At 43.3% G+C, this 562,583-nt stretch overlaps 4 protein-coding genes and 1 non-coding gene across 16 annotated transcripts; 4 read left to right on the top strand and 1 right to left on the bottom strand.

The window, feature by feature from the left end:
- Positions 1-9,741: 9,741 nt before the first annotated feature.
- NFYB (nuclear transcription factor Y subunit beta) lies at positions 9,742-27,613 on the bottom strand. 8 transcript variants are annotated; one of them, XM_063074869.1, is made up of 9 exons: positions 27,481-27,613; positions 25,256-25,309; positions 24,798-24,884; positions 18,342-18,435; positions 16,350-16,480; positions 14,179-14,376; positions 12,833-12,914; positions 11,787-11,866; positions 9,742-11,394 (listed from the first exon to the last, which is right to left on the bottom strand). In XM_063074869.1, exons 3-9 carry the CDS (start codon positions 24,801-24,803, stop codon positions 11,362-11,364), a joined length of 624 nt encoding a protein of 207 aa, XP_062930939.1. In that variant the 5' UTR covers positions 24,804-24,884; positions 25,256-25,309; positions 27,481-27,613; the 3' UTR covers positions 9,742-11,361. The 8 variants fall into 8 exon arrangements, with proteins under 8 accessions (XP_062930939.1, XP_062930938.1, XP_062930936.1 ...); XM_063074868.1 differs by lacking the exon at positions 27,481-27,613 and adding an exon at positions 26,493-26,856 and having other exon boundaries at positions 25,256-25,315; XM_063074866.1 differs by lacking the exon at positions 27,481-27,613 and adding an exon at positions 26,493-26,856.
- Positions 27,614-106,138: 78,525 nt separating this feature from the next.
- TXNRD1 (thioredoxin reductase 1) lies at positions 106,139-191,608 on the top strand. 4 transcript variants are annotated; one of them, XM_063074572.1, is made up of 15 exons: positions 127,280-127,400; positions 128,865-128,971; positions 156,365-156,487; positions 157,931-158,003; positions 160,319-160,438; positions 162,507-162,649; positions 163,070-163,185; positions 165,198-165,423; positions 167,760-167,852; positions 168,454-168,530; positions 168,983-169,139; positions 171,954-172,061; positions 174,159-174,254; positions 177,727-177,861; positions 189,646-191,608. In XM_063074572.1, exons 1-15 carry the CDS (start codon positions 127,376-127,378, stop codon positions 189,706-189,708), a joined length of 1,662 nt encoding a protein of 553 aa, XP_062930642.1. In that variant the 5' UTR covers positions 127,280-127,375; the 3' UTR covers positions 189,709-191,608. The 4 variants fall into 4 exon arrangements, with proteins under 4 accessions (XP_062930645.1, XP_062930644.1, XP_062930642.1 ...); XM_063074575.1 differs by lacking the exons at positions 127,280-127,400; positions 128,865-128,971 and adding an exon at positions 106,139-106,290; XM_063074574.1 differs by lacking the exons at positions 127,280-127,400; positions 128,865-128,971 and adding an exon at positions 111,771-111,824.
- Positions 138,908-139,996, top strand: EID3 (EP300 interacting inhibitor of differentiation 3). Its single transcript, XM_063115781.1, has one exon. The coding sequence runs from the start codon at positions 138,908-138,910 to the stop codon at positions 139,994-139,996; it is 1,089 nt and encodes a 362-aa protein (XP_062971851.1).
- A 100,364-nt stretch (positions 191,609-291,972) lies between the features above and the next one.
- CHST11 (carbohydrate sulfotransferase 11) lies at positions 291,973-558,925 on the top strand. Of its 2 annotated transcripts, none has more exons than XM_063076373.1 (3): positions 291,973-292,075; positions 419,043-419,128; positions 558,071-558,925. In XM_063076373.1, the coding sequence occupies exons 1-3, from the start codon at positions 291,973-291,975 to the stop codon at positions 558,923-558,925; spliced, it is 1,044 nt and encodes a 347-aa protein (XP_062932443.1). The 2 variants fall into 2 exon arrangements, with proteins under 2 accessions (XP_062932443.1, XP_062932442.1); XM_063076372.1 differs by having other exon boundaries at positions 291,973-292,090.
- On the top strand, positions 353,358-353,431 carry TRNAI-GAU (transfer RNA isoleucine (anticodon GAU)). The gene has a single exon. It is a non-coding gene; the product is annotated as a tRNA-Ile (tRNA).
- Positions 558,926-562,583: the final 3,658 nt, after the last annotated feature.

Raw genomic sequence — 562,583 nt, 5'->3', positions numbered from 1 at the left:
CCTGCTCTCTGTCTTTATGCACCTCCTCTTGTCTGCAGTCCCCTTTTCCACTCCCACCTGTCTCCATTCGTTTTTTTCAAGATTCAAACGTTGCCAACCTAATGAAGCCTTTTCTGACATAATCTACTTCCAGTTAGATTTGACTCCTTCTTTTTGTGCCCCCACTGTTGTTTGTTAAATCTTCTGTCACTGCAGTCTAAAAACTTTGTGTCCTTACTTGTTAGCATTGCCTCTCTCCTTCTGCTAGATAGTAGGTCTTTGAGGCAGAGACTGGGTCTTTATATCCCTTCCGTATTGGCCAGTTAGCTGGCACTTAAATATTTTAACAAGTGAGTAAAGAAAATTGTCACCTTTATACCTCTTCATATTCCCATTCCCCACTCTCAAATAGGGGTCAAAATGGGAGGGAGGCTTTGAAAGGGAAAGATTTTAGCAGATTGAATAAGCCTCTGGAGTATATGCAAACTCTTTAGCTTTATTTTACCCTAGCCTGCTATTATTGAGGTTCCAAAGAAAAGTTCTGGGATAAATAAGGGATTTAATATAGGTTTATATAGATCTCAAGAGGCGTTCTTTGATCTGAAAAGACCTTAACAATGAGATTGATGAGCATTGCTCGATTATGATTTTTAACATTGGATGATCAAAATGAACAAAAAATTTGTCAAAAGTTAGTCTCTTGTCTGACACTAGAAAAAACTACCTACATACTTAAGCACAGGGAACTTGTGGAGGACACAGACACCAGAATGGGAACTGCATTAGGTTCTGTTACATATCAGGTCAGGTCACTGTTGTCACCTCTAAGCTCCTAGAACAAAAGATTTTTACACTCAGAAAAACAAGATGACATTGGCATATCTCCCTTCCAAGTTTCCTGGTTATAGTTTTGTGAGTCCCTATACTTACATATTCCTGTAACTCCAGAAAAGGCTTATTTTGATCATGCTTGGAAAAACATGAACTGCAACATTCTGGGAGAGAAACAATAAATTCTGTAGACTGAATGAGGAAAGAAAAGGCTATAAAATCTGAGGATACCAGCCTCCTATTCAAAATGTATTTCCATGTCTTATTAGTACCAATGTGTTTCTGTACTGTCCTCTGCAGAACTAAAATCAAGAAAATGCCCACTTGTAGGCCTATTAATCTCAGCAGGAGTCATCTGAAACTGAGCATGAGGTTCTTTTAATATATTTGGTGTTTTGGATAAACTGAATTGAGCAAGGGCCTGTTACTTAAAGGTCATTAAATTTGCAGTCTGGCTACCACTCCTGCCAGTACCTCAAATTCAAGTCTTGAGTATACAGGGCCTTTGGCCCTGGATAGAGAAGGCTAGGAAATCATAGGTATGAGGCTGAGAAGGCAGAGAGGGTACAGAAGTATTGTAGAGAAGTATTCCATATTTACTTATTTTATTTTGCTGATTGAACAAGGTCTTTGACGTGTACCTGATGATGTCCACTAGTAAATCATGGTTGAACAAATGTTCAACTCTGACCAAGAGGATTATCCATTTCTCCTCCTATCTGAGGAGATACAGTGGAAGTTCTCTAAGAATTTAAGAAGGTTCCCTCTCAATTTCTCTTTTCATATTGAGGAAGGGGCAAGAAGCTACAGGCATGATACTTACCATCCAATATAACAAAGCATAGTATGTAAGAGAGTGTCCCGGCAGAGTTCTGAAGATCCAACTGCTTGATCTAAAATCATCCTACCAGTTGCAGTATAGCACCCCTTGGTGGCATTGTCCATTCCTGCTTAACTACAGCAATGCCCGGAACTTTCCGGAGAGTTGGCATCCCTGTGTTAGGCCCAGTTGGGGAGATTAGACCTTAAGAATATACTTTCTACTTCCCCATTCACTAGGCTGGCCATTTGCTGCTGGGCCTCGTCTACCCCTTACAACCAACTCCCTAACTTAGCCTGCTCTGTTTGGGTACAGGGGATAGATCAAATGTTTCAAGATCTATTTAATTCTTTAGAATTTTTGAATGATATACCAAAACCTCTAATTAATTCCCTAAATCAGGAGAAATTGCACCTTAACTATGTCTTGTTTAAGTCTACAAAATGCCACTGACGATGACCTTGGCAAAGAAATAATTGCAAAATTGTTATAACATTTGTGTGACCAGCAAGGCTCCTGTTATTGATCAATACAGCCAATAGCTGCCATGTACCTCCGTATTTTTGGAATACTTAACACATAATGCATTATTATGAGAATGTGCCAAATGGATTTTGTACTTTTGAAAGTTAACAGAATTCAGTAAAGTGGTGCTATCTCTGTCAGTTTATTTTGGGATTTGCATCATCTATGATTTCATTATCTGCTTTATACAAATAATTATACCCAGTGAATAAGTAACCAATTAACTAGAGTCATGCCAGTGACTCCAGCCAACTTAGAAAAGCAATACTATAATATTGCCATCTTGTTGGATCTTGACCTTGCGAGAATCTGGTTAATTTCTGTAAGGAACAGTTCATACTCATTTGTTTTTTCATATTATCCTGTACTTTTTAACCGTACTACAATTGACAATTTGCATATCATAGGAGTGGCTGAAATCTTGGAAGATATTCATTCCCTCTTTGTTGATGAAAGTATGTATTACATAACTTTCTTTTTTCTTTTAAAATATTTGTTGTGAAATAATACATTAAAAAGCATATAAAATGTGCATGTGTGGTTTAAAAAATAAAATCATTCATTTACTCAACCTTCAGCTTAAAAACTAGAACATTCTAAGCTGCCTAGAATCCCTCATTTGTCCTCCCTCCATACATCATACCACATGAGGTAAACATTCTTTCAGATATATTGTTAATTATTCTCATGTTTTTTGTGGGCTCTGCCATCTATATATGTATCCCTAATAATATGTTGTTTAGATTTACCTGTTTTTTAACTTTTATGTAAATGGAATCATGCTGTATGTATTCTTCTGACTTGTTTTTTTGACATTGTTTTTGAGATTCCCATCCATGTTTATGCATGTAACTGTATTTCGTGTTTTCACTGCTGTATAGTATTCCATTGTATGACTGTTTCACAATTTATTTATCCATTTTTCTATTTACAGAGATTTGATTGTTTTCAGTTTTTTGCTATTACAAACAATGCTGCTATGAACATTCTGCCCAATTACAATGTAAGCTCTGCGCAGGCAAGGTTTTTGTCTGTTTTGTTCTCTGCTGTATTCATAACGTCTAGAACAATGCCTGGCAGAGGGTAGATGCTCAATAAATATTTGATGAATGAATGACTTCATGTACCTGTCTCCTGGTGCACTTGTGCAAGAGTTGCTCTAGGACAGTTGTTTTCAAAATGTGGTCCAGGGACCCCTGAGACCCTTTCAAGGGGTCTGTGAGAACAAAACTATTTTCATAATAATACTAAGACATTATTTGTCCTTTTCACTCTCACAAGTTTAAGTATTTTTCCAGATGTATGATGACATCATTGCTCTGACAGCTAATCGAGTATATACTTGTGCTTATTTGTGTTTTAAAAATGTCTCCATTTTAATTTCTATTAAGGTAAATATTGGTAGATACAACCCATATGAACAGCTGTTCTTTGAGGTCCTCAGTAATTTTTAAGGATGTAAATAGGTTCTGAGACTAAAAATTTGAGAACCGCTGCTCTAAGGAGTGAGCTTTACTTGGTAATGCTGAATTGTTTTTAAGCATTTGTACCAATTTACACTCCTACTGGTAGTGGTTGAGAGTTCTCGTGGCTCCACATCTTAGCAAACACCAAGTCTTGACTGTTAATATTTGCTGATTGACATAAAATATATGGTATCTTACTGTGGGTTTAACTTGCATTTCTCCAATTACTAATGAAAATTGAGTGTTTTTCATATATGGTCCCTCATGTTTCTTCTTCTGTGAAATACCTATTCATATCTTTTGCCCATTTTTCTATTAGATTATGTATCTTTTTTCATTGATTCATGATTTCTTTAAATAGTCTTGATACCAATCCTTTGTCAGTGAAACGTGTTGCATATACCTTTTCTCAGTTTGTGTATTGCTTTTTGTAATTGTATTGAATCTATTGATCAACTTGGAGAAAACTGATATCTTTTCAATAATGAGTATTCCCAGCCAAAAACATTGTGTATCTCTTTTTCCATTTATTAGGTCTTCTTTAATGTCTCTCAATAAACTTTAATAACTTTCTCCACAAAGGCCTTTATATCTCATATTAGATTTCTTCATAGGAGTTATATATTTTTTAATGCTATGATAAATTGAATTTTTTAAACTATACTTTATTCTGATTGTTCTTGATTATAGACATTATTGCTATGTATTGACTTTAGATCCAGCAACTATGCTAAACTTTTATTAATTCTAATAATGTATCTAGATGTCCCTTTGACTTTTTTTTTATCATATCATCTGCAAATAATGGCAGTTTTCTTCCTTTGTGATCCTTATACCTTTTAAAAAATTTCTTATATTTCTGCATTGGCTGGGATCTGTAGTACAATGTTGAAAAGAACTGATAGTGAACGCCCTTGCCTTTACCCCAATTTAAAGGAAATGCTTTTAACATTTCACTGCTCAGTATTTTTTTCATAAACGGCCTTTATCAGGTTAAGGAAGTTCTCTTGTTTCTAGTTTGCTAATATTTTATTATCAATGAATGTTGAATTTTATTGAATGTTTTTTCTGCATCTATTTAAATGATTTTCTCCTTTAATCTGTTAATGTGTGAAGTATGGTAGTTGACTTTTTAATATCAAACCAACCTTTAATTCCTAGAAAAACCCAAGTTGGTTATGGTGTGTGTGCACGTCTGTTTTAATACATTGCTGGACTCAATTTGCCAATATTTTGTTTACAAGTTTTACTCCTATGTTCATGAGTGAAATCAGTCTGTAATACTCTTCTCACTTCCTATCATGGTCTGGTTTTGGTAGCAAGGTTATATTAGCCTCATGAAATGAGTTTTTCAGTTTTCTGGAAGAGTTTAATATTGGAACTAGTCTTTAAAGCCATTTGGTCATTAAGGGAATAATTTTCTAAATATAAGGGTTATAGGATCATTAGGAATTTACATTGAGTCAGTTTTGCTAAATTTAGTAATTTTTTTTGTCCACTTCATCTTAGTTTAATTTTTCTTATATGAAGTTATCCATATTATCCTTGTATTGTTTTACTCTCCATAGCATCCATGATTATGACCTCTTTTCACTCCTGTTTGTGTCTTCTCAGTTTTTCTTGATTAATCCTTCCAGTGGTTTGAATGTTTAACCCATTAGTTATTTTTAAAGTTTATTTCCAAACATCAGAAGTGGGTTATAGGTTGTCTTAATCTATATTTCTAATATCATCTTGCCAGAGAATGTGATCTGTAAGATTTCAGCTTTCTGAAGTCTGAGACTAGCTTTATGTCCTGTCATGTGGTCAGTTTCATACATGTTCCATGTGTACTAGAAAAGAATGTGTATTCCCCAGTAGTTGAGTATAATGTTCTGTAAGTCTCCAGTAGTTGAACTTGTTAGTTGTGCCGTACAGATCTTCTCTTTACTGATTTATCTTGTACTTTTTTATTTACTGAAGTCTTAAGATCTCATTATAATAATGGATTTCTCAATTCTCTTGAAGTGTATTTGCTTTCTTTTTCTTTTGGCTTTATTTAGAATTGTTCTGTCTTCCCTGGTGAATTGAACCTTTTATGTTCATGTAGTGACTTTATGTCTGTGAATCCTTGTGCCTTCGTCTTTTTTGTTGTTGTTACTTACTACACCAGTATTTTGGTTAGTTTTTGGTATATCTTTACACCTTTCTTTGGCCTTATATTTTGAGTTTGCAGGAGATACACCTAAAAGATAAAGCCAAAGATAATCTGTCTTTTTAACTGGACAGTTTAGTCTATTTATATTTATTGCGATTATAAATACAGTTAGATATATTTCTAGATCTTCATCATAAATTATGTCCTTTTTTAAAAATTTATTCTCCACTTCTTGCCTTGTCCTTTTTCTTTTTCCCCTTCTCTATTTGTTGGGTTTTGATTTTCAATTCTTATGTATTTTTTTTCTTACAAGTTGTTTGGTTTACAAGTCACCTTGTTTGTCTTCATGTAATCTTTTCCATGAAACTGTTTCTTAAAACATCATTAACTTTTCATGTGTTAATAACAATATCGAGCCTTTGTGGATGATTCTGTTATCTGTTGTATATTTTTTCAGTCATGGTACTAATCTCCCTTGAGTTTGTGATATCTTATTTTCCTTGGCAAATAAGAATGATTTGAAGCATGGATTGAAATTGAGATCCTTGAGAGAACTTGTTTGCTCTGCCAGATACTCGGGCATCCACCCTGAGGCCACTTTAAATTATCAGCTTGATGGTTCTGTGATTTCAGATAACAAACCTTGAGAAATGGCCTGTGGTTATGATTTGAGAGTGTTGGTGATTTATCTCCCTCCACCCAAAGTTGGGACAGACAAGCTTCCTTGATGCCCACTTCTCTGCAGTGGCCCTATTAAGACTCTAGCCTAGGTTAAGACCCTAGGCTTCATGTCTAGGCCCCCGTTACTGCTAGTTCAAGGTCTCCAGAGTTCAGAATTCTGACAGCAAAAGCAGGCTTTGGTGCTGGCTTACCTCACAGCTTTCCTATTTTTACTTCATTTTCGGGGTCCTGCAAATTCCTTGCCTTCACATCAACTCAGTGATACATTTAAATTGATATCTTATACTATTTAATTTTCTATTATTTTACATATTTCTTATACGTTATTCAGCATCTGAGGTTTTTTACCTGGGAGTTATTAGGGTACTAGGCTGTTTTACTCTTTGAAGTGAACCCTAGATTAAAATTTTAGTTTGCCCCTGATGTGGATAGGAAACACAGTACTTTGCAGTATACAAAGAATTATAGGATGCCTAGTTCTCTTTTTGCACTGTCCTGCAAGATAGCGCTTTTATGGTGTGAGGACTGCTACTTCCAAGGTTGGAAATGTACAGAAAAAAATCATGTTTTAAAGATATACTCTTCCTCCAAAGTAATGAATAGCTCTGCTGTTTCCTTAAATAGCCTAAATATGTCTCCTTTGTGTTCTTTGAATAGTGATTGCTTTGGTCTGAAAAAAGGATTTGGATTTGGTTTGTTAAACCTAGGATTGGGGATTATACATGCATGAATGAGACTCCTGCCTTCTTGGCATACCTGTCCTGGCTGAAAGACACTTTGTTACGACTTGTCTTTGCCCAGCAACTTGTTTTCAACCAATTTTCCAGTGTTCAAAGTTCAAAAGTATCTTTCATTCACATGTACTCTGAAATTGAGCTCTGGAAAATAGGTGCAAAAGTAAGACACAAACCTGTTACTGTTTGCTCTTAAAGGACAATCAAAGAAAACCTACATTTAAAAGGCAAAATGTTTATGAGTATAAGAATTTTTATAACTTTAGTGTATTCTTGTGGAAGATGGAGGAATTACTTGTTAATGTGTAATTTGCATCCCTAAAACTAGTGTATGGCCATATTTTACTTAGTTTATCCTTTGGCACAATTGTTGGCATTAACTTTGGCAAAGGAATTGTCATAACACATTGTCTTGCACAGGTATCTATTTAATATGCAGTACAAAAGGAAATAGTCTCTGGAGTAAGGTCAGGGAAAGCTGTAACTGTACTACTAGGCAAGCTTTGTCTTTAAAAGCAATAGCCGGAGGCCAGAGAAATGAATCCATCCCAGTGCCATCTGTGGACAATGTTTGAAGGGATTCTGCCTTATGGTTTAACAAATCCTTAAAATCAGGTACAAAAGAGAAACATAGTCTTGAAAGAAATAGCTAAGGGGGCTGGCCGGTTAGTTCAGTTGGTTAGAGCGTGGTGCTGATAACACCAAGGTCTAGAATTTGATTCCTGTTCCAGCCAGCTACACACACACACACACACAAAAAGAAATACCTAAAGGGCTATAGCAGCCACCATGTAGGCTATATTACACAACTATTCAGTTTTGGGTGGTGGTATTTTCTATATTTGGTGTTTAGTACAAAGTTTTTACAAATGTTTGAAAAGCTTTCCTTATGAAGTTTAAGCTGAGACCTGAAGGATAAGTGGGACTTAGGCAGATGGAAGTATATGTGTCTAAGGCCATCGCATGAGGATTTGGGGGGTCGGGGGTGGGGGGAAATAACTTGGCACAAGGAGCTATGAGATCAGTGTGGCTGGACAACAGCAAGCAAGAGGGAGCTAAACTTGGCTATGTAATCAAAAGTAACATTTCCAGCTCTAAAAGATATGCTAAAACTGAATATTTTTCAGACCGTATAGGACAGTTCTTTGAAAAACAGAGTTAGTGTTGTTCCATTTTTTATGCATGAGCACACCATATATATGACAATATAAGTTTAAGGTCAAAATATACAAATTATTAGCTTACATAAATTAATATATGTTGCCTAATTCAGGGAGACCAAAAATATACATTTAAAATAGACTAGTTTTTGGTATGGACCTTACCTAATATCACTTATCTGAGTGACTCAAAGTATATTTTATCACATAAAACAGCAGGTATCATCTTATTTTGGATTGCTGAGACAACAACTTTCCCTAAGAGAAAATTTTTTTTTTTTTAAATCTTGCATTGCAAGATTTCATTCTTTGCAAATGGTAGAAACTATTTATTTTCATTTTTCATGCCTAATTGCTGCTGCTGTAGAAATCCTTTCAGTTGGGCCCTCATAACTATGTTCACTTAAAATGATTAAAGATAACTTGTATTGCTTTAACCCACTAAGGTAATCCAGAAAATAGGCAATAAGGCATGTTTTTAAAGAAAGGAAGACACTGCATAGATATTACACTGTAGGAGGAAAAGAAATACAAATAGTCTTAAACACCATCATATCAAAATATATGACATAGGAAGGAAGGTAGGATTTTCAAAATCCTTTCTGAACTAAAGCATACCTTCTCTGTTATGAGGTAGGGAGGGTAAACAGAAGCTACTAAAGTCCTTTCTTCTACCTACGGCTTAGTTAGTCACTGAAATCCATTTCTCTCTTAGATACTTGTAAAGGCAATATTTACACAGTTATAAAAAACATTTGTAGATTAACATAGGAGCTTACATACTTAAGAAGTTCCAGGGGAGAAAACATGGCATTAAATTAAATGTAACATAGGCCAAGTAAGATGTCAACACTGAGTCTCACACACATTGAATGTCAATTTTCTTTCCCATAAGAGTATGAAGGCCATATAACCCAAAATTGGTCTGATTTTTACCTAGTCTGAAGTTTTAGTTAGTACTACTAGCAAATTATTAAGTTTAGAAATTTGTTTTGGAATATACTGATTTAAATTTTTAAATTGTTGAAATCCTTTTTTAACCTTGATTCTTTACTCAAACATAATCTTTAAACTAATTTTAGAGAAAAAATCTGATACCACAGACCAAGGTTTTTATCAGGTATATAGAGACATACTGCCAGGATCAAATGGAAGATATTTCAAAAATCGACCCACATGTAAGTATCAAAAAGCCTTAGAATTTTGTATTTCTCGTAACCCAGCAATTCTACTTCTAAGATTTTATTTTAAGAAAACAGCCATGGATGTACACAGGATTCAGTGAAGTGTTGTTTATAACTGTGAAAAGATGTAAATCGTCAAAATATCCAATAGAGAATTAAATAAATTATGGTTCAGTCATACAGCAGAATAAACAACCAATAAAAATGATACAGAAGACTATGCATGACCTAGGAAAGATGTTCACAATATATTGTTAAGTGAAAAAAGCAGGTTACAAAACAGTATGTACAATATGAGCCCATTTTTATAAAAATATACATATCTGGCAAAGTAAAAGGACAAATGATATTTATCAAAATATTAACATTAGTTATTTCAACATAGTAGAATGATAGTTGTTTTTGCTTAACCCCCCTCTCCCTTTTTCCTATTTTAATTTTCAATAATGAAGGTTATTTGTTAAATGGGGTATGAGGGTGAGGGAATTATTGACTTCAGATTAGTCCAAATGTGTCCCCAAAGGCTCTTTCTGGCAACATAAATGCTTCTGTTCAGCCTGTTATCTGGGAACTTGCTTCTACCTTATAAATTTGAGTGTCCTTCAAAGATGATGTTCACTCAAACTTCCCTTTAGGCAAAACTATACAATAGCAATTTTTGATATTAAAAAAATTTTTTAAGCGCTCAAGTTAATTATCACCAAAAAGAATAGATGAGAAAATACAAATCCTCACTTTAAAAAAGGAACAACCCAAGTATATACCACTAAATTATACAGTTACATTATCTAAGTTTAGTTTATTGCAAAGATCAAGACAGCACACTAGAAGTTGGCAACGTCTATTTAAGACCATTCACAGCACCCACTCTATTCTCTATTTCATTCACTCACCCGTGAAAAAGGTCTGTACACACAATGATGTCCAACATTTCTTGGTTCTCATAGTATAACAGGAAACTTGGCATTTCAATTAAAAAGGTAAAATGGGGACATTTGCCATTATAGTATAAAATTTCTCTTCTGGAAGAGGATACTATAGTGTTTGAAGATATGCTTTGAAAAAATCATATACCAAATGAAGGGGGCACCATTTCAAGAGCACTAGGACTACATTAAACTTAAATGAATTCCAACACTCCTAATAATGTAAAAGCTCCAATAACTAAAACTACGTTAACAGGCACAATGAACAGTGTAAACACTGTTAATGGGCACCAAGTTTAATAGGGCAGATAATATGTGCTTCTGCATTCACAATTATTCATTTACATTTTTTTAAAAATGGTGCTGCTTAAGCTGTGAATATTTTACCAAAAAAATTAATTTTAATAAATATGGCAAATGCTAAAAATCTAGCTAGGTTATCATGCAAGATTATATAACCAAGACAAACTCAAATTTATAATAAAGGCAACTTGCATTCAAAATGAACTCTACCCTTATATTTTATTACAAGGGCAAACATCATGAATTAACCCAGCTGCTTACTTGAATTACAAAAGTAACATGATTCAATATGAAAATAAGAAACTGTCTACAAATCTCTGACAGTAATAAATTGCAATATACAATGCATACAGGAGTCATACAGAGCAACAAACTCTTGTACAAAACAAAAATATTTTAATACCTTTAAAATCCAAAATTTTCTTTAAAATCATTCATGAAAAAGATTCTCAAGTCAGAATTAACACCTCAATTAGTCAAGCATCAGGAAGCTACATTACAGCTATTTAATATACAAAGAGACATCTTTTCACCATTCATTTCCTTCTAATGTCTCTGTTCCATAATCATACAGACTCTCACTTCTGTACATTCCCCATTCCATCATTCTTCAGATCATGAAAACTGAATTTGCTGAACACCAGAAATCTAAGATTAGAAATTTAAATGGAATGGAATTAAAGAAAAAATAATTTTAAACTAACATATGCATATTGTAAATATTCAGTGACTAAAAACAATAGACAATGAGAAATAAGTCTACTTCCCACCCCAGATTCTACTCTGTCTACCCAACGGAACTACATTATTTCTTGTGTATCTTTCTAGAAATCTATGCAAAAATAAACACATGTATATATTTTTAACCATTAAGAGAACACTATATAGTTATATATATTTTGAGAAAACAGAATTTTTAATAACCTTTATTTGATCAGGTCCTTAATAATAATAATATATTGAAATTAACTACCTGTGATAAAAATTAATGGATATAATCAATTTTTAAAATAGTTTAAAAGACAAAGGAGGTACTGTACCTGTTGATACGATGTTGTGTAAACCATAACATTTTGTTGTTGACCATCTGCAGTTATTAAGCCAGCTGGTAACTGGTTAGCTACAAGACAAATAGAAAAAAAAAAGAGGGAAAAGAATTGCATCTTCTTTCTTGGCCTGAACTTCAAGGTTGTGCCATTAATGTCTCATTACAATTTGGCCACTTATCAATGCTGTAATCTTGGGCAAAATCATAAGCCCCCTAATTTTCCATTTAAAAAAAAGTTGCCTAAAAAAGTACATTTTTGGGCCGAGCCCGTGGCGCACTTGGGAGAGTGCGGCGCTGGGAGCGCGGCGACGCTCCCGCCGCCGCGGGTTTGGATCCTATATAGGAATGGCCGGTGCACTCACTGGCTGAGTGCCGGTCTCGAAAAAGACAAAAAAAAAAAAAAAAAAAAAAAAGTACATTTTTTCTATTGCATTTTTCAATTTTCTGAATCTTCATATCTCTGAAGTATACTTTAGTTAATTGCCCAAGAGTACAAATCTCAAGAAAGACTGGATGCAGTTTCTGGTTCATGGTTAGACCTACACCACACCTTGAGGCTTGGCTGGGAGCAACACTTACATAACTAAATCAGCATGTATTTTACATAAGAAATTTATATAAAATATATATACATATTTTATATGAGAAATATACTCAGCATGGACCTCTTATTTCACCAACATAACAATATGATAATCAATTTTTACAAAAGGAAACGTGAGTTCAAATTTATTTAAATCACAAGATTTTATATTACAAACTACAATTCTCAATATTCCTATCTCACATGAATCTTCACCACAAACTAGGAACTATGGAAATGAGTCAGAACTATCTGTGAAAGGTTATAATATATGCAGAATTAAAATTTTTTACACTTATCACTCACTTCAAATATAAAAGGATGAACTAATAAGAACTATTCAAAATAGTGCCATGTCAAAATACTCAGTGCTGATATTCCAAAAACACTACTACAGGCATTTAGCATGAATCACTGCTAACAATCTACATAATTTGTATCATAACACTGCTTACTAAATGCCTCCTCCGTAAGCTCTTCACTTAGTCCATCTGTAGCTGTGACTGCTCCACCAATTCCTTTCTCTCCTTTCATAGCCTGAGGAAAGAAAACCAAAAAACCAAAACAAAATGAAAAAGGAGTCACTGGTATTCAAATGAAATTGTTTTCCAAATAAGAATGCTTACTTATTGCCTAAAATTAGGAGCTTCTATTATTATTAACACTTAATTACATAGGAAGAGGCCCAACTTTTTATATAAGCAGTAATCACTACAAGACAGTGTTAGTAATGACCTAGAAAACTTAAAGTATATATGGATAAAAATAAATCATTCTAATTCCACCCCATATCAAAAGGATAAAAGAACTCTACTTACAGATGAAGTCTGCAAAATACCATAAATATTCAGCTTATAAATCTACAAATGATCCAAGTGATTATCACTTAAGTAAATATATAGCTCTCAGCCAACTGAGCAGTACGCAGTTGTAGCAGTAACTTTATATTTAAAAATTCCTAAATAAATATTGTAGTTTGAACCAAAGACCACTAAGGTTCCATCCACTCTAAGGTTCTATGATACTGAAGATTTGAAAAAGTATTATGAAGAATTTATACATTCTCTTCCCACTTTAATCATTCCATGCAGACATTACTAATTTAATGGCATTCTAACATTAAAGGTATTAAGGATGTACCTTGAAAGCAATGTGAATCTGACACCCAAGTTGGAGTGTGAAAATAAATATGCTGACCTCAACTCATTTTCACAAAATTCATATCCATGGAGAAGATAAACTTAATAGGAAGCGCAGAAGAATTCAATCAATAACAACAAAGAGCATGGGTATAACTTCCTCCATTTGTTATCTAAAAGGCCCCAAGCTTAGAGATATCTTTTTTAAATTAACAACAGCAAGCAGTAACATTACTGATCATTGAACATTATTTACTTAGTCCTCTCAATAATTTTGTGACACAGGTCCTAGTAGCCTCACTTTACAGATGAGGAAACCAAGGCCTAAAGAACCTAAAATAATCTGCCCAGCATCATTGAGTTCACAAGTAATAGAGCTAGGTTTCTGCTTCCAGGTGGTCTGAATCAGAACCTGTGCTCTTAATCATTACATAACTATACAGTAGTTACTTATAAACAAAGGGGAAAAAAAGGACTTACTACTTAAGTACTGTAATATAAGTGGCTAAATACTTCGCATAAGAAAGGTTATATAATTTGTTACAAAATGAATATTTTTAAACATATTTTTTTAAACAAATTTTTTAAGAAAACATTTTGAAAGTGAAAGTGAATAGTGTATCTTATTTTCTTAAAAGCATAATGGGAGACATTTTACTTACTTCTCTGAATTTCTGCAGGTATAATTTCAGAGGTTCCACATAACTGTCAAAGCCTAGGGTAGACATAGCAAAGAGAATATCCTCTCCATTGATTGTCTTCCGTTTCTCTTGATGGCATCTTTCACTTGCTTCAGATGTTATAAAGCTGATAAACTCACTTACACATTCTTGAACACATTCTTTGGCATCTTTTGCAATCTGGAGAGAAAAATCCTAGGTAGATTTGCAGGGAATATAAGAATCACCTTCCTAACAATCTGCAAAAATGAAAGGCTATTCAGAAAAACACATCTTTCAGTTTATGACTGTTAACCTTTAATCTCTGAAATATGAAGGTACTTGTAAAAGTTAGTGGAAAAACAGAATTAAAAGATAAAAATCTTCCCATGAACTTTCTGAAGACTGAGTAAGTATATGCTAATAACATCAATACAAAATTCCAACCCTCCAAACTCGAATACAAGTGAGAAAAGCCTTGACAACTATTCACAGAAAACAGGTATAATCTGGATATAAAAGAGCAACCACTGGATGTCCCTACCATCCCATATAAGATGAAAACTCTTACTAACCAAGTACCCCAGGAAAATCAATCCTGTCATATATATACTAAGTATACCGTGGGCTACAGACTTAGGTACCACTTCTCTACCCTAACATTTCCATGAATAAGGAAATAAAATACACCCAAAAATAAAAAAACAAAACAAAAACTTGAAAACTGAATTCACATTAAGTCTTAAACAAGAGTGAAATAATGAAAGATGGTAACTTCTTTACTTTTTTACTACCGAGGATACAAAATGTTCAGTACAGATTTTGAGTTTACTAAAAAGACTCACTATTGTAAGACTTGAGCATAAAAAAAAGAAAAAAGAAAAAAAGCCTGCCTAAAGAATCACACGTCTGCCACCTCATTATAAAAACAATTCTTCCCTAATCAAGGGTTAAGATCCCCTTACCAGTCATCTTAAAAAAAAAAAAAAAATTCTTCCCTTAAGGGTCTGAGGTCTGAAAGTGAGATTCTAATGGATTAATCATGCAAATCCAGAGCCACTTATAACAGGAACAACACTTAAAATCCTCGCTGAAACACACTTTCACCTCCATGGCTACTTTACATACTGGAGAAAGTAAACAAGAGTTGCATAAATGCAGTCAAGCAAGATAGTATAATGTGAGCCATGTACATAATTTTAGATATTCGAGGCACTGCGTTTAAAAAAAAAAGTGACATTCATTTTAATATTTTATTAAACCCATGTATCCAAATTATTATCATTTAAACAATCAATTTTAAAATGAGATAGTTTCATTCTTCATACCAAGTCTTCAAAATCTGGTGTTTTATATTTACAGCACATTTTAATTCAGACTAGCCACATTTCAAGTGCTCAGGAGCCACATTTGGCTAAAGGCTATGGTAGTCCTGGACATTGTAGACCTCGCTAGCCTATGTAAGCAATAATCAGCAGTTGCACTTTTTCCTCCTAAAAAGGTAAGGAGGACTTTTTAAATTGGAACCTCTAGGCTTAGTGGTGTATTTTAATAGTATTTTTATTTGTCAGGTTTATTACTTTCTTAAGTACTTTTATAAGCTACAATAAAATGATAGAAAAGGTTACTATGCAATACAAAACAACATAAAAAGTGTGAACTTTAATTTAAACCAAGTGATGAGTAGTGACAAGTTTTTAAAAGTTGTTCTAAAAAGGCAATATGACTTACAAATCATACTAGTTGAAATATATGGTAATATCTGTAATTACGTAAAAATAGTTGTTTCCAAATATCAGGATTAAAAAAAAAAAATTCTTACTATACCTACATCTGTCCAATATGACCTAATCTTGCTGCAACATTATAGAAGTTACAATTTCACATGCCCAAACCTGATAGTTATGACAATGTATCTTAAAATAGGTAAAATATTCTTGATTATTCTTTAAAATAGTCTTGATTCTATGTTATCTTTCAATAAGTGGTGAAGAGGAGAACATTTGGGGACATGGCAGAAATGAACATGGAACAATATATAGTAACCGAGTAGGTAGAAATGAAAGAAATATTGATTTGCTGAAACCAATAGCTAACTGTATTCATGAACTATGTATTCACATAGTTTTACGTTTTCCCCCCAAAAACCTAGTTCGACTTCTCCTCTATGTTACCTTTCCCGTTTGAGGTATGGCATTTTTCATTATCCTAGCCACATTGGCAATTGGAAGATATATATCTTGTTCTCTGAAACTTTCTTTTGAACCATTTGTGTCTTCATGATCATTCATGCTGTCTTCAGTATCTAAAGAAATAGAAACAATTTATGTGTAAAGCTTCTCATAATTTTACTTCAATATAGAAAGACTACCTGAAACAATCCAGAATAAGAACCATTTTGGTTCATTTCCTAAACCTTTTTAGGGATTAGGATAGCAGTTATTTTCACAATTTTCACAGGGCCAGAAATGAACTTAACTCAACTTAAAATCCATTGCCTAGAACTATTTTATGCTCAGCTATGCCTACTGAAATCCTACCTACCCACTCATGAAAAAGTTCAAATGATATCTCCATAGCAGCTTCAAAAGTGATCTTTCTTTTCATAAAATACCACAAGTGCTTCTCTGTACCTTTTGTCCGACATATTTTATAATTCTTTTTATTTATCATTTCCCCTATTAGAGTTTTGCTACTTGAAGCCAGGGATCAGATCTGTGTTTCCTAGAACTTCACAGAGCTCCTTCCAGAGAACAGGTGCTCGTAATATTTACTGCATGACTTAGCTATAAAACTTACAGACTGCAACCTGTGGCTCCTTGAATATTGCTAGATTAGGAGGTTATCCAAAACCAAGTTTATATAAAACTTGCTATATAAAGTTATATATATAAACTTGCTATATAAAGTTTATAAAATTCTATACAGAATGGAAAAACTAGACTTGAAATTACTGACCTGACTGGATTACTAATGTAGTAACTAATTTTTGAACAAAGCTATAGCAGTGATCCAACTATTCTTACAAAAAATGAATTTGAAAAAATTATATAGATTTAGACATAACTGAAGCTTTCACATTACTAATAACATCCTATTATGAGTAAATGCAGTATCTTGTAAGTAAACTTCCCAGTCCTTATATGTACTCAATAAGTGAGGCACTTAAGCTGATTCAATTTACATTTTGATGGGTTTAAAATGATGTTATCAAAATTAATTTATTTGAATATCTGTTTTAGGATGAAATAACTAATATCTCCCCACCCCGCCCCCAATTGCCTTCTAAAAATAAAGTCAGCCCTCCATGTCCATCCATATCTGTGGATTCAGAACTGCAGACTGAAAATATTTGGAGCAAAAATTGTGTCTCTACTGAACATGTACAGATTTTTTTCCTTGTCATTATTCCCTAAGCAGTATAGTATATAAACTATTTTACACAGCATTTACATTGTATTAAGTATTATGGTAATCTATAATACTAAAGATATCTATCTAAAGGTAATTTTAAATATATTAAATTTTAAATATAATTTTAAATTACATGCAAATACTATGGCATGTTATTATCAAGGATTTAGGCATTCTCAAATTTTGGTATCTGCAGGAGGTCCTGGAACCAATCCCCCAGAGATACCAAGGGAGGACTGTATATCTTAATTAAAAAAAATAAAAAGTTATAGATCAAAATGCCATAAAAGTAAATTATTTCTGATAAGCCAACATAATACTACCATTCTAATACCTGACACAGTTTACAGCTAATACTGAATGAAAAACAAAAATGTTTGCATCTAAGAACAAGAAATATTATAGCTAACAATTTAACTCACCCTTGAAGAACTATTTTATCATATCAATTGAATGAGAATTTCTCATATTTAATATTTAAATAGGAAATCAGTAATAAATTTTAAAAGAAACTGTACAAGTTTTTAAAAAGGCATATTTTTATAGTAGAATTCTCTAGGACTCAGCAATCTTTTGAAGACTATTTCTAATAAAAATAGCATGGTACACCTTATTAGACTTTCACTGAACTATGACACAAGATTGCTAATTTTCCTGTAAAGACAAATATAACCTAGAACACCATATTAATAAAATTTCCACTTTCTAACTTATTCTACCTGTGATTTTGATTCTAACTGCGGCTTTCTTACCATCATGAGGCTGTATAACATAATGACTTCCTCCAATGTAGTCTGTGGAAATTCCTAGTTGAGAAGCATCTGTTGTAGAACTGTCACCATCCATCTATGAAGAAAAAGAGTTTTTTAACATTCTTCAATAAAAGATATACTAAAAACATAATAGATTCAATGCTCATAAACTGTCATAGAATGGGTCAATTATGTTTTCATAGCCTTAAGCTACTAAAAGAAAACATTTATATTTCTTGAATAATTGATTTCAATAATTTGCCTACTACTCAAGATTACCCCATCCATCTTCCTTAAGTGCTAAGCACAGGCCAATAGGGAAACAAAATAAGGAAATAAATCTAAAGCATACCACTCTTTCTTTTCGACTGCATAACCCTCAAATATAGTATAGGCAAAACTGACCTACAACTTAATTTATCCCTGTAAAAGCCAAAATCAGCTTAATAGTCAACTGGATGTCACCTGTACCTATCACCTTCAGCTCTCCTGCTAAAGCCTGATATTACTATGCAAACCCTTTTGATCCTACTGCAAACTTTCTCCACGGTCTCACAGAAGTTCTAAAACAATGTCTCAATTCAAACTTTTGCTTAGTATAAAAAGCATGGGGATTCCCTGCACAATTCTGTACCCATACACCCAAGAGTGCACCCACGTTTTGAATGTGCTCATCACCTCTGATTGTAGTCAAGGTTAAGTTTCCCTTTCCCCCAATCCTCAAACTGGTTGATTGTTTAAAGAAAAAAGAAAAGGAGAAATCAGGGAGATTGGAGATTTGCATATAGAGATAAGAAAATTATAACCAAAAATGAGAATTAAAATTACTGTTTTAAAAGAAGACTGCCTAATTAATTCTGCTTAGAAGTAAAAGAATTCCAAGAGGGAAAATCTGGAAAAAAGTGAGCCACAAGCCCTGCAATGGCTCCATTCAATTACACCAATGTGGCAGACCCTGGAAGGCTTTCTGCTTTGCAAATACTACTATGCAAAACAATAAGAGACTGGCTATTTGTGAGTGGAAAAATTAAAAATGCATTATCCGAATAAAAAGTGTAACAAAAATTAAGTGCAATTCATATTTGCTTTCAGGCCGAACAAAGAAGAGACACTTGATCCTAAATGTTTATTAAGGCCCAGGACCTAGCACAAACTTAATGTTATTAATTGCAATATTTTAGTCCTTACATAACACATTTTTTCTCAATCTCTGTTGGATTTTTATCTAATACTAAAACACTGGGCTAGTCGCCAAGTCCATAACATGGCATTTCTTTCATGCATCTGTTGACTGTGATGTCTAATTAAACTGCAATTATAGATACATTTCTGTAACTTATATAGTTGTTTTAAGAGAGTAGAAAATAAAATTCATATACCTTTAATAATCTGTGAAAGCACTGGGTACCTATTTATTGGTACTCTTTATTGTTTACCTCTTAGAGGCCACTAAAGTCAGTGAGTTGATTCTGACTCCCCTACTACTCCCCTGAAAACAAGCATCCCTACCAGTGAAATACATTTCTATATAAAACGGAAATAACAATGCCACCCTCCCCATCTTAAACTAATACAAATGAATGTGAAACATTACCCAGATATAAAATGTTATTTTGACCCTAAAATGCTAACAAGATACTAGAATAGCCTTTAATGGACACAATGATGAATGTATTAGCCATGAAAGAATGGTCAATTAGGGTAGCTATGAGTTGACTAGTTTTTACAATGTCCTAAGAAGATCAAGGTGCAGTAGACAGGACCAAAGAGGTTGTTTCAGAACTTACAACTAGAAACAAATCTTTTGGGGGGGGGGGGGGGCGAGCGGGCAGTGAAGGAACAGATAACAGAAATGCTTTGCTGAAAGGATATCTACAGGATATCATAAGTCTTTTAATATTAGCTGATGAGAAGGACACTGTTCAAATAACCAGGTGAATCTGGGAGATGAATTAATTTATGATTATTACATAAAAGTATCAAAAGCACAAATCATATTATCTTGACATGCACTGGAATTAGCACCAAAATTATCATTTGGATTAATAGCATTAGCCTCTCTAAACCTCTGTCTTCTAAACCTGAAGAGTTTAGAATTAAATAGACTAGAAAGATGCTAAGGACAGCATTTGGCATGTGGCATAGTCTGTACACATTAGATCTCATCCTCCTTCCTTAGAAGAGAAACCACACATCATCTGCTTAACTGTGTCTTTGGTTCTGCAAGTTTTAGCTTTTCTCTTATTTCACACCTTCTGTCTTCCTCTTCTCAAACTACCATTAAAATCCTGCCCCAGCCTTTAATCTCAACATTCTCTATCCTCCTGGAATCTTTCTGATTTATCCCATTCTGCAATCCAAAAACTAATGTTCCCTTCTTTGAAGCCAAATGGCACTCAGAACCTTTCATTTAACAAATCGGCCTAATCTTTGATGCTTACAATATTCTAGCCACACTCCTACATATAAGAAATGATGGAAAAAACTTGCTGGATATACTGCAAAGGTTTTTTTCCGAGGTCTAAAACTTCCTATAACAATTTACAAAACAGACTGTTGATCATAAGTAAGCCAGCCAACAAATATTTACTGAGTGAGCACTTAGTATTTATCAGGTCCATGCTATGTACTGGTCACATAGCAGTCAACAACACAGACAAGGTCTCTGTCCTCATCTTGCAGACAAGACAAATGTTATGTAACCTGGGGGGGCAAGGTGAGGGGGTAGATAGCTTAGCCTATTAGTACTTCCAGGACACAGGTTCTGGAATTAAATCACCTAGTTTTTATTCCCTCATACTTAACGGCCTTGAGACCTTGAGCAGGTTGGATGAGAATAGGTCTTAACATCACAGGGATATTGCACAGCTTAGAAGATAATCCATGTAAACACAGCATCGTACAATGGGAATACTCAATAAATGTTATATATAGCTATTAAATAATTACAAATAATTAACTAATTGCTAGTGCCAAGTACTAAGAAAAACAAAGATGTTTTGTTATGTGCTATGTGAGCTTATTCCAAAAGAGACCTCACTAGTCTGAGGGGTCAAGGAAGGCTGTCTTAGGCGATGACATTTAAACTGAGATTGAAAGATAAATAGAAATTAGTTAGGCAAAGACAGGTAGGAAAAGAACATTGAGGGCAGAGGAAACTGAGAAATAACAGTACTGGTGGACTGGAAAAAGCTAAGTAGGGCTAAATCAAGCAGTGCCTTGTGCACAGGAACAAATCAAAGAACAGCTTTAAGCAGAAGGGTGCAGATCAGATTTCTTTTTTAAAACATTACTCTGGCTACAGCCCAGAAAATGGCCTGGAGGGGAACAAGAACAGGGACAGAAGTCTAGTGAGGAATAGAACACTGCAGTTAGGGCACGAACTCAAGCAAGAGGATGATCACTCCCAGCATCTGCTCCAGGGTGACAGCACTGGAGATTAAGAGAAGCAGGGTGACTAGAGGGCTTTTTAGCAGGTAAAAGCAACAGGACTTGGTGACTGACTAAATAGAGCTAAGGAAGGGACTGAGGATAATGCTGGGATTCTTGTGGCCAGGGAGGCAGACAGCTGTCACTGCAGAGAATGGGAGAGGAAAGGAATGAGTGTTGGGCAATGCACAGAGCCTAGCCAAAGCTGGTGACCATGAATTGACAGTGGTTCCCATATGTCCAGTTGTGACACTTACAGGCCTGGTATAAGACAAGAGGAGCTAAAGTGCTGGATTTCATCCAGGCAACAAAGAGCATGGGGGATGATGATAAGAGAATGGTAAAATGATAAATCATTAGATCCATGGGAATTAGTAAATATAGACAAAGAGTAGTTAAATCCCATTAAGTTCATTTTAATGACTATTCTAATTATTTAGTTTAACTGATAGCATCATTCTCCAAAATATTATGCGAAATAAATGGTCAGCTGGCTAAGCTAATGAATTTTTATTCTTTTTTCTTTGATGTAGCAATATTTAAACTATGCTAATAATTTGTTGCATAAATACAGTAAATAGTGCCCTCCTACATTTATTACAATATGTTTACATTTATTGAACACTTTCTAAATATCCCAAGCAATGCTCACGACCCTGTGAAGCAGATGAGAAAATTGAGGTATATGAGGCTCATGATTTGCCCAAGGTGAAAGAGTAAATGGACTAAAATTCCGAGTCTCAGATGCAGAGTATTTACAGTATTTGTTCCTAACAGTTTTTCCTATATTTGCCCCCTCTAAATTCTAAGTCTATTGATTATATATTGAAAACACTTAAAGTAGCTTCTGAAACAAGGATAGTATTTGTGAAATCATTAAGAAACACATTCTGGACTGTGGTTAAAAGCAATAACTCTTTGGAAAGATTGCCTGGGTTTGAAGCTTGGCTCCCCATTTACAAGCTGTGTCTTTGAACAAGTTACCATCCTCTTTGTGTTTCAGCTTTCCCGTTTTTTTTAAAATGGGGTTGCTGTGAGAAGTTATTGTATAAAAAGCACTTAGCAAAGTGCAAGATAAGTAGTGAGAACTCAGCAAATGTAACCTGGCATTACTGTTGTCCCTTCAAATACAGTTGTCATCGTTCTTTCCAGGCACAAAGCTTTCTCTCTCACATAACTCATCCGTTTACCTGTTGGATCACATTCCTTTTATTTCTTTGAGGACATGAAACAATACAAGGACTCCTCATCTCTAATGTATCTTCAGTCCTCCTTACCAGCTCCTTCACTCTTCCTTAAACATCCTTAGTCTCCCCTCATTAAAAACACAGAAGTACCCACGGATACATAAAATCTCAATTCTGCCCCATACTGTTGTCTAGTATCATTCTTGCACAGACACAGTCATTACACACCTCTCGTTCCTATTTAAACTCCCTGACATGTGCTTTTTAACTCCAACACAATACTGAAACCGCTCTTAAAGTTGCCAACAATCTTGCCTTCATCCTATTTGGCCTTTCTTTGTAGTGCTGGCAGCTACTGGCACCATATTTACGCTTGGAATTCTCTTCTCCCTTGATTCCAAAGCAATATTCTTTCCTGGTTTATTTTTTCCTCCCCCCTCCCTAATTGCTAGTTTCATCCAAGGTTATTGTTTTCTCTTTCTTCCCTTACTCTCTTAATGAACTCAATAAATATCCCTTCTTGCTCATAAACTCCAAATCTACAACTGATATCCTGCCTGCCACTCAAGCACCCCATGCCTGTAGAACATGTCTGGTATCTCCTCACTGCAAACTTAAGATGTTGGGAAATGAAACGCACCTTCTCCCATCCCCTGCCAGGGAGCAACGGGAGATTTCCTTTTCAACTGCTGTGATTCTATTAAGAACACCATCCTTTTCACTCTTCCCGACTAAATATACAAAGGTATTTCAAAAAGTTCATGGGAAAATGGAATGAAAAGATAATACAAATCTTTCCATGAACTTTTTGAAGACCCCCTCAAACCAGCATCATCTTAGAATCTTCCATCTCCTTTAAGCTCTACCTACTCCATTACCACTTTTAAACTGTCTCCTGGATATGCCCTTCCTCTTCTACTTCCACTGGATTACTACCCCACCCACCTTAATGTATTGTTTTAAGACTAATCTTACTACAACACTGCTTCTATAGTTCTTGAACCTATTCCTAAAGGTTCCTAAAGGTCTCCTGCACCAAATCCAAAACTTATTTTCATGGCTTTACATGAGCAGATCCCCGCTCCTAACTAAATTTGTTTCCTACTCTTCTCTATCTTTAGGGCTGATAAAAATCTTAGTGCTAGCATGTGCCTTACTTATGGTTCACTGAATGCAGTTCTTTCATTTTAGGAGTGAGGCAACCATGGCTCAAAGTTGTGACATGCTGGAGGTCACAGATATAGTAACAGATCCAGAACTAAATATCCAGACAGGCCAAGTGGTATCTTTCCATTACATTATCCTGTGAAATCTCCACTTAGACTATGCACCTCTATTCCTCATCCCCTAAACATGTTACTCATTCCTGTGTCCAGGCTTTTGGTGATACTCTCCACCTATCTAGATCCCACCCATCCTTCAAGGTTCAGTTAGAGGCATATAACATAGGCTCCCTCCACGACATTCCCAATTACCCAGGACCACCACACCTCTCTTCCTTCCACCTGTACTGCATTTACAGTCAGCAGTTTCCATTCAGCACATAATTGTTCTCTAAGTGTTCGATTCAACTAAAGCCCTACCAGCTAAACAGACAGCCCCATAACAACTGGAGCAGGCTGTTTACCCTATAGCCTCAAAAGCACTTACAGGCCCCAGGGAAATGCTTAATACATGCAAGTAACTGAAAATAAGGAAGCAATGGGAATGAGCAGAGATACTGTCTGTCTAGAGTTGAAAGGCATTCATTCTATCAGGAATCTCCAATATAAATCAGTTATGATTTTGTTTCCAGCCAATTACTGTTCAAACCTAATAACCAAAATGGTAACATACTTACTGTCATGAAATACTGTCAGAACTGTGTTGTAAGTGGTGCTCAAGAACAACTGGCTAAAAAGGTGTCAAATCTTTGCCCAATTGCAACCTAAAAGATAAACATCTCTCAGTAGTAAAAAGAATTTTTTCAAAAAAAGCCTACAGGCTTTCTTTCTAGGTAAAATTAAAGACCACCTATAATTTTGTCTATTCTTAGTCAATGGAGTGCACAGTGTAAAAAGCAGGCACTCAATAAATGTTTGTTGAACTGAAAGATTTTGGAGAACTTACAAAAAAGTTAATTCCACGGGAGGAGGGAAGTTGCTTTTCCACCATAACCCTGAATTTAGTCATGTTCATGATAAATATTCATCACAATACACCGAAAGGGGACCAGATTATATAATATGCAAGAGACCGAAAATCACACATCTAAACTATTTAAAATATTAACACCCAAGACACAAACACCCTACTTACCAACTTTTTTTTGTTGATGGTTTTCTTAATGTTTCAGAGCAAGAGTGAGGTGTTCTAAAGCTCAAAAGGGGAAAAATGTACCTCAGAATATAATGCTTTTAAATTAAGTATCTCAGATTATACTGGAAAGAAGATACATGCTACACAGAGAACATTAAAAAAACAACACTATCAAGACACTTATTTATAATTTTGAAGCACCACCATTTTGGACCAAAATTGCATCTGAATAGCACTAAAAGTCTCACTGTAAGGCATAAATAGCTGAATAAATGAGTATCAATTGCAATGTTACAACCTTCGTTTCTCATTTGCTCTTTTTCTTTTTTCAAATGAAACAATTAAATGGCGATGGGGTTGGGGGGAGGCCAAAACATGTCCTTTCAGTGTTAATTTAAAGGGAGAAGAAATACTGATATGCATTCAAGCATGTAATCTAGTAAACAGCAGAAAAAATTGTAACCACTGAATTGAATTTTTAGAATGTCATTAAATGTCCAGGCAGCACTGTCTGACATCTGCTATAAAAGTAATTTCTAATTTCTTTTCAAATAGTGTACTCTTTCCAACCCCAGAAATTTCCTTCCCTGTAGCTAGAAATGTTATTTGAGGTTGTCTTTGAAAAAAAAAGAATCCTAAGAACACTTAAAATATAGGAGCTATATATATTGGTAGGTATGTATTTTGCTTGGAATGGGGGATGGGGACGGGAGTCACACCACCATACCACAATCACTCAGACACAGTTCAGTCAGTGTATATTTAGATTCAATACACTAGAGAAAAACAGTATCACCTCATATGGTATATATTTTCTTAAGGGCAGGTTATGAGATATGTAAAGGTTAAGGGAATGCATACATCTATTTAATGTTTGAAGAAATGCAAATTTGTCTCCAAGAAAAGCAGTCGTCCCTTCATCCACCCTTCCATTCTTTGGCAGCAACAACCGGAGTTTTGCATCAATATACAGTAATCCTTAAATTAAGCTACAAGAGCAGTGCAGGGGGAAAATAATTGCCTTTTAAGGAATTCTCGTTAAACTTTCAATACTTTACAAATAAGACCCCATTTTTAACGCCACTGATATGCTTAGTATATCTCATCACTTTATGTTGCTGATTAGTTTCTGTACTAACAGAGCTGAAACCACCCATGATTGTGTCACCATGCAACTATGGAGTCCATGCAGGTTAGTGGAATGCCACGTTTTTTAAAAGGTCGCAGGCTACCTCACCATGTTTAAATTATCCTGTTAGAGTACTTTGGGCGAGATTACGATTTGTGGGTGCTCCGTAATTCTTTGTTCTCGGAGACGACTGTTTCTGAAGGCCCTGCATGTCCTCCCGCCTCCTACCCGCGATGATTAAAACCTCAGTCCAATCCGAAAGGCTTCCTTCCCACCTTCGGGGCAAGTCCAGGGACCGCAAACCGCCAGATGGCTGCATTCTTTACGTGCAGACCAGACTGCGGGGACACCAAGGCCATTCCTTCCTCCCCACGTAGGTGCCCGGGGTGGCCCCGGCCCCACGGCCCGGTCCGGCCGACCTGTCAGTCCCGCATGTGCCCGGCGGGAGCCCCTGGCACGCATCCCCCGGGCTCGCCCGGCCAGCCCCGGTCCCCGCGCCCAACGCCTGCCTCCCGCCCGCCGCGCAGCGCCCGGGGGCGCGGGCACACAAAGCGGCCGGGCCCCGCCATGCCCCCGCGGGCCGGCCAGAGTGCGGGCGGGGGGCGCTTCCTGGGGACCCGCGCGGCCGCCGAGGCCGAGGGGACGGGGTCGGGGACAAGAGCCCCGGGCCGCGTCGCCCGCCCCCTCCCCCCCCCCCCGGCCAGCTCCCCGCACAAAATGGAGCCGGCCCGGGGCGCCGCCGAGAGGGGGGACCCCACGGTGTCCCCGCAGCCCCTCCACGGCCTCGGGCCCGGAGCGCAAAGGCGGCGAGCGGGAGGCGGCCTGGCCCGCATCCCACCGCTGCTCTGCTCGGCGCACAAAGAGCCGCGCCGCGGCCCCGCGCCCGCTCCCCGGCCCGGCCCGCAGCGAGAGCGGCCTCGCAGGCGCCGGCCCCGGCCCCGGCCCGGGCGAAAGGGCGGGCGGACGGGAGGGAGGCGAGTGCCCCCGGCCGCGGCGGCGTTGGCGGCGGGGACGGCGCCGGGAGGAGACGGACATTTCATTCGAGCTAAAGTGGAGTCGGTTTAGGAGCGATCATTGGCCGAAGCAAGACACAAACCTCCAATGCAGCCCTGGTTGGCTCCCGTCTCCAATCGGCTGTTTGGTTGGACAGAAAATGGCTGCGAAGGAACCAGTCCCAGCGCGGAGCTCCGCTTCCAGGACTCGGCCTCCCCTCCCTCCGCCGCGGGCCGCTTCCCTCGGCGCGACACCCCCCTCCGCGCCGCCCGCGCGCCCGCGGCCCCGCCCCCGGCCCCGCCCCGCCCTGCGAGCGGCCGCGGCTGCGCCAGGCTGCGGCGCGGAGACTCCTGCGGCGGCGGCTCCTGAAACGGCCCTGCCGGAGTCTAGACGGGCTTTCTCCCCGCCGTGTTTCCCCGGGCCTGTGGGAAGCGCGATTTTCAGGCCTCCCCCTCGTCCCCTCCCCACGTGGAAGGAGGTGTCTCACGCGCTTGAGCTCAGCCTGCCCGCGCCTCGATTTTAAAAGAGAAACCAAGGGCAGAAGTCGCCGCCTGGGCGACACCCGAGCTACCGGTGGGTTTGGGCAGCGTTGACCTCCTGGAACGCCTGCAGCACCTGGTGTTTTCCTTGTGTCCCTGTGGACGTTGCCAAGTGCACAGCGCTCCCTGTCGCTTGGTCCTGAGCTCGGTGTTCTTTTCTCCGATTTCATCTAAAGACACAGTTGCCCTCATCTTCAGGTATAACAGGCTCGTCAGTCTAACCAGGCTTCACCCTGAACTCCAGAACTTAGGATATCGCATCGACTAACCCACTCTCGCCCCCCGGAGTCGTTGCAAGCTAAGTGACTTTTCCCAGTGAGATGGCGTTGGCTGCAAGAATCCATGGCCCGTTCTTGCCTCGGAGCAGCCACGCTCCTTCGCTGTCTTTCCCTGACTGCACTCGGTTGAATCCCCTCGGCTGCTACCACCACAGGTGGGCGGTGGCCCAAACACCACTCATGGCAAAGGACAGCAGGATTTCTTCACCGGGAGCCGGGAATCGCCTTCCCTTTACACCCAGTAAACAAGTGGCCTGGGCCACATCAAACTTTCCAGCCTTAATTATTAAAAAACATGTAGAGAGGTTTTATTTATAGAGCTGCTACGGTTTCTCAGCATATTCAAACATTTCCGAGGCAAGAAAGGAAGTAATGAAAATGGGGCTGGCCAGTTGCTCGGCTGGTTGGAGCTCGGTGTTGCAATACCAAGGTTAAGAGTTCAGATCCCCTGACCGGCCAGCCGCCAAAAAAGAAAAAAAGAAAAAAAAAAGCAGCAAAGACAATCATTCCAAGAAGAGTAAGCAGCAATGCCTCTGAATTCCAGCTCCTCCTCTTGCTGGCTTGTGACCTTGGCCAAATTTCTTTACTATCTTTGTAGTGGGGATAATACTAGCTACTTCTCAGGGTTGTTTGGAATTAACGTAAATACACATAGAAAGCCCTTTAAAAAAAAAGTTGACTCATTTTCCTAAAATTTTATATAAGAGTTTCAGCCCCATCAAACTTTTAAAAATTATATGCTAAATAGGAGTAAAATTCGCCTGAGTTTAACTCCCCGCTTTATGTTTACTCATGCAGTGGAGTTTTAGGAGTGAAATGATGTGCTCAAAGGCAGGAAATATAAAATCGGAAGTAATAGAATTGGGGCTAGTGTGCCTAATCCACACTAGATGATGAACCAAAAGGTGGAAACATGACTGCCTTCTCTGACTTAATATTATATCAGTTCAGTCCTGTGGATCTATCTACACGCTTAATTCAAAGTAAGCAAAAAGTTATTCAGCTCCTAACGTTTATCTGGCACCATGCTAAGAGCCCCAGGTGAATAAAGGTCAATCTCTGGAAGGAGAGATGGGGCCCCATTCCACACTGCCTCTGAGGTTGAAACTCAGCTCCTCCTCCCTTGACAACCTGTTGTGTTCTCTGTGCCTTTTCTACTTGTATTCAGGAAGCCTCAATAAATGTTAACCACTTTTTATGATCATATGGTGAAAGAGAGGGGCTGGGATCACAATTTAGTTTTGGAAAAGACACTACAGCTAACCTAGTCTTTTCAAAGATAAGACAGGTAATTGAGTGTCTTTTTTCCTAGTTCATCCACCACAGCTGTCCCTGGGTTTATATTACCATTTATAGAGGAGTCGTAATTCAGCAAACAATAAAACAGTATCTCTCACACAATGCAGACTTCACAGTTGGATTTTACTGTATTATTTCAATTACGCCTCATAAAGTTCTCATGAGGACAGTGTCTATTATAGTATCGTCTCCATTTCCAACTTCCCGATTCTACTCTTGCCCCTCTCTTCTCGATCCATTCTACACACTAAAGCCTGGGAGGATCTGGCTTCTGCTCCCCTCTCCCACCCCACCTTGTGTCTCTCCTCCCACTCCGCACCTCACCACCCTCTAGACCCCCTGGCCTAGCTCCCCACACACACCAGCTCTTACCTTAAGATTTTAACTGGTTCCTTTCCATCTTTGAGGTCTCACCTCTTCAAAGAGGGACTTCCCTGACACCTCTTTCTAAAGTAACCCCACGCAGTTACTGTCTATCATGTCACCCAGCTGTGTCATTCTGTGTAAAGGTAAATATTATTGTGCTCACTCCAATGCACTTAGCCTAATTGGATCATCTTGTTTCTTTGTTGTCTATAAAAATATACAAAACAGCACTTCTCATTACCCTACCATTACCACCATGATTCAAGCACATCTCCTCTCATCAGGATGACTGCAGTGACTTGTCTCCCAGCTTCCTCCCTGGCCTACACAGCAGTCAGGATTTCACATCCTCTGAAAATATGTCAGACCCTGTCAATCCTCTGCTCAAAAATCCTCTGAGAACTCCTCAGCGTAAAAGACAAAGATTTTACAGTGGCTTTGCAAGGCAGAGAGTGACAAGGTTCTTCATTCCAACTTGAACAAAAGAAAAGCCTGGTTGATCTTTGGTCACAGGACAAGTAACCACCAGAATCTGTTTTGATCAGTCAGTGACAATGCCTTGATCAGTGACTTACTTCTGAAAGTTAGCGAATCAGCAACAGCCACACTTATAATTCTGCTTCCACAGCTAAAGGTTGGTTTACCTCTAAACAGTCCAACTTCTAAGAGTCTGCCAATCCCTGGACCCCATGCCTCCCAAAACACTATACAAGATCCATGGATTTTTTATTCAGAGACACTGCCTTACAAGCACAGCTGTCCTTTGCTTAGCAAAAAATATATTCGACACTTATTTGTTACAGATGTGAATGGTTGCTCCTTCACTGGACAAGGCCTATGGGATCTACGATCTATCCCCTTTTTACTCTCCCTCTAACCTTATCTCCTCCTACTTTCTCCTTTGCTCACTCCACTCCTTTCTGTCCTTATTTCTGCCAGGAATACTCCTGCCTCAGGGCCTTTGCACTGGCTCTTCTGTCTGCCCAGTACATTCTCCCTCAGATATCCACATAGCTCACACCATCGTCTCTTTCCATTTCTTAATGAAACCAGCCCTCTTATCCAAAAATTGCAATTCCTGCTCCCCACCCCCACTGTCCCTTAACTGCTTTTTTTCTAATGACACTTATCACCCCCCTAACATACTGTATAGTTTTCTTATTTACTATGTTTTTGGTTTATTGTCTGTCTCTTTGCACTAAAATGTAAGCTCCAAGAAGCCAAGGAATTTTGCTTGTTTTGTTCACTGATGCATCCCAAGCATTAAAGTAGCACCCAGCACATAGTAGATACTCAATCAATATTTGTTGAATGAATGGGCTTTAAATGTTTTACCTCTTTAGAATATAAACAAACTCCTTTAGTGCAAAGACCTTGTGTTCACCACTGTATTCTCAGTGCCTGGCACATAGTACGAGCTCCATAGGTATGTGTCGGGCCTTAAAAACTAACGCCACATTAAGTGACATTATGGGCCCACAAGGGCTTATTAACGTGGCAGCCTAAGACGGCGCCGGGAGGAAGTAGGGTGGGGGTGTCTGAGGGAAACTTGCCTTAGCCCTTATTGGCCAAATATGCGTTCGAGGTTGCAATAGCTAGGCATTGAGACAGGATGCATGCTCTCTTGACCTTTAGGCTGATAAGATTATGTAAAAAAACCTCCCTTCCCCATTTGCCTTTTAAAGCAAGTGCTTGTGTGATAATAAACGGAACTGCTCGACAGAACCCCCGCCACGTCTGAGTGTCCTTTAACCGGGCTGTTTTTGGGGCCGGCGGCTGTGCTCACCTCTCTTCATGGCTCTCTTCCCCCATCTCCTTCCAAAGGGGACAGGAGGGAAAGAGGAATCCCTGGCCACTCGCTCGCCCCCCGAAAGGAACGAGGCTAGGGCTGTTCGGGTCGGCCGGCGGCAGACCCGACAGGTATGTACTGGATGAATGCATGAGCAGGCATTGGATAAAACTATTTTTTAATTGATAATATAAATGACCCTGAAATAAAACCCAATGCATCATCTTCCTTTATAGAAACATAGTTAATAAACACATTTAAAATTTCTCACATTACTATAATGTTTTAATCAAAATATTCAAAACATATTCATCACTATTTCTCCAGGGATTAAGCAAGTTAATGTATTAGTCCATTTTCTATTTTTAAATTTATTTATTTATATATTTACTTATTTTTATTTATTTTTTGCTGACTGGTACATATTACTCCATTTTTTGTTACTTATAACACAATACCCTAAACTGAGTAATGTATGATGAAATTGAATTTATTTCTTATCATCTTGGAGGCTGAGAAGTCCAACGTCGTGGGTGCATATCTGGCAAGGACCTTCTTGGTGGTGGGAGGGACTCTACAGAGTTCCAGTGGGGACACAGGGTATCAGACAGCAAGATGCTGAGCAAGAGGACGTCCACATGCTCCTTCCTCTCCTTATAAAGCCACAAGTGCCACTCCTGTGATAGGCCACTTACCCATCACTCCATTAATCCATGAATGGATCAATCCATTCATAAGGACATTAACCTTCATGATCCAATCACCTCATAAAGGTCCCACCTTTCAAATACCATCATTGGATTTAGCTCCAACAAGAGCCTGGGGGGACATTCAAACCAGATAATATACAAAAACGGTTAAAATAACCTTGATCAGCTTGAAAAAGCAACAAAACCACTCTCCTTTCCAGGGCTGCCAGAGGATAAGAAAGAAGGGCAAAAAAAATTATTTCTCATTTGCTCTGCTTTTTGCTTAAACTGTTGAGTCTTTTCCAAACTGGCACCCCTGTTTATTTAATATAACATGGCCAGATTAATCTTCCTGAAAACATAGTTCCTATTGTGTTATTACCTTTTAAAAATCATGAAATTAGCTCCCATTTATTGTGTGTACCATGTATCAGGCACTCTGCTAAATGCTACATGCCTGTTTTCTCATTTCAGTCACATGATGACATTATGAAGTATGTGTTATTTTCCCTATTTAAAATACATGAAAACAAGCTCAGAGTTTAAGAAACTCAGAAGTCACACAGCTAGAAAGTGGAGGAGCCAAGTCGCCAACGTAGGACCTCCTTTTAGTCTCTCACCTCACTGCAGGTCCATTCTAGCCCCAGTCCCTTTTATAGTCCTACCCATTCAAAGGATCTGAACAGACATTTTTCTAAGGAAGATATGCAGATAGCTAATAAGCACAGGCAAAGATGCTCAACACGACTGGTCGTCAGGGAAATGCACATCAAAACCACAATGAGATTCCACTTTATACCCACTAGGATGTTTAGAATAAAAGAGATAGAAAATAACAAGTGTCATCAAGGATGTGAAGAAATTAGAACTTTCATACACTGCTGGTGAGAATGGAAAATGGTACAGCCAGTGTGGAAAGCAGGTTGGAAGTTCCTCAAATGGTTAATCATAGAGTTAGCATTTGATATGGCAATTCCACTCCTAGGTGTATATCCAAGATAAATAACAACATGTTCACACAAAAACTTGTACATGAATGTTCATAGCAGCTTGATCTAAATAGCCAAAAAGTGGAAACAACCCAAATGTCCACCAACTGATGAATGGATAAACATTGCATGGATATAATTTGGCATAAAAACTAATGAAGTTCCAATATATGCTACAACGTGAATTAACCTTGAAAACATGATGTAAGTGAAAGAAGCCAGACACTAAAGACCACAGATCATGTGATTTCATTTATATTAAATGTCCAGAATAAACAAATTCATAGAGACAGAAAGATTAATGATTGCTTGGGGCTAAAGGAGAGGATGGGGGAGTAGGGGGGAGTGTGATAGCTAAAAGGTGGGGGGGGTTCTTTTTGAGGTGATGAAAATGTTTTAAAATTGATTGTGGTGTGGGCTGGCCCATGGCTCACTTGGGAGAGTGCGGTGCTGATGACACCAAGTCAAGGGTTGAGATCCCCTTACCTGTCATCTTTTGAAAAAAAAATAAAAATAAAAAATAAAATTGATTGTGGTGATGGTTGCACAAATCCGTGAATATACTAAAAACCATTGAATTATACACTGTAAATTGGTGAATTGTATGTTATGTAAGTTGTATCTAAATAAGGCGGTTACCGAAAGAATCCTACCCATTGTTAATATATTTTTATATGTGAGGCACATGCAGATTGATACGAAAAACACTAAATCCCCAATACAAAAATGAGCAAAGGATATAAAACAGAAAACTCATAAAAGAAATAATTTAAAATTGCTAATAAACTTGGTGATGGGGGAAAGTTTACCTCAAATGCAAATTAAAAGAAGGAGAAATTTTATAACAAAGAGGAAGAAGAGGACATGATGAGATGGGCATTCTTATACACTGGTGACGGGAGGACTTTCTAGAAAGCCATAAGTGTGCACCGGCAGCCTTTAAGGTGTTCTTACCTTCCTAATCAAAAAATCTATCATAGGAAATAATTTGTAAGGTAGGTAATAAGGTAAAAACTAAGTAACAAGATATTCCTAAGAGCACTGTTAATAATAGGAAAAATTGGGGGAAAACTGTACGTTAAGCACACTCTGAGATGACCCGCAAAGATCCCCAGTTTCTGGTATTCACACTTTTGTGTAATCCCCTTCCTTTGAGTATGGGCTGACTTATTTCTAACTTCTAATAAATAGAATGCAGTAAGCAAAATGCGATGTCACTTCCAAGATTAGGTTACAAAAAGACTGTGAATTCCATCTTAGGTAACCTTTTTTCTCTTCCTTTATCTCTCTACACGAGTAACCCTACACACACACACACACACACACACACACACACACACACACACACATGACATTTAGAGGGATACAGATAAATATATAGAGAAAGAAACTACTGTCTCCAGCCAAAAGCCAGCAAGGAACTGAATTCTGCCACCAGCCAAGTGAGTGAGCTCAGAGTGGATCTTCCACCAGCTAATACCTTGATTGCAGCCTTGAGAGACCTGGAGCCAGAGCCACTCCCAGATTTTTGTCCCACAGAAACTGAGATGACACATGTTTGTTGTTTTAAGCCACTGAGTTTTGGAGTAATTTGTCACACAACAATAGATAACAAATATAATCTACCTGTCTAAAAATTTGAAATGTTATAAAACAGAATATTGTGCTGCTATAAAAAAGTTTTTACAGAATTTTTAATAACATGAGAAGATGTTCAGAATACAGTGTTGAGAATAAAGCAAACTACAAAAAGACATGCAATATGATCCCAGTGTTGTAGGCCTATATTTATATGAATACTTATAGAGAAAATCTGCAAGTAAGTGTGTCAAAAGTCCACAGTTTTCTTGTGGATGTGTTCAATGCATGCATGTTGATTTCAGTTAGGAAACCATTCATTTGGTCCATTTTTATTGAACATCTACAATGTGTCATCCAGGTCCTGGGGAGACAGTGGGAAACAAAACCAAGTCCCTGCTCTCATGAATCTTTCTTTCTTTCTTTCATTTAATTTGGTAGAACTTATTTCTTGATGCATTCTCATGGTGGTCTCTTCCATGGTGGTGGTGATGGAGATGGAGAGATGAAGGGTAGTGGATGAACAGGTAAAAAATTTTATAAGCAAAACATTTTGATGCAAAAAGGGAATGGTAAAGAAATAGGGTTTACTCTTAGGTGGTTGGCTTGAGTATCTCAAGTGGAGGGTGCAATGGACTGTGGAGTAGAGTGCTCGACTTAAAATCCTGGTGCAATCAACTACCAACTGAGCAATCTTTGGTCCACAGGCTACATAAGCTGTGTGCCTCAATTTCCTTATCTGCAAATTTCTCAGCCACTTCACAGATAAGAACCTAATTCATAGGGTTGTTGGAAGGCATAAATTCATATAAAGATTTTAGAAGAGTGCCTCACGCATTGCAAAACAGCCAAAGTTGTTAGCCATTATAATGGTAATTGTTGTTAACAATTATTGCTATGGGGACAACTGAAAAAGAAATAAAAATTAAGAATGACTGTGAATACTTAGGAAATGTAACAGTTATTAATAATTCTCTATTCTAAAGTGGAATCATGCCATCTTTTAAAGGTTATCTAGTTTAACCAGTTATAGGAGTAATTTATATGCGTGTGATAATTAACACTGTGGATTAGAGGAGCCCAAGGGAAGGAACAAAAGGGCAGTAAATTTTAATAGGGACTCTAGGGAATAGCCCTAGAAGGGAGGGGTGCTGAGGCAGGCTGAGCCTGGAGGGAAAGGAATTGCAGAGGAGGTGGAGGGGAAAAAACTAGAGGCCACAGACATCCCACCCACCTCTGGGACTAGCACAACTCCTGAGGATGTTTAGGGGCTCAAGGTACCAAAAAGATTGTGAGGCCATGTCTCCCGTATGCAATTCAAAATGAAAAAAGATGCTTCACTGAAAAATACTTAGATGAAAGTACCACAAAGTTCTGGCTTTCCCATGGTGGGCACTTTGATATATTTCCCAATATCAAATTCTTTAAAAGAATTTCCCCTCATTTTCTGATATCCCTGCTTTGCTGGTCCCTAAGCACATTCTTGGTTTGCATAATAGGTAATCCCACCTGGGGAGTTTTGGCTACTGACTGCTCACCTTTTGTCATTGGCCTGGCTGACTCCTACACATCCTTCAGAATCTAGCTTACACATCACTTCCTCCAGGAAGCCTTCCCTGATCTTCCAAGACCTGGCCTTGTAATTACATCCATTTCTTGCACTAAAGCACACCTCCCTCCTGAATGAAAATTTTGTGACCGTCAGACCATGTTTATCTTTTTCATCACTGCACCCCCTGTGCCTAGAATAGTGCCTGGATCAAAGCTGAATGAAAGTTTACTAAATAAACAAATTACTGAATGAATGACTCCCTCCTCCCCCACCTCCAACAAACACCTGGACAAAGTTACCCAGCCAGTTCTGTGCCAGTCACTCCCACCTGTCCCCAAGACTTACACTTCCTCTGCCTCAAAGTCAGAGATCTGCCCACAAGCATGCCTTTGACTTGTCACTGGTTGAGCTCAATGAGAACCCAATCAAAGGATAAAAAATTACAAGCACAGACTGGATTTACCTGGCTGAGTTTTCTGAGCCTAAAGTGACAAAGTTAAACAAGAAGACACTTTTGACCTTACTCTGAGTCCACGAGTTTTATGAAATGTGAAGTGAAGAATCCCGTAGAAATCGCCCCTCCTAATTTGGCAAAACGCTTCAGAAAGAGGGTTTTCCTGGCTTAGAAAGGCTCCTCCCATGTTTGTTTGCCTATAATCACAGTCACAGATTCCTCAGCAGAATTGCTAAGAAATTCTTGAGGCCCTATAGCTCAAAGGTTACAAATTCCTACAGGGTCTTTGCAAGCGACACATGTATTTTTATTTCACCTATAAACATATGTGGGGAGAAAAGGAATTTAACTGTCTTTTGGGGGTCACGGCTTCTTTTACATGCCCCAGGCTGCACCAACCCCTGGCTTCTATCACCCTATTTCTCACATTTATGTCTCCTGCCTGACTTCTGAAGACAGATCTGTGTTTTGGCCACTGATGTCAGTTCAACCTCCAACCCATCACAAGAATTCCTCCCCAAGCCATCTCAGCGGAGAAACCCGAGGGATGTCCTTGCCTTCCAAACCCAATTCAACTTCCAGACCTCCTCTGGGAAACACATCTCTACCCCCAGCCCCCTTGCTTTTTCCTGCTGGGTCCTCATGTTTTTCACTTTGTTATTGTTTGTGCTCAGCATCACCAGTATAAAGACAGTAAACCCTGAAGGGACCTGCTATTGTTTTTCTGAAAAATGCGCCTTTCCCCCAACTCTAACTGCAAAGGTGCACTAAGGATAGAATGCTATGTTTTGAATGTTTGTCCCCACTCCAAAGCTCATGTTGGAACTTAATCTGAATATGGTATTTGAAAAAATGTAGCCTTTAAGAGTTGATTGGATCATGAGGACTATGCCCTCATGAATGGATTAATTCATTTATGGATTAATGGGTTAATGGTATAATGGGTAATCATGGGTGTGGCTGGTGACTTTACAAGGAGAACACATAAACACATTCTTGCTCTATCCTTGCTATGTGATACCCTGCATTGCCACATGACTATATAGAAAGTCCCCAACAGGAAGAAGGCACTCACTAGATGTGCCCTTTTGGCCTTGGACCTCCCACCCTCCAAACTCTAAGAGATAAATCCCATTTCTTTATAAATTGCCCAGTTTCAGTTATTCTGTTATAAGCAATAGAAAACAGATTAATACAGAAAATTGGTACCAAGAAATGGAGCTGTTGCTCATAACAAATACCTGAAAATGTGGAATCAGCTTTGGAACTGTGTAACAGACAGAGGCTGGAAAAATTTGGAGGAGCAGGCTAGAAAAAGTCGTGATTCTGGTGACGGCTTAAAAGAGATGATTAAGGGGCCGACCCCGTGGCTCACTCGGGAGAGTGCAGCGCTGGGAGCGCAGTAGTGCTCCCGCCGCGGGTTTGGATCCTATATAGGGATGGCCGGTTTTCTCACTGGCTGAGCGCGGTCACACACAAAAAAAGAGATGATTAGGAAATGTTTGGAACTTCTTAGAGATTGGTTAAGTGATGATGACCAGAATGCTGATAGAAATATGGACAGTAAAGGCCAGTCTGAGGAAGTCTAAGATGGAAATGAGGAGGAGTTTACTGGAAATGGGAGCAAAGGTCACCCTTGCTATATAGTTACAAAGAATTTGGCTGGATTGTGTTCATGCCCGAGGGCTTTATGAGATACAGAACTTAAGAGTGATGAACTAGGGTATCTGGCAGAAGAAATATCTAAGCAGAAAGCATTCAGGCTATTGTGTCGCTGCTTTTAACTGCATACAATAAAATGAGAGAACAATGAGATGACAAAGAGAAGCAAAGGGTAAAAATTTGGAAAATTCACAGCATGCTCACGTAAGGAGTGAAAAGCAAGTTCAGGAGAGAGTGCCAAGTTTGCTTCATAGCATACACAGTTGCTAAAGAGATTAGCACTGATCCAGATACTGTGCCTCTGGACAATGGGAAAAAGACCCCACTCTCAGTATTAATTTTCAGTATTGGTCCATTTTCTGTCACTTACAATAGAATACCTGAAACTGGGAAATTTATAAAGAAATGAAATTTATTTCTTACAGTTTTGGAGGAAGGGAAGTCCAAGGTCCAGGGGTCACATCTGGTGAGGGACTTCTGGTGGAGACTGTCTACAGAGTCCCATGGAGACACAGCATACACATGACAAGAGGCTGAACAAGAGTGTTTCCACGTGCTCTGTCTTTATAAAGCCCCCAGTCTACTCCCTGTGTTGCATATTGCCTAAGAGGTGGTTATATATTAACTCAGATGAAAGGAGATGGTCAAGCAGTATCACATGAACAAAATTAACTTCCGCTTTGTGGTTATTATGTTTGGGACTATACTTGACATGGTTACAAAGAGCTGTGTTATTCAAGTCTAAGTGACAAAAAAACCCTATTAAACCATTAAACCATTAACCCATGAATGGACTAACCTATTCATGAGGGCACAGTTCTCATGATCCAATTACCTCTCAAAGGTCCCACCTTTCAAATACCATATTGGTATTAAGTTCCAACATGAGCTTTGGAGGGGACAAACACTCAAACCATAGCAGGTGCTTAACTCAAGCCAGGCTGTGTGTAGCCCTCTACTGCCCCTCTAGACACAACCATTGATCCAGGCTTGGCCCAAAGTAAGCCAGAACCTTACCCAGGATTTGTAAGCCTGACACCAGGGAGAGAAAGAAAGTGTCAGTCTCTCACTGGTGTCAAAGCTGGGTTGCCTGACTTGCCACCAGCCTGGGGAAAAAGCCAGCACAGAAAGAGATAAGCAAAGAGGAGAAATGGAGGAGAGTCTCTGTAGAGTTCAAGTCTCTGGCTCTCCATTTTGTCTAAGCTAGTACTAGCTGAGGTTTTTTTTTTTTGTCACTCGGACCTGAGTAACACAGCCCTTTGTAACCATGTCAAGTATAGTCCCAAACATAATAACCACAAAGGGGAAGTTAATTTTGTTCATGTGATACTGCTTGACCATCTCCTTTCATCTGAGTTAATATATAACCACCTCTTAGGTAATATGCAACGCAGAAGGAATAATTACCATGCTGTAATTAGGGAAACAAAGCTAGTTTCCGAGAGAGAATCAAGGATGCGTACACAGAGCATGAAGCACACAACAGAGGAGCTCAAAAAAGAAAGACACCTGTGAACTGGACTTTGTATTTTAAAATTTTTCAGCTGAAGGAATTTTTTTTTCTTCACATTTTATGGCTCTAGAATAGAGCTTTTATAGGTCTGGCCTGGCCATATTTGAAAAACTATTAGGTAGCACCTGCACCTTACACGTTACACTAAATTGATTCCAGATGCCCGATTAATGGTCCCTTCTGTGACCACTGCTCCCAACAGAAGTCAGTGACCATGTTTGTCCTAAGATCACTCTAAAGATCTTAGCACTGTAGTGATGGCAGGCACTTAAAAAATAATTGTGGTGTCGATACAGTTGAGAGAGTCGATATTTCTTGTGAACATAGCACGCACTGTCAACCCAGCATGCCTTCCCTCCCTTCTTCAGGTGACATCACCCTCCTTCTTTGGGGGCAATTGCTTCTGCCCCATTCCAATCACACCACACAGGCCTAGTGGGTGCATCCAACATCTTACATGGTACTTGACACAAGCTACTCCAGTCACAGTACTTCACCTCCCCCAGCCATGGTGATCAGCTTGAGGAGCGGACATGTGACCCGTATCAGGCCAAACAGGACCCTTCCAGGGAGTTTTAAAATCTAGATCTAGGGGAAGAAGAAGCAAAATGTTTCCTTTCCTCTTAGGTAGTGAAGCCATGATGTGACCCAGAATTCCCACCTGGCACCTCCTTTGAAGTATAGAAAATATTTGTGCACCTGGGAAAGGTAATTCAGAGAAAAGCAGAGAGAGGGTTTAGTCTTTTTTTTTTTTTTTTTTTTTTTTTTTGTCTTTTTCGTGACCGGCACTCAGCCAGTGAGTGCACCAGCCATTCCTATATAGGATCCGAACCCGTGGCGGAAGCGTTGCCACACTCCCAGCGCGGTACTCTCCCGAGTGCGCCACAGGCTCGGCCGAGAGGGGGTTTAGTCTCTGAAAATCCCTGAGCTTCTCTAGTTCCTGCTTTCCTAAGGCTGAATTGTTGAGCTTCAGTTCTGAGAACTGCTCCAAGATCCAATAAATGACTCTTATCTTTCTTTTTTCCTCTTATGCTAGTTTGCATTCAGTTTCTGGGACTTACAACCAGAGTCCCAGTCAATATATAAATTGCCTGGAATCTATTTGGGATTTGCTTGAGGAGCATTTAGAGAACCCAAATGAAAAGCCTATAGTTTGAGAACAAACTTTAAGAGCCAATAGTTTTCAAGAGGACAATAGAACAGAGCAAAGAGAAAAAAGTTTTAAGTATGAGTGTATTTTGTTATCCTTTGCAGTAATAATAGCTATTGTTACCTACGAGGTTAGCGTTATCTCCTTTTTACAGGAGAAGAAACTGGCTCAGCAAACCAAACAGCTAGTAAGTGACAGGTTTTCAACTCAGATCTGTCTGATTTCAAATCTTAATCTTCATTATGCCAGACTAGAATAGATTCCGGGCACAAACAGGAAACTTTTTTTTAACCTAACATACTTTCAGGAAAATATTTGAAATCAAAATATTGGAACTGGAAACTCCTGCCCCATATCCCTTATTAATGGTTACTCAGAGCTACATGCATTCATTCTTAGACATCCACAGGAATTAAAGCAGAATCTACTGACTCATTCTTTCCTGGTACCCTGAAAGAGGTCCAGATTATTTATCAGCCAGGAGCCACCCTGGGGAAAAGCCCATTCAAGAACAGATATATCGAAAGTCTATCTGAAGGCAAAACAATGAAAAACCTTCCTAAGTGTCTAGGGCAGGGGCTGGCAAACTGCGGCCTGCAGGCCCTCTGCCTGATTTTGTATGTGTTGGAACACAGGCACGCATTTCATTTATGTGTTGTCTGTGCTGCTTTCCTGCTACAACAGCCGTAGTGTAGTTGTGCTGCAAAGTTTACCATATTTATTACCTGTCCCTTTAATAAAAAGTTTGCTGAACCCTGCACTAGGGCAATGCTTGAAACATAGAGAAATAAGAAGCCAGTGCAACAGTTTTTAGGCCACTTCTGCTCTAAAAAGCCCTTCCAAGCTGAACTGCCCTTTGGATCTGCCCATCAGAGAATATTCTGGCACTCAGTGGGCCACTTTATCATGATCTAGATCAGCAGTACGTCTTGTTCTCCAATCCACTTTCCTACTCCTGCCCTGCTACGCACCTTCATTTTTCTTTCATTTTTGGTTTTCCATGTCCACAGCCCAGGATATAAATCTTACCTCTGCCTTCTGCTCCCTAAATCACATAATCACCTCTGCCCAGCGCTGTTGCCACCACCTTCTTCCAACTGTGGATCTCAAGCCCTAGTCTTGAATTTGGCCAATGAGGTGCAGTAGCCACAGGAGGTCAAGGATAAGAAGTGAGGTTAGGGTGTTTTTCTCCCTGGCCCCTTTCCTGCTGGGATGTCGCCTCCCTCTGCTAAAGGCCACGATCCTGTCAGGGCAGCCCCTCCACTCAACTACTGTCCATAGATTCTGAAACTATTCCTTCCTCTAGCTCCTTCAGACTTAGGGAGCTAATGGTTTCTTGCTGCTGCTAACCCAGAGAACTATACTATCCCATGTTGGTTTTTGTAATCCCTGCTCACATCTTTGTAAATAGTCCCTGTATTAATTATAAATTGTTGGGTAAAGAATTACCCCCAAAATGTAGTGCTTAAACAGCAAACACTTATTATCTCACACGGTTTCTGAGGAGCGTGAATCTGGTAGTGGTTTTGTTGGGAAGTTCTGGTTCCAGCTGTCTCCTGAGGTTGTGGTCAACCTACCGGCCAGGGATTCAGTCATCTGAAGGCTTGGGTGGAACTGGAAGATTCAGTTCCAAGCCCAGTCACATGGCAAGAGGCCTTGTTGGCAAAGGCCTCAGTACGAGCCATGTGAGCCTCTCCGTAGGGCTGCCTATGACATGGTAGCCAGAACAAGACAGAGTGACCAAGATGGAAGCCTCAGTGTCTTTCATAGCCTCATCTTGCAAGTGACACTGATAAAGTCAAAAATCAGTTGTGGATATATGTGTGGGCCTATTTCTCCCTGTTTTGTTCCATTGCTCCATTTGTTTATCTTTACACAAATACCACACTGTCTTGATTAATGTAGCTTTACCATGCATCTTGAAACAAGGCGATGTCAGTCCTCCAACTTTGTTCCTTTTTTTCAAAGTTGTTTTGCATATTCTAGGTCCTATGCATTTCTGTATGAATTTTAGAATCATTTGGTCTTTTTTTTTTACAAAAAAGTCTGTTACAATTTTAGTTAGGATTGAGTTGAATAGGAATTTGGGGAAAATTGATATCTTAATAATATTGAGTCTTCTGACCCATGAATACAGAGTATCTCTACATTTGTTAAAATCTTCTTTAATTTCCTTCAGCAATGTTTTGTAGTTTTCACTGTTTAGGTCTTCCAGTTCTTTGGTCAGGTTTTCATAATTTTTTTTAAATGAATGGAATTTATAAAAAGAACTAGCTGGAATGGTAATTTTAATTTCAGAGTAGGTGAAGAACATTTGTATTTGCTACCCATTTATCTTTATATTTTCATTTTATATCAAAAATTTAAGTGCAGATTCATATGCAACCTTAGGTCTTATTTTGCAAAGTATGTGAACATTCTCATTCAAAGACAAGGAAGGACAATAACATCTAAAACAAAATTGTTCATTTTTTCAAAGTGCAAAAGCAGTTCATACTAAGTTAAAATTTCCAATTTTGTTCCATGAATGTTGTTACTGCATTTTACGCGTATATAAGTGGAAGAGCCACAATTCCAGTTACTTGTGTGTAAAATGCAGCAGCAATGTTTGTGGAACAAAACAGAACAGTCACCTTAAGGTAACTATATTACGAAATAAGTTCCTTGACCAATGTGATTTTTCCTTTGCTCACTCAAATTCTATACATGAGAAAATTAAATCTGAACATGCAATTATTCTTCGAAATAAAATATTTTAAATAAGGTACGCAAGGAGTGTGGGGTTGCAAGACTGAATGTTTAATGTGAAAAATCGAAGCTTTCATTTTTTTCTCAATCATGTGAGTTTAGTACTGCCGCTCATTCTTTGTAAAGTTTTCTTTTTCCTGACTTATGTTTCTTCAGGTAGTAAGATCATAGGAAATTACCAGGGTTGTGGGCTGCCCTGGGATTTGAAACCTTAGATTTTCATAACTTCTGAAACTATTGTAAATAATATTGTTTTTCTAATTCAATTTCCAGTTGTTCACTACTAGCATGCAGACATTTTTATAGAAATACCTTGTATTCTGCAACCTCACTTATTTAGTAGGTTTTTTGTAGATTCCATTGGATGTTCTACATGAATGATCATGTTGTTTGTGAATAAACATAATTTTATTTCATCTTTTCTGATATAAATACCTTTTATTTCTTTTTCTTGGCTAGAACCTACAGTATAATGTTGAACAGAAATGTGGAGAGAAGACATCCTCTTCTGGGCTGGCCCGTGGCTCACTCGGGAGAGTGCGGTGCTGATAACACCAAGGCCACGGGTTCGGATCCCATATACGGATGGCCGGTTCGCTCACTGGCTGAGCGTGGTGCTGACAACACCAAGTCAAGGGTTAAGATCCCCTTACCCGTCATCTTTTAAAAAAAAAAAAAAAAAAAAAAGACATCCTCTTCTTACTTCTGATCTTAGGGACAAAACATTCAGTTGTTCACCATTAATATGATGTTAGCTGTAGATTTTTGATAAATGCCCCAGAGTAGGTTGAGAAAGTTCCCTTCTACTCCTACTTTGCTGAGGGTTTTTTTTTTTTTAAATCAGGAATCGATACTGGAATCTGTCAGGTATGTTTTCTGTGTCTATTTTTTCTGTATCTTTTTAGCTTGTTAATACGGTGAACCACACTGATTTTTGAATGTTAAATCAACATTGCATTCCTGGATCATGATGTATTATCCTTTTTATTTATTGTGGGATTTGATTTGCTAAAATTTTATTTAGAATTTTTGCATTTAGCATGAGATCTATTAGTTTATAGTTTTCTTTTCTTATTACATCTTTGTCTTGTATTAGCGTCAGGATAAAGCCAGTCTCATAGAATGAGTTGGGTAGTAGTCTCCTTTTCAATTTTCTGGAGGAGTTTGTGTAGAATTGATATTATTTCTTCCTGAAATGTCTGGTAGAATTCACCAGGGAAGCCTTATAGGCCTAGAGTTTTTTTTGTGCGTGGAAGATTTTTAACTACAAATTCAATCTCTATTGAATTCAATTTTGTCAAGTAATATTTTGTTACTTTTCTTCCTGCTCATTAGCTAGAAATTCATTAATAGTATCAATCTTCTCAATGAACCAGCTTTTAGTTTCATCAGTTTTTCTTTATTGTTTTTCTGTTTTCTATTTCATCAGTTTTGGTTCTGATCTTTATAGTTTTCCTGCTTCTACTTACTTGGAGTTTAGTTCTTCTTTTTCTAGTTTCTTAAGACGAAAATTGAGGTCATTGATTTTAGATCTTTCTTCTTTTCTAGTAGAGATATTTATTATTCTAAATTTCTCTGTAAATACTGCTTTAGCAGAATCCCACACTTTGATATGTTGGGTTTTCATTTTCTTTCAGTTCAAAATACATTCTCATTTCCCTTTTGATTTATTCTTTGGTCCAAGGCTAATTTAAAGATGTTTTATTTAGTTTCCAAATATTGATATTGATTGCTAATTCAATTCCATTGTGTTCAGAGAACACACTTTGTAGGACTTGAATCCTTTAAATTTGTCAAGAATTGTCTTCTGGCCCAGAATATGTTCTATCTTGGTAAATGTTCTCTGTGCACTTGAAAAGAATGCGCACTTTGTGGTTGTTGGGTAGAATGTTCTATAAATGGCAATTAGGTCAAGTTGGTTAATAGCGCTAAGCCAGTAAACAAAATTAAAGAGACTCCTAAAGAAGAGTATTGAATTTGAAGAATTTCAAAAAATCCTGATCAAGGATATTATTTGTGGATATTAGAATTATTTTGCATCTCAAGTTAACCAAATTTCCTCAGCCGTGTCTACTGCCTACAGACCCTTACTCTTTTTTTACACCCTACCTGGCATGCCTTCCTACTGAATGTGAGGAGGTGCAAAAAGGCCTACTACCAGCTAAGGTCCTGGGGTTGCTTTTCAGTTCTGGGTCTCTGTCCTGTTTTCCTAAAGGCCCTCAGTAACTCAGCTACCTTTTGTCTTTTCTATTGAGATAACAAGGGGTAAAGAAATCACAGAAGTGAAAACATTTTAAAGGTTCCAGAAATCTTACTAAAACCTTATTGTAGGTAACAAATTTTCTTTTGATTCAGCTTAACATTTATGTTGCAGGAGGCTGAAAATATAGAGAGAAATAAGATATAGTCCTTGCTCTAATGTAGGGATCATTAACCTTCTTCTATAAAGGGCCAGACAGTAAATATTTCGGGCTTTGCTGGTGTGATATTGTGATATAATAAGAAATACACTCATGTGCCTCATAACATTTTGGTCAACAACAGACCTCGTATCCAGTGGTGGTCCCATAAGATTATTGTGAGAAACACTCTCAACCGTCCAAGGCCAAAGGACGGACATGGAGACACCAGGTACAGCGAAGCGAGACTTTAATTACAGCCTTGCAAGGTTTGGGTGTCTGACGGGCAGGGGGGCACAAGGAAAAGGGCTGCAGCAAGCAATTTATTCCCTAGTGCGCAAGTCCCTGCCCCCACCTCCTCATTGGTTGGGGTGCACAATCTTCCCAGATGACGTCTAAGATTACCCCCATTTATTAACCCCTTGTAAGAAATTTCTTTGTCTGATAGCTCAGAACAAGCCCACAAAAAGGCCCCCCAGAAACCTTGTGAAAGGAGAAACATTAGGAATTGAAGAGAAAAATAAAGGGCTATTATTAACTCATTACCATCTCAAGGAGAACTTTATCTATTCAGCAACCCCCCAGGGATGGGCTGGACCAGTCAGACAACTTTCGGGTTGAGCCTGAATTATTTCCGAAAATGAATCACTTAGATTATTTTCTTACCATTATAATGGCTATACCATATAACCTAGGTGTGTAGTAGTATGTGTCATCTAGGTTCATGAAAGTTCACTCTGTGATGTTGACACAATGATGAAATTGTCTAATGACACATTTCTCAGAATCTGTCTCCATATTTAAGCAATGCATGACTATATATATTTGGTCTCTGCCTCTAGTTCCTGACACCCAGCTCCTAAAATTCTTGGAGTCTCAGAAGTGATAAATGTCTTGTTGTATGCTAATGAGATGATTGATGGCAGGGGACTCCTGGATAGCCTCAGGATGGGGGCTCCTTATTAGGGGAGCCAACCATGTGTTTAGGGGGTTCGAACTTTTAGCTCCAACTCCAACCTTCAGGAAGAAAAGGGGACTGAAGATTTAGCTGATCATCAATGCTAATGACTTAATCAATCATGCATATGTAATGAAACCTCCATAAAAACCCAAAAGGACTGGGTCCAAGAGCTTCCCAATAGCTGAACATATGGAAGTGCCTGGAGGGTGGCACTCCTGGAGAGGACGTGGAAGGTCCGAGCCCTACCCATGTGCTTCACCCTGCGCCTCTCTCCCACCTGGCTGTTCATCTGTATCTTTTTAAATATCTTTTATAAAAAATGGGTCAACCTAAATAAAATGTTGCCCTGAGTTCTGTGAGCCATCCTAGCAAATTAATTAAACCTGAGGAGGGGGTCATGGGAACTCTGATTTACAGCTGGTTGGTTAGAGGCACAGGTCACACCCTTGGGCTTGTGATTGGTGTCTGAAGTTGGGAGCAGTCTTACGGGACTGAGCCCTCAACCTGTGGGGTCTGATGCTATCTCCATGGAGATAATGTCAGAATTGAATTGAATTGAATCATAGGAAACCCTGCTGGTGTCCAGTGGAGAATTGCTTGGTGGGCAGAGAAAAACCCACACACACCTGGTGTCAAAGTGCAGTGTTGAGAGGTATAAGTGGAAAAAACAGTTTGTTTCTTCCTCTTACATAAGGCTAGACGGTCTCTGTTGGAACCTGTGTACTCTGCTGTTGCAGCATGAAAGCAGCTATAAACACCACTTAAAGGAATGGGTGTGGCTGTGTGCCAAGAAAACTGTCTTTACAAAAACTGGCAGTGGGCCAGATTTGGCCCACAAGCTGTAGTTTGCTGATCCCTACTCTAAAGGAAAGCTCAGGCCAGCAGATATTGCAGGCACACATGCAGATATTACCATGATAGTGTTCACTCCCGAGCCCAGAGCTCATCATCACTGCTCCTTCCCTCAGTAATTCCTAGTCCTTTCTCTACATGTACTAGTACCCCTTTTCTCCTGAGGCCCCAAAATTAGGAGAAATGATTCTGATATATGGTCAGGGTTCAGAATTACCACAACAAGTAGATGGAGAAAGGAATAAATTAATGAGTGGGCCCCTTTCTTTACTGAACTCTTGTAGCACTTTAACTCTGCATGATGACATTCAGGATTAGATTATACAATGTCCTGGATGGTTCTGTTTCATACATATGTGATTTGTCTTCCCTACTAGATTGCAAACACCTTTATGGCAGTGTTTACATTTCTTTTGTATCCTCATCACTAGAATCCAGCATAGAGTTGGACAATTGGTGACAACCTCTCTGTGCCTCAGTTTCCTCATCAGAAACTGTTTTGTCATTATGTCAAGTGTTTAAAGTAATGCTTATATCTAGTAAGCCGTATATAACTGTTATTTGTTAATATCAGCTTTTATTCTAATTGGTTCTTTTATTCTTCCAAATCTCTTCTAAAAGAAAAGACTCTTTCCAGAAACCATTCGTGGGTACAGTGAGGGATTTTCTGCCCTGTGTTTAGATCAGCTTCTGAAGCAGACACTAATTGGTTTAAACCTGATCCCCCCATTTTTCTCCTTTGTCAATATCCTGGTACACAAAGGTGCATCCTGGTGGCCTTTTTTGTGCTTAGTGATCTTGCTCCTGGTCAGAGATGCATGCCTGACCCCAGCCATGCGTCATAGAGATTCACTGAAACTAAGGGGAGGGTGAAAGAGTATGCCCACATGCTTTCTTCCTCTCGTTATAAAGCCCCCAGTCGCCTCCCTCAAAACCCATTAAGCCATTAGCTCAAACCGTTCATTAAACAATGAATGGATGAACTCATTCATGAGGGCAGAACCCTTAATATTCAATCACCCCCTAAAGGCCCACCTTTCAAATACTATAGTCAGGTTTCTCATCCTCTTAACACTATTACGATGGGGATTGAGCTTCAAGATGATCTGTGGGGGGGATGTTGAAACCACAGCAAAGCTCCAGATGGGAGCTTAGGAGCTGTCATGTAAAGGAAGCCAGTCTGCTTTAGGATAAAATGAAACTAGCTTTAGAGAGATGCAGAGACAAGAGCCAGAGAGCCTTCAAATTCCTGGTTCCAGTTATCTCTAGATTCTCTAGACACCACACTAGGTTTTAAACAGTTTTATTGAGATAATTCACAAACCGTAGAATTCATCCATTTAAAGTGTACAGTTCATTTTTAGCATGTTCACAGAATTGTGCAACCACCACTACAACCAATTTCACAACATTTTCATTACCACCAAAAGAAAGCTAGTGCCCACTAGCAGTAAATCCTCCTCCTTCCTCTAGCCCCAAGCCTTAGGCAAGCACTAATCTTTCTGTCTCTATGGATTTGCCAACTCTAGTCATTTTATGTAAATGGAATTACACAGTATGTGGGCTTCTGTGATGGGATTCTTTCACTTACCACAATGTTTTCAACATGAAGTGTTGTAGCATGTATCAGTACTCAATTCCTTTTATTGCCAACTAATATTCCATTGTATGGATATACCAAATACTGTTTATCTATTCATCAGTTGATGGACACTTGAGTCATATCCAGTTTTTGGCTTTTATGAGTAATGTTACTATGAACATTCATATACAAGTTTTTGTGTGGACGCATGTGTACATTTCTCTTGGGTATGTAATTAGTAGTGGAATTGCTAGGTCATACAGTAGCTCTATGTTTAACACTTTGCTCTTCTTGCTCATGCCCCAGTCTGCTGCACAGCTGCTGCTGCCACCACCAATGCTCAACCCCAGAGCACTGCCACCATCCCCACCCTTCTCCCCACACAGCCGTCTGTCTCATTTCGTGCAGATACCCAGCTGAATGCCACCAGTTCCACCTCTCCCAGATCCAGGTGTTTCTGGGTTTTACCAGGCTGGAGAAAAGAGGAAAGAGGTGAGTGAGCACAGCCCTGTGCCAGCAGCCCAACCCACAGGGGAAATTGCACAGCCCCTGAGACCATGCACCCACTGGGGGGAACTACACGCACAGTTCATGTGGCTGCATTGAACCCAGGAGGGACACACATGGAGCCACTGGTGAGTACAGAAACTCAGGGTAGCCAAATAGAGTATCAAAGAAAATTTCCAGCCAACACCACCCTACTCCCCAACTGGGAGAATCAAGGACCCAGGAGGATCCTCAGCCTGCAGGAAAGAGAAAAGAGAAATCACATCCAAGATTGTCTGTTCAAGCTGAGGAGCTTCCATATACTCCAGTGCATCTCTCAGGGTCACAGGACACTAGCCTGGGTGCCAGCATGTCTGCCTAGGGTCACCCACCTCAGCCAAGGAGAGACAGGGCACCCAGGTGCTTCTCCCAAGAACTCAGGATCTTGCCATGAACTCAATGTTGCAATACAGTGTCACTCACTTTCATCAAGGAACCACTGAATGCCTCAGTGCCTATGCCACAGAGGCACTCAAAGGCAACTCCAATGTTAAATATGGTCAAAGTAACCACACAGAGTCTACACTATTGCATCTGTCTGGAACCAAAACTAAAACAGGGAGTCTTTCTCCTCAAAAGCCACTTGAATAACAGAAGAAGCAACTGCTCCACCAGATGCTCAGACATCAATGGAGGGAAACAAGTAATATGAAAAAAAAAGAAAAAAGAAAAAGAAAGAAGAAGAAGAAGAAGAAGAAAAAAAGAAAAAGAAAGAAAATATGACAGCCCCAGAGGAATATAATAATTCTCTACTACCAGATCCCAAACAGCAGGAAACCTTTGAAATGACTAAGAAGGAATGCCAAGCAACAATCTTGAGGAAACTCAATGAGATACAAGATGACTCAGATAGACGATACAACAAAATGAGGAAAACAATCCAGGATTTGAAGGTGGAATTTTACAGAGAGATAGATACCTGAAAAAAGAATGCAGCAGAACTCCTGAAACTAAAGGATTCATTCAATGAAATAAAAAATACAACTGAGAGCTTAAGCTATAGGCTAGAGAAAGCAGAGAAAATAATTTCTGATCTTGAAGACAGTCTTTTTGAAATAACCCAGGTGGGTTAAAAAGAAGAAAGAGTTTTTTAAAATGAAGAAAATTTATGAAAGCTACCAGACAACCTTAAGTGTACAAACATCTGAATTGTGGGTGTTCCAGAAGGGGAACAGAAAGGAAAAGGCATTGGAAACCTATTCAACAAAATAATAGTGGAAAAATTCTCAGGTACTGGGAGAGATACTAATTTCCAGAGTCAAGATGCTCTAAGATCCCCAAGCAGATTCAGTCAAAAAAGGTACTCTCTGAGGCATGTAATAGTCAAACTGGCAAAACTCAAAGACAAAGAGAGAATCCTAAAAACAGCAAGAGAAAAGTGTCAAGTCACTTATAAGAGAGTCCTTATCAGACTAATGGCAGACTTCTCAACAGAAACTCTACAAGCCAGAAGAAAATGGGATGATATATTCAAAATACTAAAAGAAAAAAACTGCCAGCCAAGAATGCTATACCCAGCAAGGCTATGCTTCAGTAATGAAGGAGAAATAGTGTATTTCCCACAAAAATTATGAGAGTTCACCACCACACAATCCACTCTACAAGGAATCCTCCAGGGTGTCCTGCATCTAGAATCCAAAATATGATAATCACTACCATGAATACACCAGAAAGAACAAAACCCACTGGTAGAACAAAAATGCAGATTAGAAAGAGAAAGAAACTGTATCTTACCACTTTCAAAAACCAACAAACACCAAAGACAAACAATAAAAGGGAAAGAAATGAGATATTTAAAACATCCAAATGAAAACTGATAAAATGCCAGAAGTAAGACAGTACCTTTCAGAAACAACCCTAAATGTAAATGGATTAAATTCTCCATTCTAAAGACACAGACTGGCTGATCGGATTAAAATATATATAGCCCAACTATATGCTGTCTACAAGAGACTCATCTCACTTGTAAACACACACACACAGACTATGAATGAAGGGATGTACAAACCCTTTATATATTCTGGATGCAAGTACCTTATTACATGTATGATTTGCAAATATTTTCTCCCATTCTATGGGTTGTCTTTTTACTTTCTTGATGGTGTCCTTTGAAGCACAAAAGTTTAAACTTTATGAAGTCCAATTTATCTGTTTTTTCTTTCATTGCTAGTGCTTTTGGTGTTGTATCTAAGAAGGCTTTGCCTAACCCAAGGTTACAAGGATTTGCTCCCGTGTTTTCTTCTAGGAGTCTCTCTTTCATTTGGTTCTATGATCAGTTTTGAGTTAATTTTTGTACATGCTATAAGTGGGAGGGGGGTGGATGAGCATCTGACTTCATTCTTTTATATGTGGATATCCAGTTGTTCCAGCACCATATGTTGAGAAGACTACCTTTCTTCCATTGAATTGTTTTGGTACTCTTTTATTGAAAAATCAATTGACCATAAATATGTGTTTATTATTGGATTTTCAGTTCTCTATGTGTCTTGCTTTATGCCAGTATCACACTGTTTTAATAATACATTTTTAATGTATTTTGTAAAAGCATCAATTCACAAAGGACTGAAAAAGAAAAACCAGCTGGTACTTTGCTACGAATAGTTTGAAACACCCTGGCCAGGTGCATTCTCTGCACTCCTCCCAGCTCGTACAGACATCAGTGTGAATAATGGCCCTGAAGTGGTGTGAAACAGAGGCATACTGCTTCACACCGCTATCAACCTATCAGTCATCACACTGTATTATAATCGTCTGTTTACCTGTCTTCTTACCTTGACCATGAATTACACTAGGGCATCTTTCATTATCCCTAGCATGTTACTCATAATAGCCACTCCATAATATTATTTAAATGAATATGAGTGAGTAAATGAATAAAATATTTTTCCCATGGGTAAACTAAAAAGGCAGCTTTAAAATTTGAATCTGAGGATTGTGAACAGAGTTTTGTTTACACACACATCAAGAGCTCTGGTACAGTGCTTCTTAACAGACTGTAGAAATGTTATGTTACAAAAAGAGGGCGAAATCCCATGCTCAGTTGAGTTTGGAAATGCTGGGTTTAAAACTGAGTTAAAATTTTTTTTAATTGCAAGACTTTTTAGAGTCTGTATTATATGATGTGCATTGTGATTCTCATGACAGGGCTAATGTGGTGGCAGTGTTTCCTCTTTCTGGAAAAGCATTTCTCTAGGACTACTGCTCCATGGGCCACACTTTAGGAAATGCTTGCCGTGTCTCTAGTTTTAAATTTAAGAGATGATAAAACCATCCTTTGTACTCAGTGCTGTTCAACAAGCATTTACTGAGTGCCCACTAAGTGCATGACACTAGGTTTACAGATACAAACAAAACAGTGTTTTCTGCCTTCAAAAAATGATCTAGCAAAGGAGACAGCACCTAATACTTACGAGTCAGTGTGGTAAGTGCAGTGAATAAACTGCGTTTATGGGAGAGATGGAATATAGAAGACGATGTGATCGACTCTCTCCAAGCCAGGGTGCCGTGTCAGGAAAAGCTTCAGAGAGAAGGAACAATGAAGCAGATTCTGAAAATTCAAAAAGCTGTCATTTGTTGGGTAGACAAAATGGGAAAGGACTGCTCATCTGTCTGCCGGGACATTACTCAGCTGGGCTAGTGAGATGATGACCACCTCACTCTCTTAGACACCCCAGGGTACAAGTGATGCACTGTGTAACTCCAGGGAGTGCCATTCACTTCGACTGTAATGCATGGTACCTCCTGTAGCTATGCAACTTGGTGACTCAGTCCACTTTATACACCTGTCGTACCTTGTCCTCCATTTTAACTTATCCACACCACCACCCTGCATCACCACTACCATGCTCAGAAAACCCTTGCCTAATACACTCCTGGACTAGTTCACATCACAACAGCTGTGGGAAACTTCGCTTGTAATTAGAATGATGCAAACAGCCACAGCAACGTTCACAAGCTGAAGCACAGGATGGCTCTGCTCCCTTTTTGTTTTCCTTCTCAGTGATATTGGGTTGTGTTTCTGGCTCTGGGGCTTATTTGTCTTGGGCCATTTTAAAATTTCCTAAACTAGAGGATTGAACAGGCTAATTCTTGAATTCCAGAGACCTTCAAGGACATAGGGCAGTGCAGGGACCAATAGAGGCAATTCAACAGTGGCACTTTGTTTATTCACTAAGGAAGAATGGACCCAATGGCAGCAGGCCTTAGCCTGTGGAGTTGGTTATATGCTTACAAATGAGACCCCAAAACCAAAGTCCTTCAGGCTTGCTACCAATAGAGATTTTTAAACATTACGTTTTGGAGAAAAAATTGATTTGGAAGTTCAAAGTGCTGCCCTTTGATCTTTGAGTCAGTCTCTGCTTATCTTTTTATTTCTTGGTACACTACAGAATGCTCATTAAATTGTGCTTGGAATGAAGGATTATCCTGTGCTCAGAGTTATCTTTAGGGAGGATTCATGTCTAGTAGCCCTCCCCAGCAGGTGAGAGCCCAGGGCAAATTACATTCTGTTCATTCTTCCCAACTCAAAAGATTTAGGGCAGGTTAAGTCATAAGAAAATTACTGCAAAGAACAGCCTCAGGTAGAAAACAAGACACACAACAAGAAGACTGAGGAGTGTGAGGGAGCCCAGATCATATAACCTGCCTGCCTCCAGCACTGGAGGAATTTATGGGTTGACCATGTGCAGGTCTTTTTATTTTTTCTATCGCCTGCTATCTAAGCTATTGCCACAACCAGGTGGTCACCACACAGAAGCTAGATCCAAAAATCCCACTGGCTAGAACCTTTCAAAGTCCTTAGGGCATAGACTAAACTGATAAAGTAGGGATGGGGAAGAAAGTTTGAGGTGAGAGCTGCCCTGCCCATCTCATGGGATTTCTCTAGGCCAGATCCTGTCAATTCTGACCAAAGGATAACCAGCCAACCTGGTGAGCTGGGGGAACTGGGAAAGTCAAGACACATTTCCTAGGTGGCAAACAGATACCAGCCACTCAAGGTAGAGTCAAAGGTCAAAATGGGCTGGGGTCCATTGAACTGAGGTTATGACTATACTGAAGGAGGCGGATAGGAACAATTAGGAGGGATAATGTATTTGTCAGGGTTCTCCAGAGAAACAGAACCAATGGGATATATAGAGACATAGATTTATAAGTATAACAGGAGTTTTTGTTTGTTTGTTTGTTTCTTTGGCTACTGGCTGGTACAGGGATATAACAGGAGGTATATTATAGGAATTGGCTCACAGTTATGGAAGCTGAGAAGTTCCACAGTATACCATCTGCAAGCTGGAGTATCAGGGAAGCCAATGGTGTAATTCAGTAGGAATCTGAAGGCCCAAGAACCAGGAGCTCCAATGTCTGAGGGCAGGAGAAGATGGATGTCCCAGCTCAAGAAGAGAGAGAGAAAGAATTCACCATTCCTCAACCTTTTCATTCTATCCTCTAGCCCTCAATGGATGAGATAATGCCCATCTGCACTGGTGAGGGCGGATCTTCCTTACTCAGTCTACTGATTCAAATGCTCATCTCTTCCAGAAACACCCTCACAGACAAACCCGGAAATAATGTTTTACCAGCTACGTGGGCATCCCTTAGCTCAATCGAGTTGATATAAAAATTCACCATTACAGATATTGAAAGTTGACAGACTCTAGAGATCTGCAGGTCATGTCAAGGAGCAAAACCCCAAACAGTTTAGTAAAAGAGAATGGAGACAAACAGGATCAAGCTTAAGTATAACCTGAAAACTCATCAATTTTCTGCTCTAGGTCTCAGGGCAGGAGATGCCCAGGGCATAGGGCCTATGAGATATTTAGGGCCTTGAAAGAAAGTATTGCCGTAAAACTCAGAGAAAAGCCACCCCTGGAAAGCATGGCCTCAGATGCTCAGACACTACAGTAGCCCTCAGCCAATTATGATCCCTGCAGCAGACAATCTGAGAGGACATTCTCATGGCATTCACAGTCATTCTCACTTTTTACAAGTGCCTCAGCTGACGTCATGTGTCACATGTCCTCATTTAAACTAATTACTGCAAGGGGAAATGAGACCACAGAGATTGACTTAAGGATACACCAATCAGGACCACACCCCGAAGCATGTGTCTGTTGGGAGGAGGATGGGAAACTGCAAAAAAGCTGTGTTTTGTTAGATAAAAGGAAGTGGAGGATGAATGTCAGGTAAGTAACCAGCAGGGCCTGCGACAGTGAGGGAGGGGGACCCTTTTAACCTATATGTTTCTGTATAGTTTGGATTTTTGTGAGCATATATTACCTGTATAATAATAGTTCCTATTATTTCAGTGAGAAGAGTTGGGAGAGTGGGACTTGGCATCAAAACAAACAGCATTCAATTCCCTCTGTGTGATTTGTAATCTGTAGCCATGGGCAAGTAACAACATCTTCAAGTCTTTATTATTAAAAGGTTGAAAGCGATTCACAAATTGGGAAAAGAAAAGTGTAGAAATGTTAAAGAGATATAGATTTCTCTTATGTCCTGGGGAACAAATTAATTTCCTATATTTAAGATTCTGAAACAGGTGTTAGATTACACGACTTTAGGTTTAGGTATCATTTAATATTTCAAAGCGGTGGGAAAATGTGGTTCTTCCTGTCACTTTTCTGTAAGCACATTAAAGTAAGTCACAATGATCTGTGTTTAACGGGTTAAGAAAATCATTCTTTTATTTCCTCTCAACTATTTTGTTGGCTGGAATGATAGAATAATACATTTCCCAGCAGGTTATGAAGTTTGACTATGAGATGATGTGGCTATTTTTAAAATGACCATCTTAGTTCTATTTATCCATACCATTATATGTAATCTTGATTCTTAACCACTTAAAGATGAATCAAAGCCTGCTACTTTAATGTCACTGTACAAGCTAAAATAAGGTGCCTGCTAAGAAAACTATAAACTTGGAGGACTGAGATTAATTAGTGGTTTTAGGTTTGAGTATCTTCTAAGAGATACAGGTAGTTGCAAAGATGAAGTGGTCTTTAGTGTCTAGTGACCTACACTTGGCTAGAAAATGTTCTCCCCAGATAAAAGGTGATGTGAGCAGTCCCATCAGAACCTAGCTCCTAGGAGGTTTCCTGCTCTTCATCCATCATCTCTTTTCATTGCACCCAGAATTAATTGCCTTCATGCACTTAACATACTTTGTGCATTTTTGTTACACATAGATTTGTTTGTTGCCTGTCTCCCCCAATACTGTAAATAGAAAGCTCCATGACAAAAGGAATGACGGCTATTCCACTCCCCAGCTTACACCCAGCATCTAGTGCAGGACTTGGCACATAATAGGAGCCTAATAAATGTTTGTTGAGAAGTGAATGTAATGAAAAGCTACACTTATACAACAAGTACCTCCTTATGTTGTTTTCCAGCAACATGCATCTTCTGTTCTGAGAATATTGTGAACATTCCTGCCTCTTAATGGATGATTCATTCTGTCGATAATTTGCCAGGGAGGGCAGTAGCTCCTTGCTCCAAACTCTTGTTTCCCTATACCTCTTCTGTTAATTCATTCTTTCCCCCAATTGTTTTGCAGAAGCCAAATCCCATTGATTCGATCTGTGCCCTGCCTCCAGAATCCCACCCCTCCTTCTGTCACTGCCATAGTGGCCTTCAGCTTTCTTGCCAGAATTCCCACCTCAACCTCTGTATTAGTCTGTTTTTGTGTTGCTGTAACAGAATTCCTAAGGCTGGATAATTTATAAAGAACAGAGGTTTATTTGGCTTACGATTCTGGGACAGCTGCGTCTAGCATGGGCCTCAGGCTGCTTCTACTCATGGCGGAAAGCGGCAGGCAACCGGCGGGTGCAGGATCACATGGCAAGAGGAAGCAAGAGAGATAGATAGATAGAGAGATAGATAGATAGATAGTTAGATAGATAGAGAGAGAGAGAGAGAGAAAGAGAGAGGAGGTGCCAGGGTCCTATAAACAACCAACTCTTGTGGGAACTAATATAGTTAGAACTCACTATCCACCCCCCAGTGTATTAATCTATTCATGACGGATACACCCCCATGACCCAAACCACTCCCAACATTGCCAAGTTGGGTCAGATTTTGACATGAGCTTTGGGGGGACAACACATCCAAACTCTATCAACCTCCTAACTGGGCTTCTTGCAAGCAGTCCTGCCCAATCCCACCTCACTTTCCCCTCAGCTGCTAGAGATATTATCATAAAAATATTTGAAAAATTAATTCTAGAGTTTAAAGACTCCCCTGCTCTTCAAAGCCTAGAGAAAAGATCAAGTCCAAAAGTTTTGGCATGAGGTCCAAGGTGTTTCACAATCTACCCCAAAGTCCCTCTCCCATGTCCTCTCTCATCACCCGCTCCACTTCCACCCATGCAGCTTTGGCTCCAGCCAAGGAACGTTCCTACACTGAATGAATGAACTTGCCTACCCTGCCAGAATGCCATCATCTGATGCCAACTATCTTGTTTGCCAAGCTGGCCTCCTTTGCCTCTCCTTCACCAGGCAATCTCCCTCCTTCTCATCCATCAGACCTGACTTGAAATTACTTTCTCAGGAAGCCCATCCGGCCCCAATTATTTGTATCTCCATTAAAACCCTCATCACATCATGCTGTGGGTCTACAGTCACAGTTCCTGTTGCTGCTGTTTCCAGCAAGTGAGGTGACTTGTTGAAAAGATGAAGGGAGGAAGAAGGAAAGGAAGAGACTGAAAATGAAAAAAAAAAAATCTGTCTCATAGTTGACACCCCGTCAACTTCTTATTTCCTTCGGCTTCTCTGTTCCATTAAGTAGTTACTCTGAAAGGCCTTTTGTGGGTGCTGTGGTCCGAATGTCCCTCCAAGCTCATCATGTGGGACCTTGGTCCCCGTTGTAATAGTGTTAAGAGGGTGGGAAATCTGAAATTTGAAAACTGAGGCCTTTAAGAAGTGATTGGACTGTGAGGTCTATGCCCTCGTGAATGGAATAATTCATTCATAGATTAATGGGTTATTAGGGAGTAGTAGACTGGGGCTTTATAAGGAGAGTAAGTGAGCACAATAACTAGCTCTTGGTCATGCCATTCTTGCCATGTGATACCCTGCATCGCCTTGGGACCCTGTAGAGAGGTTCCACTAGGATGAAGGCCCTCACCAGATATGTCTTCTGGACCTTGGACTTCCCAGCCACAAAAACTGTAAGAAACAAACCTCTTTTTAAAAAATACATTACCCAGTTTCAGATTTTCTGTTATCAGCAACAGAAAACGGATACAGTGGGGGACATCTATTGTGTTTCTTGCCCAACATTCCTTCCCTCTTCTGGAAACAGCACTCTTCTTCCCTATGGGAAAACTTGCCCCATGTAGTTTGAGTGGTTTGATTAGATCCACCCCACCATGGACCCATATTCCCCTCCACCCCATCAAGGGATCTCATGACATTGAACATAATGAATGGTTCAGGATAGGGCACATGACCCATACGAGCCCAGTCAAAATCCTTCTTGAGACTTTTCTGCCAAAGGGATTTGGGAAGATGTTCTCCTTCCTGTGAGGATGCTAAGCTAGCAGGTGGAAGTTTGGGCTGCCAGTGATCATTATGATCTCCAGTAGAGAAACTCTGTTTCAGAGTAAGGGAGCATGACCTGATGACATCATTTGAGCTCCTGGATCAAGCTGTGCCTGAAGCCAACTGACTTTCCTTTACATGAGCCAATAAATTCTCTTCATTTAGTCTAGTTAGTTTCTGCTCCTCACACCTGAAAGAGTCTCTACATACTATACTTTTAAAACAAAAATACTTCATTATTATCTCAGCTTTACTCAGAGAAGGTGTGGATGAGATATGAAAAGGAAGGCCCTGCTCTCAGAGCTTGGGGTAGGAAACACAACCGAAGCAGGATCTTTGGGTGAGGAAACTGGGGTTCTCTCTAGCCCTTCTTTAGTCAGTTTCTCAAAGGCACCTTCATTCTTGCCTAGTTATGTGGCAAGGAAGTTATCAGAAATCAGGCAAACCCATTTTTACATGTAAATACCAAAATGCATTTCTTTGCCCAAGATAAGTTGTTTTGTTTTGTTTTTTCTTTTTTTTTTTTTATATTGAAACATAATTGATTGTACATATTTGTGGGGTACAGAGTTGACTATTGGTATTTGTATACAGTATGTGATGATCAAATCAGTATTATTAGCATGTTCGTCATTACAAAACATAATTATTCTTTGTGTCCCTTATCTAATTTCTCCCTAACCCCTCTCCTCTCCTTTTCCCACCTTTAGTAACCATAGTTCTGTTCTCTTCTTCTGAAAGTTCAATGTATTATTGTGGTTTCTTTTCTTTTCCTTCCTTCCTTCCTTCCTTCCTTCCTTCCTTCCTTCCTTCCTTCCTTCCTTAGCTCCCACTTATGTGAGAGGACATGCAGTATTTCTCTTTCTATGCCTGGTTTATTTCACTTTACATAATTTTCTCCAAGCTCATCCATATTACTGTGAATAGCAGAATCCCCCCAAGATAGCTGACTAGAGAGGTCTGGTGCTAGTCCTCTCCCCATAAGAAGAGATCAAAACAATAGACAAATAAATGTGTTTTGACTGGAATGACTGAGGAAACATGCTACACACAGAGCACCAGGAGAATGAGGAGATTCTTGCAAAGCACGGAAAAAGGGAATGGCACCACAGAGAGCAGAGCAGGGCATCCAGCCTCTGCATCAGCACGGAGACCAGCCTGGAACCAGGCAGAGAAGGCAAGCTGGAAAAGACCCCAGGTGTTCCCGCTGCTGCCCAAGATAAGTTGTTTTAGCATAGTTCTCTTTTAAATTATGAACACCAATGCCTATTGATATAGTATGGATATATTTGTTGCCTCAAAGCACGTTAGAAACTTAACTCCCACTGTGACAGTGTTAAGAGGGTGGGAAATCCTAATTGAAAGGTGGAGCCTTAAAGAGGTGATTAGATTGTGGGGAACATGCCTTAGTGAATGGATTAATCCACTGATGGCTTAATGATGGTCATGGATGTGGTTCTGACGACTTTAAAAGGAGAATATGTGAGAAGCCCTCTCCCTGTGCCTGCCATTCTTGCCATGTGACACCCTGTGTTTCTGTGAGAGTCACCACCCACCAACAAGGCCTTCACCAGATGTGTTCCCTGGATTTTGGACTTCCCATCCTCAGAAACTGCAAGCAATAGATATTTTCTTTACAGATTACCCAGTTTCAGGTATCATGTTATTAGCAACAGAGATGGAATAAAAGAGAAAATTTGCAGCAGAGAAGTGGAGTGCTACTTATAACAAATACTTGAAAATGTGGAAGTGACTTTGGAACTGGGTGTTGAGGAAAGGCTAGAAGAATTTGGAGGAGCAGGCTAGAAAAAGCCTAGATGCTGGTGGGAGCTTAAAAGACAAGAAAACCAGGGAAAGTTTGGAACATTTTAGAGACTGGTTAAATGGCGGTGACCAGAATTCTGATAGAAATATGGACAGTAAAGGCCATACTGAAGAGATCTCAGATGTTAAAAAAACAAACAAACAACAAAAAAACTAACTTATTGGAAACTAGGACAAAGATCACCCTTGCTATGAAGTTGCAAGGAACTTGGCTGCATTCTGTTTATGCCCAAAAGTTTTATGGAATGTAGAACTTAAAAATGCTGAACCAGGGTATTTTGCAGAAGGAATTTCTAAGCAGCAAAGCATTTGGGAAGCTGCATGGCTACTCGCAACAGCCTACTCTGAATTATGGCACAAAAAAACATGATGTAAAGTCAGAATTTATAATTCAAAAGAAAGCAGAGGATAAAAAATTGGAAAAATTTCAGCCTGGCGACATAGAGTGAAAAGGTGTCTTTGGGAGAGGAAAGCAAGGATGTAGACCAGTGAGATTTTGCTAAGTAAATTAGTACAGAAGAAGGAATTATCAGAGGAATGGAAAAAAGACTTTGAAGGCATTTCAGAGATCTTTGAGGCTGTCCCTCCCATCACAGTCCCAGTGGCCTAGTGAGAGAGAATGATTTCAGGTAACAAACTAAGGCACCCTCCACAGCTCGCTGCCCAGGGCCTCCTGCATCCTAGCTGCTTTTGTTGTTTCAGCTGTGGCTAAATTGGCCCAAGGCATGATTGGAAGCTACAAGCCAGAAAATTTTAGCAGCGTCCACATGGTGTTAAGCCTGCAGGCACTCAGAATGCTAGAACTGTGCCACCTAGATTTCAAAGGATGCACGGGAAAGCCTGGGGGCCCAGGAAGAGATGTGTTGCAGGGGCAGAGTCACAGCATACACCCTTGACTAAAGTGATGCCGAGCAAAAATGTGGGGTCAGAGTTACAGCAGAGAAACCCCACCAGTGCCATGTCTAGTAGAGCCATAAGAGCAGGACCACCATGGAGACCCCAGAATTCTGGAGCTACCAGCATGCAATGCCAACTTGTGAGAACTGAAGCATGGATGAAGACCAGGAAAGCAATAAGAGCAGGGCTGCCTGAAGACATGAAGACCCAACCCCCACACCAGCATGCAGAGGATGCCAAACATGGAGGAGTCAAGGTACATGATTCACCAGCTGTAAGACATAATTCTTGCTCTGCTGGGTTTCAGACTTGCTTAGGACCTGTTACCCCTCTCTTTGGTCTATTTCTCCTTTTTGGAACAGGAATGTGTACCCTATGTTTGTCCCACCACTGTGTCTTGGAAGTAGATAACTTGTTTGGATTTCACAGATGGGACCTCGAAACTGGACTTTTGAACTGAAACAAGTTAAAACTTTGGGGATGAAATGAATGTATTTACCTGTGAGAAGGGCATGAGTTTTGGGGGGAAAGGGGTGGAATGTTATAGTTTGATGTGTGTCCCCCCCCAAAGCTCAATGTTGGAAACTTAATCCCCACTGTGACAGTGTTAAGAGGGTGGGAAATCCTATTGTGATAATTGAAAGGTGGGGCCTTGAAGAGGTGATTGGATTGTGAGGACCATGCCCTAGTGAATGGATTAATTCATTGATGGTGTAATGGTGGTCATGGGCATGATTCTGATGGCTTTGAAAGGAGAGTATGTGAGAAGCTCTCTCTCTTGATTCTGCCATTTTGCCATGTGATACCCTGCATCACTATGGAGAGTCACCACCACCAAGAACAAAACCCTTACCGGATGTGTTCCCTGGACTTTGGACTTCCCAGCCTCTAAAATTGTAAGCAATAAATATCGTTTCTTTACACATGACCCAGTTTCAGGCATTTCTGTTATAAGCAACAGAAATGGACTAATACACCTACCTTTATTGTTACAAAACTACTTACATAGTTGCTTTAAAAGGGCTGGACTACTAAGTTCAGTACTCATTTTCCAAGTACTAAAGTCATAGGCAAACCACTCCGCCCCCACCCCCAGTGATTTTAGTGAACCATCGAGTTCATTCTTGATAATGCTTAGAAAAACCTAAAATGAACACTTGCTCCTAGACCCTTATGTCATAGCCCATCTCAAGCACAGAAGGAGTTTCATGGTTACTGAATGGAAATAATTACTGAATAGAAATAATATGGGACTTGAGAGAGGCCTCACACATTGTGGGGAACCAGTTGGTGCTTTAAAAGATAAAAAGAGAGAAGCCCAAGAAATGATGGTACTTTAACATCTATCTATACACAGGCCTTCAAAAAACTTTTTTTTAAAGGGGAGAATTCCTCTACTTAGAGATTTTTAGGGCAAAGCAAAATTATGGCCCATTTTTGAAAAGGGAAACTATAAAAGAGGCAGGATTGACAGAATAAACAAGTAAAAAAAGTCAGCTTTTAAGTTATTATTAGCATTGAGGTGGTGGATATACTAATTACCCTGATTTGATCATCACACATTGTATGCATGTGCCAAAACATCCCTATGTAACCCATAAATATGTATAATTATTATGTGTCAAATAAAAAATTAATTTAAAAAAGAGGGAAAAAAATCATCACTGGCAGTTTTAAAATGGTTGATGAACCCCTGGGGTGATGTAGAGAAAGGAGTGTGAGTGAAATGTCTGCACACACAAGACCAATAGGATCCTCTCTGTGCAGAACAACTTCTCTAAAAGGATCCTTGAGAAGCTGTCTTTAGAAGGGTGTGTGCAAGAGGTCTGAAGAAAAGCTCTCCGTGGCTTGTTCATTGACTTTCCTTTCTTTTATTCTGTAGCTCCTTGAGATCATTGCCACATCCAAATAAATAGAACATTTATTCTTTCTTTCATTTACTTACTCACTCGTTTGAGAAATATTTACTGAGCTGCTATCATGGGTTAGGCACTGGCGAGCAGTCCATGTGACACAGAAGGGCACAGAAGAAGCCAGACTACAGGACTCCTGTCCCAGCTCTCCACTCTTCACCAGCTCTGGTCTGGAATATCCAACAAATATTTACAATAAATGTATATTTTCTGCCAGGCACTGAATTAGGCACTGGGATAATATAGAACCAGTCATCTCTGTCCTGCAGGAGTGGTGGCAGTTAGACAGGGTTTGATTCCTAAAGAAGACTCCCATTACCCAAAATAACAATGTTGAAGGAAAAGGATACAATATAGCAACAGCATTAAAATAAGGCTATGCATAAGAAATAACCAGAGGCTGCATCATAACCAGGGGTTTGGAGAGGCCAGATGCAAGCTCCAGTTATCCTCTTTCTGCAGGGCTGAACAGCTGAACTTTCTCTTTTATAGATCAGGAATCACCAAAATGTGTGCTGAACACCTTGGATCAGGGTGCCCAAAATGGAGTATAGGTTGAGGCTTCTTATACCCTGTTGGTCACATGGGCATAATTTTGCTATGTGACTGCCCCAGTGACAGAGTCCCCAGGGGTCTCCCTGAGTCCAGGTGTAAATGATCAATTTCACAGTTATCAACAAACTGCCCTGAAACTTGCCTTGGATCCATGGTTACAAAGCAACTCTTAAAATGTTTAGGATGTTTTCTGTCTTGACCAGGGGCCAGCACTGTGCAGGTACATCTCTTACTTCAGTGGCTCATCTCAGGCCAATTCCAGTCCTATAGGAGTTAACCCTGGAACCTCTTCTAATCCATTCTCCACACTGCATCCAGCAATGACTAAAACAATAGCACAACCTAATCAGATGATGTCACTCTCTTACTTAAAAACCTTCGGTGGGGCTGGTTGTAGCTCACTTGGGACAGCATGCTGCTAAGACCAAGGTCAAGGGTTCAGATCCCCCTGCTGGCCAGCAGCTAGAAAAGCAAAGAAACCTTCAACGTCTCATTCCCTCTGGATAAAATCTGTATTCCTGGATGCAGCATGCAAAGCCTTTTAGGACGGGACTGCTGTCTCCCTTTCCAAACTTAGTTTCTTCCTAACACAGGCCCTTCACTGCATTCTGCTCTGAAAAGCAATGCTTCCTAACACTTTTCACACTGTTGAAGTATCATTGGCTTTCCTTTCTTTGCCTGGCTGACCCCCACTCAGTGTGGATCTCACCCCCTCCAGGAAGCCCACCCTGCTACTGCCCCAGCAGCCCAGGCCTAGCTCTGCTTTAGTACTTTGTGATCACCCTTGAGTATAATTGTTTTAGTACTTATTCATCCCCCACCCCCATCTTTACTAGATTAGTAGCTTGTTAAGGACAGATACTTATCTGTAGGATCCCCCAGTTCCCCTCACTTGCTTTCTCTGTCTTGACTGAGAAACACAGTGCCTTGACCACTCTGTGACCTTCCAGCTGCATATTTTCCCTGCAGGCTTGAACTCAAGCCAGGACCTTGAACATTCCCAGGCACTAGTGAAGGTGTACAGGTTGTTGCTCAAAATACTGAAAGTAACTGGCCAAATTCCTTAAACCCTCATGTAAACCCCATTCCCTGACCCCTCACTGTGGACAAGCTTAGGTAGAACACCAACTTCTCTCACCGTCCCTCGTGAGGACAGCTGTAGCCCCTTCTGTAAGTGTCCCCAACAAATGCTTCAGACTGATCACCCTGGCGTTCAGTGCCTCTTTCTTTGGAATCCCAACCGGCCCCGTCTCAGGACAGTTTAGGGCTGTCCATTGTGGGAACTCCCCCTGACGCTGCTTTTGGGGAGATTCTAGCCATGGGTTCAGCCAGATGGAACAGTATCTTTTATTTCTGATCCCAATTATCTGTCACAATTCCCTCAGAAAAGAGCCATTCAATAAATAAATGATTCTAATCAATTGCTTTCTAGCAAAATGTATGTGGCAGTTGACTGCCAGGTCAGGGCATGAAGACCAGCTGCTCATGCCCTTGAGCCCCTGCATTCTTGACCTCAAGTTCCATGAAATATGTCTATATCTTTTTATTTATTTATTTATTTATTGGTGGCTGGCTGGTACAGGGATAAAACTCTGGACCTTGATGTTATCAGCACCACACTCTAACTAACTGAGCTTACCAGCCAGCTCTGCCTATGTCTTTATGCTAATTTTCTCCACCCTTTTTTTTCCTTAAGCTGCTTCAAATAGGCTTGTTATTTGCAAGTGAAAATGTCCTAAATAAAACATTACCTCATAGGCCTATTGAATTGGACCATGGTATTGATCTGTGAATTTCACTGTATGTAGATTTTACCTGGGGGTGGGGGGAGGGTGGGGAACAGAACAGGAATAAAATGGCCTCATGGAATTGCCATGAAGCATAAATAAGATAATGCATATACAGTGCTGCATTAGTCAGGAATCTTTTGGAAATGAGTGAACATGACTGCGTTAAGTAAAAAATAAAATGTACAGGCTCACAGAACTGAAAAATCTAGGAGTAGGTCTGTGTGTTAGTTCTTTATTGCTGCATAACAAATTACCACAAACTTAGCAGCTCACAGCAGAACCCATGTATTACTTCACAATTCGAGACTAAAACCACGGGTCAGTTGGGCTGAGTTCTCATGTGGAAGCTCTGTGGAATAATCTGTTCTCAAACTCCTTCTTGTTGCCAGAATCAGGTTCCTTGCAGTTGTAGGAATGAGGTCCCATTTCCTTTCCAGCTGTGCCACTTTCAGCTCCTAGAAGTCACCCACAGTTCCTTCCCAGGTGGCCCCCATAGACAGTTCACAATATGGATGTTTGTTTTCTTCCAGGCCAACCAGAGGTGTCTCTCTAATGTTCTCTTCTCGGGTGCTGTCATTAGGTCACCCAGATAATCTGATTTTGCACACAACTGATTTTAGGCCTTAATTACAGCAATACCTTCCTAGAAATGCCTTGATTTTTGGTATTTGATTGAATAACTTCTAGAAGGTGTGTGTAAACCACGGACTGAGAATCTTGGGAGGGCCATCTTTTAGACTTCTTTGTACCGCAGGCTGACTTTGGGCATGGCTAGATCCAGGTGCTCAGTGTTGGTGGGGGAGGGACATGATTCCAGCAGATTCATCTCACATATTTGGGTGCATTTGAGACACAGTGCTTATTCTCTCAGCAACCCGGTTAGAAAGGCATCCTTCTTCCCAGTGACTTATGAGATCACCTCTGATTGGGTCAGCTTGGGCTTCATGCTTCTCTCTGAATTAATCACTGTGGTCAGGGGGGGTATAAATGCACTAGTTGACTAAGCCTGAGTTGTGTATCCTTTCTTGAACCCAGAGCCTTGGGTTGGCTTGGCAGGAACATACAGACCAGTAATTCTTAATGGGAAGGGGGGTCATTTTGAAACTCAGAGAACATGTGCAACTTTTGGTTGTCATAACTGGGGACAGGAATTCTACTGGCATCTCATGGATAAATGCCAGAGACACTGCTAAACATCTTCTAAAGCACAGGACAGCTCCCCACAACAGAGAATTGCCTGACCCCAAATGTCAATAGTGCCAAGGTTGAGAAACACTGACGTGGACTCAGAAAAGGGGTGCCTAAGGCAAGTCAGAGGGCTGTTACCAAAAGAAGGGGACCTGGATGTTGCCAAAACCCACAGATTGCACTGCAAGTACAGGACCTAGCACAGAATTGGGTTTCTACAGTTTTAATTTTTCTTCTCTCTGTTCTTTCCATGACTTGTTTTCCTTACCTACTCCTAACTCCAACACTTCGCACACATCCTCTTACAAAAAAGCCTCCTTCCATCTGGTCCACCAAGATTAGTCACCACAGTCTCTCTCTTTCCTAATGCCCTCTAGAGATGTCATGTTGTCTATGACACCTGGAATACCAAGGGATCACTTCTTCTTCCTGATTCCAGGTGACATCCACTTGCTGTTCCAAACACATCACCAGTGTGAAGAGGCCCGTGGTGGCAAGTGGATGGTGTGTCTGTCAGATTTGCACACTTCTTTAGCCTCACGCACTTGGATGTTCCTATATATTCTTTTTTGGCCCAACTTTCCCTCAAAATATCAACAATAATACCAAATTCATACAATGGTTGCTTTTCTCCCTATCCTTTTTCCTATCTCCATCTCCTCTCACTATGATTTTATCTTGCCTACATTTTTTTAAAAGTTTATTTCTCTTTTCTAAAAGGGAATGAATTCATATGATTCAAAATTCAAAAATAAAAAGGATAGCTGCAGCAAAAGCTACCCCCACCCCTGTCTCCAGCTCCCCCAAATCTCGCAAGAGGCAACTAATTTTATTAATTTGTTCGTAAATTCTTCCAGAGATCCAGAGATATTATCTAAGCACTCAGCTATGCACCTCGTTCTGTCCTATTTTAAATTTTTATTTTAAATTATTTTGGGGATTGTGCATATCAGTGCATAAGAGCTTACTCATTCTTTTTATGGAGGCTTAACAGTCCTTTCATGGGTGTGTCATAATTTATGTAACCAATCCCTTTCATTGGACATTTAAATTATTTCCAATCTTTTGTTGTTACAACAAAATGCACTCTCACTTTGTACACATGTGAATACATCTACAGGATAATTTTTAGAAGTGGAATAGAAGGGTCAAAGTTTCAATACCTTTGTTGTTTTGACAACAATGACCATATTGTACCAGTTTGCCCTCCTGCTAGTAATGTATGAAAATGGCCTTTTCCACCACCTTGTCACCAATATGGTGAACTGCTGTGGTCACTCCACTCCTCGTGGTGTTTGCAGAGAACACAGCTAGTGAGATTCTCTTTGCATAGGAATAGAAAAAAGTGTTAGGGGCACATTGGGCAAAAGGCAGAGAAATTCCAGCACAGGTGGAGCTTGGGGGAGGTGGTTTCTAAGCTGCAAAAAAATTCAGTTCCAATAAAGAGAGGCTGTTTATTTATTTATTTATTTATTTATTTCTACCGTGGAAAACTCTATATTTATTAAAAATGAAGACATTAGATATTTTATACTGATATCAGAGAATGTCTATAATAAATTGAAAGAAAAAAAACCATGCTGTAGACAGAAATATGGTACTATTCCAGTTAGAAAAGAAATTTGATCCTATTGTCATGTACATACACATGCATATGTGTACACACGTAGGACTGAGATTCAGCCAGTACTCACATGGGAAGGTCACCATAGATACACTTGTTGGTCGTGGTCAGTATCTGTGTTCTGATTAGTCAGTGCCTTCCCAGTACAAGATGTTAAACATTTTATTTTATTTCATTTTATTCTATTTATTTTTTTAATGAAAAATGAGTTTTGAGCTTGATTTCAATCTCCCATAACAAAGTCTGTCAAAGAAAATGAATGATAGTTACATATTTATCAAGATACACAATATATATAAAGATTATTATACTCTAAGAGAATTATGTAAAGTTGATGTTTGATTAAAATATTTACCTCAATACTGCTTTGTAGACTGCTTAATAGTCTTTTTTTTTTTTTTGGATTCTTTAAAAAGATCAACAAAATTTGCAAACCTTTACCTAGACTGACCAAGAAAAAAGGAGAGAAGACAGAAATTACTAAAATCAGAAATAAAGCAGGGGCTTGGTAGAGCAGTTGCTTCTTCTATTATGCTGAAGTGGGCTTTGTGGAGAGAGACGTCCTCTTCTTTTTCCGGTCTGCACTGTTGACTCTCCTTGTGTCACTGTGGTTGGGTGTCTGGCAGGCCACCTGCACGGTAGCTGTGGCAATTGCTATGGTGTTGAGCTGCTTTTGTGGCAGCTGTGGCCATAGTGGTGGCTGTGGTGGGCCACCCACAAGGAAGTGGTATTTTCAGCATGCGCCTTGCTTGTTTCCTGGTGGGGATGCTGCCCTCGGCTCCTGCCTAAGAACCCCAAGGAGAGGCTATTTAGCTATGAGTGTAGTAAAACAACTAAACAACACACCAAAGGAAATGATGAAATCTTTCTGCATAGAAAACCCAAAAAATGGGGTGGCCCCTGGGTCTCTGTCCTAAGGAGGTAATTATAAATGTAGAAATAGCTTTATGTGCAAAGCTGTTTATCTAACTTAAATGTCTAGCAAAATGGACGTGGTTAAGTGCACGGGGTATAGCCCCAGGATGGAGTATTACATGGTCATCAAAATCTCAGTTTTCAAAAAAAAGATTAGCAACTTAGGTTTATCAGCTAGGGTCCAGCAATAGAAACTGACTTTGGCCTGCTTAAGCAAAAGAGAACTTATGAAAATATATTGGGGCTGAGGCCACCCACCTTGAATCAAGTGAAACTAGAAGCCCGGGTGACAAGTGGGCAGAAAAAAGATAGCTTTAGAGTCCTGGCAGCAAGAATCTCTCTAAGCATCTGATAGCAGGAACTGCCCACGAGAACACTCAAGAGGCAATAAATTTCCTGGGACAGTTCCTTTCCTCCTTGTGTCATTTGTCCTGGCTTGCCTCCCGCCTATATCAAGGCGAGAAGAGGAAAGATCTGGCCCCTTTAGCTTCTATGGTGGGAGAGCATCACCTGGAATCACCCTCCCACATGACTCCCTATGGGAGAGAGAGAATTTGCAAAAGGAAAATCGGGGTGTTGTTTGGAAGATGAATTGATGTGGGAGGTCAAAAGTTGACATTTGGTCTCTACAGTGAAGAAACATTTGTATTATCATGTTAAATGGAAAAAGTAGGCAATACAATTTAATATACGGTGCAACTATGTGGAAAATGCACCCACTGGAAAAACACTGGAAGGAAAGACACAAATTGCTATCAGTACATGTCTTTGAGAGGTGGATTATGGGTATTTTTTCTTCTTTCTCCTTTTCCATATTTTCCAATTTTTTCTAATATGCCAAATTCATGGCAAGGTTTAAGACAGGTCCTAGTTAATATTGTGAATTAGGGGGTTGTTTGGAATCTACCCCCTTCCTTTTCTTCTTTCTTCCTCTTCCTTATGTTCCTCGTTCTCAGGCAACCAATAACTTCACTTTCTCTCTGTCAAAACCTGCTCTCAGAAAAGGATGCCATGGCAGTTACCTTAAGGAAATTCAGTAAGAACAAAATTTTCAATAATAATAAAAGCAGCTAATACTGCTATGGACTGAATCGTGTTCCCCCCAAAATTGATTATTGAAGCCCTAACCCCCAATGTGATGGCATTGGGAGATAGGGCTTTTAGGAGGTAACTAAGGTTAAAGGAAGTCATAAAGGTGGTGTCCTAATCTGGTAGGATTGGTGGCCTTATAGAAAGAGGAAGAGTCACCAGAGATACCTCTTTCTCCACTCACACACACCAAATGAAGAAAGGCCATGTGAGCACATCGGGAGAAGGTGGCTGTCTGTAAGCCAGGAAGAGAGCCCTCACCAGAACCTGACCACGTGGCACCTTGATCTTGGACTTCCAGCTTCTAGAACTGTAAGAAAATAAATTTCTGTTGTTTAAGCTACCCAGTCTATGGTATTTTGTTATGGCAGCTTGAGCAGACTAGTACATGTACTATATTCTGTTCTAGGTGTTTTATATGTATTATTTAATCCTCATAAACACCCTAGGAAGTGAGTACTGTTATTATTACCCCCGTTCTTTAGGTGAAGGAAACTGAAACACCCAGATACTGAGAAACTTGGCCAAAGTCAACGCAGCCAATACGTGCCAGCACAGGATCTGAATCAAGGCAGGCTGACCCCAAATTCCATGCATAACATTTTCTGAGCACGTACCATATGCATTTGTATACATTATCTTATTGGATACCTAAAACTCCATGAAGTGGGAATTATCTTTATTCCCACTTTCCAGCTGAGGAAACTGAGATCCAGAGAAATTAAGAAATTGGCCCAGTTGACATAGCTAGAAAAGATGAAGCTTGTTCCAGACAATTTGACTTCAGAGCTACTGCCTTCAACACAAAGTTAGTTCCAGAGGAAGTTTTCCATTTTGTCTTGTCTCTTATCAGGGGTAAAAGGCATTAACTGCTGTTAAAGAAATTTGGGCCACCAAAGAGTAGATTAGAGACTTTCGATTTTCCGGTGTACCCTTAAATTATGATTGTTCCACTGGAAGTAAAGGCCCACCGAAGTGAAAGTGATATAATTCTGGGAAACTTCCTTGCTACATTTAACTTTGAAACAGTGAACTCCACTATTACCCATGAACTCTTTCACAGCATATCTGACAGTTCTGATATCCTACAGTTTTTATTAGAAAAATAATGTGGAGTAGGATCCAATAATTTTGAATGATTCGGCAGAATGGTGAAATAGTATCGTACAAAAAAGTGTAGACTCACTTTCAACTTTGCAAACTTGAGTGTCGGCTCAAATGTCACTTCTTAATAAGGCCTGCTCTAACAATCCGTCTAAAATTGTACCCTTTATCACTCCCACTTCCCCATCATTACTCTCAAACCTTAATCCGGCTTGATTCTTTTCATTTATAGCTCTTATCACCTTCTAACTCATTATATATTTTACCTACTTATTGTTATGGGTTTTTTTTACTGTCTCCTAATGCTAGAATTTGTTCACTGCTGTGGCCCCAGCACTTCGTAGGCTCTTAGTAATATTTCTTGAATATTTTTCTTCAGGCCCTACTCAAATCCCTTAGTCTTTCATCGCAGATTTCTCTTGGGCCAGAGACTAGCCCAAGAACTCTGCCTACTCCAGATTCACCCCGGCCACCAAAAGGATGAATGGGTCAGCATCTCACTGCAAACCTGACCTAACAGGCACGCCAGTGGACTTACCTTGAGGAGGTCTTGCCTAGTGGAAGGAGACAGGCTGGACGTTTGTATTAGTTACCTGTGGTTGAGTAGCATTACCCCACAACTTAGTGGCTTAAAACAAGAACACTTTAATCACATCCATTATTATTTTAAAAAAAACAACATCAGAAAATACCAAGTGTTGGCAAGAATGTCGAGAAATTGGAACCCTGTGTACTGTAGGTAAGAATGTAAAATGGTGCATCCGCTATGGAAAACAGAAAGGCAGTTCCTCAAAGATTAAACACTGAATTGCCATATGATCCATCAATTCCACTTCTGAGCATATACTCAAAAAAATTGAAAGCAGGACTCAAACAGATATTTGTAAACCCATGCTTACAGCAACATCATTCACAACAGGTAGAAGTAACAGATGAATGGATAAACAAAATGTGGTCTCTACATATGATGGAGTGTGACTTAGCCTTATAAAGGTAAAAAATTCTTTTCTTTTCTTTTCTTTTTTTTTTACCAGCAACAAATTCCTTCAAAAAAAGAAAATTCTGACACACGCTACAACATGGATGAGCCTAAAGGACATTAGGCTAAGTGAAATAAACCAGTCACAAAAGACAAATAGTGTATGATTCTACTTATATGAGGTCCCTAGAGTAGTCAAATCCAGACAGAAAGTGGAAGGGTGGTTGCCAGGGGCTGTGGGGAGGAAGGAGAAGGGAATTAGTGTTTAATGGGTATAGAGTTTCAGTTTTGCAAGGTAAAAAGGATGTATGGTGGTGATGGTTATGCAGAAATGTGAATGTACTTAATGCCACTGACCTGTACACTTAAAAATGGTTAAGATGGTAAATATTATGTTACGTATTTTACCATAAATAAAAATAAACTAAATTTTAAAAAATAACAGCCTTTTATTATCTTACTATTTCTGTAGGTCAGAAATTTGGGAGCAGGTCAGCTGGGTGGTCCTGGCTCAGGGTCTCTCGTGAGGTTGCAATCAGACATCGGCTAAGGCTACAGCTTCTGAAAGTTTAGCTGGGGCTGGAGGATCTGCTTCCAGGGTGGCTCGCTCACATGGCTGTTGGCTGGAGGCCTCAGTTCCTCGTGGGCTGCTGGCAGGAAGCCTTGATTTTTCACCACATGGACCTCTCCATTGGGCTGCTTGAGTGTCCTCATAACACAGCCACTGGCACCCCCCAGATCAAGCCAAGTCATCTGAGAGAGGGAAATCACATGTCATTTATGTGCTGTGGATGACACACTTGCTATTTTTGCAACATCCTCTTTGCTAGAAGTGAGTCACTGAGTCCAGCTCACACTCAGACAGGGATATTAGGGTACACCTTTTGAAGGGACTAGTGTTAAAGAATTTTTGGACATATTTTAAAACCACCCGGGTGTTTGAACTGAGCTAATAACAAATTCTAATTCAGACTACTTAATCGTTCTAAGCTTCTGTTTGCTCAAATGACAGGCACATAAGTGATGGGATATGTGACTGGCCTGGTTTGGGTTTCCCTGACCAGGCCAGTCACATATCCCATCACTCATGTGTTTAGTACAGGTTCTTCCACCACAAAAAAGGATTTCATTTCCAGAGGAAGAGGAAATGGCAGCTGGGCAGGCAAATGTGTCCAGATGTCCACGGCACACATCATCTCAGCAAGTGTCACCATGAGTGGGATCCCACAGAGACGTTCCTTCCCTCTTGCCTTTTATCCTGTCTTTGTTAGTATTAGTGGAGTCTTGGCACTTTTTAATTTTGACTTTTTAGCCATAGATAAGTATAGTATTCAGTTCAGTGGCGTTAACTACATTCATATTTCTGTGTAACTATTAACACCATCCATCCACAGAACTCTTTTTATCTCGAAAAACTGAAACTCTATCCTCATTAAACACTAATTCCCTCCTCCTTCCTCCCCACAGCCCCTGGCAACCACCCTTCCACTTTCTGTCTGGATTTGACTACTCCAGGGACCTCACATAAGTGGAATCATATAATATTTGTCTTTTGTGACTGATTTATTTCACTTAGCATAATGTCCTCTAGGCTCATCCAAGCTGTAGCATGTGTCAGAATTTCCTTCCTTTTTAAGGCTGAATAGTATTCCACTGTGTGTATATGCTGCATTTGTTTATTCGCTCATCCGTCAATGGACACTTGGGTTGCTTTCTCGTTTTAGCTATTGTGAATCACGCTGCTGTGAACATGGGCGTAGGGTCTCTGCATTTCATCAGTAGTTTGCTTGGAGGAATTGAAGACTTTATTCTAGAATTTATATTCTGGAACCTAAGAGTTGCAGCCATGTCAGGGGGAAAGCACCCCGGATGTGTAGGCAGAAGACGCAGTCTGAGGTCCCCACTCTGCCATGTCTGGGCTACATGGCACTTTATCTCTCTGAACCGCATAAGGTTTCTGGAAGCTTCAAATGAAATAAGAAACATGAAATGTCTGGAAAGACAGAAAGAAGGAAGCCAAAATAAAAATCATGTGGTTGCTTGACCTAACCCTGGCATGAGAGAGACTGGGAATTTCATAAGTGCTCAAATATCTTTTGATAAGTGAACTCTAGAGTCCCTTGGTATAGTTGATTCATTTCTTAAATCCCTTTCTTTGTAAGAGCATCATTAAATTGTGATGACGACTAGGTCTTTTTACTACTGTGTAGGTAAAGATTTCTCAGGATAATATTTTCAGGCAGCACACTATATTATTTTTATCCAGAATCTAACCACAGGAGCATCTTTCCTCAGGACACCTGGGTCCAGAAGCTCAGAGCTGAAAACCCATCTTAATGAAATAAAAATCCAATCTGTCCCCAAATTGCTTGGCCTTCAGTCATCCTTAATCTTTGGTGTTCTTTTGGGCTAATCTGATCAGTCGACCCCCAGAAGATGACTGATTTGTCATATCATTGGCACTAATTCCTCATTTGCCTGACACAGGAAAGAGTCCTGAATCTCATCTTACAGCTGTTTTCTGGTTATAAATGCAAAGATTCTTTGTGGAAAGACTCATCAGAACCTGCTAACAGTAGTTACCCCTAGGCAGGGGGATTTGGGACTTGAGGTAAGCTGGGAGAGAGATTTATTTTTTAGTATAAACTCTGCGTTTTGTTGGGGGGGAGGGAGGGAAATGTGGATGTTTCATATATATTTCTTTTTTAAAAAAAAACAAAACTCCCACTATTCTTGAAGAAAGAATAAGTACTAACCACGTGTTTAACCAACTCTGAGTCACCAAAGGAAAAAAACAGACTAAAGTGGCAGAGGAAATGTTTTTTTGTTCTTTTGGGGGTGATTTTTGGTTTGCTTTTATCAGAAGACAAAGACAGCCTTAAGAAAATCATAAATTAGATGAAGTTGCTTTAGAGGCAATAGTGTGTAGGATTTGTCAATGCTGTGGGAGTCAGATAAAATTGGGAGCAGATTCTAGTTTTGCCACTTTTTGCTCTTTTTGAATAAAGAGAAATGTACTATATCTGGATTGCCAGTGTTTAGAGATTAAATTAACCAAGTAATTGTGGAACCCTTTTGCAGAAGTAAAATGTTTTGCTGCTTTTTAGACTTGAAGTCTCAATTTCTTCATTTGCAAAATTGGGGATAATAATGCCCATCTATTATTACTAATGCTGTAAGGGTATTTGGAGTTTTTCTCGGGGGATCTGTGAAGAACACAACCATTAGGTGAAGATAGGAAACATTCATTTCTTAAGTGCCCATTTCTCTCCCACCTGTGCATTTACCATGCTGAGTATTTGCTTTTATTTTATTTCAATTATTGTATTTTATCTACATAGCTATCATGTATGGGTATTATAATAGTTTCTATTATATAGAGAAGGTGGGGGCTCAGAGAAATTCAGTAACTTGCTCATAATCACTAATGAGTGCCTGAAGCAGGATTGAAATCCATGTCTGTCTGATAACAAAGCCCAGCTCTCCACCCTGCTCGCCTGGGATTTCAGTCGCCAGGATAGGCATCGTGGGAACTTTTTGAGGGAAGAACCAATCCCAACTGGGATGTATCAGGAGGATCAGCTGTTTAGGCACCTCTCCCAGTGATCTGCCACAGGTGGTTTTGGAATCTAACTTTCCATCCACAGCAACTACAATAAAGGAAACCAGCATTCATTTCACCTTTATCTTGCCTGGCACACTGGGTTAATTGTCTGGGGTGAATAGACCACAGATAGTTCTGCAAATAGGTGACCCAGTGTTATAATCCCCTTTAAAATGGAACATGGAGTTTTTTGACTCAAGCAAAAAGTTATAATATTAAAATCTAAATTCTAGTGCAAAATTCAAACACCCAGAAAGCTCAAGTAACTGTATTGTCTTTCAGTGTATAATTGATGATTGTTGTTCTCTTATACGTTGTTCACATTAATTCTCTTAGGCACTGAGCCAAGTGCCAGGGACACAAAATGAATTAGACACAGGTCTGCCCTTAACGAGTTCACAGTCTTGTAGGGAAAACAGTGGTGGCGTCAAAGGGTAGCTTGGGGGGGTCTTTAGTTGTCTCCTCCTCCCAGCCTCCCAGCCACCCCTATTCCTTGATATGAATAGAGTTTTTACAATCTTATGCAAAGCAGTAGGCCAACCCAGCTTCAGGTTCTTTTCCTATCCAATCTCTGCCCTTTGAAGTCCTCCATGGGAGACATTCTGGAGCTACTCTGAGGGGAAACTACAGTGCGGCCCAGGTGCAGTGGTAGCAGGAGGACAGAATATTCTGAAAGCACCTAGCCCAATGAGCCCAGTGCTGAAAATAACAGTGGGAAGTGGGCCCAGGAAGTGTGGCGTGCAGAAGATGTGGCTTCACTGTGCACTTCATCCTGGGGAAAGCAGCAAGAGATGCAAATTGATGAAGGGCCAACTCCTGAGCCATGCTGAGGAACCACATATTGTTTGTTTGTCTTTCCTTTCTTCCTACTACACTGAGATGACAGAAGCCTGTTCTGTTTTATTCTTTTGGAGTCCTAGCTCCTATCACAGTGGCCAGTTGGCCTGTAGCAGGCATCAAGTGTGTGTGCAGAATGAATGCACATTTTGGGACAGGGATGTCACAGAAGGATTCCCTGGCAGCCACACAGAGGAAGGATGCAGGGGGAACAAGACTGAAGATGTAGAAGACACTGAGCCTCGGGCCATAATCAGGGTGGGGGTGGGGCTCGGGGACCAAGGAACTAGCAGTAGGGCTGGGGAGCAGCAGAGGGATTAGAGAGAGACTTAGGAGGTAGACTGAGCAGAACTTGCTGGGCTAGGGACAGCATCTGGCCATGGATGATGGTACCAGGAGCAGGCAGGAGCAGGGCAATCCATGTAAGGCCAACACAGCAAACTAGAACAGGATATTCCTCAATCTTTTGTACAAAGAGAAATGCACTTTGTCTGGATTGCCATTATTTAGAGATTAACCAAGTAATTGTAGAACCTCATTTTGCTGGTACTTTGTGACCTTGTACATAAACTCCGATTGTGAAGTGCCCTCTGAGGTAGACTGATGGTTTATTTTAAATGAGATGTTCTGAATCTGCTCTGACAGCAGTTTTTTACATCAACTGTCCCATGCTGAAAATTACAAATATGGTAGTAGGGGAGGAGAGGAGAGCTTGATAAATTATTAACCTGTGGTAACTAGAATAGTGCCCTGCACACAGCAAGGGCTCCAAAACTATTTTTTAAGTGAATGAATGAATACTGCTCAAGAGCATCAACTTGTAAACCACATTGATGTTCCTTCCTTCCTTCGTTCAGCAAATATTTAGTTACTGCCTGCTAGTGCCAGACGCTGCTCTGGGTGCTGAGGATATAGTAGCAAACACAACAGACAGACATGCCTGACCTAGTGAGTTTGCATTCTTTTGGGGGAGGCAGACAATAACCAAGATGATTAAGTAAATGTATGCAGCACGTCATATTAGTGTAACATATTATAGATTACCTTATATTGTTACATCTCCTATTATTTAAATGGTGGTCATTTCTATGGAGAAAATTAAAGCCTGGAAGGGAGAAGAGGGTGTTGGGGTCAGCAGTAGAGCCAGGGGGCTTATGATTTTAGAAAGAGTGGCCAGGGCAATCTTTACCGAGAAGGTGCATTTTGAGTTAAGATCTGAAGAAGGCAAGGGAGTGAGCATGGGGGTATATGAGGGAAGAGTGGTTCTGGCAGAAGGAGCAGCCAGTGCAAAGGCTTGAGATGGGAGTGTGCTTGGTGGGTTTCAAGTAAGAAAGGAGTCCAGTGTGGCTGGAAGTGGGTGAGCAAGGAGGAAAAAAGTAGTAAAGGAGGTCCGGGAGGTAAGGGGTAGTGATGCATCTATAGGACCTTTTGTTTCATTTTGAGGAGACTGGGAGCCATGGAAGTTTCTAAGCAGAGAAACAACTGACTTTACCTTGATCCTTCTGGTTGACCTGCTGCAATAGCAGGAAGGGAAAGGAAAGAAAAGGAGGGAGCAGGGGGACAGAGCAGAAGCAGAGAGACTGTGAGGAGACTGTTGCAACAATCCAGGATGAGAGATGCAGTAGCAGTAAAAAGGTGAGAGGTGATCATTTTTCTGGATATCTTCTTAAAACTCCTTATTATGGAAAATGTCAAACATACAAATTAGATTAAAAGTGGAGTGAATCCCCATGTACCCATCAGCCAGTTTTCAACAATCCTCACTTGGCCAATCACATTTTATCTATATCTCCATAATACATTGGGTTATTTTAAAGAAAATGCCAGATATATAATCATTTCACTTGTGAATATTTCAGGATGTATCTCTAAAAGATGAGAACTTTATAAAAAACAACACATTACTACAATAATAGAATCACAAATAAAACATTAACAATCGATAGCTATCCAGTCCATATTTGAAAAATCTCCATATATATGTTTCCACAACTGAACAGTTCAATTGATTTGTTGATTTGTCGAAATCAGAATTCAAAGTCCATGTATTGCATTTGGCTGATGTGTCTCCTAAGTCTCTTTTTTTCATTGTGGTAAAACATACATGAGATAGTTGCCATTTGAAGCATTTTAAAGTATACAGTTCAGTGGCATTAAGGACATTCCCACTGATGTGCAGCCTCGACACCATTCATCTCCAGAACTTTCTCATCTTCCCAGACTGAAACTCAGAACCCATTAAACACCAACTCCTCATTCTTCCCCTGCCCCAGCCCCTGTCACCCACCATTCTCCTTTCTGTCTCTATGAATTTGACTACTCTAGGACTGTGCCTCAGGGCACTTTGATATTAAGTACCAGGTTTATTGGGGAGAAATCAGCAAAGAAGAGTGAGAAGGGGCACCCAGCACAACAGGAGGAAATCTAGGAGTGTGTGGTACCCTGGAAGTCAATTGTTTAAAGGAGGAGATTATGACAAATGGGTCTAAATGATATAGGCAGGCCAAGTAAGATGAGGACTGAGAATTAGTTATTATTGGGTGGAATACAGATGTCCTCTCTTCTGATGCTCTTTAAACAAATCATGTATAATTAAATTAAAACTTAAGTTTTCCACGGAAGCATTCTTTTCATGTACAGGGATTAGTGGACAGCAATGTAATAGTAATTAGAGAGGTTAGTGGTTAACAGCAGAGGCTTGGAAGTCAGGATTCCCATCTGTAAAATAGGAATAATAATAGTCCCTGCTATGTTGGGCTTTTGTGAGGATAATATGAGATGATGCGAGTGAAGAACTTAGTAAGATGCCTGGCTCATCTTGAGTGCCCAGCAAACTTTTGGCTGTCATGCATACGGTAGGATGACACAGGTAGGCACGTGACTCTCAGCTACTTTTGCCTAGGTATTTTAAAAAACGAGTAAGCCATGACTTTAGTTAAATGTGGGCTTTAAAATGAGAAAAAGAAAAGATAGCTACAACAGAATTTTGCTGATAAATGGTAATTTTAACATAAATTGAACAGCATGTTTTTTTTTTTTTTTGTCCCCCAAAGCTCATGTCGAAGTCTGATCCCCAACGTGGCAGTGTTGGGAGGTGTTTGTGTCATGAGGGCAGATCCCTCATGAATGGATGAATGCTCCTCCTGGGGGGTGAGGGGGAGTAGTGAGTTCTCTATTATACCACAGGAGCTGGTCATTTAAAGGACTCTGGAACCTCTCCTCCCTCTCTCTTGCTTCCTCTCTCCATGTGATCTCCTTGCACCCACTGGCTGCCCTGCTGTTTTCTGACATGAGTAGAAGCAGCCTGAGGCCTGTATCAGATGCAGCTGTCCCTGAATCGTGAGCCAAATAAACCTCTTTTCTTTATAAATAACCCAGTTTCAGGTATTCTGTTACAGCAACACAAAAACCGACTAATGCACATTCCAACTGAGCAAAGGAAATGTAGACCCGTATCAGAGGGAGGGAACTTTTCTTTGCCTTTAAAAGGTCCTGGCTTAGTTATATAGATACCATTACAATAGACACCAAACACCTGGATGAAGTTGTTATTAAGATTTACTTTAGCTTTGTGTGATGTCTGTTTTTTAAAGTCTTTCGTTTAGCTTTTATTTCTTTCCTATATTTAAGCAAATAAACACCCAGCGTTTTCCAAGAGCATTTTGACTCTGCTCTCAGGAAAATCAGGATATAAGCTTGCCCATAAACCCAAATCAAAACAAAGGGCCTGCACCATCACCATCTGGTGACCAGACAAGTTCACTAAATCTCAACCGGGTTAGAAGTTCCTAAAGAGCAGTAAACTTGTATTAGTCACCTTGTAACCCTAGAACAAAGTGGGGCATAGGTTCGATGCTTAACATATGTTAGTTAATTGAAAGAAGGAAAAACAAAGCATTGCATTGATTGAGAACAGTGACTCTGCACCTGATGTGGCACAATGTGGTCTTGGTGTTAAAAAAAAATCACTCTCATTCATTATTAGGGGGAGTATGAATGGGAAACACCATTCCAGAAAAGCAATCTGGCAACATGTAATGAGAACTTTAAAGCTGCAATCTTATTCCTAATATTTTAAAATCACAAACATCTAGCAATAGAATAGGTAACAGTGGTACAGTAGCTCTATTGGTTGGACTATTATATTGATAGTTATTTTAAAAAGATTCCTCCCTTCTTCCCTTCAATTTTGAATTCTTATAATCCAGGCACTGCTCTAGGCATTTGTGATACATTTAAAAATAATAATAATAAAATAAAGGTGTTATGGTAGGGTTTACGTTCCAGAGGGAGGAAAGTGGGAGCAGAACACAGAGAATATAGAGTAAGTCAGAAGGCTGTCAGTGCTACCTAAAACGAAATGGAGTGAGATAAGGGCTGGGGATACACTTGAGGGCGGGTTGGCTAGGCTTCTGTTTATAATAGGATGATCTTTTTACTGTGAATTTAAAATTGCTCTAAAAAATAAAGTCTATTTTAAAAAAATAGGATAGTCAACGTATCCTTAATCCATTGGCTAAGAAGCAAAGACTGAGGTGAGAGTGGAAGCCGAGCAATTATCTGGGTGGCTTACTTGTGATTGCACTTTACTACTAAGTGCAAAGCTGGGTGCAAAAGTACCTGCATAGAGGGGGAAAACTGGAAAGAAATAGTAAACATAGCAACAGTAGTGTGTTTGAAGAATAAGATTTTGAATGCTTTTTTCTTTCCTTCCACTTCTGTATTTTCCCACCTATCTTTAGGAAACATTTTTTCACGTTTAAAAGATGCACGAACTTGAAAGCACAGAAGTCTGGGCGTCGGCTTCGGTGGAGGGCGTCTCCGCGCGCCCCGCCCCCCGCGCTCTCCCGCCGGCAGCCGGCAGGGGGCGCGCGCTTTCCGCCCGGCGGCACTCGGCCCCGTGCGCTCCCACAGGGCCCCGCGCGCCCCCACACGGCCCCGCGCGCCATGGGCTGCGCGAACGGTAGGGAGGCGGGGGCTGCCGCCCGGCCTGAGAGGAAAACCGAAGGCAGGAGCGGCCGGGGCCGCCGTTCGGCAGGTACGACTGAGGGCAGAGGCGCGGCCCCAGGGCGGCGGGACCGGAGCGAGCGTCCGCGCGAGGGTGGGGGGTAAAGTGCCCCGAAGCCGTCGGCCCTGCAGCCCTTCGCCGCCGTCGCGGGACCGGCCGCGCGCCACGCTGGAGAACCCGGAAAGGCGAGGGCCTGCTGGGCCTCGCCGGGAGACGCGACCTCCCCGGGTGTCCCCCAACACCTGCCCCGCCCGGCAGCTTTCAGAGAGGTAGGAGGACGTGGAAGGAGGCACCGGCCCGCCGCAAGGACCTGCCCGAACACGTGTGGAGGAGCGAAAGCGAGAGGCGGTGACCAGCCAGGTGCTGCCCACGGCCCGTCGAGGGCGTCCCCTTGTTCCAAGCACCGTGTTTCAAGAGAAATGTTAGAGGGGAAGGGCCCAGACCTCCTGCTGAGCCCGGGGACTCACCTTGACCTGGCGAGAAGCCCCCGCCCGCTCACACCGCCCCCTCCAGCCGCGAGCCTGTCATCCGCGAGTCTCCCGTCCCCCCTGCCCTCTCCCAGAGCCCCGAATCTCGCGCACGTTTCCGACGCCAACATCCCACTTTGTCCTTTCAGTTATTCTCTGAGGTGAGAGAGCTGCTTCTGTTGTTTCCATTTTACAGATGATGATAATGGTGGCTAATAGTGACTGAGCACGGACAGTGTGTGACGAGCCTGTTTTAAGCACTTTTCGTGGCTAATCTAGTCTCCTCTTTCCAACCGTCTTATGAGATAGGGGTATCATAACCCACCCCCCCTTTACGCATGGAAACTGAAGCACAAGGAGCTTAGGAAACTTGCCCCAAATCACACAACTAGAAAGCTGGGGTACAAGCGGAGGCAATTTGACTGAAAAGCTCTGGTCATAATCATTACATTGCTTCCTCAGCGTTTTTTATAGGTGGGCAAAGTGAGACTCAATAAAGTGCCTTGCCCAGTTGCTAGAATTATCAAATGCTGTAGGATCTGTCTCTTTCAGAGGCTTGCAGTTTGGTTACAAGGCAGCGTGTGGTGAAGGGCTGAGGAGTGGTAAAAACAGCAGCTCCCTTAGGCGAGGTAGGATTTGCAGGGGTGTCTGGTGGGGGGAAGAATATCCTTGCTGGGGGAGCAGCTGATGAGACCGTCCTGGAGACAGGCAGGATGCAGATCTAGCTGGAGTTGAGCACTTGGGTTGTGGCGAGGGGAGGATGGGAGAGAAGGATAGGAGCAGTTCTTGTTCAAGGTCGGGCGCTAATTAGTGGCCATCCCTTGAGTTTCTTCTCATCAATACAATGAACTGCTTTCGTGTACCAACTTTAGGATTTTCCTGATATTTATTTACTATTTTTCTTTAACTACATTCGCTTTTTTGTTGTTGTGCTAAAAAGTTGGTAACAAAATTTACCAGTTTTTTTTGTGTGTGTGTGTGTGACCAGTAAGGGGATCGTCACCCTTGGTTCGGTGTCGCCCGCATGCACCGCGCTCAGCCAGTGAGCGCACCGGCCATCCCTGTATAGGATCCGAACCCGCGGCCTCGGCGCTCCCAGAAAATTTACCACTTTAATAACGGTTTTTAAGTGTACAGTTTGTAGTGTTAAGTATATTCACATTGTTATGAAACAGATCTCCAGACCTTTTTCATCTTGTAAATCTGAAACTCCGTGCCAATTAGACAACTCCCCATTTCCTGTTTCCCCTACTCCCTGGTAACCACCTTTCTACTTCCTGTTTCCATGAATTTGACTACTTTAGTTTCCTCATATAAATGGAATTATACAGTATTTGTCTTTTGGGGACTGGCTTATTTCACTTAGCATAAAGTCTTCAAGTTTCATCTATGTTGTAGCATACAGCAGGATTCCTTCCTAAGACTAAATAATCCACTGCATGTATATACTACATTTTGTTTACCCATTCAATACATTTGCTTTTTAAAAATACTTTATTGAAGTATACATACAGAAAAGTGCACTTGTTAATACAGCTGGCTAAATTTTTACAAACCAAACATATTCATGCAGCCAGCACCCAGCTTTGAAATAGAATATTTATTGTACCCCAGTAGCCCCCCCAATGTCTTTTACCTTCATACCAAGGACCATCTTCCTTGAGTACCACCAATGATCTGCATACCAAATTCCGTGAAATGCTGGATCACATGATCTCCAAGTTCCATCCCAGTTTAAAATTATGCAGCTAGGTTTCAAGAAACTGATTTCTTAAATGAGCAGCCAGAATCTAATGTGAAGTTTCTCACAATCTGGTCCAAGTTGCTAATGATGAAGAATGTCTTGATTGAATGACTCTTCAATAAAGCATCTCTTATTTATCCGGTCCTGGGGACTTGGGGGTGAACAAGGCATGATCTCAACCTTTGAACATGTGAGTTTAGTCTAGTGGAGAAGAATGACAGAAAATGCATTGTCATAATGTGTAATCATAAAGTACAGCTACTTCAGGAGAATGGCAGAGGGAGATAATATCTTGCAGTGTCATAATGTGTAATCATAAAGTACAAGCACTTCAGGAGAATGGCAGAGGGAGGTAATGTCTTGGCACTTAGCATATAGTGTGTATTTCTGCTGTGACACATTCTATTCTGTTTAGCTTGTAAACACTTTTCCTGCTGAATTTTTGAGAATATGGAATGTGTCTTGTTCATTATTGTATCTCCAACAGTCCTTGGCACACTCCCTTACACATCAGTACATGTGTTCATATGGTCCATATGGCAAAGGGCAATTTTTTTTTTTTTTTTAATAAGATGACTGGTAAGGGGATCTTAACCCTTAACTTGGTGTTGTCAGCACCATGCTCTCTGAAGTGAGCTAACCGGCCATTGCTATATGGGATCTGAACCCATGGCCTTGGTGTTATCAGCACCACACTCTCCCAAGTGAGCCAAGGGGCGGCCCAAAGGGCAATTTTTTATAAGTGAGGAATCTGCTAAAAGCTGATGCCGTTAATGCTGACCAGCTTCTCTAGGAGAGGAGACATTGTTTCTCAAAGTGTGGTCCTAAGACCACCTGCAGGAGAATTGATTTCAGATGGTCCCCAACTTACAGTGGTTTGACTTGGGATTTCTGGACTTAAGATTTTTCCATGGTGTGAAAGCAATAGACATTCAGTAAAAACCGTCCTTTGAGTACCCATCCAACCATACTACTTTTAGTAGTATTCAGTACATTACATAAGATAGTCACAACTTTATTATATAAAAGGCTTTGTGTTAGATGATTTTGCCCAACTGTAGGCTAATATAAGTGTAGGCTAGGCTAAGCCATAATATTTGTCAAGTTAGGTTTATTAATTGCATTTGGTGGGGAGGAGGGGCCGCTGGCTAGTAAAGGGATCTGAACCTTTGACCTTGGTTTTATCGGCTAATCCATGCATTTTTGACTTTTGATATTTTTAACGTACAGTGGGTTTATTGGGACATAACCCCACTGTAAGTCAAGGAGCATCTGTACGTGTAGGCTGGGGATGTGTAGGTTAAAAACTAATTTTCCTGGTCTAAACCCCAGTCCTACTAAGTCAGGCTCAGGGGGTTGGGCCAAGAAGCTCCACTTTTGGTGCTTCAGGTGATTCTGTTTGAACCAAGGTCTGAGAACACTGCAGTGAGGTGTTTGAGCTAGAGTCAAACCACCTTTTTCCAGGCAGAGACTCCTGTCCTCAGCAGTGGGGTTGAGGCAGGAGTGGAGGTAGCCACTGCAGATCATTGAGGCTGGTAAGGTGAGTCACATATAGTACAAGGAAATTAAAAGCTGTGGACATGCTAGGAAACTGTAATCAGAAGTTAGTATTGCATGATTTACCAGATAATTGTAGAGAAAACTTCCATTTTGCCCATTTTAACCAGAAAATTTAGATAAAATTGTGCCCATTATTTGGATCTTCACATTTTAGTGTTTATTTATTTGTATTAATGTGTCCTGAGTATTTAAAGCTTTTAAATTATTTAGTCTTTTAAAAAAGTATTTTTAGATTTATAATTGAATTAAATCCTTGAAAGAAGGACTAATTTATATGTCTTTTCTTTACCTCATAGAACATCAGGGAATATTTAGTGAGTGTTCCTTATGTCCTGGTTTCTAGCTTTGAGCTTTACTTTACTGGTAGAAACTAATCTACATGTGTACAGCTATAAATCACTATCACAAAAATCACTATTTGATGTTAAAAACAAACTACTTGTTACCTATTAAGTGACAGTGCAGTGGTTTTCAGCTTTCAACTTTCAGGTGTGTTGAATGTGCTTATAAGTGCACTATTGCCAACTTTGATAAGTATGTAAAAGTTATTTTTGCCACAGTTGAGTGTGTCTGTATGGAAATTGTGTATATACACACGCAGACACATATACTTCAGATGTCAGTGTCTGTTAGATGAAAAACTGAGCTGAATATATGGTGGGAAGTGATATAGAGTGAGAAATAATTTGTTATGAGAAGAATTAGAGGCCGTAGTTGAGGGGTTGAAACTTAAATACCTACAGGGACAGTCAGGTAATATAAATGAGTAAAACAGGTGGGTGGGGAACAGTGGGGAGTGGTGGAGACTGGGGTGAACTGAGGAGAGAATGCTGTACAGAAGAGTCAGCCTCTACTCATCCTCCCTTCCACTGGGTGGGGAGATGAGTGTAGTGTTGCCAGACCTTCTGATTTTTCAAGAGAAACTAGAAATCCATGTGTATTTATTATTTTTGTGACATCTTCCAGTTTATGCCATCAGTAACTCAATTAAATAAAACGAAACACTGAAATCAAACAAGATGTGATTACAGGTAAATATGGCTTCTGAATGTGAAGAATAATGTCAAGCTGCCACACTTAAAAAAAAAAAAAAAAAAGATGGTGCCTTTTGAATGTATAGGAGGAGTGGCCAGTGCCAAAATGATTTTTCGTAGATAGCAACACAGTGTAGAGAAATGACTGAGAGAACTGTGTAATGACACCTGTCAAAGTATAGCTTTCAAAACATTAAGAACATGATTCATGTACAAAAAATAAAATGAACATGTATTAAAATGTATTTGTTTATTAAACTCATCAACAAATGAAGGATCCAATAGGGTGGTAAAGCTGATTTAAAAGAGAAGTCAAGGAATAAAGACATAATCAAAGAAATGCTTAATTGAATTTCCTAGTAGTTACATAGCTGGTTAATGTCCTACAGGGCAATAAAACTGTAATTTGGGAGATTATAGGACAGAAATTGTCTGAGTTAACATGAAATTTCAGTGTCTAGACTCTAAAAAAATAATAAATAACCGAGTCAAATACATGTACTCTCTCAGAGAATTAAATGATCCTTGGGTGGGCTTGTTAAACATGCTCCAGTATGGCAGTGAAGGACTTTTAGTCAAATTCTTTTTCTATTTTCAAGTTTTGGATACTTTTTTCAAGATTGTGGATATTTCATTGTAGCTATGATTACATTGGAATTATTGCTTACGTATGTAGTGGTATTTTAAGTTGCTTAATCCCCTCAAATGTGCAGCCAAAATTCTACAATTTCAAGCATGTGGAGCAGCCTGCAAAAGGTTTAAAGCCCCTGTGAGTACTGAAGGCTTGCTCCCCTCTATATCCTGTCAGTGATATTTTTAATTGAGTGCTCTATCACAGAGATTTGTTTAGAAATGGGCACAGTGCTCTTGGTTGTCAAGTTTGTTTTAGGTTTACAGAAGTAATCTTACCTGTTGAAGCAAGAACTAGATTTCATTCTTTTATATATAGAGTGAGATCAAGGAAGAAGGGGAGTAGAAGGAACTAGAACTTAGTAAGCAGCTTCCTACCCCGAAGTCAAGGGTATCAGAAATATAGTACTGGACTGCCTTTGTTGGGAGAGCAGGAAGCATGGTTTCACTGTGCCGTTCCTTCCCTGAGGTTCCCTGGGACCTTTCTGTATGTGATATATTTGATGTAATTGACTGGTAATCCAGTCCTTGGGATTTGGCCAGGCTAACCTGGGTAAGAGGGGTGGTCCATCCGGGTGAAGCACAGTGAAAGAAAAGCTGAACTGGGACCTGGCCCTCAATCAATTACAGGAAATAAATGATGAAATCACTAATAAATGATTGAATCACTAAGAGGCAGCTGAAGGTAGGGACTGGTGAGGAGGAAAACATGAGCCAGGGTGTATCTGGCAGCTGGTTTTAGGGTACAGGAATGTTAACAGTGCTTATCAAAACAACAGAAACAAAGACAAATCAATTTCTCTGGCCCTGGGTGTGGGCAGAGTAGTGTGGGAGGGGGAAGGGTAGACTTTAAGGAATTGTATCAAATTGTTTCTTTTTGCATAGGCACTGATTAATAATCACTCACTCTAGATCAAAGTTGTAACTCCTGGTGAACTTTCTTTTAAGAACAAAGAACATTTGACAGGTTTAGGTCTCCTTTTAGTCATGTGGCACAGTTTTTTTTTCCTGTTCCCTGACCTTGCCAGTTTCCCTCACCCATGTTCTTGCATATTTGGTCTCTTCTGCCTAGAATACCCTTACTTTTCCTCTTTATCAGGCAACCTCTCCTTACCTATGAAGGCCCAGTCCAAATGACAGTTTTGTGATTCTCCAAGTGGAGGTAGTTTTGTCCTTTGTGGACACCTGTGCCCTTCCCATTTCTGTTATAGGACATATAGGGTATTGTGTAGTATATTCTACTAGACTGAGATCCCAGGGGCAAGGGTGTCTTGTTCAAAGTTGAATTTCCTGTTTGGGGAAGTGCATGGCACATATTAGATGCTCAGTAAGCATCTGTATGTAGTTCCCTCCTGTTTGATTTTCTCCCCCCCTGATGATCAATCCAGGAATCTCTCTTCCCCCCTTGGAAACTTATTGAGTCTACCTCTCTTGCCTGTGACTTTTTGGAATCCTACGAATGGGAAATCAAGCAGGTAAAATCGCCGTTGTTATGAGGATGAAAGAATGGAGACTTTTTACAGGGTATTTCCAACATCCCACATGGAATGTTGTATTTCCCAGTAATATAGTTTTTTGAAAGGGGGTAACTCCTAGGGCAGTCTTATAGCTTAGGTTATATTTACTCACTCACCACTTGCTAACCATCTTCTACATGTTAGGCATTGTTGTAGGTCTGGGGATACATGAGTAAATATGCCCTTCTGGAGTTGTTTTCTAGAATAATATATAACTTCTAAGACTTTTTGGTGAAGAGTAGTAACATTTACCGAATGCTCATTATGATCCAGGCACTGTGCTGAGTACTTTGCGTGTTTTAACTCATTTACTCTTGCAACAAGCAAATGAGGAAAATGAGGCCCAGAGAGGAAAAAAGCATACAACTAGTAAGTGGTGGAGCCAGGATTCTCATCCAGGAAGCTGGTGTTCTCAACCACTGTGTGTACTGCCTCATACAATAGAGTGGACATGTCTAATCTGATAAGAACCTGCATTCCTCTATCCCCTCATGAGACTTGAAAGTAAATCATTGTTTTCCCATAAAAACAGCAGTTGAATTAAAAATCAGACGTTTTTGGAGGATGCCGGGTATCTGGAAACAATAGAAAAAGGAGCATGCATATTCAGGACAGTTTAACCTTAGTGTAGGTAGAATAAAAATTAGTTGTAGAAATGCTTAAGAAAGCCAAAAATGCCTATCTTAGGTTATAAATGCTGAATGCTGTGGGCTTACTGGCACTAGCCAGTGAAGCAGAGTAAGATTCCCTTATCACTGCACGTCCACAACTTCAAACATGTCCCTGGAACATAACCTTGAACTGGAAGAACCTGATGTAAAACAACCTAGCTTCTAAGTTTCCAATATAGGACCATCTCTACAGAGAGCTCCTGTTATATTTGAGGACTGCTTATTTAGTAGATAATGGCTCCACAAGTCACTTGAGCGGAAGTGGAAAGAGAATTAAAGTCAAGAGAACAGTGTTCTTGTTGTATCAACAAATAGCTGTGTGAAAATTTCCGAAGCACTCCTGGGCCTGTTTCCTCATTTGCAGAATAAAGTGAAAGGATGAACATTAAGTCCTTTCAAGCTCTAAAATCTTTAGCTCTGTCTCCCAGAAAATTAAACATTAAGCCCCTAAATGCATAGGAAATGTAATAATCCCCAATAAAGATACCTAGCATTTTATAGGATTCCACAATAGACAAAGTAATTTCACATGTATTATCCAAGACATGTCTTTTTTCCGGTCTTGGCTCCTGGAAAGCATGCCTGAATAACCTCTAAAGTTTTAAATCATTCACTTAATTTTATGTGGGCAAGTCAGTAACTCAAGATAGCAAGGAAGAACTTGCTTTAAAGTAGAAATATATTAAGATCCCAAATATGGGGATTGTATTTGAAAAATACTTGGGTAGAGGAATTTGCATAAACTCATGTACATTTCTGGAAACCAGTTCTCTGAAAGGAGTGATCCTTAAATTTATGTCCTTTTTCTATATATGAGATCTCTTGCAGTCTTGTTTTTTATTTAACAACTGCTCCGTGAATGAAATGAGTATATCTATTGAGATATCTTTTTAATTTTAGTTTTTAAATAAGCATATAAGTAAAATTGACTTTTTTGGTGTCAGTTTTATGAATTTTAACACATGTATACACAATCAGGAAACATAACAATTTCATCACTCCCCAAAACCTCCTTCATGCTCTCCCTTTGTGGTCACAACCTCTTCCCAGTCCTAATCCCTGGCAACCACTGATCCTCAAAAAGTTAAACATTCAGAGATTCACTAGGAGAAACAAAAAGAAGTTAAACATACAGTTACCATATGACCCAGCAATTCTACTCCAAAGTATAAACTCAAGAGAAATGAAAATATACATCTACACAAAACTTGGACATGAAAAGTCTCAGCATTATTCATAAAAGCCAAAATGTAGAAACCAAATGTTCAACAACTGGTGAATAGATAGGTAAAATGTGTTATACCTTTACAATGGAGTGTTATTCAGCAATAGAAAGAAATAAATACTGATACATGCAACAGCATGGATAAACCTTGAAAACATTATGCAAAGTGAAAGAAGCCAGTTACAAAAGACCATATGTTGTATGATTCCATTTATAAGAAATGTCTGGAAAAGGCAAATCTATAGAGACAAAAAATAGATTAATGACTGCCAGCATCTGGGGAGAGGAAAGAGTGGAGATTTACTGCTAATGGGTATGGGGTTTCTTTTTGGAGTAACGAAAGCATTCTAAAAGTAGATAGTGGTGATGGTTACACACTGAACTGTGCACTTTTAAATCTGAATTTTATGGTAATGTTAACTATATCTCAATTTTTATTTTATTTATTATTATTATTTATTTATTTTTTAAAGATGACTGGTAAGGGGATCTTAACCCTTGACTTGGGGCCGAGCCCGTGGCGCACTTGGTAGAGTGCTGCGCTGGGAGCGCGGCGACGCTCCCGCCGCGGGTTCGGATCCCATATAGGACTGACCGGTGCACTCACTGGCTGAGTGCCGGTCACGAAAAAACAAGAAAAATAAACAAACAAACAAACCCTTGACTTGGTGTTTGTCAGCACCACGCTCTCCCAAGTGAGCTAACCGGCCATCCCTATATAGGGATCTGAACCTGTGGCCTTGGTGTTATCAACACCATACTCTACCAAGTGAGCCACGAGCTGGCCCTATCTCAATTTTTAAAAAACCTGTACACAAATGTTTAAAGCAACTCTGTAATCACTAGAAAATGGAAGCAATCCAAATACCCTTCAGTGTGTGAAAGGATATAAATTAATCGTGGTACATTCATATAATGTAATACCACTCAGCAATAAAATGGAATAAACTATACAACATACAACCAATTGGATGAATCTCAAAAGTATTACTATGTGTAGAAGAAGCCAATCTCAAAATGTTACATGCTGTATTGTATGATCCCATTCATATGATATTCCTGAAAAGACAAAACTACATTTATAGAGAACCTCCATTACAATTGAGTAGAAGTAGCATGAGCAGATATCTTTGTCTTGTTCCTGATTGGAGGAGAAAAGCATTCAGTCTTTCACCATTAAGAATGACGTTAGCTGTGAGTTTTTCATAGATAGCCTTTATCAGATTGAGAAGGTTTCCTTCTGTTCCTAGTTTGTTGTGTTTTTATCATGAAAGGGTGTTAGATTTTGTCAAGTGTTTTTTCTGCATCTATTGAAATGACCATGTGGTTTTTGTCCTTTATTCTATTAATATGATGTATTGCATTGATTTTCATATGTTTAATCAACCTATACAAGGTTTATCCTGAGATAAATTCCCCTTGGTTGTGAAGTATAATATTTTTATATGTTGCTGGATTTGGTTAATGTTTTGTGGAGAATTTTTATATTTACCAAGGGTATTGGTCTGTGATTTTCTTTTCATGTGATGTCCTTGTCTGGTTTTGATATCAAAGCTTTAGTGGTCTCATAGAATGAGTTGGGAAGTGTTCCCTCTTCTTTTGTTTTTGGGAAAAATTTGTGAAAAATTGGTGGTACATGTGTTTTAGACATTTGGTAGAATTCATCAGGAAAGTCATCTTTTCTTTGCAGGAAGGTTTTTGATTATTAATTCAGTCTCTCCTTATTGGTCTATTCAGATGTTCATTAATTCTTTTTTTTTTTTTTTTAAAGATGACCGGTAAGGGGATCTTAACCCTTGACTTGGTGTTGTGAGCACCATGCTCAGCCAGTGAGCGAACCGGCCATCCGTATGTGGGATCCGAACCCGAGGCCTTGGTGTTATCAGCACCGCACTCTCCCGAGTGAGCCACGGGCCGGCCCCAGATGTTCATTAATTCTTGAGTCATTTTGGGTAGTCGTGTTTTTCTAGGAATTTGTCCATTTCATATTGGAATTTAATTTGTTGACATTCAATTGATATGTGCTTTTTCTTTTTTAGACTGTTAATATGGTAAATTATATTGATTAATTTTTGATCTTTTTTTTTTTTTTGGCAGCTGGCTGGTTCAGGGATTGAAACTTGGACTTTGGTGTTAACAAGCACCACGCTCTCACCAAGTAGGCTAACCAGGCAGCCCTGATTTTTGAGTATTGAACCAGCCTTGCATTCCCAGGATAAACCCCACTAGTTCATGGAATATTATTCGTTTTCTATATTGCTGGATTCAATCTGTCTTTATTTTGTGAAGGAATTTTGCATCTTTGTTTTTGAGGGATATTGGTCTATGGTATTATTTTCTTGTGCTGTCATTGTCTAGTTTGAGTATCAGGGTAATACTGACCTTATAAAATAAGTTTGAAGATGATCCCTCCCCTTGTATTTTCTGGACAGATATGTGTAGATTGGTAGGGTATCTTTTATTAGTTTTTTTTTTTTCCTCCTGGTATTGTGTGTGTGTGTGTGTGTGTGTGTGTGTGTGTGGGTATGTTGCTTAATCAGAGGGATTGTAAATACCTCTGCTTTCTGTAGTTTTCTTTTATGCCTTGGGGTTAAAAGAAATCTGATCAAATACAATGTAACCTTATCTCTTATTTTTAAACATTTTGTGTGAGAGCTGAAAAGATCAAGACAGTTTCTTTCAAACCCTGTTGTTGGTCACATTGGCTGAACATTTTAGTGTACTATGATTACTCCATTTATTGGCTATTCTTAACATTTATTAGGTAACATAATATGAAAAATGAAAAATATTTTCTGTATATATACTAAAGCATGCTTGGTGAAATCATGAGAGTTACTGGTCTAGTATAGGTGAGAGAGCTTCTTTTCAGTTAGCTCTTAACTGGAATTTAGTGTGTGTGTGTGTGTGTGTGTGTGTGTGTAATCAGTTTAGTAATTTTCCACAGATTCTTTTTATATTTTAATGACTGTAATTTAGGTTTCATAATCAGAGGTAGGACCTACATCTTCTTCCATGTATATGCTTTATGTCCAGAAAAGATATGAGTATTTGCAGAAATTTTGTATGTATCTAGACCAACTCATATTACAGATGAAGAAATTACAGTCTAGAGAACATTAGTAAGCCAAAGATATATTTCTCAGAGATGAGAAAAGTCTGATTTCTTAAGTCATTTTTAAAAGGTGATATACTAAAGAAAACTTTTAAATTTAATTATTTGATTTACATCTTTTATGTTTTTATACTTCTGATTTTTAAAAAGTTCTGTAGTATTGCCTTTAAAATGATTTCCTTATCTTATTAACAGCACCAGTATTAAATTTAACAGCTAGATGAATGGAAATTGGATTTTTTCCCTTCCATTTGGTCCTTCAGTAACCCTTCCAAGTTCCGTGTGGTAGACCCCAACCCTGATAGGATAATATTCGGGCTGAGTGATCCAGCAAACCACAACTAAGCCCCCACCCCCATCCCCACCACCATCTACACACACATACAGAGTCTGCTTCCAGTGGTAACACACTTGAATTTCTGGTGTACTTTCTCTCATCATAAACAATTCCATAAGCCAGTCCTTATGGGAAAATATAGTTCCTTTTAAGTGTGTATCCTCAGGCTCATACAGCCATTGAATCTTGGACATGGGAAAGAATCATATTAGAATACAATTGTGGAGTGAGGCAAGTGGGAAATTCCTTCTAGGCTGGAATCCCCAACACAATCCAGGTTTAATTTTGATCTTCTAATGAGACTCCTCTGAAGGAGGTACAGGCACAGGAGCTATAACCAGAATATTGTAGTCCTTTTTATAGCAGCTTGCTTCTAACATCATTAGTACTTTGTATGACAAGTTCTTTATAAGAGCTAAAAACCCCTTTTAAGGCTAAAAAACCTTCCCAGGATTTTATTTCAATTTGGTAAATGAATAGTACTAAAAATTAGGATGTATTTGTTATTTTTAGCCTCAGAAATTCATCATCATGTTCTATTAAGGAGTCTTTAGTCTTTCCTTGTGTTTCCATAAATACTGATGTTTTATTTTTCTAGCATGTCTCATACCCTGCAAACTTCAAAAAACACATATAATTATCTTCTTGTCTTCACTTTATAGATCATGTCATGCTTACCCATTTAAGCTTCCCCACTCTTAGGTCTTTTATGAAATTACTTCTTACTCGTTGGAGTCTTGTTAGACCGGAGTGTAATAATATTGTGTGTGTCTTGTGGGTTGAATAAAATATTATTAAAAATTATTACTTTGTTAAAAGGAATCTTCTGAGAGCAGCAGTGTGTTTGCAAAACTCTTTGTACTTGAACTGAGTAAGAAGTTTTGTTAAGAGGTATGTGATCCTCAGAAATTCATGATTTCTTCTGACTTCTTGCAGTCCAGATGCTTTCAGCCGCAGGCAACAGAGTAAAAACATGTACATGACAAACCTACAAACCAGAAAGTGATGACAGCAGGCAGAGTGGAGTGCTATAAAATTTTTATCATTATACTTTATGTGATCATGTTGCTTATTAATGGTGAAAATTCAAGTTCTCACAAGTGGCAGTTTCAGTCTGTGTTTAGCCTTGTCATTGAGCTTTCTTTTGCCTGGACTCCTCTTTGCATTCCCCCTCATTTCCCTGCTTTGAAGTTCATAAGTCACTTCTCTCGTCCCTTGAGTGGCATAAACCTCTTGACCTTGACCTTGTTGTCTGAGAAGTCTAATCAGTTAACTCCAATAATGATCTTCAGCTGGTTTTTTGTTGGTTCCCATGACCACAGAACAGAAACACAGGCCCTTGTAGCCTCACACAATGTGTAAGGATCAGGAAAGGAGGAAATGTTGATGAATCTATTTCTTAATAGGAGTTAAGCTACATCATTTTCTTTTCTTTTCTTTTTTGGTTTTTATTTTGGTGGCTGGCCAGTACAGGGATCAGAACCTGTGACCTTGGTGTCATTTAAAAAAATTTTTTTCTCCTGTATTTTGTTGTAAGTGGTCTGGAATTGGAAATCCCAACAACAAAAACTTTTTTCATTTTTAGAGAGGCCTAGACGAAAGGACTGCCCCATTCTGATTAGTCTTGGGGGCTTTGAAAGAGAAGCCAACTTGTGTTTATTTCACCTAGTTTTAAAAGAAGATTTTTTTTTTTTGCAATCCTAAAAAAATTTTTAGCTCCTATTGAAACCCTACTTTTTCACATATTCTTTCTTTCAAGCTTCTCAAAATGGCAAAGGTGGTAGTTGTCAAACTTTTGGTCTCAGGACCCCTTTACTCTTAAACATGGCTAAGGACTCTGACAGTGAAAAAGCAAATCACATCTTATGACAATAGTTTTGACATCAGGGACCTCCCCCTAAAATGTTCCATTTTGAAGGCCAATGGCTTAGGAAGCTATTTTTAGAGATGTTTATGTTGCATCAGAGAAATTGTAGGATTCTGCCTGAACAAAGGAAATCAAGAAATCAGTCCCAAAAATACTTGTTAGCTATAGGTTGATGTACACAGGGTTGGGTGACTCTCAATTTCCTGAGTTTTTCAAACTCACACTAGTCAGGGTGCAGGGATGTGACTGAAGGTGATGGAATGAAGATGAATGAGCCAGCTTTTCCCACTGATCTGAACAGGAATATACTATTATGGGTTCTGTAGAATAGTTTTGAAAGACATATCCCAGCAATTCTAGCAGTCCACCCTGTCAACAGAAAAGTTGAAAGAATAACACACAATATCTATATTCTCTTTACCAAGATTCACATTTTGCTACATTTGCTTTATTTTCCTTCTTTATACCTCCTTTTCTTTCTCTGCCTCTTCCAATCTCTCCCTCCTACACACACATACAGAAACACACACACACACACACACACACTTTTTTTCTTGAACCATTTGAAGTAAGTTGCAGACATCATGACTTTCACCCCTACATATTTCAGCATGTGTCTCCTAAGAACAAGGGCATTCTTCTACATAAACCCTAGGAATTTAATATTGTTACAATATCATCCAATATAGTAAGTCCATATTAAAATTTACTCAATTGTCCCCCAATTTTTTGAATCTAAGATCTAGTTAAGGATTATATGTTGCAATTTGTTGTCAGTTATGTTTTGCAGGGTTATATAGTAAGAGCCCTCAAAGAAGGAGGCTAATTCAAAGGAGGTGACTTTCTACATTTGGATTAGGCACGCTGGGTGCCTTTTACCCTTAGGAAGTCAGATATGCTGACATGCCAGATTTTTCTATCAGTTATGATGGCACATTTGGCATGACTCATTATCCCAGTTTGCTGTGAAACATCAAAGTAGGAGGGTGGCTTATTGACCTTTATTTCATATTTCATACCACCTTTTTTTCCCCAGTTATGCCCAGTTACTTTGGATTCCTTATGTGCTGCAGTGTTCCTGTGTTATCAAACTAGAGCTCCTTTTTACAGCTCCAGAGAGTGTATGATCAAGGTCTCTCCAAAGAGATAAATATTAGTTATATAGCTCTGTAAGCAGTATACTGTACAGATTCTGTGGCTGAGGGCCACTCGAAGGATAATATTACACTCCTTGGCTCTCTATAGGCTTTCAGGTGTTGGTAGTCATGGGTGGGAGATTGTCATTTCAGAAGGCAAAAGCACATAGTAATGGGAACTTCTTCCTTGTGTAGGAGTGTTCTGCAATGGGAGTGTTTCCCTTTAGTAACCCCCCCAGTTCAATGTATCTTGCTTTATCTCCCTAAGAATGCAAAAATTTGAATGAATTTATAGGTTTACTGAAGTCAAAGAGAATTTTGTTGACACTTAAGAACAAATACGATAGGCTGGTGTGCAACTTTAATATTTATAACTTAAAAAATTTTTTTCAACTTTGAGAAATACAGGAAAGGAAAAGTCATGCATATCTTCTCACTCATGTGTGGAGGCCAAAAAAGTTGATTTCATAGAAGTAGGTTACTAGAGAGATTGGGAAGGGGTGGGGAAAGGGGGGATAGGGAGTGGGCAGTCAATGGATACAAAATTGTAGAGAGATAGGAAGTATAAGATTTAGTGTTCTGTAGCAATATAGGGGGACTGTCAACAACAAATTACTGTATAATTTCAAGTAGCTAATTTAGGGGATTTTGAAGATTTCCAGCACAAAGAGGTGACAAATGTTTGAGGTGATGGATATGCTAAATATCCTGCTATGATCATTGCACACTGTATAAATGTATCCAAATATCACACTGTACTCCATAAATATATACAATCATCATAGGTCCATTAAGGAAAAATAAATTGAAAAAAAATAGTAGAATAGTAGTTGCCAGAGGCAGGGGAGGGGAGAGGGGTGGGAAGATAGAGGTTGGTAAATGGGTACAAAGTTACGAAGTTACAGTTAGATAGGAAGAATAATTTCTGGTGCTCTAGGGAGACTATAGCTAATAATGTGGCTATATTAAGATAGACAGAAAATAGGATCTTGAATGTTATAACCACAAAGAAATGATAAATGTTTAGGTGACAGACATGCTAACTATTCTGATTGGATCATTATACAATATGTGTATTGAAACAACAAACTGTACCCCATAAATACAATTAAATAAATAAAAATAAAACAAAAACAAAAAGTCATGCACAGTCTTATGATGCCAGTATAACTAATATGACCATCTTACACATTTCTTTTCAGGATTCCTATATGCAGAGTTTCACATAATTATAAAACTATGGGACATAGGATTTGGTGTTCTGTTTTTCAGTGAACATTATGTCAGACCATGTCCATGTTGTTTTGCATCTTGAATTGTATGCAGCCATTAAAATGATCATAGAACAAGAGAACTACTACAATTTAGCCATTCCCCTAACACCAGACATTTGTTGTTTCTAATGTTCTACTGTACAACAAATGATGTTGTAATTAAATTGTTGGTAATAATTAGATAAAAAGAAGAGATTGAGAACTGGGAATAGAAAGGGGTGAAGTAGGCTGGGGAGCAGGAATAGAAGCTCTGTGCACCTTAATCTTGCAAGAGAGAAAGGCAGCTGAGGCAAGTTATAATTTTGTCCCTATATCTAGAAAGGTGATGGACGTGTTCAGGAGGAAGGGAGTGCAGAGTGTTGATAGGTGGGGCACTGGCCTATTTTGTTCCATTGGGTTTTACAGGAAGAAAACATGATTAATCCTAAAGCTATAGAACTTATATTGAAAAGGGGTTTGGGAATGTCCCTTTTAACTTGGTGATGCTAGTTATAAAAACTACTGAAAGCTTTTTCCGTGAGAAGACTAGGAGGTGGGGTCATTGTTATGAATATAATGTTTTCTTTATTTTAGATTTTTTTAAAGATAAATTTCCATAAGTGAAAGTATTGGGTTAAAAGGTTTGGCCATTTCAATGATTCTTGATCCACACCATGAAATTGTTTTCCAAAAGAATAGGATTAGCTTATATAACACCCCCTCCCCACAACCATGTCCATGGACTTTATTCAATGTACTTTTAACAGAACTGGGAGTTTTCATTTTTAATGTGTAAGAAATGACACGTCATCACTTGAATCTACATTTCTGATGATGAAATAAAAATAAAATAAATAGATTTTTTATTTTAGATTTGCTATTTTCTTTAATGAATTGGCTATTCTTGTTCTTTATTCTTTTTATCATTTGTGGTCCTGCTGTTTTCTTTTTTTTTTTTTAAAAGATGACCGGTAAGGGGATCTTAACCCTTGACTTGGTGTTGTCAGCACCACGCTCAGCCAGTGAGCGAACCGGCCATCCGTATATGGGATCCGAACCTGGGGCCTTGGCGTTATCAGCACCGCACTCTCCTGAGTGAGCCACGGGCCGGCCCAGGTCCTGCTGTTTTCTTACCAATTTGCTTGAGTTCTTTTTGCTGTTTTATTCTTTTTTTCTGTATTTTCCCTATGTTGCTCTTTTGCCTTAAAACAGAACAAAACATCAAGTCTATTATTATTTTGCAGTACACTTTTGCTCTTTTCTTTTGTATTTGCTTCTAAGTTGATGAAGGTATGGCCTCACTAGAGATTTAGAAAAGGTTCCACTTAATATGCTTTGTTATATCGTAGGCAGTAAGTGAAAAAACTTTTTACCAAGTTATCAGGTCATTGTTAACCATACTATTTATTTTTTAAATTTAACAAAGTTTAATTTGAGCAAGAAAATAAAAAAAATAAAAACAATTCGCAAATCGGGAAGCCCCTAGAATCAGAACAGATTCAGAGGGACTATACCTTTATCACGTACAATACTATTTTAAAAATACATTTTCTCTTTATTGCTTTATGATTATAAATCTTTCCATGTTTGTCTATTTGTGAGCTATCCAATATCTTTAATTGATCTCTATTTATTTTTGTAAATATAAGTATGGAGTATATTTTATTATTACCCTTTAGTTTGAGTTCTTACAAGTGGACAGTAGGTACTTCATGGATCTAAATATTAGGAATTGATCTTGGGCAAAAAAGTTGGAGCAAAATCTAAGAAACTCATAATTACAATTTTATCTGAGGTTTTCTGACTACATGGTTCTGTGCTGTTCTTGAAACATTTACTTAATATATTTCTTTGAATGTTGCTTCAAATTTTATTTCAAAATCGAGGTGGGAAAATTTGAAAATACATGATAAACTTGTAAACAAAATTATATTTGCCTTTTTTGTTAGAGGCTGAATTTAAGGAAAAATTCTAATGATTTTGGTTTGTTGGGTAATCTCTTATTATTTATTTATCTATTCATTTATTTGTTTACTTTACTTTTAGTAAATAGTCTGTCCCCAGTAAGATTGCAGCTCTTCTTGATCACAGAAGACATTCTTTTCCTTATGATGGCCCTCAGTACAGTGTTCTGTGTATTGGCAAATATCTGAGCTTAATGGAGCAGATGTTATGTAAGGAATTGTCACCTTCTTTCAGAGTCAGTCATACCATGAAATTGAAGGAGCCAGTAAAGCATAATGGTATCTGGAGGCTTGTGAGACAATCCTCACTCCAGCACCAGTTATTACCTGTCTGGACCTTGGTTTCCTCATTAATAAAATGAATAGGTTGACCTAGTGATTCTAAATATCTCTTCCAAGCTGACATTTGTGATTCTCTTTCCATGATTTGTTGTCCCTAGGAATCCTTACTTCTAGTGGCATTCTAAAATATAGAAAAATGGAAAAGAGAAAGTGAAAAACAGAGTTTAATTTAAAATTTTTGAAGTGTCATTGGTGGGATTCTAATCATGTATTATGTCTAATGGTTCTTAACTAAGAGTATGCATTAAAATTACCAGTGAACATTTAAAATATATGCATATATGTTTGTGCACATACATATATATATACACACACACATAAATATACATATTTGGCCCCCATGTCTTAGGATTCTGATTCAGTCAGGTCAAGGATGAGACCTAGGGCACCTTGATAATTCTGATGCAAATAAGCATTGAGAGGCCTGCCTTACACTGCTAGCCTATGGAGGGCAGATATTATAGGTATAGTCAGATCTGGTATAATCTGTAACAAATATAAAGCACTATTGCCCTTTGGGGATCCTATAATTAATTGACACAGATTTTAGTTTTTCTTTAAGAAGAACCCATTCTTCATTGTCATATCAATTCAAGCTGCTATAAGAAAATACTATAAGCTGGGTGGCTTAGAAACAAGATAAATTTATTTCTCACAGTTTTGGAGGCTGGGAAGTCCACGATCAGGCAAATTCCATGTCTGGTGAGAGCCCACTTCCTGGTTCATAGAGGGTGCCTTTTCACTGTGTCTTCAGATGGTGAAAGGAGTAATGGGCTTTCTAGGGTCTCTTTCATAACTGCACTAATCCCATTCATGAGGGCTCCTAATCACCTCCCAAAGGCCTCACCTCCTAATACCATCACCTTGGGAGTTAACATTTCAGCATATGAATTTTGGGGGGACACATTCAGCCCATAGCACTCATATCTCAAAGATAAGGGGATTTCTATATCCCTTTCACTTTTCCATCCATAGTGTTAGTAATATTTGGTAATATTTAGGTATTAATAACATTTGCATGTCTGATGTATAAAAAAACAGTCTCTTAGTTTTTGACCCTGTGTGGACACTGTGTTTTAGGGGTTATTTTAAAATTTTTTTAGATAACTAGCTTCTTAAAAAGTATTTTTTATGAAATAATACATATTCATGGTTTAAAAACACATAGTACATTTGTAGCCAGGGTAAATACAAAACAACAACAACACCACCACCAAAAACACCTACATAGTACAAAAGAGGTATATGATGAAAGGTGAAAGTCCAGTTTACTAGAGATAACAATCGTTAATCTTTTGGGGGATTAGATGATTTCATTAACACTTTTATTTAAATATCAGTTTAGGTACCGTGACAGAATAGCATACTGGTTAAAAGCACAGGCTCTAACCTTACATTTATGATCAGTTGATTTTCCACAAGGATGGCAAGACATATTAATAGAGAAATAATAGTCTTTTCAGCAAATGGTGCTCAGACAACTGGTTATCCATATGCAAGAGAATGAAGTAGGACACCTGCCTCACACAATACATAAAAATTAACTCAATATGGATCATAGCCCTAAATGTAAGAACTAAAACTGTAAAATTCTTAGGAAAAAAATAGGAGTGACCTTGGAATAGGCAATGGTTTCTTAGATATATCTGACAACAAAAGGACAAACAAACAAAATAGATTGTTAGCTCGGTTGGTTAGAGTGCAGTGCTGATAACACCAGGGTTCAATCCCTGTACCGGCCAGCCACAAAAAAAAGACGAAAATAGGTAAATTTGACTTTATCAAAATTAAAAACTTGTGCTTCATTCAAGAAAGAGAAATACTGCATGTCCTCACTCATAAGTGGGAGCTAAAAAATAAACTTAAGTAAGAAAAAGAAAAAGATGCAACAATCACAATAATACATTGAACTTTCAGAAACAGAGAACAGAACTGAGGTTACCAGAGGTGGGAAAGGCATCGGATGGGGGTAAGGGAGGAACTGGTAAAGGGCCATGAAAAACTATTACATTGTATGATGTTGAATATACTAATTATCCTGATTTGAGGATCACATATTGCACACAGGTATTGCTATTCAACTCTGTACCCCACAGGTATGTACAATCAACTATGATGCAATTAAAAAAACAAACTACTGTGCTTCAAAGGGCACCATCAACTAAAGTTAAAAAAAAAACAAACCCACAGAATGAGAGAAAATATTTGCAAATCATCTATGTGATAAGGGACTTGTATTCAGAATATATGGAGAACTCTTAAAATCAACAATAAAAAGACACATAGCCCAATTATAAGATAAGGATTTGAACAGACATTTCTTCTACAACTAGTAATACATGAAAAGTTGCTCAACATTACTGGCCATCAGGGAAAAGCCAATCACAACCATAATGAGACACCACTCTACACCTACTAGGATAGCTAGAACCAAAAAGAGATAATAAATGTTGGCAAGGATGTGGAGAAATTGGGACCCTCATACGTTATTGGTGGGAATGTAAAATGGTGTAGCTGCTTTGGAAAACAGTTTGGCGGTTCCTCAAAGAGTTTAGCAGTTACCATATGATCCAACAATTCCACTCCCAGGTATTTACTCAGAAGAATTAAAAACGTGTTCAAAAATCTTGCACATGAATGTTCATAGCAGTTCTGTTCACAACAGTCCAAAACTGGAAACAACCCAAATGCCCAATAACTCGGAATAGAAAAATAAAATGTAGTATATCTCTACAATGGAATATTATTTGACAATGAAAATAAATGAATCACTGATACATGCTACAGCATGGATAAACCTTGAAAACATTATGCTGAGTGAAAGAAGCTGATCACAAAGGACTACATATTGTATGATTTCATTCCATTCCAGATTAGTGGTTGCCCAGAGGTTAAAGGAAGGGGAATTTGCTGGGTGAAAAGGGGAGTGACTTCTAATGGGTCTGGGGTTTCTTTTGGGGGTGATGAAAATGTTCTAAAATTGGTTGTGATAATAGTTGCACAGTTCTGAGTATGCTAAAAACCACTGAATTGTACACTCTAAGTTGGTAAATTCTGTGGTATGTGTATTATATGTCAACAAAGCTGTTTTTTAAAAAATCATGGGTTCTAGAGAATGATAACCTAGGATTGACTCCTGGCTCCATTACTGTACTTACTGTAAGCTATGCAACCTTGGGAAAGTTGCATAACCTCCCTGAATCTGTTTATTTGTTTGTAAAATGGGGATGATAGTAGCAGTACCCACCTAATGTTATCTGTCTAGTTCTGGGTAAAAACAATACTAACTATGAAGATGATGAAATTGAAGAAGAATGGATCAGTCTTAGAGAAGGAGAAATGAGAGGAAATCACTTAAGGAGCAAGTAATAAGGGTAGGATTGAACTTGGTTTGTGGACCCTGAAAAAGATAGCTAGTTTAAAATTTTTACAAGTTGGAGGTAGCAATCTCTTGCTGATTTTGACCGCTGATGACCAGGATGACAGTGCTGTCATGTGAGGATAACATATCACTAAGCTAGATCATCTTTGTTTTGATGCCTGATTGGGCCAGAGCAAAATCTTGGGGAGGAAATAGAGAATCAGAAGAAAGTATTTTTTGGAAATCTTGCTGTGTCTATGGCCTGAAGATCCTATGTCTGCTTCTCCAGGAGTTAGTTGGAGAAAAAAAGTGTAAGTCTTGGTGTGAGTTGTCTACTCCTATGTCTTTGAGTTGAGTTGTGTGAGAAAGGCTCTCTCTGCATTTAAACCATGGATGAGAGCAGAAGTGGAATAAAATGTGGCCCTCAGTGTTCACAACCTGTTACTTAATCTCTTGCTTCCAGGGAAGGTTCAGACTATGGTTTACCGTATGTCAGGATCCCCTGAGGACTGATCTTGTGATGATCTGAGTTGGTAACATTGAGTTGCCAGAGGTCTCCAGTCAGGTGACAGAACTAAATGTATAATTCATGTTCGAGTCCTTCCTCAGATTCCTTATTTTGGCCCTTGGTACTAAAATTGTTAGGCTTTTATAGTGAACCTAATATTAGAAATTGCATCATCATGTTTTCTTTCTGATAATTACAAGGTTTGCTTCCATTACTTCTAGCTAAGGATCATCACCCTAGTCAAACCTTGCCAGAGGACCCAGCAGAATCCACCAGCACGGCCATTGCAGACTCCAGAGCCCGGCTGCAGGCCTATATAGACAGTCATTCTGTGGTTGTCTTCAGTAAGTCCACGTGCAAACAGTGTACTGAGGTAAGGCTTTAAACTCAAGTAGTGTTGAAAAATTGTTTAATTGTAGGAATTTGACAGACTTTTGAGCTCATGTGTAAACAACTGGATTTCACCTTAGGAAGGGTGTGTATAGGTGTAACTTGCTTCAGAATAATTGTAGAATGTTGATTTGAGAACAAAACATTGCTTGAGTAATCTTTCTCTGAACTTTTGAAAAGTACGAGATGTTTTCAGGTAGTCAAGATCAGGGAAGGTCAGGATGGCGGAATTACTAAACCAGTTGATTTGCTGCTCTTTTAGGCATGTCTGTAGTGAATATTTCATAAGGAACTGTTACTTGAGGTACTCCTAAATTTTGATAAATATCTCTTTACGCTCTGCTTTATTATGGGGAAAATAATTTTGCAAAGAATAAACCGTATTTCTTACTTGGTTCTTAATGTTAAATTATCTGAGGAAAGGTCAATGATCACAGCTATGGGAGGATTGGTTTAATCCTCCCTGAATTAACCATAGAATGAAGGTGAGAACTGAAAGACAAACCAGATCTGGTGTTTTATAGAAAGGTTGAAAGCATTTAACTCACTAAAGTTTAGCTTTGAATTATACTCAGTGTAGCTCTAGGCCTAGATGTGATAGACACTTAAATAAACATAACTGGCCATCTGTCCATATTCTCCTATAGGGTAATTTATTAAGTTTAATTTTCTTCTAGCCTCTCTCTCCATTCAGTTATTTTCCAGATCTCAATGAGGTTGAATTCAGAGGCCTTTTTATTCTGGAAGCCTTACAGAGACAGGCTGTTTTGACTCTTTCTCTGTGGTTATGTGTGTGCATTCTCTTTTTCCAAATGAGGAAAAAGGGAAGGTGGGCAAGCAGTGAAAACTCTTGAAGTAGGAATCTTTGTCTTCCACCTGAACATAGTCTGCATCATTGTCATCTTAGGTTTCATCACTATCAATATGATAGTGATGCCTTTTGGGTAGGACATCATATTAGGAGTAGGGCTGCAAACAGGTAGAAGACACAAGTCCCATCCCTAGGGGGGTTTAGTCACACTGAGAAGGCAGAATATAGGCTTAAAAAGAAAAATGAACTAAGATAATCCATGCTAAATTGTAAATGATTGGTATAGGCAGTAATGTTAGAGAATTTAAAAGAGGGCTGGGTATTAGAAATCTGCTATATAGTTCATGGCGTCTGTGGGCTTAAATGTGTAGCTGTGGTGATCTTGTCTGTTTTGGGGCTCCCCACTTTTGGTTTACTCTAGTTGATTTTTGAAGTTTCTTTTAGCTCTAAAATTATGTGGTTGTTTAATCTTTTTTGTTACCAAATAATTGTTAAGAGCCTGGACTCTAAAGTGTGAGTTTGGATCTTGGCTCTGTGACTTATTGGCTATGTGACCTTTGTTAAGTTATTTGCCTGTTGTGCCTCAGTTTCCTCATCTGTAAAATGTAAATAATAATAGTACCGATGTCATAAATTTGTTGTGAGGATTCAATTAGTTAATATTTACAAAAGCCATAGAACATGCCTGGTGCATAGTAAATGCTATATAAGTGGTTGTTAAATAAAATAACTACTTGCTCTTCCTGTTTTCCATCAGGACCTAAAAGCTTGGACAGTAGAATTTCTTCTGTCAATACTGAGGCTTAGTTAAATGGCAATCAACAAATATCTTACTTAATTCCAAGTACAATTAATCCTATCAGTGGTTAATAGCTAGCATTTGAATGCCTAATATGTGCCAAGCATTATTTGGTCCCTGTACTTATTTTTTAAAACATTATAAAATAGTTGGAAAATTCCAATTTTGACCCTGCCTTATCTCTGCAATGAAGAGTTGGGCTAGTGGTCAGGATTGCTACTAGTGATAGGTAGGTGGATTCTCAGTGTGTTCCTTGAAATCCCAGATCTCTTTGACCTGTGGTTACTCTTATCCTTACTAACACTTATCCCTGAACCCTTCTTACTTCCTCATTTCCCAGCTCTCCTGCCTATCCCTAAGGAAAAGGTAAAGCCTTACCCTCCTTTTTCCTTCCCCTGCTCCCTGTTTTACTTAATTAAATCTACTCTGGGAATGAAGAAACTTTCTTATAAAAATGTTAGTTATTTGTGTACTCGTTTAAATATACGTATAGTTATCCTGGCAACTTTAATGTCATTATCTGAATAATTTCTGGATATGCTGGGTCTTCTAAATAAACATCCTCTTTTTTTTTTTTAACATATTTTTTTTCTTTATTTTTATAGCAGTTTTAGTCTTAACAGAGAAATTGAGCAGAAAATAAAGATAGTTGCCATGTCCTCCCTCCACCCACATACGCAGTTTCTCCTATTATTGACATGTTATATTAGTGTGGTACATTTGTTACACTTATGAATCAATATTGATATATTACTGTTAATTTTATGTTAGGGTTCCCTCTTTGTACTATACAGTTGTATGGGTTTTGCCTAATGCATAATGTCATGTACTAACCAATACAATATCATTCCCCCCTCTTCATCCCTCCCTCCCTCCCTCATCCCCTGAAATCCTGGTAACCATTGATTTTTTGTTGCTGTTACCCCAGATATTTCTCATTTCTTTTTGTTGGAAACATTCAAAATGCTCTGTTATAGCTACTTGAAATTATACAGTAGATTGTTGTTAATTATAGCCAGGCTACAGTGCTATAGAACACTAGATATTATTCCTTATTTAGCTGTACTTTTGTATCTGTTAACCAACCTTTCACTATTCTCACCCCCATCCTATCCAGCCACTAGTAACCGCCAGTCTACTCTCTACTTCTATGTGATCAACTTGCTTAGCTTTCTTAGTTTTATCTTGGCAAATAACAATTCCTTAGCTTTTCCAAATATACAAGTTGTTTTCAGATTGGTGCCAATTAATATGAAAATTAATTTCTAATGTCTTTGGCCATGAAAGATAGTTAAGTTCCTCTCCTTTGAAAAGTAGTGATTTTTTTCCTATAGGGTCCAATTTATATACTTAGTTGTTCACAGCTCATTTTTCAGAAATTACCTTGAAGTAGAATTTCCCCAGGCTATTTCCTTCTGTTTTGATTTCATCATCTCATTTAATTATTGTGATGTAAGTAAATCAGAATGGAGAAACTTTGTTTTTATATTTGTTCTAGACTTTATCTGATAAATGCATATTTCTCTCTGGGATGAGTAATGTAATTTTGCATTAACGCAAGTTGGGAAGTGCCCGCAAGGAAATTAACTTCTACATAAAGTTAGTTTTCTACTTGTTGCATAACACATTATCATATGTGTTTTGAATGCGTCCTACTGGGAATAGTGGTTTTTAAAGTGCAAAGATTAAACCCTCTCTGTCTTTTCAGAAAATGTAATATTTGTTTCTTATAGATATTTTAGTGGAAGTTGGAAGTATGCCTGGAATTGGCAAATGATGTCTCCTTATAGTCTATCTCTTGCTTGATATCTACATCCACTGCCATTCTCAATAGCTTGTTTATTTACAGGCAAAGTTCACCATTTCTACTTTTATCAATGGGAATACTCTGGAAACTGGCATTTCTGATATTCAATACTGATCTTTAATCTTATACTGTCAGCAATGCTAAAGTTTAGTCAGAGTTAAAATAACCTATAAAATCGCAATTTCTTGAAGTGGGATCATGTGTACTCTGGAATCTAGAGAGTGTATTTTCTGTATTTCACGTCTTATGAAATTTTGATTATTATTTTTTGGATCTGTTTTTAGGATTTACTCTCTAAACCTGGACAACTTGTTTTTTTGTAATAAACTGCAAATGTTTTATTTCTAAAACTAAATGACTAAGGAAGTCTTAAGAGTCTGTGGTTTTATGTGTGTATGAACTTTTTATTTTTAGTTTTACAAAATGAGCATTGGAATATGAATTGACTTTTGTCCTAGTGGCTTCCCGGTTATAGCTTTCCTTGTCTTTCCTTTAATGTCCCTCTTTATGGCTTCATCATTCTTTAGAAGGATTCTTATCTTTCTAAATGTGTATTGTCAGGGGAAGCCAAACTCAATCTGGGGCTTAGGTGCCATCCAAAAGGGGCACCTACCTCAGAGATACAGCAAAGGTTGTGCGAATGAACCCATTCTTTCATTTATATCGAAATATTATGTTTGGTTCTATAGAAATGGTAGAAATCTTTAGATGTACTTTAGTAAAATGTGAAGTCTGCTATTTTAGTAGTTAAATTTAGAATGGGGCAAGAATACATTTTCTTGATTGATGATCTCTGTGAACCTCAGGCTACTCTGGCCTTTTTTATTTTATGTATAAGCTGGAGGAGTATGGTTCCAAACTTTTCTAAAGTATTGTTCTTGTACTTTAAAGTCTCTTTTATCAGTAGTGTTAGCTTAATAACAAAGACAGGCTCTCTAAAAGAAGAATGAGTTTAATTGGCTATAGGACATTGCAATGGGAATATGCATGCCATAATAAACTATGTGTGTATTCAGCGAGGTAAAGGAAGACAAAGGGTTTTAAAGGAAAAGTGTTGAAGGATTACATAATTGTTTGGCCATAATCATCTTTGGCTACAAGGATTAATAACAAGGGCAATGCCTGTCTGAAATTGTACAGACAGTTGCCGGGCAGATGTCCTCACAGAAGTATGTTTTGTTAAGGTTGCAATGGCGTCTGTGCAAGGCTGTGGCTTTGCAAGGTTGTGGCTTTGCAGAGTCCTTTGTGATAATTCTTATTATGAGGCATATGTACATGAGAACCCCCCTTCATGGCCTTCCCTGACTCTGTTTGTCAGTGTTTTTTTTTGTTTTTGTTTTTGTTTTTGTTTTAACTCAAGTGACTCCATTTTGATTCTGACAACTTTCACAGTAGTTTGAATGTTATTTAGTGGTATAAATTTGGCAAAAGTAACTTTTATCCTACAAGTAAAAATTTTTTTTTACCAGTATAATTTATATAATCTTGATCATATGGTTTTTTGTAACTGATTTGTTGGTTGAAGTATTTGACCAAAAATAAATAATATCTTGACTATTGTAAGGATATTTTTGTTTTGTTTTGTTTTGTGTTTTTCACAGTTGCCACATAATGTTTTAGAAACATTAAGGATTCCAGTACTTTTTAATTAATTTAATTTATTATTTTTTTTTGGCAGCTTGCCAGTAAGGGGATCCAGACCCTTGACCTTGGTGTTTTAACATTGCACTCTAACCAACTGACCTAACCAGCCAGCCCCTCCAGTGCTTTTTTACACACAGCTAGTATTAAACCCATTTTATAGTGGGGTAGACTGAGTCATTAAATATGTAAAATGTATCTTATTAAGTTATACAGGTGAACCATTAGCAATAGAATAGAATCAACAGACTTCAAATATCTTTTAAATATCATTAATGTGAACAGAGAGAATCTTGTGAGTTACGTAAAAATGAACTGGAAAGTTTTCAAAGGAGAGACTCTCCTTTTGGTTACAAACTTTTTTTCATTCTCCTCCCTTATTTTTCAACTTCTTCCAGGTAAAGAAGTTATTTGAGTCTATGTGTGTCCCTTATTTTTTGCTTGAACTTGATCAAACAGGTAAGCATCTGTTTAATATGTAAATTACACCTGATGACTGTACATTTTATTTAATCTGTTCTGTTTGGCTTTAATTTTTCTTCCTTGAGGTTTTTATTGGTTAGTGAGCTCTTACTAGCTGATTCCTCTTTTTGGCCATTTAGACAGGAAACTCCCTTGGGACTAATCATAGGCTTTACTAGTTATAGTCCTGGTATTCCTCAGTTTCCTGTTGTTGACATTATTCTTCTCAATAATCTTTTCTTTTCTTTTCTTTTTTGTGGCTGGCTGGTACAGGGATCAAACCCTGGACCTTGGTGTTATCAGCACCACACTCTAACCACCGGAGAAACCGGCCAGCCCTAATAATCTTGAGTCTAGTCACAGATACAGTATTTGCTGGTTTTATGGTAGCTGTTGTTTTTGCAAATTTGTCTTCTTTCTAGCAATGCCAAATAGTATTTGAATTAAATATAAATTGAGATGCATTTAGAAATTGTGACAAGGACATATAAAGACTGGTAAAGATAAAGAGCCATGAAGGGAGCCACTGGGAAATAGTTGCGTGAGGCTGGAAATCTCAGGAAAAGAAAGCTTGGTGGAATAAAATGAGAAGCTTCTTCCTAGGACCACAGTGCTCATGCTTTTTGTTTGCGAGTCAGAAAATCCCAAGGACTCACAGGCAAACATTATTAAGAATCTGATCCAGTGTCTAGCACCATCGTTTCTATTAGGAAAAGTAAGCCCCTCCATATTAGGAAGCAGAGGTAACCTTTATGTCTAGTAGCTTGAGGGAAGTAGAGTCCTGGGCATTTATAGTCTCTACCCAGTTTCCAGAGGAATAAAACAACAGAGAAGGGATTCACCTAGAGAGAGAAAGATGTATGGCAATTGGAATATATGAGTAATTGGGATGTAAAGTTCATTTCTAGTGTCAGGAGAAAGGAGGTAGTTGTGTGGAAAAAACTATTACTTGATACTTCTAGAGACAGATGATAACCTCCATGTATGGAGTGCCTACTATTTTGTAGGGACCATGCTGAGTTTAGTATAAAGTCACTAATCCTCACAAGAACTCTTCAGTGAAGGTGTTATCCACATTTTACAAATGAGGAAATTGAGTCCCAGAGAAGTCAAGTAACTCCCCTAAAGTCACATAAGTAGTGAATCTATAATTTGGACACAGGCCTAATTCTAAAGTCTGTCCTTTCCATAATACCATGTTGTCCGTTTTTCCTAGCGTGACCTTTCTATTCTTCCATTAATGAAGGCTCTTGCCCCTAAATATTCCATAGTATATGAAAGGAAATCCCAATAATTGAAATTTCATGGGTCAAAAGTAGCCTTTTAAAAATATAAGTTTTCAGATGTGAAGGTGATCTGGCTGCCACATCTGTCACCCCATTGATCGCCAGGATTGATTCGGTTGATCTGGCTGGCTAGGCAGTGTCTCCTTCCTTCCTCACTGCTCCATGTGCACCCTCCTGAAGCTGCGCACTCAGTTGAAGAGGATGACCTTCCCTGATAGAGGAGAGGACCGTTTCAGTCAGGGTTATACGAGTAGCTGCGTTTCCCTGCTAGAACCTCCAAACAAGCTCTCAAGGTCCATTAGTAAGAGAACATAGGGTGGTTAAAAAAAAAAAAGAAAGAAGGAAAAAGCAAAACAAAACAAAAAATGTATTATAAGTTTTCTTGAGAGACATAAGTCACTTGCAACTTTGTGTGAATTAGGAAAAACCAAACACACAAACAAGCTAACTAAATTAACACAAGATAAAGCAAGTGAATATATCTTTCAAGGATGGGAAAAGTAAGGGAGGTAAAACTGGAAAAGGATGGGCAGGATGGGCAGGATGGAGGTATTAATGCTTGGGGGCATGAGTTGGAAGGCAAGGAAGTTGACAAGGTTGCCATCACTAAAGGCAAGTATCAGCTACTCTGGAATTTTAATTCTGGCAACACTAATCAGATAGGATGCTCCTTCCCTTTTCTGTGAAAGTGGCTATAGATGACGGCTGGGAGCTCCTGCTCACCCCTTGCCAAGGTCCTGGCTAAGAAAGCCTGATGTGTGTGAGTTAGGATAGTTTTGACTAGAACCAGCTTCTGTAATTGAAGGATGGGAGCCTTTTGCTAACTGAGGGATCTGATGATCCTCTGTGTCCTCTCTGGTTTCTCCATCACATGTAAGAAGTTATCTCCCTTTTCATGCTCTCGTCCAGTCTGGGACATGGGCAGTTTGCAGGGACAGACCAGGATGTGTACAGTAAGGCAGCACTTCTCAAAGTGTGGTCTGCAGACCCCTGGGGGTGCTTACAACCTTTTAGAGATTGTCAAGGTGAAAACTGTTTTCATAATAATGAGGTACTATTTACCAGTTATACTGTTTTGATATTTGCATTGATGGTACAAAAGCAATGGTGGGTAAAACTGCTGGTGGCTTAGCATGAATCACCACAGCAGAAGGGGCACCAAATTGTACTACTATAGTAGTCACTGTATTCTTCACCACCACACAAAGTAAAATAAAATGTCTCAGTGTAATAGTAAAAAATATCAACCTTATTAAATCTCAACCCTTTGAGTATCCTTCTTTTTAATATTGCATGAGGAGGAAAGTATTCATAAAGTGTTTTTGCTGTATGAAGTACTATGGTGTCTCAGGGAAAAGCACTTGTGCAGTTAAGTAATTTGAGCTGCAAACTGAACTGTCTGCTTTTTTTGTGGAACATCATACATACCTGAAATGATGACTGACAGTCAAACAAACTATGATTTTTCAGATTTGGGTATTTGGCAGAAATTTCCCCCAAAATGAACAAAGTGTCTGTCACTTCAAGGAAAACAACTGACAGTATTTGTTGCCAGTGATAAAATTTGAGCTTTCAGATGAAAATTTGAATTTGGAAGATCTATTTGGCATGTGAGCTCAATAGATTTTCAGTACTTAAAGACTTTTCTGATGAGATTGATGCTAATATTAGTAATGTGATTTTTTTTGGTATTGTATATTGAAATATATGAACATCTGGAATATCTGCATAACTTAGTGAATGAATATTTTCCGAATGATCAGCGTATAATCTTACAAAGAATCAAAGAGCCATTCACAGTGCAAGATAGACCAATTGATGTTAATGTGACAGAATCTGAAACGCTCATCCATGTGGTTTCAAGATTCCACATTGCAACTAACCTTTAATCAACTACTAGTCATTGAGTTTTGCTGTCATATCAAAGCATACCCACAGTTATCTGAAAAATCTATTAAGTGTTTCTCCTTTTTTCAACTACTTTTCTGTGTGAGGCTGGATTTTTCATTTATTTCTACCAAAACAACATATATTGCAATAAATTGAATACAGAAGCAGATATGAGAATCTAGCTATCTTCTATTAAGACAAACACTAAAAAATTCCAAACATATAAAATAATGCCAGTCTTCTCACTGTGTTTTGGAAAATATAGTTATTTTTTATTAAAATATGTTTTTTGTTGTAACATGTAATGGGTTTGTTATTGTTAACTTTAAGTGAATTAATAAATATTTTTAAATGTCTGTTTTAATTTCTAATGTGGTAAATATTGATAGCTATGACCCAATAAACAAAAGCCCTCTGAGGTCCTCAATAATCATCTGAGTGTAAAGGGGTACTGAGACCAAATGTTTGACACCTCCTGTTATAAGCCAAGTAGGAAGTGTGAGTATTAATCAACGCACTTTGATTCTGTGACATTTATTTGTGTCTAGCATAGGAGGAACACCATCTAACATGTACGCTGGGCCCTAGCTACAGGAGAGATATATGATCTGGTTCATGTCTTCAAGGAGCTTGTGATTATGGAGCTGGAATTGCTGACGTAGTCTCTAAGTACTGATTTCGTGAATAAACACCACCTTTATCTGTTTCTGCTTGGCTCCAGAAGAACCCTCCATAGGTGTGATTTTTACACCAGTCTTGGCTACCTAATCTCCCCAGTGCCTGGATCATAGTAGGTATTCAGAGAGACACAAGGTTAATAGGGGTATTTAGTATAGAATCAGGTGGGTGCATTTATTCATTCTGCATATTAATTGAATGCCTGCTGTGTGCTAGGCTATATACCAAGCACTGGAAATATAGTAGGGTACTAAGCAGGTGTGCTTCCTGCTCTAATGGAATTAGACTTGCTTTTTTTTTTCTCCAGAAAATCTCCTTTATCTTCTTTAGAGTTGAGGGCCTGTGGCAGTGAGTACACTGTGCTCCCTAACTGGATTGGTAATGGAGTGACTGCCCCGTGAGTTCCTGTGTTTGTAGAAGTATCATCTCTCAAAGAAAATCAAAAAGGAAAGCTGTGTTCAGAGAACCTCCCCAGACACCCTGATATTTTCTTCTTCCTTCTTTTGGGCTGTATTTTGGACCAGGCTATATTATTTGAGAATAATCATCAAGGTCAACTCAGATATACCAAGATTGGGATTGGAGAGAGGAGCTCAGCACCCAGAAGGCATGGCATTAGTGTCCGTGTGTAGGCAGTCGTAATAGTCATAAATGCTATCCTTCCTGTGCCAGAGGCTTATGCATGTTCTCCTATTTCATCTTCAAAATATTTCAGTTAGGTAGGTGGTAATATCACCTTCTTATGATGAGGAAATAAAATGTAGAAAAGGGTGGCTGTGGCTGCTTTTCTAGTGAACCAATTGGTAGTTCCTGGCACCTCCTCCTACTTCCTTTGACTACCCCCTCAGAACCTTTCATGACTCACCCTACTCGCCTTATATATGACGTTCATGGTATTAGTACCATGATAGGTGTTCTGGGATGTGATGGTGGCTGTCGCAACCAGAGGTATAATTTGCCTCCATACCAGCTACACCTTAGCTATCCCTGTGGATGAGCTGCCACTCACGTGGCTTGTTGATACACGAAGGCTTACATCTTTGCTTCGGGTGTCTTCCCCTGGCTTCGATCTGAGGAACAGACCACATCAATGTAATCATCTTAATTTGGTCTGGTAGCTGCTGCTGTATTGAGTTATTGATGTGGAAAACAGATAAGAGGTTTGGGAGGACTTGTGTGACAGTTTGCCAAAGTGTATATCTACATGCCATATGTCACTAGGTTGGGTTTTTTTGTTTTTTTTTTTTTGGTGTCTGGCTGGTATGGAGATTGGAACCCTTGACCTTGGTGTTATAACACCGTGCTCTAACCAACTGAGCTAACCGGCCAGCCCTAGGTTGGGGGTTCTGATGTGTATCATCCTTGTCCCCTGGCTGCTTATGGAGAGCATGGTTTTAATGCTTTTAGCAAGAAGGAGACAAACTAATATTTGAGTTCCCTTTTTATGCCAGTGTCTCACATCTCTCTCACTCGTCACAACAGACTTGTGTGGTTGTTGGATTTAATTCTGTTTTACAAGTGAGGAGGCAGATGCTCAGCAGTTGAGTAACTTGCCTAGTGTTGCTATATCAAGCCCAGGCCTGTCTGCATCCCCAGTTGCCTCTTCAGGGATTGCTTTCTTTAAACAAATAAAAACCCCTCACAAGCAGAAGTATACTAGGCTAGCTCAGATCTCACCACTTTGGTATTGATGTTTATTAATTTAACAGATGTGTTTAGGGTACATATTTATGTGCCAACCACTGGCAGGGGAGAAAAGATGAATAAAGCACAACCTCACTTTAAGATCATTCTACTTGTTTGCACCTGCCTCCATTCTAATTTCAGTAGTAATGTGGTATATGTGAAGGCTGTAGAATCATAGAGTAGCAGTGATAGGATGTTGAATAGGTGTTTACCAGGTTGACAAAGGTAGTGGTGGGTAAGGAATTCGTGGCTGTAAATAAAAACAAGTTAGAAAACATCATGGTGTGTTCATTTAGTGAATCTGCTGAGGAGTTCCTGGCAGAGAGTATGATGACAGAGAAGAGTAGAAAAGTAAAGAGGCTTTTGTCCTAGGAGGTAGGGATCCATAGGAGGTGGTTCTGTTTATTTTATGAATGAGGCTTAAAATATTCTTTAAACATTTTGGGGCCGAGCCCGTGGCGCACTTGGCAGAGTGCTGCGCTGGCAGCGCGGCGACGCTCCCGCCGCGGGTTCGGATCCTATATAGGACTGACCGGTGCACTCACTGGCTGAGTGCCGGTCACGAAAAAACGACAGAAAACAAAAAAAAAAAAAACATTTTGGTTTTGTCTGTGAAAATGTTCAGCTGTTCTACCAAATTCCAAAACAGAAATGTACTTGAACAGAGGTATATGAGGGTACTTCAAAAAGTTCATGGAAAAATAGAATTAAAAGATGATACAAATCTTTCCATGTACTTTTTGAAGTACCCTCATATATGTATGGATTCTTCTATGAATACTATATAGTCATTGGTCTCTACTCCTCTTTGCCTATTTCTAGAAGAGCAAAGCACACACTAGGGGTACAAGTAGGGGCTGGATGGATAGCTCAGTTGGTTGGAGCGCAGCCTTATAACACCAATGTCACGTGTTTGGATCCCCCTGCCAGCCAGCCACCCCCCAAAAAATAAATAAATAGGGGTCCAAATAGCACAGTGGTTATTTCCATGAATGGTACTAATGCAGTTGTCAGAAGCAGCCTCGTGTGTGTGTGTGTGTGTGTGTGTGTGTGTGCGTGTGTGTATGTGTGTTGTGTGTAGGAGTTAGTGACCAACAAGATCAGAAGCACATATTAGATTAGAGAACAGTTTAGCATTGATTAAGAGCCTGGATATTGGAGCCAGATTCCCCAATTTCAAGTTCTGGCCCTTTCACCAGTTGTATAATTATGAGCAGGTTATCTAGCTCCCTTGTGACATCATTCCGTCATCTGTGAAATGGAGGTAATAGTAATATCTGTCTCACAGAACTGTATGATTAAAATGGCCAGTGCTTAAAGCACTTAGAGAAATGGCTCATAGAAGTTGCTATATAAGGGTTTCCTCCTATTATTATTATTCCATGAGGAACATGAACAGGCAGTTCAGATAATTAAATACAACATATGGAATACAATTCAGATATTGTAATATGACAAATGGGAAAAAGTGTTGTGCCTCGGTAATAATCAAAGAAATGCGAATTAAGATAAAGAAGCATGTTTTTGCCTTTCTAATTGGCAAACAATAATTTTTTAAAACCTATTATTTCTTACTATTCACTAAGTATAGGGGCATTCATTGAGCTTGTGGAGTTATCAGTTCATATACACCATTTAAAAGGCTCTAGAACTTTAAAAATGCTCATACTCTGACCCAGAAATCCATTCTAGTAATCTCTTTTAAGAAAATAATTGTAAATGCAACAAAAACTTATGTACAAAGAAAAATATTTCTAACCTGTTATTCCGTAATAGCAAAAAATTGGCAACAGATTGTTTGTCCAACTATAGCAGAAAGGCTAAGTAAATATATTATATGGAATATTTTATATCCACTGAGAAAATTATTAAGAACTTGTAATAACATGCAAATATTTATTAAATCAAACAGAACACAGGATACAGAAAAAATACATACAAATATTAATAGTGGTAATCTCTAGATGTGACTACATGTGATTTTTATATTTTATTATAGTGTGGTCTCCAAATTTTTTAATTTTTTCAACAAATATTTGATGACTTGCTCTTATACATAAGTAATATGAGTCCTGCCTTCCATGGGCTCATGATATGTTATGGGGCATTAGCCATAGTCACCACAAGCAGAGGGCTCTTTGCGCCTCTGAGCCTTTGTTTCCTCAGTGAGGATGTATGTAAAATGCCTAGCACAGTTCCTGACACATGGTCAATGCTTAGTAATAGTGGCTAACTCATATAATATTATGCAGCCATTAAAAATGATTCATAGAGTTTTAATAGCATGTGGAATTTTTCTGTACAATAATGTTTAATGAAAAAGCAGAGTTTAAAATAGTTTTTATAGAATAACCACATCTTGCTTTTAAAAGCATAGTCTAAGGATTGGAAAGAAATACATATAAATGTAAATAATCACTCAGATATTTGTGCATCTATCTTGCCAATGTGATAGGCACTGAGGAAACACAGAAACTATAGGAACATTTTAATAGGGGAAAGAGACCATCACAATCCAGTGTGGGATGAAGTGGAGGGAGAAGTCAAGGGTGCTGCTCAGATTTCTGTCACTGAAGAGGGAGGGGAGAGTGGTGATATCATTCATGGAGAGAGGAGGAAGGATTTAGACTAGGGAAGATGATGAATTTGTTTTGGACATGTTTTGATTGTCCAGGGTGGATACATAAGCTTGTAAGTAAATAGGTCTGGATGAGCTGGAGATATAGATTTGGGAAAGGTTAATCTATAGGTGAAGTTTGAAGCTGTGGGAATGACTAAGAGTACTCTGGGAAAGTCTGTGGAATGAAACAAGAGCCTTAGATCTTGACTGTATCCAGATAGTGAGATTCTGAACAACTCGTTTTCTTCCTTTGTTTTGTTTTATTTATTTTCTGTATTTTCTATAATGTAAATGTAAGTGTTTCCCATAATATAATGTAAGTGTTTCAGTTAGGATTAGGTTTGGCCACATGTGACAGCAAAGCTAAAATAACAGTGGCTTAAACTAGATATGAGCATATTCTCTCTTACCTAGAAGAAGTCTAGATAGAGCTAGACTGTCCAGGGCTTATATGATATTCCACAGTGTTGAATCCAATGTTGAGTCCTCCTATTTTCATGTTCTACAGTCTGCAGCATTTGTCTTCCATCTCATGTTCTAAGATGGGTGCCCAAACTCCAGACACCAGTTGGAAGAAAGGTTGAAGGAGGGCGTGCCCTTTCCATTTAAGAACAATTCCTGGAAGTTGTGCATAACAATTTGCTCATATACTATTGGCCAGAATTTAATCACTTAGCCATATATATGCTGAAAGGAGACTGGGAAATGAAATCTTTATTTTGGGAAGTCATGTGTCCCAGAGTCCAGTTAGTGGTGCTGATAACATCTTGGTGTTGCCTGCGGAACAGCTGAGGTCGGTTCATCTGGAGGGATTAGTGCAATAATTTCCATTATAAGCCATACATTTGTCTCCTATTTGGATCGTAAGTATAGAGGCACCATGATATGGGCATTATATGATGGTAGTGAAATGGAAAATACTTTGCCTTCTTAGAAAGGCCAATGACTGAACATTGGCCTAGTGTATGTTTTACCTCCAAGAAGAAGGAAACCCACTTGATTGTTAACATTGGACTCTATCAAGTAGAGTAGGAGGTAGTCTAGCCTCCTTAACTGTAACACAACCTCTGAGAATTCCTGAGATTACTCCAAGATTAAATAAGTGTTTTAAATCTGTAGATAAAGGCATTCAGAAATATGTTGGTGAAGAACTACAAGGTTCTCATTTGTCTTTAGAGTGAAAAAATTGGTCTTAATACATCTGAAAGAGACACAGATCACTTTCAGTTCAAATCAGGGCCTAGAGTATTGGCTATCAATCAGGAATATTCAAGGCTACTTCAGGCATAGCTCCATGAGGTGACCGTAGCCCTCCACTAATGACTTGTAATCATCAACTGTTCTGGGATTCTGGAATTTGGGTTCTTAGAGAAATTAGAAGGGATGTTCCTCTCAATATCGACTACCTAATAGTGTTTAAGAATTTAGAGGCTAATAATAACTGTAAGCCATATGTCAGTTCTTTCTTCTGTAGAATCAGAAAGCTGTTTATTACTGTTAATTAATACTCATATAACCCCTTGGCTGGTGGGAAGGATGGCTGATCTCCAGTTCTATAAGATGAGATATTTGAGAGTTGACGAGAATGGAGCCTGTACCTCCTGAGGCACTTCTGACCAGCAGTTTTCTGCATTAAAAACTTTCTCTTCCCTCTAGAATTGAAGTGAGACACTAGGAGACCTAAAACAAATGGAGTGCAGAAGGGGAATATTCTGCATGTACCAATGCAGGTACATTATGTACGTATGTACGTATAGTACAAGATGCATGTACTGATTTTCAAGAAGTTCCTCACGTTCTTTCCGTTCCTTCTAGGAAGTTCTTTAAGAAAATTATGTTTTTCTTTTGCCAAGGAAAGACAAGCTCTGAGTAATGAGAATATGTGCACTGTGGAAAATGGCGTGCTTAGCCACAGGCTACTAATTAAAAGAAAGATGAATGTGTTACACCTTGAATTAGGTTTTGAACAGTGTCCAGTGTAACACAGTGTTGACAGGTACTGTGAGTGCCTAATAAAAGGGGAAAATCGAAACTTTTAACCACAGGGAGGTTTTCATGGATTTATACCATAACTAAGGATATAGTGATGATAATAATTCATATATTGAATACCTACCACATTCTGACTCCTTCACATCTATTTACTCATCTAATTTCCACAACCACCGCATGAGGTGTGGAGACTATGTTTACCACCATTTTACAAATGAGTTAACTGAGACACAGAGTGGTAACAGAACTTGCCTAAAGGCATGCAGTTTGCCAGCAGAAAAGCCAGGTTGTGTGACTTCAGGTCAGGCTCTGATAACTACTGGGCCATATTGCTTGTCAGTGAAAGCTAGATGAGGCTATGGGATTAGCTCAGAGATTTACCAAAGAGGAAACCAGGGCATATGTAAAGGCAGAATGACTTGAAGGGTCCTGGATACAAGATAGGGAGAGGATGTTTGAGGGATGCAGGGTCCCCTAAGATCACTTGGAATTGGAATAAGTTGTAGCGCTCTGGTAAAAGTGAGCTTTAGCAGAGGTAGAACAATCCTTATCCTTGTCTTCTGAGGTTGCAGTGGAGTCTCAGTGTAGAGAGCACCTGTGAAGAGGAGACATAGAAGCGAAAGTAACTTGTACCTGATGATCTGGACCTTTTGGGCAGTGTTCCGGAGCTGGCTCCTACTGACTCACAGAGCAATTGTTAAACACTCAGGAAGTTTGCAAGTAGATTGGTAACTTGAAATCAGCCAAGGTGGTAGTATTTATGCCACAGAAATTGGCAAGTGCTACAAATCAGGGCTTCCCCACCACTACTCTAAACTTGTTTACCAGAACACCTCAGACTCTCTTCTCTTCTCCACTTTACTAACATTCAGAAGCCTTCTGAAGTGCCAACTGAATTTAGACCTCAATTGAGTGCCTACTATGGGAAAGGCACTGTTAAGGTACCAGGGGAACAAAGACCAGTCCCTCAAGTAAATAAAACTGTGATGGAGAGAGAAGAGCATACATAAATCCTGGACTAGCTGTGAGACCTTGGGCCAGTTGCTTAACTGTGGGTTACTCGTCTATAAATGGAGGTGATAATTCATCTCCCAAAGGGTTATAGAGACAACTAATGAGAACATGTAAAGCTTCTAGCACAGGAGGTGCTCAATAAGTGACAGTTCTAAGGGTGGCAGACACGTATACAGTGGCTTTATTTTAGCTTGATATAAGAAATAAAGGAGTGACCAGTTCTATGTCTGATCAGGAATGTCTTCACAGAAGTCGTGGTCCCCCAAGCAGGATTTCAAAGTTTCATAAATGAAGTCTTCCCTGTTCTTCTCAGAAAGTTACTGCTTTTTTTTTTTTTGTCCCTACAGCATATTGCTTTTACTTCTTTTCAACCTGTAACTCAATATATGTTATTTAATTGTAAAATAAACAACGGATTTAGAAACAGGCACAGCTTAATTTATATTCCAGCTCCAACACTAACCTACTTTGTGACCTTTGGCAAGATTTTTAACTAACTAGAATTTCAGTTTCTAATTTAGTAGTATGGGTGTGATACTTGGATGATTTTGAGGATTAACTGAGAATACATGGGAAACAGCCAGACATCTACTGCCTTGTGAATCCCAGGTTATCCTTTATTTTCATCTCCCTTTAAGCTTCTGCATTCCCATTGAAAAACACTCTCTTTTCCTACTTAGAGAAGTTCTGCTCAAGAGGTAGAACAGAATCGTGGTATGAACCAAGGGCTGGGTGTCAATCTCAGTTCTGCCACTTGTTAGCTAGATGATCATGGGCAAGATAATTATCCTCTTTATACCTTAGTTTTTTCATTTGTAAAATGGGGAAAATAATAGTATCTTCCCCATTTTGTTGTGAAGATTTAATTAATCATATAAAGACCTAGATTTAAGCCTGTAGCATAGTAAGCACTAAAAAATTCTTAGGCATCACTCCCACTCCCATTACTACTACCTTCATTATTCCTGAAGATATGGTTCAATTATCACTTGCTTTGTGAAACTTCTGCAATTTTCCCATACCATTATTTGCTTCTCCTCTGTGTACCCATTGAAGTTTATGGTCTACCACATTTTGAGCACCTACTGTGTTCCAGGCACTCTCCTAGGCATATTACAGATGTTATTTTATTCAAATCACCCAATATGTTCTCATTTATTATCCCAGCTCTCTTCTGGGATAGATCAAATTCTTAAAGGTTAAATTCGGTTTTATAAGAGAACTGAGGACCCCTTGACATTTACGTAAAAAAACTTCTATTCCTTTCCTCTGTGGAAAAAGATGGAATCTACAAATTAGTGATATCACCATTTTACAGATTTAATCTCTCAAGAAATAATTTTGAGTGATTACTGTGTGTGTACAATGTATGAGAGTACTTAAAAAAGTTCATAGAAAGATATATACCGGGGATGAAAAGGATTGCTGGGCAGCACTGAGGATGCATTTGAGGTTTGTGGTCTTGACTTAAAATAACTTTTAATTTCTGTGCTTGAGTGGGTGCAGAATATGTGGATAGCTGGGTTTAACAAGGGGGTCTTGCCATGTCAATACAATTGAGAAGTTTGGATTTCATCTTGAGGGCCCTAGAGAGCTACTAAAGGTTTAACAGAGACGATTTGGGTGTTAGCAATATTGTTGTAGGTCAGTGTGGTATGTTGGGTGTGAGATAGGCTTGTTTTACATGGAACAGTAGTTTAATGCAATAGGACCCTTGATCAAATACCTGCATAGATCTATTATAGCTTAGATGACAGTTCAGGAACACAGAGGGTCTTTTTCCAGCATTTTCTGATACCTACTATGTACCAGATTCTTGGGAGTCAAGATAAATCAAACAAGGGTTTGCCATTCCTAAGCTCTCACGGATTTAGAAGATTTGTAGTTATTATTAGGTATTTGAGGACACAGTAGGGGGAAGGAGCAATTAACACTGGTTGGGATCAGGAAAGCCCTCCCAGAGGAGGTGACATTTCAGATGAGCTTTGAAGGAGTAAGCCCCCAGGGAGGGAAGATAACTTTGGAAAGGGAGAATAACATGAGGCCAGCCAAGAGATGTAAGATGTATGATTAGAACAAATGCTACATGATGAGAAATGGTTAGAAGATGAGGTTCTTCTTTCATTAACCAGCAACTAAATAGAAGTAAGGAATTCTCACTCTATGTTTCATGACAAGGGTAAGGCATCTGGGTGCTTAACAGCACTAAGTTTGGAAGAAAAGTGAAGAAGGTGTTTTAAAACGGTGATTTTTTTTAACTTTTAAAAACAACAACTACGCGGAGCTGCTCTGGGGATCTGTATTATAATTTGCTAACTTAAAAACAATGTGAAGTTAAAATGTCTTATCTAGTCTTGTCTGGAATGCTATTAGAAAATAACTGTAGTGACTCTGACTTGTGTGTCCATAAAAGATGCTTTTTTTTTTTTTGTCTTTTTCGTGACCGGCACTCAGCCAGTGAGTGCACCGGACATTCCTACAGAGGATCTGAACCTGCGACGGGAGCGTCGCTGTGCTCCCAGCGCCGCACTCTCCCGAGTGCGCCACGGGGCCGACCCTAAAAGATGCTTTCAATGGCAAGGCTCTTGAAATTAGTACTTATCACTTGCTTTTAGTACATTATTTCAATTTAAATGTTTTAAAAATCTCTCTTTATCCTAAGTCATGCTTTTGAAATGAGCTGTAATTTCCACACACAGGTACTTCAAAAAGTTCATGGAAAGATTTGCATTATCATTAATTCTGTTTTTCCATGAAAAGTTTATGACCCTGGTTCATGGGTTGTAATTGTGTGGATTAAATGAGATAAAGTGGGCTGGCTGGTTAGCTCAGTTCGGTAGGGTGTGGTGCTAATAACACCAAGGTTCAGGGTTTGATTCCTGTACGGGCCAGCTGCCACAAAAAAAAAAAAAAAAAAAGAGGAATAAGACATATAAAGTAATTAATATAGAACTTGGCTTGGGAGCCAGGAGTAAATGTTACCTTTCTATTCCTCACATTTTTCATTCTTTGCTCATTAAATCACATTGTTTCCTGAACACCCAACTGCTAGACCCATCTTCTGTTCTAGGGGCCCCAGAATCAGGTGAGGCACTCAAGTTAATAATCACTACACAGGGGAAGTGTCAGTTTAGTCTGTGCAGTGTGAGTGTGCATTTAGAATGTGAGAGGCTAAATCAAGCCTCTGACTTTAACCTTGCAAGGAGCTGGAATGAGCCAGCAGTGATTTGCCTGCTAGTTGAGAGGAGGTGTGGCTTCTCGGCCGTTAGGAAGAAGCAACCCTCTCACCTTAGTGTGCTTCAGTCTGGCATTATTCAGACAAAGAAGTGGGGAAGACATTCATTTATTTATTTATTCAGTAAATATTTGTAACCACCTACTAGTGCAAGGTGCTGAGTAAAGAACATGAGTAAGAGCAGGGAGGTATGAGAGAGTGTGGCTCACTCTGGCAGCTGCAGGCGGCTTCGCCCCGCTGGAGTGAAATATACTGTACTCTCAGTTTTCCTTAAATCAAACAAGAAAATCCAAAACCTGAGTGGGATAAGGAGGAAGTACTCTAAAGGGAAGTTATGTATTTCTGATAATTTGTCACTTCCTTTCAGTATTAGTCAGGATGAACTAGATGTTTCCTCTTTAGAAAAGCCTGATAATGGGCTGGCCAGTTAGCTCAGTTGGTTAAAATGTGGTGCGGATAACATCAAGGTCCAGGGTTCATGCCTGGACCCGCCAGCCCCCTTTCCCCTCCCCTCCAAAAAAAAAAAAAAAAAAACCCAAAAGAAAGAAAAAAAAATCTGTTAATTTCCTTTAGGGAGTTGCCAAACTGACTCACCCACTACCTTAGGGTAGTAGGTCCCAAACTTTGCTGCCAACTAGAATCACCTTTACAGTTTTTAAAAACTCAGATGCCCAGGTCACACCCCATACCAATGACATCAGAATGTCTTGGGGTGGGAGCCAGGAATTAGTATTTCTAAAGATCCTCACGTGGGTACAATGGGCAGCAAAGTTCTGGAGTCACTGCGGTAGGGCATAGTGCAGTTTGTTCAGCTCAAACACTGACGCTTTTATTTTAGTTCTGGTTCCAAACATTCCTTAAATCGTTTTTGCACTTCCCTTGGGCTGGGGGCGGCTCTGAGCAGACAGAGGATGTGTCACCCAATTAGGAGCTCTCACTTTGCTAAGCCGGTTAGCATAGGTTGCCAGGTCTGCACGAGAAGAGGATTTTTGCTTTGTCATTCTGACTCTGGCTGTTGGCCCGCTGGTTCAGAGCAGGGCGTGGCTTCTCCTGGCCACCGGGAACCAGCGACCCTTTCACCTCAGTTTGTCTCAGTCCGGCATTTGCAGCGGAGCGGAAAGTGGCAGAATTCCTGAAGAAGAGCCTGATGATTTCATCATCCTCTCATTCATGTAAGCTCTGCGTCAAGTGGAAACAGACAAAGCTCCGAGCCTTAGGATGTGAGCACGCTGGGGGGGGGCTAGAGCATGGCTCCTCAGAGGTGCACGGTGAATCCCGGGGAAGGGGACATGTGTGTCCTAAGGCGTGTCTGGATAGGGGGTGAGGCTCTTCTGAAGAAAGTGAGCTTCTTGGCAGCTTGCAGAGTTTCGCCCGGGTATCAGAAAGCGTCAGCATGTGCTAGGTGAGACTGGCCTCCTGTCAGCTGGTGGTTTCCTTCCTTTTGCTCTTGGTAAAGACGAGAAAACGGGCTTCTTTATCATTTCTTAGAGTCTGGAAACAGGTCCTTGACAGCATTAAGAAAGTATAACTCTATAAGAATGTTTTTCCTGGGATTTTCAGACCATTTAATTCTCGGACATCCTGAGAGGTTGGTAAAGCACGTGTATGTCCATGTTTTACAAGCAGGGGAAGCAAGGCTCAGATCAAGTGGCTTGCCCAGCTTGACACAGACTGTTAAATGGGGAAGCTAAGACTGAAACCCACGGCTTCCCTCACTATACCAGGCAACTCAAGGTTAAGAGATAGACCACACTGCGGGTTTGAATCCTGGCTGTGCTGAATTTGGGCAAGTTAGTTAGCTTTTCTGTGCCTCAGTTTCCCTATCATTGAAATGGACCTGGTAATACCTACTTCTAGAGGGTAGTTGTGAAGATTAAATGCGAATATATGCAAAGCACTATAGAAATGTTAGCTGCTATCATTATTATTATTAAACAACTATACTTTTGAGTGGAAGTGTGATTTTTGTCTCATGAATGGGCCTGATGTCAGTGTAACTGAAGTCTTTTTAATTGTCACTGACTCGTTCTCTGAGTTCACCCCTTTTGAAATTGGACCATTAGTTTCTGGTCTTATTTAGAGTGTTACTGTATTGCCTCAAGATCTCTTAAAACAAACATACAAAAGAAAAAAAAAAAAGCATCCTAAGTGAGCAGGTGTTCTTAATTTTTCCCCGTGGTTTCAAATTTCAAAGAAACATTGGAAATTGGGTTTTGGCACTCTGTATCCGTGCGGAGTTCAAAGCAGGATGAAATTGGGAGATGTTTTGTGAAAGCTGAGATAATTGTGTCTTAAGCTTATTTTTTGAAGCTTTCCTGAATTCTGGATTTACTGGAAAAGTAGGACGTTTAATTTTAGCGAGTCTTGCAATGATTTAACTCTTACCGGAACTCGGGCGTTTACAGCTGTCCTCGAGGCCACGTTTTCGGTTATTGTGCAGATTTGCCGGGGCCAGAGTCCAAACCTGATTGTGGGTTTTAGTCATTGTCAGAACTGGAGCGAGTCATGCTAGCTTGCAAGGGAGTCGCCCGCGGGCACATAGACGGTGTCTGCGGGGCCAGGCCGGAAGCCCCGCCCCTGCCGTTCCCGCCGGGCGGTGACCTCACGCGCCGCTCTCTGCTTTTGTGCCACTGAAGACGGCCCGGGCCTGGAGGCAGCGCTCTCGGAGCTGACCGCGGAGACTGGCGTGCCCGTTGTGTTTGTGAAACAGAGGAGGCTGGGCGGCCATGGTCCCACCGTGAAGGTAGGAGATAGTAGCGTGGCTTTTTAAACTGGGGACGAGTGCGTCGGGTCTGGCGTGGTCGCAGCCTTCCTCTTAAAGCCATCGTGGATGTGAACGAACCTCCAAGCGAGGTTGGACATGACAGACACTCATGGGCTGGCTCACGTGTTAATCGAAGTGGATCTGAGGGTCGGTCAATTTAAGAACTGGGGAATCTTGAAAGGGAGATTTGTAACTATTTTTGTCTTTTAAGATAACTTTTTAAAAGTGTCCTTTTCCTTCTATTTTCCCTTCCTGTTTCCCTCCCAGTTAAAGTAACTTAAAAATTTTAGCAGCAATGTAATCTGCTGAGTGTGAGTTGTTTAGAGAAGTAGTGAGAAAGGGGATCAGGAAATGGGTATCTCTGTCTTTCATCTTCCTGTAGTTCTCTGAACGGTGGGGGACCCAGAAACCCAGGCTCTGAGGAAGCTCCTGGGCTGAGTTCATTTCCCTTCAGGTGTCTCTTTTCTATCCCAGAGTTAACGATCCGGTGGAGGGAAAGGAAGAAAAGAAATCTTGCCTTTGGCTGGCGGCTAGTATGATGGCAATCTTCCTTTTGGCCATCGCTGAGGGTTGGATGAATGGGTCATAGCCTACAGTATTGGAAAAATTCTTGGAGACTGGGTGCATGTTTAACTAGATAGGACAACCTGAATGATGTCCTACATCATGTGTGGTTGATTACCAGGTTAGAAAGCCTCCCATAATCCCATCACCTTGATACATCTGTTTTGGTTTTTGCAGATTACCTTTTTGTCCTTGGGCATTTGTATCTATGTAATTTTTAAGAAATGGAACTCATATTTGAACATTGTCTCTGTAGAAGTAAACCTGAGGCCTGCGTTAAATGTAAAAACATATTTAGATGTGTGTGCCCTTAGGAAGGATATTAACAATAATTTGCATTTTTACTTCTTTTTCTTGCTTCTAAAAGAATATTTACCTTTTTGAAGAATGGGTATGGGAAATGGAGCTAGACTTCAAAGACAAATATCAAATTAATGGAAAATAATTAAAGGAGATAAAGCTTTTAGCTGCAGTTGAAATATATTGTGTTACTCGGAACTTTAGTTTGCAAGTAAAATGAGACAAAGTTCTGTTAATATTCCTTCCCATCTGATTATTCTGTTCTCTTCACCTGTGTTATAAATTTACATTTACAAAGTTATATAGGAATTAAACTGGTGTTCCTGGTTTTAACATAAATGGAAGTAAAAAGAATCACTGTTTCATAAGCTTTGGAACTCACTTTATGATCTAATGTTTTCAATTCCATGTGATCATAGTTTCAGACATTTAGTGAGGTAAAATGCTATGAGTGAAAAGCATACCACCAAAACATACTTAAATCTTTTAGCCCATCTCTTAAGCTAATTTATCATTCTATTTTGTATCATTTGATTTATTTGTGGTTTTTTAATGAGTGCTAAGAAAGAAAAAGAAGAGACACAAAGTAAGGACTATTGGTTTGATAGGTTTGTGAGTTGTCAAAAAGTTGTTGCCAACATTTAGGATTAAATGGTGGGTTTTGAAAATCTTTAGAGAACATTGGGTTTGAGTGGAGAAGGGCATTTATTTTTTGGAAAATTGAGTGCTTATAGTTAGTGCTATAATCCTAAAATCCACACCTTAAAAAAACAAAGATTAAGGTTTCATACTTTAATTGCATCGTAAATAATAAGTGTTTGCTTTTCCCTTTTTCCTCTTAATACTGTTTCTTCCCTTGTTCCCTTGTCTCAAACAACAGCAGCAGCAAAACCTACCTTACTTTCACAGTGAGTGTACTTTAGAACATGAGAGTGGGAGAATCCTATGGAAGGAATTGGTGAGCCTAGGTAACTACCTTAGGATGAAGGTTTTGTAGAAGTGTGTTTCTAAAAAGTGTAGCCTATAGACAACCTGCACAGATTTCCCTGGAGTGCTTGGTAAACATACGTGCTCAGGCTTTACCTGAGTTCTTCTGAAGTAGATCCTCTGGAAGGGGCTAGGAATCTTGTCTTTTTGTTGTATTTTTATTTTAAACAATTCCCCTCTGGTAATTCTTGCAGTAAATATTGTTTGAGACTAATGTATAAGGTAGTCTTATCAAGATCAGTTGATAAAATAATTAGAAATGGGGAAAACAAAGGACTGCTCTTTAATACCCAAAAGATATAAGTTAAAAACAGCAAATGGTAACTCAGCGGGGAACACTTTATACTGAACACTTTAACACTGAATAGAAAAATAGGGAAACATGGTATCTGTGGACAGGGCTTGTGTGTCCATGTATAAAATTGGAACTAGGGAGCTACTAAATTCTAAGAACTATGAATAGGGTTCCTACTGCTCAAAGACATCTGGCTTTCATAAACATCTTAGTTTTTAAGGCAAAATTACAAATATTCTTATAGGGAACCTGTCTTGTGTGGAAATCAGTGTCTTCGGGTTTTCAGAAACCACTTGCATAAATGCCTATTGGAACTGAGACGAAAAGGAAAGTGAGTGAAAAAGTACTTACTGGAATACGAAATGTCAGACATAAACTTTAGTAGTTTGAGGTAATAATCATGGGAGATAAGACTAAAACTGACAACTAAGGTCTTAAATAATTTCTTCAAGGCAATAAAAGGAGAGATGATAGACACAAAGCATTGCATGATTAACATCCAGGTGAATTACACATGTGAGTAGAAACTCATATGTTATCATGTTGTAGACAGGCTTCGTGGCCCCATGTTCCAACCTAGGGGAGTAGATACCAAAACAAAGGCAGGTCTCCTTTCAAACCTAACTTACAAAGCTACCAAAGGGCTGGCCATTTACTTCAGTTGGTTAGAGCGCAGTGTTGTAACATTAAGGTCATGGGTTCAGATCCCCTTACAGGCCAGCTGCCAAAAAAATAAAAATAAAAAAAAGTTACCAGAAACCAGACTGTTAACTGAATAGACATCAGGAAATGAGTGATAATTTAATAACTCTCCAACCATTCTCTTTCCTTCTTACTACGCTACCAAGCTACCAAAACTGAGGAGAAAACTGGGTTTCTTTTGATTCTTTCCTCTAAGATAATCCCTTTTCTTTGGAGGGATTAGTTACTATTATCTGTTTTTGGTCTGGTTAGAGTTGAGGCCTGAGGAGGATTGGAGGATTGCTTTGAGATAGGGAAGTGAACAGGTTCTCTGGCTTACCTTAGAAGAAAGTGAGGGGTAAGGACTACCAAGATTTAAGAGAGGCATAGATTATTAGGACTGCAAATAAGTTTATCTGGTGCTCATTATAGTAAAATTTTACTGGTTGTGAATCCATGTTGAGTTCCAGTGCCCCTTCCTATCGTTTCTACCAGCTGACAGCATAGACCTTTTTTGCTGTGTATCTGTTCTTTTATAGTGGCTTTACTACTCTGGTGATCCAGGCTTCAGATTTCCTCTCTCCCTTCCTATCTGTTCGCTCACCAGGGCCTAACTGTACCCATGCATATCTGCCTACTGCCTCTATTTATTTACTTTTGCCCGGACCTAGGGTACTCATTTCTTCTTGCCCAACCCATTTCAGCAGTGTCTACTTGGCCTCCCACTTCTGATCTCCCACCTCTTCCAGCCCATCTACTGTCAGAGTCATCTTCCTCATTGCTACATCACTGTCCCCAGATCTGCATCCAGGATAAAGTGCATCCTCCTTAGCTTGGTATTTTGTGCCTTCCGTGGTCTAGCCCTAACTTGCTTTTCTTGTTAACTCCTGCTTTGCACCCTCACTTACTGGAAGCTCCTGAGAATACTGTCACAACTATAGTATCTAAAATTTCCCTCCTTTGTTTTGTTCTTTATTTCTTTCATGATACCTCTTTCTGCCCAAACCCACTTTTCCAAGTGCCTACCTGTTCAGAGTACAGGGCCTGATTTGATTTGGCCATTTCTTCTTCCCTCTGTGCTCTCACAGCCGTCCCACAAATCCTTATCTTTGGAAAAGGAGGAATCCTGCCAATGGTAATTTTTTGGCTTACATATCAGGGGTGGAGAGCTAGTCTTATTCTTTGTGCCTGTAGTCCCAGGTATATATTAGAACTAAGTAGATATCTAAGGAATATGCTTATTAATGATAATAACTACCATTTATCGGATGCCTTTTATGTGCTAGACTCTAAATGCTATCTTAGTTGATTAAATCCTCACAACAGTCCTATGAAGGAAGTGGTGTTATCCAGTAGTAGAGATGAAAAAATGAAGGCCTTCAGAATTTAAGCAGCATACCCAGATTACACAACTAGTTAAGTAGCAGAGACAGGACTGGAACCCTGGCCTGCCTGTCTGCAAAGGTCTCTCTGGTATACTCATACTTCTGGCACTTGGCCTTGTGTTATTGCTGTTGAGATACATGCCTATCTCCTACATACTATTCTATGCTCATGATTCAGGGTTGGGCCCATGCAAATCTTGGTGTTCCTAACATAGTGCTGGCATATAGTAGGTGTTCATTCATTAGATTCTTGCTGAATGGAACTTCATTCTTCTGTGCTTACTAAACTGTACTTTCCTTTAGGAGAAGAAAGATATATTTCTGTATTTTCCATGTGTTTTTTTTAATACCTAGTGTGCATTCAGTAAATACTTGTTGAGTGAATGGGAAGTAGTAGGGCCAGAAGAGACTTAAGTGAGGGATTTAGCAATAAGGTGTCTGATTTTACTGAAGATGGGCTGACTCTATCAGAGACCAAGCCCTAAGTTGTTCAGAAGAGATTTTAGGCAGCATATTGGAAAGCAGTTCAGAATTTTAAAAAGCTGTATGACAGCAGCATTGTCTGCCTTCAGTATTTTATGCAAGTGTTTCCAGGTCAGTTGGGAAGAAAGTCACATCACACTTGTTTAGCTACTATTTATTGAGCACCTGTGTTGTCATTGGGCTGGGCACTATCTTTGCTATCTCTAACACAAGTTTGTAGGGCAGTGCACATATTTAAAAATACATTTGTCAACAAATATTTGTATATGATTTTAAAAAAATAGTCAACTACTCTGTGTCAGAGATATCCAATAGACTTATTTTACAAATGAGAAAACTCGAACTCTAAGGAAAATAAGTGGAAACTTGTAAAGCAGATGTTTTTTATTTGAACCCAGGTCTCCAGAGCCGAGTTCCTTCAGTGCTGCCTCCCTTAGTAACCACAAACCTGGTGCTCACCCTCCCCCCACCTGCAGTCTATAAAAATGATGCTCCTGGTCATTGCTGACTTCTGAGTTGTCTTTCAGGCTCTTATAACCTGAAAGGTTCTATTCTCTTCATTTCACACCCTTGTTTATGTTCTTGAGGCTTGGCAAGTCAGCCAGCACTGGATTTTCTAAGTGTCATTAAGTGTATGAGTTGACCACAGAGCAAGAGTGGAGGTTTTATACACTCTGAAGTATTTCAGTGTGTGGATCCAAGTTATTTTGTGGGACTTTACTCCACTAATAATAATGCCATCTTATTTGAATAGAGCAGTTTTTCAAGGCCTCTTTTGGATACTATTTAAAGAATCTGCCAAAGTGCAAGGGGCCATTCACAAGAAAAATGCACATGAATGATTTTGCATATTATAAACTCAGACTGTGGATCTGCTTCAGAATGTCTGAAGGTTTACCCTTCAAAGTACTATACACACTTTAAATAGTTGAAGCCTTTGTAGTTTTTTTATTTTGTTATATGGCAGCTTTCTTTTCACTGGTATTTGTTATAGTTGGATATATTCCTGTATTCTTCCTTACTGATTTAGCTTTTAAAATATTTTTCTGTTCCTAAAGCAACATCCAGAAATGAAACTACTGATTTGTATACAATTTTTTCTTTTCATTGTCTAATGTTTATTAAACATTGGCTGTCTTTGGGATAGTGCTTAGTTGTAAACTCTGTCAGATCTATTAGATAATTCTTATTCAATCCTTTTTTTTTTTCAATTTTATATTTTTGTGGGGTACAGTGTGTTGTTTCAATACATGCATATACTGCACATGATTCTTAGGGTAGATAGCATAGTTTTGTATGTGTTTCTTATTCAGTACTTTCAGTGACTATATGATGTAAGTAGTAGTATTCTCATCTTACAAATGAAGACACTGAAGGATGAGAGGTTAAACAACCTGCCTGAGATAATACTAATAGCTAATAGATCAACGTTGGAACCAAGATTTGTCTCCTTCCTCATACTTGGTCTTTTTAGAAACTCATTTAAAGAACACATAGATATCTGCCTTGATGATAGCAAAGTTTACATTTAATACTACGAGGCCCAGGAGGCAAAAATATATACACACAGGCTGGGTGGTTAGCTCAGTCGGTTAGAGTGTGGTGCTGATAACACCAAGGTCCTGGGTTCAATCCCTGTACCAGCCAGCTGGCCAAAAAATTAAAATAAAAAAAAAAAAAAAGAAACACAAACACAACACACACACATATACAAACATAATGTTAAAGGAGATTAAGATGAAAGAAAATATACATGTAACATCTTGCTATTCTGGCAAGTTGAACTAGGACTTTCACCAAATCTCTTGCTACGCAATATTAGACAGATACCCTGTGGGGGTGAGGGGAAAGAAGATGCTATGAAAGGAGGAAGAGAAGAGTTTAGAAGAGGTGGCTGATAGCAGGATAAGTACGTCTGTTAGAATATGGGACTCAAACCTAACTGGTTCCTGGCTTCGGCTCAAAAAAGTCTTAAAATTAATTTGTTTATAGATGAATCTTGTAGTAAAAACCCCACTGAAAAAGACGTTGGACCTTATGCAAGTTCTTACCTTATTTAGCCAAAGAGACCTGTATCCTAAGTCATCTATCTCATCATGTTTGTGTTGAGCAGTAAGTGTTGTGGGAAAGACTTTAAGAATGTTTGGAATTAATGAATCTGAACTCCTAGGAAAAGGAATGCAAAATAATATAGGAGAAAAGACTAAAGAAAAGAAGGGAAATGGAGGGCCATATTGAACCCTGGACAGCAGCTCTTGAGGAAAAAGTGGGGAGGAGGGAGCTAAATTATCATGGAGGCCAACTTGTGTCTCATGGTTGCCTAAACTAGTCTTAGTGATTTCTTTTAAGTACCAGTGCACTCTTGCTTTCTATTCCCAAGTCATAGAGAGGTTTACCAGTATAACTTTAAATTACGTATTGCTCTTCCTTCTTTCTAAGCTGTAAATAATTATTAGTAGTAATTGAACCTTAGGTTGGAAAATCACTGTTGACTAATTTAAGGATTCACAGGTGTAGAAATCTCATTTTTTAAATGATTAGGGGGAAATCATTAGACGAGATTATTTTACTTTTGTGCTATAAAGACAGATTTTTAAAGGCAGAATATAATGTAAGTATGTCTTTTTGAGAATGATCTAAGTTACATGTTCCCAAGGTTCTTGAGGACTGGGATCTAGCTAGCATAGAATGAATTCAACACTGGAAATCACAGTTTAATAATGATGCTTGCCTTGATGCGCTCTGTTGCTCTGAGCAAGCTGTGTAGGCTGTTATCTCCTGAGAAATCCCTGTAAATGGTGTTAGTAATACTTTATAAGTAGGTTGGGAGAATTAATATATTTTTCTAAAGCATTGTGAAATTAGATGAAAGGTTCTGTATGGAGCAAATTAGTGTCAGCCTGTTTTCCCTCCTCTGAGCCAGGAGAAAAATAGGCACTTTAGGGTGAGAAAGGGTCAGCTTATCTTTTGGAGTTCTTTTATAAATTGTGTTTAAAGTGGGTATCAGAAGCACCTAAGAATATGTATGGTTCATCGTAAAAGCAAACATTTTTGGGTTTGAGTCTTGGAATTTTTTTTTTCTTGCAGCTGGCTGGTATGGAGAGGTCTCGGAATTCTTAACTGTATTTTCACCTAAGATTTAACAGGCTTAAATATTTGTAATTGGCCAGACTTGGGGCAGATAGGGCCTGTTATTGATCCTGGGTCTCAACATTATTTTTCTCTCATTTTTTCCTTTATTTTACAGAAGGGATAAGACTGACTTTTTCTGAAAAGCAGTCAACTTTTACTTTCAATGTGTAGGATCTATTCTACTACTCTGTGAAATAAATCTTTGCTACTGGGGAGGGGGAGGGAGGTCGGGGATTAATTGGGTGGGGGACACAGTGAATAATCACTATTTGTGGTAATGGGCATGCTGATAGTATTGATCTGGCCATCACATCCTGGACGCAAGTGGTGACGGTCAGCTTTGTACCCGATGAATATGCATAACCAATAAAATTTTAAAGAGAAAAGAAAAAGTCTTTGCTGCCAAGTACCGTGTAATACGGTGCTGGAACAAAGTTTTTAATCTACATTAATTTATACATTCAGTGCATAATCAAGTGCGTCCATGTGAAAACAGCTATGTTTGGAAGATTTAAAACCAAATCCTTGTTTTTGAGAAGCTAACAGTCTAATAGGGCAGGATAATATATATGCACAAGTAACAATAATGCATGGTTTTTTGAAAAATGCACGTTCCTGAACTACCTCTACATAAAAAATAGTGGACGAGTAGTACCATAAGGATTTTGGAGTAACTTAATACTGGGTTTTGCTGTTAATGTATTTGCAAGAAACTTTCTGCTAATGCCAAAAAAACGTGAACCAGTTCAGATGCATAGGAAGGAGGGTAGGGTTAATTTACTTCTTCATGGGACACATCGACTGGTAGGTGCAGTGGGTCACACTTTTTTTTAAAAAGAGCACCTGTTGCAATCTTAAAAAGCTTTTGATTTCGTGGGTTGTGAGTGTGCATGTTCTCTTTAAAAACAAAAGGTAGGGCCGGCCCGTGGCTCACTCGGGAGAGTGCGGCGCTGGGAGCGCCGAGGCCGCGAGTTCGGATCCTATATAGGGATGGCCGGTGCGCTCACTGGCTGAGCGGTGTGGACCACACGGTGCTGAGGGTTGCGATCCCCTTGCTGGTCAAAAAAAAAAAAAGTATTTCTTTCCATTGTTACGTGTGTTGTGCTACTTGAGTGACTGATAAACTGAGTCTCCTCTTCAACTGCGCGTGAGTTTACAACAACTCCAGTGAACCAATGGATGAACTTTCCAAGGCAGATTAATCCTCCAATTTACCGACTTCGTTTTTCATATCCTTAAAACAGATTGTGTCTGAAATTTTCATAGCTCTGCTCATCTTTTAGGGTTCAGATTTACTATCTATCCATAGTCGGTGGCCTTTAGCCTTCGGAGAGCTTCCAAATTCGTAAACATCTCTTTTGCCGAGTCCTCCCTTTGTATTCTTGCACCGGTGGATGTTGGGAGAATCAAAGATCACTTGAGCAATGCTTGCGCCCTGCACGCATCTTCGCGCATGCGCTGTCAGGGATACTAGCGGCTTCCGCACTCCCCAGGTCCTCGGTAGGGGTTAGGTTGGAGGGCCTGCGAGGGTAATTAACCTTAATTAACCTCGTTCACATTTGTGAGTGAGTTTGGCCTATTGTAATGCACGCTTCGCATTTCACGGTCCTCGGCCTTACTGCCAGTTTATAGTCCAGCCAGATTTAGTTCTCAAAAACAAACACCAAATAAAATGCCTCTTGATCATAGTAAGAACGAAAAACGTTGGCCCACCTAACCGCAATATGTGGTAGCTAATGTTTTACAGCGCAGGACGTTTAGTCCCTTCCCCCACATTTTGTCATAAGGTTGTCCAAAAGTGTTTCCTTAAAAGTTAGTGACACGCTCAGTAAACGCCTAAAACAATGGCTGTTCCTTGAACGGGATTATTCCCGGCTGGGGTTGGGGCTCAAAGTTGCACGAACTTGCCGAGGGGCTGGGCGGGGGAGAGGAGGGGAGCGGGCCGGTGTCTGGGGCTGCGGCGCGGGGGCGGTGCTTGTCCCGCCTCGGCGCGGGTCTCTAGTGCGCGTGGGCGGGCGTCCTCTGGCCCAACCGCCCCTTCCATTTCCGCTGGTGAAGGCCCTTCGCCGAGCACCCCCGGTTGCCGACATGGCTGATGAGAAAGGTTTCCTGAAGGGAGGCGAAGAGAAAGGAGAGGAGCCCGCCGTGACCCTCACCGGTGGGGAGTACTCGGTGAGGCAGGCGGAGGAGGAGGAAGGACGGAGGACGGTGGAGGCGGGGGCTGACGTCTATTCAGCGGCCTACAGACATCCAGACCTCCTGCTGCTGGCGGCTGAAGAAGAGCAGTGTCGGCATATCCGCAGGCAGTACCGGCAGCTCATGCTCACCATCCAGCAGAACCGGGAGGACATAGTGAACACGGCCAACAACTCGTTAGCCGAAGCCCTTGAAGAAGCCGACATCCTGTTCGACGGAGTGAGCAGAACAAGAGAAGCAGCCCTCGATGCCCAGTTTCTTGTTATGGCTTCTGATTTAGGTAAAGAAAAAGCAAAGCAGTTAAACTCCGATATGAACTTTTTTAACCAAGCAGCATTTTGCGATTTTCTATTTATATTTGTGAGCCTAAATTGGTTGGAAGATGAGCGTAATGCGTTGAGCGGTTATGATGATAACATAACTTTTTCTTTCTGGGAGACAGTACAGAAGGAAGCAACATCTTGGATATTGCAAGCTGAAACATTCCGTTTTATTTTTGGTTCATTCAAGCTCGAACCTTCTACACCAAAGCCCCCACTTGAACATCAGAGGAAAGTTCGCAAAATGGAAGAAAATGGAGATATGCCTACGAAGTTGAGGAAGCTGGACCTGAGTAGCAATCAAGAAACTACAGAAAAAGAAGTAGAAAGAATCTTGGGATTGTTGCAAACCTACTTTCGAAAGTATCCTGATACACCTGTGTCCTATTTTGAGTTTGTGATTGATCCCAACTCTTTTTCTCGTACTGTGGAGAATATATTTTATGTTTCTTTCATTATAAGGGATGGTTTTGCAAGAATAAGGCTTGATCAAGACAGGCTGCCAATATTAGAGCCAATTAATATTAACCAAATGGGTGAGATAAATGATTCCAATTCCCATGTCAGGAAACAAGGAGTTATATCTTTGAGTTTACAGGACTGGAAAAATATTGTGGCAACTTTTGAAATTTCAAAAGCTATGATCACAAACTCATACTAAAGATTTCTTATTAGTATAGGATCCATTTTGTGATTGTGAAGTATCTCAAAATGGAGAGTAAAATCTAAACAACAGCACATATATCTCTAGTAAAGTGAAAAAGTATTTTCAACAACATCAGAAATTGTTTTACTGTGCAGTGTATCTTTCTTGAAATTTGTAAGTCGTGATCTGCTATTAAAAAAATTCACTGGCATGTTTATGGGAACGTTTTTTTGAATTTGCTTTAAGACTATCCTAATAAACAGTTTTGAATATCATAAAAGGTATTTGATAATTTGCCCCAAAATCGATAATTTTGCAAAAGTAGGTCACGGTGCTCTGTGATACTGCAATCCTTTCTCCCTCTCAAGAAACCCAGAGATTCTCATAAAGGGCTCCTAACCAGCTTGGGGGAAGAGTGGGTGAAAAAAGTAGTAAAGAAAAACTCTAAGGCAGTGAATATGCAAAATTAAAACAAAAAATTAATTGCAAAGAGAACTCAGTAAGATATTTATGAATGGGTATACATGTTCTAAACAACTGACTGGACTCAACAAAAGTGAGTCTCTGCTGTAGTAGTGGAGGCATTGACTAAGCTCTGAAAGGTGAGTGGAATTAGGAGATGGGAAAGGCAGTCTAGGCAGGAGAATAGCGAGGTTAGAATTGTGAGAAGTTACAGCATGAGAGGACCATCAGATTTATGGGAAAACTGAGTGTTAAGTTGGGCAAGAATTGAATGACTTCATCTACTAGTATTCTCAAAGGTAGAAGATATTTTTGGGGCCAAACCTGTGGCTCACTCGGGAGAGTGCGGCGCTGGGAGCGCAGAGGCGCTCCCGCTGCGGGTTCGGATCCTATGTGGGGGTGGCCGCCAGTGCGCTCACTGGCTGAGCACGGTGCTTAGCCAAGGGTTGCGATCTCCTTACCGGTCATAAAAAAATAAAAAGCAACTAGGAAAAAAAAAAAAGATATTTTTGTTCAGCTACTTCAAACAAAATCTTTTTGCCATCCAGTTGTAGGTTTTATGTACTTGGTTAATTTCTTCTCTGGCCCCTAATTTCCCTTTGTGATCTTTGCTAGTACACAGGGTGTCCTTCAGAATCAGCAATGTTCCATCATGTAGCAACTTTGAATATTTGTCCCAGTTCAATTCTGCGGGTCTTAATAGGGCTCAAAATGCCTGGAAACTGTCCCTGTTTAAACTTAAATGTGTCAATTTATTCAAATATTCTTTATTTAGTATAAAGCTACAAAAGATTTTTTTGTTGCTTGCAATTGTTTTAAGATTATAAATTACAACCTTATTTGAAGATTACTGCTGAAAATTTGGGTCATTAAGAAAACAAGTTTAGAATGTGTAGTAAACATTCCCATAAGCTTCTTTTCCTGATCTGTATAGGTAAAGCTACTCAACCACAACTGTGCCAGTTGTGGTGCTCTTTTACCTGCTGGTAATCCTGCACTGGCAGGGCCGATTGTCGAGCTAAGGCTGGGTCTGGAGCCCACAGACCCCTCAAACCTGTTCACAGACTTGGTCACAACCCTAAACATGCCAGACTGGGTCAGCAGACCCCTTCATGCAGGTCTATGAGCTAGGTAACTGGCCAAAAGGTTCTTGGAAGCCATAGGTTTGTAAAAGCATGGCTGTGTGGGGCCGAGGCCTACACCTGCCCACCTGCTTCACCAAACTCACTCTCCCCCTGCTCCCTCCCCCTCCCCTCCTCTCTCTCCCCACTCTCCCTCCCCCCTCTCTCCCTGCCCCTCTCCCTCCTCCTCCCCCTTCTTCCTCCCTCTCCATCCCTCTCTCTCCCTCCCTCCCCTTCCCCTCTCCCCCCCAAGAACACAAGAATATCAACAAAACTAAAAGATAACGTTGGCAAACATGTGCACTAACTGCACACACACACACACACACACACACACACACACACACACACACACACACACACACACACAATTTGTGTACAAAGGATGCTGAACCACACCCTGCTGGACCCGAGGCGAGGGCCCTGACCAAACTATTCTTTTTTTAAAAAAGATGACCGGTAAGGGGATCTTAACCCTTGACTTGGTGTTGTCAGCACCACACTCAGCCAGTGAGCGAACCTGCCATCCCTATATGGCCTTGGTGTTATCAGCACCGCACTCTCCCGAGTGAGCCACAGGCCGGCCCTTGACCAAACTATTCTATTTTACCAATAGTATAGGAGCTTAATCTTCGGTGGTTGTGGAATTTTGCCCTTAAACATTAATTTGGCAAGTGGGTAAGTATCTGTTACGTACAGCAGTAACAGTAAACTTTCATACCAAGTCTAATGGTATGCAAAGGGAAATACAAAGGCTAAACGACTGGCACTGAGATTGAAAGGAGGAATATTAAGAGGAAGGTTCTTCACCAGTAATGTAGTAGAGGTTTTAGCAAAAAATAACTAAATGAAACTCAGCCAATTCTCTTCTCAACTAGTCATTTCGTCCCCATTCTCACATGAAGGAGTGCTAACCCAGCGTCTACCACCCTTCGACATAGCAGTCTTGCAAGCATCATTTGATCTCTCTTATCCCCATTTTCAGCATGTTGCTGTCAACCAAGTTTCTTGGGTTTTCCAAAGATGTCCTGTGAGAAGACAAGATATCCTATTGATAGCAAAAAGATCGTGCCTCGGTTCTTTACTGACAGATTGCTCTGTTTAATGCCTTTTGTCTTTACCAGGAGCATTTGACACCTAGTGATGACTTAAAAACATTAATAGAGAATGGTTTTGGGAGAGGTCATTTTGAAGGGGGTCTTCTCTAAAGTTAATAGCTGTTAAAATATGAAGTTGACCACTTGTTTTGTTTCTGTTTCTACTGGTTGTTGTGACACATGGGTTGCCTTGCCATTTTGAAATTAAAGTGATTGCTTATCTTGAAAAAAAGAATTGACTGCTGGAGAGATAATCCAGTTAGAGAGATTAAGAACCAAACTGCAAATCTGCTGGCTTTCCACTACTATAGAGTACCTTAAATTTTGCAGGTTCAGTAAAATAAACTCAACTTTAGGAGAATATTATGGACTTAAAAAAATAACAACTTTATTGAATAATAGAATCATTTTCTGATCAAAGGGTCTGGCATCATCTTGATTCTGTAACATTCTAGTTATGCATTTTGGGCAAATTATTTAACTTGTTAACTTCAGGTTTTGATTTGCCAAGTGGGAATAATATCTGTCTCTTACATTTTACAGTAAGGATTAAAGTAGAAAACGTATTTGACAAGTACTTTGAAATATGGATTACTAGCTATGGTGTAGTGGGAAAAGCAAGAGATTTATAATCATACAGACCTCAGTTCAGTTCTTGTGGGCAAGTTTCTTAATCTCTAAGGGCCTTTGTATATTATGTGTGAAATGGGGGTGACATCTGCTTGGAAGACTTTATTCTTAGGATTAAATGAGATAATGTGTATAAATCAGCACAGTATCTGTCTCATTGTAGAGACTCATGTTAGTACCCCACTCTGTAGATTAGGGTCAACAAATTCCATGGTGACATATCTTTAATGGTTCTTTCATTTTCCTTTGAGTCTTAGATATGAATTCCTCCTACTTCTAGACCTTTGCCTTTGTCCTGGGGAATCCATTACCACATGATTGCAATCTGCACATTGTTAAATTACGTAACAACTGTTGAGTGCTCTCTGTGTCAGGTACTGCTCTTAGGCACTGGGAAAACGTTGGACAGAAAATTGCCGATCTCTCATGGAATTTATATTTTAGTGGGTATTTTAGTTTCCTGTTGCTGCTGTAACAAATTACCATTTAGTGGCTCCAAATAACACTAATTTTACAGTTCTGGAGGTTGGGCATCCAACCAAAATTGGTTTCACTGGGCTAAAGTCAAGGTTATCAGCAGGTCTGGTTCTTTCTGGAAGCTGTGAGGGAGAAATCTGTTCCCTTTTTCACCTTTCGGAGGCCACCGGCATTCCTTGACTCACAGTCCGTCCCTTCCTCTGTTTTCAAAGCTGGCAGTGCAACCTCTTGCTTCTGTTGTTACATGTAATACTAGTGTTGTCAAGTCTCTCTCTTGTGAGGACACTTGTAATTACATTGGGCCTACTAGGGTAATCCTGGAAAATCTCCCCATCTCCAGATCCTTAATCACATCTCCAAAGTCCCTTTTACAGGTAATATATGCACAGATTCTAGGGATTTGGACTCCAGCATTGTGGGATCATTGTTCAGGCTATCACAGAGAGAGAGACAGTGATATTCCTGTTAATGATGATTGCTCTGGAGAAAAACTACTTGGATGGTGGTTGAGGTGCTGCTTCAGAAAGGGTGGTAAGGGAAGGACCTTGGGAGGAGGCATTTAAAATGAAATCTGTCATAAGTCATTCACTAGAATACTTCATACAGAGTAAATGTTAAATATTAATCTGCCTCTAGATATTTTAGGTGCTTACTATCTAAAGATTTGGATAATTGGTCATGGAGAATTAACTTCCCTGATTCTCCTTGGAGGAAGAAAATGTATCAAGTGTCTCTACTTAGCAGGAAAATGATTCTTTGATTTGCAGTCACCACAGTATTTCTGTTTGGTATTTTCTACCTACCACCACCCACTAACATTGACTCAAAATTTCCCTAGACCAGAGGCTGGCAAATTTATAAAAAGCCAAATAGTACGTTACAAGTAATTTAAGCTTTTCGGGCCACATGGCCTCTGTTGCAAAACTAATGAGCTCTGCTGCTATTACAAAAAAAGTAGCTATAGACAATATAGAAGCAAATGGGTGTGGCTGTTTTCAATAAAACTTTACATATGGATACAGAAATTTGAATTTAATATACTTTTCATGTGTCACGAAGTACTATTCCCCCCCCCCCCCCAACCATTTAAAAGTATAAGAACCAGTTTTAGCTCAGGGGCTGTTAAACACTCTCACCCCACCCCACCCTGCCGCAAAAAAAAAAAAAAAAAAAAAAAAAAAAACCCAACTGGCCTGCTACATTCGCCCTGCGGTCTGTCATGCCAACTGCTGTCTTAGGCCCCTGGTCTACTCTTTCTAGAAATCCTGTAGCATCATTTCTGTTTTTTTCCCCATAGTTCTCTCAAGCAAAAGAGACTTAAGCTATAACCCCAGCTGATGCTATGGCATAAGTCTGTAACACTGCCTTCATATTTCAAAGGAAATAAGCAGTTGGGTCTGGTATAGGTTATATAATCACTGCTGGATTTTTTTCCTTTGTTTCTTTGTTTTTTTGATTTTTGTTTTGGCGGCTGGACAGTCTGGGGGATCTGAACCCTAGATGTTATTATCATAGTGCACTCTAACCAGCTGAGCTAACTGGACAGTCCTGTTTTTGTTTTTGAATAGCCCAGACATGAGTTTGTGTGACAATTAGGGAAAGTCAGGCTGTTTATTTGCACATGAGGTGTGAAACATGAAATTCAAGCAGTTTGGCACATTTGGGATATTGGGAATAAGAATCTTCTGTGGCAGTGGCTGTAAATCTTACCTGCTGTTTAGCTCTACTCCACCTGAAACCTAAATTGCCGATTATTCACCATTCCTTTTAATACCTCAGTGCCACTTCAATACAATAATATTACTGTTGTGCCTTACTATGTAGCTAATGTATTCAGTATATTAACTGTGTGATAGGCACTGTACTACATTTATGTGGATTGTCTAATTCACAAAAATCCCTATGAGGTGCATGTTTTGTCCTGTTTGTTTTTGTAAACAAGAAAACTGAGGCCGGAGAATTTAAGCAGCTTGCCCCAAATTACACGTAAGTGGCAAAATCAGGTTCAGATTTGGACTAAATATAAACTCCTAGCCCATTTTGCTACAACCCTTGTACTTTTTCAAAGTGTTTTCCATACTTTTAATTTTATGTACAAGAAAACCGAAGTCCAGCCTCTTGGTGTACATAGCAGAGTTGGAATTAGTACCCAAATCTTTTATTCTAGAAATGTTTTTTAATATCACACACATGCACAATTGGCACTGGGGATGCAGAAATGAAAGACAAGTTGCTTGCCCTTTTGGAGTTGATGGGATTGTGCAATGGTGGCAGTAACATCTCAGGGGGAGCACCCAACTCAGTCTTTCAAGAAAAAGCTTCCAGTTAAATCTTGAAGGAAGGGGCTAGAATGGAGAAAAGAGGACATCCCAGGTAGGGGAACAGTCTGTGTGCTAAATTCCCTGACAACACGTGTTATTGGAGTTGCAAGAAGAGTGTTGTTTGGGAACTTTGGGGAGACTTGGTGGAAGAAATTGGCCTTGTGTTGGGGTCTTAGTGTTTGTAAAAGAACTCCCCTTGCCCCCAAGGGAATGCTTTAGAAGGGTAGAATGTTTGTGTACATTGAATAAAAGTTATATCATGCTAGTCTTATCTCTATACTGGATCAGGATTTGATAGGAAAATTGCATTTCAGGTGATGGCTGGTGCAGGAAAGCTCAGGAAATACCTGTAAAACACACTCCAAAGCTTCTTGATTTAGCCTCAGGCAGTTTTTCTTCCAGAAGGGGAGAATTAGAAATTTAGGGATTCCTTCCTATCAGCCACTGTAGAAACACCATAGGAACTAATGCGCATTATCTCTCTTAAACTCAACAATTTGAGCTATGTATAATGGTAGGAAAAACCAGTATAAATCTGTGACAAAGGAAAAGGAATCATACTGGGGGGGGGCAGGGAGGAATCAGGATTATTTTAATTTTAAAGTTAAATATCTTTTCCTATTGTGCCGTTTTTGGAGGGAGTCTGGAACAGTGTTTATTAGGAGTGGGGTGAGGGAAAGGCATTGCTGTGATAGACTATCCAATATGTGAACAAGTGACAGATGTGTGCAGGAGTGAGGTGTTGTGTATCTACACTCATATCTTATAGCAATGATTCTCAAAGTGTGGTCTGGGGGGGCCCCCAAGGCCCTTTCAGTGGGACTTGGAGGTCAAAATTGTTTTCATTATTTCTAATATGCTATTTGCCTTTTTCACTCTAATTTTATTACAAGTCTACCATGGAGTTTTCCCAGGCTATGTGCAGGCAGTGTTGCAACAGATTTAATGGAGAAACAGATGATGAGCTAGCTGTCTTTTGTTAAGCCAAACATTAAAGAGAATTGCAAATATATAAAACAATGCCACCCTTCTCACTAATTTAAACATATGTTTTTATAAAAATATTTATGTTGACATGTAATGGGTATATTATTTTTAAATGTATTAATAAATCTAAAAATTTTTTCTTAGTTTTAATTTCTAGTGCAGTAAATATTAATAAATAAACCCACATTAACAAAAAAGCTCTTTGGAGTCCTAAATAACTTAAGATTGTAAAGGGGTCCTGAGATTAAAAAGTTTGACAACTTCTATATCAGCCACTACAGCCAACAGCCAGTATTTCTTTTTTTTTATTTATTTTTTATTTTTTATTATTTTTATTTATTTATTTATTTTTTAATTTTACTTTGTCGATATACATTGTGGCTGATTATTGTTCCCCATCACCAAAACCTCCCTACCTCCCCCCCTCCTCCCTTCCCCCCCAACAATGTCCTTTCTGTTTGCTTGTCCTATCAACTTCAAGTAATTGTGGTTGTTATATCTTCTTCCCCGCCCCCCCCTCCCGGGCTTTTGTGTGTGTGCGTGTGTGTGTGTGTGTGTGTGTGTGTGAGAATTATATATTAATTTTTAGCTCCCACCAATAAGTGAGGACATGTGGTATTTCTCTTTCTGTGCCTGACTTGTTTCACTTAATATAATTCTCTCAAGGTCCATCCATGTTGTTGCAAATGGCAGTATTTCATTCGTTTTTATAGCTGAGTAGTACTCCATTGTGTAGATGTACCACATTTTCCATATCCACTCATCTGATGATGGACATTTGGACTGGTTCCAACTCTTGGCTATTGTAAAGAGTGCTGTGATGAACATTGGGGAACAGGTATACCTTCGACTTGATGATTTCCATTCCTCTGGGTATATTCCCAACAGTGGGATAGCTGGGTCGTATGGTAGATCTATCTGCAATTGTTTGAGGAACCTCCATACCATTTTCCATAGAGGCTGCACCATTTTGCAGTCCCACCAACAATGTATGAGAGTTCCTTTTTCTCCACAAACTCGCCAGCATTTATCGTTCAGAGTCTTTTGGATTTTAGCCATCCTAACTGGGGTTAGATGGTATCTCAGTGTGGTTTTGATTTGCATTTCCCGGATGCTGAGTGATGTTGAGCATTTTTTCATATGTCTGTTGGCCATTTGGATATCTTCCTTAGAGAAATGCCTACTTAGCTCTTTTGCCCATTTTTTAATTGGGTTGCTTGTTCTCTTCTTGTAAAGTTGTTTGAGTTCCTTATATATTCTGGATATTAATCCTTTGTCAGATGTATATTTTGCAAATATTTTCTCCCACTCTGTTGGTTGTCTTTTAACTCTGTTAATTGTTTCTTTTGCTGTGCAGAAGCTTTTTAGTTTGCTATAATCCCATTTGTTTATTTTTCCTTTGGTTGCCCGTGCTTTTGTTGTCGTATTCATGAAGTCTGTGTCCAGTCCTATTTCCTGAAGTGTTTCTCCTATGTTTTCTATAAGAAGTTTTATTGTTTCAGGGTGTATATTTCAATCCTTAATCCATTTTGAGTTGATTTTAGTATATGGTGAGAGGTATGGATCTAGTTTCATTCTCCTGCATATGGATATCCAGTTATCCCAGCACCATTTGCTGAAGAGGCAGTCCCTTCCCCAGTGAATAGGCTTGGTGCCTTTGTCAAAGATCAGATGGCAGTAAGTGTGTGGGTTGATTTCTGGATTCTCTATTCTATTCCATTGGTCAGTGTGTCTGTTTTTATGCCAGTACCATACTGTTTTGGTTATTATAGCTTTGTAGTATAGCTTAAAGTCGGGTAGTGTTATGCCTCCAGCTTTATTTTTTTTGCTCAGCATTGCTTTGGCTATGTGTGGTCTTTTATTGTTCCATATAAATGACTGGATAGTTTTTTCCATTTCTGAGAAAAATGTCTTTGGAATTTTGATGGGGATTGCATTGAATTTGTATATCACTTTGGGTAGTATGGACATTTTCACTATGTTGATTCTTCCAATCCAAGAGCATGGGATATCTTTCCATCTTCTTGTATCCTCTCTAATTTCTCTCAGCAGTGGTTTGTAGTTCTCATGATAGAGATTTTTCTCCTCCTTGGTTAACTCAATTCCTAAGTATTTTATGTTTTTGGTGGCTATTGTAAATGGGCAGGCTTTCTTGATTTCTCCTTCTGCATGTTCACTATTGGAGAAAAGAAATGCTACTGATTTTTGTGTGTTGATTTTGTATCCTGCTACTGTGCTGAAATCATTTAGCAATTCCAGCAGGTTTTTTGTAGAGGTTTTAGGCTGTTCGATATATAGGATCATGTCATCTTCAAACAGGGACAGTTTGACTTCATCTTTTCCAATCTGGATGCCCTTTATTTCCTTCTCTTCTCTGATTGCTCTGGCTAGTACTTCCAACACGATGTTGAATAGGAGTGGTGAGAGTGGGCATCCTTGTCTAGTTCCTGTTCTTAAAGGAAAAGCTTTCAGCTTTTCCCCATTCAGGATGATATTGGCAGTGGGTTTGTCATATATGGCTTTAATTATGTTGAGATACTTTCCCTCTATACCTAACTTATAGAGGGTCTTTGTCAAGAAGGAGTGCTGAACTTTATCAAATGCTTTTTCAGCATCTATAGAGATGATCATATGGTCCTTGTGTTTGAGTTTATTAATATGGTGTATCACATTTATTGATTTGTGTATGTTGAACCAACCTTGCATCCCTGGGATGAATCCCACTTGATCGTGATGAATAATTTTTCGTATGTGTTGCTGTATTCTGTTTGCTAGTATTTTAGTGAGGATTTTTGCATTTATATTCATCAAGGATATCGGCCTGTAGTTTTCTTTTTTGGTTATATCTTTACCTGGTTTTGGTATCAGGATGATGTTTGCTCATAGAATGAGTTTGGGAGATTTGCGTCTGTTTCAATCTTTTGGAATAGTTTGTAAAGAATCGGTGTCAATTCCTCTTTGAATGTTTGGTAAAATTGTGCTGTGAATCCATCTGGTCCTGGGCTTTTCTTTGTTGGGAGCCTTCTGATAACCGCTTCAATCTCCTTTATGGTTATTGGTCTGTTCAAATTTTCTGCATCTTCATGGTTCAGTTTTGGGAGCTGGTGTGTGTCCAGAAATTTATCCATTTCCTCCATATTTTCAAATTTGTTGGTGTATAGTTGTTTATAGTAGTCTCGAATGATTCCTTGTATTTCAGATGAATCAGTTGTAATATCGCCTTTTTCATTTCTAATTTTTGTTATTTGAGTCTTCTCTCTTCTTTTTTTAGTTAGCCATGCTAATGGTTTGTCAATTTTATTTATCTTTTCAAAAAACCAACTTTTTGATTCATTGATCTTTTGAATTTTTTTTGGTTTCAATTTCATTCAGTTCTGCTCTGATCTTAATGATTTCTTTCTGTCTGCTAACTTTAGGTTTGGATTGTTCTTGTTTTTCTAGTTCTTTAAGGTGAAGTGTTAGGTTGTTCACTTGCCATCTTTCCATTCTTCTGAAGTGAGCATTTAATGCAATAAATTTCCCCCTTAATACTGCTTTTGCAGTATCCCACAGGTTTTGGTATGATGTATCATTATTTTCATTAGTTTCAATAAATTTTTTGATTTCCTGCTTGATTTCTTCTTGGACCCATATGTCATTAAGTAGAATGCTGTTTAATTTCCATGTGTTTGTAAAGTTTCCAGAGTTTTGTTTGTTATTAATTTCTAGTTTTAGTCCATTGTGGTCTGAGAAAATACATGGGATAATTCCAATTTTTTTGAATTTATTGAGACTTGATTTGTGACCTAATATGTGATCTATCCTGGAGAATGATCCATGTGCTGATGAGAAGAATGAATATTCTGAGGTTGTTGGATGGAATATTCTGTAGATATCTGCCAATTCCAGTTGGTCTAGAGTATTGTTTAGATCTTGTGTTTCTCTACTGATTCTTTGCCTAGATGATCTGTCTAATATTGACAGTGGGGTGTTCAGGTCCCCTGCTATTATGGTATTAGTGTCTATTTCCTTCTTTAGGTCTAATAGAGTTTGTTTTATAAATCTGGCTGCTCCAACATTGGGTGCGTACATATTTATGATTGTTATGTCTTCTTGATGGATCAGTCCTTTTATCATTAAGTAGTGTCCCTCATTGTCTCTTTTTATGGTTTTTAGTTTAAAGTTTATTTTGTCAGATATAAGAATAGCTACTCCAGCTCGTTTTTTTTTTTTTTTCTGTTTGCATGGTAAATCTTTTTCCATCCTTTCACTCTTAGTCTATGTGAATCTTTATGGGTGAGGTGGGTCTCTTGTAGGCAGCATATAGTTGGGTCCTGCTTTTTGATCCAGTCAGCCAGTCTGTGTCTTTCGATTGGGGAATTTAAGCTTTTTACATTAAGAGTTGTTATTGAATAGTGTTGATTTATTCCTAGCATTTTTTTGATTGTTGTTTGGTTGTCTTAGGTGTCTTTTGTTCCTTGCTTTCTGATTTACTGTTTGTTTTATGTGTTTGTTGGTTCCTTAGGTTGTAGATAGCGTTTTTGTTTGTTTTCTCTTCATGAATGCCATTTTTATTATACTAGTGGGTTTTGATTTTTCTTGGGTTTTTATGGCAGTGGTAGGTATTTTTCAGGATCCAAACCCAGTACTCCCTTGAGGATTTCTTGTAAGGGTGATCGTGTGGTAGTGAACTCCCACAGTTTTTGTTTGTCTGAGAAATATTCTATTTGCCTTTCATTGCGGAAGGATAGCCTTGCAGGGTATAGTATTATTGGCTGGCAATCTTTGTCCTTTAGTATTTTGAAAATATCATCCCATTCCTTTCTAGCTTTTAGGGTTTGTGATGAAAAGTCTGATGTTAGCCTGATTGGGGCTCCCTTATAGGTGATTTGACGCTTCTCTCTTGCAGCTTTTAAGATTCTCTATTTGTCTCTGAGTTTTGCCAATTTGACTATAACATGTCTTGGAGAAGGCCTTTTTGGGTTGAATACGTTTGGAGATCATTGAGCTTCCTGGATCTGAAGATCTGTGATTTTTCCTATACCTGGGAAGTTTTCTGCCACTATTTTGTTGAATATGTTTTCAATGCAATCTCCATTTTCCTCCCCTTCTGGAATACCCATGACTCGGATATTTGAGCGCTTAAGGTTGTCTGATATCTCTCTCAGATTTTCTTCAATGTCTTTGATTCTTTTTTCTTGTCTGCTTGTGGTATTTCAAACAGCCCATCTTCAAGTTTAGAGGTTCTCTCTTCCACTTCGACAAGCCTGCTGGTTAAACTCTCCATTGTGTTTTTTATTTCGCTGAATAACTTCTTCAGTTCAGCAAGTTGTGCTACATTTTTTTCCAGGACATTGATTTCCTTGTACATTTCCTCTTTCAGGTCCTGTATACTTTTCCTCATTTCATCATGATGTCTAGCTGAGTTTTCTTGTATCTCATTCAGTTTCCTTAGAATTATCACTCGAAATTCCTTGTCAGTCATTTCAAGGGCTTCTTGTTCTGTAGGATCTAGAGTTTGAGATTTATTAATTTTTGGTGGTGTACTTTCTTGATTTTTTGTATTTCTGGTATCTTTTTTTTGATGTTTATTCATTGTGGCAGGGGGTTTCACAGTCCACTGGTTTGAGACTATTGACTAAGATGTTGCTGTGGTTGCCAATTTGTTATGGCTACCTCCGCGACTGCTCAGTTGGCCTCTAGTGCCTTGTGTGCGTGGTTGCCTCAGGTCTTGGGCCTCTCCGGGGAGCCACCTCTCTGGTCAGCTTGGACTCTGCTGGGCTGCTGGATCACGTACCACAGGGTGTGTGATCTCTGCTGAGCTTTCACTTCCCATGCAGGACTTCTCCCTGTTCCGTGTGCTCTGGCCCAGGCTGTTGGATCGTGCAGTGGCGACCCCACAGGGTGTGTGGTTTCTGTCGAGTCTCCGCCTCCCTGGCCGGACGTCTCCCCGCTCTGTGCGCCCTGGTCTGGGCTGGGACGTGTCTTCTTCAACCCTCGTCTATCAGCTGGGCCTTCAAGACCCTGCTCGGCACCGCGTCACCCAGGAAGTCTACCAGGTTTCTGCTAGGCACAGACGACCGGTCGCTCTGGGTGCCTTTGTAGCACTGTGTAGATCTTTCTCGGGACTTATCACCTTCCTCCTGGCATCGCGGTTATTTGTGTACTTGTCTTATCTCCCACACCAGAGCGTGAGCTCCTCGGGGGAGGAGCCCGCAGCATACGGTTCACCTTTGTATCCCCCCGGCACGGACCGAGTCCGGTGCCCGCCTGCAGTCAGCTCTCCAGCGGGTTCAAGCGGACTTGGGAACTCTCCTACCACACTGTTCCTAACCAGAAATTGGTTAGGCGTTTTTCCAAACTGGTGGCCGCAGAGATGGTATCTGCCTCCCAGTAACAGGAAGTTTACCGGGGGCCGGAGTCCAGGGTGGACAGCACAACTCTAGACAGTCCACTTATCAGTTCCAGAAGATGAAGGAGAATGGAATTACTGTGGGTCATGTCTTTCTTAGAAAAAAATCTGTTTCTGGTTGTTAAATCCTAGTTGTATATCCTCTGGCTAAGTAATCCCACACCTGGGGATTTATTGATTCTTGGACAGCTGCATCTGGCATGAGCCTCAGGCTGCTTCTACTCGTGGCAGAAAGTGGCAAGGAGCCATTGGGTACAAGCAGACCACATGGCGAGAGGAAGCAACCAACAGCCAGTATTTCTAACAGTTATAATTGGAGGAGAGTGGGAGCATTTTTCTCTTCTCTGTCCTTACTCCATCTCTGTGTTCTCTTCTTATACTGTTTGGGGGCGCTGTCTCCTACAGTCTATCTTATTTATATTTCAGGTGTTATACCACTTACCTGGAGCTGAATGACAGCAGTTCCAATTTTAAGTTGGATTAAGATTTAAAAACTTAATGTTTAGTTCTAGGATCAGCTGAATGCTTCAGTTGCCTTGGTCTTACTGATTTTTGCCTTACAGAGTTAAAAGTATTCAGAGCTTTCTTAATCTGCATTGGATGATATAATTCGACTTTAAGCTTAAACCATAAGAACCCAGGTTAGATACAGAATTTCAGTAAAGAACAGATGTAAACATTGGCGGAGGGAGTACGATTTGTTATAGTAGGTATTTTGGGCGAGGCAGGTTCCAAGAATGGGTGATTTTCATTTAGACAGCCAGTGATTGCGTTCTTTCACCATCTCTGCTGAGTACATGCAGATAAAATGAGGCTGAGATTAAAAATGGTTGCATGATTTTTTTCCAGAATAAAAAATCTACCTGCATTTATTAGTTAACTCTTTAAAACTAGCAAGTCAACCTTCTCCTTGACACCAACAAGGGAGTAACACTAGTTATCTGAAGCTTATATTGATCCTTTGATCTGAATGGCTATTACCACAAAATTGTTTTTCCCCCACAGTGCCTTATATTGAAGGAGGAGCCTCGGCCATAATGCCAGTTGATGAATACTGGCTGTGCTTACCAGCCTCTCACATTAGACCTTTTGTGCAGACTGTCAGGGTGGTGCGGTCTTGTCCCCACCATTGCTGGTCTCTGGGTGTTCTCCCTTCAGTACCCGTACCACTGTGCATGCCCGCCATGCTGTCAAGCACCAACCACAGCGCTGTGCTTCCTCCTGCACATTCCTCCACTGCACCCCCTTCCACATCCCAAGCACCCTGTTCTTCTGCTGACCCCAACCTCTGCCTTTCACCCCCTACACCTGATGGTAGGCAGGAGTCTGGGCTGGTAAGTGTGGGGGCTTTTTTGATTAAAGTTAAGACTTGATTTTTAAAAAAACATTGTATTGTGCTTGTTTTTTTAATTAATTAATTAATTTATTTTTTTTTTTATCTTTTTCGTGACCGGTACTCAGCCAGGGAGTGCACCGGCCAGTCCTATATAGGATCCGAACCCGCGGCGGGAGCGTTGCTGCGCTCCCAGCGCCGCACTCTCCCGAGTGCGCCATGGGCTCGGCCCGTATTGTGCTTGTTAACTTTTCTAATCATTAACTCTTGTTTGCCATGTTTTTATTAATATAAGGTAATATTAAATATATCACCAAACAGTGTTCCAAACCAATATGAAATATAACTGTGTATAAAAACTAGTGGAATGAAAGGATTTTTTAAAAAATTAAGTCTAACACCTAAATTATAAATCCTGTTACGTGCCAAACAAATGGGAACTAAATATAATATAGAAACTTCATGCATATGCAGATTAAAGGAATGAGTTTTACTGAGTCCTTATTTAAAATGCCTTGCAAAAGCAGCTACATACACATTTAATTTTTCATGTAGGCCAACTAATGATTTTGTCTGCATTTTGAGATTTTGTGCCTTGGGTAAACAGTATAGAAAAGTTTTAAATATTCAGTGAATCTCTTAAAATTGCTATATTGAGTGTATTAGTCCATATCTGTTGCTTATAAGAAAATACTTGGAACTGGGAAATTTATAAGAAAACAAAACTTATTGCTTATAATTTCAGAGGATGGGAAGTCCAAAGTCCAGGGAACACATCTTGGTGGTGGTGACAGCAACCCAGGGGTCTCACATGGCATAAAATGGCAGAGCAGAGAGAGAGACAGTTCCTCATTTGCTTTCCTTTTAAAGCTCTCGGAACCATGCCTCTGACCACCATTATTAATCCATTCACTGTGGCATGGTCCTACAATCCAATCACCTCTTTAAGGCCTCACCTTTCAATTACCCTAACAGGATTTCCCACCCTCAGCAATTACAATGGGAATAAAGCTTCTAGTATATGAACTTTGGGGAGACAATTCAATCAATTCACAGCATTGAGATTATTAGCTGTGCCCATATTTACCAAGCTGCCATCTTAGTCTGAGACCTTTACCCACTCATTCTGTTTTTAACTAGAAAGTAAAGAGGATTGCTAAACTATATTGATGGTTCCATTAAAAACATACAAATGCTTGTAAAAACCTAATTTAAAAATCTAGTTCTAAAATTCTAGAGAAAAAGGACTGTTGATCAAACTTAATTCAGTCCTGAGTTGATTTTGTTGGGCTGTCAGGATGTTACTAACATTGAGGTAGTATGTGAACACTTCAAAACAGTTCATTGTGATGTGCAAAGGCATTAGGACATAGTCCTCAGGGATTATAACTGAAAAGAAAGCAAATTACTGATCACCACTTGAAGGAAGGTTGAATATTTTTCTATTTGTATATTGTAATGTAAACATTTTTTCTTTGAAAATTCCTTTTGCTTTTCTTAAAAAACATTTTGGGTATTGCAGCTTTTAAGTTAAATTATTTTCCCTTCCATTGTTTTTCTGTAGGCATATCAGGAGGGGAGACTTGAAAAGCTACTGAAAATGAATGGCTCTGAGGATCTTCCTGAGTCCTATGACTATGACCTTATCATCATTGGAGGTGGCTCAGGAGGACTGGCAGCTGCTAAGGCAAGGCTCTTTGTGTTGTGTGTTATCTGGATTATGGTTAGAATATTCACATTTCTGACAGATTTTTCCAAGTTCTCTTGGAATTTATGTGATCCACTCCTGTGACATTTTGCACATTAACTTGGGCAGGACATGTTAAGGAACAACTTTCTCAATCATTTTTCCATATTGAGATGTATGTTTTTTACATAAAGGTATAAGGCCTAGTATTTTGGGACAGTATCGTTCATTTTAAGTTTGGTTGATTTTTCAAATAGTAAGGGTGATGTGTGGAAATGGCTTGTAATTAAACAAATATATATCTTATTCTTTATAAATATTAATATGTGTTTTTTCACTTTGATTTCCTTATTCACAACCTCTCCTGCCCAATAGAAAGATGGAGAGCAGTTGGATTTCTTTAACTTATTTACTAAAAATGACTTGCCACCTGTGTGTATGAGGTAATTAAAAGAATTGTCACTAACTCTTTGGCCTGGGGATGATTGGGAAGAGGATGTGTACATGAGGAGGTTAGGAGTGAGGCTCTCAGCCCTGAAATGAGATCTGTTTTCCGTGTGAGGAGCCCTTAGGCCTGTCATCCTTACCCAACAGGTTCTTATAAAAGATGATGTGGTTATACTCCCCTGAGGTGTAGCTTGTAGTGAAATCAGTAAAGGTAGATTCAAATGAAGCTGTCCAAATTAGCTGCCAGTATTTAACATGAAGCAGTGCTTTGCTGAAAGTGATCTAGGAGTAATACGGATGTATTTTGCTCTAGTGATGGTGTGTTTTAAGGACACATAGACTTAGTCTTTTTGAATAACCTACGGAGGTCTAGTTGTCAGTACACAAAGCTTATTCTCTGAGAAAAATAAAAGATAATCTGTAAAGTAAACTTCTGACTATTGTCTGTGCTCCTCTAAAATAGATTTGGATTATCGTCAACTTTTTCATGGGCTCCTCACATGAAAATTTTAGGAAATCTGACAATTTCAGAAGAAAAATTTCTCCAGTATTCTGCCTTAGAAATTGTGTTAGATAAATCTCAGGAATACTTTAAAAAATATTAAACTCAACAGGTTGAGTCAAGGGCTGTAGACGTCAGTAAACCTGGTTTACCAGTTACTTACCAATTGCTTAGAAATATCACATTTTTCCCCCCAGATTATTGCTTACTCTGTTATTTGAGTGGAATTATTTAATTAAGGGTTCCAGCTGATTCTAATAATTTTACAACTGTAATCTGCATAATCGTTAAAGATCCTCTCACAATCATCTGAGTATCTCTTAATTTTTATCCTGAAGTTGAACTAATTATCATGATATATAAAATTCCTAGATACCAATAACTGATTACACTTTAGGTGTTATAGCTTAGTAAAAACTGTATGGAGTTTAACAGCCCATTTCCAATCTATTATGTTAACTTTTCCAATTCATTTTAATAATTTTATTTTCCAGGAGGCAGCCAAATATGGCAAGAAGGTGATGGTCCTGGATTTTGTCACTCCAACCCCTCTTGGAACTAGATGGGGTAAGCTTTTAAAATATTTTAGAAATGGTTTTATAGAAACAGGATTTTCCCTGGCACTGATCAAAGTGGCTCCTAAAACCCAATAAAAAATTCAATTAAAAAAACAAAAACATATACCTCTTTCACTTGTACTAAGTTAAAATTGGACTCAGCTTATATGCTACAAATTTAAGTTCTTTGACACAGAGTCAAGATAGTAAAAAACCTTATCCACAAGCTATGATTTAAAGCTAAATATTTGAGTAATTTAGTATACTTAGGGACTTAATAACTGAAAATTTAAACTTTTCATCTGTGTATTTGTTTTAAATCCACCTCCTACTGGAATCAGATATCTTAATGGATAGCCCTTGCTGCTTCTGAGTCTTGGTAAATTATATGTTCATATACATTTATTCAAAAAAAAATTGTTGAATACTTATAAACCAGGACCATGGGGATATAGCAGTATAAACATAGTACATAAGAAGTTCCTGCCCTGTGGAGCTTACATTCTAGTGGGGAGACAAAAGATAAGCAATAACTTTATGAATCATGGTAAATGGTACTGAAAAAAATTGTATAGTGGGATAAAGAGGAACTGGGTAAAGGAGAGAGTTTAACTTTGAGAAGACTGTCAGTATCAAGGAAGGCTTTTGAAGAGGTGACATTTAGATGAGGCCTGAAGAATGAGAATGAGCCAACTGTGCCAAAAGCTGAGGCAGAACCTTCCAGGCAGCTTTTCTCTGTCTTTCTCAGTACTGCACATACAAAGGTCCTGAGGTAGATAAGAATCCTTCAAGGTTGTGGCATGGGTAGTGGAAGCTGGAGGCACTAGTATGAGGTAAGACTGGAGAGGAAGAAGGCAGGTGTCAGACCGTACGGGGCCTTGTAGGCCAAGATGAGGAATTTGAATGAATCAGAGCATAGTGGGAAGCCTTTTAGGGGCTTAAAGTAGTGGAGTGATATGTGTAAATTTATAAAGATTACTTGACTGCTTGCATTAGAAAGAGGCAGGAAGCAGGAAGTCCAGATAAGGTGGTGTCACAATTTCTAATTCATTGATTCAGCGAATATTTATGAAGTGTCAACTCTGTGTCAGGTACTAGGTATATCCCTTGGGTGCTAGGTATATCCCTTCTGCCCTGTTGAGCTTACACTCCACAGTGACGATCTGGTAGTATTCCCCTTAGAGGATTTAACTTTTGAGGTGTGACGTGTAATGTCATCTTGCACTCCTTCTTGTGTCATTTTGGCCACCTCCCCATCTGCCTGCATTTTGTTCTAATGGAAACAAGCTATCATCATGTTCTTTAACCTTAGGGATGCTACACCTTTCTGGGGGCAGTCATGAGTACTTTGGAGAATCAAGAGAAAGCTGTAGGCCTGTATTAGTTAGGGTTCTCCAGAGAGACAGACTCAATAGGATATATTATAAATATATGAAGGAATTTATTAGGGGAGTTAGCTCACGTGATTGTGAAGAGAAGTCCCACAATAGGCCATCTGCAAACTGGATGTGGGTAGCGTGGCTCAGTCCAAGTCCAAAGGCCTCGAAACCAGGGGAGCCGATGTGTTTTTGGCATAAATCCTAGAACCCAAAAGCTAAAGAGTCTTGAGCTCTGATGTCCAGGGACAAGAGAGAAGAGTGCATCCCAGCTCCAGGGGATAGAGAGAGAGAGATTTGCCTTTTTAAAAATTTTTTATGCTCTCCGGACCACCAGTGGATTGGATGGTTCCACCCATATTGAGGGTGGATCTTTCCCACCCAGTCCACTCAGGTTCTCATGCTAATCTCTTCTGGAAACACCCTCAGGGACACACCTAGAAAGATAGCTTTACCAGGTTTCTCGGCATTCCTCAATCTAATCAAAATGACACCTAGAATTAATCTTCACAGCCACCTCCCTAAAAAAAGTACATATATGCCACATTTTATGTTTAATTTCAGACCCACTGCAATCTAACCATGCCCAGCATAACAACCCCTTTATCAGGTAGCTCTATACATAGATTCAATGGCAAGTACAGGGTTGTGCACATAATAAATTATTATTTTCTGGTGTCTCTATCAGTAATCAATTTTGAATTTTTTGAAGTATATGAAAATTGTGGAAATCTGCCTCTTTTTGTTTTGTTTTAGGATGACGTTACTGTGTTTGATACATAAGGCTGTCCAAACTTAGAAATGTCACAAGACTTAGGAACAAACTTATATAAACAGTATTGCCATGTTTAGCAAACAAAATATCATGTTTCATAGAATTATAATAATCCTTGACCTTTTTCTCTGAAGGCTGTGAAGCAGGCTATAAATTAATTTCTCAATGTTGTAGGTCTTGGAGGAACATGTGTGAATGTGGGTTGCATACCTAAAAAACTGATGCACCAAGCAGCCTTGTTAGGACAAGCCATACAAGACTCTCGCAACTTTGGATGGAATGTCGAGGAGACAGGTATGTAAGGAAAAAGCTACTCTTCTATTTGTGCTTTTGGGGGGTTTGAGCTGTGATCTTGCAGTGCACCATCCATTTTTACAAGGCTGGCAAAAACCCTGGAAGTTGTTTTTTGTTGTTTACATTTTTTTATGGATAAATCCTTGTCAGGTAGCTACATAGTTATTACAGTAACAACAGATACTGCACTTGAGTATGGTGTTTCTATAATAGAAAACCAGAATTCTTTCAAATAAATTCTCATATAGCATTTGTAAAAAATCGTACAGTGTTTATAATTTGTGAGGAAGTACAAATTACATTTACTTTCTTTTGAAGCTGTTGCATTTTTTTCTCCAAAGAAGCCTTTTACACGAGCTGATATTGGATTGGGGAGGGTTATTTGCTGAGGAGAGGGTGGTTAGACTTTGTTGAATTAAAAATATTTAGAGTACTCTAGAAAGCCTAGACAAGCTGAAGAAGGAATTGTTAACTTTAGAAAGTAGGTTGCATTATCTGGTAGAAGAATGAAGTGAGGCCTCGCACAGCTTCATGCCTGATTAGTGAATTAAGCTGCTCTGTCCTTGAAGATTGAAACCCCAAACCCTGTCTGATTTTAGTTTTGAGATCTGTGAGGTGTGGAGCTTCTGAGGCTATATCTTCTAGCAGTAGCTGGGGATAAACTCTTTTGTGGCATTTTTGGAGTTTTAATCAATAGTTTATTAAGTATAAAAACATGGCATTAAATACGTGCTTTGAAAAATTTTGCTCTCTCTCAAACTAGTCATGCCTACTTTGTCGATAACTTTTACTTGCCATTTAAAATCAACAGTAATTGTTCAAGTCTAGAATCTTAGAAAATAAGTTACTTTTAAAGTTTTCTTATGTTGGGATCACTATCTCTGTTTCTTCAGACCCTTACAAGAGAGAAAGAGAGATATGAAAAAAGATTTGGTAAAATGTTGGTTGTTATTGCAATTAGATGACACAAGTTATATACTATTCTATTCCATTCCTGGTAGAGAAACATTGAATCCTGTCTTTTCTTTTTATGGTGGTGGTTGACTGAAGGCAGGCAGCAGGCTGGTCCAGGCTCCCTGCAGTGCTCCCCAGCCCAAGCACCTAGTCCTCTCCACACCCAGCCACAGTAGCCTCCGTAGTTACTTTTTTTTTTTTTGATTGAACTGATGATCTCTTAAGGTTTGTTCTAGTTCTAACATTTTATGGTTGTATGAATTGAATGTCCATGATCTGTTCTCTAGGAGGCCACAAACCAATTTTTGTGCTGTCATTTCCACATTCAGAGGCTGGCCATTGGGTGTCATAAACCTGGTTTCACCACTTACTGTGTGGCTAGGCTACACTTAACCACTGAATCTGAAACTCAGATTTTTCATTTCCATGAGAGGCTTTCAGTACGTGTTGAATCTCTTCCTTCCAAACTACAACTTTCCCAGGACCTGCTTTCTGCCTACCACCAGAAAATAGTTTACCTGTATCCTGTTTTTTTCCTAGTCATTTATAAGATACTGACTATTGAATAATAACAATAATACAACTCTGCCACTGTAGCATGAAAGCAGCCCTAGACAATATGGAAATAATGAACATGGCTGTATTTCATTAAAACTTTATCTACAGAAATGGTGATGGGCCAGATTTGGCCCACTATGTCATAGTTTGCCAGCCCCTGGCATAAACACTGTTACCAGTTAGTAACTCTAAACCTAGCTACATCAGAATCTCTTGGATTTTGTTACAAATACAGAATCCTAAGCCTTCCTATACCCCAGCAATATTTACAATCCAAAGTAAAATTCTAGTTCATTTCTAGATAAAGAAGAAAAAAATTTGTATATGGTTATTTTGGTCTTGAGAATTGCCAGGAAGCCTTGGATTATTTAATTATATGGTAGTCTTCTAAAAGGGAGAGAATATTTGAAGATGAAGAAGTAACTTAAGTGCTCAAAATGAAGGACTTTTTTAGACTAAAAGCTCTAAAAGCTTTTATTCCATGTGAGTAGTTAGTGGAAACGATCTTTGCCAGGCAGTTGAAAAGCTAAACATTTTGTCTTATTTTCTTATGCAGTTAAACATGACTGGGAAAAAATGACAGAAGCAGTGCAGAATCATATTGGTTCTCTGAACTGGGGCTACCGGGTAGCTCTGCGGGAGAAAAAGGTCGTCTATGAAAATGCTTATGGGCAGTTTGTTGGTCCTCATAGGATTAAGGTAATTGTGTAACATTCTGAGTAGCTTTTTTTCTTAAACTTTGGTTGGCAGTAGGGGAGATAAAATTAAAGTATGAAAGTACTAGAAGTATTATAGTAAAAGTAATAGCCGCTGTTGACCCAGACTACCCAGTTTGGTGATTTTGCCTCACAGCTTCTCATGGGGCCTTCTGTGGAGATGTGGTGAAATGTGCGAGTGCTGGACCAGATTACCTGGATTTGAGGCTTGGTTCTGTCACTTTCTAGCATTGTGATCTTGAGCAAGTCCATGAACTACTCAGCCTTAATATAGGTTTCTTACTGTGTTATCAAATTATGAGGGTCAAATGAGACAATGTGGCAAACGGTCTTTGTGAACTACATAGTTTACAATTCTAAGGGATGATTACTTATTAAAATTTTCATACTGGTTTCTTTGTAGGCAACAAATAATAAAGGCAAAGAAAAAATTTATTCAGCAGAGAGATTTCTCATTGCCACTGGTGAAAGGCCACGTTACTTGGGCATCCCTGGTGACAAAGAATACTGCATCAGCAGGTAAGGAGAAGAAGCAGGGAGGAAAAGAAAAACCCATTGTGGATTTTGCTTTTTTCTTCAAACCTACTTAGTTCATTTCTTGGACTTCAGAAAGAGTTCTTTGCCACATTTTGCCCACTTTGGAAACAGGGTATTGGGAGAAAGAAAAAGGAAAAAATTATTTTAAATGAGAACATTTGAAAAATTCAAAAATGTAAACATTGGTCATCTTACCATATAGAGTTAATAATGTCACTGCTGAAATATATATATTTATATTTAAATATAAGTATTATATATATATACTTATTTATGTTTTTACTTGAAATTTATTTATGTGTGTGAGTATATAAGTATATAATAAACACAACCAAGTGGATATTCAGTCTGTAAAATAAATATGTACATGTGTATATACATTTAGGTTTTGAAAACTAGGATTATATATTACCCTTTAACACTTGTAAAATGGTTGCTAAAAGAATTAGAAGGTAACAGGCCATTTAGATTTCTCACACCCTAGATCTTACTGAATGGCTGGCTGCAGTGTCAGTGTATGGGGACCTTCTGAAATTAGGTAGGCAGGAGGTTTTGCTGTGTGGTTTATTTTTGTCCATCAAGAGATAACACTGCTGGTATTGTTGTTCTGGAGTTTTACATTAGGAAGTCATTAAGACAATTGTTAGTAAATATGTGCTTTTGGATGCTTTTTTGCCTGGGAGTTTCTAATTGTGTTGTAAATTACTCTTCTTCAGGCTCCTTACTTTGTAATTTGGTTTTATCCTTTGTGCCTCATCCAGGGGCAGCTCAGATGGCAGCTGTTGTCATTGCTGTCTTAAATGGGCTCTTAGTCTGTTGGGGCTGCTGTAATAAAATATCATAAACTGGGTGGCTTATGAATAATAGGAATTTATTTCTCACAGTTATGAAGTTTTGGCACCACAGATTTGGTGTCTGGTGATGCCTGTTAACTGGTTCATAGAAGGTGCTCTCTTGCTGTGCCCTCACAGGGTGGAAGGGGCAAGGCAGTTCTCTGGGGCCTGTAGTAATAATAATAACAATAACAATAACAAGGACACTAATCCCATTCATGCATAAATCCATCTTTATGACCTCATTACCTCCTAAAGTCCCTACCTGCTAATAACATTACCTTGGGAAATAGGATTTCAGCATATGAATTTTGGGGGTACATAAACATTCAGACCCATAGCAGGCTCCCTTCTCATATTTTAAGAAACTTTTAAAAAAATTTTTTGTTTATTTCTTTGGCGGCTGGCTGGTACAGGGATCCGAACCCTTGACCTTGGTGTTATAACACTGTTCTCTAACCAACCTCACTAACTGGCCAACCCCAAGAAACTAATTTTCTAAGAATGTTTTTATGATCTCTCTTCTGTCTTGTATATTCCTAACTCAACTAGAAGATTTTTGTGAGGTTTTACTTTTTTAAAAAAATTTTAATTTATCAGTATATAATGTAGTTGATTTTTGTGTCCCTTTACCAGTTCTTCCTTTTCCACCACTCCCTCTCCCCCATGCCAGGTTTTACTTTTTATAGTTGGTTTTGATGTTATAAAAACAAGATATTGAAAGTTTTTTCCCACCTTTTTCCCCACTCTTGATAATTGATGTGCGAGGTAAGAAGTAACTTAGGTTTTCCACCTTAGAGAGAGCTAAGTATTGGGATGAAGATGGGGGTTTGTGTTTACAAATGTATGATTTATTCCAAACAGTTCAAAACCGTTTTGTGTGAATGTGAGTTGGAGTAATGCCAGAAGTTACACAGTTTGCTATGTTTAGCCACACATAGCTTGATCTACTCTAAAAGCAACTGAGTGGCAAGAAAGGGAGAGTATCTGAGACCTTATGAGAATTTCTCCTGTGTTATGTGTATAGCTACTTGAATATTTGTAATCTTAAAAGTATCTCTTATGAAAGTAAAAATATTTACTTTGATTTAGTTATTATTCATATATATGAACATTTTTCTCTTTTTTTTCTTCCCCTTTTTTAAAAAAATTTCTTTTCAGTGATGATCTTTTCTCTTTACCTTACTGCCCGGGTAAGACCCTGGTGGTCGGAGCATCCTATGTTGCTTTGGAATGTGCTGGATTTCTTGCTGGTATTGGTTTAGATGTCACTGTTATGGTACGGTCCATTCTCCTTAGAGGATTTGACCAGGACATGGCCAACAAAATTGGTGAACACATGGAAGAACATGGTGTCAAGTTTATAAAACAGTTTGTACCAATTAAAGTAAGTGGGGTTGTTGTCAAACATAGGTTTGTACATAGGCTTGTTGATAAGACTCGTGGTAAGAGGCAAGAAGAGAGTTGGGGTTGGTGGTGGAAACATTCAGCATTGTCAAGAATGGTGTAATTTCTCAACTCTTGTGTACTGGTATATAAACTTATACCAGCCTACTTCCTAAATAGCTTTGTTCTTATTTATAGATTAATAATCTCTTCCTTTGTCAACTTTCTTATCTTTGGTTCTCTTCTGTTTAATGCTTCTCTTTATGCATTCCTTTATTTTATTATATTTGGTCTGTTATACTTTGTTTCTTCATATGAGATATAAGTAAGAGTTCAAGACTAGGCTGATTTTTTTCTTCCATGAGATATTTCCCCTAGGTATAAGATATAGTCAACATATGCAATATATGATTCTGGCTTCCCTGGAAACCATTATCTCATTTTGTTTATGTGGGCTGGCTTTTTTTGCTCATTTAATATTGTTTTGAAAAGGCCTTATAATATGCCAGATTATGAGTATATCTGGGACTTCTTAACATTACCACAGATGTTTTGGTATATAAGTGTGACAAAGATGATCACTTAGTATATTACAGACTAATAGTTCGTTTAGTGCAAGGATGAGACTGTTAAAGATAAGAAATTTTAGCTGTCATTTTAAAAAAATCTCTCAGTCAGTTGACTTGAGTTCTTTGCATGACTGTGGCTCTCTCTCTCTTTTTTTTTTTTTTTTGTCTTTGTAGATCTCTTAATGCTGATAGATAAGATATGAGCTTTGGGGGCTGACTGGTTAGCTCAGTTGGTTACAGCATGGTGTTGGTGACACCAAGGTTAGGGGTTCGGATTCCCAAACAGGCCATCTGCCAAAAAGGAAAAAAAAAAGTGTGAGCTTTGGGACCAGAGTGATCTGGATTAAAATACTGTTCTGCTAGTTCTTGCTATATGACTTTGGGAGGGTTATTTAACCTCTCTGAACCTTTGTAGTTTCTGTAAAATGAAGATGATAAAGCATCTGTCTCAGTTCTTATGAGAATTGCATTAGCTAACACTTACAAATTAGACAGTACCTGACATAGAGTAAGTATAAACTGAATCTATCTCATAATATGAGGATTAAGTAGCAAATTTCCTGGGAGTTATCAGTACTTGATTACTGTAGCTGTTTTTTAGGGACTAGAGATGTATATGATATATTTGCATTAAGTCTATGATTAGAAAACAACAGTTGTATGTATATGCTGTAGTGATAGAAAAGTAACATCTTCCTATGTACTATCTTAACATTTGGGGTGTCGTGGACTCTTTTGAAAATGTGGTGAACTTTGCGTAATAAAATAGGGTTATCAGCGTGTCTTGATTCCCACAGCCTGGTATTGAATTCTTGCTATATTATAAAGTAACTGAGCAGAAGGAGCCTTCTGCAGAGAGGAGAGAGAGAGTGCATTTTGGACAGAGAACATAGTGTATGCAAAAAAGGCTCTGTGTGGAGGAAAATTGTTCTAGATACAGAAAAGGCCTGACTGCAGCACAGAAGTGAATAAGGCAGAAAAGATAGAGGTAGGATGAGGCCCTTTACTTCACCAGTTTGAAACAAATCTAAGCCATGTACCAATTTAACTTTTGTTCAACCATTAGAACATTTTAAATTTAAATTAACAAGAAAGATTTTCCAGTATGTTCAAAGAGGTTTAACTGTATAAGAAAGGAAGGGAATTCAAGAAGGAAATATTTACTATTTATTGATTTTGGAAATAAAATGACCCCTGACAGTTTTATGAAAGAGTTGTTTGTATTTCAAAGAAAGAGTAGATATTGCAGTTGATTTTATTGATTTCTCCCAGGAAATATTTTACAGAAACCTATGATTTGGCTGTTACTCAGAGACTATGTAATGAAGCTTCCAGGTTATAGAGTTTCTAACTGGACATCTGTAGTCAAAAGGGAATATCTGAATTTGGACAGCAGTGGCTCTGTGTGGGATTTAATAGTTCTGGGTGAATTCTGAGATAGGAACCTGGGAAAGACAGTAAGTCATTGGTTTGATTTTAAGGGATTTTGGTATTCTTTTTCGCTTTCTTCCTTCCCATGTTTCTTTCCGAATTCTATTGTTTGAGAACTATCTGAAAGAAAGCCCCTCTGGCAAGCATTAAGCAGTGAGAAAAGGGGATAATTAATCACTTATCCTAATGATGTTAAGGTAAGGGAGATGGGACATAAAAGACCTTTCATGCCAGACTTTATGTTTTAACTTTGTGTGAACCAGATAGAAGGGGAAGATACAGTTATCCCACTTGATAAATGTCTTTATTTCAGAATAAAACTTTATCACTTTTATAGATTGAACAAATTGAAGCGGGGACACCAGGCCGACTCAGGGTGGTAGCTCAGTCTACCAACAGTGAGGAAACCATTGAAGGAGAGTATAATACGGTAAGGAATGAGCTCAGGTCAATACTTCATCAGGAAGCAAATAAAGTGCTTATTGTGTCTGTTGGGTATTTCCCACGGCTGTTTGCTATTTCTAAAATGTCCTAATTCTATACCCATTCTAAGACATCTTAATTACTTATGGTATTATAATTTGTTTTAGTATAAGGATGGCTTCGGATTTTCTCCGGTATAACTTAAAATGTTGTTTGTCAAATGGCTATAAAAAGGCACCAGAATTTTTGAATGAGCTAGAATTTCTCTGTCCTGCATTCTTCCCTTTCATCTCCCCAGTCCACCACTTAAAAATAACCTGATTCAGTCATTAGCTATGCTGTCTTTGTCTTTAAACTTGGCTAGGTTTATTAAGGAATTTAATAAACTTCCTTTCTCTTAAAAAGAAATGGGAAAGGGTTTCTTCTATATCCTATTCAAAGGATTTTTTTATTAAAGATTTTAATTTGCTTAAACTCTTGCATTATTTTCTTAATGAAATATTTTGCAGATCTGGAAAATGAAATTCAATTAGCTTAATAAGCAGAGAAAACTATGATTAATTCATAGAGCCTTTTTGTTAATAGTCATTAGTATATTAATTTTTTAGGTGTTGCTGGCAATAGGAAGAGATGCTTGCACAAGAAAAATTGGCTTAGAGACTGTGGGTGTGAAGATAAATGAAAAGTAAGAAAAAAACCTTATGTTGTATTGAATACTATTTTAGTTATTTACAGCACTGATCAATTCTAGAGTTTGGGGAGTTCCCTTTTTAGGCTTAGAGAACTCTTCTTCCAGTGCCACTCACATTAGTATTTCCTGCTTATTTTATGTATGTATGTATGTATGTATGTATGTATGTATGTATATATGTATGGTTATAATTATGAATCCTCACTCTTAACCACTGTGTTACATGGTTTCCTACTGTTTTCTTATTTCTTTGATTTTCAAAATAGTGGCCAGAATTGTCACTGAGCTTTTTGGTTCCTCTGAGCTGTTTTGATTTGTTTTTAATACAGTAGAACATTGCCCTCAGCTAGAGTCACAGTTTTGGGTGTCCTTGGGAGAAAAGGGATTTTGTAGTACTTAATTAATAGTGGTAATTGATGATGATTTTTAACTGAATGAATTTTTAGGACTGGAAAAATACCTGTCACGGATGAAGAGCAGACCAATGTGCCTTACATCTATGCCATTGGGGATATATTGGAAGATAAGCTGGAGCTCACACCAGTAGCAATCCAGGCAGGAAGATTGCTGGCTCAGAGGCTTTATGCTGGCTCCACTGTCAAGGTGAGTGTTGTGACTGTCACCCAATGAGATACTGTTGTTAATAATACTCCCAGTTTCCTATTTAGGGGGTAGTTGGGAGAAGGTCTTAAATAATTTATTTTAGTGATGGCATCCTAAATGTGCTTTATTAGTTGTATTTCAAACAAGACAGATTGCTGTATGTTTGTGACTTTGTTATGAAAATTGTCATTCTTGGAATCACATTAAGAGTAAAAAGAGCTTGGTTAATCAAGCCTTAGCACTGTTATGTTCTATATACTCATAATAGTTGTATTTTACATGAATCTCTTTATTTACCAATATAAATATAATTTTCTAAATCTTTTTATGGCACCTATCTAGGCTTTAAAGGGATTTGGGGATTTAGATAATGGTGTCACAAAGTCCAGAGCACCTTAAACCACTATTCAGACTTTGTAGTTCTTTCTAAAAAAAAAGTCTTTTGCTCCTAGAATATTTAATATGTTAAATGTTACGTTAATGTTGTTAAGTGAGTTTTTAAAGTCACTACAGGAAATTGAAACTTTTCAGTATGTTTCATGGGACTAGGTGGCTAGAAAAGAATTAATATACCCTAGTTATTTTTTTAAAGGATTCTGAAAACATAAATGACAAAGAATTTAGTCATTACCCGTTTTCCTTGAGTATGAATCATTATGGTTTGATTTCAGTTGGTTGTAGTAATGGAAACCTCACAGAATGATGATAGTAAAGTTTATTTGAGACCTGAGGTTATTTTGGATTGTAGTATTTTGAAATTAACAGATTGGGGGTAAAAAGGAGTTTGAATACTAGATTGATCATCCAGGGAATTGCAATTGGTTCATATTGCTCTTTGGAATAAATTTAATAAGACTACTTTTTTGAGTTACATCTTGTATTCAAGGTTGCAGTTGAATATCTGGTAAGCCAAGAAAGGGCATAAAAAAAACAGCTTGAGATAGAGATGCATTTAATTTGTTCTTGAATTTATATCTTTCTGGTTTCCTAAAATAGAGATATTTTTATATGTCAGCAATAACCAAAGGCAAACATGGAAAAGGTTGCACCTGAATAAATTTGAAATCATTGTAGCTCACAGAACCTTACAAAACAAAGAAAATCAGTGGATCTTTTCGTCTCCTTTGGATATTCCTTCCAGCCGTTACCTTCTCAGCCATAATCTCAAGAGGACCCCTGCAAGTCTTGAGAGCTTTCTTTGTGCAGCTCCACCCTCTCTGGTGTTCTGCCCTGCAACTTCAAGCCACCTTGGCTTCCCTGAACTGTGATCTCTCGCCATAACTGGGAAACACCACTGGGCTCTGTATGAGCTCCTCCTCCGTGGACTGAGGCCTAGAAACTGCCTCTGGGCAGTAAGCTGGAGCAGTCATAGGGCTCACCTCATTTGTTTCCCTTCTCAGGGATCGCAGGCTTGCACTGCCTGTTGTCCAGTATCTAAAAAGTGTTGGTTCAAATTTGTCTGGTTTTCTGGTTGTTTAAAACAGGAGTGCAAATCTGGTCCCTGGTACACCATTATGGCTGTAAGTGGATGTCTGCCTTAACTTTTGAATTAGAGAATTCCAAGAATTTATACTCTTTTTAGAGGAAAAGGATTATATTTATTGTTTTTAGAGGGGGCACATTTAAAGTTTTCACTCCACTATTTTAGAAAGTGATAATTGCATTTCTCATATTTTAAATGCAGAATGTAACTTAGGCTCACCTCTATGTACAAATGTAACTGCTAGGTTTTTACCGGGTGGCATTTACAAACATTTGTCATTTATATATTTTTTCACCATTCACATCAGCATATTAAAGTTTCTGAGAAATCTGATAATAGAGAAACCTGTTTATTGCTTCAATGCAGAAACTTTTTGTTATCTACATCTATTAACATCATACAGTGTGCTTTGAAAAATACTGTTATAAGCATTAACCAGTTTTTTTCCTGTGTTCTTCATTGCCATTTTAGTGGCTGCATAATATTACATTGAGAATATGTACTATAGAACCACTTTCCAGTTATCGGAGTGAAAAAGTAACTCCAATATCGCCACTGTCAATAAGTACTGCAGCAATGCTGTTAATACATGTAGCCTAGGGCCGGCCCATGGCTCACTCGGGAGAGTGCAGTGCTGATGACACCAAGACCACGGGTTTGGATCCCTATATAGGGATGGCCGGTTAGCTCACTTGAGAGAGCGTGGTGCTGACAAAACCAAGTCAAGGGCTAGGATCCCCTTACCAGTCATTAAAAACAAACAAACATGTAGCCTGTTCTATATATGAAATTATTGTTATTATATTGGTATTATATATTTTAATATAATTTTAGTAATTATACGTTACATTATAGTAATATCTATAATCTTACAGATTTCTAAAAGTAAGATTATTGGGCCAAAAATGTAAAATGCTTTTATGGTTCTTAATATGTTTTACCTAATTGATGTTCCAAAGAAGTCCATTAATGTTTGTCACCGATAATATCAGGACTATCAGCAATGGGTACACTAGGATTGTGTTGGGCTGCTTTATTAAGGGGAGAGAAAGTAAGCCATTGTTGGTAACATCACTTGGTAGATGGGTTGAGAAGCCCCCTGAATCTGTTTTTCATCATCAGTCTTATCAGACTTCAAACTTCCACTAAAACTTTTCACAGTTAATGGTTCTCAATGTAGTAGATTAATGTCTGGGATCAGGGCTTCACGTACTTTTGGTAGAAATGTATTAGTCTGTTTTCCTCTCTCAACTTTGAACCTTTTGGAAGTATACTTTTTTTTTAAGTTATAATTTTGCCTATTGTAACTTTTTACTTCTATTTTGTAACAGTGTGATTATGAAAATGTTCCAACAACTGTATTTACTCCTTTGGAATATGGTGCTTGTGGCCTTTCTGAAGAGAAAGCTGTGGAGAAATTTGGGGAAGAAAATATTGAGGTAAGTTCTCCTTTTCTTCTTTACTCCTGTGTTAAATTACTACTTTTTTTTTTTTTTTGGTCAAATTTTTAAAGTAATTTGAGGTGTACAAAAAAGTAGAAAAGTAGTGCAGACAACTTGCATATAACCATTATCCATATTCATGTAGTGCTAACATTTTACCCATTTGTTTTATATACTTTTCATATCCTCTCTTTCTCTATCTCTGTGTATCTTTGTGTATGTATATTTTTTTCCATGAACCAGTTGAGAGTAAGTTGAATGCCCTTTTGCTCCTCAATGCTTCCGTGTATATTTCCTATGAACAATGACATCTTACGTGTAACCACAGTATAGTTACCACTTTTAGGAAATTGAGTATTGATACAAGACTTTGATTTACCTTTCATTTTCCAATTTTGTCAGTTGACCCAATAATTCTTTCTACTTTTTAAAACCACATTTATTGGTTTCTTTTGATTATTGAAACAATATCATTGGAACTAGGAAAAATATAGGAAAATGAAAAGAATGCTAAAAATTAACTACATTTCTACTCCTTTGACCATTAGTGATATTTGTTTTATTTTTAGCATTATCCTATAACATACTAACATTGTCACTTACCTTTTATTATGTAGTCAAGGAAAATGCACGTGAAATACAGTAATTTTATATACACAAGTAATACTACTGAAAGGACTATTGTTTTGAATCATTTGGGGAAAAAAGTGTTTAATAAAACCCTCTAAAAGACCAGATTTGTGAATGAAAGTTCATTTTGTGATATGAAAGCCTATTTTAAATCTTTTAATAATTTTTATTATGTGCATTGGTAGTAGCATGTAATGTCTTGTTCTATTAGTAACACATTTTTGGTTTTTTCTGATTATAAAAATAGTATATCTTCATTATAGGAAGTTTGAAAAATTAGGAAAATATCAAAAAGGAAATATTACTTCATAAGGAGATAACTGCTGTTAGTATTTTTGCATATTTCCTTCCAGTCTCTTTTTCTTTAAGAATTTGTATGTGCTTTTATATTGTGTGTGTATATATATATATATAATTTTGTGTGGGTACATGTGTCTTAATTTTTTTTAAAGTTTGATTAAGTTACCTGCAGTTTTCTGTCCTACTTTAATATTAATGTTGTGTCATTAACATTTTTCCTTGTCCATCAATTCTCTAAAAACACCTTTTTCTTTTTTGTTTTGGCAACTGGCCAGTGAGGGGTCTGAACTCATGACCTTGATTAAAAACACCATTTAAAAAAATATGAACCAGTGGCTGGTTTGCTCAGTTGGTTAGAAAGTGGTGCTAAAAAATGTGTAATAGTTCTTTTTAGGGATGCTATACTATTAACTATGATACTGTACATTCAATTTTGTAACTCACATTTATGAAAAAAATTTTACGTTGTATTAAAACGTAGAAGAGCGCTTATTATGTCCTTATTTTCAGTGTGCTTTTAAAAGGTAGCCAATCACATGTGTTTTGAACTGAGATTAGTAATTGGAGGAGAAAAAAATTTCTTCAGTCATCCAGGAATATATCAGTAAGAATGTCTGTCCTTCCATTCTTCCTTCATCTCTTTCTCCCTCTTTCCTTCTCTCCCTCCTTCCATCAGTGCTTTTGGTGAATAATGCCAAATGAGGAATTTCTTTTGGAAGCATTAGCAAGAAAACTAGATAATGTTATAATTGTTCCTGGCACCTTATTTGTTTCTTTCCCAAAATTGTCATTCCTAAGGTAACAAGACAGTATTGATTTTTTTTTTTGTGGGTTTTTAAAATTTTTTATTTTTTTTATTTTATTAATGCAAGACAGAAAGTGATTACATGGCTTCTTTCTCTCATTCTCTTGGTATTTGTTGATATTACTTAAGGTTTACTCTTTTGAGTTTGAAATATAATTAAGGGATGAGCTTATAGCAAAAGTGCCTAACAACGAGAAGTTTAAAGTCACTTACCTTTTGACCAGATTTCTATTCACTCCATGAATTTTATTGTGTAATGAACAATAACAATAAAGCCTCCATTGTCTTTTACCATATCTAATGTGTGACAAATGTACTACTTAAGATAATGGCTCTAAGTTTTGCTTATATCTTCTTAGGTTTACCATAGTTACTTTTGGCCTTTGGAATGGACAGTTCCATCAAGAGATAACAACAAATGCTACGCAAAAATAGTCTGTAATATTAAAGACAATGTAAGTGCAATTCTCACTTCATCCTTGCCAATAATTTCATTTAATTTTAATATGTAGCTCTATTTTGATCAGAGGATATGTACAGCGTTCCTTTAGTATCTTACGTGTCACTCTCCCCAGCAGCATGGACATTATCAGAGGTCACTGCTTGGCCCCACTGCTTGCTCTCGCTTCACCTTCACTGGCGTAGGGAGGGCCCTACACACAGTTGGCAGGCAGTCAAAACTTACTAGGGAAGGAATCAAAGGGACAACTTGAGAACTTTCTGTGTTTGTGTTTATAAAAGAGGAGCAATGAAGTCATCGACTGTCTAAAAATAATGGACAACAGGGCCGGCCTGTGGCTCACTCGGGAGAGTGTGGTGCTGATAACACCAAGGCTGTGGGTTCGGATCCTATATAGGGATGGCCAGTTCGGTCACTGGCTGAGCGTGGTGCTGACAACACCAAGCCAAGGGTTAGGATCCCCTTACCAGTCGTCTTTTAAAAAATTAAATTAAATTAAATTAAAATAACGGACAACAAAAAAGAACAGGAGTGATGCAAGTTTGCTTCTCAAGCAGCTGGTACTAATGAAAAAGCTGTAATGGGAAGAGCTCCTAATTGGGTTTGGATTTAAGATTTCATTGCCTACTGCTACATATAACACCTGGTTACCGAAGGCCCGTGGGCAAACTCCTTCACCTCACAGGGTTTGTTTCCTTACCTGAAGAACGAGGGATTGAATAGATCGGTGTTTTTCAAACCCTTTTGACTGTTGCCACACAATAAGAAATATATTTTACATTGTAATCCCGGACACATATATGTACATACATATTCTCTCTAAGTATTGTATCGAATTTTACAAAAACTTGTTTTGTTTTTTTGTTTGTTTTAGTGGCTGGCCGGTATGGGGATCCAAACCCTTGAGCTTGGTGTGATAATACTTCACTCTAACCAACTGAACTAACAGACCAGCCCACAAAAACATTTTTAACTTAGCTGGCACTTTACCTTTTAAAAAAATGCCCTTAGTAAAAATATAAATAATGCTAAGGAATCCATATTTTTAGAAGGCTAATAAACTCTGGTTGTTTTTTTTTTTTGGTCTGGAGATTTGAATATATTTAAGCTATGTGTTCTGTTTAGAAACTACTGCTCTGGACAGTGGAACAGTTGCAGATTGTTTTTTGCAGAACCCAGGGTTTTAGAAAACATTTCCCTGGACGCTCTCCCAAAATGTCATCATTGATGCAGTTAGTAAGTGAATATACTAGGATAGCCCATAATGAGCTATACAGTTGACATAAAGAACAATTGTATATAGAGTTTTCTTTTTCTTTTTAGACATAAGTTTTATTAAAAGTTTATTTATATAAACTTACAGTAGATATCAATTCTACTGTAGACGAAAGGAGAAAAATGTCAGGTGTTCTCTTGGCAATCTATTATTGCCTCTAGTGAGAGAGACTTCAGTTGCTCATAGCAATCAATGAAACCTCAAAAGTTTCCTTCGTATCAAGCAAATTCATTTTAACCATATGTAGTTATTTTGTCTCTTTTTCATTGTTCTGTTTGTTCAAATGGCATTGCGTGTATAATATGAAAAATAATTTCCACATTAATAAACCAGTCTTAATTAGAATAGTTGAGGTCATAAGCAGGGTAATACTATTTTCAATTGCTTTCACAGATAAAGATAGTGATAGTAATTGTTTAAAGAGCAATTGTTACTGCTCTTTTTTTTTTTTTTTTTTTTTGTCAGCTGGCCTGTATGGGGATCCAAACTCTTGACCTTGGTATCCTCAGGCTGGATAACACCATGTTATTGCTCTTTTCTCATGAGCAATCTGATTCAAAAGCATGCTTCTAGAACTTGATTATCCTTGGGCATGCTGTATTCATTTTGAGTCAGTCACTTAACATCATAGTATCTAAGTATCCTTGATTTTAAATAGTACTTACAGTGTTTATTATCTGCTAGCAATTCTTGCTCTAGGCTATTCTTTTCTTGAATATTTAAAATAATATTGAAATTAAGGAAAGTACTCACCATCCAGATTCAATGAATATAAACATTTTTCTGTATTTGCTTTAGAGCTTTTGTTTTATAAGGGATAAACCATCACAGATGCAGTTTATAGTAGCTTATATTTATTGAGCACTTACTATGTACCAGGCACTTTGTAGAGGTCTACACGTATTAACTTATTCAATCCTTATCCTATGAGATATGTGCTATTCTTATCCTCATTTTAAAGATGCAAGAACTGAAGTACATGAAGTTAAATAATTGTACCCAAATCATTTATCTAGTTAATAGAGGAGCTGGAATTCAATACCAAGCAGTGTAGATTCCATGTTGTTAACTATTGTCCTATGCCATTGTAGTCATTTGTATGCATTCCTTCACTCCCCCAGAGGCAAAACTGATCTGAAGTTGGAGTGCCTCTTGTGTTTATGTTTTTATATGTTTGCCACCTAATTACATATAAACATTATACAGTGTTTTGTGGTTTAAGAGTAGCATCCTCAGTAAATAGAGCCTTGCAACTTGTTTTAATCTCATTATATTTTGAGATCTTTCACATTATTACATGTAAATCTAGTATATTTTAAGTGCTGTGTTCATCATTCAAATATGCTTTATCTATATGCTAAACTCCTGACTGTGGGTGAGTAATGAAAGAGTTCTGCATGGAATATATTACAGTACTTTGGCAGCAGAATGACCTTCCTGATTGTTTCCAGGGAGTGACGGGAGCTTAGTTAGATAACTCTGCACCTCACAGCCTGAGTTGCCTCATCTGTTATGAGGAGATTGGACTAGCTGGTCTTGCTCAGAGTTGGCTTTGAACATCTGTCAATAAAACAGTAGAATGCATGATATTTCTCTACTCTTGGCAGAGGTAGCCTGAGTTTGGAATTTAGAATTTATCCAGAATAATTCCCACACTTGTATTTCAGAGTTGCCAAACATTTTTCTCTTGCTTTCAAAAGAAGTTTCAGTTTGGAAGGGTCTTAACAGTATCTGATTGCACTATCTACCCCCAAAACCTTAGTCAAAATGATATTTTAATTTGAATGAGTTCCTTAAGTGTCACAACTATCACAGATCATTTATATGGAGCTGAGACAACCAAATAGAGGACATGAGGACACCACTGCCCTGTGATAATATTTTCCAGAACATTTTGGTGGATAGGGAGCTACAGACATTCTTGCTTTACGTGTTTTTCTTCATCATCACATGTAGCTGGCTCTTTCTTGTCTTTTCCTTCTTGCTTGATGTGAACATCATGCCCTCTGTTGGGGAGGCCCATGTTGAGGAGTCTTTAGGCTAAATGGCTTTTAGCAGCAAGCATTAATATAAGTCTTCAGCCATTTCTGAGATGGGTTTTTTAGAATAGACTGAGGACATACTCCAAGATGTATAGGAAGAGAAGGGGAGGAAAATCAACTTAATTATATTACTTTATTTTATATCTTAGGAACGTGTTGTGGGCTTTCATGTATTGGGTCCAAATGCTGGAGAAGTTACACAAGGCTTTGCAGCTGCGCTCAAGTGTGGACTGACCAAAAAGCAGCTGGACAGCACCATTGGAATCCACCCCGTCTGTGCAGAGGTGGGTCACCTACACTTTAATAGCTTCACTTAAAAAATGTACATTTCCCAGCTTATAAGTTGCAGATCTGGGACTCTGACGCTGGTGTTCTTTCTGCTATACTCGAGCTACTTCTGTATCTCTGATGGTTTGATAATGATTGAGAATACCTCAAAAGAAGGTCTTGTCTTTAAAGAGTTTTTCTCTTTCAAATATTTATCGCTCCTGGTATAAGCTGGAGACTTCTGTCATGCTATTAAATGGTAAAAATTATGAGAATGATTTATAGAGATGTGCCTTAAATCCTTTATTATCATGTCTCCTAAATTATTTTCATGGCAGTCAGTTAATAATGCCATTCGTACACAGAAAGAGCTTCAATTTTAGTTATCCTGGAACTACCTTGAGGCTAAATGATGTTGTCTGCCTCTGGAGATTTTGGTATCAAAGAACGAGATTTGTAAGTGATGCTTTCCCATGGTCAAGCAAATGACAGTAGAGCTGGAAATTGACCAGTCTAGGCTTCTGGATGTCACTGTTTCTTCACTGTCAGTGATCATCCAAGAGTTGAATATTGTGATACTTACTACAAAGGGATGGTGGATGATAAGCCGAGAATGTGTTTACATTGGAGAACTTGGTGAAGTTTGGGAGGAGGCATCTCATATCATACCAACTTAGGTATGGAGTGAAAATTGTAGCTATTATCTTTCTACCATAGCCAGTAGTTCCCAGGGTGTACATTGTGCTTAAAAGCAAACACACGCACACACATCCAGCTTTCATTCAGCAGCTTCATAACTGGTTGGTCTCTGTTACTGATTGCCCTTGCACAACTCAACTCTGCTGATTATGTGAAATGTCAGCTTTAAGACCTGGAAAAATGTTTTAGCTTCCTTTTACTCTGCCTTTTCTATGATTAGGAATGGTGTTCTTGTCTGTGTTAATATGTGCCTGGCTGGGATGGAAGCAAAAAATATTAACATGTTGAGAGATTAAGGTATCATTCATAGAAAGCTGCTGTTTTTGTGAAGAAAATCAGACTAAGCTTCAAAAAAATATAACATAGAAACCGAAAAGTCTAGATTAATGATTTTGTGATAGATCTTTTATTCTGTGTAATGACTCAGACTACCTGAAGGAGCGAATTAACTTTGCTTTTTTGACTGCATTAGTTTCCTGGGGCTTTGTAACAAAGTACCATGAACTGTGCAGCTTAAAACAGCAGAACTTTATTCTCTCACAGTTATGGAAGCTAGAATTCGAACTCAAATGTCAGCAGGGCCATGCGCCCTCCAAAGGCTCTAGGGAAGATCCTTATTTGCCTCTTCCAACTTCTGGTAGTTGCTGGCATCCTTAGCATCCCTTGGCTTGTAATGCATCACTCCAGTTTCTACTCTGTCTTTGCATGGCCTTATCTCCTATGTGTCTGTTTCCAAATTCCCCTCTCTTTCTTATAAGAACAACAGTCATTGGATTAGGGCCAACTTTAATCCATCATGGCCTCGTTTTAACTTGATTATATCTACAAAAGACCTTATTTCTAAATAGGGTCACATTTATAGGTACTGGGGGGTTAGGATTTGATCATGTATTTTAGAGAGACACAATGCAACCCATAACAGTGAGTTTATTTAAAAGTTTAGATGCCAGGGCTGGCCTGTGGCTCACTTGGGAGAGTGTGGTGCTGATAGAACCAAGGCCACAGGTTTGGATCCCTGTATAGGGATGGCCAGTTAGCTCACTTGAGAGAGCGTGGTGCTGACAACACCAAGGGTTAAGATCCCCTTACCGGTCAGTTCAGGTTCCAGTTCAAGATACTTATAGGCTTCAGCAGTTATCCCTGATATGGATGAATGGAAAGATAATTTCCCAGGGCTGGCCAGTCATCTCAGCTGATTAGGGCACAACCTTGTAACACCAAGGTCAAGGGTTCTAATCCCCCTATCAGCCAGCTTCCCCTCATCTCCCCCCCCCAAAAAAACAAGATAATTTCCAAGCTTGTGCATAGGAATGTATAATTTTTTGTTCGAATTCAGCTCTCAGTGGTCTGGTTGCAAGAAAAAGACCGCTGTGTGCTGGACTCTGACCCCCTCACGTGGTTGTGTTGTGATCCAGCAGCGGCGAGCACAGCAGCATCTGGCAGGATGACTGCCATTTGGGCAGAAAGATTCAGTGAGTAATCAGGATGTCTCCTGAAGCCCTGTGTGCAGGGAGATCAACCAGAGGCCTGTTCTCCTGGGTACACCTGGCACATTTGCTGCTGTGCATCTCCATCCATCAGTCTTTTTATGACTTTAAAGCTCAGAGACTGAATGTTCTAGTGCTTTGATAGGACTCTAAGTTTTTATTTTTCCCAAGCTGGTAGCTAATTAACAATATAAAAAATTGGGCAATACCTCACTCTGTAAACACATTTTTTGCAAAGCTATGTACATAGTACTGTGTTGGGGATACAGCAGGTATTTAAGACAAGCTTAAGACGGTGCGAGGTATATGGGTGAAGTGCCAATTACAACTCAGTCTGATGGGTCCAAGTATCGGGGTGACTGTAAAGTGCTGGGGGCACTCAAGTGGTACCTCTGCAGTCTTTGACTCAGAGATTCCTGTGATCTACTTGTTACTCACAGAATACTTCTGACACCAAATGTGTGGGGTTTTTCCTCTTACCAACAACCAATTCTCCAACTTTACAGGCACCAGCTGGGCATCCTACAATGTAATTCAGTTCTGACACTAGCTACCTGGAGTTAGCATCAGATCCCACCAGTTAAGGGCTCAGTCCCACAAGACTGCCCCACTTCAGATGCCAGTCTCAAATCTGGGCCTCCTGTACTTCTGACTGACCAGTTATAAAGTCAAAGGGTTTTCATGGCCTCCACATCAGGTTCAAAAATTGCTAGAACGACTCACAGAACTCAGTAAAATACTTTACTTACATTTACTGGTTTATTATAAAAGATATAACTTAGAAACGGCCAAATGGAAGAGATGCATGGGCAGGGTAAGGAGGAGGGGCACAGAGCTTCCATGCCCTCTCTGGGCGTGCCACCTACTCAGCACCTTGAGGTTCACCAACCTGGAAGTTCTCCAGACCCCTGTGTGTAGGGGTTTTTGGAGGTTCCATTATGTAGGCATGACTGATGAGTCACTGGCCGATGGTGACTAATTCAATCTCCCACTCTTCTCATCTCCCCAGAGGTTGAGGGATGGGGCTGAAAGTTCCAACCCTTTAGTTACATGGTTGGTTCCATCCTGAAACTGTCTAGGGGCCCACCAAGAGTTGCCTCATCGGCATAAACTTGGGTATGGTTGAAAGGGGCTTATTTATTATGAACATCGAAAGATGCTTCTCTCACCCCTGTCGCTCAGGAAATTCCATGGGTTTTAGAAGCTCTTGTGCTAGGAACCAGGGATGAAAACCAAATATATATGTTTTTTATTACATCACAGTATCACAGGGATAGAGGCAGATTGATTGTGGAGGGAGTTCTTACCTAAGACTAGAAGAAGGTGTTGGTGTTAGCCAGTCAGAGGGAACACAGTGTAAAAGGCCTGAGTGGGAGGGAGGGTGGCTTGCTCAAGGAACTGAAGACCCTTGATATTGCTGTAGCTTGAAGAGCTCAGAGAGAGGTAAAAAATTATGCTGGAGAAGTAGGTAGGTAGGTAAGTCATGGCCTTGGAAACCAAGGGTGTCTTGACTTTACCTTTGGGGTATTGGGGGTCAGCTGAGAAGTGTAAAGCAGGGGAGTGACATGATCAGATAGTTCAGAGGAATTCCTGTGGCTACACTATGAGACTGAAGGAGATGAGTCTAGTGGCAGATCAGTTACGTGGCTGTCAAAGTAGATGAGAAAGGAGATGATAATGGTGGCCCATCTGGGGTAGTGCAGTGGAAATCGAGAGGCACTGGTGTATTTGAGATAAACTTGATGATAGTACTTGCAAACTGATTGCAAACAGGAAAAGGGAAGAACTGAGAATGACTCAGGTTTGTGACCTGAAGTAGGAGGGAATAGCAGCGGGAGCAGGCTCCAAGGGAGCAGCGGTGACCGGAGTGTCAATGTTTTCCCGGGAGCGTGGCACTGTTCCATGTCCACGTGTTGACTTCATCCTCATGAGAACCCCATGAGGTGGGTGGGAGTAGCACGAGGATACTTCAGAAAGTTCATGGGAACACGCATATTACCTTTAATTCTGTTTTTCCGTGAACTTTTTGAAGTAGCTGCTTATGTCCATTTGAAGAAGAGGCTGAGTAGCTTGCCCATGGTTACCCGGCCTGGCAGTGGCAGAGCTGGGATCAAAACCCAGCAGTCTAGCTCCCGAGGTACCACACTGTACAGATGATACTCCACTCCCACGGACTGCCCCACTGTATTTGGCACAGAATTAAAAAATTGGAAATGTTTTCTTGGTGGTGACATAAGTGCGGTGGAAATGACACAAAGACCTGGGGTATGATCTCACTTAGTAAATTCTTCTCAGTAAGACCTAGCCACTCCATCCAGCTTTTCAGAAGCTTAGTTTCCCCATTAAATAAAATAGAGATAATATAATTTATAGCACTGATTAGAAATGCTAAATGTAAAGTGTGTAAGAGTTCCTCACATTTGATAGTTAATAGCTGCATCTGTTACCTGTTTTCCCCCAAAGTATTTTATTGTAGAACATGTGGCTTGAGTAAAAGGTCATCATTACAGTATTTTTAATGGGGAGTGTATTAGTTTTTGTGTTGATAAAACAAAATACCTCAGTTCAGGTAGTTTATAATGAAAAAGAGGTTTATTTGGGGTAGCTGCATCTGGTGCTGGCCTTAGGCTGGTTCAGCTCTTGGTGGAAAGCAGAAGGGGAGCTGGCCTGAGCAAAGAGATCACATGGCTAGAGAGGAGGCAAGAGAGAGAGGGAGAAGGTGCCAGGCTCTTAATCTATTCCCGCAGAGCTCACTCACTCCCAGGGAGGACATTCATCTATTCATGAGGGATCTGCCCCCATGACCCAACACCTCCCCACCAGGCTCCACCTCCCAGCATTGCCACACTGGGAATCAGATTTCAACATGAGCTTTGGTTGGGGCAAACATCCAAACTGTGTCAAAGGGTGAGGAGGGATGTATCATTTAGAAAAGTTCTTTGGGCGATTTTTTTACTCCTGGATATGAACTACTTGCTTAGAAATTGGATTTTGAGGGCTGAGCCCGTGGCGCACTCGGTAACGTGCTGCGCTAGCAGCGCGGCGCCGCTCCCGCCGTGGGTTCAGATCCTATATAGGAATGACCGGTGCACTCCCTGGCTGAGCGCCGGTCACGGAAAAAAAAAGAAATTGGATTTTGAAAAACCAAAGGCTTCTGACTCCTAATTCTGGAAATCTCTTTTTAAAGCTTTTTGATCTAGGGAAAATTAAATTTGGTGGAGGGGATTTTTAAGTATTTGGATAGTAATTGGATTTGCTACTGGACCCTGTTTTTAATGTCCAGACATATATTGTAGGGGATGCTGTTCAAAGTGTGGTCCACAGAATTTTATTGGTCCATAATGAGATGAGGATAGAAATGGGGAGGAAAGGTTTAGAAACTTTAAGAACAACTTGACTGTGTCTGATCTAACAAAAAGTTGTGTTTTAATTTTACATGCTTTTCATGTTTTTATATTCCCAGGACATAGTTAGTGGGTTTTACAAATATCAGTTCACTGGATGGATTAGAGATAATAAGTTAAAAACACTGAGCACTGCTTTAAAGTAAGTGTTCAGAAATAGCCATGGCTCTGGGGTCAACTGTGTTGGTTTGCAAAATGAATCATTGAATGAACTCTTCCGTACCACTTTGATAAAATAACCTGGGCAATTGAGAATAGTCTTTTGGCTCTGAGGAGTTAATTACTTATAAAAGTTGACAAATTTCTCAGTTGAGACTTTGCTCTTTGGAGCAAAATAATTTGCAAAGGGCTTCCTTCTGGAATTGCTCTAAGAGGAAGAGAGACTACTCTTGTTTTGACTGAAAGCCTATCTGAGAGGGAGTCAGCACCTGGAGCTTCAGTAATGCATCTGTATTATGCAGTGTGAGATAGTATGGTGATGATATATTCTGGAATCTGAGTAGGAATCACTGAATAGGAAACTGATTACACATAATTTTAAGTAGAAATTTCAACTAATCAAGTTTACTTGTAGGGGAAAAACAGTAGCTCAAGAGGAAAGCATTTGTAAAGACCCTTTTGAAATGTCTTAAAATGAATTTTAGTGCTGAACATCAACAGTTTTGTTTTTTTAACAGTCAACATAATCCCATTCTATAGAGGGAGCCTTATGGGACAGGGAAGTCTTGGGGCCAGATGTGAGCATGTGATGTAAAAGCCTCCAGCAGCACTTGACCTTTGGGAGTGTCCTAGGTGCTGGAATGGAAGAGGAGGCTATGTATATAAAAATTCTAGAACAGCTATGTACAAATAAATCCTTTTCAAGATTGACCCCATCAGTTTTTTCATTTAGACTGATCAATAGTGACAGTTTGGCTTCCTGCATCTTTTTAATATAAGCATATCATCAATGTAAGAAAAATAGATAAAAGGTCTTTTGTTATCTGCTCCTACTTTTAGTGGGTTTAATTTTGTATCCAAGTTTCCTATTCTGTTTCTAAATCAGTTCTTGAGAAATAGGACTTAAGCTGGCAAATCCATAAGCCTGGAATTTAGTTAAATGTATTCTCTGGCTCTTCCTCTTTTTCCCATTATAAAAATTGAAAAGAAAGTATATTTGATAGTATTTTAAATTGCCCGTAATACCATCATCCTAACACAGCTATTTTCATTATTGCATATTGTCTCCCTGTCCTCACCCCATAGTCATACATTTTTTAAACAAAGGAGTTTTACTGTTTTCCAAAAAAGTTGTACTAGTTTACAATGTCATCAGCATTGAATTTGAATGCTAATGAAAATGTTGCAAAATTCAGTGTGAATGTATTTTTTTCTATAGTTAGTATCAAAGGGATAACTATTGCAAAATTTTTTACATATCTTTGCTAATAATTATATTTATAATTTAATTTTTTGCTCTTATTATCATTACTATTTTGGGGAGATGTGAGTTGTCCATATTTTCTTCTGAGTTTATATCTTAAATGTTTTAAGATGTTAGCCATTAGTATTTGGGTCTGAATTTTTTGAGGAAGAAAAAAGACTTTGTCACTCTCTGAGACCAAAACAGACCAAAGGCTTTTCTCAATATTGTTCCTCCTTTACACAAAAGTATTTTTGGTGCTGATTCCTGTTGATTTGACCTAAGTCAAATGGCCTTGATTTCTTGTGCTCTTTCCCCTTTGTATTAAAAACTAGGAAATCAGTTGTTTCTCAGGAATTAATAAAGGGGGCAGCTGACCAACAAGGATTTAGTCACTCTGCAAGTCTGCTTCCATTGGGGTCTTTCCCATATAAGCCCTGGCCTTCAGTCTCAATAAGGCCTGCCTCACTGGACTCAACAGCATATTCCCAGTGTTAACCCTCCAGCTGAATTTCACTTATAATAAAATATGGTCTTTCTCAAACCAGCTTACTTAGTGTGACAGGAAAGGTTTGGCTTGAAGTCTTAACTGTCCCCAGTAACCAAATAAATTTAGGATGGTTCAATTTAGAATTTTGCGACGTTACAAAAGCAATACCCATTCAGTAAAATCCATACTTCAGGTATCCGTACAACCGTTTTCACTTTCAGTACAGTATTTAATAAATTGCATGAGATATTCAACATTTTATCTTAAAATAGGCTTTGTATTAGATGATTCTGACCAACTGTAGGCTAATGTAAATGTTCTGAGCATATTTAAGGTAAACTAGGCTAAGCTATGATGTTTGGTAGGTCAGGTGTATTAAATGTATTTTTGACTTACTATATTTTCAACTTAAGATGGGTTTATTGGGATGCAACCCCATCGTAAGTCAAGGGACATCTGTACATTCTAAATTTAAGTGATTGAAAACAGAGCCCTTTTATCTTTTCATGCTTGGGCACTACAGGTGGTTGTTTTGGATAGTTTTTTGTTTGTTTTGTTTTGTTTGCTTCCAGAAGCCAAGGTTTATTCCTTGCTGGTGTTCTGTGGCCACCATGGGTCAGATGTAGCTCAGGGCAGGCTGATAGACCAACCTCCCCAGGCATTGCTGGCTAAGTGACAGGGAGAAGAGGAGGCAGGAAAAAGCATGGCCACTGCCCAGAAGTGACACGCCTGATGACCTCCACACACTCGTCCTTGGGTACAGCAAGCCCCAGTTCTACATCCATTGGGGCAGGACTATATAATGAAGGTCATCCTAGGGAGAGGAAGATGCTGTATATGTATATTTTGGAAACTAAGGAAAATCTATTATAGTAGTTCAGTCAGAATTATAATGACTTGAACTAAGTGTCAGTTAAGTAAAGGAAAGATTATATTTGACAGAAAAGAAGCAAAATAAATAAGACTTAATAGTTGGTTACATACCATCAGTAATGAAGATGGAAGAATTAAGAATTAATTCTAAATGAATGGCCTGGGCAATCAAGGAGTGGTGAATGCCATCACTGAGAGAAAGATAAAGTTCAGTATTGGACATGTTAAGTTTAAAGTGTCATCCAAAAAGAGGTGTTTGTTGGTTCTTCCTGGTGTATAGTTCAGGAGAGAGACAATGGCTGGAGATTGCAAATTCATCTGCCTATAGCGAGTAGTTGACTGAATGAGACCACTGTGCGAGTATCTGATGGGGAGAGAGCTGAGGTGGAACCCCAGGGCAATGCTTTCCGGCCTTTTTCAAGTGAGGTGCACAGAGACGATGGTAATATTGGTGTAAACAGATAGGGCAGCTGGCATCTACAGCCAACCGCCCCAAGGGCTGGGAAAAATTTGTGTGTCAGCACACCCTCTGCCATGACTGAGGAAGAACCACTACAGAAGGGGATGGGAAAGAGCACTCTCATGGTAAGTGGAGAGGAAGGAAAGGATCGTTAAAAGGTAGGCGACACCAACAAGTAATGCCACAAAGAGGCTGTGAAAAGGGAAATCTGAAAGGTGTCCTCTGGATTTGGCAACTAGAAAGTTATTGATGAACTTCAGGAGAGGTATTTCAGCAGAACGGTGAGGCTGGGAGCCAGATTCTAGTGAAATAAGATATAAAAATAGACCATAAATATCAACAGCTCAAGATTTTGGCAGTGAAGAAGATGAGAGACGTTGGTAGTAAAGGTAATCGTAACATTGAGAGAGAGTTGGTTTAAGATGAATGCAGTTTGAGCCCTTTTAAAAGCCAAGGAGAAATTAAGAATAAAGGGGGGTTGGGCAGGTCATTTATGGAATAAGGATGGGAGGGGATGGGACCCAAAGCCAGCCTGGCAGGAGGGAGAGCAATTCCTGCCTTGATCATAAAGGAAGGGGGTTTATGAGAGCAGGTGAGGCACAGGTAGCAAATGGCAAGCAGGTAGTGCTGGACGCTGTTTTCTCCGTGTAGGAACAAGGCGTCAGCACCTTGTTACCATTACTCAGCTGCAAGAACTTGCTTTAACTTTTTTTATAGTGTAGGTCTGCTAGTAACAAAGTTGCTCAGTTGTTGCTTTATTTTGCCTTCTTCATAGAAGGGTATTTTTGTTTACTACAGAATTCTAGGTTAACAGGTTTTGGGTTTTTTTTTTTTCTTTCAGCACTTTGAATCTATGCTGAGTACCTGGATTTTATTAAAGAGTTCCTAGTTTTCTTGTGGTTTAGGCAGTTAATGTCCTTGTGGATCATTTTGATCCTTTTGAGCCTTGTTTTTAGTTAAAGTAGTCTAAAGTAGCTTATACTCCAGGGCTAGTAATGCTTAGCCTTCCTCCTAAGGTGTGGCTTTCCTGGGATTCCTACTAAGAGGCCCAGGGGCTCAGTGAGGCCTCTCAACTGCAGTTGGTGAGATCCAGAACATCTCTTATCCCTTTGTGAGCTCAGAGTTGTTCAGCTTACAGCTCTCTGGTGGTGGTTTTCTCTGGCCTCATGAGGTTCCATCTTCTAGCCCAGGTTGGTATTCAGCTAAAGACTCCAGGGGACCTGCATGCAGATTTCTGGAGCTCTTTCTCTGGGTAGCTCCCTTCTCTCAGCAATTCTGCCTCACAACTTTCTAGCCTCCTCACCCTCCCCAATGTCCAGTCTGTCTCTTCAAGTCACAGAGACTTCTGTGCTCTCCTTGGTTCCCCCTGCCTTCTCTAGGGTCTGGTAAATGCCTCCAGGTAGAAAGCCAGGCCTGTTGAAGGCTCACCTTATTTATTTCTCTTCTTTTTGGGATTGCAGTCCACTGCCTATTGTCCAGTGTCTAAAATAGTTGTTGCATATATTTTGTCCAGTTTTTGTATTATTTAAGAGGGAGAGCTGGTTCAGTACCAATTACTCCATTAGACCAGGAATGAAAATCCATTTTCAAATGTAGAAGTATTATGTTTAAAAAATTTTTGACTGTAGTAAAGTTTCCTACAGTTGGTAAACTGCAAACATAAGCAGTTTATGGTTAATTTACTGTGCAGTAGACTTCTAGGCCTTGAATTCTGTGTATTTCCTACACCTGTGGTGCCACTAGAATATGTGCATTAGAATCACTTGGGACTCTTGCTGAAAATGAGATTCCTGGGCCCTACCGTAGATCTGCTAAATTAGAATAAGCATAATTTCTGTGTATTTTAGTCATTGTGAGCAGGGTTTGTTCACTAAAGTTTGAGAGCTTTTTATGGATGGATAGGCGATCTTGAGCAGTAGCAAGTAAAGTTGTATAAGCTGGTAAGGCTCTACGTCCACAATCACCAACTGTTTGCAAGATTGTGAGACAGGAGAACTCTTTATTCACTGCAAGTGACAGTATCAGTTGGTTCAGGCACCTTGGAAGCGTAGTCAAGTCGAAGTTTCACCTACTTTCCAACATGGCAGTTGTAATTCTAACTCTGTGCGTGAGGCGACATACTGGAAATGTCACAGCAGCATATTGCAAAAGAGCACGTTGGCAATAGCTTGGATAGCCAGCAAAAGGAACCTGCATATGTAATTTGTAATATATTCACTATTTGAAGAATTGAATACTACAGTATGTAGTATATTTACTATACTGTCAGTGGTACGTATACTATAGAAATTGAATTGAATTTCCATTCAGTGAAAAATGGGAGAATTAGAGCCATTTGCCATATGGGTAAATTACAGAAATACAATACATACACCACCATCTTGCCATTTACATGTAAAGTATTTAAAAACAAACAAACAAACAAACAAAAAGCTGCCAAAGAAATGCAGGAGGAAATGCTTAGGATTGATAAGAACCAATTGGGGGAAGGGAGGGTGGAGCACACATGGGGCTTTTAACTGTGTTCATAGAGCTCCCTGAGCTGGGTGGGCAATGGTGTTTGTAATAGTATTCTTTGTACCTATCTACATATTCAAAATATTTAATGATTAATTTCTTTTAGAGAGTTGGCAAACAACTGGGGTACCTGATTTAATTGTCTTTATCACCCTTGTGCTAATAAAATTCTTCATTAGATATAACCTACTTTTTTTTCTCTTTCACCTTGGTTTTTAAGTGTTTTTTTGTTTTGTTTTTTCCTTTTATCCTCTGGAGAAATAGAGGATGCCTTTGGTCATATTCTCTGTTTTTTCCATTTTAAGTGGTTATGGAAGTCATTTTAATGTGTATGGTGTTATCTGAACTACTACTCCCTGTAACTGTCATTTAAGTGGTCGTTTTTAGTGTGTACGGTGTTATGTGAACTATTCCCTGTAACTAATTACTCTGGTGTCTGAAAATGTCGTGCTTTCTCTCCCCTCTGCAGGTATTCACAACGTTGTCCGTGACCAAGCGCTCTGGGGGAAGCATCCTCCAGACGGGCTGCTGAGGTTAAGCCCCAGTGTGGATGCTGTTGCCAAGACTCCAAACCACTGACTTGTTTCCTTGCCCAAATCCAAGGCGAAGTTTTCAGGAAGATTGTTGGGCTCTCTTCGCACCTGTGTGCCCTGTGCTTACCACAACCCAAGGCCCCCTTGGATCTTATGGGTAGGAGGTGGTGAGTGGAAGACAGGCAACATCACACTGGGGTCACTGTGATGGACTCGAAACTGACATTTGGCAGTGCATCAAAGGGATGCATCCATGAAGTCACCAGCCTCAAGCCTGTGGGGTGGGCGGTGATGGAACAACTGTTGAATCAGTTTTAGCATGACCTTCCCTTTATGGGTTTTCTTATTCTCTTGTCAGACTTTCTGATGTTGATTGTTGTTGTTGTTGTTTCTCCATGGTGTCAGTAATACTGGAGATGAAAAATGTTAGCAGTCAATTTTTGTCCAAAAGCAAGTCATGGCTGGAGTATCCAGTAAGGTATCTTGTTGCATGGAAGGGATGAGCTGGCCCACTTGGCTACACAGGCTTGTCCCATGAAAAAGAACTATTTTACAACTAAATTGTACTCTTCTACTTTACTGGAACTGTTTTAGTAGTGTGGAACTGTTTTAGTAGTGTCTTGTTTAATAAGTTATATGTCCAAAATAAGTAAATTGACTCTGGCCAAATTTGCCCCCATGTGCTACATCACTGATCATTATTTTAAGTTTGGTTTAGGCCAACTTATTTGAAGTAATATTTCATTGCACGGAACTTGGTAGTATAGTATGATTCCTACCATTATTCATTGTGGATGCAGATATACACCTGAAATGGGGAAAAACAGTAAATGTCTTACCTTAGTTTATTGTGTGTTGGTCTAAGTGAGCTGAGATTGTTTGCAGTGTGAAACACTTAACTTTTTATTTTTATTTTTCGGTAGCTTTAGCTTTCAGCTAGAAACACAAAATTTCATGTCTTGCATGCACGTGCGCGCATGTGTGTGTAAGTATCTATCCCTTCCTAAGAACTACATTCATAGGAAAATAGATCTTTTCATGCTTAATGACTTAAGTCTTCTATGGTAATTGCCTTTTTGAGAAGTTGTTAATATCAGAAGTTCTTACTATTATTTTTGAACACAGGTGGATGTGAAGGATCTTTATTTAAAAACCAAGTGGTTTTGACTTTTTCTGGTGAACGAATGACTGTACTTGGTGGGATTTTGGCAGAAGTGTTTATGCTCTGTTAACATTCCAACTTGTGCTATTACAAAGAGGTGTTAACTCCTCAGTTAAGTATTTCTGTGAAAATGTGCTGGCTAAGGATTATATTTAGGCTGTCTTCTCACTATAGAAGTTGAATTTTGAATATGTGCTGTGGACATCAGGCCTCCCACCAGAAGTTCTTGTCACTCCTTTTTTATTCCCTCCTCTCTACCCATTTTTCTCAGCTCCAGCATGGAGTGTTTGTTTCAAAGTACATTTCTGGGCCACCTCAGGGAACTCATGCATCTGCCTGGCATTTAGTCAGCAGAGCACCTGACCCTATCCCACAGGGCTCTGCCTCACATCCTCATCCCATCTGGTTATATGAAGAAAATGGGAAAAGGGAAAAAGGAGAGGGGAATTGAGGCAGTTGACTGTCCAATTTTATTTTTGTTTTTTATTTTCTCCAAGTCCACCGATCTCTTAGAACAATAGGCAGTATGAGATATTTGTGCCCAATCATGCTGTGGGTTTTCTCTTCTTTATTGGAATGGAACTTTCTGCCCCACAAGAAAGATTATATTTTATAAAGTTGTCTTGTTTAGATTCTGTAATTGCCCAGTGTACTGAAAACCATACTAAATTCCATGTGTTTTTCTTACAAATCTTCTGAAAAAACCAATGTGAAACATTAAAAAGTATTAATATCCACACGTGTGCGTTATTGAATGACAGTTTTGGGATTCTTTGCAAAAGTGTCAAGTAGATGTCTGGTTTCATGTTGAAGATGTTAAGAACTAGCTCCTTAGTAAGCATCAGTTCCCCTGTGCTGTCAGGCCTGGTGGGTATCTGCTGAAGTTTACATTTTGGTGGTGTTGCTTTTCCCATTCTGTTTTTCAGCTTGTCCTGATTTGACGGGTCAGCCTTTAAGGTGACAAAACCACCGCAGTCCACTAGAACTTACTTCGAGTATCTCAGCACTTTTTACGTCCATGACTGCGTATCTTATTTCCCCATGCAGCACTGTGAGGGGTGTGTAATCCTTCTCTGGACTGAGTGTAGTTATATATAATTTCCACTGTCAGTATCAGGCACATAAATGTTCAATAAATGTTTATCAAAATGTTGATTGTCATGCTCAGACTATTCATTCACATGCATATAATTTTCTAATGTATCAGTGGTTAAGAAGAAACTCCTTTTTAGTGTAATCCTTACCAGAAACTTCCCAATTTTTATTTCCTTTTCGTCCTGAGTAATTAATTGCAGGGAGCTAACAATAGCAGCTAAATGAGTATTCACATGCTCTCATTCACATGGGAGCTTCCAGGGCTGCTATGTCAATTCTTAGGATTCATTCTGCCTACTTAATAAATACCTTGTCTGAAATGTTTTAACATTTTCCTAACTGGTCTTTCCACTGCCAGTTTACTTCCATACTATAGCCAAGGTTTTATTGCCCAAACTTCCCTTGCCCCAAGCTCTTTAGTTCTTCCCAAGGCCTACAATTATGCCCATAATCCCCTTGCCAGACCCTGGACCTGTCACTTGCAGTTCTGACCTCTGTTTTCACTTGGCTGGTCTGTCCACACCTGCTCTCTGCCCCCAAATACTCTCTTCCCCCACATACTCTCTACTTGTAGCTTCCCTTGAAGGTTACATGCTCTAGATTGCCTCCAGCCCAGATCCTCTTTACCTATACTCCCAGAATACTCTGTATTATCTCTAGAGCACTTTTGAATTACTTTGCATGGAGATCGACGTATGCATCTGTCTCTACCACAGGACAATGAGAGTTGTTCACCTCTGTTATGCCCCACAGCTTCTAGCACAAGGCCTGGCACTACAGAGTCACTTAAAGGATTGGTGTAATTGGATTGGCAGGTTTTTGGTTTTTACACTCACTTGAAATCAGAGCACTCTACTTTTAACATTTTATAAGATTTTATTTAGGGAGAGAAAAGAGTTTTATGTTTTTTAAGTTTTCAAACTTGAAATTTCACTGCAAGGAAGCAAGGTTTTACTATGGTACCTTTCCTGCTAATGCACTTCATTGAGGCATTGATACATTGCCCCTCTGGGCACTTTTTGCCCTGGGGGTCTCAGGAGGAGGATTTCGGTGTTTCTGGATCCCTTTGGCCACCTAAAAGCATGAGGTCGTCACTGAACATCCTTTGGTTCAGCCTTCATCTATCCAGTGCTATTTCAGAGTAGTGTTTGAGATTGGAAAGGGAAAGTTCAGTTCCTCCAAGTCCATTTACAGATTCAGAAACTCCTCAGTTCAACTAGACAGATAAACCTACCTAGTGAACATCAAGGTCAAGGTTAAACAGCTAAACACAACGCTGGGACCAGAAGCCAGTTAGGGCTTCCACTTATGTGCTTTTCCACACCACCATCCTGCCACCACCTTCTTTGTAAATTCTCCTACATGCTGAAAAACAACCAGCCATGGAAGCACACTCTTGATTGCACTGAAATTGAAATTGAGCATAAAAGCATTTGTTTATTCTGAAAAAGCCAATAGAGAGTACTTTGGCCCTGTTGTCTGCACATAGTATGTATGCAGGAAACGCATGCTACTGTCCTAAACTGAGGCATTGGAAGCCCTTGGTGTTGGTTTCCATGTGTGCATGATGGCTCAATACCTTCTTGTATGTCAGGAAAAGGAGGTAGAGTCTACCTGGTGATTGCAAAACAAACACCCTTGGGGAATGAGTGCTAAATCAGTAGAGTTAAAAAAAAAAATTATGGAATGCCCCATATGTCCAAGGCACAGTGGTTACAAAGTGAGTAAACAGCCCTCACACTGAAGGTGTGGTGTGGTCAGGTAGGGTGGGTGAGTGTACAGAAAATTGTTATTCCTTACTTTCTTCAACAAATGATATGTACCGGCTACTGCTGTGGGCAGTAGAGCTCCGCAGTGAACAAGCATCAGAAATCCTTGTCCTCAAAGGGCTTATATTATAGTGGAGGGAAACGGGCAAAAATAGCATAAGTAGGTAAATTATATAGGATGTTAGATAGTGGTGAGCCATGGAGAAAAATCTAAGCAGGAAAGGGGATAGGGCTGTGAGACATGGGGAGTGGAATTTTAATTGTGGTGATGAGGGAAGACCCCACTGAGAAGGTGACATTGACTGAAGACTTGAAGGATGTGAGGGAGGAAGCCAAGCAGATACCTGGGGGAAAGCATCATAGAAAGGTCGCCAGTGCAAAGGCTCCGAGGCAGAGTATGACTGGGAAATTGAAGAGGTGAAGAATAGGACTCAATAGCAGAGGTGGGTGTGGTCCATTTACACGTTATCAGGAATGCTGTTATGGCTGGGCTGAGGGCAGCCTTCGGTTGAGGGCAGGGTAGAAATTGGAAACCCAGTGGGGAGGCTGCTGCATTAATCTAGGGGAGAGAAGGTGATGACTTAGTTCAAGATGGTAGCAGTGAGTTTGATAAGTCTCATTCTAATCACTTAAGAGTAGAACCAGTAGGATTTAGTGTTAGATCGGAGGTGGGATGGGAGAGAGGAGTCAAGGACAACTCCAAAGTTTTTGGCTTTAAGGACTGGAAGGAGTTGAGGATGGAGGTGCCATTTCACTGAGATGGGAAAGCTATGGGAGGAGGAGCAGGTCTGAGGGGAATATCAGGAGCTCGAACTTGAGTGTGGAGTTTCAGATGCCTTTGAGACATCCAGGTAGAGATGTTGAGTAGGTAGTTGGACACCAGTCTGGAGTTACACAAAGTCGAGGATGGATGTCAGACTTCATCCCAGAGAGGGTATTTAGAGTCGCAAGAATGATGAAGTCCCCCAGGGCATGAGTGCCTATAGAAAAGAGAAAAGCTCTGCTAGGAACCAGCAGGTCCCAAAGGAGGGACCCTGTGCCAGGAGAACAGAGGTGCACAAGAGGATTTCCTGGGGATCCTTTCCATAATGATGGACAGCAGGATTTAGACCTGTAGACAAGGGGGCGAGGCAAGGACATTCCAGACAACCAGACTGGCAGAAGTGTGAATGTAGTTCAGGTTTGGGGCTTGAGACACGTGAAAACGGGAACTGAGAAATGATGGAAGGTGGAAAGGTGGGTCATAAGCAGCCTGTGGCAGGGCCCAGATGGCAGGCCAGTGCTTTTGGACATCATGCTGGGGCAGTGGGAAGCAGAGAGGGACCCTGAGTGCAGGGTTGGGACAAGGGTGTGGCAAAGGAGACACCGGGGAATAAAATCCAAGGAGGCACACACTCCCCAAGAGCAGGAGTGGCCCTTGAACATGGCTGAGTTCAATTTTCCACTTGACTTACCGTAATCCTGGCCCTGCATAACTGATAGGCAGCTAGGCTTTTGACAGATTCAATTCTCACCTCACTCCAGACCCATGCAACACAGGTTTGAATCCCAGCTGTACAGTCCTAGCCAACTTATCTGTATTTAGTCTCACTGCCTCAGTTTCCTCATCTGTAAAATGGGAATATTAATTGTGCCCTCCAGGTCAACAGGTGAGCCAGTTTTTAGGCTTATTTTGTTGAACTACCCAGCTGGAAGTCGAAGGTGGGGAGACCAAAGCATTGTGCTGAGACCACCATCTTCCTACCTCCTCCTGTTTCTCAGTCTTTTTTTGAAGACTAGACTTTTCCTTGCTTTCTGGTCAACCCAGCTCAGGACAATTCCAACTTTATACATAATTTGGAAGGAAAGAAAACACTATGAAGTCCCATAGGTTTTATTGCTCTCCGTCTCATCTTTTCCATGGCAACCACGCTTTCTCAGGTTTCCTTTGTCTTTTGCTCTGATTTGCAGTTGCCTACTTATCTGTCTCCCTAACTTTCCTTTCCACTCTCTATACCAACCAAATGGCATAATAATGATAGTCATATTTTAGCATATGCTTGTTACCTGCATAGGAAGGTGGTTTCTCAGTGTATATCAACTCATTGAATCCTCGCAGCCATTAGAAAAAATACCACTCGTCCTCAGTTGTAGGTCTAGGCCAGGCATCCAGTGGGGTCCACCAATGGTAAAATGGGAAGGTGGGTCTTGGGCTCAGGAGAGAGGAGAGGTGATGGTCACTGAGTCAGTATCTACGCAGAAAAACTAATGGTAACCACAAGATTTGTAAGTGCTACTAACGTAGAGAAGGCTGGGCTGTCTTATCCACTAAGTGCCATGAGCAAAAGGCCCAGTGCTTACAAAAACTTTTGGGACCTTGTATAAAAAGTTCCAGAACACAAAGGAAAAACCTAACGCAACAAAATTGCAGTGGACAAATCTTTAAATGCCTACAAAATATTTCAGCCAATCAAATGCATTAGATCCAATTCTCGTATATCTGTAGACAAATTGTATTTTGCTGTTATGTCTGGTATGATGTGGTTTGGCAGCACTGGAAGTACAAGTGTGTAGGGGAATGAAGGCCTTAAAATGGTCCTGAGAGGAAACATAAGGAGAGGAGGCATTATTGATGGGAGCCATGGGCAAGGACAAAGAACTACCCATTCAAGACACCTTCCATGGAAGCTGGCTGGTTAGCTCAGCTGGTTAGAGCATGGTGTCATAACACCAAGATCAGGGGTTCAGATCCCCATACTGGCCAGCTGCCAAAAAAAAAAACTTAAAAAAACTTTCCATGCAGTGGTTCAATCTTGTAAGAACCTTCAGAACTGGTGTTACATATGTTTTTCAGGTGACAAAAGTGAGGTTTGGAGTCGTTCAGTCACTTGCCCAAGCTCACATATGTGGCTTGCAGGTAACACAGGTAACCCAAAGCCAAAGAGAAGGTATGCCCCCTAGTGTCCATCCCTGGGAACAGCAGGCTGCCCCTTCTGCCTGACACAAACTATGCACTTGAGTGAATAAGGCCACAGAACTAAAAAGTGACAGGGCTTGCAAGTGAAGGGGGCGGGACAATCAGTTCAGCAGATAATTCTGGGAGAACTAATTTGCTATATGTATAACATTAAATACTGGATACTTATCTAACAGTGCAGAACATAGACGTGAACCAGATTAAAGACCTTCGTGTGTATGATACAACCTTAACATTTATATGGTAAATATAGGAAAATACGTCTGTGACCCAGAGGTGGGAAGGGCTTCTTAAATCTTGGCCTCAAAGCACAAACCATGAGGCAAAAGCATTGAGGGGTCTGACTGCCTCAAAAGTTCTGATCCATGAAGACCACCATGGAAAAACTTAATGGAGAGAGGACAGCATTGGAAGAAGACAGTTTCCAGGTCTAAAACCAATGAGGGACTTGGACCCAGATGATGATGACGAATTCTGGCCAACCAACAAGAAGACAGGAACTCCAAAAGGAAATGGGCAAAGGACACTGAACTGATTATTCACTGAAGATAAAACACAAAAGTCTAACAAAATTGGAGAAAGCACAAACTCATGAGTAATTAAGAAAGGCAAATTAAAGTAACGAGAGATCACTTTACAGCCATAAGATCTGCAGACACCAGAAAGCTGATTAATGTCAAAGGATAGGCTGAGGAAGGTGGGGGGAGGGGACCGCAGGTTCTGCTGGTTGGAGAATACACTGTTGGCTGCTGTGTGTTTAGACCTCAAGCACCTGCTACCCCGAGACCCAGCAATCCTGCTCCTGGGTGAAAAATCAAGCCCAGAGAAATGCTTATGCATGTCCATAAGGGAACAGTGCACTAAGATGTCCCTTGTGGCATCATTTGCGGGACTGGGAAGTTGGACTCATCTTGATGTCCTTCACTGGGGAATGGATGAGTCAGCTGAGGTGGATGCAGGATGATGCAGCCATGCTGTGCGATGTACTCAGAGCCTGGATGCATGTGGGTGGGGAAAAAACGAGGGAAGGGGTCCTATACCCACCTCTGTGTATTATGAATGCATGTGTACAAAACCATGACACGTTTCATTAGCACTTCTACAAACAGAAGAGTCCACGTGAAACACATCAGAGGGGCCATCGATGGAGAGGGGGATAGGAGCGAATGGAAAGAAAGGGGAGTTGAAGAGAACAGGCACTGGCCCACGCAGGCTTTCCTACAGGCACGGACGCTGCAGCATCGTGCATTAGCCTCCAATGCCTCGGTTTTCCTACCCATAAAATGGGGATAATCATAGTGCTCCCCTCCCAGGGTTGCTGTGAGGATCAAGTTAGTTAACACTAAGAACAGTGGCTGGCACAAGGGAGGCGCTGGGTGAGCAGGTGCTAGTTTATTATTAGTAGTAGTAGTAGTGAGTTGGAGGATAGACTCAACTCTCAGCACATGAGGTACAAAAAAGTAAAGGGGCAGAGCTGGGATTCCAGCCCAGGATGGTGATCTCTTTCTACTCCAGCCCCACTGCCTTCCACCCATGGCAGCAGCCTCCACATGCCTATCCTGGGCCCCAGGCCAGGAGCATCTGTTGGGAAGGGGAGAGCGTGCGCCACACTTTTAAACATCTCCCGGGGACTCTGAGCCCAGCTGATGTGGCATGTGGCTCCGAGCCCCAGTTGATGCTCAAGAATGGGAGGGTGAACCTTGGGTGAGCCTGGGCCAGCAGGAGAGAAGCCCAGAAAGAAAGGCCTCTCTCTGCCAAGGGACAAGCACAGAGGACAGGCAAGAGAAGGCCGTCCATGCTCTGGCCCTCACCAGCCCACCCGGAACCCACACAAATCTCAGTGTTTCAAGACAGTAATTACAAAATCAAAAAACAGCCTTGCAACAGGGGTTTCCATTGAGGAACCTTCAAAGTGACATCTGTGTGGGTGTTTTCACAAGCTAAGCCCCCCCACCCCCAGCCCTAGTGTGGAAACAACCCATGGGAAGGGGATGCTGTGGGATGCATCCAAGGGGTGAGGTGGTGGTCGGCTCCACCGCAGGCACCTCCCTTCCCTGGTCCTCTTCCCCCTGCAGTGAATTTGAGCCTAATAGTGAAATGCATTTCTCGTGGTGAAGCCAGGAGCCAGGAAAATGATTGGGAATGTGATTGCCTTGCCTCCTGTGTGGCTCATGCAGTTTAATAATCGCCTTGTTATGAATTTCCTTTTTCTATCCTAGTGGCACTCTGCCGGGGTACATATCCAGGACCATTAAGCAAAGGAAGGGGAGAAAAGACCATCCGCAGCCGATCAGGGTGGGGCCTGCCAGGGCTTGTTCCTGGGGGGTGGGAGACTGGGGTGGGGGCTCCCCCACTGCCACATGCAGATTTCAAGAGCTGTGCTACATTAAGGGCTTAGTTTACTGCACTACCATAAACTCTGCTCTCTCGAGCCCCTAAAATAAGAAAACACTAATAAAAGCACATACTGTGCACCACACACCAGAGGGGACACTTCTGTGCCTTATTTCATCTAGTGCCCAAATGAACCCAAGGGGTGAGCGTCGTCACCCCGTTTTCCAGAAGCACCTCTGGGGGGTAGCACTGCGTGGCTCCTGCACAGAATGTGGACAATCAAACCAGTTTCTTCAGCAAATAAAGTCCAAAGGGGGAAAAGAGAGGTGGAGTAGGAACCCACAGAATAAAAGAGACCTAAGAATCCTGTCCATCAATTGCAGCAACAGCCTCCGTGTGGATTCTGATTCAAATGAACAACCGTAATTTGACCACTAACAGGATTTTGATAAAACTGTTAAATTTTTTTAGGGGTGATAATGTCATTATGGTGATATTAAGAGAAGAGCCCTAGAGCTGTATACTAGAACATTAATAGGAGAAGTGGTATTATGTCTGGGAGTTGCTTCAAAACAGTGAGGGGATGGGAGTAGAGTGAAATATAACTGAGCGTGAGCTGAAGCTGGTGGATGGTATCTAAGGGTTCATTATACCAGCCTGTCTGCTTTTGCTTGGAACTCTCCATAAAGAAAAAGAGCTTCATAAATGGAGAGACCTTGTACTCCTCCCAGTCCCCTCTGTAGGAATATATGGCAGCCTGGGCAGGCTGCTGGCGGCCTTTGATTGCTGTTAAAGGCAATGCTTGGCAGGTCGCTTTGTAGGCAAGGTCCTTGTGGTAGAAGACGGTTCTGGTAGAACTCTAGACCTGCTGCCACCTCAGCCAGCCAGTGTCTGCTGCTTCTGTCACCAGCTCCTCACCTGTCCCAGTGGGTCCTGCTGGGCTACCCCTCTCCAACTTCTCTTCCCCAGGGATGCCTGCTTCTCCTTGCATGGTGGTCATCCAAGACTGACACCTCCTCCCCTCAGCTCACTTGGCTTTGCCTGCTCATCATGATGGGGGCCCAGCCAGGAGGGGTGAGAGGTCTCAAAACCTGGTGCTATGGGTCGAGTGTGTCCCCCAAAAGTCCATGTGTTGGAAACTTGATGTCCACTGTAACAATGTTAAGAGGGTGGGAAATCCAATTATGGTACTTTAAATGTGGGCACTTTAAGAGGTGACTAGATTGTGAGGACTGTGTTGTTGTGAATGGCCCGATCAATTTGTGGAGTAATGGGCCTGGTTCTGAAGGCTTTAAAAGGAGAGTCACTGAGAAGGTTAGCTTCCCCTTGCTCAGCCCATTCTCACTCTGTGACACCCTGGTTGCCACAGGACTCTGTAGAGGGTTCCTGTCCAGAAGAAGACCCTCACCAGGTGTGTTCTCTGGACTTTGGACTTCCCAGCCTCCCAAACTGTAAGAAATAGATTTTCTTTTTATAAATTACACAGTTTTAGGTATTCTGTTATAAGCAACAGAAATGGACGAATACACCTAGGAACAAAGAACTGACCCAAACCTGTGAGTTGGACTGTGGAGTTCCAATGGCTAAGGGATATCCAATTACTGAGAATCACCCTGTGAACTTTCTAGAAAGTAACTTAGAAATACGTTAGAAATAGCTTTAAAAACATTCATGCCCTTAGACCATTAATTGCATGTGTAATAAGTTATCTGAAATATTACAGGTTTCTGTTAAAGATTTGTGTGTAAGGATGTTCATCACAGTGTTATTTACATTAATGAAAAAGAAATATAATTTAAATATTTAGCTATGGGAGAGAGTTTATCCAAATGATGGTGCAGGTCTCATTGTTCTTATATCCTTCTTCTGTCTTCCCTTTGGCAATAGAAACCCCTCCTTCTGCACATACGTACCTTTTAGTGATGTGCCTGGATACCCAGCTTCGCACTGCATTTTCCTGTCTCCCTTTCAGCTGAGTGTGCCCTTGTGACCGAGCTCTTGTCAATGGAGCAGAAGGGGAAGTGTTGTGTTCCTTATGAGGAAACTGCTTGCTCTCCACTTCTTTCCCCCATGTCTGTGAATATCCCAACACCCAAGGGTGGGAGAGCCAGCTGTGAGCAATAGGATGGCAGGGACCAGGGCCGTCCCCTGTAGTACCTGCCACCTGCATCTGCTGGCTCAAAAAGAGAGGAGAAAAGCTCTTTGAAGATACAGGACCTGGAGGTCTCTGATATAGCCTTTACCCCAACTAATAGAGTCATTTGATTTTTTTCAGAAAATATTTAATGATATGAGAAAAAGCTTATAAATTACATCTCAGTGAAAAAGTCAGAATATAAAAACTGGATTTTTAGGGCAGTGACACTACTCTGTATGATACAATGGTGGATACGTGTCATTACACATTTGTCCAAACATGATGGTGGTGCCATACATGGGCACCACTAAGAGTGAACCCTAATGTCAACTATGGGCTTTGGGGATAATGATGTTTCAATGTAGGTTCATCAACTGTAACAGATGTGCCACTCAGGTGAGGAGGCTGTGCATGGGTGGAAACTGGGGTATATGGGAAATCTCTATACCTTCTGCTCAATTTTGCTATGAACCTAAAGCTGCTCTAAAAACAAAGTCTTTCTGTAAAAAGAAAAAAGAAAACTACATAGATGTATACCCAACAAGTAAGACCCATACACTTTTCCGTGGCATGGGCTTGGCCTTTCTAAGGCTTGTTGAAGGGCCCACATACTCATTTGAAGGCAGCACCTGGGACTTGGAGTTTTGTCTCCCAGTGAATCTCTCTTTCTAAGATACTCCGGCAAGTTTCCCCGAAGTCCAGCAGGCAGGGTACGAGAGCCACATGATCCCTCCAACCAATGAATGAGCAAGGATCTAGTGAGCTCAGGAAAATCAAGCGCATTACTAGGTAAGTGACTATCAGTGGTATGTACAGTGACTATTTATGGAAAATGCATGCATTTCTGAGCACGTTTTTATTTGATCCTTTTGAGATTAATTTCAGAATTGTTCTGTACTGTAGTAAAGATGTCCTACCTCTTAGAATTCAACAAAGCTCCTAAAACTGTTGATAAGAATTGCACATACTTCTAAGGGCCAATTTTAAGAGTTTACAAATATCTTCTGAAATCTGAATTTAGTTATGGATAATGATAAAATGCGGCTTTCTCTAAACTTTGTTCATTAGATTCATAGGGTGTTCTATCTGAGAAGAATGCAATTGTTCATTGCATTTATAATGAAATTCATTAGTGCAAAAATAAAATGCATTAATATTTTGTTCGTAACTATTAAGCACTTCTAGACTGTGAGTTTTGAGTCATTCCTCTGTTTCTGCAGCTTCTTTGCTTCTTTTCTCAGATCACTCACCGGCCTCACAGCCGCTCACGTGTGACTGTGTACACACACCTGCACGGATGCCCCTTAAACGGCAGGGGAGGGACAGCGTCCAGGTGATGTGTTCTTTCTGGAAGCAAATGCACTTCAGTGCATGATCTAACCAAACCACCATCACTTAGATGTAGCAATAGAGACAGAGAGGCCCCAAACTCTCCTGACTTTCTGTCCGGGTCTCACCTATAGATGCTCTCGACGGCTGTGAGTCTCTTGGTCAGGGTCTGTGCCCTCTGCATGGACTCCCTGTCCTTCCAGGTGAGGGGAACTGCCTTTCACCAGAAGGCCCTGGTCTACACAAAGCACCTTCCAGCCTCCCTCACTGAGAAGAGCCGAGCTAGAGCAGATCTCTAGGGGCGTCACAGCTTTCACTGACTGTGCCACCATATACCTTGGTTGCACTTTTTGTCATCTCTGTGTATTTTTACTTAACATTGTATTTTAGGGGCCGAGCCCCTGGCGCACTCGGGAGGGTGCGGCGCTGGGAGCGCGGCGACGCTCCTGCTGCGGGTTCGGATCCTATATAGGGATGGCCGGTGCACTCACTGGCTGAGTGCCGGTCACGAAAAAGACCAAAAAAAAAAAAAAAAAAAAAAAAAACATTGTATTTTAGGGATAGCCAGTTAGCTCAGTTGGTGAGAGAGTCAACCTTCTAACCCCAAGGGCATGGGTTCAGTTCCCCGCACCGGCCAGCCACCAAAAAAAAAAAAAACAAAACCAAACAAACCCAAAAGACACTGTATTTTAGAGTGATCCTCCCTTCTTTTCAAATAAATGTCAACACATTTATTTGAAAAGAAAATCATATATCAAAATCATAAATGGAAACCAGCCTCACTTGCCATAAATAGATGCTACTTTTCAAAATACAGCAAAAACACGTATTCATATTTGCTTGCCTGCGCGTCAAATATTTCTGGAAGGACGCATAAGAAGTGCATATCGATCGATCGCTTGCAGAGAAAAGAGCTGTGGCTAGGGATGGGGGTGGGGACAACTTTTAGTGAATATTCCTGTGTATTTCCATTTATACTCATGGATTTTGAAATTAAATAAAAACACCCCAGTCTCCCTATGGGAATGAGGGGGGTGCCACAGGCCTCAATCCCACCCCTTCTCCCTCCATCTTCCATCCCATTTCCTTCCCCCTTCCCCTCTCCCCCTCCCTCCCAACCACTCTGCAACAATATCCTAGAATGTAAAAAATAATATTAATAAAATTACATTTTCTTTAAAAAAATAAAATAAATAACGAAATTAAAACCAAACAATTTAGAAAAAATGATGCGAAAACAAAACACTGGCATTAAATTCTGGGTAGATAGTGTTACCAGCTGAAGTTGCTGTCAAGGCCTCTCTCTGTACAGAGGATTAGCAAGCAGAGGGAGATGGTAAAGAAACTGTAGCATCCCGCTGAGGCTCTCTCTTTGATGTGATCAGAGAATGGAAACCTCATAAGGGACTCTCTCTCCCACCCTGTGATGGTGTTATTTGCTGTCTCCCTTTCCATCTTCAGTCAGCTTCTTTCCCAGGTCTCTGACTTCAGGTTCCCCCCACAAGGCCAGCATTGCTCCAGGAACAGAAGTTAGAGCTGAAAGTAGCCTTAGGGGCCTCCAACCGAATATTCCTAACCTGCTTCATTCGTATTCCTGACCTGACTCACACACCCTCACGAGGGCCTTGTGAAGCCCCTGAAACTTCATGCAAAACCTTGTGCTCATGTATATCTTCTAGGGAGATGGTGCCTGGCCTCTATCAGATTCCCAAAGAGGCCCGTGACTTCTAAAAGCTCCTGTGAGGTTCAGAAAGGAGTGATTTCAAGGACACCCAGCTCTTGCATGGCATCAGTGTCAGATGCATGGCTCTTGACGCCTCTAAGCAAACTGTTGCTGGATGCATTAGCGAGTTCATGATGAGGAAGATCATAGATCTTTGAGCTGGAGGGAAGAGACTGCTGGGACCCATTCTGTCCAGCACAAAAGGTGAAGGCCTCCCAGCCTCAGTTTCCAAAGGGAGACACGGAGGCCCAGAGAAGCTAAGTGATTAAAAGGATGCTAATGACTCCAGTATTTATACAGTGATCAAATGTCACACTTGTGTAAAGCAAAGCAACCTGAGGGTGGGAAGACCCACACATGACCATGGGGAAAAGGGGAATTTCTGACATTACCACCTGCTCAGGGACAGCCAAGGTGACAGTTATGACTCATGTTCCAGGACTCCTCTTCCACTGCTGGTATTTGGATTGTGTTCTTTCCCAAATGTTCAGATGATTTAAAGATTAGAATGTGCATCAGACCTAATTTCTCCATTGTTTTTAAGGTTGCCTCTCCACCACAAAGTGGAAACCTGGACTGTGTTTTGGCCAGTGTGTTTGTTCACAGCCGTGGGAAGTGGAAAGATCCTTCCTTGGATTAATGGACATGTTGACCGTGTTGGAATTTCTAACCCTGTAGTTCCAGAGCAAAGATTCTCAACCAGGGGTGATTTTGCCCCCCAGCATTTAACAATATTTGGAAGCATTTTTTGGTTGTCACAGCTGGGTGCAGAGGCGGGAGCATTGCTACTGACATCTGGTGGGTAGAGGCCAGGTCGTTGCTAAACATCCTACAATGCACAGGACGTCTCCTGCAACAAGGAATGATCTACCCAGTGTTGAGGTTGAGAAGCACTGCTCCAGAGTTACTTAGAATGTCTTTCAAAGCTGTTTCCAAAACTCTACACACAAAAAACCATGGAATTCTAAAAGGACCCATGCATACAGTATTAGGTTGAGTAGTAGGTACTGTGGACTGATTCAAGTCAATTTTTTTCTGGCAAACTGTTAGGTGATCTTTGGTAGATGTTATGGTTTGAATGTGACCCCCCCAAACTTCATGTGTTGGAAACTTAATCCCAAATTCATATGTTGATTGCAGGTAGGGCCTTTGGGAGGTCATTAGGATTAGATAAAGTCATTGGGGTGGGGCCCCCAAGATGGGACTGGTGGCTTTATAAGAAGAAGAGAAGGGCCGAGCCTGTGGCGCACTCGGGAGAGTGCGGCGCTCGGAGCGCAGCGACTGCGCTCCCGCCGCGGGTTCGGATCCTATATAGGAATGGCCGGTGCACTCACTGGCTGAGTGCCGGTCACGAAAAAGACAAAAAAAAAAAAAAAAAAAAAAAATAGTAAAAAAAAAAGTAGAGAGACCTGAGCTGAGAAACACACTCTTACCTCTCACCATGTGATGTCCTCTGCCATGTTATGATGTAGCAAGAAGGCCCTTGCAAGATGCCAGCACCATGCTCTTGGACTTCCTAGCCTCTGAAACTGTAAGAAATAAATTTCTTTTCTTTATAAATTACTTATTCTCAGGTGTTCAGTTATGGCAACAGAAAACAGACTAAGACAGTAGGTATATCAGAAGCTACTAGTTGTTAGGGATAGTAAGGGAAAGATACTACTTCCACTTGCTACTGGTTAAAATGCTACCACTGGGAATGACATATATGCAGCAAGGAGGCACAAAGCAGTCACACAAACTTCTTCATAAACTCAGTGAAGTCCCAATTCTTTGCCTTTATAGGTGCTCCTCTTGCACCTTGCATAAGGGGCTCACTGAGACGAAGTGTCCCCAAATCCTCTCAACTGGTAGCTGGACACAGGCCCCTTTAGAAATCAGGCATATGGCATGAGTGGAAGAGGAAGGGCACACTAGATTTCATACTCTGTTCATACGAGAATGGGGACTGTCTCCAGAACATGATAGCCAACCTACGTATCTGAAAACCACAGATTTCACTAAGGAGAGCCCATTTCTAGCTTCCATAATGTTCATTAAAAAACCATTAGTTTCATCACGAAACCTACTTCTAACATCGTTTCTTGCTAAACAACAAAATCTCCGGTATGAATCAGAGATAAAGACAGCTGGAGCATGGATAGCCCCTCTAGAGTGTGGCTTTTGTTCAGTGCCCCCTGACAACCCCTGAAATGTGTGATCCTGATTAGGACAGCCAACCACCTCTAGAGGAGCTTAAATCTAATGGTAACCATCGAATCACACTATGTGAAAGATTCTAAGGTTAGTTCCAGGGGGCAGGACTGTTGGCAGGGTTGAAGCCTTGTCTACAGCTGGTGTGGAAACCTGAATGAAAGACGAGGGGTGGGGGTGGGGCCTGCAGAGAGTCTGAGTGCATGATGGTTTGGTCAAAAGAAGCACCCCAGAAGGAAGGGAGGCAAGGAGGAGTGTTGCAGCATCTCTGCAGCCTTCAGTTGGGGGTCTGCCAACCTAGCCCATGGGCTTGTGTTCTGAGGACAGTGAACCTAAGCCAAGGAGCTACTCACAAAGAGCTTCTCCCTGTGTCCACTGTGGCTTCAACCCAGGAAGGCATCAAAAGGAGCAACCCCAGTGCTCAGCAGGCTCTTCCCATATCACAGAAGGTTTTTATCATCAAAGCAGCTATCCCTTGGAATTCCCCTTCACTGTGCTTGCTAACCATGGTGGGTGTGATAGTTCATTTTATGTGTCAACTTGACTGGGCTAAGAGATGCCCAGATAGCTGGTAAAGATTTATTGCTGGGTGTGTCTGTGAGGGTGTTTCTGGGAGAGATCAGCATTTGAATTGGTAGACTGAGTAAAAAAGACCTGCTTTCAGCAATGTGGGTGGGCATCCTCCGATCTGCTGAGGGCCTGAGTAGAACAAAAAGGCAGAGGAAGGGTGAATTTGCTCTCTCTTTGGGAGCTGGGACAGCCATCATCTTCTCCAGCTCTCCAACATCAGAATTACTGGTTCTCAGGCCTTCAGACTCTGGGACTTACATCAATGGCCTCCCCTATCCACTTGCTAGGGGCTGCCCTGGTTCCCAGGTCTTCAGACTCAGAGTGAATCACACCACTGGCTTTCCCAATTCTCCAGCTTGCAGGTGACAGATGGTGGGACTTCTCAGCTTCCCTAACCATATGAGTCAATTCCCGTAGTTAATCTCCTCTTGCATATATGTACATATATCCTGTTGGATCTGTTTCTCCCTGATTAATAAAGTGAGATTATTTGAGTAACATCTTCCTCCCTAACCTGGCTGTAAGATCCGAGATGATTGGGGCCACATCTGCTGGAGAGCATAGAGAATCATGGGAAGTGTCCCCCTAGAGTTCAGGTTGAATCCTGAATCTGCCACTTACTAGCTGTGTGACCTTGATAAAAATGATTGAGCTTCTCTGTGCTTCAAATTCCTCCTCCACAAAATGAAAATGATAATAGCATCTACCTTAGAGGGTTGATCTGTGCATTATACAAGATAATACTAATAAAGCACTTAGTGCAGTGTTTGGCCCATACTAAATGTCTGATAAATGCTAACTGTTATTATTATTATTATTATTACTATTATTCATCTCTATACTCTCAAGGCCTAGAACAAAAGCCAAATCACAACAGGAGGAAAAAATGGCAGTTGCCAAGAGAACATGTCAACTTCCAGAGCTACATGCAGAGATTGGAGGTCCTGAATTAGCAGGAAGGAGAAAGAGCCACTGAAACCACCCAGTTATCCACTCACTTATTCATTCAAATACCAGCACTGGGAACCTGCTGGGTCCAGGCTCTGTGCTAGACTTGAGGATTATGTCTGTGAATAAAACCATCAGGGAGCTTGCCCACACGGAGCTTCCAGTCTAGTGGGAGAAACAGACCTTAAACAATTAATTGTATAAATAATTATTTAATTACAATTGTGATAAGTGACATAAAATACAATACAGAGGGCTTAAGAGTATTTTAACAGGGGAATTGCCATAGCCCAGGGCTGGGGTTTGGGGACACTGGAAACTGGGGAGTAAGCAACCAGGAAACCACCCCGCATGGGAGGCAGAGGGATTTGGTGAGGGAAGTCGTGCTCTGCTGGCCTGTGGAGGATGAGGCCACACGAGCATTTACACAGGCAGAGGGAGGCCAAGGTCATTACATCCCCTTTGGATGTGCAGTTGTCCATTTTCCCTGCCATCATACAGTAAGATGGTAGCTGGGACTTGGGGGTAGCAGGGACTACCCTCAACTGTACCTCTAAGATGAGAAAGGAAAGCTCACAGAGTGTTACTAACTAGACTTAAAGAACACGTCCTAAAGCTTCTGACAGCTAGGACAGTTTTCTCCTTCTGTGACCAAAGTCTGAACTGGTCAATGTCTGAAAACGAATTGAGGGAGCCTTATTACTGCACACAAACACTTGGACCATTGACCCAGGAAAACACATTAACTGCTTGAATGAAGTACCAGTCATTCATGGTCAGTGGGTTTTTCTACTACGTAGAATTTCTGCTAGGCCTGTGGAGGCAGCTGCAGAATAGTGGGGAGAGGCCAGGACAAGGCAGGAGAAAACTTTAGTTAAGTTCTTTTGCTCAGCAGTGGGACCTTGAACAAGACACTCAATGTCTCTGGCCTCACTTTCCTCATCTGTATTATAGAGATATTAACACCTAAGTGCAAGTAAAAAGCACCTACTTAAACAAATAGATGCTTATTTTTCTCACATCAGAAGTCCCAGGCTGTTAACTGTGGCCACTGGAGCAGCAGCTCAGTGAGGTCAGGGTTCTGGGATTGCTTTTTGCAATTTTCTCAGTCTTTTCCTCATGGTCACAAGATGGCTATTGCAGCTCCAGCCACTGAGTCTATATTCAAGGCAGCAAGAAGAGGGGGCAAAGGGTAGTACTGTCTCTTTGCTTTTTATGCAGCCATCCCAACATTCCCTGGCAGACATGCTTTTACCTCATTGGTCAGATCTGTGTCCCGTGGCCATCCCTAGCTGCAAGGGAAACTAGGAAAATGAGTTTTAACTTTTCTAGTCTACAGAGTAAATGAACAATGTCTATCTCAGTATGTAAATCAGAGACTCCAATAGGTAGCGGAGGGAGACAGGGGAGAAGTTGATTTTTGTTTCACGTCTGCCATCCTACAGGCTCCATCCCTACCCTATGGTTGTACCTCTCTCCTCAAAGAAGATTGTGTATGTGAAAGAGTTCCGCAAGGTCCCATATTGCTCTTACAGTCATTTCTAATATCAGAGCTGAGCTGTCAGAAGGGAAAGCAAAACTAACCATCCTAAAGTGGCTCCATTTTTTTTTTTTTTCCCCTGTTTAGGAGGTTTGGATTTGAGATAAATCATCATCAAGCAGTCTAAGCATTAGCTTTCAAAGCCTCACCTCTTGTGATCCCTCCTTATTCTGTTCATTCTTTGTTCTGAGTCCAGCAGGGGCAGTCAATTCTTTCTACAAATAAAATCAGTGGAAAACCTTCCGGGTAAGCTTCAAGGAATACGTGGGAGCAGAGAATGCTGCCTGGCTGGGGCGTATGTTAATACAGCAACTGGGAAAAAAACTGTCAATATTTGCAAGGAAAAGAAGTCGCCATCAGTAAGAAAGGCCACATTATGGAAATGGACTGCTTTATGCAGAGACATTTCAGAATCAGGGAGAGTCAATAAAAAGGCTGAGAAGGGTTAGGTACTTTCCTATGAGAGTAAGGTACAGACAAGTCTACCGGCTAAGAAATAAAACGAGACTTCTATAACCTACCCCTCCCTACTGCCCCACAGCCCCATTTTAGGAAAAAATTGACGGTTTTGTGGAAAAATCTAGAGTTGCTTATGCCAAAAGCACTGAGGGGAAAAGCACTGCCACTGCCCACCACTCATGCCGGTGCTCTAGATGGCCTGGCTGCTTTGTCCTTCCTTGGTCAAAAGGAAGTAAAGGAGGCAGCAAACCAATAGCGACTAGCCCCAGACAGGCCAGCGTCAAATCTTAGTTTAACCATTTTCTGTGTGACCTTGGGCTTGTTGTTTAACCTCTCTGTGCCTCAGTTTTCTCAGCTGTAAAATGGGGGTGATAACATCAGTACCTCCCTTATGTGTGGTTGTCATGAAGACTAAATAAGTTAACTTAGGGAAGGAAGGAAAGTGAAGTACCTAAGATAACTTTAGGTGAGCAGGGGTGCTGAGAACAGGGGCTGGCACCGTGCGTCATGTCAGTGGAGCGATTGTGGTGTGGGGACCATCGGCAGGCTGCAGGTCTGGCCATTGGGAGATGCTGGTTTTTCCTAATTAAAACTTTGCATGTCTTGTGTGGTCTGTCCAGAGACACCTTTTCTCTTTCTTTCCTCTTTGGTAACCCAAGAAGTGATTATTTTTAGTTTTTATTTTTTTAAGTAATAGACCTTATTATTTTTTAAAATCAATTTTAGGTGTACAGAGAAATTGAGAGAAAGTACAGATAGTTCCCATACCCCAATACCCTCCCAACACACACACAGTTTCTCCTATTATTTTTACTTTTTAGACAAGCCAGACAGCAAAACCTTCTATTATTAATATCTTACATTAGCGTGGTACATTTGTTATAGCTATGAACCAATACAGATACATTATTATTAACTCTGTTTTACATTAGGGATCCCTCTTTGTTTTGTACAGTCCTATGGGTTTTGCCAAGTGCATAATGTCATGTATTCACCATGACAGTATCATGCAGAATAGTTTCACTGCCCTAAACATCCTCTGTGCTCCCCCATTCATCCCTTTCTCCCTCACTCCTTCCCTGAAACCCTGCCAACCACTGATCTTTTTTTTCTCCCATTACCTCAAATGTTTATCATTCCCAAGAAGTGATTTTGAAAGCAATCCATGCACTTTAAGGAAAGAAGGCAAAGGAAACAGGATGACCAGGTGCTGTGTAAAAAGCATAGCACAAAGGCTAGGAACCTGACCTTTGCAACCAGATACATCTTGGCTTGAACCAGTCACGGCCACTTACTAGTGTGGTCTTGGAGAAGTTATCTACCTTCAGGTGTGAAGGGGAGGTGGCAAGTGCCCCTGGATGCTTGACTGCTCAGAGGATCCAAGAGCACAAAGATGGGAAAAGACTGGCCTGGCACACAGTAAGGGTATAATACGTTGTCAGCCATGATAACTCCATCCAAAATCAGCCCGCAGCTGAGGGAGCAGGATTTGCCTTCTGACTGTCTGCCCCACAATTCGTCATCTCACTGTATGGCAGACCCAGAAAAGAGCAGTGCAGAAGCAGACCCTGGCTTCGTGGAGAATCCTGCCATTTCCCTGCTCCAGCCACTTCCATCCATGAGCAGTGACCAAGCACGTGGCTGGCCCGGCAGGACTGCTCACAAGGCCCTGGAAGCCCAGCAAGGCCGAGTTATAGTGGCTGGGCTTTGAGAGGAGGGGGGTTGTGAGGAGCTGGTGTTGGGTGGAGAAGGGGCTGTAAGTAGCAGAGACTGGACAACCTCCCCCATTGCCTTTGCAGTGGCCGTTCCTGTGTTTCCATGTGGAGGGGCCCCCATCTGGTTAGGGAGCTTGGGGGAAGGAGCTGAGCCTGCTCAGTGCATCACCTCCCCTTTGGAAGCCAGCCTGTCCACAGGAAGCACGTACTCCCCCATCACATCGGTTTATAGCTACAGGCCCCAGAATGTATGTCAAGTGCGGGCGGAGGCCTGCAGAGGCCCTGCCACCCAGCCCCCTGTGATGGGGTGGGCAAGTTCAGTGTGCAGTCTTACCAGCCTCTACCTTGTGCAGTGTCCCAGCCACCTGCCTTCCAGACATGCTCTTGCAGAAGTGAGCGGCCACTTTGTTCTCCACCCCTGCAACTCCTCAAGCCCCATGTGTGGGCAAGAGAGGCATGGCATTTACTGCCCCAAAGTCCAACAGCATTGTGAGACTGTATGCGTTGCATCTGTAGCCAAAGCCCACAGGCCCCAGTCTACACTTTCTTGGCTGCAAATGCTATGATTTTTAATTTAGAGGATTTTTAAAAAAGGTATGTGAGCTCCACTTGGGAAGATCTGAAAATTATTATAATATAGAATGTTTAGACTTTGGGGAAGAGACTGGATCTGTGGTGTTCACTTACCCCCATGGTCCAACATACATAATAGGTTAATAAATATATGCTGAATAAATAGCTGACAGTTGATTTAATATGTGAAAATACCGTGTGCACAAAGATGTTCATTGTGGCATTATTTATGATACTGAAAAACTATTTTTATACTATAGTTAAGAATCTATGGTATAAAAATACAATGAAATGGCATGCTATTCTTAAATTTAACATGAGGACTATACAATCACGAGAAAGTGATTATGGAAGATGGTTAAATGAAAAGGGTAGAGGTAAAATTTAGTAATACCATGATTAAAACAATGTCAACATGTACATCTATGTAGATTAAGACTGGAAAGCACATTTAGCAATAAAGTTATTGCTGTGTAAAATTAGTGGGCTTATAAGCAATTAAGAAAACACCTTCAATAATCTTTACACTGGATTTTAGGATACTTTTTAACTCTTTAAAGAAACCCTTGCGGAACTTTCTAAACAGACGAGGCAGTTGTTCGCTGTTTTCCGGGGTTGATTGGATGAGTTGTGAAAGGCCCCATTGGAGAGGGGGTTTCTGAAAATTTCCATCTCCCCACCTCCTGGTGGAAAGACATTCAGACCTGGTGAGATTTTTCTTGGCAAATGCAAGCTCGTCTCAGAAAGGGTTCTCAGTGCAAAGAGCCTCCAGCGACAGAGGTGCTATAATCTGTGTTGGTAAAACTTTGTAAACAGCGGGGATTCAACAGAGGGCTTTTTAGGCTTTTATTTCCCACTCTGTTCCTTGTCTTCCCTTTTTTTTTTAAGTTTGGTAAACAACCAGTGGTGTAGTTTGGTGCTCCCCCAGGTCTGTGTGGGTGGGACAAGGTGCAAGGAGGCCTGGCATTGTCCCCTCCCTTCCACACTGTTCTGTCCCTGCTGACCTCTCTCCCACCGGCCCCTCCGGCCATCCTCACAGCCCCCTCCCACCCCAGCACCCCACTGGGTTCTGACAGAAGACACCAAACCTTTGCCTATTCTCACACCTCCTCCCACGGGACTGCCCCTGTCCTTAAGGAGACAGTTTGACTTTTTGTGGGACCTGCTGGTGTCCCACCCAGGAGTTTGGTTGGCCTGCTTCTGGAACTGCAGCTTCCAAATGTCCAGGCCGTCATTTGCAACAACCACATTGTGGGATGCCAAAGAAGGTCTCCATGGAGGTCCAGGCGGGGCTGGCCTGGGCTTTGCCCCATCCAACTAGGATGCCAAGGAGACAGAGTACTCTAGAGCCACCACGATGGGCAGAAGCCACTTGGGGCCACGGAGAGAAATTCCATTGCGGCTCCTGTTGGGCCTTCCTTCCACCCAAATTTCTGGGCCTTCTGCTTAGGAGAGTTATAGTGGGAATTCTGGGTGCTGGCTTTGGGGGCTGACAGATGTGAAGGGTCTTAGTGTTCAACTGGTCCCCTGGTATTGCAGGGAAAACTAGGGCTGTCACGTCCAAGCTCTGTTGTTTACTAAGTCAGATTTAATAACATAACTTTCAACTATTCAACACCAGTTAGGCTAAGCATTTTAAATGCTTTATCCTTTATCCTTTGTAGTCTCTGCAGTTCTGGCATGTGTGTACTGTTCAGAGTTGAGAAAACTGAGGCCCAGAAAGGGAAAGCGACTGGACCAGGGTCGCCCAGCATGTCATAGGGAAAGCCGGGATTTAAACACAGATCCAATTTTACCCCAAGCGGATGACTTCACTCTTATCCCTTGCTACCTCCTTCCATCTTGCTAAGTTGTTTCCCTGGCAAAGCAGCAGAGTGACTATACACTGGGGTGCATTCCCTTCTTTATAAATTATATGCTGTTAAGTTGGGGGGAAAAACAAAGTTACCAAATAGTATGTATTATAGGATCCCACTTTTGTTAACAGATAAAAAATAAGATGACAACAAAGAACACTTTTCTGCTCCCAGAGAAACAGGTCTTGGCTTTGCAGGTCTCTACAAAAGGCAGCAGGGGCTGTCAGACACCAGCTGGCTGGCTGGCTATTGATCTGCCATGGTAAAGGGCACCTCCAGCCCTTATGGGATTCAGAGGCCCTCCTGTCCCCAACACAGCCCCTCCCCAGGGGCAGGGGTCCAGGCCTAAGTTGCCACAGTAGTGCTAGAATGGATTTCAGTGGTCGTGCTTTCTGCAACCTGATCTGGGGTCATTTAGGGATTTTCATCCATCCCATGAACAAACAGGTCTTTCATTTGCCGGGCCCTGTGCTAAATTCCAAGGATGCAGAAACGAACCAGACATGAGGCTCCTAGATTGCAAACTCCTTGGTGGCTGCATCTCCTCATCTCTGACTTCCACATTTAGCATAGTCCCAGGTACCTCATAAGTAGGGCTTCGCTAAGCAATGAATGAACAAGGTCTCTGTCCTTCAAAAACTCATGTTCTAGGAGAAGGAAACGGATAAATAAATAAGCTTGATTAGGTGTTGTTGGTGGCACATCCCGGGCGGGGACACATAGGAAGGACGATCCGTTCTGGGGGACAGGGGAGGGGGAAGGTCGGTGCTATTTTTCAGCCTTTGTTGGTCTCACGAGCACTCTCTTCTGGATGGATGCTCTCATCCCGCCTACTCCACATGCAAAGACACAAGGCTATTTAGTACCAGGGAGCAGAGAGAATATGTGTGAATGCGATTGAGGAGCTGGGACAGAAGGGCTCTTGTGTCAGGTTCCTAATAAAGGATGGTGATGAAGAAGACGATTTAGGCTCCTGACTAATCTAGTATGTTCTCTTTCCCTTTGCTATCTCTCAAGCCAGGGGCGGGGGTTTGGGAGAGGGAGAGTCCTGGGGGCTTCCTGGGTGGAGTCATTTTGTTTATGGCCATTCTGCTTCCTGGTTCATGACCCAACAGGAAGGACACAACTGGGAGGGCCTTGGTCAAGGGCAGGACCAGAGATGAGGCAGGTCTGGGCATTGATAGACAATAGGGATTAAAAAGATATTTAGATTCATTAAAATGAGTCACTTAACAAATAGTTGGAGTGCCTGCTCTGTGCTAGACGCCAGGTCCTGGGGACTCAGCAATGAACAGAAAGGCCTGCCCTCCTGGAGCTGATTTCCAGTGAGAGCCCCTTGCCCCAAGTGAGAATGCATGTGACAGTGTAGTGGTAGGCCAGGAGCTCCAGGGACCCCAGGGGCACTGGGGTATCTGGTCTCAATGGGGAAATGAGCACAGACACATGAAGCGGGATATGGGCGAGGGCAGCCGGTGGCAGCCTGCAGCCTTCCTGTGTCATTTTCCTGACCCTGAAAAGTTCCCTCTTAACCCTTTGGAGGTAGCCAGAAGCTACTGTCTGTCCACCATCCAGAAAATACAGACACCTGCAGATTCTGGGTCACCACGAAGTTACTTTTAATCTCTCAAATGGGATTTGTGGGTTCCCCTCCTTTAATAATAATTATAGTTAACATTTCTGAGCACTCTCTATATACCAGACACCATTCTGAGTGGTTTACATGCAGTAACTAATGTTGAAGTCTCACAACAACACAATGAGTTAGGTCTTGTGTTATTCTTATCACGCCTATTTTTCAGATGCGGACAGTGAGGCAGAGAAAGCTGAAATAGCTTGTCTAAGATCACACAGCTGATAATCCGTAGAGTTAGGATTTGAACCCAAGCAGATTGAACTCAGCATCCATTCTCTTAACCTTGAGGCTGTGACACCTTTGATTATGTCATGCTGTGTAGGATACAGCCCATGCTCAGGGCTTATTGCGGAGAAAGACCCATAAGTAAGTAGCTATAATACGGTGCAATCAGAACTATAATCATGGTATGTCTATGGTGGTTTAGAAATACTGGAGACAAATGCTGAGGTTTAGAAATACTGACCGACTGCCCAGCAATCGTCTTTCTTTTTCTCTTGCTTCCCTCCTTCCCTCCCTCTCTTCCTCGTCCTCCTTTCCCTCCCTCCCTCCAATCCTTCCTTCCTCCCTTCCATATCCAACTATTTACTGAGCATCTATCACATGCAAGCCAGCAAAACGCACAGGGTCCTGCTTCTATGGATTACAGTCTAATGGGGAAAACAGAATAAACAATAATTATCCCAATCCAATGAGTCTTGTGTAGGGTGACCAACTGGTCCTGGCTTGCCCCGGAATTTCCTGGCTTTAGCACAAAAAGTCCTGGCAAACTGGATGGTTGGTTAGCCTAAGGGCTGAAGAGTTTTGCTTTATTTTAAAATTTGCTAATTTGACAGATGTCAAATGGGACTTCACTGGTTTTAATGTTGCCTTTCTTTTGATTGCCAGGGAGAGTGAACAATGTGCCTGATGCTTTTTAGCTAGATGTATTTCCTAGTTTGTGAAGCAGCTGCTCCTTAGACTTTATCTACTGAGGCAGAGCTTCTCAAACTTGAGTGGGCAACAGAATCAGAAATAGGACTTGTTAAAACGCAGATCTCTGGGCCCCATCCCTAGAGTCTCTGATTCAGTAGGTCTGGGGTGGGGCCTGAGAATGGGCTTTCCTAACCAGCTCCCAGCTGAGGCTGTTGCTGACGGGAGGTCGGGGACCACACTCCGAGAAGCAGCGTACTGAGCTGCTTTGTGGGAGCTCTTCATTAGCAAAGTGGTTCTCACCTAAGGTGCACATTAGAATCACCCGGGGAGCGTTACAAACAGTAGGTGCTCAGGCCCTACCCTGGACCAGGTGAATCAAATATCTGGGAATGGAATTTGGGCTTTGCCAGTTTAAGAGTTTCCCAGATGATCTTATCATTTCTGTAGTGTTAACGTAAATCAAAACGCAAACTGGCATGACGAATCCCTGAGCAGACAAAGCTAGTTAGGCTTCATAAGTGACCTTAACTTTGCTTGATTTGCAAACATTAGCAAAACTTAATGTGAACTATTTCTTGTAATTGCCTGTATCAGAGAAAAACAGAACTTAAGCTCAACCAATCAGAAGCAGCCAACTGTATTATAATTATATAACGAGGACTTCCCAGTGGGATAGACCAAATAAGGCAGCTGTATAACTGGAACCAGTCAAATATTTTCTTTGTATTACTTCCATGTTTGTCCTATAAAAGCCTCCCCCTTGTGTTCTCTTGTGGAGTTCCCTAACCACTTCTGGAGTTTGAAGTTCCCGATTTATGAACTGCTATTTGCTCAAATAAACTCTTAAATTTTATTGTGACTCAGTTTACCTTCTGAACAGCAGAAATGGTCAGCAAATGGGAAGGTGAAGAAAAGAAAATGCTTCCTATGTTCTTCTAATAGTTTAGTGTGTTGTGTGTTTATAATTATTTAAATTAATACTTTTAGTGTGTTGTGTGTTTATAATTATTTAAATTAATACTTTAAGTAATTATTATAATTATAATTATAGATTCACATACAGTTGTAAAAAATAATATAGGAAGATCCTATGAACAGGTGTGTGATAAAATGTTCAGCATCACTAATCATCAGGGAAATGCAAATCAAACAACAATGAGATATTGTCTCACTCCAGTTAGAATGATTGGTATCAAAAAGACAAAAGAGGGCCGGCCCCGTGGCGCACTCGGGAGAGTGCAGCGCTTGGGAGCGCAGCAGTGGTGCTCCCGCCGCGGGTTCGGATCCTATATAGGAATGGCCGGTGCACTCACTGGCTGAGCGCGGTGAGGATGACACCAAGCCAAGGGTTGCGATCCCCTTACCGGTCACAAAAAGACAAAAAAAAAAAAAAAAAAGACAAAAGAGGGCCAGCCCCGTGGCTCACTCGAGAGAGTACGGCACTAGTAGCGCCGAGGACACGGGTTCGGATCCTATATAGGGATGGCCGGTACGCTCAGTGGCTGAGCGCGGTGCAGACAACACTGTGCCGAGGGTTGCGATCCCCTTACCAGTCAAAAAAAAAAAAAAAAAAAGAAGACAAGAGAAAACAAGTGTTGGCAAGAAAGTGGAGAAAAGGGAACACTTGCACACTGGGGGGGAGGGGACTGTAAACTAGTACAGTCATTATGGAAAACAGTGTGGAGATTCTTCAAAAAATTAAAAATAGAACTACCATATGATCTAGCAATCCCACTACTGGATATACCCAAAGGAAATGAAGTCAGTGTGTCAAAGATGTGTCTGCACTCCCACGTTTACTGTAGCACAATTTACAACACCCAAGATATGGAATCAACCTAAATGTCCATCAATGGATGAATGGATAGAAAAAATGTGGTTGTGTGTGCGTGTGCGTGTGCGTGTGCGTGCGCGCGTGCGCGTGTGCGTGCGTGTGCGTGTGCGTGTGCGTGCGCGCGCGTGTGTGTGTGTGTGTGTATGCACACAATGGAATACTATCCAGCCATAAAAAAGAATGAAATCCTGTCATTTGTGGCAACATGGATGGACTTGGAGGCCATTATGTTAAGTGAAGTAAGCCAAGCACAGAAAGACAAATACCATTTTTTAAAAAATTGGTAATATAGAGGCAGAGAGTAGAAGAGTGGTTACCAGAGATTGGGGAGGGGAAGTAAGGGAGGGAAAACAGGGAGAAGTTGGCCAATGGGTACAAAGTTACAATCAGACAGGAGGAATAAGTTCAGGTGTTTATTGCACAGCAGGGTGACGATGGTTAACAGTTCAGTTTTATGTATTACATAAGAGCTAAAGGAGAGGCTTTTTGAATGTGTTCACCGTAAAGAAATGGTAAATGCCTGAAGTGATTGATACACTGACTACCCTAATCAGATCATTATATAACATATATATGTACCAAAACATCAGACTGTACGCCATAAGTATGTATAATTACAATGTGTCAATTAAAATGACAACAAAAACCAAAAAAACAAAAAAAACTACTACTTGTTAAATTTTAGTGTAGTATCAAAGAATTAAGTCCACAATTATCTGAAGTGGCTATTAAAATATTTCTTCTCTTTTCAACTACTTATCTGAATGAGACTGGATTTCTTTCTGTACTTCAAACAAAACAACACACTGTCACAGATTGAATGCAGAAAAAAAGATATGCTAATATAGCTGCCTTCTGTTGTACCAGATATTACAGAGATTTGCAAGAATGTAAAACAATTCCATTCTTTTCACTACGTTATTTTTATTTTGGAAAATAAGATTAGCTTTTATATAGCTATGTTGTTTAGATAGTTATGTAATGGGCTTAATCTTGTTATTTTAAAATAAATCAGTAAATACATATTTTTAAATTAAAAAAAAGAAAGATCCTATGTATCATTTACCCAGTCCTCCCCCATACTGACCTATTGCAAAGCTATAAGATTATATCATGACCTAGATAATGGCATTGATACAGTCCAGATACAGAACACCCGCATCACCAGAAAGATCCCTCATGTTGCCCTTTTACAGTCATACTCTCCTGTTAACTCCTGGAAACCACCGGTCTGTTTTCTATTTCTATAATTTTGCCATTTAAAAAATCTTATAAAGATGGAACCACAAATTATGTAACTTTGGGGGATTTATTTCCTTTGTACTCAGCATAATTCTCTGGAGATTTGTTATTGTTCAGTAGTATTCCACGATTGCATGTACCACAGTTTACTTTTCACCTGTTGAAGGACGTCTAGGTTGTTTCCAGTTTTTGAATATTACAAATAAATTTGCTGTGAATATTCATGTACAGCTTTCTGTGTGAACACATTTTCCCATCTCTGAGATAAATGCCCTAGAGTACGATTGCTGGGTCATATGGTTGTTGCGTGTTTGGTTTTTTTGGGTTTTTTTGTTTGTTTGCTTTTTGTTTTGCTTAGTTGATGTTTTTTGTTGTTTGTTTGTTTTTTTAAATTCTGTTTTGCTTAGTATTAAAGGAAACTGCCAAACTGTTTTCCAGAGTGGCTGTTTCATTTTACATTTTCATCAGCAATGTTTGAGTGGTCAAATTTCTGTGCATCCTTGTCTGCACTGGGCATTGTCACTATTTTTTATTTTAGCCATTCAGATATGTGGGTGATGATATCTCAATGTGGTTTTTATTTGTATTTCCTGAATGGCTAATGATATTGAGCAGCTTTTCATGTGCTTATATGCCACCCATATACCCTCTTTGCTGAATTATCTGTTCTCATCTTTTGCTCATTCTCTGGTTGGATTGTTTGTTTTTTTTAAAGTTTGAGTTTTGAGGGGCCGAGCCCGTGGCGCACTTGGTAGAGTGCTGCGCTGGGAGCGCGGCGACTCTCCCGCCGCGGGTTCGGATCCCATATAGGAATGACCAGTGCGCTCACTGGCTGAGTGCTGGTCACGAAAAAGACAAAAAAAAAAAAAAAAAAAAAAAAAAAAAGTTTGAGTTTTGAGGATTAGTCTAGACACTAGTCCTTTTTTGGATATGTGGCTTGCAAATATTTTCTACCACTCTTTAGCTGTCTTTTCATCTTCTTATTTTTATTTATTTGAAATTTTAATTTATTATTATCATATTCATTCTTACAAATCATGATATTTCTTTATGCCCTTTGCCCAACCTATCACTTCCCAAACCCCGTCCCTTCCTCCCCTCCCTCCCATCTCTAGTATCCTTAGGTTTGTTCTCTCCTTTTGAAAGTTCAACTTGTTGTTGTGGTCTTTTCTTTCTTTTCGTCTTCTTAACAGGATCTTTTGAAGAGCAAAGGTTTTTAGTTTTGATGACGTCCAATTTATCGATTTTTGCTTTTATGGATTATGCTTTTGGGGTCAACTCGAAGAACTCTCCACCTAGCCCTAGGTCCCAAAGATTTTCTCTAAGTTTATAGTTTTACATTTTTCATTTAAGTCCATGACCTATTTAGAGTTAATTTTTGTATAAAATGTATGGTTTAGGTTGAAGGATTTGGGATTGGGCGTGGGGGGGGGGGGGCTGTTTTTCATTTTGTTTGTTTGACCTGTGAATGTTCAATTGCACCAGCACCATTTATTGAAAAGGCTATCTTTCCTCCATTTAATTACCTTTGCACCTCTTAAAGAATCAGTTGAGCATGTTTGTGAGTCTATTTCTGGCTTCTCTATTCCCCACTGATCTATGTGTCTATTTCTCTGTCAATACCACAGTCTTGGTTACTCTGGCTTTACCATAAGTCTTGAAATTGGGTAGACTGATTCCTCCCACTTTCTTCTCTTTCAAAATTATTTAAGATATTCCTGTTGCTTTTTTTCCCCATAAAAAGTTTAGAATAGTCTTGTTTATATCAAAAAAATCTTGCTGGGAGTTTGGTAGGGATTGGGTTAAACCTGTATACCAACGTAAATTGACATCTTTACTATGCTGAGTCTGCCAAGTCATGAACATGGTATGTCTCTTCATGTACTTATATTTTCCTAGATTTCTTTCATAAATATTTTGTAGTTTTCAGCCTACAACATCTGTACATGTTTTGGTAGACCTTCGCCTAAGTATTTCATCTTTTTGTGAGCGACTGTAAACGGCATTGTGTTTTTAATTTTGGTGTTCATGTGTTCATTGTTTGTATATAGAAATACAACTGACTTTTGTATATTTATCCTGTGTCCTTGCTAAACTCACTTATTAGTTTAAGGATTTTTTTTGGCAGATTCCTTGGCAATTTTCTACATTGACAATCATGTCATCTGCGAGCATCTCATCTGCAAACACATCTTTCTTTCTGGTCTGTATGACTTTTATTTCCTTTTCTTGCCTTACTTCACTGGCTAAAACTTCCAGCACTATGTTGAGTAAGAGTGGTGAGAGTAGACGTCTTTGCATTGTTCCCGATCTCGTGGGGAAAGCATTCCATCTTTCACCTTTAAGCATGTTTGCTACAGTTGTTTTTTTTTTTTTTTTTTTGGTAGATGCTCTTTATTGAGTTAAGAAAGTGTTCCTCTATTCCTATTTTTCTGAGAGTTTTAATCATGAATGGGCACTGAATTTTGTCAAATGCTTCTTCAAATATTTCTTTTGCATCAATTTATACAATCATGTAATTCCTCTTCTTTAGCCTGTTAATATGGTGGATTGCTTTGATGACTTTCAAATATTTAATCAGCCTTGCATCTGTGAAATAAACCCTGCTTGGTCGTGGTGTAAAATTCTTTTTATACATTGCTGGGTTCTATTTGCCAATTTTCGTTAAGGATTTTTGTGTCCATATTCATGAGGAGTATTGAGCTGTAGTTTTCTTTTTTGTACTGTCTTTGGTTTTGATACCATTATAATACTAGTTTCATAAAATGAATTGGGAAATGTTCCCTCCTCTTCTATTTTCTGGAAGAGAATGTAGAGATGGTGTTAGTTCTTCTTTAAATGTTTGGTAGAATTCTCTAGCGAAACAATCTGGATCTGGAGACTTCTTTTCTGAGAGTTTTAAAATTGCAAATTCAATTTCCTTAACAGTTGTAGGCATATTCAAATTATCTAGTTCATACTGGGTGACTTGTAGTCATTTACTTGTATTTTTCAAGGAATTGGTCCATTTTATCTAAGGTGTCAAATGAATGTGTGTTCTCAGTAGCTTTTAAAAATTCACTTTCCTCTATTAGTTCTTCTCGCATTGAAATGAGATGCTGATTCCCTCACACACCTTCCCACCCTCACTCAGAACACACAGGTGATAAATGACAAAGGGCATTATCCTGTGCCTTCACCTGGAACACCATCCTGGATGCCGAGGTAGAGCTCAGGATGGAGCAGTCCTGATGTAAACTCACAGAGTTTCAGGGAACCAGAGGGCCTTGGGGTGGCCCTTTAAGGCACATAAGCCTCCCTGGAGAGACCTCAGAGGAAGGGAGGTGAGCGCCCTTCCTCAAGACCAGGTTAGAGAAGTCAAAACTGGGGGCTCTGGGTACCACTAGGTGGCGCTCAGAACTTATGAGTACAGTTGTCACGGAGGCCGACAGTGGATCAGTTCCACTAGATAGGTCTGTGGGCATTTTGTTCTTAAAGTGAGATGCATATTAGAGTCTAGAAGCTGCAAGGACTCAAGGAGCCCTGCTCTGGTGGACTTGGCAATAATTTCTCTGACTTGCCTGCAGACAAAGGCGGTAAGGCTTGAGAGGTGGCGCTGGCTGGAGGCTCCTGCAAGATGTCAGAAGCACCAAAGAGCAGCTGTTGACACAAGATGCTCAACTAAGCCTCTGTCTGGTTAGGAAACAGTGACACCCCAACCAGGCCTGGAGCAGAATCCTGAAGAATCTACCCCAGGCTACAGTTTCCTTCCAGGCCTGGATCCTCAATGCCACATCCTCCACCAGATCCAGCCCCCCTGCAGAGATCTCCCCCACCCCATTAAATATACTTTAAGGAAAGAGTCCTCTGGAGTTCGTTGTGAGGCCTGAGGTTTGGTCCTGCCTCTGCCACAGATGGTGTGCCTTGGGCTAGACTTGTGCAGCATCTCTGCTGGATTCTGCACTGAGTCCAAATCCTGACTCAGCCACTCACAGCTGTGCCACCTTGGAACCACTGTTACTTACCTTTGTGAGCCTGAGGTTCATGTCTGTCCTATGGAGATAATAATGGCACTCATCTCATGGTGTTGTGAGGTTTCAGTCTAAGCAGATATGCAGCAGAGAGTAAGCACTCGGTGGATGTTGGCAGTTATTATTACCACCCCTGTTATTAATTTTTGTTTCTCTCCCAGCCCAGTCCTAGCAGTAGCTGTACTCATTCCTATTGCTGCTGTGACAAATTACTACAAATTTAGTGGCTTAAAACAGCACAAATTTATTCCTTTACAGTTCTAGAGGTCAGAAGTCAAGGGGTTGGCAGAGCTGTGTTCTTTCTGGGGACTTCAGGGGAGAATCCATATCCCTGCCTTCTTCTGCTTCGAGAGGCCATCCACGTTTCTTGCCTTGTGATCCCTTTCTAGCATCACTGTGACCTGTTGCTTCCATCCTCACCTCTCCTCCTACTAACTAGATCCTCTGGCCTCCTTCTTTTGAGGATCTGCATGATTGCTTTGGACCCATACAGATAATCCAGGATAATTTCCCCATCTCAGCATCATTAACTTAATCACATCTGCAAATTCCCTTTTACCATGTAAGGTAACATATTCACAGATTTCAAAGATGAGGACATAGACATCTTTGGAGGCCATTACTCAGACCACCACAATGAGAAAAGTAGATATAGTTTTGTTTTTTACAGAAAGATTGGGAAAGGGCTCAATGTGCTTTAATTTTAATATCCCCAGTGTTATGGTCTGAATGTTTGTGTCCCCCCAGAATTCATAGTTGAAATCCTAACCCTTGAGGTGATGGTATTAGGAAGTGGGGCCTTTGGGAAGCCATTAGGTCATGAGGGTGGAACCCTCATGAATGAGAGTAGGGCCCTTCAAAAAGAGACCCCAGAGACCCTGCCCCTTCCACCATGTGGTAATACAGCCAGAAGGCACCCTCTGTGAACCAGGAAGCCCTCACCAGACACCAAAGCTGCCGGCACCTTGATCTCAGACTTCCCAGCCTCCAGAACTCTGAGAAAGAAATTTCTGTTGTCTATTAACTACCCAGTTTATAGTATTTTGTTATAGTAGCCCGGACAATTAAGGCTCCCAGTGTCTAGCGCATTATGTTTTTGGCCTAGAAGGTGCTTATTGATTGAGTGAATGAGTGAGGTAGACATTGCTAGTGCTTGCTGAGGCCTAGCTCTTCTCTCCTTCTTTGGGTGGGGGAGTAGCTCACTCTGGCCAATGAACACGAGCGGAGGTGAAGTGTGTTGCTTCCAGGCTGAGCAAGTGGAAGGCCCTTGTATGACGTTTCAACCTCTGTCCTTCCCTGCCGTGATAAACGTGGAGGCCTTCTTCTGAGATGGACTGAAGCAGCCTGGATTGTGAGTCACTGCATGGAAGGCAGCTGCCCTGGATCATCACCTGCACCCACCTGCTCATATGAGCAAGAAACACACTTATGCAGTTTGGAGAATGCTGTCACTGTAGCATACCCTAGCCTAGCCTAACCGATACAATGAGTTAATGGAGCTGCCCAATCTTTAAGGTCCAAATCAAAACTAGGTTATATATAAAAGAATAACAGGTACAGTGTGCCTAACTAGTCATCCTTACATGTGTCATCAAACACACGAGTGAAAAATGACTTGAAGTTTCCTTTCAGAACTGCTTGGAAAGTGACCTACATATCCCAAGAGAAACCTTGGTGAAGACTTTCATGAACCTCATTTGGGTCAAAATTAAGCAGCTGAGCTGAAAGCCCTGTGCCCTCGTGAAATGACAAATTGATATGTGCTCAAAAGATGCATTTGAACAACTGGTTGAGATCTTGACTGAGATTAGTAGTTCTTTACCTTACAATTAAATGAAAGCATGGGCTTTGATGATTCAACCATTTTAGCAAGTTTTGTTTGCTCCATTTATAATAAATGTGGGCTGGTGAGTTAGTTCAGATGGTTAGAGTGCTGCCTTGTAACACCAAGGTCAAGGGTTCAGATCCCTGGACCGGCCAGATGCCTAAAAAAAAAAAAAAAAAAAAAAAAAGTCCTGATGTTTATAATGAGAATGTAGCAATAGTAAAATATTTCATTGATTCTAACATGCAGTTCTTCCCCCTCACCCCCCGCATACATTTTTAGCACCTGTATAATTAGGATATGTCTTATGATCAATGGTCACTCACATAAGGTCATGACATGGCTGTCACTGCCTGACACCTGGTGAGATACAGAAAGCCCTAGAATCAAAATTTGCAGAATGAGTGTTGGAAGCCTGGGAGAAACCTCCAAGACCAGAATGTAGCACCTTTGTAAGAAATGCTTCCTTGTCAACACTATTGATGGTGAGAGGGTGACTTTGTGTTAAAAAATACAAACACTGACAAGGTTGAGTTGAAAATCACTAAAAAGATTTGGGCTCTGTGAAGAAGTTTTGGGAATAACTAAACCAATTTATTTTACTTGTATTTTCCTCTTTAAGTGTGCCTAAGAGTGACATACGATATGCCTAAATAAGTCAAAAGGAGAGTACTTTCAATAAGTCTAAAATAAAATTTTTTCAGATCCCAGTACCAGCCAGCAACCAAAAAAAAAAAAAAAAAAAAAAAAAGAGAGAGATAAGGAAGCATTACATCATAACTTATTTTTTTAAATTTTATTTTACTTCTCAATATACACTGTAGTTGATTTTCATGCCCCTTTACCCGTTCCTCTCCACCCACCCCTCCCCCACACATCGTATCTGTTCACTTGACTTAAAAAGTTCAAGGAATTTTTGTGATGTGTCTTCTTCCCCCCACCTTTATTTGTTTTTGTGTTTATTTAGTTATTTATTTATTTTTAGCTCCCACAAATAAGTGAGGACATGTGGTATTTCTCTTTCTGTGCCTCACTTGTTTCACTTAATATAATTTTTTCCAAGTCCATCCATGTTGTTGTGAATGGCAGTATTTCATTCTTTTTTATAGCTGAGTAGTATTCCATTGTGTAGATGTACCACATTTTCCGTATCCACTCATCTGATGATGGACATTTGGGCTGGTTCCAGCTCTTGGCTATTGTATACAGCACTGCAATAAACATTGGATTACAGGTATCCCTTTGGCATGATGATTTCCATTCCTCTGGGTATATTCCCAGCAGTGGAATAGCTGGGTCATATGGTAGATCTATCTTTAATTGTTTGAGGAACTTCCATACCATTTTCCGTAAAGGCTGCACCATTTTGCAGCCCCACCAACAGTGTATGAGAATTCCTTTTTCCCCTAACCTTTCCAGCACTTATCATAACTTAATTAGCAGCATTTTTTTTAGTGGTACATAAAATAATTGTGCACGTTATGATTATTGGTGCCTTTAGAGGCAATGAAATACAGTAACAGTTCACACACAGTTGCCAGGCGTCAGTACTTTGTACACAGCAACTGTTCAAATCCTCGTTAGTGTTAGCCCCATTTCACATATAGGGAAACTGAGGCACTTAGATAAAGCCACACAGCTCTGGTAGAGCTGGGTAGGATTTCAACCCAGGCAGTTAGCTCAAGGGTCTTTTATGCTACAGGATCTCATGTAGAGGTGTGTTGCTTTACAATGTGTCAGATAATAACTGGTAAAGAATTGTTGACCAGATTTGTATTTTAGCAACATTGTATCAATTAGAAAAAAATGTGCAAATATGTTGTAAAGACAGGGCCAATGGTGCGACTGGTAAAATGGCAGCAGAGGTGGACAACATGAAGGCTATTTTTCACCCAAATGTCCCAAAAGGTGTTGCCTCATTTACTGGCGGCACCTCACACTGGAAGGTCTTTCAGGGTTTCTCGCCATGTTCAGTGGAGTGTTGAAAAGAGCAGAAACAGAAGTGGTTTGAACACATCTTTTCCCATAACTTATATTGAAATAGGGAGTGACTTGAAATGATGACTTCTACACAGACGTTTGAGGCTTTGTCAAGGGAAGAGACAATTGCAGTTGCCGGGGACTGAATTCAGGGTTGAATTATTATTCTTCACCAAGTTGTTTGTTTTTTGGCCAGTCCAGGGATCTGAACCCTTGACCTTGGTGTTGTAACACCATGCTCTAACCAACCAAGCCAACTGGCCAGCCCTTCACCAGGTACGAAGTAGACATTAGGACAAAGGGTAAAAATATGGATTCAGTATTTGGCTTCATGGTAAAGCCCAGCTCTCAAAGTTACTTTATTTAACAGATTTTTTTTAAAAGGCTGAATTAGTGCTAATTTTATTTTATTTTGTTGCTTTTCTTGTACATGACAAGACTGATACAATGACAATGAAATTCGAAATATCAGTGACTGGAGTTGATTATGGAGACTCAGGCTTTGGAAGCTTGGTTCATTTACAGGTGACAGAAGTTACAGAGTTGGTGATAAAATAGAAACCAAAAAATCAGTCGTCTCTGTTCATGGAAATATCTTTTGACAACTGTTATTTCAGGGTTGAGAGAGAGAGACTGGGATCAGAGATTAGACAGCACCATCTGATGCTAGCTTCTTGCTCTCTCAGCAAGAAGGAGGCTTATGGAATGTCCACGGACAGGAGCCTTGAAGAGGTGCACAGCACTTCCTCCCGGGCAGCACCTTCTCCTCTGTGACTTCCCTGCCATCTGCCATGTGCGTTCTTCCCCCAAATATTTATAGGCACATGAATTCTTGAAATACCATGAAAATAAATAGCCCTGAATCTGCTATGCTGCATGCACTCTCTTCAAATCAGCCGAAATTTTCTGAAATTTCTTGGTACTTTAGTATTGCATTCATTGACTGAAAAAAAAAGGTAGAACATTTTTGGGAACTTTTATGAGTGACTTAAAGCATTATTTTTGTATTAAACCCAATGCATCTATATTACTAAGGAAAATGTGAAATCTAGGTGAATTTTAAAACAAAAATTAAAACTAGAGTTACATTTCTGGCTTCTGGGTCAGCTTTAGACCAAGCTTCCAGCTCCCAGGATTGAATGATTATTCTTGTTTGCCCCGAGGGATAGTGATGTGGAAAAGTTTGAGGCGCTCTCCTTTACAAAGGGTCCCTTGAGCCTCTTGGCCATTGTTTCCTTCTGTCCTGGGCTGCCTTCCATTGCTGTCTGCCCATGACCATAGTCTGTCCGTTGGTGGGCAAGGTCTTTGGAGCTGAGGGCTTTCTTGGCAGAATGTTCCTTGTAGTTTTAGCCCAAGAGGCCCATGTAATATGTTGTTCAAGGCTAAATCAGAGACCACCCTACAAGACTTTTGAAGCTGAAATGGAGCTTTTTTCTTCCCCCAATCTTATCTGGTTTTGGAATAGTAGGGGGCTAGGGATGGGTGGTTTGAGCTGTGATGGGCTCAATTTGGGAGCCCAGTGAAATCAATAGAGTCCATACTTGTGTGTGTGTGTAGATGACAGAACCTTTGCAAATCTTCAAATAAGGTTTTCCCTATTAAATTGGGCTTTTAAAAGAAGAGAACATGTTTCCATGCATTTTAATATTCATTCATTCACTCAACAGTATTTTCTGAGCAGCTGTAGTACAGGGAATACTGCAGCAAACAAAACAGGCACCGGTCCCTGCCCTCATGGAGCTTACATGCTAAGGTAGGGAGACAGATCACTTAAAAGATGATTAAAATATCTGTAGTGCCTGACGATGATCGGTGCTGTACAGAAAAATAAGGGACGAGGGATGGGAATCTGTGTGTTAATGGGTGAATTGCAATTTTAAGTAGGGTGGTCAAATGACACTAACAGGTGACATTTGAGCAAACAACTGAGGGATTCTGGATCAATTGTTCTGAAGGTACAGCTGTTGGATTGCCTGATAGGTTGGATATAGGGTATGAGAGAAGGAGAGAAATTAGGCATGACTCCAAAGCATGGTTTGGAGGCAGTTTATGACATGGTGCACAATGATCCCTGCCTCCTGGTGTTCATGCCCTTGTGTAACTCTCCTCTTGAGTCTAGGATGGACCTAGTTACTTGTTTCTAGTAAGTGGATTATGGCAAAGTTGATGGGATCTCATTTGTGTGATTGTTACAAAAGATTGTGACTTCTCTCTTGCCAGCAGATTCTATTGCTTTCTCAGTTTGCCTACTTTAGTGAAGCCAACTGCCTGGTTGGAGCGGTCCACATGGCAAGGAACTGAGGGCAGCTCCTGGCCAATGGCCAGCAAGGAGCTGAGGTTCTTAGTCCAAAAACCCATGAAGAACCAAATCTTGCCAACAGCCACATGAGCTTGGGGTAGATCTTTCCCCAACAGAGCCTTGAGAAGAGGTTGCAGCACCAGCCAGCCATGGGATTGCAACCTGAGAGAGACCCTAAAGCGGAGGAGCCAGCTAAGAATCTTAAATTCTTCACCCAAGAAACTGTGAGATAATGCATGTGTGTTTTAAGCTATTAAATTTGAGGATAACTTGTTATGCATTAATACATAACTAATACACAAGTTTTTTGACTTGTGCAACTAGAAGAGTAAAATTACCATTTATCATACGATAAGATGAATGTAGGTAGAAGGTGTTTTTCCTTTGTGAGAAGATTGCAAATTTGGTTTTGGATATGTACAAAATACACATATTTCTGCTTTTGCATTAATGCTTCTCATGAATTTTTCAAATGATAGCTACCAATGTACGTGATCTAAACGTGCTTCCATGATCCTCTTTAGAACAGTTCATTAAGGCATCTTCAAAAATCAGATTTTATAATAATTTGAGTCATAATTATTTCGAAAAACCAAGAACATCAAATACAGTATCAAATCCATTAATTCTGATGTCTCACTTTTAGAATTTCTTTATTTTATTTTTTATAGTTAGCATAAAAACCAGGATAAAATTTATCTTTGTATATCTATAAGGGAAAGATTTGCTGGAGCAACTTGACAGTACAAACCATTTAAGAGAAAGATTGTTTAATTTTGAGCATTTGAGAAGGACTTAATTATTTGTTAATGAAGTCATTCACTGTTAGGAGAAGTTTGCCTAACCTGCTGAGGTTTCGAATATGCTAGCCTAAATGGAGATCAAAAGTAAGACATGGAACCAAGAGAAATGAAGAAGGTAAAAACTGGCACATTGTGGTGGTTGTTAGAGGTAGCGGTAGAGAGGTGGGCACATACTTTCTTGCCAAGAGAGCGCCATTTTGATTTTGGTATCAGGTGGTCAGTGCAACAAGAACAGCCAGGTCTCCACACAACCCCAGAAGGCGAGTCATTATTAACTTCAGCCATTCTGTTAATTCTGTGGGAAGTCTTTGCCCACGACTGGTTTAGTAATGGGCATGTGACACAATCCTGGCTAGTGAGACGTGTAGGAGATCTCTGCTAGGGCACCTTTGGGTGGAAACTTTCCTTTTCTGCCTCTGGACCTTTCTGTCTGTGTGTGTTACCTGGAGCCAGGGCAGCCACCTTGGGAGCCAACAGGCTGGGGGTGGCCAAGTAGAAAGTCAGAGGAACTTGGGTCCTTGATGCTGTGACTGAATCACCACATTTTCCAGTCTTGGAACTGCCACATTTGGGGACTTGTTTTTACATTTTACATCGTTTAAGCCATTTTGAGTTGAGTTTTCTGTTATTTGCAGATAAAAGCATTCTAACGGAGACAGGAAGATTCTAGAAGAAGGTCTAGTTTTCTGGCTTGGTCAGTGGACTCGTTTTCTAAAATAGGACATTTAGAAGAAGAAGGTGATGGGATTGGGGATGTGGAGAGAAATGATGGCCTTGGCTCAGGACGTGTTTAGTTAGAAGTGACTAAGGGACACCCAGGTGAGGACATCTGTTGAAGGTTTGAGGTGTGGATCTGGAGATCAGGAGTGAGTTCTCAGCAGGAGGTAGAGCTGTGGGAATCCTCCTGTTGCACAGAGGGGGTGGTGGCAACACAGGCTTTGACATGGCCTGGGATCCAAGCCTAATGTCTTCATATGTGTTAACTGGGGCAGGACACTTCTCTTCTTTAAGCCTCCATTTCTCCATTTGTTTTCCTTTGCTCCAGGCCCGTGAACAAGCCACATATGCCAGCATCTCCTGATGTTAGGTGGGGCATATGGAAGAATTCTGACCACTGGAGTGCTATGGCTTTCTTGGTGCAGAGATTTCAGGGGAGACTCTAAGGTTCCAGGGATGATGGAACCTTTAGACAGAAGAAACCTGGGCCCCTGAATGACTTGGTGGGGAACCCCCATCCCCTAACCACCTACACTGGACGTGACATGAGCAAAATCTACCTTGACTAGGATGCTTTTAAAGGGTCTAGCCTCCCTTACCCTGACTCGTCTACCCAGGATCCCCCATGTCTGACACAAGATGATTTAGATGTATTACGACAGTTTTAGGTTTTGATTTGTTAGGCATTTGTTTTACAGGTATGCCTTAGTCAGTTTGGGCTGCTGCTATGACAGAGTACCATAGACTGGGTGGCTCAAACAATAAACATTTATTTATGTCTCTGATATCAGTGTGCCAGCATGACCAGTTTCTAGTGGGGACCCGCTTGTGGACTGTAGATGGCCATCTTCTCACTGTATCTTCACATGGTGGAAGGAAAACCACAGAGCTCTCTGGGGCCTCTTTTGTAAGGGTGCTAATCCCATTCAGGAGGGCTCCACCCTCAGGACCTGATCACCTCCCAAAGGCCCCAACTCCTAATGCCATCACATTGGGTGTTAGGATTTCAACATGTGAATTTTGGAGGAATACAAACATTCAGTGTGTAATAAGGTATTTGCTATGGATTGGATGTCCCCTTAAAGCTCATTGAAACTCCCCACTGTGACAGTGTTAAGAGGGTGGGAAATGCTATTATGGTAATTGAAGGGTGGGGCCTTGAAGAGGTGATTGGATTGTGAGGACCATGCCCTAGTGAATGGATTAATAAATTGATGTTTTGATGGTGGTCATGGCTTTGGCTATGATGGCTTTATAAGGAGAGTGAGTGAGAAGATGACACTCTCTCTGGCTTCTGCCATTTCACTATGTGACACCTTGTGTTGCTACAGAGTCACCACCAAGAACAAGGCCCTCACCAGATGTGATCCCTGGACTTTGGACTTCCCAGCCTCCAAACTGTAAGCAATAAACATTGTTTCTTTACAAATGGCCCAGTTTCAGGTATTTCTGTTATAAGCAGGTGTTTGGTGAAAGTGGTGATAATTGTAATGGTGGCATGCCCATGCTGGCTTACTTCATGGGGTTGTTGTGAGACTAAAATGACATCATGTACATAAAGTGCCTCTCCTAGGCCTGGCACATAGCAAATGTGCATGATACATGGTAGCTCTTATCTTGGAGTGCACAAACCTCTATTAGGATTTATTACACTGCATTGTAATGACTGGTTTACTGTTTACTTGCTTATTCTGAGCTCCTTATGGACAGGAATCTTGTCTCCTTCCTCTCTGAATCTCTAGCAGGAGCTCAGTGTCTGGTACCTAATGAGGGCCCTGTAGGAGTTGAGTGTCCATTATCTAGGGGGGTCTAACATCCTTTCTAGAATTACTGATTTGAATCCTCTGGACCACGAGCCCCAGACAGACAAGAACAAAGCCATTCTGACTTGGTGCTGTATTCCCAGCACCCAGCCCAGTACCTGGCACATAGTTGGTGCTCAAGAAATATTTTTTGGGAATGAAAGTACTTACTTTAATCACTCTCCTACACTGTCCAAATTCGCCCAAGCCTCAGGAACAATACTTCTCAGCTAAAGATGAGGAAAGCAAAGTCTGAAGAAGCAAAGTGATTTGAAAAGATCACACAGGTACGAGAATGTGCAGTGGGACCTTTGAAAGTCACATGCGATGCGGAACAAATCTTCATTGTGCAAGACTGTCCTGAGCATTGTGGAATGTCTAATATTCCTGCCAGTGCTCACTAATGCCAGTGGTGTCCCCAGTCACTGTGATCATCAAAGATGCTCTCGTAGATCTCCAGAACACCCCATAGGAACAGTACCCTCACTAGGGACTTCTGGTCCATCCTGCCCTCCTAAATGCATGAAGAAACTAAAACTCAGGGAGGGAGAAAGACTTGCCGGAATGACCCAGCCAGCAGTTGGGCACAAATCTGGTATTGCATCAGTAATCTCTCTGCAATCATCGATGTTATGACTTGTTCAGATCATAAAATGAGCTCCTGGAGGGACCAGGGTTTGAGGTTGGTCAGGACTTAGCAGTCCAAGGTGGTGTCAAGGCTTCTCCCCTAGCTGACAAGAAAGGGAGCCCCTGGGACTGCCCACCCCTGCCTGCTGTCCCTTCTCTGCAGCTCAGCCCTGCCTGGGGGAAGAGGGAGACCGGGAGAGAGTGGGCAGAGGTAAATCTCGCTCCGAGGCAAAAGCTGGCTCCGACTCCTAATAGAACTGAGATGAACGTGTGTATATGAAAGCAAATAAATGTTTCGGGACCTGAGAAGGGAGCGTTAATGGCTCCATTAGCATTCAGTTAAATTTATTTTTCATTAGGGCCAGCTTTTCTGAGAAGCGTGGTTCAGTCCAGGTCAGACATGAAAGAACCACTGTGGATGGTGGACACGGTGCCCACCGTCCCACAGCACATTGCTTAATTAGATCTCCCAACCTACAGCCTCCCTTGGCTGCTACACACACTTGCTTTTCTTGGTCCTTTTGGCTTTTTCCATGTTGGTTAAGATAATCTTCCAAACTTGTTTTCCCAATCAGCACCGAGATGACCAGCTCCCCAGGCTGACCTGCGAGTCAGTCTCTCTCCATCCAAGGGGTGCCCGTCAGCCATAATAAGAAGTTTGGCTTGCCCTTTCACAATGATTGTTTTAAACAATGAATGGTGTTTGTGGAAGTGAGACTGGGGATAGAGGTTCACAATGAATCGCACCAGCAATCATTACTTATTTTCTATACTTATTGAAAATGACTGCAGACAGTATTGCTGTTTTCTCTGCAGAGAAAAATGTGAAATTATCACAGCTATTTATCTACTTTCCTATTTTAATGACTAGCAATTGCCATTTTTTAATTACTAGGGGCAAAAAAATTGTTACCCTGAGATGAGATGGTTCTAGTGTCATTAAGAATGCATTTGCTCATTAATATCAGTGACCTAGTGTGCAGAGAAGTAGAAGGTGTCTGGGATTGTGCCATTCAACTCATCTGTTAGGCTTATGACAGAAAGAGCAACCCAAGGTTGAAATAGTTTGTCTCTGAATTCCTCAAATGAGTTAGTTTTCCTCTGAGTTGTAGGTGCCACCTCTGTCAACAAAAGGAGACATATTCCAGTAGCACATGTTAGTTTATGCCCAATGATGTACTGGTAAGTGTTTAACAGTCAGCTTTCCAGAGGGAGAAAAATGCTCTGACACATAGCATTGGCCAATTTCTGTGGTGTAAATACTCCCATCGTGGCAGATTTTAAGACACCAACACTACATCACGGAATACACATTTGGGACCAGATGCATGGAGTTGACACGTGAGCTGGTGTGAGCTAGTTCCAGCACATCACTGTATATAAATGATATCTTAAACATATTTATTGAGGGCCTACTATGTGCCAGGCACTGTCCTAGTTACTGAATCAAATAGACAAAGCCCCTTCCCTAATGGAGTTTAGACTGACTAGGAGGGACAGACAGTACACAAGGTGACTGGTAATGGCGTCACATAACATCAGAGAACGGTGAGTGCAGTAAGAGGGTCGGTTGTGACAGGGTTTTGTGGGGCTCTTCTGCACACAGTGGACAGGGACAGCTTCTTGGAGGGAGGCCATGAGCACAAATTTGAATGAAGTGAAGGAGTCAGTCCATGAGGATGCCTCGGCAAAGAACATTCTAGCGAGAGGAAAAAATAAGCATAAAGTTGGTGAGGTGGGAGGATGCCTGGGGGTTGCTGTTAGTCTCTTTGTTTCTGAAGGTCTCAAGATCAAGGAAGCCTGGGTGCTCCTTCCAGGACACAGATGCATTTCTGGCCATGCTCCGGTGAAGCATTCTCACCCGAAATTTAGGCTTGAGACCTGGGAGTGACCCTTGACTCTCCCTCCATTAAGAAGTGTGATATCCTTGCTTTGATTCTCTAGTTTACGCATACCTCCAGCTCATCCAATTTCCTCATAGAGACTGAGTCCTGATCCTGTCCCTCTTACATGTAAATTTATGCCCCTGCCTGGAATGACAGCTCCACAGGGAGAGGACTTGTTTGCTTCTGACTTCCTGTCCCTATAACAGTGCCTGGCCCCCAGTCAACACTCAGTAAATATTTATTGACCTCGTTAACACAAGGAGACACAAGCACCTGATTATTTCATTAGGATGTCCAGCAAGGTCCTGCCTGGGCAGTGAGCGCACACCCTCAACATGCCTTATCCCTCTTCCTGCCAGTTTTGTTCTCTGCCCAGCATCTACGACCTTACTTGGTGGGAGGTGCTCCTAAGCATTTGTGGAATGATCAAAGGCATGGATATTATTTTATTCTAAATTACTTTTCTTCCTTCCTCATGTCATAGACAGGACATTATTGGTTTTTAAAAAAAATTCTTTTAAGGGAAGTAAAATTATCTATGAATTTCATTTCAATATGAAGAAGAAGCATTAAAATCTTTTGTTCTATAAAGTGCCACTGCGTCTGAAAGGCGTGAGGATGACTGTGCTAGACAGAAGGAGTCTCAGCTACTGTCCTGTTCCAGCAGGCCCCGGGGGTCACCTGAAGCTGCAAGAGAACTTGGGCAGTTGACCGAGGGCAGCTCTGGGGATGTTGGGAAGCTCGAGGGAAGACTGCTGGCGACTTCAAGGAGACACATCCAGTGCAAAGGCACATCCAGTGCAAAGGCAGGGCTTCCTCTCTGAGCACCTCCAGTGAGCACAGCTGGAATCAGGAGACAGGGGCCTCTCAGCTGCCGTGTTTTTAGAACCTGCTCAACGATTCGAGAGTGAGGGTTTGAAGTGAGTTTCTCACTTCACGCCATATTTGATGTTCAGCACACAAAGAAAGTACAAAGCCAGCCAGGTGACCCAAGAAGCCCGGGTCCTTTCCTCAGGGGAGCGAAGTCTTGTTGGGTTTAAACACGGATCGGTCTGCTCTGTGCTAATAACGAGATCAGGAAATATATTGACATTGCAGGTGCTTGAAGTGTGAAGATAAAACAGATGCTTCTTTCATCTATTCATCAGTGACTAGACAAGTCTCCCAGAACCAGAGATTTTTGTTGTTTTATTATTTTTTTTCACACTGACTTCTCATGTAAAGAATTTCATGGCAGTACCTAATCTTCAGAAACAGGTAACTGGCAGCTCACTGTTGAGAAAATTACACAAAGGACGGTCACAGCAGTAACATCATTGGCTCTGTCCCCCGCATCCTGCGATCAAGGCTGGAATGGCTGGTCATCCCCATGTTAGAGACCAGGAATCCAGACTAGGGAAGTGAATGGATTTGCCTGAGACCAGCCCACTGGTAAGAGAGAGCCCAGGGCTCAAACACAAGCTTTCTAGCTCCCAAACTGCTGTTATCTTTGACAGGGACTTGCTAGAAGGTGGGAACTGTACCTGTGTTAGTCAGGGTTCTCCAGAGAAACAGAACTAACAGGGTGTGAGAGTGTGAGTGAGTGTGTGTGTGTGTGTGTGAGAGAGGGTGTGTGTGTGTGTGTGTGTGAGAGAGGGTGTGTGTGTGTGTGTGTGTGTGTGAGTGTGTGTGTGTGTGTGTGTGTGTGGACTTAGTCCATTTGTACTGCTATGACAGAATACCACAGACTGGGCAATTTATAAGGAAAAAGACTTTATTTGGGTCACGGTTCTGGAGTCTGGGAAGTCCAAGACTGAGGGGCCACATCTGGTGCGGGCCTTCTTGCCGCATCATCCTGTGGCAGAAGGTGGATGGGTAAAACAGCAAGAGAAGCAAGAGAGGGTTGAACTTGCTTTTACGACAAATCTACTCTTGCAATAGTGAACCCACTCCTGTGATAACAGCAGGATCCATTCATGAGGGCAGAGTCCTCATGGCCTAATCACTTCTTAAAGGTCCCACCTCTCAATACTATTGCATTGGGGATTGTTTCCAGCACATGAACTGTTGGGGACACATTTAAATATACACACACACACACACACGCACACACACACACACGCACACACACACACACACAAACACACACACACGAGAGAGAGAGAGAGAGAGAGAGAGAGAGAGATTTTAAGGAATTGGCTTACACAATTGTAGAGGCTTGAGGAATCCAAAATCTCCCAGCTGGCAGCCTGGAGACTCTGGGAAGAGTTGCAGCTTGAAGTCCAAAGGCACCTACTTGCAGAATTCCTTCTTTCTCGGGGGAGGTCAGTCTTTGTTTTAGTCAGGCCTTCAACCAATTGGATGAGGCCCACCCACATTGTGGATGGCAATCTGCTTTACTCAGAATCCACCAATTAAGTGTTAATATCACCCCAAAAACACCTCCACAGAAACATTCAGAATAATAATTGACTAAATGTTTGGACACCATGGCTCAGCTAAGTTGACACATAAAATTAACCATCACACATACCTTAATTTAAAAATAAATTTTCAATAATAGCATATGCAATAGGTATTCAATATAGAAATTTGAAAATTGCAAATAATATAAAAAAGAAAAAACTTTCAATTCTACCAGGACTCAGCAAGCTATTTCCTTACAATTTAATTCTAGGCATACAAACACTATAATATTTTCATACCTCCAAATGGTATCATTTCCCAGTAATCTTTTGCAGCCTGCTTTTTTCACTTAGCAACACTCTATGAATTTTTCCCGAGGTTAATAAATATTCTTCTAGATCCTGATTTTTAATGCTAACACAGCAGGTCTATCTTATAATGGCTATAGTGAATGCCTTTGCCTCCTGCTCAACATCCTTTCTCCTCTTTTTTTGGTAACCACATCTTGATTTTCTTTTAGGCAACCCTCCCACCCTCCCACCCCTCCTCCCTGTTCCTTGGTTCAGATGGTGCTAAGTTCCACCTCTTGGCCCAAAGGATTGGCCTAGGACCAAAGTTGTAAATATTTTTAAAAGAGAGTTCTTTCTTCTAGGTTGTTAGACTGGAATGCTCTAGGTCTGGAACTGCTGGAGCCCATTTTTGTCAACACTTGGATTTGACCCTAAAAATGAAACCAATATGGAGGAAAGTAAAGGAGAGGAACGGAAAGAAACAGATTCCTGATTACATCGTTTGAATGCCTGGATCCAGCTATGCCTGAAGTTACTCTTCTATACTCTTCCATTATGAGAGGCAATAAGTTCTTTCCTTTTTGCTTAAGCCAGTAGAGTGGGATTCTGTCACTTTCTCCTGAAGGAGTTCGGAGTCTTGTCTGAAATGGCGTCACTCTACCTGACATGCACCAGTACAGGACTGTTCTGTTTTTGTTTTCCTGATAATTTACCTGCTATGGGCAGAATGTTGCAAGGGGATTTGGAAATTAGAAAATTGACTAACACATACTCCCTGACCTCAAGGAGTCTGCGATCCAGTAATTGGAGCATTTTAGTCAGCTATAAGGATGTAAATTCCAACAGCTTATGGGGATCAAGACAGGCTTCCCAGAGGAATAAGCACTTGGGATTGACCTTGAAAAAGAGGGAGAGAGATTTCATATTCCTTTTCACGGAGACAGCAAGGGGGCTGCACATCTTGCACACCTGAAACCTGTTCCCGGACCTGGCTGGGAAGCCCCGCAGACCTGTGTCAACCTCTCCTACCTCCTTCAGAGCAGTTACCAGGATCTGTGCAGATCAGGTTCACTGACTTGTTCACTGTCTGCCTTTTCTGGTAAAAAGTAAAGCCCTGTCACTGCACAGCCCTGTTCATCTGCTCATTGCTCCCTCCTCAGTGGCGTCTGGCACGTGACAGGTGTTCAGCAAATATTGCTCGAGTGAACTGGATGAATGCATCTGTGCATGGGTGGGGACAGCATGAGACAGGGAGCAGAAGGGACATTTCTGGCAAAGGGAAGATCATGAGCATAAGTGGGGAATAGAGTGAGTCACCAGTTCAGCTGCAGCCTGGCTAGAGCATGTGCAGGAGCCGATGGCTGGTAAGGAAGGCTGGCTGTCCTGCAGAGGGCTCGGATGAGAAGCTGGCACTTACTCTGGTAGGTGATGGGCAGCTCCCGTCAGGTAAGGTCAGAGCTCAGTATGAGGCTGGGGGGATGGGAGAGAAAGAAGCGGGGCTGGAAATGGGGCACCAGGAGCCACCAGAAGCCTCCTAAGGCACTTAGGGTGAATGCGATGTGGCAGTGGAAAGGGCAGGCTGGAGTGGGTGTGAAGGCAGGTGAGGGCTGGGAGCAAGGACGGTGAAGCGACTCCATCTGGTGATGGGGGGACGGGACCAGGGGTGTGGACCCAAAGTGGCAGGTGCCTCCATCAGAAGCGAGAGGTTTGGGGGGAGAGCAGGTTCCGAGGGGAAATGCGAGTGAAGATAGAGGAATTCCTTTGTTCGCTGATTGTAATTTGGAGAATTGATGTAGTGAGCGATACAACCTGAAGTCTCAGACTTACAGAAGTGTTGCCTGCAATACTCATGGCAATGGCAAGCGGGAGAGGGAAAGAGGAGACTCAAGAACTCCGCAGACCTCAGAGCCACCAAGGCGAGCCCTCCTGGCTGTACTTTGCTGACACATCGACTGGCTCTGAACTTCAGTTTCTCAGATGTAGAACAGTCGTGAGGTGCAGAGACAGCTTTTCCAGGTGGGGGATTTGTGGCAGGATGCTGTGTGGGTAGGGGTCGTGGATGTCATACCCAGCCGCCCACAACCCCTCCATTCCTAAAGCAGTGATTTCCTAGTTGTTGAGTAGCTGATGGCTGAAGGTTGAGTTCCTGCAGAGGGCTACCTCGCCCAGGACACCTCCTTCCCTGGGGCCAGCCACATCTGATGGGCTAAGGCCTTTGTTCTGACTGTACCTCAAGCCAACCTCTCCCTCTGTCCAGACCTGCTTCCTTGGTTCCCTCTACAGGACAGTTTTCATTCTTGAGTATAGTCCCCAATAAACTTCCTGCATGCAAATCTCCATCTCAGTCTGCTTCTCAGTGGACCCAACAGATGGTATTATCTTGGCAGAATGATTTTAAACCACTAGAATATCAGGTGTTGCTGGTTGGCCAGAATCTTAGACACTGTACTGCGAATTCTCAATCCAAAAGCTGAGAATGAAAGCAATGTGTTGGAAGCCTAGCCAGTGGGCCAAGAGGCTTCTCAGGCATGTCAGAAATTCTTTTTTGTGTGATGGACCCTTTCTTAGATTAATGTTTTAAAAGCCTAAAATAAAATACAGTTATGTGTTGCTTAATGATGGGGATACACTCTGAGAAATGTGTTGTTGGTGATTTCATCATTGTGTGGTCATCACAGAGTGTATTTACACAAACCTAGATGGTGTAGCCTGCTACACACCTAGTCTATTGCTCTGACCACTGTCGTGTATGTGGTCTGTCATTGACCGAAACATCATTATGCGACACATGACTGTACATAGGATTGCAAAGGAATCCACTTCTATTGAAACATAGTTATCAAACTATAATAAGAACAGTCTTATGACATATTAATATAGGACATAGCAATATAGAATTATTGTGACACAGTACTATAGTTAATGAACTGTTGTTCGGTCTGTCTGATAATCTAGAAGCAGCAATGAATGTTAACAATATTTTAAGATATCTACATCAGCTGTAATGTGATACAAAAATATATGACTTCTGTTAATGACGAAGTCACAGGTTTTGCAAATACCGAGGTCAATGTAAATAAAGATGTAATTTTTCCCCACCCACAATAATGGACCCCTGAATTCTGTGCATGGACTCCCTGGGGGTTCTGTGGACCTCAGGTTAAAATAAACAAACAAACAAAAAAAACCCTTGGTGTTATAAGGTCTGTAATCTGCTATAAGATATTTAGTTTGAGATGGTGTGATATAAATGTGTGTGTTAGTGCTATGGACTGAATGTTGGTGTCCTCATAAAATTCATATGTAGAAGCCTAATCCCCACCGTGATGGTATCCGGAGGTGGGCCTTTGAGAGGCAGTTAAGAGATGGAGGTGGAAACCTCATGAATGGGATTAGTGCCTGTAGTGGATTGAATTATGTCCCTCAAAACTCACTGAAGCTTGAATTGTGTCCCCCAAGTTTTATGTATTGGAAACTTTGTCACCATTGTGACTGTTAAGAGGATGGGAAATCTTATTATGGTAATTAAAAGGTAGAGCCTTGAGAGGTGATTGGATTGTAGGACTGTGCAGTAGTGAATGGGTTAATAATGGTGGTCAAGGGCGTGGTTCTGAGGGCTTTAAAAGAAGAGAGAAGAGAGTCTGTCTTTCTCTCTGCTCTCTCTGCTTCCACCATCTTGCAAGGTGATACCCTGCTGTCACTGAAACCACCACCAAAGAAAGCCTTCACCAGATGGGTTCCTTGGACTTTGGACTTTCCAGCCTCAGAAACTGTAAACAATAGATTTCGTTTTCTTTATAAAATACTGCATTCCATGTATTTTGTTATAAGCAACAGAAACGGTCTAATACAGTGCCCCTATGAGAAAGAAAAGGCCAGAGAGATAGCTCTCTCTCTTTCTGCCATGTGAGGACACAATGAGAAGACAGTCATCTGCAAGCCAGAAAGTGGGCCCTCATCAGACATGGAATCTGCCAGCATCTCAACCTTGAACTTCCCAGCCTCCAGAACTGTGAGAGATAAATGTTTGTTTTTTAAGCCACCCAGTCTATGGTAATCTGTTAGACCAGCCTGAACTGGTCCAGCCAGTTAGGAATCCACAGCCAGGGATGATTAATTAACATTAGATCAGAAGGGTCACACCACAAGACACCCGCTGGGAGCTCTTCTGTTTTCCATATCGCTGATAAACACCAGGTGTCTTACTAATTAACATAGAGAATAGCAGAAGTAGGTTTTTATTGGTGAAATTTATGGCTAAAAACCTAATAGATGTTAGAAATGGGCTCTAGTTCATAAAATTAGTTGTATTCAGGTTAGGGGATTGGCTGGTTAAGATTAAGGGATACAAGAATCCAAGGCCTGTCCTTCTCCCACAGGGATGGTGCCTGAGACTTTATTCCTGTCTGTCCTGTGTCCAGCCAGGCAGTTAGAGGATATCTGGTTGCCGAATATCAACCCTATTCCTAACAGGATTCTGCCTCTGAAATTTTGTTGTCTAATCCTCAAGAAAATGTTCCTTGCAGGGTATTATCAGAAATGGATCATAGTACAAATTAATCCTTCCTTTTTACCAGTAATCCCTTTATATAAAATTAAGGAGCAATCAGAAGACTGGGGTGAAAGAAAATAATACATTGACACATTCACTAAGTTATAGGAAAGGAGGAGGAGAGAAATGAGCAGGAACCCAGTCTATATCACCCTGATAAACATTTCATCCATCCAAAAATGTAAATTAAAGACAAACTGCTCATTCACTCATGCATCCACTCGTTCATTCAACACAGGATTTTTAACCACCTACTATGTGCCACTCACTGTGCTAGGTGTTGGGGCATAGTAAGGTACAGGAGAATTAAGACCTCATGGATCTTAGACCGGTGGGAGAGACAGACATCAAACATATAATTACACAGATTAGTGTATAATTCTATTGCAATAAGTGTTAAGGGGAAAAGAGGAGCATAGCATGAGAATATAAAATGGGGGAAGGGGTGGCATCTAACCTAGTCTGGAGATCAGGGAAGGCCTCCCTGAGGAGGTGACATTTAAACTAAGGCCTGGAGATTGAATCGAACATTAGGCATGGCATCTAGCAGGGTGTGAGAGAAAGAGACAGAGAGAGAGAGAGAGAGAGAGAGAGAGAGAGAGAGTGTGTGTGTGTGTGTGTGTGTGTGTGTGTGTGTGTGTGTGTGTGTGTGTGTGTGTGTGTGTGTGTGTGTGTGTGTAGAGCATTCTCTGTAGAGCTCATGCAAAAGCCTTAAGGTGGGATGTGGCCTGGCCAAGTTCAAGAAGTAGAGAGAAGGCACTGTGACTGGGGTAGGGTGTAAAGGCTGACTGGTCAGAGAAGAGGCAGGGATTATACCGAGAATGCAAATATGATTTAGACACAACCACTCTTGTCGGGGCTTATCATTACATGCGAGAGATTGCTGTGTAAGAACAGGTTTTGGGTGAGGTGGTATTAGGAACTTAGTTTTAGAATTTGAAGATGTCAAATGAAGATGTCAAGGAGGCAGTTGGATACACAAATTAAACATCCACATATAGGAGTTCTTTGTGTATTCTTAATACTAATCCTCCGTCAGATATGTACATTGCAAATTTGTTCTCCTAGTCTGATGGATGTGTTTTCACTTTCTTTAAAGTGTCCTTTAATGACAGGAAGCTCTTAATTTTAATGTAATCAAAATTATCAACCATCTCATTTATAATTGATGCTTTTTGTGTCTTGTTTAAGAAAAATCTTTTCCTTCCCTGAAATTAGTAAGTGGTTAACATATTTTTTTCTAAAAGATTTCAGGTTTCGTTTTTTTCCATTTAAGTTCTTATTACTAATATACATAAATTAAATTTATTTATAGAGGGCCTTACATGGATCAAAGATGAGAGGGTGTCATAAACCAAGGACTCTGTGTCCTTGAGGTTAAGAAAAAAAGGGACAGTGGGAAGGTCATTCTACTGACTACTACTTCTCTTAATGAAGCTGTCCTGCCTCTTTAACCGGCCTCTCTGAAACGGTATCTTGTCTGTTGCCCTACTCACAGTGCCTGGTCCTCAACAGTTCAATAAATATTTGTTGACCGATAAAGCAAAGGTTTGCAGGTGCAAGAAGGGAAAGGTTATCATTTGGATATATTCCTTTCTGGAGACCCTGGAGTTGGTCTTCCTTAAACCTTCCAAGGTAATGATTCTCTTTGTGTGGACTTTGGCTGCCTGCATTGAAATCACATGGTATATTTTATTAAAAATGAAGGTTCTTGGGCCTTAACCCAAGTCAATGGAATCAGAATCTGGAACCCAGAATCTGTTTTTTCCTTTAAACTGTAGCTTTTATCTATCTATTTATTTATTTTTGGCTGCTGTCCTGTACAGGGATCTGAACCCTTAACCTTGGTGTTATCAACACTGTGCTCTAACCAACTGAGCTAACCGGCCAGCCTTTTTTTAGCTTTTAAAATCAACTTTATTAAAGTATAATTTACATGCAATAAAATGTACCGTTTATAAGTTTACAGTTCTATGAGTTTTGACGAATGTATGCAACCATGTAACCACCACCCTCATCAAAGTATAAAACTTTTCCAGTATCCCCCCAAAATTCTCTCAGGCCCCTTTGCAGTCAATCTCTCTCCTAACATCCCCAGCCAGGGGAACGAGTGATCTGCTGTCTATCACCACAGATTAGTTTGCCTGTCCTAGAATTTCACCTAAGAGATATTGTACAGCATATACACTTTCGTTTCTGGTTTTTTCTGCATGGCCTAAGGCTTTAGAGATTCATCCATGTTATCGTGTAGATTAGTAGTTCTTTTTTAGTGCTGGGTGGTGTTCCAGGAGGTAGCACAGCTTCCCTATTCATTCACCTGTTGATGTACATGTTTGTTGTTTCCAGCTTATGACTATTCTGAATAAAGCTGCTATAAATATTCATGTACAAGTCTCTGTAAGGACACATGTTTTCCAGTAATCTGTGTTTGGACAAGGTCTCCAAGAGATTTGTATGCAGGCTGGAGTTTGATAACTACTGCTTCCAGTTAGAGAGACCTCAATGCTGGACAAGAGGCATTTGGCAAAATGCCAGAAGCCAAATTCTTTGCCCAAGAAGATAAAGGCCCAATCACTGAGTAGTTGGCTACAGACTCTCGCCTTTTTAAGACTGACTGTTGTACACCAGGGAAGAGGTTGTTACTTAAAAAATTATCATCGTCATCATTAGTACAAACATATGAGTACTCAAGGTTTGGGGGTACTGAAAATGCCAAGTTCCTCCCCTCATCATTTATAGATGCTTTTCCTCTCCTTTCTCTCAGTCTCAAGAAAGAGCCAGAATTATTTCTTCTGTCAGATTGGCAGAAGGAGTTATGGAAAGTAAATCTTTTTTTCCAATTTTAAAAATTGTGTTAAATATACATTACATAAAATTTACCATCTTAACCATTTTTAAATGTACTGTTCAGTGGTATTAAATATACTTATAATGTTGTATAACCATCACCACCCTCTATGTCCATAACTCTTTTCATCTTGTAAAACTGAAACTCTATCCCTGTTAAACAACAGAAGGAAAATTCTGCCCAGAACCGAGAGGTCTTCAATTCAGCTTCTGGATCTTTCCTTAGAAAGTCCTTTGCTGAACAGAAGGGTCTGGGACCCCACAGAGCTGGGCTTGAATCTTTCAGTTACTTCCCAGAAGTGTACCTACCTCTCTGTGAGTTCGTTACCTCATCTGTAAAATGGGGATAATGACTTGCACCTCTTGGGACTGTTGTAAAGATTGGAAATAACATAGACAAACCTCCTGCAGTGTAACAGGCCTTGATAAATAGTTACTATTATCAATATTTGTAAGTCATCCATAGTTTATAGGATAGAGGTCAGGAGCAGAGCTGTGTGACCCTGGGGAACTCACCTGACAGCTCTGTGCCTCAGTTTCCTCTTCTGTGCAAGGGAGATCATAATAGCACTTACCAGAGAGGGTTGTGAGGATGAAATGGACCACTCAGAACAGCACATGGGCATGGTAAGGGCTCAAATGTTTGCTATTATTAATTTCATCCTCACCAGCCTTTAGGGTCTTTGTATTGTCCCCTAAGGCTTAGAGAGATGTGGAGATTTGCCATGTCTCTATGTGAAGACTCAGACCTAGGTCTGTGTGATTCCAGATCCAATAGTTGTTATCCCTCTGCTTTCAGCAACCTTTTTGTCCTCTCTCCCCATTGCCGACAGAAAAAAAAGTATTCGTGAGCAATGACAGAGACATAGCAAGGCAGTTGCCTGAAGTTCAAGCATTTCTAGTACTGGAAGCTTTCGCCAAATATTCCTTCTGGAAATCCCTACTCTTCTTTCTAATTCTTCCTCCCCTGGGAGGCAGCAGAGTTCATCAGGACAAGGGTTATTACTTTGTCCAGCTTCTTCTCCACCCACAATCTAGTTTATCAACCAGCCCATAGTCTATGTCCAAAAAAATGTCCTGGAATCCTTACCTGCCTTTGTAGGCGTCAGGCCTCCAAGGCCCCCCAAGGGGGTCTAGTCCGTGTTACTCAATCTCACCAGCTCTATGATTTCACGCATCCTCTCTCTTCCTCCTCTTCCCTCTCTTTCTGGTTCCCAAAACACCTCTCCTGCAGCACTTTCCTTGTTTTGAAATTATTTCAAATTAGTCTGTGTCTCCCACCAGGGCTGATCTCCTGAAAGGCAGGGCATTCTCTTCCCTGGAAATGGTCCCAAGGCCCCATCGAGACCAGACTAACCCATTAACATGCCTAAAGGAAGAGTCTAGAAAGGGTGCAAGAGGTATATAGATATTCACAGGATGCAAAGTTAAGGCAAAACACCCAAAGCGTTGGCCTGCCGGGCTGAGGAGCGGTTCTCTCTGTCTACACAGAGTAAGTTCCTCAAGCTTCCTCAAAACAGGAATGTTTCTCAACAACAGGCTTCTCGAGAAGTCTGCTGGGTTGATCCTCCGGTGACCGAGTGAACTTCTCTCAAGTTCACGGCCTCTCTTAAAGATCTGCCTGAGGGAAAAGAATGGGTCTTTGTGGAAGGGAGCTAGAATTCCTGTTGTGAATGAAAAAGATTGGCATTTCCATTTGGACACTGGCTTAGATAAGTGAGACTGAATCCTGCAAGTTGGTTCTGCCCACTTCATGCTAACAAAACCCAGTTCGTGAGGACTTCAGAATCTTCACTGAGGGAAATTGATGCTGGAGGAGAGAGTCTGGGGAGGCCCACTATTACATATTCATGCTATATAATGACTATTCAACTAAAGGGGTGGTTCCCAGTTAGGTAACATAGTCTTCCACATGCTCACTTGGTCTCCTTTTAGGGCATGTTCATTGGTCAAATTCTATCACATGCACTAGACATATTCAAGAATATTTTGTGCTCTTTAGCACCCTAGTGGAAGGTCATTCAAAAGATAAACTCCACTTTACTGAGCATGCTCAGCTATTAGGGTTCTATAACCCCTTTCTACTGAGCATGCCCAGCCAGTGGATTTGCCTAAGTCCGCCCCTTGAGGTCTCAGTTTCCCTGTGCTGGTGCCTAAAATAGGTCCAACAAGCAACAGTGACTTTCCTCTAGTGGAGGGCCTAGAGGAGGGTCCTGAGATCTGGAAGACACCCTCCCTGGACAGGATTTTCCCACCTAAGAGGCGCTTTGGGGGCAGTTTTTCTACTTCTCCAGAAAGCACTACTGCTAATAGCAGTGTTACCATTTTTTAAGAATTTACTCTGTGCCAGGCCAAGTTTTCTCCTGCCCAGAAATCCCTTCCATCTCTATCAATCTATTTAAATCCTAACCAACATTTAAAGCCAACATTTGTTTATGTGTTCAACATTTACTCAGCACTTTCTATGTGCCAGTATATGGGCAACACTGAGTTGAGTACAACACAGCCACAGTTCTCAGGAGCTCACCATCTATGGGGGGCAGCAACAAATTGCAATAGGACACAAAGATAGAGAACTTCACAGTATCCCCTGGGATACAGAGGAGGGTCACACAACCCAACTTTGCAAAGGAGACTGGTTGGGGAGGGCTTCGTGGAGGAGGTGACATGTGAGCTGAGTAGGAGTGAGACAGTGAAAGTAACCTTGATCAAGTTGGCAAGTGAAAAAGCATAGTGTGTTCTGGGTAAAAATGAGCACTGGTTCCATGTGTTCATGGAGGACAAAGTAAAAAGCCAGAGTCCACATCCCAGAGCGAGAGAAGGGATTCAACTATTTCCCCAGTCTTATCTTCCATGCACCTCGTGTGGTGTGAGCATCCTGCCTTTGCATGTGAAGTGCCTCAGCATATACAATATCTTCTAAAGGAAGCTTGCTTCACTTTGAGGACAAGCAAAGAAACAGGAGTCTACTCCAATACTAGAGGGAAAACTGGCCATGCTAGCCCTTTGTAAGGAGGCCAGAGGGCTGTGTAGACAGTACTTGAGGAGCATTTGAAAGAGATTTTCATGGGTAATTTAGATGCCACCCACTCTTTGCTTGGACTTTAGGGCCAAACCCCCACCTACAATGTGTTTCCAGGGCTTGTCAATGCGTGCACCAGCGTTTTGCAATTTTTCCCAGTAACATTGTAAATTATGTTGACTGAGGATAGGTCATATCCCATAGGCGATGGTCTTGGAAATCCTCTAGAATACATAGTAGACTGACAGGTTTTGATGAGATACCAGTGAGAGCTGCTTTGTTTTAAGCAACATATGTAGAATATCATATTCCACCAGAATTAGCAATATTGTCAGGTTACAGGTTTTCATGGCTTGAGGCACCAGCCTGTAGCTCACTTGGAGGGTCAGAGCACACTGGAAATTCCCAGTTGTTTCCTCATTTACAAGAGGCCAGCAGAAGAAGCTATCAGTGACAGAGTGGTGACATATTACAAAGACTACCCGCCCCAGTACTAAAAGCTTCAGTACTATGCCAGGTAGGGAATTAAAAGAAGAAAAAATCATTGTAATTTTGGTGTCAGAGTCAGAGAGGAGGTTATCCAAGACCTGCAATATGAGCTGAGAGCCAAGGATATTTATGTTTTCTTTTACTATTAGTTCAAATGTGAATTTCTTCTGCATTACAGACACACTCAGCTCCAATTTTCTGATTTGAAACACTAAAAATATTACCATTGTCCTTGTTTCTTGGGTTCATAAGTGGACTAAATTCTTGTTCTCGTTTGGGTGGAATCTTTTCAATGACCTAAAAGTGAAGGAATCTGCAAATATCTTTAAAATAGTTATATTCTTGCAAATGTATCCTACACTACCCAGCCCTGAAGTCCCTGATATTTACATAACTCAGATATCTGGGCTGAGGGTCATGACACCGATTAAGCTTTGAGGAATTTACATTTTTCTATTTGGAGATGTAACAAAACTCAGAGAAGATTCTGTGTCCTTAAAATGCTTCTATACACACACACACTACGTTGCCTGGATCTGTCTGGGGAGTTATTTCTGGAATATTCACTAATCTCACCCATTTTCCAGTCCATCAACAGCATGCTTGGTCTACCATTTTCCATCAATAGCATCATGTAATTGTTTTGGTTAAATGTTATTATTTCAATCATATCAGTTATTAGCTCTGCTAGTAGTATACTGGTTAACAGGGAGAGGGAACCCTGATTTGTACCATTTGCCTAGGTTAATTTTCCAAACATACTAATTTCAAGCTACCGATGTTTGACAATGCACTCAAATTTCCTGAAAATTTAACTGTCAGCACCCCATTAGAGCTATATGACCTTTGTCAATTTACTTAATGTCTTCAGGCTTGCATCTGCAAATGGTGATAATAATAGTGACTACTTCCCAGGGCAGGGTGCATATAAATATTAAATACATTGTTTCCACACCTGCAAAATGGAGACAATAGTATCTACTTCCTATGGTAGGGTGCATGTGAGTATTAAATAAGTTAGTGCATTGAAAATATTAACCAGAATGCTTGCATATAGAATGGGCTGTGCAGTCAATAAATAACTGCTGCAATTGTTGTTATAGTTTGTAAATACCAAATTATTATTTAATGAATTAAGCCCCAAACAAACAAACCCTATTAAGTTTGTGGATATCCAGATTGTCAGACAGGAAGGTCATATATAGGATTTTATTCACTTCCATTTAGCAAAAAGCAATTCTACAATTGCTTCAAGAGTGTCCTTTTAGTACACTGTTGGACTTTCATGACTTTGTCATCTTAAGAAAACAAGAAAAAAATTTGCTTCCCATGCTTCAAAAAAACCCCTGCTGAAAACTTGAAAAATGTTTCTTAATATTTTTCTCTTTAGTACCCAGCAAGAACTGAATTATACCGTCCCTTTGTGTATTTCAGAAGGAATGGAAATTAACTTTCCTGCTTTATGCCGCTAGTGATACAGTATACTACTCTGTCAAAACAGGTTTATAGGTTAGCAACACTACCTACAGATGCCCAGTCGGCCTCCAGAAGTTATATTAATGGGCAGCTGCTAAAATTCTGGTGGAGGGAGTATCTGAGATAAAGGTGTTGGTAAATGTCTAGAAAGTCTCTTGTGATCCTTAAAGAAAACAGACTAGGGAAGTAATAATCTTTCATTTTTATAATAATGTGTCAGGATGTGTCTGGCTGCGTGTTGCAGAATACCTAACAATGGCTGGTGCAGTAAAGACATTTAATTATCTCTGATAACAAGATGGCGTGCCACAGACAGTTCCAGATTGGTGCAGTGGCTCAGGGATGACTTTCTGACTCTCCTCTTTGTCATCTCCAGCTTGTTGCTTCATGGTTGCAAGGTGGCTGCTGCAGCTCTGAGTATCTTGTCCTCACACAACCGTGTTAATGGCAAGAAGTGGGGAAGAGATGGCGATAGGGAACCCTTCTCTCATGACTTTTATTACAAAGCAAAAATTTTCCCAGATGCTCTCCAAACAGACCTTCCCTTGTATCTCACTGGCCAGAACTTGGGTGCATGGCCGCCCCTAACAGCAAGGGAGGATGGGAGAGACAGTACCTGGCAGAGGGCAGTGAGATTGCCATAATCGGTTCAGACAAATCGTGATTTATCCCCGGGGTCTTGAGGAACAGTCTGCCTTTGAAATGAACTAACAGGCTCTCCACCTTCTACCAGAGCAAAATTCAGGTTCCACGTTCTGTTAGCCAGGAATCGGAGTGGGCAGGGGAGCAGAGCGTACCTTCCACACACAATGAGTAAGTGTCACATCAATTTGTGAGGCAGGGGAGATAGAGAAACAGCTGATTCTGCCTGCCCAACATTCATTCCTCTTCCCTCTGACACTGAACCTTGATTTTCTTGTGGACAATCGTCTCTCCCTGACTCCTGAAACACGTGCATTGGATCGAGACTCCCCCGGGTCAGGGGACCTTGACCAATCAGCTCCTCTGCCTCCTGTCCCCACCAATTGCTCCAAGGTTGGGTACATGGCTTGATTTGGTCTGATGAACCCCAATCCCATGTCTTTTTTTGGTAGCTGTTAAAAGATTAGGCCTCTTCTGGGGGTGCTGATAGAATGTGGTCTTTGCCTCTCAGGGAGAGGGTTGGTGTGCATGAGAGGAGAGCAGGTCAAGAAATGAAGACAGACAGGCTTGTGACAACATTGTTAGAGCACTGATTCCAGCTGTGGCTCATCTCCTAGACTTTACGCACATGAGCCATTCTATTCTTTCGTTTGCTTGTACTAGTTCGTGATTTTTTGTCTGTGGTCACAGAAGGAGTCCTAAGTTACCTTCTAAGGGAAGCTTTCCTGGCCTCTGGATGGAGCATAGCCTGCTCTTTCATTTTTGCTCCCACTGACCTGAGACAGACACTGTCATTGCCTCCTGTCACTGCCATATGCTGTGTTTTTCTTTGTGTATACACTTGTCTCTCTCACCAGGTTGGGAAACTTCTTGTGGGCAGGGACTGTAGTAGCTAAGAGCATGGCTGCTGGGATCAGACTGACCTGGGCATTAATCCTGGCTCAGCCATTTCTTGGTGTGACTCTAAGAGTAACTCTTCAAGCCTTGACTTTCTCATCTGTAAAATGGGGATAATAATGGCACCTGTGTGTATTAGTTTCCTGTGGCTGCTATAGCAACTTACCACAAATTTAGTAGCTTAAAAACAACACATTTTAAAAACCTTACAGTTCTGTAAGTTAGGTGTATGACATGGGTCTCACTGGACAGAATCAAAATGAGGCAGGGCTGGCTCCTTCTGGAGGCTGTAAGAAAGAATCAGTCCCGTTGCCTTTTCCAGCCTCTACAGGCTGCCCATATTCCGTGGCTCCCTTTTTCCATGTTTAAAGCCAGCAAAGCAGTCCTTGTCACTTTGCATCATTCTGACCTTGCTTTCACTGTCACATCTCCTTTTCTGACTCTTCTGACTCCTTTTTCTACTTTTTGGGATCCTTGTGATTACACTGGGCCCACTTGGATAATCCCGTATCATCTCTCTGTTTCAAGGTAAGCCAATGAACCACCTTAATTCCACCTGAAACTTAAATTTCCATTGTCATGTCGTATAACATATTCACAAGCAATGTAACACAGTAGCAGGCTCCAGAAATTAGGATGTGAGAATCTTTGGAGTCCGTCATTCTACACCATGTCATAAATCTTTTTAAGGTTTAAATGAGATAGTACATGTTTGCTGGTACATAGCTAATGCTCTGTAAATGCTGGCTGTTTTTTCTGCTTCCCCATGCCTGGCACGTAGCAGATACTTGTAGTGGTTATTCCTCCCATTGAGAAGTGGAGTCTATTTCCCCTTTCTTGAACCTAGGCCGTGAGATTGCTTGACCAATAGATTTGGTGGATGTGACACTGTGCCAGTTTTGATGCCCAGGCCTTAAGAAACTGGCAACTTCTGCTTCCTATCTCTTGGGATACTTTTTCTTGAAACCCAGCCACCATGCCCAAGGGAGCCCAAGCTACCCCACGGAGAGGCCTACCTGGAGAGGAACTGACAGCCATCACTGATCTGAGCAAGCCACCTTAGAAGTGGACTCTCCAGCTCCAGTGGAGCTGCCCCAGCTGACTCAGAGTGGAACAGAGACAAGCTCTCCAGCCAAGCCCTGCTCAAATTGCAGATTTGTGAACAAATGAAATGATTATTGTTGTTTAAGCCACTAAGTTTGGGGTGATTGGTTACGCAGCAACAGAACCAAATAGGGCTCAAAAAATGATTCAGGGAATGACTGAGTAAATAAAGAATCCTTTAAGACTTAAAAAGAGGAAACAATCTGCTGTTTAAAGGATTCTCAAGCCTTCCCCCGCAGATCACTTAAAATCTTATGAAGCTCTTCTTGAAGGCAGTGGGGGAGGACACCCTCATAAATGACTAATGTCTGAGCTACCTTTGCACGATGTTGTAACAACCAATTGAAAAGTAAAAAGTTCAACAAAGAATGACCACTTCACTTTAGATGGCTGAGTTGGCGGTAGGTATTGACACAGACTTTGTGAGGCACACAGAAAGGAAGATTCCAGAAATCATTCCACAGCAGTATCGATTCCTAACCCCCCACCCCCCCCAGGCTGAATCCTGAGCAGAGAGCTGGAGTTGGGTTACAAGGCTGGAAGGATTATTTCCAAACAAGTCCTGGAATCACATGAGGTGACATTGTCATTCAGCTGCCACCCAGGCTTTGATGACATCCCTAACAAGTCTGTTGAGAGGACAGCACAGAAGCCCCTTCAGAAGAAAAAGGCATTAAGAATGCAGCATCAAGATCCTGATTTATACCATTCGCACCTACCTGCCAGTCTCCTTGGATACGCCTTTTGATTGCAGGGTAGGGGTTTAGGTTAGGAATTCTGCTCACATGCAGGGGTTGGTTGCTGCATAATTAAAAGGCAGAGAGCCATCCTGGGGAGCTAGAGAATGTTGATTGCTCTCAGATGGATGGCTAGGGAGGCACCTGGGGGACCTCAGGGTCTTAAAGGGACCTCAGAACAAGCTGCTGCTCTTTACCACTTCTTCCCACCAGGCCATAAGGTGCTGCCTGCAGAAGGCAGGGGTTTTTCAGAACTCCCTTCTGACCTTCATTATTGATGAAGTGATATTGCATGCATGGCCCAGGTCCAACCGAATGGCTTACTGATTCATATGTGCCTTCACTCTGCATTAAGAACATGCACCTGCCCAGGCCTGGGTGAATGTAGACCTAGACCTGTTGTGGGTGTAGTGTCTCCCCAAAATGCATGCCTACCCAGGACCTCAGAATGTGACTTTACTTGGAAATAGAGTCTTTGTAGATGTAGTTAGTTAAGATGAGGTCATTCTGGATCAGAGTGGGCCTTTGAATTCAGAGAAGAGGGTGGCTGGTTAGCTCAGTTGGTTAGGGTCTAGGCTTTGATCCCTGTACCAGCCAGCCACCAAAACAAACAAACAAAACAAACAAACAAACAAAAAAAAACAAAAGGGAGAGGACACAGAGAGACATACGTGGAGAAGAAAGCCATGTGAAGATGGAAGCAAATGTAAATTGCAGGGATGCAGCTACAGGCCGAGAACAGCCAGGGATTGCCAGGAGCCACCAGAAGCTGGGAGAGAGGCATAGGACAGGTTCTCCTTCAGAGCCTCCAGAAGGAACCAACTCTGCCGATACCTTGATTTCGGACTTTCCACCTCCAGAACTTCTGTTGTTTTAAGCCATCTAGTTTGCGGTCCTTTGTTTTGACAACCCTAGGAAACTAATACAACCGTCAAGGACTATAATGCTATAGGCAGGCTACAGGGTGATGGGCAAAGGGAATGACAGAGCCCGGGATGCCCTGGTTTTCTTCCAACTCATCAGGGAGATAAATTGCTTTTGAGGCAGACAGGGGTGCAACCCTTATGGAGCTGATTTCTGTAGAGACTTGAAGCAAGCCTAGAAGAGTCTCTTCCCAACACCACCACTAATAAAAATCACACCAGTGGAGCAAAGTTTTAATCAAAGCTTTAACTCTGTCTAAGCTAGAGTCCTTATGTCATGAACTTTCATTCTTTCCTCTCTCTCCGCTTGTCAGAAAAATAGGTAAACAAGCTTATCTCAAGTCATTTATCAAAACATAACCGTGTGCGGGGGTGATCTCTTATCTGTGTAGATGTTTTCATCTGCAGATTAGCATTTGCACTGTTAGTTTTGAGAAGAATGACCACAGCTGTTCAAAATGACGTGCCAGACACCTTAGTGAGACACATTCATAGGAGTTCACGGGGATAAAATCACAAAGGCAGGAAAGGCCACTAATAAATGTTACATTTTCAACTGTAAGTCTGGGTATGGCCTAGTAATTAGAAAGACTCAATCAAGCAGAACACATACTTTGCCTTGAAAATCATAGTTAATCAAGTTTCACTTCTGTTCAAGCCAGACTGAGCCATCCCCAGGTGACACAGAGCAGAGAGATGGAGCCTAGAGACATTGCCTGAGTCCTGGATGAAGCTGTGCCTGAAGCCATCCTTGCCAATGGCCTTTTAAAAAAAATTGGACATCCATGGAGAAGGCTGAGTTTAATCATAATTCTCAGATCATGACACTTTATGCAAAATCTCCTAATCTCCAATAACTCCCTTTCCCCATCTCTTTCTATGCGTGACCATCCTAATGTGTTTAATATGTAACTTTGTGTTTGTATGCAGTAGTTGTATGTGTTTTTAATTTGCACAAATGATTTTGTCATATTCTTTCTTTGACTTTTTTCACTAAGCACCATGTCTTTGAGGTCTATACATGATGCTACAGGTACCATCTTTTCTGTTGCTTCTCGTTATTGCATGTTTCTTCATGGTATTTATTTACCATATTTTACATATCCATTCCTGTCCCCCACCACAAAACGCTGCAGTGATCATGCTGTCTGTGTCCCCTATAAAGCTATGTAAATTTCCTTGGGATTGCTGGGTTCTAGAGGGCATTTAATCTGACTGAGTAATGGCTGATTTCTCTGAGTAATCAGTGTCCCCGCCTACACTCCTTACAGCAATGCCTAAGGGTTCCCGTATCTCTATTTGCCCACAAGCACTTAGCATTATCCAGCTTTCTAATTTTTGCCAGTAATATTTTATGTTTTTAGAATTGGTGTTTCTTTGATTACTAATGATTTTGAACATCTCTTTCTGTACCTGTAAGTATTTTGGGTTACCACTTCTACAAACCACCTGTTCATATTCCTTGCCTATTTTCCTGATGGCGTTGCTTTCTTCTTGTTGGTTTGCAAGCGTTCTTTATGTAGTGTAAGTATTAATCCCTTTTTGGTTTTAGAAATTGAAAATATTTCCCCTTTTCTTTCATCAGTCCATTAACTTTGTCCACAGTGTCCTTTGTGGATCAGAGATCCTTGATTTTAATGTAATTCTGGTAGACAAAATTCTAAAGACATCACCCTAAGATTTCTGTCCTCTGATTATCTAATCAAACACTAAACTAGGTACTGCAGAGAAGGGACTTTGCATATATATGTAAATAAGGTCGTGGGCCTTAAGATAGGAAGATTATCTTGGATTATCCGGGTGGGCCCAATCTAATCACTTTGGTCCCTAAAAACAGGGAAATTTTTCTACCTGGCATTAGAGGGACATAGGAGGAGAAAAGAAGAAGATTTCAGAGATTCAAATCATGAGAAGGATTTGAGTGGATGTTGCTGGTTGAAAGACTGAGGAAGGAGGCCATGAACATGATCGTGGAAGCAGATTCTCTTCCAGAGCCTCCAGATAAGAGCCCAGGCCAACCAACACCTTGATTTTAGGCTGGTGATATCATAAGCAAAGTACCCAGCTGAGCCCATTGGACGCTGACCTACAGAGCTATGAGATCATAAATGAGAGTTGATAAACGTATGGTCATTTGTATGGTAGTGAAGAGAAACTAATACAGGAATCACATATACCAATCTTTTGCCTTATGGTTTGTGTGTTTTAGATTTTTTTTTTAAGTCCTTCCTCACTCCCATGCATACATGCATTCTCAGTCTGTGGGGCGGGGGGGGGGGGGGGTGTTGGAGGATGATATTGCACCCAAAAGGGTGAAAATTGGTTCTTGGGAGGTGAAAAAAAAAACAGCTAAACCCTTTTTGTGTATAAAGAACAGATATATATACTGTGTATACACAGAAAATCAATGTAACTGTGGTATTAAAATCCTCTCCTGGGGGGATTACAATTGGGAAAAAAAATTTCTTTAAAAACTCCTTAGGGGCTGGCCCATGGCTCACTTGGGAGAGCGTGGTGCTGACAACACCAAGTCAAGGGCTGAGATCCCCTTACTGTCCATCTTTTTAAAAAATAAAAAAAAATAAAAAATGAAAACTCCTTAGGAGGTGACTGGCCCATGTCACAATGATATTCTTCCATATTTTCCCTTATTAACTTTATAGTCTTATCTTTCATATTGAGGTCTTTATGTAGAATTTTAGTTTACTGAATTCCTCTAAAAAATCCATATGAAATTTTTACTGGGATTGCATTAGATTTACAGGTTAATGTATAGAGAATTGAGAACTTCATAATATTAAATGATCCCATCAAGAACACAGAAAGTCACTTCACTCATTGGGATCATCTTGTGTTTCCTTTAAAGTTTTCTCCATAGAGGGCCTGTGTATTTTTTCTCATTTCCAAGACATTTAAAAATATCTGTGAGTACTGCTGAACAGTGTCTTATTTTCTTTTCTGTATATATTCAGATCTAAAATGTCATTAACACATCCCAATTTTAGAGATATTAAAATGTGAAAAAATGTGTCTTACAGTAATTTTTTTATTGCTTGACTTATTGCCGGTGTAGAGAGATGCTATTGATTTTTATGGGCTAATCTTGAATCTGGCAATGTTGCTATAAGTTCTAATAACTGTCTGCTGATCCTGCTGGTTTTTCTAGGTAAATGTTGACAGTTTTATATCTCTCCTTCCAATTTTTATGTTTTCTCCTTCTTTCTTTTTTTTAAAAGATGACCGGTAAGGGGATCTTAACCCTTGACTTGGTGTTGTCAGCACCATGCTCTCCCAAGTGAGCTAACCAGCCATCCCTATATGGGATCCGAACCCGTGGCCTTAGTGTTATCAGCACCGCACTCTCCCGAGTAAGCCACAGGCCAGCCCTATGTTTTCTCTTTCTTTCTCTCTCTTTCTCTCTCTCTCTCTCTGTCTCTCTCTGTCTATCACTGGCTATGACTTCTAGTACTATGTAATCTTCAGTGGTAAGAGTCAACTATGAACATTCAGTTTTCTGTAATTTACAACCCAAGAACCTAACTGATATAAAGTCACTTCTTCAAGGATCCTGAGTGCACAACTACAGCCAGTTCTTGAGGGAATTCAAAATTTTCAGTCATCTATCCTCTCTATACCAGCTGGTACAAATGTAGTGGCTTAACACCACCTTGGTTTGGGATGAAGGCACATTCTTTTTTCGGGGGGGCGGGCAGGAAGAGAATAATTGGTGGGTTTAGTACAGCAATAATAATAATTAAGATAATTACAAAGATAATCATGATCCATCTATCTTTATGACTTAAAGTTTTCAAAGTAATCCTTTATCACATTTGATTCATGACGGTCCTACGAAGTTGGATAGGAAAAGCATCATTATCTTCACTTTACACACGAAGCAAGATTTTCGTTTTCTACTTGGGTGCATGGATAACTTCTTGGGGACTAGCTTATAAGGGGGAGGAGATGAGCAGGGCAATGGAGTTGGAGGGCCCCTGGACTGAGTAGGACAGGGAGGGTTGCTTATTTGAGACAGCCTGCAAAGCATGGCTCAGATAAAGAACTAAACACAGGGGATGAGAAATGTTAGGAAGAATATTGGATCTGAATGGGGAAGGAAGTCCAAGTCAGTGGTTCAGAACTGAGACTTTGAACCAGAGTTTCTAGGCCAGGGTTCTGTAGAACCCATTTCCATAAGAGATTGTGTTTGGGAAAAAAAAAAAAAAAAAAAGCTCACATCATATTTTAAATTTTATGTGCTGTACTATGCTAGCATTTGCAATAAAGGGCTGTGACAGAGCCGTCCTTTTTGTAATTCTGTGAAAAGCCCTTCAGCCCCTGAATCAGTCAGGGTTCCACTAGAGAAACAGAATCAGTACGTTACATATATTAAGAGACATATTGCAAGAAATTGGCCTGAGCAATTATGGAGACTGCCTAGGCAAGTCCGACATCCGTAAGGCAGGCCATAAGCAAAGCCAGGCTGGAGCTCTAGGGACAGGAGCTGAAGCTGCAAGCCACAGGCAGGATTTCTTCTTTGGAAAAGCCTGGATTCTGCTCTTACCGCCTTTCAACTGATTGAATCAGACCCATTCAGATTATCTAGGATAATCTTCCTTCCTAAAGTAAACTGATTATAGGCTTTAATCACATCTACAAAATACCTTCTCGGCCACAACTAGATTAGTGTTTGATTGAATAACTAGGGACTATAGCCTAGCCAAGTTGATATACAACACTCACTATCACAGTCCCTGTGGCTGCGTGCATTGGAGCTGTGTTCATTCGGTTGAATCTGTGCTCCGTTGAGTCCTGACTCAGGATAGAGGAGGCTGTTGATAACTAGCAAATTTGGAATTGCCCAGAGAGGAGGACAGTAAGTGGATGACATCAGCTTTTCTCTCCCAAATGACCTCCCCCACCTTCCCCTTACTTGCTGCTGATTGGCTTGCAGGAGCAAGCAAGCTCTACTGGTGTAAGGTAAAATCAGAGAGGAATTTGAAGATTGAAAAAGAAATTTTCACCCACTGTAACTCAGCTGCCTCCATCCTGACTCTGTGCTGTCATTGTAAATACTGCAAAACACAGATTGTGTAGGTAAGAAGAGAATTGTATTGTGAAGTTTTGTATTTGACTTTCTTGCTGAGTTGTTTATTATGCCCTTCTATTTTATATTTTATTAATGTTTGTGTTTTACAAAGTCTTTTGAGGATCATGTGGTGAGATGTGAAGATGAGGTACGAAGGGAAGGAGGAGGATTCTGGGTGTAGGCCTATGTTCATTCCTGATAAGGATGATGATGAAGAACCACACAGAGGACCTGAAACCAGAAGTCAGTGATGAGGAATTACAATTGCTATGGAGCGCGTATGTGTGTCCCCCAAAACCGACATATTCAAATGCTAAACCCCAATATGATGGTATTAGGAGGTGGGGCTTTTGGGAGATGATAAGGTCATGAGGGTGGAAACCTCATGAATGGAATTAGAGCCCTTGTAGGAAGAGACACAAGATTGATGATCACTTTCTGTTAGGTGAGGATATAGCAAGAAGGCAGCTGTCTGCAAACCAGGAAGAGAGCCCTCGCCAAGAACCCATCCATGCTGGCGCCCTGATTGCAGACTTCCAGCCTCCAGACCTATGAGAAATAAATGCTGTCTAAGCCATGCAGTCTACGGTATTTTTGTTATAGCAGCCCATACTAAGATGACAGTCTTCAGGACACAGAGAAGCTGTTTCTTGTGATGAAAGCCACTCAACAATGAGCTTTATGCAGGCTGGTGATCCACATGGTTCTATCTCGCTATGTGTCTCTGTGGCCAACAACTCTTAAGTGCAGCAGTGGCCCAGCCCACTGAAAAGACACTGAAGCACAGGCCACGGCCATTTGATAGGGAGAGAGGTTATTCTGAATGGCTATTGGAATCTCAAACAAAGAGTGTAATGCTTTTGCTAAAAGTCACACTCAGGTCCAGGAAACAAGTTATCTAGTAGCAGAACTTATTGCCCAGAAAAGGAAAGGCCACACAGTTGGTGAGAACCTGATAACGCCGGTAAAATTTTAGTGAGTAAAATGCCAGGACAAGATGCAGTAGGAGGAATTGAAAAGGTTTCACTCTCAAAGAGTACAATAAGTCAATATATTGATGACATGTTGCATGATGCTGAAGAGGTTTGTGCAATAAACTGAAAAACAATGACTGCTCTGTCCAGGTTGATGTGTCAACAGATTTCACCAGTACATGCCATGGTGTAGCATTTGTAGGATCTGTAAATGATGAAATTCAAGAGTACTTTTTCTGCTGCAAAGAGCTGCTGAAACAAGGAAAGGCCAATATATATGTTCTTCTTTTTTTTTTTTTTGCATAATATTATTTTATCTTATTTTCTCTCTCTTCCCCACTCCCCGTGCCCAGGCAGTCATTGATCTGCTTTCTGCTATTGTAGATTAGTTTACATTTTCTAGAATTTAATATGATGCAATCATATGGTACATGTACTTTTGTGTGGGATGAGGAGGGACTTCTATTCTCTTGGAAAGCTCCATGCTTGCGATCCAGCTGCCATGTAAAGAAGCCAAAACTAGCTATGTGGGGAGACCCCATGGAGGGAGGGAGCCCCAGCCATCTAGCCATCCCACTGCAGTGCCAGACACGTGACAGAAGCAGTTTTGAATGTTCCAGCCCCAGGCGTCATCTGGCTGTAGCCACACGAGAGACTCCAGGAGAACTCAACCAGCTGGTTGACCCACAGAATTGTGAGATGTAGTGAAATGGTTGTCATTTTAGCCATTACATTTTGTGATAATTTATTACCCAGCAATAGATAATGGGGCAATTTAGTATTAAAGCCCCCCTCAGAAACTCTTGGGCTAATGAAAGTAACCTTATTGTAGAGTGTGACCTCTGCTCTCTTCTGTGGAAGTCTTCGTAATGCTGTCCCCACTTCTGCAGAAGAAGAGGAATCACTCCACCCCGCCTCCCTCCCCGCAGCCCATCACCAGCCTCCTCTGAGTTCAGCCAGACCCTGCTCTGTTGCATTGTGCTTCGACCCTATCACCCCTTCCTGCCCCTTTTCTACAAAGCTCCCTGGTTCTCAGACTTGCAGCCACTAAAAACCACCTGTGACTGTTAAAATGCAGATTACCAGACAACACTGCCACAGGTTCTGTTTCAGTTGGCCTAGGGTTTGGCTGAGGAGGATGTAGATTTTGATATGGCAGATGATTGTGACATAGGACTGTGATGGGAACTGCTATGGCTTAAATGTGTCCCTCGAAAGTTCATGTATTGGAAACTTGACCCCCATTGTAAGAGTGGTAACAGGGTGGGGAATCTAATTATGGTAATTGACAGGTAGGGCCTTCAAGAGGTGATTAGATTGTGAGGACTGTGCCCTTGTGAATGGATTGGTCCATTCATGGAGTAATGAGTTGATGGTTTAGTAGGTGGTCATGGGCGTGGTTCTGATGGCTTTATAAATGAGCAGTTTAGCTCTCTCTTGCTCAGTCCATTCTCACCATGTGACATCCTGTGTCCTTGTAGAAGAAAGCCTTCACCAGATGTGTTCTCTAGACTTTGGACTTCCCAGTCCCCAAAACTGTAAGCAATAAATTTTGTTTTCTTACAAATGACCCAGTTCCAGGTATCTTGTTATAAGCAATAGAAACGGACTGTTACAGGACCCAATTTTGAGAAACTCTGTCCTGGGTTCACCAAGGCTCTCCTGGTAGATGAGGGACATTTCTTCCTTGTGAGTTGTTCTTGATAAGTGAGCGCATGAGTGTGTATGAGAATGTGTGTGAGCATGTGGTGTGAGCACATGTATAAGCATGTGGCTGTGAGCACAGAGCACGTGTTTGAACGTATGATTGTAGCCTGTGGGGACATGGGAGGTACTGGACCTGGGGTAGGACATGGGTGGCACTGGGAACAAGACACAAGCCTGGGAAGGGGTGTAGGTATAATCACCCAAATGACAAGGGTTTCAGCATGGGACACAGGGAGCTTTATGGTGGGGCATTCCTGGCACTTGTGGCCGGTAGCTCTGAGCAGCTGCTCTGCCTTCCCTAAATACACGTGTGTCTGTGCTCAATCTGAGTCCAGAGGCCTCACATAAAAAGGTGTCCTGAGCGGGTAATGGAAAAAAGGGCAAAGAAAAACCCTATGGACCTGGGAAGGGATCTGGACTGCGCAGAAGCTTGGCAGGCAGCTCGCCCTCCTGTGGCCCATGCCACACTGGTAAATGGTGTGGCTTTGGCACTGGATGGGCCTGGCAATGGGGAATTTTCACTTTATTTTGTACCTCCCCCCATCCTTTCAAGGTGGATTACTGGCATGGGAGCTGGGTCTTAGCCGTGGTGTGTGTTTAAAAAATTCTCCACTGTTGTTTGGAAAATGAAAGACATAACAGTAGTAATAATAACAATTGCCAGCATTTATTGAGCACAGTCCTCAGTTCCAGACACCACGCTAAGTGCTTTTGGGGCATTAGCTCATTTAATTTCAACTTGGGTGATCACAGACATTTTCTGGAATACCAATCCTGAAACTAATGTTTAAAACATAGTATAGATATCTCCACTTAAAACATAAAACTTTAAAATAAAAATATAACAGCAAAATGCACAAACCATAGTTTGTCCACTCAATGAGGTATCACAAATGTGCACACCTGAGTAACCAGCCCCCAGATGAAAAAATATAGCTTTCCAGAACCCCAGAAACCCCCACAGGATCCTGCCCAACCTCTAACCCTGTCCTCCTTCCCAAGGGTAGTTGCTCTCCTGGCCTCTTATATCATAGGTAGATTTGCCTGTTTATAAACTTTAGGTGACTTGAACCACACACTGTGTTTTTTTGTGGCTGACTTCTTTCCCTCAGCATTGTGCTTGTGAGATTCACTCATGTGGCTGCATGTGACAGTGTTTCCTTCATTTTATTTGCTGTATAGTATTCCATTGTGTGACTATACCACATTTTATTTATCTATTCTGCTATTGATAGAGATTTATTTTTCCTGGTTTGGGCTATTTTGTTTTCGTGGTTTGGGTACCTCCATTTTTTATTGTTTGTTTAAGAAAATATTATTTCATGACCCTGTTCAACTCATAGTCAGAAGTGCTGGATTCAAGTTCTACATACACTACTTACTAGCTCTGTGAAAATTGGGAAAGCTACTTAGCCTCTTCGTGTCTCATTTGTCTCTGGAAGTAATAATGCCTACGTTTCCCTCAGTTTCCTAGCCAATTGACAAGTGTTTATTGAGAACTGTATTAACCCATTTTTGTTACTTATAACAAAATACTTGGAACTGGGTAATTTATAAAGAAAATGAAATTTATTGCTTACAGTTTCTGAGGCCGGGAAGCCCAAAGTCCATCTGGTGGTGACAACAGTGACCCAGGGTCTCACATTGCAAGATGGTGGAAGCAGAGAGAGAGAGAGACAGACTCTCTCTTCTTTTAAAGTCCTCAGAACCACACCGCTAACCACCATTTTTAATCCATTCACCAGTGCATCGCCCTATAATCTAATTACCTCTTCAAGACCCCACCTTACAATTACCATAATAGGACTTCCCACCCTCTTAACAGTCACAGTGGGGGCTAAGTTTCTAACACATAAAAACTTGGGGAACACAATTCAAACTTCAATGAGTTCTGGGGGAACATAATTCAATTGACTACACTTGCCTTCTCCAAGCCTCTGTTTTCTCATCAGTTAAATGGGAAGAGCTGTAGCTGCTTTACAGGTGTATGTGGGAAGCTTAAAGAAAATATAAGTGCCTGGTATCTAGTAGTAACAGCCTCGTTGAAATGCTTACTATATACCCAGCTGGAAAAGTACGTTACATATTTTACCTAATTGAATCATCACAACACCCTGTGAGGGAGGGGCTATCATTATCTGTATCACTTTACAGATGAGGAGACTGAGGCACAGAGGGTTTAAGGAACTTGCCTAAGGCTGCACGGACATAGCTGGTAAGTGGCAGAAGTAGGAAGGAGACTGTGACCTTGACCACCACAGGCCACACTGGGTGAGAGCTGTTGCTGACACCCTGTAGACTCAGTTCAGAATCTTCCAAACAGCATGCTAGCACAGGCTACAAAAATCTGGCAGATCTTTCTCTTCACCTGTTCCTCTAGGGCCAGATTCTGCTTCGGGCAGTAAAGTCAGAGCTAAACACAGCTTCCTCTGAAGTCCAAATTCTGTCCTTTCTCCCCTGATGGGGCCTCAGGGAAAATGAACTGTTTCCTTATTTTGGTATTAAAGAAACAGTGGTCCAAAGACAGCAGCTGCTTGTCTGTATAGGAAGCTCTGGAAATATTGATGATAAATTAAATTGATTAATTCAATTTCAGATTTATTGATGATAAAATGAATTGATAAGTTCATTCATTCATTTATTGAACAAATATTTATTGAGCATCTTCTCTATAACAATGTGGAGAATTATCTCTAAACAAGACAGTTGAGGGTCCTGCCCTGATGGAGCTTGTGTTCTCGAATTGCAACACACACACACACACACACACACACACACACACACACACACACACACGGAAGATATTTTCAAAGAGTGATAAGCGCTTTGAAGAAAATAAAATAAGGTTATGTGATTGAGGCTGGCTGATGGGGAGATGCTGCCTTAGAAGAGGTGGCCAGGGAAGGCCCCGGTGAGGCACTGATGCTTGAGCTGAGACTGGAATAATGAGTCAGCCTTGTGCAAATCTGGAGGATGCATCCAAGCAGGCTGGAGCAGCAAGCAGAAAGGCTCTAAGGCAGGAACAATCTTGGTATTTTCCATGACATTAGAAAAGGCCAATAGGGCTAGATTGTGTTGAGCGAGGTCGAGGAGATGAGGTCAAATAGCAGGCACACACCAAATAACACAGGGCTTTACAAGCCATATATTGGAACTGCTGGCCACCCTCTCTACCCCAGTATCTGGTCTATGCTTCCATAGTAATAAAACTCCCAACGTGTAGCTAAGCACATGGCTGTCTGTAATAAAGACTACATTTCCCAGCATCCCTTGCAGTTAGGCAATGCAGTCATATGACTAAGTTCTGCCAATGAGGTGTTAGCAAAATTACCTTCCTTAAAAGATAGCTTGTATATGCTCTTTACCTCTTTTCTATTCCTCCTTCCATCCTGCTGCTTGGACCCCTGATGCAATGACTGGTGCTCCAGCTGCCATGTTGTACATTTTCTTTGCTAAAAATGAGAATATTAAAGGGGGTTTTATACCATTTAAGAAAAATGAAATTATAGCATTGGAAAGGAGCTTTCTTACCCAGACACCTGCCTTGAGTGAATTCCATATGAAAAAACATGGTCCATTAGAGCTGTCAGGGACTTCTGTGATCTACTAGGCCAATGTTTCACAGGCGTCAATTTATGGAATGGCCCTGCATTTCAGAAAAAAATTTCCACTCTGACAAAACTTTTAATGCTGAAGTTATTTACTTTTGGCCCACCAAAACACAAATGTACAATAACAAACTATTCTCCATGATCAAGTCAAAAGTGAATTTTTTATGAATCTATATATAAACATAATTTCTTTATGAGGATTTGTGGGTTTTATTAGGGATAATGAATCAAAAAGGAAAGCTTAATAAAATAATTCCTAAGTCTACTGAAGAACATGTAATATATGAGCGTACTTCAAAAAGTTCATGGAAAGATTCATATTATCTTTTAATTCAATTTTTACATAAACTTTTTGAAGTACCCACATGTGCTCAGCACATATTTTTCTGTGCTGAGACATACACAGACTCACATATAACTGTGCAATTTTAATGAGCAGTGATTAAGAATTCAGATATTTTATCATTCCAACTCTCATTTGACAGGTGAGGAAACTGAGGTCACTAAACATGATTGTATATATATACACGCTATATGTATGTATATATCCACACTCGTATGTATGTTAAACAAATACGTCAAACAAAAAAATATGTGTATGTGTATATATATATATATATATATATATATGTGGAAGAGAAAGGGCTAGAGTTGAGAGGAGTTGGATCTGAGCATGGAGTTGATGTTGGGGAGTCCCAGAAACTGGCCTGATAAGGGAGAACCTGATCGTTCAGTGAACTGATTGCCATGTCACCTGTTGAGTGGGCAGGGGAGAGGTGAGCAAGTGGGAATGGTGAGAAAGGGACAGTTTACGGTAATAATGACATGGGGCTTGAGTATTTGTTCACATTACAGCTACTTGTGCAAAGAAAATATAGTGAGTGGTAAGAAGGGGATAAATCAAAATTAAGTCCAATCAATTTCTACAAACTCTTGAAGTGATGGGTCTCTCTGTAAGATATCAGCTGGGTGTATGGATGAGGACTCCAGTGACATCTTGGAGGCAGGCAGAAAAGGGGCTGGTTCAGGGGTCTCAAGACCACTCTCAGCTTTGAAGCTTTTCTAGGAGGACTCACAGGACTCAGCGTATAGTCATATTCATGGCTATGACTTCTTAACAGTGAACAGGCACAAAACAAAATTAGTGAAGGGAAGAGGCACATGGGCAAAGACTGGAGGAAACCAGGTGCAAGCTTCCAAGAGTCCTCTCCCAGTGGAGTCACAGAGGATGTGCTTAATTTGCCCCTCAACAACTGTGACAACGTGTGTGAAATTCTGTCTACCAGGGAAGCACCACTGAGCAGAAGAGTCAGTCCAGGGATTTTATCAGGGGTCAGTCATGTGGGCACCCTTACTTAGACTAGCGTGTACCAAAGTTCCAGACTTCTAGAAGGAAGGCAGGTGGTTCGGCATAAACCACATTGTTTGCACAAAGAGTTCAGGCACAGCTTGCCGCTCTTGTCAGTTCTGGGACTGCCCGAAATCCAAGTTCCTAGATGCCAGCCAAGGGGCAATCTAGCAAGCCATCTCAAGCTGGCTATGTTAACTCTTTTCTGCACAGGGCCTCAGATCCACATATGTCTTCCTGATCCCTGGACTGGTGACCACTGAGTCAGGACAGATTCTGGGTTCTGCTGAAGGCCATTTCCTTTCTGAAGCTCTGCATATCCCAGGCCAGAGAAGCCAGGAGTGGGGTGGCCAGCCACCTGGCTGACCGGACACATCCTCCCACCAGAACTGCCACCCCGGACTGGATGTGACCACCCCTTCACTATCCCCCCACCCCCAAGTTACCCATGTGGAAGTTTGGCATGACCCTCCCAATGCCTAGTGTCCTAAATGCCCCTTGGGTCTGATCATCCATCTGTAGCTTGGTCCCAAGGCAGGGGCTTGGAAGAGGTACAAGAACCCTGGCATTTGAATTGTTCACCCTGCCCCCTTCTCTCTTCTCCTTCCTACAATCCACTGAGGTGGGAAAATGTGGCTTCCCATGTCTTCAAAGCCACAACATCATATCTGGAGTAAAAACTCTGGCATCTGGGCAGCCAGTTCTAGATGTTGTTAATGTGTTAACACATTATATGACCTAATGGTCATATCCTGGAACCATGAGACCATAATGGAGGCTGAAGAAATTTAGGAAATCCTTTTCTCTCTTCACAAATTTTGGCTTTCAATGCTAATCTAATATCCAAACCTGATGAATGATTTTTTTGCTCTAGATGGGAACTTTCTTTCTCTGGGTAGAGAAGCCTCATGTCCTAGGCTCGGGGTGGATGACTGCAAAGGTGAGTGAAATTTAATGTTTCCCGCATTTCATTCCAGAAATGATGATTCGCATTTGTATGGTACGTTGCAGTGTAAACGTGCTCTCACGAATGTTATGTGATGACAACTTGGTGACTGAGGTAAGCATGTGCATTGTACAGATAAAGAAACAGACTAAGCCTGGACTTGAATTTATGCCTTTGGACTTCTTACCACATGATATTTGTTGCTAGCAACAGGTCTTCACCGACATTGTAATCTATGGGCAGGTGCAGATGCTGTAAAGAATACCTGTTCTCTCCCACCCAGTGTCATAGACTGGATAACGGCCTCCCTAAGATGTCCACATTCTAATACACAGAACCTGTGATTATGTTACCTTGCATGGCAAAGGGATTTTGCAGATGTAACTAAGTTAATTTTGAGATAAAGAGATTATCCTGGATTATCTGGATGGATCTAATGTCATCATAATTGTCCTTACAAGAGGAAAGCAGGAAGGTCAGAGTCAGAGAGAGAGATGTTGAAAGATGCTTTGCTGTAACTTTGAAGATGGAGGATGGGGCCAGGAGCCAAGGAATGCAAGTGACCTCCAGCAGCTAGAAGAGGCAAGGAAATGGATTTGTCCCTTCAGCCTCTGGGAGGGATGCAGCCCTGCTGACACCTTGATTTTAGCCCACTGAGACTGATTTTGGACTTGTGAACTCCAGAACTATAAGATTATAAATTTATGTTGTCTTAAGCCACTAAATTTGTGGTAATTTGATATAGTAGCAATAGGAAACATCCTATTACATATCCATCATCCCTCCTTGTAACAGAATCCATATCAGCCTCTCAGGTGATTACCTCTTGGGGATCACCCAGGCCCTATTCTTGGTCCTTGTGGTGTGCATGGGGCTGGCCAGGATAAAACACGTTCTTTAGGCCTGGCCAATGAGGATGCCACATTCTCTGGTCACAGTGAGCGGTGAGGGTGAGGAGGGCCAACCAGAATGCAGCTGGAGACCCTCGCTGGAGTTGTTAGGGGGAGGTGTGCTCTTTCCACAGTGGATGCTGAGCTGGAGGGAAACCTGGAGTGGGTGGCGGCCACTTGAGACTGAAGACTACACAAAAGAAAGCAGAGAAGAGGGCTGGAAAGAGGCGTTGTCCTTAAGAAATGGCTTGAAACCTGAATCCCGTCATGTCTAAAGCCAGCTTTGCCTGTTGAAGATCCCAGTCACAGGAGCCAATAAAGTCCCTTTTTGTTCAAGCTAATTGGAGTTGGAGTTCTGAACCCAAATGCCCCTGACTAATATGGTTGCATGGTAAGGAGTCCCCTAAATGGGATTATTTATGACTGATTTTGTTGAAGTTCAACACTATTGAGTATAATCCAGCACTACTCAAGAGAAGGTATATTCTTATCCACATGGCATTGGCCTTACAGTTAAAACCAGGGAGAAAATGTGAGTCCTTTTACCCCCATAGAATGTTCCTGCTGAGAGTTATTTTATTTTTTCTTTTTTTAAATTTTAATTTATCAATATACAGTGTAGTTGATTTTCGTGTCCCTTCAGCAATTCCTCTTTCCCTTCTCCCTCTCCCCACCCCCACCATCAACATCATATCTGTTCACTTGTCTTAACAAGTTCAAGGAATTGTTGTGATTGCTGTGTCTTCTTCCCCCCACCCCCACTGTTTGTTTATTTGTATATTTATTTATTTATTTATTTATTATTAGCTCCCACAAAGAAGTGAGAACATGTGGTATTTCTCTTTCTGTGCCTGGCTTATTTCACTTAATATAATCTTCTCTAAGTCCGTCCATGTTGCTGTGAATGGCAGTATTTCATTCTTTTTTATAGCAGAGTAGTATTCCATTGTGTAGATATAACACAGTTTCCTTATCCACTCATCCGATGATGGACATTTGTGCTGGTTCCAGCTCTTGGCTATTGTAAATAGTGCTGCGATGAACATTGGGGAACAGGTATACCTTCGACTTGATGATTTCCATTCTTCTGGGTATATTCCCAGCAGTGGAATCACTGGGTCATATGGTAGATCTATCTGTAGTTGTTTGAGGAAACTCCATACCATTTTCCATAAAGGATGCACCATTTTGCAGTCCCACCAACAGTGCATGAGAGTTCCTTTTTCTCTGCAACCTTGCCAACATTTATCATTTTCAGTCTTTTGGATATTAGCCACCCTAACTGGCATGAGATGGTGTCTCAAAGTGGTTTTGATTTGCATTTCCCAAATGCTGAGTGATGTTGAGCATTTTTTCATGTGTCTCTTGGCCATTTGTATATCTTCCTTTGAGAAATGCCTATTCAGCTCCTTTGCCCATTTTTTGATTGGGTTACTTGTTTTTTTGCTGTAAAGGTGTTTGAATTCCTTGTATATTCTGGGTATTAATTATTTGTCAGATGTATATTTTATAAATATTTTCTCCCACTCTGTTGTTTGTCTTTTTGTTCTGTTAATTGTTTCTCTTGTGTGCAGAAGCTTTTTAGTTTGATATAATCCCATGTGTTTACTTATCCTTTGCTTGCCTTTGCTTTTGGGGTCATATTCATGAAGTCTGTACCCAATCCTACTTCCTGGAGTGTTTCCTCTATGTTTTCTTTGAGGAGTTTTATTGTTAGGATGTATATTTAATTCTTTAATCCACTTTGAGTTGATTTTGGTATATGGTGAGAGGCACAGGTCTGATTTTATTCTCCTGCATATGAATATCCAGTTTTCTCAGCATCATTTACTGAAGAGTCAGTTTCTTCCCCAGCATGTAGACTTGGTGCCTTTGTCAAAGATCAGATGGCTGTAGGTGTGTGGGTTGATTTCTGGATTCTCTATTCTATTCCATTGGTCTGTGTGTCTATTTTTATGCCAGTACCATGCTGTTTTGGTTATTATAGCTTTGTCATATAGTTTAAAGTCAGGTAGTGTTATGCCTCCAGCTTTATTTATTTTGCTCAGGATTGCTTTGGCTATTTGTGGTCTTTTGTTATTCCATATAAACGTTAGGATAGTTTTTTCCATTTCTGAGAAAAATGCCATTGGAATTTTGATGGGGATTGCATTGAATCTGTAGATCATTTTGGGTAGTATGGACATTTTCACAATGTTAATTCTTCCAATCCAAGAGTATGGGATATCTCTCCATCTTCTTGTGAAATTTCTTTAATTTCTTCTTTAATTTCTCTCAACAGTGATTTGTAGTTCTCATAGAGATTTTTCACATCATTTGTTAACTTTATTCCTAAGTATTTTACTTTTTTGGTGGCTATTGTAAATGATAGTTATGATTTCAGTTCTCTTTATTTAACAAATCCTAACTAACACTTGTATATCAGTATGTTGCTTTCTCAGGCTGTGTCTCGTGTGGCTATTGAGACCCAGGGAAGGGAAAGACTTGATTCAAGACACATGGTGGTTGGTGGCCAAGCTGGGATCAGAACACTGACTCCTAGAGGCAGAGTTTCAAGATGGCGGCGGCTGCGGCGGCTGGCGCGGAGTAGCTGAGGTGGAAAAGGTGGCCACTGGGCCTCAGGCAGCCGGGAAACTTGTGGACCTTCCTCTGGCCATCTCTTAAGGGAGGACTGCTGCTGCTGGCCGGTCGTGGGGGCTCAACGCCACTTTGCCCCCGGCAGGAGAGGCTGCCTCATTTACCGGCAACAGCTTTGAAGTGTGGAGCAGGAAAAGAACTGATTCTTAGCTGCAAAAGCGAGTCTTGAAACAGGGAACACGGCGCCAGGGCTGCTGTGGATGCAGCCAGGATCCCGGAGGCTGGGGCCGCACTGAAGGCGGCCAGCTGCCCTATTCAGGATTCGAGGTTTCAGGCCGGCATTAAAGAAGATTCCTGGGAGCGCCCGAGCGGCGCCGCGACTGAACAGCCCGAGGCGGCAGCGCCGAGAACACGGAAGGCAACAAACCAGAGACAGAGCGAGCGCCCGACCTGGCACAGCACTGTGAGTGATCCCTGGCAAAGCTCTGTTCGGGGGGTGGTTGCCCACCCGGCTCCCGCCTGCACCACCAGGCCACTCACTGCCCCAGTGCTGCCTCCATTTTCCCAGGTGCGGGCAGCTCCGCCCTGATCGGCCATCACTGAGCCCATTTGCTTGGCCTGGCGCGGGGCTTTCCGGACCCTGCGGGCCAGCCTCCTCTCCCACTCCCTCCACGGTTCTCTGGCGGGGCTGGGGGTGTGGGGCGTCCCGACCAGTGTTGGGAGGGCTAGGAAATACGGGCGGGCCGACTGTCACTCCACCACACCCTGGACTCCGGCCCGGTAAACTTCCTGTTACTGGGAGGCAGATACCATCTCTGCGACCACCAGTTTGGAAAAAAGCCTAACGAATGTCTGGTTGGGAATAGTGTGGTAGGAGAGTTCCCAGGTCCGCTAGAACCTGCCGGAGAGCAGGCTGCAGGCGGGCACTAGACTCGGTTTATACCGGGGGGATACAAAGGTGAACAAGACCCGAGAAAGATCTACACAGTGCTACAAAGGCACCCAGAGAGACCGGTCGTCTGTGCCTAGCAGAAACCTGGTAGACTTCCTGGGCGAGGCGGTGCTGAGCAGGGTCTTGAAGGCCCAGCTGATAGACGAGGGGTGCAGAAGACACACCCCAGCCCAGCACAGTGTGCACAGAGGGGGGAGACGTGCGGCCAGGGAGGCAGAGACTCGACAGAAACCACACACCCGGTGGGGTCGCCACTGCACGATCTAACAGCCTGGGCCAGAGCACACGGAACGGGGAGAAGTCCTGTACAGAAAGTGAAAGCTCAACAGAGATCACACACCCTGTGGTGCGTGATCCACCAGCCCAGCAGAGTACAAGCTGACCAGAAAGGTGGATCCCCGGAGAAGCCCAAGACCCGAGGCAACCACACACACAAGACACTAGAGGCCAACTGAGCAGTCACGGCGGGAGCCATACCAAATTGGCAACCACAGCAACATCCTAGTTAGTCATTAGTCTCAAACCGGTGGACTGTGAAACCCCCTGACACAATGAATAAACACCAAAAAAAAGACACCAGAAATACAAAAAATCAAGAAAGTACACCACCAAAAGTTAATAAATCTCATACTCTAGATCCTATAGAACAAGAAGCCCTTGAAATAACTGACAAGGAATTTCGAGTGATAATTCTAAGGAAACTGAATGAGATACAAGAAAACTCAGCTAGACATCATGATGAAATGAGGAAAAGTATACAGGATCTGAAAGAGGAAATATACAAGGAAATCAATGTTCTGAAAAAAAATGTAGCAGAACTTGCTGAACTGAAGAAGTTATTCAGCGAAATAAAAAACACAACGGAGAGTTTAACCAGCAGGCTTGTCGAAGTTGAAGAGAGAACCTCTGAACTTGAAGATGGGCTGTTTGAAATAACACAAGCAGACAAAAAGAAAGAAAAAAGAATCAAGGACATGGAAGAAAATCTGAGAGAGATATCAGACAACCTCAAGCGCTCAAATATCCGAGTCATGGGTATTCCAGAAGGGGAGGAAAATGGAGATTCCATTGAAAACATATTCAACAAAATAGTGGCAGAAAACTTCCCAGGTATAGGAAAAATCACAGATCTTCAGATCCAGGAAGCTCAACGATCTCCAAATGTATTCAACCCAAAAAGGCCTTCTCCAAGACATGTCATAGTCAAATTGGCAAAACTCAGAGACAAAGAGAGAATCTTAAAAGCTGCAAGAGAGAAGCGTCAAATCACCTATAAGGGAACCCCAATCAGGTTAACATCAGACTTTTCATCACAAACCCTAAAAGCTAGAAAGGAATGGGATGATATTTTCAAAATATTAAAAGACAAAGATTGCCAGCCAAGAATACTCTACCCTGCAAGGCTATCCTTCCGAAATGAGGGGCAAATAGTATATTTCTCAGACAAACAAAAACTGCGGGAGTTCACTACCACAAGACCACCCTTACAAGAAATCCTCAAGGGAGTACTGGGTTTGGTTCCTGAAAAATAACTACCACTGCCATAAAAACCTAAGAAAAATCTAAACCCGCTAGTACAATAAAAATGGCATTCATGAAGAGAAAACAAGCTAACAAAAACACTATCTACAACCTAAGGAACCAACAAACAAAGAAACCAAACAGTAAATCAGAAAGCAAGGAACAAAAGACACCTAAGACAACCAAACAACCAATAAAATGCTAGGAATAAATCAACACCTTTCAATAACAACTCTTAATGTTAAAGGCTTAAATTCCCCAATTAAAAGACACAGACTGGCTGACTGGATCAAAAAGCAGGACCCAACTATATGCTGCCTACAAGAGACCCACCTCACCCATAAAGATTCACACAGACTAAGAGTGAAAGGATGGAAAAAGATTTACCATGCAAACAGAAAAGAAAAACGAGCTGGAGTGGCTATTCTTATATCTGACAAAATAGACTTTAAACTAAAAACCATAAAAAGAGACAATGAGGGACACTACTTAATGATAAAAGGACTGATCCATCAAGAAGACATAACAATCATAAATATGTACGCACCCAATGTTGGAGCAGCCAGATTTATAAAACAAACTCTATTAGACCTAAAGAAGGAAATAGACACTAATACCATAATAGCAGGGGACCTGAACACTCCACTGTCAATATTAGACAGATCATCTAGGCAAAGAATCAGTAGAGAAACACAAGATCTAAACAAGACTCTAGACCAATTGGAATTGGCAGATATCTACAGAACATTCCACCCAACAACCTCAGAATATTCATTCTTCTCATCAGCACATGGATCATTCTCCAGGATAGATCACATATTAGGTCACAAATCAAGTCTCAATAAATTCAAAAAAATTGGAATTATCCCATGTATCTTCTCAGACCACAATGGATTAAAACTAGAAATTAATAACAAACAAAACTTTGGAAACTATACAAACACATGGAAATTAAACAGCATTCTACTTAATGACATATGGGTCCAAGAAGAAATCAAGCAGGAAATCAAAAAGTTTATTGAAACTAATGAAAACAATGATACATCATACCAAAACCTGTGGGATACTGCAAAAGCAGTATTGAGGGGAAAATTTATTGCATTAAATGCTCACTTCAGAAGAATGGAAAGATGGCAAGTGAACAACCTAACACTTCACCTTAAAGAACTAGAAAAACAAGAACAATCCAATCCTAAAGTTAGCAGACGGAAAGAAATCATTAAGATCAGAGCAGAACTGAATGAAATTGAAAACCAAAAAACAATTCAAAAGATCAACGAATCAAAAAGTTGGTTTTTTGAAAAGATAAATAAAATTGACAAACCATTAGCATGGCTAACAAAAAAAAGAAGAGAGAAGACTCAAATAACCAAAATTAGAAATGAAAAAGGCGATATTACAACTGATTCATCTGAAATACAAGGAATCATTCGAGACTACTATAAACAACTATACGCCAACAAATTTGAAAATCTGGAGGAAATGGATAAATTTCTGGACACACACAAGCTCCCAAAACTGAACCGTGAAGACGTAGAAAATTTGAACAGACCAATAACAATAAAGGAGATTGAAGCTGTTATCAGAAGGCTCCCAACAAAGAAAAGCCCAGGACCAGATGGATTCACAGCAGAATTTTACCAAACATTCAAAGAGGAATTGACACCGATTCTTTACAAACTATTCCAAAAGATTGAAACGGACGCAAATCTCCCAAACTCATTCTATGAAGCAAACATCATCCTGATACCAAAACCAGGTAAAGATATAACCAAAAAAGAAAACTACAGGCCGATATCCTTGATGAATATAGATGCAAAAATCCTCACTAAAATACTAGCAAACAGAATACAGCAACACATACGAAAAATTATTCATCACGATCAAGTGGGATTCATCCCAGGGATGCAAGGTTGGTTCAACATACGCAAATCAATAAATGTGATACACCATATTAATAAAGTCAAACACAAGGACCATATGATCATCTCTATAGATGCTGAAAAAGCATTTGATAAAGTTCAGCACTCATTCATGACAAAGACCCTCTATAAGTTAGGTATAGAGGGAAAGTATCTCAACATAATTAAAGCCATATATGACAAACCCACTGCCAATATCATCCTGAATGGGGAAAAGCTGAAAGCTTTTCCTTTAAGAACAGGCACTAGACAAGGATGCCCACTCTCACCACTTCTATTCAACATAGTGTTGGAAGTACTAGCCAGAGCAATCAGAGAAGAGAAGGAAATAAAGGGCATCCAGATTGGAAAAGATGAAGTCAAACTGTCCCTGTTTGCAGATGACATGATCCTATATATCGGACAGCCTAAAACCTCTACAAAAAAACTGTTGGAATTGATAAATGATTTCAGCACAGTAGCAGGATACAAAATCAACACACAAAAATCAGTAGCATTTCTTTTCTCCAATAGTGAACATGCAGAAGGAGAAATCAAGAAAGCCTGCCCATTTACAATAGCCACCAAAAAAATAAAATACTTAGGAATTGAGTTAACCAAGGAGGTGAAAAATCTCTATAATGAGAACTACAAACCACTGCTGAGAGAAATTAGAGAGGATACAAGAAGATGGAAAGATATTCCATGCTCTTGGATTGGAAGAATCAACATAGTGAAAATGTCCATACTACCCAAAGTGATATACAAATTCAATGCAATCCCCATCAAAATTCCAAAGACATTTTTCTCAGAAATGGAAAAAACTATTCAGACATTTATATGGAACAATAAAAGACCACGAATAGCCAAAGCAATGCTCAGCAAAAAAAATAAAGCTGGAGGCATAACACTACCTGACTTTAAGCTATACTACAAAGCTATAATAACCAAAACAGTATGGTACTGGCATAAAAACAGACACACTGACCAATGGAATAGAATAGAGAATCCAGAAATCAACCCACACACTTACTGCCATCTGATCTTTGACAAAGGAACCAAGCCTATTCAGTGGCGAAGGGACTGCCTCTTCAGCAAGTGGTGCTGGGATAACTGGATATCGATATGCAGGAGAATGAAACTAGATCCATACCTCTCACCGTATACTAAAATCAACTCAAAATGGATTAAGGATTTAAATATACACCCTGAGACAATAAAACTTCTTAAAGAAAACATAGGAGAAACACTTCAGGAAATAGGACTGGGCACAGACTTCATGAATACGACAACAAAAGCACGGGCAACCAAAGGAAAAATAAACAAATGGGATTATATCAAACTAAAAAGCTTCTGCACAGCAAAAGAAACAATTAAAAGAGTTAAAAGACAACCAACAGAGTGGGAGAAAATATTTGCAAAATATACATCTGACAAAGGATTAATATCCAGAATATATAAGGAACTCAAACAACTTTACAAGAAGAAAACAAGCAACCCAATTAAAAAATGGGCAAAAGAGCTAAGTAGGCATTTCTCTAAGGAAGATATCCAAATGGCCAACAGACATATGAAAAAATGCTCAACATCACTCAGCATCCGGGAAATGCAAATCAAAACCACATTGAGATACCATCTAACCCCAGTTAGGATGGCTAAAATCCAAAAGACTCTGAACGATAAATGCTGGCGAGGCTGCGGAGAAAAAGGAACTCTCATACATTGTTGGTGGGACTGCAAAATGGTGCAGCCTCTATGGAAAATGGTATGGAGGTTCCTTAAACAATTGCAAATAGATCTACCATACGACCCAGCCATCCCACTGTTGGGAATATACCCAGAGGAATGGAAATCATCAAGTCGAAGGTATACCTGTTCCCCAATGTTCATCGCAGCACTCTTTACAATAGCCAAGAGTTGGAACCAGCCCAAATGCCCATCATCAGATGAGTGGATACGGAAAATGTGGTACATCTACACAATGGAATACTACTCAGCTATAAAAACGAATGAAATACTGCCATTTGCAACAACATGGATGGACCTTGAGAGAATTATATTAAGTGAAACAAGTCAGGCACAGAAAGAGAAATACCACATGTTCTCACTTATTGGAGGGAGCTAAAAATTAATATATAAATTCACACACACACATACACACACACACACAAACCGGGGGGGGGGAAGAAGATATAACAACCACAATTATTTGAAGTTGATACAACAAGCAAACAGAAAGGACATTGTCGGGGGGGGGGGAGGGAGAAGGGAGGGAGGTTTTGGTGATGGGAAGCAATAATCAGCTACAATGTATATCGACAAAATAAAATTTAAAAAAAAAAAAAAAAAAAAAAGAAGAAATTGTATAAAAAAAAAAAAAAAAAAAAAAAGAACACTGACTCCTAGCGCCATGCACTCTGTGAAGCATGCTGCCTCAAGCTCTCATGACAGCATAATTGCTTCCATTTCTGTGGCTCTGCAAATTCACGCCCTACTGTGTGCAATTAGTCCTTGCTGCTCTCTCCTGGCTGATGAGCATTCTCAATTTCATTTGTGGAGCGTAGGCATATCATTATCATAAAGAGATTATTTAACATCTTGAATATTAAAAATCTGACTCCCCAGAATAAGATTTGTTTTCCAAGGTTGTCGTTTATCATCATCCATCATTCAACCTGTTCTGTTTGGAGAAACATCACTCCAAGGGGCATGAGACACTCCTCCCCACCCTTGTGGAGCTGATATTGAAGAGGCTCTCCATTTAAGTCCCTAATATTGGTGGCATTGATCTGCTGCATCTCCACGAACCAAGCTCAGCTGACAATTCTAGAGTCACCCCAGAGTCTGAACAGGAAGGGATCTTAAAGCTTACTTAATCCAATCCTTGCATTTTCCAATTGGAAGAGTGACACTTGGAAATTCAAGTACGTATTAGCCAGAGTTCTTGGTTAAAGGCAACTACTCTGCTAACTTAAGAAGAACATGAATATTTTAAAGGATGCTCAGTAGCTCGCAGAAATTCCAAGAGGGCCAGAGAAGCAGATTTGTGCCTACTCAACTGGAGACAAGGGCCTCAGGGGCTGCTCCAGTAAAGAATCACTAATACTGTCTGTAGTGGGTTGAATGGTGGCCATCAAAAAGATGTGTCCATGTCCTAACCTCCAGAATATGTGAATGTGACCTTATTTGGATATAAGGTCTTTGAAGATATAATGAAGTCACGGACCTCAAGATGAAATCATTCTGGATTATCTTGGTGGGCCCTAAATCCAATAACAAGTGTCCTTATAAGAGACAGAAGAGGGGAAGACACAGACACTGAGAAGGCCGTGAGAAGTGATTGAGTGATGCAGCCACAAGCCAAGGAATGCCTGCGGCCTCCAGAAGCTAGAAGAGTCCAGGCAAGATTCTTCCCTAGAGTGTTTAGCAGTAGGATGGCTCTGCCAACACCTTGAGTTTGAACTTCTGGCCACCAGAACTGTGAGAGAATACAATTCTGTAGTTTAAAGCCACCAGGTTTGTGGTAATTTGTTACAGTTGCCATGGGAAGCTAATCCACTGCCACTTGGCACAGATTCTCCAGCTCACGTGGCTGAACCTGGGACTGGATCCTGTAAACTGTTCACAGCTGCTCCAAGGGCCAGGCTCCTCTGCTGCCACCCTTGCCGCACAGCAGGCACTGATTGGCAGAGCCTGCATCATGTGCCACACCCTAGCTGCAAGCAATGCTGGGAGAGCTAGTTCTGGTTCCTACGTGGGTGGGGAGAACTCCTCATGTAGGATGCTAAAAGGTGCTGGGGGCCCTTAACGTGACAAGTGTCCTCTACAAAGTGATTTACCCAAAGTCACTTTATTAGTCAGCTCGGGCTGCCATAACAAAATACCACTGACTGGGTGGCTTAAACAACAGACATTTATTTTCTCACCATTCTGGAGGCTGGAAGTCCAAGACCAAGGTGCTAGCAGGGCTGGTTTCTGGTGAGACTTGCAGACAGCTGCCTTCTTGCTCGGTGCTCACATGGCCTTTCTTCTGTGCATGTATGGAGAGAGAGATCTCTGGTGTCTCTTCCTCTTATACAGACACCAGTCCTATTGGATTAGGGCCCCACCTTCACGACCTCATTTCACCTTCATTACCTCCTTAAAAACCCTGTCTCCAAATACAGTCACATTGCAGGTCAGAGTGTCAATGTGTGAATTTGGGGGGACATAATTCAGTTCGTAACAGTCACACAGCTAGTTGGAGGCACACCGAGACTTGAGCACAGGCCTCCTGGCTCCTAATCCACCTCTTAGCTCAACTCCCATCAGATTTGGGCATGCTGGGTCACAGTGCATCTAGAAAAACAAAGGTATCTAGATAATAAAATAACACTCCACCTTGACTGGCCTTTGCATCCTCCATTTTAGCTTTCTGTCTGATAGGAGGGGGCCAGAAACGGGGAGGAAATCAGCCACATCCCCTCAGACGTTGGCAGCCCAGATGTAGGTTCTGCCTGTCCATCCGTAGCTCCTAATCTGCATGTTCAGGGTTCTTAGCTGCAAGCAACAGAAACTATGATTAGGTAGAAAAGGGATATAGTAGTCCCTTTCTGCTGCTTATAACAAAATACACAGAACTGAGTGATTTATAAAGAAAATGAAATTTACTGCTTACAGTTTTGGAGGCTCAGAAGTCCAAAGTCCAAGGAACACATCTGATGGTGGCAACAGTGACCCAGAGGTCTCACATTGCAAGATGGTGGAAGCAGAGAAAGTAATAGTTCCTCATGCACTGTCCTTTTAAAGCCCTCAGCACCATACCCATGACCTCCATTTTTAATCCATTCACCAGGCATAGTCTTACAATCTAATCACCTCTTCAAGTCCCCACATTTCAATTACCATAATTTCCCACCCTCTTAACAGTTACAGTGGGGATGAGGTTGGGGGAGGCATCCAATCTACATCCAATTAATAGGATAATGGGTAACTCGGAGAAATGCTTAAAAAGCTGGGAAATAGCTTGAAAATTAGCAAGAAGAAGGGAGGTCAGCAGAAGCCAAAATTACAGCACACAACCAGTCCAGTGAGGCCACCATGGCCATGGCCACTGGAATTTGCTGCAGCCACCACTGAGTGGAGGCTCTGCTATCACTGCTGCTTTGTATCTCCAGCTCCTGACTCAACATCTGCAGTAGGTGCTTCTGACTGGTCTGACTTAGGTTTGTGTAGTCCTCACAACAGTGCTGAAAATAGGTACCATTATTCCCATTTTACAGATGAGAAGACTGAGGCTTAAAGATGTTACGTGACTTGCCAAAGGCACACTCAGGTCTGCCTGACTCCAAAGGCCACTCTCCCAGTAACCACACCATGGTGCCTCAGCTCCACTGTCGGGATTAAGGACTTCCAAAGTGTATTTCCAAAGGGGTTGTTCCAGTTGCTTCTACCCACAATGTATGGGTGTCTCCTTCTCATTCCACCCTTTCCAACATCAAGGGAAGTGTATCATTTCACAGAAATCTCTGCTAATATGATAGACTGAAATGATGTCTTTTTGTTTTGGTTTGCTCCTCTTTAGCTATGGAAGTCATTTCCCCATATCTTATTATCCAATTATATTTCCTTTTTATGCGTGTGAAAAATCCCGTTCATGTTTGAGGTCTCGGTGGAGTTATCTTAGTGTCCCTATGAGCTCTTTAAATATAGCAAAGAAGTTCAACCCTTTATCTTTTGTTTTTCAATGACTATTCTCACCACATTTTTTGTTTGTTATTTAACTTTTTGCTGTTTAATTTTTTGTTGCTCATTTTCCTTTGATATATAGGAGTTTTACATTTTAGGGACAAATATTTAACAAATATTTCTCAGGCTGCCCATATAACACACTGGATTGTTTTTAGGAAAAAAGAAACACTGGATACTTTGATAATTTCTCTCTTTGGACTCCCCGCCACCTCACAGTACTTCTGGGTCAGCAGGTTTACAGAGAGTTCTTGTGTCTCTATAGAGAGGGTCATAAGCAACTCTGGGAGGCTTGGTTTTCCACTACACCCTAGGGCAAAAAACACAAAGGTAAGAATTGTTTGCTCCAATTGTGTACACAGATTCATCTTACCCTCCTTTTTAAATAACTATTTGTAGGGAGGGAGAAGATAAGGACAGAGAGCTTCAAAAGTCACCAGATTTGGGCCAGCCTGTGGCTCACTCGGGAGAGTGTGGTGCTGATAACACCAAGGCCACGGGTTTGGATCCCATGTAGGGATGGCCGGTTCGCTCACTGGGTGAGCGTGGTGCTGACAACACCGAGTCAAGGGTTAAGATCCCCTTACCGGTCATCTTTAAAAAAAAAAAAAAAAAAGTCACCACATTTGAACTTCATGAAGGAAAATGTCCTAAAGTGAGCAGGAATGTGAGCACCAAGGCAGAATCCAGCTGACTGGTGGGGAACCTCTCCTTCATCTCCTTGTGGCCCACTCCCAACTACCCTGAGCGTCTCTGGCCTCTGCCCCCAAGCTCCTTTAAGGGTCGATCTTGGTAGGGCATGATCTTGGTAAGAAGTCTGGAGAAGGTGCTGGCTCGATATCCGGAACATATACATGTGGTTGACACACTCGAAAGCATGGGCTTTGGTGCCATGTAATCTTCATTCGAATCCCACCTCCAGGACTTCACAGCTGTGTAAATGCAAACAAGTCCCTTAACTTTCTGAGACTCAGCTTTGTCTTCTGTGTAAGGGGATACTCATGCTGTCCTTTTATGATGGGCATATGATCGGCGGTGGTATATGCAACGTGCTTAGCAGAATCTGCCGCACAGTAGATATGCACTAAGAGGCCATTCTAATGTATCAGAAAATAATTGGTGAGTACTTGTGGGTAATCTGTTGTGTGGCCAACGTTGCACCAGATTCTGTGATGGCGGTTCCCAACAGTCAACCTCCATGAGCTTATGCAGTGTCACCAAGCAGATAGGGCACATCTCACAAAAATGACTCTAAAACTCTATGTGACAGTGCAGAACTGCCGAATTATAGAGGAGTGGTTTAATTCCTGTAAGCAGAAAGATAACTCTGGAGGTTGAAATACTTAGGGAAAGCTTCATAGAAGAGGTAGGGGCTTAAATTAGATTTTGATGATTTAAGAAACATATTCTCTTTTTAGAATATTTTTCTCTCTGAAAATGAAAATAGTTTTATATTTTTCCTTTTTCAAAATAATATACATGTAAAAATAATATATGCTCTTTTAAAAATACTTAGACAATACAGCAAATCACTTAAAAAGTGTCACTACCCAGGAATACCTGCTACTAACACTTTGTTATATAAAATGTATAAATATTTGTTTTTATGCAAAAACAAGGGGCATATATAACTATTGTGTTGTAACATCTTCCCATATAATTGATCTAGTCATTATCCATTTCAGTGGCTGTAGATTATTCTCTGATATGGAGGTTTTACAATTTGTTTAAACAAATCCTTATTGTTGGACCTTTAGATTATTTTAGCACAGCTGAGAACATGAATGCTCAGTTCTATCAGCCAATAACTTAGTGATTTTAGTCAAGTTATTGCTGGATCACTTTACAGAAATGTTATAAAAGTTGTATCAATTAATACTTATTTTCACCATCAGTTTATAAGTGTTCTCTTTCCCCTACACCTTTCCCAGCAATGGATAGTCAATATTTTATAGTCATTGCCAAGCTGCTAGGTGAAAATTATATCATTCATTTAATATGTATTTTTAGACTGCCCTGTGTTAATCACTGGCAACATGGACATGGTCCCAGCCATCCCCTTACAGAGCTCAGGCTCAAGCAGGGAAAAAAGACAATAAACAAGTAATTACTGTAAACTGTGATGAGGCCTGTTATAATTTGCATTTCTTTGATTATCTAGTCAGGTCCTTAATAAATAAAATAAAATAGGCTTATCAAGGTTTTGCAGTGATGTGACCTCATATTTCTCAGCAGACCCATGAGGTCGATGTTCTTTTTGGCCCCTTGTTAACTCATGGAATGACACAGATGGTAGAGAACAGCACAGAACATCCTGAAGGATTTTCTAGGGTAAAAAGATAAACTGGATTATGCTTTTCTGGCCTCATTTCTACAACATCCTTGGAATCTTGTCTATTATTAATGTTTGGAGGACCACATCTTGCCTATGAGGATTATGTCCTGATGTGGCATATTTTAATTGCACAGCATGGGATAAAAGAATAATAATATAAAATGATGCTGGGATAACTGGATATCTGTATGGAAAAGAAAATGAACCTTTGTGCTTACTTCACACCCTACACTAAAATTTACTCAAAATAGATCAGAGACCTAAATGTAAGTGCTAAAACTATGATATGTCTATAAGAAAACACAGGAGAATTGTGGCATTAGGTTAGGCCAAGATTTCTTCAACAGAACACAAAAATATGATAGCACCAAGGCCAAGTGTTCAGATCCCCATACTGGCCAGCCACCAAAAGACCCCCAAAACCAAAAAAAAAAAAAAAAAAAAACCACAAAAAGAGATGAGTCATCAGATTAATGATTAATAAAGTAGACTTCATCAGTTTTGAAAACTTTAGCTCTTCAAAAGGCATCATTAAGAAAACAAAAAGGTAAGCCATAGACTGAGAGAAAATATGTGCAAAACATATATCCAAAAAAGGGATTGTATCCAGCATATATAAAGAACTTAATAATATTACAACTAATATTAAGAAAAGAAATAACTCATTTTCAGGGCTGGCCCGTGGCTCACTTGGGAGAGTGTGGTGCTGATAACACCAAGTCAAGGGTTAAGATCCCCTTACTGGTCATCTTTAAAAAAAAAAAATAAATAAATAAATAAACAGCTCATTTTTAAAAAGGGCAAATGATTTGAACAGCCCTTTCACAAAGGAAGATTCAAGAAACACATGAAAAGATGCTCAATATTGTTAGGCATTGGGGAAATGCAACTAAAACTATAAAAGGTGCCATTCACACTCAGTAGAATGGCTAAAGTTTAAAGACTGACAATGCTAAATGTTGACAAGGATGTGGAACTCTCCTACTTAGCTAGTGGGAATGCAAAAGGGAGAAGAGTTTGGTAGTACCTTATAAAGTGTCCTAGGTATTTACCCAAGATAAATTAAGACCTTTGCCCATATGGTAATTACAAGTGTAATGAATGTCCTTAGCAGCATTTTTCATAATAGCTAAAAACTGGAAACAGTGCAAATGTCTGTTAACCACTGGATACATAAACAAATTATGGTAAACCCATACTATGGAATACTGCTCAGCAATAAAATTTAGATATTAATAATGCAACAAAATGAATCAATTTCAAAATAATGTTGCTAAGTCAAAGAAGCCAGACATGGAAGGCTACATACAGTACGATTCTGTTTATATGAAATTCTAGAAAAGGCAAAACTATAGTGCAAGCAAGATGATTAATGGTTGCCTGAGACCAGCATCTGGACTAGGATTCAACTGCAAAGAGGCAAGATGGAGCTTTCTAGATGATGGAAATGCTTTGTATCTTGAGTGTGGTGATGTGGGTTTATACACCTGTATACAATTACCAGATCTCAGCCAACCATATACTCAGAATGAATAGATTTTATTTATATATTATACTTAAAGTTGGGAGAAAAAAATATCAGAAAAAAATCTGAACTTTGTTGGCTCTTTTAATATATACTTTCTGCTTTAGTATTATTTCTATTTTGAATTAAATATGCAAGTGGTTTCCAGGGCTCAGGGTCTTAATTTGGCATTAGCACCAAAGTATGGGAGGCCCTTTTGGTCATTCAATGGTCACACTGGTCACCTCCAAGGCATCTGCTTGGTTCTCTCTTTGAAGCTCAGGTCAGCAGTTCTGTGCATTTTGTGCCATGCTTATGGCACTGGAATCTCAGGTGACCCTGGAACTACGGTTCTGTGTTCAGGTACCAGCCTTCCCTGGTACCTACAAAGCACCCTCTGCCTCCAAAGGACAAAGGGCAAAGGGTGGGAAGGGCACTCAAAACTCCCTTCACAAATATCCACCAAATTCCCCCTTCTCTTCCTTGCATTATTTCTTCCCTGGTCTTAAAATTTTCTCCAAGAAAGCCTTCATCCAGTCCCTCAGGCAAAGTAGCACAAGGCCAGTTTGAAATGGAGGTGGAGTGGAGAAGGAAAAACATGAGAACAAATGAATGACTATTTCCATTAATTATTATGCCATGAATGTTGCATGTGCTCAAGAAAAGCTAATGTAACTGAAGAGTGGCAGAGGTGGGCAGGGGTCCTGAAAAGACCTGGTAGAAAGACCTGGATGATCTAGTAGATGGGTCATAGGGTGCGTGTGGAGGGGCCAGCAGGGGCGAAAAGAAAAAACACAGTGAAAGCACCCGAAGCCACTGAGTGCCAAGTCGTCCTCTCTGGGGAGGTAGCTCTGGTGGCCTTCATTTTATAGGTGCAGAAAGTAGGGCTCAGAGAGATGAAGTGACCTGCACCAGGTCACACAGGTCTGTCTGAGCCTGACAGATAATCTGGACAGGAGGTCAAGAGCAGGGGCCCTGAAGCCACTGATGCTGCCTGGCTTCTCGCTTGGCAACCTTGGCTCTGCCAACAGCAGCTGTGTGACCCTGGGTCACCTTTCTCTGCCTCAGTTCCTCTTCTGTAAGATGAGGATAATGCCCCCATCTGGAGGTCTGTGGAGGGGAAATACATAAAGTGCTTGGAACAAGGCTTGGCCTGGAGAGAGCTGTGTGAGCAGTGGCTCCCACTGGAATCGCACGGGGCGTGGGGGTGCTGGGGCTGGGGGAGCAGGAGCTGGACAGTTTCCTGGTCATCTAGGTGGAGTGTAGCAGTTGACTGGGGGCCACCAGTTGGGAAATACTTGAGAGGCACAAGCAGCTCAGGGAGCTGGTTTCTGGGCTGTGCCTGGCAGTCGAGGCCACCTCGAGGGCAGCTGGAGTGGGGAGCCAAGGGCGCAACGGGCCTGGGTCCTCAGCCATGGGGGGACAGGAGTCTATCACGCCTACACTGGGTGGCATCAGTAAAATGCCATCATTTTAAGAAATGGCATGAGAAAGTGAGACAGAATAGGAGTGGGTGTTTCTTTCCTTCTTCCTCTCCCCCGCCTTTACTTTCTTCTCTTACTTCTCTCCCTCCCTCCTTCCTCACCTTCTGGTTTTCCCTCGCTCCCTCCCTCGCTCCCTCCTCCTTTCCTCTTGTCCATCCCCATCCCTCCTCTCCTTCTGTCCTCCTCTCCTTCCTCCTCCCCTTTCTCTCTTCCCTCTCTCCTTTCCTCCCTTTCTTTCTCTATCCCTTCTTCCATCCCATCTCCTTTTCTTATTCTGAAATGCCTGGGAAGGAGAGCCTGCTTTGAGAGTCACGTTATGAGTAACCCGTTTGTGTGTTTGCGGTTGACCTACCTGTAGCAAATTGGTACCCTAAGATCTCCACATGCTGTAGGCAAATGGCTTTTCATTCAACTCCACAAATATTTACTGTGCTCTGGTTAACTGAGTGTACTTTGTGCTGGAGGTGCTGAGAGATGCTAACGGGCAGGGCCACTCCTTGGAGGAGCCAGGCTGGGCCCAGGGCTGATGTTGGCAGAAGCTACCTCCCCGATTTCCCCTGAAGGATGCTAAAGAGCTCTCTGTCTACCAGCACCCTGGGCCCACTTCTCTCTCCAACAAAGTGCAGAAGGGGGTTTGTAAGATCTTAACAACACAGTACATGACAGGCACGCTATACTGGAATGACGTAGAGCTCAGCCTGCATGGATCGGAGGGGCTAGGTAAGTATCTGTTGGTCCATGGTACACGCCAAACCAGAACTCTGATTTTGTATCTATTTCTTCCTCTCCTATAACTTTTACAAGATCTTCCACGTAAATAGGACTTTCTCCTCAACATGTTTTTCAGGGCCGAGCCAGGCTTTAAGGTAGGCAGGCTCCAGTTTCCTTTGCATTTTGTTGAATTTGGTGAGTAAATTGACCAAGCCAGATCCCACAATGAGCACAGCACCGGTTTGCAGAGCCTCTCAGGGCAAAAGAGAATTTAGAAAAATGAGGGAAATAGGATCTGAAGAATGACTAGGGAGTAGGCGGTTTGCAGCCAGGAAGGCTGCTCCCAAGGATTTCAGGTTCAGGAGAGGATGGCAATTCCTGGCCTACGTGTGAAGTGCAGCAGCCTGGTGACTAGTTCTGGCCAATAAATGCTGAGCAGAAGTGACAAGTGTCTCTTGAGGACTAGATTGCTTATTTGGGCAAGATCTCCCAGAGACCCTCTTTCCTCTGGCGTTGCAGTGGGCATTGTTTTAGACAGCAGCTGCTTTGCCTCATCGTTGAAAAATACCACGTGTGCAGCCCTGTGCTGACACACAGTAGACAGGTGGCAGAGGGAGACGTGAACCCTGGTGGTTTGAGGCCACTGAGGTGAAGGTTTATTTGTTACTGCAGCATAACTTTGCCTGTCCTGACTGGTACATCGGGAAAACAAAAAGCCTGATGTTAGAGGCAGGCCTCTCTTTACCTCTTTCCATGTTCAGAAAATAAAATCTCCTTTCTGCTCAGTCTTACCAGTTTACACTCTCCTTTATCTTTTAACTATTTATTGTGTGGCATGAATAAAAGACGTAACAAATTTTTTTAGCCTAGGAATGAAAAGAAAGCAATGACTCTACTTGTAGCTGGGCAGTTTACAGTGTGATGGAGACAAGAAATAAAACCTTTTCCTTCAACTGCAAAGAGCATAGAACAACAGAATCACAGACTGTTACCACTGACCATTGAGGTGATTTTATTATTCATTTTATTATTATTATTATTATTTTTTGGCAGATGGCTGGTACAGGGATTGAACCTGGACCTTGGTGTTATAGCACCACGTTCTAACCAGCAGAGCCAACTAGCTGGCCCAAGAGGTGATCTCATTTAATTTCCTAGTCCCAGAAGGTATCACCTCTCTATCCCTGACTTATTTGTACCTATCATGTGCCAGTCACTACGCTGAGCACTAGAGAGAGACAGGGATGAAAAAAACTGGGTCCTCTATGAAGGAGCTCAGCCTAGTGGGTAGAGTGGCCCGTGCTCATAGCAGAGAGGAGGAAAGAGGCAACTTCGAAGGTGAGAAGTCAGGGAAGACTTCTTGGAAGAGGTGGTAGCTTACTTACCAGAGCTTTCCCCTCACTGTGTGTTTGGGCCGATTCCTGACTGTGGGAATTCAAAAAAGGATGCTGGGAATGTCTCACCATCCTCTCCCACCATGTGGGCCAGCTCAACCTCCATGACACACCAGGAATTAGACTTCTGACTGATCTCTTGGACCTGTGACTTCCTAAATTGCCTTATGAACATCCAGACTTTTGTAACAGTTTGGTCTCTGCCCTGGGAGGTGAGAGGTCAGTTGGGTGACCCGGGAGCAAATTCCTTCCCTTCCCTTCCCTGCTCTGTAAAACCAGGAGTTAAATGAGACTGACATTCCAGGCAAAGGCTTCCTGCAAAGTGCTCATCTAGCCTGCGTCCTGCAAAGAGTCCCCTGCCTTGGCGGTGGTGGTGGTGGTGGTGGTGGTGGTGGTTGGGGTGCAGCTCCCAACCCCAATCTCCTGTGGAGGGAATTGCTGGAGAATGACTTTTACTGGAGCTTGTTCAGCTCGGCTGCCTTTAGCAAGCAACTCATTCACAAGTGAGTACAAATTAATACCATACAAACTGGCTACATAAATATTGTCTTATAATTGATTGTCTTCTGTAATCAAAGGCAAGGCTGCTGACTTTGTGACTCTCCCCACCGTGCAACGGCTGGAGGAAACTTTGGGGGAAGGGAACTTAGGTTGTAGAGGTGGTTTTTGCTGCATGTACCTGACTGCCAGTTGTGACTCTGTCCCACTGAAGGAAGATAAAGCTCACATTTAGATTCAATAAGAATTTATCAAATGCCTATTTTGTTAGAAGCGTGGAAAGACAGTATCTTATTTCATTATTAATTGAGTTAATAGTAGTAATGACTTGATCATAAGGCACAAAAGTTAGGTAGTCTTTACCATAATGTTTTTTCCTGGTATAAAAGCGATCTCTACGCTACTTGCTACGTCCACTTTATTGATTGCTAAGCAACCTGAATGTATGGATTTGGAATTGTAAATCACTTTACGCAATTCAAGAAAGCAACGCCATCTTTTTCGTTTACCTGCCAATACTAAGGCTGGCTTTGTTTTTCCAGTAGTTTGTGGGACTTGGACGATGGTGGCTTCCCAGGAGCGTCTTCTCACGTCTACCTGGCTAGGACTCATGTGCACTTTGGACAATTTGGAGGAAGCGCTACCCTTTGGGGAACCAGAGTTTTAAAATCCACAAACCCCTTTTGCCTTGAGAGGTGGGAGTGAGGTAGGTGTCAGAGACCGTCTGCATAAGTCCCCCGGGAAAGCTCAGCCATTGCCTGACCCCTTGAGGACCGTGCAGTTGCCCTAACCTCGACTTTAAGTCAGCTCTCTTTAATCGCTTTCGTTTTAACCAAAACGACGCTCACGCTGGGCTGTCGTTTGAAAGAAAAGCGAAACCACCCAATTCTGAGCGTCGGGGAAAGGGCACTCGCTCCCTGGGGGCTTGGGGCAACTTCCCCGCTGCGCCGCCCCGGGATTTTAAATAGTCGCGTGCCACCAATCCCCCCCGTCTGTCCCCGCTCAGAAATCCACCCCGCTCCCCGCCACTTCCCTCTGCAATCGCTGGCGGGGGGGGGGGGGTGTGTGGCAGCACCGAGGCGATTTTATTCGTATTTTTTTCCTCCGGGTTTTGTCATGGAAACGCTGACACAACCTCCAGACGGCGTCCGAGCCCGGCCGGGGACTGAGGGCTTTTGGGACCCTGCGGGAGCGCGGCGCGCACTCGGTTCTCCCCGGGAAACAGCTGGACGCGACCATGTCCCGGGTAGGGGCGGGGGGAGCGCGACGCTCCGCCCCGGCGCTCGGGTCCCTCCCTCCTCCCGGCTCTCCGCAGGCGCCCTCCCCTTGCCCGGGGCTGCGAGTTGCATTTGGTAAAACCCAGCCCCGGAATATATAGATCATTGGAGCGCAATGAAGTAGCCTTTGGAGAGGAGGGAGGGGGCCCGTCCGACCGCCACACGGCCAGCGCAGCGGCGGCGGCACCATCACCGCTCGCACCCCGTCCGCCCGGCCCGCGAGGAGGCAGCGGCGGCCCCGGCGGGAGCCGAAGAGGCGGCGGAGCGGCGCGGAGAGGCGACGAGGAAGAGCAGGAGCGCGCAGCCGGAGGGGCCACGCATCTCGGCACTTCCAGACCAACTCCGGCGCCTTCCACACCCCAGCCCCGGGCTGGGGGCTCCGAGAGCCGCCGCGAAGCCAGCCCGATCCTCTCTCCGAGCCCTGCCCTGAGCCTCCCGGGCTCCGGTCCGCGCGGCGGGGTCCCCGCTCCTGCGCCCCGGGCGCGCCTCCCGGACAGCCCGGTCCCCGCAGCCAGGACAAAGCCATGAAGCCTGCGCTGCTGGAAGTGATGAGGATGAACAGAATCTGCCGGATGGTGCTGGCCACTTGCTTGGGATCCTTTATCCTGGTCATCTTCTATTTCCAAAGTATGTTGCACCCAGGTAGGGGGCGCGTTAGCGTGGTTTTGTTGGATATTTTCTTCTCTCGCTGGCTCTCGCTTGCTCTCTCCGCTTGGTTTCTGCCTCTTCCAGCCTTACCTCTTCCCCCTCGGCCCCTTCGGGGCTCCTGCTGCCCGGGCCTGCCCGGGTCACCGGGTCGGGATGGGGGGGAGGAGGGAAGGTGTGCCCCCTCCTTTTCCTCCTCCCGGCTCCAGGCTGAAGGATGGGACCAGGAGGGGCGGTAGTTGTTCTTTCTTCTTTTTTTCTTTGTGTCCCTTGTCTGTCTGCGAGGTAGCAGGGAAAGGTAGAGGTGTGGGAGCTGCCGGGGGTCGGGGCTTGGGGTTGAGGAGAACGAAACTCCCTCCCCGGGCCGCCGAGGTCTAAGGATGAAAGAGGCGCCCGAGCCGGCAGCTCTGCGCCCGGGCGCCCTGCCTCTTCCTGCTTGGGGGACCGGGGGCGACTGGTGCGCGCCTCGGCGTGGTTGCAAGTCGCTGCAGCGGGCTGGCCTCCCACGTGTCCGGGGCTCGGCGCAGAGCTGAGCAGGTGCGGGAAGAGGCTGGGTGCCCCTCCGCCCGGCGCAGGCCGATTGCCCCCGGGGTCCGACTCCGCAGTGACCTTGCGGCTGGTGCCCCGGGGGTGCCCTGCTCCACTGCCCCTCCACACACCCCACCCCCAGGACCCTGAGCTGGGGACTCAGAGCTCCTGGGTCACGCTCTGGCCACCTCCGTTTTGGAGGAAACTTTAGCCAGGCTGTGGGCTGACCGTCAGGTTGTATTCCCCGTTCCTGGGTTCCGAACACCCAGAGTCCCCAGGCCGTGTGGGAATGAGCCCTCGTCCTCCCGCCCCCCCCCCGCCCCCCATGGCTCAGGGAAAGTTCCACATCTGATATCTGGGCTGGAGGGACCAGGCTCCCCGCTTCCGAGACATGGAGGAAAGTTTGGGACCTGGGGAGGGAGGTGCCCTCGAGGGCCGCGGCCGGGGATTCGCAGCTCCGCTCCAAAGCCCAACAGGTAGACTCTTCCGAGAAGCCTTCCGGGGTAACACGGGTGTCCCCGCCAAGCCTTGGCTCCTCTCCCTCCTCGGCAGCCCCCCGCCGGGCCACGTTGGCTCCGAAATCCATTTTTTTACGCCTCCGAGTTGCCTTTCTCAGCGTAGTCACAGCAATCATTTGCTTTTCTAATTGCAAGGAGGAGGGAGGTGGAAACACATTTCCTTCCAGGGAAACGGGGCTGGTGTTTTTCGTGTTGCCTCCCGCCTTCTCCTTTCAGTGTGTATGTAACACTTTCAGCAGGCGCAGCCCCGAATTCAAGCCTGCGTTTGGGTCGATGGCAGAGCAATAAAGCTGTTCTTTCCGTCAGTCTGGCAGGGAGGGCTGCGGGATTCCTTGACAGCGCGGGGACAGACCGGCCCCTCTGCCCCCACTTGGCCGGGAGCAGTTGTTAAGGCAGCCACATTGCCAAGGGTATGGGCCGGCACTACCACATGTAACCTCAGGACATAGGAGCCAGCCCTGTAAAAGATGGCTTTTGTTTGCAGCTGGGTATTTTTAGTTTAATGTCGGCAAACTACGGCGTGTTTGTCTCCTCACCCAAACTGTGGTTGTGAAACTTCTAAGGGAATTTAAAAATGGACCTCTCTTGCATTGGCAGCCAAGCCCGTGGTTGCAGTGGGCAGGACCAGACAGACAGGGGCATCTCAGAGTGCCAAGCTCCTGGAGCCACCGGAGACCAGGCCAGACTCAGGAGGGATAGGGGACTGGGTGGTGTACAGATAGGCCGGAGCTCAAATAGTTTAAACGAAGGGCCCCTTGATTTGGTATATAGACTCAAGAGATGTGTTCAGGCTTCTTACAGTTTTGCTGGGACCATGCAGTTCTCTGCAGAAGTGCCTGGAACCCGGATGAGTATCCATGCCTCCAGCAGGAATACACTTTAGCTTCTCCGTACCTGTTAATTGCCCAGCAAAATTCGGTTTTCATGGATCCTGTGTGAGATTGGGAAATAACTTTCTAGCTAAAGGTACTAAGAAGAAACATTCAACTTGTAATTGGCACTTTGCTAAAATTTCCAGATAGAATATTAAGTTGACTTGTAAGTGGCACTGGTGCTTTTCAGTCTAGCTTTTTGGAACCAGGGAGAAAACCTTTTCTGAGCTTGTGCTGTTAAGGATCCTCTTTTCTTGATCCTGCTGTACCCTAAGCTTCCCTTTCTGGTCCTGTTTCCTTCCAAGAAATGACATTTGTTTATTTGCTTCTCTGTGAGTATGCTTTTCTGATATCTTTTCCCCAGTCCATGGCAAATACTACTTTCAAAACATTGTTGAGTGTGGAACTGCAGGTAATTCAATTGAAAGGTCTTCCTTATTTTGAATTACATATAGTTCCACAAAAACTCTGTCAACAGTTTATTATTACATGGGGCATAAAGATATGCTTTGAAATCTGTATTAAACATTCCTCCTTTTTTTTGGTTGATTTTATCAAAAGTATGCTGTTGATGATGGTTGATGCTAATCTTTTTCCCATTGCTTTGAATTTCTTTAAAGGTTACATGATCTTTGCTTCTCTGGAGGATCTTAGGACAATGATAGCCGATCCTTTAGTGTGGCTCTGAAGTTTCAGTCTCTCCAGATCACCCTGGGAGAGGCAGAAGGGACCACAGCATGGTGCAGATTATGTTGCTAAAAATTTGAAGCCCTCTGGCTGGAGTTCCAGATACCTATATATGAAATAGAAAAATAGTATTGAAAAAGAAATGAATTCTTGGCTTCATTAGTAACTGGAGAGTGTGAGGAGGGAGAGAAAGAATCAAAGAAGACAGCTGGCAGGGGCTGGCCGCCTCTTCCCCATTCTAATCTGGGAACCATTGTCTTTTGTACTTTTATAATTCAGAAGCTTGAGTAATTCGTAAATTTGAGTAATTGGTCATCAATTGCAGGAGGGCTTAGCAGAAGTTGGCCTTGTAAGTAAGGCAGTTTTCTTTAGAAGCCTTTGACACTCTGAGTTAATCGTCTTTGTTAAGAATATTTTTTAGGCTCCATTCTAATCCTGATGTTTTGCACAGTGCCTGACACATACTGGGTTCTCAGTGAAATATATTTGCTGGATGAATGCATGAAGTAGCTAAACTCTAGAAGACCTACTTCTCCAGTTTTCAGGAAGGTCCTTTCAAGCCTTTCTGAGAATGCCTGGTCAGTAACTCTGGCTGTATGCCGTGGGGACACTCATTGCCTTCCTGGACTCTGAGTTCCCCTGAGACATGGAGCTGGTTTAAGCTCATCGAGCAGCAGACAGGAGCTTTCTGCATGTGCTGCCTCTGAGGGGTCAGGCAGCTGAGGTACTTCTGGGTGTCCTGGATACTGGGGAAGGTTGGCCTTGTTTAGCCACTGACCTGAAGACAGCCATCCGCTGGACAACACCTTTTATGAGCATGAACTACTCCTAAGTTTGATAAGAATGGAACCACATACCTGTGGTTTCTGCACGTTTGAGTCCATGAATGAACGCGTCCTGTGAAATGCCCTTACATTTAAAATGTCTTGCATACCTGCCCCCAGACGGCTGGGCTTTGATGGAGCTGTGTTTCATGCAGTGCAGAGCCGAGAGGCCCCCAGGCTGCGTTTGTGCTGAGTGTGTGAAGACAGCTCCCCTGAACCTCGCTTTTGTGTTACTCCTAAGATTGTGGTTTTTGCTTGAAAGCTACTGTTCATAGAAGAGAAGCCTGCAAAGGAGAAAGCCTGTTTTCTCTCTCTCTTTCTATTCCTCCCTCCCTGTCTCTCTTTTCTTTAGCATTATGTTTACTTTCACGGTCACCTGTGATTTCTTTGCCTTGGTTGAATGTATTGCAAGATTATACCCTTTATTTAAAGACTTCTTGGGTTACCCCCTTGCAGTTTCATTTGATCAGGTTGAATATAAAGCAAATTTTTTATTATAATTTTAATCTAATTATAAACATAATGTGTGCTCATTTTAGAAAATTTAGGATGTACAGGAGAGAAACAATACTTCATTATCCCACCACCCAGAGGCAACTGGTACTTTTTTCTATATACTATATATAGAGTATGTATATATGGTATATACATATATATATAGTTGAGATAACATCATGCATTTTGTATGCTGTTTGATAATATGTATTTTAGACAAATGCATCATTGTGGTGACTCGTTATTAAGTTTAAAGACAGAAAGATTAACCACACCTTTTAAATTTATAAATCGGCATGTGTCTTCACCCCTACCCTACCCCTCTGCAGAATGTCAGTCAGTCCAGTACTGTTCCATTTTCTGTTGCACAAATTTAATTTTACGTTAAAGAATCTTTTTCTTAGACATGGAATGAGTTTGGAGTCATACCAATTCGTAAGGGCTGTTCTTATGTTATCTATTTGAAACTTCCTTTGAAAAGGTGCCAGGAGGCCGTTATGAACCCTGAAAACAGCATTAAATAACTGAAGGATAAAACATTTTCAGTATGGGGTCTCCCCGTGGCGGTTTAAATGTTTGTGCCTTGATGGGGCATTTTCATAGCTGCTCTAAGATGAGACAGATACACTTAGGCAATTTCCTTCGACAGTTATAGCTGCTGTTTGGGTATCCTCATTTCATTGCATTCTGAAATAAAAGGGTGATCAGGCACCTTAGAAAGGGTGGTTGGGGGATTTCTGTGGGGTGAGGGGTGAGGGAATCCATCCATCTTCCAGCAGAGGTGACTGCTGTTAGTATTTATCTGGTCGAAAAATCATTTTGCTTATGACTAGCTTTATCATCACTATTTAAAAACAGGAAGTAAAAGGCTTAGAAGCTCAGGCACCACCCTTTCCCTTCTTAAACCCACCAGAAGGACAAACCTCTCCTTAATCTGGAGGTTAAGTGAGAAAGGCTCTCATGAAAGTCATGACCAGCAGGCTCTTCTAAGTTCAGACTCTGAGAAAAACCAGAAGGCATTTGCTGACTCATTTTTTTCTTTTTAGTTTTTCTTCTCTTGAATTTTTGGGACCCCATCTTTAAAACAATTAAAGGTGCAGGCAGTTCTTCCTATGAAATCATTGAACAGTCCGATCTGTCAATTAAAATTTCTTGGAACTTGTAATTTGAAGCATCTTAGATCAAATGTGATTGATTGAAACTTACAAGCAGAGTTTCTTTCTCTCTGTCTCTCTGTCTCCTCTGTGCCAGGTATTTGTTCTAGACACTGGGGATACAACACACACATCTCTGCCGTTATAGAACTTACATTCTAGGGGTAGACAAACTTTAAGCAAATGCAGATGTGAAATATACCGTATATCAGATGGTGTTAAGAGAAAGATAAAGCAGGGAAAATTGTTGAGAGATGTGAAAGGCAGGGGTTGCAATTTAATATAAAGGTAATTAGGGAATGTCATTGATGAGATGATGTTGGCGAGCAGAGACTTGCAGGAAGTGAAGGAGCCAGCCAGGTGTCCATCCCAGGAAGCATGTTCCAGGCAGAGATAGCACAAGTCCATGTCTAGTCCCTGAAGCGGAGAGGTCAGAGTGCCCAGAGCAGAGGCAGGGACTACGTGGCCCAAGACTATGAGGTGGAGAGAGATTATTGTGTCAGGCCTTGGCCTTGACTGTAAACAGGGTGGGAAGCCCTTGAAGGGCTTTGAGTAGAGAACTCCTGGGGAAGGGAGGCATGGAACTGGGGTAGAAGTGCTGGAGCAGGATTGGAAGTGAAGTCTCTTCCTTGCACTTTTGTGTTTTTCTTCGGGTGGCCAATAGTACACTTTGGCAAAGTGGTCACCACGTAGATCCCATTTCCCTTTCACTACCCCCACCCGCAAACTAGGTGACCCCATTTAAAATTTTTATAGCAGTAATGTACAAACCAGAAAAAGAGATTTAAGAACAATTTTAACTGAGCTTGTTTGGGGAAATTCTTCAAATCTTCAGGATGCAATCCATGGCATTCGTGGATAAAAACATGCATAAATAGCACTGGACTTATGTAGGCCACCAATCAAACTGTATAGATTAAGTAGATTGATGATTTGGGAGGGGAAGCCCTGGGTCCTAGTCTGGAGTCCCCTACTTCCTATCCCCATGAATTATTGTGTTTTATTGATTCTAAGACACATTTTTCACATTTCAGTATTTATGAAATTTGACTGTGTTGTAATTGATGGCATTTTAGCTCTGCATGGCTCTTGATAGAATGGACTTTTTCATTCTTGTTGGTACATAAAACAGCATTGTTCTTAACAATTGTTGCCCTCTGAGGCTACCTCTGTAAATTGTGAAATTCCTTTTTGTAAACCTTGGCACACTCCATAACCTCAGTAAGGTGAAGAAAAAAGGCACTCCTCCAAGATACAGGCTCCAGCCGAGGGCTCAAAGTCCCCGGTTACCAGGATTACCTGCTTCTTAAGGGCTTTACTAGCACACAGGCTGTCAAGGTCTTTTCCACTTTGCTTGGCACCTATTTTCAGAGCCTTAGGGTTTGTAGTTAGCATTTCTCTGATTAAAGGTGAGGTTGGTTTAGAGTCAGAATGGGAAGGGTGGGGAAATAAGTTATTTAACTTGGGGCTTGAAACTGGAAGTTCAAATAGAAATATACGTGGAAATTTCCTGGGGAAAGTTCCCAGTGCGGATTTTTGTTTCTTTCAGGGCCACTGAGTTCTCATGGCCTTTATCATTTCTCTTCTCTAGTCCTTTTAGAAATGCATTGTGGTGGTTTATTTGTACACGTTCCCCTTTTGATTCAGGAGGGCATGGATTCTGTCAGGTTCATCTTTACAGCCTCTGAGCCCGGCCCAGAGGTGCTTAGGAAATGTTTAAAGAGTGAGCAAGTGATTCTCAAAGATATTCCTTCCACCTCTGTCTCCACCTCACCAATATGCACAGAACCTCGAGGGAGGAGCCAGGGGAAGAGCCGGGTCGGATTGTCATATCCAAGCAGCTTCTGGTGTGGTTTAGTCCATCTGTCATCCAAACCTCTTTGCTTCTGTTTTTTGCTGTGGCTCAGGGCAGGAAATAGAAAGCAGTCTAGGTATTTTAGGCAGAAAGGTATTTCCACAAGGGAATTTAGTGCTTATAAAGTTGCTGGAGGATCAGAAGCATGGGGCTTCAGGAATGATTCCCCAGCTAATGGTAGTAGTATAGGTAATAATTTATAAACAAACATACATGGGCATAGTGCTCAAAACAACAGATTCACGAGAGGTGCTACTACCTCTGAGACTGTATCTGGAACTATCGAGTTCAAGAACAAACTGATGACAAAATCAGGGTGTATACCCTATAGTGCTGTTGCAAACCCTCCTCGCCAATGTCCCCATCACCATGTCTCTGAGCAGCAAACATCCCCAAAGGCAGGAAGATGGCCTCTACCTCATGTCTGCTTTCTAAGTCTCGAATGAATGCTTCTGTTTGGTAGAGCCAAATTCACAACCAGAACCTGAGCTTCAAAGAAGCCTGGGAAATACAGCTTTTAAATTACCAGCCTCTGCAGTATAGAAAGCTTTCTAGAAGGGGGCAGAGTAAATGGTGAGCAGATAACCACAGCACTCACCATACCCTATTGGGGAAACATATTTGAACAGCCATCTCCAGTATATTTTGTTTATAAGCAATTTATACATATTACTACCATTATCTAAACATCTAGCACGGGATCCTTTCTAAGGATGGTGACTGTAAATACACACGTTCATTATCTTCTGGATAATTCTGTTGGCCGAGTCTTTGTCAGCTTGAATTCTACCATCCGTTTTACCTTGTAACATGGCCCAGGAAGACCCTATGGAGAGCTGGTACTCACAAGAGAGGCAAGCCATGTCCTCGCGTGCCTGCGTCGTGAGTATTATCTCCAAGCTGTGGTTTCTTGGCTGGGATCTCTTTAAGCCTCTATTTCATTTTGTGAGGATTAGGATCGTTGAAAGTAGATAATATAATCTGTAAATCTGCTTAATGATTCAGTAGTAAATAGCGATCCATTGAAGTATTCTGAGAGTAGTGGAATTAATTGAGGTGGCCTCTGTAGTTCATTTTGTCATTGAAGATACCTGCCCAAGTTTTATAAATGGCCTGTAACTTGATATGACAGGTTCCTTGGGGGTGTTTGTATCAATTTGTATTCTGAACATTAGTTAAATTTATTTCTTTTGATTAAATAAAAATGGAAGGTCTGATGTTTCCTTCCAAGACCCCTTTGTGATACAAAGTCCACTAGACTTTGGAACTCCAGGTCTAGGCTTGAATGTGACTGGTAATTGTCAGACCTGCCATGGTCAAGTTAGGGTGAAAGTACAGTACTAACCCTGCTAGTTCTAGCAGTGGTGGTGGATTAGTTTGGCTTTAGGTAGCAGTGTGGGTAGGGCTGATATTTCCAATATCAGTTTTATCTCAGGCAGATATGGATAGAGATGAAGAAACTTGGAAACGTAAGTGTTTAAATCCTTATTCTGTGGCTGGAGTGGTTATGTTAAAAACCTTGTGGAGGGGCAGAGAGGACCTACAAAGACAACTCCAGTGTAATAGGCAAGTGGCTGCGTTCCTGTTAGAAGCTGTTAACTTCAAAGAATCCCGGATGACAGGAAACACAAAGGCCCTTCTAAGGTAGTGTTTTAACATAACACTTTACATTTCTTAATGGTTGACATTTTTTATCTTTAATATCACTGTATGTAGGTTACTCGCTATAGTGAAAAGAGCACAGAATTTGGAATCCAGAGACAGCTTTCAGATGTTGGCTGTCCACTATATCCATTCAACATCACGCAAGATGTTTTTGTTGAGTGCTTATGAAGAAGAGGCTGTGTTCTGGGTGCTGGCGAACAGCAGAGAACAGACAAAAATCCGTGTCCTTGTAGAACACATTGTAGGATGAGAAACAAAATAACAAATGCATGTTTAAATTAGAGTATGTTTTAAGGTGACAAATGCTACGGAGGAAAAATAAAGCAAAGAAGGGGGATGTGAAATAGCATGCAATTTTAAATAGGGCAGTCAGGGTAGGTCTTTCTGGGAAGGTGGCTTTAAGGATCGAAAGAGATGAGGATACACAGGGGAGGAACCAATGAAATAATAATATTTATTGGGTATTATTTACTGCAGGCCGACTTTGGTCAGGTGTATAATATATACTATTTCTCACATGACCTTTATACACTATTATTATCACTATTTTACAGGGAGGGAAACTGAGGCATAGAGAATATCACTTGTCTAAGGTCACAGGAGAGGAATTGATGGAATTAGAACTGAACCAGGGCTGTCTGACTCCATATCCGTTGCTCTGAGCATTAGTAGGGGCTCTCAGTTGGGGGTTGCTCCTCCACCCACCCCAAGGATTTTTTTTTTTTTCATTTTTATTTTATTTTTATTTTTATTTTTTTTAAAACTTTGTGGCTGATTATTGCTCCCCATCACCAAAACCTCCCTCCCTCCTCCCTACCCCTCTCCCCCCCAAAAATGTCCTTTCTGTTTGCTTGTCGTATCAACTTCAAGTAGTTGTGGTTGTTATATCTTCTTCCCCCCCCGTTTGTGTGTGTGTGTGTGTGTGTGTGTGTGTGTGTGTGTGTGTGTGTGTGTGTGAATTTATATATTAATTTTTAGCTCCCTCCAATAAGTGAGAACATGTGGTATTTCTCTTTCTGTGCCTGACTTGTTTCACTTAATATAATTCTCTCAAGGTCCATCCATGTTGTTGCAAATGGCAGTATTTCATTCGTTTTTATAGCTGAGTAGTATTCCATTGTGTAGATGTACCACATTTTCCGTATCCACTCATCTGATGATGGACATTTGGGCTGGTTCCAACTCTTGGCTATTGTAAAGAGTGCTGCGATGAACATTGGGGAACAGGTATACCTTCGACTTGATGATTTCCATTCCTTTGGGTATATTCCCAACAGTGGGATAGCTGGGTCGTATGGTAGATCTATCTGCAATTGTTTGAGGAACCTCCATACCGTTTTCCATAGAGGCTGCACCATTTTGCAGTCCCACCAACAATGTATGAGAGTTCCTTTTTCTCCGCAACCTCGCCAGCATTTATCGTTCAGAGTCTTTTGGATTTTAGCCATCCTAACTGGGGTTAGATGGTATCTCAATGTGGTTTTGATTTGCATTTCCCGGATGCTGAGTGATGTTGAGCATTTTTTCATATGTCTGTTGGCCATTTGTATATCTTCCTTAGAGAAATGCCTGCTTAGCTCTTTTGCCCATTTTTTAATTGGGTTGCTTGTTTTCTTCTTGTAAAGTTGTTTGAGTTCCTTATATATTCTGGATATTAATCCTTTGTCAGATGTATATTTTGCAAATATTTTCTCCCACTCTGTTGGTTGTCTTTTAACTCTGTTAATTGTTTCTTTTGCTGTGCAGAAGCTTTTTAGTTTGATATAATCCCATTTGTTTATTTTTCCTTTGGTTGCCCGTGCTTTTGGGGTCGTATTCATGAAGTCTGTGCCCAGTCCTATTTCCTGAAGTGTTTCTCCTATGTTTTCTTTAAGAAGTTTTATTGTTTCAGGGTGTATATTTAAATCCTTAATCCATTTTGAGTTGATTTTAGTATACGGTGAGAGGTATGGATCTAGTTTCATTCTCCTGCATATGGATATCCAGTTATCCCAGCACCATTTGCTGAAGAGGCAGTCCCTTCCCCAGTGAATAGGCCTGGTGCCTTTGTCAAAGATCAGATGGCAGTAAGTGTGTGGGTTGATTTCTGGATTCTCTATTCTATTCCATTGGTCAGTGTGTCTGTTTTTATGCCAGTACCATATTGTTTTGGTTATTATTGCTTTGTAGTATAGCTTAAAGTCAGGTAGTGTTATGCCTCCAGCTTTATTTTTTTTGCTCAGCATTGCTTTCGCTATGCGTGGTCTTTTATTGTTCCATATAAATGACTGGATAGTTTTTTCCATTTCTGAGAAAAATGTCTTTGGAATTTTGATGGGGATTGCATTGAATTTGTATATCACTTTGGGTAGTATGGACATTTTCACTATGTTGATTCTTCCAATCCAAGAGCATGGGATATCTTTCCATCTTCTTGTATCCTCTCTAATTTCTCTCAGCAGTGGTTTGTAGTTCTCATGATAGAGATTTTTCTCCTCCTTGGTTAACTCAATTCCTAAGTATTTTATGTTTTTGGTGGCTATTGTAAATGGGCAGGCTTTCTTGATTTCTCGTTCTGCATGTTCACTATTGGAGAAAAGAAATGCTACTGATTTTTGTGTGTTGATTTTGTATCCTGCTACTGTGCTGAAATCATTTATCAATTCCAGCAGTTTTTTTGTAGAGGTTTTAGGCTGTTCGATATATAGGATCATGTCATCTGCAAACAGGGACAGTTTGACTTCATCTTTTCCAATCTGGATGCCCACCCCAAGGATTGATGAGAGCTATAGGAGTTTAGTGCTGGACATCCTGCAAAGGGTGGAACCTTTTTGCCTGACAGAGTTATCCTGTGCAAATGCCTGTAATGCACCTCCTTGAGAAATGCCTCCACACTCTATGCCTGAATAGCATATAGCTTAGTACCGTGACTTGGGCCAGTGCCCAGCACATTGTAGAGGCTTAATAATTGATTGAGTGACTGAGTGAAAGTCACAGACTCAGAGATTTGGTTCCCTCATTTGCCGAGTGGAGGTAGTATTATTACCTCTTTTATGGGTGGCGTGGCGAAGATTAAATAAAAAAGTAGATGTGAAAATGGGTATAAAAACCATGTTTGCATATTGTTGTTATAATAAATGCACTATGGTTTCTCATCTTAGGACTTTAATCTTCATGGCCACAACAATGCTGTTGTATTTCATTCTGTCTGAAACCTGAGGACATTTTTATCCATTTCACATGTGTGACATACCCCATAAGATTTCCTAAGAGGGTCTGACTTCTAGACACCTCCTATCTTCTTTCTGTCTGTGCTCACCCACTGTCTGCTGTGTTAACTGGCACACCTCCCTGCCAAGGCCAAAACTCAGCTCTGTCTAGGTGTTACATTTTGGGAAAGCAGAGTTCATATTTGGTGAAAAATCAGCTTTGTGGTTTTATGCTGAATGCAAAGACCATAGCTTTTCTCCTCAGTTATCTTCCCAGCACATCATTACTCCTAGGTTCCCATTAGCTTTAAAAAGCGACATTTGAAAAATAAAACAAGACAGGGCACCAGTCAGTGTCATTTCTGAAGCTGAACTCTGAGGAGGACAAGCGGCCATTTCAGAAAAATAGCAGTGGTGCAACAGCAGCCCTTCTGTGAGCAGGTGTCGGGTGGGTTAGCGCGGCTCACCGCACAGGATGGAATCCACTGGCCTTTTCCCCACATTTGGACCTGTCGTGTGCTGAAGAGGACTCTGTGGGCTCCTCGTGTACGGGATCAGTCACCTCCCCACTCCTTATCTGCATGTGTCATGGAGCTTACTCTGTAGATGGCGTTCACAGCTGGGGTGGAAGCTCATCTCCGCCCATCGTCACCAGACCAGGTACTGACGTTTAAAGACTCTGTAACCCTGATCTGGGCTGGGCTGGGCTTCATACTTAACAGAGGGGTGGGGGGGGTATATTTGTCAATGCTCACATTTCTTTGCAAGTTGAAAAGTCTCTATTTTTTCAAGCACGTGGCCCTCTTCCCAAATCACCTAATCATTGATTTAGACCATTGAATCTCAACTGGGGCCAGTTTTGTTCCCCTCTCTTCTGCCCCCAGGGGATGTGTGGCAATGTCCGGCGACATTTTTGGTTGTCACGACTAGGTAGGGAGTGCCCCTGGCATCTGGTGAGTAGAGGCCAGGGATGCTGCTAAATATCCTACAATTCACAGGACAGCCCCCACAACAAAGAACAGTCCAGTTCAAAATATCAATAGCTGGGAAATCCTTATTGAGATTCAGTATTTTTCTGATGCTTTACTTTAAAATAACACTAACAAAAATGATCCCTTACCGAGTACTTGCTCTGTGTCACACAGTAGGTCAGCTGCTGTACTTGGATTATCACATTTAATCTCTACCACATCTGTATAATAGGATTGGGCATTTACCAATCCCATTGTACAGATGAGGAAATTGAGGCTTACAGAGGTTAAGGTGTTTGCCTAACTGGAAAGGTGGAACAGGATCCAGCTCAGGTCTGACTGACACCGAAGACTATATATTGTGCACTCGCCAGTACCCATCTACAGGTTCTTGGTTTCAGCTAATTAGGTCAAGAAGTAATTATTTTATAAGGCCCTTAAGCTTAGCTGTAGACTCAGTAAGTGGGATATTGAGTGATAGCACCTTCTCTTCTTACCCTACACTCTATCCCTGGTGAGCTTATCCCCTCTTGGGGCCAGAGCTGTCATCAGTGTTCAGGTGACACTCATCTCTCTCTCCAACTTGCATGTGTCCTGAGGTCAAAGTCCAGTTTGTTTATTGCTTTCTGGGTGCACCTTTACCATTCCCGCTCCATCAGAATGAGGGGATGGATGTCCTTCCTCTGCGTCCCCATGGTGCTTTGTGTGTGCCCGCCTCTACTATTACTCTGGTAAATTGGCTCCTTTGGGGCGGGGGCCATGTTTTGTTTACCACAGTATCCCAACATCTAGAAGAGGCTCTAGAACATAGTAGTCGCTCCATAAATATTTGTTGGAAGAGTGAATCCATCGATGGTAATTAGCAGCTAAGAAGAAAATCCTCCTTATTGGGATGGCAGGTATGGAACTGTCATTGCCAACTTGATTTACTATTTGATTCTACAGTGAGCTGTCATTTAAGAGAGCCAGAAAAATCCCTTTAATATCATGGCTAGATGCAGACACAACCAAAAAGTGAACAACTGTCAAAAGTTGTGGTAATCGTAGCTGTGAACACAGTAGTAATTAGTGTGCCCCAGGAAGGGATCTGGTGATTCAGTTTGCAGTGGGAGGGTCTGGAATAAGACCCTTGCAGTGCTAGTGGCGTTCCCATAGAAATATACTGCCAGCTGCATACATCACTACATTTTCCAGTAACCAAAGTGAACAGAGTAAAAAGAAATAGGTCAAGTTAATATCTAAAATATTTTGACAGGTAATCAATATTAAAGTTTATTGCAATATTTTACATTTTTTTTGGTTCTAAGTCTTCAGAAATTCAGTGTTTATTTTACACTTACAGGACATCTCAATTCATTTTTTTGGCAGCTGGCTGGTATGGGGATCTGAACCCGTGACCTTGGTGTTAAAAGGCTGTGCTCTAACCAACTGCGCTAAACCAGGGACATCTCAATTCAGACTAGGCACATTTCAAATGCTCAGTAGCCACACGTGACTAGTGGCTACTGTAATGGATAGTGTAGCTCTAAAGATTTAGATAGCATTTTATGTGTTGGACTAGGGTTTTTGTTTTGTTTTGTTTTTGTTTCCTCCCTCTACCATCACCCCCCACTCATTTTTTTTTTTTTTTTTTTAAGAGGATATGGTCCATCCTTTCTTTGGGAAGAATATTGACTGTCTTAGGACTTGATGTGTTAAATAACCGATATTGGTTGCCCAGTGGTATATGTATAAAGTCATTTCAGGCCTCTAAGGTATCTTCAAAGTCTTCTGGTTAATCGGTTGCAATGTGAAGCTTGATTCTGCTATTGAGATCCTAACAAGCTCTGCAATGCAGGCAGAGAAACTGTTAGCTTCATTCTACAGATGAGGCAATGAATTTTTAGTAGGATTCAGGTAATTGCTTTAATTTGGCTTAAAATGGTTCTGATACAAATATTCGAGTGCAAAGACTGGCCCAAGGAACATTCATTCTGTTGGGTTGGACAGAAACACATGTGATTAACTGTTGTATGGGCCGGATGTGATCAGGTTACAAAGAGACAAAACTGCTGTGGAAGGAGAGAGAAGGGTGATCGATTTCAAGTGGGGGTACCGAGGAAGCTTCAAGGTAGAGCTGGTGTTTGCGCTGGCCCTGAAGGATGGGTAGAAATTTACTAGGGGAATATGGAAAAGAGGAGGAAAGACATTCCAGGTGTGGGCACCTGCCGGAGCAGGGGAGTGAGGCAGTGAGGAGAGTGTTGTGGGAACACAGGAGGCCCGAGGGTGGAGAGGTGGGCAGGCGGTGGGTGCAGAGGCTCTGAATGATCTCAAGTTTGAATTTTATTCTTGGGACCAGGGAGCCATAGAAGGTTCAGGGTTTTCAGTTTTTCAGATAATGAAATTTAAGCTTAACTTAAACTCTCATTTCATTAGAAAGGCAGAAGTTTCAAACTCCCTTTCTGAAAATGAACTCAGGGCCGTTTTGAAATAGTTTCTATTACGATCATTTAATGAGAGCTAAGAAGATTATTCCTGAATGCTTAAAGTGCAAAGTAAAAAACAGCTTAAAAGCACTCCGTGGCAGGATTTGAAACTCCACTGTTTGTATTGCTTGTGCCAAAATTATAGGCCGTGGAGGTTAAGTTTCAGTCTCTCCATTGCTAACGGTGCCCTAGGTTCACCCTCAAAGGGCCCTGGAAGAAGTGGCAGGAGAAAGGGAAAGTGTGTAACTAGTTGCAGGGAGCAGAATTCCTGGCTTCAGTGTGAGCTCCTGGGTGTAGCTGGGGTCAGGTTGCAGCTGTGGCTGGCCTGCAGACGAGCAGGGAAGAATGGAGAACAAAGTCCAAGCTTCCTCCTGGGAAGCAAGACCCGGGCAGCTGTGTGGGGTCTGAGCTCACTGTCCCCCTCCAAGATACTGCCCTGTGTCCTCTTCACATCAAAAGGCCGCCTCTTTCTAGGTTCCCCTGGGTGGTGGGAGAGAGGATGGGTTCATTGTAGAGCTCATGCCCAACATAAAAAGGCATCTCTGGCTTTCAGAATCAATTCTAGGGGCATTGTGCTTGGCACAATGCTGGGGACTGTCTTCATTTTCTCTACTACACTGTAGCCCTTGACATCCATTGATAAATAGTCTAGAGTTGATTTCAAGAGGTGGTAGGGGAGTTTCATCGCATTAGATCCCCTTTTTTAATCATTAAAACACCACCACCACCAAAGGGAGAACTCTTCCAAAGGCTTAATTAAAAAAAAAAAAAAAAATGAAGCCACAGATGTGCAGCATTTTTTAAAGAGGATATATATTTGTAAGAATTTAGGGATTAGGGATTGGAAGGTCTAATTGGAAAGTCTAAATATTGGAAGCCTACGCAAAAGTATTGGAACAGAGATTTTTTTTGAAAATGGAACAATAAGATAGTGAAATCCTTCCAGAGCCAAGGTTTTATAGTATGTGGGACTTTCTATATAATTTTACTGTTCAAAAATGGAAGCACAGGTTTGAAATCAGAAACTGAACAGGCAATCTTTGAGTCACGCATAATAAAACAGCTTTTGTTGGGAGAGTGTGCGCCATCGTCAGAAAGACAATTATGCGCTTAACGACATTAACTAGGAACGTGGCCTTGCTCATTTTAGGGTAATCCGTTTCATTCAGGAGGGGGGTGCCTCAGGGCTCTTTCCTACCGGACTCTGCAAAGAATTCTTTCGAGGCTTATGCTGACTTTGTTTCCTGTGCCTGTAAAAAAGCAAATTGAGATTTTAAAAAATAACCGGTCTGATATTAAGTGTCTTCCCGCAGATGAGATTCGAGGGGTATGAAGGATGTTGTCATTGGAAAGTCACAACGACATTCCTCCTTTATTTTCATAGGAAATAAACGAAGAATGGATTTGAAGTGCAGAGTTCTAGCCCTGCAGACTTTGCCGTGGTTGCTGGGTGTCTGATCCGTTATAAAACTCTGAGAGGGATGGGGTGCCATTAAGGAGAAGGAGCACCGGGTGGGGTGTCAGGAAACCTGGGTTCTGGTCTGGATCGTCTCCCTTCGAGGACCCCTTCATGTGTTACTGACAAATGTAGATGTTGGCAGTTCTCAGACTGTTCCTCCAAGCCCAAGGGGTCCAGGGTAGAAAACTAAGGTCAGGGAGGAAGTCCTTGGAGAGGGGAGGGGACTTCCATTAACCCTCTCCCCTAGCAGAGTGGCTCCTTGCTTATCTGTTTCATATTTTGGGGTTCTGAGTAAAATTTTGTTTGAAGAAAGCATTTGAAGGTTAAAACAAATGATTTTGCAGTTTACCCCTTAGACTATTTCTGAACTCTTTTTCCGACTCAGATCTTATTCTCTTAGCATTTCTCCAAATTGATACACATTTACATGAGGGTTAAATCATAATCAAAATGAATAATTACTGTTCATACAGTATGAACAGACTGACATCTGTCCACCCCTTCATCCATCACTTAAATGTTTATTGACCAAACATTTATCTGACTAAAGAGACAAATCTAAATAAGTCTTTGGTTCCTGCATTCAAATAACTTGCAATTTAGCAAGTGGTGACAGACCCATAATTGTTAGCTGCACTGCTTTGTAATAATGGCTATGGGCATCTGGAAAAAAAGGAGTAATTAGTTTAGGGGAGGTCAGGGAACTTCACAGAGGAAGGAACATTTGAGCTGGACTCTGATCATTCATTCAAGCATTTGTTGAATGGCTACCGTGTGTGCCAGGACCATTCTGAGTGCTGGGGAAACAGCAGGGAACAAAACAGACAATGGTGCCTGTCTTAACGGAGCTGACATTCTCGGCCTAAAATTTATCAAAGGGTGAGGTTGGCAGCACCTCTAGCTCCTTCACCATCGTTCCCCTCCCCCACCCTACAATGCTTCAAAGTAAAGTGATGTCATGTTTTTATTTATATATATATATATAGTCGTATACATGTATATTTTTTCTGATTGTGAAATCAATTCAAGTATATTATAGAGAATTTTGAAAGAAAGGACCTACTTCCAAAAAAGTCATCCCTAATCCCGGCCACCCAGGAAGAATCTCTTAACCTCTTGAAGTATTACCTTCTCGTCTGTTTTTCTGTGCTTATATATATTTACAAAGATGAAATCATCATATATTATAGTGTGTCTTGCTTTTGCCAATTAGTACTGAATCATTTTCTCATGTCATTCAAGTTTCTTTGAAAACACCACAATATGCTATGTATTTTAATTTTAATATCGATGTATTTTAATTTAATCATTCTCTTTTGTTGAACATTTTCAAAAAATATTTTCCCTTTCTAGAAATGCCATAACAAACCTTTTTGTACTTAAATCTTTGTCTGATTCACAGATTCAAATCTGGAATTCACAGATTTGAAAAATGCCATGATAAACCTTTTTGTTCCTAAGACTTTGATAAAAAAGTTTTATCAGACCTGTAATAAAATAAATGTTGAACACTAAGCTTACTTGCTGTGTTACCTTAAGTTAATTACAAAACTTCTCTGAGTCCAACCTAAAAATGAGGATGAAGACAGTCTCGACTGGGTACTTCCCAGCCTCCAGAACTGTAAGAAATACATTCTGTTGGCTCCCATAAGTGGATTTCTTAATGTTTCTTTCAAGTAAATTTTCAGTAGGGGAATTCACAGATTACAAATTTTTGAAGGCTCTTGATAGGTATAGCCACATTTTTTTCCAACCAGCAGTGTATGAAAATGACCATTTTACTGTATTCTGGTTGGTTTGATTAAACTGTTGTCCAAATTCCTAATGGAGCCCGCCTCTGTCCTAGCACAGATGCTCTCGTTTAGTTTCAGGTCCACACTAGGTTACAGGCTTCTGGAGGGCACACACTGTGTCCCCACTCCCTGGCCTATCACAGACTTGCGGTAAAATAACTGTCAAACATATGCTTGTGTATCTGAGTGAATGAGCCAAGAAGGGTGGGGGTAGGTGTCACTGGACAACTGGGAAGAGAATAGAATTTTCTTCATTGTCACAAAGTATTTTATCAGTGGACTTTCAGGGAAAGGGGGGCTCATCAGTAGACCATTGGCTTGTCTTAAAGCCACCCCCACAATCTCAGCGCATGTCCGGGAGGCCTGTAGATCGTCCTCAGGGTTGAAATTCAATGAAAAGATATGTCTTGACTCAGCAGGTGCCCCTTACCCATGCTAAATTATCAAGTCTTCTCACCTGCCCGGTGACATGCAGACTGTCTTCATCCTCATTTTTAGGTGGGACTCAGAGAAGTTTTGTAAGTAACTTAATGTAACACAGCAAGCAAGTGGTAGAGCTGGGATTCCCAGGTCCATCTGACTCTAGGTGCTCTGCTAAGAACTTACTTCTGTCTTCAAAGTGTGGGGCTGATGTTTGTGAGGGAAACTTGTTTCTGTGATTAAGAGGAAAAATGTATGGAGGGATGCTATAGACTGAATGTTTGTGTCCCCCCAAATTCATATGTGAAACCTAATCCCTAATGTGAGGGTATTCAGAGGTGGTGTTTAGGAGCCTCCCTTATGCAGGAGGCTCCAGAGAGCTCTTCAGCCCCTTCTGACACATGAGGACACGGTCAGAAGATGGCCGTCTGTGAGCCAGGAAGCAGGTCCTCACCAGACACTGAACCTGCTGGGGCCTTGATCGTAGACGTCCCAGCCTCCAGAACTGTGAGAAATAAATTCTGTTGTTTACAAGCCACCCCGTGTAAGGTATTTTGTTTTAGCAGCCTGAACAGACTAAGACAAGGGGCAATTCCTGAGCTGGAAGGGAAATGGACAGTTGCTGTACAGTTGGTAAGACACCTCACAGCTCTAGGCGACATTGTGCACGCAGTGGCCCCCAGCTAATGGTTGATGCAAGGGGGTTCGTTTAGTGAGAAGGTCCAAGAATTCCTCTTAGAAGGGCGATGGTGAGCAGTGCCTTGAGAACGGAGCCACTCCAGGAAGCTGTGTGTTGATGATGCTTTCAGGTTTGGGGGAACAGACCCCCCCTAAACAGGAAGCGGGGGTGGGAGGTGGGAAGAGAAAACAAAACAAAACAAAACCCATAACTCAAACTGTGTCTTTCCTTTTGCAAAAGTGGAAGACATTGCTGGTAGTTAAATGTGCACATGCACGCACACGCGCACGCACGTGCACACACACACGCACATGCACACGCGCACACGCGCGCCCACACATACACACACACACGCGCGCGCACACACACACACACACACATACACACACACACGCACACACACACACACACACACACACACACACGAGAGAGGGGGCTTCCCATGTAATATCTCTCTGTTGCCTGTGCCTCCAGAGGGGAGGCCTGGTTGTATTTTAATTTAACCATTCTCTTTTCTTATACATTTTTACAAAAAGATTTTCCCTTTTCAAAAAAAATGCCACGATAAACATTTTTATACATAAACTTGAGTTTCATCTTATTCCTTTGAAATAGTAATGGAAAGGCACTTATTCTTTTGGAGTGAGACTGGAGGCAGGGGGAGAGCTTGGGGGGAACTTTAGCCGATACAATTTCCACCAGCCCACATCGGATCACCCCAAAATGCACTCACTTCCACTCGGTTGGCTCCTGTAAGCTTTTTTATGTCCAAATTCTGGAGTCGCCACTGTCCCTCTCCCCATGTTCTCTTTTACGTACGCCCTGACTTTCCAGCTTCTTAGAACTGTGGGGGAAGTGGATGAGGGGAAGCGAGAATGGGTCTAAAATAGCTGGCTATTAGGTTTCCTGTTAAATAGGATGTGGTCAATTAACTTCGGTTATCTGTGTGTCTAGTTCAGGCCGCTCCTGCTGACAGTTAAGTACACAGAGAGCCCCGGAGCATGGAGGTGCTTGTCTGGGAAGGAAAGCAATTATCAGAAACATTGGGACCCAGGAACCACCTTGAGAAGAGCCAGTGGGATTTGGCCCTTTGGGAAATAAAGGTGACATTACCTGCGGCTGTCAGCAGGAGCAGACAATTTCAAGAGCTTCAGGAGGTGACTAGTACCATCTCGTCTCTGGTCATTCTGAGGACGTGATGACATGGTTTGGTTCTTAACACATAGTAGGAGAGTCAGAGAACTGGGTCTTTCATTCTGGTAGATTATTGGGAGTGAGGTTTTTAAAACTGGAATTGACAACATGGAAGGAGCCTTTAAAACAGTGCCCAGGGGTAAGGTACATCCATGGAAAGGCCATTTCCAGAAAAGTTGCCTGTCTTTACTTGGCATTTCCAAACTTGCCTCAAATACCTTTCTGAGGGAGTCTTAAGATATTGGTAGGAGTCTTTTAGATACAACCCCTTCCTCCCCCAACCCAGTTGAAATTGGTTTAAGCAAAAAAGGGACTTTTTTTTGTCTCAGGGAATTGAAAAAGTCAGTGTGGCAGGGTCCAAGGACTCTAGGATCCAATCTCTCATGCTGTATCTCCTTCCTCATGGTGGCAAGGTGGCTGCCAACAGTCCTAGCCTCCATCCCAGCCTGTCAGCAATTCCAGTGGAAAGAAAAGGGACTTCTCTTTCCCAGCAGTTTCCAAATGTCCTGGAATGTCAACTTCATGAGGGCAGGGATTTTTATATTTTGTTTATTTTCATTTCCCCAGATAGTAGAACTGTGCTTGGCTTAATACATATATGTTGAATAAATGAATGAATGAATCTCATTGGTGTGGCTGGGATCACAACCCAGTGCGAGAGAAGGACTGCAGTTTGGGAGGTGGTTTCCAAAGAAAAATGGGGGTGCTGTTACCCAAAATGGGGGACTGGATGCTGGACAGAAATCACACAGCATTTGAGTTGAGCTGTACCAGTGATATCAGACCCATGTTGAGAGTGTTGGAAGGGTCAAACCAAAATGGCCAGTGAGTATGAGCCTAATAACTAGGCCAGCAAGAGGTGTAGTTGGCTTGTGGAATCCTTTAAGTTCACAGTGCCTTGATTGAAGAGCTCAGGTGAGAGCTTCCAAGATTTATCCTGCACCCAGCATAAGGAGTTTAGAGCTGGTTGCTGGAACTTTCCTGAGAAATAAGACAACATTTGGGTATGCTCACTCTGGTGTATAAGTTAGGGACATGTGTACCCAGATAAATATGACACTAGAGATATGGTCTCCTTGTTGAAGGACACTCTTTTTTCTGATGAATAGCTGAAGCAAGAGAGGCAAGAGGTGAAAAATCTACAACTGGATTAAAACAACAGCTTGCATTCGTAGGTGGGGGGTGGTAGTATTTGGAACTTTTTGGCCACTTGGAAAACCTGTTTGGACTGAAAGTGGCAACCTGAACTTTTGGATTCTGTTTACCTCCTGTTGTTGGAAGACAAATGTGTGACGGTGGCCTAAACAAGCTGCAGGACATACTTTTGCCATATAAGCATGCTACCTGTTGGAGAGGCTCACCACCACGTCCACATTCCTTCAGTGGGAAGAGGGATAGGGGTCCAGAGGAGCACACACCCCTTTCATCCATTACTTTTGCTTATATTTCATTTATTCACAGCCAGGTCTGTCTGCAAGGGAGGCTGGAAAGGTAGCCTTTGTTCTGTGTGGTCACGGGCTCAGCTAAGATTTGGGTCTTTTAGCTCTAAAGAAAGAGAGAACAAATAACGAACAACCAGCAGTTCTGCTACAGGAAGATTCTGCATTTCAGATGGTAAGTGCTCTGAGCCCTTGTTGAACACAACTATATATTTCATAAAACTCTGCTTGGTCAGTGTTCTGAGGTGGATAGTCCCCCCACAAATTCATGTCCGTCCTGGAGCCTCAGAATGTGACTTTATTTGGAAATAAGGTTATTGTAGATGTAATTGTTGAGACAAAGTCATGCTAGGGTAAGGTGGGCCCTTAATCCAGTATGACTGGTGTCCTTATGATAAGAGACACAGAGGCACACACAAGAAGGCCATGTGACGATGGGGGCAAACACTAGAGTTATCCTGTCACAAGCCAAGGAATGCCAGGAGCCACCAGAAGCTGAAGGAAATGAGGAAAGATCCCCAGAGGCTTGGGAGGGAGTGTGGCCCTGCTGACACCTTGATTTCAGACTTTTAGTCTCCAGACCTGCGAGGGGATAAATTTCTGTTGCTTTAAGCCACCGCGTTTGTGACACTTTGTTGTGGCAGCCCTAGGAAACTGATACAGTCAGGAAGAACACATTTCTTGCCTTGACCCAGTGGGAATTATTTCCAGCTGGAATCAGGGGGTCTGACTTCTCAGCTTCACCCCTGTGCCCAGGTACGACTCAGTGGAGGTCACTTACCCTCTCTGTGCCCTAGTTTCCAGCTATAAGATGGGAAGTAGGTGGGTTACCTTTATGCTCAGTCATGACATTGTGAAGGTAAAGTTATTGTCAGTTTACACCGGAATAAGTTATCTTTTTAAAAAATAATCTACTGTCTCTAAAATGTTTAGAGTTTGGCCCAGGTTTTTTAAAACTCTGATAGAAATGGTTTCAAAATTCAAACCTGGCTGTGGGTCACCCTTCCCCACTGTAACAGCTCTTAGCTTCTTTCTGTAGGGAGCGGTCCTGTTTCTCTCATGCTTTGTTGGAGGGGTGGGATGGGATAACATTACCAGAAGTGGCAGATTGGCCAAGAAAGGGGAAGTGTTTTTGGAAAGGGCTCTGGGGTTTCAAATACATAAATGTCTCATCCAGGCTAAACAGAATATTTACTTCTCTGTGGTTGGAAAAAAGATATGTGCAATTTTTGATGCAATTGTAAATGGGATTGTTTTCTTGATTTCCTTTTCAGATAGGCTTTTTCTTGTATTCTCTACCTTCTGCCTTCCTTTCACCCTCTTCCTTCTCTTTGTTGAAGACGGTGCATCCTCTCTGGTAGCTCTAGATGTCCATGAACCAGTGGAGGCTGCTCTGCTGCCTGGGGCGGGCTGGGCGGTGCTGCTGAAGCCATGACCCCAGATCCACATCAAACAGGGAGGGAGCCCAGGCAAGTGAAAGGAGCCCCTGTTCAGTGGGTACCTGGTGCTTACGTCTTTTCAATTTGGGCACGTCCTTGGTCCATGTGCTTTTTTTAAAAAATAAATTTATTTATTTTTTAATTGGCATGTATTAATTGTACCTTTTTATGGGGTACAGAGTTGTATTTCCGTACATGTGTACAATGTGTGATGATCGCATCACGGTGATTAGCATATGCATTATCACCAAAATTTGTCATTTCTTTGTGATGGGAGCATTTAAGCTCTTCTAGCCATTTGAGAACGTATGATAAATTATTGTTAATTACAGAGGCCTGGCACTACTGTACACCAGTACAACTTATTTTTCCCACCTAGCTATAATTTTGCATCCATTTACCAACCTCTCACTATCCTCCTGCCTCCTTCCCCTTTCCAGTCTCTAGTAACCACGATTCTACTCTCTACTTCTCTAAGCTCAACTTTCTCTTTAAACTCCCACATATGAGTGAGAACATGTGGTATTTATATTTCTGTGCCTGACTTGTTTCACTTAACATAACGTCTTCCGGTCTTCCAGGCTCTTCTATGTTACTGCAAATGGCAGAATTTCATTCTTTTTTATGGCTGAGTAGTATTCCATTGTGCATATATACCACATTTTCTTTATGTACGCCTCTATTGATGGTCCACATGCTTTTAGCCCTTAGGCAAATGGGCCCACTACCTTCCTAGACCAAGTGGCTTTTGCCTCCCTTCCCTCTGTCACCTCTCCTCAAACCCTATCTAATTTTGGCCTTTACCAAGAGGAAAGGTTCACAGGACTCCAAGGCAGTTTTACTTAGATCATCAAGACAGGATTTTGGTCCTTTGAACAAGGTAGGGTTTGCTGTAATAAGAGTTGACAATTATTGAGGACCTAGTGAGCTCCAGATGCTCACACGTGCTACCTCAAAGTCTCACAATGACCTCATAAGGTACATGTTATCTTCATGTTGTGGACAAGACAGCAAACACAGAGAAATTTCTGGATTTACCCAAAGTTTCAGATTTCAACTCAGGTCCAACTCACTCCAAAATCTGTGCATCTCCACATTACACTCCAGTGTCTTAGGAATGTCCTCACTTTCTCTGTCTCTTAGGTGGCTTCACTACTCAAGTGTCTGGGTGCTCTTTGAAATAGAAGGTAGTTCTAATAGACTTGGCACAGAGTCAGAGTCAGAGAAAGTCGTCCTGTCCTAAAGCAGGGTGATCGGGACCACGAGAGATTCATGGCTCCTGGCCTCAGCTGAACGTTACACCAGCGTGGCCATCTTTTTCTGTATTTCATTGACACCCACAACACCTTCTGGTGAAGTACCTCCAAGTTCTCAGTCATCCAGGCCTCTCCACCTCTCCTGCCACCACGCTGGTCTACGCCGTTATCTCTCCCTTGGGTTTTTGCAAAACTGGGCTCCTGCTTCCTTTTTTGCCCACCCTTCACACCCCATCCATTCCCCACACCTTGGCCCAAGTTCTCTATGGAGAAATACCTGAACCTACTTAACACCCTTTTATGACTTCCCATTGCACCCAGGATAGAAGCCCTGACCCTCAGCCTGACCTCAGGTCCTGCAAAACCCTGCCCCACCTCATTACCCTTCATTGTTCCCCTTCCCAGCTGGACTCCAGCCACACCTCCTTCTTCCCGTCCCTTATAACACCAGCCTCCTGCCCACATCAGAAATTTTGTACTTGCTCTTCCCTCTGCTTAGAGTGCTTTTCCCTCTCATCTTTGGCTGGTTTCCTAAATTTTGGGTAGTGAGAGAAGGGAGATACAAATCCCTAAAACTTACCTGAGTCTCTTTGGTTCTTGCATTTGGATAATAATGTGTATTTATTCCTAGGTGCGTCCCCTTACTGAGTAGATGCTCAGGCATGTGGTTGAATGACTGAGAGGAACAGATGAGGAGATGAATGATCGGGGGATCTGGGATGGGGGAGGGGTCTGTGGCTCTCCTTGCCTGGTGTTGGCGCTGGCCTGGTAGAGGAGGCCAGAGGCAAAGCCTGGGGATGCTGGCGCTGCAGCTTCCTCTGCAGGTACATAGTCCATTGCCAAGACCATGGCGGATTGCAACCCAGGCCTGCCTCACTCAGCAGTCTCTGTTTTTTTTCACTGCTGGCTGCCAAGGTCTGCTGTTTCTACTACTACAGAGTCTCCTACATCCAGATCTTCTTCTTGCCATTGTCACTGTTGGGAATTGGGGTAAGATGGGATGACATTAGATGGTCAGAGTGACCCAATTCCTAATGATTCCTCTCCTGGTTGGTGGTGGGAGTGGGATGCTTTTACCAGTTGTTACCAAGGAGGGGGAGGCTGGGCGTGGAGAGCTGTGTGCAGGTGCCTGGGAACACTCATGACTGCAGGCTTGAGATGACAAAGGGGACAGCCTGCCTTGATGATTCATGATCACATTAACATTAAATGCTCTGAGAAGTTTTGCGGTAAAGAAATCTGTTTAACTGTGATGAACCCAGTATTTCTCAAACTTACACAACCACAAAACGTTTTGGGAGGGGGTTCCACTTTATTTATTGATTCAATAAATGGTTACTGAGCACCTTCCCGGTGCAGATGCTGTTCAGATGGGAGGTATAGAGGTGACAGGGCAGGCATGGGAAGCTTATGGTGTCCTCATCTGTAAAATGGGTATAACCGTAGTACCTGCCTTGCGGGATTATGGTGAGCACTAAATTTGATGAGCTAGTGTAGGGAAAATGTTTGGCACAGTCTGGGCACACTGTAGGTTGTCAGTGATGTATATCTATGATTATTATCAGCCTAGTGGAGGATCAGATGTTAAACAACTAAACAGGTACATATTTAATAACAATTTTGGTAAATTATGCAAAAGAGAAAGATGTCAAGAGAGCAAATAGCAAGGAAACCTAAGGAGGGTTGGCGGGGCAGGGAAGGGGGAAGGGGGTGGTTACAAAGGCTCTCTCCTAAGGAAGCCACATTAGAGCTAAGACATGAAGGATGAGTGGGATCTAGAAGGATGGGAAGGGATCAAGGACTATTTTCTTTGGGAAATGTGGCCAGGATGTCAGGAACTTACACTATGGGTGGTGTCTGGGGAATTTAATTTCAGAGTTGTGGGGGGTGGGCTCTAGTAGGCTGTGTGTTTCTTTTAAGCCTCCCCCAGAAATTTGGAGCACCCTTGGGAATTTTTTGGGGAATTGGTGCTCTCGGGCAGTGGGCCTCGAGTTCATGTGCTTATGAATCACCTGGAGAGCTCGCTCAAAATGCAGATTTGGGAGTCTTCCCTGCACTGAGTAGGTCTGAGGTGGGGCCTAGGAAGCTGTTTAACAGATCCTGAGGTGATTCTGCTGCAGGGGGTTCCCTCACCTCACTTTGAGAAACACATCTCTGGAAGGTTGGGGAGCTCTGAGAAATCTGAAATGTGTCTCCAAAAGAGCAGATGATTCCAGTGGAGAAGAAAAGGGAGGTGCCTACAGGAACATTTGTGTTTGACCTTAGATAATTGTGTACATGGAGAAGAAGATGAGCAGCCTGTGATCCGGGTGGGCCACAGGTCGCAAGCAGGTTCCCCAGGGACTGGGAACTCCCCCGTCCCTGGCCTTCAGCTCACACTGGGTGAATGCTGTGCATCTAACCCCCAGCCCTGACTTTAGGGGTGTTCAGTTCCTGTGCAGCTGCGACAGCAGTAAAACAATTCGGTTTAAACTTTCGTTCCCTGCAGAAGGAAGACCGACTCGGGCACCACTTCACGTTCCCATCCATTGTCAGACTTAGTCGTGGGGAGCCTTGAATTCAAGTCCAGAGCATTCTTAACATTCAGTAGGCACAGCACATAAAAGATCCATGGGGCTTATCGTGAGCACCTGAGCTGCAAATGGAAACAGTGGAAAACCGAGAAGGCCTGCGACCACAGACGTCCTGTTGACCCACCTCCCTCCATTGGGGGCGCACCTTGGGTTGTAATCACTGACGCACCATTTGTAGGTGGCAGGGTGATCTAAGGTGAATGGGGTCTTTGCACAGCCTGCTTGGGTTTGCAGCTGGAGCATAAATCACACCGCTCTGTGTGCGCGTGTGCGCGTGTGTGCGTGTGCATGTGTGTGCGTGTGCATGTGTGTGTGTGTCTCTCCCCTCTCCTCCTTGCAGCCTTCTCTGCTTGGGCTTCAGTGCTTCCTGCGCTGTGAGTTTCACTTTGCTGGGTTACTTCCAGCGTCTGATGCTGCTAGTCATTCTTGCTTGACCTTTAAATTCTTCTCTTTAGGGAAAATGTGATCATTAGTCTGTATTCTTGAGCAGATGTATACCAGTCGCAGGCAGTCTTCCTGCCTCACTTGGCATCCCTGGGAGAAAAGTGTTTTAAAGTCAGTGTGATTTTTTTTTTTTTTTTTAATAATAGAGAAATTAATTTTAGGTGAGAGGATCATTCTATTGCTAATGGCTATTTGGATGAGAATCTGGGGATGGACTGGGCTGCTCCCAGCTTTCAGAGATGATGACTTCAGCTTTTTAGGGGTCTGGCTCTTTGCCTGTTGGTAACACAGCATGGCTGGACTGTGGGATTCACTAGCTAGAGCTTAATCCCGGGCTTCATAGCCCATGCACGCTCAGGAGAGTCTGACAGACCCGGGCTGCGTTTTCTGGTTCGTCGGGATGTGGGGGCTGTCTAGAGGGTGTGTTGCTGGAACTTTTCAGTCAGGCTTCACCATGAAAGGCCTCATTGCCAGGGCTGCTCTTGAGGACAGCCTGAATCATGAATCATGGAATCTCAGAGCTGGAAAGAGCCCCTAAGCAAATCAGAAGGGAAGAGAACTCCCCTAGGAGAAGGAATACCCAAATTTGGGGCTCCCACTCTACTCCCATTGCTGCTGAAAGTGGTTTCTGATGAAGGAGAGTGTTTAAAGGCTCTGGAGGCCTTGCTAGCATTCTACGTTTATTATACAAATATATAATAGTCCCATCTAACAGTCCGATGGAGTGAGAGTTTTTGGTGAATCCTTTGGTGGGTGCGGTAGACTGATTATAATTTCAGTCTGCCTAAAAATAGTCTTCTCTCCACCCCATGACTCTGTCAAAAATTCTTGCTTGTAATGACCCTATTGTTATTAACAAGTACTAGACTAATACTAATGACTACCTCTTTTTGAGTGCCCTCCATGCTATGCTGGGTACTTTAGAGACAATGTCTCATTTAATACAACAACTTTAGAGAGGTTCTCATTGTCTGTATTTTATAGATGAGGAAGTTGAGCTGGGAGAGGAAGGGAAAGTCGTCCAAGCTCAGTATTCAAATGCACATGCAACAGTATGTGCTCATTTTTGTTAAAAAAAAAAAAAAAAAAAAAAGTGGATTTTCCTGGGTGAAGGTGGAGTTATAGGTTATTTAATTTGTTGTGTTTTCTTGTATCTGTCCTTCCACGTTAAAAATACTGGTTAACTTTTCAAAAAGATGCATTTTATCTTGCAACTAAATTTTTTTTATGTGGATGATTTTTTTTAAAAAATTAAGCTACCTAGTCAGAGGCCCAGGACTTCTGGGAATTGGACTTTTCACATAGGAATTGTTTGACGGAAGGTGGAGAGAAGGGAGCTTGGTGCTGCCCAGGGAGGCAGTTCCAGGTCGAGGTACCATGGAGAGTGAGGACATGCTTCCCTGGCAAGGGCAGCGAGGGCCCAGGGATTCAGGGAGCCTGAGAGTAGAGAGGTAGGGGTGTGTGTGTGTGTGTGTGTGTGTGTGTGTGTGTGTGTGTGTGGCAAGGGCAGCGAGGGCCCAGGGATTCAGGGAGCCTGAGAGTAGAGAGGTAGGGGTGTGTGTGTGTGTGTGTGTGTGTGTGTGTGTGTGTGTGTGTGTGTGTGTGTGTGGCAAGGGCAGCGAGGGCCCAGGGATTCAGGGAGCCTGAGAGTAGAGAGAGGGTGTGTGTGTGCGTGTGTGTGTGTGCCTGTGTGTGTGTGTGTGTGTGTGTGCGTGTGTGTGTGTGCCTGTGTGTGTGCGTGTGTGCCTGTGTGTGTGTGTGTGTGTGTGTGTGTGTGTGTGTGTGTGTACACGTACATGTGTATGCAAACCTAAGCCTGTTTGGTTGTTCATCATTGTATTAGTTTGCAAGCGCTGACATAACAAAGTACCATGAACTGGGTGACTGCCTGTTCTGGAGGCTGGAAGTCCAAGAATAAGGTGTCAGCATGTTCTCCTGAGGCCTCGTTGGCTGGCAGATGCCATCTTCTTGCTGTGCTCTCACATGGCCTTTTCTCTGTGTGTGCGCATTCCTGGTGTCTCTTTTGTGTGTCCACATTTCTTCTTCTTGCAAGGCCACCAGTCAGATTGGATTTAGGCCCATCCCGATGGCCTTGTTTTGTCTTAATTACCTCCTTAAAGGCCCCATCTCCAAACAAAGTCACGTTTTGAGGTACTGAGGGTTAGTTAGGACTTCAGCATAGGAATTCGGGGTGGGGGACACAATTCAGCCCATAACCACCACTACTGGTTTATGCTGGCACAGAACTGTGACCTTCAGCATTTTAAGAGTGCTGAGGGCCCTTTACATATAATCTCGCTCTCATGGGAATGTTACAACAAAAACAAGCCTTAGGGGCCGACCCCGTGGCTCATTCGGGAGAGTGAGGCCCTGGGAGCGCCGAGGCCGCAGGTTCGGATCCTATATGGGGATGGCCAGTGCACTCACTGGCTGAGCGTGGTGAGGGCGACACCAAGCCAAGGGTTATGATCCCCTTACTGGTCACAAAAAACAAACAAACAAAAAAAAACAAGCCTTAGACCAAATTCTGCCTCGTGAACATTTTCAGCAAGCAGGCACCTACACTCATGCAGCTTGTACTTGGAGCTGATGAAGTCTGAGTTGTTTGTCTTCTCAGGCTCGCTGGTGGCACTTTGCAGGGAAGTTTCCCTCATGACAGATGAGAAAGTTCTGGAGCAGCATTCAGCTCACTTTCTAGTTGGATTAGGCAACAGAATCCTCTGAAGAAGTTTGCTCAAAGACCAGGTGGCACTCTGGCTAGAGCGTACTCTTAAAGATAGGGTTCTTGGCCTAGAGTTTGTTGAGGAAAAACAGAACAAGTCTAGTGAAACCACACATCTTGAACATCCCTCGCTCACTATGCCAACATTCCCACCCTCTGGTGCATACATGAGATAAAGATGGCAGTTGTGCTGTCGGACTGCAGTGGGGAAGGGCTTCTGGCCATCGCCTGTCAGATACTCACCACACCCTGGCGTGTGCGTGTTCCCTGTTTTAGACCTTGGATATTAACTGACTGTGCCAAGATTAAAGTGAACTCACGTTGTGTTACACAGTTGGTGCCGAAGTGTGTTGTGGTAAACTGCAGACAAGGTAAGAGTTTATCACAACACTTCAGCATGTCAGCATTGTGTCCTGAGCCCGAACTATTCCCAGATCAAGGTACAAGCACAGTGATTTCCTTTCTTGCAATGTTCAAGAAAAGCAAGAGAGACATTGGAGTTGATGCTGTGTTTTTATTCTGTGTTAAGTCTTGAACTCGTTTTTGCCAAACATTGGTCAGGGGTATTTGAGAACCAGAAACTGGGCTTTTCTCTCCCTTTGAAAAGAGGGGATGGATTCCTCACAAGGGCTGACATTTTTAAAAAGTCAGGGAGGCACGTTTTAGTGTGTGTGGTGAGTCTAAAGAGACAACATTTTAATCTCCAAATGCGTATTCTTGAGACGTTTCTAAAACTCTAGAGTAAGATTTGAAAGATAATAGAATATTGACCATTGTTCAAAGAGAAAAACACAGGGTGCTCTTTGGCAAAGTCTGTCGTTTTGCTTACATTTCACTCATTTCTCTAACTTGAGAGCCCTACGGTACAGCAGGTAATAGGCTGGATGCTGGGGGAGCGCTCTGACTTTTTTGATATCTGTCTTACCATTGAACCTAGTGAAGACAGTATGTTTAATCATATATTCATTTACTAGCAAATATTTCTGAGGGCCTGTCACATTCAGGCAAGGTTATAGCTCTCTTCAAGTATTTGCTCATTGGGTACATGCAAGTGTAATTTTAAAAGTTCATGGAAAAATAGAATTAAAAGATAACATGAATCTATGAACTTTATGAAGACCCCTTTATGGACCTTGTATTAAATTAACAGCCTGATAGATTTTCCCTAGTATCTCCCATCAGAGAGAATCCTGTAAGATTCAGCCCAATCCACCATACTCATCTCATTTGATCTAGAATTTTCTGAGACTGACCTGGGGTGGGATGGAGAGGAGAACTTAGTAAGAGCATGTAAGTAAAATCCACAGAGGTAGTTGTCCCCTCCCACCCCCATATTATACTCTTTACACAGCAGTCCGAATGATATTTTTAAAAACAAAAACCAATCTACTTTAGTCCCTTTAGTGGTTTGAATTATGTCCCCCCAAACCTCATTAAAGCTTGAGTTGTGTCCCTCAGGTTTTATGCATTAGAAACTTAGCCCCCACTGTGACTATTAAGAGGATGGGAAATCCTATTATGGTAGTAATTGAAAGGTGGGGCCTTGAAGAGGTGATTGGATTGTAGGACTGTGCAGTCGTGAATGGATTAATAATGGTGGTCAGGGGCGTGGTTCTGAGGGCTTTAAAAGAAGAGAGAGTCTCTCTCTCTCTCTCTCTCTCTCTCTGCTTTGCCATTTTGCAATGTGATACCCTGCCGTCACTGAAGTCACCACCAAAGAAAGTCTTCACCAGATCTGTTTCCTGGACTTTGGACTTCCCTGCCTCTGAAACTGTAAGCAATAAATTTCATTTTCTTACAAATTACTCAGTTCCGAGTATTTTGTTATAAGCAATAGAAACGGACTAGCACAGTCCCCTTCTTCATTAAAACCCTCCAGTGTTCCCCCTTGCACTTAGGATGAGCTTCACACCAATACTAGGGTCTACAAGGCTCTTCCAGACCCAGCCCTTGCTCACCTTTGTGACCTCTCTCTGACCACCTGCAGCTGCACTTGCTGTGCTCCAGCCGTGTTGATCTTCATGATCTTCTTTCTGTCTCTAGAACAGCCTCAGGACCTTTGCACTTGCTGTTCCCTCTTCCTGGAATGCTTTTCCTCCTGAAGGCTGCATGCTTTTCATCAGTCAATCTCAGCTCAGAGACACCTTCCCTGACCATCCAGTCTAAAGAATCCCCTCTTCTTACATCCCCCTGTTTATTTTCTTCTAAGCATGTAGTGCTCTCTGAAATTAGCTTCTTTCTTCTTTTTTCTTGTTATTCCCTGTCTCTCTTAACTAGAATAGAAGCTGCCTGAGGCCAGAGCCTTTGTCCATCCCTCCTTGGGTATCTCTGGCTCATACCCCAGTGTGTGCTCAGTAGTAAGAGCTCAATAAATACTATTGCTGACTGACTGAATAAATCTCTTGTAATGCCCTTTGGAAGCTGCAAATAAAGAATGGGATTCCTTTTTTAAAATTACACTTTCAGCCTCTGATCTATGCTTCTGGAACAAGACACGGCTTGGAGATACCACCCTGGGGTATGGTGTCCGTTGAGCCGATTAAGGTTTTATTAACAAGCATCCAGGAAGTAACCAGGAAAATTTCAGGTTGCAGTCACAGGGACACTTACCTATATTTCCTGCTCACAGCCACGTCAGATTTTCTTGACCAAAAAAGGATCAGAAAGTGAAACAGAACTAATTGAGATGGTGCGTTATGGTTCAGTGGTTTGCTCGTCTCAACCGTTTGCATTCACATGGGAGCCTCGGGTCCATGCATTTACTTTGGAGCCAGTATCTGGCGATACAACAAGATCTTTATAGCTTTCCCATCAGATGGTGGATGTGGAAGAGAATGTTTTCGCCTGGAACCTAGTGGGCCCTGGGCCATTTAATTGGTTCTTTAATAGACAGAGGTGTTCTTGAAATGCACCTGTCATTCCCTCAACAGAGCACCTATGAGGTGTGAGGTGCCAGGCACACTGGTGAATAAAACAGATGTGCTGGCTTGTCATCTAGTGGCTTTGGACATGTCCTGTGTGAGAGGGGTGGAAATAATGTATGCACATATGGGTCCAATGCCTCGGAAGTGGTAAAGGCATTACTAATTATGTGGGAGACGTGCTAGGAAGACAGGCTTCAGGGGGGCAGTGGAGGGGGATTTGAAGGCCTGGGGCATGTGGAGGCAGCCAAACTTCCCTCCCTCTGCCCTGTCCTGCCCTGCCCTGCCCTCGACTCTGGCTCAGGCTGGTGCTCAAAGCACCTCACACTGCTGGGAAGGGGAGCGTGAGAGAGACTTGCAAGTAGAGAGACATGTGGAAGGTCTGTGGAAGGCAGCTCCTTCTGAAGCATGTCATCACTTGGTGCGACCCTCCTTGTGGTGTTGCAGGTGCAGCCACGAGCTTCTTGTGCATGAGCTCACATTCCCTGGCCCATCCACATGACCAGGACTGGGGACTATAGACTGGGTGACTGAATGGGGCTGATTTGCCCAAATGCCCAAGGGGGGCCGCTCTGCAGAGATGCCGTGGAGAGGAGAGGTGGAGGCTGCACCTCAGAGCGAAGGCTGGTGTGGCCTCCCCCGGCATCCCAGGCCCTCGCTGCCCGGAGCTACTGCATCTCATGGCAGCGTTCCTCAGCACTGCTCCGATTTGAACAGCTCAGTGATAACATCTCAGAAATGAAATACAGGGTCTCCACTTCTGAGGATGTGACAAGTGAGTTGGAGGCAGTTTCCCAGGGGAAGAATTTTGTCTCAAAGCATTAAAATAGAATCCGTTCTAAGTCAGAATATTCCTTTTAAAGTTAACTTCACACAACTCCTCTGATCCCGATCCTCTTGCAAGCAGCTGACTCCTCACAATGAGCTTCACTGCTTCTCCGAACAGTCTTGTAGGCGTGTGAATTCTGTAAGTCACCGCGAATTCAGAATAATAACTGTGGGGTAGGGGCGGGGGGCTCACTGGCGAACCTAGAGTCATCTAGAGTTCATTTGTTAGAACATTTACACAATGCAGGGTTTTTTGTGTGTGTGGATAGACTTTCAAAAATAATGATTAGATTTTTTAGTTGTGGTAGAAAACACAACATAAAATTTGCCATTTTAACTATTTTTAAGTGTGCAGTTCAGTAGTGTTAAGTGTATTCACATGGCTGTTCAACAGATCTCCGGAAATTTTTCATTTTGCAAAACTGAAACTCTATACCCATTAAACAGTAACTCCCCACCCTGTCCCCACCCCCAGCCTCTGGCAACCACTGTTCTACTTTCTGATTCTATAAGTTTGATTACTTTAGATACTTTACATAAGTAGAATCATACAGTATTTCTCTTTTTTGTGACTGGCTTATTTCGCTTAGCATAATGTCCTCAAGGTTCATCCATGCTGTAACATGTGAGCTACTTAAATTCTGCAAGCCTCAATTTTTCAGGATTCGTTCCTTTTTAAGGCTGATAATCTTTCATATGTATATACCACATTTTCTTTATCCATCCATCAGTGGATGGACATTTGGGTTGTTTCCACGTATTGGTTATTGGAATGATGCTGCTATGAACATAGATGTGCAAATATCTTTTCCAAATCCCGCTTTTAATTCTTTTGATTATATACCCAGAAGTGTGATTGCTGGATTGTATGGTAATTCTATTTTTTAATTTTTGGGAGAACTGCTATACTGTTTTCCATACTGGCTGTACCATTTTATACTCCTACCAGTGGTGCACAAGGTTCCAATTTCTCCACATCCTTGCTAATACTTGTTAGCTTTTGATTTTTTTTTCTCTTTGATAGATGCAGTCCTAATGGGTGTGAGGTGATATCTCATTGTGGTTAAACAATATAGTTCTATTACTTTCTACTTCATGTTGTAATCAGTACATAAATTAGTACTAACGAAAACTAATAGCTACTGTTTACTGAGTCCTTATCAAGTATTCCAAGCCCCTTGCATGGCTTAATTAATTCTCACCACAACTTTATGAGGAAAGTTGCATTTTTTCCCCATTTTACAGATGAGGAAATTGAAGCTTGGAGAATTCAAGTAACTTGCCCAAGGTCACACAACTAATAAAGACCCGTGTGTGGCTTTGAACCCAGTTGTCTGGCTTCCGGGGAATTCTCTGCCTCTTCCTAAGATTCACATCCTGAGCTGACCCATATCAAGAAAGGTATAGTAGGTAATGAGGTTCTTCTTCCAGAGTGGGGTTCCTTGGTGGGCTCAGGAGCTGAAGATCTGGAGTAAGGCCCGTGCCTCAGTCATCCCTGAAGCCTCATGCAGCCGACCAAGGTGGGCTCTGCAGTGGGCAAGTCTCTTAAGCCCTTGGCTTATAAAGGACTCTGCACTTTTTTGGTTTGAATTCCCCCAAGTCTTGAGTAAATAATAGAAAATGTGAGGAGAGAGACACATAATCCTGAACACGTTTTTTCAACACTGTTCAACTCCTGAATTTGGTTTTTATTCAGAATCCGTGTGTATGGTGTGTGTGTGGTAGGGAGAGAGGTGTGTGGAATTAATGAGTTATTCCTGCATTAGAGTGTTTATTCTTAGAGCCCCCCCAGATTTTCTGGAAAGCCATGGAAGTGCTGGAATGCCTGTCAAATAAATGAATGTGAAATAGTTGGTTTAATTTTTGTTAATCTTTATCATATTTCCTTTCCTTTTTATTAGGCCTAATAATAGTCCAGTCTCCCTCAGGCGCTATCAAAGTGACTGCCGGCCACAGCTCCCCATGTCAGTTCTCATGCTTGTGTTGGATTATTGTATTAACAAATGCATCAAATTACATTAGGAAAAATACGTTCTGTTATTTCAACTTGGGGGACCAATGCCACGCTCACATCTGCTAATCCTATCAGTAAATAATGGCACAGGGCCATTCTAACAGGGCAATTAAGTCTGCAGGGCCACTCTTCTCACTTTGATATGTTTTGTTAACATTTTTCTTACTTTAGTACTGTAAAATGAAGTCTCCATTAAGAGCTCAACTCGCACACTAATCCCCAAAACCTTTTTTTTTTTTTTAAAACAAGACAAAACATGATATGTTGTTTCCTGTCACAAAATCCTAGACAGCGTTTGTAGGATGTTTTACAGTGTGTCTGCGGATTCTGGAACTGAGGAGTCTGCAAGAATTTACCAGCCAGAAAAACCCTTTCTGCTGGAGGTGGGGAAGAGAGGCCTGCTTGACTCCTTTCTGGGCTCAGTGGGTAATTTAGCCACCTTGTAACTGTGTGACACTTGGAGCTCTTATATGTGACTTGTGAGTGAGAACATCTGCCTCATGGGGCCTCTCTTGGGTGTCAAGCACCTGGTGTAATATGACTGTCACTTAAAAGGTGGTACTCTTTAAAGGACAGATGTTGTCATTATCGTTTGTGTCCCCCCAAAATTCATATGTTGAGGTCTAACCCCCTGTACCTCAGAATTTGACTGTGTTTGGAGATAGGGTCTTTAAAGAGGTGACTAAACTATAAGGAGGCCATTAGGTGGGCCCTAATCCAATCTGACTGGTATCCTTGTAAGAAGAGGAAATTTGGATGCACAGAGAGACATCAGGGATGTGCACACACAGAGGAAAGGCCATGTGAAGACAGCAGCAGGAAGTCTGTCATTTACAAGCCAAGGAGAGAGGGCTTAGGAGAAACCAACCCTGCCGACACCTTGATCTTGGACTTCCAACCTCCAGAATCGTGAGAAAATAAACTTTTGTTGTTTAAGCCAACAAGCCTGAGGTGTGTTGTTATGGCAACCCTAGCAGACTGGTATATCATTTAACTCCTTTGGCGCTTTCATGATTTCTTTAGTACTGTATCGGTCTATTTTCTATTGCTTATAATAGAATACATGAAACTAGGGAGTTTATAAGAAACCAAAATTTATTTCTTACAGTTTTGGAGGCTGGGAAGTCCAAGGTCCAGGAGGCACATCTGGTGAGGGCCTCTTCTTCTTGGTGTGGACTCTCCACAGAGTCCCCAGGGTGTCACATGGTGGGGCTGGGAGAGGGCACTTGTTAATGTTCCCATTTCTCTTATAAAGCCACCAGTCTACACCCATGATAACCCATTAAACCATTACTCCATGAATGGATTAATCCATTTGTGAGAGCATAGTCCCCCTGATCCAATAAACTCTTAAAGGCCCCACCGTTCAGCACTGCCACATTGGGAATCAAGTTCCTACATGAGCTTTTGAGGGGACAAACATTCAGACCATAGCATTCTGCCCCTGGACCCCCAAAGCACATGTCCTCATAGACAAATACATTTATTCCATCCTCATATACCAAAGTCTTAACTTGTTTTAGCACCAACTCAAAAGTCCAAAGTCCCATCTGTGAAATCAAAACAAGGTATCTACTTCCAAGATACAGAGGTGGGGTGGGCATGAGACAGACATTCTCATTTCAAAAAGGAGAAGTGAGCCAAAATGAAGAGGGAACTGGCCCCAAGCAAGTCCAAAACTCAGCAGGGCAGGCATTAAAACTTAAAGCTGGAGAATGATCTCCCTTGACTCCATGTCAGCATCCTCTGCACACTGGTGTGGGGGTTGGGTCCCCAAGTCCTCAGGCAGCCCTATTCCTATGGCTTTCCTGGGTTCAGCCCATGCTTCAGCTCTCCCAGGCTGGCATTGCATGCTGATGGCTCTAGTTATGGGGTCTTAGTGGTGATCCCGCTCCCATGTCTCTATGAGGCCTGGCCCTGGTGGAGGTTCTTTGCCACACCTCTGACCCCACATTTCTGCCCAGCATTACTCTAGTGGAGGCTCTCTGTGGCGGCTCCACTCCTGTGACAAATCTCTCCCTAGGCCCCCAGGCTTTTCCATACATCCCTTGAAATTGGGGTGGAGGCTCCCAAGCCTTCCCAGCTCTGGCATTCTGTGAGCCAACAGACTTAACACCATGTGGATCCCACCAAGGCTTCTAGCTTGTATCTTCTGAAGTGGTGGGTCCAGAAGCACCTGGGGCCAATTTAGCCATGGCTGGAGCAGCAGGGGTGCAGGGAGCAGCATCCCAAGGTGGCCCTGGGCAGTGAGCCTGTGGAGGGAGCCCCTATAATGTTCCCCAAAACCATTCTGTCTTCCTACGTCTCTGGGCCTCTGATGGGAGGGGCAGCCTAGAAGAAGTACCTTCTGTATTAAAAAAAAGTTCACATCCTATTTTCTCCACCAATAATTTCCTTCTTCCGATGTTTTCTGGATTTTTCTATGAGGGGCTGAAGTCCCTTGGCCTTCACTAACCTTTCTAGCCTTGTGTGTATTTCTGTCTTTTCCCCCCACCCTTTCTGAGGCCCCAGATTCGTGATGGTGGATGACATGAATGGAGAGGAGGACCTTTTGGTGACAAGCATGTTAAACAGCTGTTCCTTCACAGGCCGGTTACCTGCAGCAGGTGCACACGGGGCACCCGCTGGATCCCGCCTGCCCTGCCTGCTCTGCTGCTGACATCTTCCACATCTGTCTTCCTGTCCCCTCTCTTGTTCTGTCCCGCAGCTCCAGGGATGGTGGGCTCCTCCTTACATCTTAGTAACAGCTGCCATCCTTGGTGCTGTCTCCCTCCTGGTCTGTGCTTGGGGCAGATGTAAGCTTCTCCACTTCCCTAAGCATATGGGTCCATTTTATTTTAATAGCTTTATTGCCAGCCATTACTGGGAAACAGAAAGATAGGGTGGGAAGTGACTAGATTTTAGGGGAATCTTAAACTGTCAGGGTGGGCTTAACTTCCAACTAGTAAAAAGCCAGAAGAACAAAGGATGTGTTCATGAGGGATGGAGTTAGTGTTCACGCCTCATGACCAGAACAATCTACTGTGGAGTTCACAGGAGGGCCGAGCCTTCAAAGATGCTTTTATTGGAAACATCCCTAAAGGACCTTTTTCACTGAAGTCTTCAGCAGATTTCCCGTCTGGGTTATCTGACTTGTCAGGAAGGGGTCCTGGTTATTTGTGCAACTCTTAGTGATTTCTGAGAGAGCCCACTCAAGCAGATGGGGGAGGCTTTGCTTCAAAGAGCTGGGACACTTGAATTAGCCATGGATTTTTAATAGTCTTTTGCAGCTGATAACATTATAAAGGCTTCTTTGGGGAACCTTTAATATTATCATTTTTAGGTGGTTGGAGGGAGGAGTCATTTTGGTTTTATTTTCTTTTTCAGCATTAAAAAAAGAGGGGGTCCAATTATGAATTTCCCCCAGTCCATTCTTGGTCCTTTTAACTCCTTTCAGCATCGCCACACTCTCCTCCTCCACAACCTTCAGTGGCTCACTATTGCCTGTCCTCGTCCTCTTTTCCTCCCAGGGCTCGTTTAATTTAGGAATTTTTCTGGAATTTGATTTCTTTGCAGGCAGGGAGCATGGTTCTTGCTTTTCAATCCACACGATCACAAAGAATAGGGCAAGCTTCAGCAAATACTTCTTGGTTGGTTTTTTAGGGGGAGGAAGGGGGTGCTAGGTTTTTTATCCTTTTCTTATAGGCTGTTAGGGAAGCAGGCTGTTAGTTTTGATTTACTCCTCCATCCTTGGGCTTTCTGTAGGGGCCATGGGGTGGGGGTGTCTTTGGACCTGGGTCAGAGTTGAGGTGATGCTGGTGACCGGTCACTGGGGCCCCAGCAGTGGACGTAGAACTGTCTGTAGCAATCAGGGACCCTAAGTCCAGCCACCTGGGCTATTCCGCAGCCCGTCCATGCCTGGAGCGGCAGCTGGTTTTTGGGCCATTAACTTTATGCTGTTCTGAGGCCACACTGTGCATTCTTTAACCTTGGCTTCCACTAGAAGGCTCCACATTAAGGGGAGACATGGAGAAAATATGCCCCTGATAAATGGATGCAAATCCACACTGGTGGGACATGAGAGATTTATGAGTATTAAGAAGTCATTATTATGTAAATCAAATAGACACAAGTCTGGTAGTTCAAAGGTGGAAGAATTCAGACCAGAAAGAAAAAAAAAAAAAAAAAAAGGCAGGAAGGAAAATGATCAAAATGAGATCAAAATGGGGGTGGGTTCTTTGGCCTTGGCCTTCAGCGCCACCTTCTCATAGTCTGTCCCCCTTGCTCTCCTGCTGTCGTCCCTCAGCCCCCTGTGGCCACAGGGCTGCCACCACAGTGTCTGGGGGCATCTTCTGAGCCCCTGCACCAGTTACAGCCAGCTCAGGGCCCAGCAGGGAAGTGCTCCATAAATATTTTTGGAAGGCGTTAAATAAGATTCATGTAGCTTTGCAGTATTTGATTGAGGACTTTTAATCCGGCCCTCCAGGTGACCCTTAAACTCTTTCTATTTTTCCCTGAAGCTCCTTCTGAGATACATTTGCCGGGCCTTGTTAATGGTTTGTTTTTTCCCCTTTGATTTATTAGATTAGAAGCTCAGTTCTTGTCCTCCCAGCTCCTTGGGAGAAGTTCTTGCTTTGTCTCCATAAAACGTTGCTGTTGGGCCTTTTCCTGTTTTATTACTTTGCATTAATACCTGGCAGCTTATATCTGAGCTCTGATCTTATTTCCTGAACATACAAAGTTGCCTCCTTTTTGGAAGGCCTGGTGCTTGCTAAGGGATTGTTGACCTCCCCTTTTCTTACATTGAGAGGGAGGGGTTTGGATTTATTAGCCCCAGCTTAGTGATAAGCATGGCACAGAGAATTTTAAGTGGTTTTTAAAAGCCACGTGGCTAAGGGGCAAAATGAACCAAGGATATTAGAAATGAATGAGAAAGAAAAGCAGCAAATGAACTTCTGACTTCTTCTGCCCTTTGGTGTTTTACCAACACGAGGCTGATTCATTTTTAGCTCGTGTTTCTCTGTGACGTGGATAGAAAGGATTACACGAGCTGAGAAAGGAGTGAAGAGGCAAGGGTTCCATGACAAAATGCTCTGATGATTTTGACAATGATCTACTGAAGTTAAGTGTCTACTTTCCCCCTGAAATCTGTTTTAGAAGAGGGACTACAAAAACCTTACAATGGGGGCTTTCAGTTGGGTGACAAACTGTCAGTTTTTGCCTTGGGTTGGTGCGGGGCTTGTCCACAGGATTGTAGCTTTCAAGGCATCTGATTCAATTCTCTGAAAGAAAAAAGGAATTGAATGATTGCAGCGAGCTGGTGGGTGAGTTGGGTGACTCCAGAGAACAAACGGCGAGGAAGATCCTCGAGCTCTGATCTCCGTAGGGTCCTGGGTGGGAAAGGAGGTTGGATGTCCGCCCTTGTTGCAAGGGGTTTAAATTGAGTCCTTTGATCCCATCCCTAGCTCAGACCCAGCATTTGAACAAACTGAGCCTGCTGTTAAGGGACACTTCATTACATCCTCAGAGTCCTTGAGGGTCACAGGGTTTCTGAGTTTTTTGGCCTCATAGAGAAAGACATAAAAGTGGACAAGCTTTTCACAGCATTCTGGAATAACAGAATGCAGGGTCTGGAGATGGAGTAAAAAGATGCTCGAGAAAGAACCCCTTCTTGCATCTGTGACTGGTCCATGAGCCAGTTCTATCTTTTGCCCTTGACAATACTCATACAGCCCTGCAGCCTGGGAGTTACCACGAGGGACAGGTTTTAGACCGTGTCCTGGATGGGCACACAGTGGGGCCCTGGGATCCAGGAAGTAGCAAGAGGGCATTTCCCAGTCCCTGAAGGCAAACACCCTAATCTTGGCAGGTAATCTCATGGAGACACTGAGCAGAAGGTTCTGGACGCAAAGGACTTTTCTTTGTCTTAGGTAATGTGATCTAGCATTTGGTGGTCATGCTCAAATCCTGACCCAACCACTTACTAGATTTTTGACCTTGGGGACGTCCCTTAAGCAGATACTCAGCTGACAGCAAGATGGGCTCAATTTGGCACCTCGAGCCCCTTCCTAGGCACTTGTGATTATTGTATTGGATAATGCAGGTAAAGCACTCTATCCACAGCCTGGCCTAAGAAAGTAAGCCTGAAGAAAATGAACTTGGGAGTTACAGTCTGCACATATCATGGTCTGCAAATGCTGAGATCCTTCAAGCCCCCCCAACCCCTGCCCATGTATGAAGGAGCCAGCCTCTCTCTAGCAACGCAGGGAGGCGGAGAGCCTTTGCAGAAGGTAGTTATGAATCTGAAGTGTCTTCCAATAAACCCTGGTGTCATTCACTGTGGAAACTGTTAACCAGACTCCTGGCCCCTTCCAATTTTAGGGTAAGGCACAGCCGTGAGCAAACATCTTGCCTTTTTCTCTCCTCCCCTGACAGCATGTGAGCAGGACCAAGGCTTCAAGGTCAGCACATATGTGATCTCAGCTGCTCGTCTCTTTTTTCTGTGAAGTGTTTAGTTTAAGAACAGTCTGGGGAAATAATGGTTGTCCAGACTAGTTAATGAAGATGTACACTTGTTGGAGTACTTGTTGGTTGCTGTGGAATGGGCGTGGGGAGTAGTGAAGCACACTTCTTGTATAAATTACTAATTGGGTCGAGATACTCTGATTTGTGAGTGATAATTTATCTTTAACTGCTCTACATTTAGTCTTTTAACTTTTTTAACCCTACCCCCTGCATGTGTGAAACAATTAACATGGGAATTAGCTGGGAGACTGCAGCACTGATGCTAAATTGGGTAGCCCATATACACTCGAGAGGGGTTATTGTGCAGTTCAGACCATCAAGTGCAAAATGAATTAGAGAAGAGAGAGACCAAAGTGGGCAGTCCTCAAGAGTGGAAGGAAATATAATAATGGAAACGAATACATCTTTGGTTAGGATCCAAAAGCTCTGAGTCCCAGAACTCAGGAGAGGAGAATTCAGAGGCAGGTCCTTATCCTAAGTCAGCAAGAAAAATATCTTATCAGTGCTTCTCAAACTTGAACATGCATGGGAATCACCCGGAGTTCTGGTGAAAGTGCAGATCCAGACTCAGCAGGGCTGGGGCAGGCTGGGATTATGACTTTCTAAGAAGCTGATGCTGTGCTGCTGGTCCAAGGATCATGCATTGTATAGCGAGGTCTGAGATACTATTTAGATTAGATAGTATCCATAGACATAGAGACTATGACTAAAGGCGTCACTTACAGGAGAGAAGGGACCATTGGTAGATGGGACGAATATGCCCATCCAAACCCATCACATGGCTGTATTCAGACCCTAAACCTGCCACTGCCTAGTTGTGTGACCTGGGGGGAGTCATTAGCCTCTCAGAGTCTCATTGCCCACCTGCACGTTGGGGATGGATGTGCCTGTCTAGGAATAAAAGAGCAAATCCATGTAAATGCTTAGAGCAGTTCCTGGCACATCTCAAGTAGCCAATAATGAGGGCCCTTCCATCCTCTCACCTGGGAGCTCCTCTATGTATTTACTGGACTTGACCAGTGAGACTGTCAGCTCCATGGCCCCTTGTCCCCTGCAGGCGTTCCAGGACTGGGAACCTGCCCTCCACTCACCTGGCTTATGATAGTGCTGCCTTGATTCTTCCTGTGAATTCTGTCCACCACCAGTGACCACTCTTATTGGCACAGGACACAGTTAGGACCCGTCCCATTTTCCTCTGTGGCCAGGGATTGCTTCAGGAATTGACCAGAAAAGCCAAAGAAGGGCTGTGAATGAATGGATGAGGACTGTGGGGTGAAAAAAAAAATTTTGTGAGGAGAGGAAAAAAAATCATCGGATGGATTCTTGAACTTAAAATGGTAACAAGCTTTTGGGCACAATCTAGTGTTTTGAGCTCAGAAAGCTCATGAAATTAGACGTAAAATGCCTCACATCTTGGACACATCCAGTAAATATTTGCTTTTCTTTCTGGCTCCACAGAGAACATTTGATCGAGTCTGCTGGAGTCAGGAAAAGGGTTTTGGGCTCTCTGGCTGTCTCACCTGGGGGCATCCCATGCCCCCGGGGCAGCATTGGTGCAGTCAGCATCTTGCTGCTGGGAGAGTTGGTGGCTGGGAAGGAAGGGGTCCTGGACCTCATGCGGTTTTGCAGCTGCGGGAAAGTCCCCTTCTCACCGACTGTGAAGCGAAGCAATTCCACCTCACCTGATGCCACCAAGCTGTGTTAACGTCATTAGCACATGTGCTTCTCAGTGAAGCAGGCTCAGGCAGCACTGGCACGTGTGCTTAAGAAAATCAGACACCACAGTTCTGCCTTCAGCACTGTGGAGTCCGTTCCCTGCAGATGTCACCTCATTGGGCCCCGAAGCACCTGCGGGGGACAGGCGTGCTGTTCATGCTGGGCTGGATTGCAGCTTGTGACACCCTGAGGACTCTCCATTTGGTTTGGTCTCTTGGAAGTCAGCTGTCAGTTAGTTACACATCTGGATAGGGAGGAGGCCTGAGGCAAAGAGGGTCAAATCCTAGAATATAGGGCTCCTTGGAATGTTCTGGTCTAGTGCTGTCTAAAAGGCAGTTCATGGCTGGATCTCTTGAGGAGCTTGTTAAAAAAAAAGCAGAGTCCGAGGCCCCACTTGGAAATCTTATTTAGTTCAGGTGGGTGGCTCGGGTAGGGGACACCTTCATCTGTGTTTTTTAAACAACTCCCAGGGGATTCCTGTAGGCAGTGGGCTTTGGTGGATCCCTGCTCTAGTCCAGCCTTTATCTTGCTGAATTTAAAGGTGCAAAGCTGTGATCTGTCACCTCCAGCTTCCCACGACATCTACTGGGTAGAAGGTAGAGATGCTGCTAAACATCCTGCACTGTACAGGACAGCCCCACAGCAAAGAATTGCCTGGCACAAAATGTCGTTATTGCTGAGGCTGAGAAACCCTGATCTAGATGAATGCTTCTCAAACTTACCTGTGTGCTTACTCAGTCCTAATTTAGTAGTCTGGGCTGTGGCCTGAGACTCTGCCTTCCTGAGAAGCCCCCGGGTCATGTTGATGCTGCCCATCTGGGGCACACACGCTGCCCATCTGGGGCACACACGTTGCATAGCAAGTGTTTTTAAGGCAGTTGATTTCAGAGTGACTCAGGGGTGGGTCGGAATCACAGCTCTACCACTTAACTAGCTGTGCGATCTTGGACGAGTTACTTAACCTCTATAACCTTAAGTTTCTTTATCTCTAACATGGGGATTATATTACTTAAGGTCAAATAAGATCATATCTGTAAAGAGCTTAGCGTGGTTCTTGGCCTTGGCAAGCGTTCAGTTAACGTAGCTGTGGTTTTCACTACCATTATTATTATTTGCTTAGCAATTCAACTTTATTTGTCCAGTGTTTCATTATTTTCCTATTTCGTGTCTAGTGCTTTGATAAATTAAGACGAGTTGGGAGGTGATCCAAAGGATTTGCTGTGATGATGAGTTATGAAGAGAACTCGTGTCACCCCGTCTCCTGGCACTGTGTGGAATTGAGGCTGGAATAGGACTTAAAATCAACTTTACAGGGTACATTTTGAGAGTTGGGGGCATCACCCATGTCGTTCTTGACATCCCTGAAACATGGCAGTGTTCCTACACTCACCAAAAAAGTGAGTATGGAGAGAATTTCCTAAGGATAACGTGTCTGATTTCTGGGTTTTCATTCACATTGGTTTTATGAATAACAGAAGCATGACAAGCGAACGTAGTGTTGACCTAAATAACAGACTGAGAAAGAGATGCTCTAAAAGAAAATGATCCTTATCTGGGAATGGGCATTGCAATGGGAATATGCGTGCTGTAGTAAATTATGTGCATCTTTAAGGAGGTTGGGGCGTGGGTAAGTTTTTAAGGGCAGAGTGAGCAGGATTGCATAAATTAGTTGGAATCAGTTATCCTTGGCTACAAGGATCAATAACAAGGGTGGCGTCAGTCCAAGGCTGCACTGGCAGTTGCTGGACAGATGTCCTTGCAGAAGTATTTTTTTTGTGTAAGGTTGTGTTGGCTTTCGTGCAAGGCTGTAGCTTTGCAGTCTTTTGATAGTTGCTGTTATCAGGTATTTGTGCATGAGAATCCTCCCTTCATGGCCTTCTCCGTCTCCATTTGTCAGGGTTTTAACCTGGGCAGGCCAGTTAGCACAGTTGGTTAGAGCATGGTTCTGATAACGCCAAGGTCCAGGGTGCCATCCCTGTACCAGCCAGCCGCCAACAAGACAAAACAAACAGAAAAAGTATAATCTGAACACAAGTGACCCCATTTTGATTCTGATAACTTCCAAAGTAGATGTCTAATTTCAACAGCATTTTGAAATATTGAAGTCATCTAGTGTAGGAGTATTTCAGAGCTGGTTTACAGCATGGGATTGATGTTTGTTCAAAGCCTAGCATTGCCGTGTATCAGCTGTGTGACCTGAGGATTATATCATATTGCAAAGCCTCAGTTTCCTCATCTCTAAAATGGAGGAAAAATAGTACCTATTTCCAGAGTTGAAGAGAGGCTGCTGTGAGAGGACACATGTGAATTACTTGGTGACTGTTCCTTCTGGTTCTAGTCCTGCAAATTAGGAAGGCTGTTTTCAAACATTAGTGCATGAGAATCACATGGGGGAACTTATCCCAAAGAATACACCTCGGAGGCTTCTTTCAAATATTCTAATCCGTTAGGGCCAGGGCAAGGCTCAGGAGTCTCTATTTCAACCGAGCACCCCAGGGGATTCTCGTAGTCCTGCTGTGCCACTTGGAGAAACCCAGTCCTGGTGCTGAATTTAGAGTGATCACCTTTGGGGCTGTGGTGTTCGGCACAGATGGAAACTTCACAGGAAACCTGCTGGGTGGGAAGGCTAAGAGGATACAGCAACTCGCAAGAGTTGTTCCCACAGACCTTTTATTTTGGCAAGGGCTTATGCTTTCTTTGCCAAACCATCATCTGTTACTTGGACAGAGGAGGGGAGAGGGGACAGGGGACATATACAGCTGGCTGTCAGAACAGTTGACCTCCTGATGGGATAACCTCAAAGCCAGGCTTCAGCAATCTGGAAGCAAGAAATGGAGGTGATGGGAGGTGAGCGCAGAGGCAGGTGATAGAGACGTTGCTACAGATTTCCCAATATCTGTAAAGAGAAGGGGCTGCCAAGCTGGAAAGCCTTGCAGGGGAGGAGTGCAGCTGGGGAGGAAGCCCTTGCCGGCTCCAGGTGCTGGCTCCCAGAGGCATTTTGGAGAAAAGGGTCTGAGCTGTGACAGTGCAGGGACAGGCGGGCAGACCCCGGCATGCAAGGCTCCCTCTGCGTGGTGGGGTGCTCCTGGGGAGAGCGAGGAAGTGGAGTGCAAGCAGATGGCCTCCATCACTGTCCACTTAAATCTGGGCAGAGAGGGTGCCGCCAATTAGCAGGACACCCAGTGTCCCCGTTCCCAGCCTGGAGGGCCTCACCTGGGACCCCAGGGAGTGTGCTTTGCTTCCTGTGGAGACAGAGTCAGCTCTTGCAGCTTTACTGAGAGAAGTTAAGACACATGAAATGGATAAGGGCAAAGACAGGGGCCACTGCCTGTGCTTTCACTTTGCCAGCTTTTGCAGCTGTGTAACCTCGTCCTGTTACTTCATCTCTCTGTGCCTTGGTTTCTCCGCCTGTGAAATGGGGATGGTGGCAGTAGTGCTCTATCAGTTATTACCACGATGATGCTGCCTGGCAGACAACTGCTAAACCTCAGTGGCACACAGTAATGAGTGTTTACTGTTCACACAGCAGGGGTGGGCCTCTGCTGGCCTTGCTCGCATGTCTGGGGGTCACTAATCTAGAATGGCCTTGACTGGGATGACACTGCTCCACATGTGTCTCATCCTCTAGCAGGGTAGCCCAGGCAAGTTCTCAGGGATATGGCAGAGGTGCAAGAGCCAGCCAACCGCTTGTGCATGTGCATTTAAGTCTCCTGCCCCAGGCCATGTTTGCAAACATCCCAATGGCCACAGCGTGTCACACAGCTGAGCCCAGAGTCAAGGCATGGGCAGAACGCCTTGCCCAGAATGGCGTTGCAGATTTACCTGGCCAGAGGGAGGCATAAGGGGAGGGATGAGGAACTGGAGCCATTTTTGCAATCTAGCAAAAGTACTAACCTCACAGTTTCAAATACAAGCAAACTGTCATCCAGTTATCATTCAAAGGGCGTAGAATCCTCACTGGTCTCCCGGTCCTTAAGAACGCTTTTTCCTTTGGCTGCTTGCGGTTCCCCCCATACCCTGTTCCATTTGGTCAGCCCGTCCTGCCTTCGTACTGCTGTTTCTTCCACCCGGAATGCCTGCCCCTGTCAGTCTGATAAACCCAGCTCTGGAGTCAGACTGGGTTTGAAGCTGGTTCTATTGTTTACCTAAAGCTTTGTGACCCTGTTAAGTCTCTCACCCTCTCTGGGCTTCATTTGCTTCATCTGTAAAATAAGTGTCATAGCCTTCCTTCCTCCTTCCCTCCCAGGGTTGTTGTGTGGATTCAGTAAGACTTGTAAAGCACATCTCAGTGTCTGCAAACATTGTAAATGCTCAACAGAGCTTTGTTTTTGTGAAGCAGGACTCACACTTTGCCCTGCAGCCGTTGAAGCAAGTGTGTGTATCATGTCCCACAATTAAGAAGAAACAAAACAAAATATACCTTTTTTACCTTGAGATGTGCCAGAGACAACAGGGTCACCTTGTCTCATTCTGGTCCCTCGAATGAATGAAATCTTGACCATTTTCCATAAGCCAGGACTACCCAGCAAACAACTTTATCCCTAACTTTTCAATGATGATGTAACTGTTTCTTGTGGATATGATAATCATGTGAGAAAATGTGGTGGAGGTGGAGGCAAATCTCTCTTGTGATCACTCATATGGTGGCACAGTCTTTCTAATAGCTGACTCCCTCGAACCTCTTTGCAGGTAACATTTTTCTTTTCTAGATGCTTTTGCCTTCCTGCTCAGTGTTGCTGCTACTGTTACTCCTGCTGTTTCTACCATCATCACCACCACCTCCAGCACAACCAGAATAATTGCTGTCATCCTGCAAATCCCTGCCAGGATATCTTCTCTGTGATGACTTTCCTAACCTGCTTCCCCCAGAGAAATAATAGTAGTCTACCAGATTGTATCTTGTACGTGCTTCTGTTACATCACACTGTGTTTGAAGTGCAGTATTTGCTTATAGGTTTCCTGTTTGACCTTCTATACGAGGATGGAAAACACACCTCTCTACCTTAGAATCTAGAAAAGGACACAGCATATAGCGGGTGCTCAGTTAATTCCTGTTGAGTACTATTGACAGAGGAATTTCACCTCACTTTTGTGACATGTGCTCTAAGACAAAGACTGTGGGAGAAGCCTCCTAGACTGCTATGGTGTCAGAGGCGTGTGATAGAGTAGAATTCACCAGTGATGCAGGACAGTGGATTTCGTGTTAGCATGCCCACATCCAGAGGGGGCTCTAATTTAGATACTTATTTAGGACTTTACATACTGCCTGTATTATTTAAGGTATCATTAGCTTCTGCAATATAAATCTCAAAATCTTAATGAATGAACATAAGAAAAGTTTCTTTCTTTTTTTATTTAATGTAAGAAAAGTTTATTTCTCATGTATGTAACAAACTAGAGTAGGTGTTCCTGGTTGGGCAGCTCTCCTCCATTTGGTGTTTCAGGGACCCAGGCTGCTTCCATCTTGTAGATCTGTCATCTTTAACACAGGCTTCCAAGGTCACCCTGGAGTTCCTTTCCTTTTTCAGCAGCCAGCCAGAGGGGGATAAGGACATTAAACTTATTGAGCCAAGCCCGTGAGATGTCCCCATCTCTTCTGCTTCCATTCCGCTGGCCAGAACCTGGTCTTGGGGGTGCTGAGAAATGTTGTCAGTTGTATGTTCATCTTCTATGTAGCAAGACCTGATACAACCGTATTTATGCAAAAAATATGCAATTTTTAAAAAATGCCACTATCTGGTTTTCCACTGGTAAGCCAGTCTTAACCAGATCCTACTTCCATTTCATGCAACGATGAGTCCTAGTCTGTAGCCATGTGACTAAATGGGGATCTTTGAATCAGAAAGAGGGGGAGGGTTGGAGACTGTGAGCTGCTGTTTACGCATGGTGAAGATGAAATGTTACGCTGTGCTGTTCTTCCAACCCAGTTCATTTTTAGGCTAAATATTTATATGGTATTGGAGGCTGGCAGCTGCAGGGAACACAGTGCCCATCTTGATTGGTTTAAAGCCTTTGAGATCAGTGATGGCCGAATGTGCTTTTTGGGAGCGGAATTTAATCTGCAGGGAGTTGGCGACTATTGAATTCAGTGACAGCAGCAAAACTTGCTCATCTCTCTTCATGGTGGAAACATTGTTTGTACAGCGTGTCTGCCATAATCAATGCAAGGGAGACATTAGTGAAGAGAATCTCTTGTTTGGCAGACAAAGCCTTCCCTTTGTTGGGATGAGATGCTCAGTTAATTTCCTGGGAGTGTATTTCTGAGAAGTTGGTTAGTGATTCTTGTAAGCACATGTGAGGTTACTGAATTTTTTTTTTTTAAACAGAGGGGTCAACAACCCATTGTGTGGTTATAAATTATTTTGGTAGCTTGTAATTTGAGAAATGTACTCATGAGAGTCCTGGTTTTATGTATTTGGGAAATTTGTACATACTTTTAAATAGGTAGGTTGGAGGGGAGACTTTAGACGTGTACATCTCACTTTTAAAAAAAACTGGAAACATTTTGTTTGAAATTACCATAAATCAAAGTACTATGGGAGATTAATTTGTAGACTTAGCTATGGAATTTCACTGAGAAAAAGACGTCGGACAAAATGTCAGAGAAATTTGGGACTACTTTTAGTTGACTCAGTCTTCACCCTCAGAGAGTTTGTAGCCTAAATTCCCTTCCCTCTTTCTGAGGAGTTTTCATTTGTCTTGTTTAATAATAGAATCTCTTCTTCCTCTTCCCAGCGTTCTCCTCACCTCCTATCAGGAAAACAGGAGCTCAATTCCTTCCCTTGCTTAGGAAATCCTGTTCATGGGTCCCACTAGTGGGGCTGACCAGCAAAACTTATTTGGAACTTGAATATCAAGGTGGCAATTTCTGCCTTCCCGCCTTCCCTCAAAGAAGGGTTGTGCTGTATGTTAGCACAGTGTCTAGCTGGCTTTCTTTGGGGTCGTCTCACTTTCATTTAGTTTGAATCCACATAATTTTGTAGTAAATGCAGTTGACAGTCAGTGGTATAGTTGGACCACGTGTGGCCAATTTTGTGGCATTATATAGTTTTCTGAGTGTTATGCCACCTTGTCTTGGTCATGAATGGTTTTCAGAATAATGCTTTGGAAATGAAATGTTCTGGTTGGTGAGTTTCCTGGTCAATGGAAGAGAATGACTTTGGGCAGAGGCTGTGACCAGAAGTGAATTATTTATGCTTGCTGGGCCTCAGTTTCTTCGCTTAGAGACTAGGTAAGCTCTTGCTTTCCTTATTAGGATTGCTGGGAGGACGTGTCTAAGGTTCTTTGATTGTACTTAACATACGCAGGACCCAGTAAATGGTAACTGCTATTGATTATTATTAAGATATACAAAATCACTATCGGTGAAATATTTAAAATGTCCAAGGTGGGAATAAAAAGAAACAGAATATCAGCAGTGATTTTCTGTTATTGTATTAATTTGTAGTGCTCTACAGTGTCCTTTGTGGAGGCAAATTTATTGTAGCTGGTACTTGGTGGTACCATTTAAGGCTCCTGTTATTTACAGATTCATTTCCACACATATTTATTATTGAGCACTTATGCTGTCTCAGGTACTATGCAAGGAACTGTTTGGTTAAAAACGTAGGACAGGGTCAAAAAAGTAAAACAGCATATTCTCTCTCCAAAGCCTTATGGTTGTGGTGACCCCATGTCCCACTTTGCCCTGGACAGTCCAGGTTTACTGCTGTTGTCCTGACGTAATTATTAATAGTGCTTCCTTTTATTTTCAGAAGCACCTGGTTTGGGAAACCAGTTAAATGGTCACCAAGATAGGCTATTATGAAGACAGAGTGAGTTTCTCCAGAAAAGGACTTTTGAAGTTCTCTGAACAGGATGGAGTATAGTGAAAGCTATTCCTCAGAGAATTGAATCCAGGCTAGATGGTTAGCTGTAAAACCAGAGAGGAGGAGGCTGAGGGGAAGGCATTTTGGACATAGAATAAGCCAAACACTACCAATCTGGTGGACAGAACCCAACTAGAGGTGCCGTCTTGAATTCCAGAGTGTGAAGAACCAGCCTCAGCTGCCCAGGCTTGTCTCAGATGTTTTCATTGAGACCAGTAGGCTTTACTGTTTGCCTAAAAAAATTCCCTAAGAAAAGGATTTGGGGAGTAGGGAGTGAGGGAGGGGCCCACTGCTTGCAAATCAGATGCTGAGTTAGGCTGTTGGTTTTTATGGCCATTTTCCTTTTGATTCCCGGCACACAGGTGTTGAGGGGTAAAACTCAGGGCTACTTTTGCATTTCTGCCAATGCTTCAGAATGACCTGGTTCCTGGGGGGAGGTGGGCCAGGGTAGTTAATCCTTCCTTACTTAATGTTCAAAATTGGACGGCTTTGTTTGCTTTTCTGTGCCGGTTTCACATACGCTGAGAGAATATTGATTGCGATAGATTGGGGGAGAGTTATAAGGTGATATTTTATTTATTCAGAGGTTATTGCTAAGTTAGTGATCAAGAGCAATGCAGTCCAGACTTCTCAGGTTTGGGGGTGTGAATTTTTTTCCCCTGAGTGTTTGCATTTGGTTTGAGGGTCTTAATTACCATTCAGGGAACGTTTGTGAAAATAAGGTGGAAAAAGTCAGTCCTGGCCTAAGTTCTGAAATAATCCCTGTGTGTTTATTATCAAGCCTTCACCTTTAGGATTCCCATTTGAGTCCTGGGCAGCACAACCTATTTTCTGTGTCACTGACTTTTTCCTGTGACACCAAAGGGCAGGAGGGTGCTGGTGCGTACATTTTCTTTCTCCAAGGCAGGTTGAGCAACCATCTGTGCTGTGTGATGGATGATGCTATGCGTGGTTACCCTCCTGTTGATTCGATATTTGTGCTTTTCATGCAAGAATCTTTGCTGATTTCCATGCTTAGGTCTCTAGAATACTCCCTGCCAGTTCCCTGAATCAATAATGGATTAACTGAGGTCTCTGTGTCCATTATTGACAAGGCTTCGTGACAGTCTGTGAAGTGCAGAAAGAATTCTAGCAGAGGAGTCAGAAGGCCACGGCTTGGTGACCTTGAATAAGTCCCTTCAGGCCTCAGTTTCCTCAGAGGTAAACTGAGGTAAAGAAGGATTATGAAGAATCAACCCACCAGGGTTGTTATTAGGTGGATGACATGAGGATTGTGGAAGGATTCTGGGCCATCCTAATGTGATGTGATATTGAATAAATCATCTAAACTCAGGAAGGTCTAGAACAGGGGTGGGCAGACTATGGCCTGTGGGCTAAATCTAGCCCATCTCCTGTTTTTGCATGGCCCACGAACTCAGGATCGTTTTTAAATTTTAAAATGGTTGAGAAAAAAGATCAAAAGAAGGATAATGTTTTCTGACGCATGAAAATTCTATGAAATTCAAATTTCAGTGCCCTTAAATAAAGTTTGGCTGGAACTCAGCCATGCTCATTTGTTCACGTATTTTCTTGGCTGCTTTTCTCTGCTCTCGCGGCAGAGTCGAATAGTTGCTCCAGAGACTGAAAGGCCCTCAAAGCCGAAGATATTTACCTGGTTCTTTACAGGAAAAACTGTGCCCACCCCTGATTTAGAAGAGTGGCTATTGCAGCAGGTTCTATACAGAGACATTTTGTCTTGATGATGCTAAAGCTTTGGGAAAGCTAAAGCTCTCAAAGCCCTGAGGAAGGAATCTAAGCTAGGTCGCTCATTCATTCATTCATTCATTCATTGTTTCACCAAATATTTATTGAGTTCCTCCTATGTGCCAGAAATTGTTTTGGGTGGTGAAGAAAGAGCAGGAAATGCCACAGGAGAAAATCCCTGCCCTCCTGGAGCTTACAGTCACATGGCAGGAGTGAGATAATACACAAATAAAAATACCTGGACTGCCAGAGGGTGAGGGCGGCTATGGAGGGGACAGGGGGAGTGCGGATGGGTAGGACAGGCCTTACCGTGCAGGCAGTGGCTGACGTGGAGGAGGTGAGGTGTGAGCCCTGAGTACATGGTGGGGGTGGGGGGAGGGAGTTGTTCAGGCAGAGGGAAAAGTCAGTTCAGATCCTTGGGGTGGAAGCACTGGAGAATGACGAGAGTAGTTTTTTGTGTTTTAATTTTCAGCATTGGCTACAGAGCCGCAGTAATCTGATGTATAGTCCTGGTAAAAAAAAATGTATTGTCCTTTTCAGGCACATAGAGGGGGACAAGATAGTGCAGTGAGTGGATGGGAGTTGAAGTTCTAGGCAGGTCAGAGGAGAAGCTCAGCGTTGGCGATATTGACATCGAGGGCTGAGTAATTCTTTGTGGCACAGAGCTGTCCTGTGCAGTGTTGGATGTTTAGTAGCATTCCCAGCCTCTGTCTACTAGACACCAGTAGTTATTCTCTAATCGTGACTACCAAAAATGTCTCCAAACAATGGGATGTGTTCCATGGGGACAAAATTGCCGACATTGGGAATGTCTGTTCTGGTGACTTTGGGCAAGTTACTTAACCTCTCTGGGCCTCAGTTTTATGCTCTGTAGGGCGAAGGTAATACCCGACCTGCAATCCTAGGGTGTTGGGAGGCTTAAGGTGGGTATGAAGCCAGCACTCAGCATGGTGCTTGGTGCAGCCCAAGCCCTTGGCAGATGTTAGCTGGGAGAGCAGAGACCTGGGCTCTTGTTTTCTTCAGCAGAGATCACAGTGTCTGTTCATATCTTGGTGAGAAGCATGCTTATATGATTTATATGATTGGCCTAGATCCTCAGGTTGAAATATGAACTATCAAAGTAGTCATCTTTGCATTTTTTGCATTGCATGTTTTTTCTTGATCTTCATCCCCTTATGTGTGGCTGCCATTTGGCAGTTTCCAATTTGATCTGTGCAGCAATGAGTGGACCTGGTTTGTTCCACTTTGAGGCATGGTTGGAAATGGAGGGGCTGAGTGAGAGCTGAAGAAATGCGCCTGAGGTCCCTAAGTCCACCCTTTGGCCCATCTGAACCTCGAGGAGGGCAGTTGTGCAGTTAAGAAAGGCAGAGAGGCTCTTTTATGCTGTTCCTCGGAACTGAATGAAAGGGACACCTTGCTGTAAAGAGGAGTGGCACCGAAAGGAGGCACAGACACCAGCCAGCCTCGCCTCTTTCCTCCCAGTCCACCCAGGACACTAAGAGGAGGGGCACTATGGGACAGCCTGAAAGAAACGCCTTGGTGAAATCGTGTTGCAGGTTGGACTCACTTGGGTTTCCTTCTTCCCCTTCATCCCCCATCCTGTGCCTAAGCAAATGTTCCTGGAGGCTCTTCCCTCTAGAGTTACGAATGGGAAAGAAGCAATAACTAAAAGCATGCTGAGCACTTTTTAAGTGCATTGTCCTGTTTTCCCTCTTAGTCCTCGCCCTCAGGGCTGTTATCTCCTCTTAAAGGTGTAGGGGAAGAGTCCCAGGATGGTTAGTAAGAGCAGTGAAGTCATTTTGGGAAGCTGAAATTGGATCCCTACAGCTGTTTTCTTTTACTAAATCTTGAAGACAATACCAGAGGAAGCCAAGGCTTCTCCACTGAAATTGAAACTGCACCCCAAATCCCCTGGGGGGTGCCTGGACTCTACCCTCAGAGCCTTTTACCGCATCCACTCTTGGATGAATCACTTCAGGTCACTTTAATCTGGGTCTGTCTAAACAATAGAGCAACAAAGGATTGACATCTTCTTGGGTGTTATTTTTGACAGTCTTAGAGCCATCAGTGCCTCTTCCTTCTGGAGCTTGTCAGTTTCAATGCCTGGAGAACCAGGAAGTGGGGAAGGGGGCTTCCAGACCCCTCCCTGCAATCACACTTTATAGAGCAGAGCTTCTCACCCTTGGATATGTGTGTGGAATTCCCTGGGGATCCGGTAAAGATTCAGATTGTGCTTCCATAGGCCTGGCCTGGGGCCTGAGTCTGCATCTATAGCCAGCTCCAGGGTGGTGCTGGAGCTGCAGTCCGCTGACCACCTGGAGTCTCCCTCACCCCCCGTCAGAGGCCAGACCGAGTTCTTGGAAGAGGAATTTTGCTTCAGAAGGACCAAGCGCTAGAAAGAGTTCCATCTTTTGGGGGAGCATGGAGTCAGTGTGATGGAAGTAGGTGACAAGGACATGGTGTTACTTGACTGCTAAAGTAAGCCAGACATTCTACACTCGAGCCCTTCTTTCGGTGGAGTGGCTAACATGTTCCAAACACCTACTATGTGCCAGCACCTTTTCCCGCTGAGTAGCACACTGGATCACTTTGGCTCTAAGGTCACTTTGGCAGTGAGAAGTCCCCTCATTTGAGTTCACAACTGCCTTTGAGTCTGCAAGCCTGCAGTCCACTGGGTGCCTGGAGCCCACGGGGAGGGGGAGGATTCAGATGATACACACATTTTCACACTGTATTTCCCTCATAAGTCTATGGGTTCTGAGGAGCCCCAGTAAGGGATATTCAGAGGTTTGTCCATGGCTTCTGTGCCAGATTCAAACTGGGCTCTCACAAAGGCACTGGAAGGGACTTCACTTTCAGACCCAGGGAGATGTGACATCTGTGCATCGTGTTCCAGGAAGCACTTAGAAGGACTCTGGGCAGATGCGCTGTCGTAGATAATTTAATACACCCTGCACTCTTCCCTTGCTTTGCATATGGTGGCTTATGCAAAGAAAGTGGAGACTAGAAAATCATTTGTGTGTCACTTTGCAGGAAAAACACTTCAGGTAATGAGACAGGATTTGAGGATTTGCGTGGGAAGGTGATTATAACCAACCCTTCATTCCTTTTCTACAAAATAGTCAACAGGCAGTCTCCCAAGCTGCATAACGAATGTCGCATCCCATCAGCCAGGGATATTGGGAGGGTTTATTTTTTTATCTGTGATTCGATTTTAATTTGCCTTAAACAAAAGAAGCAATTTACTGTGTAAGTCTGAGGTTTATGGTGTTTCTATTAAGTCCTTTCATCTTTTGAAAGATGGTGTTATGCATTTTAATAGAAACTATTGTTTTTTTTACAATCTTTTTTTTTTTTTTAACTGTTTCTTCTCTTCAATCAAATTATGGAATTGAAGCTAATGCCATAATGAGCTTTGAGGCCCAGCACTGAAATCTTGAGAGGGGTGTGTGTGTGTGTTTCTTTGTAAGGCGTGTGGCACAATACTTTTTGAACAAAAGTGCTGTCTGTTTACCAGGGGATTTGAGCCTTCACAGATTATACTAGATTCAGGTTTTTTTCTGTCTATATGATGTTTAGCCACACTATCAATTATAGACTTCCTTTAAGGAATTTCCAGGAAGCCCCTTTATCATAAGGCTACAATTAATGTTTTTCTAGTTTAATTGCAGCTGTTTGGAAAGGAAGCACCTTTTAGGTCATTGTGATAGATGGAAATCTGCCCCAGCACGTTAAAAATCATCTGTGCCGCAGAGCAGCCACGTGATGGGTTTTGACCTCTGATGAGAAGTTTGGTTTTTGGGGCGCCGGGTTGGGGATATCTGTAGAAAAGTGAGTAGAACACCTTTCTCTTAAGGCTGTTACCAAATTTGTCCCATTCCAACTCCTTCTTTAGTAACCCCTCCCCACCTTCCAGTGAAGTGACCTCAAGGAGCCCGTTATTATGGCCCTGGCTTGATGGATAATTACTGGTCTGAGGTTTGATTTCACACCAGCATTTTGCATGATAGCCTGTTGGATTTCTTTGGCTCCAGTTGGTATTTTCATTCATCTAAGGCTGCAGCGTGGAAACATGGTTGCAGTGGGGTTTGCCAAGATCTGAAGATTTCCTGGGCTGTGGCAGGACCAGGGATGCTGTTCTGAGAACTGTTTCAGCAGAGCCTTCACAGGTGGTGGCAGGGTTTTCTGCAGGTGCATTTGTAGTGTGTGTATGTGAGTGTGTGCATGCTCATGTGTGCTCATGTGTGTGTGTGTGTGTGTTTGATTTAGGAGGCCCAGCTATAGAAAGGACCGGGACTCCATCAGGGAAAAGGGTACAGGAGCACTGTGCCCCTTATGCCTTAGCTGTCCTTCCTAGCTGATGGCATCAGAACTGAACAGGGTGCATGGTTGTCATCAGGGTCTGTTGTCTGTCTGTACAGCCATATAGTAAGGAATTAGGTAGCAAAAAAAATCTTACTGCTCATCAGCTGGAAGGCCTCAGGGGAATCTGAACTGCTGAGTATTAGTTTCTTTATCTGTCCAATGGGCTGAATAATACCTGCTCTGTTTATCTCCCAGGCCTTTATACATCATTTAAGATAATCGAGAAGTAAATGTTTTATAAAGGAATGGATGTGGGTGCATTCTGTGAGAGGCGGTATTGTCTAATGGTTAGTGATTAGTTAGCTAAGTAGGAGTAGTATTTGTTAGTATAGTAAGAAGGACTAGTTAGTACATGAGTACTAGTTAAGAGGAGTGGTACCACTGCTGCTACTTAGCCAGCTCTGTTACCTTTTTTTTTTTAAACTCTGAGTTTGGTATAGGACAGATGGTTCCAATGCCTAAAATTCCAAAGCACTTGTTGAAGGGGTTCTTAGGATGTACTAATTTTGTTCAGCGATAGGATCTTTTCCCTGGCAGTGTACAGGATAAACCCTGTTCCTTGAGCCAGTGTAGCGAAGTGGACTGTGGGGGAAAATAAATCTGTCCCAGGCTCGCAGCATTGGAGGGGGGTGGGAGGAGGAGGTTCTAGAATTCCCTTGAGAGCCCTTGGCCTTCGCTCTGTCTGCACAGGAAGTGAGACAGTCTGTGACCAGTGGTGTGTGCATCTACCCCTTCTGCCTCGGAGGCTGTGGCCCTTCTGTTTCGAAATCGACTACCTGATATTCCTTTGCAATACGTGAGTTAAGGAGGAAAGAATTGAACATATTCCTAATCTTCTGATGGGTTTTTTTCATCTATTAAGGGAATGCCAGCATCACTTTGTCTTTTCCCCCCTGGCTGCTTTAATTAAATAATAATAATAATAATAATAATAATAATAATAATAATAATAATAATAATAATAATAGTGATAATGATAGGATGACCTCAGGGTCCATGGCTCCTAGTACATTTGCTCAATACATATTTGTTCAATGAGTGGATGAAGGACGTGGAGATCTCCAGAGGAAGATTGAGTTTACCATGAGATTCCAGTGTCTCTCTCATCTGCATGCACCTCTGCAACGCACGTGTGCGACAGGTGAGCCTGGGCAAGTGTGATGACTGGCAGATTGGTTTTCCTCCCTTCAGCAGCTTCTCCGTGGTCAGTATTTTGGGATTAAATCCCCCTGCGGACCTTGTCCTGCCAGCCTGGTTGCTCCTGGGGATCTGGATTTCATATGTTGTCAGAGAATGCAGGGGATTCAAAGTTTCACCTCTTCGTTTTATAAACTCAGGCTCAAAGTGAAGTGACTTGCCTAAGATCACACTGAGTTACTGGGATGGCAGGATAGCAATGTAGGTTTCCTTGCAGCTCTGGCCTGATTCCAGGAGAGTGACTGCAGCTTCTGCCCCCGAAGCATCCTGGGCAGAAATGATATCCTTCTGCTGTGAGAACGAGGGCTGGATGGAGGCGTCCTGCTTAAGGTGTCAAAGTATTTCACTGTCCCCTGAGGGATCCCACGAGGATTCTTTGATTCTTTGGACCAAGGGAAAATGGATTTGAGTCTGCTCCCCTGTCTGCTCGAAATGGGCCTTTCCCTCCCCAGCCTGGCAGGCTGTCTCCTGTTTCCTGGCCAGGGGGCATTTTCTGCCTCATCCCCTCTCACAACTGCTGAATGAGGAACCAGGGCCATGTGGGCTGAGCTGCTAATGAACTTGTTTGGCCCAGTTCCTGCTTGGTGGTGAAATCCCAGATAGATCTTACCACCCTCCCTAAGCCCAGAAAATGCAACTCTGCTGAAGCATATAAAATTGGGGTGTCTGTTTCCACTAGTGGTTCTTTCCTAGTTATATTAATCAATAATATGAAATGAAATCAAGATATATTGCACCAGTGCCAGCTTCTCAAATAGTATTCACTTTGGCTCTTTTCCTCAGAAGGGGATTTTCCTATGCAGTTTAGAAGCACAGAACAAACATTCTTGGGAAAGCTTAGGAATTCAAACCTCCTTAGTTGTGTGAACTTGGAAAAATCGGTATATCTCCCTGACCCCTGTTTTTCTGATCTGTAAATGGGCATAAGTGTGCCAATCTTGAAGATGTTGTAAAGGTTACATGAGATTATACCGCATACGGAATGTACCTCATTCAGTGTTTGGTACTTGGTGGATCTACACAGGGAGGTGGGTGCTTTCAAGGCAGCTTTTGCCCTAGTGTGCTCCATGTAGGTTTATTCAAGGGTTTGCAAGCAGGCTGATTGTCAGAATTACCTGGGGTGCTTTACAGTATCTCCTCCACCAGCACCAGATACCTGGGTCCCCTTAGACCACCCACTCATCTGAATCTCCAGAGGTGGGCCCAGCATTCCATTTAAAAGGCTCCCCAGTGCTGTTTTGGATCCCCAGCCACATTTGGGAACCTCTGTAGAATGGATTTTATTTTTTCAAATCATCCTCAATAAAGGCAAAATGATGGTGTGGTACAAATGGTTTGAGGGTATTCTGGCCATTTTTTTTTCGTGCTTGATTTGGGCTCTGTTTTCACAGCAAGTTATTTCTATTTATTGGGATGGGTGGAATGGGCAAGGGGACAGTTAAAAAATAATTGTCAATTGTTGGGGGTTGGCTGGTTAGCTCAGTTGGTTAGGGCGTGGTGTTGATAACACTAAGGTCAAGGGTTCGATCCCCGTACTGGCCAGCTGCAAAAAGAAAAACAAAGTCTGATAAGAGAAGCTGTGATTCTTGACTAATTAGAAATGGATAATTTTCTCCTTAAAAAGACATTCCTCACAGTACTAAAGATAAGTGGATCTATGAAGAACAGCATTGGGTTCACCTTCCAGGCATAGAACGTTGTCTCTGAGATGGCTTTAAAGTGGGGTGGTGAGAGTCTGCTTGTAGTTTCCTATCTGTTTTCAGATGTGTGGATGGGGTTTCCTGTCTCTCTCTCTTTTTCTCCTTTCCTACATACTCCTCTGGCTGTTTCTGTACCAGGAGAACCTAATCACCTCTGTAGGACCCACATGCTTTGAAGTCAGGGAAGTCAGCCTAAATACTAGCTCCAACCCTTAAATGTTGGCTTAGAAATTTCATAAAGACAGGATCTGTTCCCAGCTTGGAATCTACCTGGGTACAACCTGGTACTCAACTTGAGGCCTAAAATGTTTCTGTTGAGCAAAGAAATGTATCAGAGTAGGATGCAGAAAACTCCGAGTCAGGAAACGTGCCCATTTCCACATCCTGATTCTGTGCCTTAAACAAGTCATTGGCCCTCATAGAGTGAGCCTTGGTTCCCTTATCTTGTTAATGGAGTGTTCACATTCCTTTCTTTAGCTTTCTCAAATGAAATGTTATTTTATGTAAAAGTGCTTTGTAGAACCACAGAGCCATGTCACCCTTACTGTAAAAGGGATATTTAATTGCTTGTTAGAACATTGGCATTTACTCAGTGTTTTTGCTGGTTGTTTACCTGTTGTCTCTATGTTGAAGAAGGCAAATTATTTGTTTTTTAGTTACTTTTTTGCTTTTTAGTCCTTCTGGAACCCACACACTTTGATGGAAGGTTTTCTGGAATTTCATGTGGCCTTCCCTTCTCCTGACCCCACTGGCACGGCTTGTCCTTAGGAATCCATCTTATGTCCTGTGTTTGCTGCAGCTTTCACAAAAGCCAGACAATTTTTCCTTTTTCTTTCTTCTCAGAATCATATGGTGCTGTAGCCATACTTGTTTTCTGGAGTCATTACTGACCCAAAGTGTCTTCTTTGCAAATAAATGTTGCTTCCTACTACAGTCTTTCGAGAATGGAAGGACACATGGAGTGGATTACAAATATATTCTGGTGGCAGCAAATAGGACTGCCTTCCAGAAAAATTACTTGCATTCAGCATGTGTTTGTTAAATGGGCAGTTATTGAGTGTGCAGTTGCTGGCATCTGTCTGCCTGTCCTTGGGGAAGGTCATAGTTCATAGCAGCCCACATTTGACCCTATAGTCACAGAGCTGGCTAGTTCATTCATTTATCTGAATCCAGGGTGGACTGTTTAAAAATACATTTCCGGCCAGAAAACAAACATAGACATAGGCATGTATACAGAATGAGTTTGTTACAGATAATTTCAGTATTTAGCTACTGGTATAAGCATCCTTTCACCCATCCATCCACCCATCCACCCATCCATTCATCCTCCATTTTGGCAAATGGTTATTAAGCACCTACTATGTGCCAGTTCTGTGCTAGTCTTGGGGGATAAAAAGTCAAATAAGACAGGATCTCTGTCCTCAAGGAACCTACAGTCTGGGGTACAGGATGTTTCCTAAATTTTAAGTGAAATTCTTACTCTAGACATACCCATTTTTATTTAGTTTTGGTTCTCATCTGTTTTGAACAAAGCAAGGCATGTAACCTTTGTGACATTTTAGCTTGTTTTTATAAATCCAAGTTCTAGAGTTGGATTTCATGTTTTGCATAACTCTAAGCACAGTGTAAGCGCTTGTATTTTTAAACAGAAAAAGAGAGAAGAAATGACAATCCAGAAAAAAAGATCACATTTTATGACTGTAAAAATGTATGAAGGTATCCATTGGAATTCTTAAAAGATGTTGTTAAGCCTCATAGTGTACAATATTCACAATCACTTTTTGAACCTCGAGCAAATTTAAATGCTAAACTTCTAAATGTATCTTTACTGGGAGGCCAGTTGAGAAGAAGAGAGTTCCATCTTTCAAATTAGCACAGGGACAGGCCATTAAAATTAGTTAAGGGCACGGGCTTGGAGACTGACAAACCTGGGTTTCCATCTCCATTTTGCCGTTCTCTACCTGTGTGACCTTGGACAAGTTACTTAACCTCTCTGAGCCTCAGTTTTCCTCTTTATAAAATGGTAAGAACAACAGTGTTTACCTGAGAGAATTGTGATGAAGTGAGATCAGAGATTTGCAAGTGCTCAGCACAAGTCTGGCATGTAGTGGGTGCGCTGTAACGTCCAGCTATTTTGATTTATTAGGGGCAAAGAGAATTGGATGGTTAACAAACAAAGGGAAACTAAATACTGGTTTGAGGGTTTTAGTGGAAATAAGATGTATGATGCCTTTTGGTATTACACAACTCATCATCTCCCGAGAAACATTCATGCTTCTCATTCAGCCCTATTTTCATCTTTGCTGTAACGCTGATTTTTACCAAGCTGCTTTTTGCAGTTCAAGGGTTGGTGGGAATGTTTGTATGTGAAGGGTGGCAGGAGGAGAAAGTTTCAAGCCTTTAAGCAATGTTATGGGTTTTCAGCTGACATGTGTGTCTTTTCAGCAGGCCACCAGCTCAGGAGAAAATCCAATTCTGAAATTAATTTCAGCAAATCAAAAAAACAAATTGGTAATTGTAGCTGACATTTTTTTTTAAAAAGGGCTGACCAGTGAGTTGGATTTTATGTAACACTGGGGGCAAAGAGTTCAGCGTAGTGGGAATTATTTTCACAAATGGATTATTTTCTTTTAAAAAAAAAAAAAACTGGAGAGTTTCTGTTAGTGTTTTTCTTCCATGGAAGGTAGTTCTATATACTGTTTATAGAGGCCTTGATCCTTTTTAAACTTAAGGAGCCCGGTTGGCCTCTATGGTAATAAATCGAGAGCCATATGGGGGCTGAGGGACGTTTAATTTATGTGCTGGACTCCTTTCCCAAATTCAGCCAGCTGCTTCCTGGGATGGTGCAGTTGATTAATGACTTTCTGGCATTTTGAGCTGCTGGGATGTCTTTTGAAGTTTCTCCTGTGGGGCCTGAGGTTTGCCCCTGCGAGGTGTTAATGGGCTTCCTGCTGGAGCTTTATTTGTGAGGGGTGCTTGTTAGAGGGGACTTGATGGGCCAGTGGGGACACCAGAGCTCTTGCTCTTCCCCTCTGAAGAGTTGACTTTGATTCCCAGGCCTGACCTGTGTTTGGAAACCAAGGCAGCATTGTTTTTATTCCTGCTCCTCAGGCCACTGTTTGTTTAGCCTCTGGGGGTTCCCAGAACCCTGGCGGGTATTGGTGGTGGGTGCTCAGACCCAGCCGGGCATACGCTGGAAGGAAAGTCCTGAGAATCCACACAGACGAGTAGACTCCTCCCAGCAGGAAAGCGCAGGGACCTGTAGTGGCTAACAGGAGCTTGGGTCTTGAGCAAAATGGCCAAGCTGCAGCTAAACAGATCCTGTCCTCTCTTCTCCCCAGGTTGGCAAGTCCTTCATCTTCTCCTCCCCAGGTTATGCATGTGCTATGGGTTAAATGTGTCCCCCAAAAGTTCATGTACTGGAAATCTGATCCCCACTGTAACAGTGGTAAGAGGGTGGGAAATCCAGTTACGGTAATTGAAAGGTGGGGCCTTTCAGAGGTGATTAGATTGTGAGTACTGTGCCCTGGTGAGTGGATTGATCCATTCATGGAGTACTGGGTGTGGTTCTGGTGGCTTTATAAGGAGAGCGAGTGGGAGAGTTGCTCTCTTGCTCAGCCCATTCTCACCATGTGACACCTTGCATTGCTGTAGAGAGTCACCACCAAGAAAAAATAAATTCTATTTCTTTATAAATTACCCAGTTTCAGGTATTCTGTTATAAGCCACAGACATGGACTAATGCAGCAAGTATCCTCAGTGGCCTGCCTGCCTCTGGTCTCTTTCCTCCCAAATCCCATTGTCCTCAGCACCACTGCAGTGAGCTTTCTAAAATGAAAACCTGTTCACTTCACCCCACTCCTTCAAATCCTTTCATGGTGGTGCGGGCTTTATTGTGTCCCCTCAAATTCCTGTGCTAAAGTCCTAACCTCCAGTACCTCAGAATATGACTGTATTTGGAGGCAGGGCCTTAAAAGAGGCGGGTAAGATAAAATGAGGTTGTCAGGGTGGGCTGTAACCCATACAACTGATGTCCATATAAGAAGAGGAGATTAGGACACAGACTTGTGCATGTACAGAGGAGAGGCCGTGTGAGGGCACAGCGAGAAGGCAGCCGTCTGCAAGCCAAGGAGGGAGGCCTCAGGAGAAACCAAGCCAACACCTTATCTTCCAGCCTCCGGAACTGTGAAAAGATAACTTCTGTTTTTTTAAGCCACCCAGTCTGTGGTATTTTGTTATGGCCGTCAGAGCAGACTAATACCCAGGGCTTACCTTTGACTGATGGGATAAATTCCCAACCTCACAGAATGTCACAGGAGGTCCTTTGTCTCTGGCTGCTGGCTGCCTTTTTGATCTTGGGCAGAAATCTCCTCCCTTGCCTGATGAACTACAAATCCTTTAAGAATAAGTTCAAGGGCCACCTGCTCTGGGAGGCCCTCTGAGACCATCCTTCTCTGTCTCCTTCCCTTCCCTCCCCGCAGACTTGGAGCTTCCTCTGGAGACTTCTGAGACTCTTGAGGGCAGGATTTTGTTTATCTTTGTTCCCTAGCACCTAGCTCTGAGCCTGGAAGTTAATCAATGTTTATTGAATCAGTTAAGACCTACCCTTTACTGTTCTCTGTCCTTAGGAAGCACCCCTTCCCCACCCCAACTTGGCGCTCTGTTAGAAGAGATGATAAACATTGATTCTCCACAGGGATGTCCCGGATGACAATGGTTATGACAATGATACACTAGTAATGTTAGCTAGTGTTTACTGAGCATGTTCTATATGTCAAACAAGCATGTACCTCCTCTAATCTCACAACACCCTATCAGGTAAGCATATCTTCACGTAAACTTGAGCCAGTGTTCCCTGGAGATGATGTAGCCCTAGCTTGAGCAAGATTTCAAAGCTAAGGGGCCGGCCCGTGGCTCACTTGGGAGAGCGTGGTGCTGACAACACCAAGTCAAGGGTTAAGATCCCCTTACTGGTCATCTTCAAAAAAAAAAAAATATATATATATATATAATTGAAAGCTAAAGGCTTCTTTATCTCAAGATCCTTTCTGGCAGGCCTTGACACTCCAAAGCAGATTCTTCTTAAGATGCCCAATTGCACAGTGTAATTTCAATGAAACTGGCAAGAAAATGAAACTTCCTTTAACTCTTTATTTGAAAAAGTAGGAAGACATTGCTTTCAGTGACAACTCTGTTCACTAGAACCATCCTGAATTCACTAGGTCCCCTGCAGCTGGGTAGCCAGTGGATTTTCTTCCACCTGCCACTTTCTGGATATGGAATATGAGACCCGGAGAAGTTTTCAGAGACTTTGTCACATCATTAGAAAAGTTAGTGAGTGCACCAGGCTTCGTGCTGCTTTTCCCTTGGTGTCAGAAAGAGAGGACTTTAGGTTCTCTCCTTGCTCTAGGGACCATCAGGCTTTTCAGTTTTCTTGGCTTTGAAAATCTGGGAAAGAAGAGCAACAACTTGGCTGTTTTCGATCCAGCACACTTGATAGTATTTCCTTGTGCCTCTGTGTCTGCAGGACTGACTTTGCACTTCTTTCTGAATTGTGCCTTACCACACTGAATCCACTAAGGGAGACCATACCTTCTGGAAGGGACATGAGAAGAGCAAAGTGTAGGAATGCAATAAACATGACACCGATCTTGTAGGACCTCAGTCTGGTGTGGAGAGAGCTGGCTGATGTTGAGAAAGAGCTGTGTCTGCAGCATTTCAACAGTGTTCTCATTTCACTTTAGTGCTCAGGCAAATGCTCTGGAGGAAGTGAAATTTAAGTGGAGAGGTGGAAAAGTCTCTATCAGAGCTTCCCTGAGTCTGGGGAAGGAGCTGAGGGCCAGCTGAGCTCCTGGAGACCAGAACAGCTAAGAACCTCTAAGGAGTTGTGCCTCCTTAGCCTTGGCTGGGGCGATATTAAGTCTGGCCTACATTTTTGGGAGTTGATCAGATTCCTTCCTTGGTTCTGGCCAACTAGTTGTATGGCAGGAGACATCATATTCTAACCTCTGGAATCGGACCGTCTTGTTTAATCCAGGCGCTGCCATTTACTTTGAGAGCTTAGACCAGTGACTTGCCTCTGTGGGCTACTTTTTGGGGCTGTGTGTGGATTAAATGAGGTAATGCCTGTAAAGAACATAGCATAGTACCTGGCACAGGATTTTATCAGTTGAGTTGTTTTAACAGAGAGGCCCCAAATAATAGTCATTTTAAAAAGATGAAAGTTCATTTCTTTTGATGTATGTCCAGAGCAGGCAGCCTAGGGCTGGTTGTGGAGGTTCTGCCATGATCAGGGACCCCGCCTCCTCCACCTTGTTGCTTTGCCATCTTCCATATGTGCTTTCCATCTGATGGTCCAGGATGGCTGCTTCAGTTCCTGCCATCATTTCTACATTCCAGCCAGTAAGGGGAAAGAGCATGTGAAGAGGGGCATGTCCCTTCCCATTAACAGCATGGCCTGAAAGTTGCCCACCATCTCATCTCATTGGCCAGAGCTTAGTCATGAGACTACATTATTCACAAGGAGGCTGGGAAATTTTAGGCTTTGGTTGGGTGCCCAACTAAAAATATTATTACTAAATAAGAAGGAGAGATTGGATATTGGGGACAACAGGCTGTATCTGTCCAAGAGTTAAGTGCTCAGTAAATGCTAATTATCACTACTGTCAACACCACCATCATCATAATCATCACTATCATTATTATTTATAGTCTTAGCTTATAAATTTCTCCATGTCCTCACTTCCTAATTGGTGCCCTTGTTTTGCATTTTAGCTTGTGCCTTGTTCCACTGCAAGATTTGCTCCATGTTCATGTCCTGGTTCCTTTTTATACTTATAGGTTGGCAACGTAGCTACAACCCCATAATACCCTTGGTGACGGAAATGGATCTTAAATTTAGCTTGTGAGGACATTGACAATTTAGGAATAGGGGAGTCTAGAGCGTAAAGTCTTAGTAATCCATTTGGCAAATTCCTTAAAATACTGCAGGAAAAGTTAACAAAAGTCCAGCTACCTTTAGATGTAGGTTAAGAATTTTTTTTGTTTGTTTGTTTTTTTAAAGCAAGCAACACTTTATTAAAAGAGAAAATAGATTTATGCATAAGGGGGTATCTACAGAGAAGCTTAGCCCCCTGAAGGGAGATGTTCAGGGTCCTTTACAGAGGAAGAGGTTAAGGGGTCTGTAGGCCAGCGTGATCATTCTGCATCTTTGGGGGCGATCCATTCTGTTCTTCATGGGCACATGCTCAGTTAGGGCTTTGGTCCTTGCACCTGCTCAGGAGGTCCAAGACGGTGGTGGTGTTCATTATCGTCATCCCAGGAGGGTCATTTTAGCAGTCACCTTGAAGCTTTCCGCACATGTGGGAACTCCTAAAGGTGTCTTAAGATTAATCTGTAACTTAGTATTTACAATTACAGGAAAAGAAAGAATGGGTAGATAGTTTATCCTTTCCACTCACATGTTTGTGGGCTTCAGCTGAAGATGTCTTGAATCTCCATAGAGATCTTCTCAAAGCTTCAGTCTGGTTATCCAGCCTCTTGACTCACCCTTTGAGGTTTCAAAAATGTGATAGGTTCGAAATCTTTGGTCCCACAAGGCTGTGGGAGCCGACTTTCTTTTGGTTCAGAAGCACTTTGAATATTTGGGTATGAAAGGATTCATGCTGTCGACCCTGATTCATGATTTAGATGCTCTGCAAGAGTTTTTCAGGATAGCGATGGTTCATTGAAATTTCACGTGGATTTAGGGCTTGTGAAGGGGTTGAGGGAGACGGACGCCACTCTCTTGGTGTAAATCCCAGTGAGGTTAATTTAACAGAGCCGCAGCTAACCCCATGTCACGTCAGCCACATCTGCCTTCTTTATCTGCCTCTTATCCTTTTTAAAATACTGTGTCGACATTTTCTCCTAGGAAGAACTGCTCGAAGATTATGGTCTTGCTTCTTTCTCCCGCGGCACTTGTCTTTGAAGTTAGAGGACACGGAGACAAGGGATTGGGAAATCCCCAAAAGAAACTTTGAAGTCATTGCCAATTTTTTTCTCTCCTTCATCCTTTCCTCCTCCCAGTCCCTATGGATGCTCCCTGAGAAACCTCTAGAGGATTCCGCTCCTTCGTTTCCTTTCTCCTGTTACTGTTCTAGTTCAGGTCCACTGTGTCCGTGGCTAAGACTGTTGCAGTGGCCTCCTGGTTTCTCCGTCTCTCGCCTCTTCTTCGTTCCATGCACGTCCTCCCAGCACAGATCTGGCCTGGTCACTGTCTTGGTTACAAATAGCCCATTTTTTTCCCATTACAGTCAATGGCGTGGAGTCCACCTTCCTTGGCCTAGGGTCCGAGGCTAGACTATTAGTATAGTCACTTGCTAACATATTAATGACAGTCAGAATAGCTGGCATTGTGGTAGGTATTTATAACCCTCTTTTACAGCTGGGAAAAGGGAGACTAAAGAGGTTCAGTACCTTGCCCAGTGGCTCTTGCTAAAAGTGAAGCCAGGATTGGACTCTGGCAGCTGGGCTGCAGGAGTAATGCTCTCATCCCCACGTCACGTGTTGGTCTCACCTTTCTCTCCTCCCCTCTGGCCACCTCTTTCCCGCATATCCTGCCTTCCAGCCCCACTAACCGGCTTCCATGCCTCTGTCTTGTTGCCTTTGACAGCACGACCTGGAAGCTGCCCGTGCCACTGTGCCCGAGCCTTTGCCTTTGCCATCCCTCTGCCTAGAGTGCCTTCCTACTCCTTTTTCGTCTGACAGAGTTTTACTTCAAGGTCTAGTTTATAGCCCCCTCTGTGTTCCATCAATGAGCCAATGATAGCCACTGTGTATTGGTCCCTAGTTGTTTATTTCTTCATAACAGGCTGGACCTCATAGGTCTCAAAAACCTGTAGACACCAAACTCAAAACTTTACATATCCAATTGTTTTTAAAATAGCCCAAACAAGCAGATTTTTAGCCATTTAGGGCCTGCCTACTTTGTGTGGCCCTCAAAACTGCACCTGCCATCTGCTGGCCATTGATAAGACAGAGCCTTCTGGTTTGAAGACCCCAACACTGGTCACTGACCCAGAGATCCCCCCATGCTGCTGAGCTGCATCACCCCCTCCAATTCTCCTCTCCTCCGGGAGCCCCTGGCCCTGCTCCCCTTCTGGATGGCAGCACCCACAGTCTCCATAGCCTCTGAATGGTCTCATCCCGAGGGACTTCCCCCTCCTGCAACCCTGTCCAAGCACCACCCAGTAGAGCTTGCATTACTGTCATATCTTTTTCCTCGATCAGCCCCCAATTGCTCAAAACCCTGGACCCTCAACAGATTCGATCCCTCTCTTTTCTGAATTTCCATTGTATATTTGAACCTGCCTCTATGACTGAAGTCATCGCATCATGCCACAGCTGGTTGTGGACTTGTCATCCCTCTGATTGTCAGACCAAGAACGGAGGAAGCCAAGGAGCCCTGAATTCAGAAGAACTGGAAGATGTTTAATTAGCCCATGAACGTGATCCAGCTTTCCCAGCATTGTAGGTTCACTTGTTGTTTTGCACTCGGTCATGCTTCATCTTGGTGACTTTGGCATCAAGGACAAAAGTGGTGGCATTTTGTGACGCACCTGGGGAAGGACTCGTAAATTTAATTTTCTCCGAGCCTGAAAACATGTATTAGATATGGAAGATTACTAAAATTTAGAGCACTTTTCAAGTCTCATAGGGATGATCGTGTGTTCCTGCCACCCCTAACCCCCCCATCCTGGACCTGACAACTAAAAAATGAATGAGTGGTGAATAAATGATGAGGAAGGTTTTCACATTATAAGGATTCTTCTCAACACATTTTCTTCCAAATTGTGCTCCCCTAACACACTTAAGTGGTAGTTTGTGGGTCATTATCACTTGGTGGGGAGAATGGAAACACAGCAGCCGGTTGCCTTGGCCAATGAATAAGCAGTGAGCAGAAAGCACCCCGAAATGGCCTTTGAGTCGATGGAGGCTCAGAGAGAGTCCCGCGCAGCTTTTCTGGAATAAGTCTCTTTGGCTGTAGCTCACGTCCTGTTTATGTTAGTCTCCATTTGATCAGGTTAAGGCTTTTATTTAGAATGAAACTAAAATTTACCTCCACCCCCAAATCCTTTCAATGGGATTAAAGTTACCCATAATGAAAGGATGGTCTTGGGTTAGTAGAGATGTATTTTTTCCCAGAAAAAAAGAAAACTAAAATGTGGTTTTCTTAGGCATTTGGTAAGGTTTATTTTGAAGTAACTAAGCTCTTTTTTCCCTCAACATTATTAATGTAATAGTGACATAAAGCTTTAAGGATGAATACATTTATTTAGCAAACCAACTTATTAAATATTTCTGTGATGAATTCAGTTTCTTGGTTCAGAATATTACTTTTGTTAAGGATAGAGAGGACAGAATGAATCTCGAGAACTTATCCTCATTTTAGTTTTTTTGGAAGGAATAATGAATAACGTGAGCCGCGAATGAAGCTTCCCCAGCCCGTCTCATGATTTAGCCTCTTGCTGCTTCTTCCCCCAGAGCCAGGCAAATCGAACAAGAGCAATTTTCTAACAATGTTTTTCCAGGTTGTGGTTCGTCACTTGCTGCTCACGGTTCCCATATTAAGTGATTTCCATTTCGCTGAACTCTCTGCTTAGCGTCAAGTGACTTTTAAACTCACTCGTATCACATTAGAAACACATACCTGAAGGCTGATAGACGAATGGATTTCAGCTGATTCCACCGAGAGGGTGGGAGAAGCTGCTGTCCCCTGAACGTTTCCTCCCAGAAAGGAAGGATTCGGTGTGCCCTGGTTCTGCGTGGTTTCTGGTGTGCACGATCCACGGCCTCAAAGCCTGGCCAGCCTCCAGTCTGCCAGGCTGAAGAATGCCGGGGATGTGTGTGTAGATTTCTTGGGAGCTGTTGTTTTGATTGTTTTCATTTGTGTACTGATTTATTAAGCACCAGAACATAAGGGCTAAAATCTTTTTCTTTTATTTTATTAAGGAGCCCAATGATTCTTTGTCCACAGAAGCCGTGTGTCTGATCAGCTATACCACCCTGTGTTCATTAGGCAATTTAAGATGTGAATTATACATTTTTTTAAAAGCAGCTAATTATGACAAAACCTGACACATTTCTGTAAAACCGCAAAGATTCTGGCTAAAAGATGACATCATACAGGGTTGTAAAATCACTCCTAGTGGGAGCTATTCCTTCATAGTGTAAGAAAGCTTGTAAGTGTGAAAAGATTATACTTATGCCTTCTGATCCTCTTTTCATAGGGCCTCGCTGCCCTTTGGAGTCTGTGGGCTCAGTCATAGTTTAAGTGCTCTGTCCTTGACGTTCCTCTTGGAAACTCCCTCATCCTCCTGGATTTCAGGGCAGGATGGGAGTGGAATGACAATGGAGTCTGAAGACATCAGAGTCTGACACTGTCGCCTGTTCAGGTGGCAGCTTGTCTTTGGGACCCTCTAGCGGAGTGTCTGTCCATGGTGCCCAAGGGTCGCCAAGTGCTGTGTCTTAACAGCAAGATGTTTTAGAAGACTGGGGTCTTAATGTCTGGGAGTTCTAATCTGTGCATCCTGATGAGGTCTACTTGTCCTTAGACCGCAGGACCAGATCCCACACTGACTGCCTTTGACTGCTGCATTCCAGAAGCAATGTGGAATGTTGCTTACCTCAAGGAACATAAACCTTACATTGTGGAATGGAGGCATTTGAAAATATCTTCTCCTCTCCGGTTGCCAAGGTGGCTCAGTGACTACTAAAATTGAATCCATATGGGTACATCCAGGAGATGAGGAGGTCTGGAAGAGTCGGAAAGTACACTGCTTTATGTGTTTGTGATGACATTCATTTAACCAGAGATAACCTCAGAGTTACAAACCAGGGCATTATTTCCTACACGGTATCATGTATTCACTTATGGTGCTGTAGAAAATTTATACACATATTTATACATAGACATATGAAAGAGATCATAGTTCTGGATCCAATGTTAATAATAAGCAGATTCACATAGAATCCTGTGTACAGTTTGATTGTGAAGGACAATCCTTTTTGTTGTATTACATTAACTTTCCTTTATGACATCTGTTAATGCAACTGTTTTCAGTGGTGGCTCAGCAACCTACAGACAGGGTATGCATTAGGAATGGGAAAGAGACTGGAACTTGATAAAGCATATCAATGCAATTTGTTATTTTTCTCTGTATGAAATGTAGATAAGTAAAGCCAGACAAGTCTTCTTGCTTGGCAGGGACATGCAGAAGATGGACTGGGAAGATGTCTTAGGGACAAGGGTTCCCAAAGACTGAGAAATGATGCCTTGGGGCTCAGGAGAAGCAGTGAGTAATTTTTGCACCCTTTGGGGCAGAGTATGACCACTTCATTTACTGGAAGTCATGTGTTGGTGTGGGATTTAAGTCTAATGAGGCCAGCTGCCTCTCCTTTGGAGCTGTCAATGAGTCTGTGCCCTTTGTTGCTCAGCAAAGGCTTCCTGCTCGGTGTGTGGTCCACGGACCAGCAGCGTCTGCACCACTGTTGTTAGATGCTAGAAATGCAGCCTCTCAGGCCTCACTGGCCTGTGTAATGTGCTTGTGAAAATGTCTGTGCCTCCGCTTTACTGTTCTTCCCAGTCACCCACAGTAGCCCATGACGCCGAGTCTCACCTTCTTCCTCTGATAAGGAAGTGTCCAGGCTCGGATCGCAACAGAACTGCCCTCATCTCGGCTCTGCTCTTTGTAAGTCATTTCACCCCTTTGCCTGGTTATGGAAACACCAACAACCTCAAACGGCTTTGAAGAAAATATTTATAAAATACTCTCCCCAGAGCCAGGCAGCTTATAGAAGGTGGTGGTTATGATTGGGATAATGGTGATGTTTATGTCCTGTCTCTCCTGCTGGATGCCTTCCTGTCTGGCTCATCTTTGTGTCCCTCCACACCCCCCTCTCTGTGCCTAGCATCTTTGATGGCTGATGGGATAGTTGTGTAGCACTAAAGTCTGTAGATTAAAATTTTTGATCTCTGGAAAATTCTGTTTGAGTGAGAGGCAGCAGTCCTAATCACTTTAGCTCCACAGGGGAACCTTCTAGAAGCCTCTTAGGAGATGATTCCTTCACTGTCAGGTTCGGGCAAGTCCCTGACTGCTCTTTGGTGACATATCACATTGCACACAGGTGTGTGGAATAGAAAGGGGTAGGCGCTGAGAAAATGCCGGCTCATGGTTTCCATCATCATGTCACTTTGGAATGAGATGGAGAATGAAGAGCCCAAATAACAGGTTTCCATTGTCCGTCCACTTGGGAGGATGTCATCTTGGACTGGGATGTGGCTGTAAGACACAGAAGAGCTAAATCACCAAATCCTGAGGTGGTGGGCTGGGGCTGGTCACAGACACAGGCAACCTGGTGGGTGCTCAGCACTGAATTAGCACAGGTCTTGAGATACCCACGCGTGGCATTCCACCCCATGAGGGGTAGTGAGGCCGAGCCCTTAACAGGCTGGGCTCTGAGGTCCAACGACCTGGCTTGGAATCTCAGCTCTGCCGTCTTCTTGCGGTGGGATCACAGGCAAGTTACTTAACCTCACTAAACCACAACATGCACAAGAAAACTGTAGATGAATTTCTGCCCTGCCTGGTCCCTGAGGTTTTGAGTTGGCTGTTCAATAGAATTTTTTACCCTTTTAATGCATTTTTAATTTTAGGATAGGTTTAGATTTAGAGAAAAGTTGTGAAGATAGTAGAGTTCCCCTATACCCCCTCTCAGTTTCCCGTTAACATCTCACATCACTATGGTACTTTTGTCATAAATAATGAACCAATATTGATACATTATTAACTAAAGTCCATATTTTATTTAGATTTCCTTAGTTTTTACCTAATGCTCTTTTCCTGTTCCAGGATCCCATCTAGCATAGCACACTATATTTTGTTGTCATGTCTCTGTAGGCGTGTGGCTGTGACAGTTTCTCAGACATTCCTTGTTTTTGGCGATCTTGACCATTTTGGGGGATATTGGTTGGTATTTTGTAGGATGTCCCTCAATTGTGATTTGTCTCATGTTCTTCTCATGAATTGACCGGGGCTTTGGGATTTAGGGAGGCAGACCAAGAGAAGTAAGGAGGCATTTTTGCCACATCATAGCAAGAGTATATGCTTCCAACGTGAGTTATCACTGTAGATGCTGACCTTGATACCCTGGCTGAGAGAGTATTTGTTGCATTTCTCCACTGTATAGTTGCCCTTTCCCCACTCTTTCCAGACTGTATTATTTGCGAGGAAGTCAATATATGCAGTCTACACCTAAGAAATATGTTTGAGACTTTTTTTTAACTTTACCCATACTTTTATTCAACATTTTCTATATTCTGCATCCTATTAAAATCCACTATATTTCTTTCCACCACTTGATTGTAATTTTCTTCATGGAAAGAACCATGGCTTATTTGTATAAACAATGTAGGTTAATTGGCCAAATTACTTGACGTTTGGGATCAGTTCCCCCAATTTCCAGTGCGTACCCTTATTTAGTATTTCCACATCCAGCATTAGGGAACATTTACTATCCATATTCTGAGAAGTGTTGATTTTTGAGTAATTGAGACCTAGGAAGTTCAAGCAATAATAACAATGAAAGCGTATGCTTACATGGTACTTCTGACATGTCAGATATGGTGTCTGCACTTAACATCTGTTAATTCATTAATCCACATAGCAACTCTATAGAGCAGCTGCAGTTTTTATCCCCATTATACAGATGAAGACACTGAGGCAAAGAGAATTATAGTGCAAAGAGAAGTGTTGCCCAAGGTTACACAGCTAGCTAATTGCAGAGCTGGGCAATAGAATTTTGAAAGCAAAAAGTTATCTGTATATTTGCTAACTGTTCTTCCCTGCTACCCACTAGTAGCTGATAAGTCCACTTATCAGTTTGATCCTGTGGTAGCACAGAGTCCAGGCTTTGGAGCACCGTGGCCCTGCATTTATTTCTGGCTCCAGCACTTGCCTGCTGTGTGATCTTAGGCATGTTACTTCAGTTCTCTGTCTCTGCATCTATAAAATGGGGATAATAATACTATTGGTACCTCCCTAGGAGGCTTTGATAAGAAAATGCACATAAAGCACCAAACCTAGTATTTGGCGTATATATTACAAATACAGCTGCCATATTTCCTAAATTAAAAATAGGGAGACATGGATGAAAAACTACAAGTATTGCTATGGGGATGGTAAGATGAAATGTCAAAATAAAATAAAATAGGGATTGTCTCCTGAAAGTAGGATGGCTGTACAGTGTGATGATAATATGCTCAGGAAAAAAGTGGAAGCTCTAAATCATGGAAGGGACTGAGAAACCCAGGGCAAGTTAGGACCCTTGGTGTTCAGGAGGGATGAATCTTACCCCCCCAGAATAGTTAACCACAGTGGTATAATACATAGTAAAGCATAAACTGAAAAACTTCCATTATTTTTCAGACTTTTAGCACTTATCTAAATATAGGACTAAAAGTCATAAATAAAATTATTAAATAAAGCCGCCATTCAATTGATCTATTCTTAAAAAAATTTTTTATTGTAATTTAGAAGCCATAAAATGAATATAGGTAGCATCTTGGATTTAGGGAAAGTCATTATTTTTAGCTAAGAGCCATCAATTCCTAGACTCTTTTATTTTATCTTCACTTCTATCAGTAACTCTGGCAGGCAGCTTTTTAGGGAGAGCCATGTTTTTTTGCAAAGAAAGAATGAAAATAAGAAAAAGTGTACATGTGTGCAGGAGACAGGAACCCCAAGCCTTCGGGCCACAACGGCAGATCTCCAATGACTGGAGGCCCCTCTCCTGTCCTCCTCTACCCTCACCTGGATGATCTTGACTCAGATTCGTGCCTCAGCAAAATCAGGAACAATTGACTACATGTCAAGGACCACTGGGGACACTTGCCCATGGGCTCAAGTGCAACTGCACCACCTCAGTGCTTGCTCTGGGAATGCCGCGGCTCCATCCTCTCTAATTACAAAGCTAATGAGAGCTGGAGACGAGGGCTCCGCATGGCCCCTGGTGACCCAGGAGCATTCTGATGCCCTACAATAGCACACATATTCATTCTGGAAACACGTCTTATGTAATCGTGCATATATTGAAGGGAAAGAGAGGAGTGGAAATTGAGTTTCCCTCCAAGATTATTCTTCCTGAGTTAGGGTTGAAGTCGGGTCAGAAAAATGCTCTTTTCACCAATGTCTTGATAGCAAAAGCAACGGGCCAGCGGCAGAACTTTAGAATGAGTTTTAGAAGAAGACCCAGTGTCATGAAGTATCCAGTACACCAGCTTGTAAGAGTCAGGATTGAAATGTGACGCAAATTTTATTCCGTAGAATGTTTTCAATGTAGGAAAAGTCTTTAGGATTATGTCCAGCAGCCTTTTAAACACACACACACACACACACACACACAAATTTATCAGCACCACACTCTCCCAAGTGAGCCATGGGCCAGCCCCCAACACACACAAATTTAAAAAGTTTCTTCTGCTGTAGTCATACAGTGAATCTCCTTGGGTGACTCACTGGCAGTCTTTGGCTTTGCTCTGGAGAGGTGGACAACCGTACGGTGACCTGCGTGGAGGGATGTCAGCCTACAGAGTGATTTGTCACCGAGTCTGTGAAGTCAACATCTGAAATGACAGTCTGGCTTGACATCCCTTTTGATGGGGTTTCTTCACAGAGCTGAAAAGACCCTTTTTATTAAAAGTGGTCTGTGTTTGGCTATATATAAATCTCTGGGCAGTTTTTTCTTTTCAGTATAACAAAAATAATGATGGTATTCTCTTTTTAATTTCCTTGTCTTTGTTTATGAAGTGGTTCTCTAACCTTTAAAAAATTTTCATGGTGGGCCAATGGATGTCCTGAAATAGATTTTTAGCCATTGCCCCGACTTTCAAAGCCCCCTGTTGAGGGCAGCATATTTACTCAGAACGCATTTGTCTGAATTTTAGAGACACCTTTGTTCTTTGCTTATTTCTTGGGGGAATTGGGAAAACAATTGAGGAAAGGAGAGCAAAAGTTATTTCAGGTCAGCTAAGCTGGAGGGGAAAGAAACATCCTGGGAGTAAAGACTGTTAGGTAACCTGTTGGGATGTCATAAGTAATGCTTTGCTAATACTATCACTGCATTTTACTTTCTGGCAACTTTCATGTGCATTATTTCATTTCCAGCATCTTGGATGTATAGAACCAAGTTAGGATTTACAACTAACTTGTCTTTACTTAGTTGAGAAAAGTGAGGAATACTATTAAATGGTAGTGCTGAACATTGTGGAGAATTGCTAACATTTTTAAAAAAAGTAATCCACGTGTATTGCTGTGAGAAACAGCATGGCGGTTCCTCAAAAAATTAAACATAGAATTATCATATTGTCCAGCATACCCAGAGAAACTGACAGCAGGGACTCAAACAGATCTTTGTACAGCCACATTCATAGCAGCATTATTCACAACAGCCAAAGGTGAAAGCAATCCAAGTGTTTGTTGAGGGATGAATGGATTAAGAAAATATGGCATAAACATACAATGGAATAGTATTCAGCCATGAAAAGGAAGGAAATTCTGACCCATGCTACAACACGAATGAACCTTGAAGACATGCTAAGTTGAAATAAGCTAGTCATAAGAAGACAAATGCCATATGATTCCATTTATATGAGATCCCTACAGTAGGCAAGTTCATAGAGGCAGAAAGTAGAGTGGTGGTCGTCAGGGGCTGGGGAGAAAGGGGAAATGGGGTGTTTAATGGGCATGGAGTTTCAGTTTGGAAGATAAAAAACTGGATATGGACAGTGGTGACAGTTGCACAACAATGTGAATGTGCTTAATGACACTGAACTGGTTACAATGCTGAATTTTATGTTATGTGTATTTTACCAGAATACATTAAAAAAAAACCCAAAAAACCCGCACACATCAATACATGTACTTTCCACACCTATATAAGCACAGACGATTTTGGGAAAGACATACATGAAACTGGTATCAGTGGTTATGTAAGACAGTTTAGGACCTAGAGCCGCAGTGTTCTAGCCCACAGTGTATGCTCTGGAAATAGTAGTGAATAGACAGTGGTTGCCAGGGGTGGGGTGGGAGGTAGGAGGGAAGACTTATTTTTCGCTGCATGTATCCTTTAGTGCCTTTAGGTTTTTGTACCACATGACTTCATTACCTATTCCAAAAATAACTTGAACTCTTTAGATCCAATGGCAGTCAAGGTGGTAAAGGGAGATGTAAGCTTTCCTTGAGAACATTTTAGGACCACAGATGGTTGTTAACTGCAGAGTAGGTGATGATGGCATTTAATCTCTGGATAAAGGCGGATTGTCTTGGACAGGGGACGATGACATGTAATAAGTTTCCAGTCTTCCTTTTTATACTGGCAGGACAGATATTTTTGGCAACATGTCATAGTTTGTGTGTTTCCATTTGTTCCTCACTGGTGATCTCTTCTAGCCTTCTATGCTTTAAAAATTGGCCCCCAACCCCCTTCTCTTCTCCTTGCCCTAGAAATGGCTCAAAGTCCTACAGGAGCCCAGAAGGATAAGTTGAAGGAAATTAACACATTTGGTTGGATCCTGCCTGATGCAGCATCATGAAATATGACAACAGTCACTAAAGTCACTTTGTACTTTTTCTCACCCTCTCCTGCCTCTTCCTCTTCCCCTCCCCCCATCCCGGTAACCAACTACACTCAAAGGGCTGATTATTGATATTTTTTCTTTAGCTAATTAATGGCCCTACATAGGACTTCTTTTTTTTTTAAGAGATGACTGGTAAGGGGATCTTAACCCTTGACTTGGTGTTGTCAGCACTACGCTCACCCAGTGAGCAACTGGCCATCCCTATATAGGATCTGAACTCGTGGCCTTGGTGTTATCGGCACCACACTCTCCCGAGTGAGCCACAGGCCAGCCCCCCTACATAGGACTTCCGAAGAGAACCTTCAGTTTTAAAGAAGGTGTTGGCCAACTAGCCTGGGTAAACTAGTTCCTTGTAAAATGATCATAGTTAAGGATATTTGAGAAATGTGTAAACTTCAGAGACTGTGCCCCATATCAAAATAAGAGAGTTAATGGATTGATGAGGGAAGAGGAGAGTAAGGAAGAGAATTTGTTTTACTCTTGTAGAAATCAGAATTCTGAGCTATGGTGGTCACAAAATTTTCCTGGAGATAATGGATTAGGTGCTTTCTTTTTGGTTTCTCAAAGTGATAAGAAAGTCACTTCCACCTGAATTACTACAGTAAGTTCATATTTGGTGAATGCTGGCCTTGCCACAGCAACTGTGTGGGTTAGAAGTGGGGTGTCATTTTGCCGTGTGGCTGAAAAATGGGTAGGTGTAGTTCAGTTAGATCCACCAGCAGCGTCCTTGTTTTGAGAAGTGGGAGGCATCCAGGAGTGGTAAATGTCCCTTTTTGTTTGGATTGTCCCTGTGGAGAGCAAGAATCCGTCAAAGCCAGGGACAAATCCTCGTTGAGCATCCCTGCTATTACCCTGCAGAAGTGAAAGGGAGAAAAAGACCCAAGGTGAGTTTTGTCACAAATTGAAAAACAAAAAAATTGATTCATTGCCTTCATAAATTCTCCATCATGTTTCTCCTGCTCAGCGAATGGTCCCCTTGAGGGTGGGGGAGGCCTCCCTTACCGGCTCCTGGCAGGCCCGGTGCTGTGAGCTGCCAGGGAGCTTCTGCAGAGCTGTCTACAAGTTGGGCTTTATTGATATCAGGTGGTGTGACCCTTGGCCTTGATCGATCATTTCGGTCTTCCTTTGTGCAGCCTGTCCAGGAGAATGAATGTGGACTGTGTTCTGATGGAAGAAATAAAAACTGCTCTCAGTCAGGTTTTTGAGAATAACAGTCCTTGTCTCTCACAGCTGGGCACATGCTTGGTTGATTGATTGAATACCTAGAAGCTTAAATATAGAACAAATGGATATTAAGGTACTCAATCTTACCCATGATACTAGGTTCCATGGAGATGATGTCTTAGTCAATTTGTGCTGCTGTAACAAAGTACTAGACAGGGTGGCTTATAAACAATAGAAATTTATTTTCTCACAGTCTGGAGGCTGGCAGTCTGGGACCAGGGTGCCAGCATGGTCAGGTTCTGGTGAGAACTCTCTTTCGGGTTGCAGACGGCTGCCTTCTTGTTGTATCCTCACATGGTGGAAGGAGGGCTAGAGAACTCTCTGAGGTCTCTTTTATAAGGGCACTAATCCCATTCAGGAGGGCTCCACCTTCATGACCTAATCACCTCCCAAAGGCCCCACCTCCCAATACTATCACATTGGGGATTTCAACAAGAATTTTGGGGAACACAAACATTCAGTCTATAACAGATGAAAAGCCATGATATCAGGTAACTTGCCAAGGTCATTGAGCCACCAGTGAGCAATGTCATTTCTCATTAGTTCTGCTTGATCAGGGCTAGTAAAAGGTTAAAACTTTCCTTCCCAAGTTCTTCTTGGCTTGCATAATAGGGATACTCTGAACAACCCAGAGTGCCCATTTAAAAAGCTCTAAATACATATTCAAAAAGGAAACACAAAAAGGCACACGGTCTCAGAAAGGGTGTCTGCCACACCTGATGATCTTTTTTCCCAGGGTGGGGAAAAGTCCCATTGTGCCAGGCTCCTTGCTGGCAGGTTTGTGTAGCTGCTTTGGTCCAACCACCTCTATTCTGTCTTGGAAAAACCAAAAAAAAAAGCAAAACAAAAAATCCAAAAACAAAAGTCAGAAGAGAATTGGTAATAGAACCAGCTGTGCATGTCCCCTTGGGTGGTTGGCACTTTCTCAAAGTGTAAGCCTAAACTTGCCATGACAAATACAGCCCCAGGCTGTACCTTTTGGAACAGTGTCCTCCAAAGCACTAGTTAAGTGGTACTTAGATTTCCAAACCAGATGACTTTCTTTGCTGAGCAGGACTTCTGATTCTGGAATATGTCAGAGACAGCAGAGAAACCAAGTAGAGAACTCACTTTATCTACAAAAAAATTATTTAAAAAAAGGACTCAAGTCTTTTGGCCACTCTACGAAATACTGATGTTTTTCGCTAGCTGGGTCTAGGGAGGATTACCAGTTTGTAGTGGGGTGCCAGTAATTACAGTTGGAATTTTCTTTGATAGGGGAGTAATTGGGATGGGTACAATCATAAGATCTTCCCAAGCAGTGGGTACAGTAGAAAGGAATGCAGCTCCAGAAAGGGGAGTGTGCAGTTACACGCAGATGGGCCGAGGACATGGTGTAATTGCCAAGGGATTGGAGCCCAAGTCTTCAGGTTTTCAAGTGGGTAATTAGAACAGGACGCAGCCAAACGCAGGCCTGCCGGTGCCAAGAGCAGCAAGATTTTCCGTTCAGGTTGGGTCGTCTTAGAACTGAGATGGGTGCCTGCGAGTGTTTCCCCTGCCAGTTAACAAATACAAGCACCTAATATTGTGCCCATGATTGTGGGTGGGGGAGCAGAGTGTAGGCAGATGAACAAATGGGGTTTCTATTCCCAAGTAACAAAAATGTCTCAGGCTGAAAGGTGAATACAAGCAAAAACTAGAGAATGGTACAAGACTGTGTAATGAAGCAGTAGACTGCATGGTTTTGCTTCTAAGTGCTAGCATCTCTAGTTAGTGGTATATCTGACACAGAGCACGGGCTCTGGCATCAGGATGCTTGGGTTGATATTCTGGCTGCTCATGCTCTGTGGCCTTGAGCAAATTATTTAGTCTTTTTTGGCCTTCAATTTCCATATTTATAAAATGAGAATAGTTATAGTACCTCTCTCATGAATTTGTTATAAGGATGAAATTATTTTTTTCCTGGATAAAAAGAAAAAGGCCTTTGCTGCTGCTTCTTGCTTTTGAATTCAGTCTTGATATCTAGCACTGTAGCAGCTCTCTTGTACACGTGAGACAAAGGGCACGCAGGGGAAAAGTTGATACACAAAGGATGGGGAGGGGTGGGACTGCTGGGATCCTTTGGGATGGCCAAAACAGACCTCCTACCTCCAGCTTTCTTAAATGAACCCACTGATGGTGGCCGAAAGTATCTTAACTGATATGGATTTGTTGCTAGAGTGTAAACTCATTGGAGGCAGAGCCCTGTCTTGTCCACCTTTGGGCTCTCAAGGAGAACCCAACATAATGCACTGCACACTGTCGGTACTTGATGGTTTATGAAAGGAAGATGGATAGTTGGAAAGAGGGGAAGTGGGGAAGGAGGCAGGTAGAAATGATGTGCTGGTAAATGTTTAACAATGAGCTCTCTGGGGGAAAAAATCCTGATTTGTAGGATTTGCCAATTTCCATGGTGTAAATATTTTCATCATGGCTGCTTTCAAGCTACCAATGTGGTATCACTGAACTCAGTGTTGGGAAGAGGTGCACCCATCTGGGATAAGCCAATTCCAGCTCACCACTGGAGGGACAGAGGGAAAAAGGAAGGTAGAGAGAAAAGGGAAGGAAGGGTTCCACTAAAAAAATAATAGTAACAATGATAACAGCAACAGTAATAATGCTTAAAATGTATTGAGGGTTTACTTACTGGGTTCCAGGTTCTGCTCCAGGTCCCTCCCAGTGGTCTTTTGCTTGCATCTCATTGATCAGAACTGTGTCACATGGCCTTTCCTAGCTGCAAGAGAGGCAAGGAAAGCTTGGCAAAATCACAGTGCTGTGACATGCTTAGACCATTTGTGTGTCATTCTTTAGAGCTGGGCCTTTTGCCTCCCTGAACACAGGCGGGCATCTGTCAGCCAAGAAGATGGGTTGCAGATTGGGCAACGATGAGTGTCTACAAAGGTAAGACTTTTCAAGTACAATGGATTACTTTTCAAATTCAACACTGCCTTTTCAGCAAAACTAATTAGCCCCATTGCCATGAAAATTACAAAATTTCTTCTTTTGTTTCTGTGGCTACCCCTCCAGACAGTTGGCCTGGTCCTTCATGTAAAATGGTGGGTTCTCTAAACCAAACAGATACCAACTGCCATGATACATGAAGTGGGAAGACAGGAAATACACACAGCCTGTCAAAATACAGTTGCCACAGAGCACCCAAAGGCAAAAACAAGAGCTCCCTGCATGCAGATCCGCCACGTCTGTGTCAGGCTGTGTGGTCCTGCCCGGGCTGGAGGTGGGACCTGGCTGTGGAGGAGCGGGGTGGAGGGACATGGCGGAGATGGCTGCTGCACATGCCTGCCTGCACTCAGCGGCTCCCGCTGTCATCTGCGGGCCACTGCTCACGTGGGAGTCCTGAGCTACCGCGGTCCTCTGGCAGGTGGAAATACAGAGTAAAAGAAGATGCCAAGATTGGGGCCATTGTTAGGGGTGAGGGCAAGAACTGCCCTCAGAGGTGTTTCTGTAGTCTTAGCGTTATCTTCAGAATTCTTACAGATTTTATATCCTGGTGTCATTTCTTAAAAAAAAAAAAAGATTGCACGTGAGTTATTGGTTTCTGCCCATCGGAGGCCTAGTGAGGGAAAGGAAGGAATCGATGTGAGGAGATTAATGATTCTGTTAGAGAGTGCTGTGTGATGGGCAAGCCGAGCTGCCATTGTAGTTGAAGGTCGTGATGAAGCCGGAAGACTTGGACCAGGTTTTGAAATGAGGACTCACTTCAGCTCAAGCGGAGAAGCCTAGAGGAGCCGAGGTAAGAGGAGACCACTCCTTATTTCTGAGCAGGCTGCAAACTGTACTCTGGGAGTCAGTCGACCCCTAGCTGACCCCTAGGGCCCCAGGTGACTCAGGGCCAGTCAACATCCAGGAACATCGGTTGGAGGTAACTGTTCCTTTGGGCTTTCCAGCCTAGAGCCTCCAACTCACAGTGCAGGGGTGGTTTGGTTCTTTGTTGTCTTAGAGTGTTTTTCCTGGGTCAGCTGGTATTTGCCCGCATGGTCCGGCCTGCTGTGTTATAAAGGCAAAATTACTTTAAGTTAGAGATCAGGATCTGGGTGATCAGACATCAGCCAAATATTTTGATTTTTCTTTAAGCAGAATGGAAAATGCCCTGCTAGGAACGTTGCTCCTCTAAGGCAGGGGTTGGCAGACTTTTTCTTAAAGGGCCAGGGCGGCTTCGTGGGTCATACAGTCCCTGTCACACCTTCTCACTGTGCAGTTATAGAGCGAAAGCACCCACAGACAATAAGGAAACAAATGGGCATGGCCGTCGTCCAGTAAAACTATTAACAAAGATGGGCAGCAGGAAGGATTTGGCCCACAGGCCATCATTTGCCAGCCACGGCTCTAAGGGTCTTAGATGGAATGGGAACCTCTCTCTTGCTGATGGGGATAATAATGCATTGCAAAAGGCAATGTGCTGTTTTGTTAGAAGACCCTTTCCCACCCGAAATCAGAGTGGAGAGCAAAACGGGACAGCGAACTCCCTTGTATTATTAGTTCGTGTCTGTCACTTACAATAGAATACCTGAAACTGGGTAATTTATAGAGAAACGAAATTTTTTTCTTACAGTTTTGGAGGCTGGGAAGTCCACAGTCCAGGGGCGCATATGGTGATGTCTGTCTGCTGGGTGGGAACTCTCTAAAGTGTCCAGGGGCGACCAGGGTGTCACATGGCGAGAGAATGGCCTGAGCAAGAGAGCTGACTTTCTCACTGGCTCTCCTTATAAAGCCATCAGAACCATGCCCATGACAACCCGTTAAACCATCAACTATGAATAGATCAATCCATTCACCAGGGTACACGCCTCGAGATCCAGTTACCTCTTAAAGGCCCCACCTCCCACCACCATATTGGGGGTTAAGTTCCAACATGAGCTTGGAGGGACATTCAAACCTCAGCTCTTATCCCATTGGTGGTGACGGGCTAGTCAAGGGGTAAAGGAGGCAGACCAAGTTATTACCTATATAAACACACACACACACACACACACACACACACACACACACACACACACACACACACACACACACACACACACACACACACACACACACACACACACACACATTATATACGCACACGCACACACACATGGATGGTGTGGCCCTTGGACTCACCACTCGGTGGAGTCAGCATCTCTTTTGTCAGCTGGCTGGCCAAAGTTTAACTTTCCCCTTAGGACTTTGGTAAATCTTCACTTCTCTGAATTCTTTCATCTTTCTAATAATCTGGATAAAGAGGAAAATAAGGTGAGCACTGATAGTGCTGAGGGCCCCCATTTGGGACACACTACAGTTTATTTCTTAGCAATTTCCAGGCTTTGGCCTCATTTCAAAGGCGACCTACTCTTGAAGCGTGGGTTGGGATTCACTAGCACACCCTCCCAGACTGGGGATGGCTCTGTTAAGAACGGAAAGCTGTTTCCAATTTTACAAATATTGTGATTTCCCCAGCAGACTTTCCACAGGAAAAATTAACACGCAACTGCACGTTGCACGGATCTATTTTCACATTAAGACCCAGAGGAGGTGTGGGGTCAGGCTGACACCTCTTAGACCCACACACCAGGGTTAAAGTCTTCAACGCTGACAGCTGACAGCGTGACTCCATCGGGAGGGGGAGGATGGAGTGCAGGGAGGTTGGCTGGTTTTCAGCATATGTCCTGTGTCTACTTGCTTTTGTAAGCGGGCATTGCTTATAGGTTGTTAGAAATAGTTCAGCTTCAAGCATCAAAAGTCCTGCACGTGTTGCTGGAGTCACCCAATTTCAATCACTTTTAGGTCTTGCAAGAAGAAATGAGGTACCCACCCCCCTCCTTTCTGACATGCGCTGTGCCATCGTATCTTAGATGGACGTCCTCTCTGTCAAAAGACTGGATTTACATATTTTGCTAATTAACCCTGTCAGATTCCTCGAAGTGATTTAAGGGTGGGAGGCCTAACAAGTGTGAAGGGTATTTTTAACCACACCGTGTGTGTTTGATAGCCATTTGGGGACTAGTAATTGAATCTAAAGCTTCATGGGAGGCTGTGGGGAAGCCATGAGAGGTGGAGGGAGACCGAGGCGAGAGAAGACTTGCATGTTGGGACAGCTGTTGGGTGATTGGATCCTGAAGTGGGCAGGTGGTCTCCTTTGCTGTTCTGACAGCTGTCAGTCAGTCTGTTTTATGAAGTGTGAAATTGACACCTTCCCGCTGTCTGCGAGGGGAAGGCTGTCTGGGTGCCATTGGGGATGCAATTGAAACTGGAAACATGATCTGCAGAGCATTTGTTCATTCATTCCTTCATTCATTCAACAAGCATTTTTTGAGTAGACCAGTTTCTCAAACTTTCTTGTGCACACAGATCACCAGGCAATCCTGTTAAAAATGCCGATCTTCCATCAGTAGATCTGGGGTTGGGCTGAGATTCTGCATTTCTGACAAGCTCCTGGGTGAGGCTGGTGCTGCTGGTCCAGGAACCCTAGTCACAAAGCCTAAGACTGTGTCACTTTCGTGTGACAAGATAAAAAGTTGAGCTCGTTCCTGTATCAGGGCATTACTTTTCCATTCGTCCAGATGTTCTTCCTCTGGGGCTGTCGTCTTCTTTTCATTCATGTCTCAGCAGAAAAATCACCACCTAAGAGAGACTTTGTTTTCCCAGTGGCCCAAATCAAAGTAGCTCCCCCAGCTCCTATGAACTCTTTGAAAACAAAGAACTTGGATTTGCCTGTCTGGTTCATGGCTGTCTCTTCCTCCTGCCCTGAGCCATGCCTAGCGGATGCCTGGCATACGTTAGATGCTCAGCAAAATGTGTCGCATGAAGGAAGGTCAGAATTTCTGTCTCCAAAGGTTCCACTGACAAGAAGGAGCGATGCAAGAGTCAATACCTAGTTATAACTGTGGTGTTGAGAAGCAGTGTGGGAAAGTTATCAGTATAGGCTCCAGCTATCTGGGTTCCAGTCTGTGTAACTTTAAAATCTGTCTGTGCGTCAGTTACATCATGATTAAAGTGAGGTTAAGTATCAGAACCTCCCTCATACATCTGTTGTGAGCATTGAAGGAACTGATAGATGTAAGGCCCCCCCCCACAGTCCTGGCATAGACAAGGCCCTCTGTAGTTGCGATGATGAGCACGATGAAGGTGGTGGGGGTGGGGACAATGCTCGTGATGGTTACGGAGGAGAAGCCTAACTTTTCAGGGAGGGCTTCACATAGGAAGTGCCCTTGGAGCTGACTTTCAAAAGGCAGGTAGTAATTCCTTAGGATTGTGTGTTAGTTACCAATGCTTGATGACAAATGATGCAAATTTTGCAGCTTAAAACACCACCTACTTATTATCTCAGTTTCTGTGGGTCAAGAGTATGGGCTCAGCTTAGATGTGTCATTTGCTTTAGGGTCTCTCACAGGCTGCAGTGAAGGTGTCAGCCAACACTAGGGTCTCATCAGAAGGCTTGACTGGGGAAGGATGTGCTTGCAAGTTCACATGGTTGCTGGCAGGATATGGTGCCTTGCAGGCTGTTGGACTCAGGGCCTCAGTTGCTTGCCTTGTGGGTGTCTCCATCAGGCAGCTCACAACATGGTGACTTGCTTTATCAAAGCCATCAAGGGAGAGAGGTAGGCACAATGGAAGTTACAGTCTTATGTGATGTAATTACAGAAGTGACATCTCCTCACATTTGCTGTATTCTGTTAGTTAGAAGTAAGTTAGGCTAGCCCACGCTCAAGGGGGGAGGGTGATTCCACAGGCTATGAGTACTGGATTTGGGGATCCTTGGGGGTCATCTTAGAATCTGTTCACTCCAGGCAGCAAGAGAGGAAGGACCAAGGGTGGGAGTGGAGGGACAATCCAGGCAGAGGGAACAGCATGCACAAGGGCACAGTGGCACGAGGGGCCATGTCCTAGTGAGGAAATCCCCATCTTGGTGGGCACGGTGGGCCAGTGTTTGGAGTGATTGTAGAGGAAGGGGGGCCAGGGCAAGGATTCATGCCAGCCCACTGCTCCTGGCAATGACTCAGGGTATGTCCCTTGCTCTAGCCTTCTACCTCTTTTGCTGGGAAACAGGAGGAGTGGCCTGGATCAGGCATTTTCACCTCAGGTGCCAGGGAACCTGGGGTTCCAAAGAGGAATCTTAGGGGCTGCCGCGGAGGATGGTGGAGGGGGAGGTGAGCATCCCCTCCTCTGCAAAGTGTTTGCTAATGCTGAGCCCATGGGATAGGGAGCTCTGACCCAGCCATGTTAGGGAGGCAGCTAGCGGCTGAGGTTGTGCGCACCTTGTGGCTTGCTCCCTGTAGGAGGGGCGCCGTGTCAGGGTCATTGTCCCTCCCATTTGGAGACCCCATGGAAAAGAGTTTCTATGAGACCAGCGGGAAGCATGGGGGGTGAAGATAGTAGGTAAGGAAGAGCTGACTCATAGGAGAGGGAAACGTATTTTTGTAGTAGGTTTTTCACTTTTTAGATTTCTTTCTGGGTTAAATTTCTCTAATCTGGAGTGACCCAGGAAGCAACTCTTCACGCATTTTCTAGACAGAAGGCCCCTACCTCTCCTGTTTCCTCTCTGTATATTTTTAACTTTCATAAAACGCACCATTCTTTGTAGGAATCAGAGTGACCGCTGGTTCTGGTTTGGGAACTAACTGCCACTACCCAGCTGTGGGACCCTGGACCAGTCATCTACTTCCTGGAGCTCAGGTGTCCAGGAGTGGGGTGGGCTGCAGGACTTCTGAGCCCTGAAGGCCGTGGCTGGGAGGCAGGGTGCTGTGGCTGCTGTGTCGGGAAGCGTTGAAATTCATTGTCTTCCCTGGAACCAACTCTCTCGCTCCATCAAACAGCTTGTCCCTGAGGCAGATGGAGCTGGCAAGGGGCCTGTCCTTAAAAGCAACAAGTTGAGTGTTGGCAGGCTCGTAAAGGGGGGGAGGGGCCTGCTGCTCTAGGGCAGGGGGTGCAGGAGGGTGGGAAGGGAAGGTGCCTGCTCTGCCCTGAGAAAGGGGGAATTACTGAGAGGACAGTGGGAGGGGACGCTCCCCCAAATTGACAGAGACAGCGCCACTCACTGGGGTCTCAGCAGTGCAGGGTGTGGAGGAAGTTTTAAGGCAGAGTTTGGAAGGACCAGAAAGACCTCTCAGAAAGAGAAGGACTAGGAATAGCAGCAGACGACGCTTATTTATCTTCTATTCTATGTGAGTTGGTTATACATATTACTTCTAACACCTGAGATAGTGTGGTGCTCCGTTTTACAGAGGAGAAACTGAGGCTCCGAGACCTCAAGAGACCTATTCCAGGTGTCTCAGCTGGGGATTGATGGGGCTACAATTCAGAGCTCCCCATTTCCCATTGCACCCAGCCAGGAGAGTGTGAGGGACAGAGGAAGAGGGTCTGCATGACCCCGGAGTTCAGGTGGGTGAGTGGGTGTATTAGTTTCCTAGGGCTGCCAGACAAATGACCAAAAACAGGGTGGCTCAAAGGCTAGAGTTCTGGAGGCTAGAAGTCTAAAATCGAGGGTTGGTTCCTTCTGGCGGCTCTGAGGAAGAGTCTTTCCCAGGTCTCTCTCCCAGCTTCTGCTGGTTGCTGGCAGTTCGTGGTGTCCCTTGGCTTTAGATGGATCCCTCCAGTCTCTGCCACTGTCTTCACACAGCCTCTGCCCTGTGTGTTCTGTCTTCTTATTGTCTTCCTTCTACATATGTCTCTGTGTCCAAATTTCTTTCTTCTTATGAGGACACCAGTCACGGGACTAGGGGCCACCTTACTCTGGTGTAACCTCATCTTAACTTCATTACATTTGCAGACACGTACCAGGCAGTTAAGACTTGAACATTTCTTCTTGGGGGCTTAATTCTACCCACAACAGTGGGGGTGACTGTAAGGGGGGAGTGGGCAGAGAGAGGATGGGGTGGAAGGGAAGAGGACTCACGTCTGCGTCTTTCTGGCTGTCTGGGCTGTGTCCTGCAAGCACAGTTCTTCCACTGCTCATCAGCAGCTGGGACCCCTGAGGCTGCACAGCCAGGTCATGGAGGGCTTACAGGCCTTGCTAAGGACTTTGGACTCGATCCTAATCTAGGCAGTGGGGAGCCATGGAAGGATCTGAAGTGAGGGTGTGCACGGTGAGCGCCAGGAGGAGGGTGCCTGGGGTGCCACTGTGAATCTTACACAGCAGCCCTGGGGAGAGATAAGCAGGCCTGAACCATGCCACTGAGGAAGGGGAGAGAGGAAGGGACAACCGGAGAGGAGGTTAGGTGGCCAAGTGGCCAGGGCCTGAAAGGAAAGGGCGGGAAAGGAGGGAACATTTGTTGAAGGCATTGATGGAGCCAGTAGAGAAGGGTGGGTTGTCCCTAGACGGAGCAGAGAGCAGCGGGGCGGAAAACCCTGCCAGAGAGGTGTGGAAGCCAGGTCACTCCATCTCGTGGACTTTGGACTCTTCTTCCAGAGGATGTGAGAATTGGACCTGTTAATCTGGAAGCTTCCTCTGGCTTTCACATTCCAAGGTTTCTGTGGTTCTAAGTCATTGCAGTTGGCAGCAAACAGAGAAGCCTTCATGGGGAGGTAGGTTTGACTTGGAGGAAGGAAGTGGAGAGGCAAGAAAGTAGGGAGGGCGTTCCAGGGGTGGGGACACCTGTTCCCAGGCCCAGAGCTGGTGCTGAGTGCAGTTCCTTCAGGGGCTGTGGCAGGACCAGCTTTGATGTGCAGCAGAACCTTCCCCGCCGGTGGCTCCTGTCCTCCAGTCATGGAGCTGTGCAGTTACCGTCCCTCATCAATATTTCAGTCTCAGCTTTAACAAAGCATCCCGCCTCTTCACCTTCCTGGCAGCTCGGTAAATAAAGGGAAGGAGTGTCGCGGTCCCAGCTGCTGGGCATGCTGGAGTGGGGCCGCTGGAAGCCCTTCATCTGCTTTTGACTTCAGACAGATGAACCAAGCCCCCAGCCCCTCCGCCTCGCTTCCCGGGCCCTCTCCTAGTCCCTCCCCTGCTCCTGTCGTTATGCTTTGTTTTAAGGAAAAGATGGAGCATTTGAGGACTTGTTCTTCTCTGAAGGCAGCTAGTTAGAATTGCACTAATTTCCTACAAATTGGGGGCTGTCATGTCTGTCCCCTCTTCCCCCTCTGCCCTCCCGGAGTGTATAAAATTAATTCTGTTGTGCTGTTATCATTCTCTCCCTTTAGACAGAAGTTCTTAATTCCAAGTCCTCAGGCATCAGGAGCGTCTCTGATAGAGACTTTTCAAAAATGATTTTAAGCTTCTGCATGGGTGACTATTTTCTAAGCGGGTTAGTCACAAACCCCATCATAACGCGCAGTTATACTGTCCATCGGGGTTGGTGTGGAACCCTCGTCTGGACAGCAGGCTTCCAAGGGCAGGGCTGTGTCTTACACGCTTGTGTTCTCCACCAGGAGGAAGGAGCTTGTGGTTCTCCAGTATCAAGCAGTGGGGTGGGGTGGGGTGGGGTGGTGCTTTCTCCTCTGTGCTTTGGGAACATCCTGGGGACTCTCTTCTAGCACTTCTGGGCTTGGACACCTCTCTAGGTATCTCCCTCTCCGAGCTATGAACTCGAGGATAGGAACATGACTTTGTGTTTTTGTTTTTGTTTTTAAATCTCTGCATGCTCAGAGTCTAGCATAGTGCTTGGCACAGAGTAAATGTTCAACAAATTAATTTATCCACTTATTTCTCAAAGCCTTATTGAGCACTTACTCTGTGCCAGGCTTCATTGCAGGCACTAAGGTAAAGCAATAAACTCAACAGAGTACTTACTCTCATGGAGCTTAGTCAGACGATTAATAAGTAAATGCATGCATGGTAAGTAATATAATTTTGGATAATGAAGAATGCCATTAAAGCAGGGTTAGGGAACAGAGAGTGACAGAGTGGGAAGGCTATTTTGAAAGGGATGGTTGAGGAAGGCCTCTCTGAGGTGGCTTTTGAGCAGAGACTCATGGAATGTGACAGGGCGAGCCATACAAGGATCTAAGGGAAGAGTGTCTGTGGCAGAGGGAATGCCCAAGACAGAGGCCTGGAGGTCAGAATGAGTTTCACATGTTAGGGGGTTAGTGTGGCTGGAGTGGAGAGAAGTAGGTAAGGGTTAAATCATGTAGGGTCTGAAAGGTTGAGGTTGGGTGTTTAATTGATTTTGTTATAATACAGGTTAGTATTGATCTAGATGCACATCAAGGCCTATAGGAAACTGAATTAGCATTGGAAAAAGATAGGGCAGTTGTACTAATATTATTCTACTTAACCCTGTTTGCAATTCAGCCTTGCATTGGGAGAGGTATAGAGCTTTATAGTTAATCTAGGAATTCAACAGGATGGTGCAATGGAAAAATTTGGTTGAGCCATTCTTGGGGCTCACGGTGTCTTCTAGGAATTCAGTCTTGGGTGGAGTGAATTTGATGTATGCTCTTAAAACTCAGAAATATGGATCAGCATCAAGAAAGGATCTTGAGATAGGGTTAGGCGGGGAAGGGCATGTCCCAGCAGGCAACACCAGTACATTTGGTACTCTACAGTTGAGTAGCAGAAAAGGCATCGGACTTGAACTTGAAAGAGAAGGGTTCTAGTTCCAGTTCTTACTGTGATCTTGGATAAGTCATGCTTAGTTTCTGCAGCTGATGCCCTTGTTCTACTTACGCATAATGAATTTTTAAAATTCTTTGTAAACCATCACTACCATGTTCTATATTACAAACCCTTCTATTTCTTTTTTTTTTTTTTAATTATGTTGATCTTTATTTTTTCTCAATATTTTTTGAGGATATTTTGTTTTTGTTTTTTGTGGCTGGCCAGTGCAGGGATCTGAACCCATGACCTTGGTGTTCACAAGTCAGTGCTCTAACCAACCGAGCCAACTGGCCAGCCCAATGAACCCCTCTATTAGACTGAGAGTTGCTTGAAGACGGGGGCACATTTTATGCATCCTTGTATGTCTTGGTCTTGGCAAAATGCCAGGGTACTCACTGGATTTGCTGTGAGTTGAATTCTGCTGTGGCCCCCAAGTAACAATGGCTTATAGAAGACAGAAGTGCATCTCTCACAAAACAGCCCTGACATGGCCCCATGGGGCAGTTCCACAGTGTCAGAGGCCCAGACCCCTTCCGTCTTGTTGCTCTGCTTCCCTAGAGAGTTGAGGTCATTCATGTGGCCCAAGGTGTCTTCCTCTGCATCCGCATCCCTCGCAGGGGACAGGGAGCAGTGGCAAAGGGAGGGTGGCCAATCCCATTGGCCAGCACTGGGTCATGTGTCAGGGCAGCTGAGAAATCTAGTCTTTATTTCAGGAGCTTGACTCACTTCTTAACACTATGAAAGAAGGCAAGATCAGGTTTGGGGGACCATGTTAAGTCTCTGCCTCAGCAAAATAAAAGATGTTTCTGAACTTTGAAATGGAAATGATTTAGGAGTCACCTGCAGTTGAATTGGGAATGATTCTACTCTGCTGGAGTCTAATTGAAAACAATTCCCGAGTTTTCTGTATTGTTGTTATTGTCATCAAATGCTTGCTCTGTGCCAGCCACTGTGCTAAGGGCTTCAAGTACACTATTTCCATTTAATCCTCACAATGGTCCTATGAGATAGATCCCATCATAGGGCCCAAGTCAGAGGAAGGATTTGAACTTGGGAGTGCTGGACTCAGAGCACATGCTCTCAATACCTCATACTGCTCAGTGTCCCGGTTCTGGTTCTGGTGTTTCTGCTCTGGAAATAGCTGCCCCCTCTTCTGTGCTCCCTCCTTGGCTGGGGCCTCATTTCCCGGAAGGTGGAGGGTAACACTAGTGCTCTGGTTAGTGTTTTCCTGGCAGTGTTGTCATCCACACAGAATGGAATCTGCTGTTAGAAATGGGCTTTGGGGTAGGGGTGTCTGCTCAGCTGGCACGAAAGGGTCTGGGTCCCACACAGATCCAGTGGGCAAGGCCAGGAGACTGGCTTCAGGCAGATTGGTGTGATTTGGAAATAAATCCCCATGAGATTTAGACTCATTGCTGCCCTCAGGGGTCATCACAGCACTGTAAAAGCAAAGAAAATGAGGCCATCTTTCCCCTGCACCTGATCTGAGGTAGGGGCCAGAGCCCTCCATGGTCCTCCCTGAGTCAGAGCGATGCTCTAAAGTCTCCTGAGGCTAAAGGGACCATGCTTTCCATGACTGCAAATGGGTCGGGTTTAGTGTGTTCTGATTTGAGATACTTTAGCCTCCTTCTCAATTATATCAAAATTGTTATACAACGAAAGGTTGTCCTGATTCAGGAGAGGTCCCCTGGCCTGCTCAGGGTCATATAGCCAGGTCATGTCAGGGCTGGGTCTCTGGATGCCCCACCTGAGCATGAGGAGGGACGATGCTTTGTGGAATCTCATCTCAAATAGGCAATAAAATGACAGCGCATCTCGAATGAACATTTGTCTGCCTCTTGGCATCTTCTCGAAGCAAAGAATAAACTAGAGAGGCATTTTTAGCTCTCTACTGTATACTTGCTTAGCTTGGTGCCTCAGCTTCCCCATCTGTAAATGGGCATGATAGTCACATAACCCACTTTGTAGTGAGTTGTGGTGTAGTTTAAATGATAACCCACTTTGTAGAGAGTTGTTGTGTAGTTTAAATGAGTTGATAGCATGTAATATCTTTAGACCATGTCCGGCATGACGTAAACACTCAAAGTATTAGTTATTATCTCTCCCAGTACAGCCTTCCTAAGAAAGGCCGGGATCTTAGTGTTTTTCATTGATCTTTGTATTTCCTGGGTCACACCATAACTTAAAGACTTTTTCCGTTTACCTTGACCTTCTCCATTGCTTAATGCATGGATTCTTTAATAATCATAATAGCCCTTTCTTCTGTATGTCTAATTTTAGTTCATTCTAGCCGCACAGCTTGTGACCTTTTCCATGATTAATTGGCCGTAAATAAACCCACCCATCTTAGGCCTGGTGCGGCCTGGTAAGAGATGAAAACGGCTGTGGATGTCTTCCCATGCAGTTCTCATGCACGCGACAGGGACTCCCTGGTGGTTGTGTTGGGCCGTGGGTGGGGAGGGGTACAGGGTAGGCTGAGACTGGCTCCGGGGTGTGCTGCTCAGTTGCCCACAGTCAGCTCCGGGTTGCCCTCTGTGGGAGTGATTCTGGGGCCTGGCACTGCTAAGGTGTGGCTGGCTATGTTCTTGGGACAGTCCTTTGAGATCTACTTTGTGGAGACACTGAGGAGGCACAAAGGTAAGGCAGACTCAGTCCCCGCCTTCCAGGAACTGTAACGGGACCCCGTCCCACTCTAGTTTCCCCTCTTCCTGCAGCTGCAAGGCGAGCACACCTCAGAGTGGGATGATCCTGAGTTCCCTGCTGGGCCTCCTCCATGTGTCTTCATAGTTCAGCAAACACTTAATGTATCCCTTTGAGGACTGTCCCATCTGGGGCATTACAAAAGCCCAGACAGACTCTAGAGTCCTTGTGGTCAGTGAGGATCCAGATCTTCCACTCCATGGCCCTCAACCTGGGTCACTGCTGGAGCCACATGTGAAATAAGTAGATGTTGAATGAATGAATGGCGTGTTGCCTCGGGTAAGTCACGTAGTCTCTTAGGTAAGTCACGTAGTCTCTTAGCCCCTCAGCTTCTTATCTATAAAGGTGGGATAATAGTACTTACCTTATAGTGTTGTTGAGAGTATTACGTGAGATACCAGATATAGATGTCTCCGAGCTCTCAACCTAGAGACCACCTCGGCGGCCTCCATGTCTTCCAGGACTTGAGTAAGTTATCGGCTTGTGTGTTAGTCTGTCGTGCAGGAAGCCCCCAGCAGCAGGACTCTGTCACTGGTATTCGAGAAGTCTGCAGGTGGAGGGGGCAAGGGGTGGGGAGATAGCGAATGCATGAGGGTGGGGAGGTCCAGGGGAATTGTGTGGCCCTGGCATGGCAGTGTCGTGGTTAGAGAACCCTGGCTGAGCAGGGCACTCTGCAGCTGGTACTCTGTTGTTCTCAGCAGCCCCTTGAGATTGGGCAGGTTTCTGGATTGTTTCTTAGAGATACAGGAAAACAGCATACTAATCTTTTCTGGGGCAGCTGAAGCATATCCCTTGGCTGTGCATGCTGGGGGGAGATGACAATGGTTGCTGAGAAGTTGGGACAGAAACACTCAGACTCACATTTACTGAGTTTCTCTGAAAAGTGGGGATGGGCCGTATGGAAACCACGTTTGCCTTCCTTTGTGCATCCTCTTTAAACTCCTCCTTCTGTTCTTGGTATCCTGGCCCTGCCCACCCCGGCCCTCTGCAGTGTGTGCATTCGGCATTACTGCAGTGTGGAAAGAGCAAGGCTGGGAAGCCATGCCCTGGCCCTGTGGCCTTCATGGAGCATTAACTTCTTGACTGTAAGCCTCAGTGTTACTGCTGTCATGGGAATCTAGAATATTCTTCACAGAGAAGTTTTGAGGCTTCATGGTCCCCACAAATTACTTCTTTCTCTGTTCCTTCCCCTAAGCCCTTTCTCTTTTCTTTTTTGAAATTTCTTTGAGGGGGTCTGTCTATCAGAAGAAAGTAGCTCATAACAGAAATAATTTTAGACTCTAAGAGAAGTTATTACTGTGACTCAACCACTGTGCAAAAACGCTTGGTTGCTCATGCTGGGAAATCATCCTTCCATCCCACCAGGTACTGGTGGAGGAGACACTTCGTGTCTGCTACCTGTGGGCCTGTGGCACACGCTTGCCATGGGAGACTGGGCTCCAGAGGGATCTTCTCAACACAAACAGCATTTTTTCCATTTGCAACAAAAAGTCTCTTTGAACCTATGAGTGTGGCCTTTATAACTCAATGCTCAGAACATTTGAACTAAAAGGACTTTAGAGATTCTAAATTACCCTCTGTTTGGGACTGAGATGATTATTCCAGATCTTAGTACTACTAGAAGGGTCCTTTGAGCTAATCCAGATACCAGCAGACATGCTACACCTTCCACGCTCCTTAGTGTGACCACAGCGGACATCACTTATGGATCCCAGCACCCTTCTCCACGCTGAACCAAAATGCAGCCTTATAGTGCTTTCCCCATAGTGTCTTTACTAGAAAGTCTGTGCCTTTACAATTAGGGAAATTGAGACCCAGAGCCTTAAATGTCTAGCTCAAGGCAGGTCTGTTTGTTAGGTGGGTTAATATACACACACATATAAACGCGTGCGCGCACACACACAAACACACACACACACACACACACACACACACACACGTATAAAGTTAAATCAGCAAGTTTTACAAATTGGTCCTGATGGAGAACCTCACATTTTCAGATATGGGGGAAAAAAACTGAATTTTCCCTCATACCTGTAGATGCAAGGTTCTCCATCAGGACCAATTTGCAAAACTTGCCAATGTCTTTAAAGAATAAAGTGTACTATCACACTGATAAAATACCATCGCTGCTTAAGCCAGCCAAGTTAAAGCTGCAAGAATCTTAGGGAAATCGAGCCACATAGATCAGAGGGGCCATGGCAAAATGCACCTGAAATTGAGGAATACCAACAAGTCTGGACATTTTTAAGTAGGCAAGGAGGTGCAGTTACAAAACACCTTCCAGATTCAATCAGATCTGACAGGAAATGTGATCTTTTCTTAGAAGGTAGAGAAAGATCTGTTTTCAATTATATGCTCCTTTTTAGGTGGAAAGCTATTCTCTGGGTACATGTTTATTAGGCTTGTCCCTTTCCCCCTGTCTCCCCCTCCATTGCCTTGTGTCCTTTAAGATCCAGCTCCTTCCTCTGGGAAACTTTCCTTCTGCCAACCACCCTGAGCACCTCTAGTTTCAGTCCTACTGAGACACACCATGTTCTGTTGTGTTGCTCTGTCCCCAGTGAGACACTCCCAGCTCCATTCCAGTGAGAGCCTTGTGACTCTTTTCTCATATACCTGGCAGTGTTGATCAGGATTCTGGGCCCACACAGGGCTTCATCAGCTCCATGAGCTGTGAGCAAGGTTCAGAGGCTGCTATGGTCTGAATGTTTGTTAACCCCCAATGTGATGGTAGGGTTAGGAGGTGAGGTCTTTGGGAGGTGATTAGTCATGGGGTTGGAGCCCTCATGAATGGGTTAGTGCCTTTATCAAAGAAGCCTGAGGGAGTTAGTTTGCCCCTTCTACCATGTGAGGACACATAGCACCGTCTATGAGGAACAAGCCCTCACCAGACATTTACTCTGCTGTTGCCTTGATCTTGGACTTCCCAGCCTCCAGAACCATGAGCAATAAATTTCTGTGGTTTATAAATTACCAAGTCCGCAGTATATTGTTATAGCAGCAGGAAGGGACTAAGACAGCCACACTTGTCCATGCATTTGCGGCTTCCCAGAACAGGTGATTGTGGGGAAGGACCAGTATGTCTGTTGCCTTTCCATGCTGGGAATCAGAGGGTTGGGCCAGGCCCATGACCAGGGCTGCTGTTTAGGACTGGGGGGGGGTCTCCTTGCCTTCTGGCCTGGTGAATGGTTTGGTGCTTTGCCTGTGGAGGGGACTCAGGCTCTTCTCTGTAGCTGCAGTGTGTCACTACTGCTGGGCAACGTGGCAGCTACCCTTGCTGTGGCCTCCCTCCTGCTGTCTTTGCAATGGCTGCTCTGTCTGCCCCCTTAGTCCTCAGCCCTGCCACAGGATGGGGACTGAGGAGGCTGCAGAGCCATCCTGGTCAATTTTAATTGACTTCTGCTTGCTACACATTCACTGATGAACTGCAGGTCAGCACCTTCCAACAGAACTCAGGTGGGAAGAGAATGGCTGGCTACCTAGCTGCCTCCTGGGACTTTGAATGACATCTTGGTATTTTACAAAGGTAACCGTGGAAGCTGCTGATGGGACCTCCCCTAGAAATACAGTGACAACAGCAAATTGCCATACTTTGCTGTTACTTGCTATGTGGTTTGCATTTATTAACTCACTTAAGCCTCAAGGCAATATTATCTCTGTTTTACAGCTAAAGAAGCTAAAGCTCAGAGAAGTTAAGTAACTGGCCCCAGGTCACACAGTGAAAAAGAGGTTGAGCTGGTATTCAGTCCCAGGCAATATGGTGTTACAGTCAGTGCTCTTAACCCCTATTTTATGCTGCCTCTCTGCTTCTAAAATAAAAGTTGAAACCTGCCCTGGTGATCTTTAAAATAAAAGCAGGTCAGTAGCTCTTTAAGGCAGTTCTGTCTTATGTATGTGGCTACATTTACTAAGTATTTACTGAATAAAGTAGCTAAGAGTGTGCCAGGTATTCTTCTAAGTGCTTTCTTATATTAGCTCATTAATCCACACAACAGTTCAGTGTGTTATTATCATCATCCCCATTTTACAGATGAGAAAAGTAAAGCACAGGAAGCTTCAGTAACCAGTCCACAGTCACAAAGCCAGGATGTGAAAGAGCTGGGATTACAACCGAATAGTCTGGCTCCAGATTCCATGGACATAAGTAAAACTACTAGCTTATAAATCAAAATTTGACACATTGCTTCACTTGGTTGTTCTGGTAGAAGACATTCTAGGAATAGAGAACCCTCCTAGAGTTCCCACATTAATTAGTAGAGCTCAGTTTATGAGACCCCACAATTACATTTTATATTCTGAATAAAAAAAAGGCATGTGAGAAATACAACCTGTTGAATCTGTTTAAAGGAGCCGTGATTAGGATTTGTGGAGAGTTGACTAACGGACTGGCATCCCTTTCTGAGCAGTTACCTTCCGGACTTGGAGGAACAGCTCAGAGGACATCCGAGCACATTTTGTGATCTTCATAACACAGAGCTCTGATGGATTGATTGGAAACTGAATTGTTATACCCAGTATAAGAACATAAGGAAGTGGGGGAATTCCAGGCTAGGAATTTGGAGTCCAATTATGGGATGCCTCCAGCGTTCCTGGGCTGCACCTTACCAATCTATCTGCCCCAGCTCCTAGGGTGCTGGGGGGTAGGTCACGGCATTGAAGGTGAGGTGGTGTGGGCAGTATTGGGGTGGTACCATTGGCCACTCTGTGCCGGGAGCCCCCCACTCTTGGCTTTACCACTGGAGGTTCGGCGCGCAGTGCGGCCTCTTGATTCTGCTTCATAATCTCACTTTACAGTTGGAGGAAGAGGACAAGGTTGCAAAAGGAGCTCCCTTGTGTGCAGTCAAAGCGCTCAGCCATCCGAGCAGCCCCACTCCACGGTCTGCCGAATTGCTGAATTCAGATAGAAACAGTTGACCGTTTTGACATATCTGCAACCTACAAACCACACGTCCTGTGTTTTGATCTCCCCAGCGGTGTCAGAGGAGTCTGAAGTGAGCATCTGTGAGCAAGGCTGGGATCCAACCCCTTTGGGAGGGTTTAAATTAGATCAGTGACTGTCCGGCCCACCCCCTACCACCCCACCACACAAAGGGTTAAGTTTCCCAAGAGCTGGGCTCAGGTGCCTGTTTCTTTCCTTCACCCACGCCCTGTTTATTCTTCTCTCCATCACTGTCTTTGTTGCTGTTCTTGTTGTCTAAGAGAAAGTTGACTCATTTTTAACATTTCACAAACCTCGCCCTCCCACTGGTAGGTGTGTAAGCAGCTGGGGGTTTTACCATCTGTAAACCCTCCATACACCAGCAGATCCTCCTTCTACCTTTGGGGTGCTGTGCAGCCGACCCACGCCACACGCCTTCTCTGTGTCCCATTGCGCATTCTCTCTCAAGTCTTGAATCCAGCTCAGTGGTGACGAGTGTGGGCTGACCTCAAAAAGAAGCCCACTCCTTTTCTTCCTTCAAGAAAAATGTGCCAGACATTTACTGTTAGGGCTGCAGAAGTGAATGCACAGGACTCTGCCTTCAAGCAACTCATGAGTTCAGGAGGAATGGCAGCAGGGTGGATGTTAATAATTGCTACATTTATTGAGCGCTCAGGATAAGTAAGGCACTGTGCTTTCCCCGAATGATCTCATCTCATCCTCACCACAACCCTGTGAGCTCAGGAGTTCTTAGGGATTCTTAGAGATGAGAAAATCTTAGGGATGAGAAAAGCAGAGGTGGTAGGTTAATGGGCCAAGGTCACGTAGCTACCAGGTGCTGGACCTAGTAATTTGTCTTTAGAGGACAAACATTATTATGATTATTTTTAACAACAACTTGTATCGAATGCCTACAATGTCCCATGTATCAAGTGCTTATACACACGCTGTCTTTTAGTCTCCGTGAAATGCTACAAGGATGGGTTGATCAGAGAGGGTCATGAAGATCACATAGTAGCAAGTGACAGCTTGGGACTGACAACGAAGTTTGTCTGATTCTAGAACTTTACAGCTCCTAACACCAGGGCTGTAATCACCCCTCGTCAAAACAGTGCAATACTTATCATCAAACCCAGTCACTTGTTAGAGTAAAAGGAGGAGCTGTAAATGATTCCAAGGGCTGGCCGGTTGGCTCAGGTGGTTAGAACACAGTGTTATATAACACCAAGGTCAAAGGTTCAAATCCCCGCACTGGCCAGCCACCAAAAAGAAAAGAAAATGACTCCAGGACCACAGGCATAAACTGGGATGATCCCAGGCTGAGTGGGTTTTATGTTCACTATAAATAAGATGCACGATTCAGTCAACAAGTATTTTCTGAGCACCTGCTGTGTGCCAGGCACGGTGCTCACAGTGAACAGAAGACAGCTTGCCATTGGGGTGGGGGGAGGTGGGGACAGTTGAGGCTACTTCAGGTGGGGTCAGGGCTCTGAGGAAAACACACAGGGTAGTGGGATGAAGGGGGGTGCCAGGATGCCTCCTGAGATCTCCCTCCCAATAATGTGGGTGACAGGGTTCTTGGCTAAGGCAACTGAAGGCAAAGAAAGTCCTGGAAGCAGGAACATCTTGACTGTTTGAAGGAACAAAATTTCCTGGGTGCATTCTGAGATCCGAGAGTGGTTCTGTGCGGGGTCAGGTGGGACACAGGCTGCAGCCCAGCCGGGTGGATGAAGGACACCGAGCCCACCGTGGGGCTCCCTTCCGAGGGGCCATTCTGCAAGCAGCAGCGTTGGAGGCCACTTCTTTATCCGAAGGGCCCGCTCTGCCTTTCCTGCCTTCAGCAGTGCCCAAAAATAATTTATGGAGGTGTCCCTTGGCCTCTTGCCTGAGGAGTGGAGAAACTCACATTGGAAATAAAACGGTTGGCTTCTCGTAAAATTCAATCTTGTCACCTCGAAGCCAAAGGCCATGATTTGTAATTGCAGGGTGGATGGCATGCGTGCACACGTTTTGGTCTTCAATAACAGCAGTGTGAAAGCTGTTGTCTCTTCCATTTGTACCTTCCCAAGTTTATCCGCATGAGACATCCTAATGAGTGTGAGGATAGGTAACGTCTGTTAAGTGCCCGCGGCATGCTTCTCGTCGGCCTGAGTGCTTTTCTTGCATTATTAGCCCCTTTAGTCCTCACAGGTAGTCTGTGAACTAAGTAGTGTTTTCATCCCCACCTGCAAGATGTGGAAGCTGTGGCCCAGAGAGGTGAGACATAGAGCCCAAGGTCGCACGGTTGGGAGAACAGGGGCTGGAGTCCCTGACACTTACAAGAGCCTGAGGGGCGGCCAGGGCAGGCATGACCAGGCCCATTTTGCAGAGGGAGAAGACTGGGGTGCAGCGATGAAAAGTGTGGAGGAGTTGGGCCTGGAGTCGGGTGTTCCAGTTCTGGCTGATGGTCCACAGCAATGGGAAAGGCAGTAGAGCCACATGTACATGGGCACTTCAAAAAGTTCATGGGAAAATAGAATGAAAAGATAATATACATCTTTCCATGAACTTTTTGGAGTGCCCTCATATGTGCCTTGACCTTACTAATTCAAGGACTCAGTCAAGTGCCTCCTTGAAGTTGGAAAAGCACAATGGGTGCCTGGACTAGAGCGCAGGGGCCGGAGCCATCCCTGTGGCTACACCCTCTGGTCACTTCTAAAGCCCATGCCAGGGCTGTGTCTGGTTCATCCTCACCCTTCCAGTCAGCCCACTGTTCTCAGTCCCTTTAATATATCTCGAGCCCCCCAAATCACCTGGAGCACTTTTGAAAAGGCAGATTCCTGGGCCTCGGGATAGACCTATGGAATCAGGGTCTTGAATTTAGGGGCCCCAGAATCTGCATTGACATCTGCTAGGTCTTCCTGAGGCATGTTCAGGTTGGAGAAGCACTGGTCTGGGCCTCAGTACTGAGATCCTGAGAGGGGTAGAATTCAGTCTAAGGCTCAGGGCGTGATGCTCAAACAAAAGACCGCGGTCACTTTGGGCCAGGGGAGAGGTCATTAGCATCCGTCCCAGACATTTTGGGGAGGTGTTGGAGACAGCTCCCTGGCGGAGTGTTCCTATTTTGTATCAGTGTGATTGGGAGTGTCTGGGAGCTGCAGTCTAGGTTTATTTATTTATTTATTGTATGTATTAAAAAAAAAATTGTGGCTAAAATACACGTAACATAAAAGTTACCATTTTACCCATTTTTGGATGTATGGTTCAGTGGCATTAAGTCCATTTACATTGTTGTGTATACAGCCCAAGCTGGAGGGCTCCTTTTGGAACTCTGGGAAGGAAGGGCCATGCACACATTGGGTGCTTAATAACTGCTTTCAGATGACAGTGGAGTAGTGGGATTGTTGGGGTGTTAGGGTAAATCGTTAGGCATCAAGTGAGCGTTTCCACAACTGCTTTCTCTTGAGCAACTTCACCTCAGTGTGCAAGGCTGGTTGGGGAGACGTGGGGGAGCTATGTTTAACGCTCAATTTCTATTTCTGGGCCAAGCAGGATGATGAGTTCATTGTCTGGCCAATGCCAAGGGCAACTTCCCCCGCCTCCCCCGGCGCCCACAGCAGAATAGAGGATATCTCTGTGAAAAATCCAAGTTTCCCTCCTATGTGCATGTCGGGTAAGGGAAGTCCACAGTTTTGACTGGGGCTGGAGTTTCAAATGCCGCTGACTTAAGACTGACCTGGTTGAGAACCAAACAAATGGGCCTTTTTATATTTCAGAGGAGATTTTCTTACCACGTGTCAACAAAAGATCTGTAGACAATCTTGTTATACATTTCACACAGCTGACTTCATGAGTGTAACAACACTCGTGACCCATTTACAGTTTTTGGTGCACTGGGGTCTATTTCTGTGGATACCACGCACAGAGGGAAGCCCACAAAAGCTGGCCTGTTCAGTGGTGGAGAGTGTTGCCAGTGGAATTTTGGTGAGCTTCATGGCCATGGAGGGGAGGACATGAAATCAGCGAGTGGATTGAGAGTTACACAAGTACTGCATTTTGCAGCTGGGAGGGATCTTATACTATAAACTACCTCCCATTATTTATAGATGAGGATATCAAGACCCAGAAAGGAGAGTGGTCCTCACCTAAGATCACACTGCTGGTTAGGAACTCAGCTCACCCATGGCTTCCTGGTCTCCAGCTCCATTGACTTTCCATGTGTCCGACCTTCCTAGTTCTTGACCTCTCAGTTCCATCTACCTAGATGGTTGTAATATAATAAACCTGAAGATAAGTTTTCTTGAATTGAGTGTTCTTTCCAAATTCATTCATATATTTTGTGACTTCTCTGTTTTTCCTTTCCTGTAGCTGGTTAGAATCAATCTTTGCTTCTGAGCAGAACTTTCTATTCGAGTCTGTTTCCTTAGATCTTTATCTTCCTGATTATATTTTTGGAACCCCTGCCTCCATTCTGGTGAGAGTCGTGGGTATGTTGGTTCTCTCCAGGATGGCAGCACAATGAGTTGAAAAGTAGAAAATTGAGTCATTAGCTTTCTGGCATGTTTCTGGCGTGGTTTATTCTTTCCCAGAATTCTGAAGTCCCGTCTGATATTAGTCATTGTCCTTACAGTCTGGGAAGGGATTCGGATAGGAACTATGTAAAGAACGCAACAGAGTTCTCTGTGATAGGAATTCTGGAGGAGATGATGATAAGCTGGCGGTGCTTTTATTTATTTATTGGATGGCCAGCCGGGGCAGGGATCTGAACCCTTGATATTGGTGTTACAAGGTTGCACTCTAACCAATTGGCCAGCCTTTATTTTTTGGATGGCTGTGTTACTTGGAGATAGACCACCTTGTAAGAGCCAAACCCCTAGAAACTAGCAAAGTTTTAGGCTAGTGTGATGTGCAATGGTTTCAGCTGCAAAGCTGGGTTAATTAATTCACCAAATATGCAATGTTTATTAAGGGCCCGTTTTGTGCCTGGCCCTACTTAGAGTAGGAGATACAAAAGGCAATTGGAAGAGGCAATGTAGGCACCCAGGTACCTATCAAGGGGCTTCATTATGTAGCCCTGTTTCCTTGTTACCCTTCAGGAATGAGAGAGACCTTGTAGAAGACCAGAGAGACTGCCTGCTCTTCAAGCCCAGCAAGGGCTAAGTCTGCTCTCCGTCATTTCCATGCCTCCCATAGAAAATGGATGCTCAAGGAATATTTTTTCAGTGCACACCCCCCCTTTTTTAAAGTTCGTGCAGGAGACAACTATTTAGCATCAGGCGTAAGAACAGACCTGGGTCTGATTTACCGGGGTTTGAGTCTCTCTCTGCTCCACCACTTTGCTCTTGCCTGTGGACAAGTCACTTAATGTCGCTGAGTTTGCATGTTAGCATCGATAGAGTGGACACATCAGTGATTCTTCTTGCAAGCTTGGGCACATCCCTTCACCTCTCTGATCTTGGATGTCTCCACTTTAAAATGAGGGGCAGAGTAGAGGGGAAGAGGGTGGAAGGCACTTTGGAACAGGCAGATAACTAAACAGGTGTTGGTTACCATCATTCTCGGGTCAGGTTTCTTGTTTTGTCCCAAATGAAGTTCCAACAGTGGTACCCCAATGGCCAGTGTGTGCATGTACCATCATTCTCGGGTCAGGTTTCTTGTTTTGTCCCAAATGAAGTTCCAACAGTGGTACCCCAATGGCCAGTGTGTGCATGTATTCCCCGCACTGCATCTCCCAGACTCCCAGCCCTAATTCTGCTGCCTGATTACCCCTGGCCAACCTGTGCCTCAGAGATGCAAGCTAATTTGAATAACTCTTTAGGCCAAGCATCATTGGAGATGAAAGCTAAATGTTTAAGGATCCCACCCAGCAGTACCAAGCTGACCAGGAGTGATGTTTTGGGTCATCTATAGCTTCTGAATCATATAGATCCATCACCATCCTTTCCACCAGCTTTGATCATCAAGGGGCACATGGAACTGTTACTGATATTGGAGACCACGGACAGTGCACACATCCAGTCAGCCCTTAGTAACCAGTTCCTTTTATTCTGATGGACATTTGAAGGAAAAGGCCTGAACTTTCAATAAAATCATTTGCTTTTTGCTGTCAAGCCCCTTCAGTTATTTCATTAGGGGACTGAAGCCAAAAGTCATTTGTGACTTTTCCCCCTACAGTATAGATGTGGGGGATAAAATATCTTTTGTGGTTTCTGTTAACATAAAGGAAGATTCTGGGCTTTAAGCTAGAGTATAAAAGAAAATCAAAACTGAAGATTGGTTTCTGGATTCGACTAAAGTTTCTAATGCTGTTTAGCCACAGTCAAGCCAAAAGCTTTTGCTGCATGCACAGGCTGGTATAATAAATTGTGGGGCACTAAAAAAGGGGAGTTAATTAGGTCAATTGGATTAGATGTTATGCTAGCTGTTTCCAAATACCATGGGACTTAATTTCTTATTTTCAATTGGACTTTTAAATCCTTATGCATGTAGACATGTAGATCATGGATAAATTAAGAGAAACATAAATGAATACTCAGTATGCCAGCCACAATCAGAGAACGTAGAAAAATACGTAACTGTGCCTTCAACCTCTACACCAGGGTTAGATTTGTGCCCCAGCCAAAACTTCCTGGAAGTGTAGGGAAGCCAGCCCTTTCCCTGTACTTGTTATGATTTGCTTCTAGCATGTAGCTGGGCCAGGAGGATGTCTGTCAAGAAATGGGTGCTCAGTCCTCTAAGGCTCCCTGCTTCGGTTGGAAGAAAGGGAATTTTTTATATTTCTTCATTTAACTTGCTTGGTTTAAGCCTAATAACTTAGGCTTTCTGGTTCCCCCACACTCTACAGAAAACAAAGCCTCTAACATTGACATTTATTGAGACTGGAAAGACGTGAAAGGCAGAAATTCGGTGCCTTTCCCACCTTCCCTGTTGTTTCTGCAGCCCTCCTGTTCTGTCCTGATTTCCCCCTTCAGACCCTTGTCCTTGAACATCCTGGAGCCTTCTCCCATCAGCCTTTTCTGTGTAGAACCTCTTATAAACTGACCTCCTTCAGCTTCACCTCAATCGTGGTGAGGTGGCAGATCATCAGAAGTCATCGTGATAATGCTAGTATTTGCTGAGATATTAGTATTATCTATATCTATGTATTTGTATCTGTATGTGATTCAAGCGTAACTGTGTCAACTGTTTAACAAAATTTTATGGGAGAAAAGCTTGATAATTGAGAAAATTCTATTTCCATTTGTTTATTTGTTTTTGATGTCGTTTTTTAAGTTTTGAGAAAGCTGGTTATTATTTGATTTTAGTGGCCAAATACTGGAGAGTTACTAGAAACCACTGATTTGGAGGAGCACAGTCTGGGATTTCTGCCTCAGCAAGGGCTGTGACAGGTATTCGGAGGAGAGTCTTAGGATGGAGGATCTTTCTCGATGCTGCTGAAGACTCACTACTTTAGTCTGCCCTGACAGAGACTCCCTCGCTGTTCACGACATCCAGGGCAGGGACTGTGGCCTTGTGATGAATGGCATGGCACGGGCCTGTCACCCTGGCACTTGCCTGTCTGCACCTGAGCAAGCCCTCTCTTTGAGTTCAGCCCCAGAGGGTACAGGGTGTTTTGATGCTGCAGCTCTTTGCCATTTGGACTTGAGGATGTTTGTCTTGGCTTGGAAAACAAAGCATTAAACTTGCAGCAAATTAGAGAGGGAGGGGGAAAATGAACTCACTTCACCCTGGAGTTTGGGCTTTGAGACAGGGGCGAGGATAGACGCAGGCACTTGGAGGAAGCCAGGGTTGTTTGTGTTCATCGTCATCATCATCACCACCAGTGTACCCTATCTCATCAAGTCCACGAAGGCTGTGACTGTAAGAGGCATCCTGATTTCAGAAACAGGAAAACAAGCAGCACACCTTAGAGTCACGGCAGCCAATGTGTTCAGTGCTTTCATCTCATGCCATCCTCTGCATAACCTCATAAGGCAAGTTCTCTCACTATTTCCATCTCCTTAGTGAGAAAACGGGGACACAGAGAGGTTAAGAAACCTGCAGAAGATCACTCAGCTGGTTAGGGAAGGGGCCAGGATCGGAAGCAGGAATTCTCACACCGCTAGGACCTACCCTCGGCCCCCTTGCTCTGTCTACTCCCTGGTAATGAAATCTGTGCTGCTGTTGTTGTTAAGCGTGTGTGGGCACAAATGCGTGTGACTAAACACTTTGATGTCTGCATTTGACCGGGCTCTGTCACACAGATATGTTGCCTCTGCCCCCTTACTTTTACAAGGTAACTTAAGCCCCATCTCCCTGTTGCACAGTCTTCCTTTCACTAAGGGGTGGACCTGGAGTTGTGAACGCCACTTTGTGTGTTTCATGTCCTCTCTGCTGTTCTCTCGCACATCAAACGGATCCATGCAGTTAACTCTCAGAGATAATAACATTTACCTGCTATATGTATCAGTCTAGAGAAACTCTCATTTACTAGCTGTATGCCTTTGGCAAGAAGCTCTCTGAACATGTCTCTTCATCTGTAAAGCAGAAATGACACATCTCAGGATGGTAGCGAGGAAGGGAGGGTTAAATAAAACAACGTTTACTGAAGTGCCTGACATTCAGCATGGCACATAGTCGGAACTCAAAATATGTTCTGCGTCTACCTTTCCCCTCCACCCCGGGTCACCCAGTGAGCTCCAGACCAGAACTCTGTCTAACACACCTGGCCTCTTCCCATAGATACAGACAAGGACTGGCTCCCACACACTCGCATAGCGATAAACATTTGCCCACACCTTCTTATTGTTTTATAGCTCCTTAATTTACTTGCACAAATAGACCCTGCTTGGCCAACTTTGGGAGAATTTTAATATCTGAACACAGCCTGATGTCTTAAACACGTGTGTGGGAGGCCGTGGCTTCCTGCATATCATGCAACAAGGATCTTGTGCATGGTTTTCTTACTTTCTGGAGAAAGATGGGACTCAGTCTCTCCATTTTGTCATGGTGCTTTTTTATTTTTACTTTAAGGAAAAAAAAAAGTCTCAAGATGCTAAACATTTCCCTGGGGAAAATCACCCCAGTAGCTGTGGTTCTTTCTGTCCCCTCCTTGGGTTCATTCTGATCCCACTGCAGGTCTTCAGAGGGACCATGCAGTGGGGCCCAGTGTTGCATCTGGGATTCACAAGAGGGGAAGGAGAGAGCCAGGAAGCAAGGGCATGTTTAATAGGATGCAGGTGCGATGGCCTTTTTCCTCTGACCACGTTTCAAGAAGATAGCATGGGAAGTGCAGCACGGCTTCTCCCCGAGCCGGTGTGTGCATTCTCTGCCCCCAGCCTGGGCCTCCCCCGATCCATTTTTGGACCTTCGGGCATCTGCTTTTATGTTCCTCCCCGCTTCAGCTCTTCCTGATGGCAGCAACTTAAATTATACTTAAGCATCTTCCAGTCCTGAGACACGCGGACACTTAGGCCAACTCCTTGTGCTCTCATTTTTCAAAGATTTATTGGGGAAAAATATTCACATTAGTGGCTGCAGATAATTTTTTGGTTTTCTTTGGGGAAATTCCAACTTCCCTGGTTTTCAGTAGCTTCTTTAACACTTAGAGTTGATGTGGACCTAGCATTACGTTGAAGTCATCATTTTTAAGTGGGGAGAATAACATACAACATGGAAGAAAGTGTAAAAGCTGCTCTAACAATTGTTTCCATTTTTATAAGTTGTCTTTTATATGTGTATGTGTATTTACATAGCCAAGAACCTAATCTTCATAATATTTTGAATTCTGCTGCTTTAACTTAAACTCCATTTGCATGTATTCACATTATTTTTAATAACAGTAGCACTTTTTGACTAGTTTATATAGTTATTATTAATTATAGTTATTAATGATGTACCTAAGTGAACTATGATTTATGAAATCATTCCTCTAATCTTGGACATCTAAGAGTGTTTCCAATGTTTGGCTATCAGAAGGGAAGTACAGTAGTAAACATCTTTGTGCATAAATTGTTAAGTTTCTGTTGAATTATTCCCTTGGTGTAATTTCCCAAGAGGGAAATTGCTGGATTTGAAGGGTGTAAACATCTTCATGGCTCCAGTGATGTTGTGCTTATGGGGATATTTTTAAGATCCGTGTTCTCTCTGTTGGCATCCTGGGCCAGAAAAATGTCAGGAGAAAATAATGAAGACGAACAATGAAAAAGATAATCTCCATCTTTAACTTATCTAGACATATGGAAATGAAAGGACGGTTTGGGGGCTGGGTGGCTGCCTTGGTGGGCTCCAGCTCATTCCTGTGAGCGTGTCTTTCCTTGTGTGGATATTCTCTTTCTAGCTGTCTCTTGTTTCTGGAGAAAAGATATACTCTCTGCTCAACAGCCTGCTTTAGTGTTCTCACACTTACCCCTGTCTTACATCACCACCTCCTCTGTCCATTAACCGCATAATAGTTCCTCTCTGATTTGTGAAATAATTTAGTGTTCACAGATGAATGTGCATATATTATGTTCATAACAGTGAGATTTTTGGTTGGAACCAAAGAGGATTTTGAGGTGCTGTCTTAGGGAATAATTAGAAAAACAAGGTAATGGGCACCAGGAATGATAGCTAATTACAGCTTACTGAGCACTTACCTTGGGCCAGGCCCTGCTCCAAATATTTGACATGCATTGTTGTTCTCACAACAACCCTGCTAGGTAGGTATATTGTTATCCCCATTTTACAGATGAGGTAACTGAGGCCCAGAGATTGAGTATTTTGTCAAGGCCACACAGAATGTAGACCCATGTGTCTCAGTTTCCTAGGGCTGCCATAACAAATTACCATGAAGTAGGTGGCTTAAAACAGCACAACTTTGTTCTCCCACAGCTCTGGAGGCTTGAAGTCCAAGGTCAAGGTGTCAGCAGGGCTGTGCTCCCCCCAGAGGCTCTAGGGAAGATCTTTCCTTGCCTCTTACAGCCTTTGGTGGTTCCTGCAGTCCTCGGTGCTCCTTGGTCTGTCGCTGCACCTGTCTGATCTCCACCACTGCTGTCCACACGTGGTCATCTCCCTTGTGTGTGTCTCTTTGTATCCTTTCCTCTTCTTATAAGGACACCCGTCATGGGACTTAGGGCCCACCCATATCCAGTATGACTTCATCTCAATTTAACTAATCACATTTGTAAAGACCCTATATCCAAATAAGGTCACATTCAGAGGTTCCAAGTGGATATGATTTTAGGGGGGACACCTCAATCCGCAGCACCCCTGGTCTTAGCCAGGACCCCATCCTGCCTTCTAGGACTTGGGTGGAGAAAAGGGAAAGAAAGCAGAAGCCTGGGTAGGTTCAGGGTTTGCCCAGGTGGTCTTCAGAGAGACAAGGGATGGGTGACAATCCCCTTAGGCTGTGTGGTCAGGAGGGAATGGAGCCCAGAGCAAGAAACCTACCTGCCCGAATAGGGTGGGGTTGCCAGGCACAGTTGCCAGACTGAGTCAGTGTGAAATAGTCCTGTGTAGAGCTGGCCAGCTTTCTGTACTGGAGGGGAGGGGGTAGGTTTGGGGTTAATGCTCCGCCATGCTTGAGTAAGTAGCTTAAATAAAGGTTACCTGAACTTTTTCCCTTCTCAAGCAGTCACAGTACTCTGTCTCTGCAGCCATAGGGGGAACCCCGGAGGCAGACATCAGCGTGTCCAAGTCGTGAAGTCAGACTTGGAGCACCAGACAGGGGAGAAAGTATGTTGGCCTGCTCTCTGCATCGCTGCAAAATAAATTTATTATAAGCATTCCAGGGAAACTGCAGGGGAGAGGGTAGAAATTCTCCAGCAGGCAAAAAAGGATAAATGAAAATTAACCATACAATGCTCATAATTACTCATTTATAATCAGTGTGTAAAGTGTAATTATTGTGATCTGTATTGCTGTGCTGTCTCTCGTTTTACTTAAGTGAACATAAAATGTAATTTAAGGGCTTCCCCAGGTTAACTGCCAATTTCAGTACCTTGAACTGCATGTTTTTCCAGAGGGTCTTAAGTTTCTTAATAATAGATTTCTTCCACCACTGTAGGGGTTTTCAGGGACAGAATCTGTGCTGAGGTAGGGGTGGGGGGCTGGTTTTCCTTTACCCCAGACACTCAAGCTCCCCACCCTGAGACTGGCCTGAAGTGCCAATTCCTGTTAATTCTCTTCTCTGTTCATGTGAGTTTCTTCGTGTCACTGACAGTTGTGTACAGAAAAGGCTTGGAAACAATTAAAGTTGCATATTTAAGACCCTACCTTTAAGTTAAGACTCTTACTCTTCTATTCATAAACCTGGTAAATTTTAAAAACTATGTTCAGAGTGGCCTTTGACTATTATTTGGCCCTTTAAGAAACTTAACCTTCTTTTAGCATTTAAATCGCGCTTAAAAGTCAATATATTTAAAGTCCTTCTTGAGTACCTCAGTTGCCTGATTAATGAACAAATAAGTACTTAAATAATATAGAATGTAATATAATTTTATAATATAAATATAAATAAATTTGGTGGATCTTAAGTTTCTTAAACGCTCCAATATTATATTGTAAACTTAGAAGATTTCAACTTAAACCTCAAGTCAAATAAATTGTTCAATTAAATCTTCTTGGTATTGCAAGGTAGATCTCCAGTGGGTCAAAATCTTGAAAATATCAATGTGGGTTTTATTCTTAAATATTTCTGTACTTATTTTTTTTAAATAGCCCTATTGAAAAATCATTTACATGTAAAATTCACTCATTGCAAAAATAGAATTCAGTGAATTTTAGTGTATTTACAGAGTTGTACAAATATCACCACAATCTAATTTTAGAACATTTCCATCATCTTAGCTAAAAAGAAACATTGTGTCTATTCACCACCGCATGCCATTCTTACCCTGGCCTCAGGCAACGATTAATCTACTTTCTGTGTTGATATATTTGCCTATTTTGGACATTTTCTATATTTAGTTTGAAATCATTCTGGGTTTTTAAGGAAACAATTTTGGCATCTCAAACAATTTTGTGGTCACATTCTCAGCCATTTGGGGGGTTACAGCCTCAGGGGCCTGAAATTTCTTTTTTAGATCTGAGCTGTGCTCTGAACCCATGACCCAGAATCAAGTCACTTACTGCCTAATTCAAATGTCTCTCCACTACCTTATTCAAATAACCAGACTCCACCAGGTGGCTTCATTTCGTTCTGGTTCCTTGCCTGTCCTCTGGCTCACAACTCCAAGACTTATTTAATTGAGAGCGCACTGAAGTCTCTCCTGCAGTGTCTTACCCTGGGGCCATGGTTCTGAGGTTCTGCTCAAGACAGCCATGCTTGTGACCACTTACTGTCCTTAAAGCACCACCAGAGGGGCCACCAGCCAACGCACTCACCCGGCAGCCTCTGGGCCCTGCCTCAGCAAAATAACTTTGAAAGCAAATCCCCAGCAGGGACTCGAACTCTGTACACCCATGTTCATCGCAGCATTAGTCACAATGGCCAAAAGGTGGAAGCAACCCAGGTGTCCATCAACAGACAAATGGATAAACAAAATGTGGTATATTCATACAATGGAATGTTATTCAGCCTTAAAAAAGGAAATTCTGACACATCCTACAATATTGATGAACTTAGAAGACATTGTGCTAAGCGTCATCAACCAGATGCAAAAGGACAAATATTGTATAATTCCACTTGTATGAAGTACTTAGAGGATTCAGATTCATAGAGACAGGAAGTAGAAGGTGGTTACCCTGGGCAGGGGGTGAGGGGAAGGGGACTTGATCCATGGGTACAGAGTTTCAGTTGGGGGTGATCGAAAAAAGTTCTGGAGGTGGGTGGCAGTGATAGTTGCACAACCTTGTGAGTGTACTTAATGCTGACCAACTGTACACCCCAAAATAGTTAAAAAGGTAAATTTTATGTTATATGTATTTTACCACAATTAAAAAAAAAAAAAAAAAAGCAAAACTCTCTGCCTTGAAGGTCCTTACTGTCAGGCGTTCCATTCTGACTACAGAATTAAATGAATGCTTCCCCAACCTGGCATCAAATCCTTTTTGGGGGAATGATTGAAGGTAGAAATGAAGAAATGAAGACGCCTCAGCCTAGCGGGCACGCTCTCTGCACTAGACTCCACACGCCCCCTGTAAGCACCTACGCCAGCCCCTCCCCTGGCTGGCCCAGCTGTCCCCTCTTCTGCAGCCTGCCTGCCTGTGCACGTTCTCTGTACGCACCTGTTCCTCCTGTCTGGTGGAATAGCGTTCCCACACCTTCAACTTCTGAGGTTTGAATCCCCTGGGGTGCTTGCTAATCTCCTGGCTTCCCAGGCCCCTCTTCAGGAGAGTCTGATTCAGAGGGGCTGGGAATGTATGTTTTCTTAGAAGTACCTGGGATGACTATTAAAAAATATTTTAGGACCGGCCCATGGCTCACTTGGGAGAATGTGGTACTGACAACATTAAGTCAAGGGTCATCTTTAAAAAAAAAATTTTTTTTTTTTAACAAGGTTTGGATCTCCTTACTGGCCAGCTGCCAAAAATAAATAAATAAATAAACAAACAAACAAATAAATAAATAAACTAACATAATAATTCTACATATTTATGGGGTACTGTGTGATATTTCGATACACGAATACAATGTGTAGTGACTAAGTCAGGTTAATCAATGTATCTCTTACCTCAAACATTTATCATTTGTGTTGGGAATATTCAGAATCCTCTCTTTAGCTAATAAATTTTTGTTAATTATAGTCACCCTGCAGTGCTCTAAAACACCTGGTCTCATTGCTGCTATCTAGCTGTAACATATCCGTTAACCAACCTCTCAAATCCTCCCTTCCTCTTACCCTTCCCCCATACCCCCCCCCACCTCCATGGGATCAACTGTTTTAGCTTCCCCATGAGTTGAGAATATGCAATATTTCCCTTTCTGTTCCTGGTTTATTTCACTTAACATGTCCTCTAAGCTCATCGACGTTGCCGTGAATCCTTGGATGACTCTTATCAGGAAAGTTTAGAAGCTGTTAAACTGGGGTAACCATGCTTCATAAATGCTTTAGTTTCCTGTCTTTTGGGAAAAGAGCTCTCATTCTTACAGGCCCTGAATTTAGGCCCTCCTTTAGGTACTGAGGGTACCACGGTAACAAGACAATCTGCTCATGGAGCTTACAGTCTGGTCGTGGCAATGGACAGTGGCCACTAAAGCACTGAACGTGAAAAGTCAGGAGGTGATAAGTGTCTTTAAGAAGACAGCAGAGCAGGGAGGGACAGAGAAAAAGAGGAGAGAAGCTGTGTGAGAGTGTCCCAGGAAGCCTTCTCGTGGGCAGCTGCTAACATGAGCAGGGAGCAGAGTAAAGAAGTGAGCCATGGTTGGTATTGAGAAGCAGGTTCCAGGCTGAGAGAACAGCAAGTGCAAAGGCCCCGGGGCTTATGCTTGGGATTTTTGAGAAACAGCAAAATGCCCAGTATGGTGGAGGAGGGGGGAAAGGCAAGCAGGAGCTAGGTCATGGGGGGCTTCCTAGGCCAGGGGAAGGACTTCGAGTTTTGTTTTAAGATGATGGCTGGTCTCTGGAGCAGGGAGGATGTTGTGATTTGATTTACATTTTTAGAGGATTATTGGGTGTTTAGTCTGCACAGCGAGGGGCAGAGTGGTGGCATCTACTGCAAACATTGTGGGAGGGAGATTCTAGGGGTAGAAGTCATGAGTTCTCTTTACCCCTGTTTGATGTATTCAGTTCATAAACAACCTCCAATTGAACCTGCACGGACCGTTGTATCCCCAACTTGACTCTTTCAAGACATTGCAGTCAGGAGTTTTCAAACCATGTGTCATGACCCACTGGCATGTTGTAAAATCAATCTAATGAGATGTAACTGTTTAAAAAATCGAATAGAAAATATCAGTTCATCACATGTTAAGGATAAGAACTTTTTCCTTAAAATTTTTGTTTTGGTTTTGTACGTACTTTATGTGTAAACTGGTGCAAAAGGAGTAAGAGACAAGGACAGGAGTCAGGAGACCTCATGCCAGCTGCAGCTCTGCCTGTACTGGCTGTGTGACGTCGGACAAATTGCTTAACTCTCCTGGGCATCCGTTTCTCCACCTATAAAATGGGGCTGGGGAACAGGTGGGTTTGACTGGATCAGATTTGCTAACCTTTTAGTGCCTGGCCCCTCCCCTCCCCTTCTCTCTCCTACTCTCCCGTTCTCTCTCCTCTCTTCCCCTCTCCCATGCTTTCTCAGTGCATGGGCTGCATACCCCACTGGCCAGGAAGACACTTCTTGAGTTTTGTGTCTTCGTTCTGGCTGCTATAATTCAGATACCATAATTTGGGTGGCTTATAAACAGTAGAAACTTACTTCTCACACTTCTGGAGGCTAGAAGTCCAAGATCAAGGTGCTGGCAGATTTGGTGTCTGATGAGGGCCTGCTGCCCGGTTCATAGCTGGTGGCTTCTAGCTGTGCCCTCACATAGTGGAAGGGGCAAGGGATATCTCTCAGTCAACTTTTGGATGGGCACTGATTCCATTCATGAGGGCTTTGCTTCCATGACGGAAACACCTCCGAAAGGTGCCACACTCCTAATGCCATCACCTTAGGGGTTAGGATTTCAACATGTGGATTTTGTGGGGGACACAAACATTCAGACCATAGCACTTTACATCCTGCCATTTCTCTTGCTCAATCGGACCCCGTTCTGAGGATACTTCCCCCAACCACATGTATCCATTCCCTTTGCTTTCATGAAAATCATTGGACCAAGTGGCCCCTAAAGGCCCTTCTTGTCCTAGACATGCCTGATTCTGCCCTGACCTGTCAAGTTGACAACTGGTTTGCACTTGGGCAGGGACCCTGTACTTTGGAAATAGGCATGTTGCTCTGGGCATGTTTCTGCAGATGGATTTTTTTAGAATCCTCTTAAAGAGGGTATGAGTTGATTGCAGAGGCCACTGGTTTTGGTGAATCCATTTGGTGGCCTACCTCTTCTCCCGGCAGAGATGTTTTATTCAGTATATTCTTCAAAGCTGAGTAGTAGAGCCCCCCAGTGGAAGGCTTCCATGTTAGTAAATCTCATGGCTCTTGGATAAATCTGTGTCTTTTCTCTTCCCAAGTTAGCACGCTGACCTAATCCTTAGATTTATATCCTTGACTTTCATCTGCCAAGAGTTTAATTCACTATAGTTCTGCAATCACTTTCTATCGTACAGGCTGGGCATCACGAAGGACTTCTTGCTTTGAGGGGTTTACAGTAGTAAGGGAGACTGACATGGGAATTAGCTATAATAAGGGTTCAGAGTTTCCCAAATCAAATAAAACCCAAATTCCTCTGTATTCTTTAGTGAATTTGCTTGTAGCATCTCCTGTAAGGAGAAAGGGATCTGGAAATGATTTTGAATGGCTTGGGAGTTATGTAAAGGGAGGAATAGGAAGTTGGAAAACTTAAGTTTGATGATGGTATTAATGATAGATTAGGCTGGACCTTATTCTTACCTCACCGTTTTGGGGCTTCTGAAAAGTCACCTTCGAATACAAGTGTGCCAAATGTTTTTTGTAAAGCACAGAAGGCGCTGGTTAGTGGCAAACACTGGGTCAACACTTGGGACGCCTTTTTGATTGGACTCTTCCAGTCCCAAACATTTGCAAGCTGTAACACCTCTAATTTGGGAGGAGTTGGGGAAAGCATGCAGGGTTAAGATCCAGAGAGACGTGGGTTTGAATGCCAGCTCGGCCACTCCCCAGCTGTGCCTCTGAGTAAATTCTTCAACTTCTCTGAGCCTCAGTTTCCTTGTCTTTAAAATGGGTGTAATACCACTGGCCTCTAGGGTGATTGTGAAGAATCAAGGAGAGACAGGTTGACATTTATTGGGTACCTGCAAAGCTCACTGAAGGCATATCACAGAGCCACAAGAGCATATCGTATTAATTTTGCTCTCTGTGTTTGTTTGTTTGAACTACTTTGGCTAAGAAGGCCAATTAAACCATTTTGAGGAAGGATTGGCACTTTGAGAAGAGTTCATTAGGAAAGAACATGCTAGCTTCTCTTTTTTGTTCTTTTGCTATTTGTAAGCCTGATACCCTTTAGCAGAATGAATATCTTCGGTTATTATTATTGTTACTCAGATCCCTTAACCTGCTGTTTTATTTTCATTTGTTTGACACAGATGTTCCAGGCCCTGCTCTGCACTAAGCACTTAGGCAGACAGAGGACATGTAGAGAGGGGCAGGCACCACGGGGCTGGGCCTGGCTGCCGGGGACTTACAGGTCCAGGCCTAGCAGGTGCACTAGCCTCGGCCCGCTCTCCCTGCCCTGCTGTGGCACCTTTGGCCAATCTGTTCCCTCACTGGCCCCAGTTTTCTCCTTAGAAAATGAGCAGGAGTGACCAGAAAGATGGCCAAGAACGCTGTAGACTCCAAACAAGAATTTGGATTCAAAGCGCTACAGATTCCTTGAGATCAAATGAAATCTCACAAGAGATACAGGTTCCTGGGTATTTTTACATTTTTGGATGGATTAGCTGCAGATCGTAGTTTTTGTGAGGACTTACTCACCTGTGTTTACCTCTCCACTTTATGAGAGCTGTTTAGGATTGAGTCAACTCTAAGCCAAACCGTGAAGAAGAAACCTTAGGGCTTCATGACTCTCTCCCCGCCTCTCCCCACCCTTCCCTTTTATTTTCCTCTGTCCTCTTCCTCTTTTTTCCAGTGCCAAGTATTGCTTCCAGAAATCTAGACTAAGCAACAAATTTGGGTTCCAGTGTTAATGAGTGAGAGGAGAGCAGTGGTCCACGGGGCAGCGTGCGTGTGAGCACAGAGTCCTCCCAAAGGAGAGCTGCTCTCCTGTTGCTTCTGGTGCAGGCCGCATCCTCCCCACTCCGAGATCTCCTATCCCTGCTTAGGAGATCAGATCTCCTGATTCCCTCCTGGGAGAATTCCAGGCTGGAGCCCCGGGTTACTGAGGCAAGAGGGTTTGTTCTAAGAACCGTCCTCACCTGAGCTACAGACCACCAGCTCAGCTTCTATGGAAGGTTTTTCTTTTTTTGGTGGGGTGGGGTTTCCCATTTTTTTGTATATTATTGTTAGTAGTAGTAGTAGATGGCTTTTTTCCATTTGAAAAATCTTCACCCCCACCAGGATGTTGGCCTTTGGTGGTGGATGGTAAACTGGGTAGAAATCGGTTACACAGCCAAGTGTTTTCTCTTTCACAACCTCTCCCAGGGCCTTGCTCCTCTCTTCTCTCCTCCCCTCCCCCCTCCACTTCTTGACTGCCCACCCCCTATGGTTCCCCAGGGAGAGAGCCCACTGCCCTGTGCTTAGAAATTAGGAATTGAGAGTTGGAACGACATAGAGGTCACCTGGTTTAACCTCTTCATCTGATCTAGGAGAAAACAGAGGCCCAGGGAGACCTTGTTTAAAGTGAAGCTCTTGGGCTGGCCAGTTAGCTCACTTTGTTGGAGTGTGGTGCTGATAACACCAAGGTCAAGGGTTTGGTATCCCAGTACTGGCCAGCCACAGGAAAAAAAAAAAAAAAGAGAGAGGCTCATATTTTGTTGGCGGAGCTAGTCCTGTGGATGGTTTTTGAGTGCCATGTACTGGGCTATTTGACGTTTTCATTTCATCCCCATAGCCACCCTAGGATATAGGCATTATTAGCTACATTGTACACTTGAGTTTCAGAGACTAGGGAGTTGACCCAAGGTCACAAAAGGCTGGTCTATCAGTCAAACCAGGACTTCAATCCAGTTCTGGTTGACTTCAAGTCCTGAACCTTCTCCTTCCAAAGGATGCTGCTGAGTAACCAACTCATTCCCATTTGCGTGGTACTTCCCTGGTTTTAGCATGGAAAGTCCCGAGTTCCTGGGATCTCCTGCATTCCATGCAAACAAGATTGCTTAGTCATTTTAGTTTCAGCACAGTGACCTTGGAAGGAGATGAGGGAGAGCTGGGAGGCTTAGTGTCCTTTCAAGGCAGGCTGTGGGTCCCCCAGCTGCAATTGCCTGTCCTTGCAGGAATAGTTCCCTTGAGGGAGCTGGGTATTGCTGGCCCCTCTAACTTGATGAGCTTGAATCAGCCACTGTCCTGCTTGACAGAAGGGTTGGACACACTGCACTAGGGCTCCGGCATGAATCTGTGCATTTAGAGAAAACATCTCTGTAATTGCAATGCTGTCCTGCACTCTCAGAGTGTGAAGTGGATGAGGAATCATACCCAGGCTGTTGGCAAATCAAGACATGTGGGAAGTATCTGAAGTCATCCAGGTGTTAGAGTTGTTTTGCCAGCAGGATGAGTGGAGACCTATTTGGACCTGGGTGATTTAGTACAGAAGTGCTTCACTTTGAATGTTGAGGGAAGTGACAGCACAAAAATGGGGGGGGGGATTTACAAGTGTAAAAGCATCTTTTATTGCCTTTAGAGATAGCATCATAAAGTGGTGAAGCGCACCAGTTCTGGAAGTAGACCATTTACTGGCTGTGTGATCTTGGGCAAATTACTTAACCTCTCTGGGCTTCAGTTTCCTTTCAACTGTAAAATGGAAATACATGGTATTATTATATCTAACAGGGCTTTTATAAGGATTAAATGAAACAGTGTGAGAAAAGGGTTTAGCATTGTGTCAGGCATTAGGCATACAGTAAATTCTCAACAAATGGTAGCTCTCATGATTATTATTAACTATAACTGTGTTTTATAAGGTCTGACTTCCAGCCCTGGCTCTGCTACTAGCTATGCTGCAGAGTTTGGGCAAGTGTGTAAGCTCTCTGAGTTTCTTCTATAAATTAAGGGGTTGGACGATACACTGTAATCCCTCAGATTTGCAAACGTCTTTGGTTTTATGAGATGCATGAAAGGCAAGTTCCTGCCCATGTCCCATAGCATTTCAATTTTATGTCTTCAGACCTGAATTAACAATCCAGCAGCTCCATTCCAACAGCACTGAAAGGGTTACAGGGAGCCACTCAGAAAATGAGATGGGCTTGATTCCTTTGCCATGAACTAACTGTCCATCACCTGCTCAGCTAGCAGATGGGAGTGGAGTGTCCCCTGAAGAACAGTGTGCTCTTCATGATAGTGAAACAAACATGAGTGGCTTGATTTTAATTTTAGCTTCATTTGTGTATGTTGGAATATACAGAACTGGTTTTGGGTCCAAGAAGTTATGCTATAAATTGAGCCAATTAGATTCTTTAAAAACTGTCTTAAATCCCATTGATTTGAGTTTAGAAAGGAGAAAACAAACGTTGTAGCTAAATAAAACTCATGGTGGTATGTAGACAGCAGAAAGCCACCGTTAAATGTCCTCAGGGATTCCTTTCTTAGGGCTTTTGATCATCAGACCTTTCATTTTCAAAGGAAAAAAAATAACCGTAGGCTGATCTACTGGCAGTTTCCTCTATATATAGCAAGAAACAACCTGTCTGATGCTTTTAAAGGAAGTGTTAAATCCTAGATCATTCATAAACCTTTTAAAGTACCTTCTGTGTGCCAAGCACCAGACAAACAAAATGAATAAGACAAAGAGTGTCTGTATCTCCCAAACCCCAGTGCCTGGCAAGATGCCGGCATATTGTAGGTGCTCGATGCAAATCTGTTGAATGAATGAATAACTGAGTGAGTCTGGCCATCCCATTATTTTGATGAATCCTTATAACACTGGATCACCTGTCCTAGAAGTGGCCAGCCAAGCAGGTCTAAGGTCTGGAGGAAACTGTGGAGATGTTTGATTTACCCAGCACTTGAGCGGTGCATCCACCGTGGTCTCCAAGAGCATGTGCTGCCTGGTGGAGAATCCGGTCTCCACCTCTCACAGTCGTGAGACCTGACAAGTCACCTAACTCTGCTGTGCCTCAGCATTCCTGTCGGTAAACTGGGGACCGTAGTGCTACCCGCCTCATAGGACTGTTGTGTGAACTCAGCGTGAGAACTGCTTGGTGAAACACGAGTGCTGTCGAAACGTCTGTGCGTTGGTTACTCAGCCTTGTCTGATGCCGCTTTTTCTAGGACCACACGGGGTAAATGTACTCATCCTTACCTGAGTATGTCACCGGCCTTCCTCTGTCTCCCAGACAACACGGTGGATCGTCATTGTTTTCATTGGCTATGACTAGCCCAGTAGTCAGTTGTGGCCCTTAGAAACTCAACCCCCAGGGTCTAAACCTGAAAAGAGGCACAGTGAGGGTCAGCTTCTGGGGAGGATCTGGACCCTCACCGTCGCCAGCATTAGGGGCTGTTCCGCAACTCTTATCTTAAACGTTATGCTATCTTTGGAGGTAAAAGGAGCCAGATGGTGTGGAAATTATTTACTCTGTAATCTGATTCTCAAGAATCTGAAGGCACAAAGAGTATGATTTGTCCCATGGTGGGGGGAATCTTATTAAAATGCAGATTCCTGGGCCTTAACCCCCCTTCCCCCCACCTTCTGATTCAGCAAAGCTGGGATGAAGCCCACAAATGTGCCCAGAAATCAAGCAACGTGTTGGGGGAAGTGAGTAGAGCCCCCCTGAGAAACTCATTTTCAGAGCATGGCATGGAGGATTTGGGGGGCTTTGTCTTTTCTCAGCCTCTCTTGAACCTTATTCGCTGCTTTAGCAGACCCCTGGGCCCTGCCTGGATCATCTGGTATCCTGCGGCCTCATGGGGGTAAGAGACCTGAATGGAGCGCCCAACCTTGGTGGCTCATGGGTTGGGGATCACGTGCAGGGTTCGAGTCTCAACTTGGTGACGTTCCATGGACATGGCCTTGACCTTGATCAAGTGACTGAGGTGAAGGGAGGCTCCAAGAGGTTATCTGTACGATGGAGGTACTCCTGCAGGGTGGGAGGGATGATGCTGCACCCAGTGGCTGGCCCACAACGAGCACTCCATAAACAGGTAGGATTGTTATCATCCCCATAAAAAGCACACGAGGCCCCTTTGGCTTCTGTGGCCTGGGGTGCCAGAGCTGGCTCACATGGGCCCAGCGAAGTCACGGGCAGCGCCAGAGGAGGCACTGAGGGCCGACGCCGTAGGCAAAGGACCTGAGGTTCAGGCCCCACATGGTCAAAGCATTTTAAAGTCCTTGTATTAGAAAAATAAACCAATTAAATAATACTGCCCCCCATAAAAGCCGACTTTTAATGGATTCCATGGTTGGGTTTTCACCGTGGCGGTCCTGCAGCCATAGCTCCGATGAGCCTGTCTGCCGCCACGGGGAGAATTTAATCTTGCACAGCATGGGCATAATTTTACAAGTTTTATGGCTGTTTTTTCTCCTCCGAAGTGTTGCTATGTCATTGTGCACCAAGGGCAACTTGCGTGCGTTGAACAGTTTACCTCCTTTTTGGTGGAAATGAAAAATGAAGTAATAAATTAAAGAAAAACACAGCGTGGATTTTTTTTTTTTTTTTCTTTTCTTGGGGCAGCCATGGAGGAACAAAGAACCAGTGTTTCTCTGCACAACCCCATCAAGTTCTAATGGCTTTTATGTATTGACATTTGCCTGTGGATCCCGTCCTCCCTTGGGAAGGCTGCCGGGCCTGTGGGGTGTGCAGGGAGCTTGTACTGCTGACCCCAGGAATCTTTGGGGCAGTCCCCTAGGGCAGGGTTTGGCAAATTACAGCCCGTGAGCCAGATCCAGCACACTGCCTGTTTTTGTTAAGCGGTTGAAAAAAAATCAAAAGAATAATGTTTCCTGACACGTGAAAATTATATGAAATTCAGATTTCACTGTCCATAAATGAAGTTTTATTGGCTCTCAGCCGCGCCCATTCATTTTTGTATTGTCTGGCCACTTTTACACTACAGCTGCCGAGACCGTAGGGCACAAAGCCTAAATACTGTCTGGCCCTTTACGGAAAATGTTTACTGACCCCTGCGCTAGGAAGTAAAGGAAAAGGAGAGAGAAAACACGCTGGTTTCCTGCAACTGATGATTTGCTTTCAGGGGTTCCATGTGGCTCAAAGTGAGAAGTCAAAGGAGACTTGCCTGGGAAGGAGTCCATTCACCTGGAGACCTTCCAGAAGTAACGGGCTGCTTTGGAGATGATTTTCCTCACTTTTCCGACCTCAGATTGATGTGAGCAGAGGGCCCTGGGTTTATCCCCCTCAGCCAGCCCTCCCAGTCTTTTGAGCTGCTTGAAGTCTAGTAGCTCCTTGCTGGCTCACTTGATAGCTCTTGAATAGAGAAGTTCCTGCCTTCTGCCTGGGGGGCAAGCAACTTTTGTTATAAATTGTTATGTGCAAATCTGGTGTATGATCTAGAATAGCTTCAGACATTTATAATCACACTTTTTAACAGTGGCTATTTGCCAGGCACCATTTTAAGCATTCTGCATGGAGTAGTAACTCATTTAATCTTCACAACCAACACAGGGAGTTAGCTACTCTTCCCCATTTTATAGATGAAGAAACAGAGGCCCAGAGAGGTTAGGTAATTTGCCTAAAGTCACACAGCTGGTCTTCAGTAGGGCCAGGATTCAAACCCAGGCCATCTGCTGCGGGGAGTGCCTTGCTGTCCACTCTGCTGCCACTACATAGGAGGTGAACTCTTTAGGCTTATGAAAGGATCTGCTTTCCTAGTTCCACTCATGCCCCTATCACGTCATTCTGTAAGAAAATTGCCCCTTCTTTGAGAACAAAGCACTTGTTCATTCGTTCCTGCCTCTTTACCTCTTACCTTCCTTCCCTCTTTCCCCTGATCCTCCCTTCAATAAATAATTATCACACCTGTGACCCGTGTGCCAGACACTATGAGGGCTATGTGGAGTCAGGGAGTTTTGTGAACAAGAAGAATGAAAAAAGCAAGAATCCGTTTCCACTTTTTCTTCCTCTTTTCCATGTATTTATTTATTTATTTCCATTTCCATTTGAATATAGTTCTTGGTGGCCTCAGTGCTGATGGGTTTTGAGGAGTTCGCTTAAATCCCCTTCTTTTATTAATTCTCAGTGCCCTCTGTGTCTAGAACTATAAACCCTCATCTTTTCTGCCTCGAGCTGATATTTTAATTAAAAAGAACAATTTACAAGAGGCTTTTGGCCTCTGACCTACCCAGTGGGAGGAGCCTCCTAGAGAAGGACCTGCATAGTTGTCAGGAGACAGGTTCCCAGGGGCAGCGATCAGAGGCCCCGGGTTGGTGGGGGAGAAGAATCTTAAGTAGATCTCCCAGCCTGGTGCTCAACGGGACGTGCTCTCTGGGAACAACCTCACCCTGTCTTGTGTGAGTAAGAGGTTTCATTTCACCAAGTTTTAGATGCCTGTCTTGTTTTCTTAAAAACTTGCTGGGAAGAGTTTTTAGCGTGATTTATGTCCTTCTGGGAGGGGAGACAATGGCAGTGGTGCCATTGGATTAAGGCACAGCCGTGGAAACCATCCTCTGCAGGAGGCCGCCTCTCTCTCTTCCTTCCCTCTTCTGTGCCTTTTTCTTTGTCAGACAGCAGGCGTCTGTTGCTCACTTCTGATGAACCTTCGCTTTCTTTCCTCAGTCATGCGGAGGAATCCCTTCGGTGTGGACATCTGCTGCCGGAAGGGGTCCCGAAGCCCCCTGCAGGAGCTCTACAATCCCATCCAGGTAAGCCTTGGGGACCTCTCTGCTCTCTTGGCTCTGTCATTACATTTCAGTTTGGAGAGGGGTGGTGGTACTGAAAAACTCCAGAATTGTGTTTTGGGGGGGATTTGAAACTTCTACTGCCTAGCATTTTATCTTTAGTGGTTGCTTTCTTTGTCGCCCTTTCTCTACATGCCATTCCAGCAAGAGATGTCAGAACTCGAGAAATGCTTAGGTTTCGTGCTGGACTAAAAGCTTTCAGACCTGTGCAGGGTTTGGACCCCTGAGATCCACACAGTCATAGGTGCCAGCAATGGCACTCTGAAATTGAAGAGCCTGTGGGCTGTGCGGTCTCTCCTTGGCACCCCCAAAGAAGGCTAGCTAGCACATGGGTAAACTCGCCACCCAGCTCCCACATCCAGTTATTAAAGCCCGATGATGCAGCACACGCCCTACCTCACTGCACCAGTTTGGCAAGGCTCCCTGTGTGCAGGGATTTTTTGCTAAGTGACTGTCACAGTAAATCTGACTCGTTAGTTTAACGAGGCAGCAAACATGGCTTCTGTGCCATCAATTTGAAAAGAACTCCTCTTTGAGCAAAAAAGAGCTCCAACCAGGAAAGTGTCCTCTGTGGCAAGCTAGGTGCAAAGTTAGGGGGCCTGGTTGCCATGGCGATGGCCTTAGTAGTGTGTATGGGTCTTGATGTGGAGACTCCGGGGCTGGTCCTTTAGTAGGGACATTAATTAGCACTTGATGCCAGGAGCTAGTAAGTGAACAACTAGCAGCAACATCAACTGACCTTTGAAAGCTGTTGAAAAGGGGCAGTGGGAGGTGGGGGAGCACTGCTTTGGCTATAGTCTGTGGGCTTTATTTCCTATTAAATTCTTAATTTAGTATTTCTGTGAACCAAGGTGCTTGGTGGAGAAAGATAATGCGTGGACCTTAAAGGTGCTGAGTTCTTAGAACTCTTGCAAAGGGATGTGCCTGAGAACTTTCTGATTCCACATCTCTTGCCAGCCTCTCACCTGCACTCCCTTCTGGAAAAAACAGACTCAAAGTTTATGCATCATGGGTGGCCTAACCAGGTTAACTCTTGCCCTGTCACCCCCAATACCTTGGAGCTCTAGGTGTGACTAGGATACATTAGCCCGATTGTTGCAAACTCAGTATTGCCTTAAGCTTCTGTTCCTGGGTTCTGTGGTGACTCAGCAAGGAATTTGATATTTGGTTTCTTTTGGTGCCCAAACAATCTGATTATTGTAGGCAGGTCTTCCAGCCTGTTCACACCCTGTTTTCAGGAAGAGGCAGAATTGGGCTTTGATAAAGGATAGGATTTCTGGGTAAGCCAGGTTGAAAACAACACAGGCTCCTCAGATGCAAACCCTTCCCATCTTTTTGTTAATGTCCTCTGTTCTCAGATCATCTTCTCCTTTACTAAAAAACTGCTGAAGTGCTGCTTCTCTCTGGAGGCAATGCTATGGGCAATATATGGTGTCATGGGAAGGACAGGCCTGGCCTGTACTGGGCGCCCCCAGATATTTGTGATTGAAAGAATGAAAGTCTGGGTTCAAATTCCTGCTTCATGTCTCACTAGTTGTGCAACCTCGAATATAGGATGAGTCCACTTTAGGTGTCAGCTTTCCCATCTAAAACTCTCCAGAATGTTGGGAAGATGAAATAATTTTGATGTGTCAGGGGCTAGATAAGTAAAATTTGTCATTGTTGTGGTCATGAGGGTGGCTTCAATGTTGGAAGCCTTGACTTCAGAGTCACTAGGTTCAAAGCCTGATTTCATCATTTCCCAGCTGTGGGACTGTGGGCAGCTTGCATAACCCCTCCGAGACCGTTTACTGTCACTTGTCATATGGTTAACAATACCTCCCTTGCAGGGTTCCATGAGGTGATGTGCCTTGCTCAGTGCCTCCTATGGAGTTTATTCATGGATGGCTCCGTTCTCTCCTTCTCTCATTCAGTTCTTCGTCTGCCCTTATGAGTGCCTGCTCTATGCAGCTCAGTGTGCTGGGCACTGGGCACAGAAGGATGAAAAGAATATGTGTGGTTAGCCTTCTGTGTCTGGTTACTTTTGTTATCCCAGGCTTAACATGAATGAATTGATGGGCAAGTAGACCCATTTGCTTGGTCCATTTGATGGTCCTCCTGGGTAGAGGTCATCTCTTCCTCCTGGTGGTGTTATGAGTGTTGTCTGGTTGAGAGGCTTATTTAGCAGTAGCCTAGGACTCAGGAGGAAAGACAGGCCTGGAGAGGCAGCTCTGGGAGTCATTTGTAAGGGCGTAGGTGGGTGAGTCACTGTCCTCCATCAAGGATGTCTTGGGCAAGTTGTCTCGCCCCTCTAGCCACCAACCAGGGAAATGTCCCTGCAGGAAAATCACCCCGTTTCCTCGGGATGTTGTCTCGGGATGTTTTTTCTTAGGCTGGTTTCCTTTACAAGCTGCAATTATGTTGTAGTCCCACGCAAGTTCAGTAAGTTGCACTTTTCGGAGAAACTGTCATGGTGATCATTTGGGCTGCGGTGGGCTGGGGAGTTGAAAGAAAAGGGAGAGAGGGCTCCTACTGAGTTTAGTTACATTTGTGTCCATGAGACATTTACAAACTTTGCACCCGACTGGGCTCGGTTGCATTTTCTTGTATTTCCCTACTAGCCAAGCTGTTGAAGCTGCTAAGCCCAGAACGATGTTGTCACTGAGCCAGATGACAAAGCCTCTAATCTCTAGAAACCAAACTGCTCCCAGAGATGGCATTTCCCTTTTTTATGCTGACTGGTTATTTGGGCTTGATATATGATGGTGAAAACAGGAACCATTTATTTCAGATGATAAGAAACCAACACTATGGCAACAAGGCACCAATTTAGTTATCATGTATCCGTACTATAGGCCAGATACTATCTGATGCTTGTAAACATCTCATCTAATCCTTATAACAAGCCCAGGGCTAGGTCATTACATTCCCATTTTATAGATGGGGGAACTGAGGCCAATAATTTTATACAACTTATCCAAGGCCACATAACTAGTAAGAGAGGAAGGATTCAACCCCAGGACAAACCAACCCGGGCTTCTGTACCTTTATGCTGTGCTGCACTCACTGGTATTAGCAAAGTTCTCTTGGCAGGAATCACCCCATCCCCCTCCAAAAACAAAACAAAAAAAATTAAACCCAGATTTTCCTGGGCAGGGGCTTAAATGTCTGTTGAGAAAACTAGCTATAATCTGATTTTAGTGTCCAGAGTTTTCTTATTTCAGTGCCCTGCAAACCCCTAACCATTAAAACAACAATTGGTTAAAAAAAAGTTGGTAGTTGATATTCTTAGAAAAGCTGCACTCTGATGTCTTATAATTTTCCTGGTTCTCTGCTGTCTCCCTGGCCCCAAAATAAAACGTAATTGCCGATCAGATCAGCTGGCGTCAAGTCACCGAAAGTTCAGGAGTTGCCAACTGCATATTTGTGGGCCGAGCACATCTGTGGGCCGCCCTGGCTCAGCTCAGCCTCACGGGGCAGAGCTATGCTGTCAGCCATTAATAGGGCATAATTGCCCCCAAATGCCAGTGAGGGCGAGACAGACTGTCCTTCTGCCTCGCCCACCTCCTGGTCCTCTCGTGGGTTCCTTGAAATGTTCACAGCATCACTCATGTGGTTCAGCCCTGCCCTGCCTGGTTCTTTCTTTAGCATTTACACTTGCTCTGTGATTACCATGTTCCAAGGAGAGGGATGCACAGCCCAAGGCTGACTGTGAATTTATAAGCACTGAGGCTAGAAGGTTTGCACAGGGCACAGCAATTAAATTGTCTGCAGGCTTTCCTAGGGCTCTCTGAGGACCAATCAGTGTTTATGGGATCTAGTGGTATTCTGGGCAAACTGTCTAAGAGAAACAAACAAACGATCAGTAAGAAGGGAAAAAAGGCTCCAGGGGTACTGAGAGTGGCAAGATCTCTGAGGCCACCACTGAGATCTCTGCTATTTGATGGGCCTTTATCAGTCCAGTCTTCAATGAACTTCTCCATCTGGTAGACTGCAGGATGAAGGATGGAGAGGAGGGAGAGAGGGAGAGAAGGAAGGTAGGAAGGAAAGAAGGGAGAAAAGAAGACAAGTTACTATTTGATGAATGTATAATACATGTCTATGACTATTCTAGATGTTTTCCAAACATATCTCATTGAATCTTCAAAACAACACTAAGAGGAAGGTCTCTGGTATCTCCATTTTTTAGATAAGTTAAACTGAAGCTCAGGGAGTTGAGCAATGTGCTTCTAAATGGTAGAGCCAGGCCCATCTGAACTGGCTGGAGTGTAGGACGAGGAGAACGTGCCACTTACCTTTCCCAGGTGGAAAAATGCTTCCATGACTTTCTCTTTCGCAGTGACTCAAGCTGAGTCCTGGGGTGTGCTCAGAACAAGTTGTGAAATTCCCAAAGGCAAGGGCCAAGGCTTATGGAATGGTGTGGAATGCACAGTAGATGTCCATTAAACAATTGCAGATTTATTTTTTACTTACTGAACCTGCTATTTGGCCCAGTCAAGGAGAGGCCTTTGTCTCTTGGCTGGAGCCACTCTAAGCCGGAGTTGCCCTTAAGAACTCTCCTATGGGATGGCACACCTTGGTGAAATTTGGAAGTTGGGGTCATTGATCTAGTTGAATGTTTTAGCTTGACAAAAGCTTGTAATAGTCCAAGGGGGTGGGGTACTCTCCTAGCCCCAACCTAAATAGCTTTTTCAGCAATGCTTGCCAAAATTTGTTTCTTCTACAGACATTTATAGGATAAACAGAGGAAAAAGGCATGGGGAAGAGAGGGACCTAGGCAATACCACATGATATGTGCTATACGTAGAAGCTTTTTGCAAAGTTATGAAAGAATCAGGAATGAGCAATTAGCCTTTTGAGGTATGGGGCACATTGGGAGGCTTTACAGAGGAGGTGGAATTGGAGTCAGACCTCTGTAGACACATCAGACTTCACCTGATAGAGAAGAGGGAACAGCATTGCACAGGGGAGGAACAGCAGGAGCGAGGTCCACAGGTGGGACAGTCCATGGCACATTCAGAGAACCGTGAGGGGTTTGCAGCTGGAGTGAGGGGATGCTGGGGGCGGTCAGAGATGGGGCGCGGGGGGGGCAGGTTGGTACCTAGTAGATTGGGCCCTGTCTGCCACTCTGGTCAGGGTTGGTGGTCACCAAGGGCCCATAGGAGGTGACGTGCGTCTTATGACCCAGCTTCTGCTTCCGACTCAGCTGCTTGTTAACTCTGGAGCTTCTCTAAGGCAGGTAATGTCCCCTCCATGGCTTCAGCACTTTCATCTATAAAATGAAAGTGCTGGATTAGATCTGTGGTTCTCATCCCTGGCTGCACATCAGGTTCACTCAGGGAGCTTTTAAAAATGACCCGTGCCTGGGCCTCACCCCCACAGATCCTGTTTTTATTGGTCTGGAATGGGGCCAGGATGTTGATATTTTTCAAAGCTCCCTAGGTGATTCTAATGGGGCAGCCAGAGTTCAGAAGCATTGGGTTAGAGGGTCTTTAAGGCCCCTCCAGTTCTAGAAATCTTTGATTCTTTCGTTTTAACATAACCCATAAGCACTGTGTGAAAAGCACCTCAAACCATATGCACTGAGATTGTTCACTGTCATCGCCAGTATATTTATATATGAAGGCCCCGTGCCAATTTTTCCCCTTAGGACAGGGAGATCACTTTCCCTCATCTGCTTCATGTGAAGGTTTGTGAGGCTGATGCCCGGAGTGTTGGAGACTCAGCCAGCATTATGTACACAAATCCAAGAAGCTGAGCCCCCCGGAAAAGTATTGGCAGGAGCCCTGTGAAAGGGATGTGTGGGCCACTTCCCTTTTGATGTGGTAAGGAGAACCCAGACTTGTTCCAGGCCAGGCACCAGATAGGCATTTCTGAAGGATCAGTTACAATCTTACAAATAAGCCTGAAGGGGAAGAAGGGCTCTCTGCCTTTCTGATTGCTGCTCGGGAAGAACGGGGCTGAGCAGTTGTGTACACTGGGAAGGCAGGAAAGAGCGGTCTCGTTGCACGGTCCCCAACTCCGGTCAATTAATCCCTTCATTACCAACCACCTGGTAAATGACGAGTCCATCTAATTATCTTCTTTGACCCAACAGCTGTCTACCAGCCAAAGAGGGATTAATTGATTTAGTTGTAGACTGGCTCCTAAAGCAAAGATATTACTTACTGTCAGCCTAGCAGAACGGCAGCTGGCTAGCAAAGATGAAATACTACATTAACCTGATCTTACACTCAGCACTTGGGAGAATGCTTCATTATTTATTGCAAATTACAATAGACCAGCGAGGTCCATTATCAAAAACCAGGGACGGTGGGCTGCCTCTTTCACCGTGGCTGGTGGCTCCATTATTCCTGAACCAGGGAAGCTGTCCTGGTTAGATTTCCATTCAAGCCAGGACAGATGGAGACTCTACGGCCAGACATGATTTGGGTCAGAGGAGAGGACTGGATGCTTGAAGGAACTGGGGAATCCCAGACCAGCTGTATGACCTGGGGCCATGACTTAACCTCCCCAAGCCTTGGTTTCCTTATCTGTAAAATAAGAGCATGATACCAGTCTTACAGGTTTGTGAGATTCTAAATCGTGTATGAAAACACCTAGGACAGTTGTGCCAAGGTCAGAGTTGGTATTAATCAGTAGCCATCAATTGTCTGGATGGAGTTAGGTAACCTGGGGCTTTTCTTAGGGGCTCTGGGCCCTTGCTGTGCCCCTGTACTGCTGGCTCAGATATTTTGCAGATGCACATTTGGAATTTTGTTGAATAATAATAAGATAGATGATTTCCTGTTGCCTGGAAGCTACTAGCTATATTCATTGTGAGTACTTCCTAACAATTTTGGTCTGTGTTATGTGTCTAGCAGACTCTGTGTTGATTTGTAAGCTTGATGAGCTGATTTATAAGGCCATGAGTGTGTGTGTGTGTGTGTGTGTGTGTGTGTGTGTGTGTGTGTGTATGTGTTGCATGTGTACTTACATGTCCACTCAACCCGTATCCTAGAAAATGGGCAGATGCAGCTTTTACATTTTAAAAGTCTCCTGTGGTTGTGTTTGTGACACTCCCAATAACTGGTAAGTACCTCAGTAATAGTTGTTAAATATCCATCTCTGGGTGGTGTTAATGTGATGCCATTGAACTCACTGATTGGTCCTCATTTAACTCAGACTTTCTTTATCTGCAGTTGTTTTCTCTCAGGAACAAGCCTAATTTGACCTGGTATGTTCAAATATGGATAGGAAGCTCGATACACTAATGGGGCTTTTCTGTGTCAGTTCGTATGACTATCATCTGACATATTTCAACTGGAGAAGGGTATTCCAGTGACAAAATGACCTCGGCAATTTCCAAATGGTAACACAGCTGTACAATCTGCCGTTTTCGGAAAGTTATTTCCTGAATTAGCCTCAATTATAAGAGGCCTGTACATAATTTGATTTTTCTGTAAATTACACAACTCAAGGAGCTTCTCAGCCAGTTGGATTTTAACCTTGCCAGAATATGGGTAGAGCTGAAACAAAGCCCTGGCCTGTTCTCAAGCTCACTGTAGAAGAGATGCTGGGGAAAAGGGGCTGGTGGTGGCAGTCCAGGACCTCCTTTCCTGGTGGTGTCTGCAGGTTGGGGGGTTAGGGTTTCCACCCCACCTCCACACTAGCTACTGTGGGATCTGGGCCAAGTGGCTGAGCCTTTTCGTGCACTGGAGACTCTGTAAAACAGGAATAAAATGTCAATAGTTCAATTATTAAGGATTAAATTAGAAAATACATACAGTTGCAGGTTGCTGATTTTTTTTTTTTTATTCGCTCAGAAGAAAATTCCTCCAGGAAGCTCTGCCTGCTTTTTCTCCCCTCCGAGTTCAGGTTAAATGTCCTTCTAGAACAGTGCTGCCTACCAGCAATACAATGTAAGTCACAAACGTAATTTGAAATTTTCTGGCAGCCACATTTTAAAAAGTAAAAAGAAAACAGGTGAAATTAATTTTAATAACATTGATTTTAAATTTAATATGTCGTTTAACCCAGTATATCCAAAATATGATCCTTTCTACATGTAATCAATAAAAAAATTATTAAGATATTTTACATTCTGGCTTTCATACTAAGTGTCTGAGATCTGATATATATTTGACATTAGAGCACATCACAGTTGGGACCAGCCCTGTTGAGCCTCAGCCAACACATGAGGCTCGTGACGGCCACATTGGACCATGTGAGTCTGTAAAATGCCCCTCCGCCCCACCCCCTGCCCAGGTTTCCCTCACTCATGCTGCTTATCCTGCTCATTTGAAATGTCACTTGAGCCTGTTGAGGGCGGGGGCTGTGTCTTATTCATCTTGGGGTGCCCAGCCACAGAAAAGGGGCTCAGTAGATGTTTGTTTGGCAAATGAAGCTACTTGTTCCTGTGCCTCATGTGAGGTCAGGTGTGGAGGTGACAGGGCTTTGCTGCCCTGGAGGCGTGGAGGCATGCAACCATCAAGTGGGGTGGTTTCCTGGATCCCAGTAAAGAATATGGTACCTTTGACCTAAAAGTACATCTCTGCTCCAGGCCGATGCCTGATGTTTCCCCCAAAACATCTTTCCTGGAAGTATAAGTGCACATACCATAGAAGGGCTAACACTTTGAAACATATCAGTCATTTACATCTCAAACTCAATTTTATAAGACTATCAAGACTAGTATGTGACCAGCACGAGGAGGGTGGGAGAATAGGAGCAGGGCGTTGCATGCTTGACGGAACTGGGGAAAGCAAGTTGCAGAACCAGAAAAGGAACTGGGGCTGGGGGAGGTCAAGCCAGACCCCACCCTCCTCCCCGACTTAGCCCACACTCAGCCCTGTTTCTCTCCTCTTCTCCACTCTCCTTCCCTCCTTCTCCCACCACATGCAGCACAAGTAGCCACTCAGTAAATAGGTGTCAAATGAACAGGAACTAAGATGCCTTCATACCCTCTCTCTCTCACTTATTGCATACCTACTGTTTTATTTGATTTTTTTTTTTTTTTTTTTTTGGCTGCTGGCCAGTATGGGGATCCGAACCCGTGACCTTGGTGTAGTCAGGCTGAGCTCTAACCAGCTGAGCTAACCGGCCAGCCCTACGCCTACTATTTTATTTTGCTGGGCTGCCATGACAAAGTAGCACAATCTGGGTGGTCAGACAACATAAATGTGTTCTCCCACAGTCCTGAAGGCAGAAAGTCTGAGATCAAGGTGCCGGCAGCATTGTTCCTCTTGAGGGCCATGAGGAAGAGTCTGTTTGTTCCAGTCCTCTTTCCTAGCCTCTGGTGATTTGCTGGTAATCTTTGGCATTTCTTGGCAAAGAGACACATCACCCCCATCTCTGCCATCATCTTCACAGAGCCCTCTTTCTGGGTGCATTTCTGTGTCATATTGGATTTGGGGCCCCCCACTCCAGTATGATCTCATCTTACCTAGTTACATTTGTAATGACCCTCTTCCTCAGTAAGGCCACAGTTTGAGGTACTGGGGTTAGGATGTCAACATATGAATTTTGGGGGAACACAATTCAACCCATAACATCTATTGTGGGCACAGCACTCTTCTAGATGCTGGGGCTTTCAAGATAAAGTCCTCTATTATCAAAAAGATGAAAGATACCAAGTGTTGGTGAGGATGTGGAGAAAAGGAAACCCCTGGACAGTGTTGGTGGTACAGGTGTTACAGAAAACAGTAAGGAGGTTCCTCAAAAAATTAATCATTGAACTACCGTATGATCCAGCAATCCTACTTCTGGGTATACACCCAGAGGAAATGAAAGCAGTATCTCGAAAAGATAGTTACACTCTCATGTTCATTGCAGCATTATTCATAACAGCGAATCATGGAATTAGGATGGAATCAACCTAAGTGTTCATCAGTAGATGAATGGATAAACAAAGTGTAAGATATAGATGTATGGTATGTTATTCAGCTTTTAAAAAGAAGGAAATCCTGCCACTTGCGACAACATGGATGGACCCAGAGGACATTATGGTGAGTGAAGTAAGCCAGACACGGAATGACAAACACTGCATGGTCTCACTTACATGTGGAGTCTGAAAAAGTCACATTCATATGCAGAGAGTAGGATGGTAGCTACCAGGAGCAGGGGGCGGGGAAAATAGGGAAATGTTGGTCAAAGAATATGAAATTTCAGTTATAAAATGAATAGGTTCTGGATTTTTAATGTACAACGTGGTGACTACAGTTCCTAATGTCTTACATACTTGAAAATTAAAATTGCTAAGAAAGTGGATTTTAAGTGTTTTCACCACAAAAACATAACTATGTGAAGTGATGGATGTGTTAATTAGCTTGTTTATGGTCATCATTCCACAGTGTATACATATATCAAAACACCATGCTGTACACTGTAAATAGGTACAACTTTTATTTGGCAATTAAACCTCAATAAGGCTGGGGACAAAAAAGATAAAAAAAGTCTTCGCCCTCTGCCAGTTTCTACTCTAATAGGAAAGTCAGGCCAGGAAACTGACCGTTATAAAATGACATCCTGCGTGAGTTCAGTTCATGATGTTGAACAAGCTTAGTGTGAAGCATTAACCTAGACTAGACGTGTGTGTGTGGAGAAGAGCCTTTGTCACCCCGACTGAGCACAGGCACAGGAGAGGTGGCACACAAGGAATAGGTGGCTCCACCCTTGCCTGCACCGTTAAGAACTGGCAAAGGGGAGAGGAAGCACTGACTGTCAAGGGCTGAGGCTTTGTCCTTCCTGGTGGGCATTCCCTACCCACATCCCTCAGTTAGGAAAAAATGGACCAAGGATGCTGAAAACTGAGTTCCTCTGTAGCTCCTGACTTCTAGAAAGGTCAGTAGCTGCAGTGTCTCCAGCCGATCTTCTGCTGTTCACCATCAACATAGCCACAGCGGGAGACACCGACAAGCTGGGTGTGCCCCGAGCCTTGGGCAGCTCTGGAAGGAAGCTGGCCGCCTGGAACATGCCGCAGGGTGTGACACCCAGGCAGGCTCCGGTGCTGACTAAAATGGCCCTCTCTGCAGCATTTCCTTCTCTTCCTCTTAAATCAGGGACTTAAAACCAGAAAATGGCCAATATACAGCTCTAGCAGTCATTTTGAGTATTGGAGAAATCGTTCTGGCCGTCTGTTCTGTCTCCAGCATGTTCCTTACAGGTACCCACAGATGTATCCATGGATACAACGCACACCCCGCCAGCACAGAGCTTGGCTTTTGAGCGCTCAGCAGGCTCAGTGCTTGCTTGGATTCTGGCCTCATGTCCTGTCCCAATGTTTGGGGAAAAAGTTCTGTGAGAAAGAAGAATGTCTGAGCCACACTGCCTAGAAGCAGTCAAGAGCCCAGGCTTTGGAAGCAGCCCATCTGCCAGCTGTTTGACATAGGAGAGCTTCTCACCTTCTCTGTGCCTCAGTTTCCTCACCTGTAAAATGAGGATAATAATAGCACCTACCTCATAGCGTTCTTGGGAGGATTCGGAGAACCCAGACATGTGACGTGCTTAGAAAGGCGCCTGGCACTGAGTCGGACTGTTTGCTGTTTGCTGCTGTTCCTGTTGTCCAGGCACGAAGCTGGCTAACAAGTGCAGGCTGAGATCACTCGGCAGGCAGAGCTCTGTAGAGCTGGATAACCTTCCTACTGTTCAAAGGAAACACCCTGTTTTAGAGCAGGGTTCTCAGCTTTGGCTGCCCTTTACAATAAAAAAAGGACATTTAAAAAATCCCAGTGCTCAGGCCACTCCTTCATTGTTTTCTAAAAGCTCCCAGGTGATTTCAGTGTGCAGCCAAGTTTGACAACCACTGCTTTAGGTTTTTATTACTCAAAGACGGGTCCAGGGGCCATAGCATTGGCGTTACCTGGGAGCGTATTAACAGTGCAGAACCTCGGGCCCCACCCCGCCTGCGGAATGGAAACCTGCGCTTTACCATGGTCCCAGGTTTTCTGCACAAACAGCCTGGAGAAGGCTCCTTGGAGAACAGCCTGGAAGCTCCCAGAAGCAGCAGCCATCCAGTGTGTTAGATAACAAAGGTCAAGTGGTACCAGGGTCTGTGTGGACCACTAAGACAGGGAAACGAGGAGAGGTCCATGCCCCTCTCAGAGCGTGGCATGCTTCTGCTTTCTGAAACCCTGGAAGACAAAAGCAGTGTCTACATAGCCGGAGAGTGCTTGTCCATGGCGGGGAGCTGCAGGCCCACAGTGGGCTCACTGGTGGGCTCAGGGCAGCCTCTGGGTTCCCCTGGATGCAGTAAACATTCATATATTTAATATGTGATTCAACTCGGGGAGAAGAGAAATGTGGCATTTGAACGGGCATCCTGGAAGCCGAGGGCACTTGCAATACCTCTTAAAGGCAGCTCTGTCCTTCCTGGGTGCTGTGTCCCTAGGGTGAAGTGGATTTGTGAGTTTAGGGGTAGGGTCCCTTGGGTGGACATGGATTGGGCTGTTCCTCATTTGTGTCAAAAAATAAGGAGGTGCTCCCCCCAACCTTTCCCTCCGAAAGACATTTTTAGATATCATCCTCTAATCCCCTCCTCATTGTCCCCAAATACCTGTCACAGCAGATCTCAAGCAATGCAGTTTAATAGGAAGAGAATGGAATTTAGAGCCCTTGGTCCTGAGTTCAAATTCTGCTTTTTCCACTTAGTGGCAATGGGATCTTGGGCAAGTAACTCAACCTCTTGGGGCTTTGATTTCCTCATCTGGACAGTGAGAATAACTTATTTAATTTCAGCTAATGAGGCCACACAGCATAGCAGTTAAAATGGGAGGTGCTTGGAGTCAGGCTGTCTGGGTTCAAATACATACTGGCAAAGTAACTTGGGGTCAGTTTCCTCATCTGTTTGTGCCTCACTTTCTTTATCTGTAAATTGGGGATAGCAACGGTACTCTGCTCTTTTGGATTGTTATGAAAATTAAATGAGTCGATTTGTGTAAAGTGCCTAGATCAGGGGCTGGCAGTACACAGTCAAATATGTCAGTGTGTATTATTTTTCACCTTTATGTTCTCATCCTTAAAACGTTCCACTGTTCTTCCTTCAAAAAAAACTATAATCCTAATTCGGACCCTAGTCACTGCCTCTTAATGGAAGTTTCTTTTGCCCAATGAGGTTTTTTTTTAAAGATGACTGGTAAGGGGATCTTAACTCTTGACTTGGTGTTGTCAGCACCACGCTCTCCGAAGTGAGCCACGGGCTATCCCTTGCCCAATGAGTTTTATAGTCCCTCACTTTCAAACAACCTGCCACTGCTTTTCAAATGCATCATTCTGCACTTTACATACGAGGAAACTGAGACACAGAGAGGCGTTTTGTCATTGATGTGCAAAGTCATCCAGCCCAGCTGAGGAATTGCAGAGCTGTGATTCAGTCCAGCTCTGGAGCCTATTGCTCTTGGGACCAGGCCAGGCCAATTCCAATGGCTTAGTTGGAGTAGAGATTCGTTGATTAAATGAGTGACCTGGCCTGCTTTGATTCTCAATTCACTGGTCTTTAAGTAGAGATGAAACCCCCTCCCTCTCCAGTGGTTTCTGGGAGGAGTACGTGAGAGCTTGTAAAAGGGCTGACTCCATGCATGCCCTGGGTTAGGTGGTCAGCTGGAATTAAATGCGGGTGAAGACCACCATAGCTGCTCCAGGCACACCTGGAGGGAGGGTCCTGAAGGCCCCTCCCACTGCAGCGGGCAGGAGCCAGTGAAATAGTCAGGCATGATGGCATGTGTGTCCACCCACACCCTGTGCCAGCAACTTCTCTCTGCTTCCTGGCTTGTCCACCTCTCCCAGAAACTCACTCAGACCCCTCATGAGTCAGAACCGAGAATGGATTTGCTCAGGCCAGAGACTGCCTGAAACAGGGAGGGTGCAGGGAAGTACTTCTGTGGGTTTGGAACATTCTTTTATTTCCACCAAAAAAAAAAAAAAAAAAAAAGGATGTTAGGATGCTTTTAGATGTTCCTTTTTTGAGCTCTTCACTGCTTAGGCACAGTAGCCGTGTGTAATTTTCTTCTCAATTCATTCCTTTTGTCGGGAGGGGCCTATTTTCAGACACTGCACTGGGTTCTTGTCCCGAGCTCAATGGAGACATTGTTTGTTGGCCATCTTTCATCCACTTGCTGGAGCCCCAACCAAGAATCGGCATTCAAACAGGAATCAGTGTGATTCTGGGTCTCTTTCCTAATTAACAGGAAGCACAGAGCCAGTGAAGCAAGCCCCAAACAGGCAGCTGGGAAAGGCCAGGGGCAGGGGGCTGCTCATTTCTGAGAGGGTTGGCTACTGTTGGTTAAGCCTGGTTCCTCAACCTCGTACAGACCACCAGCAGTAGATGTTAGAGGGAATTATAGAAAGGAGTTAACTTACCTCACAGACCCATTCATCACTAAGAGTAAAGAATTAACCAAACTCCCACTAAGCCCATGGTTTTTGCAGATGGATCATTCTGGTTTCTACTTTTCAAGAGCAACCGGAAAGTCCATTAACAAGGAGTGACTTGTAATCTTTGCAGAGGGACGCATTTGAAATGGAGAAAGTTGGTCCCTTAGCTTAGCTAATCAGTGAGCCCAACCAATCACCCTACATGGCAGCTTTGTAATTCTGTAATTGTCACTCCCGAAGAACCTTCTTTCCAGGTCTGTTGGGGTCGCTTGAACATCTCATAGCATTTTGTAGGGAAATTGAATGCTAGAGTGACATTTGGAAATTGGGAGGCTTGAAGGCTGTCTGGAGACATGTCGCGTAAAGATATTTTGTCACCACACAGCTCACAAATGGTGTCCCCTACTTTCTCCTGCTGGCTACATTTGGATCTCTCTCATCTGTAGAACAGTTAATCTCGGTTTAGAATCTCAGCCTCTGCTCACGGTAGGTTTTCCCTCATTTTACAGGATAAATGAGCTGGTGTCTGAAAAGAAGTATGACTTCTTTAAGGAACTGGCAGATACTAGGGGAGTTCAGAAGCAGCTGACATCCAATTATTCATGGTCATGGGGGAAAGGGATTGAATGAGAAATAAAAATGCATAGATAACCTCCAAACCTCATGTTAATCAATAGCCTTCTCTTCCAACATGCCTTTAACACTACCAAGAAATGGGCTGATTAATCACTTTCTTTGAAATTGAGATTCTGAGAGATCACTACAGTAAAATTAATTTGCCAATTCTTTTCTTTCTTTTTTTTTTTTCCTTTTGTTGCCAGCATTTTCTTAATGAGAAGCATCTAGAAGAACTGAAATTCTCTATTTATTTATTTATTTTTGTTATTCACCCAGAGTGAATTGTCATTTTTCTTGAGCAGGGGGCAAAATGAACTTATTTTGTTGGCTGGTTTGTTCATTGTTTGTCTTATCAAAGAATAGCATATAACATTAAGGTTTTCTTTTTACTAAAAAAAAAATTATTGGGATTCAGGCCTAGATAATTTTGAAATAAAAACCAGGAGCTAGGAGAATGAGGATCAACTGCAATTGATAATTGAATGTCTTTCCCCAGGATATTATGGTGTAACTAAATCAGAGAGGAGGAACTGATAAGTGTCTTGTGAAGATAAGGCCTTGCCAAAAACAGCCCTTGGCAAATTGCTGCCATTTTTTATCCGATTAGTGCACAGCCTCTTTCCTGAGCCTAAGAAACCCTGCTTGTCTGTATCAGTACAGTTGTTCAAATTTAACTTGCTAAATATCATTGTCCAAACTCAGTGCAAACCTTGGAGGGCAGTGTTGCTTCTGATCTCAGGCTTTCCACAGGGGCATCCTGGGGGAATCCCAGAGGCCACAGCCACCAACTTGTGCGGGCACCTTAATCAAGGCCTAGGCAAAGGATCTGTCTGGGGAATGAAAGCTGAGCCAGCCTCAAAGGTGAACACGCATGGTACAGGCTGTGAAATTCAGTTAAGGGATTGGGCTGCTGACATTCATTCTTCCTCTCTGATGCTGTCCTTGACCTTGCCCTCAACCCAGGGTCATTCAAAACCTAAGGCTTGCAGTTACTAACTTCCCAAACTATGATAGGCAGCATGTCTCCCCTCCCCCAAAGCCATGTCCATGCACTAATCCCTGGGACCTGTGAAATGTTACCTTATGTGGCAAAAGGGACTTTGCAGAGGAGATTAAGTTAAGGGTTTAAAATGAGAAGATCACCCTGGATTACCTGGGTGGGTGTCTGGCGAGGCTAAGGCCTGTATCCTGGAATCCTCACAGCACCAACTGTCTAGCTCTTAAATTAATCCTGTTCGTGACACCAATGTGTGGTGGTCTGCTGTGGTGCTAAGGCTGATGGCTTGAATCCTGTCGACATCGCCAATTTGTCTGGCTTGGTCTGGAGCTCCCAGACCCCTCAAGCCCATTCACAGACTGGGTCTCAAACCCCACACATGCCAGGCTGGGTCACCAGACCCCACGCGCACCAGGCTCTGTCACCAGACCCCACACACGCCAGGCTGGGTCACCAGACCCCACACACGCCAGGCTGGGTCACCAGACCCCACACACGCCAGGCTGGGTCACCAGACCCCACACACACCGGGCTGGGTCACCAGACCCCACACACGCCAGGCTGGGTCACCAGACCCCACACACAAGCCAGGCTGGGTCACCAGACCCCACGCACACCAGGCTCTGTCACCAGACCCCACACACGCCAGGCTGGGTCACCAGACCCCACACACACCAGGCTGTGTCACCAGACCCCACACACGCCAGGCTGGGTCACCAGACCCCACACACGCCAGGCTGGGTCACCAGACCCCACACACGCCAGGCTGGGTCACCAGACCCCACACACGCCAGGCTGGGTCACCAGACCCCACGCACACCAGGCTCTGTCACCAGACCCCACACACGCCAGGCTGGGTCACCAGACCCCACACACACCAGGCTGTGTCACCAGACCCCACACACGCCAGGCTGGGTCACCAGACCCCACGCACACCAGGCTCTGTCACCAGACCCCACACACGCCAGGCTGGGTCACCAGACCCCACACACACCAGGCTGTGTCACCAGACCCCACACACGCCAGGCTGTGTCACCAGACCCCACACACGCCAGGCTGGGTCACCAGACCCCTTCATGCAGGTCTATGAGCTAGGTAACCAGCCAAAAGGTCCTTGGAGCCATAGGTTGGAAAGCATGGCTGTGCCGGGCAGACGCTCAAGGCAGATGCCTGCCCATCTGCTTCACTAAAAGTCTCTCTCCTCTCTCTCTCTCAATCTCTCTCTCTCTCTCCCTACCTCCCTCTCTCTCTCTCTCTCTCCCTCTCTCTCCCTCTCTCTCCCTACCTCCCTCTCTCTCTCTCTCTCTCTCCCTCTCTCTCTCTCTCTCCCTACCTCCCTCTCTCTCTCTCTTCCTCTCTCTCTCTCTCTCTCCCTATCTCTCTATCTCTCTCTCTCTGTCTACCCCTCTACCTCCCTCTCTCTCTGAAGAACCCAAGAATAGCAACCAAACTAAAAAAATACATTGGCACACATGCACACTAACTCCACACACACACAACTTACTTATAAAGGATGCTGAACTACACCCAACTGGACCCGAGGCTAGGGCCCTGACCAAACCATTCTATTTTCCCAACATTGGGTCTAGCGTAATCTAAGGGTGATAAGAGGGAAGCAGGCATCAGAGCCAGAAAAAGAGATGTGAGAATCGAAGCAGAGGTTGGAGTGACGTGAGGGAGGGGTCACGAGCCAAGGAACGTAAGTAGACTCTGAGAGCTGGAGAAGGCACAGAATGGACTTCTCTTTGAGCTTTCAGAAGGAATGCAGCCCTGCCAGCACCTTGACTTAGGACTTGTGACCTCCAGAACCATAGGAGAGTAAATCTAAGTTGTCTTAAGCTGCTGAGTTTGTGGTGATTTGTTACAGCAACAATAGGAAACTAATACACATGCAGATGATCTTTTTTGTTGGAGATGAGCTTTCCTCTCCCATGTCCGGGGTCTGAGGGAGGCCTGGGAGGTGCTGGGTCTGTGACATCAGTTCAGATATCTGGAAAATGGGGAGACTGATGATGGTGGCAGTGATACTGCCTTCTTCAGAGCTGTTTTGAGGATCAAGTGGGGTACTGTGAAAACGCCTAACAAATTTCAGTATAAACCGGCATCCCTGGCAACCCCCACTTCTCATCCTGGCTAATACACCTCCAGGAATAGGCCCAGCTGATACTACCAAATCCTTATATTTGTAAGAATTCTGACAACCACACATACCACCTGAAATTTACATCAGACCACAGTTTTGTGGATGGCCTCCTGTAGGTGGGAGGTGCTACCACTATTTAGTCAGTGCACTGAAAAAAAAAGACTGCATAAATATTTGGAAATAATGGTGTTATATTTGTCAAGATTTTCCTTCACGATTATATAATGCTTACAGTGTTCTTCAAGTACCCTTGTGTTGGCTAGCTTTATTGAAACAATTCTGTGGGTCGGCAAGGTAAGTATCATCTCCCCATTTTATAGATGCAGAGAAGTAAGGTTAAAGATATTTAATAACTCTCCAAAGGCAATCTCTTAGTAAAATGACATGGGAAGCTAAACCTGAAAGTCTAGACTGGACAGGAGATTAGAGCAGGCTAGCAGAAGCCCGGCCAGTCACTAGCTGGGTGACCTTGGGCAAGTTACTTAACCTCTCTGTACCTCCGTTTTCTAGTCTGTCAATGTAAGGATAATAATAGTTCCTACCTCAGGTTTGTTGTGAGGACTAAATGAAGATAATGCCATAAAAGGCTTAGAACAGCACGGGGCACATAGTAAGGGTGTGTAATTGTAGATCAGCAGCAGCAGCAGTCATAAGAACCATAGCCAACCATAGTCAGTTGATTCCTAGTTTAGTGTTCAGTCCCTGATTGCCCACATAACTAAGAGTCAAATCATTGCCAAAGCCGTCTCGCTCTGCTGGAGCATTATAAAGTGCTGAACTAAGTCAGTACATTAATCTCTAAACCAGAGGTCAGCAAATGTTTTCTATAAAGGGCCAGATAGTAAATATTTTAGGTCTCTCTTGCATTTACTGAACTCTGCCCTTGTAGAGTGAAAGCAGCCATAGACAATATGTAAATGAATAGGATGGCAAGATTTGGTCCCCAGGTGGCCCCTGATTTAGACAGTGCTCAGAGCCAGAAGTCTTGAGTTCAAGTCCCAGCACCACCACATTAAAAGGCAATTCTTGAACAAATTAAGAAGGCACCTGGTTCTCAGATCCGTTGCCTCTGAAAATGGGAATAACATTGCTTCCCTCAAAAAATGCTGAGACCATGGGAGCTGATTGGAAACTGTAGAGTGAGGTGCTAATTTGGTTACAAGTATTTTATTGCTGATGCACAGTCTTTGTCCAGGCCACCTGTGGTAGTTAAAGCATGCAGGTGCAGTTGGTATAAAATATTGGACACTGGCTGGCCAGCTCTGCTGTCTGCCATTGCATTATGAAATCAGGAAAGGTTTATTCAGTTTCAATTACGTTCATCTTATTTTGGGATATCAGAAACACACGAGCCTCTCAAAGCTTCCCTTTATGGCCGTGAGATGTTTCTCAAGCAACAATGCCTTTGGATTCATCCGAATTGATCTCCATTCTGAAAATGGCAAATGAGCAGAATGACGGTGATGAATGGGGACTGCAGAGAAACACAATGCTCATTATCAATGTCTCAGGCTGGAGGAGTGGAACCTGGAGAGTTTATTGAGAGAAGATGGGGAAAATGAATTGCCAAGCTGAATCACAGAATGGTTGGCAAATAAAAGCATTGCACTGAGCAATTACGTATCTCATTAAGATGCACTCCATTGTGGCCTCCAATACTAGGGGAATTGTCAGAGCAATCATGTGCAAACCTCAATTTTGAGGTTTGAAAAGAGGTCAGTGCATAATTGGCAGGAGAAGAAGAAGAAGGGACATGGTTTGAAACAACAGGTATTAAATGTTTGTTGCAGCAAGGAAGACTGGGATGCAACGGAGGGGGGCCCTGGATCCCTAAAGACTGAGCATGTGAGGTCTCAGAATCACATACAGGCCACATGGACAGTGCATTTAGTACCCTTAATAGGGCTTCTTGGAATCAAAGTGGTTTGTTCTGTAGACAGTTGTAAGCATGGTGCTTGGGACAAGCTTGTTGCATGAATGAGTGAACGAATGAATGAATGATTTGTGCTTGCCACATGTTTATCAAATGAATGAATAAAGGAGGGAGAGAATGTTGAAAGTTGATAAGGTAAGTATTCATGTAAAATGAGGAAAATAATCATACCTACCTTGTATGGCTAGTAAGAATTAAGTGGGATAATGCCCTTAAAACCATTAGCACAGAGCCTGACACTAGCAGGCACTCAACTTTAGCTAGTATTGCTATTATGTTTTCCCCAAGTGTGTTAGTAATCTCGGACTGCCATGGCAAGACTGGGGGGAATTAAACAACAGACATTTATTTACTTACAGTTCTGGAGGCTAGAAGTCCAAGATCAAGGTGCCAGCAGGCTTGGTTTCTGGTGAGCCTCTCTCCTTGGCATGCGGACAGCCACCTTTTTGCTCTGTCCTCACAAGGCCTTTTCTTAGTGTGGACACACTCCTGACGTCTCTTCTTATAAGGGATACCAGTCGAGTCCTATCAAATTAGGGCCCCACCCTTAGACTTCATTTCACCTCGATTACCTCCTTAAAAGTCCTATTTCCAAGTATAGTCACTTTGGAGGGTAGGGCTTCAACATATGAATTTTGGGGAACACAACTCAGTCCATCACACCACATAAAAAAAATCAGACTTTGCTTTTGCAGTTATTAGGCCTGACCTTGTCACTAAGCAGCTATGCAAAAACCTTTTGAAACCACTAGAATAACCTTTTCCTGGGATGAGAAACTGAAGATGCCCCAGTGTTCTGGAAAATTGGATGGACTTCCAACAGCATAAGTCTCCCGCGCGTTAGTGCCTGACTCTGTGCTCATCAGAGACTCCACTGGTCATCCTTTTTCTCTCTACTGTTAGACAAACAGGCAACTCACTAATGCTTTTTTTCCTTTAAAAAAAAAAAACAAAAAAAACCCTGAACTATCTTCCAAAGGATTCCATAAAACAGGTGCCCTGGGAGTTGAAATCGACCACACGAACCTGTGATTCCGTGTTAGAGTGAGTGCTACTAAATCTCATTTAGTTTTCTATCTTCTTTTTCATCTCCCCATCTGCTTGGAAGACAGTAAAAGCTCATTAACTTGAACCCTGCTAATTTAGAATATGTAACATTTCCTCCAAGTTCACCATGAAGAAGGAATTTGTGAAGCAAATTAATAGTGTGAACATAATTAGAAAAGACAAGTCGTGTAGAGCTGGGAGGTACCTGGAGACGATCCAGTCCTTTCCCTTGGTGGCTCGTTTCTTTTCAAGTGAAGAAATCGAGGCCCGGTGAGGTTCTGTGACTCCTCCAAGCTCACATAGTGGGACCATTTAACTTTCCTAAGGACACTGGCCTAATACATGGAGGCTTGTTTGTTTGTGAAAGACACGGGCTCTTTATTAGCTGGGGGTTCCTTTTACTGTGTGGACTTCAAGTATTAATAGTGCATTTTTTTAAAGAAATATTCTGCATTTCAGGTTTCCCACTAATTATGACTGGACTTTTCCCAAGTTAGTTTGAGCTATTTTGGTGAGGTTTTATAGTGATTTAATAAGAAAAGCTTTTTAGAAACCTCATAAAACCTTCTGTACAATTCATTCTAACCAACATTCCCTCTTACAATTATGTCACTAACAAATTCTGCTTAAAAGACCAGAACTTTTGTCTATTCATGTTAACCTTAAAAGCAGCATTCACCAAATCCTTGAGAAACAAGAAGAACTGTAACACTTTATGGGACTGGGGGAGAGCAAATGAAATAATGTGTGTGAAAGAGTTCTGCACATTTGGGAAGCATATACAAATGCTTTATATTTTTCTTAATTGCCGTCTCTAACTTGGGCAGCCCCCAAAGGGTGGTCAAAATATATTTATGAATGCAAATGTGCTACTTCCTAGGAGACTCCCCAGGGAATGGCCTGTTTTTCCATGCGATTAATAGACTTTATAGTTTACAGCAGTTTTAGGTTCACAGCAAAATTAAGCAGAATGTACAGAGATTTCCCATATGCCTCCTGCCCCCACACACAGCCACACACGCACAGCCTTCCCTGTTGTCAACATCCCTCAGCAGAGTGGTACATTTGTTAACAGTTGGTGACCCTGCATCAACCCATCATTATCACCCAGAGTCCATAGTGCCTGTATTAGTCCATTTCTGTTCCTTATTACAGAAATACCAGAAACTGGGTAATTTGTAAATAAACAATATTTATTGCTTACAGTTTCAGAGGCTGGGAAGTCCCAAGTCCAGGGAACACATCTGGTGACAGCCTTGTAAGAAGTGATTCTTCACAGCAAAGCAGGGTGTCACATGGCAGATGGCAGAAGCAGAGAGAGAGCTAACTCCTCACTCTTTCTCCTTTTAAAGCCCCCAGAACCACACCCATGACCCCCATTAAGCCATCAGCTTATTAATTCATTCACTATGGCATGGTCCTCAATCTAATCACCTCTTCAATGCCCCACCTTTCAATTACCATAATAGGATTTCCCACCCTCTTAACACAGTCACAGTGGGGGTTACATTTCTAATACATGGACTTTGGGGAACACAGTTCAATCCACAGCAGTTCCCACTAGAGTTCACTCTAGGTGTTGTACATTCTATGGGTTTGGGCAAATGTATAATGACATATATACACCATTATAGAATCATGCAGAGTAGTGTCACTGCCCTAAAAATTCTCTGTGCTCTGCCTATTAATGCCTCACTCCCTCCTAACTCCTAGCAATCACTGTCTTCATAGTTTTGCCTTTTCTGGAATGTCACATAGCTGGAATTGTACAGTATGTAGCCTCTTTAGCTTCTTTCACTTAGTAATGTGCATTTCAGGTTTCTCCATGTCTCTTCATGGCTTGATAGCCCCTTTCTTTTTTGGCACTGAATAATATTCCATTTTCTGGATGTGCCACTCACCTCCTGAAGGACATCTTGGTTACTTCCACATTTTGACAATTGTGAATAAAGTTGCTATGAACATCTGTGTGCCTTTTTAGTGTAGACCTGTTTTCAGCACCTTTGGGTAAATGCCAAGGAGCATGATTGCTGGATCATATGTAGAAGTATGTTGATTTTTTTAAAAAAATGAGATGTGTATTAATAAATTTGAATCAAACTGTAACTGTCCCGTGGACTGGAATGTCCTCATCAGCAGAGCTGCATGTCACACCTACTGGGGCACCACACTGCAACCCACAGGTTATTTAATGAGCCCAGCTTCAGAGCACCAGTGAGCCGGACAGAATTACTAAGTGATCCTTAGCCTTGGGGCCTGAGGAATCCTCCTTCACTAGAGCCACAGCCAACCAGAGTGGGACAGACCAAGTATTGTAGGGAGGGCTTCTTATTCTCTCCTTTTGGGTATTTAATGTATCTTTAACTCCAGTCAGAAGATTAGGGCTTATTCCCAAAGTGTCTTCTCAGAATAAAGTCATTGTTCTGTGCTTGGGATGACCATGATGATGGTGGTGGTGATGACAGAATTAGCAGGTGGTGTTGCTGTAGGTGGTAGTAATAATAGTAGCGGCCATAGCAGCAGCATTTGTAGTGACAGTTGTTTTTGTTAATATTTCTTGAACACTTGCTCTGTGCCAGGCACTATTCTGGTGCTTTGCACAGAGTATTTCAACCATCATAGCCCTATAAGGTAGAAACTCCATTTTGACAGATGATGATGCCAAGGTTCAGAGAGGTTAACAACTTGCCTTAGATCACACAGCTGGCATGTGACAGCAACAGGAGGTAATCCCCAGCTCCCTAATTCCTTTACCCCTTTCCCTGCGGCCTGGCACAGTGCTCTAAGTCTCCAACTGCCAAGGCTCTTAAGAGTCATGAGACACTCGGAGTGATATATCTCAGGGCCCCAATGTTCAGCATTAAACCTGAGGTCAGGAGACACGAGACTGCAGTTGTCCTGCTTAATTCCAATGGTCCCATCCTTCCCATGTTTCCTTTAGGGGATTTACCTCCAGCTTAACACGTGCTGACAGGTGGGCCCTCACCCCATAGGACCCACAGACCATACATGCCCAGATCATCTCTTTAGGGTTCAGCTTTTTACATTCAAGAAAAGAAAAAGGGCAAAAGATTTCTATTTTCAGCTGTCTGACACAACATGAACCTATCAAGGCTTGTCGAGTTTGGAAGCATTTCTAGTTTTCTTCTCAAAAAACAGGACTTTTGACTTCAGGCTGCTCATGCTCAGTGAAAAGTGTTTTCATTGTCCAGGGTAATGTGGCTTTGAATTCCTCTGATGCAAGAGGCTCAGTATCAGCTATAATGAGCAGTGTCATTTCTGTAGAGCTGGCCCACCTCTCCCTCTTCAGCCTCCTCGTGGGCCCCTCTTTCCCTTCCAGCCTGCAGGACTTGGTTTGGTCCCTCTGCTGTACTTGCCTTTTCTGCCACAGGGCCTTTGCACATGCTGTTCTTTCTGGCTCCCTTCTGTGTGGCTGACTCCTGCTCAGCCTCAGGCCAAGGGTTCTCTAGAGCCTCTTACATGTTCCCTTAGTACCCTTGCTCCTCCTTTACACCCCTTACCTATTGTAATTATTTTATTACTTTTTGGTTATTTGTTCAGTGCCATCTTCCCCACTGGGTGCAAGAGACCATGCCGGCAGCCTCTGTGCCTAATGTAGTCCCTGGAACATGGGGGAGCCGGCTGGACGGACAAGCTGATAGCCTCAGGTGAGGATCAGGCACCCTAAGACTTGTAAGAGTTGAGTCTTGTGACCAGTCTACTCAATACCTCATTTTTAAAGCTCTAGATTAGCAAAGCTCACAGGGGTTAAGTGCAAAAATTCTAGAATTATATTGCCTGTGCCTATATTCCAGCCCAGCTTCTCACTAGCTGTATTTGTTTCTATTGCTGCATAATAAATTGCACAAATGTAGCAGTTCACAACCACACGCATTTTTTTTATCCCACAATTTCCATGAGCCAGGAGTCTGGCTTAGCCGGGTCCTCTACTCAGGGTCTCACTAGGCTGCAATCAAGGGCTACAGTCTCACGTGAAGCTTGGAGTCTTCCAGGTTCACATGGTTGTTGGCAGAATTCATTTGCTTTTAGCCGTGTAACTCATGACAGCTTGCTTCTCTGATGCCAGGAGGACAATCTCTCTAGTTCAGAGAAGACTAAACCCTCTTTAAAGAAATGTACTTGTTACTTGACCAGGTTAAGCCCATCCAGGATAACCTTCCTTTTGATTAACACACAGTCAACTGATTAAGGATCTTCGTCGTGTCTGCAAAATCCCTTCGCCTTTGCCATATCGTGTAACATAATCATGGGAGTGATAGCCCATCATATTCTCAGGTCCTGCCTGCTCTCAAGGGGAGAGGATTATACAGGGAATTATATCAGGAGCAGAGGTCACAGGGACCATCTTAGAATTCCGCCTATCACACGAGCTCTGTGGCCTTGGATAAGTTGCTTAACCTATCTGTGTCCCTGTTACCTCATCTGTAAAGTAGGGCTCAGAGTAGCACCCACTTTATAGGGTTTGTTGTAAAGATTAAAGGAGTTGATTTATGGAAAGTGCTTAAAACAATTCCTGACCGATGGTGAGTACACAGTAAATGTTAGCTGTTTCGACCATAAAGAAGATGCTAATCCCCAACCGAGCCACTAGGATCCAAGCTTAGAAATACAGCCCATCAGCTGGCTAGAAGCTGAAATCTGAGAAGCCAAGCTGATGGGAAAGGAACAGTCCAGAGAATATCTGCGAGCTTGGTCAATTGGCCATTCGAGAAGGGAAGCTGACAGCTTCCACTCCACTGGGAGAAAATGCGCGAAGCAGATTGGAAAGCTGCATCTGGTTACTAAAGCAAACTGGATGCAAGTGGGTGCGTGCCCCCCTTTTAGTGCCTTTCATTAAAAGCATGAGAGCAAAGAGTAATGCTCTCATCTCTCCAAAAAGCTTAGAAATCCCTTCCATCAGGGATTTTAATCAAGATTGATATCCCAACTGTGAGGAAATGAGCATAACTGGATAGATATCTGGGTAGCTTTTGTAAGCAGCTGCACCTCAGATTTACATCTGACCTAAGGGGAGGCTTCCTCCTGAAATGGAATCCTAGTTGGTTCAGTTTTAAAATAAGGGTCTCTCGTTACCTTGTGACAACCCTAATAATGCGAACTGGTCTTTGTGCAATGTGGCCAGAAGGAGGCCTGCCTGGAAGTTTGCTATATGATGCGTGCGTTTTGCTGGAGAGTGTTAAGAATCGATTTGTTGCTCAGTCTGGGATGATGTTAACCAAATGTGGGAAGACGCAGAGAGGCGAGTCAATGAAGCAAGTTCGCGGTGGCATGTTTATGACTACCGCTGGCAGGGAGAGAAAGATGACGCGGCTTCTTTCTTTGGAAGGCACTCGCTCCACTGACATCCTTTTCAACTGGGTCCCCCATGGCTAGTCATTCACTCTTCAGACCTCATATTTGCATCTGATAATTCAACTCAAATAATTTTATTGATGGTGGTAGTGGATATTGTTGGCACCCTGCCCAGACCCCCTTGCATCCCTTTTGGGGTTTCTAGTCTCTCATCCCCCAGCCATCTCATCTACATGCTCTGCACACAGATGCTGCACCTATGACTTGCCTCGGAGGCCACCTTTGGGCTACTAGAGCCACTTCCTCCCATGCCCAGAGATGGGGAAGAGCCTGGAAGTTAACTCTTCCTGGGCAGCTCTCAGCCCCATTCCCTCGCCTCACGTCAGAACAAAGTCAGAGGAGTAAAGTTATGCTCCAGTGCTCCCCACGGGATCAGGTTTAAGACTGGCATGAAGCCTGAAATTACATCCTTGCTGAGCTTCTTTACCTTCCAGTGCTGTTCCCAGGACCAGCTACATAATTTGCAGGGCCCAGGACTGAATGAAAATGCAGAGTCCCTCGTGAAAAAAATGATTGGTAATTTCATGATGGTTGACAGCAGGGCATTAAACCAAGCATAAGACCCTTCTGACTGCAGGGCGGGGTGTGACTGCGCAGGTCATACAGCTACAAAGCTGGCCCTGCCTGCTCCCCCACTTTCCTGGGAGCTCACCCTCATTAAATCGCTTGCATGTGAGTTCTTGTCTTGCACTGTGCTCTGATGCATCTGACTTAAGGCAGCTGCTGTGGCATAGCGCCGAGGGGATGGATTCTAAGATGAATATAGCGCCAACCCTTCCCTGGAGACAGATGAAGGCACAGATCATCGTATCATGCATCAGAGCATGAAGCAAAGCCCCATCGTGGAGGTACCCACAGTGTGCAGTGTGGGGAGGTGATGCTACTGGGAGCTCATGAGGGCTACTGAGTTCCAAGCTGGGGTTCCTTCCTGTGTCCCACACGATGATGGATGAACAAAAGTGGGGTTGATGGTGTGGGAGATCACTTCAGAAAGAGGGCACAGGTGAGCAAAGGTGTAGAGGTGGGACTTCCGGTTTATTTAGCAGGTGCCTACAGTATGCTCATTGCAGAATATTTGAATTTCAAAACCCCAAGTCCCTGCCCCCAAGTTGCTCACAAGAGGTGCTTACAAGCAGCCCAGGTAGAATTCTGTGCAGGGGAGGGAAGTGCCAAGCCCAAGGGATGAGAAGAAGTGCTGGATAGAAGGATGCTGGTCTTCCAAGCACTTGCCACTAGGAGTTAGGAGTCCTAGAGCTTCACATCAAAGAAAAGATTCTCCAATTGTGAAATTTCAGAGATTGGCAAGCTGCCAGCATTGATTAGAGGGAGGAGGAAACCTCCTGAAATCACCCCATTGAATTGGCCCCCTAGTTGCTCAGATGAAATTGTTAAATCCTCCTCCAGGTTTGTTTCACTCTTATCTGAAGTGGCCCTGGATCTGGATCTCGTCGCAGTCCTTCAGCTGCGTCCCGACCCGGGCTGCTGACGGTGGTCTGTGGAGCACCCACTCCTTCTTGTTCCCCCCCCAGGGGGCGCCCACGGACCCCCCACTGCTTTCCCAGAGCACAGACACAGTCCCCGGGGCTGGGGACGGAGGCGCTGGCTGCGGTGCCCCGGGAGGGGCTGAGGGCAAGGCTGTGTTGAAACGCCAGGGTTCTCAGGGCCTGGGAAACTTCTGGACTATGGCTGTCGGCTGAGGCCATCTCTCATTTTGCACAGTGAGCTTTTCCGGGCGGGGGTGAGACTGGCTCTTCTGTCCGGGAATAAGTTCATAAATGCCACAAAAGCTGCTCAGCTTTGCCGGGAAGCAGGATGAGGGGCTGTCCTGGGTTGTGTTTTGGGGGTTTTTTTCTTTTGTGCTCTCTTTCTAATGCTTGAAACACTTAGCTGCTCTTGAGTTTCATGTGAGCGCCAGCTCATGCGGGCTCATAATCCTTCCTTGACAAGTATCCCATTTGGGGCAATAATTCATGATTTCTTCACTGCCTTCTATTAAGCAATTAGAAGAAGGCACACATTATTCCACGAATATGTATAATCAAATGATTTTTAATTACTAAGTGGTGTTGGAAGGGGAAAGAGAACAGTGTAGAAAAGAGTGGCACATTTTCCTCTCCCTTTGTCTTATTTTAGAATATTTTGGGGGGGACGTGGCTCTGCATGATCCTGCCTACCTCTGGCCGCGTCCCTCCAGCTCCCAGCTCTCCCCACCTGTCTGCTTTTCTGCCTGGGACATCCTCCCCAGTCATTCCTCCTGGGAAGGATGCCTTCCCAGCCAGCATAGGTCCCTCATTAAATGCCCTCACGATGCCCTCTGCTTTTCTTTTATAGCACTTCATGCAACAAATATTTATTGAGACCTGCTACGTGCCAGGCTCTGTCACAGGCACTTGTGACATATCAATGAACAAAACAGACATGAATACCCATCCTCACAGAGCCTCTATTCTAACTTCATTGTGGCTGTGAGGATGAATAATTATTCAGCGATTGATTTGCTAACATGTCTTCTGCACTAGACCGAACGATCCATGAGGACAGGGTCATATCTGTCTTGTGGAATGCAGTCACATGAATCCCTGGCGCCTAATAGGTGCTCAGTAGGTACTTAGGGAGTGAAAGGCAGTTTGTGATTGATGGCTGCTGGTGGAGCATTTAGGCTGTCTGCGGTGGCGGCATCTTCCTTGGAAGTCCCAAGGTTGTCATGTGGAATTATCTTCTCAAGACTGGATTACAGCCCGTGAGAGGGAATGTGAGGGAAGCAGAGCTGGCTCAGCTGCAGGAGTCCCAGGCCCCGGAGCTGGTCCCGGGAAAACTCCGGGGGCCCCTCTGGGACTGCAGCGTGTTCATGGTCTGTCCTCATGAACGGATCTTGATGGCCCACAGATCTTGCACCATTTCCAAATCTGTCCTCGAGGATCTCTCTGCTATTCACCTTCTGTGTATTTTTGCTCTTAAAACTTCTTGGGATCATTTTATTTTATGTCATATGTTCATTTGCTGGGTGACAATGACAGGGCCCTTTACTTTGCCCCGAGGCTACCTTATTCAGGTCAAGAGGGATTTCCCTGTGTTTTGGGATTGATTGGGCAATGCCTACTTCACCCCTTTTGTTTTCAACCCGGGCCTCGCTGCTTCCTACAGATTTGTCTAAAGACCAGGCATTAACTTCTTGAAAACCCCACGCCTTCTGCCGAAAACAGATTGTGGCCCTCCTCAGCAGGATGAGTTTGTTGCCTTTATTTCCTGGGACTGTTCATGGGGCTATCATTCATTCATTCAATCATTCATCAAGTGAGGGAAGGAGGGAGAGAGGGGGCCAGGTCTAGGAGGCAAGGCTCCAAGGTTGCAGGATTTAAGGCAGCAGCATTCACCATCAGTGCAGGCCAGAGTCCCGGCCCTGGGAGGAAGGGAGAGAGGAGGAAGAGAGAACATAGGAAGGAAGGGTTTGTGGGTGGGTATGAATGAACTGAAGGCTTGAAGGCCTTTCTCTCTAGAGAGCTGGAGCAAAACCGGAAGTGAAGGCTTGTCCTGCCTCTATAGCCAATGCCACTCCCCTTTGAAATGTCACTTGTCACAAAAGCCTTTCATTAGGTGGTAATGTGAGTCCAAGGTGGATGACCCACCAAGGGGCTCCAACACAACCTTGCTGCCACCAGGTCTTCATTTTCTGTGTAGCAGAGTTGGTGAAAGTGTAGGGAGGGTGTGTGGATCTCCACATTTTCAGGAATAAAAAGTACGCTTTTACACTTAAATAAGTATATAAAGGCCCCTTCTATCCCAGATGCCACTGGTATCCGGTGGCAAGTGTCCAAGGCTTCTAATCTTTTAATATATGCCCAGACTCTTAAATGGACAGTAATTGCCAGTTGTCTTACAAGCAATCATCTCATCACAGGGGGTTGTGAAGAGAGTTCGGGAGGCAAAACGATGGCAGGAACACCTGGCAAATCCAATTCAGCTGGATAACGTTTTTGAACAGGACTGAAAATGACTGTGTTGACAGCTCCGCGGTTTCCTGACATTTGGTGGATTGACATAGCCGTAGGACACTTCTATGGCCACATCTGCCATCATTGATCTCAGCTGAGTTTTATTAAACCCCATTTCTCCCTTTTAATGGGGGAGGAATTTGTCAGCGCTGGTTTCATCCGCAGAAGTGAATTTGCAAGTGTGGAGGCGTGGCTTGGTGATATCAGCTCAGTGGAGAAGCAGCTGCCAGTGATCAAGTCCTCTTTGTGTTCCACGCGCCCAGGCCAACATAGGCCACCGCCTTAATGAACATCATTGTCTTTCGACAGGTGTGGTTTTCATTCCAGGCAGAGTGGGCTGCTGGATCCAGTACAATTAGATAATAATACGGTTAACATTTACTGAGTGTATATTATGTGCCAAGAGCTTGCCACAGGGTTCAGTTATGGATTGTAACCATTGTCATCTCCATTTTCCTGATACAGTCATTGAGGCCTAGAGAATTCGGTGGCTGATCCAGGGGTGTACAGTAGGGCAGTGGTGGAGGTGGGACCCAGATCGAGGCGGTTGGCCTCCCACAGCCTCATTTCTGTGTTGCTCAGTGTGCTCGGGTACCCTGCCCCACTTCTCCATCCAACCCTACTGCCTCCTGCTGTGGCCAGGCTGGGTTACTCTCTGCCTTGAAGAAACATCATGGGCCACCCTTAGCTTTATAGGATAGGGTAGTGGAGGCCTAGAGAGGGAAGGCTGAACCAGAGAAACTTCCCAGGATTCAACCCTTTATACAATCCTATATGTTCATTCTCTAAGGAGCCAGATGTTCCTCTAAAAATCCTTAGCATTTTAGGCATGCTCTGGTACCCTCTAGCTCTATGACTCCTTACGTGGCCAATTCAGATAAAAAGGCAAGAAGGAGCACACTCTTTACTTCTCTAACACTTGATTTTTGTGCCATTTATTTATTTAGTGGTATGGTACAGTGTTTAAGAGCGTGAATGTTGTATTAGTCCGTTTCTGTTGCTTATAACAAAAAACCTGGAACTGAGTAATTTATAAATGAAATTTATTGCTTACAGTTTCTCAGGCTAAGTCCAAAGTCCAAGGAACACATCTCGTGGTGGTGACAGTGACCCAGGGGTCTCACATTGCAAGATGGGAAGCAAAGAGAGCAGAGACTAACCTCATTCACTCTCTTTTTAGAGCCCTCAGAACCACACCCATGACCATTTTTAATACAGTCACTATGGCCTGGCCCTACAATCTAATCACCTGTTCAAAGCCCCACCTTTCAATTACCATAAAAGGATTTCTCACCCTCAGCAATTACAGTGGGGATTAAGTTTTGAGGGGACATTCAACCCAAGGCAGATGTGAATCTTGGCTCTGTCACATGCCAGCTGTGTGACCTTGGGAAAGTCACTTAACCTCTTGGAGCTTCCATTTCTTTATCTGTAAAATGGGATAATATTTTCTAGCCCATGGAATTATCATGAGAATTAAATGAGCTAATCAATGTAATGCACCTAGAGTAAGACCGATATATAGTAGGCTTGCAACAAAAGTTAGCTATTACTGCTATTGCTACTATTATTTTGTCCTTTTTTTGAAAAACAAAAAACTATTTTTATTTTTGCCCAGCTATTCTGGAATAGATGATCTTGTGCCTAGTTTCTATAAAAAAAAAAAAAAAAACACTGTAATCATCTGTAAGAATTCAGTACTAAATGACTAAACATAACCTTTAATGTCTTGCTTTTAAAAGAATCCCTTGGCTGTACAATGCCCAAACTGTGTCCAGATTACAATCTGTTTGAGACCTTTCCATGGCTTCCTTCCCGTTGCACTTAGAGTAAAATACAAAATCTCTAACAAGGTCCGTGAGGTTCTCATCTAGCCCCGCCTGCCCTCCACCCTGGCTCTCAAAGCCAGCCTTCTTCCCTGCCCCCACTGTCACTTGCATTTTCTTGCCTCAGAGACTTTGCATCTGCTGTTCCCTTTGGGTGGAACGCTTTTCCTCTGACCTTGCACTCGCCCAGGCAAGTTCACGCACTTGGTTTGCCTGGTACCTGCTCAGAAGGGCTCAGCAAAACTGCCACTTCCCCTCTCCCCTTTCTTTGCATGCCACCTGCCCTCCTGAATCAGGTGTCTTCGTCACAAGCTTCCTCCACTTCTCTATGTTGGACCCTGCCAGACTGGAAACCCCATGAGGACAGGGACTCCTTGCAGAGGTCCCCGTCTTCTCCCCAGTGGCCGGCACAGGTCCTGGCAAATAGGGGGCTCTCGGTAAATGCCTGCAGAAAGACCGAAGGGGGCGCGAGCGCCAGGGCAGTGGCGTGCCAGTTGTGCATCGTAACGTATTAGTTGGCCGTGAAATCAATCCAGTGGGGAAAACCAACTTTGGAAGAAGGGAAGGAGAAAGAGGAGGAGAAGGAAGGAGGGAGAACAAAAATGAGGAGCCGGAGGAAAAGGAGGAAGAGGAGAAGGAAGACAGAAAGAAAAAGAACAGAACAAGACAAAATAGAAAATATCTGAGGACTTGGCACGTGGAAGTATGTCTCATAAAACTTTCTGTTCCATTTTGAGAGAGAGCGTGTGCATGCGTGTGTGTGTGTGCACATGGGTGTGTGTGCGTGCACGTGCGCGCGCGCGTCTGTGTGTGCGTGTTCGTGTGCGTGCACATGCGCACGCGCGTCTGTGTGTGCGCGTGCACGTGTGTGCGTGTCTGTGTGTGTGCGCGTCTGTGTGTGTGCGCGTGCGTGAGTGTGTGAAGTTGTAATATACAATGTATTCTTACTACAGGCTAAAGTAAAAAAAAAAAAGCAGGAACGTTGCCTGACTAAAGCTTGATGACATTAGCAGCAGCTGTGGAGCCAGGGTCGCCCCTCTGTCCCAACCTGAATTACAGGTGCTCCTCCATGTACGATGGGGTTAGGTCTCATTAAGCCCATCCTAAGTTGAGGATATCATGTCGAAAATGCATTTAATACACCTAATCTACCGAACATCACAGCTTAGCATCGCCTGCCTTAAGTGTGCTCAGAACCCTTACATGAACCCACAGTTGGGCAAAATCATCTAACATGCAGCCTCTTCCGTAATAAAGTGTTGAATATCTCATGTCATGTATTGAGTACTGAACTGAAAGTGGACAGCACGGTGGCTGGGTGGGAACTCACCAAGTGTGGTTTCCACTGAGTGAGTACGGCTTTCACACCAGGGTAAAGTCGAGGAATCCTAAGTCGAATCATTGTAGGTCAGGGGCCATCAGTGCTGGCCTCCCTGATGGAGGTGGGAAGGGGGGCACAGTCCGCTCCACTTCAATTGCCAGCACCCTCCACTCTCATGATAAATGGAGTGTGGGGGGTATTTGGGGGGGTGGGTAGGGTATGTGCCAGATGAGGGTTGGGGTAATGCAAGAAATAGGCTTACATTTCTTCCAGGAATCCCTTCTTTGGACTTGGTCACTTTAAGGAGGAATGGGGTGGGACATTTGTCTCGAGTTGCTCATCCTGTATTGCTTTGTGGAAATCTGCAGTGAATCCATGCAACTCTTCTGTGGGAAGAGTTTCTTTAGCTGCGCGGGTCCAAGTCCTGCAACTCCTTTCAGTGGCTGTAAGTTTAGTTTTCAGCTGGTTTTCTTCTTGCTTCCTAAAACCTGAAGGGTACAGGCAGTCTCCAGAGACCAGTGGCTTTTGAGTTTAACAGATCCCAAATACCAACGGCAGGCATAGATCCAAAAAGCTGTGCACATGGCTTTTCTTCCGGCACTCAAGCCGAGAATGTCATTTCTAGAAATGTCACTTTGAGAGTGGGAAGCTTGAAAATGTCAGTGTAAAGTGCATTTCCTGGTCTTGTTACTCTGTGGCTTGGTGGCTTTCAGGGGCTGGAGTTTACAAATTGCGTATGTCTTTCTATGCATGACCTTTGTTAGAATTTTATGCCATCCTGCAGTTGACAGCACATGTGACAGTAACTTCTGAGTAATGTACTTTGAAATACAGGTTGGAGTCACATACCCCATATGAATATTTTTGGTATCAGTTCACATGGTTTGAACTATAATAGGACATACTTGTATAGTACAGGTTGAAGATGAGCATAGCAAAATAGTTTAAAACAGCTGGTCACAGCACAAAGACTACATGAATGTTCATAGCATTATTCATAAAGGCCCCAACGTGGAAGAAATCCAAATGTCCACAAATTTGTGAATGGAGACACAAAATGTGGTATATCTATACAATAGAGTGTTACTCAGCAATCGAAGAGGAATAACTACTGACATATGCGCAACAAAAATGAATCTCAACAATGTTATGCTAAGGGAAGAAAACCAGACTTTAAAACACTACAAACTGTATAATTCCATTTATGTTAAATTCTGGAAAAGGCAAAGCTATGGTAATAACATATCTGTTGTTGCAGACAGGGGCAGGATAGAAAAGATTTTACAACTGGGACATGGTGGTGGTTGCAGTTACTAATGTAATTTTCCTTACATTTACTAAAATTCATCAAACTGTTCACTTAAAATGGGTAAAGTTTATTGTATGTAAGTTATACCTCAATAAATTGGTAAAAACAAGTTTTAAATGACAAAACATATAGAGCTGCATGGTCATAACATGGTAAAAAAAATTGAGCAAAGGACACACCAAGGTGATTTAGGACATAATACAAATGTCACCTAAAAGATAAAGATGTTCAACCTTACTGGTAATTTTTCTAAAATGGGAAATTAAAAAATGAAGCTAGACACAGAGATCTTTTTTTTAATCAACATACAATGTAGTTGATTTTCGTGTCCCTTTAATGATTCCTCCCTCCCCGCCTCCCACCCATCCACGTCCTATCTGTTCACTTGTCTTAACAAGTTCAAGGAATTACGATTGTTGTGTCTTCTTCCCCGCCACCCCCTCACCCCCGTAGACACACGGATCTTATGCCTTTCACAAAATTAACTCAAAATGGATCATAGCAGTAAGTGTAAAATGCAAAACTATAAACTCCTGGAGGACAACACAGGAGAAAATCCAGGTGACCGTGGGTTTGGTGATAATTTTTTAGATACAACACCAAAAGCACAACCCATGAAAGAAAAAAATTGATGAGTAGGACATTAGAATTAGAATTTTCTGCTCTTCAAAGATACTGTTAAGAGAATGAAAAGACAAACCATAGATTGGGAGAAAATATTTGCATAGACACATATAATACATACCTGATAAAGTACTGGTATCCAAAATCTACAGAGAACTGTTAAAATTCAACAGTAAGAAAACAACCCAATTAAAAATGGGTGAAAGATACGAACAGATGCATCACCAGAGGAGATACACAGATGGCAAATAAGCACGTGAAGGGGTGTTCCACATCACATGTCATTAGGGAATCACCAACTGAAACAATAAGAGATACCACTACATACCTATTAGAATGGCTAAAATTCAAAACACTGACAACACCAAATGCTGACAAGGATGTGGAGCATCAGGAAGTGTCATTCGTTGTGGGTGAGAATGCAGAAAGCTGTGGCCACTTTGGAAGAGAGTTTGGCAGTTTCTTACAACACTAACATTCTCCTGCCTTATGATCCAACAATTGTACTCCTTAGTGTTTACTCAGATGAGTTAAAAACTTACGTACGCACAAAATTCTGCACACGAATGCTTATAAAAGCTTTCAGAATTGCCAAAACTTGGAAGCAACTGAGATGTCCTTCAACAGATGAATAGATAAATAAATTGTGGTACGTTCATACCACAGAACATTATTCAGCAATTAAAAAGAAACTTGCTGGGCCAGCCCGTGGCTCACTCGGGAGAGTGCGGTGCTGATAACACCAAGGCCCCGGGTTCGGATCCCATATAGGGATGGCCGGTTCGCTCACTGGCTGAGCGTGGTGCTGACAATACCAAGCCAAGGGTTAAGATCCCCTTACCGGTCATCTTAAAAAAAAAAAAAAAGAAACTTGCTATCCAGCCACAAAAAGACATTGGAGAAACCTTAAATACATATTGCTAAGGGAGAGAAGCCAGTCTGCAAAGGCTACATACTGTACCATTCCGACTATATGACATTCTGTAAAAAGTAGTAAATGTCTGTAAAAGGCAGTAAATGCGTATGGGGGTGGTAAAAAGATCAGTGGTTGCCAGGATTTCAAGGTGTGGGGAAAGGGATCGGTAGGAAGAGCACAGGGGATTTCTAGGGCAGCAAAACTATTCCGTATGATATTGTAATGATGAATATGGGATATTATACGAAGAGTGAATCCTAATGTAAATTGTAGACTTCAGTTAATATTAATGTATGAATATTGGCTCATCAGTTGTACAAAGTGGTACCAATGCAAGATGTTAATAATAGGGGAAACTGGGGGTGAGGGGTGAGTGGGTGTATGCAAACTGTAATTACCACTTAATTCTTCTGTAAACCTAAAACTGCTGAAAAAAATGAATTCTATTAATTTAATGAAAGAACAGAAAACAAAACTGGGCTGACCCTACTCACCCTCACACCAGCAAAAATGGAAAGGACGACAGATGCTCCCCAGTGCCAACTGGGTCACTCCACCTTCTGGAGGGCAATGTAGCAATGGGTGACAAAATAAAAAGTACGTCATCCCCTCAATCAGGCAGTTCTACCTCTAGGAGATTATCCTAAAGCAGTCATTCTCAGTCAGAGGAGATTTTGCAACCCACCCACCCCAGGAGGGGGACATTTGGTAATGTCTAGAGACATTTTGGGGTCTCACAACTGTGGAGCTGCTACTGGCATCTACAATGCACAGGACAGCCTCCACCACAAAGTTATCTGATCCCACGTGTCATTACTGCCGCTGCTGAGAAACTCAACTGGGAGTGTGCAGGTACCTCAGTGTTGTCCCTAGTAGTAAGAAATTAGAAATAACCAAAATATCACATGGCAGAGATTAGTTAAATAAAGCATGGTATATCCATACTGTGGGATCCTGGGCAGCATTGAGCTATGATTTTTAATATGAAAAAATGCTCATGAGACACTATCAATGAAAAAAGATTACAAAGCAACATGCATAGAATATCATTGTGCAGACAGACAGGGTGCCTGTGCATTTCTTAAAATGTCTGGGAGATACATAAAATCTCAAGCCTGTGTCTGGGTGGCTGAAATAAAGGTGATTTTTTACCTTTTAAAATGATGTCGGTGGGGCTGGCTGGCTAGCTCCGTTGCTAGAGCATGACCTTGTAACACCATGCTGGCCAGCTGCCACAAAAAAAAATAAAATAAGATAAAATTATTTGGAGAATTTAGAATTTTTTACAATGAGCATTTATTACTTTTATAGTTAAAGCAATAAAACAAAAATACATTTTCTGAAATTAAGAAATTATGCAATTAGATATGTAGTCAAGTAAAGGTTGCTTAAATATTAAGGTTTATTTTCAACTATGAATTACATTCAAAAGAATTTTAAGGAATAAGTTACCATACCAATAAAGTGCCCACTACATGCAGGATTTGATACATTTCATTAACTTCTCAAAATATCCTGGTAAGCTGTTGCTCTTCACTACCCATTTTATAGACGAGGAAGCAGAAGTTTGGAGGGTCATGTGGTTCAAAAGCAGAGATGGGATTATCTCCCATGTTTCCCTATCTCAAGTCTCAGACCTTTCCTTCTCTACCACAGTGGGGCCCCTGCGCCATGGTACATGGTGGCATGCTGGTAAGTGGGATTGTCACAGCAAGTTTGATTTCTTTCAATATGCTCTTTTCAAGAACCCCATTAGGGAATTTCCATTTGGGAATTTAGAGCACATTCAGAGAATTTCTATTCACACACACACACACAAACACACACACAAAGTTTTCATTACTTGTTTACTTATTTATTTTGTGTTAATGGCACTTGGAGAGATTTTTCTTCTCTGGAAAATACCTTTGTCTGCAGTAGCTTATTCTAGATCAGGGATGTGCCTAAGAATCTGGTCTGGGTCTTTTGAATGTGTTTACCAGTTCCCATAAAGCAGAGACTTCCCTGTTTCCCCCCAAGGCAAGAAGGGGGCACTTTAGAACATTTCTCAGCTGGCATCTCATAAAATGTCTAGTTATACTTTATTCCTCTGGCACCGTGAGTAAACATTTTGAGCTTTCTTATTTCTCTTGGAGTTTAGGGGTACAATTAGCAAAGAAAGGGACTTCTTAGGTCTCCTTGCGTTAACCATCTGCTAGTAGAGGCTACTTTTCTTGGAGGGTTTCTGCAAGGGAGCTGTCCCGTGTGATTTGGAATGGAGAGATTCTGTCTCTTGAGGGAGAGCCTTCTGCTCGCTAATCACAGTCCTTACTGCTGCTCAAAGGCTGGTGGGAAGTGTCTCCTGCAGCCACGCCCTGGCCAGAGAGCATCCTCTGGAATATGTGTCCATGGAAATTTCTAGACACCCTCCCACTTTTCACACACCTGGGCGGGCTCCTGAATCCTCCTCCTGCAGTTCCTCTCAGATTGCCTTTTGACTCCGCACCCCTACCAATTACATGCAACGACCTCCCCTGATGTCTTTCCTTGGTCATTTTTAAAGTGGCCTCTCCTTGGTTCCATCCTTCTTCAAGGCCGGGTTCTATTTCCTGCCTTGTGTCTGTGTCCTGCCTCCGGCAGCCAGTCTTCTTCCTTCAAAGGCAGAGCAGCTTGACTTGCATCTGCCAAAACGACACACCTGGGCTCCTTGCAGCTGGTGTGGCGCTGCCCAGGCATCCTGCCAAGCCATCATGCCCTTCTTCCTGAGGAGCTTTCCTGCCTTATGTTTTAAAGGCCTTGGGGAGGAGGGAAAAGGCCTGGGCTCAGAATATGGGTCTGAGTCCTGGACCTGCCGTTTGCAGCAAGCAGCTGTGGCCTTGGCATGCAAACTCCTGACAGGTGGTTCTCTTTCGGAGTGAGGCGGCAGGACTGACCAGTGTGGGTAGGGGAGGAATAAGTGGACCCCCAACACAGCTCTGCACCTTGCAAGTAGGGTTGGGGCTAGACACCCTAGAGGCCTGAGTCTGGAGGCATCGGGGATGCAGAGCTGGTAGGACTTGCTGCGACAGGCCCTGGGTGCTGGAATAGGCCTGAGGCTTATCTGCAACCCAAGGACAGATTCACTGAAGCAAGGCTTATTCTACTTTTAAATTAATAATAACAGTTACCATGGTTTGAGTATGCTCATTCTGTGCCAGGTACTTGTAATAACATTCTGAGGTAGATACTCTGATTCTTAATCCCCATCATACAGGCGAGGAAACTGAGGCACGGAGAAGTGGAAGAACTTGCCCACCACAGAGCCAGGGGGGCTGGATCAGGACTGGAGCTCAGGCTCTAGATGTTGGAAGAGATATTCGTGGAAGAGATATTTGTGTTGGAAACCTGGCCTGGGCTCGGGAGAGAAGTGACCTGTGGGTGGGGGTGGGCGCCAGGTTGTCTTTACTTTGGCCTCGGCTGAGTTTGCTGTGTGTCTGCCCGAGCTCTGCAGGCACTGCCCCAGCCCCTGCTGCCCCCGCTGGGCCTGGCCTCTGGGGCCGCCAGCCCTTCCCTCCACCCTCCTCCTGTCTTAGCTATGAACTAATCTCTTTTCCCATTAGGTGAGCCAAGACGAGATTAGAGCTTTATTAAAAGGAAATTAAACTAGGAAATGAAAGGATAAACAAACCCCAAACAAGAAGAAACAGCAGCACCGAAGCAGATGAGTTTACCGAGCGTAGTTCTTTCTCCGGAAGGGGCGCAGGTCACCCCCCGTCAGGGCGTGCCTTCCAGCAGGTGCCCATCGCCTCCTGTCTTCCTCCGCCCTCACCAGCTGTGCCACCTGCATGGTCACCTGGTTGTCGTGGTACCTCGGCAGACCTGTTCTGAGGGCCTTGATGGTGGCTCCACACTGTGCCCCACTTTGCTGGTGCCAGGCCCTCTGCTGCCCCTTTCCGGAGTCTCTGCGCAGGGTGCTGCCAGCTCAGCCAGCCGTGCCCTGGTGAAGGGACCCAGAGGATGGCGTCCATACTCCCTCCCCCTCCAGTGGAGAGAAGCTGCATTTCACACTTTCCGAGGCCCTGGGTGGCTCACTGCACCCGCCTCTGCAGGCTCATTACGCTCCTCCTCGATGCTTCTGCCCGGCCTCCTGCTCCTCGGTGTCCCTACTGTTTCAGCCTCCTAATGGCCTTGGCCTGTGCTCGTGTCTGCCTACAGTGATCTTCCCTCACCCCCGCTTTACTCGGCCAACTCCTGCTTATTCTTCAGAACTTATCTTAGATGTCGCTCTTTCAGGGAAGCAATCCCTGACTTCCCTAAACCAAGTTTCTCATGGCATCTTGGAATGCCTTCATCACCATGGTAATCACATATTTCTTTATGCCCATCTCCCCTGGCAGACTCTCAGCTCAGTGAAGGCCAGGACTGGATGTGTCAGACACAACAATGAATAACCAGAGCCTTGAGAGCCTGGCAGATACTGCTTATTCATCCATTCATTTGTTCAGTCATTCATTCGACAGGTATTTCGTGAGTGCCTACTCTGTGCTTGGTACCCTGCTAGGTGCTTAGGTTACAGCAATGAAGAAAGACAGGTGCCTGCTATCGTGGAGCCTGCAGACTAGCTGCTCCTTCTGTGTTTGAGCAGCAGTAAGAGGGATGCTCATTCATTCTCACTGAGACATTTCTTCCAATGAGAGTTGCAGGCCGTTGGATCTGGCTAGAGGTGAGCTCTCCATCACAGGAAGCGTTCGATAAAAGCCTGGGTGACCCGTTGCCCTGACGCTGCAAGTGGAGCCTCCTGAAGGTCCCCTCTCACCTCCAAGAGTCTCGGATTCTCTGGAGGACACCATGGATTGTCTACTGTTGCATAGCTGTCCAGCCAGGCTAGACCTCTGGGGAGGAAGAGCACCCAGGTGCAGCCTGCAAAGTAGACATTGTCTTTGCGTTTTCCTGGTGGAAGTCAACAGGCTCCTCCTGAAAATGGAGCTAAACATTTTCACTTTATGTAAAAATATACCAGGCAATCTATTATTTTAAGTGCACTTTTTTTCAGATAAAAAGAAAGACTGAAAGAAAATTAGAAGGACTTTAATTCCTTTACTCAAGGATAACTATTGTAAACATTTAAATTTATCTTCTTCTAATGTCTTTTGATGAAAATATAAAAATATACATTTTTTAAAAAATGGGATCACATCTTCTATCTTGTTCTTTTCACTTAATAGACTGTAACCGTTTTTTACTTTGCCAAGTATTGTTCTAAAATAAGATTTTTACCTCAGTGTGATGTTTTCATATATATGTTATCTATGGATATAACAAATCTTCCCAAAGCTTCACAGCTTAAAACAACAATAATCATTACCTCTTACAATTTTTGTAGGTCAGGAGTTCGAGAGTGGCTTGGTTGGGCAGTTCTGGCCTGGGGACCCTGCTTTGGGCTGCAGTCAGGTGTTGGCTGGGGCTGCAGTCATCTGATGGCTGGACTGGAGCTGGAACATCCACCTCCAAGGTGGCACCTTCATGTGGTTGTCAAGTGTATGCTTCTCCAGTGGCCTTTCCATTGGACTGCTTGAATGTCCTCACAACATGGTGGCTGGCTTCCCCCAGGGTGAATGGTCTGAGAGAGAGCCCGGCAGAAGCTGTGTCTTTTTTGTGACCTAGCTTTGGAAGTCACATGCTGTCACTTGGGCATTATTCTATTAGTCACATATGTTAGCCCAGTTCCAGTTTTTCTGCAGGGGGGAGGTGTGTGGAGAACTATACAAGAGCTTGAATACAAGGTGAAATCCATGTGGAGCCACTTGAGGCTGACTGCCACACCATCCTGCTTCTGCATCAGTCGCTTCTTAACCAATCCCCTATTGTTGGGCATCTATACTGTTTCCACTGTTTTGCTGTTATAGTCATCATACATTCTTGAAAGCCTTAGGCACCTGATGTGGGCCAAGTGCCTGGTCTGCATTTGGCTTCGCTTAGTCCAGACAGGATTTCAAAGTTGCATCTTAGGAGCAAAGTCATTTCAGGCCATACCCAAAGCTGGCTCCCCTTTGGACCACTCCCTGTGAGCATTTTCATGGATTATCCCGAGGGAATCATCATTGTGGTTCAGTGGGTTAGCAGGGTCTGACAGGATACAGAATTCATCTCAGAGATGCAATCACCCTCTTCCTCTCTCTCTCTCATTCTGTCCTCCATTTTCTGCTGTTCCTCTTATTGGCCAAACTGAAAGAGAAGTCACCCAGCAGCCGGCATGGAGCCTGGCTGATGTGGCCCCAGGAGTCAGCCTCCTGGGGAACAGGGCAGAGCAGAGACGGGTGGAGAATGGATGGGGGGTGGAGAGAAGAGGGAACAGAGGACAGCCGACACATTCAGTTGTCAATGTTTTTGGAACATCCATAGGGCACAGAATGATGTATCAGAACAGAAGTAGCTAACCCCTGCCATGGTGTTAATGTGGGGTGATTTTGTTGTTATTAGTAATTATAACAGTAGTATTAGCTATCACGTGTTGAGTATTTTCCATGTACAAGGCAGTGCTAATTTTTATAGCCAGTCTGTTAGGCGCGTGTGATTCTGAGTCTCTTTCAGGCCAGGGAAAATGAGTTTGGAAAGGCTCCGTAGCCTGCCTGGTCCCAAAATTAGTAGCCGAGCTAGGATTAGACTCAAATCTGTTTTACTCTCAACTCCCAGTGCTTTTCTCTAAAAGCAGTCTATACCAACCTAAGCGTTGTGAGCTGATGTGGTTTCTATAAGAAGGTTTCAATGGCTTCTTCCACAATGGAGCAATCATTTTTTTTAAAAAAAGAAGAAAATCTTTAACACACCAACTCATCTGAACAATTGCCCAGGAGTATAGCGTGTCTGGCAAATTATGAGTTTTGTGTCAGTGCATACAAAGTAGGCAAGAAGGGGGAAGCTCACATAGCAGAGGTCACCTTCGAGATCTTAGTAAATTGTGTGCAGAGGCTGCTGTTGATGGACACAGCACACTGGCGTCCCTCAAGGTACCCAGTACCCCTGAAAGCTGTGTCCTGGCAGCCCTGGGCACCCAAGAGTCACTTGTCAATTACTTGGTTCTAGAAGATTTCTCCTGCAATGCACAATGCATATGGCCAGGATAGGAGGAGGATTGGGGGAGGCAGGAGGGTGGGTGAGAGGGAGAGAGTTGCTCATCATGACATTACTTTCAACTCAGTGTTTTGCAATCACAAAAATTACTCAGTCTGTCTTCAGTGCTGGACACGTGGTAAAAAAATTTAGGAACTTCTCTGGGTTGTTTTTGTTTGCCTCCTTTGGATTGTTCCCACAATGGAGCTATGGCCTGGATGACCTTGTGCTAGAGAGGTCCCATAGGTGGAGGAGGGGTTGGAGCCGCCAAGGTCCCAGGGTCACAGGAATACTTGGCCCAACTCTTGTGTCGGGCTCTCCTTCCTTGAGCTGCAGCCAGGGTTTGAGGAATTTCTTCTACAGTTCTCTTCCAGGTGGGGAGATCTCTATTTATTCTTTGTACCTCTAGGTGCCATGATTGAAATACCTAATCAACCCTGTGATGCTCAGGCGCTGCCAAGTTAATCATGCTGATTGGAGCCCGCATCTGTGAGAGGGGTTCCTAGAAGGGTCACCCAAATACTCTTCTTATTCACATCAGAGACTCAGGCACAGTGTGGTAGTGGGCGGACCCAGAAGGGAGGAGCCAATGGTGATGGTGAGCACAAAGTCTCCAGGGCAGTAAAGAGGGGACGAGGTACTTATCCAAGCCTTTGCCAGCCAATGAGACGATTGCACATGGATGGGAATTTGAAATGAAATTTGAGCTGAGCCTAAAATGTGGGAGGCACGGTAGTGCTTGGTGACCTTTGACCCCGGGTCCTGCACACAGTAGGCACTCCCTCGGTCAGCATTTTGGAGATCCTAGCCAGTAGGGGGTGGTTAAGATTGGGGGCTTGGGAATAGGATTTGCACCCTGCATCCTGTGATCATGGGCAAGTCACAGATCATAATTGCCCTACTTCATGGGGTTGTTACAAGAGTTAAATGATTAGTAGCTGTGAAGAGCTTAGCACATAGTATTTATTAGTCATTATTCTTCTTCTTAGTTTTTAGCCCCATTCTTAAATAGCTAAACTGGCTTTTGATAACCCGCATTTTTTCAGGACCCCCTGTCTGCTAGCCCTGTTGCTGATTGCTCTCCTGGCTCAAAGCCATCTAGCATACCACCATCAGATTAATTTCTAAATTAAGCTAAAGCTTTGTGCTCATTGCTTATTTGCATTAAAAAATTAATACCGGATGGAAAAGACCTGATTTGCAATTTGGCATCGGTTCATGTGAAAATGAACTGTGGGTTCTCCCTGAAAATTTTCAATGTGAGCCAAGAATGTGACGCCCTGGTTTGCTCATTTTGAAATGGAGGCTGTTCGGATGCGTATAATTTCATTAGCATGTATGGAGCACCTATTCTGTTCAGGGCACCTTGTGGCATTACTGCACACCTTAACAGTTTCCCCCACCTCCGCCCTCCACTGTTTTTGAGAAGAAAAATGCTTTGAACAAAATATTACCTTGGAACCCTGTTAAAAGGTTCGGGGAGTGGGCAAGGGAGAAACCCAGAGCCCCCTGCTCAGCCTCTCCTTCCCTCCCCTCCCCCCAGGGCCAGTCTTATTTGGGGTTCCCCAGACTTGGACCAGGGTCACTGGTCCAAGTGACCAGTGCCTGGGAGAGAATTGACCAGACGCGACTTGCCCAAGGTCATTCTGGAAGATTCTGAGGAAACAAGACCAGAGCCCATGACTCCCAACCCAGCACCCTTATTTCTTCTTTTATTGCTCTTTTGTCCCTTATTTTAAAAAATAACTAGTTCTTTCTCCTGCCTCTGGAGTCCTCCCAATCCCAGCTCTTGCTAACCTGACCCGTTGCTTTTCTTGTGCCTGGGTCTTGCTCCCAGAGGCCTTCATGGCCTTGTTTTGGAGACATCCCCTGCACTGTGCTTTTTACCTCACTCTCTCCTCATAGAGAGTTAGCACTTCCTTCTCTTTCTCCCTCTGCATGAGCAATGCCACTGAATCCTGGATTTACTGGCAAGGTGACATTAGACAAGGAAGGCAGTTTTCCTGAACCTCAGTTTCTTCGTCTGTAGGGTAGGGATAAGTATACCCACTTAGCAGTTTTGTGAGTCATGAGGGACATCACATGTGTGACTGTTCCCTACACAATCCCCAATCCATGACCGTTCCATCTTCCCGCCTTCCCCCAATTCATGAAAAATGCAGAGATTCTTTAGTGTGTTTGACAGTCATGTACATTTTCAGTGCAATCAAACTCGTGGTTTGATTTCGAATAACGGCCAAATAAACTAAAAATGGCACCGGGCAATGACAGTAATTGTCAGCAGCCGGGTAATTGATCTAATTACACAAAGAAAAGCAGCTTCCCCTTGAGTCGAGCCTGCCGACTCCTGCAGCAGCAGCTGACGCTGTGTCCCAAGTCCCAGTGGCTACAGGAAGACCAGGGGGAGCAGGACCAGGCGAGGGAAGCCGCGTGTCTTCAGTGGGAAGGATTTCCCGTTTGCTAGCAGACGATCGCTGATGTGTACTTTGTGGGCTGCCACTGGAGAACAGAACACACATTCGGGATCGTTTAGGAAATATTTCACAACTGCTGTATTTACTGTTTACTCGCCCAGCCATGGCGGGGAAACTGTTAAATTCATAAGGCCCAAGACAGAGGACCCGATTTACAAACGTGGCCCAGGAAGGGCCACCCTGCTCGCCTTGGGGGAAGAACCGAGGCCCCACACAGCTCCCGGCTGAAATGAAGCTGTTGATGGATGAGTCTTGCTGGTTTTGATCCTGAGCTGTGTCCCCGGTGGAAGCAAAGGATCCAAAGGGCCAGTGGCTTTGCTCAGGGCAGCATTGTCCTGGCCGACAAGGTGGGCTTGCTGGCCTGCTGGACCGTGCTTCCCACCCATGCTGTGGGGAATGGTCCCCTTTTCATCTGGGTCAAAGTGCTTTGCCCGAGGCCCAATGACCACCCTTTCTATCTAGGGAGGTGGTTACACTTTTTTTTTTTTTTTTTTTTTGCCATTTTTAAGTGTACAATTCAGTAGTGTTAGGTACGCACATTGCTATGCAGTAGATCTCCAGAACTTTTTCATCTTGCAAAAGTGAGACCCTACACCCATCAAACAGTAACCTCCCATTTCTCCCTCCCCCCAGCCCCTTGCATCCACTATTCTACTTCAGAAAGTAGAATGAGTTTGACTTCTATGAGTTTGACTATAGATACCTCATGCAGGTGGAATCACACAGTATTTGTCTTTGTGACTGGCTTATTTCACTTAGCATAATGTCCTCAAGGTTCATCCATGTTGTAGCATATGGCAGGACTTCCGTATTTTTAAAGTGAATAATATTCCATTGTAGGTATATGCCACATTTTCTTTGTCCATTTATTTGTCCATGAACATTTGGATTGCTTCCACCTGAGTTTACCTTCTTAAATAAATATTTACCGAGTACCCATCACGTGGTAGACACCGTGTCAGCCGTCCCCTTCAGCACCCCCTTCTCTGTGTGCCATATTATATACTAGCAGGAGGGGCAGTGTGTGTGAATCTAAGCACCTGAGGAGAAAAACAGCATCTCCCGTTGAGCAGGAGCACAGTGTGAGCCCCCATCACAGCAACCCCACAACGTAACAACCCACACTTACTGGGTCCTTCCCATGTGCCAGGCGCTGGTCTAAGATCTGTATCCCTTTTGTCATTTTACATAAACTCATTCAATCATGTTAACAACCCTATAAAATAGGTTCTACCATTATCTTCAGTGAGGAACTGGAGGCTCATGGAGGGTGAGTGACATGCCCAAGATCACATAGCAGGCAGTGGCAGAACCAGAATTTGACCCTGGACAGTCCAGTGCTGGGCCTGTAATTCCTGAGCAGCTGATGCATAGTCAGACTGAAGAACCTCAGGAGGTCAGTATTTATATGCCCTTTGCACCTGCCGGGGCCAAGATGCTGCTCCCAGGGCAGTTGAATGCCCCTCCCCACCCCACCCCACCCCACCCCACCCCACCCCACCCCTACCCCATGGTCTTGAGCAAATGAGGGACGTGCAGCTGGTTTCCCAGCTGCAGACTGTAACGTGTGCCGGGCACTGTGTGTACCTTCTGCTGCCTTCCTATGGTGAGATAAGGGGCGCTAGGCTTATGGCCTTCATTCCACAGGTGTTTATTGAGCACCTACTTTGTGTTGGGTGCTGGGGATGCAGAGGTGATCTAGAAGACAGGCCCTGCCTTCAGGGAGGGAGCTTTTTGAAGCCTTGGCCAGAGAAGTCAGGGGAGGGAACCCCCTGGCCACCAGCAGCTACTGGAGTCTTAGACCAATAACCCCCAGTATTCAGAATCATCCAGCTTATCCTAGCCCTTGGTGAACCCAGAGACTTTTCCATCGGCTCTTCCCCATAGAGTTTTATAAAAATGCATAGGGCTGGGAGTGTGAGAGAGGCTGCTTGGTTGTCACAATGAGATGCTGAGGAGATCAACAGAAAGATGCCACGGGCACAGCAGGAGGTGGCCAAGGACATAGAAGCACGTGGAGAGGGTTGTAAAGTGTATGGGGGTGCAGCTCCCCAGGCCCTTGATTCTCCTAGGGATGATATGCAGCACAGAGAACCCAGAGGAGGGGTCTGCCTCCTGGGGAAGCTTCCTGTGCCATTCCTATGGCGGGTGGGGGGGGGTTGTCATACCTCCTGTGCCATCCCCTGCCCCAACTCAGTGCTCTGGAGACTTTGGCTTGGTCACTCACCAGGAACAAGGGATCAGTGCCCGACAAGCCCAGCATGCTGCTGAGGCTAGGTGACTGAAGGTCACTTTCAGAGGATACGAGCCTCTAGCCTTCCTGCAGAAGTGAGCCAAGATAGCCATGAGCTCCCGCCCCTACTCTCTGTTCATTCCCACTGCCGGCTTCCCCAAAGTATGGAACTCATCAGCAGATCACTGGCCCCTCCATCTTCAAAACAGAGGTGGTCACAGCATCCGCATTTCAAGGACTAAATGAAATAAGTGTGAAACGTTTGACACAGAGTTGGGCAAATAAGGAACATGCAGTTAGTTCTCACTTCTCTCATCCTTTGGCTGTTTGCGTGTGTGTCTTGGATGTCTGTCTGTCTCCCTCATCCCTTCATGGAATTCTAGGAAATGCTCAGAAAGTGGGACGGGGCTCATTTATGCCCAGTCATAGCTGATGGAAATGGCAGAGGGCTTTGTCGCATTGATGGGGAAGGTTTCCGCATGCTCTGCTTTGGGTGGAGGGGTGAGTGACTTGGCAGAGCTCAGAGCAGGCTTCCAGCTGCTTGGTGCAAATGCCCCTGACTTTCGAGCTGGACGCTTGGGCAGGTATTTTCCACTTCACAGTGTTTCTTTTAATTCTTTCCTGATTGATTTAAGAGATGCCAGTGTGGAGGCAGCTCCAGCCTCAGCAGGACAGCTGGGGACGGATTCCTTCTCTTTTCTCACTCCCCTGAAGACCCCTTGGCCTTTGCTCAAAAACCCCAGGCCTGAGGCGGAGCTTTAGGCTGGAGAGGAGGGGGAATGGTCTTCTTGTTTATGAGCCATCTGACCAGGACCATATTTCTCAGGATCTGAGGAAGACATATGGGAGGCAGGGGCCTTCTTGCTTTTCATGGCCAAAGCTTACTGCCTTTTCTACTCCTTGCTGCTCTGACGGAATTTTCCGGGGAGGCAGTTTAACAGAGAAACAGTGCTGCTACATGAAGAGGATAAGAGATTTTGGTAAAAAAAAAAAAAAAAAAAAAAATGTAGAAAAGTAATTATTTTGAACTAAAGGGCCATATTCGAATTAGCAAGTTCCAGAGTGTAATGGGGGTGCTGTGCTCATGTGTCAAACCAGGATGGGCCCATTCAGATCTAAGTGACAGAGACCTCCTCCCTTACCCCATAAACCCTCTGGCTTATGTAAATCCAGAGGGTTTTTTCTCTCTTGTCTTGAGAAGTGCAAAGTTGAGATTCTTGTTGTGTTGGAAGCTCAAAAATGTCAGAACTGAAGTTTCAATTTCTTTCTTAGTTTTTCCCTCATGGTTGCAAGATAGCTGTTGGAGCACCAGCCATCATGTCTGAATTCCAGGCAGCAGGAAGGAGGAAGGGATGCAAGACAAAAGGGGCAGTGCCTAGACCTTGAAAGCAAAACTTTCTAAACAAACCCCAGAAGATTTCTGTTTACACTTCATTGTACAGACTACGTTGGTTGGCTACTGCTGAGGGATTGGGAAATTTAGCATCTGCCCCTGTATTAGTCAGGGTTCTCCAGAGAGACAGAATCAATAGGGTATGTTATAATTATATGAGAGGGATTTATTAGGAGAATTAGCTCACGTGGCTATGAAGAGAAGTCCCACGAAAGGCCGTCTATAAACCGGATGCCGGTAGCACGGCTCAGTCGAAGTCCAAAGGCCTCAAAACCAGGGAAGTTGATGGTGTCCTTGGTGTAGGTTCTGGAAGCCAAAAGCTGAAGAGTCTCAAGCTCTGATGTCCACGGACAGGAGAGAGAGTGTATCCCAGCTCCAGCGGATCGAGAGAGAGCTTCACCTCTTTCCTCCGTCTTTTGTTCTCTCCGGACCCCCCGTGGATTGGATGGTTCCCACCCACACTGAGGGTGGGTCTTTCCCACCCAGGCCACTCAGACTCTCATACTAATCTCTGCTGGAAACACCCTCATGGACACACCTGAAAAGATTGCTTTACCAGGTTTCTCAGCATTCCTTCATCTAACCAAGCTGACATCTAGAATTAACCTTCACAGCCCCCAATCAAATCAGGTTCTCCTTGGTAAGGAACAGAGGGGAAACTAGATGTTGGGTAGGAAATTAGCACTCCTGCTATTGCACTTTCCTTGAATTAAATAGAAGTCTAGCCCCCTCTTTCACCTCCACCCAACTTCCCTTTTTTCTCCTGTTCATCTTATATCCTTTGCCCAAGTCCAGCTCTAGGCTTCCCAGCACTGAGATGAAGTGGTTAGCTTGGGACGGATGTCCTGGGTCTGTCTTCACAGACTAAAGATAGTGGCCCTGACCTCGGCATAGCACAAAGCTTCAGTCTCAAGTGGCCACAGTAAGTTTGTGTAGATCCACCTCCATCATCTGGGTCGCATCCTATGATGAGGCTGTGTGTGGTGTGCTGGTGAAGGAGTCTGAACCCCAGGACATCCTCAGCCGGTTTCACTGTGTTTGGTCTAGTGCGCAAGTGGCCCCTTCTGGCTTTACTCATGGAGTGTTGGAATGTTGCCCCCAGCCAGCAAGATACAGAGTAAAACACACTTACAGAATTTCTTCACAACCTCAGGGGGGTTGTTGGGTTGGGAGAGAGGGGGCAGTGGAAAAGAAAGGAAGACAAAGTCCTTACTTTGTCCCTATTAACTATCTTTCTGTTCAACAACCCCCTCTGAATGCTGAGATTACAGAGGCGACCCAGCCCAGGTCCCTGCCTCCAGTTCACACTGGGGAAGTTTCATCGCGTCTGATATATAATACATGCCATTCCTTGCAAAAGGACAACATGCTGGGAAGGACCTTTAGACATGGCCTAATCGAACTTTGTCTTTTTTTAAAAAAAATTGATGAAGAAAGTATGGCCCAGGGAAATTAAGTGAGTTGCTGAAGGCCACAAAGCTTGTAAACAGTGGAGCGCAGCCTCAGCTCTGGGTCTCTGAGCTGTCAGCACAGTCCCGGGCCACCATACCAATTTGTTTTTCCACTTATGGAACTACCGAGTGGAGTCATATTCCCTGGTCTAGGAAGCATCTTTAGTTTATTATTTGTAGGTCTCTCTCATCTCTGGGAGAGCAACAAAAAGAATAAACTTTGAAGGTTTCACCTTAAATGACCGTTTACCCCCTTTTTAAGTCATTGTCAGTGATCTGCATTTTAAAATACAGCACTTGCTATGTTTAGCTATTTCTCCTGGGTGGAAGGCATGATTGATTAGAAACTGACAAGCTGTTCATGGAGAAGAACGTGAGGTCTTTCAGGAACCCACCCGCCTGTCACACAGCAGGTTTCAGGAATGGAGAATTGATCTGGGAGTCGCGGGCCCTTCTTTCTTTCATGACAAATGAGAAAAACCCATCAGAATCGTTTGCAGGCAGTTTTTCCCCCTCCCATGTTCATTTTCTTTATCTGAGCAGCATGTGAGAAATAATGCATGTTGCATTTCACAGCTTGGAAAATTAGCAATAATTGTCTCAAATTGCTGGGATTTGGGAAGGATTTTCTTTATAACTTTCTGAGTGCCCCATGTGTTTGAATAAACAGATAATTGTGGCTCTGGCTACCCGCGCGGCTTCTGCCACCTTCATTCTCAGGACTCCCATGGCCATGCTTGCATTTTGGAGGGTCCCTGGGCTCCAGTGTAGTGTGTTGGGAGCACACAGAGGACCTTGCTCAATGAGCAACTGTGTCTGTCTTGGCTCAGGCTGGAGCGTGGTGTCCAAGGGAGCCTGTACCTGAATAAAGACACGCTTTATTTCCCTCTCACTTGACAGAGGGTGATTTTGAAGGTAGCAGGGGAAACAGAGTGAACAGTGTTCAGGGACGCAGCCCACCTTCCTGGGTAGTTTTCCACAGCGACAGACCCGCCGAGGCAAGCTGGCCAAGGAGACAGTTTTACAAGTGCGCTGTGTGGACGGGGCAGGCACTGGCTTAGAGTCCCTTCTGCAGTGCCCTTGCACAGCGCCTCATGCTCGGGGAGATGAGGAGGGATGTGTGTCTGCATGTGCATTAGTCTGCTGGGTGCAAAGTACCACTGACTGGGGGCTTACACAGCACAGTTCTGGAGGCTGGAAGTCCAAGATCAAGGTGTGGCAGCATTGGTGCCCTCTGAGGATTGCAAGGGAAGGAGCTGTCCCATGCCTCACAATGGCTGGCTTCATGTTCACATGGTGTTCTCTCTGTGGAAATGTCCCCTTCTCATAACGACACCAGTCGTACAGGATTAGGGCCCACCCTAAGGACCTCATTTTAAACTGATTACCTCTGTAAAGACCCTACCTCCAAATATAGCCACATTCTGAGGTACTGGGGATTAGGACTTCAGCACAGAAATTTTGGAGGGACAGAGTACAACTCATGACAGCACATAACTTACGTTCCATCTTGTTTATCAGAAGATGGGAAGCAGCTCTGGGGTCTGTAACTCTGTTACTTGTAGTGGGTTGATGATGGGCCTTTCTCTTTGCCTTCTGCTCCCATCCTCCTCCCCCCAGATATACTTGTCCAACCCACACCACAGCTTCTGTACCCTATTACACTGTAAGCATGAGAGCTGCTCCCTGTTGGTGGCTCCTTAGGTCCCAAGCAAAGTGCTAGGCATTTCGTTTTTATTAACTCATGTAATCTTCATGATGACCCTTGAGGGAGGCTCCATTTATTACTCCCATTGTACAGACAAGTGAGCTGAGGCACAGAGAAGTTAAGGAACTTACCTAAGGTCACACAGCTAGTAAGTGGTGGAGCCAGGATTTGAACCTATGCAGTCTGTCTGCAAAGGGTATGTTATAGACCACTCCTACCTCACTTAGTAGACTTCATATTCAATATGAAATGCTTCAGAGCTTACCAAGGGCTTCAGATACATTCTCTCATATGATCTCCATCATAAAGAGGAACATTGGAGGATGTATTAGTCCGTTTCTGTTCCTTATAACCAAATACCTGGAATTGGGTGATTTGTAAGAAAACAAAATTTATTGCATACAGTTTCAGAGACTGGGAAGTCCAAATTCCAGGGAACACATCTGGTGAGGGTCTTGGTGGTGGCCACAGTGACCCAGGGGTCTCACATAGCAAAAAATGGTGGAGCAGAGAGAGACTAATTTCTCATGTGCTCTTCTTTTAAAGCCCTCAGAACCATGCCCCTGGTCACCATTATTAAACCGTCCACTAGGGCATGGTCCTACAATCTAATCACCTCTGCAAGGCCCCACGTACCGTAATAGGATTTCCCACCCTCAACAATTACAACGGGGATTAAACTTCTATTATAGAAACCTTGGGGACGCAATTCAAACAATCCACAGCAGAAGGGCTGAGGAGGGTCTGTCTGGATCTGTGCTCAAGAGCTGGGATGGTGCAGTGGACAAAATGTACAGGCTGTGAGTTCCACATCTGTATGCCAGCATTTACCAGCTGTGGGACTTTGCACAAGCGATGTGGCCTCTCTGTGCCTCACCTTTCTCCATCTGCAAAGTGAGAATGACAATCTCTTTCGGTTCTTTAGGGAGGATCACATGAGTGACTGGCACGTGGTAACTGCTTAATAAATATTATTATTGGTGGTAACATTATTTCGCAATTTCCCTCTAAAAGCCATCACCTCTCACTGTCCCCTCATCCCCCATCTTTATAGTCCAGAGCCGCGCTCTCCGATACGGTAGCCCAGAGCCCTGTATGGCTGTTGAACACTTGAAATATGACTAATGTGAATTGAGATGCACTGTAAGGTTTAAATATATACCATATTTTGAAGGCTTAGTACAAAAAAAAGAATGTAAATTATCTCATGAATAATGTTTATGTCGATTGCATATTGAAATAATAATGTTTGAGGTATGTTGGGTTAAAGAAAAGATATTATTAAAATTAATTTCATCTTTTTACTTTTTCCATGTGGCTATTAGAAAGTTTAAAATTACATATAGAGCTCAGATTATTCTTCTATTGGGCTACTCTCTCAACTAGAGACAGGAAGCTCCAGGGACCACATCTGTTCTGCTTTTGCTGTACCCCAGCACTTAGCTCTCAGATCCCGATGCTCAAAAAATAGTTGTTGATGCAGTTTTGATCATACAGATGCTCTATTCTTAGCCCCAGAAAGGTCTACTAGGTACCAAATGAGGATCAGAGGAAAGTCCTTGGTTCCCAAAGCTCAGGGAAGCCTTGCAGACTGGGATTTTGGCTCCCTGGTTCTCTGTGACATTGCCATACCTGTGGGCTTATCTCAGGTGTCCTCCCACTGAATGGCTGGGTTTGACAGCCCGTCCACTGCCTCTTTTGAGGGTAGCCTCCCTCTTCAGCCTGAGGGAAAACATGGCTATGGAAGTTTCTCCTGTTTTCAGCATGTTAGAGAAACCAGCATTGTACAGAGGACGTGAAAGCTCATTTCATAGGCCCAAGGAGGCCCGTGAAAGAGAACACTATGCACAGAGAGCAGGAGAGAAGGCCTCGATGGAAATTTCCGCCAAGTTTGAGGTCCTCTGCTGGACTTGCCTGCTCACACCGAGCCCTGTGAAGACAGAAAATGCAATCCTTCTACCCCTCCCATCCCTCCTCCACATCCCCTTCCCCGAAGAAAGGCCCAAATCCAGCTCTTGTAAAGGGGTGTGTATCTGACATTCCTCTGACCTCACATCTCATGCAAACTGAGATTAGCTCCACTCCCAACCCTGAGCAATCCCAAGAGTTGGGGCCACTGGATGGGGCATTGCAGGGGAGCAATTACAGTGGTCTAACGCTGGAGCTGGAAGGGGTCTTAGAGGGTCTCTGGTCCATTCCTTTATGTTTTGTATTTCTGTATTGCTTGTCCTTCTGTGCCATCTCTGCCACCGGTGAGGGCTCGGTGTGCAAGAGAAGTGAACCTAGGTGACCATGTCCTCAGCTTTCTCTTCAAGTCCACTTGTCACAAGCCTGGGCTTTCCCACTCGCTCTTCCAAGGGGCAGGGTGATGAAGTTGAATTTATATGAACGTCAATTAACCTGTGTCCGAATCCTGACATGGCTTCTCTTGAGTCGTGTGTCTCTGAGCAAGGGACAACTTCTGTGAAACTCACTTTCCTCGTCTGTAAAAATGGAAGCTGCAGCTCCTGCCTGACTTGTCGTTGGGGTTACGTGAGTGCCCAGAATGTGGGACATTTAGGGAGCATGAGTGTCCCTTATCCACTGGTTCTGAGTGTTAGCTTTTCCGTCGTGCCCTCCCCTGCCTCCCAGTACATGGCAGTAGGAATTAAGGTGCTCCTTTCCCTTGACCAGGACACACGAGAGCCCAGATGCCTGGTTTTCTAGCACTCACATGATTTGCACCCCAACCGAATGATACCCAGTGAAGAGGTGTCTTCCACAGCAAATATGAAATCTGTAGAAAGTATTCTGCAAGTTGGAGATTACTAGTATTTCCACCTCCTTGCTTTTCAGAAACCACCTGTTCTTTCTATTTGTATCAGGATTAGAATGTGGAATTTTGGCAAAAAGGAGATGTTCCTTTTAATTAAACATCCTGAGCTGCATTTCCCATTTTGGGATGACTCAGTGAGCTCCACATGTGTGGAGGTGAAGGAGAGGAGGAAGTCATTTTTAATGGAAATATAAACTTGGATGGTCACGGGATTAACGAGAGTCGGAAATCCACACTGCTGACAAGGCACCAGGTGCCTAATAGAATCTTACTGTATGTTGGCCCCTTGTCCCGGTGTCATACCTGAAGCAGATCATAGAGCAAAGGAAATGGACTTGGAGTTCGAGATCTGGGTTCAGGTGTCAGCACCGTCTCATTAGCTGTGTGCCCTCCTCAAGTAAGCCACTTACCATCTCGGAGCCCCAGTTTTCTCATCTTAACAATTGGAAATAATCACAACTCTATCTACTTTGCGGGGTGGTTGTGAGGCTTGAATAAATGAAATCACTTTGTAAATAGCAAAACTCCATAGAATGGTAGTTCCCCATCCTTATTATTGTGGCTAATGATGATAATTGTGCATCTTCTAAATTTGATTTGGGTAAATATCAATCAATTCCCAGTTGTGATTCGAACTAGATTTTTTTCAAATGATACTGATAGTTTCTAGGCAATTTCCCAACTCTTACAACCAAATATTGGTCACATTTGCTTTCTGGGGTCAGAAATTTAGGTTTCTTCCATCCTTTATTCCTTCTTACCTAATGTGTAAGTGATCTCCAGCTTAGCACGGTACTAGATGGGAGACCAGGAGCTCTTTTGAGAAGAAAAACCTCTTTGAAAAACTGCTGATATGGAATGTTTATTTAATTTCAGAGGAGGAGGGTCTGTTTTTGTATTTTAGGTGTAATGCAAGCAGAGTTTATTGCTATTTGAGTTTTTAATTGGTTTACTAATATTTTTTATAGCTTCTTATTTTAATATTTACAAGTCCCCAGATGCTGAGATTTACTGACATCTGAGAAGGGACTGATAAATGATTTAGTTGAAATAGCAAAACTGGAGACATTGTATGAATTAGAAATTGTGCCATGGAACTCACTCAGGAGCCACTAATTTATTTAATGTGATTTGGGTTGTACAGCTGTTTCTTACCACAGCCAAAGGAAACACAAACATCAACTGTTCCCCCAGCAAAGCTGGGGCTGCCCAAGGGACTAGAGCAAGGACTCCAGAGGGGACCAGGTAGGATCTAGCAGGCTGGCCTGGGTTGGGTCAGTGTGACAAGGCTTCCTTCTAGAGGCCGGGGCGAGCCCTTTCATCACTCTGCCCTCACTTCTGTGCAAGTCACTTCTGGTTTATCTGCATGGATGGACGAACACGTCATCCTCATGGCATTTCAAAGTGGCTATGGGACTTCTGCAAACAGATTTACCCTCATACGTCAGCTGGGGTAGAGCCCCTCTAACATTTCTTCTGACTTGTGATTCTCTATCGAGTCTGTGATTTTGCTAAGGCTGACTTCAGTGGGTTTGCCTTGCTATTGCTTTTTCTTCCCCGGCACAATCAGAGGTGTCTTGCAGTTTTTAAAATTCTTTTTTACTGGTATGAAAGAGATACATGTTTATTATAGAAAATATAGAAAATACATACAAGTCAAATGAATAAACTAGAAATCATTAGCAAATCCACCACCCAGATATAATCATGGTTAATTTTGATTAATAACCTTCCAGACTTTCTCTAATATACATTTTTCTATTTTTAAAAAATGGACACACATAGCCTATATTGTGTAATCACGTATCATCTTTGAGCAGTTTTTCTCCGTAATATTCAACTGCCTTGCTCAGACTGGTGTTCAAAGGGCTTTATGCAGACTGACTCCTGTAAGAAATATCTTCCTGGGGATGGTGTGCCCAAGTGCATGTACCTTTGTAGAGAATGGCTGCAACTGTGCAATTTTGTTTGTGTTGCTTCAGTGCCATTTCCAGGGCACTGACATAATATGGATGCCCCTCCCTCTTTCTTTAGCCTATTTAAGGTACCATTCTTAACAAGTGCCTAAGGGTGAAATTGTCATTCTTGTTCCCTTCCTTTCTTCCTTCTATCCATCCATCCATTCATCCATCCACCCATCCACCCATCCATCCATCCATCTATCCATCCATCCATCCATCCATCCATCCATCCATCCATCTATCCATCCACCCATTCATCAATCCATGCATTCACCCATCCACCCATCCACCCATCCATCCATCCATCCATCCATTCATCCATCCACCCACCCATCCACCCATCCATTCATCCATCCATCCATCCATCCATCTACCCATTCATCTATCCATCCAGCCATTCATCAATCCATCCATTCACCCATCCATCCATCCATCCATCCATCTATCCATTGTACGTGTTGAGCAACCTGGCTGTGCCAGGCATTGTGTTTGGTAATAAGGATAAAGAGATGCTGTAGACCCTGCCCACTAGGGTTTCCTGTCTCCACTCAGATCTTCCACGTACCCTGGAAGTGAGATGGTAGCCTCCGTCTTATTTCTCCACCATGAAACCGATCACTTCCAGTTGGCTACCAGGCAAATAGCTCCTCCTTTACAACGGAGACATCTCAAGGCTGGGAGCTCTGTATCACCTCTCCTATAAATCCCTAAGTGCTGACTATACTTATAGCCTAATACTCAGTGAGACCACGAGTTGAACTGAATATTAGAGCCGAGGGTGAAGTGGTAGCAGCATTTTAAAAAAGCTGTTTTTCCACACAAATATATGAGATATTATGTATCTCATATAGCAAAGAAAAATGAGGATGGTGACAACCATTTTTTTTTTTTTTTTGGTTATTTAAGGTTTTATTTTTCTACCCATGATCTTCTTAGGTCTTTGAGAGACAGCAAGGCTATTCTGTTTGGGTTTCAACAGCATTTTCCCTCCCCTTAGTTTGTTCTAAAGAAGCACGGCTTTGTGTAAAAAGGTAAGATTTATTTTTGCCAGTGAAATATAACGCAGAGCACAGCCCAGCAACAGCATCCAGCAGAAGGAGGGAGCTCGCTGCCGGCAGCAGTTACTGTAAAACGGTGCAAGTGCGAACAGCCCCTTCCCTGCTCAGACAGCACGTGCTGCACTTTTTCCAGGGAAGTGAGGTCGTTTTTTTTTTTATGGTGCCGTTTTGACTTCCTAAGACTGCCACAGATTTATAAGGAAATAATTCCTCCAGTGGGTCTTAGTGACATCCTAAAGTTTTACACGAGCCATTTATGAAATTGCAAGAACCGTTTCATGGTCACATTTCCATGTCACCAGCTTAGGCCCATTTATTACATTTATGGAACTACACTGTATGTGCTGTTTTTAAAGATACCAAAATATATTTAACCACTCAAACCCCGAGGCAAACGTCAAAGGTTAATTGTAATAAATGTGGCCAACGCTGCCAACGCCGTGCTATTCAGAAAGAGATGGTGGCTCCTGGTGCTGGCGTGAGTGCCTCAGACACCTTCCACTCAGTGAATAGCAAACCTGGGGCTTAGCTCACTGAGCCCCCTCATCTTTGTCTTCTTCCCTGCTCTCTAGGTTGCTGGACATTCTTGGATTGATAGCAGATGTATGGGAATAACCTTGAGACCGGGGTCAAAAGGCCTGAGTCTGAGGTCTGGCTCCACCCATTTTTTATTAGCTGTGTGGCCTGGTTAAGTTACTCTCCTACTCTGGGCTTTGTTCTACATCTGTAAAAAGCAGGCATCATCATAATGCTTATTTCAGGATTTGGGGAAAGATAGAACATTGGGGGAACAGGAGTGGCCTAAGAAGAAAAGAAGATAATACCACCTTAAAAACATTTTAAAAATGTATCATAGTCCCGGAAGTCTTGCTTCGAATTGTGCCATCTCTGTAGAGGTAGTTGAGTGCAGAAGTTATAAGTGCAGACTCTGGGGTCACGCTGCCTGGGTGTGAATCGCAGCTGTGTTGGCTCTGTGCCTCTGTTTTCCTCATCTGTAAACCTGGGATAATAATATGTAGTAACTACTCACGGGGCAGTTCTGAGGGTTAATTTAGATAATCAACATAAAGTGCCTTGCACAGTGTCAGGCACGTCACATTCAATAAAAGTAAAAAGTCATGTTCCTAATTGTTAACTTTTTTATGCCTATTGAAGACTGAATGTAAATTTGAAACAACACATTTGGAATTTTCTCTGGATATAGAGCAAATGCCCATGTTTTGTGTTTGGGTTTTTTTCTTTCTTGCTTGCTTGCTTTTTTCTTTCCCTTTCTCTCTCTCTCTTTTTAACTATATTTTGACCAACATGTATAGAATTAGAATTGGGACGCTTTATTTGAATTGCTACTGATTGCAAGTTCTGTATGGGTAGGGGTTAAAAATGTGCTTAAGATTTTGAAATTGTGATACATGTATGTTGTCTCTTCCTGCAAAACACCTGAACAGTTCCCCTCAAACTTTCCAGAACAATTCAACCTTGGATAGAAGCAACAATAGAGAAATTTAATAAAGGAAGATTCTTTTTGTTTGTTTTTCAAAATTCAATACAGGAGATCAAGGGTTATTGTGAAACATGAGCAGAATTTTGTAGACCCTTCTGCCATAAATTCTGCCTTGCCAAAGCGAGATTTTATTAAGATAAAACTATCCAATTTCCTTCTGTTCTTGGGACTCCGAGTTTTTGTAATTTGTTTGCATCTGTCTGCATGTTGAATTCTAGAGGGTGCGATTATAGAAGAATAAAATAGGATGAAGTGATATGGATGTCCTGCTACTTTGGTATTCAAATTCAGTATTCAAGGCTCAACATGCTTGAAATACAAATTTTGCTCTGAAATAACAATGGATGGCCAACAAATGTTTCTTGATTGTAAGAAGATGGAAGGAAAGGGAGGGGAGACGAGGGGACGATAGGGAGGTCCAGTGTGTAGCAGTAGGTTGGAGTCAGAGACCCTCATCAGAGAAGCAAGAAGATAACCCATTTGTCCATGTTTCTACAGCACCATGTGTGCTGGGGTCTGGAAAGAGCCAGAACAGACACGTGGTTCCCTCATGCTATTCCCTAAAACTGTGCCAAGGGTGGTTGGTGGGGACTCTGTCTTAGTCATACTCCTGCCAGTGTCTGGCATGGGGCTGGGCAGATAGAAGATGCCTTAAAGATGCCTGTTCAATGGAACATTCCAGTTGACCTGACACTTTCTTAATGAACATAGATGGTTTCATTTACAAAACTCGTGTTAAATGATGTGGATATATTTTGAGAGATAAGTGGCCCTGACCCTATCCACATAAGAATCATTCAGTTCAGTGAATTTGGCCCAGCAGAATCTCTGGTGTTTAACAGCCATTTGACCTGAGCTATTGCCTGCAAACATTAAGGTTCTTCCAGGTCTTCTCAAAAGAAGTTGACACTCTCTTGGTGCCATGGAGAACTGCAAGTGTCCCCCTCCCCCTCCACTGTTCTTGTAATAACGTGTGAAAGGCATCCCTTGAGCCCCGTCTCCATGAGTCCTCCCGCCCACAGACTGCACACTGTGTCTTCCACTGGGTTTGCTAGGACACTGGCTGGGCTCCAGATAAATGTCATGCGATAATAACATATGTGCTCTTGGACATTCTGGCCCTTGGAGTTTCATACCAGCCCTTACCTTACATCTCAATCAGGATCGAATTTTGCCCTTCATTGGGAAGGGGATCCAGTGGAGACAGAGGGTGGTTTTGGACAAGTGTCCCTAACCTCATCGTCTGTGTTTCCCTCCAAAGCAGGACGCTGGAGCTGGAAATAAGGTCAGCATTCACCCGGGCTCTGCTTTCTACTCATTTTGTCAGTTCCTCTGGGTCTGTGTTCTCATCTGTGAAGCAGGGGCAGTCATGGCCCTACCGCAGAGGGTTGTAAAGACTGGATGGGGCGTCGCATGTGGCTTCTTCGTGTGGCCTGCGGTCTCGGGTGATGGTGTGTGTTGCAGTTGCACATCCCTGTCACATGGAGGGCTTCTCAATCCCCCGAGATGCCCAGGCCTACTGAGCCAGAGTCTCTGGAGGTGGGGGCCAGCAGTTCGTGTTTTTCAAATTTCCCAGAGATGATTTGCATGCCCAGCCAGGGTGAAGCTATGATGCTGAAGGACTAGACTCCTGAGGTCGTCTCTTCAGGAGGCCGTGCAGCCAGCAGAGCAATCCATAGAAGCTGGAGTCAGAATACATGGGTTCCAATCCCAGCACTCTCTGCCCTGACCATTTACACCTGACTGTGTGACCTTGAGCCAATGGCTTACCTTCCCTGGAAGTTTGTTTACTCAACAAGAAAGTGAGGACAGTATTAGCACCTCTCACAGGGTCACATACGGATTGAATGAGGTCATCCATACCAAGTCTTATAAAGTGATAAGCACTTTATACATATTAACTCATTCAGCCTTTGTGACAACCGCAGCTAGTAGATAATGTCATTATCCACAGTTTATATTATGTGGAGCATTTATGTAACTTCTCTAAGGCACAGGTATTTAAAGCCATTCCCCGAGACACCAGGACACAGCACAGAACACACAGCGAAAGGACCTGGGAATGCCTGTTCCCTGAGCTGCAGCCGATCGCACGAGTGGGGAACCGAATATATTCTCTGTAGATTTTCTCTGTAAATGATGTTTATCTCATCTGGGGCTGGGGATTAGCTGTGTTGTGTGGAAGGGAAGAGGCATTCTGGGCCCTTCCAGCTGTCTTGTCTGTGAACACTTATTATCACTTGGGCGGACACCATTAATTCATATGTTCATACCAATCTGTTGGCAGATAGAAGTATGGGTCATGGCATATGTGAGAGAAACCCCAAACCCATGCTTTTAGGAGAGAATTAGATTCTGGGGATCCACAGCTCTCTTGAACTGTTCTTCCCTTTGGAGTCAATACAGTTGTTTTCTTGTCAGAATAGAGGTGTCCTCGGGCAGCCATTTCAGCCTTGCCATTTCTCTCTCTCCATTCCTGTGGGCAAGAACACGGCCCCCAAAACCGAGGAAGTCCCCGGCTCCAGTGCACCACAGACGTGCACCCTCGTCTGCAAGCACTAGCTTGCACAATTGCCCAGTGTGTCTGCTGCCAGCCAGCTGGGTGAGTGTTCCTGGGCAGCCGAGCGGTTTTCCTCCCCCCTGGTCCCCTCCCTTTCTCCTGCCCCACCGGCTCCACACCCTCCTGAATGTTCCATTCTAAACAGCCACAATCAGGAGTCTGTTTCTGCGCTGGGAAAAAGAGCAGCATGAAGGCTTTAAACTTGCTGGGTAATTTAAGGTATTTATCGGTGTTTGGAGAGCTCTGCTTGTTTTGAATCCATTCTCCCTCCAGCTTTCAGAAATGCTGCAAATGATTTTTTTTTTTTCCCTATGAAAAAGATGCTTCTGGATCCTTCCACTGCCCGTAAGACTGGATTCTGAATGCAGACCTCCAGACCTGAGTGCATTAGCTGAGATTCTGTTCATTCTTCATTCAGGCTGTCCGTAATCTCACTGGGTGCCTCCCCGTTGCAGGCCCACACTGTGTGTATAGACCACTTCCCCTTCCTGCACCGGACTTAGTGTCCAACATGTGCACGAGCACACTGGAGGTTAGAGGGCCTGGGCTCTGGATCCAAGCTGACCTGGGCATTAAACCACGCTCTGCCATTAACTGTGTGACTCTGGGCACAGTTCTCAGCTTCTCTGGACCTTAGTTTTTCATCTGTAAAATGGATATGATAACAGCTCCTATCTTACTTGCTCTGGAGGCCAGACTACTTGGATTCAAATCCCAGCTCTGCCACTTCCTTACTCTGTGATCTTAGCTTCTGTTTCCTTTGCTAACTTACCTTTAAGTTGGCAATAATAGTGATTCCCTCAAAAAATAGGAAGAGGACTGAGTTAATGCATATAAGGTCCTAATGCCTGACACATCGAAAGTGCTCGACTCAACAAGCGTTAGTTAAGAAGAGACCCGTGATAAACCTAAGTTCGCCTTTCACCTCCCTCTTTTCCTAAAGCCGGACCCCAGCCAGCAGCTGGACAGTGGCGGAAGCTTGACAAGAAGGGTCAGAAGAATGGAATCTCCACTCAGCTTTCTAATAGGGAGGCGCAGGAGAAGGGTGTACCCAGGTAGCCTGTGGGTGGAACAGCTCACAGAAGGCCCAGGGTCCCTGAGATGCTAAGGGGGCTGGTAGGAGAGCCAGTCCTCACAACCAAGGGCTTCCCCACCACTCAGAATCTACCAGCGGTGTCTGCCCCGACGTGGCCCTGGCGCAGAGTGGTCCTTCCTCCCTTCTCCATTCAAGTCCCTCCATGAACTGCTTCCATCCCAACTCAGCCTCCTTCGTGGATCCCCCCTCCCTGGCCCCCACCACACACTCCCAGCTTCCCGTTTCTGCATTTGTCTTTTCAGTTACTTTGATTTCCCATGTGTGGATTGCCCACAAAACCAAAACTGGTTTTCCTGACCTGTCTTTTGAGGGTGAGGGGCAAAGAAAGCCCTAAGACTGTGTATGGGGATGGAAAGGTCATCACCAGATGGGGAGGCTTGTGTTAAAACAGTGGAGAATGGCCAGTTTTATCTCTTCTCATTAACAGGGGATGGGGACAGTTTCCTTTGCCTATTAGCTTAAGTCTAGGCTGATGACCGGCATCCCCTCCAGGAAGCCTCTCCTGGTCTCCAGTCTGATTGCTGCCATGTTCCTAAGCAGGGGACGGAGGGTGTCAGTGAGAGCCCTGCAGCCCCAGGAGGCTGTTTGGTTTGAAATCTTGATGTGTAGTTTATTTGGCTTTGCTGTGCCTCAGTTTCCCCCTTTGCAGAATGGGGCCGATATGAGCCCTATTTCATAGGGTTGGTAAGACTATGCCATGAGATGAGCCACATCAAGTGCTTAGAATGTCTGGCCCCTGCTCGTTACTGTCACCAGTTTGTCATTGTTTTCAGCATAGAGCTTGTTAGACTCTAACAGTTACTGATTACTGGCCTGTAATCAGTCTTACGACTTTGCTGGCTTCCCCCACGAGTCTGGCGTGAGCAGGATAGGATCTAATTCCGTGCTGGAGCACAGCCATAATGTAGGAATAGTCACTGTGACAAGTGTGGTGATACTTTGTTTACAAAAGATTCCTTTACTTGCAGAAAACCTCCCTTTAACTTATGATATGATTTTTAGACATTTCACCCAAACTTAATTTTTTCTTTTCTCCCCCCAGCTCCCCACATCCCTGATTGCATAAAGTGAGGAGACCCTTTCAACAGCCAAATGGAAGCCCCTCTTGTCACCTTGTAGGCATGTGGCAGTGGGACACTGAGGTTAGCCAACTGGGCCGTGACTCATCAATTTCCTCTCTGCAGCCGGGGTGGGGGTGGTGGGAAGGGTGGCACCGACACTTGGCAGGAGGTGCTGGCACAGTTCCCGGCAGCGTTTCCTCTGACTGGTCAGTGACCATGTCCTACCCATTAGGAAATATTCTAATTATCAGCCCTGGAGGAAGGAACACTAAGATTTCTACTCTGACTATAAACGTTTTGATGCAATTTAGGTAGCCTGGGTTTTCCATCTCTGATAGTGACAGTGCCTGGGAATGCCAGGGAAGTATGTTTTTCTGGAAACATGGAGCCTACAGGCTCCCCAAGACCCATCTGTTCCACACAGTGGATGAACACTGCAGGACCGAGGGGGGCAGGGGACAGTGTCCAAGGTCGGCTCTGATGCATAGAGCTCACATGAGTGACGTGCACGACTCCACTCAGGGTCCCGGTTGTCCAGCTTTCTTGTTGCAGGTGTCCATGCAGACAAGTGTGGGAAGAAGCAGAAACCTCCAGAAATGGAGAATAAAGATACTATTGCTTTCTGCTTCCTGGCAGATTCTGCCAAAATACTACAGTGAATAAGAACATTCAAGGAAAACCCCTTTATGAGCTGTCCTGTGACTTGTGTCCATTGATTCCACGAGCAGGTGTGTCAGAGCTGGCTGCCTGCCTGCTGCTGGCCTCCTGCAGCTGTAGAACATGCGAGTGTGGTTGGCTTCAGATGCGGGCCTGCCGTTCCTACCTCCAAAGACACTTTGAAGGAATAACCTCCCAACAGGGCAAGATTACTCCCCGTGATGGGGAGCTCAGCACCTGGCAAGAAGCAAATGTACTTCCGGGCAACTCTCCGGACTGGGAAATGGCTCATCGTCTTCACTGTGAGTCTGCTTCCCATGCCTCCAGCCACTGAGCGTCCCCCAGGTTTCACATGCCACATTGCACGCACCCTGTTTTCCCACTGCCACCACCCAGAAGCCCAGGCATGAAGATTAGCCTGAAATCCTGATACTCAGCCATACTTTTTTGAGACTGCCACAACAAATTACCATAAACAAGGTGGCGCCAAACAACGTAAATTTGTTCTCTCTCAGTTCTGGAGGCCAGAAGTCCAAAGTCAAGCAGTCAGCAGGACTACACGCCTTCTGAAGGCGCCAGGGGAATATTCGCTCTTCGCCTTTCCCAGCCTCTGGTTGTTGCGGCTTCCTTGGCTTGGGGCCACATCTCTCTGCTCCATCTGTACCTGCTACCTTCTCTTCTGTCTTCTCCTTTTTTGCCTCTTGGAAGGACAGTTGTCATTGCACTTAGGGCCCACGCACAGGATCCAGGATAATCTCTTCATCTCAAAATCCTTAACTTAATCATCTCTGCAAAGGCCCCTTTTCCAAATAAAGTATCATTCACAGGTTCCAAGAATTTGAACGTGGACATATCTTTTGGAGAGCTACCATTCAACCTACTGTACCTATGAATGGAATGATTAGTTATGTGGATTAACACTGACTTGAGGAGGTTTCCTAGGGTAAGCCTAGAGCATTTTTTCAAGAATAAACACCTGGTGATATCTTTTTTCAGCTGTTTGACTTGGACCAGTTACTTAACCTCTTTGGGCCTCAGTTTCTTCACCCACAAAATGGGAACAATACAAGCACCTACCCATAGGCTGGTGAGGATTAAATAAGTTCACGTTAAGAACGATGCTCTGAGTGCTATCTGGCACGTAGCAAGCATTCCCTAAGTATTCGCCATTCTTATGGTGATTATCATCATGACATGATAATCCTCACTGGAACCTATCCCAGACAATGAGATTGTCCTAGAAGACTCACTTAACACTCAATGTATTCTTCTAGTGTGCAGCCTTTTATATCTTGGCTTCTTGGCTTAGAGAAAATAGCTTGGAATTTGTTGCTGTGTGAACTTGGGCAACTTCCTTAACCTCTCTGAGTCTAATAGAACATTCCCTGGAAAGACTGCTAAAAGATTAAATGCAGTCAGCCTCATGACACATGGTTTACATCAGTCCGCGATGGCTGAACGGTGAGAAAGCAGCCTTTGTATAGTTTGCTGCTACTCTATAAATGCTGGTGGCATTCTTTCTTTCCTGCCTATGTCTTATGCTGCTTGGTCTTCCCCTGCTGTCAGCACTCCCCAGTCTCTGTTGAATGGCTTGCACTTAGATTTAGTCGATTTCCTCCCCTGAGTCTGATTTCTGTTCGGTTTCCAGCACAGATAAGGCCATATGTTCCAAACTGCTGTCCCCGAGCAGATTTTTGCTGGCATGCTTAGGGAGGAAGTTTGCTAATATCTAACCAAACCTTAGCTGTTCTATTAGTTAAAAGGTTTCCAAGGTAAACTCTAACTTTGTGTGTTTAAGACTCCTAACCTTTTATTAAAATGCTCCATCATTTACCTCAGTGGCCTGTCATGGTGGGCAGTAATCAGATCATAACTCCTATAGTACCTAATATTTCTGTCTTGAGAGCCACCATTCCATAGTGCTTGCCCTGTGCCAGGCACTGTTCTAAGGCGTCACATTTTATCCTTACATCCTAATGAGCAAGTTCCTATTACGAACCCCATTTTACAAAAGAAGATGTAAACGAGGCCCAGAAAGTTTCAGTAACTTATCACTCTCTATCACCAAGTTTATAAGTGGTGGGGCTGGGATTCGAACATGGGCACTCTTGAGTCCAGCACTGTGCTCCACACAAGACTGTCCCTCCTTAAATGCCTACACCAATTTTTGGAACCAGAGTTCCATATATGTTTTATAGAATTAGTTGACAGAGGCATCTCAGTCATTTTTTGCTAGCAGATTAGAACATTTTTTTTGGCCTCTGGCTTGAAAACAACTGCAAATTTTTCTCTCATTCATTTTCCAGTTCTATATCTAGGATATAATGCCCTTGTCTTCTTACCTGTGCATGGTACAAAAAGGATGATCTTTCAAACGCAGATGCTGTGTGACCTGGGCCAGTCACATAACCTCTCTGAGTTTTAGTTTTCTGGCTTTACTAACATTTAACACATTACATGTGTAAATGTATATAAAGTGCCAGGCATAATAGCAGGTCTCAATACATGGTAACTAGAGAAGTAAAATATAAAATACTTTGCATTTTTCTGAAGAAAGGCTCTGTAGAACTGTTTTTACTATATTTTCTTTGCTCAGATAAATCTAGTATAGATATCTCTATTACAATAACGTTTTGGTCATGATCACTCTAGATAGTTGTTTATATTGTAATATTCTGGCCAAATGAAAAGTTAATAATTTACTGTTGAAGTGGATCTAATTAAGAAACTATAATAGAGATAAATGACATCACCTTCTCTTGTGCTCATGTCCTGGTGGGAGCAGTGAAATAAATACTCTTGTGCCTCCTCCCCAGCGAGGAAGGATGTCATCGAACTGCCTCATATGTAGCCTTGCCCTCTTCCACCTGGGTGACACAGAGTCTTGACTTTCTGATCTTTGTTTATCTTCTCTTCTTTTCTCATAGTTATGGAATGTGAGTAGATGCATTACTATCTTTGGTCCACAGGATCCAAGAAGTTGACTGGGACCAGAATGAATGAATGAATGAATGAATGAAACTAACTATGGCAACTGCTAATATGAGCTGAGTGCTCACTCTGTGCCAGATGCTGTGTTAGGATTGTACTCAACGCAGCAACTGAAGAACCATCAGCTCTGGAGTTAGACTCCTGCTCCCAGGTACTTGAGCAGATTACTTCTCTGTGCCTCAGTTTCCTCTCCTATAGACTGGGATTAATAACATTACCCTTCTTACAGGGTTGTTTTGAGGTTTAAGTGACATAATATGTGTAAAGTTCCTAGCGAGCTAACTGGCAGGCTCGGTTATGTTGATTACTCAGCAGTGTTAATTACTGTTAGTTCCTTCGAGAACTCTGGCCGAGGTGCACTCGTCTTGTGGACGAGGAACCTGGGCTCAGAGAGGCTTTGGGGCTGGCTTAAGGTCACGTGTACATTGGTCGGGAGGAGTGGACTAAAGTGCAGGTCTGAGTCCAGAGGCAGGGTTCACAGTCTACACCCCAGAATGCCTCAACTGGTCATCTGGGGTAATATTGTCTGCACAGGAGGGAAACAGTTCACTGGTTTCCTTTTTATATTGTTTTGATTTTTGAGCCATTATCTCATTTGGGCAAGAGACTAGCCTTCGATTTTGGTGCGGCGTATTGGTTTCTTATTGTTGCTGTAACAAATTACCACTAATTAGAGCTTTAGCAATACAGTGTATTATTTTCCAGTTCCGAAGGTCAGAAGTCTGAAAAGGGTCTTACAGGGCTAAAATCAAGGTGTCTGCAGTTTGAAATTCCTTCTGGAGGTTCTAGGGGAGGATCTGTTCCTTGCCTTTTCCAACTCCTAGAGGCCACTGCGTTCCCTCGCTGGTGGCTGTGTCTCTTCCACCTCTGCTTCTGTGCTCACGTTCCCTCTGATTCTGAGTCCCCTCTTATAAGGACCCTTGCGATTACATCGGCTCACCTGGATAATCCAGAATAATCTTCCCATCTTAGTATCCTAACTTAATTACATCTGCAAAGTCTCTTTTTGCTGTGGAAGGTAACATTCATGGGTTCCAGGGATTATCACATGGCCTTCTGGGGGGGCTTTATTCTGCCTGGCACCTAGGTCATTCGTGTCTTGCGCAGACACAGACGGCTTTCTCGTTTCTGGCAGTGCTGTGCAGTGATGGGCTTTGTAATGAGGCAGGTTTAGTTCCAATCATAGCCCCTGCTCTCACTAGCCTGTGAACCTAGGCCAAGCGGGCATTTCATTATTTTGTGCCTCTCCCCTGTTTGCTCTTTTTCTCATCTAAAAAATGGAGAAGTCAGTACCTGTTTTGCACAGCTGTTGAGAGCACAAAATTAAGCAATGTATATAAAGCATCTTAATTGGCTCTCAAAAATGGGAGCCATTATTCTCATGATGATTACTTTTCAGTTATTTTTAATGCTCCTGTAAGCACAAACAGAGCCCAGTGTCTTGGCTTGGTCAAAATGAACAAGGGTTTTAGCATGCAGGTTGAGGGGTCCCTAAGAGTGGCCCACAAAAAGCAGATCAGACAAAACCTGGTTCCAACTAGCCAGAACTGGACTCAGCTAGAAACAAAAGAGGTATTCAGCTGACCAGATGATAGGTGTGAACTAGGAGGGGAAGGTGAGCAGAAGTTAGCTTGTCAAACAGTGTTTTCTTGTGCATGCTGCAGATCAGGCGGTCTTTTGTGACAGCGTTTATATTAAAAGAGGTACAAGATATTTATGGCCCCTATCGAGGCCCAGAGCAAAACAGCAACCCTGTTTGATCAGCCTTCACTGGTTATGTGATGTTTCCAGGAGGAATTAGGTATAAATCTTTCAAGATGTCCAGTTGAGGGTGGGAGAGATCACTGGGAATTTGAGGGGAGTAAAGCTGAGAGAGGGAAGGACGTTCAGTCCCTTTGTGTATTCACAGAAGTTCAAACACAGTGCCCAGCCAGGCACAGCTTCCCCTCCTGCTCAGGTACCACGTTGCCAAGATGGGCGGCTGGAGAGTCCATGGCAAAGGCTAAGGTGATTCTTTGTTTTCTAGGGCCCTGCTTTCCCTTCCAACCTCATCTCATGTCACCCTGTCCCTCGGTCACCATTCCAGCCCACTGACTCACATTCCTCAAACATGCCAAACTAATTCCCACTGTAGGACTTTGGCATTTGCTGTTCCCACTCCTGGGATGTTATTTCCATAGATCCTTATGCGGCTGGTGCCTTCTTGTCAAGTCTCAGATGAAATATCACCTCCCTCAAGAGGTCTTCCCCAGCCGCCCAGTTGTTTCTTCCTGAATTGCCTTGTTTTACTGTCTTCGCAGCTCTTGTCACCATCAGCAATGACCTTGCTCATTTGTTTATTTGTCTGGTATCCCTCTCACCACCACTGGAATACGACCTCAAAGGGAACATGGACCTTGGTTCTCACTGAGTGCCATAACGCTAGAGGCTAGAGCATTGCCTACCACATGGAGGACATTTATGATGACAATCACCAACACCTACGTTGCACTTTTTATGTGGCTCGTCCTGTGCTAAATGTTTTACATGCATTCATTCATTTAGTCCTCTCAACAAATCCATTTTACAGATGAGGAAACTGAGGCCTAGTGTGATTAAATTAAAACATCTGATTAATAGACTATTTAGACATATTTGAGGTATTACTGAATTGATTCAGCAACTGTATTGGTTATCTGTTGATACTATAATTCTGCATAACAAAACACCCCATTTCTTCATGCCAGTTGTTCAGGGTGCTGAAAAATTGAAAGAACAAGTTTTAAAATATTTCTACTTGGGGGGAAGGGGATAGGAACTGCATTTTATATTTTCAGGAAGTTGCAACTAACATTAATTGAGCATCTACCATGTTTCTGATACTCTGCAACATTTTGTTATTAGATACTCAAAGCAGTCCTGAGAAGAAGGGCACAGGCCCCCTTTCATTTAGTTTGTAAAACAAAGACTAGGGGAGGTGACACGACTCACTCAGGCTCACCCAGTCTCGATTTTATTTTTATTTCTCCTGCGATTCTCCAGATAAGGGCCACACCCCGTGGTAGGGTTCCTGGGATGTAGTGGGTACTCAATAATGTTGGCTGGAGGAGGAGAGGACACCAGCTGGCCTGTGAGGGTAGACGTCACTATCTTCATCTTACGGATGAGAAGACTGGAATTTAGAGGGACACAGTCTAAAGTCACCTGGCTAGTGAGCGAGAGAGTCAAGATTCCAGCTCCTGAAGCCAGTGCAGTCTGCATGAGGTGGAATTTAGTGGCAAGGATGTCAGGACCCAAAATATCTTCTCCACAGCTTAGGTCCCCCACCAGGAGAGAGACCAGGGGAGAAGGACGGTCTATGCATTTGTAAATCCCTGGGGAGGCTGCCCACAGGGGACCCGAAGTGACTCCATCTGCTGGGGGGCCCTCTGCATGGACTTGAGTGGGATTCGGGGCTTGACTGCAGTGTGGCAGCTGAGCCCGGCAGCAGGGACAGCCAGCACTGACACCTGCCGGGAGGAGAGCGGCCACCTTGCTTTCACCATTGGAAACTACACTTGCCTGATTCACCAAGGAGCCCAGAAGATGAAACAGAGCCCCGCCCTGCGGAAAATCTTCACTAGCTCCCAGCAGTGCCACCAGCATCAGAGCGCCGGGCCCCTGTCAAAGGGCAGGTCTGACTGCAAACCCCTCTGGCTTCTTGTGGTTGGTTTGTTATCGCCCCAGGAATCAGGGTTATCTGCTTTCATTTGAGTGACTTGGACCTCTTTCAGCATTCTCAGCAGGCATTTGATTTGGCTCCTACTGCATGCCAGGCTCTGTGCTAGGCCCCAGGGACATAGCAGTGCACGAGGCCAGCTCCTCCTTGTTCTCAAGGGGGATGCGTTCTGGTTTTGAGGGCATGGGACTGTGTGTGTGTGTTGGGGGGAGAGGGTCAGAGAAGGCCTCACCAAGATGGGGACGTTTAAGCTGAGTGAGATGCTAATGAGAGGAAGGAACCAGCCATGGGACATTTGGGTGACATTTAGGCAGAGGCAACAGAAAGTGCACAGGTCCCACAGTGGAAGCAAGCTTGGTGGCTTGAAGAACCCAACATGAAGGCAGAGCAGCTAAACCTGAATGAACGTGGGGACAGGGCAGGAAATGTGGCTGGCCAGGCGGGCAGGGGTAGATCCGCGGAGCCTAGGTAGGCCACAGACATAAGGATGTTTTACTAGGAAACACCATTGCTTTTGACTGCTGGGCAGAAGTGTGCAGCCTCCCACTGGTGTCCTCTCCTTAGAAGGTTTATTTCTGCTTATTGGACCAATGATTCAGCTCCTGCACCTGCTCCAGGTGGGAAGGAAATGAAGGCTTTCCGTCAATTTCTGTGCATTTAGTACAGTCAGTCCTTCTCAATCCCTTCTCTTCTGGTTTTGTACCCACCCAAACTCATTTTGAAATCATTAAGTCACTCTGACTTTTAACTTACACTGCACAGTTCTTCTAGTGGAAAAAAAGCTTGACCCGCTGGGCGCACAGTTTTGATGCTGCAACTCCATGTTCCTGTTGGGAGTGGACGACTCAGGTGGAAAGAGCATAGAGGTTTCGGGCAGACAGAGTTATGTTTGAATCTCAGTCTCATGATGGCTGTGTGATCTTGGGCAAGTCTCTTAAAGTCTCTCAACCTCAATAACAATAATAATATCTATTTCAAAAGGTTGTTGTGGAGATGAATTGAGATACTATATGAGAACACCTAGCACAAGGTAAGTGCTTATCAATCTAAAGTTTCCTCTTCTCCCAGTGTTTTCCCAGTCTTTTGTATAGTATGTAGAAGCAAAGGGACACTTCTCTTAGTCACACATCACTGGGCGAGGATGAATAGGGCTGGGCAAAGTGACTTTGTGCGTTACCATCTAATGACAATATACACACAAACAGATCATCAATAGAAAGGAATGAAGTACTGACACATGCTGCAATGCAGATGAGCCTCAAAAACACGCCAGGTGAAAGAAGTCGCTCACAAAAGACCACGTGTCGTGTGATGACATTAATGTAAAATGTTTAGAATAGGCAAATCCACAGAGGCGGAAAGTAGATTAGTGGTTGCATAGGGCTTGGGGGTGGGGATGGAAGACAGGAAGGGACTGTGAATAGGGACAGAGCTTCTTTGGTGGGCAATAAATACGTTCTAAAATTAGATTATGGTGATGGTTGCACAACTCTGTAAATATACTAGAAACCATTATATTGTACACTTTAAATGGGTGAATTTTATGATATATAAACATAAAGCAGCTATACAAACAGCTTTTAGAGATATGATTTTTTTAAAAAGAGATATAGTTTCATTACTTTCAGGAATAATAAAAACTTTAAAAATAAGACATGCTAGGTGTTAATACCAAAAACCACATCAGTTATCTGAGAAGGTTACCATTTAAGGTTTGCCTCTGTTCCCCCCCCTAACAGGACATTAGGAGGAAATATTGAAAATGGGAGGAATCCTTGATTTTGTGAAGATTGGATTTCCAGTCCTTTTCAGAGTATAACTCAAAATAATCACAGCTGTAGAAATGATTCCTAATTTAGTATTGAATCTTACGAGCATCGGTCCAAACATGCATGTTAAGAACCCATTAGAGGGCCGGCCTCTGGCTCACTCGGGAGAGTGTGGTGCTGATAACACCAAGGCCACGGGTTAGGATCCCACGTAGGGATGGCCGGTTGCTCATTGGGTGAGCGTGGTGCTGACAACACCAAGTCAAGGGTTAAGATCCCCTTACCGGTCATCTTTAAAAAAAAAAGAACCCATTAGAACCACTGTTCTAAATGCTGAACCAGGCCTAGGTATGGTGGCTGTCTTTGAGGAGTTTGCAGGCTGGCCCTGTAAAACCAAAAGGTGTTCCTCAAGATGCTAGCTGTATCAGTCAGGGTTCCCCAGAAAAACAGAACCAATAGGATGTGTACATACAGAAGGCGATTTGTTTTAAGGAAATGGTTCATGTGAGCACGGAGGCTGACAAGTCCCAAGATCTGCAGTGAGCAAGCTAGACACCCAGGAGAGCTGATGGTGTAGTTCCAGTCTGAAGGACAGCAGACCCGAGGCCCAGGAAGACCTGATGTTTCAGTTCAAGTTGGACGGCAGGAGAAACTGATGTCCCAGCTCAAAGGCAGACAGACAGAAGGAGTTCCCTCTTACTCATGGAGAGTCAGCCTTTTTTGTTCTATTCAGGCCTTCAGCTGATTGGACAAGGCCCACCCACATTAGGGGGTGCAATCTGCTGTACTCAGTCCACCAATTCCAATTTTAATCTCATACAGAAACACCCTTCCAGGCACACCCAGAGTAATGTTTGACCAAATATCTGGGTACCCCATGGCTCAGTCAAATTTACACATAAAATGTACTACACACTAACTCAGTGAAATGTCCTGGCCCCTAACCCCTTCAACCAAAGTTCCTGGAAGAGTTAAGAATGACTGCATCCTATCTCCCTGGGAATTCAAAGTGTACACTTGCAAACCAAAAGCCCTGACAAGTCATGCAGTGAAGGAAACCTGTTTACTTTCACATACACACAGTTTCTCAACCTAATCATTCTAGAAACACTCATACACACCTTTTTCTTTTCTTTTTGTTTGTTTTGATTTTTTTTTAAAAGAAACTGGCATATCACAGAATATTTTGACAAATGCTGAAATAATGTGGGATTAGGCTGTTAGATAAGTACATATGTTGTACGGCAGTAGAAACAGCACATTCCGTCTGAATTGGACAAAGTGAGGGAGCAAAACTTTTTAAAGATTTTGTCTGAGCGTGCTGTTGAGGGGTGAACGGGTGCTCATTGGCTGACAAGTGAGCTGGGTAGAAGCAGAAATAGTAAGATAGGACATTCCCCAAACAGCCACCCCAGACCTTATAACTTCAATGGGCCCATCCTTGATTTGCCAACACCAGACTACCACCTCCAAGGGAAAATTTTTCAAAATCATTATTTGAACATTTCCATTTAACCTTTGAATCTTGTTCATTGTTATATCCCTTGGGCACGTTGCTGGACAGTGAGTGAATGAATGTGCGAGTGAATGCATGTGTTCAGAGCTATGAGGAATTCCACGACTATTGGATATTCACCTTGGGATTCAGTTCTGTCATGCTAGTGTTCATTAGCCAAGTAACCCAAGCTGGAGAGGCCTGGAGTCCTACCAGCCTGGTGGATTAGAAGGGCAGGGAGGTGAAAGAATGTTCCTATAATGGTTAGCACTTGACTGTAAGTGCACATTGCTGGCAGAGAAATAGTCAAAAACAGAAATGAAAGAGGAGCAAGGAGATGCCGCAGAACCAGGAGGAGGGCAGGGCTCCAAGTCCCCAAGCTGGTGGCACTGTTGGTGAAGGACTCCTGCAAAACTGTGCCTAAACACATGGGTGTGGCTTCTTCCCATAGGCTTAGCCTTCCTTACTTCCTTTCTTGAAGGATTACAGAATAAATAGGAATTAGTATGAAATGTTGATGGGTGGATGGACGGATGGATGGATGGATGAGTGGGTGAGTGGGTGAGTGGATGGGTGGGTGGGTAGATGGATGGAAGGACAGATGGATGGATGGGTGGATGGATGCATGGGTGGATGAGTGGGTGAATGTGTGTGTGGATGGATGGATGGACTGTTAGTTGGATGGATGGATGGATGGCCAGATGGGTGGATGAATGGATGGATGAATGGGTGGGTGGGTGGGTGGGTGGATGAATGAGTGGGTGAATTTGCGGGTGGGTGAATGTGTGGGTGGTTGGATGGATGGAACAGTAGATGGATGGATGGATGAGCATCAATATGGAATAGTGAAAAGAGCATTGGTCCTGAATGGCAGAGCTACTCAGCCTTTCTGAGCCCAGTTCATCTGTGAAAACAGAATGATAACCCCAGCCCCTCCATAGCTCCAAGGGCTATCAGAAGGCTCAAAATGAAAGCTGGACACCTTTGCATAGTCAAGGTGCTCTGCAACTATAATTATTATCTATGCAACTCTTCCCTCAGAGACTGTCTCCAATCCCCCATGCTGCAAATACATTATGATGAAAGTGAACAGTGTGAGTCAAGATTTTAGTGAACTCTGATCACTTTGGAATTCCTCCAGCAAACTCTGCATGGATTTTTCCCTCCTCAGCTCCCAAGCAATTTTTCTTACACTAGAGATTGCCAAAATTTCATGGCTATTTGGTTATCTTTTCCATCCAGATGGTTGGCATTAATTTATGCTGAAATAAATCTGCAAAACCTCATCCATCTTATTGCTCTAGCAGCATTAGATACAAGACCTAAAAAAATCTTAATATACAGCCTCCTGAGGTGCGACATTACTGCAACCTTCTTACTCAGTTTGGCTTGAAATTCTGCTTTTCTATCCCCTGATATTTATTTATAAGGAAATTAAGTTATTTGATATAAGAAACCCAAACTTATTTTATGACTTATAATGCATATGCTTGTCTCAAGTTACTTAGTTGCTCTTTACTGAGAAAAATTAAGCTGTGATTTATTACCTGAGGATAAATTTTGAACACCTTTTCTTTCTTTTTAAACATTAATCATTAAGGCATAATGTATGAGTTGGTGACCAAGGATTCCAGTATTTATTAGCTGTGTGACCTCAGGCAAGTCTCTTGGCCTAGCTGAGCTCCATTTCCATCACCTAGGTGGACCCTTGCTTGCAGGACTACTGTGAGAATCAACTGTCATACAGTGAGGTATGTGGTATATGCCTGGCATATAATAGCACTTAATACAAGCTATTATGTAGCACTGTTGTGGTGGTTGAGCTGACGAAGGATTCTGTGTGATAGATTGTGCCTGGAATTTGATTTGGAGCAATTAAGGTTGGAATAACAGCTTCTGGCACTGCTGGTGCTGAACTTGTGCTCTCTGCCTATGCACTTGCAGAGACGTGAATATTTTATGCCATTACTCTTGTGCTATTCAGGGACTTCTCAGATAGATGCTCTGGTGTTTTCTGATGGTTCCAGAAATTCATTCAAAACATTTCTACATAGTGATTCATAGGGTTAACCTTACTTTTCCTAAAAATCAGATGGATAGCTGCTCAACATCTCTGACCATGGTCCAGATCTTGGCTGACTATTCCCAGGTGCCAGACTGTGGGACAACTGTGCTCTAAGAGACAGCCCTCTGAATTTCCCTGCCCACTCAGGTGCAGATGACACTAAAGACTTGGTAGTTGGTTGATGACTGCTGTAAGAAAAAATGGGAAACTTGATTCTGGTCCTAGGCTCATCTAAAATTCAGTTACTATGTGTTGCTTCCTGTGGGCTCCAAACTTTAGGACTTCTGGACATGTCTTGCAACAGTGGATACTACTGTATCAAAAGGAAGTAGGTGCTAAGTTGAGCCTTTGGGTTTTTTGTTGTTGTTCTTGGTTTTGGTTTGTTTTAAGGTTTTGTATTTTGAATCTATTTCCCTCTGTCTCTCTGTAGGGATTGGTTTGAAAATTGCGTAGGTTCCAACTTCCAAGGCAGGTGGTCCTTGTCCTGTATAGATGCCAACTACAGTTAATGCCGCAATCTTTCTGGCATTGCCAGGTACTAAGAGTGGTTGTCGTAGGGCCTAGGATTCAGGAGTTGGGTTGGGAAGTCAGTAGAGCCTATGCAGATCACCAATACTTCTGGGGCCATTTTTTTTAGCATCTAAAGCTAAGTGCTTTTGCCTTCTTCTCATTTGGGTGGTCAAGCCAATGATTGTTGACTGAATTCTTAAAAGCACCTTGCACATTAGCAGCACTAAGTAAATGTGTATAAATCCTAGACAGCACAGCAGTACTGATGATTAACATAATGGTTCACATTTATTGAACACTTAGTATGCACCACACACCGTGCTAAGTGATTTACTCGAATTATTTCACCATTCAACCACCTCATTAAGTAGATGCTGGGACAGTCCCCATTTTAGATATAAGAAAACTGAGGCCAAAAAGCTTAAGAACTTGCTCAAAGTCATAGCTAGAAAGCAGGAGGCAGGATTTGATCCTGGGGTGGTTTTTAGACAACTTCCAGGAAGTGAACAGCTGCTACACATTGAGATGGAAGACAGATGTAAAGGTCAGTGGAGCTCAAGAGTCCTTTTAAGGAAATGGCTTTTCTGTCCAGAGTGATCATATTCCACATAGCTCCAAAGAAATGTTTTCTTTCATAATTTCAGATTTTAGTAACACTAACAGTTTTTCATGGGGAAATACTCCAAATGCAGCCTTCTGGTACATGAGCCATGTTATCATACCATACCCGCATTTCACACCGTTTAATGCCATTGGGTGTGGGGTGAGGGTTGTAGTTCATTGTTTCCTGCTCTTGGCCAGTGTGTGAAGAGGTGAGAGTTCACACTTGAATCTGGCAGCGGTGTGGTCATGTTTTCTGTGCATCACTTCCCTGCATGCTGTCAGATGGGTCTTATGATTCTCAGAAAACACAAAGATGTGGTTATTTGTGCAGCTGTAAATTGGGGTCCCTGTGCATGCTCTAAGAACGCCAAGATGTTAGAGCAGAGGGAAACCGTAGAAACCCACTCATCTCACTCAAATGAGATGCAAGCATTCATATGACTATTGCAGTTGGGTTTTGACTCTGGATGAATAGTTTGCTGTAACGAAAGTGGGCACAGATAAATTCCTGGTACTGTCATCCTGATCCTTGATCACAAGTGCTTTGCATGTGTTTGATGCGCTTAATCCTCACAACAACTCTATGAGGTGGGCACAATTCTGTCCATTTTATAGATGGGAAAACTGAGGCAAGGTGAAGTTAAGTACCTTACCACTAGTCCCTGAGCAGTAAAGTGAGATGTGGTCCCAGGTGGCACAGCTCAAGAGACCCAGAGCCTGTGTACTGAACCACGATGCTATAGGAATAGTAACCACATATTAGAAATCCTTCCAAATAAATTGTCTGCTTTTTCCTGTTACTAATTTTTCTTGAAACCTTCTAAAAATTCCCAAGATAACCCTCAGACATACGTGCAAAAGTAGAATGTTGAAGATCCTTGAGGATATTCCATTGGGTATTATTTATAATAAAAATTCGGGATGAGACAATAACCAAAAATAGGGACTTGATTAAGTACACTTTGTCACAGCCGTATTAGGAAAACTTAGAGAGCCTTTAAGATGGTGAGGAATAAAATTTATAGTCATGGGAAGATGCTGAGCTAAATAAAAATAATAGGCTTTTTAGTATAGTTGTTATATGATACAATTCTTGATACATATGAGAGTACTTCAAAAAGTTCGTGGAAAAAGGAATTAAAAGATAATGCTAATCCTTCCATGAACTTTTTGAAGTACCCTCGTACATATATGCATAGAATAACATTTCTAGAAGAACATACATCAAAATGTGAACCGTATTTCCTTCTGGTGTCAGAGTCTATTGTGATATGGGTTTCATTCTTTGGTAACTTTCCTTGTTTTCCTCCCAAATTGTCTGCAACAAACAAGAAGTGGGGAAAGCAATTTTAACCCCCAAACAAGCCTTGGTCCCAGCCAATGTTTCTTCCTATCCAACCTGAAACCTCAGGGCTGGGTCACCTGCTGCTTCCTGCAGTGAAGATGCTTCCTTCTGGTAGAACTACAGTGGAAGCTTTTCCCATTGCCCAGGGTGGAGCCCCATGACTGTTCTGTCCCAATCAAGCTGACATGTGAGACCCTCATTTGTGTTCTGCTGTGGTTAAGACTGGGGCATCCATGAAGCTGAGGCCAGGTGAGCATAGTCCTTTCAGGTCTCGCTCTCATGTATTCATTGAACAACCTTTTCCTGAGCACTCACTATAATTACATGATTAATAACAGTAACTACATTTATTTGCTGCTTTTCTGTGCTGGGTATTGTGTTAGGTGCTGCCTTATGACAGTGCCCAAGACAGACTGGGTCAGGGAGACACCTGGCCTTTCACACAGGGGAGAGGTTAGGGCTGCCCTGGGAGAGGCAAAGCCCCATGAAGACCATCGTGGGAAAACTGAGCCCAACACGGCCACCATCTGCTTAACTCTGGAGAAAAACCCAGTTCCCTCTCGCCCCCTCCCCTGTCCCCCTCTCCCATGGCCCCTCTCCCCCCTTTCTTCTTTTTCCTAACCCCCCCCCCCAAGACACGTCTGTCACAAAATGCCAGTGTGTATTTTTGATTTAAAATCATTGTGCAAAAATCATGATTTAGGTCGAAACTGGGTCGACTCAACACGGAGAGCTGGAGGAGTTTGTATGCCATTCTCTAGAGTATTTTTAGTTCATCTAACAGCAATGGTTGTATCCTCATTCAGGTGGGCTAAAACTCTTGTGACTAAGATGAAGATTTAAAAATAAATTATTCCCATGTAGCTACAGGAAATCAATTGCACAGAGAAAGGATTCAGAAGAAAGAGCAAGCAAGATTTAGTTTTCATTAAAATAACACAGTACCTGTAAATCAGGTGAGAATCCGGTTAATAGCTTTCTATTAAAGTGGAGTTGATGGGAGGGATCCCATTCAAGACACTTTGCACGGGGAGTCCCTGAGGACTTAGGCACCCCCTTCCTGTCCCACATCTCTCTGCACTCTGAATCACTTCATTTGTGTTTCTCATTTCAATTTGCTAAACTATTCTAACTTTTTTTTAAAGTTGCCTTCATTTGCTGCTTCTTGATGGACAGGAATAGTTGATGGGTAGGAATAAAGTCGATTTCTGACTCCGGCTCATATGACAAATGGGTGCGTTAGGTCCAACATCAGAGGCCTTCCTCTGGCCAGTCACAGAGAAAACTATGAGGAAGGCCTGCTTTAAAAGGTATGAGCAAGAGAATAAAAAAAGACTGAGCAGACAATGTGAGACCCAAACAGGACTCTTACAAGTGCAGTTTATTTCACTATGTATCAGAATCACCTTTGACCAGCGTCAAACAGTGGTCTTTGCTTGGCTGAAAGAATCCATTATTGGCTACGTTGAAAAAATTAGGGAATGCATAGACTACTACCATCTTTTTTCTTCCCAACTCTCACCAGGTCTGGAGTCAGAAGGTATAGGTTCTAGCTTCAGCTCTGCTGCTGAGGAATGGGTGGCCTTGGACTGGTCTCTAGGTCCTCAGTTTCCCAACTAGGAAAATGTGCCAGTGTCCAACTAGGCACATGAGGGGTTGGCCCAGCTCCATCTGAATTCTTCAGCTCTGGACGTGCCATGATGATGCAGGTTCAGTGTCCTGTCATCTTTCACCCAGGGAAGGGTTCCAAGAGAGAGCATCAGGCAGGTTGTAAAATGAGAGTTGGACTTTCAGCTCAGCCACTGATTGCTAGATGAGCGCAAGCCAGCATCCCCCCAGTATGGTATCCGGACCAACAATTTTTATCTTAATGGTGATATGCCTGTTTAAAGAGTATTAGAAGAAAAGATAACAGGCACATTAGAGGCACAATTTCACAGGCAGAACAAGGGATACCAGGCTCTGGCAAGCAGCCTGTGTGGACCGGATGAACTGCAGGTGTGGGGCTGGGTACACAGACTTGGCACAAGTGTGATGATGTGGTGAATGCCTGTCGTCGGGGAGTCAGTGTCTCAGGCAAACCCTTTCTCTCCTCTTGGCTGCAGATTCTCTGGAGAGCAGTGCCCCGCACAGACCACACCTTGTGCCTGCCTCCTTCTTGTTTTGACTTTACCATCACTTTTAAAACACATATATTTGAATATTGAGAGCAAGATGATGAAATTGTGCAAGGAACGTCCATTTCTTCCTGATTGGAACACCTGGTTCTGGCCACATGGTGATTTCCTCGAAAGCCACTCCTGTTCACAGTCCCCACAGTTACATCCTTTAAGCAAGCCCCTGTCCTCAGAGCGTGACGCCCGTGGGCAAAGCTGCCCCAACACAGTGCTCCCTGAGCAGCTCTGGCAGGCCGGGCCTTGGGGCCGCCTTGTCCCCTTCTGAAGTCCAGTGTTGTTCATCCAGGCCGTGCATATGACTGTCTTCCAGTTACAGGACACTGCAGTGTGACCATGGCACTTGCAATTTGCCAAGGGGTGTTTTAAGCATTTTACATATATTAACTCATCGAGTCCTCACAACAAACCTATGAAGTAAACACTGTCATTATTCCCATTGTACAGAGGAGAGAATTGAGGCACAGAGAGGCTAAATAATTTACGGTTTTAGTTTGCTTGGTCTGCCATAACAAAACACCACAGACTAGGTGACTTAAACAACAGAAGTTTATTTCCTCACAATTGTTTATTTTCTCACAGTTGGAGGCTGGAAGTCCAAGATCAAGGTGTGGCAGGGTTGGTTTCTTCTCTCCTTGGTTTGCAGATGGCCACCTTGTCACTGTGTCCTCACATGGTCTCTTCTCGGTACGTGCATGTGTCTGGTGTCCTAATTTCCTCTTCTTATAAGGACACCAGTCAGATTGGATTAGGGCCTACCCTAAAGACCTCATTTTAACTTAATTACCTCTTTAAAGTCCCTATCTCCAAAGACAGTCACATTCTGAGATACGGGGGGTTAGGGCTTCACTTACAAATTTTGGGGGGACACAGTTCAGCTCATCACACTTACGCAGTGTCACACCACTAGCAAATGGAGGCACTGAGACTGGAGCCCATGCTCTTAACTGCTATTCCGTAAATAGGATGGCAATATAATTTATCCTCCAAACTGGGACACTTGGAGAGTGAAAGTGGGGGATGTCGTTAATATTTATCCTGGGCCAACAGGCATATATTGGGGCTGTGTCTGGCAAGCCAGATGTGTGGTCACCTAAATTATACTGCTTCTCGACCCTGGTAGGATGGTGGCTGCCTGCATGAAGTCTACACATAGTCCATTCGATGGGAGACTAGAAAGGGGCAATGCTAATGCAGCGTGCCAAGTGCCAGGGTGGGGGCTTCAGGGGATTATGAGAAGATGGGAGCACAGAGGAGGGTCCCAAATTTGGTCTCTGGGGATCAGGGAGGGCTTCCTGGAGGAAGCGACAACTAAAATGAGATTTCATGAATGAGTAGGAGTTAGTGAGTCTAAGAGGAGGTCTCTGGCTTCTGGCCTCAGGCCTCAGGTACACCCCCACTGTCTGGGACCTCCTAAATAAAATGAGGTATAGTTTACATCAGGTGTCTGCAAACTTTTCTTAAAGGGCCAGCTGGTAAATATTTTAGATTTGTGGGCCAAGTGGCAAATTCGGGGATATTATATAGGAACTTATCTAACCATTTCAAATGTAACCATTTAAAAATAGGAAAATTATGGGCCGGCCCATGGCTCACTCAGGAGAGTGTGGTACTGATAACTCAAAGGCCCCAGGTTCAGATCCCATATAGGGATGGCTGGTTCGCTCACTGGGTGAGCGTGGTGCTGACAACACCAAGTCAAGGGTTAAGATCCTCTTACCGGTCATCTTTTAAAAAATTAAATAAATAAATAAATATAAATAAAAATAGGGAAATCATTCTTAGCTCTAGGACCATAAAAAAACAAGCAGCTAATTGGATTTGGCCTGTGGGTTTATATCAGAGGCGACACTTGCCCAGCTTGAATTGGCATAGCTAGTCATCGGAAGCTTTGCCGGGTGTCACACAGAAAGTGGGGGGAGCATCTTAGTTTCGTGGACATAAGCTCAAAAGTCTGAAAGCCCAGCAAAAGCCCTTATTCAAACCCACCACAGCCACTCAGCAGAGGTGGGCCCTGGCCAAGCCACTTCACCTCTCAATGTCAGTTTCCTCAACCTGTGGAATGTGAATAGCACCTCCTGCTTCTCAGCACTGCCACGAGTCCACCTGTCAGCTACCTTCCCATTCCTTATTCAAAACCGTCAAGCACTTTTGTGCCAGGCACGGCACAAGACCCTGGGGTTCAAAGGTAGCCAGGACGCCATACACATATTTTTCGAATGTGTTTTTTTGTGGTCATTTTCTTGAAAAACCTGGGCCTATGGTCAGGGCACAGCCACCTGTTTTGACGCTGCTTCCATGGACGGAATGAGTTGGATGGAGAGGTGCCTTCACCAGGGTCACCTTCCAGGCTTTTATCTGGGATCAGGATTGTTTCAACAAAGGGAAGCACGAACATGGCAGAAGGGGTGTGTGCTTTTATGAGAACATTGTTATTGAAGTTCTTTGAACTCCTGGGATTAAAAAGGCCAAGTTGTCACTAGAGTGGTTTGTGATGGAGGAGTGATTGAAGCCCATTGGAGTTTACACTGGCTTCTTTTCATGTCAGAACATTTTGCCTTCTCTGTGTGTTTAGCCAGAGTGACTCTGAGTCCTCAGCTTTGATGTGGGAATGAGGGTTCCCTGAGCCTGAGTCAGATTCCAGACCCCGATGCTGCAGAAGTCAGTCACTTCCAGTCAGTCGCTTTCATTGGTGAGGTTCCCACCAGATCCTGTGCTGAGTGGAAAACAAAGCAGCCAGAGAAGAATCTGGAATTTGGTCCTTGAGTCAACTATTAGGAAATGGCAGCTGTAAGGGGCTTTGGGGAGCTCTTTGAAGCCAGATGCACTGCCTTTAAATCCTGGCATCGTCACTCACTGGTAACATGTGTGGCCTTGACCAAGTAACAGGACTTCTTTGACTCTCAGCTTCCCCATCTGTAAAATGGACATGGTATTGCCTGTCCAGCTGGCTGGCCATGAGGACTAAATTGTGAAAATTGCCATCATTTAGCAAGTGCTCCTTATGTGCCAGCTATTGTGCGAGGGCCTCATCTCACGGTGAAGGTACTGAAGCAAAGAGAGGTTTTGTGTCTGTTCCAAGAACTTAGGCAATTTGGTTCCAGAATCAACATCCTTAACCACTAGGCAGCATCGCCCCATTAAGAATGATAAACTCATGAAAATACAGTTCTCAGCGTGCGTGTGTGTGGCCTTGTGGCTCACTTATTGAGCAAGCATTTCCTGAGCACCTACTCTGTGCAAAGCCCCAGAGAAAGAAGGATGACTAAGGCACAGCTCCTGGCTGCAGAGAGGGTGCTTTCAGACAGACGATTTTGCCTTACTTCAGAGCTAGTGACAAGAACAGGTTTCCTCGCTCTCAGTTCCACCCATCATGTGCCTTAGCTCACTATTAAGTAGGTTTTTTATTCTGTGACCACAGAGCTCTTTGCCAGAAATGGGGGAAGACAGCCATTATCCAGAAGCGGCCCCAGCTCTCCCTGTCCCAGTCCTCCTTTCCTGTGCATCTCTGGCATTGCCACGTATAGAGGTCACTAGGACATACTGCTTCGTAGTGAAGTCATGCTCCTGGTCTCCTGGGAGCGGTGGACCAGCCCTGGAGGAGCCAGCCAGATGAATAAGGTTATTGGAGGCATACGTATAAAGAGGACCTTGTGTAAATAAATGATATGCTACCCCACCCCCACTTCAGCAGGGGTGCAGGGCTGAGAACGCAGAGCCCAGGAAATGTGTTTATTTTGCCTTTGCCCAAGCGTCATCCCGAGGGTACACAATGCAACATCAGATCCCAGGGGGAGCCTCCTAGGTACGTTAAGCCTCCATCTGCATGCTCCTTTGGCTGTGCACAGAGGCCAGCTGGTAGGGCTTGGTAAGCGGTTTCCAGGCCTTGTGTCTGGCTCCCACCCACCCCTCCTTTTTTCTTTTCTTTTTCTGTTTTCAAAGATAAAGGAAAGTGCAGCGATTCATATAATAAACATTCTGTTACTCATTATCCAAATTAACAGATATAGCATTTTGGCGTATTTGCTTCAGATCTTTTATAGGTCTGTTAAATAATAGAAATAAACCATCAGTAAGGTAGAAATCTTTTTTGAGTATCCCCTTCATCCTCCTCTTCTCAACCTCTAATTATGAATTTACTAAACAAATTCCAGTCTTTGTTTATATACTTTTCCTTCCTATATCTGTAGCTGTGTACCATTTATAGTACAGGTTTGGGTTTTTGTGATTCTCATAGGCGCTGTCATACTGAATGTGTTATTCTTTACTGTGCCTGTTCCACTCAACCGTGTGTTTTAAGGTCCAGCTCTGTGGATCCCTCAGTTTTATTGCAATATCGTATTCTGTCATATAACTACACCAGGGTTCAGCATCTTCCTCCCTGGGGGTCTTGGAGATTCTGGCCTTATGAGTCCCTTCTCTTTTTTTCCTGGGTCCTTTCATCCTTAGCCAAGTGGAGGACAACTCCCTACAGTGATTTTACTAAGTCTTGACTTTCTTACTCTAGGTCATTTAAAAACATCTGTGCCTCATCTCCCATCCACTCTCAGCATTTGGTCCAAGTCTCATTACCCACCTCTCACTTGGATAGGTGTCCTGTATCCTCACTGATTTCCCGGCTTCCGTGTCTCCCAGTTTAATGCATCCATTTGTTTCATGCAGTCACTTATCATTTCTTCATCACTCATGGACGGAAACCTGCTATGGGCATCCCGGTAACTACAATTATGACCCCTCGTTACCCATGGGACCCAATCCAGTTGCCTTAGCCTGGCCTTCAAGGCATGTCACCGTCCCAACTCCAGCCTGTTTTTCCAGTATCGTCTCCATCTTCTCCACCTTAGACATCTAATCTCCTTGCTCACAGTTCTCCAAATGCTCGGTGACAACGTTCTTGCTCCCTCTGCCCTACTTGTGAAACACGTTCTTGTCACTTAAGGCTCAGCTTAGTTCTTATCTGAGGAGCTTTCCCCATGTTCCAGGACAGGACTGTCTTTTCCCTTCTGTGCTTCCATAGGGTTTTGCACATCATTACCTGACTCGCCAACTACAGAGCAGACTCTTCCAGAGTTCTCCTTCGTCTCTGTGGTCTCAGGGCTGAGGGCTGTGTCTGGCATACAGAAGGTGTTTAATTAAGGCATATTGATGAATGTCTCCTAACTCCTTTCATTCCTGCACTTAGCAGTTCAGCAGCACCACAACCCAACTATCCATTATCTGTTAGAAAGTTTTTCCGTTGAGCAAATTGGTAGTGGAGACATGATTGAAGGTTTGTTTAATCTTAAGAAAATAAATTGGTTTTTCAAGAGTTTAACATAGCGTGTACAAATGAATATTCTTTATTATTAATCAGGAAGTCTTATCTATTCACTAAAGCAAGCACCCGTCTGCTTGGAAACTCTTTCAAGTTGACTACACTTAAAAGTAATTCAACTGAATGTGATTGAATATTGTCTTTAATTCAGACTTTGCTAATTCAGACCAAGCTTTTCCTAATCAATATGTATTAGGGAAGAGTCCTCACTGGCTATCTGGCAAATCTCTATTAAGCTCAATAAATAACTGGGCTGCATTTTCTCAGCTCACTGGTTCCAAAATGACCAGTTGCATTGGAATCCCCTAGAATGCTGGGTAAAATACAAATTCCCAGGCCTCACCCTCTCTGTAATGAATCAAATCTCTGGGTGTGGCCTGGAAAGCTGTATTTTGAACAAGCTCTCCACGTGAGATTGAGAACCATACATCTAGATCTTAGCTCTCCAATTTAATAGCCACCAAGACACATGTAGCTACTGAGTTCTTAAAATGTCACTAACCTGAATTGAGATGTGCCATAAGTATCAAATACATGCTGGATTTCAAAGACTTAGTACAGAAAAACCATAAAATATCTCAGTCATTAATATTTGTTAGAAATTGATTACATATTAAAATGATAATATTTTGGATATATTGTTAACAAATTGTTAGAATTAATTCCATCTGTTTCTTTTTACTTTTGAATGTGGCTGCTAGAGTATGAGTGTCACTTGCATTATTTTTCTCTCTCTGGGACATCACTGGTCTTAATTGCTGGGTCACTGAGAACATGGTGCTTCTCTCCTGGTGAATTTTGGATAGCTGGTGTTCACTTAGTGTCTGTAGATCAGACAAATGAATGAATGAGGTTGGCCAGGAACACATGGCTTCCACTCACCTACTGTAGGACAAGCTGTTTCACTTTCTGGGCTTCAGTTTCCCATCTATAATATAAGCAGAGTAACTAGAGCCCTTTTGTTCATTTCCAGTTGGATCTCGGTGATGCAGGGAAAGGCTCTTAGTCCTCCACTTGTAGTGGCAGGAAATGCTGTTCCCACTTGGCTGAGTAGTGAGGTCAGAAGCCTCTTGGGAACCCTCTATAATGCCGTCTTCTTTCACAATCCTTGTCTAAATCTCTCATTGGTTGCACTCAGAACTGGGAATAGTCCTGCCACTGTGGCAAGCTGTGGTGCCATCTTCCTTACAGCTGTGCCCACAGAACTGCTGTGACTTCCTCATTCACTTTTAGCCCATTGCCTGTAATTCATGATGCAACTCTAGAAATACCAGATTAAATTTTTTTTACATTTAAAACACTAGCTTTATTCAAATACTACCCAGCTGTTTTTTTAAAAAGAAAAAGGAGATCAGAAGTAAATGTTTTATTCTTCCAACTAAATTTCAGTACTACAAGAGTAGTAAGACAGTGATACACTGGGGGGGAAATGTAGCAATAAACACTTGTTAAAAACATGATAAAATAAATAAAAACTACCAAAAATAAAAGAAGAAAATCATATAACCCCATTCTAAAACCCCAAGAAGTCCTGGAATACAGAAATGCCCCCATCTTTCATTATTTCACAGGAAACAGTGTAGGCTGTTTGCTTAAACTGCTCTGAAAGTTATATACTCGTGTGGCAGTACAGTGGTCAGTAGGGCAGTCTCCAAAGTTGGATCATCTCAGCTCAAATCCCATCCCTAAATCTTACTAGTTACATAGCTTTAGGCAAATTAACTCAGTACCTCAGTTTCCTCATTTGTAAAAAGGGGATAATACCAGTAATTAACTTGAGTAAGAAGGGGAGGGTTACATGAGAATAATATGTGTAAACAGCTGCACGGTACCTGGCACCTGGTAGTACACTGGTATTATTGTTGATTATATTATTGATTGCCATTTCAAAAATCTTTATTCTGCACCCACTCTATGCCAGGTATTATTAGTATATCACCCAATATCCCAGACAAGTGAAGCTTTCCCCCCTTACGGCAGCTTTTAGGGAAAGTGGCCTAGTGAAAGGGTTATGATGTAAGCTGTGAGAAGATTCAAAAAGAAGAAGTCACAGGAGCTGGACAGGCAATAACAACAGTGACAACAACAACAGGAAATGCCTGTCATAGTCCAGTCCCATGACATGTTACGCACATAGTCTCATCTCCGACACAGATGGAGAAGCTGAGGCTCAGAGGACCTGAGTCACTGGTCCAAGGTTAACCTGCCACTGAGTGGCTGAGCTGTAGCCAAACTCAGGTCTTTCTGCCCGACAGGTCTCTGCTTTTACCTACTCACAGTTCTCTCCATCGAAGTGAAGGAATCGATCCTTTTGATGTATCTGAAATCTATTTCTATATTAAGACATCTTTCATCCCCAACATTATTGCAGACCGGGCAGAATAAATCATCGAGGTTAGAATCAGAAGGTCCCTGCTTCCTGTGAGCCCTAGACCAGGGGCACAAGCATGAAGCACACCCTTCGGGCACACTGTGTGGGGTGGCTGTCCTTGAAGTGTAAGAGAGGCCCAGTGGTGATTAACGCTGACACAATGGGGGGTGGCCAGGGCGTGCAGAGCTGTCTGTCCCTGCAGGAGTCAAGCAGAGGCTAAAGACACAGCATTCAGGAATACTTGGCATTGAGTAGAACAGCACGTCCCTCCAGGTGAGGCTTCAAGATGCGGGACACAGGGGATGGAGTCAGTCATGAATTAGATGGGAGGCCAGGTGCTGGGCCACCCTGAAGCCAGGCAGTATGTCCAAATCCAGTGGGACTGGGTGGGGGAGATGGAGCCTCATACTCACTTGGATGCTAGATAATGACCCTGGACATTTTCCCCTCCCCCCAATCATGGGTTCCCAATATTTCTCCAAGCTGGGGTCACCTTGGTTTGGGGTCAGGGTGGGACATAAAGGCACTTACTCCCAGCAGCCAACTGGGCTGGGTGGGCAGGGCACACAGGTTCACATGTTCTGTGCCAGGAACCTGATCACAAGGTCACCCACTCCTGGTACCAAAATCTGTATTCGTCAGAGTTCTCCAGAAAGACAGAATCAGTAGGATATGTTATAAATATATGAGAGGGGATTTATTAGGGGAATTAACTCACGTGATTGTGAAGAGAAGTCTCACAATAGGCCGTCTGCAAACCAGATGCTAGTAGTCTGGCTCAGTCCAAGTCTAAAGGCCTCGAAACCAGGGAAGTGATGGTGTCCTTGGTGTAAGTCCTGGAACCCAAAGCTGAAGAGTCTCGATCTCTGATGTCCATGGACAGGAGAGAAGAGTGTATCCCAGCTCCAGCAGATAGAAGAGATTCACCTTCTTCTGGTTTTTTTCCTCTGGGCTCCCACCGGATTGGATGGTTCCCACCCATCTTGAGGGCGGATCTTTCCCACCCAGTCCACTCAGGTTCTCTTCTGGAAACACCCTCATGGACACACCTAAAAAGATAGCTTTACTAGGTTTCTTCATCTAATTCCTTAATCTAATCAAGTTGACACATAGAATGAACCTTCACACCTTAGGTTCTAGAAGCCCATCTTTTATTCATTGGACAAGCAGGCTGAGAAACTGCTCTATTTTCATTTTCAAAAACTCTTGGAGAGAGCATCTCTACCTTGGGTAACTCATGGCAGTGTTGCCAACTTACCAACTTGTCCATCGTGAATGTCAAAGACATCTCTAATGCCCACGTATGGTAATAGCTAACGGTTGATGGTACTTCCTCTGCTGTGTCTAAGTCATGCTCTGTGCTAGCTCACTTAACCCTCTCAACAATTCTGTGAGATTTCACAGTAGCCTAATTTGTAGATGTGGAAACTGAGGCATGGGATGGTATTAAGTCATTTGTCCAAGGTCACCCAGCTGGCAAGGTTGGCCCCGGGCTCATGCTCTGAACTTTGACACAAAGATGCAGACCTATGGAATATCGGAGAATGGGACCAAGTGATTCCTCAGGGTTCCTTAGGAAGCTCCAGGACTCCCCAGCCCACTGGGGCAGATCATCTCTCCCTCCCCTCCTCTGTTGGCTCCTTCTGAGATTCCACCCTGCCCCCAGCAGTATCTTAAAGCAAGTTGGAAACATTAACTCGACCCCTGCTATTCATCTTAACTGACATTGGCTCAGACAGTGCAGTTGCGACATTTCTCAAGGGCGGACAACAAGCAGTCGATCATGAATTCCAGCAGATTGGACGCTGTGCAGATCGAATGCAAGCCTGGCGTCCTCGGTGGACTCAGAGCCCCAACCTCCTCGTGCATTCTCAGCTGGCTCCAAGGCAGCCTGGAGGGGACTGACTTCCTGGCCCCTCAGCCCCATCCCACACCCTCTGGGCCGAATAACAAGAAATGCTGGTTCGTGCAAACTCACCAGGGCCAGGACCTCATCTGTTTTGCTCCCACACCCAGGACAGTGCCAGCCCACAGCAGGCCACAGCGGCGCACGTGTTGAGTCAGTCATGGTTCCCGCCCCCGGCATGCCTGCAGCCTCCGCAGCCACGCTGTCTCCCCATCTGCCTGCTGGACGTCTTCCTTTGGCATTGCTAGTCTACCGTGTCTGAAACTGAGGAAAGCTGCTCAGCCCACATCTCCCGCCTCGGCAAATGCAACTCCGACTTCCCAGCTGCTCAGGCAAATCCCCAGAGTCCTCTTCCACACCCTCCTTCTCTGGGCCCGTGTGTGGCCACAAGCAAATCCTCTGGGCTCTACCTTCCAAACACATCAAGCTTGGCCTGCCCCTCCCCACCCCCACCGCTGTGTCTCTCTTCCAGTCTCACGTGGGTTCGCCACCCCCTCCCACCAAAGAACATTCTGCTGCTGCGCCCAGAGCTGTTCTAGAGCGTAGGTGGGATCGTGTCTCCAGCACTCACCTCCCAGGGCTCCCTGCTCAGAGTGGGGGCCCAGAGCCTGTGAGGCCTGGCACACCCCACCCCATTCCAGGCTCACCGTGGGGGTCCTGGCACACGCCAGGCACACACCTGACTTGTCCCCTCGGCCCGGAACACCTTCTCCCAGGTATCTCCCTGGGGAGATGGAGATGGAGATGGAGCCCCCTCGCTGCTTTCAGGCCTCTGCTTGAAAACCACTTGCCGACTGTCCAGGCCTGGCATGGAGGCTTAAGGAGTTAGCACATGAAAGGCATTTACAGCGGTGCCTGGCTCGATGGCTGTTAGTTATTGCTGTGATGTTACAGTGGATCCTCAGGGCCTCACAGCAGATCCTGTTTGTTGAGTGGGACACATGTCCAAGGCCTGGTGACACCCGGCACCAAGGGGGGGCCTCAAATGTTGGTTGAACTGAAGATGCAGATATGAACTTGTGAGGCAGTGTCCACCCGTTTGGCACAGGCTGTAAGAAGTTTGCAGTTTGAGAAAAAGATGAGAGCCTCATTTCTATGTACTCTGGGGGCAAATTCCTCCCACTGCACCCCGGGAACTACCCCTGCCTGTGCCACTTCTCTGGGGCCTAACCCTTGCTTCCCGGCTCCATGCTCAGGGAGATCCAGGAAGGCCAGGGTGAGGTTCCGTGGAAGGAACCAAGCTCCAGAGGCTTAAGGGGTGGCTGGAGGTGGAGGTGGGGGATGCAGGACGGGGTGGCATCCCCTGCAGAGGGGAAGCCTTTTTGCTGGGCTCTCCCACCCTCACCTTTGGCACTTGGATTCTGCCCAGGCATTCTGGCAATTGCTGTTGGTCAGGGAGGGGGCTGGGGCCTTTCTTTCTCTGCCTCTAAGCTGAAGGCTTTAGCATGGACGCGTCTAAAGGTGAAGGCTGTGGCCCTTGTCTCTTGGTCTCTTTCCAGGGCAGAAAAAAACCTTGTGAATCTGCTCTCTGTTCAAATTTGAAGCAGCTGCTGTCCCTAAGCAAAATCACTCTGTTGGTGTCCCAGGATCCTGGCTTCGGAGGTCTCAGATGCCGGGTTAATTTGACATTGACTGTTTGTCCCTGAGGTACAGAGGGAAGTAGGAAGATTGTCATGTCCCGTGTCACTGGGCCACCTCAGTCCCTAGGTACTCCTCTGAAGGTGCACACCCAGCTTCAGCCTCAGGGGACCCAGTGGAGGGTGTTTAGTGGCATGAGTTTCTGCCTGTTTATGTTCTGTGTGCCTCAGTGTATTGGAAAACACAAAGCCTGGAAACGTCTTACGAATAACACCACACCATGAAGAGAAGGCGTCGAGTTAATGTTTGGCAGAGAAGCATCTCTGTGATTGACAACACCCACCTCTACAGGCAAAACAGTGGGAAGTGCCCTGTGCCAACATCTCCTTGTGGGGGACCTCGGTCCGGGTTACCCAATGTATACAGTGGCACTGTTTTGTGAGAGGGAGCATCACAGCCTGGTGGGACCCGAGCTTCAGCTCCAAATCCAGCAGTTGCCACTGCATCGACTTCACCTCTCTGAGCCTCCGTTTTATCATCCATAAAATGGGAATGATAACAACCGCCTTCCTGTTAGGGCTTCTGTGAGGACTGGGGACCGCACATGTGAAGGGCTCAGCGCCTGCTGGGTGCTCAGTACATGGGAGCTGTTAGTCATTGGCCCACAGCTGTTTATTGAGCACCAACTGTGCACTAGACAGGAAATAAAACAAAAATCCCCGCCATTATGGAGCTAACACTCTAGATGGGGAGCCAGACAATGAGCAGATAAACATGTGACACACACAGCAAGTCAGGGACGGAGGGGCCGCAGCTGAGGACCCCACGGTGCTGAAGGAGCCAGCCACACAGACACCAGGAAACATGCACTTTACGCCTCTGGAGAAGCAGCACCCACCCATGGGGTGACTCGGAGGGATGAGGTCCCCTTTCATTGCCTTTGTGTCTTTGACATGGGCTTGTCATCGCACGGCTCTCTGCCCCTTCCCGATCACCCTCCAGAAGATCGGCTGTGTCTTAGGGAGTTTGTCTCAATAACAAAATGAATCAGACCAAATGTTATTTTTAGATGTTCCAGGGGGGAAAGATGAATGTGTGTCACTGCAGAGCTGCCAGATTTTAATGTGGCAAACTTGGGGTGAAACGTAGCTGTGAAAGGGGAGAGGAGAGGAGAGATGGCAGGAGGCAGATTCACTGCAGGGTCTGAATCAAGCTCTGTTTCCGCGCTGTGGCGGTGGAGGCTGGAGGCAGGTACAGGACGATCCTCCTCCCGCCCCTTGCCGGGCCAGGTCCTGGTCATTATTTTGGTCTCAGTGCAGATGTCACCTCCTCAGAGAAGTCTGTCCTGACCAGCCCACTGAATTACCTTCCTAGACCTTGTCACCTCCTGAAATGACCTTATTTAAGCTCTTTTGGGTTTGCATGTCATTTTCTCCTTTAGAATGCCAAGAAGTCTGGAAACCTGTTTCGCAAAAACCTAGAAAAGTAGCTGGCATAAAGATAATGTCCAGTGTTCATTTGTTCACATAGAGTTGGGACAGGGGTCATCCTATCCAGTGTTTTTCAAACTGCAGGTTATGTCCTGGTAGTGGGCTGTGACATCAGTTTAGTGACTCATAGCTAACATTAAAAAAAAAAAAAAAATAGAAAAGAATAAAAAATATCGGAGCCTATTATGCATGGTAAGGGTAAGTATTAAGAAATACATATATGGAATGATATACTTTATTTCTCACTGTGGAGTTGTCAAAAAAAAACCTGAAAATCAACAGTGAATTCTAAGTTTTCTCAGCCTACATCTTTAAAAGGAACATTCTTCCCTTGGAGACTACAAACCCAATCTCATAAAGTTTACATTCTGGGGCCCTAAAGCAGAACTTTTAGAAAAGATTCCTTTGTTTTCTATTAACTGAAAAAAATGAATATCTTCCAGTGTAGAAAGGACCCAATCTCCTAAGTCTCCACTGACATGCATGGGATTATTTACACACTCACACACAAATACACACAAACACACACAGATACACGCATATATACTCCTGCACCCACCAACACATAAGCACACATAGACACATACACACATGCATGCAGATGGATCCACACTTACACACACACTCACACTCACAAATATGTACCTATATGCACAAACACGCATGTATACAGAGACATACATGTATACACACAGATACAAATACATGTAGACACTCATACTTACAAACGTACATGTTTACATAGACATGTAAACTATAAAGACACCGTTATAGACACGCACGTGCATGCACACACAAACACACATGTCCACACAAGAACATCCTTATTCCATTTCATGCACTGTCACCTCCTCGTCTCCCATGGGAACTCCTGGGCCATTTCATGTCTGCGCACTGGCAAGGAAGGCATCTGAACACAGCCTCTCCCAGTAATTAGAGTCAGCCAGGTGGTAGGGGTGGGTCAGTCCCTGGGCTGTACAGTTAGGCTGACTTGGGCTGGAATTCCCACTGACTGACAGTGACCTTGGTCAGGTAACTCCATTTCACGGACCTGACTCCTGAGAAATATTGCTGATGAAGGTCAGGCCGACTTCACAGGGGCCGGTGGCTGTGGGGGTGAGCCCAGAGCATGGATGTCGAACACGCCAGCTGTCCCCGCAGGTGCATTGGGGCCCACTGGTGTCCCTCCCTAGCTGTGTGGCATTGGACCAGCTCCCTGGCCCCAGATACTTCTTTTGTAAAGTGGGGATGTCCTCTCCAGTGGGATCCTTGTGAGGAAGAACCAAGGCTCTACCAGAGTACTTCACAAAGTTCATAGAGAAATGGAATTAAGATAATATGAACCTTTCCGTGAACATTTTGAAGTCCACGCGTATGGGAGGCATGCCAGCACAGTGGCTGGAGAGGCCTAGAAGGTGCTCAGGGGGTGTTGCTACTCTGTCCCCCAAGGCTGCGTCTTCCCTGTGTGTCCCCCCCATGCTGTCCTCACCACCTGTGGGGTCACATATAGTCCAGGCTGGGCTCCCCTCCAGCGAGAACTCTCCCTAGAAGACCGCTGTCTCGGCCATTTAGAGGGGTCTCTGTGAAATGCCATCCGTGATTTCTCAGATGGGCCCACTCTCGCTCCTGCTTTGTAAGGATTGCCTTCCCCCATCCCCAGAGGCTCTGCTAGGATGATCCTGTATCACATTCACTCATGTGCATCAGCTGAAAAGATTGTGTCACATGCACGTGAGTAGCTTCATGGTGTCTCCTTCTTAAAGGGAGAAAACGACAGAGATAAATGCAGGGAAAGAGGAAGGTCGCGGGACGGGGAGTGGTGGCCAGCGGTGCTGGGTCCAAGGGCAAGGTGCCGTCTGGCCCTGCCTCCTGGCCCTCATGTGGGAGGCCATGAACCCCTCTGCCTCAGACTCGCCCCCACACCCACAGTGATCCCCAGGGCCTTCTCTCCCATTGTCAGCCAGCAAGTGTTTATTGAGGCTCTGATGCGTGCCAGCCATGTGCCAGGTGGCTTTGGGGAGAGAAGCATGAATGAGGCAGATGCAGCCTTCACAGAGGCTCGCAGCTGGTGGAGGGACAGGCAAGGAACGCGGGAGGTTGGTTTCTCTGCCAGCACTGGGCAGAGCTGAGGAGCTCGAGTGAGCACTCACAGGAAGACTTGACTGGGGACATCTCATTTTGTGACCCGCCGAAGAACCCAAGACTAGGATGTTGCAGAGTCCAGCCAACACTTGCTAAGGGGGGGCGGTGACAAGTACAGGGTTTCTTTGGGAAGTAATGAAAACGGAAAACTATTGAATAGTACACTTTACATGGGTGAATGGTAGGGTGTATGAATCATATCTCCCTAAAGCTGCTGTTAAACTTTGTCATGTGAAGTCAAGCCCTCTTACCCTCTCAGCCGGCCAGCTGCTGCAGCTGGGGAGTGGCTGGGGCTGTTTCTTCTTTCCTTCTCTGCCTTCAGCTTTTATCTCTCCTCCCACTGATGGCTTTTGGCTCCACTAGATGGCAGGGTGAGGAGCGTGGCGGGAGGAAAGGAAAAGACGCCAGAAAATTCTTGCACCACTAGCATGGGCTTGAGTTGATGTTGACTCTCTCCAGACCAGACAGATGTTTCCAGTGGGATTTTCCTTCTGTGGCACATTCATGGGCTTTTTGGAGACTCCTCAGTTCCTTCTGCAGGACCTAGGACTGAGAATCCACCCCACAGTTAGCCCTCCAGGTGACCCCTCTTGGACAGGCCCGAGGATGACCCCTGCTGGCCCTCCCTTGAGCAAGACCCCATCTGGCCCCCAGGAAGCCACATTCATGCTCTCCCTGGCAGAGTGAGAGGGGAGGCCACTCTTCCTTTAGTTGTCAAAGTAGCTAGTAAGTCCAACAATGAGTAAACGTGGCCCCGCAGACTGTAGGGGCACAGTGATTTGAAACCCCCTCTCTCTCAATTTAAGATGAAGGAGGAAATTCCCCAATACTTGGGTGTATGGGCAGGTGGGACTTACAGCTATTCAACCCCTCTCTCCAGCAAACTTCTCTAAAATGTTTTTTTCCATCTCCTAAAACCCAACCCTTTTGTACTTGATGAGGGCAAAGTTGAATGGGATTGTGAAGAGCTGGATAACCCAGTGGTTAGCACCTCTTTTATAAGTCTGTACATAGCCAGTACCTCCTTTGGAATGTGCCATCTAATGTAGCTTGGCACTACATTTTAACATCCTGTTGCAGTTATCAAATGCTTGGGCGGGGGCGATGGGGAAGCATATTGTCACTTATTTCCTAGAGCAGCCATGTCATATCATGTTCACTAAAACCATATTCGTGCCAAGATAGGCACGTCCACTGAACACATCCCCTGAGATGCCCCACAAGTGCTTTTTAAAATGTCCCTTTTAAAACATTGCCTGAAGTTCCCAGATGGATTTGATTTTTCCACTAGTTTATGGATGAGCTTCTTTTCCTAAGTTGTCCCAGCACTTTCTTGTTCCACCCAGACACCCTTTAAATAGGTCATATATCCAAATAAATAACAAATACTTAGGAAAAAAAATAGAAAAGAAAGTTGAAGTTGCAGAGTTACGTTGCAGTTTTGATCTGTTCTCTGGCACATTTATCCTGAAGCCTCTGGCAGGGATGTCACAAGGAGTTGGTAGAAAATAGCATTAAAAATAATACCCCCTTTCCTTCCATTGGGAATAAACAGCCAGGCTCATTTTTTTTTAAATGCCCTTAATGTGGATTTCCCAGTTAATCTTGGGGAGGAACAAAGGACAACGTGAGCCAATTTATAATTGAATCCAATTGGGGGTGGTGGGGGTGGGAAGTGAGAGGTTTATTCTCTTCTGAGCCATGTGCAGTGACATTTTTCAAGCAGTGTTTACAAGGGCAAATTAAAAAGGACCTCGGAGAGTGAAGTAGAGGCTGACAGCCAGACTCTGAAGACAAGGGATGCTTTGGAAATTTTTTTAAAAACAAGAACAACAAAACTTTGAAAGGAAATAACTAAAGCCCAGGACCGGGATGCGTCCTGCATCACTTGGTTCTAGCGAGCTCAGTATCTTACAAGCATGCACTGTCTCATTCCAACAAGGAAACATGAGAGGCCACCAAGACAGAGGAAGCTGCTTTGAAGCTTCAGCCTGGTCCACCCAGTGCTTTCTCTAACCACAAAGAATTAGCTTTAGCAGAAGGACAGTGTGGTAGGTACCAGACGTGGGTAGGAAAGGAATCTTCTCAAGAAAAGCTGAGTCTCTCTGGAAATGTGTTGATTGGGTGAGAGTAAATTAAGGTTGGGTTGGGGTAGGGTCAGGAGTGACTTGTTAAGATGGAAAAGTCACACCGAGAACTCACATTTATCAAGTGTTTGCTATGTATAAGGCACTGCATGAGCATTTTACACACATTGTGTCATTTGGTTTCTATGAAGTGGGTACTGTTATTATTATTCCTATTTTACTCCTGGGGAAACTGAGGCACAGAGAAGCACAACATCCCGCAGGGTCCACCACCAACTGAGAGGTAAAACTAGGATTTGGAGTCTGCCTGGAGAACCCCATTTGACTCCTCATTTTCCATGGCAAGGGAACAGGCAAAAGAGACAGAGGATGAATTTTGATGTGCGTTTACTGTGTGCCAGACATAAAGCTCCTCACAGCAGCCCCACTCTTCCCACTATGCCCTCTCTACAGATGTGGAAATTAGAACCCAGAGAGGCTAAGTAACATGTCCAAGGTCACACAGCTAAAAGGTAGTGGGGCCAAGGTCAAAATCGAAGTCTGTTTGGCTCCAAAGTCCCAGCAGCCACCTTCTCCCAGCCACTGAACTCTGTGGAAAGTGTTAGGTGTAAAGCTGGACACATCTACACGGATCAGCTGTTAACCCTCAGAATTACGTGCCAAGAGGAATCCTGGCCAGCAGGAGCCCCACGCCCCCCACGGCCCCTCTGACAGTGAATGGAAATTCTTAAAGCGCCTCTGTCATCATTCTTTAAACCACGCCTCTCTCCTCACCAGCATAAATGCCCTTTTCTCCTGGCTGAATGAATGGAGGCCGTATCTCCCAATTTATGGGGTGATGCCAGCTGGGCTGGGTGGTTCTCGTCAGCCCTAACCCTGGCAACTTAAAGTCCTGCCTTATTTGGCTGGAGGCAGGGGGATCGTTATTTTAGGGGACAGTCTTCTATTGTTCTGTGCAAGCAAACCCCATGCCCCTTCCCACCTCCCCTGCCAGGACCCCCGAGATAAATAAGAAAATGCACTCATTAAACAACTCCAGCCCAATTCGTACAGCTCGCTGTGAGGACACGGGGAGAATGGGCAGCACACCGTAGAGTGTTCTGGTAGAGGATCTGCTGGTAACTGCAGAGGACAAATAATGCCTTGTAAAGCAGCCTGGCCACCGTTCTGGGAGCTCTGCCTCCTCAAACACAGGCCAAGCTGTGGGTATTTCCACCACAGGCCCTCCTCAGAACTCCAGCAGGTATTGGAGAAGTTGGCTGAACTGCGTTTATTCTGCTGGGCGATGAGTCAGCCAAGTTAAGGCAGTATCCTGTAACCGGGGCTATTTACCTGGCTTTGCCCACTCTGAGCTTCAAAGTCGTACCTTCAAAACTCAGGTAGGAACCACCAATTTCAGGTGTAAGTAGCCAAATGTGAAGGAACTTTTAAACTCAGCTGTGTATGAAGATAAGCAATCTGAACCCACACTCTGTACAGCTTACTCTACAAAGGTCTCTAATGGCAGATGAAGGGTGTGTGGCAGGTGCTGATACCTGGCTCTGGAACTCCACCCTAAGAAGCCCTGCAGGTGAAGAATGCCATGCCGGATCGCTTTTATTTCAGTCCCATGTGGCTAATTCCTGAGGTCTGGTCGGTATCGGAAGGTTTGGTTCCTGATCTGCAGCCTTTCATCCTAATACCCCATAATGTTGCATTGAAGCCTTCTACTTGCAGGGATTGCTAGTGGGTTTGCCCTTCCATGCCAGCTCCTGGGGATGAGGAGAGGCTGCCCAAAGAACCCAGTTGGAGCAGCGGGCAAGGTTGGGGAGTGAGGCATGTTGGTTGCATTTTCCCAGCCTGCCCTTAGCAGGCTCTTTGTGTTCCTTCTGGGTCCTCCTTAAGGTCCTCCTTAGGGTCAGGACACTGCTTTTCAGGGGAGTGGAAAGAAAGAGCTGCTTCCAAATTGGAAGCCCCCCCCCCACCTGTCATGTACTATAAAGATGCTTCATGGGTAGCACAGTTACCCCCTGCCTCCCACCTAGCCATAGCTTGGAACATTTCAATTTGATAATTTCACGTCCAATACGGTGAGTTGCACATGCATATGGATGTTTATATTTTAAAGGCTAAAGCACATGAAGAAGGGACATTGGGAGAAACCCACCAAGGGGAGCCCCATCCCTGTAAATAAACTCACCCAAGTCCCTGTTACTGAGGCACATCTTCCCCTTTTGGAGGTGAGGGGGCTTCCTGCTTCCTCTCCCACAAATGCCAAAGAATGTAGTAGACTGAGGCACAGGGAGAAAGTCCCCAGCCTTGGGGGGTTGTGAAGCTGATGCAAAGCCTCCCTGCTACTGGATGGCCGTGGGGCCTACAAGTTCACCATCTGCCCATGGGGCTAGTTTCTCCTGCTTTAGTAGCCACCTGCCAGGGGTGGGGTGAAAGTCGGAGGGGCTGATGGATGGTGTATTGGTCTGATTTCTGTTGCTGATAACAGAATACTTGAAACTGGGTAATTTATAAAGAAATAAAATTTATTTCTTACAGTTTTGGAGCCTAGGAAGTCCATGGTCCATGGGGTGCATCTGGTGAGGGTCTTCTTCAGGGTGGGAACTCTCTATAGGGTCCTGTGGTATTGCAGGGTATCACCTGAGAGACTAACAAGAACGAACTAGAGCTCTCTCATATGCTCCCCTTGTAAAGCCACCAGTCCACACTCATGACAGCCCATTACTCCATGAGTGGATCAATCCATTCACGAGGGCACAGTCCTCATGATCCAATCACCTCTCAAAGGCCCCACCTTTCAAATACTATAATCGGATTTCCCAGCCTCTTAATACTGTTACGATGGGGATTGTTTCCCATACATGAACTTTTGGGGGATACAGTTGACCCACAGCAGATGGGAAAGGGCTTTAAAATAAAAAACATGCTTGAGGGCCAGCCCGTGGCTCACTCGGGAGAGTGCGGTGCTGATAACACCAAGGCCCCGGGTTCGGATCCCATATAGGGATGGCCGGTCCGCTCACTGGCTGAGTGTGGTGCTGACAACACCAAGTCAAGGGTTAAGATCCCCTTACCGGTCATCTTTTAAAACAAAAAAAAACATGTTTGATAAATGTGAGGAATCAGGGTTTGCTTTGATGATGATGATGATGATGATGACAGTGATGATGTTGAGCTCAGCCAGACTCAGCAGGGCATGACATTGACCCTGGCACAGCGTCAGGAGGCTCCTCTTCACACTGAGCTCTGCGGTGGTGAGGAACGCCACAGTGTACGGTCTGTATAGCATAGGGATTAAAGGACTACCTGGATTCCACGTCTGGGTGCATCGTCCTGCTCTGTGTCTTTGGGCAGGTCCCTCGAACTCTCTGTGTCTCAGTTTCCTCATCTGTAAAATGGGGATGATATCAGTACCTCCTTCACAAAATACTCAGTTTCAAAGACCGTGGGCTGGAACTCGAGCCCTGATGTTCAAACCCAGACCACAGGCGAGCTTAGGGTGTCTGACCTTGAGGCAGACCTTTCACTTGCCAGGAGTCCCTGGGCAAGTTCTGGTCCCTCTGAGAGCCTTCGCTTCCTCATCCGCACAAGGGAGACAAGAAGAGTGGCTTCTCTCAGAGCCACTGTAAGGAATGAAATAAGACTGTGTGACATAACCACGTGGTTATTAGGTGCCAGCCTCCGAGTGAAACACTTTATATTGTCTCACTTAATCTTCCCAACAACCCCAGTGGGCAGGTACTATTATTATTTCTCACTTTATAAATGTGGAGACTCAGGCACCGAGAGGTCAAGGAGGGTGTTACAGGTCGTCCAGCTAGTGAGGTTCAGCTGGGAGTGATTCCAGGCCTAGGCTCGCTTGACTGCCAAGGGACACCTCTGCAGATACCAGCTCCTCCCTGCCCCGGCTCCCGTGGCTCACGCCCCCTACCCCCCCACACACCCCTTCCCACCCTGGGGAATGTTGCTTGGAGAGGAATGGGTTCTGGGATGGCAGGCTGTTGCTGGAGTAAGTGGGCTCATGTGTGCATGCCTGTCGCCCTGGGAGTGAGCGTCCCCCTGTGAATTCTCCATGAGCTACCCACTGTAGAGCAATATCGGATGAGCGTTTAAATTCACAGCCTTGTGCTCACGGAGAATGAACAGTCAATAAAGGTCTGTGACTATTAGCAGGCTCCGCTCCGCTCCGGCTCTGTGCGGGTGTTGGGGGCGGGGTGGGGGGAGCTCTGCAAGCCCAGAGGAAGGAATGGCCCCAACCCCAGGCTCGGATGGATCTGGGGGTGCTCGTTTTGCACGGGGGGTCAGGGGGAGCACCGAGGGCTCTATGACCACATTTCACATTTACTTTCACACACACCCTCTCGAGATCAGCTGCCAGAGCCAGTGTCACAGAGACTTGCTTTAAATGGGACTTGCCATCCACTAAGCCAGAGAGAAGCCTCAGAGGCCACAGGCAGACCCTCCGTCTTCTCCAGGACTGTCCCCATCCCTTGTAGTTTTAGATGCAGCATAGTACAGTGACAAAAACCCTGCCTGGGTTCCAAATCTAGGTCTGCCCCACGCAGCTGTGTGACCTTGGCACATCACTGAAGCACTCTGTGCCTCAGTTTCCCATCTGTAAAATGGAGAGGATAACAGTACCTCCCATGCGAATGCTTGTGAGGAGTAAACAAGTTAATGTAGGTGAAGGGCTGGCACAGGGCCATGCACACAGTAAACACTCGAAAGTGTCCCTGTTGTCATCCTCTGCAAATATCTGTTAACAGTCCATACCCACTGTTGGCTCTGAGCCCCATGAGGGCAGGGGCCGGTCTGTCCTCTGTACTGCTGTGTCCCCAGTACCTAGTGCTGGGACTGACACAGGGAAAGTTCCAAGAAAGTATTTGCTGAACATGTGAAGGATGAATAAGTGCATACATGACTGCCCCAAACGTGACTGGGGACAGGCGAGGTGATCTGTGGATGCCATCAAGCCCTTTAGGGGTTCACAGGCCCAGAAGTTACCTCACAAGATGAAGGAAACATCTGGGACTATTTTAGTTTCCTGTGGCTGCTGTAACAAATGATCACAAACTTAGTGACTTAAAATAACACAAAGTTATGTCTTCCAGTTCTGGAGGTCAGACATCTGACATGGATCTCACTTGGCTAAAACCAAGGGCGTTTTTAGCTTCTAGGGGCCACCTGCATCCCTTGGCTCACAGTCCCTTCCATCCTGAGCCAGCAACAGCCAGTCGAGTCCTTCTTGTGTATCCTCTGCCTTGCTCTTCACATTTGAAGGGCACTTGTGATTACATGGGGCCCACCTGGATAATCCAGGCTCATCTTATTCTGAGGTCAGATGATTAGTGACCTTAATTCCGTCTGCTACCTTGATCTCCCTTGCCATGTAACATAACAGTCATAGTTTCTGGGGATTAGAATGTGGACATCTTTGAGGGGGCGGTGATTCTGCAGACCACAGGGACTTTCAGATTTTCAGAAAGGTGGGAAAGCTCACACAGGAACTCTCTATTTAAGAGGGAGCAGGATAACAACCGGCGCTTTCTTCAGTAGGTCTTCATGGCATCTCTTCCTGAAATTCATGGTTCTGAGCTTCTGTGCCTTTATTTTATTTTATTTTATTTTATTTTATTTTATTTTATTTTATTTTATTTTATTTTATTTTATTTTATTTTATTTTATTTTGTCAATATACAATGTGGTTGATTATTGTGGCCCATTACCGAATTCTCTGCCTTTTTTCAGCCAATCTCTGAGGATGGTCACAGGTGCCAGAATAACAAGCCTCAGTAAAGGAGAACAGCCCAGATTCGGAATCCAGAGTTGCTCATGGAGCCCGTTCTGTGCGCCGGCATTCCTTGTGTTCAGCAGCATTCCTACTGCTCAGAGCCCATCTGTATGTAACACTTCCTAAGTGAAAGGCACTTTACCAGGCATGGGCTGTGCATCCCCTCACTGAGTTCTCAGAACAGCCCCTTGAAGTAGTTCACTTGTCACCTCCATTTGACAGATTGAGAAGACCGTGGCACTGAGAGGTTTAGTGACTTGCTTGAGGTCACACAGCCCATCAGTGGCAGAACTGGGGTTTGAACCCAGGGAGTTGGACTCCAGAACCCCTGCTCTTTCATGGCTTGCCTTCCCGCTTCTCTGCTGTTTGTGCATATCGTCCCATTCAGTGGCACAACTGCCAGGTGAGAACAGGATTTCTTTTTAATCCCTGTTGCTTAAGTTAGGAGGCCGAGAATGATCGTGTAGCCAGCCCAGCCTGACCCAGCTGTTAAGTGACCTGCCTGGGCTCTTTCTCTGCATCACGCTGACTCACCATGTATTACTAATGAAGAATTAATTTTTTAAAAAATGAATATTTTCACAACACTCCCTGCCCCCCACAATCCCTTTCAGGAGTGTTGGCTGGCTTTTGTCCCCACCCCCCCATACAGGTAAGAAATCACTGCTACTTTAGAAGTGCCATTGGCTGGCATCTCCTGCCTGCCACTCAGGTCTTTGATTGAGCCGGCCAGCCTGGAGATTGCAACAAGCAGGCAGATGCGATGCCCAAAAGAGTAAGTGTGGCTCGTCTCCCAGGAACCCCTCAATGAAAATTTTCAATCCTGTGAATGACAGTGTAGTAGACACAACCCTCATTAGTACCCATGTCTAAATTAAACAGGACCAGCGAGGCTCTTGAGGAATAAGGCAGAAGTGACCGAATGCTTGAATGACAAGCTGCAGGAAGTGAGCGACCATCAGGAAAGGTTCTCTAACTTTCCAGGTGTGTGGAACCCCAATGCATTTCTCATTTGGAGAATCAGGAGTCGAGGGTACAGAATGGGGCACAGCTGTGAACCCAGCCTCCTCTCCCTGGCCTCCCTTGCTGGGCAAGGCTGAGCTGCAGGCCTGGCCCCAGTACTCTAAGTTGGCTGCAGTGCTTCCAGAACAGGGGAGCCCCCGTGCCAGGCAGCTCCAGTGTGCTGTCTTCTAGTCCTGTGGCTCTTGCCTCCCAGCTTGAATAAACACTTGGTGGGCCAAGGCTGAGATCGGGGGGTCCCTGTGTCCCTTTATAGTGATGTCACCTTCTCTTTCTGGATAAAAGGGTTGCCTGATGAAATGCTGTGTTGGCTTATACTGTAAAATCCTGTCCCTTCCTATCAGCTGGATTCCTGGATGACCACCTGAGATCCAAATTCTGGAAGTCAACACACTGTCCATCATTTTACTGTACAGTCAAATGCGTCCATCCATTTTCCCCTTGCCCACCATTCTTCATTCTCTCTCTCTCTCTCAAATGCGCACACACACACACACACACACACACACACACACACACACACACACACACACACACACACACACACACACACACACACACACACACACACACACACGGCGCTGGCTGCTGTCCGACAGGAATATAGGCTTCCTGCCATTAATTGGAAGGCCCTGACTGCAGACACAGCATAACAGTCTATTCATAGTTCTTTTTGTAATTCTAAGAAATGCTGCTCTAGCTAATACCTACTTCGGGGCAAATGGCTGGTTGGCATATCAGCACTTTTTGAGTTATAGACACCCCCTTTTAGCTGGGACACCTCGTTTATTTTAAGTATGCTTAAGAATGGGGAGATATGGAGTGGCCAGTGGGGTTGGGGTGCGGCACAGAGGCTGAGCTGGCCCTGGGCGCTCAGGGAGGGGTTGCCGTGGCTGCACCCCAGTGGCCAGGGGCGATTTGCAGGCCCCACTTCCTCTGGAAGCCCCTCGCCAATCCCTACACATAGTCCAGGCCACAGCTCTCTTTGCCTTGTGCCCACTTGCTGAGAAGCAAAAACAGTTTAGGAATTGGTCCCTGCTCTGCAGCTTCTGAGAATAAGTCCCTCTCTCCGGGCTTTTGCTCTTCTACATCCTTGGATCTAAGGCCGTGTGGTCTTGTAAACATGTTGCTTTTTGTAAACTGAGTAAGTGGACTTTTCTGGTTGCATAAACATCGCTCGGAGCATCCGGAGCCCCAGGCAGCAGCTTCCTCCTGAAGCGTGCAGGCGGGACGGCGCCCGGAGTAAGGTTTGAGCTCCCATTCCTTGAGCACCTCCTGCATGCCACGCATCTTACCTGCACAATCTGATTTTATCCTCCCAACAATCTTATGCTGTGGGGGCCATGATTTCCCTCCTTTTACAGATGAATGGAACGAAGGAAGGTTGAGTAGCTTGGCCAGGGCCTCACAATAGTGAGGGACAGTGCCAGGACTCATGACATCAAAGGCTGGGACAAACACTTGGCCCAAGTTTTGGGGGAATTTGTGCAAACATTGCTGCCCTATGTCTGTAAGTATGTTTGCCTTTGGCTCGGTGTCCCCTTGCCCTCTGAGGGCTGCGACACAGCCTCCTCTCCCAGACCTTGCCCAGCATGTCCCCACCAAGGAGGATGGGGCCAGAGTGGCCAAGCCTCCACAGGGTCTCCCCGGGACCATGGCCATTTAATACCCACTGCCACTGATGCTGAATAGTCACAGTTGCTAATTTCAAAGAGTATGAAGTGCGCAGCCAGGACTTAAAGTCAACAGATCCTTGGCCTTGGAGGGAGAGGACCACCACGAGCCCCCTGCACTTTCCTTTTGATTTGCTATTCAATTAAACAAAGAAGAGAAAAAGTGGAGGATCAGTGAGTAGAAATCTAATTTGACAAAAAACAAAACGAGTTTACACGAACAGGAAATGTGGCGTGCTGTTAACTAATCTGTGCTGCTTCGGGACTTCTTAAAATGACGGTGCATGTATATTACACATTCTCGCCTCTCCTAATGAGCTCGGGTGCTTAGGCTTAGAATTTGGGGGTCTTACTGGCCACCAGACAAAAAAAAATTCTGGGGGTTAAAGGAGTGGGGCTGTGGCCTTGGGTAAGGGAGGGGGAAAGAGACTATCTTGTGTGCCCTTCACCGTTTCCCAGGGGCGGGGTCCTCAGCCACCCTTGGTTCCTTGGTCTTACCCGTCTATTCATGTCTTCCTTGGGAAAAGTTTGCTTGCAAAGGGCAGAAGCCCACCTTGTCCCACCAAAACAAAGGGGAATTTATTGGAAGGGCAAACTCCAGGGCAGGAGGGTTTGGGTCTGGGCCTGGTGCCTACCCACATCCCCGTCCTGTCATATCACGGCGTACAGTGGCTTCTCAAGACAAGGTTCTTTCCTTCCACAGTGACTGTGCAGCCAGCAGCCTGTCCTGCCTGTAGGGTGACAATGACAAGTAGTGTCAGAGCCTCCCCAGGCTCCTCTCTCTCTGACCCTCTTCCAACCTCTGCCCTTCAATTTTTTCTTCTGTAAAAACCCAGACCTAGCCCATCACAGCCTGCGTGCGGTTTTGAGGCTGGGATGAGCTGCTCATCTGGACGTCTGCTACAGACCAGGGGCTTCTCTTTCTGAGGGAGCCAGTTTATAGTTGTGTTAAACACATGCACTTTGTTTTAAAAATCCAGAGTCATCGGTAAAGGAAATGCTCTACTGCAGCTAAACATTGATGTGGGGTCAGTCCTTTTGCAGCTGGAGGATTAGGAGGAGGGGTGTGTCCCCCTTAAGGGCACCTACATGTTCCAGGACCCCAGTGTCCCCCTGCGTGGGACTCAGAACATGGTCCATAGGCCTGTGGTTGGAGAAAACCACCTGTAGGCAAGGGCTTGTCTGACCCTCACTTTCCATTTTTTTGATTTTTGAAAAATCAATTGTCTTTTTAATCTCCATGAATCCTTTTCCCCAAATCCCATTAACAAACTTCCCAGCACACACATTCAATCAGGACTTTGTCTTCTGAGCCACCAACAGGTTACCCCCATGGCTGTCTCTCATGAGCACCTGCTGTATGCCAGGGGCTGTGTGATGCATTTGATCAGTACCCTGCCGCCCTGTAGGTACCACTAGCTCACTGGGGGAGCCACGTGCTGCAGTCTTGTGGCCTGGAGGGCAGAGTGGGCATCTGGCAGCCCATGGGTCTGTCCAGGACTCTGCCTGCACCACCCAGTGACGCTGAAGGCTTGTTCCATCTGAGGCATGTGGCGAAGTGGGAATTTACTCTTTCTCCTGCCTTGGACACTCACCCCAGATAGATCACTCCCTGCTTTAGTTTCACTGGTAAAGCAAAAATAAAACCTCCTTGGTGTGCCCTATATATCTGCCTCTGGCTTATTTAGAGGGCCTTTGGCATAGAGAGGTGTGTCCCCAAGAGCCAGCAAGAATCGGGTCAGTCCACGGGGTGCCTAAATTAGACTATGGGGTGAGGGGCTGCCTCAGTCACCTGGCCTCTGAGCACCCCTCAGTACTATGGGCCTGGACAGCCCCTGCTGGAAAAGGGTTCCATCCTTTCCCATTAGAGCCCAGAAGACTGAGTATACCAGGGTGTTTTCTGACCTCTTCTCAGAGAAAAACAGTTATTATAATATGAACTCTGTTCAGCCTTTAAAAAGGAATGAAATTCTGACACATGCTAAATGTGGATGAACTGTGAGGACATTATGCTAAGTGAAATAAGCCAGACACAGAGGACAAGTACTGCATGATCCCACTTATTCAGAGAGACAAAGTGGAATGCTGTTACCAGGGACTGGAAGGAGCGGAGATGTGGAGCTGCTGTTTGTGGTGGGCACAGAGTTGCAGTTTGGGAATGTCACCTAAATAACAAACAGAGGTTTTCTAAAAGAAAGTGATATTCCCTCGGGAAGAGGGCATTGCAATGGGAATGCACATGCCATAGTAAACTATTTGCGTATTCAGGGAGGTAAAGGAAAACAAAGGGTTTTAAAGGAAAAATTGATGGAGGATTACATAATCATTTCCGGATAATTGTCCTCGGCTACAAGGATCAATAACAATAACCAGTCCAAGGTTGGACAGGCAGTTGCTGGGCAGATGTCCTCGCAGAAGTATTTTTTTAATTAAGGTTGTGATGGCCTCTGTGCAAAGTTCTGGCTTTGCACAGTCCTTTGTGATAGTTCTTGTTATGGGGCATTTGTGCATGAGAACAACCCCCTTTGTGGCCTTTCTCTGGCTCTGTTTGTCAGGGGTTTTAACACAAGCGACTCCATTTTGATTCTGAAAACTTACACAGCAAGATGAAAAAGTTCTGGAGATGGGTGGTTGGTGATGGCTACACAACAAGGTGAATGTACTTAATGCCACTGAACTGCACACTTAAAAATGGTTCAAATGGTAAATTTCATGTTGTATATATTTTACTACAATTTAGATAAAGGATTCTGGGTGGTTTCCTGCCCATGTCACTAGCTATGGAGCTCAGGCCATGAGCGAAGCATTTGTTCCCGCAGAGTCAGGAGTAGCTGCTGGGGTTTTAGGAGGCAGAGGGACTTGCCCTCAGGCCCCCCCCTGCATCCTTGAGGCCTCAGCACGGATTTCCTGGGCTGCTCTTTGCTCAGAACCGTCACTGGAGAACTCACCCAGGCCTTCCCTCCTCCAGTACTGTTTTGTCACATAGCCTCTGAGATCAGCTGTGGTCAGTCTTGAAGCTTCCCTAAAGTAACACAGCACGTTAGTAGGTTGACAAATAAAATACAGAAACACCTAGTTTACGTGGAATTTCAGAGAGACAATGAATAATTTTAGTATCAGTATGTCCCATGTAATATATAGGACCTGCTCATTAAAATTCCAACTTAAGTGGTGCTCTGTTTTTGTTTCTTTGTTGTTTTATGGGGTTTTGGGGGGTGTTGTTTGTGTTTCACTAAATCTAGCAAGCCTGTGTAAGAGGCAAGCCAGGGCTCTAATTCTCCCCAGTTTCTCGGTGCTTTAGGGTTAGAGGTTGGTGGTGGAGGATCAGCATTGGGAGCGCAGGTTCTGGAATCCACTCATTTGAGTCCAGCTCCCTCGCTTTGTAGCTGTGTGACTTTGGGCAAGTCACTCAGCTTTCTGAGCCTCCCTTTCCTTATCTTAAAATGTGGATAGTAATAGTACCTTCCTCATGATACAGCAGAGGATTCAATGACAGTGCCTGTGAAGCCCTTAGCACAGTACGGGCTCCGTTAGTGCCTGCTCTTCGGGTTCTTGTTGCATCCCTTCCTTTATGAATTAAAGATGGCCATGTGCTTGCTGAGCACTAAGCTGTGGCACCAAAACAGCCCAAAGACCTGGTTCTTCGTCCCAGCCTTGCCATGTGAGCCATGCGACCTTGAGCAAATCAGTTTACCTCTCTGGGTCTCAGTTTCCCCAGCTCTAAATTGGATTAAACAGTTCTAAGATTCCTTTCAAATTCAGAAGTATAAAACATACTTAAGTAAAGATGTTAATTTTTTTTTTAATTCCAAGCATACCTCCCTGTCTCTCCCAGCACTGCACACGGTGCCTGTACGTGTTTTCTCACCTAATGCTCACAGCTGTGACAAGGTGTTATTGTCCCCCTTGGCTAATGAGTCTCAGGACTCAGAAAGTTACGTCACTTGCTCAGGGTCACACAGCTACTGTGTAGCAGAGCCTAGCTTCCAACCCTAGTCTTCCTATACTAGAATTTTCATCATCCTCCACAGACCAGGGATTGATTTCTTTGGAGGTGGTGGAGGGTGGTCACAGTCTCACAGCCCCAGGTCAAGTCTCCCCAGACGGATGATCCATGGGCAGGTTTACCACTTATCAGACTCAAGCAAGGTGAGGTGGGGCAGTCTGCATGGCTCCAGAGGCAGTGGGAACAGCGTACGGGTTATCTTCCCCACGGCCTTGCCTCCGCCATCTTGAATAGTCAACATGTAACTGGACACCAGGGAGCTCTTCAGTCATCAATCCCATTTTGTCCAACCTTTAGGCCAGTGAAGTAAGATTGGCAAGAACAGCGCCTGTGGTAAAGGCATTCTGAGCCAGGTCTGTCAACAGAGAAGAGGAAAGACAACCAATGTGTCCCCTTCCCACACAGCAGAGAAATATTGCATATTTCATAAGGGGTTCTAAGTGTCTCACCCAGCCTCCTTAGCAAAATATGTAGAGACTCTTTAACACTTTGCTTTGGGTGCAGCTCTAAAGTACAAAGGTAATTTTTGTCCTTTTCATTTTCTGACAGACCCTTCAGAAGTTGAGTTTTAGGGGGTCTCTGCTGACTAGTGAGGACCATGTTATAATGCCCCGGGTGCAGAGTCCAAGCTTGAAGTAGACCCTGGATCTTCCACTGAGCATGGTCCAAGAGAAAAACCAAGACAGCTGGACTCTAATGGAAAACTAAGGGGTTTGTACTTAAAAGGTTGTGGCATAAACTAGAGGCCTGGAATTGGTATATGATACTGCAAACTAAAAATAGACCCTTAAACAAGCAGAAAAATCCCTGTGAAGGTGGACCACTGGGAGCTGGAAAACCAAAGAGGTGGCAGCCATCTGCCTTCCTTTCTCTCCCTGCAGGCACAGGAGCTCAGCAACCCTGCTTTAGGATGGGCTTTTCTGGAAAGGGCCAGCTTCATCTACTGGTGTAATAGGCTGGGATGGGGTCTGCTTGGATTTGAGGGGCATTGATGGCAGCTACAAACCTACTGCAGGGCTGAGACATGAGAGTGTGATTCCTCAAGAATCTCCTAGACACATGTATTTTAACGGGGCTTAGATATGGTAGTATATGTGATTGAAATACATTGCCCATTAGCAAGGTAGATATATCTGACCAATCTCATCTGTCTAGCAGCATTCAGGCCCTTGAAAGAGTAGGATATTGGGCAGATAAATTTAAATTTTGGTGGATGGAATAGGGAAGATATTCTAGATCATGTGAAATGTTACTATAATCAGGGGGGGGATGGTTTTGCCCACTTGGCATTTTTTCTGGTCCACCAAACTGCCTTAGGTCACCAGTGTAATTATGAACAGGTGGATCTCTAGGGATCTACAAGGAAACAGGCATTTATTTGGCCACACACACACTCCAGAATGATGGTGTAGTTATGGCAGTGACAAATTACATTATTAGAACCTTCTAGAAGGAATGATAAAATAGAGCTCTAGGAAAACAGATACATAATGATGGAGTGGAGATGATGAGACTGGACCAACCAGTTCACCACCTGGCACACTGTAGATGTTCATAAATGTTTATTGAATGAATTAATCAATCAAGTGCTTTTATCATCAGGTTTAAACAGGAATCTACACTCACAACCCGAGGAGGAAATATTTCGTTCTCCAGTCTCTTTCAGTCATTCTGCGGGTGTTTATTGAGCATCTACTATGTCCCAGCCAGTGTTCTAGGTGCTGGGGACACAGCAGTGAAAATGGCTAACAAGCTTCTTGACCCCATGGAGCTTATAGACTGGTAGAACGAGTAGATGGTCACAAAACCATGAGAAGTGTCGTGAAGGAGGAATACAGGGACCCTACCCTGTTTAAGAAAGTCTCCCAAGGAAGCGACATTTTAGCTGTGGCCTGACAGGCAAGGTAGGAATCAGCCAGGCACGGGGAAGGGAGAAGTGGACCCAGGCAGACAGCTGTGTGACCTGGAATGTCTGGAGTAAAGTCCGGTGTTAAAAGAGCTGACGGCCTCTAGACATAGCATGATTTGAAACAACAATAATAGTAGTGATAATAACAGTACCTGCGATTTCTCACTGCTCTCCATCCAGGGAATCTTCTCTTCCCTTTCATGGGCTGTGGCTCTAATTGGCTAAGTGGTTCCTTTAGAAATAATTAGAGATTGTAATCAGTTGCTATTCAGAACTCTTCCACAGGAACTGATTTGCAAGTCTCTTCAAGCTTGGCCTTGAAACTTCCCCAGAGCCTTAAAGCAAAGCCCCGAGGAACCACAATCTCAGACAGAAAGAAAAGAGGAAGTCAGACGTTCCCAGGGTCAGCATCCACACCAGCAGTGTCTTATTCTCTGTTCAAAAGCATCTGGAATGATCAAACTGTCTTCCACTCCAATCTCCTTTTTTAAAAAAAAAAAAGAGCAGGGAGGTCAGTTTGCATCAGCTATAAGTTTGTTCCCTTTAAGATACCAGGAATTGAGAAGGAATCGAGACACAAGCCAGCCAGCCACCTGAGATTGTGATGGATTGCAGACTTCCCACCTGTGTTTCAGAACTAATTTCTCACGGTGCTCTGCATTTTGCAATGCCCCTCTGGAAAGTGCCGGCTCCTGTTCTTCATTGGCTGCATGTACTCTTGTCCCTCTGGTCAAACTCAAGACAACAGTGGGGACCCTTAAAGTCCTGAACTCAGTGCCTGCATCCTGGAAGCCACATCCCTGCCAGGGTGGGAAGATTTGCTCCCACCCTGCCCTCTTGGTGCCACCAGGTCTTACAATTGTTGGAGGGCGGGGGAGGGGGGGATGAAAAAAGCCATTAAGGAAGGCAGTGGGGATGGAGATGGATGGGAAGAGGACAGTCCCAGGTGGACAGCCAGTGTACCCCTCCCAGCCTCAAGGGCCAGTTAAAGCAACACCATTCTTGTTCTGGTTAATTGCTGGATGGAAAAATGTGGCTTACAAAGCAGAATAATCTCAATTAAAGCATTAAAAAGCTAGGAAAACACACCAAAACATGAATAATAATTATCTCTGGTTAATAGGAGTTTGGGGGATTTCTATTTTCCTTGTTTTGTTTACCTCTAATTATTACCTTTAGTGTCTAGAATTGTTTTAGAATTATAGCAAGAGGGAAAAAAGCAGAGACAGACACAGGGACAAAGAGACCAAGAACAAGCTACAAAAACAGACACAACAGAGCAGTGGAGTTGAAACTTGCCTCCTGTCCCACGTGCTCTGTCCCCTTGAGCAAACCTCTCTTTCACCTTCAGCTTCCTCAACTATGAAATCCTGCCTGTGCCTCCTGTCCTGACCATCTTAGCAGCTGTTGTGATGCTCAGGTGAGAGGATAGAGGGGACCTGGCAAATTGGGAGTGACCGTACACATGTAGAGGATTCTTGTAATCCAGTAATTAGTTACTGAGGGTTTAAGCCATGTTTCTTCGCAGGTGATTCACCTGAATGATTTGTTTTGAAAATGCAGATTCCCCAGGCCTGCGTCACAGAATGGATCTCTGGGAACAGGGCCCAGGAATCTGCATTTAACAAGCACGTGCCCTCAGATTCTTGTGTTCATTAGTTTGAGATCCAGGCACTTAGAGCAAAGTGCGTCGTGGCGGGAAAGTGGAAGGATGGTGGCTGTAGCTTCAGGGAGAACCACGAGCAGCACAAGGTCTAGTTTATTGCCTCTTGCACCTCGCTGAAGAAATGAGAAGTAGGTGTGCATGAACCACACAGCATGCAAAGGCTAAATGGTGCGGTACTGTGTGAGCTCGGGAGTTCAGAGGGCGCTCAGTGCGGCTGGGGAAGGGGGTCTACGCAGGGGGCTTGGATTTAGGACGACTAAGGGGGAGAGGCGCGGGATGTCTAGATCAGGGGTTGGGGGAGTGCCAGGTGAGTGGGGCCTCAGGCAGGGGAGTGCCTGCTCTCATGGCTTCCCTCTCTGGCTGTGGATCAGGCTGTTGGGGTGTGGGGGGGAGGTGTTGCACTCTCTGTTCCCCAATCTCCACCTGCCCCCAGGACTAGGGGCTCTAAGTAGCACTGGACTGGCCGTGCAAACAGGCACCCTCGTCCCCTAACCTGCTGGACTGGCTGGTATCAGATGACAGCAGAGCCACTCTGAAACACGGCACAGGGACCTGCCTCTAGTGCCTCCTACTCCCTGGTTGGCTTCCTGTGGACTCCAAAAGCTCCCCTCTGGCTCCCCTGTGGTTCCTTCGCTCATTCGTTTGAGAGGAACCACCCTACCTGGGTTGGAATCCTGTCTCTGCCTCTCACTTGCTGTGTGGCCCGAGACCAGTTACTTAATCTCTCTGTCCATGTGGCCTCTTGTATCGAATGGGGAGAAGAATGGTTCCTGCCACAGAAGGTTGTCATAGGATTATCACTGAAATAATCCCCACAAAACCCTTGTTGCAGGGCCTGGCACCTCGCAAGGGCTCGAGAAATGTTAGCTGCTGGTAAGGTGGTTCATCCAGCCATTTATTGAACACCTGCCATGCTAGGTATGGGGGTGGGGGGGTGGCCAGAAGCACAAGGAGCTCATGGTGGGGGCATGAGATGGCTCCCTGTGGCTCCGTGTGGTGACAACTGTGCGTCTAGGCAGGTGGCACAGAGGCTGGCTCAGCTATTGGCAGAGGAGGAGACAGTGGGTTGGATCCTGAAAGGAGAAGGACACATGGGAGGGTGGAAGGATATTCCAGGGAGAGGGAAGAGCATGTGGAAAACCCCAAGTCCAGAATGTCACATCCCCACTCGTTTTATGCTCTGCTTTGGAAAGAAATAGAGATGGGTGGCTCATGGTCCCTCACTCTCTTCGTCTCTATGGGAGGCCAGCAGTCAAATCCAAGGCCAACTTGGAGCAGACAGAAGACACACCAAGTCCCCAGAAGGGCTCTCCTGGCTCCTGGGTTGCAGATGCCAGAAGAGCCTGATCCCACAGGCGCCCTGGTCCCAGCTGTGGGCAGTTAACCGTCGAGGCACCTGTGCAGCTGTCACAGTGTCAGTGCCAGTGCCAGGAGCGCATCTCATCTTCTACACTGGACAGCAGCAGCTGCCTGGCATCCTGCATGTGGCCGTCTGCTCTGCGCTGACAGCTGTCTTCCTGAGGCCAGTGCTTGCCGCCTGCCCCACTTCATCATGTCTATGTGTGTGCCTTGACCTTGGCTGTCCTTGGGCATTCCTGGCTGAGGAGCACACACTGACCAGAACCCTCGCCAGAGGGCTTGGAGGAGTGGAGGGTGGACATATCTATCACCCAGACACAGCCGCCCCCACCCTGGAAAGCAAGTGCAGCCCAAACAGGGACTCGCCACCAGCAAACTAAACAGGAAGTTCCATCACAAGCAAACCAAAGCCCAGCCAAGTGCACCAGAGAGATTTGATCGTCCTCGAGCGTGAGCAGGTGGTGGCTGTCTACCACGCTGAGACCTCAGAGTAAGTCCACTTGGGCTAGAAATGTAATGAGAACAGACCTGACAGGCTTCTCCCGGTTTTATTTTGGGGGAATGGAGACAGGACGAGGGGGAGAACCTGGTGCCCTGTCTTGTAAATAGGCTCGTGGGCTGTGGCTCTGAGGACACATTTTTCAAGGGAAGAGCAAGCAAACTGGGTGCAAACCCCTGTGCCTCGCCCTGCTGGCCCTGAGACCGAGGACTAAGGACTCAAACTCTCTGGGTCTCAGTGTGCTCATCTGTAAACCAGAGATGAGCACATCCACCTCTCAGAGTTCCAGAGATCAGGATATAATGTGTCAGGATTCTAGAACCAAGTAAAGGTCTCCCAATTGCTAGTTCCTTTCCCTTCCCTGGGGTGATGCCCAGCTGTGTAATGATTCCAAAGTGTGGCCTGAATGAATGCCACTGTGGCCTCCTTTGAGGTGCATTCATTTACTAAACAGTCCTTGAGTGCCAGGCACTGTGCTAGGCAGCGTGGATACAGCTGTGAATGAGACAGATGTGGAGCCTGCCCCTGTGGCCTGACAACATGGCAGCCTGGCCTTTGCTGACGTTTTTGGTGCATCAGCTGCAATGGCAGAAAGGCTGCCTCCTCATCCTCCCATCTAGCCTACGGCAGGAGAAACTGGGTCTGGCTCCACAGCGGTGCTTGGTTCCTCCAGGGGAAAGGATTGACCTGCTGGTGTATTACTCTGTTTCTGCTGCTTATAACAAAATACCTGAAACTGGGTAATTTACAAAGAAATAAAATGTATTGCTTATAGTTTCAGAGGCCGGGAAGTCCAAAGTCCAAGGAAGAAACACCACTGGTGAGGGCCTTGTTCTTGGTGGTAACTATAGCAACACAGGGTGTCACATGGCAAAATGGCAGAAGCAGACAGATAGAGACTAATCTCACTCACTCTCCTTTTAAAGCCCTCAAACCACACCCATGACCACCACTACCATCAATGGATTAATCCATTCACTATGGCCCAGTCCTACAATCTAATCACCTCGTCAAGGCCCCACCTTTCAGTTACCATAATAGGATTTCCCACCCTCTTAACAGTCACAGTGGGGGTTACATTTCTAATACCCGGAACTTTGGGGACACAATTCAATAAAAAAAAAAAAAGCAGCTTGTGACCAGAAGTTTTGTTCTGGTGGCACCTCCTGCATTGGGGGTTCAGAAGCAGGGGGTGGTGGGTTATACCTGTGCCCTATCATGGCCTGGCCTCCCAGGGATTAGTGGGTTCTGCTGGCATGGACCAGGACATGCCAATAGCAAGTCCTCTGTTGGCCCACGTGCCATAGCCAGAACCCAGCAGTGCTTCTCCCAAACACATGGCTAGCACAGAAAGATGGAAAGCAGAGATGCCTGGCACCCTAAGGACCTCCACAGCTTTCGACTGGGCCCTGGAGGGAAGCTAGAATCATGGCATGTTTGCATAAGTTTTGACCCCAGGGGCATTTGTAGGTAGCCAGAAAACCAAACCAATGGATTTCACTTACTTTTTAAAAAATTCACCTCTCATCACATTTCACCTCTTTTCTTGCCCTATCTCTGGGTCTCCCCCCATCTCTTACCCCGTCTCCAACCCTACCCTCCAAGGGCTCTAGGATGGGGTGACAGGCAGAGTACCAGTCATACACAGCTCTAGATAAAAAAACACCTTTTGGCATGGGGCCACCTGGGAGCACCAATCCAAATGTCCCTATGTTAAAGTGGCCGGATGGAAACCTGAGCTTAATCCGATATCTGACTTGTGTCTGTGTCACTGAGGTGTTCGCTGTATGCCCGCAGCTGATGTCATCTATCGATACTCTCAGTCTCCAGATTCTTTCTGGCATCCTCCTTCCCAGCTTCCTAATCACTTATGAGACCAGATGGCAAAACAAATGGTGACTTATTTTGCAGCGACATAAGGAATCGTAATCCTTCTTCCTTTCTGGAACTAAGGCTTTAAGTATTTTTTTCAGCATTTATTTTCTCACACATGATCTATAAAGAGGGCATCAGCCCTGTGCTTTGAAGTGGACAGAGCATCTCCTTTAACCCTCACTGTGCACTCTGTAGTAGGTATGACTGGCCCCACTAGAGATGGGGAGGCCCAGGCCAGTCGAGGTCACCCAGCTGGGGTTCCCATCCATGCCTGTCGTCTCCAGCATGTGGGCCCTTTCCAAGTGTTGTGTTGCTGTCGGGCTCTTTAACTAGAAGATGATGCAGGTGAGAAGTATCTTGCACATAGCTGTACAGGGCATGAGGCCAGACTTTGGTCTTTGCTTGATGCAAGATCTGGGGTCTTGCTTGTCTAGATCCCACAGAGAAAAGATCTCCAGATAGGTCCGAGATCCCCCAGTGGAATGAAGAAAGAAGAAAGGGGACGTTTCAGAAGGCCTTTGTGGGAGGAAGTAACACTGTGACTGTAGATCCTGCTGCCTAGGTTCAATTCCTGGCTCCACCACTTGCTAGCTTAGCTTTGTGACTTAAATCACTGCCTTTTGGGGCCACAGCTGCCTCATCTATAAATGGGGATAATAAGTCTTCACCTTGTAGGATTGGCATGAAGATTAAATGTGATTACACAAGACCTTAGAACGATGCTTGGCACACAGCACTCAAAATGTGTAAGCTCTGTTGGTCTGCTGGAGGCTGTGCTGTTCATAATACTGGCAGCAACGCTAACAGCGATAAGAATACATGTGCTGTAAGAGAGAGAAGCCCAGGACCCAGCAGAGCCCCAAGGGTGGGGGTTCCTGATGATTGGGGCCAGGGTGGGGCTGGGTCATCAGAGACAGGGCTTTGGAGGAAGTGAGGTATGGGGAAGGTCCGAAAGCCCCGTAGGAGCTGCAGGAGGAGGCGAGTGGCAGATCGAGGGAAACTTTGGGGCAGAGGACTCAAGCCAGTGCAGATCCTTCAGGTGCAAGAAAATGCACCACTTGTGGAGAACCCCCAGGGGTCCCGCGTGCCCACCAGGCAGCCCTTTGTGGGATGGGGTTGCAGGTGGGTGGGCAGGGGCCAGGCACTCAGGCCTCACAGGAGCCAGTGGAGACTTCAGCATTTAAATCACAGGAACAATGGAGTCAAAGCTGTGATTAGAGGGACCGCTCTGGTCTCAAGGGGACCCAGATGTGGAGCCCAGAAACCAGGGGACCATCAGCAGCAGTTCAGGCTGGAGGTGATGTGGTCTGTGCCAAGGTGGCCAGGCTGCAGGGGCAGATGCCCGGTATGTGGCAGGGCTCCTGGGAGACAGCAGTGCCTTCATTCCCCCAAGAGAGACAACTCACTTTCAGGCATTTTGAGTTGCAGGCTCCTGTGGGACATTCCAGGGGCAGTGACCAACAGGAAAGTGAGAAATGTTTCTCGCCTCCCCTGTGAATCCTGCCTTCCTCAAAGCCCTCGCTATGACATGGCCATCCATGTGCCCCTGCGAGGTCTGGGAAAGAGCATTCCTCAGAGAAGGCACAGGAAGCTCAACTGTCCTGGGAGGAAGGAAGGAAGGGAGCTGGGGGGGAGGGAGGGAGGGAACAAGAGGGCCATTTCGTAGAGGGCCATGCTGGGAAGGCAGCCAGTGACTCTCAAGCCCATACAGAGAATGCGTGGCCTGGCTGAGCTGAAGATTCACCCTGAGGCATCCAACTTAGTCCTGTGTGTTTCCAGATGTTTCTGGTGAGAGGTTCCTATAAAATTCAGAGAAAGCGCCCCGCCCTTCTGGATTCTGGCCCAGTTTGAAGAGCGCCCCAGAGAAGCCGGGTGGGCACGGGCTGGGCCCTGTCATGGGCATCTCGAGAAGCCCCCGTGGCCATCTGTGAGCCTCGCCTGTGAACTCTTGGCCTTGCCCGGAGCTGGCCAGTGGGGGGCTGTAAGCAGCCTTTGAGAAGCTGGTTCAGTTCTGAACTCCACCCAGGTGTCCATGAAAGACAGGAGTCCTTTGGGTCTCTCCAGGTTCCCCACATGGTGCTGGAGGAATGCTGGAAGTCACATCTAAACCTCCTTGAAAATCTGATTTATGAAAGCTGAGGAGAGATGCATCCTCCCTGTGTGTGAAGCTTCCCCACTGTGAGTCTTGATAGAAACAAGATGTGGCTTGAGGGGACAAGAAGGCAAAAAGTCACATGCCCCATGACTTACAGAATTGAGACCTGGAGTATCTTCAAGAAGAAAACTTGATTTCCCTTTAACACCATTTACAGATGATCTTTATGGGATATCCTGCCTAGGCAATTAGTTATAGGAATTTCTAAACTCCATAACAACTTCAGGAAAGGAAGTTAATCAGAGCTTCCCTCCTACGAGTTTAATTCAGTAATCATTGCCCAAGGGTCTTCCAGGCACCCAGAGGCACACTTACCCCTGCCAGGTAGAGCTGGGCTGGATCAGCCTGTGTGCTCTGGGCTCTTCCCAGTGGGAATGACTGAGGTCACACAGGTGGATCAGCTGAAGGTCCCCGTGGGGGTTGCTGACTTGGAGCAGATGACCTGGACTCCAGAACTGGACCACCAGGGTGCCTCACCACTTACCGGGCGTGGGCCTTGGGTGTAGTTAAGTTCTCTGAGCCTCAGTTTACTCATCTGTAAAATGGGGAGAACACACCTCGGGTTATTGTGAGGATTAACTGAGATGGTGGCTATTAAGTGCCTGGTACATCACAGATGCAGTTTTCTGTTGTCTGGCCACCTTGGGGTCATAGGCTTGTTAATGAATAGTCAGTTGATCTAGAATCTTCTAGACCATTCTGTTTCCCTCCAGACCTCACACTGACCCTTTTGCCCAGTGCCTTCCTCAGGCCAGTCAGGAGACACAGAGAAGAGGTATTCCTGCCTCCTCTTCAGAGACTTTATATTTTTTTATATTTTTAAAATATATTTATATAATTATAGTTTTTATATTTTTCAAAAGAAAACAGAAGTAGATGAGGGAGAATCCCCCCACCAGCTGGTGTTGCAGGAGAGCTGGCTGGGCAGGGGAAGTGAAAGGTGAGCCATGGGGGAGGGTGGGGAAGGTGGAGGTGGCCTGTCCAGGCTGTCACCAGGTGCCTTTGTTCCCTGGAGTGGAGGGCCCTCCCCAGAGGCTTCAGTTACCACAGGACATAGACTCATTCATGAAAATCAGCCTGCCCCTCAGGACCCATCCCCCAGGCCCTGACCCCACTTGCTTTTCTGAACTTCTCTGTTCATTGCTTTGGCTCAGAGAATGCCACTTGGTGCACAAAGAAAAGACCCCAGCGCCCCTCCTTGCTCGACCAGTGTAATTATGTCTGCGAAGCTTCCTTTCTGGAGGGCCTGAGGTGGGGTGTGTGCGGCAGCCTCCGCTGGCCCTGTAGGACAGCCTGTGCAGGGACAGCCATCGAGCCATCCAAATTCACAGAGCCACCGCTCCCTCTTGCCTTGAGTCTGCACTCCGTTTCCCACCTTCCCCCACTCCCACTTGGATGGACTTCACCTTTTGCCCAGCTCACTCCTGATTCCCTACCCTCCCACACTGGCCCAGCGCTCTTGCTCTGCACACCCACAGCATCTGTGCTTAATGACGGCGGCACCATTAACTGAATGCCCACCGAGAAAGGGCGTGGCCCGGGCTGGCTGTCTTTATCCTCACACCACCGCATAATGGGGTGAGCTTTCCGTCTCCTGAGCACTTACATACCTCCTTCCTCTCACCTGAGCTTTACAGCCACCCTTGAGGCAGGGGATCCTGTTTGGCCCATTTTACAGATGAGGAAATAGAGGCTTGGGGAGAAAGCCCAGGCCTCGCCGCTGGGAGGTGCTGGATCTGGAGTCTGACACCAGCATCCTCTCTTGGCCATGAAGCTAACCCTCGGCTGGTGCTTGTCAGCTGCCACACTGTGCTGTGATCTTCTCCTTTCCTCCTCTGCATCCCCTGCTAGATGTGAGCTCTTTCCCTGGAATCCTATCTTGCTTGGAGCTGGGCTCCCCCCGTGCCTTAGTGGGGACATGGCTGCTTAACTGGGGGGTCAACTGACTGATTTGGGCAAAGTATGGAGCCACTGACAGGTTGCAGTGTCCTTCCTGGGAATGAAGAACAGGGCCAGAAGAGGACAACCTGCTGGGCAGCGGGGAGGGGTGAGCCCCCCAACCCAAAGCCCATCAAGGGGCAAAGCAGGCAGGCCCTTCCAAGGTGGGGGGAGGCCACGCGGTCTGAACTTTCTGCTTTGTGGCCTCCACTCAAAGAAGGCAGGGGAGTGAAAGGACAAGCCACCTCAGCCACTCTCCCTCCTCGTCAGCACCACGAGGCATAGGTCTTGGTGGGAAAAGTATATGTAGAGAATTTCCTCATCTTTTCATTACCACATTGGCCTAAATTTCTAGAAGGTAGAGTGACTTCTCTGGGCCAGGGAAGGTGCACAGGTGACTTCTCTAGTGTGCTGGGCATGCTGTAAGGTATTCTCACCATTGCACGTGATTGAAGGCGGTCAGTACTGTTATTATCCCCATTTTACAGATGAGAATACTGAGACCCAGAGTGGAAGTAACTTGCCCAAGGCCCACAGCCAGTAAGTGGTGGAGCCAGATTTCAAACCCAGGCTGTCTGGCTGCAGAGTCTGTATTCTGAACCACTCTGCTCTGCTGCCCCTTGATGGAAACAGCCACATAGTAAAAACCTGTATTTTTTCCATGAGAAAGAACATTTAACTGTGAATATTAATTGCACATGTGTTAAGAGCAGCTGCAGGCCAGGTGATATGTTAGGTTCTTTGAAGACTTTATCCCTTAAAACCCCATGACAATCTGTGTGGTACGTGCTGTTGACAAGCCCCACTTTACAGATGAGGAAACTGAGGCTGGGCAGGTGGAAATGTCTGACCCGAGGTCATGCAACTAGTCAGGGCCATTGCTAAGATTCACATCCAGATGTCTGACCTCCATCCTGTGTCAGTCCAATTAGCAGAATCCCGGACATCCTAGGCAGAGAAAGCCTTGTTTCTTCAAAGCAAATACTCTCCACTTTGTTCAGTATTTATTTAACGGGGCCAGGGAGACTCTAATTTTCTATAAAAATTGTACCCTGAAGTTGATTCATTTAGTTTCTTCCACTGGATTAAGCAGAGTCACTGTCCTTAAAAAAAAGAAAAAAAAAATTGTCAAGATTTTCCTCAGTTCATGCTTCACTTTCCTTTATTGAGTTCCCAAATCAGGCCAGCCAGGGGGCTACCTCCTGTTCCCTGTTCTAGATAATAAAATAGGCCACTTGCTCCTGTTTGGTTTCAGAATCCCCACTGGTCGTGACTCCTCCTATGTCACAAAGCACTTCTCTTAGGTTGGCAGAAGGTAGCAAGGATAGTTTCCTCATCTCGTAGAGGTGGCACTGCCGTGGCTGCTTGGCTTGGCCTCCCTCGCTCTGTCACAGAGCCCAGCCCTGCACCCCTGACCTGGGCTGCTGGGTGGATGGAATGAGAAAATCCCACTTTTCGCTGTACAGTGTAGCCATGCAGACAAAAAGACAGAAGGCTTGGGTTCCTGTCTTAGCTCTGCTGCTTCTTGGGAGAGGGTGGGTGAGTTCCCATCTCTGGGCCTCCCTTTTGCCATCTGAAAATCAGTGTGGTAGCGGATGACCACAAAGGTATTTCCCAACTCTGAAGCTCCGTGTTCCAAGGACTCTTGGATCATTTGAAATAATTTGAAAGCTCTACAAACAGAAGGGCATTGACCCCTGGGATGTCATGACCTTGAGGGTGTCTTACTCATCTCTGGACCCCAGGTCCTCATCCATGACTTTGCTTGGCTGTTCTGTGTATCGGCAGGTCCTCACTCGAGGCCTAAGAAGCAGTGCAGGTGCTTAAGTTTCTTGGCAAACAGCCGATGAATTTGTGTGTGCTTGTCCCTGTCCATTGTGATTCCAAATGGGCCGTCCTTCTTGAAAGAGGAAAAAGGAGTGAAGGGAAAACAAACAAAAATCTTAATGCTGGAAAGACATGAATGTGTTAGTACAAAGCTAATCACCCTTTGCTAAATCCTGCAAATATTGGGCACCACGTGTCTGGGACACATACCCAGGGCCTGTCCCAGCATCCCTGCAGGAGGGAAATGAGTTGAACTCGCATCGTTCATGGTGACGTAATTGTGGTCAGGATGGAACTGTGTGAGACAGATGGGCCTGGGTGAAGGTGTGGAAGTGGCTCCTTGGGAACCCCAGGTTTGTTGGTGATTGTTGCGTCTCCTAGGCTGGGTGGGAAGAGGGCTTAGGGCTTGATCTGCAGTGAAAGACCAGCCTTCCCCTTACCAGGAAACACATGACATGCAGAAATGAGAGCCCCAGATAATGGCTCACACATTCCTTTTAGCAATGGAGAAATGGGATATTGTTCAAATGTGCTACTTGATTAAGGAATAAGTCAACGTTTTTAGGTGTCTTTCAAGCCATAGCTCAATTACTCTGAAATTCCATGCATACTGTACAGTCTGTTAATACATACACTAACAGCTAATCTTTATATAGCTAGAAAATTGCTCTTTAGACCTTCAATTTGCTTAACAGCTGCCAATCCGAGTTACCACCAATTGCTGCTATTGGTCTCCCATGTCAGCGAGATATTGAATCACATGAGCCAGGCATTTTGTACAGATGACAAATGTGTTTGGCGTTAACTGCAGAATCCACTCATGTAAAAATGACACTCAATCAGCAGTTCTCAAAGTGGAACAGAGATCACCGGCCCCGGAATTGGCCTGGTTGGAATCACCACGGGGCAGCGGTCAAGAGCAGGCACCCCAGCCAACCAGACCCACTGAATCAGAATTTCTCAGGGTGCTGTCTGGAAATCCACATCGCCAAATACCTGCTGTGATTCTCACATACACTGAGGATTGGGGACTGCTGTTAGGCAGGAGAAGGCGGAGGATTATGCTTCCTGTACTCCAAGCCACTTATGAAACAACCCTCTAACGTCTGCAGTGACAGAGAGAATTACTCCTTCCTCAGTGCTGTGTGCCAGCCACTGTGCTGAGTGCTTTCCTTGTGAGCTCTCACTGCATCCTCAAAACAACCCTGAGAAGTGGACACAAGTATTGTCCCCAGTTTACAGTGGAGAAACTAAGGCCTGAAGGGCTCCAGGGATGTGGGCAAAATAGGAGTAGAATATTCTGGTGAATCTGGGAAGAGAATCAGGAAGAGAACAGCAAAACCAACTGGTTCAAGGAGGGTGAGGCCAGAAGGAGACCTGCCCACCCAAGAGCATCACCCTCTCGGTGGCGGGAGGCTGGGAGCTGTTCCCGGCTGGCCAGTGGAGCCCCCTCCCCCTCCTCCCCGCACCCTCCTCCCCCTCCACCCCCCACCCACCTCCCCCTCCTCCCCCCACCCTCCTCTCCCCACCCTCCTCCAGCAGCGACTTCCGAGGGGCCCAGAGCAGCAGCCAGCAGGTGCACAGTCCGCCCGCCCCTCCGGCTTCTGATTTCCCGGGAAATCCAGCCTCCCACGCAGTGTGGGAGCAGCGTCCCTTCCTCACCATTGTCGCTGTTCTGGGCCACCATTCATCGGAAGCCCGTCCAGCTTGGCAGCAGCCCCATTGCCATTCCTGCGCCCCTTCCGCACCCTGCCCAGGCCTCCGGAAGCCCACACAACTGATCGGAGATGTAGGGAAGGCCCTTCCAGCTGCACCTGGCCGGGCTGAAAGGGAGCCCTGGTGGCACAGCCTCACGCCAGGCCCTTCTGGGCAGCCTTGGTCCCTCCTCCTGTTTCCTGGCCTCCGCAGACGGTGGAAAGTGCCAGGGTCTTCTCAGCAAAAGCTGCTGCAGCCAGCCGGAGCCCATTTCTGTCTGAGGCTGAGAGCCCCAGCTGCTTGTCCCTTGGCCGCCACCTCTGGGCTGATGCTAAGCTCTGCGTGCTGCAGCTGCAGCTGCCTCCATGGAACGGTGGGGGCAGGGCAGGGTCTACAGGTTCAGGCACCAGGAAGCCCTGCAGCCACACCAGCCGTCCTGTGACCTTTACAGTCCCAGCCATCCCTATGTCATTCATTCACTCAATCATTCATTCAACAAAGCTTTGAGTACTGTGTGCCAGGCACTGGGGATACAACAGTGAACAAAAAAGTGAAAAATACCTGCTCTCTCAGAGTTAACATTCTAGAAGGGTGAGACAAGCAAAATAATTGTGATGTGTGTTAGGAAGAGATGATTACTGCAAAGAAAAGTGAAGTGGGGAAGGGGATGGGGAGAGTGTGGGTTCCAGCAGTTTCTCTCGATAACCACCGCTGATTTAGAGCCTTCCCAAGTGCAGTCAGGGACCCCCCAGCCTGGCTGCTTCCACCCAGTTTTTCTTTTGCAGTTGCCTTTGGGTTCCATTAACTGATCCGGGACAGCTGGGCTGGAAGCAACAGGCTCAGAACAGCCAGCTCCAAGAGGGCACCTCCTTACTATCCTAAACGCCTGCGGGAGGCGCCAGCTGGGGGCCCACAGGCAAACCCAGCTCAGACAGGTGTAGTTTGGCCCACACAATTAAAAAAAAATTTTTTTAATTGTATCTAACATTTAAGAATATGGAGATTTCACATAAAAACTTAATATTCTGGCTTCTCTTGAGAAATTGAAATATCTTGAAAGACTAGAGCCCCATTCCCTCATGACAATATCAGTGAGCTCTATGTGGCATCTCCCACTTTCGGTGTCCCAGGGACTCTCTGGTTGAGTTCAGTCCCACACAAGCAGCCAACACTATTCATTGCCTGATGGCTCCAGAGGGCATTGGAGTTTGCGACACTAACCCAGGTCACCAAATTTAAACCCTGCCTACAAAAGAAATACTTTGACCACCAGCCTGAAACAACCCTTCCCCATTGCTCAGAGGAGCCTGGGCTTTCCTTTCTGCTCACTCGTTTCTGCCCACAAAGCTCCCAAGGTTAAAATGGAGCTCAGAGCCGTAGATCACTCATGGCCAGTGCCAGCTAAGCCTGACTGGGGGCTGCATCCAGACAGAGGCCAACACCAGGCCCTCGGTCATGCAGCAACTCCTGCCTCATCTTTCAGGACTCAAAATGCTTCCCATCTGTATTAGTCCATGTCTGTTGCTTATAACAAAATACATGGAACTGGGCGATTTATTAAAAAAACAAAATTTATTGCTTACAGTTTCAGAGACTAGGAAGTGCAAAGTCCAGGGAACACATCTAGTGAAGGTTTTCTTTGGTGGTGACTTCAGTGACAACAGGGTATCACATTGCAAAAACGGCAGAGCAGAGAGAGCAAGAGGCCGACTTCCTCATTCACTCTTCTTTTAACACCCTCAGAACCACACCCTTGACCACCATTTTTAATCCATTCACTACTGCGTGGTCCTATAATCCAATCACTTCTTCAAGGCCCCACCTTTCAATTACCATAATAGGATTTCCCACCCTCTTAACAGTCACAGTGGAGGCCAAGTTTCTAATACAGAAAATTTGGGGGACACAATTCAAGCTTCAGTGAGTTTGGGGGGTATAATTCAATCCACTACACCATCCGTTGCTCCTTTCTCTTCTTTTTGCTTTGGAAAAGTAGGAAAAGCTCCTGCAGAGAATCAGCCCTTGCTTCTTGCAAACAGGTGTCTTCCCTAGAGACAAGCTGAAATCCTAAGAAACCAATCTCCCTGGCAATGTTAATATTAGTTAACATGGAATCACTTCTTCCCTAAACCCATAAGTTTTGCAACAGGTTCAGACCAGATTGTTTCTTTAAAGGCCCAATATTTTTCTCCCTTCTTTTCTACACGTGAGAGTTTTTAAGCATTATGTAGTGGTTTCCAAAGGATGCACCCAAAGATGTGTGAGAGCTGTGGCCTTCTAGACTCCCAACCCCTGGATTCTTGTGTCTGAGGGAGATTGCAAACACCACAGAAAGCCCCTAGTCTTCAACCTGAAGCCAGGAAGCTGAACTTGCCCAAGATCACACACAGGTCATTGTTCAAGTCCGGTCTCTACTTAGTTTATAGCTGCTGGCATTAGAGCCTCTGAAGCCAGGGTTCCCACCCGGGCAGCCTTAGAATCTCTGGAGAGCTGGCCACACCCAGAGCAATCACATCAGGTCTCTGGAGTGGGTGTCAGGCCTCAGTGGTACTTAAAGACTTAAAGCTCCCCTGCAATCCCAGTGAGCTGCCTGGGTGGAGACCTCAGCTCCAGCGGCTGCCCAGGGAATGGGAACTCCCAGGAGGGCCTGCAGACTCCAGGATCCACACAATGCAGAGTCTCAGAACACAGTCTGCCTGGATTCGAACCCCAGCCCCAGTTTATAGACACTTACTTATTCTCCCCGTGCCTCAGTTTCCTCATCCATGAGTTGGGAATACCTCACGGAATGTGAAGATTCACAGTAGCTGGTACATAGTAAGAGCTCATGTGGTTTCCTCAGTGATTCCTTGTGACTAGCCCTTCTCGTGAGTTTAGGAATTCCTGTGCCAGAAGGACATGTAGTACAATCACAGCAAATCAGCTCGTCAGGTTCTCCTCCCCCTCCCCCAATTCTAAAATTGACAGATGCAGCCAAGATACCAGGAGGTGTATGGCGTTTGGATTTTCAAGTGGAGAAACTGAAGCCGGGTCCAAACTAACAGTTGTTAAAGGCAGATTCACGCAACCACCAGTCACCTGATGCTTCCAAATTTACCTTTTTCTCTGGGTTTCCATTTCCCTGCATCTCCCCTACCCAGGGCAGTAAAATGGGGCAGCTGCTTTTCCTTCTCTTTGAGTTCTTGTGTCTAAGAGAGATTGCAAACACTACAGAAGATGTTTTAATTTAAGGGAAACCAGCTCTTCTTCCTTTTAAGATGAAACGCAGTAAAATTTTAAAGACTCTTTCAAACGGTCCCTAAATTTGGTACTTAAACTAATTACAGTTGCCTTTTTAAAATGTCCAAATTAAAAATAGACATCTAAACGAGAATGCAGGACACAGCCCTGAGCCTGGAGCCATGTTCAGCATTTCCTAGAATCAGCCCTTCTCTGACCTAATCTATGCCTCTGGGAGATCAAACAGAGAGGAAGGGAGTTGGAGGCTGGGGCTGGGGGTGGATCCAGGAATCTCTCGGCAACAGGAGGTGAACCTGGTTCTGTGTTCTGTAATTAAGAATAGCTGTGAATTGGTAAAAGATGTGAGATTACAGTCATTTCCGCATAGTGTAAAGCTGTGGTTCTCAAAGTGTGGGCCCGGACCAGCAGCATCAGCATCCATCAGCTTGTCCTTTTTTTTTTTATTTTAATTTATTTATTTATTTATTTATTTATTTATTATTTACACTTGAAGATGTTGTGGCACAGTTGGGGGTGAGGGGGAGGGGGAAAGGGGTCAAGGGATGTGGGAAGGAGGAAGTATGGGGGCATGGTTGACGCCATGGCACCCCACTCATTCAGGCAGGGGAGCCCAGGGGGCTTCCAGCAGCAGCTCAGTTGTGGCTGGGCTGGATGCAGACTTCAGGGGGGCGTGGCTGAGACCCTCAGCACCATACACCCTAGCTTGGGAGCCCAGGGCACTTCTGGTGGCAGTTCAATGGTTGTCACTGGGCTGGATGCAGATGTTGGGGGGACATGGCTGAGGCCAGTGGCCCTCCCCTGACCCTGGCTTGGTAGCCTAGGGGAGTTCTAGTCCTTCTGGGTTTTATAGGTGTTCTTTGGTGGTGTTAGACCTGTACTGGTTAATATAAATACTTTGTCTCTGATGTGTGGGGTTTTTGTGTTTTCTTTCAGTTCTATGTTGGATTATTCACTATTCCCACCACTTAAACTCTGCTCTGGAACTAATTTGTTGTCCTTTGGTTACTTCTAAAATGGGGGAACTTCCTGTGGGGACCAGCACTTGAGCCCTGTGGCTGGGCTAAATTACTGCTTTGCTGCTGATTCCCTAAGGAAGGCTTTTTGTGCAGCTCGGGTTTTAATTATTGACCTTGTAAGCAGGTCTTGTGAGGTCCGGTACACCTGGGTTGTGCAGAAACTGGTCTGGGTTTGAGTCTTTTCAGTAAACTGCATCCCCTGCAGATCTGTATTCCTGACTAGTCTCCACTGAGTCGTCCTGTGCTGATTGGGGAGCACATCAGCCGTCCTTGCTGTGCCCCAACATTTCCCCAGTGGGCCTGTCTCCCCCACCCCCCACACTCCAAACGAAGTCGGGCCAGGCACGCAGTTCCCTTGCGATGACTCACTGGCCTCTGAGTGGCTCCTTTTTTTCAGTTGTCTGTGGCGCCTCATTGCTGTGTGGATCAACAGGAACCCTATTAGTGGTCTTGCTGGCCTGGGGGCCACCAAGGCCCTCTTCTCCCCTTCAGTCTCTAAGCAACTTCAGACAAAGGGCACAGCAGTGGCTTTTGCCAGCTCTTGCTCCATGTGTTCACCAGGGCCAGATTGAAATGGTCAGGGCTCAAAATGGTCAGAGTGATCCTTTCTTTCTCTCATTGTGGGTTCTCCCACCTTCATGAACTCTGTATGTCTCTCTTCCTCTTCCCCTGAGCTCTAACGGCCCTGGCTTGGCAGTCATTGCTTTTTAATAGTTGTAAATTGGTTGATTGTGGGACAGGGTGACACTGGGGACCGTCTATTCTGCCATCTTGATCAGCTTGTCCAGCATCACCTGGTCTTACGGGTTGAATTGTGCCCCCTAAAATTTACATGTTGATCTCCCAAACCCCAGTACCTCAAAATGTGGCTATATGTGGAGACAGGGAATTTAAAGAAGTAATTAAATAAAAATGAGGATGTTTGGGTGGGGCCCCAATCTGAGGAAGAGACACCAGGGGCGTGTGCACAGAGGGGCCATGTGAGAGGCAGTGAAAGGGCGGCCATCCGCAGGCCAAGGGAAGAAGCATCCCAGAACACCAACCCTGCCAGCACCCCGATCCTGGGCTTCTGCCCCCCAGAACAGTAAGAAGATAAATGTCTGTTGTTCAACCACCCAGTCTGTGGTATTTTATTACAGTAGACTTTACAAACTAACACACTGGGGAACTTGGTAGAAATGCAGATTCTCAGGCCTTATTCCTGGCCTACTGAACTGGAAACTCTGGGGGTAGAACCCGGCAAACTGTTTTAACAAGTCCTCCGGGTGATTTCCGTGCATACTAAAGTTTGAGATCTGCTGGCATAAGGTATTACTAATTCTTGGGGGAGCCAGTCCAAGAGAAAATGACACATGCCTGGAAGTAGGGACTGGTCTGCTAAATATAAACTTTCTTTTAGTAGGCTCTGAGGTCTCTGGAGAAGTCCCAAGGGGTTCCTTAAATGAGATGGTGTGTGTGACAGTGTTGTGTACATGCAGAGCATTCTGTTGACGTTAGGTGGAAGTGACTCACAAGTGAATCACGTTAGTATTCAGTCAGGTGAGGAATGCGACCCTCTGAATATTCTAACGTGAGCTGAGTCCAAGACTCTCCCTCCTCCACTGAATTTTCTGAGTCCCTTAAAATCTTGTACATTTTCCACCCCAACAATTGGAATGCTTCTTCTTTCTGGGAACTAGAGCCAGGAAATTTAATCACATTTCTCTTTTTGTCCCTGCTGCTAGGAAGCCCACAACCAAATGAGATTCTTAATCCCAGCCCTCATGTTTGTTTTTTCCTCTTTCAATCTTATATTGCACATATGTCCTTAGTTATGGTCTCTTCAAGCCCTTTTGAGAAAGAAAAAAAGGGGGGAGACAAAGGGAATGAAAGAGGGAGAGAGATTGATCTCGTAGCTCAGGTAATTGTCAGATCAACAAATCTCTGCTTTGTGAAACTGATAAAACTTGGTTGCAAAAGACCGCTGCTCCCTTTCAGTGATGAGGAAGCAAATTGTTCCTCGATAATGAGTCTCCTTCACTGATGTCCCCAAAGCTGTTAGTCCTTTGGATAGTTCCCCAACTGTGCTCAGGAAACATGTTAGTTGCTGAAAAGTTATGAGTTATGACAGTTACAAAAAATCCTTTGAGCCCTAGTGGGGAGAATGTCATCCTCTAGACAGGGGAAGCGTGGAAGTGATTTGGCATTTTTTAGGTTAGAAGTCACTGTTTTCCTGATCACAATTTCTAACGTGCTGTTGGTCGTATGAATAAACGTGGAGATTTCTGAAACAGCCCAGGCCACCATCAGAAATCTCTCCGGCCCCCTCTTGGCATTATGGCAAATAGCTCCTCTCTTCCCTGACCTTAATCCAGGTTTTTTAACCAAGGAATCCACAGATAGAACTGCCAGGGGTCTGGAGTTCTATATAAGGATTTTAATAATTTTGTGTTTTTATTTTGGTGATAATACTTTGAAAAAGTTAATCAAAGCATTTCTGGATTATCAGGCCCGCCCCTGATGACCTCGTCCTGCCGTGTGAAATCATGGTGCATGTGGTCATTGGTGGTCTTAGAGGAGCCATGTAGCTCCATTTTTATTGTCTTGGACTAATTAGAAATGGACAGAGAAAGAAAATATATAAATGATGAGCTTGTACCGAGTAAAGGTCAAATGAAGTTACAGGGTGCTGGGTTTTACAGTAACTAGGAATGAGAAAGTAGTGGGAAAACTGAGTCCTCCTGCAGCACAGTAGAGAAGGGATGCTATGATCCCAAGAGCCTGCCCTGGAGCAGTCAGCAGATTACATTTCTCGAGCAGGATTTAGTTCCAGTAAAACATCATCATCCATTATGTTAGTGTTGTTCATTTGAGTTTGCTTTTGTTTTGGTCTTGTAGTTGTATACCTGGCTTTATATTTATGCATATTTTAGTAACATTGTATGTTTAATCATTTAAATTAATACTCATCTGGAAATATTTTAAAATAAGAAACTATAAAAACAAGTTAAAATATATGTTTCGAAAAATTCAACATTAGAAGCCCAGGTGAATTTCTTCCTAAACTGCTGCGGAGAAGGAAATGGAAGAGAAAGAAACCTCAAATACCACATTTCAAAGCCCCACTGAGTTATTTTCTGCCTCTGCAATTGGATGCGAAATGACACCGTGGTATCTTTTCCATTGTTCTGCCTTTGTGGTCCTGAGTGCAGTATTAACTAGCATGCCACCTCCCTGGGGATTCAGATGGCCAGAAAATTGTCTCCAACTGAACAGAGCTGGGGGTGGAGGGAGATCCCATTGTCCCCGTTTATCTTAGTAATTTATTGCCTTCGGAACTGTCCTTAGCGATTCAAATGGCAGCACTGATGGACCCTCTTTCCTTCCTCGTCCTTACATTTCATGTAGGACAGTGTTGCTGTTTTTTTAATGGCATTGCTTAATAGCCCAAGAAGCCCATGAATGCTCCTCTTAAGGTGACAAATACATCTGCTAAGAAATTAGGAATTGCAAAGTTCAGGGTTTTCCTGTTCAAAAATAAGTATTAATTGAATTCAGTGACCTAGGGCTGACCTGCAGCCCAATTACAGAGCTGGTGAAATTTGTCTTTGAGATTCCTGGCCTTCTTTTTTGGATTTCTTCTTTCTTCTTCTATAAAACAATACATACATATTAACCACCTACTGTGTGTCATGCCTCATCCAAATCCTGTAGCAGACTTGATCTTATTTACTAAACGCTGAACCATACCTTATTTGATTTAATCGCCACCCCTGCAGGGTAGGTGGTACTATCCACATTTTGCAAATAAGGGATCTGAGGCTCAGAAGGTGAAGGCTTGTGCCCAAGATCAAACCCAGTTCTTCTAATTTCAAATCTCATCCTCTTTGTACTTCCTAATGCCCTAACATCCTTTCCTTTTTCTCATATGTAAAAATATTCTCTTATATAATGTTATCTTCTCTTATACATTTATACTTTGGTATCAACTTGCTCAAAGTTATTGATTGGATGCTTGACTCCTGTATTAGTTTCCTAAGGCTGCTGTAACAAATCACTACAAACTGGGTGCTTCAAACAACAGAAATTGATTCTCTCACAGTTCTGGAAGGTAGAAGTCTGAAGTCAAGGTGTTGGTGGAGCCCTGCTTTCTCTGAAGGCTCTAAGAATGGATCTGTCCTCACCTCTCCAGCTTCTGGTGGTGTTGGCAATTCTTGGCATTCTTTGGCTTGGAGACAAATCATTCCAGTCTCTGACTCTGTCCTCACGTGGCATTTTCTCCATGCGTGTCTCTGTCCGTTTTCTCTTCTTACAAGGACACCAGTCATTGGATTAGGACCTAGCCTAATCTAGTATGACCTCATCTTAACTAACTGCATCTGCAAAAACCCTATTTCCAAATAAGGTCACATTCTGAGGTTCTAGGTGGACACAAATTTGGGGGCAGGGGGAACACTATTAAACCCAGCATAGCCCCTATTCCAGAACTTTCTGATACCTATGAAAAATTGCAAAGTTTCGTTAGCTACAGAGGGGCCTTCCTACTTACATACCAAGTTTCCCTAAAGAGATTATTAGCTGACTCATTCATTCACTCAGCATGTGTTTATTGAGCATCTACTATGTGTCTGTCACTTTTGCAAGCACTGGAGATACAGCTGTGGAAAGGCAAAGTCCCACTTTGTGCTCCTTATATTCGACAGAGAGAATACTTTATGCCAGTGTGGTGTAGAAAGCATGACAAGGTCTGGAGTCACAAGATCCGGTTTGAGTTCCAGTTCTGCTTCTCACAGGATGACACACCTTGGGTGGTCTTGGAGCCTGTCTCAGCCTGTTTCCTCATTGACAGGATGGGAATGCTGAGACCAGTGCAGCTTCACAAATGTTAGCAGGATCTTTGTAAAATAATGAGCAAGGGGGTGCCCTGCAGATCTTTCTCAATATTATTATCCATCTGACAGATCCTCAGCCATAAAAAGAGGATTATAATAACACCTACTCTTTGGGTTATTGATTGCATTAAATAAGCTAATCAGTGTAAAGCATGTAGAGCAGTGCCTGGCACACAAGGAGCGCTCACTCCATCAATGTGGGATATCATTCTCATTCTGATATATGTGGTGCATCAGGGAAAATTGGGAAATTCTGCAGCTTGCCTTCTACATTTCTGGACATATTCCTAGTGTCACTTATACTTGGAGAGCTGAAAAATAACATCACTAGAGATTGGGGTTGATGGGGTAACCACTGCCACGAGGCATTGAGCCTTTGTGGCAAAATCTTATCAAGACAAAGTGATGCAAGGGCCCAGGCACTGAGGAGGAAGATTCTGGAAGATTCTCTGTGGGACTCAGAACAGACTACGTGGCCACCTGTCGAGCATTCTAGAAAGAACTGGGCTCTACCAACATACGAGGTGGCCAAGACCCCAGTAATCAGCTAATCTAACCTCCTCTTTCTATAGACAAGGCAGGTGAGGCCTAGAGAGAGAAGAAAGGAAAAAATAATACTGTGTGTCTACTGTGTTCAAGCCTTTCCACACAGCTCATTCTCTATAATCCTCACAGCAGCCTGAGAAGGCATGGGAGTGGTGATCTCCACTGTAGACAGCGAAACTAAGGCTAAGAGAGATCCAGACCCACATTTGGGTCATCATGATACGGAGATTGGATCCCATGACTCAGTAGCCCAGTCCTCTTTGCACATATGAGATTATTGCCCTGCCTTTTATAGTGGGGAGAAGCTTGTTGACTGGTGGCCTATGAATAACTGGAAGTCAATAATTTACCAGTTATTTGAGAGCCTCTCCTGCCCCAAGCCAGGCCAGTTTTACCAAGTGGAAATTTATTTATTTATTTATTTATTTATTTTGTAAAGATGACTGGTAAGGGGATCTAAACCCTTGACTTAGTGTTGTCAGCACCACGCTCTCCCAAGTGAGCAAACCGGCCATCCCTATATAGGGATCCGAACCCATGGCCTTGGTGTTATCAGCACCGCACTCTCCCGAGTGAGACACAGGCTGGCCCTCCAAGTGGAAATTCAAAATACGTATGAGACCCTTGCTTCTCTGAACTCTGGCTGATGGTCTCAGCATCATGTCCCAGCTATCTTTTCTAGTTCTCCTGTTTCAGTTATTTATTGCTGAGTAACAAACCACTGCAAAACTTAGTGGCTAAGACAGCAGTGAGGTACTGCTTGTCACATTCTGTGGGGAAGCTGCTGGGCAGTTCTGCTGGCCTCACGTGGGATCATTCATGGAGCAGCCGTTGCTGGGTGGCCAGCCGTCGGTGCTTCCCGTCCTCCAGGAGGCTCGCGTGGCTGTCAGGCACGGCTGGCTCAGGGCAGCACTCAGGCCACATGCAGGGGGCTGGCGAGACACTCCACTTCTTGATGGGATGAGCGTCCACGTCAAATTGCAAAGGGGCGCACGCCTCGGGAGGGGACTGACAACTCCTTCCAGATTTCCTCCGGTTATTTGTGAGGCTGAAGCAGCGAGAGCGTCCCTTTACTGTTCACACGTGGACTCTTCAAAGCCACTTGCATCACAGGGACTAGCACTGTGTCCTGGTTTGCTTCCTCCCTTGAGTGTGGGAATATCTAGTGGTGATAGCATCCAGTTCAGAGTATTGCTGGGAAGGTTAGACATAATGCATCTAAATCACAGAGTGGCTCCTTAGTCATGCTGTCTGTTGTCACCATCATTGTCATCCTGGGGACCACGAGAGGAGGCAGACACAGAGCTCTAGTGCAGGGTGCAGTGGCTTCTCTCTAGTGGCCACCAGGATATCCCTCAGGTTCCCAGGACACTCATCAGTGTTCCTAATTTAGGACCATGCCAGTAGCCCTGAGCACGGTTGAGGATGAACTGTGCAGATTGTGGCTCAGAGTCAGAACTGCATGGCCAGCTTCTTCGGTCACACCTTAGCCCAGGGCTCTATTAACTGGTTTGTTCAGGTGGCTGAAGTAATTTCACTGGTCCCTCTGCATTCTCAGGACTCCGGGGCCACCCACAGTCTGGCCCAGAGGAGGCAGTGGCTCTGGGGCTCCGAGTTCCTGTGATGCAAATGGCTACAAGACCTGAGAAAGCCAAGCATGACGTAGACTGGGGAGTTGTCCTCTAAAGGACTCTCAGCGCTGTGGGCATTCAGAGGAGGGAATGGTCTTGCACTTGTGTGCCAGGGGAGTGCATCGGGCCTTGAGGGATCATCAGGTTTATACCAGCAGAGGTGGAGAGGGGAGAGTCCCAGATGGACCCAGCCCAAGAAATGCTTGGGGCAAAAAGCCAAGAGTGGATCATTGGTTTCTCAGGAGTCCCCTTCAGTGGTGAAGGGGTGAGGAGTAGAAACAAGGTGGAGAATTGGGTTGTGCTGGACTATGGAGGGCCTCAAAAGATGCGTGTGTAGAGGGGGACTCCTTTCTTGGCATAGGGAGGCAACCAGGACACCACATTGTCTGCAGCCCCAGAGCAGCCATTCCGTATCTGATGTCCCCTGTGTCTCCATAACTGTAGCCACAATTTACATTAATTCCCTTTATGTTTGTTTATTTTATTTTTTTAAAAGTGACTGGTAAAGGGATCTTAACCCTTGGCTTGGTGTTGTCAGCACCACGCTCTCAGATGACCGGTGAGGGGATCTTAACCCTTGACTTGGTGTTGTCAGCACCACGCTCTCCCAAGTGAGCTAACCGGCCATCTCTATATAGGGATCCGAACCCGTGGCCTTGGTGTTATCAGCACCACACTCTCCCGAGTGAGCCACAGGCCGGCCCTCCCTTTATGTTTAAAAGAAGGGCCACATTGCACACTCACGCGTCATAGATGAAGGTATGGAATTAAGCCAACAATAGGGTGTCACCATTCCATAAAGGTCTCGAGTCTCTGGGTGTTAGAGACCAAGATGGTGGCAGAGCAGGGCAGAGTGGTCTCATGTTTCCTATTCCGGGTGGTCTCATGAGGACTAGTCCAGCTGGGAGTGAATGAATGGCCTTTGGGGAGAAACTTTTCATTCTTAGAATTTGGAGGAGCACACACATCCTCCCAGGCGTTGCCCCTTGACCTTTATGGAGGCTGCCAGCTCTCTGCCTGGCGCCTCCTAGACTGTGAGCAATTTAGGTTACGTCTCCTAGCGGTGCTGAGCAGAGGGCCTTGTACATCGTGAGGTCTGGTTACATGTTCAAATGGATGGATCGGTGATCCACTTGTGTCAAGTGCAAATGCTCTAGACACGTCCTGAGTTCCTGTTCCTCTTGTGTCCCCTCTGCAGCTGGAGCTCTCAAACACCGCTGTCCTGCACCAGATGAGGCGGGACCAGGTGACAGACACGTGCCGAGCCAACAATGCCATGAGCCGCAAGCGGCGGGTGCTGACCCCCAATGACCTGAAACACTTGGTGGTGGACGAGGACCATGAGCTCATCTACTGCTACGTGCCCAAGGTGGCGTGTACCAACTGGAAGCGGCTCATGATGGTCTTGACGGGCCGGGGCAAGTACAATGACCCCATGGAGATCCCAGCAAACGAGGCCCACGTGTCGGCCAACCTGAAGACCCTGAACCAGTACAGCATCCCGGAAATCAACCACCGCTTGAAAAGCTACATGAAGTTCCTGTTTGTCCGGGAGCCCTTCGAGAGGCTGGTGTCTGCCTACCGCAACAAGTTCACCCAGAAGTACAACACCTCCTTCCACAAGCGGTACGGCACCAAGATCATCAAACGCCAGCGGAAGAACGCCACCCAGGAGTCCCTGCGCAAAGGGGACGATGTCAAGTTCGAGGAGTTCGTGGCCTATCTCATCGACCCGCACACCCAGCGGGAGGAGCCGTTCAACGAGCACTGGCAAACCGTGTACTCCCTCTGCCACCCCTGCCACATCCACTACGACCTCGTGGGCAAGTACGAGACACTGGAAGAGGATTCTAACTACGTGCTGCAGCTGGCAGGAGTGGGCAGCTACCTGAAGTTCCCCACCTATGCAAAGTCTACGAGAACTACTGATGAAATGACCACAGAATTCTTCCAGAACATCAGCTCGGAGCACCAGACGCAGCTTTACGAAGTCTACAAACTCGATTTTTTAATGTTCAATTACTCAGTGCCAAGCTACCTGAAATTGGAATAAAGGGGATGGGGAGAGGGAGAGAATCGTGCTTTTTAATTTAAGATTTTTATTTGTCAAAAGAATTATATGGATATTGGGTTATTTTGTAAATTAATATTTCTTTGGGGAGATGCTGCGAGCAGCATAGTGAGAATTATTTAAAATCCTTCATAGGGAAGGACTGCTGTCTTTGCAGGGGAATAGATGGGTTGTCCTTGTTTCTAGACGTGAATACTGCAACACTGTCTCAAAGGTTTCTTTGTGTTCTGGTGAATTCCATGAATTGTGCATTCCATAAATTCTAATTAATTTTATTTATAGTTATTTAAACACAGTCTCTGTATAGATTTCTTTTTGTGGCAACAAAATTCTAATGTCTTTCCAGAAGAAATCTGTTTCATGCTTTACCTGCTGCAGCTCATTGGGGGCATGAGTGTTCTCCTCACTAACCTCTCGTGGAGTCGTGTGATGACAACCATTGTGATGTGTACGGATGCCACCATCCTTCAGACTCTGCTAGAAATAAGTAGGTTGCTACTGCATTTAGAAATATGTATCTTTGCAAGGGACTAATTCCAAACTAATTTCAATCAACCCGAAAGTCCTTTGCACTAAAGAAATGTGATGCTTTTTTTTTTTAACCCAAGGAGAGAGCTGATTGTAGCAATTTTTTCACCAGAATTAGCAGTCTGATAGAATAGGCTTTGGGGCAGAAATTTTTAACTGGCAGTGCCAGTTGTGGTGAAGGTAACGTGGCTGTTGCTTTATAGTCAACAAATATTTATTGAGCATCTACTATATTCTAGGTCCAATTCTAGGTCTTGTGGACAGAGCATTGAACAAACACATTAGTCTTGGCCCTCAAGAAGCTTTACATGGACACAGAGCATCCAGCTCAACAATTAGCAAATCCCTGCTACTCGTGGACTTCACATGAGGTTTGGACTATTCATGGGCAACCCCAGAAGGTCCATGACCCCTACAAATTTGCATTTTTCTATGGCCCAAATTTGAAAACCACATGCTTGGAGCAGGCCACTTAACTTGGTGAGTGATCCAAGCTCATTGCCCAAAAAAAGAGATGGCAAAAGTCTCCTATCATGTGCCCTCTCCAATTTATTGGTAGTGTCTGCCTTCAAGCCCCAGAATGGATTCTCCAGGCACAGCGTGGAAGAGTGCTGCGATTGATTAGCAGTGTCTGTCTTGGGTGAGGGAAGGGGAATGCTGCCTCCTACTGTCATCTGCAGCCCAACGTCCACATCCCCATGCAGAAGTGTTGTTTTCTTCTGCTTGTGACGTGGAAGTGTGAAATGCTGTGGCAGGACCGATCCATTCGGGGATTTGCAATGGTCTGGTGTTCTGACCCTCATGAAGGTCAAAGGTAGACCATTTGTACACATAGGCACATGCACACCCTCTCATGTCCTCCAGAGGCTGAGAGAGCATTGGCACGTTTGTGAATGCCATGCATGAGCGGCAAGGACAGCCTTCCGTGAGCTTAATCCATACCCCTTTCCTCTGGAAAGCTGGAAACTTCCCATTTCCTGCTCCTTGCTAATTAACATCATCTACACACGCTTCTCATTTCCAGCCGTTTCCGATGCTTCTCGGTTGAAGTTTGAGCCACATCCCTCTTACAGCTGGTGAATGAGTCGTTAGCAGATACTGTATATAATAATAATAGTTCTAATAATAGGGGAGGGTGGGATGGGGTGTGGGTAAGTTTTGCTTTTTGTTTTGTTTTTTATGCAGTTTATAGTGAAGGGGTGAGAATATTCTAAACAAACAAAAAATGAATAATTTATTCACAGATACTATTAAAATTGTATTGTAAAGCTCACAGCAAGCTCAGTGAGCAGCAACTGCAACATCTCACCAAAGAAATTATTTTATTTAATGTGAGTGAGATGTGCACCGGAGAGGGCGGCTAAAGCAATTTATAAAACGTTGTGTACCTTCTTCCAAGCTGTCTCCCCTTTGTGAAGGGCATAGCAACTATGCCCTTGATGGACAGAGATTTATGCAATGTGTTTTACCAAGTAGAGTGACAGACCTTGGCTGTCCTTGGAAGTGAGAGTCTGGACCTTATTTACAGGCAGGGAACACTGTCCTCAGAAATAGAGCTTCTGCTAATCAAACAGGTTGTACAGCATTTCCTAGTATGTGCTCTGCAGAACATGGGTTCTAGGGGACGTGGCGTGATGCAAACTAAGGGTTTGGTGGTCAGATTACCCTGGGAAACTAAGTCAGTTTCCTTTCTGCAGACAGCACTTTTCAGAGCCTTGGCTTTGCGCTGTACATTGTGAATCCCCTAGAGCATCGAGTCAGTAACATTTCCTGGATTTACATGACCGGGATACTGTATGTTGCAGATCATCTCACAGAGCTAGTTTTCCACAGAATATACTTTGGTTAGGTTGATTTAGCACATCTGAGATCTTCAAGGGTAATAACTGCCTGCCCATCCCCCCTCCAAAACAAAAAAAAACAAACAAAACAGCACCACAGTCTCCATCTGGTTTATAGCAACAGAGGTGCTTTATCAAATGAATTACATTTTACTTAAGTGCAATGGTTCTAATCCTGGACACTGCCACGGACAATGATGCCATCCCTCCCAAATGCACTGGAGGGAAGTCTTGGGTGGTGTGGACAGAAGGAAGGGGCGGGGCATAAGGCCACCGAGTGGCCCCTACTCTTCAAGCCTTAAAGGTTGTTCTGTGGGAGCAGACGATCTCTTGGTGAGTGCTTCTTCAGTTCCAGAGCCTGGGCTTGTTCACCATGTGCTTTTTGGTTTCTAAATGGAAATTCATATACATTTCCTGGGTTTTGCATTTCTGTGTCCGTCTTTGCTCGGTCGTGCAAGCTTGCTCAGTGTTACGTGCAGACGGCCTTCCTTCATCCCCTTCTCTCTCTTAATTGAGAAAGATTGTCCTCCAGGGGACAGCACATCAGTATGTTTCAGAAATGAGGGACTCTTTCTCCTCGTGTTCTGTTTTGTGTTCACATTTTATTTTCTGATAGCATAAAAACTTTTTTTAAAAAAAAATTGATTTAACTGTTTTGCAGAATGTAGAAAGTATTCTGCGTCCTTGGTTAAAGAAATCCATTGGTGAAGTGTGCCTGGAAAGCAAAAGTTAGTATATTTTAAAGAAAAATGTTTGAAAACACTTTCTATTGCGTGCTTAGCTGGAGAAAAGTACAGGCAGGTGTCCTATCTCCGAGCCACTTTTCAAAGGTGCTGCTGTGTTTTTAAAACCAGGTACAGTCAAGGTAGTATTTACAAGGATATTCCTACTTACCCTATCCCTTTGATTGGAAAACTCTAGATGATTAGCCACAAGGATTGACTCCTGCAGCTTCTCCAGATCCCCTCTGGGCCCTCCCCAGCTGGCCTGGGAAGAAGGGCATCCTGCTGACCTGTGGTGTCTCGGGACTTTCCTCCTCCCTGCCTGCCAGGTGAGCTTCATTCTCCTGCTGAAGGCCATGGGAGAGCAGTGAGCCGTGGAAAATTGTCACACCAGTCCGCCTGGTGGCAAAAGTGTGGAATCCAGGCCAATAGAAAGCTCCAGAACAAAGTGTGTGTCTCCAGCACACTTGACTGGTGGGGTCTGAACCAGTGCCAAGACAGTGATCGCAAAAGTCCCTGTTCTAACCTGGCGAAAAGCAGGGGGACTCT

This window comes from Cynocephalus volans, chromosome 12, assembly GCF_027409185.1.
Source record: "Cynocephalus volans isolate mCynVol1 chromosome 12, mCynVol1.pri, whole genome shotgun sequence".
Taxonomy (NCBI): Eukaryota; Metazoa; Chordata; class Mammalia; order Dermoptera; family Cynocephalidae; genus Cynocephalus; species Cynocephalus volans.
This window is presented reverse-complemented; position numbering and strand designations above follow the sequence as displayed.

What these genes read in the sequence shown, in the direction of transcription:
- NFYB (XM_063074869.1), bottom strand. An exon ending in GCTTACGGAGGAGGCATTTA is followed by an intron (nt 11,867 to 12,832) that starts GTAAGCAGTGTT and finishes TTTGTCTTGTAG; the next exon opens with CTAACCAGTTACCAGCTGGC. An exon ending in ACACAACATCGTATCAACAG is followed by an intron (nt 11,395 to 11,786) that starts GTACAGTACCTC and finishes TTCTAATCTTAG; the next exon opens with ATTTCTGGTGTTCAGCAAAT.
- TXNRD1 (XM_063074572.1), top strand. Translation starts at nt 127,376, where the DNA reads ATGATTTCATCATCCTCTCATTCAT. An exon ending in TTCATCATCCTCTCATTCAT is followed by an intron (nt 127,401 to 128,864) that starts GTAAGCTCTGCG and finishes GTGCCACTGAAG; the next exon opens with ACGGCCCGGGCCTGGAGGCA. An exon ending in ATGGAATGTCGAGGAGACAG is followed by an intron (nt 160,439 to 162,506) that starts GTATGTAAGGAA and finishes TTTCTTATGCAG; the next exon opens with TTAAACATGACTGGGAAAAA.
- EID3 (XM_063115781.1), top strand. Translation starts at nt 138,908, where the DNA reads ATGGCTGATGAGAAAGGTTTCCTGAAGGGAGGCGAAGAGAAAGGAGAG.
- CHST11 (XM_063076372.1), top strand. Translation starts at nt 291,973, where the DNA reads ATGAAGCCTGCGCTGCTGGAAGTGATGAGGATGAACAGAATCTGCCGG. An exon ending in CCAAAGTATGTTGCACCCAG is followed by an intron (nt 292,091 to 419,042) that starts GTAGGGGGCGCG and finishes TTCTTTCCTCAG; the next exon opens with TCATGCGGAGGAATCCCTTC. An exon ending in AGCTCTACAATCCCATCCAG is followed by an intron (nt 419,129 to 558,070) that starts GTAAGCCTTGGG and finishes TCCCCTCTGCAG; the next exon opens with CTGGAGCTCTCAAACACCGC.